We start from the raw sequence: 576,716 nt of genomic DNA on the forward strand, positions 1-576,716 counted from the left end.
ACTGCTTCCTTTTATACAAGTATGGCTAGGTCCCTGGAACACTACAGTAACATTGAACTTGGGCTCCATTTTTTAACACCATGAAAACATCAAAGATATAGACAGTATGGGGGGCGGGAAGGAAAAGAAGAAAGTGTGGGATTGCACTGACCATGAAAGGAACACGTGTTTATGGTGTGCTTCCTGTAATTCAAATGTATTTCTGCCCTGTGCTAGTTTTTGAATGTCTGCAAAAGCACCATTACTACGAACTTTGAGACTGCAAATACAGTTAATTGAGAATGTGAACTTGTAAATAGAGAATCCAAAGGTGACAAAGATCAATATTATTTAAATAATAAAAATATTATGGGGTAGGATGTGATTGGTGATTGAAAGAAGTTTTTTTGTTTTTTGTTTTTTTCTCTCGTATGTTCCAGCTTAACCGGATGAAGCTGAACTGTTGTTAAAGCTGTACTTAAAATCTTGACTTTTCTTGTCTCTGCAAGATGCTTCTGAATTATAGTTTATCATAATAGGCATTATAGCCCAGCGTCCCCCATAAGCCTGGCTTTGCTTTAATCACTGGTCTCCAGGGCTGCAACTAAACCGAGGTCATCGGCATTGTTTAGGGGAAATCCCTCATTCAAAGTACAAGGGAGACTTTTCCCCGGTAAAGCCAGAGGAAGAGATCACTATCTTATCATCAAGCAGTGTGGTTTTCTGAGATGGAGAGATCCCTCCTGGATCTTTCCTTCCGTTTATTCTGTCCCATAGTGTTATGCAAAAAGACGCTTGTCTTGAGGTTGCATCTGGGCTGTTCCAGGAGCAGGATTAGAGATGTGGATGTAGGAGCCTTCTGGATGAACAACCTGAGATTTCAACCTGTAAGGTTTGACATGGAGCCCAAATGGGAGGCTTATTGGGCTTGCCTTTCTCTTTGAGCTGTATGTAGTGACTCTTTTTGTTTGTTTTGTTTTATATTTTGAGACTAAGGCTGTCCCTGGAACTCTATATAGACGAAGCCGGCCTCGAACTCACAGAGATCTGCCTGCCTCTTCCTCCTAAACCCTGGGTTAAAAAAGCTTTTATTTTGTAGCTGAGTGTGCCACAGGTAGTCCATCACATCGGTTTTACTTACACCATTTAATATGCAAAATCCAGACTGACGATCCAATGCAACAAGCTAATAGGAAGCACGGAAGAGCAGAACTGTATCGGCAAGAGGTGAAGAATCACGGAGCGAGCCAAACACTCCTTAGCACAACACCCGAGAGAGCGACTTGCATTTTACCCAGGGCATAACTGCTTTCTTTTGCTTCCAGAGAGATCCGTACCTCATTTGAATCTCATTTCCACAATGTTAACACGGAGATGGCGGTAGTTCCTAACAGTGTGTTCCTTTAGGAAACCAGTGGAATCCTTCTATGCCTTGTCGAAGACAGATTTCCAGATGAAAACACCCTCGTAACATTCCAGAGTTCTCATATATTGTATGAAGTTATGCCTATAAGGGCAACGCTATAATTTCAGGCTTTGTTATTCTTCTCTACCTGGCTCCTTACCTTTGCCAAATGGCTTAAGCTACCAGAGGCCACGTCTCCACAGCTGCGGATCAGTTCCTAACTGCACTGGAAATTACAGACCCTCACGGGGTGAACAGACTCATCGCCTCCAGGCTTCACCTTTAGGAACTGGTTGTTTAATGCTTCATTACTCTGCTTCTGAATCCTACCTGTTGGTCAGTAGACACTTCCCATGCTTCCTCTCCAACACCACTTGCGGTTGCCACCTCGGGGGTGGGGGCGGGGATCTGGGGAGTCGAGATGCTTTGTGAACACAGTGATCTGTCCCCGACCAGAAAAACCCTCCAGGCACCAGAGAAGGGAAGAAGGTAGCAAAGTGCAACTAGCTTTTACAGCCTCCCTTGCTTTTCAGCAAAAAAAACGTTTCCTTCCTGTCACGGAGCTGAGAACATATGCGGCACTGTGCGACACCTGGCAGACGATTTCTGCAAAGCTTCAAGTCTGGAGAAGGGAAGGCTGACTCACGCTTTCTTCCACCGCATGTGTGAAACCTTTCGAGAAAATTTGGAGGCGGAAGAGCCACAGGATTTGGATGATGCTCTTCATGGCTATTAAATCAGTATTTTTAAAAAAAGAGAACCGACTGGTTTTCTGCTTCTATTTCTGACCTTTACAAACTTAAAAAAAAAAAAAAAAAAGAAGCAACCTGAAAGATGCTATGTGCCAAAAGAAGGTGCCATTTTTAGGTAGCTGTGGTTTTCAGGTCGTCTTAAGCATTGAATCCCGTGGCATCTTTGGTATTCAAGTTTTGTTGGTGACAAGGACAAAGGCTCTGGGGAAACCACGGGGCCATTGACATTGACTTTAATCATTGGGTTCTTTTCACTGCAGGGGTTGCTGTCTTTGAAAGGTTCGTACCACTCACATTTTTTATTAAAATGAAGATACTGTAAAGGTTGGGAAACTAAAACACAGAAATAATGAATTTCAGGAAAAAAATTTTTTTGACTACCACTGTCAAGCACGTGGCAAGTGTCACTCATAAGGCATTGTTTTCTAACACCATTCACAGAACACCGAGGAAGACCTATTGTGTTGTAGAGACTGAGTGATTAGCTCTGACTGCCCAAAATGGCAGGACACCCACACAGACATCTATGTTCAGTGTCTGGGCGTTTCTTTCAGTGAAAGAATTCCATATGTTGCATGCAAATTCAACAGGATCCAACCAGAGGCCCTTTCAGAGGTAGTGGACCCATCAAGTGTTTACCCAAACATCCTTCTTTAATTTAAACTTTGCTTTATTTGTGTGGATGTTTGGCCTGCACACATGCCCATGTCCATAGAAGCCAGAAGTGGACATCAGAGTCCTTACAACTGGAGTTACAGATGGTTGTGAACTGCCAGATGAGTTCTGGGAATCAAACCTGGGTCCTCCGGAAGTGCAGCCAGTGCTTTTAACCACTGAGCCATCTCTCCAGCCCCCTTAACATGGTTTCTTTGTCACACAGCTTAGGACACTCTAATGGATAATGTGTCTGTGATATGAAGCAGTTCTACAAGCCACACACGCTCATGCACTATGAGGAACAAGGCCTCCTGGACTTGGGACCATTTAGTTGAGCCTGAACCATAGTTGTAGCATATTTCTGTGACACTCCCAAGTGTCCCATCAGCTTCCATAATGCCAGACACTGCAGCAGAAGCCAGAAGTACTAAACACAGGATCAGTGGTAGTCAGATCCCCTCTGTTCCAGAGCTCTGTTCAAATGCTGTGCTTAATAACAGCCTGACCCTGAGGCAAGCACTTCAACCAGAGCGTTCTCCAATGTGCAGGATGGGGTTAACAAAACATTGCCCTTGGGCACAGCTGTGAGGATTAAAGATGTCACATGACTGTGTGGCACTAGGCACCCATGGATGAGATAGAGACCAGCTCTTACTTTGTGCATTGTGACTATCTACAATCCTGAAAATCAAGGCACACTTTTCTCTCTCTCCAAAACCCTAGCACACTGGTTCAAAGTGTATTTTTTCAAACATATTATCTAGTTGGGGTTTAAAAAGCAATCTCTGGGTATGTTCTGCTCTGCTTATCAAAGGTTGCCTCTAATGCCTTCCCAACGGTGTGTAAATTACACAGGCCACTCTTCCACCTCCAGTCTGACTCAAACCACATTCCATGTGGTAATGGGTCAATCTCTTTACTTTTTTCTCCCTCCTACCACATTCTACACCCCAAAAGATGCCAGTTTTCAGTTGCCTTTGAAAGTGAATTCTCATCTGTACTTTTTTTTAAAAAGTCCTTTTAAGTAGTTGTAAGTTCTTTGAGAGCCCTCCAACCCCAACCATCAGCAAGTAGTCACCAGAGAGAATTACTACTGCTTTCGCCAGAATCCTCCCACAGAGAACGAGGGCTTTGTAATGAGCAGCACAACCAGAAACGGTTGACTCTTTGATCTTTGATACATGGACAACTCTAAAGAGAAAGGCATTCCAGCCCAACCACACACAGAGAGGGAGGGACATAGGTTATTTATGGAAGCCCCCTGACTCTGAGTTTAGCCTGGCTCTTTAGAGACTCAAATACACACATCACTTTGACTAGCCAAATTGCTCCTGCCCCTTGCAGTTGTATCTAATAGGAAGGGAGTGGGAGGCGGGGTGGGAACGTCTGCTCTTTGGCTTCTCCCTGGGGTGAGAAAGGTAGCTTGGCAGAGTCAGTCACTAGAGTATTTATAAAGACAGCAGAAAATAGAGTCCACATGTGTACAGAGGGAAATCAGAGTAAATCACCAGGGTGAAGAAGCCTCTCAACTCCATTTCTGAGGTCTGGCAGCTTGAGGCGGAGTGAACAGAACTAGCCACTCTGGGCTTCAGTACATAGAGCCCCCTTATTCACATGTGGCCTTTTGCTGATCAAGTCCGACAGCCCTGAAGCTTCTCAGATGGCTCGAAACAGATGCTGGTTCTTTCAACTCAGACACTGTTTTGTAAGCCTGGCCGCCCAGGGAACTTCATGTCTCAAAGCTGATATTGACCTGAAGCTGTAGGTTCTTGCTTCTGGAGTCGCTGAAGGGCTGGTTAATAACTTCCTACCAGTGATGTCCAAAACTTCATCTCTAGGACCTGCCTTCCTTGGGGTGTGCCGGCTCTGTGTTGTGTCTGGCTCCCTCGGTCTGGGTTTCAACACGAAATTCCTACACGGGCTATATTGTTGGACCCGTGGCTCTGAGCTGGCGCTACTGTTTTGGGAGGTTTGGGAAACTTTACAGGGAGGGCATGTCAGAGGTAATAGGCTACTGTGGCCGAGTTGTTGGGGAGCCCCTATCCCTGGATCTTTCCTATTTTTCCCTGCTTCCTGTCCACTGGGAAGTGAACAGGTGTCTTCTGTCGTACACCCTGATGCCGTGTTGCTCTGCACAAGACAAAGCTGTGAGCCCAAATAAACCCCTCCTCCTTTAAGTTGTTCTCTCAGGGATTCAGGGCACCATGATGCACAAAGTAATTAAGATGAACCAAGAACCAAGTTAAATAGGATTGGTACCATGGTAAGATCTGCTCTCTTTGCAACCTTTCTCTGGGTCTGATGATACTGATCTGGTGGATTTATAGTGAAGGCTCAGGCTGAATGAATCTGGCTATAGTTGGAACTTCACTGGGTCATTCCTGGGCTAGAGATGCAAGACCATCCATACATCCATTGAACAAAGAAAGCACAATCGTTGAGGGTTTTCTTATTCTGTGGAGGTTATGATGGCTTCTAGCCTGAGTCTGAACAGGAAGATGGGCCTATCGAAGTCAGCTAACATAATACCCGTCCTGGAAAACAGCATGTCTGCTCGGGCCGCCATCTGCAAGACCAATAAATAACAGACAAAGCAATACCCAGCTCATCTCAGAAGGCCTATGTGTGGGGAAGCTTCATGGTTTGACTCAGACATCTGGTTCCCTGGGCTCAGGGAAGAATTACAGAAGCCGCATTCTACAGACATTGCTTTGCCTACTAATTCATTCACTCATCTCAAGAGTCAGTAAAAAGTTGGACTCACCTAAGAAGACAGTCGGGTGGAGGGGGGATTGACATATAAGTAGTATAATCCTTCGAGGGCAGCTTTCAGGGGTTCTGGGGTGCAGTCCCACCTTTGTCTCTGGGGTACGGTATAATCAGCTACAAACTTAGGGCTCCAGTATTTCCATCTGTAAAATACAAATAATAGTGTAAGTCTTCAAGCCTAGTGACTGCTAAGCGAGTAATTAGAGGTCAGACTGACTGAAAAAGGAAGGGCAAAGATTAAAGTGCTGGTATATGGAAGGGGACATATTGGAATCATACACACAGCTATTCAAACTCAGTGCTCTTAGCTGGGAGTTTTGCATCATTTGTTTTTTTAACAGAAACATGAGCTGGATAGCACGAGGCAAGGCAAACACATTAAACTAAACCAACCATGAAAATAACAGCAGGCTTCTATGGTTGAGGGCAAGAGGACATGAGAAAAGGCTGATTGGGAATCAGAAAGGAGGCAGAGAAGCTGAGTCCCCTGTGACTTACTGCTATGCACTGTCCTCAGAGAGCCCAGCACACAGAGACTGTATTCCATGAAACAGAGAGACCAACACACAGAGAAGCTGTATTCTATGACCCAGAGAGCCCAGCACATAGAGAGACTGTATTCCATGACCCAGAGAGCCCAGCACATAGAAAGACTGTATTCTATGACCCAGAGAGTTCAGCATACAGAGAGGCTGTATTCTATGAGTCAGAGAGGCCAGCGCACAGAGAACTGTATTCTACACCTAACAGTCATAGACTCCCAGGCTATGTGGGAAATGATGTGAGGTTGTAGACAAATTCAGAGGCTGGAGCAGCACAAAGGATCCCGCCTAAACAAAACTGTCCAGCCTCAAACATTTTAAAATTATGGTTGAGGACGACAAGCACATCTGTGTAGGGAGGATCGAGGGTCATTGGGAAGCCCCAGAAAACTGAAGCTGACATTACATTCTTCACCCACCATCAGTGACCTCCCTGTGACTAGAAGCTGGGGTGACTTAGCTCATGGCAGTGAACCTGGTGCACACAGAACAGGCCAGCTGCTGAGAGAAGAGCAGTGCTCTCTTCATGAGTATTTGTTGCTCTAAATCCCTCTTAGGATCCAGAAAAACTCATTTCAACTGGAAAGAAATGGTGGACGAGCGTATGAAAGATTCCACTGACCATGAATTAGAATATATTGGAAAACACCATTGGGTTTTGACTCAAGCTTCCTAAACATGGACTAGCTCATGGAATTCAGGTTAGCTATTGTACTGAGTTCAATTAATTACTAATTTAAACATTAAATTCATACTTAACTATTTCTTAAAAGTATGGCTTTAGAGTCAAAACAGTCCTCTATATACTACTATGTGTAATCTAGGACAGAATGGTCCAAGTGTCAGGAAGCCTGAGGCCTGTGTCTCTAAGACACTTAGTCCAGAGACTTAGTTTCGTTACCAATAAAATAAAGCCCAGGGTGAAGAACGAGCCCCTCAGCTTCGCCAGTGTGCACTCAAGCTTCTACCACTCTTTCCACAACCGCTTCATTTTGGGACTGCACACATGCTCTTTTCTGCCTGTTTGTTTCTTAATATCTAACCTTTCTTTTTAAGGTATTTTAATTCATTTTCTGAGAATTTTCTATGTATAGACAGTGTATTTTGATCAGATCCACTCTTTATTTTTTTTGTATATTCTTTCCAAATCTAATTCTCCCAGTTTTCCATTAGTGAGAGAAAATGCCCGAGCTGATCAACTTATGAAGAGGAAAGGTTTATATTGGCTTATGGTTTCAGTTTATGGCTTCTTGCTTTGGGCTTGTGGTGGCATTATGAAGAATAGTGGGAGAACACGGCAGAGGAAGCCTGTTAATGCAGCCAGGAAATGGGAGAGAGAGGGGGGAAGTAACTGAGGGTCCAAAATTACCTTCAAGGGACTATCCCCAAATACTTAACTTCCCAACACCTCCCAACAGTTCTACTGACAGGGGACCAACCTCCAGATCCAAACAGTAGACTCTTCAGAGTCAGCAAAACATATCCTTGGTGCATTATGGACCCAGGATATGAGCCCAGTTGATCATGTTTCCCATTCTGGCATCTTTCCATTTCCATGTTTGTGTAACTATCTCAATAAGTGATGGTTAATAAAATATTTCAAATTAGTATTAGAGCAATACTAATCTATTGCTTGGGTATCTTTACAGTAAACTTCTTGGGGGTCATATCTGGTGATTCCTAACTAACTGGGGATAGGTAGCTGAAGATTCTGTATCTAGGGCTAGAGAAATGACTCAACATACAGAGCACTTTCTATGTAATCATCAGGACCTGAGTTCAGATCTAGAGAATCTACATAAAGTAGGGCATGTCTGCAATCCCAACGCTCCCGTAATGAGATGGGAAACAGAGACAAGAGAATCTGGAAGCTTATGGGCCGGCTAATCTGTCATATGCAGCAGTGAACATGTGACTAACCCAAAAAAGATAAGAAGACAAGGATGGACAGCTAATGTTGACTCTTGACCTGCACATGTGCATTGTGGCACACAAGCACCACACTCAACACACACACACACAGAGAGGGGGGGGGCAGACAGAGACAGAGGCACAGAGACACAGAGAGATACAAAGACACACACATACACACAAAGAGAGACAGAGAGAGAGAGAGAGAGAGAGAGAGAGAGAGGCACAGAGGCACAGAGACACAGAGAAATACAAAGAGAGAGACAGAGATACAGAGAGAGACTTAAAACGAAAATACACACCAACAGTAAAATAGTAACTATGATTTGCCAGTTATTGCTTCCAGCCCCCATCCTTTTTTTTTTTTTTTTTTTTTTTTTTTTTTTTTTTTTTTTTATTAACTTGAGTATTTCTTATATACATTTGAGTGTTATTCCTTTCCGGTTTCCGGGCAAACATCCCCTCCCCCTCCCTTTCCTTATGGGTGTTTCCCTCCCAACCCCCCCCCCCTTGCCGCCCTCCCCCCAACAGTCTAGTTCACTGGGGTTCAGTCTTAGCAGGACCCAGGGCTTCCCCTTCCACTGGTGCTCTTACTAGGATATTCATTGCTACCTATGAGGTCAGAGTCCAGGGTCAGTCCATGTATAGTCTTTAGGTAGTGGCTTAGTCCCTGGAAGCTCTGGTTGCTTGGCATTGTTGTACATATGGGGTCTCGAGCCCCTTCAAGCTCTTCCAGTTCTTTCTCTGATTCCTTCAACGGGGTCCTATTCTCAATTCAGTGGTTTGCTGCTGGCATACACCTCTGTGTTTGCTGTATTCTGGCTGTGTCTCTCGGGAGAGATCTACATCCGGCTCCTGTCGGCCTGCACTTCTTTGCTTCATCCATCTTGGATGGCTATATATGCATGGTCCGGCCCCCATCCTTGCAGTCACCCTGCTGGTCAAGCAGTGTTAGGGTCATTGTGCAGCTGAGCCTGCTGAAGTCATGGGATAAAACATATCATTTTATCAATGTCATATTGTAAGAAGTAAAGCCTGGTCTCAAAACCAAATCTACATCCTCCTGGAGTAGTGTCTCAGCAGCTGCTGTGTGTTAGTGTTGGTAATAGTTAGATGTTGTATGCAAGTTTCTTGAGACAAATAGTTCTGAGCTATTCCTACCTTTCCTTCTCCTTAAGTTTTCTCCTCAGCCTCAGCCACCCCCACCTCCCATGACTCCATACAAGGCCCTAGCCTGCATTGATCCACAGGTCACAGAGCTACCTGCTTCCCCACTGGACTGGCTCACTTCCCTCGGTTGCAAAGATTGGTATACGTGTCTTTTTCTCCCTCTTGATGCTATGTTCGTCTTTACCCCACTTGCTTAATCCACTGTATGAGAGAAAGGGAAACAACACAAAATGTAAGAGATAAGACATCAGATGAGCTGTGCATGTACCCAGCAGTTGCTAAGTGTGTATACAGCAGGCACTGTGTGTGTCCCCAGCAGGCACTCTGTATATAGAGCAGGCACTGTGTGTGTATACAGTAGGCATTGTGAAACAGCACAGGGAAATGCATGGCCTAATTATTTGCTCATTACTGGGACTTATTGAGAAATAATTAATAATAATAACCCATTGCTTAAGTATCTTTATAATAAAATTCTGTAAGTTAATACTGGAGAATTCAGACTCACTAGGGCACAGAATTGAGAAGCATAATAATTTCCCAATAGTTTTATTCAATTTTACCCAAACAGGGGTAACTTTAGTTATGTTACTAAACATGGCCAAGCCGAAGCCCACAAAAGGTTGTGTTTGAATGAGTGAGTAAAAGCAGGTGACATCAGTATTCAGTTGTTTAAAGAAAGAACTCATGTAAAACACTTAGTTTAAACAACAACCAAACCAAACAAACATCAACACCAAAAAACCCCAAAGCAGCAACAACAACAGCAACAACAACAACAACAGCAACAACAGCAACAACAACAACAGCAGCAACAACAACAGCAACAACAACAACAACAGCCCCCCCTTTCCTTTTAATAAAATTACAAAGCCTGAAATAGTTTGAATATTGTCACTCAGTTTATGGGATTGAGAAAGAGAATGTTGGTACATAGTAACAAGTCAGCAGAACTCCAAATTATTATTATCAAACCAGACAACCTTGAAATAAAAGGACTATGCAACCACTGAGCATAAATGAACAATTTTTTAAATTGTAAATCACTGTATTAGCCAAATTACTGAAATATCCTGTGATTCAGAGCGACAAGCCAGGCATTAGTACGTTATCCCATGACAGCATAATCTTTATGAGAAAAGCAATTGTAAAATTCAGCTTTAAAAATGATATAATTGTGTGTTAATTATATGTTTAATGGGTTTCATAATATATCCATTCAAGCATATCGAATCCTTTGGCTCCCCCGTTACCCTCTTTCTCCCCTTTCCTTCCACCGATCCCCTACTCTTCTCAAACACTCTCATCTCTACTTTCTTGTAGTAGGCTTATCCAATGGTTTCTAGTTCATCCATTTTCTTGAAAACTACATAATCCATTTATCCCTACCATTGAATAGAACTATTACGAATATAGGCAATGTTCTCTTTATCATATGTGCAAATCGATAGACATCTAAACTCATCTATTTTATAACATGATCTTTCCTAAGGAATATAACCTTGTTCCTTTAACTACATAGGGACAAAGAGTAAAAACACATGTGTTTTCCCAAATACAAAATAGCGAATAATGTTCAGAGTAAAGTAAATGCTATTTAAGGTTTAGGTGTTGGCCATCATTCTAGTCTGGAGGATCAGGAGTTCAAGATCATCCTCAGCTACATAGTGAGTTTGAGGCCAGCCTTTTGCTCTTGAGACACGAACTTCTTCAGAAAAGCAAGCCAAGCAACCAAACGCCACCATCCACCCAAGTTACTGAAAGAGCATAAAAATGAGAGGAATTAAAAACAGTTGCTACTAAATAAATCACTTTAGGCTTTTGCTAGTCATTGCTGATTTGATGAAGGCAAAGATGGTGCTCAGAGCTAGCAGATAGTCCCCATCTCTAGACCGTCGTGTTGGTTCATGAGAGGGAGCTGGAGTAGCCTCGGAGAGGGGTGAACTGTCTTTGTTGGTTCAGTCGTGTGCCCCAGTGGCCAGAGATGGTGCAGTCTGCAAAGACATGTGACCTACAGCTGGTCTGAGCTGAGCTCCAGGGATAAGAGATATTAAAAATGAGTGGGGGAGGCAGGCTGTGAATGAATATGAGATTGACTGAAAGCGATTGGGAGGAACATCGAGGACCATAGTGGTAAGAGCACCGATCCCAAATCCGCTCAACTCTTTGTCTCACATCATGCAGAAATTGATGTTCACATCTTCGAAAGGACCGTGAAAGCCCTCTTCCTTTGTAGTTTTTGGCTTGCTTATCAGACTCTTCATCTTAAATGTCAGTGTCTAAAAAGGAAAAAATCTCTACACAGCTTTGAGGGCCTCAGAGCAGCAGGTTTTCTCCTGCTAGACTCACAGCCAATTCCTCCTTTCTAAAGAACAGTGGAATGTACTGACTAAGAACGTCTGAGACATCCAGGTCTGAATTTAGACATCATCTGTCTGAGCTAACTTTAGCTGTCAACTTGACATAGCACAGAGTCATCGAAGGGAGTCTCGGTTGGGAGATTTCCCAGATCAGATTGGCCTATGGCCATGTCTGTAAGAGATTGCTTTGATTGATGATTGATGTGGGAGATCCCAGCCCACTGTGGGCAGCAACATCCTTAGGTAGAGGGCTCTAGGCTATGTAAGAAAGCTAGCAGAGAAAAAGCCTGTGAGGAACCAGAAAGCAGGCAAGGAAGCAGCTGTCCTTCATGGCCCTTGCTCTGCTGTCCCTCAGTGATGGACTCTTCCCTGGAAGTATAGGCTGAACCAAGCCCTTTCCTTCCCTAAGTCGCTGTTGGTCAAGTGTTTTTATCAGAGCAATGGGATGAACTCAGAGCATCATCCCAGGATGGGTCCACTCGTGTTTCTTAGATCCAGGAGCTTTTCTCTAGACAAACCTGGCCTTCACCTTGTTCTTCAGGACCCTGGCATTGAGGTCACCCCTTTATCCCTGGCAGGTCTGAGCAAGCCAGCTGACCACTCACAGACTCAGTTTGCTCATCTGTAAAGTGGAACTAACTGATAATGATGGCCATAAACATGCACCTCTGCCATTCGGTTGTCTTGTTCCCTGAATACATAATGGCGACCCATGCAGTAAACAACTCATCATGCGGTAATGAGTCTAAAGGTCCCGTTCACGTCACTAATAGCATATGCCTACCAAAGCCTTGCTTTCCACTTACTGTTTCCACTAGAATGTGAGCTCTTCTGGTGAGAAAATGTGTTGTAGTCCTTTTTTCTTTTTTAATAAGAAAAGCAAAACTTATTATATAGTTAAATCATCCATGCAACAAAAATCCATTGGATGGCTTTTCTCTCGCAGACATTATTATGCTAAGCGTGCTAAACAAATAAAGGACTGGGCTGGAGAGGACGCCAGCAATTCAGAAGTATTGTAAGAAACGCCATTTGTTACACGGAGATGACTGCCAATGACTACGTTCTACCGACTCACCCATATTACTTGAAATTATAAATAAGGCAAAGTTTTAATTCAAATATTTAGACCTCAACAGTAAAATGACTAACATACTATAGCGTTCTGGTGTTTGAGAGTTAGGTGAGCCCCACAATACTATGCAGCATAGAGTCGATACCATACTGATGAGTTATTGTTGACAACCTGACACAGCCTAGAGTCACCTGGGAAGAAAGAACCTCAGATGGGGAATTGTCCACATGACATTGGCCTGTGACCGTCTCTGGGAGAGATTGTCTCCACTGAAAATTGATGAGAGCAGGCCTAGCCCACTGTGGGCAGCACCATCCCTAGGTATTTTGGGCTAAGCGTGAGCAAGCCAGCAAGTCAGCCTTCTTCTCTGGGTTCTGCTTTTGGCTTTCTTCAAAGATTGGTTGTGGCCAGGAAGTAAAGGTCAAATAAATCCCTTTCTCTTCAAGTTGCCTTGGGTTAGAGTCTCTTATCAGAGCAACAGAAAGCAAGCTACAACGGTCACCAACCTGCATGTTGCATTCCGAGACACTTGACATTAAATGTTTAGCATCACACTCTGATTTTAGTGCTAATTGTCAGCCAGAATCCAGAATCACCCAGGAAACAGACCTCTCATTACTCCTGTGGGGGATTCTGTTGATTACCTTAATTAAGGTGGGGAGACCTTAATGGTGGACAGCACCTTTCCTTGAACAACACCTTTCCTTGACTAGGATTCTGAATTGAATAAATGGAGAAAGAAAGCCGGGTAGAAAGATGCTTTTACTGCTTTTTTCCTTCTGACCCTCGAATAATGGAACCAGGTGCTTTAATCTACTGCCTCGACTTGCCGGGTGTAATGCAGTATATTCTGAATTGGGAGCAAAATAAACAAACCCCCTCTTCCTTAGGTTGCTTTCGTCAGATAATTTAATCATACCAACAGGAAAAAATGACTAAGGCATGTACTTTTCCTGACCTGAGCTTTCAAAGCGCAAGACACTAGAGTATTAGACGATATTAAGCACGCTTGCGGCAAGGCTGTGAACTCTGCAGTAATCTTAATGAGTCAACAGAGAGCACATGAATTTTCATTACTGTAATATTCTAATATTTCCCCCTCTGTAATGAATATGGGGGCGGAGCCACCATTCAAAATTACTTTCCATTCGTGGGAAACCCTCTCCATTGTAGAGACCCGCTCCAGCACCTCGCCGTTGAAGGAAGCTAAAAGCGGACAACTCTATTACCTATTCCCTCCCCCGTCCCACATGGCCGCTCAGCCTCTTTGGTGAGCAGTGTCCAGGTGACTAACTCGGCTGTATTCCAAGCACTGAGGTAATGGTGCAACGACAGTGGGGCTGCGTGGTGGCAGTAATTTGAGTGTATCTTGTAGTGGTGGGCAGCAGAGGAACATACTCTGCCCGTACTGTACCTGCTCCTTCATTTTCACAGCACATCTCGTTCTGTTGGTAGCCCAGGTCTACCCTCAGTTACGTGAGCCCACAGTCTCCTAGGCCAAACCACAGTCTGTTTCTCGAAATTAGGAACGCTGCCTGGGGACAAATACACAGCCTTCATTCTGTTCTCTGAGTCTTTCGGCAGAAATCAAGCTCAGACGACACATGTTAATCACCGGGAAGGATATGGCTGCCGGAAAGGATATGGCTGCCGGAAAGGATATGGCTGCCTCCCCATTCCCTTCTTCTGCATGCTCCTCTCAAGATGGTACAGCGTATCTTTCTCAATTGCTCAGCATTTGTGGAAAGGAAGAATGAATGGTTATTTTAGTGAAGGTGTTAGTCTCAGAAATAGGGAGCTAAAACTATCCCAGGGAAAGAAGTTCAGTTTGGAATCTGTAAAAAATAAGAGAGATATCTATATATGCTAGTGGAGGGTATCATTGCTTCCCTATCTGCTTGGAAACATTGCACTGCTTAAACAAAGAACCATACCAAGACACTAATTCTAGAACTTACATCTGGCTCCTAGTTACTTAAAAAGAAACATTAACCTCTTTTCCTTAGAATCATACTTCAATCTTTGCTCACAAAATAAAAATATTTTCAATACACGCAAAGCCTCTCTCTTTGCAGCTCTTGGTTTGTCCACATATAAAAGGTGAAAAGGTCACTGAGACCTTTTGAATTTGTCAGACCCTGTTACCTCATCCTCCTATGTTATTCATTCATTCATTCATTCATTCATTCATTCATTCACTCACTTACAGTTATTGGTAAATGGCTTTTATTGAGAAATTGTACAATTCAAGAAAATGCATGAATTACTTAAGAAAATTCCTAACGAATATGAAATGATTGCTGATATTCACTACTAATTACCTAAAGTCAATCAAGAAGTCCTAAAATAGTAAATATGTTAATATTCTCACTGGGTGATGGCAACTAACCCATTCTTAAGATTAATTTCATCTTTAGGTATTAAGTGAAATGTTCACTTGTTACACTACTTTCTCTGTTTTGTCTAATAGCTGTGCATGTATCGATGTAACAAAACCAGACATTTGGTTCTATTATTGTCTGAGCTATAACCAACTTTCTTATATAAGTAACTAATAAGTTAGTGATTAAAAATTAGAATTTCAGTGTGTAGATAGATTACTAATTGGAAAAACAAATAATTAACCGGCCTGCAGAATGTGGACTTTTTTAGTGTTTTAGTGTGATTTCACCAATAACATTTTTATTGGATATTTTATTTATTCCCATTTCAAATGTTATCCCCTTTCCTGGTTTTCCCTCCACAAACCCCCTATCTCATTCCCCCTTCTCTTGCGTCTATGAGAATGCTCCCCCACCTACCTATCCACTCCTATCTCACCACCTTAACTTTCCCCTACACTGGGACATCAAGCCTTCATAGGACCAAGGGCCTCCCCTCCCACTGATGCTAGATAAGGCCATCCTCTGCTACATATGCAGCTGGAGCCATGGGTCCCTCCATGTATACTTTTTGGTTGGTGGTTTAGTTCCTGGGAGCTCTGGGGGGGGTCTGATTGGTTGATATTGTTCTTCCTATGGGGTTGCAAAACCCTTCAGCTCCTACAGTCCTTGCCCTAACTTGCCCATTAGGGTCCCCACGCTCTGTGCAATGGTTGGCTGGGAGCATTCACATCTGTATTTGTCAGGCTCTGGCAGAGACTTTTCGGGGACAGCTATATCAAATTCCTGTCAGCAAGCACTTTTTGGCATCTGCAATAGTGTCTGGGTTTTGTGGCTGTATATGAGATGGATCCCCAAGGTGGGGAGGTCTCTGGATGGCCTTTCCTTCAGCCTTTTCTCTGCACTTTGTCCCTGCATTTTCTTTAGAAAGGAGCAATTCTGGGTTAAAAATTTGGAGATGAGTGAGTGGGTAGCCCCATCTTACAATCAGTACCTTGACTAACCTCTGATATGGTCTCTACAAATTCTCTCCCCCCTTTGTTGGAGTTGTTGAACATTTCTTTAGGTGCTTCTTGGCCATTTGATATTCCTCAGTTGAGAATTCTTTGTTTAGCTCTGTATCCCATTTTTTAATAGGGTTATTTGGTTCTCTGGAGTCTGACTTCTTGAGTTCTTTGTATATATTGGATATTAGCCCTCTATCAGATGTAGGATTGGTAAAGATTTTTTCCCAATCTGTTGGTTGATGTTTTGTCCTAATGACAGTGTCCTTTGCCTTACAGAAGCTTTGCACTTTTATGAGGTCCCATTTGTTAATTCACGATCTTAGAGCATGATCTATTGGTGTTCTGTTTAGGAAATACTTCCCAGTGTTCATGTGTTCGAGGATCTTCCCCACTTTTTCTTCTACTAGTTTGAGTGTATCTGGATTTTTGTGGAGGTCCTTGATCCTTGTACAGGGTGATAAGAATGGGTTGATTTGAATTCTTCCACATGCTGACCTCCAGTTGAACCAGCACCATTTGTTGAAAATGCTATCTTTCTTCCACTGGATGATTTTAGCTCCTTTGTCAAAGATCAAGTGATCATAGGTGTGTGGGCTTATATCTAGCCATTCTATTCCATTGATTAACTTGTCTGTCTCTGTACCAATACCATGCATTTTTAAAATGATGATTGCTCTGTAATATAGCTTGAGATTAGGGTTGGTGATTCCCTGAGAAGTTCTTTTACTGTCAAGAACAGGTTTTGCTATGTCCGATTTTTTTGTTGTTCCAAATGAATTTGAGAATTACTCTTCCTATCTCTGTGAAGAATTGAGTTGGAATTTTGATGGGGATTGCATTATATCTGTAGATTGCTTTTGGCAATATGGCCATTTTTACTCTATTAATTTTGCTAATCCATGAGCATGGGAAGTCTTTCCATCTTCTGAGATCTTCTTCAATTTCTTTCTTCAGAGACTTGAAGTTCTTGTCATACAGATCTTTCACTTGCTTTATTAGAGTCACAAAAAGATATTTTATATTATTCCTGACTGTTATGAAGGGTGTTATTTATCCTTTGAGTAGAGAGGGAGGCTACTGATTTGTTTTGAGTTGGTTTTATACTCAGCCACTTTGCTGAATTTGTTTATCAGCTGAAGGAGATCTCTGGTAGAATTTTTGGGGTTGCTTAAGGATATTATCATCTGCAAATAATGATATTTTGACTTCTTCCTTTCCAATTTGTATCCTTTTGACTTCTTTTTGTTGTCAAATTGCTCTGTTAAGGACTTCAAGCATTATATTGAATAGGTAGGGAGAGAGTGGGCAGCCTTGTCTGGCCCCTGATTTTGGTGGGATTACTTCAAATTTCTCTCCATTTAGTTTGATGCTGACTACTTGTTTGCTGTATGTTGCTTTTACTATGGTTAGGTATGGGCCTTGAATTCCTGATCTTTCCAAGACTTTTAACATGAATGGGTGTTGAATTTTGTCAAATGCTTTCTCAGCATCTAATGAAATGATCATGTGGTTTTTTTCCTTTGGGTTTGTTTACATAGTGGATTACATCGATGGATTTCAGTATATTGAACCATCCCTGCATCCCTGGGATGAAACCTTTTGATCAGGATGGATGATCGTTTTGATGTACTCTTGGATTCGGTTTGCAAGAATTTTATTAAGTATTTTTGCATTGATATTCATAAGGGAAATTGGTCTGAAGTTCTCTTTCTTTGTTGGGATTTTGTGTGGTTTAGGTATAAGAATAATTATGGGGGGGGGTTGGGGATTTAGCTCAGTGGTAGAGCGCTTGCCTAGCAAGCGCAAGGCCCTGGGTTCGGTCCCCAGTTCCGAAAAAAAAAAGAAGAAAAAAAAAAGAATAATTATGGCTTCATAGAATGAATTGGGTAGTGTTCCTTCTGTTTCTATTTTGTAGAATAGTTTGAAGAGTATTGGTATTAGGTCTTCTTTGAAGGTGTGGTAGAATTCTGCACTCAACCCATCCCCATCTGGCCCTGGTTTTTTTTTTTTTTTTTTTTTTGGTTGGGAGACTTTTAATGCCTGTTCCTATTTCTTTAGGGGTTATGGTACTGTTTAGATGGTTTACTGAACCTTATTTAACTTCGGTACCTGATATCTCTCTAGAAAATTGTCTATTTTATCTAGATTTCCCAGTTTTGTTGAGTATAGACTTTTTTTTTTTTTTTTTTGGTTCTTTTTTTTTCGGAGCTGGGGATCGAACCCAGGGCCTTGGGCTTCCTAGGCAAGCGCTCTACCTCTGAGCTAAATCCCCAACCCCGAGTATAGACTTTTGTAGTTAGTCTGGCTAGGATTTATCTATCTTGATTTTCTCAAATAACCAGTTCCTGGTCTTGTTTATTCTTTGTACAGTTCTCTTTGTTTTTACTTGGTTGATTTTAGCCTTGAGTTTGACTATTTCCTGCCATCTACTTCCCTTGGGTGTATTTGCTTCTTTTTGTTCTAGAGCTTTCAGATGTGCTGTTAGGCTATTAGTGTATGTTCTCCCCAGTTTCTTTTTGGAGGCACTCAGAGCTATGAGTTTCCCTCTTAGCACTGCTTTCATTGTGTCCCTACATTTGGGTATATTGTGCTTTACTTTTCATTAAATTCTAAAAAGGTCTTTAATTTCTTTCTTATTTCTTCCCTGAGCCAATTATCATTGAGTAAAGAGTTGTTCAGCTTCCATGCATACGTGGGCTTTCTATTGTTTTTGTTGTTATTGAAGATCAGCCCTAGTCCATGGTGATCTGATAGGACACATGGTATCATTTCAATCCTTTTGAATCTCTTGAGGCTTGTTTTGTGGTCCCAATTTATGTGGTCAATTTTGGAAAAGGTACTATGAGGTGCTGAGAAGAAGGTATATTGTTTTGTTTTAGGATGAAATGTTCTATAGATATCTGTTAAATCCATTTGGTTCATAACTTCTGTTAGTTTCACTATGTCTCTTTTTAGTTTCTCTTTCCATGGTCTGTCTATTCATAAGAGTGGGACGTTGAAGTCTCCCGCTATTATTGTGTGTTACAAAGTGTGCTTTGAGCTTTAGTAAAGTCTCTTTCACAAGTGTGGGTACTCTTGCATTTGGAGCATAGATGTTCAGAATCGAGAGTTCATCTTGGTAGACTTATTCTTTGAGGAGTATTTAGTGTGTATGTATCTGCATTTTTAGCCTTTTACTCCAAGGCAGTGTCATTCTTTGTCACTGGGTGTGTTTCCTGTATGCAGCAAATCCTGGGTTCTGTTCATGTATTCAGTCTTTTAAACTATGTCATTTTATTGGGGGAATTGAGTCCATTGACATTGAGAGATATTAAGGATCAATGATTGTTGTTTCCTATTATTTTTGTTGTTAGAGGTGGAATTATGTTTGTGTGTCTCTCTTCCTTTGGGTTTGTTGAAAGAAGATTACTTTCTTTTTCTAGGGTGTAGTTTCCCTCCTTGTGTTAGAATTTTCCATCTATTATTTTTTTGTAGGGCTAGATTTATGGAAAGATATTATACAATTTGGTTTTGTTTTGGAATATCTTGGTTTCTCCATCTATGGTAATTGAGAGTTTTGCTGGATATAGTAGTTTAGGCTGGCATTTGTGTTCACTTAGTGTCTGTAGGACATCTGCCCAGGATCTTCTGGCTTTTAGAGTCTCTGTTGAGAAGTCTGGTGTAATTCTGATAGGTCTGTCTTTACATGTTACTTGACCTTTTTCTCTCACCACTTTTAATATTCTTTCCTTGTTTTGTTCATTTAGTATTTTGATTATTGTTTGATAAGAAGAATTTTTTCTGGCCCAATCTATTTGGGGTTCTGTAGGCTTTTTGTATGCTTATGAGTATCTCTCTCTTTAGGTTATGGAACTTTTCTTCTATAATTTTGTTTAAGATATTTACTGACCCCTTAACTTGGGAGTCTTTGCTCTCTTCTATGCCTATTATCCTTAGGTTTGGTTTTCTCATTGTGTCCTAAATTTCCTGGATGTTTTGGGTTAGGAGCTTTTGACATTTTGCGTTTTCTTTGACTATTCTGTCAATGTTTTCTTTTTCTTTTTGAGCTGAGGACCGAACCCAGGGCCTTGTGCTTGCTAGGCAAGCGCTCTACCACTGAGCTAAATCCCCCTGTCAATGTTTTCTATGGTGTCTTCTGCCCCTGAGATACTCTCTTCTATCTCTTATATTTGGTTGGTGATGCTTGTATCTGTAACTCCTGATCTCTTTCCTAGGTTTTTTGTCTCCAGGGTTGTCTCCTTTTCTGATTTCTTTATTGTTTCTATCTCTGTTTTTAGATCTGGGATGGTTTTTTTCAATTCCTTCACTTGATTTTTTTTTTTTTTTTGTCTTTTCCTATATTTCTTTAAGTGACTTACGTGTTTCCTCTGTAAGGGCTTCTTTGTGTTTACCTTTGTTCTCCTGTATTTCTTTAAGGGAGTTTATTTATGTCATTGTTAAAGTCCTCTCTCATCATCATGAGATGTTATTTTAAACCAGAATCTTGCCTTTTCTGTGTGTTAGGGTACCAGGGATTGATGTAATGGGAGAACTGGGTTCTGATGATGCCAAGTAGCCTTGGTTTCTGTTAGGTTCTTGCCTCTTGCCATCTGGTTATCTCTGGTGTATCTGGTCTTGAGCCTCTGACTAGACCTTATCTCTCCTGTGAGCCTATGATCTAAGGTGAGTCAGCACTCCTGGGAGACCTTCTCTCTCTGGGCAGGATTTGTGTATTGAGAGCTGTGGCACAGGCTTATCTCAGGGGCACAGTAGGGAACCAGAAGGATTCAGTCCCAGGCTGCTCCACAGTTCCTGTGCCTTTTGGGCTTCTGGCTAATTCTTCTTGGGCTGGCTATTAGAGTGATATAGTGGTCTCACCTGTGACCCTGGATGTGTCAGTGCTCCCTGGGAGACTAGCTCTCCGTGGGCAGGATTTGAGTTCTGAGAGCTGTGGCACAGGGTAGAGATGGGAACCAGAAGGATTCTATTCCCAGCTACTCCCTAATCAGTGACTTATACTTTCAGATTCTTATACTTTCTTTGTTATTTTCTGTCATTTTTTCTTTTTCTATTCTTTATCTAATCTGGTTGTTTTATTAATTCATTTAATTTTTATGTATTTATTTATTTTTTACTTATTCACTTTAAATCCCATTTACTACTCCCTTCTAATCACCCCCCCCCAATCTTTCCCCTATTCCTCCTCCCCTTCTCCTCTGAATGGGTGGGGCCCCCCATGTGTATCCCTCAATGCTGGCCCATCAAGTCTTCCTGGCTAGGTACATCCTCTCCTACTGAGACTAGCCAAGGCATCACAGCTAGAAGAGCATTCAGGCAACTGCTTTTGGGATAGCCCTCACTCCAGTTGTTCAGGAACCACATGAAAACCAAGCTGCACCTCTGCTCCATACAAGCAGGAAGGCCTAGGTACAGCCAGTGTGTGTTCTTTGGTTGGTGGTTCAGTTTCTGAGGGCCCCAAGTTTCCAAAAAATATGGAATGCTTCATGAATTTGCGTGTCACTCTTGCACACTAATCTTTTCGGTATCGTTCCAGTTTTGGTATATGCTGCTGAGGTGAGCATGTAATTAAATTTAGAGCAGAGTGTCTTAGGAAGCCAAATGACATCCAACTATACAACATGGTCGAAGGACCAGAGAATGTGAAGAAATCCTTGAAGATGTATCCCAAGGCATAGCTTTTTCTTTCTGTGGGTCTCACATCTTGCCTACAGTGCAGACAATCACTCCAGGAACTGTAACATTGCCATTCTTCATTAGCTTTGCACTGGGCCTCAGAGGGAGGCAGAGGACAAAGGGGTTCTCAAAATAAATTCTTTGGGGAAAACATTCATCGCCACAGATGCCCGAAGTTTTAAAGATCAGATAATCTCCTGCAGTTCTTTTCTGCACTAACATTTTATTTCATTGAATTACATTTTGAGAAATAAGGATATGAATAGGGTCTGCCTATAAGGTTCATGAAAGCCAGATACATCACTAGGAGATGAAGATTCCAGGGGAAGACTTCGTTCCGAGGCTTCGCTGTGCTGAAATCCCACCTCTCTCCTTCCTCTCCCCTTTTCTTTTAAAATGTAAATGAGTTTACTCATGTTTGAAAGAGAAAAAGGGAAATGGAAGATACAATAGAAATTACTAAAATCCTCACCATAAAAATCATCACCAGGGGCGCTGACACTGACAGGTTCCAGAGTATGTGGAGAGAGGCTGGTTTTAGAAAAGAAAACAGCCCTGTTCCCTTCTCTTACAGTTTTGGGTAGCAATGAACACCTGCAGCCAAAACCCCCAAGTGAAGATCCACTCCAGATGCAAGCCCAGCACTGTTATCCCCTACCCCTCACTATTGTGAGTATAAAACAAGTTTGAAAGAGAAACTAGGCCCCCAAGCACAGTCTGTGGAGGAAGACACATAGCTGCTGATGGCCACAGCTTTAATTTCTTCTGTGCTTAGGTCACCACCAAAATGGTATCAAACAACCAAGGACTTGAAACTGCTTGGAATTCAGTATGTAGGATTCCACTGAAGGAAAGAGAGATGACAGAGGTGTTTCATTCAGTAAATGTCCCATTGCAGCCATCTAGCCTGTGCTTCTGTGATGATTTCTATAGGCTAGTCCAGGTAGTGGCACTATTAGAGGGTGTGGCCCTGTTGGAGTAGGTGTAGCCTTGTTGGAGTAGGTGTGTCACTGTGGATGTGAGCTTTAAGACCCCTATCCTAGCTGCCTGGAAGCCAGTCTTCCACTAGCAGCCTTCAAATGAAGATGTAGAACTCTCAGCTCCTCCTGCACTATGCCTGCCTGGATGCTGCCATGCTCCTACCTTGATGATAATGAATTGAACCTCTGAACCTGTAAGCCAGCCCCAATTCAATGTTGCCTTTTATAAGACTTGCTTTGGTCATGGTGTCTATTCACAGCACCACTAACTACAACAGCCTGTCTTTGTCACTACCCACTACCTATGACTTTTTCCTTGATAAAAATGAACTCCGACAAATTAATTACATGGGAGAGCAACTTGCACTTCACCCAAGATTTCAGTTGTTATTTTTTTTCATCAGATATGTGTTATCCAAAGTAGCTAGAAGAAATGATTTGTAAAGTTCTTTATTGAACATGGGTCCAAACCAACAAATAAAGCTATTGGAATAGAGTTAATGTTGTGCTTTCTACTGAGTGGTAATCATTTTTTTCCCTCTTTACAACGGTCTTTTGGGGACTTGCATTCTGGGAGAATATACACTTTCTGCAAAAATAGCCAGCCCAAGGCGCTTTTTCTTTGTTTTGTTTTCATAGTAGAACTTTATGATTTGATAGCTCTATCATGATAGAGCTCAGAAAGGACAAAATGTGGAAGCCACATCCACAGACCTGTAGACCTATGAGACCTGGGCTCACTACTCCAAAAGTCATGGTTACTGAGTCCTCCTGTTTTCCAGGTCTCAGGCAGCATGGGACGTCTGAGGAGTAACTGGAGTCCTCATGCACTGGCATCAGTTCTTGCTGTCTTCACATTTGAAAATGCTTAAGATTCAATGAGGACACTGTCTAATGGAAACTACCTTTTCCCATGTGAGCAACTTCAGTTTAGCAGAAATGCCATGTTGTAAGTTCAGCAGCAGCTCAACTTCCTTTACTTTCTGTGCACTCATGGGGAAAGCCTGACCACTAGACACAACTCCTATCAAAATTCACATTGACAGAGTTCTAGTCTTAAAAAAAATTATTTTGTTGACACAAAGACAAGTTTGTCATATCTGTGCATGTGCGTATGGGTGTTCTTGCAAACACATTGGCACATGCATGTACAAGGAGGCTGCCAGAGGTTGTCTGGTGTTAATTGCTCTGCACGTTATATATAGAGGCAAGGGTCTCTTAGGGAATCTATAGTTTGCCAATTCAGGCAGCTGTGCTGGACAGCTTGTTCTGAGGATCCTGTCTCTACCTTCCACAGGCTGGGACTACAGGTAGCCTGCCAAGACCATCTGATGTTTACTTCGGTACTGGGGAGTCAAACTAGTCCATCTCCCCAGCTCCTATAAGTTAGGTCAGCCTCACCTCAAATCGGTAATCCTCCTGCCTCTGCCTCTTCAGTGCACTCTATCAGCATGTGCCTCCACAACCAGCTTTCTCTTGGAGATTTTAAAGTTTTGCCGTAAGTTGAGATTTAAAATCATTTACTATCAATTCCTCTATTTTGTGATTATTTTAGAATGTAACTTTACAGTAAATGCAGTTTTTAAAGGACTTTGGTTTTATGATTAGCAGTTTCAAGCAAACCATCTGATATACCTCAATCATGATTCTAACACGTTGTTTGCTTTTGTGGCCACGCTGCTAGGCACTGTGACAGTTGTTAGTGTACATCACAATACTAATTAGCTGGCCAGGAGTGATGGTAGATGGCCTAATTCTGGCAGAGGAAGAAGTGGAGGTGAGGATCTTTGTGAATTCAAGACCATCCTGGTCTACATAGCAAGTTCCAGGCTGGTCAGGAGTACATAGTGAGACCCTGTCTCAATAAATAAACACAAGCAAACTAACTTCTGCTTTGCTGTTACATAGACTACAGACAACTTGCGTTTCTCCTTCAGGCACAGGGACACTGTTTTCTTGCTATGTGATAAATCCAGGCTGCCCCTTTCTTCCCTCAACTCTACGTTTCCACCATCGGTTTGAGGGACTTTAGCTGTCTCCTCATCCTGAAGAATACAAAGACACGTTATTTCCCCATCGCCTGTGAAGACTGCGTGTCAGCTTGGTTTAAAGCCAACAGCGGCTGGATGATGTCCTTGGGCTTTCCATAAATACACGGAAGATGGAGGTGGTCAGAGGGATAGGGCAGGCTCCTCTCTAAGCAGGATGCCTGCTGCTTTGCTGGGACTCAGCATCACATCTCAATTCTAATCTGCATTTGTGAGATGTTTTTCCATATCTTTCATTCCTGACATTAATCACAGCATCCCAGAGAGATGGTCCACTTTATGGTTTCTATTTTACTCAAGAGAAATAAGAAACAAGAGCTTTAATGACTTTTCCAAAGTCATTAACAAACCAGGGATCGGAATTCAAAGTCTGCAAATGCCTACCTAGATCTTTCCAAAAGGGGGTGGGGTCTGTTTTTCTGTTCAGCTAACTAGAATATATTAGAATAAGGACACATTAGATAAGGTGGCATTGCCTCGTTCATAACACAGTGTCGTCATTGTATTGCTGCTTCTGTCTAAACCATTAACACTCTTCTAAACTTCTCAGCAGTCTACCAGACAATCCTGAGTAACGCTTGGGTCCACCCTCATGTTGCATCTCTTTGTGAAATCACTTCAAGAAAATATTATTAAGGAAGTTATGAAAATTCTAGTACCAGGGGGACGTCTCTCTTCCTAATGGGCAGTCATTTACTGCTCTTGTGATATGCACATGACACGGCCTACTCAGCTGTGACCAAACTGACAAAGTAGAAAACTGACTCAGAGGTTTTCTCCCCAAATCCAGAGACCATGAGGACACTAGCTTACAAGAGCCGTGCCTGTTTGCAAAATGATCCCATGGTTTCACCTCCCATTTTTGAAACTGACTAGATCTTTGCTTGCTGGCCCTTCAGGGGTCTGGGCACTGACTGCCTGGTTCTTTTCTTTCTGAGCTCACAGAATCTCAAAGCTACCGCTGGACCCGTTTCCGAAGGCTTGATACACAGCAAGAATTGAACAAAAATCACTCTGTCCCTGTTGCCCCTGGGTGCCTGTTAAAAAATAATAATACAGATTAGAGGCAGAATTCTGAAACAAAAAGGAAATCAAGTATTTTTAAAAAAATTTTATAGCTTAGGCCAGGGATATGACATAGTTATAAACCATACATTCATGTTTGAGATCTTGAAGCCCATGAGAAATAGCCATTTTAGACAATAAATAAAAATAAATAAATAAAAGCAGGCAGACTCCTGGTGAAACTGAGTTTGGTTGAGGAGGAAAGCCATGTGACAATGAATGGAGAGTGTGGTGTTCTCCAGGTTTATTAACTTCCTCTACAGTTTAGAAGTATAAATGGTGTCTCTGGGCTTTAATGAGGCTCTCCTGCAAGACAGAAAGGCGGTGAGGTTTGAATTTTACTTTGGTCAAGACGGAAATGATTAGTGGACACAGCTTTATACTGCCCCCTGGTGGTGCCATGCTTAACTGTGCTCCCAAATTTCTCTTAACCTGCTCACCAAGGAGGGCTGTGAGCTTGGTGTACATTGTGGCTTATGAATGCAGAACAACAAAACTCATTTTCCTCTACATTCAGATGTTCTCCTTTGGGTGCCATTTGTCCAGGGCATGACTTGAGTACCAGGGGAGAGGCAAATTACTTATAAGAAGGATGTCAAGATTCCAGTGTGGTCCCCTCCGCAGGCTCACTGGCCATGGATTTGTCCTAAGAACTAATGTCAATTGTACCTGATGCTTTTGACCTTGGGTCATCAAACCCATTTCAGACTCACACACATTAGCACCTCAACCTTGATGCTAAACATGGGGGGACGTGTGAAAAGTCAAAAGTCATTGAGGTCATATTTAGCTTTAAAGTAATGAACTTACAGCTTAGAATTCAAGAAATGAATTAAAAAGTCCCAATCGGTCAGGAATGCAGCACACGCATTGCCAGGTTAGAGTAGCGGTAACTTACAGCTCACAAATCGTCTCTTCCCCTCACCCAGGAGCTGGAGCTTGCTGAGACTTGCTGTGCACGTCTCTGCATTGTGCAGGGAGAAGCAGGACAGTGTTGCATTCCAGGATCGTTTCTTAAATCTTCTAAAGCTTCAGAGACAAACTGGGAATGTGAAGACTCAGAAGACCCGCCCTCCTCAGCACACTGAAGAGGTGGGCGACAGATAGACAAACTGATCAGGAGAGTCTGAAATGACATTTCCAAAAGCAGTCCTCACTGGGATTTGTGGGCTGGGGAAATGCATAGATGAAGAGAGAAGAGGTCACCTTATTGGAATATTTAGGGCTTCTTACGTTTTGAACTTATACATACTGGAATAAAAGACCTAGGCGCATTGGAAAGAGACCGAGAGGAGGTCTCAAATGACACACAAGCAAAGAAGGGTGACATGAGACTGTCAGGAGATCATTATTCCATTGTCCTGCAATGCAGGCAGTGTTAGTCTGGCTTCTGTTGGTTCTCTTGCACTCCATTTATGTCCCTGCTAGAATTTTGAGCTCAGTAGGGGGGAGATTCCATCTGACTCTGCCACAAACCAAACTCCAGTAACGATAGCTACCTTCATAGTGTTGGAGCAACAGTGGCCTTGATCAGGTTTTTCCTTCATACCTTGACAGCGGAAGTTTCTCTACGTCCTTGTTGGAGGTATCCTTTCTTACATTGCATACCGACCTCCAATAATGATGGAACTTGTTGCCTTGGCCCTGCTTGACGCTAAGCATATCTTACATATAGAACGTTCTTTGATCCTAATGGGTGGTTAGCTTTTGATCAGTACACAGCCGAAGCCATGTCCTTCAGTGACTTTGTCTGATCACTCTCACCTCCTTATCCTATTTCTCTAAGGCTATATCTGTGCATTTTCAAGGTTATCACAGGGCACGTAGGACCAGTCACATGACACAGTGGTGCACTGAGTGGAGGGTCACGCCTCGACATTTCTATATCTTAGTGGCTCTGTGAGATCCATTTTCATATCCTCTGCCTTGAGAGCATTTCCTTTGTCAAGTGTGTTTCTAAGTCCATATTGGCCAAAGTAGTTTTCACAATGAGAGAAGAAAGTGAAGGCCTATAAATCCACATGAGGATCAAACCCAAGCACTCTAGCCATTTCTGTGCTGTCTTTGGAGCGGACTCCTTCATATTGCAGACTTAGAAAAGCAATCTAAGCTGAAGGTGGATTTCGGTAATAGCTTGGCTCCATGTCATTTTAATGGGTCAAGGGGCAATTTATCTTCTCTACTTTCTACCACGAAGAGTTCACTTAATCATAGGATCGTGTCTGAGTTACTGCCATAGCAAAATATTATACCAAGGCTACTTACTAAAGAAAGCATTTACTTCAGAGTTCATGGTTCCAGAGAGCTAAAGTCCGGGAACAGTACAGTGGTAAACATGGCAAGAGGCACTCGGGCTTTGTGCTGGAGCAGTAACTGAGAGCTCACATCTGATCCACAGACACAAGGGAGAGAAGAAACTTAGCTGGGAATAGTGTGGGCTTCTGAAACATCAGCGTTCATCCCACAGCTCTTCCAACAAGGCCTCCTCATCCCTCCCAAGCTCTTCCACTAAGGAGGGACCAAGCATTCAAGTATCTGAGCCTAGGGAGGCCATTCTTATTCAAACCACCACAGATGGTAATGAGTCAGATTGTTCTAGAAAATGAATAAGCATAAGGGCTCAACCTGGTATTCAAGTTCGCCTAAAATATATCCAACCAACTGTCCTCTGCCATGAATCCCCCTGCTCTCAACAGATTCTTTTCCTGTCCAGTGATGGACATGTAATGGTTGGTATTACCAATGTCAAGTGTGTATGTATGCTATCCCCTTCCCTAGAATGCAGTTCTCTTTCTCCTTTATAGACCTGTAATATTGATATATTTTCATGTTAATATGCACATGCATGCACACACACATATATATTCAGGTACATATGAATCTATCAATTTATTTATATTTAAAACCCATATACATGTGTAATAAAGAGAAAATATGAAGATACGTCTAGGTTCTGTATCAGACTTGCAGTTATATGACTCCCTTGTCCTCATCTTAGACTTGTGTCCCAATTCAATGCAAGATTTCTAGAAGTCTGGTTTTGAACTTTTCTATTTCTCCAACCACTTGGTTCAGAGTTACACAAATCTTTGATGCTTAGTCAACAAATGATGGGCTCCCTAAAAGACCAGAGCAGCCACACAAATGGGACTGAAGGGAGACAATCTTCCTAGTCCAAAAGTAAGCAGCATTTGTGCTAAGAGCAATGAGGGTGCCCCTGAGGAACAGGGTCTGGTCTTTACTTTGCTGTGGACACAGAGTCTGTGTTTTCAGAGCACAGCTTTTGAGTAGACATTAGGAAAATACTGAATTAGTGTGATGACCCAATCAACTCAGACTGCAGACTTGAGAATTTGAGTTCTATTCCTAATTTGAACGGAGAAAGAGAAGGCTGCCATTCCACACATTTGATTTCCCTGAGGCAAATTTGGTTTTGTTTATTCATCACCTTATGTCACCTACCAGCTAGCCCTTCATTTATAAAGTTACATTTATAAAGTGAGGTGTTTGGAATAGTAGCACTGTATTTGAATCACAAACTCACTCTATGTATTGAATACCTGGCTCCTAGCAGTGGCACTGTGAACCTAAGGATCTTGGAGCTTAGTACAAGGAAGTTAGATGCTCGTGAAAGGTCATGTTGAGGCTCCAGACCTTACCGCCCTCTGTTATGTCATTAGGTGAGCCATTTTTTTTTTGTCATGTGTCCCCACAGCAATGTTTTGTCTCAGCATAAAGAGGAAAACAGGGCAGACGTCGCTGTAGTTGAGAGTCAAAATAGACCTTTTCATCATGAGTTAATCTTTCTGGTATTTTCTACTATAACAGAAAGCTGGTCAACACAACCAGGTCACTCTCCAAGGTTCTTCTTCTGCCAGAGTTAGGGTTGCTATTTCTGTGAGGAGACATCACGACCAAGGGAAAGCATGCGAACCTGTGAGGTTCATTACCATTCAAGTCATCACATCTGCCTCTAGTAGCCTACGCCTTCAAGTGTACTCTTCCCTCTGTAGGCTGTTTCTCTGGTCACTGGCTTTCACTCTATGCACCAGTTTATCACCCAATGACACCCATTGCTAAGAGGAATGGAAGGTAGTTAATTTATTCGTTGATTAGGGCCTCTTGTCAAAACTCAGAATAGTAGTCTAAAAATGATCAAATTAGACTTTCTTAAGCTTTCATTTGATCATGGATCTACCACTTACCTACAGTCAACGAGCTTTTACTTGAGTTGTATTTTAAACAGATGGCCCTTCTTTGACAAAAAAAAATTAGGAGAAAAATTGAAGATCATGACTTCCTATGTTTTAGATAATATCTCTTGTTTTTGGTATTAACTATGACTAAAATTAGAACATGGTAAAGGTATCCCAAGAAGCTAAATGAGGAGAAGAATGTGGATTGTTCTGATCAAACATGACCAATGCCTCACTCATTTATAATTATTGATATTAACTATACAGTGGTAAAGGTGTTATGTTATTTAATGGGAAGAGGGAAAATGATGTTGGGGCCTCAATGGAAAGAAGTAGAAAGGTAACAATTTAAAGCCAGAATGACAGATAAAAAGGCGACAATATAATCTCCCAGCCAGTGCTTTTTCACACCACACGCTTATTTTGAAATGGCCTCTGAGCTTAGGAAACAATACATTTAATCAAATGATTCTCTTTCTTTTCCCTACAGCTTATAACCAGTGAATTTATTTCAGTGAAAATTCTTCTGGAGCATGCTCAGTTTCTGAACATTTTAGATGTCATTACAGCCAACACAATAAAGGGGAGACACAAGAGCAACTTGCTCTCACAGCTTTGTCCTCTGTCGTCTAGGCAGGTATGTGAGAATGGCTATTTTTAGTGCCTGCTTGCATTTCTACTGACTAGGCATTTGCCAGTCATTTTTGAGACCCTGCTATAATCTTGGCAGCCAGGTGTGAAAACACCTTTTCTTGACTAGGAAGCTCAGCTTCAAGAAGGCTAGGCCACTTAACTCTGTGTGTTCACCGAAATTACATTTTGCCAAGTCTTAATTCAGTTTTTCAGGTCTGAAGGACAAAGAGGATATAAATACTTAAGCAACTGACAATCACTGGAAGGGAGCTCTGAGAGCCGATCTCTCTTGCTATATTACGGTAGTCTAGGGTAGTGTTTTCCTGAGCAGCAATCTCTACCATGATGGGTCACAGGAAACTCTATGGTACCTTTACCTATAGAGGGAAATCAAGAAAAGTGCAGCATTGATACAGTCTCCCAGATCTCTCTCAAAGACCCCATGGGACAGGCGTTCTAACCCACATACAGAAAAGAGGAGTGTTAGACATCAAGAAGCACCAGAACAGAGTACCTTCCCCCATCCCAGTTTATAATTGGCTTCCATTCCCTCTTTGTCTATAGATACTGCCACATGACTGTCCATCTTCATGAGTGTAACCGCAAAATACATAGTTCTCTTTGAGCTTTAGATATGTGTCTGAAGAGTCCTTTGTCATGTAACACCCTGTATTTGTTTTGTGTTTCTCTTTTAAAACTGTCTTTTGTTACAGAAGCATCATCATGAATCTTGAGACAGAAACAAGGAAGGCATTTTACCTTTTCTCTCTTATAAATGTTTGAAAACTACACTTTCCAGTGGATTAATCTTAATTCTGTCTCAGCTAGGGATAGAGGCGAGTTAGAGAGACAGGCTGATCTGTAATCATCCCCAGTAAAGACTGTGATAATTAGCAAGTATTTACAGCAAGATAGGCCATTCTATAGTCAAGAAATGTTTGAAGGACTGCTGCTTTTATGATACACATTTCAGAAAGTTGGTCTCTGGAAATTCCCGCAACTAATGCATTTCAGTTCCACCAAGTGTTCCGGAATCCAGGTTATGGCTGCGTTGAGGGTACAGCCCTTGGACAAGCCACTAGTCCAATCAGATTAAAGTCTGCAAAAATGAATGGACTTCACTTTAAACTTGTATTTTTTTAATGATAAATTTGTATACTGCCACACAACATCCCATCTCTCTTGTTGATCTGTGGAGAAAGCTCTAAGTTTCAGAGAAATCTAGTTCTATTCTACCTGCCTGCACACAGGGGCACGTGTGTAGTGCACATTAGCACACATACATGCACAGGCACACATGTACATACACATACCCATTTTGTTTTATACGATAAATACAACTCCCACACCCATATTTTTGTTATAACTCTGTTAAAATGTTTTAATTATAATCACTGGTGGCGATTGTTTTAGGTTACTGTGCCTCAAGATATGGTACCTTGGCATATTTTAAGCTGAAGGAATCCGACAGCATAGGGGAAGAGAAAAGATCACTCATATTTTTCACTTCATTTCTTGGGTAGGTCACACAATTATCACCTGAAACATTAGCTCCCCAAGGCTGAAGGGAATGCCCTTCTCTCTGACGACTCAATGAGAGAAGAGTCTGAACAGACACTTGCTGCTTCTCCCAGTTAGGCATCATTGGGTCCTATCGCCTTTATTGGTCATATCTCTCTACCAATATTTCTTTGTCAAATATCAGAATTAGGTGAGTTTACCTATTTCTTTGGGTTTTTGTGTCCCTATAATGTCTCTGGGTCACATAACATTTACATGAAATAAATTTCTTTGCTTTTTTCTGGCTGTTGCCAGGAGCCCTAGCTACAAACCTAGGATATGTGAGGAAAAGAAACATCTCTTTCCCACAATGGTGAACATTGTTCATTTGTGCAAAGCTGAGGTCTAATCTATTTTATTCCTGTAGTCTAAGGCTTCTATTGCAATCACTAGATGTATGTTTCATACACCAAGGATTGTAGTATTTTTTTCCAGACAAGCTAATGAAATATATAAAAGTTCAGAAATTAAAAGAAAAATTAATGGGAATTTTCCTTTTAATCAGTCATATCAGTAATCACTATTTTATAATCAAGAGAAGTATAATACAATAAGATACTAAGTCATGTTCCTAAGAATCTCTGTGTAAGACAGTTCCATATGGTAGCAAGTCTGTAAGGTTTTATAACACATTCACAGATCATGGTTACAAGGAACACATGTTAATTTTTTAAGAGTCAATGTCATTTTCCCAGTGTAATTTTGATTTTATTTCCTTATGCTTTGAAATTTAACAAAAAACCATGCCTTCTTAAAAAAGCAAAGCCAGCTACATAATTGAAAAACCCATAAACAAATTACACACACCTCTCATGTATTTAAGGCCTGTCTTGACATTCTTAAATAAAATCTACATTGTGAACATACTTTATCATTTTGTTTCTTTTGGGGCACTTACCATGGTTTGTTTAATTTACATATGAATTTGTTATTTTGTTATTTCTTCTTTGACTCTCACCTACAAAGAGAGTTGATTTCATCTTACCTCAATTAAAATAGCTAAGACTATAAAAGGAAAGACATCAGGCCCTACAGATATAGCTACAAGGCAATTCCCACACCTAAGACTCAGAGATATTGAGGAAGAGAGGTGGAAAGACTGTAAGAACCAGAAGCACAAACATTGCATCTCCTAGCAATGTCAGAAGCTACATCCACTGTCTCACCAACACACAGCCTACACAGGGGCTGAGTGAGGACTATAATGTACATGGATGATGTTGATGGGGGAAGGCCAAAAGGCCTTAACCCTACACAGAGAGCTACAGGCAACTAAGGAATGCTAAGAGCAGAAGGAATGGTTTCCTCCTGAAAAGAACACACTAGTTAGTTATCCAGTACCAAAAGGTCAGCCCTGAAAACACATACAAATGACATTATACAAACTGAGCAGGCTGTATTTGGGAAAATGTGTGTGTGTGTGTGTGTGTGTGTGTGTGTGTGTGTGTGTGTGTGTAACAATTAATTTTTAAAAAGCGGCCACGAGTTTGAAAGAGAGCAAGGAAGGGTACGTGGGAAGGTTTGGAGAGAATGTAGGGAAAGGGGACACCTATTCCTTGCTGGTGGGAGTGCTAGCTGTAGAGCTGTTATAGAAATCAGCATGGAGGTTTCAGCAATACCATTCCCGGTCATATACCCAAAGGATTTCATATCCGACTACACAGATAGCTGTTGTGCTTATCTCGTTTATTACTGCTCTATTCCCAACAGCCAGGAAATAGAGGCAGCTTAGATGTCTAACAATGGACAGATGAACAGCGAAAACGTGATTCACATACACAATGGAATATTATTCAGATGTAGAAATAAAGCTCAAAGGTAAACAGAAGGTGTTAGAAATCACCAATGCCAGTAGGTAATCGACAACCAGAAAGACAAACACCATGTGCTCCCATGTGGATGCTCACTTGCTTTAAATCTGTGGATCAGTGTGATATAACCAAATGTTTGAATGCTCTATTTTCTTATTATAGCCACAGAAAATCCATATTAGAAGGGATCCACAAGATTATCGTGTCTCCCAACAGATTTATGAATCTTGCTTTGATACTAGAAAACCTTTACCTCTGAGAGACATTCAATAGATGGTCAAGAATACGCAAAGTAATGTGTTAATTATTGAATATCAGTTTTAGTTAAAGACTTCAGTAATAAGAATAAATTCAATAATCATATGAAAACATCACTATAGCGTACATGGCAAAATTTATGACTTGTATTAATACATTTGGGGGGAAAGAAAATATTTCTACTTTTTTAAGTTGGATTTTTAAATTTACATTTCAAATGTTATCCCCTTTCCCATTTTCCTGTCTATAAGCCCCCTATCTTATCCCCCTTTCTTCTAAGAGGGTGTTCTGCCACCGATCCACTTACCCATTCCCGCCTTTCTGCCCTAATATTTCCTTACACTGGGGGGTCCAGCCTTGGCAGGACCAAGGACTTCTCCTCCCATTGGTGCCCAACAAAGCCATCCTCTGCTACATATATAGCGGAACCCTGGGTCTGTCCATGTGTAGTCTTTGGGTAGTGGTTTAGTCCCTAGGATCTCTGTTTGGTTGGTATTGTTGTTATTATGGGATTGCAAGCCCCTTCAGCTCCTTCAGCCCTTTCTCTAACTCCTCCAATGGGGACTCTGTTCTCAGTTCAATGGTTGGCTGGGAGCATTCCCCTCTGTATTTGTGATGTTATGGCTGAGCCTCTCAGGAGACAGCCATATCAGGTTCCTGTCGGCATGTACTTCTTGGCTTCATCAATATTGTCTAGTTTGGGTGGCTGTGTGTATATACATGGGCTGGATCCCCAGGTGGGGCAGGCTCTGAATGGCCTTTCCTTAAGTCCCTGCTCCAAACTCAATATCACTTCCTATGAATATTTTTGTTCCCCCTTTTAAGAAGGACTGAAGCATCCACACTTTGGTTGTCCTTCTTCTTGAGCTTGGGACCATTTGCTTGGTAAATTATTTTCCAGCCTTTTATTCTGAGGCAGTGTCTGTCTTTGTCGCTGAGGTGTATTTCCTGTATGCAGCAAAATTCTGGGTCCTCTTTATGTATCCAGTCTGCTAGTCTATATCTCTTTATTGGGGAATTGAGTCCATTGATGTTAAGAGATAGTAAGGAACAGTGATTGCTGTTTCTTGTTATTTTTGTTGTTAGAGGTGGAATTATGTCTGTATGGCTCTCTTCTTTTGGGTTAGTTGAATTAGATCACTTTCTTGCTTTTTCCAGGGTGTAGTTTCCCTCCTTGTGTTGGAGTTTTCCATCTATTGTCCTTTGTAGGGCTGGATTTTTGGAAAGATACTGTGTTAATTTGGTTTTATCATGGAATATCTTAGTTTCTCTATCTATGTTAATTGAGAGTTTTGCTGGATATAATAGCCTGGCCTAGCATTTTTGTTCTCTTAGGGTCTGTATGACATCTGCCCAGGATCTTCTGGCTTTCATAGTCTCTGGTGAGAAGTCTGGTGTAATTCTGATAGCTCTGCCGTTATATGGTACTTTACCTTTTTCCTTCACCGCTTTTAATATTCTTTCCTTGTTCTGTTCATTTGGTGTTTTGATTATTATTTGATGAGAAGAATTGTTTTTTGGTCCAATCTATTTGTAGTTCTGTAGGCTTTTTGTATGCTTATGAATATCTCTTTCTTTAGGTTAGAGCAATTTTCTTCTATAATTTTGTTGAAAATATTTACTGGCCCTTTAAGTTGGGAGTCTTAGCTCACTTGTATACCTATTATCCTTAGGTTTGATCTCATTGTGTCCTGGATTTCCTGGATGTTTTAGGTTAGGAGCTTTTTTGCATTTTATATTTTCTTTGACAGTTGTATTAATGTTTTCTTTGGTATTTTCTGCCCCTGATATTCTTTCTTCTATCTCTTGTATTCTGTTGGTGATGCTTGTGTCTATGACTCCTGATCTCTTTCCTAGGTTTTCTGTCTCCAGGATTGTCTCCCTTTGTGATTTCTTTATCATTTCTATTTCCACTTTTAGATCCTGGATGGTTTTGTTCAATTCCTTCATCTGTTTGGTTGTGTTTTCCTGTAATTCTTTAAGGGATTTTTGTCTTTCTTCTTTAAGGTCTTCTACTTGTTTACCTGCGTTGTCCTGTATTTCTTTAAGGGAGTCATTTATGTTCTTCTTAAAGTCCTCTATCATCATCATGAGATGCGATTTTAAATCCAAATCTTGCATTTCAGGTTTGTTGGAATATCCAGTATTTGCTTTGTTGGGAGAACTGCGCTCGATAATGCCAAGTAGTCTTGGTTTCTGTTGCTTAGGTCTTGTGCTTGCCTTTCACCATCTGGTTATCTCTGGTGTTAGGTGGTCTTGCTGTATCTGACAGTGGCTTGATCCTCCTGTAAGCCTTTGTGTCAGCACTCCTGGAGATTGGCTTTCTCCTGGGGCAATCTGGGTACAGAGAGCTGCATCACAAGTTCAGCTCCAGGTGTAGACAGAAACTGGAAGGTTCCTGTCCCATATGGCTCCTGGGTTCCTGTGTCTCAAGGGCTCCATGTGGGTCCCTCAGAGCAGAAGTGGTGGTCTTACCTCTGTTCTCAGGTGTGTCAACTCTCCTTTTTACATTTTGTAATACAATTTATGAACTGAGATTTATATAAGGCCTGAGATTAGGAATATTTACAGGGTGGCCTCTGATGTTTTTATATAAGTATGCATACTACTTACTTTTTAAAGACTCTTTTACAATTTATAATTTTTCTTGAAAAATGTGCTTTCTTTTCCTTCCAAGGGACATGCACAGCTGTGGAAATAGGACATCTGGCAACTTCCACATGGCATTCTGCCTGTCTGATCATCCTTTCTGCAATTCACCAGGAGAACACAAACAACCTAAGTATCATACTGATACAAAGAGAATGAGAAAACAGACAAATTCTGAGTCCAAGCAGAAGCCCAGAGCTTCACCAAGCAGATTGCAAAGCAGGGGGATTCCCACACACTTACTGCTTTAGTCACTGAGAACTTTATTTTGGTTGTTATGCATCCAGCACTGACTAATACAGAAACTGGCACCCATAAAGAGAAATCTGTCATAGAAATTTAATGAGCACCACTGACCCTGAGATCGTGGAGGCAATAAGGAAGCGCTAGGGAAAGATGAGAAATGGTGATTTACTCACATGACAGACAAGCCACTTGGCAATACTGTCCTCTGTGGAATCTTGAGTTACAGAAAATATCAATAATAATTTGGGATTGACAAGAAGCCTCTGAGGCCAAACACTGATAGAATGAGTTGTTCCTTCTGTGGACTCTTAGAAAAATAAGAACTACAAATGTTAGTGTGCAAGTAGAAGAAAACAGAAGGTTAGCAACTTGTATGCTGGAGAAGTGAAACTTTTTATTACCCAGTGGAAAATATCACCATTAAGGGACTGCCTCACATGCCTCATCCAAGGCTATCAGTACAAGATAATCTCAAGACAGACACTAGAGTGAGACCTGAGTAGTCATTCTTCTGTGAGCGTCTGAATGTCCCTAGTGGGAAATTTTTTCTAGAGAAGTGCTTCAGCACAGAGTCTGGGTTTGGTTCCTGAGAGACCATTCAGCTCCAAGGACTTCTCAGTCTTCTGAGACCCATTGGTATAAGAATATTGGGTGGGACTTAGGCACACATAGAAAGCTTTCAAAACTTTTGAGGTAATTACATTGAGGAAAACACTGACAGCCATATCTAAAAGAACTTTAAGGGTTATTAACAGTCTACAAGAAGGCAGATAGCATGCTCTTCTTCCTGGAGGGAGATGCTCCCCAGAGCCCTCTTACCAGGCAACCAAGACAAAAGGATATTCTGGTGAGTTTGGAAAAGATCAATAAGAACAGAGGCTTCTACCACAGAACACAACTAGGCTCAACTGAAGAACATCCTCTCATCTATGAGCAGGCATCATTTGTGGCAGGGCACAGCAGACCTGGTGTGGGCAAGTGACTACTACAAGCTCCTTATCCTTGACCTCCCTAATAGCTCTGCCTTCTGAACTTCTACTCTTCAGTCATTTCAGGCCTGCAACATGGTTGATTGCATGGAGAACAGGAAGGCCACCTGTCCATTTTGTTGATAAGCTTCCATGTCAGGAGGAAGACTATAGGTGATTGCTTTTCTCGACCCCGTTCTTTATTGTCTCTGACACCAGACTGGGTTTGTTGTCCCTGCTCTAGCTTAGCAGTATGGCATGCAATGGAAGAGAACTTGGAACATGGAACATGAGGAAAAACATGTGTTGTTTTTCCTAGGGAAATGGCTTGCCCCCATTACAGGCAGGAAGTTAGACCCACAGCACTGAAGGTTCCAGTCTCCAGTGTTCCTTCCTGCAGCCATGAATGACTGTATTTTTGGGTTTGGTTCCTGTATCGTTTTATCTATCCTTGTGTCTTAAGGCTCAGCTGAACTCAGCAGACTGAATCTTCCTAGAGTAGATGTAGATGAGGGAGTGGGTGGTATGGCTGCATTCTCCACTGGAACTTTCATGACCAAACCCAAGAAGTGCCTAGCGGTCAACAACCCAGAGCCTGGTATAATTCTCCTCGAAGTTCTCTTCAGAGAAGATACTGTCCGCAAATGGGATTCTCCTAATGTGCATAGTGGAAGGGACACACTTTCAGTGGAAAACGGAAGAGGTTGGGCTAAATAACAAACCAGCTGTTCTGACTGTAGAACATGAATGTCAAAGTTCTTACAGGGTAAAATAGACAGTTTTTACCTTATTAAGTTATTACGTTCTCTGTGTACTTACAGTTGTAAAATCTTGTAGAATCAAAATTAACCATTGATTTAAAGATCATCGATAGCATTTTTAATTTGCAAAAAATACAGGGAGGATTTATAATCTGTCTGCACTTAACATGGCCAGAAGATGAAATTTTTCTGAGTTTAGAAGATTTCTTTTAAAAAATCACTATGGTTCAAGATGGATGAGCCTGTTACAGCTTCCAAGAAACTCTTTCAGGAGACATTCTCTAAAATGAAGATGATAATCCTAAAATATAATTTGAGATGGAAGTTTGAGTTTATCCAAATTCCTTGAAGTTTCAAAAGGTATTGAGACAAATCCCATGTAGATGGAGTTGATAAATAAATGTCTTTGATAGTTTAAAACATTTGTATCTGAACATGGGTTGTTTTTGTTGTTATTGTTTGTTATTTTTTAATTTTCCCTGGCTCTCTGGGCACATTTAAACTAGAGTTTCTCTTTGAATTTGGTTTAAATATGGGTTTACTTTTAAACCATAAGAAATTTTGAACAATTGACTCTTTAACTTCAGTTTTTGGATAGAAAAACTGGCTATTTTTGAGAGTGGGATTATTTGTATGGATTTCTCAGTTAAAACAGCAAATTACCACACCCATTGTTTCAAAAAATTGGTCTTTATCCAAGATAGCTGGAGGGAGACGGCATTGTGGAACACTAAGCACTAGGAGGTTTAAGATCAGCCTGGGAAGACGGGATTGAAGAGAGGGTGGAGAGAAGGCAGCAGAATATGGATTGGAAGAGAGAGCAACAGAAGAAAACGTCAACTAACATTTGAAAATGGAGGAAGGAAAGGAAGGCTGGTACCATTAATTGGAGCAGAGGTAAGACACCAATGCCTAGCAAGGGGTGAGCCAAATGGCTGTGTAGATGTAGCCATTTTCCCTGAGGAAATGATGGCGAAACTATTGGGAACAAGGTGTTGAGCCAATGGAGGAAGCTCAAAGAAAGAATAGCTACCTTTGGTGATGTCTTGCAAATGTCCAGTGCATAGCGTTTTCATAGGAAACTCAAAGTGTGCTCATTGGAGGATGCCGGGACTAGAGGTAACCAGTATGTAGAGGTATGTTCATAAAGAGCTGCACTCCACATAGAAACAAAACTCCGCAATATGAAATAGTGGGCTATATAGGCAATTTTCTTACTCTTGCTTCTTGATGCCTGGAGGCAGCTACATGCCTCTGTGATAACATTAGCACTTGTATTTGACTCTTAGTCATCTGACAGTGAAGCTTAATGGTTAGAAATAATGCTCCCCTCCCCCCCAAAAAACATTATCTTGTCCTTTTAAAAGTCTATATAAACTATAATAGATTTATATGTATCCCTCTTTTTATAAATTAGTTTACTTAATCTATGAGGCAAGAGCTTGCTAGGTAGCCCAGACGAGCCTCATATTCATGACTCTTCCATATTTGCTTCCCATTGTCAAATATAACTGACAGGCAAGCTCATTAGATGCTAGTGCCTGGAGGGAAGGACCCTAGTACATGTCAACCAGAAAGGTCACTATCACATAGGACAATGGGCCTCTGCAAAGATCAGAGAACATGGAATGATACTACAGCCATCAGCAGGGAAGAGGAAGACAATCTGTCCAGGAGGAAAAAGTGAATGCTAGAAAGAAGGATCAACAAATAAGAATAGTTTTGGAAAACAAAACCAGACAGATTTTTAAAAACCAATAATGAAACATGGTGATAAAGAATTGACTTTCTTAGAAAACACAGTAAAGAGGAGGGAACTACTTAAATAAACTTAAAAGGAAAACCCAGACAATCGATTCCAATCAGTAAAGGGATGTCTGAGGTTGGGAGCTGTTCTTGTTTTACCATTCTCAGACTGGATTTCATGTAGCCCAGGCTGGCACCAGCTTCATTATGTAGCCAAGGCTGGCCTCCATTTCCTGATCTTCCTGCTTCACTCTCCCAAGTGCTGGGGGCTACCATAGTGTGTGGATGTTGGAGGCTTTTGTGCAAACTGATCTAAAAACAACAGAATAAGCAGGTCTTGGAGGGAGAGGGTGGGAAACAGAGCCTTCTGACTTAGATTCTACATTAAGGTGTCCATTAGTGTGGGGAAAAACCCTGCTAATTAAGGTCAAAATATACCACATCTGGAGAGTTCCTCTGAGCTTGGCACAAAATGGAGTACTGCCTTTACCAGCAGGGCTTCCCCTCCTGGGGAGCCTGGTCCCTCATGCTCTACCAGAGGAAGGTCGAGTAGTCCTTGGCAGACCAACAAGTTCAAGTCCCTCTTTCCCTATAAGAACCCGCCCAGAAAGTTCCTGGGGTTTCTGGACCATCTCTACATACTGCATTCCCAGTACTTTAAACTCCAGCCAATGATTTTGTGATCACCCTGAAAACTCCTTCCCACTCCTCGAGGTTCATATGTAGCCCTCTGTATAAAGGTAAGCAAAAAAGCTAAGATTATTTAAGAGAACTGTTTCATTAAAATCCCCAGATGTCTTCTAATTCTCTCCCCTGTAAGGATCCTGCAGACCCTACCCTTTCAGGGCACTGCTTCATCCTTCCAGCCTAGTGTGCAGTGGCATCTAGATATCCTAACATTGGAAGCACACACGCATACCACACATTAGGACTGGGCAGGGAAAGCCTGGGGAGTGGCAGGGCAAAGATGACCTCCAAGGGTAGAGAAGAGAGAAGGAACACATTTTTTCATGGCTTATCTATATGTATTTTACAATAAAATCATTTCTAAGTATGCTAAAGCCAGACATAGTGGGTGTACCTATGATCCCAACACCTGGAAAAGAGAGGCAGGACTTATGTGAACTCCCTTATTTCTACAAGTCCTTCAATTATTTATATCGTGATTTAAAAGCAAATTCGGACACCTGCTGGCTGATTTTATGAGCGTTTGACTTAAGCCTGAGTCATTTGGGAAGAAAGCGGCTTAGAGAGACTACCTTCCTGGGAATGTCATTATTGTTGTCTTGATTAGTGATTGATGTGGGAGGGTCTGGTTTACTGTAGCTGGTCCTGGATTGTATAAAAAAGCAGACTGAACAGGCAATGGGGAGCAAGTCAGTAAGGAGTGCTCCTCCACAGGCTTCTGCTTCGGTTCCTGCCTCTAGGTTCCTGCCCTGTTTGAGTTCCTGCTTTCATTTTCCTAGATGATGCACACGAGCTCTAAGAAGACATAAACCTGGTCCTCTCCGTGTTGTTTTGTTCATGGTGCTTCATTATGGCAATAGAAACCCTAACAACAACAACAACAAAAGACCAAGTGACAATTGAGTCAGACATATGTAAACACCTGTCAGGAGGTCACCATGAAATACTCCGTGCACTGAGGAATTCCACTCTAATTCATGCCATTTCTCAGAATCCCTTCAGTGGCAGAAAGGACACACGTTTCCTTTGTTTCCTGTTTTGCTGAAACAATTATATCTCTGATTAGAAGAGTCAAAAATAATTAGCCAGGAGTCTGGGGGAGGCTTGCTGTGCTTGAGGGCGGTCAGGCTAAAGGTGTTAGGACAGTAGTTCTCAACCTGTGGGTCAGGACCCCTATAGAGGTCAAATGACCCTTTCGCAAGGGTTGTCTAAGACCATCAGAAAACATAAATATTTTCATTATGACTCATAATGGTAGCAACATTACAGTTATAAAGTACTAACAAAAGTAATTGTATGGTTGGGGGTCACGACAATATGAGGAATGATACTAAAGGGTGGCAGCATTAGGAGAGTTGAGAACCAATACTCTAGGAGGTGCAGTCTCAGCTGTTGCAGAGTAAAGGTGCAACCTGGAGAAGCTGTGAGATCTCAGGGTAGTCTCTGAATGTTAAGCTTGGTCCTTAGACTAAGGAAGTTTCCATTTTTTCAAATCACCGTGATGATGATCATTAAGCGTTTACAAGCAGAATGTGTTATAAATTCCCCTGTTAGTACTGGAACAAACAGTCAGGCTTAAGAAGAATGTTTCTGAATGATGGATAGTGGAGGAGAAACTCAGGGAAAGACTGTAACAGAGGAATCATGCTGGTAATTGTCAACAGCCCTGAGATTTTCTGAAGGCTACAAAATAGGAGATGTTATTCTTAAATAGTAGCGGGCGTACATCTAAATGACCCTAAGAGAGGCCACGGTGGTTGTAAGCATCCCCGAAGCTCTCTTTTCACATTAGAGGTCTGCTGAATGAGCAGTCTGAGCTATCCCTCCTGGTCTATTTGGCTTCTTCCAAATTACCTGGCATCTGCATTCATTTAAAAGGGAAACATCACTGGGAATGGCTATTAATAGAGAAAATAACATTACCTTTAAATTGTGGCCCCAGAGAGCGGGGCAATGAAATCTTTTACAGGTGTTCAATCATTTTTCATTTTAAACAGCACTGGTGAGGGCCTTAAAGCATAGAAGACGTTTCTCATCTGGTTTTAAAAGCTGGGGTTGATCCAGTGAGCACACATCCACTTTTCCTGCTTCCTTCATCTTTCCTTTTGTTCTTTCCTTTTTGTCCTTTCTTCTGTCTAACTTGAGGCCATTGTAGCATGGCAGGAAGAGCAGTCAGCGAAATCAGTGAAGATTTAGCCTCTCAACTAACTCTGACCCTTATTAGCTGTGTGACCTTGGGCAAGTCACCTCACCTCTCTGAACTGTCTCTTCATGTAGAACATGAAGGTGTTGTTTGCCTTCTCTTTGGCTCTGAGCAGGGAGATGAAAGTGCTTTAGAAACATCACTGTTAAATAAATTTATAAAATTCCAACAACTTGAAGAGCAGAGGGTGGCACTTGACTCAGTAATAGAGTTTGACAAACCTTGAAAGCATTTCCAATGTGTTCTTTTTACAACTAAATTGAGGTCCTCTCTGTATCTTGGCTCACAAAACATCCTTAGAGGGATAAGAAGGGGCTCCTCGTAGAAACAACATTTTCCCAAGGATACCCATTGTCCGATTTCCTTATAAAGCACAGATGAGAATGATCTTTAGAAGCAGAAAGGCTCACGAACTAAAAGTTGTAATTATCTTTGGCTTTTAGCAATCATTCTATTGGGAGGGGAAGTGGTGGGACTTTACCATCGATCTGGTGCAAATGACCTAGCACCCATATTCTTTAGTGAAAGTTAGGTGCTCAGCCAAGAAAGAAAAATACCCATCAAGAGTTTCCCTTGACTTCCTATGATGGCTAATTGTAACTGTCAGCCCAACTGACTTGAGAAATGCCTTGTAGGTTAGTAAAGTGCTCCCTCAGGGTGTTTCCAGAGACAGTTTGATGATAAAGGCTCTGACTTCATGAAGGAATCCCTTGGTGCAGTCAGTGTGATGATACAGTTGGGGGAGGTGAACGGTGGGGGTAGGGTCTAGCTGGAAGACGTAGGGAGTATATCTTTCTGTGCTTCCTCACTGTCTGACTACTCCCTGGCCACCATAAGGTGAACAATTCCCTTTTCTTTTCATCCTATTCCCAGCATCATGGTGTACTTACTGCCTTCATATTCCTGAGAAACATAAAACCATGTGACCACAGACTGAGCCCCTCTAGACTATGAGCTTAAATATACCTCTCCCTTTTGTAAGTTATTTTTTGATTGATTGATTCATTCTTTTCTTTTTCTTTTATCCATTTTCTCTTTAAAAATTGCCATGTTGTGTGTGTGTGTATGTGTGTGTGTGTGTGTGTGTGTGTAATGCACAAGTATGCATGTTTCCATGCGTAGTCTCATGAGTAAAGCACTCAAAGACTGATGTCTGGTGCCTTCCCTGATTGCTTTCAACTTTATATATCAAGGGAAGGTCTCTCACTTGAATCCAGAGTTCACTGATTTGTCTAGTCTAGCCAGTTAGCTGTTCCATGACTACCTCTGTCTCTATCTCCTGAGTGCAGGGACTGTAGGCAGGCTGCTCTTCCTGTGTAGCAATTATACAGGTGCTGGGGATCCACACTCTGTTGTTTCTGATGCTTGTGCAACAAGTGTTGAACGTACCAGCCATCTCCCCACTCCTCACAGTGTTTTTGCTTGTGCTACAAAGTGTAGTCTATGTAGTCAGTATGACAACACTGTCATTGGTATGACTTTGCTTTTCATTTGTTTTGTTCTGCTTTTCGGTGTTGCCAGTGAAACCTATGGCCTTATACTTGACAAGCTGGCCTAGATCCCTAGGCCTTCAGAAGAACCTAACAGCAAATATCTGCTCCTTTCTCCTGTTTCCTCACAGGAGCCATTGGCTACTCAGCATCCAGGATGTTTTGGAATCTGGAGATTTGGATTCCTTTCTATATCGGCTATTTTTTCTTGCAGTTATGATCACATAGATCACAAACAGGACACAAGGAACATAAGGAAGCATAAAGTTTTATTTTGGTTCACAGTTTGAAGGGAAGCAGTCATAAGAGGTAGAGAGGCATGGCTGGAGAAGCAGGAGACAGCTGACCACATGTGTCCATACTAAGGAGCTGAGAGGATGGATCCTGAGAGTCTGCTTGTTTTCCATTTTCTTCTCTTTATTATCAGTCTAGGACACTAGGACAGTACCACTTATATTCAGAGAGTGGTCTTTACCTAAAGTTACTTTAAAGTCACATGCAGAGGTATGCCTTCTGTGTGATTTCAAATCCAGCCAAGTTGCCAATGAAGACCAACTCTTATGTTCCTTCTGAATCCCCTCCATATCTTCATTCTTTAAAATATGTATTAACAGCTGCTTCTCTGAGATCTCTACCGCACCTAGGAAAGGGCTAGGTACACAGTTACATTACATCTGCACTAATTTTCTCTTGTATACAAAATATTATGAGAACTCGAGTCCCCAGGAAAACGCTTGGTTTGGGGAATTGTTGAGGCAGTCCCTACCATGGACTGGTAAGTTCTGAGAGTTGGAGCAGCTACTCCTGATAAGATTGGGGGAACATGGAAACAATGGGCCAATGTGTTAGATTAGGTCAATGTGTTAGGTCTCATGGGTGCCTCTTCTTTCTCTCTCAGTGTTGAGTCTAGGAGGTACTGTGAAATGAGAGGAGGTGAACATGATTTTAATACATTGCATATATGTATTAATTTCTCAAAAAATAAATGACAAAATAAAGCCATGCCTCCCCTGTAGTTCTGGTCTCTACATTCTATGCATGTAGCAGGGACTTGCAAGCAAATGTTTTTTCTTATATTTGGTGCTCCAGTAAAAGACTCTAATGCCTTGAGTCATGGACAGGCTTGTTACCTTCTGGGAAAAGTCATGAACATAAGAGATTTACTCTGACAGCCTCTTCCTCCATTTCAGGTCTCCTGGCTATGCTGTCCCCCGTGACTCTCTCTCCTCTTCCTTCAGCCTCTTATTACTATAAATGAAGCCCCTCTCCTGCTTTTAAAGGGAAGTTTTTTTTTTTATTTCAGCGTTTAATGTCATGTTGTTTTGTCTTTGTTACAATCCTCTCTCTACCCCTCCTAATGGCTCTTTTACCTTCAGGCCCTATCATGGTCTCTGTAGTTGGTATGCTCTCTCTCCTAACAACTCAGTTTGAAAGGCAATTGGCCTCAGCTTCTTCTCCATGAACCAAATGAATCTGTGTTTTTTGAATATAACCAAGGCATTTTGCCATGAGAGTGGGACACTTACCACGGACCCATGGTCACCTCCTACAGTATTTCATGTCACTGGGGTTTGCGGTGCTGTTCTAAAGTAGAGAGAAAGCAGAAAAATGACAACTCCTCACTCCAAGAACCCAGGTAGAGTACAAAGGTGTCTCCAAGATTATTCAACGACCTCTCACACACAGATAGTTTGGAAAAGGTGACCTTCACATAATAGCTGTGTTTCTCATGACTCTCACAGGGGAGTTTAAGCTGTAGTGGCCCAGGCTTTTTAATTAGAGTTGAGAAGTGATTAATTTTTTAATCTTTTATTTGCAGAGGAACTTCTGGTGTTTCTAATTTAGTTTCAGAGTAGAAAGTGAAAGTGAAAAGAAGTGGTGCAGGGACAGCAGTTGACATCTTCATTCCAGACACTTTCTTTTTATAAACCCCGTGCTGCTGCCAGCCCTCCTGCCTGCCTGCCAGCCAGCCAAGCATTTCCCCGAAACTAGATCTCACTTCCAGTCTGAACAGAGATTGGGGAGGCAGACACGGAGAGCTGAGGTGCCGTAAAATCAGCTGGCAGAGAAAGTCTGAGGGGCCAATTTCTCCTGACAAAAACAGTCTCTGCTTCTGTTCTCTATGATGTTTCTTAATGGAAAATGTACATTTTTGCCTGCAAGGAGTCCGGAACTGGTGTACCACTTCCTGACCATCAAAGTCAGTGAACATCTGCCTGGGGAATCCCTGATCCAAGGGGAGGTGTGCTGTCTGTTGCGTGATTTGAGGAATGAGAGTCAAATTCCCATGTTAACAGCCAAGGAGAAGGAAATAAAACAGTTACACCAGAAGTCACAGAAAATGAGCCAAAGGTTTTCCCTGCTTACAGTCTGACTATTATGGGATATACTTCCTCTAACTATTAAGTGGGAGAGAGGCCTAGAAAGCAAACTTATGTTTTATGGCTGGGATTGTACTACACAAGATATCTGACATAGTATTAGCAATGGCACTGACAATAAAAATGTGTATAGGTATAACTTTATTTTAGTAGTTAGCACATAATAGAAGGCAGGTTCCATTTTTATAAACATTCTGGATGTCATTTTACTTGATCCCCAGAAATGCTTTGTAGTAGAGCTCATTTTTTTTGAAGAAAAAGCTGAGAAGGGTTTGAAGCCTGGCATGGATAACCTTGAAGGCCTTAAATGCCACATGATGCTTCACATCTGTCACCCAGCATCTTCATTTCACAGGCAAGAAGACTGGGACTTGAAAAGTGTTGCCTTTGCTCTGAGGCTGCACCTTAGGATGTCAAACACTGGTGTCAACCCAGTCCTTCGTACACATGCTTTTGTGCCTTTGCTGATAACAAACCCTTCACTATGCCATGTCCTTAGTAAGGAATGCCTCAGATATAAGAGATGGTTATACACACAGAGTCAACACAATGCCTTTTCCTTTGGGTGAAGGAATTAACCCACAGTTTAATCTACCACGGTCACACCCATCCTTTCTTTTCAATGCTTTGGAACATTGTTCATGTACCTTGGAGGCTGATTGACATCTGATTCTAGGACTGGTCCAGATGGCTGAACAAATAACACAGGTGGGGATGCAGCTGTACCTCTTCCCAGAGGCAAAGCAAAAAGTTCCTTTTATTCTTCGAGTCATATTTCCTTCCTCGATCGGCAGCGGTCCTAAAAAATAGCTGCCTGAGACTAACGTGAAGCCTACAATGTGAGAGAGGCACGCAGGCTTGCACCGCCAGCCGTGGTTTCCCACCATTACCTCTGATTGCCTGTGGTGACAGATAACAGCCTTGCAGAAGTGAGCGGGCTGCTGGTTTGAAGTGCACGCAGCAAGCTAAGAAAGTGCTAACTGGTCTTTCTTGATCTGAGGAAAATAATTGTGATCTATCTGCAAAAGTACATATGTGTGCTCACCTAACACAGTATTTACAGAATTTCACCAGGACCCCTCTGGGAAGAAGGATCTGTAGCAGGGCTGTAAGATATCATTGGATGTTACATTTAAGTACACCTGGCTTTGGATGCCACAGTTGCCACTGGCAAACAGCATGGCATCCGGGACATAATTTATCTTTCTAGCTTTGGTTTCCTAATCTTGTAGGTAGGTGGTTTGATTTTAAGAATGGCGTCATCTATATACTGTAGAGCGAACACTCAGTAAATGGCAGCTATAGTTACAATGACAAGGATATGAATTCCTTAATAATTCATTCCCTTCCCTCATTCAAATTGAGCTTTTTCAACTCAAATAGAATCCCTATCCCAGGGTTACTGAGCTTTAATTGAAAAAAATGTGTAGGTATTTGTGGCATACAATGTTAAAAATAATACCATCATTATACCACCACATCTAAAACCCAATCCTTTAGTAATTTCTTAGTATATAATGTATCAACTATAAACATTATGTTCTGTAACCTATTTCCCCAAGCTTATTCTTTCTGTCTAGCTGAGACTGTAACATTTTCCTCTGACTATCCTGTACTCCGCTAACCTTGGCAACCTCTCTACTTTTTGTTAAGGAGCCCACGTAGTAAGATAATGTTATATTTGTGTTTCCGTGCCTGCCTTGTTTCATGTAATGTAATGTCCTCTACCTTCATCCATTTAATGAGAAATGATGAGATTTCTTTCTTTTAAAAATCACATTCCAATGTATACCAGAGAGAGAGAGAGAGAGAGAGAGAGAGAGAGAGAGAGAGAGAGGTGATATTTATACATTATATGATATGGAGGAAACTAATATATATGATCTATATCATATATATATAATGCTTTATCTATAGCATATATATGGATCTGGACTTACTGGATCATATCTTCTTTGACACAATACCAGAAGCACAAAAGAAAAAGTAGATAATTGGATTTCAAAAAAATTAGAACTTTTGTGCTGCAAATTAGTCCACTGAAAAAGTGAAAATGTAACTCCCAGAATGAGTAAATATTTGAAAATCATGTATTTGAGAGGGGAGATGTTCCTAGCATATGAAAATTTCTTACACTTCAATAGTAAAATGATAAATAATCCAATTATAAAGATGAGTCAAAGATCTAAAGGGATACTTCTCCAAAGATATAAAGGCAGCCAATAAGCACATGGAAAGAGGATCACTATGCATACAGAAATGCAAATTAAAATGACAATAAGGTAATGCTTCACAAGTAGGCTGAAATGAGGACTGATGATATCCGGTGTTGGTGAGGGATGGAGAAATTAACGTCTCTTGCACTGTGGTAGATCTGTGAAATGTTGTGACCACTTTGGAAAACACCTCAGAATTCCATGTGACCTAGAAATTCCATTCACAGGTGTGTACTTAGGAGAAATGGAGGGCAGATCCACGTAGGGGCACACTTATATTTACGACACTGTGATAGTCAAAATGTAGAAAGATGCAAATTTCCACAAACTAATATGTAAGTAAATAAGATTATGGCATACCCTCACCAATGGGATATTATTTGACAATATCAAGGAATAATCTTGATATCAACTACATTTTGGGTGGACTCAAAATATTATGTTAAGTGAAAGAAGGTGAGAGAGCTAGGACAGTCATAGCAAGCAACTGTTAGTGGGTTTAGTTTGAGAGACAGATATTAATTGTGGTGACAGTTGCCCAACTCTGCGGGGGTCTCTAAATACCGAAAGAATAGTTGAAATTAATGAACTGCATGTTAAATTAGGTGGTGTCTTAGTCAGGGTTCCTATTCCTGCACAAACATCATGACCAAGAAGCAAGTTGGGGAGGAAAGGATTTATTCAGCTTACACATTCACATTGCTGTTCATTACCAAAGAAAGTCAGGCCTGGAACTCATACAGGGAAGGAAACAGGAGCTGATGCAGAGGCCATAGATGGATGTTACTTACTGGCTTGATCCCCCGGCTTGCTCAGCTTGCTCTCTTATAGAACCCAGGACTACCAACCCAGGGACGGCACCACCCACAATGGACTGAGCCTCCCCATTTGATCACTAGTTGAGAAAATGCCTTACAGCTGGGTCTCATGGAGGCATTCCCACAACTGAGGCTCCTTTTCTGTGATAACTTCAGCTTGTGTCAAGTTGACACACAGAACCAGCCAGTACAGTTGCACCTCAATGAAGCTGTTCAAAACAAGAATGAAGATAATGTCCTGTGCTTTGTAACAATCGAATTACACAAACACAAAATTACATTCTACATGTGCCAAGATATGGAAAGGAAATGATCTCTTCCTTCCAACTGAGCAGACCAACTCCACTCACTGTTAACCAGCTCTTTGGTACCTTCTGTAATCACATATCTGTGTGTTTAACTGTTGCTCTCACTAGGCATTTGAACTACTTTGGGGCTGCGATTGATGCTGCGGTATTTTACACAGGCACATGCATATTCACATTCACGTTCACGTTCACACATAACCATGATTACGCTGTGGTGGTCCTTAGGACAATCATTGCAGGGAATTACTTTCAGTTAACCTGAATTTCAGCTTTTAGGCTAGGTTGGTGACCAGGAAGCTTCTAAGGTCTTTCTACCCGCAAGGGTTACAGGCACACATGGTCATTCCTGGGTTTTACATGGGTGCTAGGGATTCAAATTTAAGCCTTCATGTTTATGTAGGAAGCACTATTACCTACTGAGCCATCTCTCCAGACCCACTCATCTATCTATTCATCCATCCATCCATTCATCCATCCATCCATCCATTCACCTACAGATCCTAATAATCAACTTTTCTCCATCCCTCCTTCCCTCCGTCCCCGACTATTTTTCTGTCTTTTGAGACATATTGTTATTCTGTATCCCTGTCTGACCTACAACTCATTAACATAGACCAGTTGACCTCACATTTAGAAATCCTCTTGGATCTTCCTCCTGAATGCTGAAATTAAAGGTGAGTGTCAGCATGCCTTGCCCCTGTACAATCTTTTAAAATGGTTTCCCCATTAAGATTCAAATGAAGGAAAATCTCATACACTCTTTGATAACTTAAAGTGGGTGTGTGTTTGCACACATGTGCACTATGCTGTTGAAAAACTGAAGACCTTGTATCTGCTTGACAAGTGCTGTACTACTGGGCTCAAACTTCAGACCATATATTTAATAATTTATATATATAGACTTCATCCTTGGCTTCTGTTGCTGTTTGCAGCCGAGGGACAGAACCCAGGACTTTGCATATACTGAGTGAGTTGCTTCATACCCTTGGAGTTCATTTGGATTTGTTAAAATGAACAGCAACTGTCCCTACTTCCCTTGACTATTCGAAACTCCACTTGAAGTATATATTATGTTTCACAAATCCTATAAGTTCAGGTCAATTTCTGAACTTTTATTCTGATGATCTGTCATTTTGGTTTCATTGCTAAAATTTTTCCATTTGCTATTAGCTTCAGAATGTTTTAATAGTTAATAGTTTCCATTACTTTTCTTTTCCAGAAATATCCTGGTCAAGATCACATGTCGGCTTATTTTGTTAAAGTCTTAGAAGTATATCTTTTGGGGGGTAGTGATATTTACAAATCAGCATTGCAATAGTAATTTGTCTTAAGTAGAAGTGTTTTTCTTGTACCTGATTTATTTCAAACAGCTCTCAACAGAGTTGGGAAGGGTCCCTTCACATAGGTCTGTGTTTCTTTTGTTTACCATAAATATTCCTTGCCATGTAAGTGGTATCTTTTCATTTATCCACTTATGACTGCTCTGTAAAAATGATGATTATGTTCTAAATGTTATTTTTATAACCAGCAACTTTTCCAAAGTACCTTAGTGATGTAAACATGTTTCAGCTGATTCTCTTGTGTAACTGAATTTTATAGTCATTTACTCGCACATCTGGAAATACTTAAAATTATTCTCCATTATAATAGATATTGCACATAGAAACATAGCTATACATTTTCCCATAGGTTGTCCTGGCCATTATTTTTGTAATTATGTTAAAGTGAAAGTGGAATCAATGGGAGCATCTCTACAGGCATTTCTGCCTCCAATAAAAACCTCACCCTATTCAGCATCAAGCATAACCCTGGAATACCTCAAGCTGGCTACCATAGTGATGCTTCAGGAAACCCTCATCCGTTACTCTACAGAGAATTCCCTCTGCTTCCTCACATGGGACATAATTATCCTGTGAGAGATTATTTCCCCCCCTCTGACCTTTGCATTGGTTGGGGGACAGCATATTTCTGAAACTCTCATTGGCTTTTTCCACTGTCTGGAAGGTGGGTGTCATTCCCACGTGATGGGTTTCTGAAGCCGTAGAGCTCACATCTGTCATGCCATCCATTACAGTCCTCCTTAATTTTAGTAGCTACCAATAGCTCTTTTGTGAATATAATAAAAGGGCAGCTGAATTTTGTTTTCTAAGGTGACGTAATACTGAACCACCCTGTGCTGCATGCCAGAAATGATGAGAACATCTTTTTATCCCTTTGCTTCAAATGCTTGCCTTGTGGGGAATGAAAGTAGTGGACACACTACAAAGGAGGACAGCAAGGGTGTCTGCTGGAAGCTGAGGAGAGTTAGAGCCAACCAAGAGCTCCTCTCTAAAATGCAGAACCCATATGGACTCAAGGCACCTTCAATAGACATCAGACCCCCTAGCAGGTTTGATGGGAGGCTCGCGATGGACCCTTGCTTTCCCTGTGTGCCTCTCTCCAAGGGGCTACTCCAACTCTACAGACCCTTCCTGGGATTCACCTAAATTCCATCGTCAATATTACATAGCATGTACTCTTTAGATTTTATAGGGAAGGTGTCTGTAAGCTTTCCTGGCTGTCAGTCATCATTGACAACCTAATATGCAGATGCTAGTGGGAAACGGGCACAGGTTCAGTGAGAAGACACAAGTCAAATACCCAAGTAGCTTCTTCAGCCACTGATACCTCCTCTAGAGCTCCACTAACAACCTCCTGGCAAAACACGTCATGATAGCTGGCGGTTGGAATGAGAATGGTCCCTTTAGACTCACATATTTAAATACTTGGTCTCCAGTTAATGGGAATATTTGGGAAGAATGGGTGTGACTGTGCTAGATGATGTGTGTTACTGGGAGTCAGATTTGAGGTTTCCAAAGTCCACACTATTCCCAGTCAGTTCTCTCTTTTTGCCTCTTGCTTGTGGATCAGATGTAAGGTTCCAGCTACAGCTGCTGTGCCATACTGCCTGCCTGCTGCCATTCTCCCTACTGTGATGGTCATGGATTCAGTCACAGATAAGACATCAGTGTTAAGTACAGGGCACTGTTACCCTTCCTTGCTGAAAACAAATAAGCCTTTTTAAAAGACATGCTCCACTACGTTCATAGCAGTCTTATTTATAATAGTCAAAATCCAGATGTCCTTCAACAGAGGAATGGATACAGAAAATGTGTCCTTCAACAAAAAATGGATACAGTTACACAATGGAGTACTACTCAGCTATTAAAAACAATGACTCCATGAAATTCATAGGCAAATGGCTGGAACTAGAAAATATCATCCTGAGTGAGGTAACCCAATCACAAAAGAACACACATGGTACACACTCACTGATAATCGGATATTAGCCCAAAAGCTTGGATTACCCAAGATACAATCCACAGACCACATGAAGCTCGAGAAGGACAACCAAAGTGTGGATGCTTCAATCCTTCTTAAAAGGGGGAGCAAAAATATTCATAGGAGGAGATATGGAGACAAAGTTTGGAGCAGAAACTGAAGGAATGGCCACTCAAAGCCTGCCCTACCTGGGGATCCACCAAACCCAGACAATACTGCTGACGCCAAGAAATGCATGCTGACAGGAGCCTGATATAGCTGTTTCCTGACAGGCTCTACCAGAGCATGACAAATACAAAGTTGAATGCTAGCAGCCAACCATTGAACTGAGAATAGGGTGCCCATTGGAGGAGTTAGAGAAAGGATTGAAGGAGCTGAAGGGGCTTGCAACCCCACAAGAACAACAATACTAACCAACCAGAGCTCTCAGGGACTAAACCACCATCCGAAGAGTGCACATGGACAGACCCATGGCTCTAGCTACATATGTAGCAGAGGATGGCCTTGTTGGGCACCGGTGGGAGGAGAAGCCCTTGGTCCTGCCAAGGCTGGAACCCCCAGTGTAGGGGAATGTCAGGGTGGAGAGGAGGGAAGGAGTGGGTGGTTGGGGAGAACACTCTCATAGAAGAAAGGGGAGGGGGATGGGATAGGGGATTTATGGATGGGAAACTGGGAAAGAGGATAACATTTGAAATGTAAATAAAATATCCAATAAAAAATCAAAGACATAAAGTCATAATAGGTCAGCAAGCTCTTGAGAGACCCCATGGACACAGCAGGGTGCTTTCTCACAGGCATCCTTAGCGGCAATGGCTAGAAATCACATTTTATTTGACTCTAGGTCACTGTGAAGGCAGCACCCACCCTGTACTAGAGAGGTGTATGAGAGGGTTGTTTAGAAAGCCTCCTCCCTGCTGCTGTCTTTGATCTTGCCCTTCACAACAGGCATAATCACCTTGAGATAGTGGTGCAAGCTCCCCATACCACTGTTCTTGTGTATAGATGATTCCCAGTTACTCACAGTCTAGGACATAAGCCTAAGTGTGATCTTCAGCCCCTTCCACACCTAGTTGTAGATTGGTCAGATCCCAGGTGGAACCAAGCTTGGACCATAGAAAGACATCCAAAAAACAAAATTAAATATGAACAAGCATGCAACCCTGTATTCTGCTACCCCTAGCTGACCAAGGAGCTGAAGACCTAGCAGGGCTTTGGATGACAGGACCATAATTTAGTTACAAGATCTGAAATTGTCATGAACCCTCAGGATCTATAGGTTACACACACAACTAGGGACGTATGCAGGTGCTTTTCCTGGGTGGACCTGAACCTTGCTCAAGCTGCCAGGAATGGATTAACATCTCTTTGAGAAGATATTGGAAAATTACAAATGTATATGTAAATATAAAATACATATGAAATACAAATGGATACATATAATTTTATCACTGGTAATTCAGGCTGTAGTTGTTCCATGGTTTGTTCTAAACACACACACACACACTCACACTCTCACATATGTGTGTATATATATGTGTGTGTGTATACACATATGTGTATATATGTGTATATTGCTTATTGCTTATAGAATTGCAATTGTATTGATCCTGAACTTGTAAAGAGAGTTTTTTCTTTTTGTTACTTTTTAAGCAATGAAGAATAACAACTATATATATAGTGTTTGTGTTCCATTGCAAGTTATTTATCTAGAGATAATTAAGTATATAGGAGAGTGTGAGAAACTTATATGCAATACTACGCTGTTTCACGTAAAAAAAAATCAGTATGTATAGATTTTGGTATTCATGAAAGTCCTGGAACAACCCTCTGCATATAATGAGAGAAGGGTGTATAGAAATAGAGGAACAGAGCTCTTTTTATGTAAGTGACATAAATATAATTAATAGAGATTGTTATGGAAAGTTAGGATAAAAGAAGGGAACAGTAATGAGGCTGTATTGTGTTTGATTATATATCTATTTTAGTGACTAAAACCTTTCATGGCACACATTAAGCAAGCCTTAGATGCTTTTTGTATTCTCAGTTTAATATATGTGGTAAAGTGTTAGCTCTAGTCAGACAAGTGTCAAAAGTGAGACTCCAATCTTAGGGCCTCCCCTCTTCAGACCTCCCCATGAGAGTTGTGTGCAATAACCCCATTGATCAGACAGCCATGTTAATGTGTTCATTATAGGTTCAAAACAGATCGAAGATTCAAGTTTGTCCTAACCCCCAGTCTCTCAGAACATGGATTTGTGAAGACAGGATCTACAGGAAAATGATCCAGTGAAAGTGAGACCAGTAGGGTTAACTAATTTAACACAATTGTCACCTTTATAAAAGTGAAATTTGAATACAGAAACTGTTCTATATGGAGAGAGAACAACGTGTAGAGGCAGAGGGAGAAGATGGTGCTATATGGATTTGGGAAACTTGTGTGGTGCAAGTAAGAGATGATGTGCCATTGGAGGGGGGCCTAGCTGGAGGAGTCTAGGTCATCGAGACTGGGCACCTGAGGACCGTAGAGTCCATTCTTTCCCCTCCCTGCTCCCAGGTTTGTGATGTAAGTGGGTTTGCTGAGGTATACTCCTTCTGTGATATATTGCGCCATGAGCTCCAACACAGTGGAGGCAAACCATCTTGGACTTGAAACTCCCATGAACTATGAACTAAAAGTTAACAGAGCATATAAGTTAAGTATCTTCTTGATCATCTAGTGACAGACAACCGACTAATGCAATGGCCGACTACCTACATGCCAAAGACAGTGGCTTGGAACATGTCCTCACGTCCTTCAGAAGAAACTAACTTACAGATTCCAGCATTTGCCCTCCAGCTTCATGTTTATTCTGCTCAATACCCTTTCTTGGTGATTTTCTGTCATGACGTTAACCAACCCATACACTATCTTCTGTCACTTATCACTAAAGACCCATTTTCCTAGGCATAAGCAAATCTGTTTAATTTGCTTTGTCTCATAAGAAAGTCCTGAAGGCCATTCAAAGTTATTTTATAGGTGTGAAAATACATGAGAAACTACATTTCTATAGTTTTGATTTAGGCTAATGATATCACAGTGTACCCAGGGAGAGAAACATAGACACCAATGGATACAGTAACTGTTGAACAATCTGCCCCAAATTACAGTGGTTGTGCATTCTTTTGATTTAGAAATATTTGAAAGTCTATTTTGATCTGCTCCCAACAAATGGCCACGTTGGCTGAACGCTTCACCAGTCTGTGACTTGGTGCCATTTCAAATATTATTTTTGGATTGCAGGACCCTCAAAGGGGCAAATGAAATATCACAAATCCACAGATCTGCATTTGGATAACCCTACTACAGTAACGTAAACAGTTCAGGGCGGTGTGATTGCTGGGTCACAGCTAGAGGAAAATCACAGAGATAAATAACCTGGAAACGTATTAACATGATATTTTATGGAAATTGAACTTTTATGGGTCTCTATAGAAGCCCTTAGTGACCCATAAAATTTCTACCTTTGAAGTGTTTTATGGAATTCACAGAATGGCTTCCAATACAAACTCTAAAATTCTCACGGGACTTTGTACATATCTTTCCATTTATAATGCATAAAAATATGGCTCGAACATGTTCGGCACAGTGTAATTTCCTCCGCTATTGACTTTGATTTCTGAGGAATATCAAGATGCTGGCTGTAAGTAGAGTAAGTTTTAAATTTTTGCCTTTAGATATACTTGCTTAAAGCCAGCGTTGTCATCTCTTATTTTGCCATTATAAACTAAAGGTGTAAGAATGAAATGTACAGTTTCATAAAAGAAAAGATGCACTTTTAATCATGTTTATCTCTTTGGGGTTCTTTATTATATTATTTCGAACTTATATGGGGAACTAAGCCTTAATGAATCAGGATGAGTCAACCTGGGTTAGGTTCCTGGAACTTTCGTAAATATTTCTTTAAATTTCTTCAGTGAAGTATTAGTTCTTGTCACCTTATTATCTAGGGAATCATTCAGCAACAAGTGTGGTAAATTCAGAAGAGACAGAAATATTCTGTTCAGTTCAGTCTCTCTCTATACACAGGGCTTCACTTTGGGAATGAAAATAGTGGTCTACAACTTCATTAAAGAAAAAACATAATCTTCCACTTAATCAAAGCCAAGACAGGATATAAGAGAGAGGTGGGGTAAGAGACAAAAACAGAGACAACAACAGAGAAAGACAGGGAGAGAGGGAGAGGGAGAGGGAGAGGGAGAGAGAGAGAGAGAGAGAGAGAGAGAGAGAGAGAGTAAAGGGAGGGAGGAAGGAAGGGGAAGAGAGGGAGGGAGGGGGTGAGGAGAGAGGTCAGCTTGATTGCTTTAAGCTGTGCACAGAAGATGCTTGAAAAGATGCTGTAGGTTAGGACTCAAAGTGAATGCATATCAGGAAGATGTGCATGAATAGAGGTGTTAATGAGGTTCAGGGTAGGTCATCACCAGGTAGGGGACCTGACATTGGAGACAATACCAGGGGTAGAATGGTCCCTGTGACCTCATCTTCCTTCTCCCTGAATCCGGCTGAAAGAAAATTCTCTGACTTCCTAGTCTTAAAACCTTCGTTTCAGAACTGTCCTCCACCTACTCAGAGGAAAGAGACACACCCACCATGTCACAGATGCCATGAGGCACGTGAATCCACAAAGTCCCTCAGTTTATCCCCATTAGATCGCTGTGCCCATTATTTGTCCAATCACACTTCTATCCTTATTAAACTTAGCATAGAAACAGAAGTTTGAGTGTTTCTTGAGTCTTCATTTCTGAAGGTTCCTGTGTCATGTAAAACTTAAATTGCACAAAGACTGTATGTTGTTTTGTTCCTGTTAATCTGTCTCTTGCCATAAATGTCTTAGCTAATAGCCCAGGGGAGGGACATGTTCTTTCTTCACACTGTGCTGGTCTGGTATCCCTAACTGTATGGAAATATTTAGCATTCTGATGCTGTAGGTCTCCTATAGGAAATGGAAATTCGTAGTTTGCCTTTGTGTTGGTTTTAATAGGAATGACCGCATAGCCTCATGTTTGAATGCTTGGTCCATAGGGAGTGACTCTATCAGGAAGCATGGCTTTGAGAAGTTGTGGCCTTGTTGGAGGAAGTTTAGCATTGTGGGGGTGGGCTTTGAGGTCTCATATGCTCGAGCTACACCAGTGTGACACACAGTCTCCTTCTGCTGTGTTTGGATCAAGGTATAGAACTCTCAACTTCTTCTCCAGCACCATGTCTGCCTACATACTACTTTGAAACTGTAGCCAGCCAGAACTAAATGTTTTCCTATGGAAGAGATACCGTGGGAATGGTGTTTCTTTACAGCAGTAAAAACCCTGAGACAGCCTTTTCTCTTCCAGAGTAGAACTCTTCTTCTAGAGTGCTAGTCCATGGACAGGCCCAGGTCTGCGATAGATAGGCCAGGTCTGTGGCTAGGATAGGATAGGAGGTCTGTGGCCTCTGTCAGGTCTAGGGAGGCCAGATGGCTTGGACAGCTCACCTAGAGCACTCTCTTGGAGTTTGCTATATAGAACTTTACATGGTTTTTGTATACATAAAGTGTTATTTCGGGGTAGGGATTAAAGTGTAAGCATGAACATCATCATGTTTAAAACATATTGTATACATGTATCCTGACACTAAATTTTATACAATACTGTTAGTAGTACATCTATATTTTGCCTGTTTGACATTTCCTGGGGAGATGGGAACAAATGTCTATCCATTCCAGACCAAAGTCATTAATCACCAAATTTCTGAACCATGTCATAAACCAATGAGTTTTATTGATGTTATTTATAAGAATATGGATGATAGATGACTTAAAGAAGCTGCAATGACTCAAGGACAGCTGTGTCACCAAAATCCATTCTAGCATGAGTGACAGCTCACAGAAAATGGGGACCTAGAGTTCTCTGTACAGCTCAATGGGCTGGAGTGTGCCCTTCTAGGCATCTCTGAAACTTTATTTTTTAATCTTTATTGTTAATGATGGTTTTTAAATGCTTTAACCTCTCTTTTAGCCCACTACCCACCAGAGGTAGTGGAAAAGAAAGGATATGAGGGAAGTAGACCTGTTTAGAAAGGTTCTTTGGAGCAACTCCCATCTGTGTTATCTGAAAATAGGCAGTTCAGGTCACAGTTCAGGGGCAGCTCGATCTACTTGCAACATTTCATGGATACATCAGCAGTCCAGTTCGGCAGAGTTGGGATAGCAAACAGGAATAACTAGCAGTGCCACTACCTAGTAGAGACATCCAAGCCTTAGCCTTAGCACAAGTCAGTAGGAGGGACCAACAGAAACACCAGGAGAAGTTTTTCACTCTGCCTCTCTGAGCTAAGACACGAGACTAAAAAGTGTCTATAAGCAAGCCAAGCTCAGCCTCCACCACTGTCCACTGAGTCCTACTTAGATCTCTCTAAACATCATGTGTCTTTTATGGGCTTTTCTTACCACGTGTCTTGTCTCCTGTCTTACCTCAGCACATGCTTCTGTTTCAGCTCCGAGTCCATGTTAGCAGCAAGAAACTGCAGCACACCACCAGAAATTTTTCAGTGTGTTTCTCTCCATGGAGTCCTGACAATGAACCTCGACTATGCAATGCAAGAAAGGCCATTACGTGCGTGTTGTTAGCAAAGGATCCTTCATCATGTGTCCTTTCGCGTGCTTACTTTAGCAGAACATCCTTTCTCCTGTGTCTGCTTTAGCGAAATGTTCCTTCACAAGTCTACCTTAGCCTTTCATCTTCTTTGTGTGTTTTTCCCATCAAAACACCATCCAACACAACTGACTTTCCAAAGAACCCTTAAGTTTCCACTTCACATCTCAAGTATCAGAGCCTCTTCCCGGATGCTCAACTGGCCTCTGCTCCTTTCAAGCTTCTTGGCTACTTTAAGCCTCTGCTGGGTAGCTCATCTTCTCAGTATGTGTCCGCAGGCCTTACAGCTCATATGTGCTTAGGGAGGGAGGGACTTAGCTAATCTGGTCAGTTTTATTTCCTGAGTGGTTCACTTGCTGAACTCCACGTCAGGATGGACTGCTACATTGGCTATCTGAAGGCCTTCCCTTCAAAGTCTTGTTTGTGTCTTAACAAGACTGAAAGCTTTAATAGAAACTGCTATATGACTGTAACCTGTCATATGAGGTCAAGTATAGAAGTTTCTTTATGTTTTCAGGTTAGTGTTCAAAAACCCTGGCGTTTTGGAATACTTAAAATTTTCAGACTTTTAGATTTGAAGTGTCCATTCTGAAGTGTTTTGTGGAGAGAAGTTCTTGGAAAGGGGCAGTCTGTCAAGTCTTGAGAGAGGAAAGGCACCAGGAAATGGAAAGTACACAGCAAGTACTCCAGCTTCGCCATAGCACCACAACCAGTAAGTCCTGCATGCTGTCCGAGCAAGTCTGAATTTCTCACTCTTGCATCTGAGGCAATCAGTTAGTCTTTCTGTTTTACTCTCACACTTCCCCAAAACAAAAAACATTATTTCAAAATGTGTAAAGGCATAGCTGTTCTTTTAAAGTTCTGTTACACATATATTTCACCCTATTTCCTGGCCAGCGTACCTCCCATCTGTCTATGTCCCATCTTGGTCTCCTGGTTTGTGGTCAAGGGAGCTGTAGTAAACAATGTGGCACTTGTCTTCTTTCTGTTATTATTCTGTCTATATAAGAACAGCTATGCAGAGCAGCGGATGCCTGAGGCTACTCTAGATTCGAAGATCAGTAACAAGGAGATCTGGGGCACGATGGTTGGAGGCAGTCCTTTCAACATAATGTTCAATGATGGGATGAAGGGTGGGTTAAATACACTTTACGTCCCACACACTCCTGTGAGAAGCTTCTGTGTAAGCAAATGTACAGAGATTAGGGCTCTGAGACGTCAACTCCAGCATACTCCTGATTTTAATGAGTTATGTCTCTACTGTATCGTCTTCATTTAAATAACCTTTGGTTGGAAGAAAAGTCTCTTTTGTTTTAATTAATTAACTAATTAATTAGGGGGCAGGGTCTGGCTGGTAGCTCACTCTGTAAACTTGGGTGACCTTGAACTCACAGTCTCCTACTTCTGCCCCAGAGCTGGGACAAAGGGTATGTGCCATAATGTCTGACTTCCGTTATATATTTTTAAAGTTAATTAATGAATTAAATTATTTATAACCTAAATTCTGTACCTTCTCAGTTTACTCTTGCAGAATTCCTCCCCCAATTCCCACTCCCTTTCACCTCTGAGAGGGCAGCCCTTCCCCCATACACCCCCTCAGCCATTCTGTGCTTCAAGTCTCTATAGGGTTAGGCACATCCTTTCCCACTGAGGTCAGATATGGCAGCCCTCTGCTACACATGTGCTGGGGGTCTCGAATAAATGGATCTCGGAATTGGAAAATACCATTCTGAGTCAGGTAACCCAGAATCAAAAGGACATGAATGGTATGTACTCCTTGATAAGTGGATATTAGACAAAAGGTTCTATTATATTTTTAAAGGTTAAGAATACTGATTTAAAAGGAAAACAGATTTTTTTATGTTTTCTTTGGTACAATTTTACTTAGCGACTACTACATATAGAATAATTTCTTATTCCCAATTGACCAACATTTTGTCCCCAGACCCTTTATGTTTTAAAGAGGTCAATACAAATTCAAATCAGTAACAGATGACTACCTAGTCCATTTTTATCCATTAAAAAATATCTAAATTTTTCTTGGACTTTATTTATAAAGCAACATTACCTTCTGCAGTTTTCACATGCCTGTTTCTCTTTCTGGTTGAAATATTGTAACTACTGTGGTAGTGTGAGTGAAAATGTCTCCCATAGACCCAGATAATTGAACACTTGGTTCAATTCCCAGTTGGTGGCACTGCCTGGGGAGCTTACGAGGAGGGGCAGCCTTGCTAGAGGAAGTTTGCCTCTGTGTCCCTGGGGAGGGGTGAATTTTGAGAGATAATAGCCACATGCCACTTCTAGTTCATGTTCTGTTTCAGTTTGTAGTTGAGGATGTGAGTCCCTTAGTTTCCTACTCCTGACACCGTGCCTGAATGGAAGTCCAAATAGATTCATAGGGTTTTTGTTGTTTTTTTGTTTGTTTATTTTTTATGTTTCTGATTTTGCATTTTGTTTCCTAGAATACTCAGAGTAATTGAAAGAGGCTGCCTCAGTGAAATAAAAACATGAAAATTCTCTATCATACAAAAAAGCAAGCAAGCAGATAGAACACTCATACATGACTTCAATGAAGAGAGCAACCTCACCATTGGCCCTGGCTCTCGAGTCTGCTGTTTTCATTTCTTGCTATTAGTCTAGTTCGGGCACTCACCATCGCTTCTCTGCATTAGGCTCACTCATCCGTAATATCTGGCTAAACCCCTGAGTGGTTGTGACATTCTTCTTCAGGACCTGAGCACTGTTATCTGACCTATACACGTGTTCCAACTTTTGGTACATCCATCCAAGCCCAGGGGAGCTTCCCTCCCTACCACGTGCAGTCTGCTTTACAGCTTCTTGGTTTGAGATCCCTTAGACATCTCACAGCTCTCAGTCTAGCCATGGCCTTTGACCTAGTGCTTATGAATGGGCAGGGCTCCCTCCACTGTGTATTCCTTTTGTATACTTCAAGCCCAGGAAGATTTCCTTCGTTCCACTTCAGGAGCTAAGAACTCTCTTATCTCTGCACTTGCAGCACTCTTTCTGTCCTCTTTATGTCAGGTTAATTGCAAATATTTTCTTTCTTGGGCTCTGTATCAACAGGATTCAGCTACTGTAAATAGATAAGATCGGACACATTGTAGGTGAAATGGCTCTAGATATCAGCCACCATAGATAAAAATACTGCATGATTGCTAACATGTGCTGTGCAGTTTGTCCCAAAATATAATCTGTACTAAGCATGTCAGACTTGCTCTTTATTTTTTCCTTATAATACAGTGTATAGCTTTTACATGGTAAGAATTATTAAAAGTAAGACACCTGAGAAGAGAGGTAAGACTACAACATCTGCTCCAAGGGACCCTCCAGGAGCCTGCAGGACACAGGAATCCAGGAGCAGACTGGGACAGGATCCTTCCAGTTCCTGCCCCCACCTGGAGCTGAACTGTGACACAGCTCTTTGTACTAAGATTGCCCTGGGAGAAAGCCAGTCTCCAGGAGTACTGACACATAAACATAAAGGAGGGTCAAGCCAGTGTCAAAGACAGCAAGACCAGCTAACACCAGAAACAACCAGATGGTGAGAGGCAAGTACAGGAACCTAAGCAACAGAAACCAAGACTACTTGGCATCATCAGAGCTCAGTTCTCCTACAAAAGTAAATACTGGTTATCACAACACACCTGAAAAGCAAGATTTGATTTAAAATCACATCTCATAATGATGATAGAGGACTTTAAGAAGGTCATAAATAACTCCCTGAAAGAAATACAGAACAACACAGGTAAACAAGTAGAAGCCCTTTAAGAGGAAACACAAAAATCCCTTGAAGAATTACAGGAAAACACAACCAAATGGGTGAAGGAATTGAACAAAACCATCCAGAAAATCCAGGACACAGTGAGAACACCAAACCGAAGGATAACAGGTATAGAAGAGAGCAAAAATTCCCAACGTAAAGAGACAGTAAATATCTTCAACAAAATTATAGAAGAAAACTTCCCTAACTTAAAGAGATACCCATGAACATACAAGAACCCTACAGAACTCCAAATACAGGACCAGAAAAGAAATTTCTCCCATCACATAACAGTCAGAACATCAAATGCACAAAACAAAAAACGAATATTAAAAGCAGTAAGGGAGAAAGGTCAAGTAACATATAAAAGCAGACCTATCAGAATTACACCAGACTTCTCACCAGAGACTATGAAAGCCAGAAGATCCTGAGCAGATGTCATAAAGACCCTAAAAGAACACCAATGCCAGCCCAGGCTACTATAGCCAACAAAACTCTCAATTACAATAGATGGAGAAACCAAGATATTCTACGACAAAACCAAACTACAAATATCTTTTCATAAATCCAGCTCTACAAAGGGTAATAGATGGAAAACTCCAATACAAGGAGGGAAACTACACCCTAGAAAAAGTAAGAAAGTAATCTTCTTGCAACAAATCGAAAAGAAGAGAGAGACACAAACATAATTCCAACTCTGACAACAAAAATAACAGGAAACAACAATTACTATTCCCTAATATCTCTTAATATCAATGGACTCAATTCCCCAATAAAAAGACATAGACTAACAGATTGGATAAGTAAAGAGGACCTGCATTTTGCTGCATACAGAAAAAGACACATCAGTGATAAAAACAGACACTACTTCAGTGTAAAGGGCTGGAAAACAATTTTCTAAGCAAATGGTTCCAAGAATCAAGCTGAAGTAGCCATTCTAATAGCAAATAAAATCGACTTTCAACCAAAAGTTATCAAAAAGATAAGGAAGGACACTTCATAATCATCAAAGAAACATTCCACCAAGATGAACCCTCAATCCTGAATATTTATACTCCAAATGCAAGGGCACCTATGTTCATAAACGAAATCTTACTAAATCTCAAAGCACACAGTCCACCTCACACAATAATAGTGGGGGATTTTAATATTCCATTCTCAGGAATGGACACATCATGGAAACAGAAACTAAACAGAGACACAGAGAAACTTACAGAAGTTGTGAACCAAATGGATTTAACAGATATCTATAGAACATTTCATCCTAAAACAAAAGAATATACCTTCTTCTCAACACCTCATGGTACCTTCTCCAAAGCTGACCATATAACCAGTCACAAAACAGGCCTCAACAGATACAAGATGATTGAAATAATCCTATGCATCCTATCAGATCGCCATGGACTAAGGCTGGTCATCAATAACAACAAAAAATGACAGAAAGCCCACATACACACAGAAGTTGAACAACTATCTACTCAATGAAAACTTGGTCAAGGCAGAATTAAAGAAATAAATTAAAGACTTTTTAGAATTTAATGAAAATGAAGGCACAGCATCCCCAAACTTATGAGACACAATGAAAACAGTGCTAAGAAAAAAACTCATAGCTCTGAGGGCCTCCAAAAAGAAACTGGAGAGAACACAGACTAGCAGCTTGACATCACACCTAAAGTCTCTAGAACAAAAAGAAGCACATACATCCAAGAGGACAGAAGGAAATAATCAAACTCAGGGCTGAAATCAAGCAAGTAGAAAAAAAAAACTATGCAAAGAATCAACAAAATCAGGAGCTGGTTCTTTGAGAAAATCAACAGGAGAGATAAACCCTTAGCCAGACGAACCAGACCGGGGGGAGAGGAGAGGGAGAGGAGAGGAGAGGGGAGAGGGAGAGAGAGAGAGAGAGAGAGAGAGAGAGAGAGAGAGAGAGAGAGAGAGAGAGAGAAAGAGACAGAGAATCCAAATTGACAAAATCAGAAATGAAAAGGAGACATGACAACAGAATCTGAGAAAATTGAAAACATCATTAGATCCGACTACAGAAGCCTATATTCAACAACACTGGAAAGTCTTTATTGAAATGGACAATTTTCTAGACAGATACCAGGTACCACCATTGAATCAGGATCAGATAAATCATCTAAACAGACTCCTAACCCCTAAAGAAATAGAAAGTTATTAAAAGTCTCCCAACAACAACAACAACAGCAACAGCAAAGCCCAGGACCACATGGGTTTAGGGTAGAATTCTATCAGACCTTCATAGCATAGTACAGAGCAATAGTCATAAAAACTGCTTTTGGTACCGAGACAGCCAGGTAGATCAATGGAATAGAATTGAAGACCCAGAAATGAACCCACACACCTATGGTCACTTGATCTTTGACGAAGGAGCTAAAACCATCCAGTGGAAAAAAGATAGCATTTTCAACAAATGGTGCTGGTTCACCTGGAGGTCAGCATGTAGAAGAATGCAAATTGATACATTCTTATTGCCCTGTACAAAGCTTGGGTCCAAGTGGATCAAGGAACTCCTCATCAAACCAGATACACTCAAACTAATAGAAGAAAAATTGGGGAACGGTCAAACACATGGGCACTGGGGAAAATTTCCTGAACAAAACACCAATGGCTTATGGTCTAAGATCAAGAATTGACAAATGGGACCTCATAAAACTGCAAAGCTCTATAAGACAAAGGACACTGTCATTAGGACAAAACGGCAATCAACAGATTGGAAAAAGATCCTTACCAATCCTACATTTGATAGAGGGCCAATATCGAATATATACAGAGAACTCAAGAAGTTAGACTCCAGAGAACCAAATAACCCTATTAAAAATGGGGTACAGAGCTAAATAAAGAATTCTTAGCTGAGGATTATCAAATGCCTGAGAAGCGCCTAAAGAAATGTTCAACATCCTTAGTCATTGGGAAAATGCAAATCAAAACAACCCTGAGATTCCACCTCACACCAGTCAGAATGGCTAAGATAAAAAACTCAGGTGACAATAGATGCTGGCAAGGATATAAAGAAAGGGGAACACTCCTCCATTGTTGGTGGGATTGCAAACTGGTACAACCACTCTGGAAATCAGTCTCGAGGTTCTTCAGAAAATTGGATATTGTAGTACCTAAGGACCCATCAATACTATCCTGGGCATATACCCAAATGATGCTCCAAAATACAATAAAGACACATGCTCCACTATATTCATAGCAGACTTATTTATAATAGCCCAGACACAGGAAAGAACCCAGATACCCTTCAACAGAGGAATGGATACAGAAAATATGGTACTCTACACAGTGGAGTAATACTCAGCTATCAAAATCAATGACTTCATGAAATCCATAGGCAAATGGATGGAAATAGAAAATATCATCCTGAGTGAGGTAACCCAATCACAAAAAAACACGCATGGTATGTACTCATTGATAGCCTGGAAGGTTGGATTACCCAAGATACAATCTACAGACTACATCAAGCTCAAGACAAACGACTACCAAAGTGCAGATCCTTCAATCCTTCTTAGAAGGGAAAACAAAAATATTCATCAAGGAGATATGGAGACAAAGTTTGGAGCAGAGACTGAAGGAATGGCCATTCAGAGTCTTCCCCACCTGGGGATCCAGCCCATAGACATACAGCCACCAAACCCAGACCCTATTGCTGAAGCCATGAAGTGCATGCTGACAGGAGCCTGATACTTCTGTCTCCTGAGAGGCTCTGTCAGAGCATGACAAATACAGAGGAGAATGGTAGCAACCAACCATTGAACTGAGAATGGGATGCCCATTGGAGTAGTTAAAGGATTGAAGGAGCTGAAAGGGCTTGCCACCCCATAAGAACAACAATACCAACCAACCAGAGCTCCCAGTTACTAAACTTCCATCTAAAGTGTACACATGCACAGACCCATGGCTCCAGCTGCACATGTAGCAGAGGATGGCCTTGTTGGGCACTAGTGGGAGGAGAAGCCCTTAGTCCTGCCAAGGCTGGACACCCCCCCACCCCGCCATGTTGGGGAATGTCAGGGCGTGGGAGGCAGGAAGTGGTGATTGGTTGGGTGTGGAAACACTCTCATAGAAGGGGTATGGAGTAGGGGTTTTATGGATAGGAATCTGGGAAATTGGATGGCATTTGATATGTAAATTTAAAATATCAAATAAAAGAGAGTTAAAAAAAGCAATCAGTAGATGAACTAGAGTACAAAAGAGAATACATACTATGCCATTGTACATAAAGGACTTGCTGTTCCACAGATTTTGCTGTAAATTATATGTCCTGGAACCAATCCCTTGTTGTAACCCTTCCAGACCGTTTGAGTCCATTTTTGTGATGCTGTAACAAACTATCCAAGGCGTGGCACTTAATAATGAATATAGGTTCTATCAGCTGAGGTAGCCCTATCTGATTTTTATTTTACAATTCGACATCACGTCGTAGAAGGGCATGCAAGAGAAGTCCATGTGGACAACAGGAATCAAGAGACCGTGGAGGGGCCAGTATTGATCTTCTGTAGCAATCTCCTTACTCTCCAGGAGAGAGATCTCCCAGTCCACATATAACTCACTCTACGAGATCAGCAGTGGCTTCTTCATAAAGATGGTTATGACTTTGTCCCAGTCAGCCTCATGTCTGTCTTCAAGGCAACATTATGCATCTTTCGTTACTACCATCCTGGGGTTCAACCTTCCAGAGCATGGCTCTTTATTAGGGATGGGTACACTACATATACAAAACAGAGCAACAACTCTTCTAAGTTTTTTATTTATTCATTTAGTAAATATTTAGCATATTTCATGCACGAGACAGCATTAGACCCTGAGGAAATCACAACCTAGCACTTTCTCATGAAGATACATTGGTTTGTTTTGTGGGCTTGCGAATTATATATGTCATTTAGTACGTATATAATTTGGTGATGGCAGAGCCTTAGGTGAGAAAAGCACAATGTTGGGGAACTGGGGTGAACCTTAATGGTCAAGCACTTGCTTAGAGTGCAAAATCCCTGGGTTGATCCTGAGCACTGCAGAAAACCAAAATCCAACCAACCAGTCAACCAACCACCACCACCACCACCACCACCACCACCACCACCACCAACAACAACAACAACAAAATACACCGATTGTTCAAGGGGAGTATGATCTAGAAAAATAACAGAAAGGGCAGGATTCATTTAAGGAGTGGTAAGACTCCCCTCCCCACGATATTAACCCTCACTCCCCACAACCCTCCATTTACACATAGTTCTCTCCTCCCCATCTCTCCCCATCTCCCCCTCCCCTCAATACCTTCAGCCTCATACACACACATTCACCCCACTCTCCCATCTCCACATCACACACACACACACACACACACACACACACACACACACACACACACACATTTGGTATAAAAATCTACCAACAATGTAAAGAACACGAAGACATAAAATTTCACTTTCTCTCCTAAACCTAGGTTTTCCTTTTAAATTCAGCATTAGGAAGGAAGACTAGCAAAGACCAATTAGAGAGAGTTCATAAGTTGTAGCTCCCTATGGATTCACCCAACAAAAGGTTTTGGAGAGTTATAGGTCTTCTCTGAATCTGTGCTTTTGCCTAGGGGCTTGCAAAAATATTTCCACAGTAATTCACCACATCTCCTCTTGGGGATCAAGGAGGCTCATCAGTTTTCTCTTCGAATAGCAAGCTGTTCCCTCTCCCTGTGTTTCCTCCCAATTCACTGGACACTATATCTAAAAACTCCAGGACTCTCTCACATGTCCTCTGATTGCCTCTGTCCATTCAGCTGCTCCTGGGGAAGCAGGACTTCCCCTCACCTCTCAGAGTTCTGTGATAAAAAAAAAAAAAAAAAAGAAAGCTGAGAAACTATTCCTAATCACTTGGCCTAACAAAAGGAATAATGGCTAATCAGTGTAAGAGGATTACGGCTAGGGTGTCCATTTGCAAAGGTCCAAGTACATAAATAAAATCTGGAAGTAATTATGCTGTATACTAATTCACCATCTGATGGATGCTTACCTCAAATGCCACCTTTGACCCCTTTATCCCTTTGTGGTTTGTTTTTCACAGCTCTCCCCATGCAAAACAGAAGAATGGAAATTGGTCCCACTCTATATCTGATTTTCTTAAGATTAGAGAAATTGCAAATGTTGGCCCCACTAAAGGGCAGTATTTAATGCCACACAACGGGCAGGAGGGACATGGATATGAACTGGTCTTCCCTGCTTTGCACTGAAGATCTTGAATCAGTGGCCAGCTCTGAGGGTTTCCCTACCTTCCACATGCGTCTGTTTTATCTTACTGACTGTTGAGTTACCAAAGCAAGAGAACTCCAGATGGCTTCAAAGGCAAACTGCAGTTGCTTAAGTTCAGACTGTTGTCTCGTTCAGTGGGTGACACTATGAGAGTTGAAATCTCACCTTGTAAATGTACTTTCAGCTGGATTTTGGATAAATATATATTAATATCACAGGAGAGTCGGCATCATAGTAGGAGGAGATTTTAGACATAAGAAGATGGCTCTCCGCTTGCCTAGGGAAGCGCAAGGCCCTGGGTTGGGTCCCCAGCTCCGAAAAAAAGAACCAAAAAAAAAAAAAAAAAAAAAGAAGACGGCTCTCCTTCAGCAGTTGTTAGGAAAAGGTCAAATGTTCCTGGGAGTGACACTGGTTCGATGCTGAAGGATGCCCCAGCAATTCAAAAGGGAGCTATGAAGTGTTGCAATCAACTCTAACATAACTGGCTCATAGGCTAAGCTCACCATCAATAAGAAAATAATACCGCACAACATTGACTATGCACACATTTGGCACCTGAGAATACGCTCAGTGTTTTGTATTCAGTGTTTGATATGTACAATGCCCACACGGGGGAGAAAGTATTACTTCTGTTTTACACGCAAAGAAACTTACTTTGGCTCAGTGAAAGGTGAAGCCGTATGTGAGACCTGTGCTTCCCCTTATAGCTTTTCTGTAGCATCCTAGCAAGCCAAGAAAGTGATATCACCAAGACTCCAGGAGGAAGAGAGACAGATGATGTTTCTATCCAACAGAACATGAGGGTGAGGAGTGTTACCTCAAACCCTGACATTCAAAAGCTGATGTGTCTCCTTCACACAAACATTCCCCTTCAGGGTGGGAAGTCTGAAAGCCATATGCCGAGATACATGTGGGAAGGAGCCTGGTTCCTGAGTCTCTGGTTAGAAGAGACCTGTTATTGACCTGGATTAGTCTTCAGATAAAAGAGAACCTTACAGTGCATTGGTCATCAAGAATTGTTTTCTGCATCCCCAGCTATTGCAATCCCAACAAATGCTGTTGTATAACTTTGGGCTAATGCCAATAGCCAAAACCTTGAGCTTGCTTCCCTATCCCCCACAAAAAGTTAGGCATAATGGCACATGCCTGGAACCCCAGTGTGGAGGGTATGGAGATAGGAAGAGCCTAGGGGCTTGCTGGCCAACCAGGCTAGCAGATATGGTGTGTTTCAGGTTCAGTGAGAAAACCTGTCTTAAAGTGATCAGGAAAAATATCGAAGGTTGAATTCTGGCCTCTGCGTATGTGTGTGTGTGTATGTGTGTGTGTGTGTGTGTGTGTGTGTGTGTGTGTGTATACACAAAGGCTAGCACAAATGTACACACATATACACACAACATGTATACACATACACACACATACTAATTATGAAATAGACAGATTCATTATTTCTATTCCTATTTCACACATTAGAAAACTAAGACTCAAAGTGACTAAGGACTTCTACATAGCATGGCCAACGCTGACCCCCAAATTCTCCAAACCGGGGACACTTGTTATTTGATGAAAGACCATAGTCAAAAAGAGCTTCCTAAAGACTCTTGGGAACATCACCATCATATACAAACATCCTAAGGTCCCAGCTGATGGGAAGTATTTAGATTGTCTGATGGGTACAATCCTTTAGAGGGCATTTCTTGGCAATGAACATCATTAGTTTGCAGAACAGATTGGAAGTGGACTTTCCTTCTGTCTGAGCTGTGGAGGTTGTTCTGTCCCATTTAAATGAGATGTCTGCTGAGGACACAGAGGGAAAGGGCAGGCTGCAAACTCTAGAGCACAGGAAGAGGGTGGTTACACAACACACTAAATAGAGAGGAGGAAAAATGCCAACAACTTAGGCAAATTACAGTTTCTTTGTCCTGAAAAGACAGATAACGTCTATACAAGATGGCCAAGGTGGGCTGTAAGGTAGTGTAAGATATATGCTTCTCTATAGCCAGCCCTGTATACGTAGACACCCAATCCTGCACCACAGAGTATTTGCAGAGGACAGTGCCTGGTGTGCTGGGAGAGTCTAATACAGGTCACACATACAGCATGATGGAGGGGATGAGGTACTTCAGACAAGCAAATCTGAATTTGAATCTTGACTTGGTGTGTCCAGTAGACCATTTACTTTTCTGAGTTTCTGCTTTCTCTTTTCTTTTCTTTTTCTTTCTTTTTTGGTAGAGAGTGCTAGATTCCTTTGTGCTACCTTCCTCTTTTATTTGTGTACCCCCTCCACCTCCTCTTTTCTCGTCTTCCTTTTCCTATTTAGATAGATGCACTCCATTGCTCAGGTATCCACTTAGATGTGTCTGTATTTTCCAGGGCTGCCCGTCTCCCTTCTTGTGGCTGTGTGAGGATGGTAGCACTTTAAAGGCACTCCTTGAGTCTCTGCAACTTTCATATCGAACGAGTGACTTTCCATTTCTTTATTGATCCCCATACTGCATGGACTTCAGGATTATTAAAAAAAAAAAAAAAAAAAAAGAATGGCAGTATCTTTTGTCATGCACACCTGCCCTGGGGAATAGCACAAGAGTTGCAAAGTATTTACTTCATCATTGGTACAGTCATCTGCCCAGCCAGGATATATGTTCACTCTACATTATTAGACTGTTGTCCAGACCCTGATGATAAAAAGGAAACAAAATAATCAGATGCTTCATGCAGGCTCTATTTTAGTCACATAAGTAGGCTAGACAAGTAAAACCTGATTTTTTAGATGTGGGGAGGCCTTTTACAACAGTGGTTCTCAGCCACTTCGGCATGGCAGCAGGCAGCCAGAACAGAAGCTAAGAGATCACATCACAACTGTACAAAGGAAGTAGGGAGAGTGGGGCAGGGTGATAGACTCCCTAAGCCCTCTCCCATTGACATACTTCCCCCAGCCAGCTTCCATCTCCTAAAGATTCCATAACCTCCCCAAATAGTGCCACCAACTAGGGACCAAGTATTCAAATACATGGGCTTATGGTGGGCATTTTTCATTCAGAGACCACAATTCCTGTCTCACCTCCATCGTCATCTCATCTCTATCTTTGTCTATCTCCATCACTGTCACCAATGCCAAAGCCATCGTTATGTCTGCCTTTGGACCCGAGCCCAGCCCTATGTTGGGGCTATTTCATTAGCATATGCTCACCTCTAACTTGAAATTTCTTCTACCACACTCCCCAGTGAATGGATGGAAGGATGTTAAAGGTACTTCATTCCAATAAAGGGCAAGGGGTTTTGGTTAATTTGAGCATCTAATAAATGTGTACTTTCTCTTATGTTTTCCTGACTCACTATACCCTTTATATCTTTATAATTAGCAGATCAGATGAGATATTATGTCAACACCAATAATATATGAAGAAAATGTATCACACTCAGCTTTTACACTGCATATTTGGCTAATATTTTCTCATCATGCATTTAGCCAACTCTCAGATCACTTTAGCACAATGGTCACACACACACACACACACACACACACACAAAGAATATTCTGGTAACCTTGTGGATGAGAATCAGAACTTGCATTTGGAAATCTGCGGTCATACACAGTGGGAGGGGCTTGTTCCATCCGCTGGGTGATCTAAACTGAACTTTACTGGCAGAGATTGCTGTCCATGTGCAACTACTGCTGGCCAGGTGGGTCCATCCAGTCACAGAAGGGACATTCAAGGTTGTGGAATTACAGGTTCAGATTTTTTTTTTGCCACTTACTGTCCCGTGAAAACCACCACCTCTGTGTGTCTCTCATTCAGTTTATTAATCTGTGAGTGAGATGAGAGAATCGCCACCTGGTTACGAGGTAACACTATAGGCTTCAGAAGGAGGACAGAGAAAGTTACTAAGACACTAAGTATCAGCATTGTTGTGTAGATTCAGTCAGGATGCTACCTACCCCCACAGTGCAGGGGAAGATGGCTAAGCAAAGTCTTCAGTTCTAAAGGAACTACATTTTTTCCTTATCTTGATTTTTCTCAGTTACTTCATGTGCATAAAATTGACTACGTTTCTTTTCTTTTTTTGAAAAATAAAGATTACATTGCCAGTGTTGCATGATCATCTGCGTAAATGACTTCCACATGTTTGCTTTCAAAAACTACACAATCTTTTCCTCGATATTATAAGGATTAAATATTTTAAAAAGGTAAAGGGGACTAAAGAAATGTTGCTGACTCTTTTTTTATTTTTTTTCCGGCAAGTTAAATGTATCGTTGTGATTTCTGCTGGGCTTGTGAATTTGATGCATTTGTAATGTTACTGGGTACAAAGCAAGAAGCCATTGTCAAAACCACAATTCTCACCATGCCTGTGTCTCACAGTCTTGTGAATGTCTGCAGATTGAAAAACATAAATAACTCTGAGAAGTGACAAAAGTCTAGAAATGCAACTACACAGGAAGCAACTGAAAAATAATCAGACTTACAAGGTTTCCTCAGAATTCCTCAGAAAGCAGGCCTCTCCCTTGTTTATTTTGTTTATAGAGTCTCCTGTCTTCCCAGAATTCAAAATATATTTTCTGTTAGTGGCCCATGTAGCTTAATTTTCAAAAGACTCATCAAAAAGAATTCATGCAAATAATAAGTATATACAAAAAGTAAAGGGGCAGGAAGAAATGTTCTCCAGTGTCCTCTGTCTAACTCACATTATTTCTGTGTGTTCCTCCGATAGCTGTAGTATCAATGTGGACATCCAGTAGACTATATCTATAGATTCAAAAATACATCAAAAATATACATGCTTTATCAATGAGCTAGAGAGACCTACTGAGGTGAGACTAGGCCAGAATTAAAACTGTCTCCCCTGACAGACTGTGGCTTTAAAAAAAAGTCCCCTATTTCCTCACTTCCTTTAATCATGTAGTCAGCATGTGTAATAGTGAGTGCCTGATAACTATGGCCCTGGCTACTTGGAATACATCTGTGAACAGCAAAAGCAAAACCACAAAGCCCCATGTAATGCTACACACTTGGAATCACAGCAATCTGGAGGCTGAGGCAGGGGGACACTAAGTTCAAAGCTAATCTGGGCAACATAACAAACCTGTCTCAACGTAGGAAAAATAAAGAAAAGGAATTATGAAGATTTCTCAGACAATAACATGCTCACTTGTAAGTATGAGCGTGTGCCTCCAGGTCTATAGGACCCCTTTAGAAAATCAGGCAAACAGTGCACGCCTGTGATCTCAGCACGAGGAAAGTGGAGACAAGGGGATAAGCCAGTCAGTACATAAAACAGTGAACTTTAGGGCCTTTTGTAGGATCCTTAAAAATTAAGGGAGAGAAGTAATTAGTAAAGACACAGATGTTAACCTCTGACCTCCGGTGTCTACCTGCTTCAACAAACACACACATATACACAAGTGCACAGATAGTATGCAAACACACACATACACTCAAACACACATACTATACAAACACACACACACACACTCAAACACACATACTATACAAACACACACACACACCCTCAAACACACATACTATACAAATGCACACACACACACTTAAGCACACATACTATACAAACACACACACCCTCAAACACACATACTATACAAACACACACACACACACACAAACACACATACTATACAAACACACACACACACACTTAAGCACACATACTATACAAACACACACACCCTCAAACACACATACTATACAAACACTCACACACACACTCAAACACACATACTATACAAACACACACACTTAAGCACACATACTATACAAACACACACACACTCAAACACACATACTATACAAACACACACACACTCAAACACACATACTATACAAACACACACACACTCAAACACACATACTATACAAACACAAACACACATACACATACACAGTGTGAGGGAGAAAGCCAGTGAGTGAGAGAGCAACTAAACTAAAATTAAAAAAAAAAGTCAACTCCTTTGCCTCATGAAGTTTGCCTGCTGGTGGAAGAAAATGACTGTGAACAATACATATAGCTTTTCTGATACGTACAGATTCAATTTTCAAACTGCTTGAGAAATTGGACACAGTGTTCTACATATTTTTAAATCTAAAAAAAAAAAAAAAAACCAAACCAAACCAAACCAAACAAAAAAAATTAAAAAACCTATACTAAACCTAGTTTTGCTTCCAAGTCCATGAAATGTTTGAGAAGTGGGCATAGAGACAGATAGAACCTGTAGCCCACAAAATATTGAAAACTGTCAAATGCTGCCCCAATGAACCAGTCTTCTTGGCATTCTTTTACTTAACAATTTGCCACCATTGTTCCTTGTGTATTCAGGACAGAAAGTGACTGGTAGACATTAACCACAATTCCACGAGACCCGTGCTCTCTTTATTCCCCACGCTCTTAGCTGAGAGACAGAAGCATAATGGGATTCGGGATTTTGCTCATGGTTCCAAAGATGGTGAGAGCTGGGATTTGAACCAGAAACCCTGTCCTCACACACTAACAGACCACCTTCTCTCACTTGTATTGTTTTCACTGGTGCTCACAACAAATGCTGAGTCTCATGAACCTCTTAAGGTAAATAAATAGAATCAATAGAGTAGACAGTCTACACATGGTATGTTCTGAATGCAGGTTACATATCCAATCAGCTCACAGACACGTCAGAGTCTCTGCGTCCCTGCTGTATGCGGCAAAGGAGCAAATGGCCTTCAGAGTCTGGGCTAATGAACTAGGGAAAATCCTGTCCTCAAAAGGACGGCTTAGATGCGATAGGACTAGAATAATGTCTCAACCATTTGAAGCTGAGCATTTCTGTTTACCTAGATGGCTGTCATTTTCTCCTTCCTAATCATCCTATATATTCTTATTATCCTTATCGATCATCTCCTACATATCATCTCCCAGATGTCTGTAGGTATTAATCTCATATATTGTTTATATTCCTGCATTTCAGGATAAGCTTAATGGGAGCACAGGGACCATCCACTGGGCTATCACTCTGTCACAAGGCCGACAGTGCTGCCCGCTTAGCAGCACCCATAGTAAACCTTTAATGAACCAGCGTTAAAAGAGCCTGACGTTTCTTTACGATTTTAACTCTTCCATAGATTGTCCCTACGAACTTAACCATTCATTATACCTTACAGAAAACCAGGGCTGAAGAGATGGTTCACTAATAGCCTTTGCTGTCAAGTCAAGTCAAAGATGCATATAGTAAGAAAGAGAGAATCAACTTAGGCACATTGTTGTTTGATGGAGAGAGAGAGAGAGAGAGAGAGAGAGAGAGAGAGAGAGAGAAGAGAGAGAGAGAGAGAGAGAGAAAATAAAAAAGGAGAGAAGAATTAAACAGGAAGGGAGAAAACATTATGAAGTACAGAAATGTTCTTTTCTGCTGCTTTAATTAGGTGAAAAAGCTTTGACACAGAATGAAATCTACAGAATTGGCTGAAAGAAAAGCAGGCAGTGTTCGCCTGGGATGGCGTATAATGTGATGATTATGCCAATTACAAGACACAGAAATGAGGACTTGTCTAGTGAGATTAATACTCAAGGCTAGAAAATCGTAGTCTTAATCTTTGGCTCTACTGAAGCCCTTTTATTCAATCACATTTTCTTCTAAGCACACACAGGATTCATTAGAGGAGAATACCCTTAATCTGCATATTGTACACATCTGATCTTTAAATCCCATCAGGAATAAGTACAGGGGCCTCTCTGATGTTCCTCCCCTTTCAAACCAGAGTACTGTAAAGAACTTGTCACTCTCAGAAGGATGGAGTTTTGTGGGTTTGGGAAGATCTACTCAGGCCGCTTATGGTGATGATAATGTTGTCAGTGCGTGTTAGAATAATAAACACGGGCAAAAGATTAAAACCCCCCAGGCAATGCTCATTTTTTTTTTTTTTACAAAATGCTTTTTGAGATTTCTTTTTCCTAGTTGGTCCAGAAGGTGAAGCTGTCATTGCATTTGTTAAGACTTTCTTGTCCCGGGCAGGTGAATTTCAAGTCAACAACAGCTGAGTGTGGCGTTCGGATGAGCACACACGGAATTACGGCAGCGCAGTCTGAGTGCCCGGAAAATCCACAGCACAGACGGAGCATGTCTAAGCTAAGCTGCTTTTTCTACATGATGGATTTTAGTTCGATCGAGTTGTATTTTTGGCAAAATGCACATCAGAGCCATACAGCATACAAACATATTTTTTAGGCAGAAGGATAGGGAGTTGCTTAAAATAATTTAACCAGGTTTCAAGTACCAAGTGTGGCCAACGTGCATTCGAGGTTTGGGATTACTGCTGTCCAGGAAACTATAGTAGCTATTAGGCCTAGCCCTATAATAAAACAGTCCAGTGACTAAAATCCGGGCTTGCAGGTTATGGAAGATATGAAAATAGGTGCTCTATTTAAATATCTTAATTAAATAGTTAATATTTTTAGCATATTAAAATATTAAATATTTAAACATATTTAAATACTTAAAGTTGGAATTTATAGACCCACCTTCAGGGGTGAGTTGGAATAGACGTTCTACCTTTTCCTTGTGAATCAATTTCTCATCTTCCGTGTGCCGAATCTTTCTTCGAAATACTAATTATTACAATCATGTTTATGCTATATTTGATTTGTAAAATGTCTCCTGAATAAGAAAACTATTTATAAAATTCCTACGCTTCTCTGAGATTAAGTTTTCCTTGTGCAGATCCTGTGTGGAATGCCCTGGGTGTAGGCACTCCTGTGAGCATCCCCCAGCTGAAATGTAAAACAGCTACCAAGCCCGGACTACCTCCTCCCACAGGTAGTTACTGTTCTGGTTTCCATCATTAACATCATAATTGGCTGTTTGAATTTTATGCTAATGGAGTAATGCTGTACTCTGTGTGTGCCTGGCTTCCTTTTCTTAATGGTTTGCAATTCGTCCACGTGGCTATTGGTATTAATATTTCATAGTTACTCCTGTGTTTTCTGTTATAGGACCATATCACAATTTGTTTATCCGTTTTAATTTTCATTTCAGGAATGCAATGGATAAAGCTAGGTTGGACTTTCTTATGCAGGGGACTTCCGTGGACACGAATATACGTATACTCTCATGTACGGCACAGATCTCGTGACTGTGCCAGAGGTGTTGAATGGGAAACTCCCGAATTTTCTGATATGCATCTTCACCAGGAGCAATGCCATGGATCCATGATCCCAGTAGCGTTTGTCACCACTCATCGCTTTACGTTAGCCACCTTAGTTGGATTGGAGGACGATCGTGCTCCAGAGTGATGGCGCTTTATCCACGGTCAGTTCTGCTGAACATCTTTTAGGGGTATTTATCGGTCATTCGTGTACTTCTGAGGAAGCACCTATTCAATTCTCTCCTCAACTTTGTTTTTCAATACAGCGAGGTACACACTGTCCTATAGACTCATTATAGAAGGTTTTATGGGCATTGCTACTAGAGGAAGAGACTCAGAGGAATAAGTTCCAGAAACCAAGTTTCTCGTTGTTTACAGCAACGTGAAATTATAAGAGGCTGCCGCTCCTGCTTCTTTAGCTGATGATATAGTCTGGGACCATGCCTGAGCCATCCTAGGACAAAAGGTAGAAATCCAGGAAAGCAGAAAATAGCCTGAGGCCAGCAGTCAAAAAAGAATGTTCTGAAAACCAGGGCAGTTCAGTGCTAGAATTCACCTGAACCTTTTCGGGGTTTTGTTTTATGCTTGTAATTTTTAATAACTTGGACTTTTGTTTGTTGCGTTGTAGAGTTTAAAACATGTACTGGATGGTCTTTCATTTCCCAATGCCTTTACCTTTGGCTAAGTAGAAACTCTAATTTGGATGCGATCTGATTTGTGAAGTGTCTTCCTTTGCTTTTGCGCTTCTGATAGGTATCCTTCCTAAAAACAAATCTTTGCCAAGATTTTAAGGATGCCAGCCTGCACTTGCTGACAGATGCCTCCAAGTTAGTTTGATTTTTAGCTCTAATATCATCTTCTCATATGAAGTGGGAAGCGAGTTTAACTTTTCATTGCATCACAAGTTTCCCAGATTGTACGTGGTGAAACTTTATTACATAGCTTTACACTTTGGCAACAAATTTTTAATATATACCATACATAAATATAAAATATTGCCATACTTCTGAACTATTCTGTTCTATTGTCTCTTTTCCTCATTCTTCTCTTTAAAAACATTTTTTACTGTTTTAGTTAATTTTGTTTTATAAAAGTCTTTATGTTTAATAATGTGAGTCTTACAGGTTTATTCTTTTGTTTTTAGCTAATCCTTTTTATTTTTATTTACTCTTTTGGGACAGGTTATTTTGTGCAGACCTGGCTGTCCTGGAACTTGTTCCGTAGCCTAGGCTGGCCTTGAACTCAGAGATCCACCTGCCTCTATCTCCTACGTGTTGGGATTAAGGGCCTGGATCCACAGCACTCGGTCAATTTTCTTTTAAATATAAATTTTGAAACAAATTGTAAAGTCTTATTTTTTAAAAGGTCTATTTATTATAGTTTTGCTCAGAATTGCACTGGCTCCTCAGAAAACTTTGGGAGAAACAATATGCCTCAGTGTTAATCCATGATCTTTGTTTATTTATTTATTTAGATGTCCATATTCAGATACTCATCAATTATTGCTGCGATATTCTATAATTTACAGTGTGCACACATTTCATATTTTTAAATCAGTTTATTCTTATACTTCCTAGTCGAAAATGTTACCTTACAATGTGTGCTGCCACTGTGTAGCTATACGATTGGATTGCTTTTTACATGTTTTCTTACCATCCTGAGACTATTCTAGTAGCTACTTTATACATACAATTTACTAAACAATAGCTATCTGTAGATACATTTACATTTAAATTTTTACCTTTTATGTTTTCCTTGTGTTACCTTTGTAACACATACGAATTTGACTTCTTTTCTCTGATGTGGTAGTTGGCCGTGGTCACTACAGCAGTGTACACAGGAATGGAGAAAGCTAGCATCCACATCTGCTCTTGCTGTTTGTATCTTAATGTCTCCTCTTCCCTCAGATTCTCTTAGAACTTTGTTTGATATTTAGCAGGGCAGCAGTTATGTAGCTCTGTATGTGTGTGAGCATGTGTGTGAGCATGTGTGAGCATGTGTGTGCATGTGTGTGTGCATTTGTTTGTATATATGTGTGAGCGTGTGAGTGAATGTGTGTATGTGCATATGCATGAGTATTTGTATGTGTATGTGTGTGCATGCATGTGTGTGCATGTGTTTGAGTGTGTGTATGTGCATGAGTATGTACTTGACTCATTAGAATTTAGTTTCCTCACCCATTCAGAGCCTGCCTCACTTGTGGCCCATACATATACAGCCACCCAATTAGACAAGATGGATGAAGCAAAGAAGTGCAGACCGACAGGAACCGGATGTAGATCGCTCCTGAGAGACACAGCCAGAATACAGCAAATACAGAGGCGAATGCCAGCAGCAAACCACTGAACTGAGAATAGGACCCCCGTTGAAGGAATCAGAGAAAGAACTGGAAGAGCTTGAAGGGGCTCGAGACCCCATATGTACAAGAATGCCAAGCAACCAGAGCTTCCAGGGACGAAGCCACTACCTGAAGACTATACATGGACTGACCCTGGACTCTGACCTCATAGGTAGCAATGAATATCCTAGTAAGAGCACCAGTGGAAGGGGGAAGCCCTGGGTCCTGCTAAGACTGAACCCCAGTGAACTAGACTGTTGGGGGAGGGCGGCCATGGGGAAGGTGGGGAGGGAACACCCATAAGAAAGGGGGGAGGGGGAGGGGATGTTTGCCCGAAACCGGAAAGGAATAACACTCAAAATGTATATAAGAAATATTCAAGGCAGATCTTCCGGTCGCTGCCACTGCTGGAGAGCCCGTGGGCAGAACCCTCATGAGCTTAACTTGAGCCTCGGGGCCACAGGTAAGACTAACTTATCTGCTGCAAGTGACTTGCCTGGTGGAATCGGGACAACAGAGGCAGAATCCCTCTAGGACCAGGCACGTCCTGTGTTTACCGGAAGTCCCACACCGCTGATCCTGCCCGCAGCAGCTCTCTCTGCTCCCAGAACCCGTGGGAGAGATACCACTGCCTGGTCGGGTGGGCACCCTGAGGCTGCAGAGCGGAAGAGACCACCAACACTGCCCACCCCTGCCCACATCCCTGACCCAAGAGGAAACTGTACAAGGCCTCTGGGTTCCTGTGGGGAGGGCCCAGGAGCAGCAGGAGCCCTGCCTGAGACACCGCCGGATCCTGAAGGAAACAGACCGGAGGAAAATACCGGAGGCCATCTGGAACCCTGGTGCACGGAGGCTCCCGGAAGAGGCGGGCCAGATCTTCCCGGTCGCTGCCACTGCTGGAGAGCCTGTGGCAGAACCTCATGAGCGAACTCGAGCCTGGGCCACAGGTAAGACTAACTTATCTGCTGCAAGTGACTTGCCTGGTGAACTCAAGGCACAGGTCCACAGGAACAGCTGAAGACCTGTAAAAAGGAAAAACTACACGCCCGAAAGCAGAACACTCTGTCCCCATAACTGACTGAAAGAGAGGAAAACAGGTCTACAGCACTCCTGACACACAGGCCTATAGGACAGTTTAGCCACTGTCAGAAATAGCAGAACAAAGTAACACTAGAGATAATTTGATGGCGAGAGGCAAGCGCAGGAACCCAAGCAACAGAAACCAAGACTACATGGCACCATCGGAGCCCAATTCTCCCATCAAAACAAACATGGAATATCCAAACACACCAGAAAAGCAAGATCTAGATTCAAAATCATATTTGATCATGATGCTGGAGAACTTCAAGAAAGACATGATGAACTCCTTAGAGAACAAGTAGAAGCCTACAGAGAGGAATGTAAAAATGCATGAAAGAATTCCAGGAAAACATAAATAAACAAGTAGAAGCCCATACAGAGGAGACACAAAAATCCCTGAAAGAATTAAAGGAAAACACAATCAAACAGTGGAAGGAATTAAAAATGGAAATAGAAGCAATCAAGAAAGAACACATGGAAACAACCCTGGATATAGAAAACCAAAAGAAGAGACAAGGAGCTGTAGATACAAGCTTTACCAACAGAATACAAGAGATGGAAGAGAGAATCTCAGGAGCAGAAGATTCCATAGAAATCATTGACTCAACTGTCAAAGATAATGTAAAGCGGAAAAAGCTACTGGTCCAAAACATACAGGAAATCCAGGACTCAATGAGAAGATCAAACCTAAGGATAATAGGTATAGAAGAGAGTGAAGACTCCCAGCTCAAAGGACCAGTACATATCTTCAACAAAATCATAGAAGAAAACTTCCCTAACCTAAAAAAAGAGATACCCATAGGCATACAAGAAGCCTACAGAACTCCAAATAGATTCGACCAGAAAAGAAACACCTCCCGTCACATAATAGTCAAAACACCAAACGCACAAAATAAGAAAAGAATATTAAAAGCAGTAAGGGAAAAAGGTCAAGTAACATATAAAAGGCAGACCTATCAGAATCACACCAGACTTTTACCAGAAACTATGAAGGCCAGAAGATCCTGGACTGATGTCATACAGACCCTAAGAGAACACAAATGCCAGCCCAGGCTACTGTATCCTGCAAAACTCTCAATTAACATAGATGGAGAAACCAAGATATTCCATGACAAAACCAAATTTACACAATATCTTTCTACAAATCCAGCACTACAAAGGATAATAAATGGTAAAGCCCAACATAAGGAGGCAAGCTATACCCAAGAAGAGGCAAGAAACTAATCGTTTGGGCAACAAAACAAAGAGAAGAAAAGCACACAAACATAACACATCCACGTATGAATATAACAGGAAGCAATAATCACTATTCCTTAATATCTCTCAACATCAATGGCCTCAACTCCCCAATAAAAAGACATAGATTAACAAACTGGATACGCAACGAGGACCCTGCATTCTGCTGCCTACAGGAAACACACCTCAGAGACAAAGACAGACACTACCTCAGAGTGAAAGGCTGGAAAACAACTTTCCAGGCAAATGGTCGGAAGAAGCAAGCTGGAGTAGCCATTCTAATATCAAATAAAGTCAATTTTCAACTAAAAGTCATCAAAAAAGATAAGGAAGGACACTTTATATTTATCAAAGGAAAAAAAAAAAAAAAAAAAAAAAATCCACCAAGATGAACTCTCAATCCTAAATATCTATGCCCCCCAAATACAAGGGCACCTACATACGTAAAAGAAACCTTACTAAAGCTCAAAACACACATTGCACCTCACACAATAATAGTAGGAGACTTCAACACCCCACTCTCATCAATGGACAGATCATGGAAACAGAAATTAAACAGAGACGTAGACAGACTAAGAGAAGTCATGAGCCAAATGGACTTAACGGATATTTATAGAACGTTCTACCCTAATACAAAAGGATATACCTTCTTCTCAGCTCCTCATGGTACTTTCTCCAAAATTGACCATATAATTGGTCAAAAAACAGGCCTCAACAGGTACAGAAAGATAGAAATAATCCCATGCGTGCTATCGGACCACCACGGCCTAAAGCTGGTCTTCAATAACAATAAGGGAAGAATGCCCACATATACGTGGAAATTGAACAATGCTCTACTCAATGATAACCTGGTCAAGGAAGAAATAAAGAAAGAAATTAAAAACTTTTTAGAATTTAATGAAAATGAAGGTACAACATACCCAAACTTATGGGACACGATGAAAGCTGTGCTAAGAGGAAAACTCATAGCGCTAAGTGCCTGCAGAAAGAAACAGGAAAGAGCATATGTCAGCAGCTTGACAGCACACCTAAAAGCTCTAGAACAAAAAGAAGCAAATACACCCAGGAGGAGTAGAAGGCAGGAAATAATCAAACTCAGAGCCGAAATCAACCAAGTAGAAACAAAAAGGACCATAGAAAGAATCAACAGAACCAAAAGTTGGTTCTTTGAGAAAATCAACAAGATAGATAAACCCTTAGCCAGACTAACGAGAGGACACAGAGAGTGTGTCCAAATTAACAAAATCAGAAATGAAAAGGGAGACATAACTACAGATTCAGAGGAAATTCAAAATATCATCAGATCTTACTATAAAAGCCTATACTCAACAAAACTTGAAAATCTGCAGGAAATGGACAATTTCCTAGACAGATACCAGGTACCGAAGTTAAATCAGGAACAGATAAACCAGTTAAACAACCCCATAACTCCTAAGGAAATAGAAGCAGTCATTAAAGGACTCCCAACCAAAAAGAGCCCAGGTCCAGACGGGTTTAGTGCAGAATTCTATCAGACCTTCATAGAAGACCTCATACCAATATTATCCAAACTATTCCACAAAATTGAAACAGATGGAGCACTACCGAACTCCTTCTATGAAGCCACAATTACTCTTATACCTAAACCACACAAAAGACCCAACAAAGAAAGAGAACTTCAGACCAATTTCCCTTATGAACATCGAATGCTTAAAAATACTCAACAAAATTCTGGCAAACCGAATCCAAGAGCACATCAAAACAATCATCCACCATGATCAAGTAGGCTTCATCAGGCATGCAGGGATGGTTTAATATCTGGAAAACCATCAACGTGATCCATTATATAAACAAACTGAAAGAACAAAACCACATGATCATTTCATTAGATGCTGAGAAAGCATTTGACAAAATTCAAACACCCTTCATGATAAAAGTCCTGGAAAGAATAGGAATCCAAGGCCCATACCTAAACATAGTAAAAGCCATATACAGCAAACCAGTGGCTAACATTAAACTAAATGGAGAGAAACTTGAAGCAATCCCACTAAAATCAGGGACTAGACAAAGGCTGCCCACTCTCTCCTACTTATTCAATATAGTTCTTGAAGTTCTAGCCAGAGCAATCAGACAACAAAAAGGAGGTCAAGGGATACAGATCGGAAAAGAAGAAGTCAAAATATCACTATTTGCAGATGATATGATAGTATATTTAAGTGATCCCAAAAAGTTCCACCAGAGAACTACTAAAGCTGATAAACAACTTCAGCAAAGTGGCTGGGTATAAAATTAACTCAAATAAATCAGTAGCCTTCCTCTACACAAAGAGAAACAAGCCGAGAAAAGAAATTAGAAACGACACCCTTCATAATAGACCCAAATAATATAAAAGTACCTCGGTGTGACTTTAACCAAGCAAGTAAAAAGATTTGTACAACAAGAACTTCAAGACTCTGAAGAAAGAAATTGAAGAAGACCTCAGAAGATGGAAAGATCTCCCATGCTCATGGATTGGCAGGATTAATATAGTAAAAATGGCCATTCTGCCAAAAAGCGATCTACAGATTCAATGCAATCCCCATCAAAATACCAATCCAATTCTTCAAAGAGTTAGACAGAACAATTTGCAAATTCATCTGGAATAACAAAAACCCAGGATAGCTAAAACTATGCTCAACAATAAAAAGGACTTCTGGGAATCGCTATCCCTGAACTCAAGCAGTATTACAGAGCAATTGTAATAAAAACTGCATGGTATTGGTACAGAGACAGACAGATAGACCAATGGAATAGAATTGAAGACCCAGAAATGAACCCACACACCTATGGTCACTTGATTTTTGACAAAGGAGCCAAATCCATCCAATGGAAAAAAAGATAGCATTTTCAGCAAATGGTGCTGGTTCAACTGGAGGTCAACATGTAGAAGAATGCAGATCGATCCATGCTTATCACCCTGTACAAAGCTTAAGTCCAAGTGGATCAAGGACCTCCACATCAAACCAGACACACTCAAACTAATAGAAGAAAAACTAGGGAAGCATCTGGAACACATGGGCACTGGAAAAATTTCCTGAACAAAACACCAATGGCTTATGCTCTAAGATCAAGAATCGACAAATGGGATCTCATAAAACTACAAAGCTTCTGTAAAAGGCAAAGGACACTGTGGTCAGGACAAAGCGGCAACCAACAGATTGGGAAAAGATCTTTACCAATCCTACAACAGATAGAGGCCTTATATCCAAAATATACAAAGAACTCAAAAGTTAGACCGCAGAGGGAGACAAATAACCCTATTAAAAAATGGGGTTCAGAGCTAAACAAAGAATTCACAGCTGAGGAATGCCGAATGGCTGAGAAACACCTAAAAAGAAATGTTCAACATCTTTAATCATCAGGAAATGCAAATCAAAACAACCCTGAGATTTCACCTCACACCAGTGAGAATGGCTAAGATCAAAAACTCAGGTGACAGCAAATGCTGGCGAGGATCTGGAGAAAGAAGGAACACTCCTCCATTGTTGGTGGGGTTGCAGACTGGTACAACCATTCTGGAAATCAGTCTGGAGGTTTCTCAGAAAATTGGACATTGAACTGCCTGAGGATCCAGCTATACCTCTCTTGGGCATATACCCAAAAGATGCCCCAACATATAAAAAAGACACGTGCTCCACTATGTTCATCGCAGCCTTATTTATAATAGCCAGAAGCTGGAAAGAACCCAGATGCCCTTCAACAGAGGAATGGATACAGAAAATGTGGTACATCTACACAATGGAATATTACTCAGCTATCAAAACAACGACTTTATGAAATTCGTAGGCAAATGGTTGGAACTGGAAAATATCATTCTGAGTGAGCTAACCCAATCACAGAAAGACATACATGGTATGCACTCACTGATAAGTGGCTATTAGCCCAAATGCTTGAATTACCCTAGTGGCCTAGAACAAATGAAACTCAAGACGGATGATCAAAATGTGAAGGCTTCACTCCTTCTTTAAAAGGGGAACAAGAATACCCGTGGCAGGGAAGAGAGAGGCAAAGATTAAAACAGAGACTGAAGGAACACCCATTCAGAGCCTGCCCCACATGTGGCCCATACATATAGAGCCACCCAATTAGACAAGATGGATGAAGCAAAGAAGTGCAGACCGACAAGAGCCGGATGTAGATCGAACCTGAGAGACACAGCCAGAATACAGCAAATACAGAGGCGAATGCCAGCAGCAAACCACTGAACTGAGAACGGGACCCCCGTTGAAGGAATCAGAGAATGAACTGGAAGAGCTTGAAGGGGCTTGAGACTCCATATGTACAACAATGCCAAGCAACCAGAGCTTCCAGGGACTAAGCCACTACCTAAAAGACTATACATGGGCTGACCCTGGACTCTGACCTCATAGGTAGCAATGAATATCCTAGTAAGAGCACCAGTGGAAGGAAGCCCTGGGTCCTCTAAGACTGAACCCCAGTGAACTGGACTGTCGGGGAGGCGGCAATGGGGGAGGGTGGGGAGGGAACACCCCATAAGGAGGGGGGGAGGGAAGGGGATGTTTGCCAAATGTACATAAGAAATACTCAAGTTAATAAAAAAAAAAAAAAAAAAAAAAAAAAAAAAAAAAAAAATATTCAAGTTAATAAAAAAAAAAAAAGTACCTATGTTAACTTAAAAAAAAAAAAAGAATTTAGTTTCCTCTGACTTGTTTACTCGTAAGTTAATGTTCCCATAGAGTTAGGGAAGTGTCTGCCATTGTCATTTAATTTCTAAATGTATTCTAACTCTATCTCTAAATTGAAGGCATTCACGTCTAACTTTCTATTTAGTTCTCTTCTTCAGTGGAGAAGGTAGACCTCATTACAGATTGTGGTCCAGAAAGTAGGATTCAGAGGGTGCAGCACTCCTGAGAGAGGCTGCTGCTCAGATTTCCATTAGGAAAGGACTTTATATGGTTCTTGAAGTTTCTGGGGCAGCTTCCTGTGGGGCTGTTTTTTGAGGTGATTGGCAGGCCTAATTGAGGTAATTCTTAAGGAAAGTGACAAATGTATAATATATTTTAATGATTGGAGAAGACTGGAATGTTCTTTTTAGTTTGGTATCTCCTCTGACATCCCTTGTTTCTCAGTATCACATTTTCTTTATACCACTAAATATATATTTAGTAACTGCAAAAGCCCTTGCCTGTTAAATCTCAAATGTGTGACATTTAATTGATTACTTCTGTTTGCTACTTTTTATCTTAGTTTCTCTGTCACATGTTATTGCTTCTTTATAGGCCTTATATTTTGATTATACTTGACATTGTGAACAATATATTTATAATGTGACAGGCTCCTTTCTGACATATGTCTTTACCTGACATCAATAGTATTGAAATCTGTCACTGGTCTTGCCCTTCTAGGAGAAGGTCTTCTTACTGTGCTGGGGCAGACCCATGCCAAGTTTACGTTGTTCCTTCTTAGGATGCCTCTGTAGTCTTAGCTGTAGGGTGATGGAATGGTTTGTGTTTATACTTTGTCTAGATGCCTGCCATTCTACCAATAATTATGATTATGCTAATCCATTCTGCTTCAGCTCTTGTGCCTAGACTTGTAAACAAATACCTTCCCTTTTTGTCTTGAGTGTATATTACTGCAAAGAGCTTGGTGTCCTTAGCAAGCAGGGAAGTGCAAATTAAATTACTTTAAGCTTTCAACTTCCCTAGGTCAGAATGGCAAAGGTCAAAACCAACAACTGACAAACAATGCTAGAGGGGTTGCAGGTATCCCACTGTTGGTGGGATAGGGAAATCAGTGTGGAGAACTCCCCAAAAGCTAACAGCAGATCTACCATATGGCCACCTATACCACGCCTTGGCATATGCTGACATAGTTTGATAATCTACTCCACAGAGACTTGCTTAGCCATGTTCATTTGACACGCTATTCACAACAGCTAGAAAGTGGGGGAAAAAAACCAACCTAAATGTCCTCCGACTGGTGACTGAATAACAAAAATGTGGTACAAATACATAAGGAAATACTATTTATCTGTAAAGAAAAATGAGGTCATGAAGTTTGCAGGTAATGAATGGAACGTATTGAGGGAAGTAAGCCTGATTCGGAAAGACAAATGTCGCTGAGTCTCTCCTGTTTTTGGAGCCTAGTTCTGATTCTTTAGATGTAAGAAGATAGCCTGGGTCAATAAAGAAACCAAATTCAATAAAGAGGGCTCTGGCAGGAAGTATGCTAGAGGGGAGACTAGGTCGCTGATGCTTTGAAGGGGGAAAGAAGAAGAAATGGCTGTGGGTGGCTTTTCCTGGGGAAGGGTAGAAAAGAGAATACACATGGGGACACTGAAAGAACAAGATAAATAATACTAGTGGTATTTTAAAAAGCCATTGAGACACACTAATATATATACATATATATATGTATAGTTACAAGTATACACACATATACTTTAATGAAGTTGTGCTACTCGAGGTAAGAATATTTCCCTTAAGAACTATAGACCATCTCATATAAACCCCAGTGCCAGGTATGGAAATCCTCCCTTCAAGTTGTCAGAGAGGCACCCAAACAATACAGGCTGTTGCCATTGCCCCTTAGTTTTCTTCCAGAACCTAAAGGTAAGACACGAACCGATTGCTTAAGACACTGCATAAAGGTAAGACACTCTGAACACAGGAGTTAGAGAAATTGAGCTAAAACTGACCCAAAACCGTCTTTCTGAGGAATGGTTCTCATAGTATCTGATGGTGCTTTCCAAGCTGTCTAGGAGGAAAACAACCAGAAGTCTCACCTTGAAGTAAAGCATTGTGATATGCAGTGATGACAAGCCAGCAAAGTCTAGCCGAGCATACAGTAGCAGCATTTTTATCTTGAGTATAACCAACAACTGTCTGATAAGACTTAAGGTCCATTGAATAGGAGGGAATTCAAGCCTCGTACTATAAACCTAGTCAACGACCAGTGGCTGGTAAAGTCACAGACCCTTGAAGATAAGCTACTGTCCCCCCACTGAAGTATAATTTCTAACTCTATTCTAAAATCTCATTTTTATATCCTTAGATACATTTAGCTCCCATTCATCATAAAAAAAGCTTCTTTTATCAGAAGTTGGAAACTATTACAAAAATTCATAACTGGTCAAAACGCAGAGAACTGACTGTAGGATTCCCAAATCCCAGTTGATCCATCTACTGTAAAACTTACAGAAAACATCAAGGAAGAGGGGGTGGGAAGATTGTAGTAGCCAGAGGACCAGGAAGTCTACCCATAATCCCATAGTGTCGATGGTTAAGACAGGTGATTCCCGGAATAGGCTGGTTAACTAGATAAACCCGAGTGGCAAGATTTGGGTTCAAGTAAGAAGATTTCATGGATCTATTAGGTAGAGAGTGATCGAAGAAAATACCCAGAATTAACCTGGGTACCTGCACATACATATGCACCTATACAAATGAGAGCATGTGTACACTCATGCATGCATCACCCACACATACACAGACACGCACATGAAAACAGATGAGAAAGAAATATGGAAATGTTTGATCATGCTTTTACAGAGTCACTGATTTGAGTGCATTATTTTGATTGGTACAACCATAAAAATAAAGTTGGAATACTATGGGGGTCAGAAAGAATTTATAAAAGTATGCCTATACATATGTGATTTCTTTTTTGATTCATCGGTGCTCAGAAATGTGTTATAAAATGGCCAAGCAGTTGGATGACTTTTTACAATAATTTCTATAATTGGTTTATACCTTAATTAATGGCTACTATAAAGCACACATACACTGCATTATAGAATCCTTTTAAATTTACCAACACTTGTTTTTATTAATGAGATAGGGTGTCTTCTTATATAGTTCAGTGTGGCTTTAAGTTCACAATCCATCTGCCTCAGCATTCTTACATGATGAACTCTTTTGTAATCCCTCCACCTCGCATGTCCCATACCAACTGTTTTCATCTTTTTGAAAGCACACATGAACCTTGGGGTACTGAGTTTGAAGGGGACTCAGAGTTTACTTACCCGCATTGAGGTACCACTTTCTGATGCATGAGGTGATACAGTGTAAAATCTGGAGGGACAAACAAAAATCAGCCTAGAGGGACCAGCCCAGTATTTATCCCAGGGGTCTTTGAACAGCATTTTTAAAAGTCTGAGTAGACTCCATCCTCCCTCCCTACACAACATTTCCACCTCATGATTACGTCATACGGGATCCCCATTGGAACCTGTGATTATTAAACCAAAGGATCTGATGAAGGAGAACCCAGTGGTGTAAAGATATTGCTGAATGACGTGATACTTTATGTCATTAGTTTTCAAGGAGTGCCATAGCAAACTTCTAAGAACTGGGTTGCTTCAAATAATGAAAATGCATTCTTAATGGTTTTGAGGATAGAAGTCTGGAATCTAGCAGGGCCTTGCTGCACCCATGCCACCTTAGGGAAGAATCCTTCCCTGTATTTGATAAGTCTCTGTGGTTGCTGGCACTCCTTGGCTTACAGGTATGTTCCTGTATTTCAGCCTATGGTCATATAGTTCACTGTGTAGCTTGTGTTTCTGTCTAGAATTTCTCTTTATAAAGAGACAGTGAGTCATTGAACTTGGGGTTCACCACAATCCATTATCACTTTATTTTAATTTGCTTGCGTTCACAAAGATTCTATTTCTGAACAAGGCCACATTCACAGCCACTGTGTCTAAAGTTTGCACAACTTTGAGGAGAAGCAAAGTTAATCCTTAAGAACTTAGTGTGCCCAGCATCACCTGTGGTCTCCATGCTGCATTCAGTCTTATAGCTTCCAATTGAATTTAGCAAATGTGGAACCCTGGAGAAAGGAGGGGGGCTGAGGAAAAGAGAGTCTGAGTTTGTTTGATTCCTATTGCAAGATACCATGTGCCTTGGCAGAAGGTGACGTGACTACCGGATTTATTTTACCATCTTGTTCCTGATTCCAATAAACTTGATTGCATTCCCCTTGGACAATAGGACAGCTTCAGTTCTATCCTAAAATCTATGTTAGATTCTCCCTTTTAATCATTTCCTTTACAAACCACCTTATACCGTCTTAATGTCTGTGTGCCCTGTCTCCTGTTGGGAGCCTGACATTTGTTGACCACCAGTTGGGCTTCTATTCTTCTAAACAGTGATTTTTAAAACAATGCTTGCAGTACATCTTTCCAAGTACCAAAACTTGGAGGAAAAAAAAACATTTTAAGAAAAATTTCAGATATATTATTATGTATTTCTTAAATATATTGTGGTATAAATAACTTGATACACAATTGCCAATATAGAAAATTACTACAAATATTAATTTAAGATTTTCTTCTTCCCCCTTTGTTTTATCTGTTACTTAGATTCAGGTTCTGAAATTTGTTTTCCTTTGCTGCTACTATGTATTATTTCCAACTGTTTCTTCCCGGCACCCAGCTTGTTGCTAGGAAACTTTGCTCCAAGAGATCTCAGTTCATCTGGAGTGCAGGTTACATTGTAGCCTAAAGGGCAAATTCATGTTAGAGCACAGGATACTCTGAGGAAGTACAGGTAAAGGGACACAATGTCAGCTAGCAATGCTCAGAATGCCTATGTATTTTTTTTCCGTAGTCTGAGGTTGTACAGTTCTGACATGTGGATGTCAGTTTATATTGGCCCGAACTCCTTACGTATTTTACAATAAACTCATTGACTTCTAAACCTGCTTATTGATCTATTTTTCTTGCCTTTAGAACAGGCCAAAATTTTCATGTATGAAAAGAAGCCATGCTTTTTCTACAATTTCCTCTACTTCCTTAAGAACAGAGGCCTCCCTGAGCTAAAAATACTACCAAGAGGTGGGTGGGTGGGGTATGAAAGTACAGATTTTTCAGGTTATCAGTTTGCCCTAAAAATCAATATTTTCACCAGACTTTAACATTGGAAACGAGTATATTTGTTTACGCTGTCTTGTCACAGAGAACTTAAAACTCAAACTGGGACTATGCAATATTTTTGTTTAGCAGAAAACACATGGCATTCAGAGTTGGAATAACACTGGGCGAACATTAAAAACACGTGCAATTATTTTACAATGCAAATGGAAATGAAGGCCTGGAGAGAAGAGAGCTTTGCTCTAGGTGCAGATGTTAGCCTGTTAGCAGGGAACACATGCTGGGTCCCCAGAAGCCACACTGAATCTCTAGAAGCAGAACCCAAAACAGAACACTCTCCTCAGATGCTAATTCCTCCTCCCCACAACAAGGAGGCTGTTCTCTGAGTCTGTTCAACTGATATCTTTAATATCCTGAATTTTGTTCTATTTTTAGCATCAGCAGCATTACACGCTCACAGGGAAATGTGTGTAAACAGACTCCTCAGCGTTCAGCGGAGAATATGCCGATTCTGTTCCGCAGGGTGTGGAGTAGGTAACATAAGGGCTGTCAGAAGCAATGCCGACATGCTAATACAGTGCCTGTGCAGCTCCTACCTTATAAGCACCCACAGCTCCAGCTAATCAGCCAACTAATTGTTTACAACAGGTTCTAAGGGTATTTAATTTGCCTATCATTATAACAACCCACAAACAAGGGTAGTACTTACAAATGGCTCTAATTTTACCCTCACATTTATTCATTCTAAGCAAATTTCTTTTTGCCTCATCATTATCTCAAGTATTAATTTAGGCCCAAACATTTTGGAGAAACGCACATAGTTAGTCAAATACCACTTTTATATCTGTAAAGCGATATCTGTAGTTAATACCAACTCCAGAGGTCTCCTTTATCCATAGGGTCTATGTCCCAGCACACTAGTGGCTGTTTCAAACTGCAGCTAGAACTCAACCCTGATTGAACTATAATTTTCCCCTCATATGAACGTACCCCAGATAAAGCTTGATGTATCAGCCGTGCACAGAAATTGACAATTATAAAAATATACTGAAGTAAACAGAATATTATTCTCTTCTTCAATTCCTCCTGGTCCTTGTATGTTTAGTCTCTGTTCCCCAAAAGAATCCATACCCAAATCAAATTATTGTAGTGAACTATGAGCCTGAAGAATCCTTACCCAAATGAATAACTCATAGTTTATCGAACTATGAGCCACTGAAACAGAAGAGTGCACAAGCATGAATAAGAGTCTTCTACTTACTTGGTTAAAGAGAGGAAACATGTGTGTTAACCTTTATAGGATGACATACAGGGCTTAAGAGCTCTTTATTCCATGCTCATATGCTTGGAAGTTTTGTTGGGGGATGGGACCCAGAACATCATGGCAAGAAGGATGTGGAGAAAAGCTGTTCAGCCCATTGTGTCTAGGAAGCAGAGACAGGAAAATGAGAGGAAAGGGCTAACATCAAGAGATAGTCTTCCAAGGCACACCCCCGATCGACACTCTTCCTCCAACAAGGCTCCTCTTCCGAACAACGCATCAGTTAGAAACTCTTCAATGACGTGTCATTTCCTCATTGATAACGTCAGCAGCCTCCTGAGCCAATCACCTCTCAACAGTGCCATAAACCGAGAACTGTGCTTTCAACATATGATCTTTGGGGGAAGGGAGGGTAGAATCTACTTCATTTCTAAACCAAAAGAGTATCTCATAACATTAGAACTAGATTGGTAGAGGAAAAAAGCTCGAATATTATATCAACAGTATGAAGCAAAATGTTTAAAATACCACTATCTAAACAGCGTACAGAAAATTCTACATAATAAGACTCAAAAGCCTTTGAAAACGTCTTGCTCTGTGTAAAATTTTATTAGCTAATCAATATTTTCCATGAATAAATTTCTTCAAAGATGTGTGCTTAGCCTCTGGACTTAACCATATTGCTTATGTCTTTTCTAAGATTCTGGAAAGTTGTATTTAAAAAAAAAAACTTGGAGACTCTGGCTCAATTCATCTACTTTCCCTGGCACATCTGAGCCCTTCAACAGATACTTGGTGAATGAATGAGGACAGTTTTGAGGAAGTGAGAGCTCTGCTATTTTCATGCAGTACATTTTTGAGTGACACAGCCTCCAGGCTTGGCTTTCCACATAAGCTGTGACAAATAGCATCTGCTTCTTCCTCCAGATGCCTTCTCTGCCCTATATGTACCCCAGGAGATGGAAGCTGTGTCTAAGGATCCCTTTCCTATTAGCTTCTGGTGATCTTAAACCAAGACCAGGTTCTGGCAGGGATGGAGAGCACAAAGCCAAGGTGGTCCTTCTGCCACTACCTCCATGGTGACTTTGCCACTTTTGCTGGTGGCTACAGTTCTTGCTGACTGTCCTCCATTCACATATGGTCCAATGAACACTAAATGGTTTTCCCTCATTACTCAAGGTCAAGGGTTAGTAACAGCTCTGGCATCCACCAGCCTGGGACAACTGCGCCATCCCTTAGTGATCGCCATTTTACAACAATCTCCTTTAGTAGATGCTGCTCAAGTCCTCAGCTTAAATGATCCATGTGCTTGTGCCAGGACTCCGACTGATATATGAGAGCTCTAAGCAGCTGTACTTCTGCATTCATGCTGCACATCACATTTTATGTGAAAATAAAAAAAATGAAGACTTCACAAATGGTTGTGTCATGTCATTCACAAGACAAGAACGGAAGGAAACTCAAAAAACAAATTGTCTGCTGCAGTACCATAGATAACCATGACTTGTAACTAGACGGAGGATGTGTTATATGTCCTGTACTTTTACAAAAGACAGTGAGCTAAAGGTTCCAAAAATGGCTGGTTCACAGTAGAAGTCACCCCCCCCGTGAGGGAGGGCAGGCTTCATATCAAGGGCCATCTGTGGTAAGAAAGGAACAAAGGCCAGCATCTGGGAGTTAACTGAGAATCAGACAGGGTTAGTATACATTGAGCAGAAGGAAAAATGTTCTCAAATGTCTAACACCTTGCCAAGGAATCATGTAGCTGTAGCAAGAACATCTATTCTCCTGACTTTGGATTCTGCTAAGATTATAAATAACCCTATTCTCACACCACCCTTGCCCAGTAAGATCCGGAAATGCAATGATAACTTCTGAAAGTCTCTAATATTTTGGTAGAATGTACATCCATATTGATTGGCAGGAGCAAGCCGAAAAATTCAGAAAAATGCAAACAGGAGAGAGCATTTACTGCAAAGTTAAGAGCAGGGGTCCTCATCCAAAAGCAGCTGTTGCTACTGTGAGCAAGGCCACCCCACAAAGTCGTCCAAGGCCACCCCCACAAAGTCTTCTAGCTATTTTGAATTTGAACACTTAAAGAGTAACTTGTGAGAAGGCATAGGAGATGTTACAGACGCTCCTGTTACAGACCCTTAACATTGTTTTTTATTTTTTATTATTATATTTTATTATATTATTATTTTTATTTTATTTTATTTATTATTTTATTATTATATTTTATTATATTATTATTTTATTATTATATTTTTATTATTATTAGTTTTATTATTATTATTATTTAAAAATCCTGGGGTTGATTTCCAAATTCCTTATTCAGTGTATCCATTTTTCCCTATTCTTTTTGTACAAATCTTATGAAGAATTTTGACAATAAAGGAGTGTTTTAAAATACATTTTTATGCTTTTACATAGCAGTATCAATACTAATGACAAATATTCAAATTCCTGTTATGTTTTTCCAAAGGCATGCTTCATCTAGCCTCAGCATGTAACCTTACCTTGTTCCTCACTCCTTCAACCTTCCTGTCACCTGTGTACTTTGTTGTGATTTTAAGATAGTGTGTTGCCAGGTAGCCCAGGTGGGCTTTGAACTTCTGATCCTCTTGCCTCAGCCTCTTGGGTAAGCACTAAGATTACAGGTGTGTGCCACCATGCCTGGATCCACATGGGTCTTCTTTTTATATTTTCATTTGTGCCTCGGCAACTTGGTTCTTGTTGTCCTTTGTCTGTCCTTTGCATGTTTGGTATCTTCTTCTTGTCACTCAGAGTCAGCAGGAAATATCAACGATCCTCCAAGACCTCTCCAGTTATCATAATCACTGGACGATCTATTTGCCCATAATATTTAAATCTCTAATGTAGAAGTGAAGAAAACATTATGCAGCCACTTTTCAAGTACTCTAGTTCGTTATGAATCATGTGACTCCGTGAGCTTCGAGTACTTTAGCTTCTCTCTGTAAAAGGCACAGGGCACTAGCCATGTCCCAGGACACATGTTGAGCACTGTCTAAGTGTGTCTCGGTGATCCTTCATGCCTTAACTGCTTTACACATCCAAAGGCTCCAAGCCCCGTGAGGACAAAGAGCTTGTTATTTCCTGTTTAATACACAATCTTGGGTTCGAGTAATGTTTGCATAACAGGTGTTCGGCAACTACTTATTACGTGAATAGCTGCATGGACCCAAACAAACAAGTAACAAATGCAAGGCAATTGAAAAGGAGAAAGCATTACCATGGAGGGGAAAATCAAATTCACTGCTGTTCAGGGAAGCTACTTTCTTAAAACGCTGGTCTGTAAAGCAATGTTTTCTACTAGATTCTACCATTTGCTTCCAGCACTAGAAATAATTTTGTCTTCCCTGGTAGGCCTGGAACACGGCCTGCTCCACAGGAGGTCCAGATGTGGCTTGCTTGTAAAATCAAAAGCACAAGGTCTCCACTAGGGACAGAATTGCTTGATGACAAGACAAAAGCCAGCCAACTCAAAGAGGTAGACAGCTCAGCCGTTTTCTCCTTTTAAGCAACGCATTTTGGCAGAGAGCAGGGCCAAGAGCTCTCATTGGTGGGTTGACTGTGAGGACAGCGTGTGCCCTTGGATCGATGGCTCAGTGGGACCACTTCAGAATGATGGGAAAACTCAAGTTCCCAGTCTTTCCCATTGAATCCACCGCTTTACATATGGATTTCCTCCCAAGTCTTACGTTCAGTGTGACATTTGGTTTATCACACACCCTTCTCAGAATCAAGAGAAAGAATCTCATTGTCCCCAGAGGAGGCCTGAACAGCACATAGGATTATATGTAAATCTGCCGCAGAATGCTAATGCACAAGCCAGGTGACTACCTGGAAACACGGAACAAGAAAAATATTTGGGGAAAATTATTTTGGAGAAATCAGGGGACTTACAAAGCCCACGCTGAAGATCTCTGACCGAGAGTCCAGGCTGTGATCATTTTACCTTCGGTGTGACTTCACTTTCTGAACATTTACTTCTCACATGAAAGGCACCAGCACAATGTCATCTTCCTTTACAGTCTAATAACCTTTGATTTTCATTTTTTGTTTGAAATTACATCTCCAATTTACTGAAACTTTTACGTAAGATTCTCAGATCTGAGAGAAAAATGTATCGAAGGAAAGCTTTAACTATTTAGTACACCACACAGCCACACTTACACACGCACACGCGCGTGCGCGTGCGCGAGCACACACACACACACACACACACACACACACACACACACACACACCTTATTGCTGGATAGAGGAATGCCATGCAAGCAAAAGTGGTACTATTTTGAGAATGTAAAAATATTTACAGTAAAAATATCAATGCAATTCAAATACCTTAAGATAGGTTGTCGTCTCTTATAACCTCTGAAAACTCGCTGTGAGATAGAGGAACTGAGGGAAAGAGAGGAAGAATTGTCATTGGGAGACAGGTGATGCCTACTGATTGGGGGGCATTTTGAAATACAGGATTCTCTATGGCCCACATTATCTAAATGTGGAATGAGGATTAGCACAATCACAAGGATGAGAAATGAGCATCAGAGACTTTCTTGACTTAACTTCCGGTATTTACTTCCACTTACTGGAAGCCGCAGTGCTTAGATTCTACTACAAGGAATTAGAAATAGCTCCATGCTGGCTCGTTTTCCTCAGCCTGACCTAAACCTAGCACAGGATGGAAGATGAAGTTTGGCTGGGGAATTGTCTCCATTGGACTGGTGTGTGTCATGTCTGTGGGCCATTTTCTTGATTAATGATTGGTGTGGAAGGGCTTAGCACATCAGGGGGAAAGTACCACCCCTGGAGACCTCCTAAAGGCCCAGATGTTAAAGACTTAGTTACCAACCTATAATGCTATTAGGAGGCAGTGGGATTTTGGAAAAACAAAACCTAAAAGAATAAATGGTGACATTGGAGATGTCTTTGAAGAGGATCCAGATCTCTCTCTCTCTCTCTCTCTCCCTCCCTCCCTCCCTCCCCACTTCCCTCCTCCCATGCTTCTATGAGGTACAAAGGCCTCTTCTACCATGTGCTTTCACCATGATGCCCTGCACCAGCACATGCCCAAAGAATCAATCCCGAACAACTAGGAACTTAAACATTTGAATCAATGAGCCAAAATAACCCCTTCCTCTTTATAAATTGATTTATTTCAGGTAGTTTAGCACAGTAAAGAATACAGATACCTTATTCTTTTTACTCCTTCTACTCCCAAATCCTCTTGACACAAATTCATTCAAATTGAATAAGGGGCAGGCAGAAGATATAGGGCTGGGTTGATTTGCCCGTTCTCTTTTCTAAGAAATAACATGCCTGAGCTATTTTGACCCCCTTTTCTCCAGAAACATGCTTCCCTTGAGTACAGGTTCAACCACAGAGATGAAGTATGGCTATGCAGATTCTAAAATTCACTACAGGAAAGTATCTTGGTTGGCATGAGTACACTATTCTCTCCTTTATCCAGAGTTTGGCTGTTCCTTTAGCTCTTCCTTTGACTACTGTGCTTTAATTCTCAATTAATTAGGTACTTCAGAAAAGATGTATTATTCTATTACTCCCTCCCTAGTCTCAAATATCAAATTTAGAGAGAGTAACCTGTCCAAACACAACTGAAAGAGATGGGAATAAATTTATTTTTCATTCCGATATTATTTGAAGTTAGCACAGACCTTACAGATTAATAACTCAACTCACAAACCTGGCCCCACTTCAATTACAAACAATGTCTCCAAAGGCTTCTCACATTTATTTCTGATTTGATAACAACTTGCTGATTCCTAAAACTTCCCCCTAAGGTTTAGCAAGTGCAGCATCTCGCTGAAGCCAGGACAATGATCACATGTCGTTGATTTATATGATATAAACAACTATAAAGAGAACATGGATGGAGAATGCAGATTACTCAATAGGTAAAATGCTTGATACTCAAGTCTAAGGACCCCTGAATCTAAATACCCAGAACTGTGTAAAAGTCAGGTATGTTTCTATGTAGCTATGCACAGTGTATCTATGATCCCATGTAGGGAAATGGAGAGGTAGATGCTGTGGGGCTCACTGGCCAGCCAAACTAGCTCAGACTGTGAACTCTAGGTCAGTGAGAGACCCTATCTAAAAAACGAAAGGAAGGAAGAAAAGACTGAGGAAGACATTATGACATCAATTTTGACCTCCTTATACATCTGCATGGGCAAGCACACCTCCACACATGCACACATGCACACACATACAAATAAAGCAAAAAAAAAATGTGTGTCAACAGTCAGATGAAGGCATGATTGGAGTGCAGGAGGTGGTGCAAAGTTCCCTTCCTCTTAAGGTGCTCTGCCTCTCAATATTCCAGAGTGTTCACTACCTAATGTTTTTATGGAAGTCCTATACTCTGTACATGGTTGATGTAATCATTGACCATTGGTGACTGAAGTCAATTTCCAACTCCTTTTTTGTCTATAGCATTGGGCATTTGTCAAAGCTCCAATGGACTAGTCATCAGATTGACACATGGACAATCTCAACCTCCATCCTAAAGTTATCTAAGAAGCCACCATCTATCTATTATTGCATGTAAAAGTCAACCATGAGAATGGAGGAACTTGAAGGGTTTTTAAAGCTCCTGTACCAGGAAGCAGAAGCTAAGACTAAATATGTATTTCTTTAGTTAAAAAAAAAAGGTTTATTTGTGTGTGTTTGAATGTGAACGCACATGTGGGAGTGCTCACAAAGGACAGACGAGGATGTAAGACTCCTGCAGTTGAAGTTTCAAGCAGTTGAAGCCCACCCACCATGTGTTCTGGGAATAGAGCTTTTGTACGCTCAAAGAATAGAGCGCATCCTTGACCACTTAGCCATCTCTCCATTCCTCCAAATATGTATTTCTTATTATGTCACAGACATATAAACTGAGAACTAAGTAAATAGCAGTATGCTGCTAACTACAAATTAGACACAATGCTATGAGCCAAGCTTAGGGGTCTTGGGTTCTGAAGAAGCCATGGGCACTCAGATACTATCTGTCACCCCTGAATACTCTTTCAGAAATTAAAAAAAAAAGGATCACTGACTGCCCAGGTATAGCACATTTAGCTTATAATTCCAGGCATAGTGTTGGACAGATTGAACAGGTCAGTCTGGGGCTTTGCAGACTCTACCCTGACGTCTACGACAAAGTTTAAGTAATGTCCTTGCACTCATGAACCATCTGTAGAGAGAAGGGCAGCAGCTTCAAGATGCTGTGAGATGGAAGCAATATCTGTGTGTTGGAGTCTTAAACTAGAGCCATCAAGCAGATGGTTCCAGGGAAAAAGCAGGTGCCTTCACTGATAGAATCTCCCCACTGCATGAGAAAACTGGGCCCCCGGGCCCCATACTGTTCATTTGAAGCTCCCATATCAGAGAAGGGACCTTTTGTTTCAATGCCTGAGAAAAAGCATTTAATTCCTTTTGGGTATAACCATCCCAATACACACTCTTCACTAGAGACAGGTTTCCCATGATGCTTTGGCTTTAAGATGGAAGTAAGTTTGCTACAGCCTGAAACCTGTTTCAGAGTAAGAATTATGTACACTTGCTAGGTTTAGCTATTACCCCCTCGGAAATCTGTTCTTTTCTAGTGAGAGACAGGAAGGGAGTGGATCTGGAGGGGAATGAGGATGGGGAGGAACTGGGAGGAGTAGAGGGAGGGGAAAGTATAATCAGATATATTGTATGAGAAAAGAATCTATTTTCAATAAACTGGAAAAAATTTAATGAGTCATCTTAAAATAACAACAACAACAACAACAATAGCAGGAATGGAGTGTTCTCCATCATTTCACTATCATTAAGCTGAGCCATGGTCATAGTATGAGTACATATCCCAAATTTGACAATCGGAAACATAAAACTAAGGTTATATGTTAATGGTATTTGAGATTGGAATCTTGAGCAGGTAATTAGAGTTCTAGGAGTCTCGAGGGTGGGGCCCCATGCCAGCCTTAGTGGCTTTCCAAAAAGAGAATAAGAGGGCTCTTGATGCAGACTATTTTCTCTAGACTCACCCTTCACTGCAGCTTGTCTGTGGGAACCACTCCTCCAACCATACACCTCTCCCCGGTGGACTTGGCCCCTTAGTGCAGACCCAGCTTAGCTCTTTTGCATTGACCCTCTGGGCTTTCCCTCTGGCCCATCTCCATTTCTTTGTGTTTGCTCTGATTCACAGGACACTTTTCACCAGGGATCCCCAGTGGCCACAGTGTACCGGGAAGGAATTAGGCAAATTTCACTCTTCTTCCTCTCCCATTATGATCTCTAAGTACTTGGTCTTAGTCCTGTAGCAGCCCGTCTGCAGGATCTCCTCTTTCTACCCAACTTCTACTCCCTGTAGACTCTGCCTCTTGATGCTGACCCAATCCCTTAGATCTTTCCCACACTCCTTCAGTCTTTCCTCCTAGGCCATCTCCAGTCCTTCATGTTATTGGTGTGTAGAAGCACTTGCTACCTGAGACCCCACAGCAATTACATGTGCATAAAACCCAGAGTGGGCAAATCAAGAGCAGAACAATCACCTTATAAAAACAAGACCAGATATCTATATCAAGAAACACCCCAAATAGTATCACTCCAGATGCCCAGGTCGCAGTCCAAAGATAATCCTATTGCAATGGGACCCGAGAAATTCAATTTAGCCAGATCATAAGACAAGATCTTCAAAATAGCAATTATGAGTATGTTTAAGGACCTTAGCTAGGATATGAATAATGCCTTCAAGAACAAAGTGAGAATACAAAAAATAGGATGAACTAAAAATGATGAAAATAGTTCAAGGCACAGATATAGAAATCAAGTCACTATGGAATGCATGAACTGAAACTGAAAATAAAATTTTAGAATGTCAACCAATAATTTCAGAAGTAAGCCTCGCTAATAAATTTACAAGACATGGAAAAGAGACTCACGGATGTTGGATATAAGATAGAAGAAATGGATACCTGTCAAAGAAATGGTTAATCAAGCCTCTCACTCTCTCTCTCTCTCTCTCTCTCTCTCTCTCTCTCTCTCTCTCTCTCTCTGTGTGTGTGTGAGTGTGTGTGTGTGTGTGTGTGTGTGTGTGTGTGTGTGTATGCAGGCACAAGCAAAAGCTAAGAAATCAGAGGCAGTATGAAAAGACAAAATCTACATATAATGGGGATAGAGGAAAGACAGATAAAACAAAACAACAACAAAAAAGAATGAAAAGTCACAAAAAGTATTTTAGCAAAATAGTAGAAGAAAAATCTCCTAGTGTAAAAATGGAGGTGTCTATTAAGGTACAAGAAACATACAGAACACCAAAGAGACAGAACCATAAAAAAAATTCTACATGACACATGATTATCAAAACATAAAAGGTATAGAACAAAGAAAGAATATTGCTGTGAAGAAACATCATGACCAAAAAAACAATTTGAGGAGGAAAGCATTTGTTTGGCTTATACTTCCACATCACTGTTCTTCACTGAAGCAAGTCAGGACAGGAACTCAAACAGGACAGGAACCTGAAGGCAGGAGCTGATGCAGAGGCCACAGAGAAGTATTGCTTACTGGTTTGCTCCCCATGGCTTGCTCAGCCTGTTTTCATATAGCACTGGGGACTACCAGCCCAGGGGTAGCTCTACCCACAATAGGCTGGGCCTGTCACCCATCAAAAAGTAATTAAGAAAATGCCCTACGGTAGGACCTTATGGAGGCAGTTTCTCAATTAAGGTTCCATTTTTTTTTTCAGATAACTCTAGCCAGCAAACACACCAATAAGGGGTGACTTTAATCCCCCAGTTTTGCCAATAGACAGGTCATTCAGATAAAAACTGGAGAAATGTTGGCATTAAATCATGCCAGGAATCAAAAGGGTCTAGCAGACATCGACAGAACACTCTACCTAAACACTAAAAATACTTTCTTCTCAGCTGTTCCTGGAACTTCCTCCAAAATTGACCATAATACTTAATACGAAGCAAATAAATCTGTGCAAACATAAGAAAACTAAAATAACATCCTGTGTCCTATCTGGCCACCATGATTTAAAGCTGGATATCAGCAATAGCAGAAGGGATAGAGATTCATGGAAACGGAACAATTTCATCACTGGATGAAAAAAATGGGTTAAGATAGAAATCAAGAAGGAAATTAAAAATATTTAGAATGTATGGAAAATGAAAACATAACATATCCAAACCCATGGGAAGCAGTTCTAAGAATATATTTATAGCACTAAGTGCTGACATAATAAAACTACAGAGATCTCCTGTTGGTACCTTAGCAGCATACTGGCAAGCTCTACAACAAGAGGAAGAAATAATGTCCCAAAATAGTAGGTGGCACCACATGATCAAACTGAGGGCTGCAACCAATGGGATAGAAACAACAAAACAATATAAAGAATCAATGATACAAAGAGTTGGTTCATTGAGAAAATCAACAAGGTTGACAAACTCTCATCCAGATTAACTAAAAGATGGAGAGAAGATTCAAATTAATAAAAGTAGTGATGAAAGGGTGAATATTAGAGCAGGTACCACAGAATTATGAAAACATACTTTTAGAAAACCTGCACTGAATCAAATGGGAAAACCTAAAAGAAATGGATGCAAGTTACTAAAGTTAAATCATGATCAGACAAGCAATTTAAATGAACCCATAACCCCTAGTGAAATAGAAGCAGTAATTAAAAGTCTCCCAAGCAAAGAAAAAAGCCCAGGGCCAGACTGAGTCAGCACAGATTTCTATCAGACTTTCAAAGAATAATTAAATGAATACTCCTCAAATGATTTCACAAAATAGAAACCAAAGAAACATATCCTAATTCTTTGTATGAAGCCAGTAATACCTAAACCACACAAAGATACAAAAACAAAAAATTTCAGACCAATATTTATTATGAACATGAATATAAAAAGTTTCGACAAAATACTTGCAAAGTGATTCCAGCAGCATATCAAACAGATCATCCTCCATGATTAAGTTAACTTCAGAGATGTAAGTTATGTGAATCAATAAATATAACCCAGCACATATAAACCCAGCACAACAAATATAAACCAGTACAGACTAAAAGGCAAAACCACATATTCATCTCATTAGTTGCAGGAAAGGCCTCTGGCAAAATCCAACACAAAGTTCTGGAAAAATCAGGGATACAGGGGGCAAACCTTGTCTTTATAAAGGTAATTTACAGCAAGCCCATAGCCAACATTAACTTAAATGGAGAGAAATTCCAACATTTCCACAAAAACCAGGAGCATGACAAGGTTTTCCATTGTCTTCCTACCTATTTAATATATTACTTAAATTTTTAACTACAGTAATAAGACAACTGGAGGAGACAATGAGAAGAAAGAAGTCAAAATATTGTTATTTGAAGATATGATTTTATGCAAAAAATATTCTAAAAACTCCATCAGAAAACCCCGAAAGCTGGTAAGCCACTTGTGAAAAGTAGCAGGATGCAAAATTAATTCACAAATCAGAAGCTTTCCTATATGTAAATGACAAATGGACTGAGTAAGAAATCAGGGAGACAAACTTTCACAATAATTTCCAAAATATATACTGAGGTAATTCTAACCAAGCAAATAAAAGATGTTGAAAAAGGATATCAGTAGATGGAAATATGTTCAACATCAGTTATTATTGTAAAAATAGTCATCTTAGCAAAAGCAATCTACAGATTCAATGCAATCCCCATAAAATCAAACATAATACTTCATATATATTGAAAAAAATGAATTCCACATGGAAACACCCAATTAAAAAAAGAAAAAGGGTAGCTAATACAAACCTGAATACTGAAAGAACTACTGAGGGTATCACTACTTCAGACCTCAAACTGTACTGTAGAGCTACAGTAATAAAAACTGAATGGCATTGGCAGGAAACCAGACAGATCAATGGAATGAAGTTTAAAATCCAGACATAAATCTTCACACCTAAAGGAACACTTGACTTTTTGATAAAGAAGCCAGAAATGCACACTGGAGAGAAGACAGCATTTTCAATAACCAGTGCTCGTCAAATGGGATGTCTGCATTTGGGAGAATGAAAATAGTCGCATGTCTGTCACCCTGTACAAAACCCAACTGCAGTGTACCAAGAACCTCAAAACAAGACCAGATATCCTGATTCTGATAGGAAGAAAGTGAGCAGCTGCTTTGTAGTCATTGACACAGGGAAAGGCTTTCTCAGTAAGACACCAATAGCATAGACACAAAGATCAACCGTTAACAAACAAGATCTCACAAAGAGGAAACCCTTCCATGTGGACACCATCATTTGAGCAACATGGCAGCTTACAAAATGATAACAGTTTTTTAAACCAATTATACATCTGATAGAGGGTTAGTATCTAGAATATATAAAGAACCCAAAAGGAGTCTGGATATCAAAAAAATTTATAAATTAAAAAGGGAGTACAAAACTAAGGAAAGAATTCTGAAAAGTTGAGCCCAAATGTCTGAGAAACGTGTAAAGAAATGTTCAATGACTTTAATCATCAGGGATATGCAAATCTAAACTCCTTTGAGATTTTTAAGTTATACCAGTCAGAATGGCCAACTGATAGCACACACACTGGTGAGGATGCAGAAAAGGGGGAACATTCATTCATTGCTGTGGGAATGCAGCCATGATGGAAATCTGTGTGGCTGTGCTCCAGATGATGAATAACTCTAAGGGAAAATGTCTTCCATACAGAACAGAACTGATACACATGTGGACTCACAGAGACTGTGGCATGAGTCCATGACAGATGGGGTTTCAGAACTGAGAAGAAGGTGGACAAAGGGTTCTACCCCTAATCAATGAGCTGTATGCAATTGGAACCTACTGCCAAAGGGAAAAGTTTTCATCAATGGAGTCCTTACTGGACATACCAACCAGGCTTCATGGCAGGCTCTACTCCCAGGCGTTTTTGGCCAACAGAAGATGAACTCAATGATATTTTGTGGGCTTTTGCTTTCTTTTGTGTTGCTTTGTTATTGGCTGTTTTATTGGCTTGATGATATTTATTTTTTTCTGCCATTTTTGTGTTTGTTTCTTGACTTCTTCTGTTTTTGTTTCTTGTTTATATTTGTGTTAGAGATACAGAGACAGAGATAGACATACAGATGATAGATAGATAGATAGATAGATAGATAGATAGATAGATAGATAGATAGATAGATAGATAGATGATAGATCTGGGAGCAATTCATGCAGGCAAAAAAAGATCAAAATACATTGTCTGAATTTTTTAATAAAAAAGAAGATGAGAGACCTTGGCTAGCTTGCTCACTCTTTCTTGCCATGTAATGCCCAGTGTTAGAAGATACCTCAGAGAGAACATCTGCAAGAAGATATCATTTATCAGAACTGTGAGATGAATTATTCATTAAATATTGCTCAACAAAAAAGTAGACTACGCCATCTTGAATGAGGGAAGTCTGTGTCACCGACTGCTCCAAAGGAGGGAAGAAATGTGGCAGAGAGGATGGGAGTGACAAAGAGGCAGATAAAAAGTGGATTAACTGTAACATCCACAAGGACTTCAAAGTTGATATGTCTTTTTTTATGCGCAGATCTGTGGTGGTCTGATGACTTACGTTGACGACTGAACCTGGAAGACCTTTGGGGAAAACTAGTGGATTCTGCAGTCGCCCCACAAGGCTCTGTTGCCTTCAAAATGAAATTTTATTATTTCAGAAATTAATTTCATGATAACCAGCTCAAGCCAGTTGGAGGTCTTCCCAAAGGAGAGATAAAAACAAAATATCAAATGCTATTTATGCATGCACATTCTGAGGGCTGGTCCAAAGTGAAACTCGGAAGCACAGTACCTAGCTCCTCCCTACGGTGTGTGGGTAGGGATGAGCTGAGAGTCACTGTGCTCACATGGTACTAGAAAGAGCTGGGGTCCAAATCAAAAGCATTGTGCCTGCAGTTGTTCGGTCTGGAGTTTGCCGTGCATTCACATTCGTGTCTAGTCACAAGCCCCTATCAAGTCTCCCTCTTTTCACCCTTGAGGAGGACCGATTATTGAATTGATGTTTCCTAAAGCCTGTTATTTCCTAGATTATATTCCATAGAGTTTTGGTGGCCTCCTAGGCAGAGGCTCCCTTAAACATTTATTTAGTTTTGATTCTTATCCCGCCCCCCGTGTGTGTTTGTGTGTGTGAACCATGTGTGTGCACCAGGCGTGTGAAGGTATCACGGAGGCCAGAAAAGAGCTTTGAGTTGCCTGGATCTGGAGATGCAGATGGTTGTTGGCTGCCCAATATGGGGTGCCGGAGACTCACCCCAAGTCGTCCACAAGATGATTAAGTGCTCTTAATCCCTGAACCACCTTTCCAGCCCCAGAGAGACTCTTTACATTCAGATTCGTTGTCTTTAATTAATACCCACAGGACAGAATTTAAACCAAAGCCTTGTTAATTAACACTGACTGCTGTTTGCTCCCCTAGGTTAAGGAGGTCTGAGCGAATACTTCTTGAGTGAATGACTGAATTAAGTAATCTACACAATCTATTAAGGATTGAGTAGCATATGACTATTAGTGATTTTCTTGGGGGAATAGCTGGAGCCAATAGAAATAACTCTTTCAAAGACGATGACCTTAGCTTCAAATACACATAGCTAACATATGGTGTTGGCAGTTCCCTTCTTTGTCAGAGACTCCCAGATTCCTATTCAATGAGACAAACATTTATCCAGACGTATTCCAAACAATAACAATAAGTACTGATTATGGGGCAGAGGCAGGTCATTTCCCATTCTTTTAATGACGAAGACTGACAGTAGCATGTGCATCTATGACTTACGTCTGTCATCTGGACACTGACGTCATCTGTGTATCTATATCCTACCCCTCAGTGACCAGGTTCCATCATGCTTACATCAGACATAATCAGGCTTTGGGACACACCACTTTGATTTTGTGGTATGTAGAACAAATTACTGTGTCTTGTACTTTGAGGTGTAAGTGTTTCATTGGTTGTTGTAGATCACAATACATTTCCACCACTCAAGAGATAAAACATTTGTGTTCTAGCAAGGACTGGCTGCAGGATGAGTTGACTGAGTCTATTCTGAGCGGCATGGTTAGCTTGAGATAGACAAGAAGTCCTAAACACAGCGTGATTTGGTGTGGAAGCAACCATGGGAACGGTGACATTTCCTGTAGACCTCAGCCATGGCCTCACAGTGGTACAGGATTCATTCATAGGTCATCATGACTTAAAGCAGATTCCTGAAGGGATAATTCATGAGGCAACCCTGTGACATTAATTACACAAGACCTATTGAGCTAGATATTTTTCTATTTTTTTTCATGTGCATGAGACAAACTAATTTCTCATTTGCTACAGCTTCTTTCTCTCTCTAAAAGTTATGTGATGGAAAAAAAAAAGTGCTGCCTCTCACAAATACATAGCCTGTTTAAATATACTTAAGACACAAGTGACCAGCTCATTATTTGCATAGATGTAGCTTTGTGCATATATTACCAACCTGAAAGCAAAGAGCTAGAGAGATGAAACCATATCTCTGAAGTCAGGGAAAATCACAAGTCCCAAACTGAAGGGAGTGAAAACAGATCCTCCTCCTCTTCTCTTGCTGAAGAGCCAGGACTTGGGATGTGTGGTAGGGGCAAGAGATCTGAATGCCACTCACTAGCCATTGTTGTTTGACAGCTGGGGAGAGCTTGCATTTCTACCTTGGAGCCCTCTGGCTGTATTCCTTCCCCAGTCGCTGTGTAGAGAAGCTCTGGGCAGTGGTATAGCCACACTTACTCCAGTAGATTTTCCCTCACAAAGTTCTGTAACCCATGTTCTATACTGCCACCGCTTTCTCTGTAACTTTGCAAATATCCACCCACTAACGCGCCCCACTTACAACATGCACTGCCTATTTTCACCAAAGCATAGGCTGGCTGCTGCCGATCACAAAACAAAGCAAGCTGAAAATTCCATCATGAGAAATAAGGAATGGAGTTCTTTGCTTTGGTGCCCCGCTGCCCTGGCGGCTCACTGAGGAGAAGTAATAACAGTCACCACCTTTTTAGTGACTAACGCGGGTTTGGAAACTAGAATTCAGTCAGGATTCCATTCAGCTCATAACATTTATATCTATACGTGGTGCTGTCTTTACCTGAGTTTTCTTCCTCCAGTTTGTTTTTAGTTCGGGAATGATAGCCAGCAAGGATTCACTAACATGACAAAATAAATAGCTAAAAATAAAAACTTGGGGGCTGGAGAGATGGCTCAGTGGTTAAGAGCACTGACTGCTCTTCCAGAGGTCCTGAGTTCAAATCCCAGCAACCACAGGGTGGTTCCCAACCATCTGTAATGAGATCTGATGCCCTCTTCTGGTGTGTCTGAAGACAGCTATAGTATATTTATATATAATAAATAAACCTTAAAAAAATAAAAGTAAGGGCTGGAGAGATGGCTCAGTGGTTAAGAGCCCCGACTGCTCTTCCAGAGGTCCTGAGTTCAATTCCCAGCAACCACATGGTGACTCGCAGCCATCTGTAAAGAGATCTGATGCCCTCTTCAGGTGTATCTGAAGACAGCTACAGTGTACTTATATATAATAAATGAATAAAAAAAAGTAAATAAAAACTTTGGGTCCAACTGGCATGCAAATATTTTGCAAGAAGGGAAAAACAAAGAATGTCTGTAGACGAAGCCAGGTAAATATCTCTAAGTAAGGTTCTCCAGATATAGTTTAAGATACCCGAGTAAGAAATTGTAATCATTTTTCTAAAAAATCTTAATACAGCAAAAGAAAGACAAAAAAGGGAAGAGACAAATCGGACAACTCTCATTCGCCGATGATATGATATTGTACTTAAGAGTTACTTAAAGGCTATCATTAAAGTCTTGGAATTCATAAACACTTTTCGCAAAGTAGCAGGATTTAAAAGCAATACCCAAAACCCGGTAGCTTTTCTGTGTACCAACAAGTGTGCCAAGAAATAAATGAGGAAAACAATCTCGTTCAAATTAGCCTCAGAAATAGTTAGGATTTCCATTGCTGTGAGGAGACACTATGGCCAAGGCAATTTTTATAAAGGACAGCATTTAACTGGGCCTGGCTTAGAGGTCCTGAGGTTCCGTTCATCACCATCAAGGTGGGAAGGATGACAGTGTCCAAGCAGGCATGGTGATGGAGGACCTGAGAGTTCTGCATCTTGTTCCAAAGGCAAACAGAAAATTGATCCCACGTGGCAAGGAGGAAGGTCTCAAACTTACCTGGATAGTGACACACTTTCTCCAACAAGGTCACAGATCCTATTAGTGGCACTCCCTGGGCCAAACATAGTCAAATCACCACAGTATATATAAGGTATATTTACATTTGAAAATTATATGCATATATTCTACTCTAACGATGATGCACCAAATAAACAAGGAATAGACTTTCGTGCAGTGAAACAAATATTACTGTGAAAGAAAACACAGCCATGCGCTAGCTTACAATAGAGGGAGGGATGCTAAGGCGGGCAGAGAAGGGACTACCTGAGTGTGTCTTGAAAAGGTGAGAGAACTATTCCGAAGAAAGACAAAAGGGAAAACAACAATGAAGGATAGCCTCAGTTCCTGACTGTTGATTGGCTATCGAAAGCTACCCCACACTCCTGAAACCCTAGCTGGGTCTCTCCTACCACCATGCCTTCACCACCCTGATGGACTTCACCTTCTCACAGATCTTTTCAACTCCATTTAGATATTTGTCAAGGATTTTATCATAGGGTGAAAGATTATTTTTAAATTGGCTCGCAGATATACCAGGAGTCCTGCAACACTCCTGACCACTGGTTCTCAGGCCATGGGGACTTGTTTGGGAGGAAGGTGACAGAGATTGGACATGTGGGCTAAAGAGACCCGAGAATACGGTAACAAAGCATGGCAGGCTATTCTGGTGGGAGTGTAGGAGATCAAAACCCCAGGGAAAGAGCTGACAGTAAAGGCTGTGCTCAGGAAGTCTCAGGGGACAACAAGGGTTGGACTAGAAAGCATTCGTGTTATATTCTGTCCATGTCTTAACATTCTGAGTGTTGCTGAATTTAGGTTTTGGATTGATTTTATTGGAAGAGAAAATTTTAAGACAGCATAGCACGCAGTGTGTGGCAGGAATGGTTATTGCTCCAGGCTCACCACCAGCTTTATAATAAGAGAGAGCTGTTTTGTGAGTTTGGTGGTGTAAATGAGGAAAGTTCCCTATAATATCTTGTATTTGAACACTTGGTCCCCAGTTGGTGGCACTAATTGGGGAGGTTTAGGGCATGTGGCCTTGCTGGAGGAGGTATTACCAGAGGTAGGCTTTGAAAGCTTGAAGTCTTAACCTGCTGGAAAGTTTACTCTCTGCTTTGTGCTCATGGGTACGAATGTGAGCTCTCAGATTCTTCTCAGCTGCTTGCTGTCCTGCTTCCCCACCATGACAGACTCTTGCAAGCCAAAAAAACAAAAAACCAAAAAAACAAAACAAAAAAAAACCCAAAAAAACAAACAAACAAACAAAAAAAAACCAAAACGAAAAAACAAAACAAAAAACTCTTTCTACTCAAATTTGTCTTTGTCCCATTGGTGTATTACTGCAGCAACAGGGACGTTAAGAGGACAGAAGGGAGCAGGGACAATGTTAAGAATGCAAACAGGGAAGGCAGGATGGTAGGGTGAGAGCAGCTATAATCGCTAAAGACACTATCATAATAAAGGAAAATCTTGCATTAGGATGTTAAAAATGACAAACCAGGGGCAATGTTCCACCCACTGAAGGGTCTAGGTTCCTGGGAAGCTATTTGAAAACTATTCATTTGACAGGAGAGTACCCAAGAAAAGAATGGTTGAATAGAACATGTTTTTACAGGGATTTCTTGCTCAAAAAAACCAAACAACAAGAAAAATCCACTGTGTGGCATAGGGAATTGTTTTCCCAACTTTGGCCATACAGGAACTTGGTCCTCGGAGACCAGGATAGGTCTTAAGCTGGCAGCACAACTGGTAGTAGCATCTATGTAGTGTTTATTTTGTAATTATACATAAATCTATATTAATCATGGAGGCTTACATCAAAGTTCCAGAAAGCCACAGAGGCCAGGCAGTGTGCAGAGTGTCTGGAATGCCTGTCTGGTGTTCCTCAAAACTTTAGCTTGAGTAAAGTATGCGAATTTGATAGACACATTATTTGTCTATTATTTGAGACTGGACAAGTGAAAGTTTAATCCCAGGGAACATTCAATCTATCAGGCTAGCTTTTACCAACTCCTTCAGTACAACAGGTACAGGACTCTGATATTAGCCTAGATGGTAGCATTTGCAGAGTCTGAATATTTCACGTGGCAACTAGTATTGATAACCAGCTCACAGGAAGGTTCCGAAAACCCATCTATGTTGTGCACGTACTCTGGACCATTCTTTGGTTACAGTCCATGCTTTAAAAAAGATGTCTACCTTTTAAATCTGCCTTTTCTTGTCTTCCCTAAGCTAACCAATGATTTTTAACTCCTCTCTCTGACAGCGAAAGGTTATGACATGGTGAGTTGATGTTGAGCTTGCCCCTGGTGAATGCGAGAGGGCAAGCTCTCTATGTGAACCTTCCTGCATGGTCATGTCTGCAGCCTAGCCTTCCACAGCCTTATTCTTTTCCTTTAAGAACTTCATTATCATTTCATTAGATATCAAGACTGACTACAGAGCTCTAGTGTGGTAGAGGTTTCTGGGGGGCCTAGGAGAGGGAAGGAAAAAAAAGAAGCAGCAGGAATGCTGGGGGTGTGTGTGTGTGTGTGTGTGTGTGTGTGTGTGTGTGTGTGTGTGTGTGTGTGAGAGAGAGAGAGAGAGAGAGACAGACAGACAGACAGACAGACAGACAAAGAGACAGAGACAGAGAGAGAGAAAGAGAGACAGAGACAGAGAGTGACCTTGCCATGTAACCCTTTTCTTCAGCCTTCTACCACACCCCAGCCAATTTTATTACACAAACGTTTTAAAATATCTAATCAAATAAGATGTTGACAAATACTGACGACAAAGAAGTGAAATGCCTTTAATGACATGTCCCATCATACCCTTTGGGCCTTTGGGCAATAACCCACAACGCTGGAGAGCCTATACAATGAACCACATGCCAGAAGAAAGAGCCAAGGTGTTTGATTTCATGGTGCAGAAAGCCTGCAATGCTAGCAGTCTAAGCTATGTCCATTAACAGACAAGAACTGACCAATGGAGTGAAATTATGGACCTAAGACCAGGCTCCCTTACAGATACTACTATTACTCTATGTTAGAAGGAGTTTTAAAAGTCAGTGGTGAAAGAATGGATGTTTACCTTTAAAATTTTGATTTTATTTTTTTATGTACAGAGGTATTTTGCCTGCATGCATGTCTGTGCACTACATATGTACAAGGAACCACGGAGATCAGGGTGGGCATCGTGAACTGGAACTGGAGCTGCAAGTGGCTGTGCATCCCAGGGAGGGCGGTGAGAACCAAAGGGGAGGCTCCTGGCGCTGCAGCCGGTGCTCTTAACTACTGAGCTACCTCACTAGCCCGAGAGTGGACATTTTAAACGTGACTGTTGATTTGCAAAGCGGTCGAATTCTTTAACACATAGCACGGATGGAAGTGTGTCCTAGATAGTTTGACAACAAAACGAAAGAGGAATTTTTTCCTATTTTCTAAAACTGAAAATAGGTTATTTTCTCATCCTGACTGCAGTTTCCTCTCCCTTCACTCCTCCTATTTTCCGCACCACTTCACGTCTCTCCCAGATCTACTCCCGCTCTGTTTCCTCTTCAGAAAACAGCAAGCCTCCCAGAGATGACAGCCAAACAGGACAAAATAAGATACAATAAGGCAAGGTGGAAACCCCTCATATCGATGCTGGGCAATGAACTCAATGGAAGGAAAAGGATCCCAAGAGCAGGCAAAGGAGTCAGAGATGCACCCGCCCTCAGTTAGGAGTCCTAAAAAAACCCCAGGTTCACAGCCATGACATGTGTGGAGAGGATCCATGAAGGCCCTGTGCTTGCTGTGTGAGCTGTGAGTGCTGGGTGAGCCCATGTATCCTCTGCTTAGTTGATTCAGTGGGCCATGTTCTCCTGGTGTCCTCCATCCCCTCTGACTCTTACAGTTTTTCCTCCCTGTCTTCAACCAGGTTCCCCAATCACCAAGGGGAGACACTTGATGGAGACCTCCAATTTAGTCTCTCTGCATAATGTCCGGCTGTGGGTCAATGCACCCGCTCCCATATGCTATTGGAGGAAGACTTGAAGAGGAAAACTTTGAAACAAAATTAACAAATTCATTCAACCATTGTGGGATCGAAGATTCATTTTTTTTAAATAGAAAAGCACAAACCTACAAGAAAAATATTGATAGAATTTCTATATCCATATATTTTATATAAAAGTTACCATGAAGAAAATTAAATGTCAAGTAAGTTAGAAGCATATTTTTATATTGAAATCACGTTAAAAAGAATGTTTAGGAATCACTAAAGAAAAAATAGCAACAGCAACAATAACAAGAAACTTGAGTCAGAGGACTCGCCGTTTTCTGGAGGGTGTATATAACAACACTTGGAAAGTAATTTTGGCAGAGTCTAGTGAAAATGAACAGTGTGGACCTCTTGACCCAAGAGAAAAGGACATATGTATGAAAACAAGTCCCAAGTGAAAGTGTATTGTTTGACTTGGCTATGCCAAGGACAAATGCCTCAGTGACAAAGCCTTCCTGGGTGAGGTTCAGAAGGCTGGCAACGCCTTCCTACGGCACAAGTGTGAATATTGCTATTGAATGCAGAAAATATTCACCATAGCTTCTCCTCCAGGATGTTTATAGCATGAAGACTGCTTTCCTACAGAGACTGCTTCTACCAGAACCCAACTACACCTTCTTCATCTGTGAGTATATAATAACCCTGCCTCCTTGTTTATCTGTATGTAATCATATGACCTCCTTCTTCAGCTCTGTGAAATAACCCCATCTCCCTGTCCAACTGTATGTAAAACAAGCCGGGCTTCCAGGTGCTGCAGCTTCTTATCCAAAAGCCCACATCACCAAAACTAACTAACTAACTAGCTAACTACCTACCTAACCAACCAGCCTAACTAATTTCTATGTCCGTGTGTCTGTCTTTTTTTAATTCCCTTGTCACCCCAGTCAGGTAAATCTCTAGAGCCATGCAAAAATGTGGCTGACCTAGAAAAACTTGCACACATACACAAGGAGATGTGCACAAAGCTGGTCTTAAGAGCCCTCAGAATGTTAAGAAATAGAAACACCTTACCAAGAGTGCATCAACAGAGATCAGCAAAGTTCCGTGCAGAAACTGATGCACTGACCAGATCCAGGTAACAGCAGGACCAGGAGACTGGAGGGAGCCTTTCCTCCTAGAATGACCAAGGTGTGTGGACCATTTTCTCATAACTATTTCCGAGTCTCAGGGCAGAAACTAGAGTTCTTATTGGCCTGGACAGAGTTCTCATGTTGTGTCGATGGTTACTATGAATTTTATTCTCACCCATACACTGAAATACATGTGTGACTTACAAGAGATCGATTGCTGGTCTCCAGTTGCCAAAGCCTGGGGCCTCCAACTCAATCATATACGTTACTGAAGATTCAACAGGCAATTCAGGTGATGTAGATTCAATGTTCGTGATGACTGGAGCCCTCCTTCCCAGTATGATCAGACATTAGAGCTGGGGGAGATAATTGATCCACGTGAATGCGATCTGCGTCCTTAGGAGAATCTACACTGAGCAAGGATGCAACAAAAAGCCTTTCGTAAACTGAGAAGAGGTCCTTCACCAGAACCTGATCCTGGCACTGATCATGAACTTCATAAGAGCTGTGAAAAATAAATGTTGCTGTTTAAGCAAAAAGTATATATTTATATACATGCACACACAAATATATATATATATATGTATTTACATATGTACGCACACACACATATATGCAAACATACACAGAAAGAAGCATACACACACACACACACAGAGGCATCTTCCTAAGAGCTAATTTCAAAATAAACTTGTTATTTTAGATTTCCAGAAACACTGCAAAAATAGTACAGATTAGTTCTCACACACCATCATCCAACTTCCAGTAGCATCATCATGTACTGTGAACGAAGGTCCTGAAAAGAAGTGTCATCCTCCACTGAACATCCCTCAAGGCTGATTAACTACAAAACAGAGCTTCAGTGACTGTAGAAAGGTTGGAAGGTTGCAAAGTCCACAGCCAAGTTCTCTTAGGGGCGTTTCTAACCCCCTTAAGAGCTATTTATTACCCTCCTCTGTGTGTGAGCTAATATCTCTGTGAACACTGGGTAAATCCTTTGGAATGTATAAACAGACCCCTAACTCTGCCAACTAAAAGGCTAAGAATAGCATTAGATGGCATCTGCAGCTCACAGCAGAGATTCCCCACTTCGCTCTAACATACCTATCTGCTGCTCCTACCGATGTATTTGAAAAGTGCCTTGGTTGATGACTTTCTCTGTTGTGTTATTATAAAACTGTCATCAAACTTTGTCAGTTCTGCTAAGGACCGATCTGATCGTTAATGTTAACTGTTACCTTGACAAGAGAGAGAATCCCCCGGGAGATGGGCTTCTGGGCATGCCTGTAGAGGATTATTTTGGTTACGTTCATTGATGTGTGGAATTCCCATCTTAATGGCTGGTGGGGCTATTCCCTGGGCAGCAGAATGGAGAACGTATCAAGAAGAGAAAGCAGACCTAGCCGCAGCCTGCATTCTCCGGAATGCAAAGCAAGCAACCTCTGTAAGCACCCACTGCTTTGACTTCCCAACATGGCGTAAGCAAGCCCTTCTCCTCTTGCTTCTGTCAGAGCAGTTTTTTACAGCCACAGGAGAAGAAAACAAGAGAGCCTGCTTATTTCTAAGTCTTCTCACCTCTGCTTTTTGCCTTAGCTCCACCGCTTTCTAGAACGCAGACCCTTCCAATGTCTAAGTAGTTTTACAGCGAGGCTTGCCAGCCTCCATTCAAGCTGTTTCTTTTCCTTCTTTCTTACTCCTTCCTCTTCTCTCATTTCTTTTTGCTTATGAGATTCTTCTCCTTACTTAGGACTGGTTTATTTAAAATTTTTTCATTTTATTTTTAATTATCTCTATAAGTATGCGTCTGGTGGGGGAGTATGTGCTTAGTTAGTGCAAATGCTCTCATAATCTGAAAGAAGACACCGAGTTGCAGGCTGTTGTGAGCTACGGTAGACTTTGCATTCACGGCACTCAGGTCTTCTGGGGGAGATGGAGGTGCTCTGAGCTGTGAAGCCATCTCTCCAGCCCCATGGCTGTTTTTTGGGATTGGGGTTTGTTTGGTTTTTTATTTGACTTATTTCTCTGGACTTTCTTGCTGGGAGATGTCACTTTTTCAACTAGGAAGGGGAACAAAGGACAATACAGTCTACATCTATGAATTCCTCAAATGTCTCTGTAGAAACTATAACCTTAAGTCATGTATGTAAGAACACACTTGCTTGGATCATCTATAGAAACCATAACCTTAGGCCATGTATATAAGTACACACTTGCTTGGACCATCTATAGAAACCATAACCTTAGGCCATGTATATAAGTACACACTTGCTTGGACCATCTATAGAAACCATAACCTTAGGCCATGTATATAAGTACACACTTGCTTGGACCATTTATAGAAACCATAACCTTAGGCCATGTACATAAGCACATACTTGCTTGGACCATCGATAGAAACTATAACCTTAGGCCGTGTACATAAGTACACACTTGCCATGATCCATATAGGCAGCTTGAGCCAGCACACCTGGTATTTTAGCTTCATCGCCCAACTTCATTCCTTCCCCACGAGCTTACCTATCACCCACTACCTCTGTGGCGTTATTTCTGGTGTGAACAGAGTTGACGTGTACATTTGAGCAGTTCCTAAGTTGCAAATGTTATGAGTGACTCATTTAGCTGGCTGGTCACGAGGCAGTGATTTCCTGCTTTCTGTTATGTGAACGGAGACTTGGTGGCTGAGTAGGTGCTGATGCTGAGGTGCTTGGTTGAGGAAAACGCAGCTGTGTGCTTTAGTGACTGACCTCAGAGTTATCCTCAACAAACCCCATCTGCCTTAAAGACAGAGGGTCCATAACACGTAGACCAGTAGGTCCTCCTTTCATGGAGGGGTGACCTAGACCCCCTTGTTCTTCATCCTGATATCTTCTTTGGATAGACTTATCTTAGGCACTCTGGTTGAGCTGGGTCTCATCTCCTCCAACTTAGTATTACTGGGTTATTGGCCATGTCTCTACATCACTGGATTATCCCCAGGACCCAAGAGTGTTTGCTCCACAGAGTGTCCCAATAAACACTGATCAAGGTGATGGGAGGATGTTTGTGAACTACCTTACAGGTGGACAAACTGGTCCAAAGGAAAAAGAAGTTGAATCCATTTCTAGACCCAGAGATGCTGCCCTATGAGACTGTCTAATTTCCAATGAGAAAACATTTAACTGGGAGAGAGGCCGTGCTTTTATTAGCCTATTTAAAGAATCAGGCTGATTTTTTTTTCACTCAGTGTGCATGCCAACCCAGAGTGTAAGCACTATTTTAGCACCAGGAATTTCCCTGGCAGCCTGCCTGATATTTCAACAGCCAGAAATTTTCTAGTTGCTTTGGGGTACCTTCCCCCACCACTTATCCATTCCTTTCCAGCTCCTTTCCCCTAATTCAATCAATCCCATCACATTCTTTTCACTCTCATCAAGTTGATCCTCAAGGAACCACAAACCCCAGAGAATATTAATATGACAGGTGCTGGGAAAGTGTTGCCTAATATTAGGGAAAAGGTTGTCTTCCTTTGTTTGCTTTTTTTTTTAAAGAACAGAAATGTACTTGGTTACAAAAGCACAAACAATCCTTGACAGACTGTGGCAGACTTTCTTGCCAATATAAACTCATGTGTTTCACAGGATGTCTGTTCCCTGACGTTGATTCAGTATGACAACTTCTTTATTGCCAATCCAAAAGAATCCCTGAGAAATGCCAGTGCACTGCAGTCAGGGAGGGCTATCCCTCAGCCTTGGGGAATTCTTCACAGTACAAGGAAGGCCTGTGATAAGGCCCGCCATGGCTGGCTATCGTAAGTCACTGTGAACTCACAGACGGTCGATTAAAGTCAAGCGAAAGCTGTAGGGATGGAGGGTTAGGAGATGACCTTTGTCCTCAGAGTAAACGAATGAGCATAACCTTCTTGTTTCAGTCTTCTACTGCCAGTAATGCTGTGCCAGCCACACAGAAGAGAGAAGACTATTTTAAAGGAAACATCGATGGCATGCAGGTTGTGATTGTGACACTGTATTTACAAAGGACAGTAAAGTGAAACTAAAATGCTTGACATCCCAGTTGGCCTCACTGTCGGGCCTTGAATGGCTGCTCTCCGTCTTTGCTACTCTTGTGTCATTATCATCCTTCCCATTGGAGATATGGTAGGCCCATCTCTGTTTTCTACCTTTGCGGTACTGTAGAATAGGAATGTACCCCTTCAACACACATAAGGCTCTGGATGTGAGCCCTGAAACTATTAAAAATATTACCTTTGGCCCCCATTTGTTTTTTTTAATTTAAAATTTTATTTTATGTGTGTGAGTGTTTTGTCTGCATGTATGTCTGTGCACCACCTACATGCCTGAGGCCTGCAAAGGACAGAAGAGGGCATTGGATTCCCTGGAAGTATAATTATATACAGACATCTGTGAGTCAGTATGGGGATACTAGCAAGTAAACCGCAGTCCTCTACAAACACAGCATGTCCTCTTACCCATCTCTGCAGCCTCCAGATGTACATATTTTTTGGTATTTAAAGGCCTTCTTCAATGGATGGGATCCAGTGCTCTTTTAAATCTGAGTGAAGAAGGCAGACAGCATCTCTGGGAAAATTGGAATGCACAGCCAAAGCTGTGGGTCCTTCCAGGTGGATGTATTTTCCCCCTTCCATTCTGAATGCTCTCCTCAGAGTGGAGGAACCATGGGGCTTTAACGGTGGTGAAAGGAATGGACAGTGCTGCTGTTTGATGTGAAATTACCTCATTGATGGTTTGGACATCACAGCTGGTAGGGATGTTTGGGAAGGTTCTGAAATCTTTTGGAGGTAGCATTTCACTGAAGGAAAGGTGACTGGGGTAGGGATTGAGAAGATTGAAGCTTTATAACTTAGCCCTACTCCCTGTACTCTTCGATTCCTACGTGCGGAGGTGATGTGAGCAGCCAACCTCTTGCTTCTGCCGCCATGTTTTTCCCACATGCCTTCTATGCCATGACAGAGTGTAGTCCTCTAGAATTGTGAGCCAGAATTAGCCTGATCTCTTAACAATTGCTTTGTCCAATTATTTTAGCATCAGAGCAAGGGCATAGTAACTAACACAGACTATCAAGGAGCAGGAAGAAAGAGAGGAAGGATGAGGAGGGAGGTAACCTCATGGGGTGCGTGTCAGCTCCAAGGATACCATAACCGTCCTGGGCTGATGGTTTTATTTAGGCAGTTCCTGCATCTGATTTTTGTAATTTGAGGCGACTACTATGACCATGCCTCATTCTACCTATCTACAGCCAAGTGGGTTGCAGACAAGGAGGTCTGTATGCCACAGCTGCCAACAACACAGAAGACCAAACAGAGAAGAGTCAAACCAAGCACCCATGAGGTGTTATCAAGCGGACACTCCTATGGAGAGATGCCAACTCCATCAAATGCTTCGCAGAAACACTGGGTGATGTCCACCAGTCTGTGATTCCTGTAAAACAAATAGCTTTTCTTCTCAAACCTTTCATTTGTTGCCAGTTTAGGAGTCAGATAAAAAAGAGGAATGGGTAGGCAGAAAAGCAAATCTCTATACCCATGCTCACATGCTAATTGAGGCACACGTGAAAAGTATACATCCTTTGCTTCCATGCCTGTTCTGTGTGGCAGAAAGGCAGGCCATTTGCATTTTGGTGATTAAAACTGTAAGGCTATTGCTGGCAGAAGGCAGGACTCACTAGAGCTGCAGGGAGACAGAGGGTCTAGGTGGCATCTCACATTTCAAACTGATAAAAATTGAGTGGCTAGAGATGAACAAGGTCAGCTTCAGTTAAATGTCTAGAGAAATTAGTCAGGAGAGAAGGACAACAAAATTAAGGAGACTTGATAAAAGAGACAATCCCCCCCATTTCTAGGGTCTGGTTTATGTTTCCTGCTGGCAGAGAGTCAAGGTGTAAACACAGAGACCACCTCCCTCTCTGAGAATGAGCTCAAACTGGAGGCCTGAAAACTGCTAATCAATTATACCATAGGCCACAATTTATTTCTAAATCCTGATGTCATTGAGTTTAATCTTAGCAACCTTTCTTTCTCGCCTGTCAGTTTCCATAATATAAGACAGAAAGCACCTTATAATCTCACTTACAAAGGAACATTCTTTAGGATGAAAGAAATCAGTAAACAAGCTGATGCAGTTCACTTCGTTTTTAAACCCTGCTTCCCCTGAGCCTGGTTATAGCACTGTAACTCCAGAAACCACATCACACATTGTGGAGATACTTTAAACATTTCTTCAACTCCTGAACTCTGAAACTCAGAGTGTGTACTTTGCTTTTCTTAATAATTTGCAAGCTTGCCTCCGAATGACTCATCCCGAAACAGTCACTTACACATGAAGGAAGATCCTGTCTACGTCTGAAGGGAGACCTGAAGGACTCCTTGAGCAGCACAGCTAGCGGCTCATCGTGACAGAAATACCTGTGACATTGGAGACAGAGAGCTTCAATCTTGCCTTTTCTCTTAACAGACATGTGGCCTTGTGATGGTCACTTCTAACTTCAAGATTCTCATCTTTAAAATTGGTGTTCCCGGAATAATATATAGAAGTGCTTGATGGGACACCTGACATGTTGTACCAGGTCTCAGTAAGTTCTTGTTGACCCCAAATTTGGTTTGGACCAGGGATGAATGGTCAGCCATCTCCTTGTACTTCCAGGTTCCTTCCTGGTTTAAATATCGAGAAGATAAGCTTCAGTATGTCTTCGGCAGATCTCTGAAACTCACAGTTTGCAAATCTCCCAGGCCTTAGCTTTTTCTCCTAAGGACTGGACCAGTGAGTGAATCATTTCTTCATCAACTTCTTTGTGTTGCTCGGGTCTGCCAGAAGTCAGCATCAGGACACAGGTTGCAGGCCTGTAGACACTCAGAGAACAGATGTGGATGGACCAGGCTATTCCCTTGTCCTCCCAAATGGAAACACTGCAGGCTGCTTGGTCTGTGCTACCCCTTACCATAGCTCCAGTGTGATTCTGTTCTTGGAGCTATTTTCTTGCTTTTCAATGAACAGTGTTTTATTTTTAGGAGTGGCCTCCACTGGCTTAGGGAACATCATTTTCCTTTACCTGGTAAATGTGGCTTTGTAGCCGGCTTGCAGCTGGATCCTTTGCCCTGGTAGGCTCAGGGCAGTATGGGGGTTTCCCTGGAGGTTCTCTTCTTACCTTCCTGTATCAGTTACTTTGTGTTGCCATGACACTGAATGGAGGATGGTTCATTTTGGCTCATGGTTTCTGAAAGTTTCCATCCATCAAGACCAGGAAGGCATGGCCAAGGATCTTAGCTCACTGCAGGAGAATTGTGTCAGTGGTTCCTCACTCCACCAGAGGAATCATGGACTAGACAATAAACCTAATCTTCAGAGGCCTGCGCATGGCAACCCACTTCCTCCAGCTAGGACTCACCATCTGTGATGGCCAGTCTTGGCTGTCAAGTTGATGGGATCTGAGATTGACTAAGAGGCCACCTCTGAGTGGTTTGGGGAGCAGGTTTCTCTGCAGTACTAATTGGGGGGAGGGGGGAGAAGACTCACTCAGATTGATCAGCACCTTCCAGCAGGGACCCAGATATAAAAAGGTCTTAGGAGAAAACAGTACCTCCTTTTTTATTAAATATTTTATGTATTTACATTTCAAATGTTATCCTCTTTCACCCCTCTCTCCCCTCCCACTTCCCCTGCTTCTATGAAGATGCTCCCACTCCCACCCACTCACTCCCATCTTATCACCCTGGCATTCCCCTACAATGGAGAAATGAGCCTTCACAGGACCAACGACTTTTCCTCCCATTGATGCCGGGCAATGCCATCCTCTGCTACATATGTGGCTGGAGCCATGTGTTTCTCCATGTGTGTATTCATTGGTTGATGGTTTAGTTCCTTGGAACTCTGGGGGGTTTTGTTGGTTGATATTGTTGTTCTTCCTATGGGATTGCAAAACCCCTTTGGCTCCTTCAGTCCTTTCTCTAACTCTTCCATTGGGGTCCCCGTGCTCAATCCAATGGTTAGCTGCAAGCATCCCTATCAGTATCAGTAGGGCTCTGGCAGAGCCTCTCAGGAGACATCCATATCAGGCTCCTGTCAGCAAGCACTTCTCGCCATCAGCAATAGTGACTGGGTTTGGTGGCTCTTTTTATCTGCCCAATTTTACCTTTTGCAGGTACATTCATCTGCACTGTTGCTGTCACTGAAGCAGCTACCTTCCATTGGCAGTAGAACAGAGACTTTGATCTCCCAATATGATCTGAAAAGTAGAGACTCCAGGAATCCTCTTGGACAATGGTTCTTAACCTGTGGGTTGCAACCTGTCCCTCTGGGGTTTGAATGAACCTTTCAGAGGGGTCACCTAAGATCATCAGAAAACACAGATATTTACATCATGATTCATAACAGTAGCAAAATTATAGTTATGAAGCAGCAAGAAAATAATTTTATGGCTGTGAGTCGCCACCATATGAGGAACTATATTAAAGGGTTACAGCATTCAGGAGGTTGAGAACCACTGGCCTAGGACTTTGGTGTCAGAGTGGGAGTGCTGAACCATGGGGCCTCACAGACTGAGCAGCTATTGGGCTCTCAGCCTCTCCTATGTGCAAACAGCCACGATTGGACTGCACAGCTCATATCAGTAAAACAATCTAAAAATCCCCTTCATAGAAGGTCAGTCAATAAGTTCTTTACTATACATGCTTACATATAGTTGGTTAGTTATAGATGAGTAGAAAGGGAGAGGAAAATGGAGAGATTGGAGGGTTGTTTCTGTTTCTCTGCAAAACTACTGTAGTTCAATAACTACTTGTTAAAGACAGAAGGGAGAAGGGAGGAACAGAGGGCAGAGAAAAGAAAAGAGGAGAAAGAGGGGCACTCTTAAAGTAGTTTCGCTGTAGATGATGGAGCACTGGAGTGTCTCTCTTTATGTCTCTTAGATCTATGGCCGTGACTAAGTGAAACACTCTCTGATTTCTCTTTTCTCTTCTGTGTAGAGATGGCCAGGAAAGAATCCTCTGACCTGCCTCTCCTTGAAAGTAGGCAATAAGTTCCCCATGTGCCTTGTGCCCTAAAGATGAAGAATGAAGAACAGGTGTGCCAAGAGGGATGTGGACAAAAGGCCCTGCTGGCTCTCCTTTTGTCCTATTAGATCATCCCACATCCACAGCCCTTCCTCTCACCTGAGCTCAGCAATGTCCTACCCCATTACCCTCTGCCTTATTGCCTCAAGGCAGGATCTGTCACTGACTATGAGGTCTCAGAAATCCTCCTGTCTCTGCCCCTCATAAGTCTGAGGTTACACATGACCGACTTTGTATGTGGATGCTGGGATCCATGTGTGGGTCCTTATGCTTGCACAGCAAGCATTCCTACCCACCTCACCTTCTTGGTTGCTTTAAGATTTCATGTAAAATGTGGTGAGGTAGCATTGTCATATTTTTTCTCTTGCTACAGTTTTTATTGTGGTGGCATGGGATGGAGGCCAAGTCAAAGACTCCCATGAACTTTCTCTAACATCTATCATAATTTTCTATCCCTGATAGAGACTAATGAACTTTTCATAAATATATATTAAGGAAATATTAAAGGCATTGATTTATTTTTATTCTTTTTTTATTCATTTTTATTTTATATGTATTACTTTATTTTATAAGGTAATAAAACATCCAAATCCTAAAGGAAGAGTATGTTCTTGTTTCCATCCCCATTTCTGGCCTATGTGTGGGCTAAGGACAAGAATCATGTGACTGAATTGTCTGGGACCTCCATGGCCAGTACTACCAGGGAAGCAGGTAGGCTAACTGAAGACTCTCATCTTTTCCTCCTCTTTTCCAAATTCACTTTCCCAGTTTCCTCTCCAGTTTTGTAGCAGATCACTTGCGGAAGCATCCATTGCCAACCCCCATCTCCGGTAAACCGCACAGATCTCCTCCAACCTTCATCTACACTCATCCTGCTATCCCAGCCCCCAACAAAATCCAACACAACTTCATGGCTAAGTCCTGGACAGATTAGAGATACAAGGGGCATACTTCAACATACAATTTACAGGTAGAGATAGTTTACAGCAAGTATAGACCCAATGTCAAGCTGTATGGAAAGAAACTCAAAGCAATTCCACTAATATCAAGAACAGAACAAGGCTATGTACTCTTTCTATACCTATTCAATATATTACTTGAAGTCTTAACTAGACAAACATGTAGGCTTAGGTTTTTCAAAATCTACTTTTAATTAGGGTTCTTAAATGCTTTAACCTCCCTTCTAGCCCACTGCCTACCAGAAGTAGTGGAAAAGAAAGGTTATTAGGATATGGGGGGAAGTAGACCTTTTTGGAAATAGTTCTTTGGAGCAAATCCAGTCTTCATTGTCAGGATATCAACATTTCAGTTTACATGAATCAGCAGTGGCAGTTTGGTCCACTCCAAAACACCATTCATTTGTCAGCAAGGGCAGATTGATCCAGAAGAAGCTGCAAGGCTCTGCTGTATACTGTTTAGAATGAGTTCCTTGGGTTGATTTCAATCTCCAATTGCCAGGATACCATCAATACAGTTCAGTAGAGTCAGGATAGCAAACACAAATCATCCGTGGTCGAAGACCCTGCAGAAACAGCCAGGTCTCCAATGAATTGACATGAGTCAGCAGGTGTGATGAGGACCAGCAGCAATGCTAGGAGAAATTCTCTGCCACTCTCAAGGAAGTAAAGATCAGTGAAAATAGAGATGTAAGACCAATGACGCATTGTGAAGCTAGCTATGCAAGCCTACTGTCGCTGGCTGTTGAGTCCTATCTATACTCTCTCAAAACTTCATGTGTCTTCTCACACACGGGTCTTGCTTCAGCAATACACCACATGAGTCTGTGTTAGCAAAACTCCACATGAGTCTTTATTAGCTGACATAACTTACTCTTCACTACACAATCAGCCCAAGCCAGAAGCTGCCAGAAGGTGCCAGAAGCTGCCAGAAAACCATCAGAAGTTTTTTGTTTTTGTTTTTTTTGTTTTTGTTTTTGTTTTTTTGGTTTTTTTTGGTGTATTTCTTTCTATGAAGTCAGGGCAAACAATGACCAGTAAGGAATGGCAAGGTGTAGTAATACCATCTAGCATTGTCCACCATCTGTTGAGTTACATTGATATTCCTTCTTAACATCATGCATTCTTTCACATATTTGCTTTAGCAAAACACCCTTTCATCTGTGTCTGCTTCAGCAAAACACTCTTTCACATGTCTGTTTACTTCCTCAGTAAAACAACTGAAAGAGACTGAAAGGATACAAATTGAAAAGAACAAATCAAAATATAGTTATTTGTGTATGACATGTTAGTATATATAAGTGACCCTATAGCTGAAACACACTTTTAGCAAAATAACTGAATGCAAACTTAACTCACAAAAATTAGTAGCCCTCTTATAAACAAGTGAGAAAGAAGTCAAGAGACACGAGACTTTCATCATATCCTAAAATAATGCCAAACACCTTGAGGTAACTGTAACCAAGCAAATAAACTAAGGCTTGTATGATAAAAAGTTCAAGACAGAGAAGAAAGCAGAAGATATTACAAGATGGAAAGAATACCCATGATCATAGTTCAGTATGGTTAATATACTAAACATGGCCATTCTACCAAAAGCAATCTATAGATTCAACGCAATCTGCATCAAAATTTCAGTGCAATTCTTCACAGATCTTGAAAGAGCAAATTTTGGATGGAAACATAGAAATCCCAGGATAGCTAAAAACAATTCTGAATAATAAAATGTCCTTCAGGAGGTATTACTACCCCCACAACCTCAAATTACACTACAGAGCTACAGTAATAAGAACCATATGGTGTTGGCAGAAAAACCATATACATTGAACAACAGAATCTAATTGAAAACCCAGACATAAATTCACACCTATGAACACCTGATTTTTGCTGAAGAAGCCGGAAATACACACTGGAAAAGCGAGCATTTTCAACAAATGGTGCTGGTCAAACTGGATGGCTGCATGTAGAACAATGCAAATAAATAGATACTTAACATTCTTAACAAAACTCAAGTCCACAGAGATCAATGACCTTAACAAAACCAGACACACTAAATCTGATAGAATAGAAAGTAGGGAATAGCCTTGAACTCATTGGCATAGGAGAATATTTTCTGAACATAACAACATCATTAGCACACTCATTAAGATTAACAATTTATAAATGGAGCCTCATGAAACTGAAAACTTTCTGTAAGACATAGGACGTTGCTATTTGGATAAAGTGGCAGCCTATGGAATGAAAAATTTTTTTACCATCTCCACATCCAATAGAGGAGACTAATATCCAAAATATATGAAGAACTCAAGAAACTAGATATCAAGAAAACATAACCTAATTTTAAAAGGGGGGTACAGATCTAAACAGAAAATTATCAAAAGAGAAAATTCAATGGCTGCGAAACACTGAAAGAAATGTTCAACATCCTTAGATATCAGGGAAATGCAAATCAAAACTATTTTGGGATTTCATCTTAGATCAATGAAACAGAGACAGCTCATGTAGGCAAGAATGAGGAATAGGAGGGCTGCTCTTTCATTGCATCCTATCACTATGGGAGCAGAATGTATATAGTCACTATGGAAATTAGCCTGGTGGTTCCTAGGAAACATTGGAATCTAACTCAAGATCCAGCTGTACCGCTCTTGGGCAAATACCCAAAGGATGCTTCATTCTACCACAGGGATATTTACTCCACCATGTTCACTGCTGCTCTATTCATGATAGCCAGAAATTGGAACAAATTTCTCTCAACAGGAGAATGGATAAAGAGAATATAGTATATTAACACAATGAACCATTATTCTGCCATTTAAAAAAAAGACGACATGAAATTCACAGGTGAATGGATGAAACTAGAAAAAAAATCATCCCGAGTGAGGTAACCCAGAGCAGAAAGGTGGATATGATATGTGTTTGCTTACTTGTTCTTAGCTGTTAGATCCATGGTAAATGAGCTATAATCCAAACAAGCACAGAGGCTAGGTAGAAAGTAAGGGACTTGGGGGTAGTGGGTAGAAAAGGGAAATGAATTACTTATTATTTAATTATAATTATAGTTTTCTAATAATAATTAGAGAAGGGAAATAAATAATTAAGGATGGATGGGAGACTGGAACAGGATGATCAGGTGGGGAGAGGAAGAGGAGTATGGGAGGATGGAGGTCATGTGGGGAGAGACAGCTAATATTAAGGGTCTTTTAGGGGTAGCATAGAAACCTAATCCAGCAGAAGTTTAGTAAAATAAATACATATATGAAGGAGAGGAGACAGGGCCCTAACTGGATATATTTTTATCTCTCAAAGAAGCTTCTAGTACCAGGATTGCTTTGCGTGTAATTGGAGTCAAAGTGATCCCATGGGAACTTCCAAACGACCTGGGCTGGTTGCTCTCTGCAAGTCCCATTGCTAAAGACAACACCTACACAACTCATTAAAGATAGAGATGGTAAACTGGCACCTACAGATAAAACCTTTACCCCTATATTTTAGCATCTCTGGTACAGAAGGATGCTCTGCATGTTACCAAAAGAGGAGCCTAAACACCAACCCAGCCACAAACCCTTTGATCTCCAGGGTGACAATGCCCCACAATGCAATGTAGGCACAAAGCTTGTGGGAGGAACCAACCAATACATGGTCTGACTTAAAGCTGCTTAGGTGATCAAAAACCTGAGACTAAAAAGTGCAGGGACCTAGAGGACAACCAAATACTACTGTTCTACTCGAGGACTGTAGCAATCGAATGACTCCTAAGGACACTCGGCTATACTTATAGATCAGTGCCTTGCTCAGCCGTCATCCGGAAACTTCCTTCTGCAGCGGATCAGAAAAATACAGACACCTTCATCCAGACAATATGCACATAGACTATAATCTACATATGGGAGATCAGAGAACACTCAGCCCTAACCTGATGTCTCAGTCAAATCCCCCCCCGCCAGCACTCACTCAGGAAATCTGGTGGAAGCAGAGATGGAGACGGTGTAAGAGCCAGGGGAGGGAGGACACGAAGAAAACAAAGCCTTTTAAACGCAACTCAGAGAGACTGAGGCATGTACCTCAGATGTGAGGCCTAGGTCCTACACAGGTTTGCACAGATGAGGTCGTAGAGCTGAAAGATAAGGACACACGTCCCCGTCCCTAACCCAGAGCTGTCTGCAACTGAAACACTGGGCAGCCCCTAGCAGGCCATGGCTTCTTCAGCTTGGGCAATTTGAAGCTGGATTTGGTTGCAAACTAAAGATCAAACAGAATGCATCCAGGCAGGCAGAAAGCATCTAGTCCAGTGGAATATCATTCAATTGGGTTTAAATGTGAAAAAAAGAAAGAAAAATAAAACAAACAAGTGTCCATATTGCGTGCATATTTTTTGCATATTGTGCCATCTACACTGGTGATCCTTAAACTTGCCCTTCATTAGCTGCTGTTCCCATCTTCCTGCACAGATCTTAGGAACTGTATTTTATTTGAAAATAACAACGACGACAAAATAGCCCAGTAGTTCCTATAACATGTGGGACTGTGAGAATTATATCTGAGCCAGGCCTGGCAGCACTTGCCCATAACCCAAACCCTCAGGACAGGGGTTGATTTGAGGTAGTAATTTCAAGAAGGAAAAAATGGTAGAAAGCAAGAAAAGAATCAAATCTGTATTATTTGCTACAGGAATTCTTTGCCCATGAAGAACAAATTCAGCCATAAATTGCTGAAAATGATCTAATAATATGCCACAAAATGAGAATAAAAATGTACAGTGGAGATGGCCAGAAAAAAATCAGTTTATTGACTGGAATACAGACAGTAAGTGTGGACAGCGGCATAGATGGAATACGATGGATTCTTAGCCCATGACTGCAGCAGCACAGCTTGTTGGTGGCTTCCTCTGATTACAGTTTGACATCATACAGTCTCCTAGCATCTGCATGGCAAGGTTGGGATGTTTACAGTAAAATCAGGTTTCCTTTTTGCCTCAAATGCCACACAGATTTGCTGTATTATTATAAGTAAAAATGAACTTTGTTAAAAAATAAGGAATCATATGATTGTAAGAAGTAGAGGCATGTGGTACAATTTTTCTATGTTCACGTACTATTTTTATTTTTAAAATAATTAATTCACTTATTCGTGTGTGTGTGTGTGTGTGTGTGTGTGTGTGTGTGTGTGTGTGAACAACCTGTGGGAATTGGTTCTATCTTTTCATTATATGGGCTCCAGAGTTTGAACACCGGTCTTATTGGCCAGCACCTTTACCCACTCAAGCCATCTTGCTAGCCCAAAAGACAGATGTCCTTTCTAATTTGTGTGAGGGAGTTTTAGCCGACTTAGGCTCAAAGGCAGTGTTCTACCATGCCTTGAGTTCACTCTGGTCCTTAGCAAACTTTTGTGGCCACAAGACTTTTGCTTTCTGAAACAACTGAATCAGTTTGCCCTCGGCAGTTCTGTCACATTCACATTGCCTTCTCCGGCACCTTCTAACCTGTGGGTCACCTGTACATGATGACAACTGACCTTGTAAGTCTGAGTGGCCCATAAAGGGACAACTGGGTTTTCTGTCCTCTTGTCTTAATCTTTCTGCACTGCACCATCCCGCTCATGCTGGCCCCACTGAAATGAAAGCATAATGAGGCTGGGTGACGCTGAGCAGTTAGTACAGCTTTGCGCTGTGCAAGCCCTGTGTGCCATCTGATGCTGCATTTAAAGTGCTGCTCTGAACTGGCTATAGCACCCAGAGGGGCATCAACTCCCTCCTTCCTGCATATGCATAAGTTCATAACACATCAAGACTTATGTCAAACTGGGAGCTTCAGCTGGACCCTCAGGAGGTGAGGTATGTGGGGTGGTGTTTCCAGCAGTGGCGAACGCCTGGCAGTGAGCCAGCCTTTTTGTTGTCTCTGGGAGATTTCATGGCCATAGGTGAGGGGGTTATTAACACACACACACACACACACACACACACACACACACACACACACACACACACACACACACACACACACCAGACAGAGAGAAAGAGAGAGAGAGGGAGAAAGAATAGAGGGAAAAAAAGCCACCACAGCTACACATCATTTGGCTCAAAGCTATATTCATTTGCCTAAAGTTGTTTTTTTCACACTTGATTTTGCCTTCTGGATTCTTATGCGAAACACACTGGCTCCTTCATAGCTCAGTGTGTAGCTGATTAATAAGTCACTATCGGAGAAATGAGATTTTGTAGCGATTAAATTCTAAGGTGCAAATTAAATTTTAGGCTTGGATTTTCATTTCCAACATACCTGAACTTGGCAGCCTTTGAACAGGAGTGTGGTTCTGTGCTCTGGGGTTAGGTGTCGATTCTCTTCATGTCAGTATAGTTTGTGCTCTAAAGGGGGAGAGTGCATAGTCTTAGACTTAAAGCCTGTCAAGTTGAACATGGTGGTAAAGAACTTTAACCAGTTCATCATGACAGGTAACACAGCCCCAGCCCTGTTCCCTTCTTAGTGGATCATGGGATCTTGAGTGGGTTACTTAGCATTTTTTTGTCTAAACATTTCTAGTTATACAGTAATTATCATTGCTTTACGGAGTTGTGGCAAATATCAACAGAAGGAAAGAATCTATGGAAGGTTTTTCTAGCCAGTACAAACAAGCATTCAATCCATGTCAATACAAACAAAAGGAGGTGCTCCAAAGCCAGGAGAGCAAATATTTATGGGAATAAAATTACTGGTTGCCAAACTAGTTTTGAAAATTTAAACACCTCCTAGGTGCATTTTGTTTTTCAAAATTTATTTTTACTTAATTTTTACAGAAACTTAATGATGCTTCTTTCATTTTCCTTCCCATAGAGACTTTATATTACTGATTCCCTTTGCAGCTGAATGAACTAAATAGACAAGCTTAGAACTTATCAATACCTGGCAATTAGACACAGTATCACTGGAAGATAAATCAAATCTCAATCTAACTAAAGTCCAGAGTCTCCTCTCTATCCCAGACTATCCTTCACTCAACCCTTCCCATGAGGCAATTGTCATCAAAGTGAATGTCACAGCTCTCTCCCAGAGCCAAGGAACTGACACTTAGAAACAGACGAATACAAATGCTTCAGGACAAGTGCATACTGTCAATGAAAACTCTGTAAGGTACACTTTTCTCTCCCATGATGCTACTTCCATTTAGGATGGGCAGATTTGAGGTTACAACCAGAGCTCCCTGTGTGCCACATAGGCTTATAGGACCTGTAGGGCAAGAGGCTTTTTACAGAGTGTTACAAAATGTACTTTTAAAAGGAAAGTTCTCAGGGTTTGTTTTTTCACCTATTAGAATATTCAGTTATCTCTGTGTCAATATTCTATGTTCTGTGATGTGGGGAAGAATTCATTATCAGCTGAAAACTGTCATACTGTATCTATGGTTTGTGGTTAAAAAATACCAAGAGCACCCTCACAAATACTCCAAGTAGTACCGTGATGCAGTGCGTTCCCCTGGGGAAACCATCATACTTCAGGAAGACTCTTGCACAAGCCCATACACTGTGGCTAAGACGATGTGAATAAGGTTGTTCTAGCAGTAGCAACCAACCAGCTAGCCAAGCAGCAATGGAAAAAGTCCAGATAAAAACCTAAATGGACAGGTAAATTTTAGAATGACTATATAACGGAAGGATTTACAACAGCAAAATAAGTAACTAGCAATAGCTATGTGTATTAGCATGGTATAAACCATGATAAAATATTGGCTCAATCAAAATACAGTTGTACACAGCCCCCACTGAGGACAAAGATCTGACATAGGTTTTGATAGGCATTGATCAGAGGACAGGATGCTGCATAAAATAATGGAAAACAAACAAATCTCCCATGGTTCTAAATGTACAAAGTACAGAGAATAGTAACACAAAATAGAAGGGTGGATGACAGGGGCTAGAGAGATAGAGCAGGAGGTACTGTTTAATGGATATAAAAATCACTTTGTAAGAAGGAAAAGTAGGCTGATACAACAATGCATGTGTTTGATACTAAACATTAAGAAAGTCATTGAGATGGGAAATTATATCATATGTGCATCTTGCTATACTTGAACATATTTAAAATTAAAAATAATAGAAGGATCCACATATATTAGATATTATAATGGCTATTCCTGGTAGTCAATTGACTATATCTGGAATGAATTCCAATCCAGAATTGGAGGGCTTACCTGTGATCCTGATCTTGAGTCTGGAAGACATAAGTCTCTGACCGGGATCTTGGCATGGAGATCTTGAGGCCATACATAAGGACATTGGAAGAAGGAAGTTCACTTTTCACATGCTTGCATTTACTTGCCAGCACATCTGTTGGAATCTACTTCTACAGAAGACCAGCTGAAACAACTAGCCTTGTGGGACTGAGCAACTGCTAGATTCTTGGACTTCCCATTCACAGCTGACCATTGTTGGGGTAGTTGGACTACATACTGTAAGTCATCACAATAAATTCCCTCAATATAGAGCGACATTCCATAGTTCTGTGACTCTTAAGAACCCTGACTAATACAGGTATCTATGAATCTCAGGTAACTATGGATGTGCCATATAAATTGCTGAGAGTGACCAACATGGTAACATGACAGTGGAATAGGATGATGTCCAGCCAACAGGGCACACACAGGGATTTTCTTCTACCTCCTCACCACTAAACTGGGTACTATGTGTTGAGGTTCAATAGTTGTGCATATATAATCAACATCTTATAAAAATATAAATACTTTTGCCCAAACACAAAGTTCTGATGTGAACGGGAGAGTTGAGATCAGTATGACAGTTAGAGAAATAAAGGTCCAGGTTAGAAACCTGATAAACAACTTCAGCAAAGTGGCTGGATATAAAATTAACTCAAACAAATCAGTAGGCTTCCTCTACTCAAAGGATAAATAAGGTGAGAAAGAAATTAGGGAAACAACACCTTTCACAATAGTCACAAATAATATAAATATCTTGGATTGACTCTAACCAAGCAAGTGAAAGATCTGTATGACAAGAACTCCAAGTCTCTGAAGAAAGAAACTGAAGATATCAGGAGATGGAAAGATCTCATATGCTCATGGATTGGTAGGATTTAATATTGTAAAAATGGCCATCATGCCAAAAGCAATCTACAGATTCAATGCAATCCCTATCAAAGTTCCAACTCAATTCTTCATAGTTTTGGAAAGAGCAATTTTAAAATTCATTTCGAATAACAAAAAACCCAGGATAGTGAAAACTATTCTTAACAATAAACTCCTGGGCAATCACCAATCCTGACCTCAAGCTGTATTACAGAGCAATAGTGATAAAACTATATGATATTGGTACAGAGACAGGCAGATAGATCAATGAAATAGAATTGAAGACCCAGAAAGGAACCCACACACCTACAGTCACTTAATCTTTGACAAAGGAGTTAAAACCATTCGGTAGAAAAAAAGGTAGCGTTTTCAACAAATGGTGCTGGTTCAACTGGTGGTCAGCATGTAGAAGAAAGCAAATTGATCCATTCTTATTGCCCTGTACAAAGCTCAAGTCCAAGTGGATCAAGGATCTCCACATAAAAACAGATACACTCAAACTAATAGAAGAAAAAGTGGGGAAGAGCCTTGAACACATGGGCACTGGGGGAAATTTTCTGAACAAAACACCAAAGGCTCATGTGCTAAGATCAAGAATTGACAAATGGGACCTCATAAAATAGCAAGCTTCTGTAAGGCAAAGGACACTGTCATTAGGACAAAACAGCAACCAACAGATTGGGAGAAGAACTTTACCAATCCTATCTCTGATAGAGGGCTAATATCCAATATGTACAAAGAACTCAAGAAGGTAGACTCCAGAGAATCAAATTATCCTATTAAAAAATGAGGTACAAAGCTAAACAAAAAAATTCTCGAATGAGGAATATCAAATGGCTGAGTAGCACCTAAAGAAGTGTTCAACATCCTTAGTCATCAGGGAAATGCAAATCAAAACAATCCTGAGATTCAACCTCACACCAGTCAGAATGGCTAAAAATCTCAGGTGACAACAGATGCTGGTGAGGATGTGGAGAAAGAGGAACACTCCTCCATTGTTGGTGGGATTCCAAGTTGGTACAGCCACTTTGGAAACCATTCTGGATGTTGCTCAGAAAATTGGACATAGTACTAATTGAGGACCCAGCTATACCTCTCCTGGGCATATACCCAAAATATACTCCAACATATAACAAGGACACATGCTTCACTATGTTCATAGTAGCCTTATTCATAGTAGCTAGAAGCTGGAAAGAATCCAGATGTCCTTCAACAGAGAAATGGATGCAGAAAATGTGGTACATTTACACAATGGAGTACTACTCAGTTATTAAAAACAATGACTTAATGAAATTCATAGGCAAATGGATGGAACTAGAAAATATCACCCTGAGTGAAGTAACCCAATCATAAAAAAACACACATGTTCTGCACTCACTGATAAGTGTATATTAGCTCAAAAGCTCGGATTACCCAAAATACAATCCACAGACCACATGAAGCTCAAGAAGAAGGACAACCAAAGTGCAGGTGCTTCAGTCCTCCTTAGAAGGGGGAACAAAAATATTCATAGGAGGAAGTACAGAGACAAAGCTTGGAGCAGAGGCTTAAGGAAAGGCCATCCAGAGACTGCCATACCTGGGGATCCAGCCCATATACATACAGCCATCAAACCGAGAACATATTGCTGATGCCAAGAAATGTATGCTAACAGAAGTCTGATATAGCTGTCTCCTGAAAGGCTCTGCCATAGCATGACAAATACAGAGGCGAATGCTTGCAGCCAAACATTGAACTGAGAATGTGGTCCCCATTGGAGGAGTTAGAGAAATGATTGAAGGAGATAAAGGAGTTTGCAAACCCATGAGAGCAACCATACTAACCAACCAACCAGAGGTCCCAGGGATTAATCCAAAGAGTACACATGGACAGACCCATGGCTCCAGCTGCATATGTAGCAGAGGATGGCCTTGTTGGGCATCAATGGGAGGGGAAGCCCTTGGTCCTGTCAAGGCTCGACCCCCCAGTGTAGGGAAATGTCAGGGTTGGGACGTTGGAAGGGGTGGGTGGATGGGTGGGGGAACCCTTATAGGAGAAGGGGGATGGAGGATGGAATAGGGGTTTATGGAAGGGAAACTGGGAAATGTGGTAACATTTGAAATACAAATAAAAAATATCCAATTTTTAAAAAAGTCACAGTATTTGCGGTATAGCTTCCTATTTCCTTCATAAAACAAGAACTTGCATGCAGCCTATTGAGTAACTCATGAGTAAGTGCCACTATTTTCTAAGGCTTTCTTAGCACTGACTAGGTGCTGGTACAGGAGCACACAGCCGTAGTATCACAGACACCTGGGCAGTTTCTCTCTCCAGTCACTCGGAGTCTGACCCAAAACAGAAGTCTATTTGTAAAAGAAGAGCCAGGAGAAGCTTTTTGGAAGTATTTTAAGAGTATTTACTATTAAACAAAATTATAGCGTGTCAAACTATTTTGAAAAGATGGTTTTATGTTGAAAAAAAGAATAGTCTTTTGGTTACATGGAAGATAGTCCTTTGTTCTCATGTCGAACAACCTCTGACTTCTGTAACTCGTCATCCTGCCAATCTTCAGCACATATGTATAACACACACACACACACTCACATACACATACTCACACAGACACACACTCACACACACAGACACACACACACTCACACACTCTCTCTCTCTCTCTCTCTCTCTCTCTCTCTCTCTCTCTCACACACACACACACACACACACACAGTGATTCTGATACTAAGGCCCTGTTCCCTAATTGGTTCTTGATCTGTCAGTGAAGAAGCCATGGGCCAATTGCTAGGTAGAAGGAATATGTGGGACTTCTGGGTCCCTGGAGGCAAGAGACAGATGCAAAAAAAAGGAGGAGAGTTTGTCATGCTTCTGAGGAAGAAAAGGTTGCCAGGCACTGAGATCTCAAATGGAGTGACTGCACTGGCAGCTCCTACAGAGGGCGGTCAGGAGTGTTTAGCAGGGACTAGAAGTAACTGAGCAACTAAAGGTTAGGGTAGGTGGGGAAGTGTGGAGATACGAGTATTGCTAAAGGTGAGCTTTCCAGGAAGGAGATAAGTATCACCCAGCAGCTGTGTCAAAGGCAAGTTGAAATTGAACAATGTGTATGTCTGTGTCTTTTATCTGTGGATTCAAGGGAAGCTTGGACTATTCAAGGGTACCGTGGCCCATTCCCAGAGCTTAGGCAGGGTACCTAAAGTTACACAACACACACACACACACACACACACACACGATAAATGAATAATATGTAAAAATATCATTGTACATGTGATGTACATTTAAATGCAGTGAGGGCTGCAGAGTGCAGTGATACCAAGGGGCTTTTAGTACCCTCCATTTTACACAGTGCCCACTGCTCTGACTAGAGACAGCTATGACTCTCCTTCTTGAAAGGGCTGTGATCACCCCCAGGCCATGCCACAGCTCAAATCCGAGGCAGTGTATAACTTTCCAACCTCAGCCCTAGTCACACAAGGGCTCCATCTTACATGACTCCCCCCTTCCCCGCTTTATAACAGAGAGTAGCAAGAAAGCCAGGGGATAGCTCAGAATGCCTCACCAGAGAGGTGAGGCAAACTAACCAACAGAAAAGCTCAAACCAACTGGTGGCAGTGAGGTGACTTATTGCAAGGGGGAGGGGCACATGTAATGACGCACATGTGGAGGACTGAGGACCACACACGTGAGTCTAATCTGTCCTTCTGCCATGTGAGTTCTCAGGGATCAAACCTGGGTCATAAGTCTTTACTCACTGATCCACCTTGATGGTCCAAGAGAGATAACTATGACAATATTCAAGTAGGACCTCAGTGTTAGATAAAAAAATGAATTTTATTTTGACTTATAATACAGAATGATTACTAAAGACATTGATGGGCACCTGAAGATGACACACTGTATTTGGTGAGCTGACAAAGTAACTTGGAAACTGGTTTCAATGACTAGAGAGCAGCATCAGATCACCACTTACTTCTACCAAAAAAATAACCCAAAGCACACTCTGACGAATGGATTTAACTGTGTGGATATCTGAAAAGCATTTGGCCTTTCAGAAGGTCACCATTTACTCTAATTTGATTATTAATCAAATGTAGTGATATCTCTTTATAGCATTTAGTTACAGCTGTGTCCAAATGGAGCGAAGCCAGCCACCAGCTTAAATCTGAGTTCCTAAGCAGGCACTAAGACTTTCTAACAAACAGAATTTGAGTGGTGAATGACTCTCCACTCACCCTTAATTATATCACTACTGTAAAAGGTCTGTCTACATATGGTCCAGCTTTTAAAATTAAATAAAAGGATACTCTGAGAAAAATGAAGAATTTCAAAGTAGAACTAATAAGAAGTCAAACACTTCTGTGGTCAGTTACCCGTGGATTTCAAATCTGTTTTTTTGTAACTTTTTCCCCATTAACTTACTTATTTATTCATCTTGCATATTGACCCTTGTCCCCTCCTCCAATCCTCCTCACATGGGGTCCACCCTATGCTCCCATCTCCTCCTCTGAGAGTGTGAAGTTCCTCCCTCAGTATCCCCACACCCTGGCACATCAAGTTTCTGAAGTCATAGTCACATCCTCTCCCACTGAGGCCAGACAAGACAGAGCTGTTAGGACAACAGGATCCATAGACAGGCAACAGTTTTAGGGACAGCTTCTGCTCCAGTTGTTGAGGGACCTACACGAAGCTGGAGCTGCAATCTGCTACTTATGTGCATGGGGGGTTGATTCTGTTGGTCTTCCTGTAGAGTTCCTATCCCCTCAAAGACCCTTGATTCTTCCTCAAGTTCTTCCACAAGACTTCCTAAGCTTCATCCAATGGTTGGCTGTGGACTTCTGTATCTGTTTCAGTCAGCTGCTGTGGGAGCCTCTGAGAGGACAGTTATGCTAAGCTCCAGTCTGCAAGCACAACAGAGTACCGTTAATTGTGTCAGGGATTGGTCCTTGCCCATGAGATGGGTCTCAGTTTGGGCTGGTTATTGGTTGGTCATTCCCTCAGTCTCTGTTTCTTCTTTATCCCTGCACTTCTTGTAGATGAGACGAAATTGGGGTCAAAGGCTTTGTGTATGGGTTAGTGTCTTTATCCCTCCACTGGGGGGTACTGACAGGCTACAGAAAGTGGGACATATTCCCCAACTGCATCTTTTTCCCACAGACATTAAGAAGCGGTGACCTCACCAAGAATGGACTAACCCTATAAAGGGCAGAGCACGAGCTTCCCCACAGCCTGAAGCTAAGGTGCTCTGACAAAGCGATGACTTCATTGAATGAGGTGAGGCTAGAGGGAAAAAAAAGGGCAGAAATGTACAGGAAGAACTCATTACAGCAGGTGGAGTGAGTGCTAATAATAAGGACGAGAAATTGGGGGTGGGCAAACTCATACAGAAACACATTTTACTAATTGAAACAAAATCTAAAGATGTATCTAATGCTAATTGGATTCTGCGGGTAGTGATTTTGAATTATCTAAAACCATAAAAAGCCATTTGGAAAATAGATTAAAAAAATGATCTTTTAAATGGATCAGGAAAACATGGAGACATTTGCAGTTGGCTATTCTTTTACTTCTTAAAGAGATGTGAATGCCATGCTGTGTTTTCTGCCCTGTAAATCAGCCGGGAGGAAGAGGGTTATCTTTCCATTTGTTACCAGCTCACGATATTTTAATGATGCACTGTCTATTGTAAGTTCTTTTGTCAGTTCTATCAAGATTCTAAACCAAAACATCATTTCTTTTATCCATAAGAGAGAAGAATGAGTCTCTCCAACGTGTGACTCTTCAATAAGATTTACAAGTAAGCTATCCTATGAAAAAACATTTTCCACAACAAACAAGGCATTCTGTGAAGAAAAATGTCTATGAGATCTCTCTTCTCTGGAAGAAGCAACAGCTGATGCATGTCATCAATGACTCTTAATTCAATTCCAGTGTCTTCGTCACTGGAGAGGCCAAAGTTAGTCAGCAGAATCCTAGTTCCAAAGCAAGAAGACACTGAGCATGTTATGAAAGGCAGCTCACTTGGTTATCTGAGATATACCACTAACCCCAACAAGGTTCCTGGCACAGTCTCTGGGGACTAGCCACAGATTCTTGTAATAATTTCATTCCCATAAGTTAGGAGAAACAGACTAAAGGAAAGTCTCATAAGAGCATTCCTTGCTTAAACATTACCTGTGCCCTCACACAGAACATTTTCTTATATTACCTGAGAAGTAATGCTTAGAAGGTGATGTTCTAATTAAAGCCTTTAATTACGATTTTTCCTTAGATTTGGATTAATAGTGTGTTGAGGTGAACAACATAATCTTTCAAAACATCCAACAACAAAGGGAAATATAGATATATAGATAGAGCTTAGAAGCCTTGAAGCCATTGAGAATAGACATTTCCTTTATGGCTGGCTTTGTATTCTACCTCCTGTTTCCCAGCAAATACTGAAAAGGGAAACATTTCAACTATCGTTTTCTAGAATTTAAACTACCACATGAGAAGGACTATACTGAGGCCCATCAAGGAACTTGATTTCTTCTTGGTCAAGACTGGAATCTGACTTCTGCTCCTGCCCCTGGGTAGAGAAATGACATTCTGATCTACTCCAAAGAGAAGAACATTACATATGACTGTTTCATTAAGAGTTAATGCAGCCGTGCTGTTATTTGCCTAACCAAGAGATTACCCTTCAGGAAAATCAACTCATCCAGACACAAACCAAGGAGATAAGAGGAATAATTATTTTCTTAATGAGACAATGTACTTATCCTTCCTAGAAGCCCCTCCTTCAACCTACACACATACAAAGCTTTCAGTGAGTACAACACTTTTCATTTTTTTCTCCAGATAGTGGTGAATAATCTATAAGCATGCTTTCCTTATGGTCTTTCCCAGAGGCCTCTTTTTCCTCCATGAAGCTGCTGTTTAAGATGCTGGCTTGCTTGGAGATCCCTCTCTCCCTCTCCTCTCCCCTCTCCTCCTCTCCCCTCTCTCCCCTCTCTCCCTCTCCCTCTCCCTCCCTCTCTCTCTCCTCTCTCCCTCTCCCTCTCTCCCTCCTCTCCCTCTCTCCCTCTCTCCCTCCCCCTCTCTCCCTCTCTCTCCTCTCTCCCTCTCTCTCTCTCTCTCTCTCTCTCTCTCCTCTCTCTCTCTCTCTCTCTCTCTCTCTCTCCCTCTCCCTCTCTCTCTCTTCCTTCCCTCCTTCCCTCCCCATCTTCATTCTCCTGAAAATTGCTATGATTTGCAGCTTCCAACCTTGTTGTTCTTATCTCAAAATCTAATAAAATGGACATAGAGTATCTTTCTGAGTCTGTTTTAAAAATCTTTTATCAATGAGACTGAGAACTCAGAAAAGAGAGTCCATTTGTTTCCCTGATTGAAGTGACATGTAACACAATTATATTTGTTATTTTTTGTCAGTGTAGGAATAAATTCATGAATATACATGTATGTGAGAAGAATTGTATAAAATATCAACTATAAATCTGAGAGGAAAAACTGACATATACTTAGGTAAAAATTTATAAATACTTCATATAAATGACTTTCAGAGTTTTATGAACTAAAAAACATTGGTGCTTGCTCTTATAAACATTACAAATTATTTATCTTGACAAAACATAGAAACACACATTTTAAGTGGATTCTTTCTGTAGTTTTCATATTTAAAATGAAACAAAAACTCAGACGGTGTTTTTTTCTAATTAACAAGCAGAAAATTCAATGGTCCAGAGAATAGCAAAAATTAAAGTAATGAGAAAATAAATACTTGAGAATTGAGAAATAAAAATGTTAAAGGAATATATGAAAAGTATTAGAGACCTTAACTAGACCCTTTAACATAGAGACGGGACAGAAATAGTTGAGAAAATAATCTCTAGATAATGGATAGAAGGAAGTGCTGGGGCTGGAGTGATGGCTCAGCAGTTAAAAGCACTAGGTGCTCTTTGAGAGGACCTGGATTCACTGCCCAACACCCACATGGTACCTTTAATGAGACAGGTTGACTCTAGGACAGGCATCAAATTGACAGTTCATGAGATTAGGCCTAACAACCCAAGCTTCAAGCAGCTAATCAGAAACTGCCCTACCACCTGCGTGAAGCAAGGACAATGGGTCAGCAGTTTTCAGAGAGCCCCCACACTCCAGTAATGGAATGTCCTTAGTGATAGAGTAAATAAAGCTCACCTACCATGGGATTCCTCTGCAATAGTTTCTAGCCTCCATGTCCCAGTAATGGTTCCTGGAATGCCTAGAGATAGAGTAGGATAAAACCCATCTACTGCAGAATTCCAGCATGCTTTAAATGGAGTCTGTGAGCTCGCTTGGTTGTCTCTCTGTCTTGGTAATGGGAGGCCCCAGCATGCTGGACTTCTGCAGAATAAAACACTCTTTGCAGTTACATACTGTTGGAGTCCCAGATGTCATTCTTTGGTGAATCATGGACCCTTACAGCTCCTAACCATAATTCTAGTCCTAGGGTATCTGATGTTCTTCCCTTAGCCTCTGTGGGTATTGCATTCATGTGGTGCACAGGCAAATATGCAGGGGAAACAAAAAAAGTAAAATTTGAAGACAAACTTAAAAAAAAAAGGAAAGGTATTGAAGTACTTAGAGAATAGAAACTCAGGAGCTGAAATCCATAGTTACCTGGGGATTCTATCCGGAGATAAATTTCATGACTCTAGCAAAGGGCACTATAGTCCAAGCTAAGCCTAGAAGATCTTCATCCTACTGAGCCAAGAGCTACTAGCACATGGTTCCCACAAGATTTTTGCTCAGAGTCCTACTGTGTATGTGTACAACAATATACAGATGACCCAGGATAAGAGCATGGTGATTTCAGTCTCAGGATTGTACTGGTTACTGATTGAGGTCGATCATAGTTACATTTCAATTTTTATATTCCCCAACATAATATTTTTAATAATTATTTAAGAATTTGTGCAATGTATTCTATCACACTCTTTTCCTGTTCTTCCAGGTCTACCTTGTACCCTCTCCCCTCTCTCCCCCAAAAAGCCCAAATAAACAAACAAAAGAACCTTCCAGTTCAGTTTGTATTGCCCATATATTCACTGGAGAATGACCAAATTCCCAGTGGCCAGCTTTTTAAAGAAAACTGAGTTTTCCCCCTCTCAACAACCCCCACCCCCACCCCAGAAGCCATCAACTGTGGAGAGCTACACTTCAATACCTTTATCACAGTTTTTAAGGACTTTCTTCAATACTTCCTGTCTAGAGTGTTTCTTTTGGGGCAGGGGGTAAATTCTTAATGCTTGTCCCAAGGTTCAATATCAGACAGCTGTGAACCTTGAAAAATACCTTGGAGTTGGCAGGGGGTGCTCGCTGTAGTAATAATCAATTTGGAGTTTCTACTCTATCATGGATCATTTAGTCCCCAAATAAAAGACACAAAACCTTTATATTTACAATAGGCCTTAAAAGCACTAGAGCTGGGCAGATATCAACCCTCTATGCTGTTTTTTCTATGTTCCTATCAATAACCCTGAGATATGCTGTGTTCCGCCTGGGCCACTCCTACTCCAGCTGGCCAGCTCTCATAGCCAAGTGCTCACAATCCCCTTATCCCACAGAGTCTTTCTCTCTTTCTTTTCTTTCTTTTCTTCTCTTCTCTTCTCCTCTCTTCTCTTCTCTCTCTCCCTCCTCCCCCTCCTCCCTCCCTCCCCTCCCTTCCTCCCTCCCTTCCTTCCCTCCCCTCCCTCTTCTCCTCTCATCTCCCCTCCTCAGGGTCTCCGCCTCAGACCTAGAGCCCAGGAAACAAAGCCCTACCTACCTCTCTTCTGTTGGTATCTTTATTTAACCAACGGTTTTAAATTAAAGAACAAGGTCACATAGAAGCAGTTGGTGTATGTGAGAATATCCTCTTCTCTGAGGATCTCCTTGTTGGGGGTAACCAGATCTTGGGGGATAGTATTTATTTAGCATTACAATACATAGCAGCACTGAAAACCTCAATGGGGGAGGTGGGCTCCCTGCATCTAGCTTAGATAACCCAACAGACAGAGTTGTCAATGTTTAGAAAGTTCCCCAAATAGTCCAAAACCTGGTTGTATTCTGTTTTGTTTGTTTGGTTTTTGTTGTTGTTGGTTTTTTTCTGCTAAAAAATAAGAGTTAGTGAATTGATTTCCATATATAGAAAATACTCCTCTTATGAAGAAAATTCCCCAAATTGTACCCCCCAAAATGTATGAGACTCATATCAGTTACTTGTCTCTTGCTGGGATAAAGCAACTTGCAGAAGACAGAATTGATGTTGGCTTATGACTCTAGAGGGAGAGTCCACAATGGTAAGAGAGGTATTTAGCAGGCAGTATAAGCATGGAGCTCAACCACAAACATAAAACAGCAAGAGTGAACTAGAAATGGGAGGAGACTATAAACCTTCAAAGCCTCCTATAGTGTCATACTTCCTCCAGGGAAGCTATACCTCCTAAAGTTTCCATGACCTCCTCAAGCGAGGCCACCAACTCAGACTAAGTATTTAAATACCAGACACCATGGGGGAACATTTCACATGCACATCACCACAAGTCATGATGACATGAAATCACAAAGAAAATTGTCATATAAGAAATCTATAACAGACTGGAGAGATGGATCAGTGGTTAAGAGCACTGACTGTTCTTCCAGAGGTCCTGAGTTCAAATCCCAGCAACCACATGGTGGCTCACAACCCTCTGTAAAGGGCTCTGATGCCCTCTTCTGATGTGCCTGAAGACAGCATATATATATATATATATATATATATATATATATATATATAATCGTTTATAAGAGATCTACAAAATACACTGGTCAATAACTCGGTATTGCTTTTTTTCCCCCCAGACTTTCCAAAAGTTAATTAAGCCATAGACAGTATTTCTCAGTTAGTTTTACCTTCCATTTCATTCACTGGGCAGTTGAATTAAATGCCCCAAAGTTAGAGTTTTATTGAAAAAACAAAGCAACAACAACTGAGAAAACACAGAGTTAAAAAGCTAAATACAAATGAGTGGCATTTATAGACTGATTATTGCCAATAAAAGCATTTCAGAATTGGGTTTGTATTCCAAGATGGGCTCTGCTTTTCCCTCTGTGCTTGTGGATCTTGACTCCCCAGGTCACACAGGGGACACTTAGTCTGTCTACACATATTCTGCCTCAACTTTATGGCTGCCTGCAGCCTATGTTTCTTCCTCTTTCCCTTTCTCTTATATTTTTACAACCCTTTGCTGTAAAAACATCACTAATGGAACATTTTCCAAAAAGTGTGATTTAGAGTTTAGGAACAAACTTCCTTTAACATGTCTATTACATATTTTCCTGTATTTACATTTTGTCTTAAACATAAGATACTTATACTAGCATTCCTTCTAGGCTCTGCCCCACAGTAATGCCTGGATTACTATAAAAGGGGCTGTTCGCCCCCTCCTCAATCTCTTACTCTCTCTGTCCCTTCTCCTCTGACCCCTTTCTTCCTTTCTCCCCTTCTCCCTCCTCCCTTCTCTCCACGTGTTCCTGGATTGCTGCCTTCCCATCCCCCCCTCCCCTCCCTCCCTCTCCTCCCCCTCCCCCCCCCCTGCCCTCCCCCTCACCTCTCCCTCTCTCTGTCTCTGTCTCTCCCTATATCCACTTCCCCATGTTCTAAATAAACTCTGTTCCATACGATATCCATCTTCTGGCTGGTACCTCACAGGGAAGGGATGCCTCAGCATAGACCTGCAGAGGCACCCCTCCTACCGCACCGTACGGTGCCTCTGTGAAACATACTGATGGGTCCTTTTTAAAACTGAAACATAACCTACACAGTTCTTTAAGTCTGTTAGAAATACTTCGACATGCTTATTGCACACAACCACACAGTCAAACTATAGGATACTGTTATGTTTCTATTTTTTTTCTAAAGTGACAAAAAAAAATGAAGTTCTGAGGGTCAGTGGGCATCCTCAGGGTAAAAAGAAATCACAGAGCAGAACCTTCGAATTTAGGAATCCGGACTCTTAGTCTATTCCCCTGCCTAATGTAGTTGACTCTCCACATTTACATGTTCTCTATCAGTGAATTAAATCAACAGTTGATCAAAAATAGTTTAAAGCCACCTTGAGTCTGTACCGAACACACTGAGACCTTTCTTGACACTATTTCCTTCACGATACAGTGCATTTGCATACCATGGACATTAGCACCAGGTAGTGTAGAGCTCTCAGGATGGTCAGAGAAGTGTGTAGGGATCTGCACAATCTGTATGGAAGTACTGTGGCATGTTATATAACAGACTTGAACGTGACGCTACGGCTAAAAGCATTTAAATTGTTTTTAATTATGGGTATGTGTTTGAATGTGTGTCTCGGTGTGGAGATGCTCATATGAGTATAGGTGGCCTCAGAAGCCAGGGGAGGGTGTTGGATTCCTTGGAGCTGGATTGACAGGTAGCTGTGAACCGCCCAAGATGAGAGTTAGAAACCGAACTGGGGTCCTCTGAAAGATCAACAAGTGTTCTCAACCATTGAGCCTCTTGCCCATATCCCAGAAGCAATTTAATTTTAGGTCCTCAAATATCTTATGCTGTGGCTAGACTCACAGGACAAGGAACGGTCTTAGCATTCTGTCTAACCCCACAGTTATCAGGCAACAGCCAGGTATGCCTGACACTATAAAAGGGGCTGCTTGCCCACTCCTCACTTTCTTGTTCTCTTGCTGTCTTCCCCCTTTCTCCCTTCTCTCCTGTTTCCCCTCCCCTCTCCCCCCCCTCCCCCCCCCTCCCCCCCCGCCCTCCCTTTCCCCCCGGCTTCCTCCCTTCCCCGCACCCCTCCCTCCCCCTCCCCCTCCCTCTCCCTTCCCCTCTCCCTTCCCCCCTCCTCTCCCTCCCTCTCCTCTCCCCTCTACCCCTCTCCCCCCATCTCTGTGCCCCTACTACCCTCTTAACTCACCTCCCCATGTCCTGAATAAACTCTCCTCTATACTCTAGTGACTGGTGCCTCAGGGGAAGGGATGACTCAGCATGGGCTGGCCGAGGCATCTGCTTCCCCCATACCTCACCACACCTCCATAGAACATATCCCCCCTCTCTTTCTCTTTTTATAGACACATCACATGGAAAAATACACCCTCTACAGCTAAAACAGTTGAAGAATTTGATTTCAAAGGTCACTGTGACTAAAATATTACCTATATATCCTTCGGAGAGTTTACAACTTTTAAATAGGTTTTCAGTTTCTAGTATTTTAATACCTACTAATATTGTATCAGGTCACATTTTTAGGGAGAAGAAATACCAAATAATCTTTTTGTTGCTGGGTTTGAGTGTGTGTTGGGGGGGAGAGGAAGAGGAGGAGAAGGAGAAGGGGAAGGGGAAGGAGGAGGGTGGGGGAGGAGGATAGAGTTAGGGGGAGAAGGGGAGAAGGGGAGAGGAGAGGGAGAGGGGGAGAAAGCTGAAAACTAATAGGAGAGTATTTTGGGGGAACCTCCCCGCGAATGAGCAACATCATTTGATCTATGCTACTCATATCAAACTGGCATGATCAGCCACATGGTTTTCTATATTTACCAAAAAGAATAAAAATGCTTTCAATATAAAGATCATTACCACCCTGTAGTCTAAAAGGGTGTTAATCACCAAGTCCTCTGTCTTCCCAGAATGAATTTGTGTGAAATGACCCTGGAAATGAACTTGGCTCCGTTCAGCTGGGCTTCATTTTAGGCCGTTTCCTGGCTTTCCCAGGTTAAAAATAACACCTGCGAGAACTCACGCAACTCCTCTCTCTGCTGCACCCTAGTGAGAATGTTAGGGAAGAATAGCTTTTTCCAAAGCCCAGCAGGTCCCTCAGTCAGAAGTCCTCCAGTGAAAGGACTCCAGCCTCTGGCTGCCTCAGCCACATCTGTAGCCCCACAACACTTAAAACATTAAAACAGAGTTTTTGTCTTTCAAGAAAAGCTTTTTCCTTTCTCCTTTTGAAAAGCTGTTCAGGTCGGGGTTATGTGCCCATGGGTGACAATCCTTCTGAATGCATATGGGAAAACAGACTTTCAAAGGCATGCAGATTTAGGGGAAAAAATGGGTTTCCACGAGGAAAAATGGGTTTCCTGATCCAGCTGTGAAGCTATCTATTTTGTCTTCTGCAAACAGTTTGGGGTGCCTAGCGGCCAGAGTACAAGGGAGGTTGGTCGGAACAGTGTCATTGTTTTTTATCTTTATTAACTTGAGTATTTCTTATTTACATTTCGATTATTATTCCCTTTCCTGGTTTCTGGGCCAACATCCCCCTAACCTCTCCTCCTCCCCTTCTCTATGGGTGTTCCCCTCCCCATCCTCTCCCCAACAATCACATTCACTGGGAGTTCAGTCTTGGCAAGACTAAGGACTTCCCCTTCCACTGGTGCTCTTACTAGGCTATTCATTGCTACCTATGAGGTTGGAGCCCAGTCAGTCCATGTATAGTCTTTTGTGTAGTGGCTTAGTCCCTGGAAGCTCTGGGTTGGTTGGCATTGTTGTTCATATGGGGTCTCAAGCCCTTCAAGCTCTTCCAGTTCTTTTCTCTGATTCCTTCAACGGTGTCCTGTTCTCAGTTCAGTGGTTTGCTGCTGGCATTCGCCTTGTATTTGCTGTATTCTGGCTGTGTCTCTCAGGAGAGATCTACATCCGTTCCTGTTGGCCTGCACTTTTTTGTTTCATCCATCTTATCTAATTGGGTGGCTGTATATGTATGGGGCCACATGGGCAGGCTCTGAATGGGTGTTCCTTCTGCCTCTATTTTAAACTTTGCCTCCCTATTCCCTGCCAAGGGTATTCTTGTTCCCCTTTTAAAGAAGGAGTGAAGCATTCGCATTTTGGTCATCCTTCTTGAGTTTCATGTGTTCTATGCATCTAGGGTAATTCAAGCATTTGGGCTAATAGCCACTTATCAATGAGTGCATACCATGTGTGTTTTTCTGTGATTGGGTTACCTCACTCAGGTTGATATTTTCCAGGTCCATCCATTTGCCTATGAATTTCATAAAGTCATTGTTTTTGATAGCTGAGTAATATTCCATTGTGTAGATGTACAACATTTTCTGTATCCATTCCTCTGTTGAAGGGCATCTGGGTTCTTTCCAGCTTCTGGCTATTATAAAGAAGGCTGCTATGAACATAGTGGAGCACGTGTCTTTGTTATATGTTGGGGCATCTTTTGGGTATATGCCCAAGAGAGGTATAGCTGGGTCCTCAGGTAGTTCAATGTCCAATTTTCTGAGGAACCTCCAGACTGATTTCCAGAATGGTTGTACCAGTCTGCATTCCCACCAACAATGGAGGAGTGTTCCTCTTTCTCCACATCCTCGCCAGCATTTGCTGTCATCTGAGTCTTTGATCTTAGCCATTCTCACTGGTGTGAGGCGAAATCTATTGCTGAAGAATAGGCTGATCTTAAACAGGGGGCAGTGCTGCGAAGAACTTAACCAGAACACCAGGCCAGAGGCACACTGGAAACAGACCTAGGTACAGTTCCAGGAACCTGCAACGTGTCACTTCTGTGAAGTAGTGACTGGACACTTTTGGTCCCACAAATAATCTAGTAATCCCGACTCGTTTGCTCTTCTGTCGATGTTCTGAAAAAGGTCTGGGTTTAGAACTGATTGTGCTTATGTCAGCACACAGCTTCCAACGGGGAAGTGGCAGAGTTGAGAAGAAAAGCAAGCGTGATGAGTCTTATGTCCACCTTTTGCCTCCATCATTCCATCATTAATGATTTAATTCTCCTCAATGACTGGTTCAATGCCTCATATCCCTGGTCCAACCGTAAGTGGTTCTGTCTAGTTCAGATCCATGAGTATTTATCCAGAACTTCCTAAGGGCAACATGCTGAAGCCATAAGGACTAACTGCAGCTCTTGGGTTTACAGAAGTCAACTCTGTGAAAGGGCTGTAGAGAAGGGCATTTGTCCCCATGTGTTCCCTGTATTGCAGCCTTCTGAGGCCTTCCCTGTAGGGGCTCTCCCACCCACCAACCCGTGCTCCATCACTGGCCCCAGGTACACTTAGCTGTCTAAGGGGAAGACATTGGCCAAAGGAAGTTCTAGGCACCAACAGGAGTAAATTCTAGAGGGAGCATATCGCTACTGGGAGTAAGACTTCGAGTTTCACAGGCCAGGAATCAAGGAACAAGGGAACACTGAACATTTAACTCAGACAGAATTCCCTGTGGTGTTCTTTCCCCCATCTGTCTGCTCTTACCACACTGTTCTCTGATTCCTATAGTTAATGATACTATCTGTGTAGCTTTAAAGTGTTCTTACCACAGGTACACAGAGAGACCGAGAAAACAGGACACTCAGGACCACAACAGTCATCTCGATATGCAGAGCAAAATGTCACCTTGTATCTCTTAAAATTTTTATTGAAAAAGTTAAAGTGCACCGTGGTCTATAAAACTCAGAGAGGGGACCTTTAATTTCTTTGATGAGAGAAATTCACAATGCAGCCATTCAAGCTATGGCTGGGAGCAAACTGGTCTGGACAGGAGAGGACAGCAACTGTCCTGCCCAGGTAAGGGTCCAGGCTAGGAGTTGAGAATATGTGCTGGTGATTATAACTAATTGCAAAGAGAGAGCAGGGATTGTTCTAGAAACAGCACTGGCTACGGATACTCCATGCACTAAGAACTACCTGAAACCACAGAGAAGGGTGAGACCAGGCGGATAACTCCACTAATTCCACAGCAATGCCTGTGACAGGATAATTAGTGAGATAATCGGAGAAGCAGAAGATTCTGTGTTAGAGTGCTGAGTTTTGTTTTTCTTTGGACATTGGTGAAAGACGGGTCGCCCCACCTTCAAAAACAATTGTGCTCTTGAGTTTATTGAACGGACAGTGGATTGTAGGCTAAATTGGTTGAAAATACAAGGAGAACATGAACTGAGCCTATGCCTTGCTGGCTTGCTGTGTTGAGAAAGGCAAGCCACAGTCAAAAAACTAATAATAAATTTCTCGTAAGCCTTGTGGGCATGTCTCAACAGTCAAAATATCTGGACAACTCCAAAACACACTGAGGCTTCAGAGTAATGAGCAATGAGTAAAAGGAAATGTCAACCATATCACATGTCACCAGGGAGACACACATTAGACAAGGAGACAGCATCATGTGCCTACAATAGTACACAAAGTGCAGGGCACAGTCAGCCATATCGATAGTGTCTGTGAGGACAGAGAAATAAGGGCTGTTGTGCTTGTGTGTGGAAGGTGAAAACAGCAGCCATTTTGGGAGTCTGGCTGCTTGTTACAAAGTCAGCATACTTTCTTCATATGATCTAGGTGCAATACTCCTTGGTGTTCAGAAAAGAGTTGAAAAGCCTCAGCCATATAAAAACCTGCATGACAAGTTGGTCCTAGCCCTAATTATAATTGCTATTTTAGATGCAACTTAGATGACCATCGGCAGGTAAGTAGATAAGCTATGGTATATTCAGACAAAAGCATATTAGTCTGTACAAAAAAGAAATGTGGTATCTAGTTATGAAAAGACATGAAGGATTCACGCTACCAAGTGACAAGATCCAGTAGTAAAACAATAGATAATGTCAACTACATGCAGCCTGAAAAATACAAAAGAATAGAAATTTGTGGTTGCCAGCAGCTATTAGGAAGGAGGATAGGAATATAGCTGAGGTATAAGACTTTCATGACATTGAAATTACTCTGGACAAAATGACAATGGTGGATAGATGTGGCTGCATGCTTGTGAAATTCACAGCAAGGGTAGTACTGAGAGCAAAGCCTGTGATGGGCTGTGACCCCAAGCTACAAGCATGTGCTAACACAGGTCATTGATTTAAGGTTCCACTTTTATCAGGGATAAAATAAATTGGGAAGGATAAGCACATGTGGGGGTTGTAAGAATTTCAATCTAGGAAAAATGGGCTTTAGTCAACTACAAAAGTCAATGGACATTTTTTCATTTGTACAATGTTTAGGTGCAAAAACTTTTCAAATTTCAATGTGTCCATCAAAAATAACTCCCTTGTAGCCTACCTTTCATCCAATACAATGCAAACTTTGTAAGCTACTATTCTGAGCATTTATCTAGACTCATGCTCTTCCCTTAAGTCACATGATCTCAGTTCAAGAGTTTTGGGGACATAGACTGGACCTAGAGCTCAGCTCTTATGCCTCTAGGTAATGTCTATTCAGAGTGTTCCCAGCTACCCCCCAAGGACTATAGTTGAGGACAGAATGACACAGTACCAGCCAAAGTACATTCTGGGAGATCGGACATCAAAGGTATTTGTCACAGGGCAAAGATTCTGTAATATACTTACATACACCTGATATCTGGGTCAAGCTACCAGATGGCTTCTTAATTGTAGCAAGAGACTTTTAAACACACATGTACAAACTTTGTGCTGACAAACATTGTGTTTTATCTACAGTGAATTCTTCAACAAGAGGATTACACTTATATCTACTGAACGTTGACACACTATTGGTAGCATGATGTGTTTATTTACACAAGCATCATCAGACATGTGTGTAAAGCACTGTTATTAGCACTGTCTGCTATGTCTCTGGCAGTGGTGACTTTTTGACTCCGTTAGACTCCCATAAAGTGTTGTCATCCATGAGGCCCATCATATATGGAAACACTGGTGCATGGTGTATGCTAGAGTCATTTAGTTGGCCCCTGTAACAATCATACTTCAGGAAATACATCTGACATGACTTTGGTTCTTTTATTTGTGATTTTAAAGACTGAAATGTGAACTAAAGCAACCAGTCCTGTAATGCAGAAATGCATCAGAAGGGAAAGGGGACAGGGCTTATCCCTCTAGAGAAATCCATTCTAAAAATATCAGCTTCCAGCAGAATTATCAGTCACTCTGTCTCCTCACTTCTGCCAAAGGTTTCACGGAGTGTTTTCCAATTAATTGGCAAATTATGGCATTGGTCACAGTGTTTTATCCTTTAACTCATTTACATATGGAGTTGAAGATATTTTCCCATCCCTATGATACTTCACAAAGAGCAGGCTTTATAAAATGCTTAAATCTAAAGTAAAACAGCAGAATTCAGCTCTGACACTTAGCAGGAGCCTTGACCTGGGATGAGTCCCAGGAGTGGAGTTGAGCGCTGCCTTGAGTGGTGAATATGGCATTTTAGATTTTGGTTTTCTTTTTTTTCAAATTATTATGACAGTTGACAACCAATCAACAGATGAGCATATGTCAATAAAAGTTGTATAAACCAGGATGCCAACGGGACATTCACCTGCAGTAGGAGGTGTGTGTAAGCATGTGAAAATGACCTTGCCTTTCGAGATGACTTAGAGAAGTAGGGGAAGAGGCAGAGAATAAAGTTGTGATACCACTGACGAGCAACACACAGTTTTGCTACATAACATCTCTAGTCTACATGGACCATACATCAGCACCAAAGTATTTAATTAGAAAAGAGCAAAAATGAGAAATGCACAGAAACATTGAAGCTTTATCTCTAGAGATAGGCGAAATGGCACCAGGGATTTAATTTTGTTCTCTGCAGCACCAGGGAGCCACTGTAATATATATTCATGTTTTACTTTTCCTGCATATGATTTTCACATTTGCAGGAGTGCATTATATGGAACATTGAGGACTTTTGGTAGCTCTGCTTTGCCATAGTTTACCGTGTTCCGGTCACAGGGCTGCCACTAAGCCTGACAGAAGCAGAGGGTTAAGTGCAGTCTGTTTGGCACTAGCTTCATAATTACACCCCTGGCCAAAAGGACACTCCTTTGGGCTTCAGACTAATCTCATCTGAAAGTAAAATAATTTGTCTCCTCTTGGCCACAGGGCTTTAGGAAGGGAAATGAGGGCTTTTAACTTAATCTGAAACGTGCTGGTCACAGAGACAGGGAGACAGAAGCTGCAAGAACACAGAGGCTGCAAACATCCCAAGTCAGAACCAGATACAAACACAAACATTTTGCCTGAGGAATTCAGTCCATTTAAAAACCAGAGGCTTTTCAACTTGCTTTCTGTTGCCTTGAAATTTATCGTAGAACTTAACCTTGACGGCACTGCTAAAGGGAGCGTTTCTCAGACAAACAGCGTTCAGTAGAGTTTGTCTGAGCAAAACAAAACAAAACAACCCTTGTGAATCTGACAGCTTCTGGAACTAGAGCAGTGTCTGAGAACTTCAGTCAATAATGGCACCAGGCAGAATTCATGGAAAACTAGAAGCCAGGCACAGAGAACAAATTAATTGACTACAGCTCAATAAATCAGTCAGGCAGTTGACTCTGGCTTAGTTAACTGACTACAAGGCCTTCTAAAACCAGCCATGCTGTTACTATGATGACACTCCACATGGCTTTGGTTTTGTCAGGCCCGCCTGCTGCATGGATGCAGAAGGTTGCATGGTTTCCTACAGCTTTGCTTAACTACACCAAAAATTATAATAAGACCGAAGGAAGATGAGAGCAGAGGGGGAAACAAACAACACCTCCTCCCGCACCCAAATAAAAACTCAACTTGTTAGAAAGAGAGGTCTAATGTCAGGGCCTCCCGGGTGGCAACTCCCCATTTGCCCACAGAAGGTCTGAGGTGAACTAGGTAGACTTTTTCGCAAAGTCAAGTCCTTTGTAGCTTTGGCATATGTCTTGGGGAATGCAATTTGATCAATTAGATTTTGAAAACTTCCTTAAAGGCAATGAACCCCTTCCCAGCAATTTAGGAAAGTTAAAATGATTTACTAGATAGACAGAGACATTTATTATGTTGTCTGTCACCATTCTCCCCAAGCCACTGGGATGGCAAAGAAGAGCGATGGTTTAATTCTGCCTTTGGAAATGTATTCTTTTAGAAGAGAAGGATTACTGAGATGTAGTCTAGCGATCACTAATTGTTTGTAGATTATACACTATTCTATTCATTTCATAATTGTAAGTGAAAGAATGCATACTAATGTTCAAAGCTATGGCTCTTTTTTTTTGCATAACTTAACTAATTTTAATGGGTGAAAATTTAATTCAATAGATTGGAAGTGCAGTCAGCCTTTGGTAATGAGTATGCTTCCTTTGCATCAAAATAGACAGTTGTTTCCTGCCACAACAAAGACTGGAACTGCACCTTCAGCACTGTGAGCCTCTGCAGACCTCCCCTGCAATGCTGCCACCTCTCCGTATGCCCGGTCCACTCTCTTGCTCCCCCTGGCTAGCATGTGTGGTAAGGCTCATTGCTAAAATGAAATGGTTGCCATTGCTTTTAACTCCAGGTCTACCGTCCACTTTCCTTCATTTATTCACTTGGCAGAAAAGCCTTGAACTCACCCTTGCTCATGCCTACCGTTCAGGTCTTTAGCAATAGGAACGCAGCTGAATGTAGCCTGGGGCACATCCACATGGATGCTGGTCTCACAGCAAAGCTCTGACTTCTGACTCTTAGCTGGACATTTAATTACTCATGCTCATTCTCTGTATTAGTCAGTTCCAAGTCACTATTGTGTACGATGATGTCATTATGCAGCAAGGCGGGTCCAGGATAAGGTGTAGCCTATCATTGGATGAGAAGGAAGGGTAGGCGGGGAAAAGTCTAGGATGGAAGGAGGAGGACGAGGAGAGAGAAAAATCAAGATGGAGACAACGGAGCGGGATGGCCCAGATCCAGGTGGACTAGGTCAATTTTATCTTGTCTAGGTGGGGGGTTTAAATCTTTATTAATTGGCAGTGAATGTATTGTGTGGACATATTGCAGATTGAGTATTTAACATATAAATCTATTTGCTAAATTACACGTTTCTAGAACTTTGATTTTACCCTCCAAGGGGACAGTGTGTGGAAGCAGCTGGCAGAGAAAGGGCTGGAGCGCACGGATCCACACTGAGTGAGAACGTGAAGGATCCGGTTCCACCGCTTTTTAAATCTACACCTCAATACTGTTTCAAAGAACTGACATAAAGGGAGTTATTTACTTCATGGTTGTAGAGATTTGAGTCCAAGGTCTGGTGACTTTCATGACTTTTGGCCTCTGTTGAGCATACTAGAGTGTAGTGATGGGGTATGGGCCAGACCAAACTGGTCTGTCCCAAACTAGGAAGAAGAAAGAAATAGAGAAATGAGGGTCCCACAATCCCCCTGTAGGGAACATGTCTCAAATCATTTAAGAACCTCTCACTAGGTCCTATCCCTTAAAGACTGCATTAGGCCCCAATAGTATAACTTAGGGACTATCTCTGTTACCTATGGGCTTTTGGAAGTCATTAACATCTATACCATAGCCATGGGTTACATAATTTGCTGAGTATCTACTTCTTCCTTCCTCCTTCTTGCTTCCTATCTTCTCTTTCCACACTCTACACTTCCCAGAGAAAATGGAAGCAGTCCCAAACCAGTGCCTTCTAGCGCCTCTGTGCTGTCATCCGCCTGCCTGCAACTGGCCCATGCCAAGCCTTCTCTCCTCCATGCTCCCACTTAAAGTGACACTTCATTGCACGCATGGTCCCTTTACGTGCTCAGTAGAATCATTAACTAATCTTCTGCCCTCGGTCATTTATGTCCCTCCTGTACTGGATTTTAATCCTGAAAATTAAAGGCTCTGATCTTAACCACAGCTCCTGCTAGGCCACTGTGTTCTCTTTGCTTTTGTGAGAAACACACCAAAAGAGTTGGCTCAACAAGACTTCTACTAAGCTCTCTTCCCAGTCTCTTTAATCTACTTCATTGTAGGATCAGGTGAAAAAGCCCCATGTCTGCTCTGCCACAGGTCAGGACATGGGAGAAGGCAGGACACGAGAAGTTTGACCGTGCTTATCCCACTCCGCAGCCGGGCAGCTGGCTCGGGGATCCCAGGGCCTGCAAGGAGGCCAGGACTGTCTGTTTCTCAGGCTCTTGGGCATCCAGGTGCCGCTAGATGCTGTGAAAGAGCTGAGAACAGAGTGGGGGCCCACAGGGCTGATCTAGCCTGGGGTCAAGGGGGAAAAAGGGGGAGGTGAGGAGTAGTCCTTGGTGGATGGCAGTAGGCTTGAACTTGGTGGTGGGCGCCACTGGGGGTGCAGGGAGGCCTTCTGTAGAAAATTAGACGATGGATCTGTAGGTGAAGCCCTTCTCTGTGGCTCCCAATAAAAAGAGGCACTCCATGCTTTCAAGACGTTGTTTATTGTCATGGTGGAAAGTGTATGTGTAAAACCATACCCCACTTCTCAGAGTGAGCCTGAGATTAAATACCTTTTGCAGGGAGGAATGTCTGGGAAGGGAAATTTTCATTGGCTAGGACTCTAGGTCTTTAGGTATCTCATTATAATGGAGACCTGTGGTCATGTCCTCTACCTGTGAAGGGGTTTTAGATGTTGCCCTTACGTGACTGATGGTCACAAATTGGAGGGCTGCCAGCTAGTGGATCTGGTTCCCTGAGAGTTACGTGAAACGCCTACCATCCCTTCAGTGTCACCAAGGTTTCAAACCTCCTCAACTGGGAATCAGGGTGTCTTTCGCTGCCCCACACCATCTCATAAAAGCACTCAATACTGCTATTGTAAAGCCAGAATGGACATCACTTGGCTAAGTAATAGGTTCTCAGTTCTTATTCATTGGCTCTGTTTGTAACATTTGATATAGTTAATCACTCTGTCATTATTTTATAGGCTGTACCTGGATTTCAGGACGTTTTTCTCACTATTTCTTCCTGTCTTACTGTAGATTTTTTCTCGTCTGGTTATCACTCATCTCCATACCCTTTAGCATGCCCTGGACTCTAGCTCATGACTTCTGCTTTCTCTAGCCACATTCATTCTCTATGGCAGAAGCACTTAATCTGTGTTGTACACATGAACCATGTTCCAAGATTCCTAAAAATATCAATGGGTGAGATCTATTACATTCCAATTAAAGAATTCTTAAAGAAGAAAGTGGGCATTGGAGAACTGGTTCATACTGTGGCCTCATCTAGCCTCAGCTGTGAATGCTGCCCAAGAGCCAAAGCCTTCTCTCTATGTCTTCATTAAAGACCATGCCTCTGAATTCCAGACTTGAATATCAAACTGCTGATTGATCTCTGAGTTTGGATATTTAGTAAATATTTCCATAGCTTTAAGACAGAATTCCTAATTCTACACTCTGTAGTCTTGGTTTTGTTTGTTTGATGTATTCTTTGTTTAAGCATGTGACGACTCCATTCTTCAGATGTGTGTACCAAAGACTGCAGAATCATTTTGACCACTTTTCCACTAATACCCCACATTCAACATGGAAAACATTCTCGCGGCTTCTGCCTTCAAAGTAGTCCCAGAATCTCTTGTTGCTCATTACATCTGCTAGATCCAGTCCCCCATCAGGTTTTCTGAGACAGATGGCTCTTCTAGCCCTTAGTTCTGTACATTCCCTGCCTAATACTATATTCCCAGTTTCTCTGAATATCCCGTTCAAACAACGCCTTTTTATTGTGTGACTTGTCTATGCTCTTGGATTTATTTGACTCCAATATATTTATCATGATTGGACATACTTCTCTGATTTTTGTTTGGAAATACAAGGGCCCATGCTAGGTAAACACTCTCTCAATGCTACAACAAACCAGAACCATCTACATGTTTGTTGGTTCCTCCAAGTTTAGTGAGAACCTGTCACATGACCTGATTGTGTGCTCACTGTTTACTGACCAAATGATCCAGTCTTATAGATGCTGGCCTATAATCTCTCTGGCAATAAAATTATACAATGGGTCAAGAAAAGAAGTCTGATCATTTCAAGCCAGAAGAAAGAACTTACTGAACCTTGAGTTAGAATACCTCTGTTTGATGGTATCCGCTGCTTTGACAGTGCAGTCTAAATGACATTATGGTACATAGGTGTTCTTCCGTACATAAAGTAGGGTGGAGAACAGACCACTGGACGCATGTCCCTTTCCCTTGCCTCAATGCATCTTAATGTCATGTGCTAAGTGGGTCTTTTAGCTTCAATTAGAGCCTTCCCAGTGTGATGTAAAAGCAGAGGGCACTGGCACCTTTGCTGTGAAAATGTGCATCTGTGTTACCTGGTAAATTCTCCGCACTAGCTATTGGAGCAGCTGAACTGTGTGCCCCAGGCAATCTGGCTCCCATGGTGCCTCTGCAGGAATCTGACAAGAATCAGTGGAAAACCAATGTCTTGATGTGGCTGCAAGTCAGGATTTTCGCTGTGCCCATAAACGCTCCACCGTGAGCCTCCACATCACAAGATGAATCTTTTATGAACCCGAGTTTATTCCATATATAACAAAACAGATGCCAGCTAACTAAGAGGAAAGGTTTGAAAAGCCTCTTTGATATCCGAGTGTCAATTTATATCTTTTGCTATATCTATGAAAGTGAACATTCATTCCAAGGCTATCAGAGAGAATTAACTTGATTTTAAAAGACACAATTGTGCAGATCTGACACAGCAAAAGAAATAGGGCAAGTGAAACCTGTAAATATTATCATAAAAAACTTAGAGCAAAATATAATAACTTCTCAAGATACCGAGGCAGATACACTGGAAACACAAATGTGCTGATTACCGACTTGTTTCACTCACCCCATAGTCAGTATTTCTTGCTCGGGAAACAGTTGTGCTCATGGATAGAAGATGTCAAACACAGGGTTGAAGGGAGAAAACCTAGAGGAATTAGAAATTATAGTCAAATATATAGTAATCAGAACACAGAGAGTAAGTCGTCTTCCTGCAGATAGAAAAGCCTGCAGGAGACTGAGGTCAACAATCAGATGGACCATGGCCACCTGGGTGGAGTTTTAGGTACTTTAATCCTTCTGGGAGAAGGGTAGTGGGTACTGCGTCTTGTCAGCAAACATACTGTCAAGGGTTTAGAAAGTCCAGCTTCACTTACAGTGGGAAATGATCCTGTTTGTTAGCTGAAGAAAAGCAGCCAGTGACATTATGCTGAAAAAGGCAGAACCCACTGCTAAGCAAACCCTTGAGACCATTGTGCCACACTTCCTTGCTCCATTTCTAAAATGATGAATTTTTATAGTTAAGAGAAACCGATGGGATCAGATCTTTTACTAGCAGTGTGGTGCTTGTCTCGACTGAAGACCCGGATACCAGTTCCTCAGTACCAGTTCCCATCCCCCCTGAACCTAACCTATCACCTACCTTCTATGAACCTATCTTCATGACTGCTGTCAGATAGAGTTGTAGATTTTCATGGCACTCTCAGCCCCAAGCGTTCGTTTCTCTATGCTACAATTTTTTTTTCCTTTTCTTTGGAATAGAGGAAAAGCCTTTTTTTTTGTTTTTGTTTTCCTCCATCTTTATTAACTTGGGCATTTCTTATTTACATTTCAATTGTTATTTCCTTTCCCGGTTCTGGGCCAACCTCTCCCTAACCCCTCCTCCTCCCCTTCTACATGGGTGTTGCCCTCCCCATTCTCCCCCATTACCCCCTCCCCCAACAATCACGTTCACTGGGGGTTCAGTCTTGGCAGGAGAAAGGGCTTCCCTTCCACTGGTGCTCTTACTAGGCTATTCATTGCTACCTATGAGGTCAGAGTCCAGGGTCAGTCCATGTATAGTCTTTGGGTAGTGGCTTAGTCCCTGGAAGCTCTGGTTGCTTGGCATTGTTGTTCATATGGGGTCTCGAGGCCCTTCAAGCTCTTCCAGTCCTTTCTCTGATTCCTTCAACAGGGGTCCTGATCTCAGTTCAGTGGTTTGCTGCTGACATTCGCCTATGTATTTGCTGTATTCTGGCTGTGTCTCTCAGGAGAGATCTACATCCGGTTCCTGTCAGCCTGCACTTCTAGAAAAACTTTTATAATCAAACCGAACACACTATTGTGTAGATTCTAATTCCACACTATGGGATGCTTTCTGAAGACGCAGATGGAAGAAGAGGAAAAAGAAGATGTGTGTGGATAGACTGTAGGCAAAAGTTCTAACAGGTATATGTGTAGTTCATGTTTAGGGGAGAGTTCCACTCAACAATACTGACCCCAGACTTCATAACTGTGCTTTATGACATTGGAGGTACAGTTTCAAGGGTGGAAATGTAAAACAAACTGAAACAGTGGTCCAAGTGGGATGCAAACACCCTTTCTCTTGAGTAATACAGAACTCAGCCGGTCAAGCTTGAGAAGACTGCATTCTGTACTTAAGAAGACTACATCTGTACTTTGCTTATAATAACGTGTGTGTGTGTGTGTGTGTGTGTGTGTGTGTGTGTGTGTGCTGTCCCTATTCCTTCTGTTATATTATTTGTAGTACTGATCAGTAGAGGCACTGTAAGTAAAATCTGAAGCATCCGTGAAGAGAACTATTGCTTCCTTTCTGTCTTCCCAACGGAATTCACTATAGACCCTTTCAGACTTCTATACTTAACCCAAAGATTTACTAGGCTGTAGTTGAGGTCCAGAGCCTGGTGTTTTTAAACAAAACATTTCAAGTGCTTACACAGATAAGTACAGCATTCTTCCAGACTAAGGATGCATGAGCACAGATTCTGAAGTATGGATGAGGATGGATTTAGACACAGAAATAATAGCATTATTGGAGGCTAAAGGTATATAGAAAGTTTGAGGAGACCCTCTCCCAAAATGTGAGGAAATTGAAGTCTAGGAATAATGAGTGGAGAAGCCACGGTTTTAGAGCCAAGCAGATGGCAGGGCCAGAATTGTGGTCACTTGAACGCTTGTCTCCAGCCTCAGAGAGAGAAATTGAAATACAAATAAAAGAAAATGATACCTTTGCTTTGAAAATATAAAATATGTAATAGACAAGGGAGGAATCATTCAAAGGTGGGTTATCAGACAAACCCATGATGGCTTGAGACAGAATAGTAGAAGGCAGAGAGATTTAAAGTGTCAAAGTCAACCAGGATGGGTAAAGGTCAGGGTGGACACACAGCAGGGCGTGGCTCATGGCAAACAGCCAGGCAAACTGAGCCATAGAAACATAGAATGTTCCCTTAAGAACATTCATAACAACCTATAAATACACAGAGTGGAATCGTAACGTCAGCCTCCATGTTCTCTCCGTGGTCTCCCCTGCCATCTCCCATTCCACGCTCTTCCTCTTCTGTCAAACTTTTCTCCCTCCCATCCTTCCTTCTCGTCCAATGACAGGCCTCGTTCTACCTTGTACCTGCCTTCACCTGTATGACTCTTGTTTCTCCTCAAGTTTGGAGATCTACGTTTCTGGTCAAGTTTCCTCCTGCCACTGCTTCCATACTTTATGACCACAGATACAATAACTCTTCCAGGTAGGGGGAATGCGTGCTTTGTTGGTTTCCTCTAAGGGGCAGATGCAACTTATGATAAAAATAGCATTTGCTCACCTCATCATCCCAGAAAGCTGAATAAAGCGGATACATGGCTGTGTGGGGAAGAGCAAAGCTACTGGTGTTTGTGGACATGACCTGAAACACTGTTTTGTATGCCTGGTCCGTAGCACAGAGTCTGATGCACTGGTGGTGTGCAGCACCTGCTATTTTCTGCAGCAAATGCAAACGACATATGGTTATGCACTACCACTTAGTTCTTGGTGCTGCTAGCAGAGGTTACTGAGTGCTGAGGTTTCATAAGACTCCCTGAACCCCAAAACAGCCTGAGGCCATGGTTACAGACTTGAAATAAAAGCAGTCCTGTAGAGCGAGTAGTGATTGACAGGTCAATTCCTACATTCAGAGAGTCATCCATGCATTAACTCTAGAGAGTGGTGGTAAGATGTTTGTGTTACTCTTAGGCAAAGACTGAGGATAACAGACTGTCCTGTCGAAAGGAGGGAAGCCAACCTGTACTGCTGGAGGTTGAGTGACCAAAGAGCAAAGTGGCCATTCTGTCACAGGCTTGAGTAAGAAGCAAGCACTAGGACAAGACTGCCAGCGGGGCTGGAGGGGACATTTAGATTCACAAAGCTATCTTAGGTTAGCAATTTTCCTATTGCAAAGCCCACCTGGAAGATGGACAAAAGATAGGCTCCCCTGCAAAGTCTGGTTCTGATTGACTACAAACTGAAGGGCCATGGAGGAGAGATGGGGGGAAAGTCTGAGGACTATTGGTCATTAGCTGAGGGCCAAAGAAGCTAGATGTGGGTAGTTACTTATTTGGAATGTATATTCTAAACCATAGTGCAAGCGAATGTACTGTAGATGTTCAAGTCCTGGCACTTCATGAAATGATAATGACAGTAAGTGGAAAGATGAAAACCCCATGGTCATTTCCATTTAAGTCCTCCACTCTACAGAAAATATGATGTGACATTATGTATGTGGTTTGATGGCCAGAAGGATCTAGGTTCAAATTCCAGGACTTTCACTACCTTTGTTAGTCACATACTCCACTTCATTGGTTTTCTCCATTCTATCACTAGGATAAAGAGATTGGCTTCTAAGGTCAGTTAGAACAACTGCCACAAGTCAAGTTATCCAAAGGCATAGATGGCACAGCACAGGAGAGTGGTCAAGAGCCTTTATGTTGAGCCAAAGCTGTTTCTCTCTCTCTGTCTCTCTCTGTCTCTCTCTCTGTCTCTCTCTCTGTCTCTCTCTCTGTCTCTCTCTGTCTCTCTCTCTCTCTCTCTCTCTCTCTCTCTCTCTCTCTGTGTGTGTGTGTGTGTGTGTGTGTGTGTGTGTGTGTGTGTGTGTGTGTGTGAGACCTAGTTGTCCCCTGGTACTGAGTTATTTCTCTGAGCTCAAGCATGCACATTTATAAAGTACAGACGCTAATCGTACCAAAATCTTATCATAGGAACTACATGAATCAGTGCATATGAAGTGCAGCCCTTGGGTAGTCCACAGGAATCAGTAAACAAGACCTGCTGCTGTTTCCTGCCTCTGCTTGTTGTTTGCCAACGTGGTGTTTCTTGCAGGAGGTGTGTTTAGCGGTATCACTAGTAGGCCATCCTTTAAGGTATAATTCAATATTTGTACTTTTATTGGCCATATTTTAAGGCTAAGACGGTTTAGGATATGAAAAGATGGAATTTGGAACGCAATCCCCAAGCCCCAGGACATTACGGTCTCCATGGCAAACCAGAGCAGCAAACGAGGAGAGCAGAAGCAGCCTGGAGATGCCTCTGCCTCCAGCATCTCTTTCGCACTTGGATGTAGTCATTAGCTGTCTCCTTGGTCACCTCTCCTCTGCATGTGAGAGGGAGTGGAGAAGGGAGCGGGCCACAGGGAGTGGGAAAAATCATCCCAGGAACAATTCCTTAAACTTGAGACGAGGTATCAACAAAACGTCAGCAAAATGCGCTTGGCTAGTAAATCAAAGAGCCAGAAATTTACTGGTAACAGCACCTCTGAAAATATTCTCCGGGCATTTAAATAATGAAATCGGCCATTTGAGATTCTCGGTGTCAGCTGCACATCTTGTTTATAGAGTATTAACTGTGACCCTCGTGTTTATCTTTCTCTATATGCTAATTATAATTTGATGTCGCAACCGTAATTCGCATTCTTTCCTCCTTCCTCTGCAAAAGTCAGCATGAGAAGGTGAACTTGTGTGAGCGGCCTCTCAGGATGCAGCCTCCCTGCATTGCAGCCGCGGCTCATTTGCAAGCAGCAGACTTTATTTCTAGTAGCAATAAGTGATTTACCTTCCGGCTGAGGGAAACATGCCAGCGTGTGCAGTGTTGCAGTTTAGAACTCCAATCTCGTGTGATTCTTCCCTTTTATGTTGGCCAATCAATGTGAAGCTCAGAGAGTAGAAATAAACTGTCGGAGGGGCAAGTGCCATCAGGCCACCCACTTCGAACCGTATCAGTTGACTGGAGTCTGGAGCCCATTTTACAGGACACCATCCTTCCCTCCATGAGGGCCTGATGCTATTCAAGTGATTAGCAATTCAGTAGTGCTGAATGTGATTCAATTTTCAACCAAGACATATGCCATCTTCCCACACGGAAGAGTCATCTACTCCTCATTTAGACACTGGACCACTTTTACCAGGTAGGTGGCTGTACTGCATTTTCAAAATATCCAAGACTCATTCTAAAAATCAACATTTCATGCTCACACATTTGACTGCAAATGTATGTACCCAGGACTGAAAATATATCTATAAAAATAAAGTTTAAAAAAAATACCTGGGCTACCATTGCTTAGATAAATTTGTGTTTTTATGAAATTATTTATTACAGCAGAGAATCTTTAATTCCAATGACAACAGCACCTGCAGCAGTGTTTAATATCCATTTACTTTTATTCAGGCAGAAAATTGACATTAGAACAAGCCTATTTTATTAAAAGACACTCTAGTTTTTTCATGGGGAATATACTTTTTCAAATATTATTTAAAAATACATAGAAAAGTATGAAAAAAAAGTAGAAAGTATGTCCTCAACTTTGGTTATCAAATGATCCGGTTTTTTTCTTTTCTTTTCTGGTTAGCAATTACATCCAATAGAGAACTTTCGGGAGGATCCTGGCAGTACAGGAGGCATGGGAGCCTGGAGACTGTCAGGAAGGACAGACAGCTTTTATGAGGTAGCTCATAAAAGAACTGAGAAATATTCTTCCCGAATGGATTGACAGCTATTTGTTTTCTTAATAGTTAGGCTGCAGATGTTAGAAAATGCCAAGCTTTACATGAAACAAAGATCTAGCCACTGAATTTCGAGCCAAGCTGACTGCCAGGAAAGTGCTGGTTTGGTAACAGTTGGAGAAAAACATCTCTGTACAAAGGACTATATAGATGAGCCAGAGATTTAGGCAAAGCCATTTTTCTTACTCTTTGTACAGCCTCAAGCCTAGTGCCAACACGAATGGAGAGTCACCAGGCTCTCGGGGCAGGGCAAGCTTTGTAGAGGTTCTCTTCAGCCTACTTGTCAGCTGATCTTCCAATCCTTCATGCCAAAGCTGTCTTCATCAACAACTAGAGAAAGGACAACAGTAGCACACAGGCAATGGTCAGAAGGAATGATGTGGGAATGTGTCCTGGAACTGTACTAAGGACAAGAATTTTGTAGCATGTTAGTGGCATGAGACTTTTGGATATGTGGATTCAAAGTCCTGAGTATACCTGGGTCAAGAATACCAGATGAGTAGGCAGAAAAGGGAGAGAGGTATCAGGGAACTCCAAGTCACCTTCATTGCAAATCTAGGGGAAGTGTAAGGTAAGGTCAAGTCAGAGCCACAGGTTCAGAGAAAAGACACCCTCAAGGGTAAGTGGTACTTTTAACCTACTGGGCTTGCATGAGAACAGAGATTCCTCATTCTCTCAAATAACAAGATTCGAAGAGCAGGCTTTAGTCCAGTCAGGTAGCTGTCGATCAGTGCCTGAGATGTAAGTGGCACTATTGAACCTCTGGGCCTATGATTGCTGTTTCACAAGCATCGCAGCTGAATAGAACTTTGTTTTTCCATTTGCACCATTTCTGGTACCATGAGAGCAAATTCTCAAGGAAGAGGCTTTCAGGTCAGTGCAAGCTAGATTCTTCTGAGTCCTATTTCCATTCATCGCTTGAAGGACATAGTTGTTTCCAGAGGTCTAGTAGTGGCATTCCTGTATTGGGTATAACGAACAACTAATTAAACTGTCCACTTAATAGGACAGAAATTATATCTGATATTGTTGCAGTAAAAACTTAATCTCAATTGGGGGGGATTTTGACCCCACCTTTGATCATTCAGTTCCCAGATAAAAGACATAAAACTTTTATACTTATGATAAGCCTTTAAAAAAAGCTAAAGCTGGGCAGATATCTACCCTCTATGCTGTTATGTCTATTTCCCTGCCAATAACCCCAATACATGACTTGCTATATTCCATCTAGGCCAATCTTAATTTCTATTGACCAGCCCTCATGCCCATGTTTTCATGGCTCGCCTACTCCATGGCATCTTCTCCTCTCTTCATGTTCTCTTCCTCTCCCTCCATGGTCTCTCCTTATACTCCAAGACCAATGACCTGAACTTCTTTTCTGCCAAGCAATAGGCTGTTGGCATCTTTATTCAACTTTTAGGACCAATGCTAGATAGCATTACTTGATTGTTGCTGTGGATTCTCTCATCCCTGTGGGTAACTGGGTCTTGAGAGACAGTATTTAGCAATACAGCAAAAGAGCAAACCTCAACATGGTACTATAAATCTAGCAAAATATCCATATTTAGGAAGTGAAAGAACCTAGAAGAGAACCGTCTATAGCTACTTTCTGAAAGCAGTTTAAGTTCTAACTGTATTCTAAACACTTATCCCTAGATAAATGCCTGTGGAGATAGTACAGCTCTCACCCCAGTCAGATAATCTCTTCGCAGCAGATGGAGACCATTGCAGAAAGCCACAAATTGCTCAAAATGCAAAGAACAATACATGTATATCATAATCCCTACAACTGTGGCCAGGAGAACACCATGAAATGGGGTGGAAAGATTAGAAAAGCCAGAAGACCAGGACATCTGCTGGGAGATTGTGGCTTCTGTACATGATGGGGTAGCTACCCCTATGAGGTCTCAATAATATGGCTGCCAAGATAAGATGTGAGCACTAAAGTCTGTGGTTGATTTGCCAGTGTAGATGGAGGAAACTTACAGGGCCCCAGCTTTACTGGAAGAGTTACAAATAACTGATGGCTGCTGAGAAAGGAAGAATCAGTTTTCTCCAGGGATGATCTTCTTTGACTGGTCATTCAATACCAAGTGGTCAGCCCTAAACCATACAAAGAAGCCACAATGAGTGGACTCAGCAGATTGTGTTTGTATGTATGCATACATGTAGCAATCATAATTGAAGAGAAGGGAAAGTGAGGTTAGATCTGGGAGTATTTACAGGGAGGAATTGGGTAGGGAGGTAATTATGATCAAAATATATTTTGTGAAAATCTCTAAGATTTAATAAAAACTTACATTAAATGGAAAAAAGTACGATACACAATGTCTTTACCTACAAAGGAAATAAACTTTCTATAATATCAAAGTTATGAATAAATTTTCACCTACTTTTAAGTTGTTGCTTTTTAATCAATATGATGAAATCCCTCATACCCAACAGGCTTGATAAACTTGAAACAACTAGGCAGCTTACAATATTTGTTTAGCAAATAAGAATTTTCTACTTAAATTAGAAGATCTAATATCCAGAAAGCACAGTCATGTGTCTCCCCTAAATAACACACACATTTAACAGGGAAACTTATTGCTAGGTGTTACCATCTGTAAAGTTTAACAACACTTCTTTAATCAGACCAGCCAGCCCAGGAACAGACAAGCAGATCAACAGAGAATTCAGGAAACCATCTAAGTATCTATGGTGACCTCGAAGGTGACGAAGGAGTTCAATTTATAGGAAGACGGATGGTTTAGTCTTTTCCAAATTAAAATTTGATAAAGTTTAATAAACTTTTCTGCCACCACTCAGGAAAAAAATGGCCCTCATTTTCCACATCAAATACAAAAATAAATCCTAAATGAATTAAAGATTTAAATGCTTAAGAAATTAAAAACAGATGAAACAAGAGTCCTTAAGCAAAACAGGAGTCTCTGAAGCTATGTGGGAGAAAGCATTTTTACTAGGAAAGAAAGTTTATGAAGACATGTAGAACCTTAAACAATTTTAAAACAAGGAAGAAAGATAAGTGACAGAATGAAAAAGTATCAACCACAGGAGACACTGAGAGTTAAGTGCTCCAATGTATAAAGCAGTGAGCAAAAGCCAAAGACATCAGTCTTAGATTGGGTAGGAAATATAATTTTATGCTCAACATAAAATTCATAAAAAAGCAGTCCTACGGGCTAAATAGATTAGGAGATGCTCAAATTCAAAAATATTTAGGGAAATGCAAAACAAAATATAACCAGATGGCCCACCTCAGCCATTGGACCAGTAGTAATTTAAAAGAGGTTAGGGGGCCAGGTAGTGGTGGAGCACGCCTGTAATTCCAGCACTCAATAGACAGAGGCAGGTGGATCTCTAAGTTCCAGGTATCCTGATCCACAGAGCAAGTTACAGGATAGCCAGGGCTGCACAGAGAAACCGTCTCAAGAACAAAAAGAAAACAAAAGAAAGGAAGAGAAGAGAAGAGAAGAGAGGAGAGGAGAGGAGAGGGGAGGAGAGGGGAAGGGAAGGAAGGGGAGAGGGGAGGGGAGGAGAGGAGAGGAGAGGAGAGGAGAGGAGAGGGAGGGAGGGGAGAAGAGAGGAGAGCTCTAACATGGAGGTAGAAGTGAGTTTCTTCTCACACACGGCTGGTAGATAGCAAGGAGGATGCTCAGATTACGTCATGGTTCAATGATACAGAGTTAATAGTTGAAGTTGTGAGCTCTGATTCCCACAAAGACATTCTGGTTTAGTATCTGAATACTCATGATTAACTGATGGAGTTACAGGATGTAGAATCCTGTAAAAATGGAAACATTAGACAGCTTTTAAGAGTGAGTTGTGGTAGCCAAATGTAATGGTTGTACACATTTAATCCCAGTTGTATTTGTAGTTTTTGATAAGTATAAACACAAATAGTGACTTTTATTGTTTATTTTTTTTTCCATCTTGACATAAGGTCTTTCTGTATAGCCAAGCTCAGGGTTCTACTGACTCAGCATCCAGAGTGCTGGGATTATAGACATGTGCTGTCATGGCCAGCGGTTTTAAAAAAATCCTCGGAGTTTCAACTGCCTTATTTATAAAGTTGAATGACTGTAATATCTACTTCAGGTCCTTTAAGATCATGTGGGAAGCTCTTAAACGGGTTTAGAACAAATGGCTGGATTTATTGTTGGTGTTTTGGGGGCTATAGAGAACAGAAGCAAGAGAGACTCCCAAAGGACCATTAAGGGACTCTAAGAAAAATGTGCAAAAAGGCACCAAATGGCTTGTTGAGGAATTTAGCACCGAGAGTGTGAGTGGAGAACAATCCCATGTGAGCTGCTATGCTTATATTTAGAGGGGAGGAGGGAAGAATGGAGGAAAGGCTCAGAAGGAAATGACTTGAAGTTTTTCATCATCAGGGATGACTCTGAAATTGTAAGCTATGGTGTCTTAGTTCCTTTGTGACACAATAACAGAGTCCACAGCTGTGGGAAACAGAGAGAGAGAGAGAGAGTAAAACTTTATCTCTTATGGTCTGAAGCTCTGACATCAACTATGCATGTCATGGCTCTGGTACCCATGGGAGTCTTTCTGCTGATCCCCACATGGCTGAAGGCATGAAGAGTAAGAGAGAATAAAGGCTATGCTATCCCACAGCCAAGAAGAGCTACTGAGGGCTAAGGGAGACCTCTCTGAAGGGGTGGTACTCCAGTGAAGTAGAGAATCGGGCCCCACCTCTTAGCATTGTCATACTGGTCACTGCATAATCATGGTGAGGACACATTCAGCCAAAGCACAGAGTGAACAGTTGATGGAGGAGTGAAATCTGAGTCTCAGTGGGTATCACAGTCCCTAGAATTTAGGTCCTAACAAAGTTGCTGGAACCACTTTCCCTGTGCACAAACAAGGAAACTGAAGAATAGTCATGAGTCAAGGTGACTATTGAACAACTATTGGAACAAGGTTGCAGCCAGATTAAATGAGTTGATGTTGAGGGCAGTATCAAGGGCATTAAGGGTTGCTGAAAGCCTCAGAAGATAAACACTAAAAACAAAAACAAAAACAAAAAAAACCAAAAGACAATGAAATTCATAACCATGGGGATGCCATCCTTGTTAAGTTGACTTCAATGGATGTACAAGACATAAAACTATGATCCAAATAAATTCTTCCTCCATCAAGTTGACTTTTCTCATCTGTGTTGTCACAACCATTAAAAGGAAACAGAGAACAATACTACCACCAAAAACTGATAATGGGAGGGGTGGTGTAGTGTTCAGGGTTTTCTAGAAGAGCAGTTCTCAACTTCTGGGTCGTGACCCCTATGGGGGTGTCACATGTCAGATATCCTACATACCAGATATTTACATTACAATTTGTAACAGTAGCAAAATTTCATTTATGAAGTAGCAACAGAAATAATATGACTGGCGGTCACCTCAACATGAAGAAGTATATTAAATGATCTCAGCATTAGGATCTAGATTAACATAATGATAGAATGAATCTATATACATAAAGAGAGGATTTACTAGAGGGGCTTACAGCCTGTGGACAAACAGTTGTTGTCTACCAATGGCAAGTCCAATAATCCAGTGGTTGTTCAGTCCACACGGCTGGCTATCTCAGCTGGTCTTCAGTGTATGACAGAATCCTGAAGAAGCAAGCTCTAAGGTTAGTGAAGGAATGGGCTTGTCAGGAGATTGTGGACAAGCAAAGAGCAAAATGTCTTTCTTCTTTGTTCTTTTCGTAGGCTGTTATGAGAAGGTATGGACCAAGTAGAGGCAGGTTTTCTGATCTTAAGTGATATGGATTTAAGATGATTCTTCTTATCTCAAATGGTCCATTTAACTAAAAAGTTCCTCATAGGCATGCTCAGTGATTTGGGTTTTAGTTAATTCCAGATGTAGTAAAGTTGATAACCAAGAATAAGCATCACTGGTGAAAACATGGGAAGATAGGCCGAGGATTAATAAGAACAAATATGTAGAATGAGCAAGTACAAAGAGCTAACACATAAAGCCAAAGAGCAATAAAGCTGCCCTATGCAAGGGATTCGTGTTTGAGTGGTGTCTTAGGGTTTTACTGTTGTAAACATACACCATGACCAAAGCAACTCTTATACAAGACAACATTTCATTGGGGTTGGCTTGCACTTTCAGGGGTTCAGTTCGTTATCATCAAGGCAGAAAGCTTCGCAGAGTGCAGGCAGACATGTTGCTGGAGGAGCTAAGAGCCCTAAACCTTGATCTGAAAGCATCCAGGAAAGACTCTCCTCTTCAGGCTGCCAAGAGAGGACTCCTGAGCCTGAGTACAGGACCTCAAAGCCCACCCCACAGTGATGTCCTTCCTCCAGCAAGGCCATACCTATTCTGACAAGGATATATCTCCTAATAGTGCCACTTCCCATGGGCTGAGCATATCCAAGCAACCACAATTAAATTTTATCTTCTCTTGCCACAAAAAATATGGGTCTATTTGAGGTGCTCACAGTGAAAAATTGATTTGCAAGCTCATTCTTGGTGCTAGAAAGAACATACCTGGACATGTTTTAGGAGGAAGGCACCTACTTCCCCAATGACTGCCACAGGGGAAGTCCTACCCAATCCTTAAGATATTAGAGTTCGCATATGTTTTTTGTCTTCTGTTTCAAATTTCCAATTTTCTCTGATACTGCTTCTCTGGCTGTAGCTTGGGAAAGCTGGGGACTTTGCTTGGAATGAACCGTAAAACTAAATATAATAGTCATAATTGAAGATACTGACAATATATAACCTTAATAATGTCTCTACAGTTGTGTTTTCCATATGCTATAGCATGCCTAGTTCTAGTGGTTAAGGCATGAACATGAACATCCTTGGAATCCTGTTCTATCTCACTGTTTATGGCTTAGAAAACAGCACCAGGAACCCAGAGTCTGTATTTTAGTATTTAACCCAAATAGAAATTTTCCCAAGTCTAACTTCCTATAGGTGTCATGGCTGTGTTATTAAACAAGATGCACCATACCATGATGCCTCATGACCTAGATTTCTTGTGCGACACAGAGTCAGGTCACCCTTTCCATGAAGAGAAAATATAAAAGAACATTTTAAAAAATGTAGTGTTTCTTGAGTTTTATTTTACCCAGACAATCGAAAGCAAACTGTAACAATACTTAATTTCCTCCTTGAGTGTTTCTACAAAATATTCTTTACTGTATATTTAAGAAAAACATGTAGTTTCAAAAAGTAGATGCTTATGTTATCTGCAAATAAAGGAAATATGAAGCATAACTGTCCTTGACTCCAAAATTCTGTCTGACCCATTTATTCCTGTTTGCTCTTACTTATAACTACTCTGGTAATGTGTTAAACTGTCATTACAGGACATGATTTTTGTGGATGACAAGTGAGTCCTGCCACTTTGAAGGGAGTTGTAGTATGGAAATCACAATAAAGAAGGTGGAGGATGGGACCAGAGAGAGATAGAGCAGCTTCTAAATAGGCAATGGGTAAGGATTCTGATTCATCACCTAGGAAACCTGAGGTATAATTTTTTTAAAGATTTTATCATTAAGGCCATTTAGAACTTAGTACTAAGATTAAAAACAATGTCTTTACTTCAGAGACATCCAGGATGAAAGACACAGTGAACAGAGCAGCCAGCAAGGCAGGCCTGGCTAGGTTCCCACCATGCACAGGAGGCTGAGGGAGAAGTCAGCTCATGGAAAAGTCTGCTGGGCCACATCTATTCTGTTAACCCCATCACACACATGTGACAGTGTGCATTGTGGCTGCAGATGCCACTCCTTCAGCAAGCACAAGAGACTCTTTGTGCTACATGTCTACACATCTTTGAAGGTCTATGTGCTTCCTAGCTCACAAGGGAAGAGCTCCCAAGTTTGACCCTTTATAGCTGCTTTTCTACCAACTGCTAAGGTTAAAAAAAAATACAGTGAAATTATTTTAGACACTTCAACCTAAACACAATGGTACTTTCACAAGTCAAATCAACTCTCCTCTCTAATGGTCATAAATTTACATGCTCAGAAATCCTGCAGAAAGTACTTAATCTTTCCTTGTGTAGACACGGACATGGTCTTTCAGGTTAAAGCATCTCGACATGATGGGTTACAAACTGTAATGAGGTTCAGATCTGAACTTGAACAATCATTTACATGTAGGAAAATCCCACATTACCAATCTACCATGTCCCTGCTGACCTCTGGTCCCTGGTCCTTTAGCACATGGTTGATGGAAGGCTATACATATATACATATATATTCCTCCAGATTATGTTCATTTCTGGGTTAGAGAAATAGCCAATCCAGAATGACAATTCCCATGCCGAGTTGTTCTTAGCTGCCTCTAAGTTCTAGAGAGTCAGTGTCTACTGTTGGAAGATAGAGTTTGCAGCAGCTGTCTGTCAAGGCCAATGCCAAAGATAAAGCAGTTCAGTGCTTGAACTGAACTTTAGAATTGGGAAGAGCACAATGTTCCTGTAGCCCAGACATTCCTACTCACAGCTTCACGTTGCTGTTGTAACAGAGGAACCGAGAACCTGGAGGTGCAGCAAACCTCTCTGCTTTAACCTCTTCACTTCCTGTCTCGTTGTTCAAGATATGAAGCAGAGCGGTGCCAGTATTAAGTCACAGCTGGGATAGAAGCCAGAGGGCAGCTGAAGGAAAGGGAAACTGGCCTTGGAGTGAAACCTGGAGTAGCAACTCCTGTTCCATATACTCCTGGATCCGATCATAAGGTCCTGCCCACGAGTACCAGCTCCTACTTGAGATCCCTGATTTCATTTAACAAGACAGAAACGATTGAGGTAGGCTATCCTTTGCGGGGTGATGGTGGAGGTGGGGGTCCAATCATTTCTGAGCTTTCTCTGTAAATACATGCACGCATACATAAATCTAAGTGGTCTTCTCTCAGATGTGTTATAACTGACTATTTGTGAGGATACAGGGGGAAAGCCATTACTCCTTCCTCAAGGAAGAGAGAGAAATCCTGCTAAATGTTACTAGAAACAGCATAGTTGACAATCACCTGTGCACCAGAAACATAAATTACAAGCTCTTGGGAGTCTGTCCTGAACTTCTTACTTATGTGCTTATATTAAAAATGGTCCTGGGGATTGAACCCAGAACACTGCACATGCTAGGTAAGGACCCTCCTACCAGCTGGCAACCTGAGCTCTAATTTTTGTATCTTTAATGTAGACTTAACATTCTCCAGGGAATGCAGGTGCTAATGCAGGCAGAGAGACTTCTACTCTGAGGCACACAGGCAAGAACAAATCCATAAACGCTTTTAATTACAGCTAAACATCATTATTATTAATGATAGAACCCTGCTTCTAGCAAGTGCTCTGTTAATTGACCATTTGATTCCCACTGCTGTCTATCTCTGGCTCCCTCCTCTGTCTCATCTTCTTCCACTAATAAACAAAGTGACCCGATGAACTCTATTAGACTGTGTGATCAGAAGTGGGGACAAAGGAGACTTTGCTATCCTGAGAAATAAAAGTAACTGACCTCTGAGATCCATTCTAAGGTGAAGCACAAGACTATCCGAGCTCATAATTTATTAATTGAAACTAGTGTCCACTCTCAGGGAAGCTGGCCATGTGGCCGGAGTGGGATTATGCCCATGAAGGGCATATAATCTCCTCTTCCTTCAGGAAGATTGTAGTTGAGGAGTGGGGAAAATTACCCTCCCTCTACTTATATTTCTGCTTCTAGCTTTCCTCCATGGTGGCTTTGTTGGCTGTCATTTTTTTGAAATTCATATTAAAATGATTGCATTAGGAAGAAATAAAAGAATTGTAGCCATGATTACTCTTTCCAACACTATTCTGGGAGACTCAGAGAAATGGAACTCCTAGCATTTCAAACAAAATTACCTGAGCCTCTAATGGCCAGCCCACTCTTGTGCTAGGGTTAATTTTGTCTAGAGGATGTTAAGCATGGAGTGAACTATTCTGTTTCCTCCAAAGACTGCTGAATGATCCAGCATGCTTGAACAATGAGGCACCTGTGGGTTGTTCTTTTTAATTAAAAACTCCTTAATGGGATGAACTTTCAGGGACTTATTTGTTGAGAATGCTAGAATTCAGTCCACCTCATTTTCTGAAGTCCAATTTGAAAATTATGTTTAAAAATAGCCTCCTGGTTTGAGAACACAATAAAACATTTACAGCAATCTGTGAAGGATGGAGTTATATGTTGTTATGATTCAAGAGGAAGCAAGATTGCAGTCTATCTGTCCTGCAGATGATGGCTGTAACCAGCTGGGGTAGAGAGAGTAATTTTGTGAAGGCAGAGGAAGGTCAAATAAGGACTGTTGTACCAGAAGACTTTTGGCCATCAGAGCTGAAAGAGAGTTTGGAGGGGAAGACTCGGCTATCTAGGAGATGAGAAAGGAAGCAGCCATAGTGCTGGAAGGACAAGAAAATGCAGTAAGAGCAACTGTTAAGCAGTTACTGAAGTGTGAAGCTCAGCTGTGGGTTTTGTTTTTTTTTTTTGAGGGAGCAGATAGCCTGATAACATGTCCAAGGGCTAGACAAGGGCTACAAAAGAAGAATTCAGAGCACACGCCTTGCTTGGCCTTCAAACAGATACAGGGCCATTGCCCCCTGGAGCTAGTGAACAGAGATCATTTCACTGGCAATAGCTGCTGTCCACTGAAGCTTCCTCCACACCAGAATTTGCTTTTGTGTCCAGATGAAGAAACAATTTAAGAGAGGGAAGGTTAATTTTGGCTCATGGTTCTAGAAGTTTCAGTCAGTTAAGGTTGTGGAATGGCACAGTGGGGTCTCTTGACAGGGAGTGTGCAGTAATGGATGCTCATATGGTATAGAACAGTGAAATGCATGCTGGAACCAGATGTAGGCATAACACCACATTGAAAGTCCAGACCCTAGTGATGTGCTTCCTCCAGCCATGCCAAGCCTCAAAACATGAGCTGGCAGCATTGTTTCTGATTTAAACCATATCATGAGAACATGTAAACCAAGGTAAGAGTTGGCTCATAGGAAATAACACATCTGTGCCATTTCCAACAGCAGTCACTATTGTGACAGCCAAGATGGACTTATTTAAGTTTCTATTGCTGTGAGAGAACAGCATGACTAAAAGCAACTTGAGGAGGAAAGGGTTTATTTTATTCTATAGTTTGTGGTCCATCATCCATGGCCAGAAACTCAAAGCTGGTGCAGAGGCCACAGAGGAACACTACTCACTTGCTTGTTCTTTATGGCTTGCTCAGCCTGCTTTCTTGTACCATCCAAGACACCAGCCCAGGGGTGACACCACTCACAATAGACTGCACCTTTTCATTTCAATCACCAACCAAGAAAATGCACCAATGGTTTGCCCACAGGCCAGTCTAGTGAAGGCATTTTCTCAATTGAGTTTCCCTCTTCCAACATGATGCTAATGTGTCAAACTGACATAAAACTAGCCAATACAAAGTTGTGAGTGTGTGTGTGTGTGTGTGTGTGTGTGTGTGTGTGTGTGTGTAAGCATAGGTGGCTGTGAATCCCAGAATTGGGCATCAGATCTCTTGGAACTGGAGCACAGGTGGCTGAGAGCCCCCTTACCTAAGTTCTGGGAACCTAACTTAGGTCAGTTACAAGAGCAGTAAGTCCTCTTAATTACTGCGCTATCTTTCCAGGCCTCCTTTCAACACATTATTTTTACTACATTTTATTATCAAGCATGAGGTTAAGGCACTTGACTTCCATGGTATATATGCAGAAGTTGGTTCTCTCCTTCTAGCATGTGGGTCTTGGCTATTGAACTCCGTTCACCAGGCTTAATAGCAGGTGCCTTTTCCACCAAGCCCCAATAGGCCCCATTGAACACATTTTAAAAAGAATTTCTTATATTCTACAATGCCATTGGAGTCTAAGGATTTAGGAAATAAAAACAATTCCTGTATTAGTAGAACTAATAATTTGGTGATAGACGGGGACATTAAGTTAATAAATAAGAGATATTTGTAATTTCAAATTATGACAGATTTATCAGATGAGCTAAATTATGCTGTGGCTACAATTCAATATCTCATTGTTTTGTAACAGAGATATAGAGGTAGAATCATGTGACTCTCCAGGGAGGACATATGTTGATTTCCTAACAGTAACTCAATATATACATATTGGAAGGTAAAAATAACAATGAAAAAAACAATGAAATAAAGGTGTTTGTCTATTGGGGTGAAGGAGAGAGTGACTTACCAAAATGCATGAAAGATGATATACTCACTCCAATATGAAATTTATTATTTAGGAAAGATGGGATGTTATGTATATTATAGAAGAATCTAGATCAGCTTTAGAAACATTGTATTTCTTAGGTTCAGTTATGAAGTGTCCAAGATGCACATCCAAGTACATGTGGGTGGCCCAGGCTAAACTCCACAGGCCTTGAAATAAACCAAAAGGCATGATAGTTGGAAGAAGACTTGCTGGAGTAGATGGGTGCTTGTGAAAGTGATGAGGGAAGAGAGGGTACGTGGGGAATGAAACCAGAATGTATAATATTTACCTATGACTTTAGGGAGGGACAGAAGCTGTGTCTTGAGTCTTCTGAAGGAAAGTAATAGACAAGTATTTAAAGACAGTAGCTGGGATGGGGAAAATGGTTCAGAGACTGAGAATGCTTGCTGTGCAAACATGCAGACCTCCTAGTTGATTCCCCAAAGCCTACATTACAAGCTGGGAATGATCCCATGGCTACCTGTGATTCCAAGCTGTAGGAATGGAGCCTCCTGATAACTGGGGTTTGCTGGATGCTAGCCTAGTGCCAGGCACAGTGAGACACCATGTCTGGAGAGAAGGAGGCAGAGAGTGTCAGAGCAGGGTGAATGATGTCCTCCTATGGGCTCCACATGTGTCCAACCTACCACCACCCTTTTTCTTGAACTAATGAGATTGGCCCAAGATGAGCATTTGACTTAAGCTCAGCCAGTTAGGATTGCCCCTGTAAATCTACAGAGCAGGCTGGATATCCTGTAGAATAGAAATGACCTTGAGAACTATTAGCTCTTGTCATTATTCCTGCCAAGTAGAATGGAGGGAAATTATGGTCTATGGTAAGAGGGAGTAAAGCAGTTATACAGAGTAAAAAGGGGGAAATTTCTAAGCTATGAATTATCTAGAAACACATCCTTGTCTTCTATGAGACACCTTGATTAAAAAATTTAAACATTGAGTTTTAATTAACTCAAAATACTTCATTGCTTCTTGAAATTAAGAATCATGATACTAACTGGTATGTAATAAATAGCAGCTAGTCTTTTCTGAGGAAGTGCATATGCAGAGAGGTGAGTGAAGTAACACAGAGATTTACAGATAGTTACTCCTAGACCTGGAATCTGAATTCAGATGATCTGACTCCAGAGCATATGTCTTTGGACACTATTCTACAATGTTATGGTTTGAATCTAAAAGATCCACTATCTGAGAGCTCCTGTTTTGAATGCAAGCCCTAGTTTATGGCATGAATCTGAAGACCAGTGAAACTTCAGGAAGTGAAGCCCGCAAAATACATCACTGGAAGAGACTCTCTGAAGCTTATATCCAATTGTGCATCAACTGCTCTGTTCACAATGTACCTCCATGAGAATACCAAGTTGCTGACCAAAACTCCAGTGGACACAACCTGAACTGCTCTTTTGACTCCAGTGGAATAAAATCCTCTAAATCAAAGAGTTCTCAACCTGTGGATCTTCACAAATATTCTGCTTATCAGATATTTACATTATTGTTCTTAACAGTAGCAAAATTACAACTATAAAGTAGCAACAAAAATAGTTTTATAGTTAGGGGTCACCACAACACTAGAACCATTAGAACCATTACAAAGCCACATAAGTGGCTCTGGTGGCTCTGTCAGGCACTCTATCACAGCTATGCAACAATAACTAAAAGAGAAGCTTGCCTATTCAAATGGAATCTGGCAAAAATGCAGCTGGGTGACAGGAAGAATCAGGTTGTCAGTTCTATTAACTCTTTCTAGCTCAGAGACCCCACATTTTATAGTCTCTTAATGATGACTGATGTCTGTCTCCATGAATTTCTTTAAAGACTAGAGGTGGTCTCCAACAATCAGAAAGTAGGGAATATAAACTCTTACAAATAAATCTTCGTGATTATACAATGTACTGGAAAAGCTTCAATTCATTAAAAAATTTAACAGTCCTGCCTTTTATGTGAAAAAACACCCCAATTCTTCTTTACATAGTTTCTTCACTTGACCAACCCTAGCACTTTAGAAACTCTACTCCATTACATAGAAAAATATTGACATTGCAGTTTGGAATAAAATTTTCCCCTAGACTCATGTACTGAAGCCATGGTTGTCAACCATGGTGGATTCCCAATGTAAGAACCCTGTCAGTGGACTAATGCACTGATGAATTCCTAGCATCGAATGGTTGTCCAGAAACTGTAATCCGAAGCTTTTCCAGTACATTGGTGTAGAAGGGTTCAACCCATTGTGGATGGTACCATTCTTGTGCTGGTCATTCTGGTAGGTTATACTAAAAAAGCAGATTGATCAAGTCACATGGAGCAAGTCAGTAAGCAGCATTCCTCTGTGGTCTCTACTTCAGTTCCTACCTCCAGTTCCTACCTTGGCTTCCATCAATAATGGACTTACAGTAAGATGATATAAACCCTTCCTCTCCAAGGTGATGGTTGTTTATCACAGAAACACAAAGCAAACTAGGACTGTGACCAAAGGTGTGATCTATGACAAAAAGTAGGAACAGTGTAGTGTAGGCACCAAAGAAGATGCTTACAGTGAAGGAGAGATGCTTTCTGTGACAGCATGATCAGATGAAAGAGAACTGTACCACCTCCAATTCAGCTGCAAAAGAGGGATCCCCATCTGAGAATGTCACACAAAAAGCCACAGCAATGACTGTTCATTACTGTGAGCCAGGGTGGGCAAGAGGATAAAGGAAACATTTATGAAGAAATTAAAGTTATAGAGGAAGAAAATTTCAGTCTAAAAGATACTGCACGTTCATACCTTTCCACTGCTAACACCAAGGTAATCAAACAGAAATAAGGAAAACCCTACCCAGGCTTTTAAAGAAGTAAATATCATTTTGGGTCAGTAAGAGGGAAAAAACATCAATGCCTATGCCCACAGTTCGGCTGGGTGCTAATGCAGCTGCTGGCAGGTGGTGGAATGGTCATCTCCTGAGAGAAAATGCACTCTAAATGATGGGAGATGTTCCCCATTCACAAAGAAGCTTATGAAAAATCACTCCATTTTCATGATGGTGACCAAGGACCTACAATTTCCTATTTTCATAACCTTCCCAGTGCTAATATCGACTCTGGTTTATCATTCTCCCCTCGAATTGCTTTCTTTGTGCATCTTCCTAAATGCCATCCCTTCCCAGTTCTTCTTCACTCACCTCCGCTCCACCTTTGCTGATTCCTTTTTATATTTCTCATCACTGAGAAAAGTCGGAGCAGGACAGGACAGAAACCTAGAGGCAGGAGGTGATGCAGAAGCCATGGAAGTGTGCTGCTTCCTGGCTTGTTCTCATTGTTTGCCTAGCCCACTTTCTAATAGCATCAGGACCACTAACCCATGAGTGTTACCTCCCCCAATGACTTGGGCTCACCTACACCAACCATTAAATAAGAAAATGCCTCACAGGGTTGCCCACAATACAATGCAATGGGGGAATTTTCTCAACTGAGGTTCTTCTCTCTTCTCAAAAATAACTCTAGATTGTATCAAGTAGTCATAAAGTAGCCAGGAAACCAGGTGTCTTAGTGTTCTATTGCTGTGAAGAGACACCATGCCCAAGGCAACTCTTACAAAAGAAAACATTTAATTGGGGTTGGCTTACAGTTTTAGAGGTTTAGTCCATTTTCACCATGGCAGGAAGCATAGTGGCATACAAGCAGACATAGTGCTGGAGGAGGAGCTGAGGGTTGTATCTACATCTTAATCTATAAGCTGTAAAAGGAGACTACGTACCACACTGGTGTAGCTTGAGCATATGAGATGTCAAAGTCTGCCCAGACAATGACACACTTCCTCCAACAATGCCATGCCTACTCCAACAAGGTCACACCTCCTAATAATGCATTCAAACACATGACTCTATGGGGGCCATTTATATTCAGACAACCATAAATGACATATCTCCCCACATCCTCCACCTAAATTATTATTAAAGAAAGAAGTCAAAATACATAACCATAAACTAGAAAACCAAAGGAAAACAAGCAAAACCCAGTCAAATAGTATGGCAGGTGTGTTTGAGGTCTGGTTTTGTCCAGTCATAGGGGTCCTGGTATTGAGGGTAGTAGAATGCTCTGGGCATGACTTTCTGTGATATGAGTAGATTCATAAACCTTCAGTATAAAATTATGTCCTCTTTCCTAATGATTGATGAGCCATTCTGGGCTCTGAAATATAGCCCTTGTGTTTTAACTATCGGCTGTGGTTCTGTAGATGAACTGGATAATTTTACTGTGATACAATTCAGGCATCAAGGTAGACTTTTGAAACACTTCAGGCATTTGGTAAAGATTCATTGTGCTTTCTAAAACACTCAATTTCTATTCATCCCATCCTGAATTCTGAAGTTCAAACTATGCTTAAGAAAAAAACTTTTTAATATTCATAGTATTATACAATTCTACTGGCATATGCCATATACAAAATCACAGTGCTTTCCAGGATGTATAGATTTGCTACCTAAGAATATGGTCACTTCATTCCCTTCCCTTCCTTCCCTTCCTTCCTTCCTTCCTTCCCTTCCCTTCCCTTCCCTTCCTTCCTTCCCTTCCCTTCCCTTCCCTTCCCTTCCCTTCCTTCCTTCCTTCCTTCCTTCCTTCCTTCCTTCCTTCCTTCCTTCCTTCCTTCCTTCCTTCCTTTCTTCCTTCCTACTTTTCCTTCCTACTTTCCTTCTTACTTTCTTTCCTTCCTTCTTCCTGACTGGCTGGCTGCCTACTTGTCTGTCTGTCTTTCTTTGAGCCAGAGTCTTTGTATAGATCAAGCTGATTCTGAACTCAAAGTACTCCTGCCCCAGCCTCTCAGGTGCACAGGTGAGATCATAAGTGTGCACTATAATACCCCGCTTTTTCTTTAATCTAGTGGTTTGGACCAAAAGAATTTTAATTCTCCCTTTATTCTGGTGACAGCATACTTTCATTCATCGCAGCAATATCTACTGACAGTTTTTAATAACACCACTTTCTGCTGCCAGAAATGCCATTTCTGCTACAAGAATTTTAAAAACAAATTTTAATATTTTACCTACAATTGAATTCGTGTAAGGCTCGGCATGCCCAAAGCTTTTTTATATATACCCACAGGCAATGAGTTCCCTGGAGCCTGGTTTCAGAGCAGCTGTCCAAACCCACTCCCCACTTCTCTCTGTTCCTGGCAGTTCTTTCGGAAGTCCATGCTCACTTCTCATCATGAGTACTAACAGTAATCAGGAATATATTCCAAATTGGGACAATATTATGCTCTACCTAATATGGCCTCACTACTTTTTCCAGCCCCAGGGTATTTTTGTAGTGCTATAACAAAAATAAAATACAAAAGGGGGGTTGTTTATAGACAACAGAAACTTGGCAGCTAGGAAGTTGGCTCGGTAGTTAAGAGCAAGGACTGCTCTTCTGGAGGACTCAGGCTCAGTTCCCAGTGCCCAAATGATAACTTATAATCATCTGTAACTCTGTTATCTAGGGGATCCATCATCTCCTTCTGACCTCTGCAGGCACCAGGCACAAATGTGGTACACATACACACAGTCACAATAACACTTATGCATATAAAGTAAAAATAAATACATCTTTAAAACAAAACAGAAACTAATTCTTACAGTTCTGGGTCCTGGAGAAGTCCAAGATCAAGCCAGTCACCTGATGGTCTTGCTTCATGGACAGTAAGGGCCTGGTTGCTCTGCCCTGTCCTAGTGAATGGGATAGTGTGCTTCTTGAGTATTCTCACCTTATCATTGGCAGACCCAAGCCTTTGCACGTTTTAGGCAAGTCTTCTGCCATTGGTCTGCACCCCCAGCCCCTCATACTCTTCTAGAGTCAATAATTTCAGTCCATTCTCATGACCTGATCCTCTAAGGCCCCATCTCCTGATTCTATCATCCGAAGGTTAGGATTTTAGCACAGCCTCCAGGAGACACAGACACCAAGACTACAACACTTAAAATTTGCAAGGTGCAAACTTTGTCATTAAAATATTATTTCAAAAATTAAGCTTTTGCACTCCAAGAAATGTTTTTGAGAATGATGGTTTTCTGTTTTTTAAGTTAGTGGCCATAAATCATGTTTGCACCTTTGGTGTCTCATTTGTAAAACTGCTTGCTACATTGAAGCATGTGTTCAAGTTGACATCCATGACAACATAAAAAGAGAAGTTGTTATGCTGACTTCAAAGCAATGAAATGGATGCAACAATGTGTCCTATCATCTAAATTATATGTCAGTAAATTAATACAGAAGATGGCTAAGAATGTCTCCTCTTTTCTCACTATCCTCAGAAAAGAAGATCTTAACATGTTTACCTTTATTGTTGGTTAAGCTGAGTCACATAGAGAGAGAAACAACTCGTCACAGAACACCCTTTACAAAAGAACCATTCCCAGCTTTTTTTTTTTTTTGCATTTTGATGATTGACAAACTGCTATTTACACCTTGGTGTGCAATAAAATATTCTAGACTATCACAATAAATGTAGTTCCAGGGACTTTTTAAAATTCACTTAGAAATGAGCCAAGCAGATAATTATACTGGACAAGGGAGATGGTGGGGTGACATTTTCTGTAGGGATTCAGGCTTGTTCCAGCCCTCTGGGTGGTAAGATTAGTGGATCCTGCAAACCATTTTTTTTCCAGAAAAGACAACCACCTACCTGCTGTGTTCTCACAGGGCAAAGTTGGGTACGTAAAACAACAGTTAAGTCAATGGAATGCACATCCTGAGCCAGGGTTAAATGATCTTATTCAATCCTCATAGCAGCCTTGTAAAACAGGCATGAAAGTTGCACATATTTTACTGTATACTGAAGAAACTAATTATAATACATAAGATTGATAAGATAAACACATTCGAGTATATTATTAAAGCAAAATATATGTGTGAGTGTGTGTGTGTGTATATGTGTGTGTGTGTGTGTGTGTGTGTGTGTGTGTGTGTGTGTGTGTTTACCTGGGGGAAGCAAGCAATTAAGGGAGCAAGAGAGAGACAGAGATAGAGAGAAAACACACACACACAGACAGACAGACAGATAGACAGACAGACAGAGAATGTGTGTGAGAATATGTGTTTGTGTATATGTTGTTTTTGGTTTCTGCCCCAGGTCTTCACATAGGTCTGGAAACTCCTACAATTTCTGGATGAATGAGTCTCTTTAAGGGGTCTGGTAGTTGTTGGTCTCTGGATTTCTTCAAAGAAGTGGTTCCTTTAAAAGAAAGACCCAGGCAAAGAGCAGAGCTTTGAGCTTGTCAGCCATTCTCCCCAACTTTCAGGAAGGTTAATAGCTCTATATATTCTCAACCTGCCTATCCCCATCCTTTTCCTCTCCACAAACTCCACACTACAGTGTCCTATGAACACTGAAGATGCTTCTAGCCTTGATGTGAAGTATATGGCCAGTGAAGTCAATAGCCAGCAATGTGGCCATCATGTCTATGATATGAAGCATGTAATCCCCTCTCAGAGATCAGGGCTCAGAGATCACCTGGATTGGTGAACTGCTGAAGGTGCCTGGACACATCCCTCCCCCATACCTTGATCCCCTTACCTCTTAATCTGATTGTTCATAGATAATCTTCACAGTGCCTTTAAATAAACCTCCGAAGGCAAGCAACGTGCTCCCCATAATTCTGTGTACTAGCCTGCAAATCACAAAGACACCGCGAGTATCATAGCTTGTGGGAAAACACATTTTTAGCTCTATAGACTCTTAACCTGTCTATACTCCATCCTCTTCCTGTCCGCCAACGACACACTGCATTCCATGCACAGTGTCCTATGGACATTGAAGATGCTTCTAGTCTTGATGGGAAATAAATTGTCTGAACTGCACTCACTTCATACTTTGACCGTGCAGGGGATGGGGGGCAGGAAGTGGATCACAATGCGTGACTACAGAGAGCAGGTGCTAGAGGCTGAGACAGGTGATTCAAGCAGAGAAAGAGCTCAAGAAGAAAAGTCTTGGCTCCCTTATCAAGGTGGCAGGTGAGTACCTAGGTTCCTGTTTCTAAATCTCAAAGAGCTCTGGATTCAGCTATATTTTTCTGACAATGGATCATTTTGATTATTTCAACTTTAAGCAGCTAGGGAGTTGGAATGTGCTTCAACTTTCTCTAGAGAGAGTGGGTTGTCAGTGAGGACTCTTTGCGGTTCAGCACAGGGTTTGCTCAGTAAAATATTCTGCCCCAAACAAATCTGAGTTCAGAGCAAAAAAAACCTCCTATAAATCGAAAACTTACCATTCAAAGTTACAAAACATGAGTGGGGATGGGAGATTGGGATTATTGAATCAGTCTGTTGTTAAATCAATTACTGCATCTGATTAGCTTTTCAGCAACATTTGGAATAAAGAAACTGTTGTTGGCAAAATAGTAAAAATCTGGCAGCCCCAAGAATTAAACATTAGCAGCCATTCAGAAACAGAGGCAACTTAGTCCAAAAGAGAATTCTTTGATCTAATTACTTCCGCCAGTAAACACTACCATTCTTCTTCCTACTCATTTATTTAGCTCGACAGCATAAGCTCAATTAATTTCCTTTTACGAAGAGGTCAATGTAAATCTGAACCTTCCCTATGAATACACAGAAATGCCCAACAACTCTGCAATATTTAGTTAACCCTTTAGTATATGAAAGTACCATGGGTACAAAATGATTAAAATGTCACTATTTAGCATATAGAGGACATTTACTGAGCAGTAATTAAGTATGAAATGACTAAAGCATATCAAATGTCATTAACATTTGATGTGTGTGTGTCTGTGTGTGTGTCTGTGTGTGTGTGTGTGTGTGTGTGTGTGTGTGTGTGTGTGTGAATGCAGTTTAGTTAAAAGTTTAGACTGGACCAGATTTAGGTGCCAAGTGAACAAATTTAAGATAGCCAGGTTTTTATAGCAGGCCATGCATCAAGCTGTAAAAGCACAAGTAAGTATTTTGAATAAAAAGGAAAAAATATCCAATAATGTGGGATTTCACATCACCAGTTGCACAGGTCTTTCCTCTTGTGTATTGGGTACCATTCATCACAGTAGTTTCTACATTGCTCTATGGAATCACACCTGCAAGTGGAACTAATAGAGCTAAGAGGCCTCTGTCCCTCCAAGTTTCGGGGGGCACTGAATGACTGTGGATAGACTGTGCATCAAACTCTGATAATAACCTAAGTGCCAGGGGGAAGTTAGACGATAAAAGAATCAATCCAGTGGGTCATGCTTCATGTTCTCCTAACTCAGTCGAATTCTTGTACACCTTTCCAATTTTGTTCTGCTGAGTGCACAGTCAGCTTGGAGCCACCAATCATGTATTTTGAAAAGCCTGCCATGAGCAGAATAAGCTGATGGTGAACCCTAGATCCAATGTCTGCCAACTTGAATATCGTTTTACTTTCTCCTGCCTCTATTTGAACTCCGAATGTTCAGTAGAAGAAAGAGAGATATCTTTTCTTCCTGCTCATTCTTGGCATTTTATTTATTTAAGAAGCTGTTCTACTTCTACAACTCCTCCACGGGCTCCAACAGAAGCTGTGAGATATAGATATAAAGCAAGAAGACACACTAAGGCATTCATTCCCCTCCCTAAGTGGCCTGCTACGGGTATGATGAACTCCATTCCTAATGCTACGCAAACCCAAGTTCAAATCCCAGCTCTATCATTTACCAGCCTTATGACCTATGAAAAGAAGCAGTGATGCTGTTTATCTGAGGGGGTCGGTGAGAAAGCAACCGAGTCATGATGAGAAGTAGCGAAAAGGCTGGAACATGCAAGACCAGGTGCCTTCCAAGCAATAAATAGCTGTTCTCACTGAGTTCTTACTTTGGCATGCAGTATATACTTTGTCTTAGACAAAAAGCAAGAGTCCCTGCTTTCCTTCCTCATCAAAGGCATAGTTGAGCTTATAGTATAATTAAACCAGTCATCAATGTAACATCAGCAGCTGTGATGTCCTGGAGTGTCTTAGTCTTTTACAACCCCATCTGCCCAAATCCAGCTGACTCCTTCTGAAGCTACCAGAGTCAAGACAGGATGTACCCACTGCACCTGCCAAGACTGTATCAAGGGATGTTCACGCAAGGACACAGCTGGATCTCAGTGCCTTTCTCATGGAGGCACTGGGACATTGGGTGTGAAACAAGAAGGCATTATATTCTTAGGAGATGTGTAGAATCAGTACTAGAGAAAAAATAAAGTTCAGAGCCCCCCCTCTCTCTGCAAGATCTTAGAAGATTATAGAAAAATCAATGAAAGTTAATGAGTTTAAAATTACCAAAGGCCTTTCACAATCTGGCTTCAATCTTTGTGCCTGGACAGGAAGTTTTCTTTTTGTCTAATATGATCTCTTGTTCATCCACTGTGAGCAAAGGGTGTTGCTCATTATCTCAGGGGCTTTCTGCGCACAGAACATTTCATGGTTCCCCAGGAAACATCAAGAGTTCCAGCATGATGCCCACTGTGCTTTCCACACAGCTCCATCCTGCCTGTGTGGTTTCTGTCTGCCAGTATTTGTGATTCAGTTTCATATCACAGGAATCATCTAGTTTGTTTGTAAGCAGAGAAGATCGTAGACATCACCCTGGCAGACCAAGGGAGGACCGGAGTTTGATAGGATGCTTTCCACAACACCATGCTTCTGATGGAAGGGGAACGCCAGTGTCAGCAACATTGAGCACATGGGCAGACACAGCCATGCTTTCTGTTCCAATCCCACTACTCAGCTGATACTGGTTTCATAATTTTAAGAGAAAAGACCTATATTGTATGCAAAAACATCGATCACATTGATATCATTGCAGGGATATTAATCCTGATAGAAACTCTTACCCACGATATAACACAATATAACATGAAGGATGGTGTATAAAATAATAACTAGGTCATTGGATTTGGAGTCACAGAACTATAATCCTACCCACCAAGGAAGTCGAGGCACCAGTATAAAAGTTCAAAGCCTGCCTGAGCTGGAGAGCAAGTTCAAGGTCAGCTTGAACAGTGTAAAGAAAATATTTCTCACACTTTTAAAAAAAGCTAGAGAATGTAGTTCAGTAGTAGAGTGTCTGCCTAGCTTGCTTCAAACCCTAGAAACAATTCCTAATGCAACACACACACACACACACACACACACACACACACACACACACACACACACGTGCACACAGCACCACCACTGTTACCACCACCACCACCACAAAACAAACTATAATAACCAGGAACATGATTGCTTGTGCAGCATTCGGCAAATCCAACAAGGTTCTTTAGAACACTGCAGACTGGATAAAGAACAGCTACCAAAAAAAAATCATGATTCTTATATTCCCAGAATAGAATACATCCTGATTACAAGTTCCCTTCCCTCTACTTGCCACAGTGTCTCCCCACCTCCCCTCCCATCTGGACCCCATTCCCTTTCTGTCTCTCTTTAGAAAACAAACAGGTTTCTAGGGGATAATAACAAAATAAAATATCAAAAGATAAGATTAAAAACTAACACATTGGTATTCCAAAAAATAAACAGGGAAAGAGCCCAGGAAAAGGCACATAAACCAGCTATCGATGCAGAGACCATCAGGCTCCTGCACAAATACTGGAACTGTAGCCATCACCCAAGTCTGGTTGTCAGCACCATGGACAAAAGCCATGGGGAAGCGCTGTAAACCATCCAACAACCATTGCTCTTCGCTCTCTGATACCAATCAAGGCTAGTGTGTGTGTGTGTGTGTGTGTGTGTGCGCGCGTTACAATTTTATTTAAAAAACTAACACAAAAGAGATTTTTACTGCTTCCAAAAACAATGACTGATGTTAAATTCTTCCTGGTAATAACTCTGAACTCGAAGCAGTTACTATCGAAATGACAATGCTAATAAGGTAACAGGGCTATTGTTTCTAGGCATGCCATACAATCTAAAGTTTCTCAACTTTTAAGAAAGCATTTTATGTTATTGCTTTAGAAAATGATTGCATGAAATACTCAAACTTGTCTTAGTAGAGTTTATTACACCTGAAGGTGTACTAGGGGAAAAAAAAATCCAACTCTAATTAGAATGGCACGAGAGATTGTTAAGTTCAGACAGGTTCTTGCAGCACAGAGTCATAGTTGAGGCTAAGGTTAGATGAGGGGCTGAGGTTACACTCTGATATTTCAGAAACCCACATGGAAAGGCAAGGATAACTCATCAATTTGCAGCTCATGTCTGGTAGAGATTTCTCATTAATGTCAGTCTGTGTCACCCTTCCATCATCTTCCGGTTGCTAATGGACGGCACAACAGTTTTGTCTATAAAGATACTAGCTATTAAGAAAAATGAACATCTTTTGAGGTTATGTGTCTCCTCAGAACAAACTCAAGGCCTGACTGTGAAGGTGACATTTTCACCTCTCTGCCATGTCATTAGACCATGGCGCCACAGGCTATTTTCATCTGTTGTAAATTGGTTAGTAACCTAATTCACTATGTCCTAACTGCATTGTGGTCGAGAATAACACAGACGCTGTTTATAAATTATCTGTAGGGCATGGAAATTAATTTTACTGAAACCAAAATTGAAAGTATCTTATAATGAAATAAACACTCCTGCTGGTATCGTAACTGCGGGCAAGTGTGGCTGAGTAACCCCAAACCTAGATAGATACACAGTTATTCAAAGTCAGAGGTGATCTTTTGTGGGTCAGGTGGTCTTGTTTATCAAGACGGCTGTACCTGTGGGCCATCAGCACAGATAAATTAACATGCAAGTAGAGATGGGATTTCTCAGAATTTAAAGAGAGCCCAAATGATAAGGAAACACTGACATTTTAACGCAGGGAAAGAGAACACAAAATAATAGGAAACATACTAGAGTTAACATCTAGGAGATAAGAGGTTTTCATTTTCCTTCCTCTAAAAGCCAAGTGTCACGTTTAAAATTATGTGTTACGTGATGATATATTAAGAGTGGAGAAAGAAAAATTACTTTAAGTTGTAAACACAGGTATTTCCAGTTCTACAGTCAGAGTTTATAAACTGCGAATGTCAGAGACAGATAGGAACACGGGATGGATTCAGGCATTAGAAACTTGATTTGGAGACCCAAGCCAGTCCCTAATGAGTTTCACGCGGTTTGCAGGATTCTAAGTCTAACCCATGTGGTCTCAGGTGCTCCTGACTACAACCTAGATGTGCAAAAAGCAGGCAGTTAATCTGCCTTCTAAACAGAGCCCTATAAACAGGAGATTTGTCACGTTGTCCAAATCAAGATACTGATAATAACCATGTCGGTGCAATTAGAACATGCGAGGACCTATATTAGACAAATTAAAAATACATCACTGTAAAAGATGATATAGACGTAGATGCCCAGGGCCTTTCGATAAATCCTCACTTATGGAACTTTTTCTTTATTCATATGCCTGCTTCGTCTTTTGTATACTATTAATAATATATATAATTATATATATTATATAGATATATAAATAAATATAAACTGTATTTTACATATTACATATACTTATGTATAATTATATATTTATATTATGTCTTTCTAGCCTATAGATATTCTCTGTTCCTGTTTGTCTGCCTTCTTTCTCTCTAATTCCTCTCCTAGCTATTGTATAGCTTCCATTTTCTCCAGTCCTTCCAAGCTAGCTATTCCTGGAAATTACACATTTGGGTGTTTGTTTGTTTGTTTGCTTGAGGTGGTTACTTTGTTGAACTCATTGTGTTTCAACTTCAAAAGAGGTTAATCAAAGGCTTTATATTTTATTTTTCCACAAGAAGGTGCTTTCATTGTCAGAAGGACATACCCTACATGGCTGTGTCTTAATCCATGAGACATGTGAGTATTTTAGATCACACAGTAAAAGCACTAAGATGTGGAGGTTGTGGGTTTTAAGAGTTTTCCTCAGTTAACTCTGTTGGCACACTCTACTTTCATAATCCCTTAAAAATTTCTCTAGCTAAAAGCAGAAGAGAAAGTCAAAGAGATTATAAGGGTGAAAAGGATTTAAACATTTGTTGGCTCTGAGCTGGAAAGGATTATGGGACAGGGAGGCTTTGGACAAGAACATGAGAGCCTCAAGGAGTTGAGAGCGGCTCTGACCCAAGTGTGGCAAGACCTAGGAGATCGGTTCAGCAACCTCAAGGAGCTGAACCTGAAGAAGAGCCTCAGAGTTCTTGGGGGAGAACCTCCAGGAGTCCCTAAGAAGGAGCCCAGCTCTGTCAGCACCTAGAGTTTAGTTTCCTGAGTTTTTCAGCAGAGGATCTACATGAGAACACGTGTACTCAAACTTCTGACCCACAGACTGAGAGAAGAGAATGGCTGTCTAATAACTCAGTCTGTGGCAACATGTCACAACGATGTACTTGTTATTTCTTGAATTGTTGTGACAGAATGCCAGACCTAAATAATCTTTAGGTGGAAATATATATTTCGGTTCCCTTGATCAGAGGCTGTGGCCCATGGTCATGCAGGTCCATGAGCCTGGGCAGAATATCTCTGCAGCAGAAGCACCTCGCACAGGTTCTTCACTGTACTGGAGACAAATCGGGGAGGAAGATGAGGGGAAGTCAGAAAACTCCAAAATTCCTGTTTACAGTGATCCAATTCCTTTGCCTAGGCTACCCATCCTCCGGCCTCCAGAACCACCTGAGATAGTGTCAGCAGCCAGGACCTTGGAGTTCATACACCAGTTTGTGTGGGACATTTCAAATGCAAACCCCAACAAGCAACCGTAGAAAAATATAATTATGGATTCTGTTTGCTCTTGCTTAAACTGGGTGTGTGTGTGTGTGTGTCTATGAGTTATAGGATCTCAGTTTATATGAGTTTAGATTCCTTAGATCTAAATGGAGACATTTTGTAACTAAATGTCTACACAGGCATACAGGCTGATTTTTAAACTGTGTTTTCAGATGAAAGAATAGGTTTAGTAATCCACTGGGACTCCGCCTCAGGCATGGCCCTCCACTCCTCTCAAGACTTCGTTCATCTTCAGTCTTTGAAAACTAAACTAGGCTCTTAGTCTGGTTTTTAATATTATCCTAGTAACTTTGGCTCCTGAGTGTTAGTCAAAAGTACAAGACTCAAAACCTTGATCCCCAGCCCAGTGAGGGTGGCAAGAATTTTAAGAGGGGAGGTATGATGGGGGGTGTGTATATTATTGGGGGATGTATTTGTGAATGGGTTGTGGTATTCCTATCTTTTCCTCCCTTCTGGTCACAAGGTGCATGGATTTGTTCTGCCATGCATTACTGCCATGGTAATTTGCTTAACAACAGGTCTAATGCAGTGGGGCCAACCAATCAGATTGAAACTTCCATCGTTGTAACACAAAGGAGTTTCTTCTTCATTAGTTGATTGTCTCAGATATTTATTATAGTAACAGAAAGCTCCCCAATATACCCTCTGTCCTCACTGACTTGAGAATTGGGTTAGGACTGGCATGGGTTAGAAGTGCAGCGTCTGTCTGGAAGAGGTCATCAGCTTGAGCCTTGTGAGAAAATTCTTGCATTTTTCAGTAGTCAAAGTCTATGCTGTTGTCTGCCTCACCATCAACATGGGAAAACGCTAATGGAACTCTGTAAGTGGGAGATGAAGCTGTTAGGGGAATGGTTAAGAAATAGCAAGTCCGTTCTGCCTGTCGACCAATTTAATCCCTCAAATGGATCTGAAGGAGCACCATACTTTGTAACACACAATAACACCATCATTGCAATTGAAAGTCCCAGATAACCCTTGGCATACAGCAGTGTTTGAGGTGGCATAGTACCTGAACTCGAATCATGCTACAGAGCCATAGTGACCAAAATGGTAATGCACTGTCATAAAACAAACACAAACCAGTGAAATAAAAGAGGGGACCCAGGAACAAATGCACACAGCTGCAGTCACTGTGTTTCAACCAAAAAAAATATACATATTGGGGAAAATATATCCTTTTCAACAAATGGTGCTAGGAAAATTAGGATGTCTGTGTTTCGTGTCATCACCAAAAAACAACCCACACTAACGCCAACTCCCCTCCCCCATTGGGAGCTGCAAGCCATCTTTTCAGGTTCCTGTGGTTAGCCTGCCCCTGAACCGCTCAGCATTCCCAGGCTTCAGTCCCCTGCAGCTAGTCTGCCAAGACTGGCTCTAAACCCTGAGCCCCCATATAATGAAATCTCCAGAGACTTGTAATTTATCAGCCAGATTTATAACAGTAAAACCCACAAAATGCCCACATAAAGAACTCAAAACTCAATTGGTACAGATACAAGTTGCACGCCCAGATTGAACAGATGTGCCCCATATTATTTAATTGTCTGTCTACGAAATCCTCAATACTTATGGTTCCCAGGACCACGTGCTCTGGTTCATCTTCTTCTCCTATGGGTTCCAACTTGTCTCCTCTGTCTCTCTGTCTCTCTGTCTCTCTCTGTCCCCTCTCTAAAACTCTCAGCCCGGCTTCTTTTTCACTGCCCAATCACAAGCTCTATTCCTTATCTTTCACCTTCAACAGACAACAATCTAGAAGTCTGCATGCAACATGTTGAACATGTGTATGTCTCTCACTCTGCACAAAAGTCCATTCAAACTCGGCCAAAAGCCTTCACATAAAACCTGAAATACTGAAGCTGCTAGGGAAATGCTTCAAACACTGACAAAAGCAAATACTTCCTGAAATGGACACCAGAACCTTGGGAAAGTTAACAGCAAGAACTGATGGATGGGAATACATTAACTTAAAAAGCTTCGGCACACAAAGGAACAATCAGCACAGGAAAGAACCAGCACATGGGATGAGAGATTAAACCAAAAATATGTAAAGGACGAGGAATCTGAATACTTGAATCCAAAATTGTCTAATCAATAAATGGTCTACTCACCTGAACAGACAGTCCTCAAAAGAAGAAACACTTGAGAACATGTTTAACATTCTTAGCCATTGGTGAAGTGGAAATTAGCCTGCTCTGAGATTCCATCTCTCTCAGATCAGAAATGCTATCACTGAGAAAACCAACTACAAGCCAGGCAGTGGTTGGTGCACACCTTTGATCCCAGCACTGGGAGGCAGAGGCAGGCAAATCTCTGAGTTCCAGACCAGCCTGATGTACAGATTGAGTTCCAGGACAACTATGGCTACACAGAGAAACCCTGTCAGAAACAAAACATAACAAAACAAAACAAACAAAAACACGAAGGGTGGAGGACAAATGAAAAAATGGCAAACGTGCTACAGGTGAGGCTGCAGGTGAGCATGCAGGTGAGAAGAGAACCTCTTTCGACAGGTAATAGGAATCTAAATTGGTGCAGCCACTGTGCAAATCAATTTGGAAATCACTGGAATAAAAAAAGAACTATGTAATACCCAGAGAATTCTTCCACAGAGATACACACACATGCACATTTAATGCTGTTCACCATAGCTTGGGCATGCAACTGGACAACATGTCCATCAACAGAACAAACAGATACATACATGCACACAATGGAATTTTGTAGAACCACGAAGAAAACCGATATTCTGTCATTTGCAGGAAAATGGATAGAACTGGAAGTCACTATGTTGAGTGAAACAGATTGGACTCAGGAAGACAATGTAATGTTTTCTATTGTATTCAAAACATGAATGCCAATCTGTCTTTGTGTATGTAGGTAAGTGCCACCATGAGTAAGGAAGAAGAAGCCCTAAGTGAGGAAGGTTAATAGAATACCTGTGCTATGCAAGCAGAGTGGGGACCATGACAGGGTGGAAAGTCAATCAAGAGAGTGGCAGGGAGACATGAAAAGGGAGAGGGAAGGAGGGCCAGCAAGAACAAGTTATGTACGAGACACAGTTAAACACTTCCTCTGTGTGCCTATCTTATGAAAGTATATTAAGAGACAACCTTCACTTTGAAAGTGAACTTAGAGATCCATAAAAATGAAAATAAGTTAAAAACTGAGTATTCTTTATTTGTCAAAAAGTTTACATTTGTGAATTCCTATATCCAGCAATTGTACCATCCTAGTTTTTATGTACTTTCAAGATAATCTATTCAAATACAAATTCATGCCCTTTCCCACTGCAACTGCAGTAAGGACAGAGGTAAACTAAGGAAAACTGAGCTCTCCTTGTCCTAGACAGGACTTCTGAGGTCTGAAATTCTCAGAAACTTTGGGCAAGCTTTTCAAAAATTTTAGTTTTCAGAGTAAGAAATAGAAATGTCTAGAAACCTGGAAACCCATGAAAGCTTTGGAGTCTGGTAGACAAGGAGTGGGCACTTCTTTCCTGCCGAGAAATAGCAGTGGCTACAAATAAAATTACCTGAGAGTCAAGTGGTAAGTTCATCAAGCGACACGCCCTGTCCCCGACCCCTATTTATTGTCTAGGATCTTTGACGGATGCTCTGAAATTCTGGAGCCTCAGCAGAAGCAGGAGTCTCCGGGGATATGAAGATTGATACCCACACCGATGACAGAGGGACAAGGTCATGCTGCTGTGGAACAGGTACAAAGGTTTAAACAACACCCAACTCAGAAGTGATAACAGTGGCTTAGCAAGTTGACGTTCCTTTCTCAGATTTTATGAAGAGTTGAACATCACGAACCTCTGGGGCTACCTTTAGGATAAGGGGGCACCCAGCAGTGACTTCTAAGCATATCATAGGTTATACCTTACCAATAGGAGCCAAAGCTGGTAAAAGGACATAAGGCTTTATGATGGTTTTATATTTGATCACTGCAAAGCAAATCCATGCTAATTGTTTGTGTTCCTGTGGGTGAATTGATGAAGGGGAGCAGGTGAAAGGAACATAAGATATTAGATCTATAACAGAGGCCCAGTGGGGAGGGCGTGGCCTCCTCCCACTTCTCAAGAAGTGCTGTGGAATTTCTTTTGTGCATGTGCATGACAAGCCTCCATAGACAGCGCATAGTTGTCAGCCCCACACAGGATGGCAGAGCATGTGGGACATGGCCCAGAAAGTATACGCCATACTTCTTTTTCTGAAAGCAACACAGCCTTGTAGTGAACTTAATTTACAGTTGGAAAAATAGACTTCTATATTTGCAGTTTTCTATAGATTCTTCCATCCAAACACATGGCTGGTTGCTTTTTTTTTTTTTTTTTTTTTTTTTTTGAACGGTGACAATGTCTGAACTGGTTCTGATAAATCACCCTGGATCTGCAAGTCTGCGCTGTCTAAGTTGAAACTGGAGCTGATACTTAAAATACATCGCCTTTCCCCACTTCTTATACTTCTGATCATTTCAGTGACGATCCACTTGGGTAAACAAAGCCCTTGCTATACGTCAGCTGCTCATTTATTCTCCTGCCACTCAATATCACACGTGTGCGTGCCTATGTGCACGAAGTCATCGGCAGGAAAATTAAACTCATGAAGATAATTTATTAGTGGGAAGTCACAGCTGACTTAACTTTGAAGAGCCAGGCAATTCTAAGTTCCTCCTGCAACTTTATCTCACCCACACCACACAAATACACAATGAAGCATGAAGCCCGAATACGCAAACGGCACTATCTCTTGCACAAGGAGGCATATTCTTGGGATGATAGTTCTGCTGTGCTGTGCTCGATATCTTTCAAAATTACTTCCCCCAGAGCTATATTCTCACCCATCTCTTTTCTACATAAGCTTCTCTTACACCTAACAAACACTGGGCTTAAGGGGACTATTTGGTATCAAGAAGTAAGTTGTGATGGAAACCAAGTGGCAGGCAAACTCTGGGGTTCCACTGCCTTACAACCCTACTGTTACAGTTTGGATAGGATGAGTCACCCCAAAGAGCCAGATGGTGGTGCTATTGAGAGGTGACCAGCTTGTAAGATGCTACTCTCATCCACAGATTAACTCCTGGGTGAATTCATATTGACCGGCTACTGGCGAGTGTGTCTATTTGAAGGAAGTGTGTCACATATGGGTGTATCTTAGAGGGTATGACTCAGCCCTAAACCCTTTGCTCACTGTCGTCCAGCTACCATGACAAGACTGTCTCTGCTTTTGGAATCCTTTCCTCCACATCCTTTTCTCTGCCTCCCTACAGACACACAGTCATGCCCGCAATGGATTGAAACCGATGAAGTTTGAGCCAAAGTAACCTTTCCCTTTTCTATTTATCACGGCAGTCCACAAAACAATACACCCACCTTCACCCAACTTCTGTCACCTGCCCCTTGCTGTGTTGTTATACGGAACCCAGTCCAGTCTTTGTATTCCTTCACCCCCATTAAGATACCCTCCCAGACTCTGTGGCAACCAAAATTTATCCTCTCCTTAAAATTCTAGATCTTCTGATTTAATTGTCCCATCAACTCTTCCAACACAGAGGAATTCAGTGGACAATAGCGCATTTGCTCCCCTGATATGTAGTGTTAAAAGAGAGACAGAGCACAGTTAATGCTAGAGACTGTGCACGGCTATTACCATAGCAAACCAATTAGCCTAAGATGGGGAATAAAATGAGGGTAGAACTGTATTTCATGGCATTAAATAAAATCCATTGAAATGTAAAAAGAATCCTTACTGTAAGCCACAGAGCTAGCAGACTTCTGTAAAATTTAACCTGTAGAGCTTCATGAGAGAAAAACTCAAAAGAGAACAAAAGACATGGTGGCCCTAAGTAAGAGGTCACTCATTATTGAAATCTCTATAATTCCACGTTTGAACAATTTTTTGACACAGTTGAAATGCGGATTCCTTTAAAAATGAGCTTAGTTGCCCTCCTTTCAGCAGCACGTCCACATCCGTCCACATCCGTCCACATCTGTCCACATCCGTCCACATCCTATGCAGTGCAGCGCTGGCCAGTTGCCTATAAACACCAAGCACTTGGGAAGTCCCTGGCTTAGAACCATTGGTTCTAGGCTCCCTCCCAATCCCAAGAGCACCCAGACTACCAGAGGCTCATGTCCTTTTCATAAAATGGGGGTAGCTTTGTATCTAACCATGTGAACGCTATAAATCCTCTCTAGCCTACTTATAATAAATATCAAACACAGTGTAGACGTGGTGACAACAGTAGCTGCTGAGGAAGTGAGGACAAGAAGGAGGCTGCACGTGTTCCGTGCAGATGCAGTTTTAAGAGCAGCATTTTTGATCTGCACTCGGTTGACTCTTCAGATCTGGTACCTACGGATATGGAGGGCCAGCTATATTTGCGTATATCAGGAGGACCCAGAACCAGTTTCCAGAGGAAGCAGCCTGCAGCGCTTACAAAATTATGGAGACCATTTAGCCCAGACTTCATATTTTTACAGAGGAAGAGACACAGATTGGAATGCTAATTGGAGAACAGCACACCAACTTAATGAGTCAGGTGGTAGAGAATTCAGGCTTCCAAACTTCTTGTCCAGGACTCTTTTCAAGTTCCCTACACAGCATAAAAGGAGAAAGTTATTGCAAAATCACAATCGATGATGCAAAGCACTTCAAGCACCACATTCGCTGCATCGGAAAGGCACTTAGGAAAGCACTCTGGGTAACGAGATCTGTAGGTTGAATTTCCTACATAGGTTGTACTTTGAAATATATAACTTAATGTTGTATTTGATTTAACTGAGTGTATCTGGATAGCCAAAAGTAAGAGTGGCTTTAAGGGGCTGGAGAGATGGCTCAGTGGTTAAGAGTACTGACTGCTCTTCTGCAGGTCCTGAGTTCAATTCTTGGCAACTACATGGTGGCTCACAACCAACTGTAATGGGATCTGATGCCCCCTTCTGGTGTGTCTGAAGACAGCTACAGTGTACTCAGATACATAAAATAAATGAATAATTCTTTTTTAAAGGTGGCTTTTAAAAGAAAGACATTTGGTTTCCCGTGACCAAATAGAACTCTGCACAGTGAGGGCCAGAGACGGCACAGAGCATCCTGCTGTCAGCAGCTCTTGTCCCTTTGCACTTTGCCCCACACCTTTCCCATAGTCCATCTGGGTTCACGTTGATCATCTAGCTCTATCTAATCCCTCTCAATCCAGCTAGCAAAAAGAAGAGACAGAGAAAGCCTGTGGTCTCTCCCCTTTTAGAACTCTTAGAGGTCCAAGACAACAGTTTTGACGACATCACTTTCACCCTAATCTATTCATGTGTCTCCATCATGCGGCAAGGGACATGGCCAGTGCTGTCTTCCATCATGGTGGACACACATCTGGCCAGTAAGCTTCTGTTGCTGGGATAGAAAAGAGTGAACATGAGATGCAAGCAGCAATCTTTCTCACAGGCCATCTGCCCAATTTCTCATCCATTGCTTTTATTTTTAGTAAATTTAAAGGTTGCTTTAATAATTATGCAAATAACTTTTTAAGGAAGTAGAATGACTTGTATGAATAAAGTATATTTATAAACCTATGAGGCAGTGTAACCACAAAGATTCAAAGGATTTTTGCAGGAAGTGATATTGCGTTATGTCCTCATTTTAAGCTTGCGTCTGTTAAGGATATCCACAGCAGCAAGGCCATCCCAGGGTGTCAAAAACTTTCTCACAAGTCAAGAAAGGAGTTGCTGGGCCACAACACTTGCCAAGAGAAGTTATAGGATGAACAGTTTCCTTGAGTCTGGAAAAGGTTTTCCAGCCACCCTTCCTGCTTCCATATCCCAAATGCCAAGCCATTGCCAAGGCAACCAAAGCCATACTCCCTAGCTGAATCTGGTGCCCGTGTTACATGCAAACAAGCTTTAGAAAGCAAGAAGATTCTCCGAGGCAATCAGATGTCCAGAGCTGGCTTCTACCAAAGGAAGCCTGCCTCTTAGTCCTACAGAGTCCACGGTGATTGATAGTTCTTGGTTGGGTAACAGGACATCTTGGGATCTGGAGTTACTAAATATGTACATCTTAAATGTCCAATTTCTGTAGTTAGTAGACAACTTATTCTGTCTGCTTAGAGCTTACTTGAAATTATAGCTATTTTTAATAGTGTAACCAATGCCAATATGATACCTTTTTTTTTTTTCAACAACCTGTCCCTCTGTCAGTCTCTTCCACCTTTCATGTCCTGCCTGTCACTTACAAAGGATTGGTAGACGCCTTTCATTCTTCTGCACAATTAAGTAAGTGACTGTGATCCTTTAGCCTTCTGAAGACTATCCCCAAGTTTATTCAAGACACCTAAGTGCTTTGGATATCTTACCTCATTTGAAAAGGTAAGTGCTCTGGAAGAGACAGTCCTTCAATACAGCCCGATCTAAACACCCCGTGATTCTGTGATAGAACCACTGATCGGCAATGTCACATACTTCAGCAAAGGCTTTAAACTTCTCCTGGAAGTGTTTCAATACGAGCTACAACCATTGGAAAATAATTTGACAATTCTTCTGGATGGATTCCTTTGGAGACGAAATCGTTTGTATACATCATGCTGCCTTATCACACTTTCGCAGCCGCTTGACGGGAAGTAATTCACTGTGCCATTTGATCGAGCTGCTGGGATGAAAAGTGGGGTAAGCCAACCAGGTAAGGACCAATTAAAACCCATTTTCAACTCATTTCAAATGAGCGGTATGCAACAGCCTCGGTGCAGAGTGTGACTTTTGGAAGAATGAACTAGTACTTTTTAAAGTCTGCTTTTCAACGATGCGGATGGAATCTAAAGACAGAGGTTTCTGCCGTATGCATTCCAGTCTTCGTTTTTATTTTGAGTTCATGGAAGTAGAAATAACAGTGGATTCTGTCACCTGAGAGGGGGAAATCATCCAGATTTTTCAGTTCCCTCTCTTCTGTTTCTTTTTCTGAATCTTCTTCTACCCTATTTTGTTGTATAAAGAACAGTCCCTGGGGCCCAATCTCACTGCTGTGCCTAGGTCTCCCTAGTAAGTAATGAATTACAACTGCAGTCTCCAAACACCTAGCCACTTGTCCTTCAAACTGAACCTGAAAGTGGGCTACTTCCTGGAGCTCTTTAACCTAAATTAGGCTCCTCAGTCACTGTATCTCTTCCCAGTAAGACTGGATAAAGGATTATGTCTTGGGGCTGCATTACAAATGTCATTTAAAACTTCACAGTGTCTGAGAGTGTATCTGAGTTGGCACTAGGTTATCTGGCATGTGCAAGGCCCTGGGTTTGATGCCAATCACCCCCACCACACCACACACACACACACACACACACACACACACACACACACACACACACACACACACACACACCTTTGCCTATTAGATCTTTACAGCTCAAGCAAATGTGAGTGGAGGTGGTAAAGAAATAACTTTCCTACAACTTTGCTTCAGGAATGCAATTTTACTGCAAATATGGTCATCCACAGTATAAAAGGGAGCTCCTGAAAGTCTACATTAACTTTTATTAAATTCAATGTAAATTAACCTCCGGGGTAGGCAATACATTTTTTTATAAGCAGTTACCCAAGTGAAAGGGACTAGTTGGCAAATTTAGAGCATGCTCAGGGACTGAGGGCCTAAACTGAACCCTGCTTATGCAGCAAAACATTTCCCAAACTGCAAGATGATCAATTCCAAAAAAGAATTTATAATTGAAACTTAGTTCAGATTTTACATATTTGCCCTTGGACAATAGCATTTAAAATGAAACCAAGGGCCAGCTTTGCAGGTAAAAAGTATTTTCAGGGAGCCTGACAACTGAGTTTGATTTATAGGACCAAGATAGAAGGAGAGAACTAACCCCTGAATACTGCCCTCTGGCCTATACCCATGTGCTTTGGCATTTGCCTGCCTACACAGTTCTGTTCACTTATCTGTCTGTCTGTCGGCCTGTCAGTCTGTCTCTATCTCCACTACGTTCCATACACAAAACAATAATAAGCAAAATAAATAATAATTAGCTATAACACACTCCACATTGTTATATAAGAAATATACATGTATAAGTTTGCAATTTATCTGCCTCATGAAGATAATTTATAGTCTTTTATTATACAAAGGTTAATTGGGGAAATCTATAATTCCTAAGTTGAGTAACAAAACTATATTTTAAAATAAGGCAACTTTGATGAGATGCCTTAGTTAAATTTTTTACATATGGAAGTGAGGAATTCAAAACACAAGGCTTCTCAAATAGTCTGTCCCACTTCAATATCTTATGAAGTGAAAAAGGACATCAGTTGTGTCCGAGACGTAGCCCCTTCACTGACTGTGCTGATGTGACCCACATAATGATAATAATGCCCTGGGGCCCTTCTCAACCCCTCAGCTTGTCTACTCACTATGTTGGTGAGGTTGGGGAAATGGGTTATCTTCTCATTTATATGTCTTTAAGATGTCCTGCATCTGGGAAGTTTACCATGAAATCTAGACCAAAAGTTTCCCCTTTTATAGTCAGCGAAGCTGAAGGCCAGAGTAAGACTGAACTTTTCACACGTCTTTTCTTTTCTGTTTCTTTTTCATGAATTCAGACTCAAAACGAATGTTTAAGTGACTCTCTGCTCATGATTAGAAAGCAATGTCCTGTAAGAATGGAGATATGGTGGGCTCCAAATACTGGTGTGTTTCACAGTAAAAAGCACACTGAAGAAACCTAACTGCATAATAGCCTAGGAAAACATTAAATGAAGGGGGCTCCTCTGAAATGGAGAGGAATTCATGGACTATAGAACACGAAGAATTGGGAGATTTCTTCCATGCACATTTTCTGGGACTTTTTCTACCATCCGTTCACTCAATATCGTAATAATCATCTCATTGCTTCTTCCTAGTATGTACCTTGTTGGGGCTCAGAGCTGAGGTGTTATAGATTGTGTACCATCCCCCACTTGCTCAGTGCTTGAACACTTGGTCCTCAGCTTGGTGGCTCTGTTTTAGAAGGTTGTAGAACCTTTGGATAGGAGGCATGGCTTTCAGAGGTACATCCCTTGGGGATAGACTTTTGAGGCTCATACCTTACCCTCACTTCCGACTTGAACTCCTTGGCCCCTGACCCACAGGACGTGAGACGTCATCACCACAGGCTCCTACTGTCAGAAACTCTGCCAAGTCGTCCCATCGAGATGCACTGGAACTGTGAGGTAGCATAACATCTTTCCTCAAGTTAATATTTGGTTACAGCAATGAGCAGAGTACCTGATGTAAGCAGTATTGGAAAACAACTCATTTTTAGAGATCCTAGCCTGTGCTTGGTTCTGTGAAGTGTCTGTGAACACTTAGGACAGACTGGTGATCAGTCTGAGAAGAGAAAAAGCAGCTAGGTTCCAACACAGCATTGAGAACTGTGCTTGACACACCTCCCCAATACAGAAATAAACTCAGCTCCTCCCCACAAGAAAGTCACCCCAGAATAGAGAACAGGACAATACATTTTTTTTTCTGCTGCAACTGCTCTTGTCTCTCCTAAAATAAAACACCGTTAGCTCTGAAGTCATGTTGGTGAGACATTTAGCTTTTAAAGCTTCATTTGAAAGTTACCTGGGAATGAACCGGCCATTGTTTTATGACCTTTAAAAGTGAAGTATGAAGTCAGTGAGAAATGATGGAAATGTGACAGCTGTGGCAAGGTTATAGCTTCCGGGAAGCCTGCAGCATCCTGAATCAGCAGCTGCAGACTCAGCTGTGCATGCAGAGGGAACTGCCGAGGACAAGGAGATGGAGGTGATCACATCAGGTCTCTGCCACCAGGAAGGATTCGGCCCCTGAACCTTGAGTTAGAATACATTTTTTTCTCCCTTAGGTTGCTTTTAAGTATCTTGCAGAGCAACTCAAAAAGTCACTGAGACAAGAAGAGTGAGAGTTGACACAACTTTCTGGAAAACAATTTGTGTAAGTTCTAGAAAAAGAAGCTGAGGGTATTTGAAACCCTTATTTGACTCTTAATTAGAATCGATTAAAAAAAAAAAGAAGTCGGCGTGCTGATATGATTACTTGCTAGCCCTTAATGGTGATATCACAATATTGAAAACAGCTAATAAATATGCAAGAATATGAAAAGGGACAAGTACATTATGGTATCCACCTTACATAAAGGATTGTATGGTCAGTTTGAATGTGGGAGGATACTACAAAATTTTCAAGTGAGAAAAGTAGTATCCAATCATCCTACACGCAAGCATCTTACTGTTTTATTTTTTGCTTTTATATTTATTTATTTTTATTTTGTAATGTGTTTGAGTATTTTACCTGCATGTACATCTGCACACGAGGTGCATACAGTGGCTGTGGAGGCCCTAAAAGGGTGCCAGACCCCCTTGAACTATGGTTACATGTTGGTCACTTGACATGGGCACTAAGAGCCAAACTCAGGTCCTAGGCAGGAGCAGAGTCCACTCTTAATCACTGAGTCATGTCTCTAACATCTACCATCCATGATGGCTTTATTTAAAGGTGGGTAATTATAGAAAGAAAGAGAAAGGGACAGGACAAGTATATGTCTGTCTGTCTGTCTGTATGTTATGTATGTATGTATGTATGTATGTATGCATGTATATATGATTCTGTGTATATATGTATGTCTGTTTCTATGTATGTATTTATGTATGTATCATCTATCTATCTAATCTGTCTATTTGTCTATCTATCATCTATCTATCTATCTATCTATCATCTATCTATCTATCTATCTATCTATCTATCTATCTATCTATCTATCTTCATCTATTCATTTATCTACCTAAGATAGGGAATATAACAAAACAAACACAAAAAATATAAAATAAAATCTTAATAGTAATAAAAAGTTTTTTAAGCTTAGAAAGTGTCATGTGGTGGCATCTGCCCACAATTATAGGACTTAGAAACCTGAAGCAAATGGGCCGCAAGGTCAGGGTTAGCTCTGGCAACATAGTGAAACACTACCTCAAAAGGAGGTGAACTGGAAAGAAAGAGAGGGCAGACTGGAAAGGAGAGGAGAGGAGAGGGGAAGAGAGGGAGGGGAAGAGGGGGAAGGGAAAGGGAGGAGAGAGGAGGGGAGAGTAAAGGGAATGTAAAGAAGAAAAAGTGGGGGGTTGGGGATTTGGCTCAGTGGTAGAGCGCTTGCCTAGGAAGCGCAAGGTCCTGGGTTCGATTCCCCAGCCCCCCAAAAAAAGAAAAAAGAAGAAGAACAAGTGGAAGAAAGGAAGGAGAAAAAGAAGGCAAGAAAGGCAAGGAACACTCTCAAGGAGCACGATCCTACATTTGGCAATTAAGTCTTTTTTTAAAATAATCATTATCAACAAAACCCCCCATGTTTCAATTTTGTGCTTCACAGGCCACTGTCAGGAAGGAGGAAGGAAGGAAGCTGAGTGGGAGAGCGTCAGTGCAAATCCTGTGAGACAGATGTACGATTAGGTACAGAATCAATACACGCTAACAACACAGACACTACCATGCCATTTTAAATAGGCAAAGGACTGATAGTTGTTCAGACAAGACACACAAATGGTCAAATACACAGAAAAAGTTGCTCGCCATAAAAGGACACCAGGGAGACACAAACCCAAACCCCAGTGTGACTCCACACTGCTCACGCAAGCTGCTATACCCAGGAAGTCAAAAAATAACCAGCGTTGAATGGGACTCTGAGAACCCGGAACCTTCTTATGCTGCAATGTAAAATAGTACAGCCACTTTAGGAAACAGTTTGGACACCCTTCACAATGCTAAACATAAAGTTCCCATACGACCCACTAATTCCATGCTATGTATATCCTCAAGGAAACCGAAAACATATGTCCGCACAACTTACACATGAATATTCGCGTGTACTGTTTCATCCAGGGATGAATGGGTATTATAAACTGTATCCATATAACACATTGATATACCAGCTACAGAATGCATAATGACATGGTGAATCTGCACCACAGAACACTTTTGACTATGAGCAGAAACGAAGTATTGCGTGCAACACGGTGGATGGGCCTTGAATACACTGTGCTAAGAGAAAGAAGCCAGTTGCGAATACCCACATTCTACGTGACTCTATCTGAATGAACCAGAGCTAACACGTGTGCAAAACCAATTACTTAATTACTTAATTACAATACTAGGGTAGAAATGGTCCTGAGACTTCTTTAGGGAGTAATGAAAATATCCTAGGATTTACTGTGGCAGTCAGAATGTATTTTAAACATGAGTGAATTGCACACTTTAGGTGAATTGTGTGGAATGTGAATCTCTTCTCAGTAAAGTTGATGTATTAAAAACCCAGGGAACAAACATGAATTTTCATGAGTTCATTTATTAACTTTGCGTAAGCTCTTGTTGTGGCCTGTGCTGTCTGTATAATATCTGTATAATAACTTTTGGTGCGTTGCAATTGATTTCACTACTGATAAAATTTGGATTATCCCAAGTTTGGAGATGAGATGCCTGGTTTTATATATATATATATATATATATATATATATATATATATATACATATATGTATATATATACATACACACACACACACACAATGATACATGTACACATACATTTCTGAATTGGTATGCCCCTAGGTATGCACCTATGCAGTGTTTCTACCTTTCTCCCTTAGTCTCCAGTCTGTTCATATCTTTTAAACAGTCAGTTCTGCGGGGCACATCTCCCTGTAGCTTTCATTTTATGCCTGTGAGGCGTAGTGCTGAGCTTTCCTTTGAACACATCGGTATCATCCTGATCTTTCAGGAAGTAGCTATGGAAGCATTGTGACTAGGTGCTACTGGGTTGACTTTCTCTCCATTAGAAGTACTTTGTAAACTTTATATTCTGCACTATATTAGTTAGTCCTCCCGTTGCCATGGCAACAAGGGCTTTTAAGTTGCTGAGAATTTATTCTGGCTTATAGTTTGAGGGTACAGACTGCTATGGTGGAAAAGTTGTGGCTGTGGGACAATGGGGTTGATGATGACCCTGTATGTGGAGTCAGAAACACAGAGAGAGGAGAGCTGGTGATCAGTTCATTTTCTGCTTTGAGTCAGCCCAGCACTTTAGCCCATGGAACGGTGCCATTCATGTTTAGGGTGGTTTTCTCACTTCCATGAACTAAACTTAGAAAGTCGCCCACTAATATACCCGGAAGTCTACTTCCTAAATTGATGTTAAACATTTCAAGTCCATAGCTTATCAATTTGACAGCCAAACATAGCATTTTTAATATACAACTTCCCTTGGGGTTGGGGATTTAGCTCAGTGATAGAGCACTTGCCTAGCAAGCGCAAGGCCCTGGGTTTGGTTCTCACCTACGGAAAAAAGAAAAAAATATATATATACAACTTTCCACCACTTGTCCTTGTAGGTTCCTGGATATCTCATAATACAAAAGACATTCAGAAGTTCCCGTAGTCACTAACAGTTTCAACACGATTTAAAAGTCCAAAGTCCAAGTTCTCTGAAATCAAGACAATCTTTTAGCCTCCAACTCTTACAAAGTTAAAAAAACAAGTTACACATAAAATAGCACAGAATATTAATTCCCATTCCAAACGGGAGAAATGTGGGCAGAGAACTAAAGATGAGACCAAAGCAATGCCAGATGCTCAGCAGGGAAAACACGAAACCTTTCCATTCTCTGTCTGGGGTTTGAGCTTCAGGGTGGAATCTTGGTCTCCAAAGGACTTGGGGAGAGGTCCCTTCCGGTTCTGCTGCCGTGTCACATCTAACTCCTCACTTGACTCAAATCTGCTCTGCGCCTAAAGCTTTGCTTGAAGGACATCATCGCGCAGCCCCGAAAGTTCCAGTATCTCGCTGTTTCTACCGCACTTTACGTACCACTTTCCCAGCTCCACGCAATGATCTCGAAGACTCTCACTGCAGAGAATGCAATTCGTCACACTCTGTCAGGTTAAGGTTTTAGAGACTTTGGTGCAAGCCACCATGATCCACTAATGCTTACAGATCCCATGCCTTAAAATCACCGCCACTCGGATGATGCCTCCGCATTCTGCTGTCAGCTTGAGCCAACTGTGGTCAAGCCTGGACCACAGTTGCAGCAGCTTGATTTTAATCTAAAGAGCTCCAGTCTCTAAGTGCTGACCCTGGGGAAACACATCACTCTATGGTTGTTTTGATTAAAGAATCCCTTAAAAGCTGTTCTCAGGTTAGGTTCTCCCCCTTTCAGATATCCTTGAAACCTCACAAGTTGGAGTGGCTAGGGGATGGGGCCTTTTTGGAGCAATTGTCTTTCCTCCCAGGGCAGCACAGTTTTCTTTCTAATGGTGTTGTTAGTGATGTCTTTAACAATTAGAGCTGCTCTCTCAGTACTCTTCTTGTGTGAAACTTTAACCTTGCCCACACTCCCTTTCTTGCCAAACCACACATTTTGTTTCTTTTGACTTCCTTTTATTACTTGATTGAAATAGATTTTTTTTCATACAATGTATTCTGATTATGGTTTCCCTTCTGCCTGCTCTTCCAAGGATCTCCCCACCCCCTTACATCAGAATCCGCACCCTTTCTGCCTGTACTTAGAAAACAGACAGGCATCCAGAGAATAATGACAAAATAACATAAGATAAATAAAAAACAAACAAACTGAAATATGATAAAACAACTAAACATAAGCCAAAGGGTGAAGTGGGGTGGGGAGAAAAGAAAAGAAAAGAAAAAAGCACAAGAAACACATATAGATGCAGAGACTCACAAGTTCACACTCAGGAATTCCAGAAAAACCTAAAACAATATACATACAATATACATACATACATACGTACACACACACACACACACACACACACACACACACACACAGTCTTAGGGTTTCACTGCTGTGAAGAGAAACTATGACCGAGGCAAATCTTATAGAGGACATTTAATTGGGGCTGGCTTACAGTTTGAGAGGTTCAGTCCATTATCATCATGGTTGAAAGCATGGCATCATACATGCAGGCATGATGCTGGAGGTACCCAGGAGTGTCTCTTCTTCACTGGGCAGAGCTTGAGCTTAGGAGCCGCAAAGCCCACCCCCACAGTGACACACTTCTTCTAACAAGGCTACACTTCCTCCAGTAAGGCAATACCTCCTAATAGTGCCAGTTTACATGGGCCAAGCATATTCAAACCAATGCATGTGTGTGTGTGTGTGTGTGTGTGTGTGTGTGTGTGTGCAAATATCTTGTAATTAGAAAAGGCAAAACCAAACAGCTATCCCCAAATGCCATATGAGACAAAGAACCTCCAAAGATTGAGTTTGTTTTGTGTTGGCCATCCTGCTGGGCGTGCAGCCTAGCCTTAAGAAAATCTTCTCCCCAGTGAGACTCCCATGGAGAAAACTCATTTTTTTACATGTTGCTATCAACTGTTAGTATTGTTTGGGTTAGAGATAGAGACAGCTGTCCACTTCTCCTTTCAACTCTAGGACCCTGTCTGGTGCAGACTTGTACAGGCCCCGTGGCAGAGAGACGACCACAGTCTCTGAGTGAGTTCATGTGTGCCAACCATGTTGTGTCTGGAAGGCTTTGATGCCTTGGTGTCCTCCATCACCTCTGCCTCTTACCGTCTTTCTGTCTCCTCTTCCACAGACTTCTCCAAGCCCTTAGGATGGAGACATCTCTTTTAGGGCTGAATGTTCTGAAGTTTCTCACTCTTTGCACCTTGTCTTGCTTTGGGGGTCTCTGTATTTGTTCTCATCTGCTGGAGCAGGAAGCTTCCCTGACGATGGCTGCTGAGCAAGGCACTGATCTCTGAGTACAGGGCAATGTCCTTAGGAGTCAGTTCGTTGCTATGTTCCTTTAGCAGAACAGCAGCGTTTGGTTTTTCCCAAGGTTGGCCTATCTAGTCTTAGGTTCTTAGCCACTTGGACATTGGTATCTATTCCATCTCATAGAATGGGTTTTAACTCAGATCAGATATTGGTTGCTCACTACCACAGACGTTGTGCCAAGTTAGCAGGTTACTTTTGTAGATCAAAGGCTTTGTAGCTGAGCTGGTGTTTACCTCTCTCCTTTACTAGTGTACAGAGCACGTTCCAGTACCATTGATAGCTCATAGGGGTGAAGTCTGTGGGGAGGCACCAGCTCATTTGTCTGTGTTCTATGAGTTATGTACGTATTGTCTTCAGCAATACAGTCTTACTTTTTATGGAGGACTATGAAAAGCCTTAGCAATAGCCCAGACTGGTAAGGGTACCCATGGGACCCTTTGACTAAATGCTCAATTAGAGGTAGCCCATTCCTGGCATTGAAAACTTCATTTGGTGATGAGGGATGTATAGTTGGGATCTGTCTACCCCATTATTTGATTATTTCATTTGGATTGTCTTTGTGTGTGTGTGTGTGTGTGTGTGTGTGTGTGTGTGTGTGTGTGTGTGTGTGTATAGTACTAGCTTTCTATACTACCCTTCAAATGGTTCTTAATTTTAGCTGTCCCCTCTTGTATTCCCTCCCTTGCTCTCCTCTATCTTCTCTTTCCTGTTTTATCCTCCCATTTTAGTTACCACCACCACCTCTGTCATCCATTACTATTCTATTTGCCATTTCTAGGGAAATCCATCCCTCTGCACTAGTCCCTTCCTCTCTATTTGACCTCTGTGGTTACATGGGCTGTAGCTTGCTCATTAAATACTTAACAACTAACATTTACATAGAAGCAAATGCATCCCATTTTTGTCTTTCTGTGTCTGAGTTACCTTACTCAGGATGATTTTTTTCTCTAGTTTCATCCATTTTCTGGTGAAATTTTATGATTTACTTATTTACAGGTTAATAATATTCTGTTTATAGATGTACCATGTTTTCCTCATTCATTTATCCTTTGACTGGCATCTAGGTTGCTTCCAGTTTCTGGCTATTATGAATAGAGCAGCAATGAACATGGTTGAACGATGTCCTTTGGGTATATGCTCAAGAGCTGTACAGCTGCATCATGAGGTATACCAATTCCTATCTTTCTGGTGAACTGTCAGTTACCAAATAGAGGCAAGAAGTTACCTGAAGCAATCTGACTGCTCTCTTGACATTTCCTCTTCCAGGCAAACTAGACCATTGCGTCTTTCCTGGGCAGAATAAAGCCAGATTCTTTGCCAACTGTAACTCAAATGGCCTGTAGCCCCATATCCAATGGAGTCTGTGTTCCCTTTGAAATCTAATGAGATAGGCTTCTGCTCTTTACATTTCTTTTTAGGCATTTTGATCTAAACTTCCATCAGTATGGTGCATTAAGTTTGTTTGCAGCATCTAAGGTCTTTCTAGCCTGCAGCTGCAAAGTCTTTCACGTTTTTCCTGCAAGTCACTTGCAAGATACAAGGAAGCACATGATCAAGCTTATCAAGGCAGCACCTCAGCTCCTTGTATATATTTCTTGTATTAATTACTTTTCGCATTACTGACAAAATGCCTGAAAAAACAAGTAGCTTCAGGAAGGAAGGGATGAAAGTGGAAACTTCTAGTTTCTTTGGAAAGTTAGTTATGTCAAACGATGTTTTGCTGGGGCACACAGGTGAAAGGATGTCTTGCTAAAGCAGACTCATGAAAGAATGTTTTCCTGAAGAAGACACAGGTGAGAGGATGTTTGCTGGAACATTGCTTTGGTTTGCTCTTCCTTGGTAGTCTTTACTTGTATTGGCTCATCTTACATAGCGCTGTTGAGCTCTACTAGTGCTAATGCTGACATTAAGAAAAACTCTCCAAAGAACCATTTATCATGAGATTTCTGCGACAGCTTGACTCTTTGGCTTTCTCAGGCCGGTTGGTGAGCCTCGTGGTTCCTTCAGGATTGGGCTACAGCTGCTGATTCATATTTGGTGTTTGCTATGGGACGGATGTGCTGACAAAGAAGATTGAACTTGCTCCAAAGGACCATTATTAACAGGTCCACTACACCCACATCTTAAAAACTTTTCTCTTCTAATACCTCTGGTGGGTGGTGGGTAAGGGGAGAAGTTGAACAATTATAAAATAGGCTGCAAAAAAATGTATAGCTCATGGTTCTGAGGTATAGTGCATCATGGCTGGGAGTCATGGCAACGGGAGAGTGTGGTCACTGGTCCGGTTATATTCATCACCGGGAAGCAGAGCAAGATGACAGTGGGGGCCCTTTGTCCTTTCTCCCTTGCATTTATTCTGGGATTGCAGGATTTAGGGTGTTTGTCCTTCCTGAATTACCTCAATCTGGAAACTCTCTTTCATACATGCCCAGAGAGTTGTCCTCTCAGTGATTCTACACCTAGTCAAACTGGCAATATTAACTTTTGCACACATTCAAGGAATATACACGTGTGGGTGCTTCATGGTTATTATTGGCTTTTACACTCCTCGATGGTGAATGTGAGAGGGCTCTCAGTTTTAATTATGTGCAATCAATCTTCTCTAAAAGCTTTAACTATTTTTAAAAATTTCAGACATGCGACTGTATTTACATACTTTCCTCCCTCTCTCTTCCCCCTGTCTCTTCCTGTGCTCCCTAAATCTCAAATCCATGACCTCTTCTGTAAACACACGCGCTATCACACACACACACACACACACACACACACACACACACACACACACACACAGAGAGAGAGAGAGAGAGAGAGAGAGAGAGAGAGAGAGAGAGAACTACTGAGTCCACTTAGTGTGTTGATATGTGTATGTCCTGTGACTGACTACTGGGGATAGGATAACCTATTAGGGGCTTATCCCTGGAGGAAACATGACAGGTTTTCATTGCACTTAGCATTTTGTTTAAGAATTCTCTACATATACCATGAAGAAGAGCTCTTCAACTGTTTTCAAGCATCTTTAAACAGGAAACGATGAGGCAAACTGAGTCCTAGTATGTAAAGACCAAGGCAAATAAATTGTGACTTCAAGACCAGCCTGGACTACAGAGCAAGACTCTGTCTTTAGAAGAAACACAGACACACAGACACACAGACACACACACACAGACACACAGACACACACACACACACACACACACACACACACACACACATATATATATATATATATATATATATATATATATATATATTATATGTTTGGGTCTGTGGTTGGCTCAGAATTAATTTGGAACGTAGTATGGGTAGACATGATGTTTATTTTCCCATAAAGGAAAACATACTTTTCCTGTACTTGGTTGCAGTGGCACCTTTGTTCAAGCCCAGCCAATGGCTGTGTAGAATCCGTTTCTGGGCTTTCCACTCTGTCCCCTTTGGTCTATGCTTTCTGCACCGCGTCCCACATGGGAACCCTAGTAAAAAGTCTTTGCATCTTACATTCAGATGCATGGCTTGGCTGTTCTTCATCGCACTATCTTGAATGTCTCTGCCCATTTCCGATGCGTATCAGGGTTAGAGTGAGTGAGCTAATCTCTGTAACAGCACATGGCGGGCAACGATTTCCATTGACTCCATAGAACTCACATGAACAGAGTCATTCTTAAATAAAACTGAGCCCTCAAAACCACAAATTTGTTATATTTTTTAATTTAGCTCCTTATTTAATTTTCCTAAGTAATAGCACTTCTTTGTAAATCTCTAGTATAAATCCTTACTAAATTCTTAGGACTTGATTTTTGGTGCTAATTTAAATTAAAGAATTTAATTTTTCTTAATTTAAATTTTTAAAAAAAATTCTTTTTTTTTCAGCTGAAACATTTCAATTTCAGCTATAAAATTTAAATATATGTTTCAGAATATAACTATAATTAGCTTTTGTGTATCAAACTCCAATTTGGCGAGCCTTTCCTCTTAAATTCTTTCTAATTTATAGATCCAGGGAAAGGCCCTGCCTTTCTAATCATATGCTTGAATTGTTTACCGTTCCTCTCATTATTTATCTGTCTGGGCCTATTGCTGCTATGACATTTATGTTTTGAATTAACTTTTATGATATTTTGGCTTCCCTCTCCCATTTGGTCTATTAATTTACTCCTATTTTTTTTAACTTTCTCTGTTATGTTTTCTAGATTGTATTTATTTTCTCGCAATGCATACCCTGACAAATTTCACAGGAAGTCTGGATTTTAGTTAAGAGTAGACTTCATCGGCTTTTCCCAACTCTCCTAGCAACAGAACTAAATTTTCTCTCCTCTCCTTGCCCATGTCCCATATTATTATTGGTTGGTGACATTTCTCTTTTAGACTTTATTTAGTTATTTATTTATTTATTTATTTATTTATTTATTTATTTATTTTTCTATTAACTTGAGTATTTCTTATTTACATTTCGAGTGTTATTCCCTTTCCCGGTTTCCGGGCAAACATCCCCCTAATCCCTCCCCCTCCCCTTCCTTATGGGTGTTCCCCTCCCCGCCCTCCCCCCATTGCCGCCCTCCCCGCAACAATCACGTTCACTGGGGGTTCAGTCTTAGCAGGACCCAGGGCTTCCCCTTCCAATGGTGCTCTTACTAGGATATTCATTGCTACCTATGAGGTTAGAGTCCAGGGTCAGTCCATGTATAGTCTTTGGGTAGTGGCTTAGTCCCTGGAAGCTCTGGTTGCTTGGCATTGTTGTACATATGGGGTCTCGAGGCCCTTCAAGCTCTTCCAGTTCTTTTCTCTGATTCCTCTTCAACGGGGTCCCTTCTCAGTTCAGTGGTTTTTGCTGGCATTCGCCTCTGTATTTGCTGTATTCTGGCTGTGTCTCCAGGAGCGATCTACATCCGACTCCTGTCGGCCTGCACTTCTTTGCTTCATCCATCTTTAGACTTTATTTTTTGAGACAGGGTCTTGCTATGCATCTCCTGACGCCGTGATCCTCCCTCCGCCTTCCAAGTGCTGGAATTTCAGATGCAGGTCACTGTGTCTTGCTAGACACTTTCGAGTGGTTCTTTTGCTTGCCTGCCTTTGCACCAAATTCCCCACTCCCCATTCTTGTCTGCGTTGCCTTCCATCTTTCTCATGGCCGTCTTTCATCTGCCGAGTCAATGTAGTAAATGTCCCCCTTTATGGAAGTCACAAATCATCTCCATCCTTTATCCCACTCAGGCATAATGCTCTAAAATGACAATTTTCCATCTGCACTTGGGAGATATTATTTCATCTCTCTCTGTCACATTCTGGTGCAGATTTAACGTGCATTGTTTTCCTAACTGCCCTTCTTTGCTATTTTCACTTACTTTCCCCTCTGTAAGCATATAAACTTTTCTTTATGCTGATGCGGTCCCACATTTTCACAGCTATAAGCTTTGAGTAGGTTCTGCTTACATCAGGACCCACTGTGCTGCCTGACTGGGTCTGCGGTTTTCGTTTTACCAGTATCCCTTTGAATATCACTTCTTTCTCGTTCTTCGTTTTCTTACCTAGAACTTGCATTAAGTCTACACTCATTTCCCTTGATTGGCTCCCATCTTTCCTAGCTTCTCATAGATTTTTCATCTCTAGCTTTCTATAATGAATTTACCATCGGTTCTTCAGATTCATATTTTAACCGATTTGCCTTTGACGGCTACTCCTGAACCCATTCTCCTCGCTAGTTAAATGATCTCAGTTCTGATTTTAGACGGCCGGTTGCTGACGTTCAAATGCTCTTGCTTTCGTCTAGTTTTGCACTCGTCTGACTTTCTTCTTGGTTTAGCTCAGGGAACACCTTTGGAAAACCCATATTGGTGTTTCTGATTTTTCTAGCCCTGTAACCTACACAGGTGCCAGCTGGTTTTGAGTTCTCTCTTGCCTGGTTTTGTCCTTGTTCATCTGGTTTGTGTATCTCAAGCTCGAGTTCATTTCCAGTGGAGGTTACTTTCCAAGTTCTCTTAGAAAGAAATTCAACGTGATCGTTAAGAACGCCTCTGCAAGAGACTTATTTCAACCTCAATGGTAATTTTTCAATATTGGTGTAAGGAAATCCAGACTTCACATCTGCTTTTGCAAGAGCCTAATTTCATTTTGGTGAGATTGTTCCCAGGAGTACTAGAGGTAGGGAGAGCTTCATTCTCAGGTCTATGAGCCTTAGTTCCTTCTTAATGGACTGGCCAGTACTTCTTAAGTCTTGATTTAGCGCAATTTGATCTAAGAGTGGAGCTTGATCTTCCTCCCATGGGCTTTAAACTCCATTGCCTGCAGTTACGGTTACACCTGTACTGATTCTTTCGTGGCTTATTCGAGCATCATTTCCTGCTCTCTCTCCTGGCTTTGAGTTTCCCCTTCATATTTAAGAGCTGAGGGTTTCAATTTCTTGCTTTTGAACTTGGAATTTTCATTTTCACACATTTCTATGTAATATTTCTATACATTGAGATGAAAGTTTGAGATGTTTCACACACGTTTAATTATATTCAACTTAGTTTTTCTTTTCTTTGCACATCCTTCCTTCTTTCCTTCCTTTGTTCATCTCTCTTTTTCTTCCTCTCTCCCTTCATCCCTGCTTTCTTTCCTCCATCCTCCCTTTCCTTCCTTTCTTGACAAGGTCCCAAGTAGTCCAGGCTAGCCTCAAACTTACTATATAGCCAAGGCTGACTCAGAACTTCTGCTCCCCCTGTTCCACCTTCTCAGGGTTGGGGTCACCAAGATTAGAAACAGGTGTCACTACTTCTGGCTTAATGCAGTGCTGGGAGATCAGCTGCAGGGTTTTTCTCCTGCAGTCAAGCACTCTACCAAATGAGCTACATTTCAAGCTCCTCATCCTATTCGAAGTACAAATTTAGTCACATTGTTTTCGACAAGGCCCCATTCACGTGAAGGATAAAGTCAATCTCCTTATCAGGCTACTTTATTCACTTCATAATGAGGTAAAATTCTGGCTCCCCAAAGTCTCTAAGAGCCACGTCACAGATTCCAGATATTATATTAGAATCAGAGTGGTGTGGGCCTTCTATCTCAAAACTTCTATACCCATCTGCTTCTTTATTTTTATTTTTAAAATACTTCATTGAGAGATGAGTAGCTTCTTGGTCACGTTTCTATTTCTAATAATTCTATTCTGTGACCTTCATCTAGGCTGGGATCCCTTCTAAATCTGTGAGTTATAAATTTTAAAAATGCAAAATGAGATTTTAAAGCACAGGTCACTTCATAATCCAGGTCACACATTCATTAAATTAAACAAAAGCTAAGTAGGAGAATGAAATTGCTTATTCATCTAAGAAGCCAGAGTGGTACTGCATACACAGGAGACACTGGACCGCCTATAAGCCACTGAGCTTCCTCTCAGTCCCACTGTCCGGTGTAGAGCAGTTCTTAACCTTCATTCAGTCTCTGCCCAGCTCTGCTCTAAGGCTACATTTGCTCAGCCCTCTTTTGGAAGAGTAGCCCACCGGGGAACTAGCTGTTATATTTAATGTGCTTCATTAGAGCAGGGAAATATAGTTTGCTCTGCCTAAACAAATCCTCGCTGCTAATGGGCCGAGAGCCTGGGAATGTAGAGTTAGAACTGCTGTAATATCAGAGAACTGAAGGGAAGAAAGAACAGCCCCAGAAGCAAAGGAATTGCACTCGGAAACTTCATTTATATATACATTCCCAGCAAATCAATAACTCAGAGATGTACAGTGAAGGGCAAAAAAATGAGTTGATTGCAATCTTCAAAGAGTCGGCAAGAAGGAAAAGTAGCAGTGCAAATTAAACTCATTCAAAGGAGCAAAGACACTTGGCTCGGACTTGAGAAGATTGAACAGGGCTGGCAAAAATTCATTATTCCAGAAGAGATGAGAGAGAAAAGTAATAGACCCTGAAATTTGGACATAAAAACTCTACCCAAATATTTGTCTTCAGACCTTCTCCCCCCAACCTGGGTCTTGAGACTGCAAAACTCTATCCTAAGGTAGGCTTATGCATGTACATACAGAAGGCCTCCAGCCTTTAATCACCAAAACCAACAAAAAAATTGCTGTCTAAATAACGCAAAAATATCATTCATGATTTATCATCCATTATTCAACTTGAACACACTTCTTTTAATATGCATTTGCTCTATCTCTGTAAATACTGGAACAGAGCAACATAATCAACTCTGTAAGACCAAAACCCCTCTAAAAACAAGCCTTTTCTATCTACTTGTACATGGAGACACACACACACACACACACACACACACACACACACACCTCATCCAATTCTCAGAATTCTCAGACATCTGGGTTCCATATTTAACAAATTCACAAAACATAGAGCTAATCAATTAGATGATCAAAGATACTTAAAAACATTTGCCTATACTGCCCTTTTGCAGGAACTTAAGCCTTGAGTTCCAATTGAGATTTCATTCACAGTATGATGGTTGGACCATCTCTCAAAAGGACTGCTACACTATCAGAATGTACTTTGCCACGCAAGCTGGTCATCTTATTAATATAATCCATAAAACATACAAGTTATGCATACATATGTGTAGTCTATATATATATGTATTATACATGTATGACTTATCTCGATAAAAATAAGGTAACAGTGAAAATGTGCAACAAATATAGTATATATTACATATAGAGGAATCTGTTGGTTGTGTGTATGTGTGTATGTGTGTGTGTGTGTGCGCGTATGTGATAGGTAGACAGAAAGACAGGCTGACAAACAGAAGAATGAATGATACTGCAAAGGGCTTCAGCCCTCTAAGGAATAATTTGCATAAAAATCCAGCCTGATAAAGGCATGAAGCAGACACATATTTATATTATCCACGTGTATATGATCACCTTTTAAAAATCGGAAGTTTACCAAGTGAAAAGTCCTTTGTCTTTTCATACATTTCAAAAAGCTGGCTGCTAGGTGCTATGTGAACAGAATGTAGAACACCTAAGTAAGAGGTTTCTCTTACCTCACTCACACAGACTAGAAATGTTCAGAAGGACATGTCATCCAACTTCCCATCATACCCCTCCATAAAAGGCAAGCAAAGTGACAGGGCTGAGAAGGATTTACTCAGTGCCCTCCAGGATTTTGCAGTGAATCTGCAGCATATCATTATAAACTTCCCTGTAGAATCCCAGCGGTGGGTGTGAGCCTCACTCCTGCAGTTTCACTTTGCCTGTCTTAATATGGGGAAAGGACCAGCCACAGAGAGGAAAAGAGGCATTAGTTCTCAGAGCACATCTAAAATCCACATCTATGTCTATGCTATGTTTAGTCTTCCTGTCTATTCTGAGTCCCTATTTTCACATAGACAAGATGTCTTCATTTAATCTATATTTTCTATATTTAATCACTACCTTTACTAATCTCTATATAATTATTTTTATTTGATGTAATCATACCCATTCCTTTAGATCTATGTCATTCTCTTGGCCACTGCCTCTCTTTGTGTGCACATTCTTATACACATGTACTGCATAAACATCGAAGCAGGTTTATAGTTTTATAAGCATAATTTAAGTTATTTCCCTTATGTAAAACAATGAGAAAGAACAAATCTAGGAAGTAAGAGGCAATTTCACAGGCTTTCTCCATGAAAAAAAAGGACAGCCTTCCACGGACTGGAAATCGGTAAAGAGAATGTTGGAAACAAAGACAAATGTCACAGTCAAGTTCCTTGACAGGCAGACTCTAAGGTCAAAAGATGTCTGTGAGATACTCTGTTTCTGGAGCGGGTCCCTTGTGTGATAATCTTTATGTCAGTCCCCTGTGAGGGCAAAGCAGCAGCAATAGGCGGATGTGGGTTGATTCTCAACTTATGAGAAGATGCTGAAGGTGGAACCAGAGGCTTTTTTTTTTTTTTTAGAGATGTTCCAGACTAACAAGGGGGCTGCATGCTTGAGCCACTTGTGGTTTCTGGGCTACCTCTGTGAGTAGGCTGAACAAGAAAGGAATCCACCTTCATAGAGGGCAGTGCCTGGAGTAGGAGATAAAAAACAGCTTAAAGCATTGGATGTTCCAACAGTTGAGGAAAAAAGACCTCAAGCTCAAAAAGGAATCTTGGTGATGCTATCACTACCTAGATGTCTTGAGTTTATCTCATTTTTTTTATGAGAAGTATACACAGGTACCTCCAGTGATCGATCTACCCTTCTGATAAGTATCTCTCGTAGTCTCAGCGAGCCTTCCTCTGGCATTCTGTCCTCTTAGGTCAATGCATTAACTATAGTCCATCTTTTCTACATAGAAAGCACTCTCTATTACTTTGTAGAGAAATTTGGAATAAAATATATATGAAGAAAAGAGATTACTTTGACTATAAACTAGGAGTGTTAATATCACTGACCTCATGGGGTTGGCATAATGACTTGTATATTCAATACTTGTGTATTATGTTTGCAAAAGGGCATCAAACAGTGTCTGTCATGCAGTTAGCTCTTACTAGTTTTACTATTTTTGGGGAAAGGCTGTGAATTCAATTCTTCTTTATGTTTACTTTTATTTATCCAGAATCAGCTTCAAACCCCAGATATAAGAGCTTGACTTGTGTTCTAACGCTGTAGATTCCCATGCTGGGTTTCCAACCTGCATCTTTTCACATGATAGCCAACAACCTCGAAATGTCCTTTGATTGAATTTCATGCCATTAGGAATTTCAATTTCTTTTCTGAACTTGATTTCATTGTGAGAATATTTCTAAATTCTTTTGACATTATTTGTATTTGCTTCTATTTTGTTGTGTCTTGAGACAATGTTTCATTTTATACTGTGGGCTGATGTTGAAATTGTAAACTAGGATTGCAGTTGGGCATCACCTTGCCTACTTGGAATAAAGGATTTAAATAGACAGCATTGCTTTTGAGAGGAGCAGAAAGGTGCCAAAGGTTAGTATCCTCCAAAGCCATGGCAGGTGGCAAGTATCTCCCAACATTTAGCTACTTATACGTGTCCATCAGATTCAATATGGCAATCTAATTCAGTCAGATATCCAGATTTTGAATTGTAAAATCTATGTCACCATAACTGGATGACAACTAGCTGAGTATATTATTTTGACATTACAATCCCAACCCTCAGGAGGATGAAGTGGAGGATTAGGAGTTCTAGGTCACTCTAAGTTGCATATTGAGACCTTCTCTCAAACAAAAATCATAAATAACATTATGGCTGAACACTCATGTTTTGTGTTGAACTAGACCAGTACTTCTGACTATGTAGGCTAAAACCCCTTGGGGCCCTCAGCATTCTTTCATTTGTTTTAGAGCAGGCAGAGAACCACTTTTTGCAGGCATCCTTGAGTACTCCATGGGGGGAGGGGAGACAGAGAGAGTCAGAGAGAGACAGGGAGAATGAGAAAATGAAAGAATGAGAGTAACCTCACATTGAGTGACCATTCTCAAGTTTCCTGAGATGGCACTAACCTCTGAATGCTACCCAGGCTTTTAGAGCTGTCTGTCACTACCTGTATGCTTCTGGGCTATATCCAGCCTTCTGCCACCAGCTGAGGCCTATGGCTCTCTTCAGAATCTTACAAAATCCTCAGGAGAGAGCTATTTCTAAGAATGCTTTGAATGACAGTTGATTCTTCAATCTTCCCAGCTGCAACTCCTCATTTCTTCGGAAGAACATCAGGGAATATTCAAACACTGTAAAATTAGCATGTGCATATAGTCTTGCGCCTGGCTGCCTATTTTTCTTGAGACACAGTTTAGTGATTTTTGTCAGGTTACTACACAGCTTTAACCCAAGCAGGTCTTTATATATCTGATTAACTGAGTGGCTTTATTTATTTCAGGAGCCTCCAGCTCTACATCTGTAAGTGGTGTTAAGAAGAGGACCTACTTCTGCAGCCTTTGTGCAGATTGAGTGCCATTGACCTTCATCACAGTTGAGACAAAAGTCCAATCACATGAGGCCCATTACTGCCCTAGAGCAGAGGAAAGCTGATCCCATGTCTGTTACTGTCTAGTGTCCTCTTATGGATTCCCATTGGAGAAATCTTTTCAGGTAAAGACTAGGGGAAGGGTTTGATATGTGCTCATGATTTAATATCTCACAGACACCAGGTACCTCAGGAAGAAGGCCATAGGCACTGAGAACATCATGTGAGGTCCAGCTTCCATGTTTCAAGGTCTTTAACCTGTTCTTGTTTGACAGTGTTGTCAGCCATGTTTTCTCCTTGCTCCTGGGTCTTTGTTGTTTATTTAATCTTGCTAAACTTAATGATCTTTTATGGAACACTTTGAATCCAATGAAGAATAAATCCATTACAAACACAAACAGATAAACAAATGCATAGGGAATGGATTAGTGTCTTGTTACCTATTTGCTGTTTGATCTGTTTTATGAATGTTCTCCCTCCTGATTAAATAAAGTTTGGATATTCTATTGTTGAGGAAATGTGAGAATGGGATAGAGATTTAGTGGGTGGATGTAAATATGTAATGAAGCAAGCAAGACATTTTGAAGAGTGCTGATCTCAACACACACAGAATTTCAGTCAGAAAAAAAATATGACAGAAAAAGAAAGAAATCACTTTAGAACTTACCCTGTTTATATTCTATAAAGTCATTTCCTGGAGGGCTAATACATGCATACAACGTTCCTATATTTTGAATCTGAGTTTCCAAAAAGGGTAAAGGGCCTCGAACTTCTCCCTTAAGCAAAATGGCATCTGTGAAGGGTCCTTCCACTGAGCATTCCCAGTTTACGTGTTCTCCCACTGGCCTTTTGAGTATATGAGTCTTTGTAAGTCATAAGAATTCTGAAGAAATTCCCTCTGAAATCAAAACCACAGAGCTTGGGCCTGATTTTTAAAGAATCTGCTAAAAGTAGCCAGGCTTCTTTCTTTCCTCATAACCCTGCTGTGGCAGAGAGAATTCAACATGTCTATGCTGCTATAGCCAGCAGCATACTCAGATCAGAAGAACTGAAAGAGTCAGCCTGGGTAGTGATAAAATGCCTGGCAATTACAATAGGAGTGGCTCCCATCTGTGTTGTACTTCACAGTTTGTGATGTGTTTTCATAAATACTATCTTACATGATCCTAATAAAAATTCTGATTTCAATGTCTACACTCTACTGATTGTTTACAAGGTTGCTGGAGACGAAATTATTTCCTCACAAAATTTCATAGGTTGAAACCTTAACCCCCAGGACCCCAGAATTTGGCCTTATTTAGAAATTCATCTTTAGATGTAATTTAAATGAGGTCATTAGGGTGGATCCTGATCCAACACAACTGTCTTCCTTACAGAAGTTAGAGATAGACAGGTAGGAGAGATGATGGGACCCTCTGACGCCATCTTGACTGTATGCAGAACTGCCAGAACTCTGAGACAGTATACTATTACTATGTACTCCACAACATGGTATGTTATTATACCAGCCCTAGAAAACAGTACAAAAGGCCCTCCTTCCCTCTGGTACCTCCTCTTATCCCTCATTCCAGTGGTACCACCTAGGTTGGGAGGCTGTTGGCAAAGTTCACTATTGAGATCTAAAGCAATAGGAGGAAAGTTGTCCATGATCTTCCTTGCACATTTCTGAGTCCAAGGGAAGTCAGTGTTTTCCTTTATTTTCAAGAGAAGCCTAAGGAACACTAGGGAATCTTTCACCCACTTTGCTATTAAGGTTTTTTTCTAGTTAATTCCTAGAAGAAAAATGCTAAATTCAAGTGGGAGTTTATGTCTTTAGATCTAATAATTTGGGAGCCTATATCTTCTTTGTTTCATTTCTTACACACACACACACACACACACAGAGAGAGAGAGAGAGAGAGAGAGAGAGAGAGAGAGAGAGAGAGAGAGAATGCACATACAGCGTTTGACACACACATGGAGATCGTAGCTCATAGTACAACTACTGGGAATCAACTCCAAACATGTGCTTTCCTGGGATTGAATTCAGGCCACCAGTTTTGCCCATTAATTTGTTCAATTATCATTTTTTCTTTCGCTGTATTTAAAGCTATCCTGAATGAAGGCAGCTATGCTCACCAACTGGGAAAGATGACTGGAATTGGGGGGCATTTTGGGGGTGATGTGGAAACCTAATACAATCAAAATTCCCTGGAATCAATGAGTTGCTCACTAGTAATGAGGGATATTGAACCTGAATCGACCTTTGTGTAACCAGGCAAGGTGGTGGGCATGGGATTTCAACCCAGCCACAAACTCATTGACTTACAACCTGTTTTGCCTGAAATATGTGCTGGGATGATGGTAGCTCAGAACTTGTGGGAGTGGCTAACCAATCATTCATCCACCTAAGGTCCACACCATGTGAGGGAACACATGCCTGACACTGCCTGGATGGTCAGGAACCAGAGTCTGAAAATCCCAGAGACATAGGGCAGAACCAAACATGACTAGCAAAACAAACAAACAAACACCAAAAGAATAATTCCTAATGGCTGTATTATAGACTGGAATCTAGGCCAATTGTTATCAGATTGGCTTCACCCTGCATTCAACAGGAACAGATGCAAAGAGTTCAAGTTAAACATAAGGCAGAGCAGAGCTTGGGGAAGCCCAGAGAAGAAGGGGAGGCAGGGTTATAAGATCTGTAGAGGCTGAGGACAACCCAAGAATGCAGTCCACAGAATCAAATAAGGAGGGGTCTTAGTGGCTCACAGAGACTGAAACAGCAATCAGAGAGCCTGAATGGGTGTGAACTAGGTCCTCTGGAAACCTTGTGCAACTCCTAACAGTGGTGGGAGTGGGGTGTTTCTGTCTCACTTGCCTGTGCTTGGGACCCTTTTCTTCCCACTGGATTGCCTTGTCCAGCCTTGATATGAGGTATGTACCTAGTTTTATTGTAACTTGTTGTTGGTTGATCCCCCTAGGATGCCTGCTCTTTTCTGAAGGGAAACAGAGGAGGAATGGCTCTGAGGGAGAGGGGAAGAGGGAGGGCCTTCGAGGAGTGGAGGGAGAGGAAACCAAAGTCAGAATGTAATATGTGAGAGAAAGGAATACATAAATTAAAAAAAATAGCAAAAGGATCATGAGTGCCAATTGTTAATAGACCCTTCTACAATAAAATCTTGTGGGTGATGGGTAGAGGTGGTACTGTATGAACATATAGCATTGTCACTGCGGTGGTCCCTTCTGCCTCTATGAGAACGTTTTCTAATCTGCATCTCCACAGGATTAACTAGAAGTTCTGAACCACAGGTCCCACCACTTGGGAGGTCTGTGCTCTTCCTTGGTTTGGGCAGATTCTATGACCAACTGGCAAACAGAGTGTGGAATGCTGGTTCTCAGGCCTTAGGAGCCCAGCACCTTCTTCTGCTTCACAATTTGTTTCCTCTCTTTGGTGAATTATCTTTCACATCACATCCAGAGACCACTATTCTAAGGAAACGGATGAACAAGGAATAAAGGAATCAATCCATGGGCATCCTGCTTAACCTGTGGCCACAGAACTGGAGTCACACGCTCTCAGAATGATGCAGGTAGCAGGAACCCTAAGAATCCTTTAACAGGCCACCTCTGAGTCTGAACCTCCTTCAGTGATCCATGAGGTCCCAGGGCTAAAGGATGTTCAAGTTGTTATGTGACCTACATGGGTCTCCTGACTGGGTAAAGCAAAGCCTAAGTTTACACATATTAGCTATGTGTCTTTGAACAAGCTGTTTAATCTCTTAAAATTCACTGTTCTATTCTCTGAAATAGAAATATCTTTAGGTGGTTTAGTTAGACAGTAGACAATAAATATAGTTTCCAGGGTCAGGAGACATAATGGTTTTCAATAAAGACAACTATAACCTTACTCAGAGGTATAGGGCCCGATCCCTCTATAACTGAAAGCAGTGGCCTCACATCTTGGTGAGCACAAAGCCAAACTAAGCAGGGCCAATGAATAAAAGAGGAGAGAAAGCTGTGCTATCTGCAGCAGGCATGAGCTATTTCCTCTCCTGGGCTTTTATTAGAGGAGCCTACGCATATCTTTAGATCAAAGTCCTTCAGCAGTTCCTTTCTGAGACTGCATGGTTAAGGCCATAATTTAAGAAAGAAAGTTGTCAAATGCATTTGGTAAGGTTAAAGGCTGAATAGGGGTGCCTCTGGACATGCTCAGTGTGCGTTGTGATGCTTTAACTGAAGGAAAGACATGATACATTGAAGCTTGTTAATGATTGGAGCTTGCCCAGTGTCCTCCGGATACCACAGGGGACCTGCATTCTTAAACTCACAGTAGCTGTGGTTGGCAGAGCAAGACTTGCACACGTCAAGCCAGTCAGCGTTCAGGCATTGAAGAGACAAGAATCCATGAGCCTCCATCCCTAACCGAGAAGCTATGGACACTTCTGCAAGAGAGAGAGAGTCGGTTTTTTTGAAGGTGAGTCCCCTGGTACATTGAACACATTTCAGTATATGGTTCCATATCCGGGAGTATATAGGCAGCCCAAATTGGCCTTGATGGGTTATTACAACACAATTAGTAAATTAAGTTGGAGGTGAGGTATGGAACTGGGGGTGGATATTGGAGGAGTTAGGGAAAGAGTGGAAGGTAAATATCATCAAGATACATTGCATGGAATTCTCATAGGATTAATAAAAAATTTTAAAGTGAAAAAAAATTGAACAAGCCAAAAATAAAACAAATATGAGTTTTCTTTGGAGATGCCGACTAGCTGAGTGGCTAATATCTCGTGCCTAAAAATACTGTTGTGTCCGCTCATACCCCTTAAGCAGGGTAGGTGGTGTAGCCAGTCATCTTCCCCTAACATACAGAATGAATTTTGTTCATTCAGGAAACCTAAAATTTTGTTCTAGAAGTTGACAGAATAAAACCCAAAGCCTGCATTCCGTTTTGAATGACTCACAGCTGTTAACTAATAGCAAGTCCTCCTGAAAATTGATTACTGCAATTTTGTCAGCTAAGTGGAGGCACAAACAGCCTTTTCTGCTTTCATAAGCAAAAGCCTGAAGAACGTTCTCCTTTAGGGGAAACTTCAGTAGGCCCAGTCCCCTGTACTTGGAAGTCGGGAGAAAGCTGAACTAGCTGTACCTGCTTCTCTCCTAACCAACCTAGCTTATGAACCCGGTCATTGTGTGAATGATTATTAGACACAAGTAAATACATTTTATAAGCATAAACATATTTTCCCAAACACTGAATTCCTCCTTAGCAGCAACAATGTGGCCGACAGAAACAATCAGTGCAGGACAGTGGATAATGGACGCCTCAGGAAGGAATCTAGCAACAGTTGGGAGGCTTGGTGTCTCACATTTTGGTGCTGTTCTTGCTAAGTGAATGAATTAAAAGTAACTTGGAAAGTGAGCTTTCAGAAAACCTAAAAAGTCTGATCTTTCCATGTGCAAGGATATCGCTTAACTTGAAGGAGATTTGGAAGGCCACTCGCTTCCTCTCAGCTGGCTGCTGCATACTTTGAGAAGCAACGATTTCATAGTAACAGTCAAAATGCCTTTATTGAATGACTATTTTTTTTTTTTTTTGATTGTTTGTTTGTTTTTTTTTTATTAACTTGAGTATTTCTTATGTACATTTGGCAAACATCCCCTTCCCGCCCCCCCCCTTCCTTATGGGTGTTCCTCTCCCCACCTCCCCCATTGCCGCCTCCCCCCAACAGTCTAGTTCACTGGGGTTCAGTCTTAGCAGGACCCAGGGCTTCTCCTTCCACTGGTCCTCTTACTAGGATATTCATTGCTACCTATGAGGTCAGAGTCCAGGGTCAGTCCATGTATAGTCTTTAGGTAGTGGCTTAGTCCCTGGAAGCTCTGGTTGCTTGGCATTGTTGTACATATGGAGTCTCAAGCCCCTTCAAGCTCTTCCAGTTCATTCTCTGATTCCTTCAACGGGGGTCCCGTTCTCAGTTCAGTGGTTTGCTGCTGGCATTCGCCTCTGTATTTGCTGTATTCTGGCTGTGTCTCTCAGGTTCGATCTACATCCGGCTCCTGTCGGTCTGCACTTCTTTGCTTCATCCATCTTGTCTAATTGGGTGGCTCTATATGTATGGGCATGGCTCTGAATGGGTGTTCCTTCAGTCTCTGTTTTAATCTTTGCCTCTCTCTTCCCTGCCAAGGGTATTCTTGTTCCCCTTTTAAAGAAGGAGTGAAGCCTTCACATTTTGATCATCTGTCTTGAGTTTCATTTGTTCTAGGCCACTAGGGTAATTCAAGCATTTGGGCTAATAGCCACTTATCAGTGAGTGCATACCATGTATGTCTTTCTGTGATTGGGTTAGCTCACTCAGAATGATATTTTCCAGTTCCAACCATTTGCCTATTTAATTTCATAAAGTCGTTGTTTTTGATAGCTGAGTAATATTCCATTGTGTAGATGTACCACATTTTCTGTATCCATTCCTCTGTTGAAGGGCATCTGGGTTCTTTCCAGCTTCTGGCTATTATAAATAAGGCCAAGTGCGATGAACATAGTGGAGCACGTGTCTTTTTTTATATGTTGGGGCATCTTTTGGGTATATGCCCAAGAGAGGTATAGCTGGATCCTCAGGCAGTTCAATGTCCAATTTTCTGAGAAACCTCAGACTGATTTCCAGAATGGTTGTACCAGTCTGCAACCCCACCAACAATGGAGGAGTGTTCCTCTTTCTCCGTGATCCTCGCCAGCATTTGCTGTCACCTGAGTTTTTGATCTTAGCCATTCTCACTGGTGTGAGGTGAAATCTCAGGGTTGTTTTGATTTGCATTTCCTGATGACTAAAAGATGTTGAACATTTCTTTAGGTGTTTTTCTCAGCCATTCGGCATTCCTCAGCTGTGAATTCTTTGTTTAGCTCTGAACCCCATTTTTTAATAGGGTTATTTGTCTCCAAGGGTCTAACTTTTTGAGTTCTTTGTATATTTTTGGATATAAGGCCTCTATCTGTTGTAGGATTGGTAAAAGATCTTTTCCCAATCTGTTGGTTGCCGTTTTGTCCTGACCACAGTGTCCTTTGCCTTACAGAAGCTTTGTAGTTTTATGAGATCCCATTTGTCGATTCTTGATCTTAGAGCATAAGCCATTGGTGTTTTGTTCAGGAAATTTTTTCCAGTGCCCATGTGTTCCAGATGCTTCCCTAGTTTTTCTTCTATTAGTTTGAGTGTGTCTGGTTTGATGTGGAGGTCCTTGATCCACTTGGACTTAAGCTTTGTACAGGGTGATAAGCATGGATCGATCTGCATTCTTCTACATGTTGACCTCCAGTTGAACCAGCACCATTTGCTGAAAATGCTATCTTTTTTCCATTGGATCGATTTGGCTCCTTTGTCAAAAATCAAGTGACCATAGGGTGTGGGTTCATTTCTGGGTCTTCAATTCATTCCATTGGTCTATCTGTCTGTCTCTGTACCAATACCATGCAGTTTTTTATCACAATTGCTCTGTAATACTGTTGAGTTCAGGGGATGCTTATTCCCTAAGTCCTTTTTTATTGTTGAGCATAGTTTTTAGCTATCCTGGGTTTTTGTTATTCAGATGAATTTGCAAATTGTTCTGTCTAACTCTTTGAAGAATTGGATTGGTATTTTGATGGGGATTGCATTGAATCTGTAGATCGCTTTTTGGCAGAATGGCCATTTTACTATATTAATCCTGCCAATCCATGAGCATGGGAATCTTTCCATCTTCTGAGGTCTTCTTCAATTTCTTTCTTCAGAGTCTTAAAGTTCTTGTTGTACAAATCTTTTTTGCTTGGTTAAAGTCACACCGAGGTACTTTATATTATTTGGGTCTATTATGAAGGGTGTCGTTTCCCTAATTTCTTTCTCGGCTTGTTTCTCTTTTTTGTAGAGGAAGGCTACTGATTTATTTGAGTTAATTTTATACCCAGCCACTTTGCTGAAGTTGTTTATCAGCTTTAGTAGTTCTCTGGTGGAACTTTTGGGATCACTTAAATATACTATCATATCATCTGCAATAGTGATATTTTGACTTCTTCTTTTCCGATCTGTATCCCTTGACCTCCTTTTGTTGTCTGATTGCTCTGGCTAGAACTTCCAAGAACTATATTGAATAAGTAGGAGAGAGTGGGCAGCCTTGTCTAGTCCCCTGATTTTAGTGGGATTGCTTCAAGTTTCTCTCCATTTATTTTAATGTTAGCCACTGGTTTGCTGTATATGGCTTTTACTATGTTTAGGTATGGGCCTTGGATTCCTATTCTTTCCAGGACTTTTATCATGAAGGGGTGTTGAATTTTGTCAAATGCTTTCTCAGCATCTAATGGAATGATCATGTGGTTTTGTTCTTTCAGTTTGTTTATATAATGGATCACGTTGATGGTTTTCCATTATATTAAACCATCCCTGCATGCCTGGGATAAACCTACTTGATCATGGTGGATGATTGTTTTGATGTGCTCTTGGATTCGGTTTGCCAGAATTTTTGTTGAGTATTTTTTGGTCGATGTTCATAAGGGAAATTGGTCTGAAGTTCTCTTTCTTTGTTGGGTCTTTTTGTGGTTTTAGGTATAAAGTAATTGTGGCTTCATAGAAGGAGTTGGTAGTGCTCCATCTGTTTCAATTTTGTGGAATAGTTTGGATAATATTGGTATGAGGTCTTCTATGAAGGTCTGATAAAATTCTGCACTAAACCCGTCTGGACCTGGGCTCTTTTTGGTTGGGAGACCTTTAATGACTGCTTCTATTTCCTTAGGAGTTATGGGGTTGTTTAACTGGTTTATCTGTTCCTGATTTAACTTCGGTACCTGGTATCTGTCTAGGAAATTGTCCATTTCCTGCAGATTTTCAAGTTTTGTTGAGTATAGGCTTTTATAGTAAGATCTGATGATATTTTGAATTTCCTCTGAATCTGTAGTTATGTCTCCCTTTTCATTTCTGATTTTGTTAATTTGGACACCCTCTCTGTGTCCCTCTCGTTAATCTGGCTAAAAAGGGTTTATCTATCTTGTTGATTTTCTCAAAGAACCAACTTTTGGTTCTGTTGATTCTTTCTATGGTCCTTTTTGTTTCTACTTGGTTGATTTCAGCTCTGAGTTTGATTATTTCCTGCCTTCTCCTCCTCCTGGGTGTATTTGCTTCTTTTTGTTCTAGAGCTTTTAGGTGTGCTGTCAAGCTGCTGACATATGCTCTTTCCTGTTTCTTTCTGCAGGCACTCAGCGCTATGAGTTTTCCTCTTAGCACAGCTTTCATCGTGTCCCATAAGTTTGGGTATGTTGTACCTTCATTTTCATTAAATTCTAAAAAGTTTTTAATTTCTTTCTTTATTTCTTCCTTGACCAGGTTATCATTGAGTAGAGCATTGTTCAATTTCCACGTATATGTGGGCATTCTTCCCTTATTGTTATTGAAGACCAGCTTTAGGCCGCGGTGGTCCGATAGCACGCATGGGATTATTTCTATCTTTCTGTACCTGTTGAGGCCCGTTTTTTGACCAATTATATGGTCAATTTTGGAGAAAGTACCTTGAGGAGCTGAGAAGAAGGTATATCCTTTTGCATTGGGTAGAACGTTCTATAAATATCCGTCAAGTCCATTTGGCTCATGACTTCTCTTAGTCTGTCTACGTCTCTGCTTAATTTCTGTTTCCATGATCTGTCCATTGATGAGAGTGGGGTGTTGAAGTCTCCTACTATTATTGTGTGAGGTGCAATGTGTGTTTTGAGCTTTAGTAAGGTTTCTTTTACGTATGTAGGTGCCCTTGTATTTGGGGCATAGATATTTAGGATTGAGAGTTCATCTTGGTGGATTTTTCCTTTGATAAATATAAAGTGTCCTTCCTTATCTTTTTTGATGACTTTTAGTTGAAAATTGACTTTATTTGATATTAGAATGGCTACTCCAGCTTGCTTCTTCCGACCATTTGCCTGGAAAGTTGTTTTCCAGCCTTTCACTCTGAGGTAGTGTCTGTCTTTGTCTCTGAGGTGTGTTTCCTGTAGGCAGCAGAATGCAGGGTCCTCGTTGCGTATCCAGTTTGTTAATCTATGTCTTTTTATTGGGGAGTTGAGGCCATTGATGTTGAGAGATATTAAGGAATAGTGATTATTGCTTCCTGTTATATTCATACGTGGATGTGTTATGTTTGTGTGCTTTTCTTCTCTTTGTTTTGTTGCCAAAACGATTAGTTTCTTGCCTCTTCTTGGGTATAGCTTGCCTCCTTATGTTGGGCTTTACCATTTATTATCCTTTGTAGTGCTGGATTTGTAGAAAGATATTGTGTAAATTTGGTTTTGTCATGGAATATCTTGGTTTTTCCATCTATGTTAATTGAGAGTTTTGCAGGATACAGTAGCCTAGGCTGGCATTTGTGTTCTCTTAGGGTCTGTATGACATCAGTCCAGGATCTTCTGGCCTTCATAGTTTCTGGCGAAAAGTCTGGTGTGATTCTGATAGGTCTGCCTTTATATGTTACTTGACCTTTTTCCCTTACTGCTTTTAATATTCTTTCCTTATTTTGTGCGTTTGGTGTTTTGACTATTATGTGACGGGAGGTGTTTCTTTTCTGGTCCAATCTATTTGGAGTTCTGTAGGCTTCTTGTATGCCTATGGGTATCTCTTTTTTTAGGTTAGGGAAGTTTTCTTCTATGATTTTGTTGAAGATATGTACTGGTCCTTTGAGCTGGGAGTCTTCACTCTCTTCTATACCTATTATCCTTAGGTTTGATCTTCTCATTGAGTCCTGGATTTCCTGTATGTTTTGGACCAGTAGCTTTTTCCGCTTTACATTATCTTTGACAGTTGAGTCAATGATTTCTATGGAATCTTCTGCTCCTGAGATTCTCTCTTCCATCTCTTGTATTCTGTTGGTAAAGCTTGTATCTACAGCTCCTTGTCTCTTCTTTTGGTTTTCTATATCCAGGGTTGTTTCCATGTGTTCTTTCTTGATTGCTTCTATTTCCATTTTTAATTCCTTCCACTGTTTGATTGTGTTTTCCTTTAATTCTTTCAGGGATTTTTGTGTCTCCTCTGTATGGTCTTCTACTTGTTTATTTATGTTTTCCTGGAATTCTTTCATGCATTTTTGCGATTCCTCTCTGTAGGCTTCTACTTGTTCTCTAAGGGAGTTCATCATGTCTTTCTTGAAGTTCTCCAGCATCATGATCAAATATGATTTTGAATCTAGATCTTGCTTTTCTGGTGTGTTTGGATATTCCATGTTTGTTTTGATGGGAGAATTGGGCTCCGATGGTGCCATGTAGTCTTGGTTTCTGTTGCTTGGGTTCCTGCGCTTGCCTCTCGCCATCAAATTATCTCTAGTGTTACTTTGTTCTGCTATTTCTGACAGTGGCTAAACTGTCCTATAGGCCTGTGTGTCAGGAGTGCTGTAGACCTGTTTTCCTCTCTTTCAGTCAGTTATGGGGACAGAGTGTTCTGCTTTCGGGCATGTAGTTTTTCCTTTCTACAGGTCTTCAGCTGTTCCTGTGGACCTGTGCCTTGAGTTCACCAGGCAAGTCACTTGCAGCAGATAAGTTAGTCTTACCTGTGGCCCCGAGGCTCGAGTTCGCTCGCGGGGTTCTGCCCACGGGCTCTCCGCGGATGGTAAGCGACCGGGAAGATCTGCGCGCCTCTTCCGGGAGCCTCCGTGCACCAGGGTTCCAGATGGCCTCGGTGTTTTCCTCTGGAATCAGCAATGTGTGTAGAGAGCAGTCTCTTCTGGTTTCTGCAGGCGTGTCTGCCTCTCTGAAGGTTTAGCTCTCCCTCCCACGGGATTTGGGGTGCAGAGAACTGTTTATCCGGTCTGTTTCCTTCAGGATCCAGCGGTGTCTCAGGCAGGGCTCCTGCTGCTCCTGGGCCCCCCCCCAGGAACCCAGAGGCCTTGTGGCAGTTTCCTCTTGGGTCAGGGATGTGGGCAGGGGTGGGCAGTGTTGGTGGTCTCTTCCGCTCTGCAGCCTCAGGAGTGCCCACCCGACCAGGCAGTAAGGTATCTCTCCCACGGGTTCTGGGAGCAGAGAGCTGCCTGGGCCGGGATCCGGGTGTGGGACTTCCCAAACACAGGTCGTGCCTGGTCCTAGAGGGATTCTGCCTCTGTTGTCCCGATTCCACCAGGCAAGTCACTTGCAGCAGATAAGTTAGTCTTACCTGTGGCCCCGAGGCTCGAGTTCGGGCCGCTGGGTTCTGCCCACGGCTCTCTCCGCGGTGGCAGCGACCGGGAAGATCTGCGCCCGCCTCTTCCGGGAGCCTCCGGCACCAGGGTTCCAGATGGCCTCGGTGTTTTCCTCTGAATCAGCAATGTGTAGAGAGCAGTCTCTTCTGGTTTAGGCGTGTCTGCCTCTCTGAAGGTTTAGCTCTCCCTCCCACGGATTTGGGTGCAGAGAACTGTTTATCCGGTCTGTTTCCTTCAGGATCCGGCGGTGTCTCAGGCAGGGCTCCTGCTGCTCCTGGGCCCTCCTATTGAATGACTATTAACATTAATTTCGCCTCATTTGATCCATGAGCTGGAAGGTCAAAACAAAATCATCTGCTTTGCTTTTAAAGTACTTCCGCTAAGAAAACCCTAAATTACCTCTGTTAGATCTGCGCCGGCAGCTCCAAGTATGGCTCCTGCTTTTCTGTTCCTGACCTGGGATGGAGGTCAGGGAGGGGACACTGCAGGGGCAGCCACAGCAGCACCCAGGTCCGAACAACATCTGCTTCTGCATAGCCATTTTATCTACAAAGCAGTGCATGGATAGTAACTGTGAGCATTCCAGGCAGCAGAATGACGGCCAAGGCATTTGGGGGTGAGAACATGCTCGGTCGCCTGTGTTTAACAGTGCGAAGTCTTTACCACGTAGCTGGTGGTAGAACAGGAAAACACGGGACTAAAATACACGATCAATAGCTAGAAGAGACCTCTGCACACATCTGTATCCCGCCTTCCATGTGAGCGTCAGGAATATGATTGCCTTCCCTAGTTAGCCTTCCTTCCACACAGAGGGGAGGGTCATGTTTCCTGTAAAAAGTCACTAAACCTAGAAACAAACTAAGTTCCTATGGAAAACAGAATGACCCGTTTTCTCAGACACGGAACAAATCAGTCTTGGGGAAAGGATTCTATAGAACAAAAGTACAGTTACAAGATGGCAGAAGGGTAGAAGTGTTACCCCATTCATCCTTATTTGGAGGCAAAAGGAAAAAATGGGGTAATATTTTAATAATAATGGTCTAGGTCTGTTTATGGTTCAAAGAATATATCCCTCATATTGCAAATGGACTCCCTGTAAATATTTTGGTTTTTTCCTCTCCCTCCTCCCTCCCTCCCCTCCCTCTCCTCTCCTCTCCCTCTCCCTCTCCCTCTCCCTCTCCCTCTCCTCTCCCTCCCTCCCTCTCCCTCTCCCTCTCCCTCTCCCTCCCCCCTCCCTCTCCCCTCCCTCTCTGATTCAGGGTCTCTTTGTAACTTGGGTTGGTCTTGAACTAACAATCCTCTTGCCTCAGTCTCTTGAATACTGGGATTAGAGTCCTTCAGCACTGTGCCCAGGCACAGCAGTTTTCTCTAGGAGTCTAAGGTACAGCTTACCCCCCAAAGCGTGATGGATATGCAGCCAACGCAGCATTCTGGAATGGCTACAGCAGACAGTGGAAAGGTTTGTCCTTTTCCTGACCCTATTAGACCAGTTCAGTGTTTGGTCCTTTAGTGTCCTGGTTTGCAAAGATAAAACATATCACGAAAAGATCACCAAAAAGACAGTTTCCATTTCATTCACTTCTGGGCCATTCATCACTTTTAGAGATGAAGGTCATGAAGCCTTTCATACTTATCAATATTTTTCCCAGATAGAATGTGGTTTCGAAGTGGCTCAAATTGTAAATCATAAGAAAGTCTTGCAGCAGGCTTCCTCGATACAAGATTGGGAACATAAATTTTCCTGCATTAGGCCAGTGTCTTTATACGAGGAGCCAAGAGTTTTTCTTGGGTGGAATCACAACATAGCATTGCTGAAGCTGCCCACTATGATTGTAACTTCAATACAATGCTCACCTTTGACACTGTCATTGACATCTTGATACAGACATCAATCGGCGTGAAAAACTCAACTACCGAAGATGCATTTCCCAGTATTTTGAATCTTAGAAGACAATTCCTGGAGCACACCCCATGACACAGCTCACTTCCTTTTACTCAAACATGGTACTCACTCTGTAAAACAATGCTCCCAACCTGGAGGCTTGGTTGGACATTCAATGGTGGTGATGAATTTAACATTTTAAGGTCGTGATAACAGTAGTTAGAGTTAATTAACATTGAAGCCCCATCCCTTTTCTATCCTCTATATAACTCAGGATTGTAATTTTTATTTGTTGCAAAAATAACAATGGAATGTTTTATTGCAAGTGGGGAGTGATGCAATTTGAAGACAGGTTATATATTATAAATCGTCCAGGGTGAGGGATATGTACATGGGGATTATTATATTCTTCTCTTAGTTCACGTAAGTTTGAACTTTCTTTTATTTTCTACTTACTCCCTTATTTATTTTAAATTTATATTTTAAATTTTATAAATTTATTAAATAATATATTACTTATTTCTAGATCTTTATATTTTATATAATATGTTATATAATTTAATATATTATTTATTATGCCATCTTTATGTTATATATATACAATATACATGTTATATATACAATATACATATTAAACATGTATACACATAAAATATATAATATATTACACAATGTAATATATTATATGTACATATATTACATATGCATATGTATATATTGTATACTTAATATTATAATATATATTATACTGTATTGTGTATATATTATACCTAGTACATAATCATATTTTACATATAATATATAAGTTATTATTATATAATATATTTCTATATGTTAATATTACATATTAAAATTTTTATTCTATATTCCAATTATTTTAGATTTCCTTTTTATTGTTTTCATCCATGGGCAGCATCACACCATCCCTCCCTCCTCCAACTTCTCCCCTGGCTCAGTTTCCCTCCCACATCAGTATCTTCTTTTAAACAGATGAGTTTCCCATGCTGTAATAATCAGCAGCCTCTGCGAGTAGCCCCCACCCATGCTCATGAGAGCAACACTAATTAAATGCAGTGAGCCATAAGAAAAGACATGGGTGTAGGAGGGGCCACGTTGGGAAGAAAAGATTTGTTGGGAGGGGGAGGAGAAAAGAGAGAATAGTGGGAAGATAATCATCAGAGTTCATTTAATATATGCATGAAATTGTGAAAGAATAAATAAATATCAAATAAAAATGATCACAAGCCACTAATAGGAATGATTTAACTCAGCCTGTTTGTAACAAGAATATAGAAACTGTAAAATACCCCACTCTTTTATGTATGTATCTAACAATCAGAGAAAAAGAGATAAGGAGAAATTCTCCTTTGTCCTCAAAGTTCTGTTAAGAATTACAGAGATATAAAGACGGATTTGCCTTGCTTCTATAATTGAGAGTGCAGTGACCCTCTCACACAGCAGAACAACTTATAAAAATGGTCCCTTGTGACCCGCAGCTCAGTTTTTAAGGTCACTGAGTTCTAAGATCATCTGAAGCCTCAAGTAAAACCTGAAGAAGAGAAATAATCAGTCAGCTCTATCTGAAACGTGTCAGTGGGAATTTCAATCACGAGAGGGTAAACTGTGGGTGTTTTATCTTATGTCCTCATGGGTTCCTCCATGGTCCTGTGAGCCCCACTCGGCAGAGCTTGCTGACATGTGTGGCCTGCACCAACCAGCCATGTAAATGAGCAGTCAGGAAATGATTCTCAAAATGCGCCCACCTCATTAACACACCCTCAGTAACACAGAGCAAAATCACCCTCAGCAACACAGAGCAAAATCCCATCGCAGGGTGAATTGTCTGTCACAATCCATCACATGACCTCTCTCTCATTAATTAACCGGTAGCTCTACACCAGGGAGGAAGGGGGCAAAGGAGACTGTCACAGTGGACACTGGCCAAAGGACACAAGGGGCCCTGCAGAGTACCATAGTACCGGGGTGTGGAAGTGAATGGAGATCGGGAACTCTGGGTGGCAGTGCTAGCTCTCATCACAAGTGGCTGTATGAGCTTGGGGAGGGCATGGCCCCCATCAGGAACTTGTCAGCCAACTAAATAAACCCAGGCTCGTGAGTGCTGGGAATGGGGGCTTCTCCAGCTCAGAAATCCTGTGCTTCTCCTATTGGGCTCTCTAAAGCGTCAAGAAAAAGAATCTTAATCATTCTGAATTAAAAAATATACATTTGAAAGAATTACTGGGGACAAAATGGTAGATATCTAACAATCACACATAAAGACACATAAGCATTTGCCCTGAATGGTACTATTCAAAATGGACTAAAATAGATTAATATCTGATAATTATGTTTCACCTATCAGTTTAGAGAAGAAACATCAGACAAGGAAGGCCATTAGATATCACATAATATGCAGATGAATTTGGCACCCAGTAGTGTGTCAGACTTCTGCTAATCTTGTCTCATAAATTCTTATGATACAGCTGGGGTATCTTGCTATCTTTCGTCTTTGGACCTCTTTGACCCTCCTTCAGTTTTACGCCCCTGGACCATAATGGCCTCTCTCAGAGGATCATCCCTTCACTCTTGAGTGCAGGGTAAGAACTCGTCCAGCCACTGTATTCACTTGCATGGACCATCACTGCAAGGCCCTGCTTGGTTCTCCAGCTTGTCAGAATAATTCGTGCTATTACGTCTCTAATGCCCAGCCTACTTCCAGAGATAGCAGACAACCCATGTTTATTTAAAGAACCACAAAACTAATCTTTTAGGAAGATAACTCATATTTATTTAAAGATTCACGCCACTAACATTTTAGGATCTCATATCCCCTTATTCTTTGGTCCAAAAAGGCCTTTTCACTTACGAAACTCCACATATAAAACCTCTGACTTACCATTACTCAAATTAAAACTTTGTTGTTTTATACTGTATAATAGTGCTATTTATCCAGTAAACAATTCTGATTTTTACATTTTGATATTTTTCCTTACTAATATGTAATATGGTACCACGTTATGGTGCTTAACTGAATATTTAAAGTAGCCTAGGGAAAGTATGGTGTCTGATACATTAGAGATAGTGAATGCTTTTATTTATTTAAAGATTATGTGTGTGTGTGTGTGTGTGTGTGTGTATGTGTTTGTCTGTGTGTTTGTGTGTGTATGTGGTGTGGTGTGGTGTGCGTGCGTGCGAGAGAGAGACAGAGAGAGACAGAGACAGAGACAGAGAGACAATAGAAACTATACTACATCCACTGCCCTACATGAATGCTCAGAACTAACTCAGAGCCTCTGGAAGAACAGAAAATGCTCTTAGCCCTGAGACATCTCTCCAGCTCCTTGAATGCATTGTGGATGGATATTTTCATCATCATATAACCCTAACTCTAGTATAGGTCAAGAGACACCTTCCTTTAAAGCATCCCAGAGATCAGGGAGACTGGCAAGCACTCAGAATTATAAACTAATACATGAAGGGGAAGAAATGCTTCTTCTATACTATGCTAAAAGGACATCTTGTTTGAATTTGTGCAGAATTGCTTATGGTACAAAACTGATTTGAGTATCTAATTGGAAAAATTAATGCTACCTAAAGGGAAAAAAAATCATGGTCTTAAACTTTCACATTTTAAAAAGGCCTATAAAACAGAAAACATGGCTGCCCTTCCCCACGCTCACCCCACTCTTCTCTGTAGAGGATCTGTGAGGAGCACGGGAAGAGAGCTGTCATGGCTGGCAAAGGTTAGGCTTTGATGATTGGAAAAATACTCCTTCACAGGAAATGAATGCTGGAAGAGTCTTTTCTCTTTTCGGTCTTTCCTTCATCCTTCCTTTCCTCCTTCCCCCTCTCTTTCTTCCTCCCTCTTTCCCTCTCTGCCTTTCTCCCTCCCTCTCTCCTTTACTCCCTCTCTCCCCTCTCTCCGTCTCTCGCTTTCTTTCTTTCTTTCTTTCTTTCTTTCTTTCTTTCTTTCTTTCTTTCTCCCTTTCTTGTGTTTCAAGACAGGGCTTCTTCAAGGCTGTCCTGGAACTCTATAAACTAAACTGACCTCAAACTTACAGAGATCCACCTACCTCTGCCTTTGGAATGCTGGGATTAAAGGCTTGTGCCAGTATCACCTGGCAAGCTTCTCTTTTCAAACACAGCACCATTTTGTGTTCTGTTGGGTTTTACGAGCCTGTTCACCACGGCACTTCCTTCAGCGTTTGGTTTACCTCCGTTAATAGTTTTCCAGTCTTTTACTAGGATGCTGTGAGGTCTCTGCCCAGGTTGCTCTCTCTTTATGAGTACAGACCTCCATCCCGTTTCCAAGTTTGCTGTATGGATGGAGTTAGAGTTATGATAGATAGATGTCTCACCATTTTCCTAATGTTGACTTGGGTACTTCTGAGTAAGTTTTAATGCTTGGAAAGGCAGAAATGGTTAGTTGATGGTATTCATGACAGAGTGACAGCTAAGACAAATAAGGCAAGAGTGGAATAGCATATTCTAAAGTCTTAGAATTTATAGTGCCAGAGTCATGACAGTCTTGGCAGCGAGCTATAACTGAGTTGTCCAGCTAATCAATTTTGGGTTCCATCCTTTGATTGCCATCTCTTATTTTATCTGGAATGTTTCCTTTCCAGCCTCCCTTGATTTTAATCCTGTCTTGTCTTGTGTCCACATTATACAAATTTTTCATGTTCTCAGGCCTGGGCCAAGTATGGTTGATACCACTCTAAACTCTCACAACCACTGGGAACTGACTTTTTCCCAGAACCCCGTGGGAACTTGGCTTGTGTTTCTGTTTGCTCAATTATTTGCACATTTAATGCACTTTTGAGAGACCCCCAGACTCTACAAATTCTCGCTACTTTTTTTGCATTTTTATAGAACTATGTTATAATCTCTTTTACCTGGAAGAAAGTCTTGTCAAAACAATCTTTGTGTTTGATTTTTATACTCCACAAAAATATTTTTGTTGTAATTATTGTTAGTTATCTGCCTGATTCCACTTTCCCCTTTTTATCCTTTATTGTTAGAATTTCAGTTTGGAGTAAGCATCGTCTCCCTGTGCAGATCTCTAACATATGAAACATATAAATAAATTTGAAATAGCAATATCATAACAATGAGATGCAGCAATATCATAATAGTGGGACTTCATTTCTCTACTTTTAACAATGGAAACCTATCCAGACAGGACGTTGAGAAGGAAACATTGGACTTAATAGACACTTAGCCAAATGAGTTTACAGACATTTCCAGAACCTTCCATCCATAACAACAGATATGCATGCCTTCTGAGAACCACCGGCAGCATTCATTGTAGTATATTACACAAATGAAGTACAAACAAATCTAAGAAAACTTAGTCATAGCATTTCCTTTTACAACCACAATGGTATTAAACTAAAAATCAATAATAGGAGTAAGATTCAGTAGTCAAATAATCAATGAGTCAAAAATAATGAGAGAAATTAGAAGCTATACTCATATACACAAAATGGAGATATATATGGTGATTCAAATAGAGGATGTAGACCAAGTAGTTTTAAGGGGCAAGTTTATAGTAACAAAAGTCTCACAAGAAAGTAAAACTTCAAACCAATATTGTACCTCAAAAATCTATCAAGAAAAACACAAATTTAATTCAAATTAAAAGAAATTAAATAACAATGATCAGAATAGAAATGAACCAAATAGAGTTCAGAAAAAAATATAGAAAAAGATCTCAGAAAAGATCACCAGAACTAAGAATTGTTCTTTTTTTAAAACAAATGCTTTGCTAGACTTAAATTTTTTTATTTTTTTCATTTTTATTGGTTATTTATTTATATTTCAAATGTTATTCCCCCCTCCAGTTTCCCCTCCACAAACCCCCTTCCACTCCCCCTGCCTCCATGAGGGAGCTCCCCTACCCACTCATCTACTTCTGCCTCAGCATCCTAGCATTCCCCTACGCTTGGTCATCCAGCTCCACAGGACCACGGGGCCCTATAAGGTCATCCTCTGCTACGTATTTATCTGGAGCCATGGGTCCCCCAATGTGTACTCTTTAGTTGATGGTTTAGCCCCTGGGAGCTTTGGGGGGTCTGGTTGGTTGATACTGTTGTTCTTTCTATGGGGGTTGCAAACCCTTTTAGCTTCTACAATCCTTGCCCTAACTTCTCCATTGGGGTCCCCATGCTCAGTCCTATGGTTGGCTGCAAGCATACACTTCTGTATTTGTCAGGCTCTGGCAGAGCCACTCAGGGGACAGCTACACCAGGCTCTGGTCAATAAGCACTTCTTGGCATCAGCTATAGTGTCTGGGTTTGGTGTCTGTAGATGAGAGGGATCCCCAGGTGGGGCAGTCTCTAGATAGCCTTTCCTTCAGTCTCTGCATTTCCTTTTCACAGGAAGAATTCTGGGTTAATATTTTTGAGGTAGGTGGGTGGCCCCATCCCTCAACCAGGGGCTGTGCCTATCCTCTGGATATGGTCTCTACAGGTTCTCTCTCCCCTTTGTTGGGTATTTTACATTGGCACAGGGGAACTTTTCCTGAATAGAACACCAATGACTTATTCTCTAAGATCAAGAATTGACAAATGGAACCTCATAAAATTGAAAAGCTTCTGTAATGCAAAGGACTCTTTCAAAGGACAAAATGGCAATCCACAGATTGGGAAAAGATCTTTACCAACCCTACATCTGATAGAGGACTAACATCCAAAATATACAAAGAACTCAAGAAGTTAGACTCCAGAGAATCAAATGACCCTATTAAAAATAGGGTACAGAATCAAACAAAGAATTCTTAACTGAGGAATAACAAATCGCTGAGAAACATCTAAAGAAGTGTTCAAAATCTTTAGTAGTCATGGAAATGCAAATCAAAACAACCCTGAGATTCCACCTCACACCAGTCAGAACGGCTAAGATCAAAAACTCAGGTGACTGCAGATGCTGGCGAGGATGTGGAGAAAGAGGAACACTCCCCCATTGTTGGTGGGATAGCAAACTGATATAGCAACCCTGGAAATCACTCTCGTGGTTCCTCAGAAAATTGGACATAGTACTACCTGAGGACTTAGCTATAGCACTCCTGGGCATATACCCAAAAGATGCTCCAACATGTAACAAGGACACATGCTCCACTATGTTCATAGCAGCATTATTTATAATAGCCGACACTGGAAACAACCCAGGTGTCCCCCAAAAGAGGAATGGATACAGAAAATGTGGTATATCTACACAATGGAATATTACTCAGCTATCAAAAAAATGACTTCATGAAATATGCATGTAAATAGATGGAAATATCCTGAGTGAGGTAACCCAGTCACAAAAGAACACATACAGTATGCACTCACTGATAAGTTAATATTATCCAAAAAGAAGCTCAGAATACCCACAATACATTCATAGAACATAGGAAACCCAAGAAGAAAGAAGACCACACCAAAGTGTGGATGCTACAGTCCTACTCAGAAGGGAGAAGAAAATAATCTCTAGGAAGCAGAGGGAGAGAGGGATTTAGGGGAGAGAAGGAAGGGGAAGAGAAAAGGGGGACCAGTTCAGATATGGGAGGAGATAGGGGAGAGGGTCAGGAATTTGAAAGTAGGTGTGTAGCAGTGGGGGAGGGGGAACTGGTAGTAGCCACTAGAAATTCCCAGATTCCAGGGACCCAAGAGGTCCCCAGGACCCAACAGGGAGGACATTAGCTGATTTAAAATTTAAAAAATAAAACAAATAAATCAGGAAACAGGTGATTTGCAGCAGAGGTTACAAAAATGCAAAAGACCAAGTTAGTAACTGTAGGACAGGATTCATACAGGCAGAAATAAAAAGCCAGAATGGATTTATAAGTAAGGGTTGATGATGATGATGATGATGATGATGATGATGATGATGATGATGATGATGATGATTTCCAATAAGGAGAAAATTAGGACCAGATAGCTTCATGACTGAATTCTACAGTTTAAAGAATTAATACCAATCCTCCTTAAACATTTTCAAAAAAGAACTATAGAGATAGTTCAAAAGACATTTTATGAGTCTAGGATCCTTTGATAACCAAGCTAGTCAAAGACAACCTCAAAAAGGAAAGTCCATGTCTCAGATAGTAGATACAAGTGACCAATCAAAGGAAACAAATGGCTTAGAAAACTTGGTAATGTCCAAATGTTGCTAGGATTCAGAGCTGTGTACAGATTCACTGTGGTCCTTCTTACAATTTCCATATCACCTTCACCGAGCTCGAAATAGAAATCCTAAAATTCAAGTGGAACCACGAACACAAATAGCCACAGAAATGCAGACAGAAAAAACGTTTTACTGATTGTAATCAAACTGAAAAGCTACAGCAATTAACACAGCAATGTGTCATTTTGATGAAGATTCTGAGTGGGGATCATCTTTTCCAAAAGTGGTCCTGGGAAACTAGACATCCATGTGTATGGTTAAACTTGTCTCACGTCGTACTCAACATTCAATAGGCAGTGTGTCACATACCTAATTCCAATGCCGGAAAACACAGAAATCCCTAAGAAAAAATAAAGAGAAAAAGCTTCATGACGTTGGCCTTGGCGGTGACTTATCTTTATGTATGTCTCTCTGTGTGTGCATGGGTACATGCTGATGTCCAAAGAAGACAGAAGATGGTCTGAGTTGTAGCTGATTGGGAAGCACCCAGTTGTGGCGGCTGGGGATTGAACTGGGGTTCTTTAAAGGGGCAATAGGCACAGTTAATCACTGATCCATCTCTCCGGCCTCTGACCAGGATTTTTTTTTTAAATGACAACAAAATAAAAATTCAACAAGGGGACTATGTGAAACTGAAAATATTTTGTACAGGAGACCAAATGTAAAGGTATCTTACAGACTTGGGAAAACCCATAGTTCTATAAGGGAGCAGAGAGACATGGCTGTGAGAAAGAACTTATGCTGAAAAGGGGGAGTTCATAAGGGTGGACAGGAGAGAGAGAAAGGGGTGAGAGTCACCAGAATATATTATATGTGTGCATGACATTATCAAAAACTATTTTAATAAAACATTTAAAGGCCAATACAACCCAAATGCAAAATATTAAATAGCAGGATTTAAAAATGGGTGAAGGACCTGAACAGATGTTGACAAAGGAAGATATGAAATTGTTAAAAGTTAAATACAGATAGGCTTGGTATCTTTAATTACCAGGGGAAAACAAATCAGAAACATACGAAGCATTATCGTACGTCTGTTAGGGTGACTAATGTTGAAAAGGCAAGAGAAAGCCAGAGCTTGGAACAATGTGAAGAATGAGACTTTCATTCAGTGCTGGTGGAAATCTCTCTAGCTACACCCATTGTGAAAGACAGCATAGGATTTCCTAGGAAAATAAGAAAGAAGAACTCACAAATCCCTCCTCTGGGTATATAACCAAAGAAGATGAAATGACCTCATCTTAAAGATACTGAAGCCCATGCTCAAAGTGGTATTAATCAAAATGTCCAAGATGTGGAAACAACTCCAGTGTATGTGTGTGGATGAACACTGAGAAAATTGGGGTGGTGTGCACATATAGTATTGTTCTTCTGTAGAAAGTCTATCGTGTGTCATGATACAGATGAACATGGTGTACAAAATGCTAAGTAGAACAAGCCAGATATGGGAAGATGAATGCTACAAGATCTTACTTGTAACCAGAATATGAAACAAAAGAAAAGATGACTATTAAACTGGGGTTAGCACAGGTGCAGAAAGTGAGAGCCAGGGTAGAAGAGGATACGTGGATTAACACATTCAGAGCTCAAATTATGAAGGATGAACAAGTGCAGATACACAGAACATGTGAAGAATACTATTTTGTATAAATAAGGAGTCAGACATTTTGGGGTACCTTTTATGTGTATGTGGGCCTGTGTGAGTGTGTGTGTTCCATGAGGCCGAGGAGGCCAGAAGGCATCAGATCCCCTAGATCTGGAGTTATGGGCCATGTAAACTGCCACATGGGTTCTGGGAACCAAACTCAAGTTTTCTGCAAGAACAGCAAGTTCTCTTAATTCTCTTAACCTCTGAACCGTCTATCTAACCCCAAGAGTAGAATTTTACATGCACACAACCACATCCACATCTACATCCACATCTACACAGAAATAACTTGGAAATGAAGGATATTAATTTACTTCAGTATACATTAATATACCAAAAAACCCCATTGCATATGCTAAATGCATACATAAAATTGAAACAAACCCAGAAAGAATCAGGTTAGTTATATTAAAATAAAACAACAGGGGTTGGGGATTTAGCTCAGTGGTAGAGCGCTTGCCTAGGAAGCACAAGGCCCTGGGTTCGGTCCCCAGCTCCGAAAAAAAGAACCAAAAAAAATAAATAAATAAAACAACAATAACAACAACAACAACAAACCCCAGGATTTCAACTGTGCTTTCTCTATGATGGATTTTTAAATTTACTCTATTTATTTTTTTGTAGTATGTACTTGAAATGAACATCTAGTACCCACAGTAATGTGCGTCAGTAACTATCCGCAGTGGAGGGGAAGCTAGTCAAAAGTTCCAGGAAGCATGCACAGGGCGTACTAAGATTCTACACAGCACAGGTTTTCAAAGAATAAGCACAACGTGACCAGGCTGACAATTACTCAATAGCAAAGGTTCACTTTAGAGCCTGAAGTCAATTTAACTTCTAGTTCAGCATCCATCATTCACCTGGCCTTGACCTGAGTCATCCCTACTGAGGGATGCCTTTGTGCTCATGCTCAGAACCACGAGCTTCTCTCAAGGCCACTGCTAACTGCTCCAACCCCGCTGCTGTGAAGAACAACATCTCCCCCAGGTCCCCAGTATCTGAGGTGATGATGCACAGTTGTAATCATCGCTCCTGGGAAGTGGATCAGGACTTCGAGACTGGCCTAAGCTATATGGAATGCTGTTTAAATAAACACATAATGTACAAGCAGGCATGGGTGTGGATTACAGGAATTTTCATGATGGCAAGGTCCAAGCTCATCCACTAGGGAACAGATCATGGATAAATACATTGCTGTGTGGAGATCTTCAGCAGTTTCCAAGCATGGTTGTGAGATCAGGTATCGTAAGGGACCACATATGCAGACGAATGCCACCGCAACCATATATCGATGCACATGTAAGCATCATATGTATGCAGCATTATGTAGACTCAGTGGATTTAAAAACAGTCATGGAGATGAGAGGGAAAAGAGGCCGGAGAGATGGTTCAGTGTTGGGAGCACTGGCTACACTCCAGAGGATACGCACCTGAAGAATTACTGGGTTCAACTCCCAGTATACATATTGTGCAGACCACTGTCATATGGAACTCCAGTTCCAGGGTACCTGATGCCCTCTTCTGGCCTCTTCAGACACAAGCTACACACACGGTATACAGACATATACACAGGCAAAACCCCCATCCAAACAAAATAAATAATTGTGTTTTAAAACTTGGAGGAGAGAGTGGGAAGGGAGGAAGAATTAGAGGGGAAAGGATGGAGTTTTGACTAAAACACATTATATGTATGTATGAAATTCACAAGCAATAAAAAAGTACTTTTTAACCCATGACCTGCAGTGACCGTCACAGAAAACTGTCCTTTTATCTCCAACAAACATTCCAAGGAGCCAGCCTGCTTTAAACCAAATCTTCAAAAAGGCATATAACTGTACCAAGGGCAGCCCAGGCTTCAGGACCTCTGCCTCAGTCAAACCCAAATAGCCAGGCTTAGTTATTTCACAGAGTTATTTGACTTTTGCCTGTGCTTCCAGCTTTAAGACCAGAGAAGAGACAGGTGGGATTTCCTGGTTTATTCACTTCCTGCTTCCTCATCCATGCTCCCCAGGAAATATGCTTAAGCTCTTGCCCCTATCATGTATCTGTATTCACCATATCTCCCTCCTATCGTGTATCTGTATCTACCCACCATGATGTCTTATGCGTTATCTCACAACACCATCATGATATTTTTTAATTAGATGTATTTCTTTACACCATCATGATATTTTTTAATTAGATATATTTCTTTACTTACATTTTAAATGTTATTCCCTTTCCCAGTTTCCTGTCCATAAGCCCCCCATCCCCTCCCTCTCCCCCATATATGTGATCCCCCCATCCACCCCCCTTACCAACCCCCCCAACATTCCCCTGCACTGGGGGTCCAACCTTGGCAGGACTAAGGGCTTCCCCTTCCACTGGTGCCCCAACAAGGCTATTCTCTGCTACATATGCAGTTGGAACCCTGGGTCAGTCCATGTATAGTCTTTGGGTAGTGGTTTAGTCCCTGGAAGCTCTGGTTGGTTGGCATTGTTGTGGTTATGGGGTTGCAAGCTCCTTCAGCTCTTTCAATCCTTCCTCTAATTCCCCCAAAGGGGGTCCTGTTTTTAGTTCAGTATTTTGCTGCTAGCATTGACCTCTGTATTGGACATGCTCTGGATGTGTCTCTCAGGAGAGATCTATATCCAGTCCCTTTCAGCATGCACTTTTTAGCTTCATTAATAGTATCTAGTTTGGGTGACTGTATATACATTACAATATTTTTGAAGCCAATCTAACCAAAATGTAAAGTTTAATGAAATTGGATCATGCCCTCCATTTTTCTTACACTTTTCTTGGTTGTTTTTCCTTGTGATAAATACATGAGCACTGGTATTTATGATTCTTCATGTGACATGTTGGGACCTTGCCACTCCTGTTCTCAAATGATCATTTCTTTTATATATCTTTAAAAAAGCTTGGTTACTCTTTTCTACATATAGGAATAATAGGCTCATTGGATAGACTTGGAAAATGAAGAAGAGCTATAAAGATATAAAGACTCATTCACTCATTCAGTACACTCATTTCACTGCATTTTCTAGTAATTTTATCAATAAAGTGTATTTAAAAGTTACATCACTTTACTATGAATATTTTCTTGAAATATATTTCTACGTGATATCTATAGCCTACTATGGCTCTTACAGCAAATACATTTCTTATCTTGAAAAAATAGCTTACTATTAGGGGAGCATTGTGTCATGAGACTTGTCCTTGGGCTGACTGTCAGGAACACAGACTCAGAGGTCTGATTTGGAAGACTGTTCAATGTCACCACCAGTCTCATGAGAATTAGAGCAGGGATCCAACATACTTACCAGGCTTAGTGTTTAATTCTTTTCTGAACATGACCTGCCCCATGATTTAATGTCATTTAGAAGAAAGAAATCTTTGGAGCTCTTTATATGGCTCAGTGAAAGTCATTTTGATTCAGTGTTGCTTTCATAACATTATCTGACATGCCTGTGGGATAATTATGCTTTATGGTTATAGAAGTTAACACAGCTTCAACCTGAAATGGTTTAAATCAAGAATGCATACAATAGAGAGTGAAGACACTGGCCAGAAGGGAGGATCTGTGTTGAAAATGCCTGGCTGTACAAATGAGCTACATCAAAGAACGAACATGCAAATCCATCCCTTATTTAATGTGATTCTTTCAGATGGTGAATCTAATCACCTGGAAGCCTTATCTGATGTGAGACCACAGAATGATCTCAGATAGAGAATTAGGGGTAAATTGCTTCAAATCTTGAATTAAGAAAACCATTTATCCCATTTAGTTAAAGGCATGATTAGTGTTAGTCATTGTCCTGGTTAGTTTTTTATTGTAATTTTGATCAATATGGATAGAGAAAACTTCAACTGAAGAACTGCTTGGACTTGATTGGCCTGTGGTCCTTTCTGTAGTACATAATTGATGCAGAAGAGCCTAGTCCCCTGTGGGTGGTACTCTCCATAGGCCAGTGAGTTAAAGCTGTATAAGAAAGCTAAACAGTAGTAAAGCAGTGAGCTAGCCAGTCTGTAGCATTTTCCATAAGTTTTACTTCAGTTCCTACCTTGTCTTCCCCTCAATGATGAACAGTAACCTGTAAGTGTAAGCCAAATAAGCCCTTTCCTATTAAAGTTGCTTTTGGTCATGGTATTAACACAGCAAAAGAAAGTAAACTAGGACATTAATTCACATTGTGTGAAATGTTGACCAACATTCACATGCTACACCACATGTACAGTTTAGGGAGTTGGGGTATCTGTGAAGGTTAGGGTATATATAGTTCTGACTTCTTTTCCAGTATCTGTTGCATACTTGTACCTGGATGTCTTACTACCCTCTCCATTGCAGGGCACCATAAGGACACCAGCTTTCTCCAAAGCTTCTCTTTACTTCCCAGTCACCATCAATAGCATCATCAATGGGCTGTGCTCCTCTCAAGTCCTCCAAGGAATTCCTATTTCTCTAAGTCCTCATTTCCAAAGCTGTTAATCTACATCTTAACTCACTGTTACTGGTTGACCGTTCAGTACTCCCCAAAGGGCATTTGTATTGAAGATGTGGTCTTGTATCTATTGAGGTTCTAATGGTACTGATTTCGTCAATGGGTTAATCCATTGTATGAGCTATTAGAAGGGCCTGGTTGGAGGACGTACATTACCAAAGGAAATTCCTTCCCTTCCTCTCCATCCCCTTCCCTCCTTTCCCTCTCCTCTCCTCTTTCCTCCTTCCATTCTCCTACCTGCTTTGAAGTGAGCTTTGACTTTCTCTGGTTCACCAGGTTCACCAGGTTTTGCCTACTACAGGTCTATAAGCAATGCATACAGCCAACCACAGATTGGAACCTCTTGAAACATGAGCTTGAATAAAAATCTCTTCTCATGTAAACTGTTTCTCTCAGGCATTTGTCATAGTGATAAAACACTGAATCTGCCAAAAACAAAAGAAAACAAAACAGAAAACCAAAAACCAACAACAAAGCACTGCTTCAATACTCCCTCGAGTCCAGGATCTCTGTTTTCTACACCCTTTTACACAGTCCTTTCTCTGCTGTTTCTACAACCTTCAGACTGTTTCTGCCTCTCCAGATGCCAGTCAAGTTTCCACCCAACTCGTTGTCCGGAACTGTCTTTTATAAATGCCAACCTAAGCATGTGTGTCCTATTAAAAATGGCTGTTAGGTTAGGAAGACGGCTTGGTGGATAAAGTGCATGCCAGACAATTCGAAGGGCAGGAGTTCTGATTCCAAGAACCCAGGCAACCCAGCAGGAGTGGTAACTTGGTCACCATTCCAGTGTTCAAAAGGCAGACACATGGGATCCCTAAAGCAAGCTTCCAGCAGACTACCCATATGCAAAAACCATTAGTTCACTTGAGAGAATCTTGGGGCTGGAAAGATAGCTCAGAGATCCTCATAATTTGATGCATCCCAGAACATGAAATTCATCCCCATCGAAACTGATAAGCCCTAATCTTTTCAATTATGGATCCTTGGCAAGAATGGAATGTTTTCTTATAGTCAGCTAGAAACTTAAGCAGATATCAGCCATCAAATATGCTTATGTTTTCTAAAGGAACAAATAGCATTTCTTAGAGACTTAGACATTAGGGGCCAGTTAAGGAATTTAGACTTCTCAGTAAACCATGTGGAGTCATAGACTCTGGACCCAGTCAGTTCCTATTTCCTTTCTGCCTGCCTACTTCCCACCTGTGACAGTAGCGCTGTTTGAAGATTGCAGACACCACTCAGTGATATCAGAGTACATTCCCAGTCTTCTGCAAGCAGAACCTGTTCTCACTTTAGGCTTGAGAATACTGCCCCTTCCCACTATTATAGAGCTATCAGTGGTGGAGGTCAACAACGACATTGGTCACAGCTTGAGAGTCCCCTGAACAAGTAGATGTAGGAAACCTGGTGCACAGAGTCATGGACTCAAGTTGGTAGATTCTTTAGGCCTACTGTTCTTTTGCTAGACTGACATTTACCCCAACAAGGGCAGGATCCGAGACAGGAGAGCTGATACCCAGGGCTAAGGACAGTGGCATTCTCCAGAGCAGTCCACCCAGCAGGCATATGGTTTCTGAAGAATATTAGGCCTTTCACCTTGTCTTGGAACAAATTGCATTTGAATTCTTTCATAGAGAAAGCTAGATACATCTTGCTAGAATCTCCTTTTGTAGCTTTTATAGTGTCTTCTCTAAGGAACTTGAATTGTTTTCCCTCCTCTCCTCCTCCTCCTCCTCCTCCTCCTCCTCCTCCTCCTCCTCCTCCTCCTCCTCCTCCTCCTCCTTTCTTCTTCCTTCTCTTCAGCTTCCTGCTCCTGAGTCTCCTCCTCCCCCACCTTCCAGGTCTACAATGGTGCCTAGAACACAGTGATTTTGGTGTTGCTTTGGTGAGGGACAAAGTTAATAAATGACTCATATCCCTATAACTACCCAGCTTCTGTTTTTCTGTTATTAACTTTCACTGTCATTTTTAATTCCTAAACTTAATTGAAGATTCAGGAAGATAGACAGGCAGACAGATACATAGGCAGACAGATAGATACATAGACAGACAGATAGAAGAGCAAATACATCCATACATTGTTAGTAAAAGAAAATAGGAACCAGAAATGCCATGAATTAAAAGCTTGAATTAATAGTATAAGGAGATCATAAGGATCGTGAAGTAATGGGACAGCTGATTATATGCCAGGCACATGTTCCTAGAGAGTAGAACTCTCATAGCATATATTTCTATTTAGTTCATTGTATTCATTATAGAATGGAGCAGCGTAAACATTCTCTTTTTAATTTTTTAAAGAATTAATCATCTTAATAGTTTGCCAAGTACATTTCTCAATGGACCACACAGCATGGCATGATGGAACTTGGAGGTGAGTGGCCTTCAACCCAGAGCACTGCATTCCTAAATGTATAAAATGGGCACCAAAAGTGCCTTCCTACACAACTCCCAGATCATTGCAGTTCACGATTCAGAATAATGCAATCTAAAGTATAATAAAAGGGTCAGCACCGGCGAGCAAATGCTTACACCAATGGTTTGGGACTCCTAACCAACTGGTCTCATTTCCCGCCTGTTCTTCATTCACAGCATCCTCTACTTCTGATGCTTCTTAGCGGCTCTCCTGTTGCTGATGCTGATTTCTGATGCGTTTTCACTTGAACGCACTCTCTCTGTGACTGCTCAGTGGCACTGCTTAGAATGTAGACAGAGTTTAAATGAGAATGGCCACTGAGACCAAGCTGATAGCACATCCCTCTGAAAATCACCATCAGACATGTGTATGTCTGAAAAGAATGTTGTGATTCATGTTATACAGACCAAGAGCAAAGCAAAGGAATCAAGATGTGAATATTTTGACGTTCTCTTTCCTAGTCTTCTTATGAAGTATACAATTTGGATTACTTTTAAATCTAGCATATTTTATCGTCAATTTTTACATATCAACTGAGATCTACTAATATTTGCCAACATTTGAATCACACCTTTTAAAATACATGATTATGAAGCGAAATTCATAAAACATGAGGGGATGTATATTTTCATATTCTTTTTTAAATCCCCCACGTTGAGCTCCACTGGTAAGCTTACATTTAGAGGTTTAAAAAGGAAATACATTTTTTTGTGAAGGATCAGAGAGAATGTACCAAAAGGGAGAAGACAAATGCAGAAAAGAAGGTCTAATGATGAGCACAGCCCTATTTCTTCCCTGCGAGCACAGTGTCTCAGCTTTCTTGCATGTGACTAAATCCTGGCCATGTTATTACCGTAAGCCACTGCCAAATTGGACCTGTAAATGTATTCAATACTTTATTCCTTTTTCCCATTTGTAGCATTGGTGGAAAATTTGTTTCAAAACTGCCAAAGCCATGGGGTGAAAGAAACCAGTGCTGGGATGATTAGCTACTCTTAGTTGGTACCACCTGCTAATACAGGATACAGATTGTGTAAGAAATAAACTCGGGTAGTGTTCTGCCCTTGGGCTTTTCAGTTGTACCTGCTGTGTAGTAGCCAGACGGCTTATCTAATATAAACTTCTCAACATAGCACCAAAAGTACCACTATGCTTCATGCACAAATTAATTGCTTGTTATCAAAGTAAGAGGTTCTGGAGGATTGTGCATAAAAATTCGATCTTATGCTAATATTAAATTTCACTTGCTTTCCCCAAATTAAAACATCTAGCTCAGGGAAGTGGAGGACTGGTTCAGGAACACTGTGTATCAGAAGTAACAACAAAGTTTTAGTATTCATTGCAGAAACTCTATAAATTGGGTAATTTGTATCAAGAGATAGCCTTCTTCAATTTGAATTACCTTACAGGTAAAACTGTGGAACCCATCTCTAAGAAGATCTAGCAATGGCACAGGGCCCACATCATAACTGTGGTGACAGTGATGCTTAAACTCTTCGAAATTGTATCTCTTGACCCATGTTGAACACTTGAGGAGTTCTATGAAGGTATAGAGGAAAGAAGCATTGATAGAAGGAAAAAGGGGGCTCTGAGCTAATAATATACTCATTTATGATGTCATATTGAAGGGGTATCTCAAACTGTACAAAAATATCTTTTATGTGTAGTACCAGTATAGGCAGCCATAACTGGTGTTCTTTGTCCCATGCCATCCCTAATTCCATCAGTTCTCCCACTACACTGAGTTCTCAAACACAGGGGGAGAGGGACACACTCTAGCAAGCTCCTGGAGATCATAGTCAGTAGATATTCAGAAGCTTCTGCTATATCGTACTTACCCTAGGGAACAAGGAAATGCCCAAGGTCCTAGAGAGGCTCAGTAATGCAAATAAAAAGAAGGCTATCATGTTTTTCTCAGAAGATCCTTGACTTTGTAGGCTGCTGTTACAATATACTTACTTTCTTCCGAGGACTTTCTCATCTTTAATGACCAGTGTAGCGACATTTCAATATTCTTGTTAAGGCAGAGGTAGTCAGCTCTTGTCTCTCCCTTTTGTCATTACCCTGAGCTCACTGAACTTCATCTACCAGTAAACTGGGGATAAAAATGAGCCTAGATAGGAAAGATCCCTTAAGTCAAAAACCACACACCAGCTGAGGGCAAGACTAAAGGACAGCAGAAATCATGACTCAGGGTTCAGCAACTTTACAGAAGGGATCTACAGAGTGTGGCAGCCTCTGGCATAGAAACATGAAAAATAGCAAGAAGGAGGGTGTTTGGAGCCTAGTAGGACAGGTGGCTTCATCTCCTTCATCAACACTATCAAAAGCAAAAACTACACATTGACTGATCACTCCTTAATTGACTACTTATTTTAATCTTTAATATAAATGCTTATTATTAATTATGAGTTATAAATCAGCCTAGTTCCCGAAGCATGAACTGATGGCACTTGTCAAAGCCAAATGCATTCTGGGATTGTGAATGGAGCATCTCAGATTCTTGGGCTATTAAGGCAAAACCTTTGAGAAAGTTGGGATGGAAAAATGTCCCAACATTCCCACTCCTACAGGGAAATACATTTTTTATTTTGCATCTGCTTGTTCTCTGTCACTCGAAGTCCTCACTAGACATGAAATTCTGTGACAAGGGTGACGGTGGTACATGCACTGTTTGGCAACTACCCTTCTCCCGCAAGCCCCTTGCAGTCCACTCCAGGACCGCTTGTGAAAAAGCCAAAGAAAGAATCTTGATTTAAGCATCCATCATTTTTTCATTCTCTATGTCTTTTGATAATTATAGCAATATTCAATTTCTACAGTCTTAAAACTTTACTTTTCTCACTGTAGAGGTCACCAGAATACATTTGTTCCTGTGTTATAGAAATAAATGTTGGGTATTTCTTAGTGTGTAGAAATAAGGAGTAGATCAAGGAACCTCAGCAATGCCTGGTACCATGTTAGGAATACGATAATGGTCAAATAAGCCATGATTCCTGGCCCTATGTGGGTATGTCTAATAAGAGAGACAAGGGTTAGATAAATGCTACTGAGATAAATATATATCGCTCAACAGTGGTAAATACTATGGAGAGAACTTACTTTTGGGTTAAGGGTTCTTGGAATGCTCTGCAGGAACGTGACACATTGAGTCCAGGTGGCAGGTGAAGAGTTAGAAGCATGAAGCCAGGGAGATGGAAAGGCTCCGAGGCAAGTAAGATGCTGGTGTGTTTGAGGCTCACCTGGAGCTCTGGTTTCTCCTGGCTTTCTGAGTGTTTCCATTCTTCCCCTTGTCCATTCCCACTAACCCATGCACCTTAGCTGCTTCCGTCTATGCACACAGGCCTTTCCTTTTCTCCGGCTCTCAGTTTCCCACTGATGCTGGACCAGGTACCCATGGTCTCTGCTTGCAAAGATAATGAGCAATTCTGAAATGTAGCACTTGATGTAATGTGTTTGCTACATTTTGTGCAGCTTGCTCATCCATGTATATCCCATCTCCAACCACTTCATTTCTCAGTCATGAAACTTTGCCCCCAGGTCTTCCCTCATTCAACGTTTGTAAGGTCTTGTGATTCCTGATTCTCTCTCTCTCTCTCTCTCTCTCTCTCTCTCTCTCTCTCTCTCTCTCTGTGTGTGTGTGTGTGTGTGTGTGTGTGTGTGTGTGTGTAGCATAGGTTTTCCTGCTTACATTTATTTTTGGTTATTTAGAGCCTCACAGTCATTATGTGTAGTGTTGAGGGTGACAGTGTCGAAAGGGTCGTGCTATTGACACTGCCCTCTGTTTCTACCTCTGACTACAGAAGAGCTAATATTCCTTCCCCTCTGTTTCCCACCCCTTTTTCTTTCTTCCCCAAGGGAAAAGTTATAAATCTTCAGTGATCACCTCCTGAAACATTTATTATGCTCACCTTTAAGTATACATGGGACACTAATTTGGGGAGAAAGAATGGAATTCTACCCGCCGTGCTTTCACATCCTAATTGTTTTATTTGATAGAAACTTGTTCTTCCAGGTCTCACTCCTGTAGGGTAAGTACGTCTGTCCTAGTTAGATTACTACTACTGTGATAGAACGCCATGACTGAAAGCAACCTGGGAAGAAAAGAGTTTATTTCTTTCACTGCTTTTAATGAAAAGCAGTGAGGGCAAGAAGTCAAGCAGGGCGGGCAGGAAATGACATAGAGGCTACAGAGGGGTGCTGCTTACTGCTTTGCTCCTCAGGACTTGCTCAGGCTGCTTTCTTACAGAACCCACAACGGGCTGGGCCCTTTCCCATCAATCACTAAGAAAATGCGCTACAGGAGGTATTTTCTCATCGGAGGCCCCTCCTCTCTGATGGCTACACCTTGTGTTGTGTTGACACATGCATCTGAGCAGAGTCCAGCCCCAGAGGCAAGCAGAGTTCAGTCATTTGGGTGTCTGGGGCCAGAGACTTTAGCACTTGATCAGCCATGTCTAATGGAAACAGGGACAGAACAGTCTACTTCCACTCCCAGGCTTAAAGTCTGAGCTCCAGGCTTCTTCAGAGGTAATGACTACTTACTCAGTGACTCCTGAAGGAGGTCTAAGATCTCAATGGACTCCCTCGCCTTTTAACTGTATTTTCAACTACATACATGAAACTATGGAGGGAAAAGCAGAAAAGGAAACTAAAATACTTCCTCTGACCCAGTGTCTCACCAAGATAGCTCTCTCTCTCTCTCTCTCTCTCTCTCTCTCTCTCTCTCTCTCTCTCTCTCTCTCACACACACACACACACACACACACAAACTGATCATTTGGATTCTATCCTCTTCCTTCCCTGATTTCCCTGATCCATAGCCTGTTAAGCCTGTTACCTTGACTTTCAAATACTTTCCTAAATTAGAATGTTTTCTCCTCCTTTCTTTCTTGGGGATCTAGAATTGCTTACCTGAAACACTGTTTCATTTATCCAAACCAGACTGTCTCCAACTATCTCTCTGCACTGGTGTCTACATGGTGCGTGAGTGGATCATTTTCTAGCTCAAAATCCTTCTTCAGTCACACCAAAGCTTTCAATGCAAATGCCATTTGAGTCCTTCTGCCTTATTCCCTCTCAGCAGTAGCTGTAATTCGCAGACAACATTAGTGGTGGTTTAGATGAGAAATGATCCTCATAGGCTCCTATATTTAAACGCCTGGTCCACAGTTGGTGCTGTTCAGGGAACTTTAGGAGGTGCAGCCCTGTCTTCCAGTGTGCTCTACCTGCTCCAGGTATGCTGTGAAAGATGTGTGCTCTAAGCTTCCTGCTCCTGATAATGGTGTGATGGCTTCATACCACCGTGATCAACTCTTAACCTTCAACTCCAACTTCCTTAAGCTTCTATGGTGATGGTGCTTTGTCATCGCAACAGGAAAATAACTGAGATGGCATCATGCATAGATTCACACCTGGTCCAACTGCCTTCATAGTCATCTTTGTCCTTATATATTATGGACATTGTGATGACCCCTCCTAATCCCATCTGCTCATCCCAATTAGTGGCTGATTTTCTGTGTCCGTGTGCCACCCTGGATGTTCCTGGATATCCCAGCTAACCTATAAGTGCCACGAAGGTGGGACTCAGTCTACTCCTGCCTGTCTTCTAGAATAAGGTATACACCACCCATGAGTATTGCTGAATGAATGACATTCAGGGGACAACAAAGGTTTGGTCAAATGACTTCTACTTGTTAAATTAATTTCCAGCTTATTTGGTATTTTTGTTTTGTTTTGATTTTAAAGTCCAGTGTGCCTAGGATGAGATTATATGATGTGAAATTTGATCAGACTGTTGACTGCTTGCTTATCCATCAAGAATAATGGCAGAAATAAAAGGAATTCTTTGTGGCCAAGGAAAGAGTAGTAGGGCACTTAAGCATAAAGGAAGCATAAAGCCCCCGATTTGATTCTCAACACTGCAAAGACATTTTAAAAACAACTTTCTTTCCTAACATCAGAGAAGCAAATCCAATATTGGAAGTATTCATTCTATTGCAGCACAAGTGACAGCTAAGACATGAAGTCACATGGATTTAGAAGTCATAAATATCTTCTGGGTTTACCCCCACCACCAGTCACCTGAGAATATGCCTATTTTTCTTTTTTAAGACTGTGAGCCACCATGTGGGTGCTGGGAACTGAACCTAGGTCTTCTGTAAGAGCAGCCTGTACTCTTAACCACTGAGCCATCTCTCCAGCCCTTAGGTTCTTTAGGACGTGGTTTTTAGTTTGTCATTGGACTTAAACTTCCTAGAGGAGAACACAGAAATGGCTTTAAATGAGAGACTTCGCTCAGTCTCGTCTTATTATTCTCATTCTCTGTTGTCAGCCACCTGTGAGGGCTATTCGTGGCTATCAGTTTGACTACATCTGGAATTAACTAAAATCCAGACAGCTGGGTGCACCTGTGAGGGAAGTTCTTTTAATGATTTAATTAAGAAATAGAAAGACCTAGTTTTTTCTTTTCTTTTATTGGATATTTTCTTTATTTACATTTCAAGTGTTATTCCCTTTCCCAGTTTCCCCTCCAGAAACCCGCTATTCCACCCCCCACCCCCTGCTTCTATGACACTGCTCCCCCACCCCCACTCACTTCCTCCTGCTTCCCAACCCTGGCATTCCCCTACACTGGGGCATTGACCAAGGTCCTCTCCTCCTACTGAGCCCCAGATACAGCACCATTCCTCGGGTTCATCAGTCAGTGACTTGGTGGAAGGCTGATAGCACTGTGCCTATTTCTTACCTCTTCGTCCTTACTGGAGTAGATATTTATTCTGGTTATGGATTTGCCTGTCTCTCACATAATGCTTCTTCAAAAACAACCATCAGTGGACTTACAGAATGCCATACCTGCTGTCATGCTATTCTACACAGTATTGCACTGAACAAGAAGATCACTTTAAAGCCAAAGAAGTGAGACAGTGGGTACACAATTATGGAATCCACTGATCTTGCCGTGTTGCTCACTATCTTGAAGCAGCTGGTCCAATAAAAGGTAGAATGGCCTTTTAAAAATACAGTTATAGTGCCAATTAGGTGGTAGCAGCCTCAAGGGCTGGGACAGGGTTCTACAAAAGGAGGTATATGCTTTGAATTAGTATTCAATATATGGTATAGTTTCTTTCTAGCTGAGATTGATGGGTCCAGGAAACAAGGGGTATATAATGAAATGATTCCACTCACTATGACCCCTAGGGACTTACTAGGAACATTTTTGCTAACTGTCCCTGTGACTGTAAATTCTTCTGGCTTAGAAGTTTGGGTTCCAAAGTGGGAAGCACTCTTAGCAAGGAGATACAATAAATAGTCCATTGAACTCGAGGCTCAGACTTCCCCTTCGCTACTTTGGGTTTCTGATAACCTTAAGCCAAAAGGCTAAGACTGGAATAACAATGCTAAGAGGACTGATTGATCCAGATTCCCAAGGGGGAAATTGGATTGCTTCTCCTACAAGAAAGATTAGGTCTGTAGTACAGGAGAACCTTTAGAACATCTCTTGGTCTTAGAGTGTTCTGTGATTAAAGTCAATAGGAAACTATAACAGCTTAATCCATGCAGAATGACCAATAGCCTAATTCAGGCAGGATGACAAAGAGCAAAAACCCATTAGGAATGAAGGTGTGGGTCACTCCTCCAGGAAAAGAGCCAAGAGCTGCTGAGGTGCTTGCAAAGGGCGAAGGAAATACCGAATAGGTATTAGAGGAAGGTAGTTATAAATACCGGATAAGATCGCGTGATTAGTGGCAGATATGAGGATTATAACTGACATGTTTCTGTCATGTTTTATTAAAAATGTGTTTGTTCAGATATTTGTGGTTTTTCCTCAATTTCTTTATCATGTAATGTAACATTAATTAGGAGACTTTATCAGTGGTAATCATATTTAAGTTTGAGATACTAAATTAAAGTCACTGTATTTTTTTATGTCAACTTGACATGAGCTAAAGTCATCTGGGAGGTGGGAAACTCAATTAAGAATTACATCGACCACCTAAAAGTCACACTGTAAGAAATAACACCTCCTCATTGCTTCCACCATCTGCCTGGCAACCACAAAGCAGCAACCATGCTTGAGTGTCCCGTCATCCCTGTTGGCCAGCCTGGTGTCAGATCAGCAATGCCTGCTGGGAGCTCTATTGCGTAGAATACCCGTCGGCCAGCCTGATGGCCAGAAGTCAAGTGACAAGACAAGTGGGAGAGGATCTAACTCCTTCAACACTTTCTTCAGTGAGACAGGCGCTGGCAAGCATGTACCACAGGCAATGTTCATAGATCTGGAACCTACGGTTATTGATGAAGTTTGTATTGGTATCTGCTGTCAGCTTTTCCACCCTGAGCTGGAAGGAAGGCATGAAGATGCTGCCAATAACTGTGCCCATGGTAACTCCTCTTTGACCACTACATGGTCATAGACCTTGTCTTAAACAGAATTTGAAAACTGGATGACTGGTACACATATCTTCAGTTTCTTGGTTTTCCTCAGCTTTGGCAGGGGAACTGGTTCTAGGTTCACATCCCTACTAATGGAGGGGCTCTCTGTTGATTATGGAAAGAAGTCCAAGCTGGAATTCTCCATTTACCTAGCCCCCCAGGTTTCCACTACTGTGGTTGAGCCCTACAATTCCATCCTCAGCACCCACACCACCCTTGAGCACTCTGATTTTGCCTTCATGGTAGACAAGGAGGCCATCTAGGACATCTGTCACAGAAACCTCGACATTGAATAGCCAATCTACACTAACCTAAACAGGTTGATAGGTCAAATTGTGCCTTCCTTCACTGCTTCCCTCAGATTTGATGGGGCCCTGATTGTTGATCTGACAGAATTCCAGACTAATCTTGTACACTACCCTCAAATGCACTTCCCTGTGCCACATATACCCTTGTCATCTCTACTGAGAAAGCCTGCCATGAGCAGCACTCTGTAGCAGAGATCACCAGTACCTGCTTTGAGCCAGCCAACTATATGGTGAACTGTGACCTTCGACATGGTAAATACATGGATTGCTGCCTGTTATACCATAGTGATATGGTTCCCAAAGATGCCAATGTTGTCATTGCCACCATCAAGACCAAGCATACCATTCAGTTTGTGGACTGGTACTCCACTGGTTTCAGGGTTGGCATTACTAGCCTCCCGCTGTGATACCTAGTGGCAACCTGTCGAAGAACCAGAGAGCTGTGTGCATGCTGAGCAACACCATAGCCATTGCTGAGGTCTGGACTCATCTAGATCACAAGCTTGATGTGATGTATGCCAAGCGTGCCTTTGTGCACTGGTATGTGGATGAGGGCATGGAGGAGGGGGAGTTCTTTAAGGCCTGTAAGGACATAGCTTCCCTAGAGAAGAATTATGAGGAGGTTGGTGTGGATTCTGTTGAAAGTAAGGGTGAGGAAGGAGAGGAATACTAAATTAAATGTTACAGATGTACTGCTTTCACAGTAAAGTTTATTCTGTTCCAACATAGAAAGCTATAGTCTGAACAGTAAATTTGTATTTGGCAATGTCTACTTTCATACAGTTACTGACTTATGCCTTAAATATGAATGATTTTTCAAAGACCCCAGCCATCCATTTTACTGATGGATTTTAAACAAAATATTTCCTGTCTTAAAAATGAAGGAAGGGAGGGATGGAGGGAGGGAGGGGGAGAGGAGAAGAGAGGAGAGACAGAGAGACAGACACAGAGAGAGACAGAGAGACAGAGACAGAGAGACAGATACACACAGAGAGAGAGACAGAGACAGAGACAGAGAGAGAGACAGAGAGAGAGAGACAGAGAGAATGCTTTTAAAAGATCAGATTGTAGACAAGCCTATAGGGCATTTTCTTAACTAGTGATTAATGGGGAAGGGCTTAGCCCATTGTGGGTGGTGCCATTCCTTGGCTGGTGGTCCTGGTTTCTATAAGCTAGCAGGCTGAGCAAGCCATGAGAAGCAAGCCAATAAGCAGCACTCCTCCATGGCTTCTACATCAACTCCTGCTCCAGGCTCCTGCTCTATTTGAGTTTCTGTCCTTACTTCCTTCAGTGATGAACAGTGAATGTGAAAATGAAAGCCAAAAACAAACAAACAAATGAACAAAGAAACAAACCAAACCAAAAAAAAAACAAAACAAAACAAAACAAAACAAAAAAAACCAAAACCCAAGACAAAAAACAAAACAAAACTATCACCCCTTTCCTCCCCAAGTTGCTTTCAGTCATGGTGTCTCATTATAGCAATCATTACCCTAACTAAGTTAGTCTCTCAAGGGACATTGCCACCTATTCTAGAATTCATAATGTGCCTGAGGTTGTATAAGGTATACTTATATAATGTTAGGTGTGATTACTACGTAGACAAATATAATGTGTTTGCCATTGTGCTTGTGATGGTTATATCATGTTAGGTGTAATTATAATGTGGTTATTGTTTTCACTTGGAAATTAAGCATAACATAAGAAGATATAATTGTGTGTCGAGATGACAAGAAGTGGGGTGAGTTGTAATGGCTGTTCTTAGCTGTCAACTTCACTACTTCTGGAATTAACTAAAACCCAAGTGGCTGGATGCCCCTGTGAGAGATTATTTTCTTAATAATCGTTTGCAATGGGAAGACCCCCTTTTAATGTGGATCATTTGAGGTGGGGAGATTTTAATCTTTTAACCACAGCCACCTTTCTGTTGGCAGCCTATATAAAGTAGATGGAAGAAGGAAGCTTGCTTTCTGTCAGCTCGTTCATACTCTTGCTGGCAAGTCTACCCTCTCAAGGCATTACAACCCAGTTCTTTGTGGTTCTGGTGTATACTGAAGATCAGCAGAGACATCCAGTCTTGTGACCTGAACAACTACCAGATTCTTGGACCGTTCATTAGTAGACAGACATTGCTGGACTGGCTGGACCACAGCCTATAAAGCCATTCTAATAAATCCCTGTGTGTGTGCAAACACCTGCACATGTGTTCACATGTGTGCACGTATATGTGTATATCCATCTTATACGTTCTTCTCTAGAAAACTCTGATTCATACACCACATTTAATTCTCTATTACTTGAATAATTTTTTAAAAAATTAAAATTATTGAGTAATACTGACAAGATTTTGGAAGTGTGACAAGGACAAATATTAGATAACAGTGGTAAGTGCTTTGAATTTTGTATTTAACAGCCACTTTGGCACAGAGAAAAGAAGGAACAAAAAATATGGGAAAACATTCTAGTCCAGAGACCACAGTATTTAACTTATCTGATATTGCGATACAGTCACAGGAAAGTATTATTAATGACTTTTCAGTTAATCTTCAAAATCACTATTTAATATTCAATGGCTAAAGTTGAGATTAGATTATCCTTATAAATGAACTCTTCCTTTTTACTAATTGGTGAACTGTCTCAACAGAAGTATATGCTGAAGTGTATTGTTCCTACTATGAACATTTTACATTCTTTCTTTCCCTCTCCCTATGTTGTTACCTATTTGGCTATTAGTATTATGAAATATTATTTCCCATACTTCTGGCAAAAGAATAAAAAGAAACTTTGGGAAACAATATAGAAGTGTCCTTGTGGCTCTTGTAACACAGTTCCTGCCCACTTCCCACAGGGAGTCTCCTTCTGCTTTATTCATTCCTGGGCTTTTCCAATTCAGGTTGCTTTAATGCTAGGAAGTCACAAAGTCTTTATTAGTTTCACTTTCTATTTAAATGATATGAGAACCTTATGGACTCCTGAACCAAGTGGCATTGAGATAGAGGGAATGCTCTGCTTTCATTCTGTTACTGGGACAAACACCACAGCTGGAAACCACTCAGAGGAGGAATGGGTTTAATTCAGCTTTTAGATGACAGTCCATCATTGAGGAAAGTTGGGACAGGAACTCAATCAGTAATTTGAAGGCAGGCCTAGTATCTATTTCACACAGTATTTACCCCTTACCAAAGAACTCACTCATAGCCAGGGGAGAAATCAGGGAGAACTCAGCTTGATGCTGCACATAGTCTATGCTTAGCTTTCTTGAGAAGTCCAGAACTACCTCCTCCGAGGAGTGATGCCACTCACAGTGGGTGGGATGTTCTCCCATCAATTAAAAATTAAGACAGTTTCCCTAGAGACTGGACTACAGACCAATCCAATTCTTCCATTGAGAGTCTCCTTTCCCACAAAAATAGGCTGAGTCAAATTGATAGGTAAAGCTAACTAGGACAGAGGGTTAATTTTATTGTCACATGCCTGTACTGTAGCAGTCACCATAACAAGCCTTCTTGACCTAATGTCCTTGGTACCCAGCTGAAAGAGAGCTTGACTCACAAAGAAACAAATAGCTCAGAAAGTGGCACAGCATGGTAGAGTAAAACCATTTCTATCTTAAACCAAGAAGCAAAAGAGTAAGACAATGGGTCCCATATTCTCCATCAAAGGCATACTTCCATAATTTAAGTACTTCCCAATAGGTAGCAGGTTCTGAAGAGCACCACCTTCCAAGGATAACACCACAGGATGAAACCTTAACATGTGGGCCTCTGATAGCTACTCCAGATTCAAACTATAGCAACCAGTTCTTGCCAAAGCTTCAGTGTCACAGCCTTGTGGTTTGATCTGCAGATGTCTGTCTATTGGACACACAAGAGAGTCTGGGCAGTGAGTTGAAATGTCTTTAAACTGAAAAGAGAGAAGAGTGTTCAGAGTAAATCAAACTAGGATAAATAAATCATCCTCTACAAAGCCCTTCCACAGAATATGGGGCAAATAAAAGAAATAAACTATCCGAGGAAAATGCTGTGAAATCAGGGAAACGATTTCTGCTTCCTTTTCCCAAGTGCCATTGAAAAGTCTTATTCTCTTCACACATTAAAGTACGGCGTGAATGGAGAAGCATACTGCAGATTTTAAATCACATACAAATGCCACTTCGTGAGGGCTTTCCCAACTAGCCAGAAACAGATGTAGGGCATTTTTGCTCAAAATCATCTGAAACACGGGAAACAGCAGAGCTGTGAACAAGTTCCACGACTTAAATATCACTGTCACGTGTTGAAGTATGGTATTATTTTTTAAAAAAGTAATCTTCGTACTAAAGAATGAATATAGTTCCCCAAGACAAATGGAAACCTGAAAAACTCACAGTGAGCACCGTGCACCATGGGGACAGACGAGAGCCTCTCAGGAAAAAGGCAACGCAGCTGACTTCACAGCACATCGTCAGGACAATCACATCAGGTTAATACCCGAGATCTTACCCCAGAGTGGCTGGGCAAGAAAAGGATTAAAAAAGCATCAAAATTGAAAGCAGAGTAACATGCTCTGTGTCCAAATTTAATATGGTAGGTAGCTTCGCACTCATTAGGATACAAGAAATTCATAAATTCATAAGATACAAGCGAAGCACAAAATATTAGTGGTATTACTACATAGTAAAAATGAACAACCTGAAAAGAGAGCCAAGACACAAATCCCATTTATAGCAATACCAACAAGAACAAAGTAGAAATTAAACTAACTAAAGAGAGATTAAACTTATACCATGAACACTATAAACTACTTCTGAAAGAAATTGAAGCTACATATAGAGATTAAAACATATCCAGCTTCATGGACTTAATACCAACACTGTAGATTTAATGTAATCTTTATCAAAAAACCATTGACATTTTTCAGAAACTTACTCTATAAAATGTATGTGAAACCTTAAAAGAACCCAGCTTGGCAACACGATTTTTGAAAAGAACAAAGCTAGAGAGAGGGCTCCTACTTCCTGGTTCCCCAAATTCTTAACAAGGGACAGTAATCAAAATAGTATGATGGTAGCAGAAAGACTGATCTGTGCACCAGTGAATTAGAGGAGAATTCAGGGATAAGCACTTGCCAGGAGGTCAGAAAGGGTGCCAGGGTCATTGAGCGGCAAGTTCTTCCAAGTGAGGGTTCTAGGAAAGCTGGGAAAAGGTAATTTTTCTTTCTGTGAAAATGAAGAACACTGAAAATACTACCTAACACTACATACAAAAATTAACTCGATGTAAATAAAAGACCGAACCATAAAAACTGAAACTATAAATTTCTTAGAAGAAAACATAAGGCAATGGATTTAGCAATGACTTCTCATACACATACCACCAAAGGAAAGGACTGAGACATTGGAGATATATATATATATATATATATATATATATATATATACCAAAACCAGAGAAAAGGTCAACCCACAGAATGGAAGGAAATACTTGCAAACCATATTTATCTTTAAGGAATTAGCATCTAAGAAAGATAAGAGAGAACTCTTTACACCATCATCAAAAACACTGTAACCAGATTCAAAAGTGGACAAAGTATTTAAAGAGATAGTTTCCTATACAAAGGGTAACAGGATGTAAAGATACTTGACCTGACTAATCACCGTGGAAATGCCAATCAAAGCTACCATGAGATATCGCCTCACATTCAGGGGGATGGCTACTGAGATATTTTAATTTGCAAGTATTGTCGAAGACCTGAAGAAGTTGAAATCCCTATGCTGTGTCTGTGAACTGCAAATACTAGCACCAGACCAACAACTTAAGAGATTTCCCATATCTGGAGATGGACTTTGGTTAGATGGTCTATGGCTCTATCAGTGGTGTCACTTCAGTTAAAATGTGTGTGTGTGTGTGTGTGTGTGTGTGCGCGTGTGTATATGTGTGTGCATGTGTGTATTTCTGTGTGTGTACATGTGTCTGTGCATATGTGCATGTGTGTGTGTGTTGTACAATACAACTAATTGCTGCATATAATTTTAGGGACATATAAAATAATATAATTCCTTATGATTCCTTTCAAATCTTTAGGATTATTTGTTCTTTTTTCCTCCCTCTCCTTCTGTATTGACCTCCCTTCCCCCATTTCAGTTAAAGCCCTGCTTGCCTCTTTCCCCCAACCCCTGCATAACATCTGTATCCTGCTAATTTCTTCTCTAGTACTTCCTCCTTCCTTATCCCACCATGCTCCCTTTTTACTTTCTGGGCTTTTTAGGTTACGCTAGGGTCAAGTCACACATTTGAAGATTTAGAGCTAGCAACCATGCATGAGAGAGAAAACACTCAAATGTTTGTCTTTCTGGGTCTGGGTTACCCCTCTCAATATATATGGGGAATTCAAGAAACTTACAAAACTGAATAGGCTATTTATGTTGCCCTTGGTTGTTTCTCAGTATTTAAAAGTAAGTCCCTCTTTCTGACGACACCATATACTTTATACATAGGATTCAAAAAAGGAATTGAGCTGAATATAACCTGAAAGTGTTCTTCCAAAGGACTGATGCCTAGAGCATTGGAAGCTGCTATGCGAGTTGCCAGGGAAGCAATGAAATCAATAGTTCTACTCAGCTGGGATACCTATCAACCATAAGACCAGCTGGTGAGAATCACCAGAAGCTGCAATGGTGGCATGCATATCTTGGTAGCAACCAGCAGTTATCTAGCTGGACTTACCCATGCAGCAGGAAGGAAATTATGTCTGGTACTAGAAACCTTGAAAAGTACCCAACTAGTGAGGCCATGGACCTTAGGAGAGAATCTCGTACTGCCATTTTACTAGACCGGCATCATTCCTAATATCGTTCTAAATAATATGTATTCTTATACCCAAAGGTAAGAGTATCTCTCACACTTTATCCAAGAAGATTATCTTTGCAGCAGAGGGAGAGCATTGCAGAAAGCTACCACTGGTCAAAATGCAGAGAAAACCTGATCATGTGCTACCTTGCTCTGTAGGCTAAATCTATAAAACAACCACAGCATATATGGCCCAGGAAACTTGGCAGAAGATGGGGGTGAATGATTATAAGAGCCAGAGGACTAAGGTATTTGCTATGAAGTGTGTCTCCTAGAATGACAAGGAAGCCATATCCATGATACCTCAACAGTATGGTTGCCTAAACAAGACCTGAACAGCTACTGACAGTATCAATAGATACACTAACATAGAAGGGAGATTCTATATGGGGCTCCACCCCTAGACAAAGAAATGTAGGCAACTAAGGACGAGAGAGAGAGAGAGAGAGAGAGAGAGAGAGAGAGAGAGAGAGAGAGAGAGAGAAACAGAGAGGCAGAGAGGCAGAGACAGAGACACAGAGAGGGAATTAGTCATCCGCAGGGGTCAGCCCCTTAATTGGTTATCCAGTATCAGAAAATCAGTCCTGAAATCACATGCATACAAGCAAATGTGACCCATATGTTTTATTTATGTATTTATAGACATAGAAATTAAATATATGGTGTATGTGTAACAATAATAACTGAGAAGAGGCCATGAATTTGAGAAGGGGTGGGGAAAAGGGGAGGGCTTAGAGGGGAAAGTAGTTTTACTTTAATTAAAACATTAAAAGTAGACTTCCAAGGAAATATTTCTATGTTTACATTACAGTGGCGTATTCACAATAATTAAAATGCAGAAGCATCCCTCATCCATCAATAGATGAACTAATGTGCAGAGTAGAGCATATGCATTCACTAAAATGATATTCCTTTTTAAAATGGGAAAATATCCTGACATAGCTACAGCACAGATGAATCCAGAAGATGTTCAAAGTGACACAATACAGTCACAAAATGACAAACCCTGAATGATTACAATTACACCAGGTGTTCAGAGTCAGCAGAAACACAGAGCTCATGAGAGTTGGTAAGCAGCAGTTACAATATTTGAGATATATCTTAGTCACTCCCTTCCTCTAACTAGCCTCCGCCTCTCAGTTTCTGCCACTAATGCCAACAAATGATGAAGTCATTAACCTACTTACTGATCCACCAGTGAAGTCAGAGCTTTTGTGATCCACTTCCCCAAAATTCTGCCTCTGAACTTGAAGCATTAGGTACCAAACCTTTAATAAATGACTCATTTTGGAGGGTCCTTCATTTCTAAATCTTAATGTTTACCAATTGAAAAATGTGCAAAAAGTGAATATTAATAATTGCAAGCAACTATCAACCCTTCAACAAACAAACCCACGAAGTACCATGTAGTGTGTACCAAACACTTTTTCAGTGTTCTTAATACTATTTCTGAAAACATTAGCTTACGTTAATTACAGTATGTCCCTCTGTAAATGTTATATACTTCTTTATAAAAGGCCTTGGAATCACAACATGACCCAAGGTAATATAAACAGACATTAGAAAGCAAAATGAAATGTCAGTTGGTTGATGTACTGGCTTGCAACCATGAACATGAGTCAGAAGGTTACTCTGGTCTTCCTGGAATGAATCTTCCTTGTAATTCTGAGCTCTGGCTTGGTCCAGTATGCTCCCAGGGTTACACAGCACAGGCAGAGTCCTGGTTTCAGACATTGAGTTTTCTGTTTCTTCTTGCTACTCCCACAATAGCCTATTGAATCTCCTTTAAGTATCATTAGTTTCTGTTTTTCTTCCCTTTTTAGTCCTCATATTGGGACTCACATAATTATAAATATTTTGTCTTCACTCAAGGCAACTAGGGAGAAGGATAGTCTGCATTCATCTCTACAGTGGACTTTTAGTACCTCTTCTGGATAGGAACTGGATTTTATGCTTTTGGGCCCTTCAATGATTACTGTGGATATTATGAATTGAGAGATTTGGACAACCTCTGGAGAAATGGTTCTGTGGTTAACTTGAGCACTGCTCATTCCCAGAATCCATATTAAGTAGCTCACAGGCTACTGCTCCAGCTCCAGGAGAGCTGATGCACTCGTCTGACCTCTGTGAACATTTGCACTCAGGTGAGCCTGCCTTCCCAAACATTCACCCATAAACATAGAACTTACACTCTCAAAAAGAGATGGACAAAATTATTATTACCATTTGGTGACTGAATTAGGACTAAACGATGCCCTTTAACTCCCTGCTTATGGTAAAAGAGGACATGCCATGTTGTGTGTATATGTGTGTGTATGAGTTGTGCATGTGCGTGTGCATGTGCTTGTGTGGAGTTACCTTCTTCCTCTACATATAGATTTGAGTTCTTAGACTATCTCTGGGGTGTTGGTTTTTCTTCCCAAACTTCAAAAGTCTCTTCTCTTGTCTTTTACAATTTTTGTAGCACTTTATATGTCAGGAAGGAATTTGGGTTGTGTCTGAAGGCAGCTGGGTGTACAAAAGCCTGGATGGAGAACACAGCTGTGATCTGTGTAACATGATGTCAGCCTGGATGGCACCACATTCTGTCATTTGTCTGAGCTGTTTTATAGAGATGATAAAATTCAGTTTGTATTTAATTATTGTTTTGATAATTTGGTGGTTTTAAATCATGTTCCAATGATAAAATTTCCTTTCTTTTGATTTCATCCAGTTTCTGAGGGCAGTGACGAAATACAACTGATTAAGGCCCATATGTGGAAAAACTTAGCAGTGCCCATAACAAAAATGGTCTTCAGCACAGTGTACAATGAATATCTCAGAAGATGCCTGGGGATGAAATATTAATACTAAAGTAAGAAAAGAACACTTATAAATGCTACAAGCTGAGTGCTATACACCATGACAAGGTAAATTAGATAGATAGATAGATAGATAGATAGATAGATAGATAGATAGATAGATAGATAGATAGATAGATGATAGAAGATAGATAGATAGATAGATGATAGATAGATAGTAGATAGATAGATAGATAGATAGATAGATAGATAGATAGATAGATAGATAGATAGATAACTACTATAGAAATAGTAGAACGATAGGCTATCTGGAATCCCAAGGATGTCAAGTGTATAGAAAGGGAAGGATGGACATAGGCAGGAGAATTTTGCAGGCAACAACCTTGACACTGAATACGCCTTGGATTGAGTCCCACCCTGCTAAAGGCTGTAGAATCAGAGTATCAAACAAGATTTCTTTTTCTTTTTATCTTTTTCTTGCCAACCACAGAAAGGAAGACCAGGTTGTTTATCTGCCAGACTCTAAGGAGTTATGCCAGAGAGATTTCCAGACGGAACCTGCTAAGCTTTGGGTTCCAGTGAAACTTCAGCATGAAGAGATTGTGGAGGATACCATACCAGGAAGGTCATAGTGAGCAGCCATTAGATTTCCTTTTAGAATGTCGAATAGTCACTGTAAGAGGCCTTCCTTTGGAGTCCTGGTGAGCATCATTTCCCTTCTTCTTCTCAGTGGTACACACAGCTCTATACATCCTCGGCCTAAACTGTGCTATATATCCATGTCTTTAACTAGCCTTTGGTGCCTCTTAAAGGCCAGGTAGTATAGTAGACCATGATGATTCTACGTTGGAAAACTGACAGCTCCTCCCTATGGGCTTATAGGCAGGTAGAGAAGATAATGAGACAGGGCCATCATTAATGATGCAGAAGAGTCAGTATGGAGGAGTTAGTACAAGGACAGGGTGGAGGGAACATTAGAAAGTAGTGGAGAACTCAGAGGCAAGTTATTTGGGGGCAGAGTCCTGCAGACAAGTAGGAATTTGTCAGAAGGAGTAGGAAGGGATCAGAGTTATGAGGCCCCAAGCATGCAGTGAAAAGTGAGGATCTGAACAAGCTGAGGTTGTGCTTTCCTCTATGTTCTGAAGGTAGACATGTTTGGACTCTTGCTGCGAATGCTCTCAATTATTCTTGCTGATCAACTGTTCAGTTAGTTTGGATCTTGGACACAGGGCATTCTCAACCTTTTAAAATGATGGATTTGCTGTCTTTGAATGGACTCTTCTTGTGTTCTTCAGTGTTCATCTAGAAGTTCAAAGTCTGGATAATTCTTGCTCAATACAGTGAGAGTCCTGTTCCAAGATATTCTAACATATATTACAGGAATTTCGTCCACCAAGCACACACAGGCTGCAAAGCCCCAACCCATTGCCTTGTTTGATTCCTACAGCTGTTGCCCTTACCAATGAAGAAGTAGATAGAAAGACAGATGCTCAACTTTAGATTGCATTCTCAACCAAATGTTTGGATGAAGATGGCCAAACAGATACAGCATGTCATAGGAGAAAGATCTCCGTTTACTTCCATTATCAGCTAGCTTAGTAGCTGGGAGATTTTGGAGGTATAAAGCACATCCCGAAGCATATCTAAACTCACCCCCATTCCACATTCCTTCGTAGTACTGGGGATTGAAAATAGAGCCTTGTACTTACCCTCCACTGATCTATTTGTCCAGATTTTTTTTTAACGTTTTATTTTTGATATGATCAGGCTGGACTTGAACTTATGATCCTCCTGTCTCTTGAGTAGCTTAAAGTATAGGCCTGGAAGACCAGGCCCAGTAGGATACTGTCTTTCTGCATAGCTACTAAGTTATGACAAAGGTCATTTTATTATAACCAGGGTCACTGATACTTCCTCTATTTGAGTTTGACACCTTGATTAACATCATTCTTTTCCAAATCTGAAACCCTTTCCCGAAGAGAAATAAGCACAGAAATCTTTTTATACATAGATTTGGTCTTCCACTGGGGAAAAAAGACCATTAAGCTGGAGCATAAGAGCCCATCAGAGTCCCTAGAGATGGCATTGTGGGATCAAGAGCTGATGGGCATTGCAAGGTCTTGTGCCTTGTGGAGCAATAAGAGCTAAGCATGGGCAACTGAGAGCTGAGGAAGCTGAGATGGAAGTGTTTGTAACTATGTGGATGTGGAAGGTTGTAGCCTTTTCTTCTTTAACTGTCTTTAATATATGAATAATTATTGTTCTGTGAGCGGAACACCACCCTAACATTATTTTTAGGTTTCAGCTCTTTTGTTGATATTCTAATTCCTTTCATATAAATACAACTTGAAACTAAAACAACAAACCCCAGAGAGACAATGTAGGGTGCACTGTAGCTCATCTCAAAAGGCTGAGATCGCAAATCCAGTAATTACTGCTTTGGTGATCTTCAGGTGGGGACTCAGCTTCCCTATGCCTTAGCTTCCCTCTAGGTAAATCACAGATGAGAATTCTCTATTGGTCTCCTGTAGAACTTAAGTGAGATTGCCCATATAATGCACATAGCTCAGCACAGGGCTGACGCATGGATGGCAATTGGTTTAGAGTCATTTAATTGAGCTTGGGATAATATTTCTTAAAAGTCACTCTAAAGTCACTGAATAAAACACCATATTTAAGAGTTAATAAAAATGTTTCTCCTTTATGTTTACATTCATTAGTAGCATGTCATAACCAATGTTTTTATACAACAGAAAATGTTATTGCAAAATAAACATATTCAAACGCAACACCCAAGGGAAATTGAGAAAGCCCAATATAACATGATACCAGAAAATTATAACATGCTTCTCAACTCTCAGCTAATAGAAATAAAAAGAAATGACATGTGTGGTTATTTTAATTGGAGGCTATGCCAAGGTGTTTAAAAATAGTCAATGTTTCAGATATAATTCTTCGGTATCCAATTATTATACACTTCAGAGTACAAGATTTTCCATATGATTGGAAGTAAAAAATCTTATCCTACATTGGGCACTAAGAAATACCTTATTTAGTGACTTCTACTCCAGAAAAAGAGTTGTTAAGATTCTAAAGCATGTATTAGCATTGTTCTTAATTGACCACTAGAATGTTAATGGTAAAACCCTACTACTGAGGATACCATATATATTGGTCACAGGATATGGGGAAATAAATTTGCTACTGACCAGGAAGCTTCCTCTCTCCTGGCTAACTTTCATAGTACTGGAAGGGGCTATACAGGGTACAGAGTATACCCATCATGGGAGAATCCACAGGCTCTCGGAGATAAACCTATTACTATTATGTCCTGCTAAATGGACATAGAATAAAAGTGCCTTATAAATTCCTGTTTCTACACCTATAAATTAGTGTAGCTCTAAACTCTCGTCAAAGGAATTCCTTTGTATAATGGATCGTGGTTAATGCAAAATTCATAGATGGTTGAAACAGTGGAGTGTTCAGCCACAAGTGAGATATAACCACTCAAAAACCACTGTAGAAGAAGGGTCAGGAAGATTGTAGGTTAGGGAGGACTAGAGCAAAACAATTTCTTCTGTATATGACAAGACTGACATACGCCTGACCTCACAGCAGCTGTGGCTGCCTGCACAAGACCTGCACAAGATCAAGCCAGTCAGCATTCCAGCATCAAGTAGGAAAGCATTTATGAGCTCCCACTGATAACTGAGGAGCTTCAGGGTTTTTAGGGAAGGAGTCAGTTTTCTTTAGAAGTGTGGTTCCAGTTGATGGTGGCACACTAAGGAATATAAGGGCGACATGAATTGGATTCAGTAGATTATATATTATGTATGACACAAAGTTGTAGTGTAGAGAGGTGTTACAAGAAGATGTTCTGGTGAATATGATAAATATACATTGCTTCAAATTTTGAAGAGTTAATAAAGATAGTTTCTAAAAGAAGCAAAAGGAAAGGAGACTACTGGGAAGGAGGAAAGGACAAGTCGGGGTGAGGGGTCGGGAGGGAAACAAGAGAATAAATGAGAGTGAATATGATCAAAGAACACTATACACATTGTGCTGTACATGAATTTTAATAATGAAACCCAAAGTATAAGTAAAATAAATATGAAGTCTTAGGAAGCAAAATATAGACAAATATAATAATATTAAAGTTAAGTAGTTCACTCATCCCGTATAACATATTTCCAACTTACTAATAATACTCTAAGATTCCAGAAATCGATGAACATCTTGATAGTGAAATTCTTTCTACTTTTTAATGCAAATTACTTTGGACTTGACATGAACCACAGGATAATTGAGCCAGTGTGAAAATGTACACACAATCGGCTGTTTCAAGGGCTCAGCAATGACCATATACTGCCTATATCTAGTATTTAGCCTGAAAAAAGTTGGCTTTATGGAGTGAGGCAAAGATTCCATTATCAATAGCAACCCAAGGATCTGGGAGGATGGCTCAGTTGACAACATATTTTGTACACAGGTATTAGGACATGAGGGTGATCAGCATCCACATGAAAAAGTCAGCTACGCTGGCTCATACTTGGAAGTCTAGGGCTGAAGGGATGAAGACAAGTAGAGCCCTGGGACTCACTAGCTAGCTGAATCAGCAAGCCCCAAAGCAAGGTGGATAGCTCTTGAGGAACAGCACTGGAGGTTGACCCAGGATCTCCACATTCACAAGCTTGATAAGAATAACTTTCCCCAAAATATTTTTAACCAATGCATAGTAAAAGATGTCTGATTGTGTCCCCTCATCTCAACAGTTTCACAATTCAAACCTGAACAGTCTCTTTTCCAGGTTATATTACTCATAATTACTCAGAGATATATTTAAGTCAAATAACCTGACAAGAGACCTCTAGGGATGTCTCAATATAGTTATAGATGCCAGCAGGATAAATTTATATCTTCACATATCTTCACAGGTTTCTGTAATAAGATCTGCTGAACCCCAAGAAATTATTTTGACTTTCAAGACTGCTTGCTACCATCACAGTTTAAGCCCTTCACTCATAATAAAACAGGATAAAATTCAAGTATTTTCCATTCCAAATGGAAGCTCAAGGGGCCATGGCTGTAACAGCTTCTTTAAGCAAAAGAGCAAGAGCTACTGAATGGGCTTCATGCCTCGTGATTGGGGAAGTCAAACCTTAGGGGATGAATTTTCAGCATACCTTTCCAAATTCTTCAGCATGTAAAATCCCCACTGTTCTGTCACCTCGTGTGACTGAATAAACTTCCAAAACCATGCATGTGTTCTAGTGCATAGGATCACATACACAGTATTATGGAGAAGACTTCATGGCCAGCACGGCTTGAGGAGAAAGCATCAGATGCATGTCTGCTGATGAACTTTGCATTTCTTCAGGCTGAGGAAACATTCGACCCCACCAATGATAACACAGAAACAAATGAGCAGCCATGTTCTAGATGCTGGTAACAGAGAAGTCACATTCGTTAGTCAGTCACAGCCTCAGTCAAGCCCTTAGTTAGCTATTCACTGACCCATTGGGTGTAATTTGAGTCAGGTACAGTCTGCAAAGTAGCTGGGTAGAGAAAGGCATAGTAAGAGTAACAGAGGAGGTAAGGTTGAGACAAGTGCCAAAAGATTCTGTATTCTAAACCAATGAGTTTAGAACTGATGAGCACAATAAGCAAGAGAATTCCTTGATCATATTTTCATTTTAGAAGAGTAACATCTGGATTCTAGAATTGGATGGACCATGGGAGTAGATGCCTGGAAAGCAGCTCAATAAAGAATTCTGAAACTCCTGGAAATGAATGTTGAGAGCCAGGGTGCATCAGAAGAGTAGGAGTGGAAAGAAGTCAAAGTGAGGCAGAAGGCTTAAAAAGTAGATAGAACAAAAGAGAGAAAAAAGGAGAGAGAAAGACAGACAAGACAAGACAAGACAAGACAAGACAAGACAAGACAAGACAAGACAAGACAAGAGGAAAAGCAGTTCTAGGGAAGAACTCTAGGAAGAGATTGGGAAGTGACAGGTTAAGTTCATAACAGGTAGACCGCATGGTCAAGGTGAGCCTTGGGAGAAACTACACACAATAGGGAAGTATCTGTCCATCCTTCACAAAACTGACCAGATTGACTCTCAACTCGAATAATATCTCTTTGCAAAGGATTAGCAAAGCCATGGGAATGCAAAGAAAGCACAGGTGAGAAAGAAGAATATCAAGGTAAAAACAAAGAATCAAATATCAAAGAACTCTAATGGTTCAGAAATGGGCCCCAGTACAAAAGAACGAAGAGATGGAAATAGAGAAAGCCACAAGAGTAAGTCTGGAGAAATTCGAAGACAAACAATTTGAAATCGGCAAATACTGACAATTTATAAACTGACATAAAGACTAAAAGAACAAAGAAAGGAGTTCACAGAGGGTTGGACCTTGGGGCCATCATCACTTGGTTGGGTTGAATTAAAATGTGTCTAGGAGATGAGTATCTGAAAAGAAGCTGGAAAGAACATTGCTAAAGACACAAATTCTCCACATCTGCAAATGCCTCCTAACAAAAGCAGCAATGTTAGATATGAGGACATGCCAACAAGAGTCATGAATGTTCAGACAGGTGGCTACCTGGAGGAAGGGATAGTATATCTCACTTTCAGTGAGAGGTTCAGGAACCCCAAAACTTGGATGCTGGACAGATTGCTTTTCTGGACATGGAAATTACTCAGGATTTGGAACAGAGGGGTGACAAAAATCAGAGATCCCAGCTCTAATGGCATGAAGAACGGAGAAGTCAGACAGCTACTGATTGCTGTAGACCTCAGAGGGGCACCAAGAAGAGGTGGAAACATTATCTGCAACATGAACAGCATGAATAAAGGGCCCAAACACAACTCTAGATGCTGAGGTCATAGGAAAACCAGCTAATTCTTCATTCATTTCTTCAAGAGCTGCTCCTTGATTACCGGCATGCTCATGCTGGGGAATGCAGTAGCTCCTGGAAAAATCCTTGGAAAATATTCACAAAATGTTTTTACTATAAAATGTGGCAAAATTGGGAGGCATAAAGTTTTCAGAGGTAAACAGAACTTTTTAGAGAAGAAAGCAGCAAAATAATGTATAGGAGTTTACTAGAGAGTGGTCCTCAACAGCTACATGCTGAGATTTTGGAGCAGTCCCTGGTGACAGGCTTTCCTGGGGAATCCAGATATACAATAGACAAAACAATTACTCCAAAGATGATGGTTCTCATTGCAAAACCAGAATAACAGTGCTATAATGGGGCTATAGCCCACTGAAAGAGGGCTTGCCTTGCATGCACCAGACTGAGTACAATCCTCTACAGCCCTACTAACTAAAAAAGGAAAGAATAAACAGACAAACAAAAATGATCCAGGGTCTAGTTATATTTTCATGTAAGGAATCTGAGTGAAGACAACATGAGGCATGGAAGTAGACTGACCACCTGTTGGTTAGAACCCTGGATACTGAAAAAGAGGGAACCCAGTTTCTACAAAAGAGCTGGCCAATTCTGTATTGAGCTTTTGAAGAAATCCACTTAGTGTTCCCTATACCTTTGTAATCTGCTCACCTCCTTTGAATATACATACACCATAATTTACCCAACTACATGTTAGTGAAGCTCTGAGATCCATCCTCAGTTCCCTCACAGTGAGGCGTATGCTTTCCTAGCTCCCACCAACACGGTCAGGATGATGAGTCCCAATCCTGGTATATCTGGCCCTACCAAAGATGTTCCTTTGTAGCTGAATTGTCAGGATGTTCCCTTGTGCTCTTCTATATCAACTGAACTTGCTCTAGTGACCCCCATTTTTTAACACTGGCCTGAAATCCCCTGTCACTTCAGATCTGATCAGGAAATAAAAACTGCCTCGCCATCTTTCTCCAAATTCTACAATAAAGCACCCATATGTCTTTTATCTTCATTAGTGTCATTGGCCTTGCACTCCCCAGGACTGTCATCTGAAGACTTGTTTCAAGCTACTTTCCTCTCTGAGGTGCAGATGTGTTTTCTTCCCAGCTCTTCTGATAACATTATGACCTGGGGAGATGAGAACTACACACGCTCCCGAGTGTTTTTCAAATGAGATACTCTTAGGAGTCAAGATGGGCTCTGTACCGTCTTCACTTCCTTTCTGGTGGTTTCAAAGGTTTGGTAGTCTTCCAACTTGCTTTATCTTGTCCTATAATTTTTCACATTTCCTGTTCCAGTGTGCAGATTCTCCCTTGGCACGCATTGTTTTACTTCTCTACCGCCATCTTCACAGGTCCTGGCCTATAGCAGCTGGAACAGTTCCCAACATCTCTATGTTATGGCTGCACCAGGTAGAGAAAGTACATATGGGGCAGGAAGGACGGCACACTGGGTAAAAGCTCTTGCCTGGGAAAGTGTGAAGACAAGAGTTTGGCTTTCCAGCGTATTCATAAATGCCCAATGGGCATGGAGACTGTCCTAATTGGCTTAATCTTCTGCTGTCAACTGACGGAACCAGCAGTCATCTGAAAGAGTCTCAATTAAAGAATTGCTCAGATTATATTGACCTGTTGCCTGGACTGATGGTTTAATTTGAGAAAACCCAGTCCACTGTGGGCAGCACAATTCCTAGGCAGGTGGGCCTGGACTGTGTAAAATAGCTAGCTGAGCATATGCCAATGAATGAGCCAAAGGAGCAGAGCGAGCCACAAAGCAGCTTCCTCTGTGGTTACCGCCTTGAATCTCCTCAATGAGTGTTGTAACATAGAAGTATAAACCAAACCCTTTCTTCCCCTAAGATGCTCTTGGTTAGTGTTTATCACAGCAACAGAGATAAAACTAGCTTAGTGGACTGCCTATAACTCATATTATAATCTCAGCACTTAGAAGGAAACATCCTCAGTGCAAGCTAGCTAGCCATGTTAGCCAAATTGGCAAGCTCTGGGTTCAAGGTCCTCTATCAATGTGCATGTATATGCACATATACTCACATTCTCGTGTGCCCACATACAAATGTGCCTACAAATGCATTCTGATGAAAAACTAAGTGAAAATTAAACATAATAAATAGAAGGGCGCACATGTGAGCCAACACTTTCTGGATTGAGAGTTGATGGAAGACAAAGACGATGGTAAATGACCCCGTGTTGTCCTTAGTCAGTATCATGTTCATACGCAACAGTGGGACATCTAAAGCACAATAGAGAATTAAGCGTGGGCTGGCTTTCCATGCCCATGCTTGCAGACACAGTTGGAAGCAGATCTTCCTATCATTAGCCTTGCCATTCACGCCCACTGCCTGACAAACTTCTACCCATGTTCACCTCCCTGTGGCTGGCCATCCAATTCAGGAGGCTGCAACTACTACTTATTTTTTACCGCTGTGGGCTCCATGAGTGCTCCCACACTGGTAGATCTTGTTTCCTAGGGACCCAAATTACCTGTGGGCCAGGTACAGCTATATATAACTCCTCAAGCTTTGCTGTCAGGAAAATATACCATCTCCCTCTCTCTGAAAGTGCCTTAAAGGTACATGGAACAAGAAGCCGCTGAAACTCCTCAGACTGTTCATTAGTGATTCTCACAAGGTTGGGAGCGCCTCAACAGGCCATGGAAAACCACCATTCAATGAAGCTCGCTGCTACTGTCTCCATGGCAATCAGCAATCTGAAGGCTTTATGACCATTTTCTGAGTATGTCTAATTTATACCTGAGATGGTACAGGGACTCGAGTTAGACATGCTGAGCAGTTCAATATGGGATTATCTTACCCCAAACCTCTTGGCTAGGATAGAAATAACTAGAGTGGCAGATAATACGTACTCAAGCAGTTGGTTTTGTAGACTTATTCGTTTGCATAATGTTTTTTAAGCACCCATTACCCACCCAGGACCTTATGCCCTCACCAGTAAGAGTAGACATTAGCCATATTAAAATATGGAAAAATAATTCAAAATCCTATGTTTTCCCTAGCTCAGTATTTGGGGGACTGTGATGGTTAATTTTGTGTGTCAAATTGGCTCTATGATGGTACACAGATATTTGATCAGGTATTATTCTAGAAATTTCTCTGAGTTTTTAATTTTTAAAATTAAATGTACTTATTTATTTATCTACACAGTTATTGTGTAAGAGTATGTGTGGGTAAGAGTATGTGGCTTTATGTGTGGAGAATTGAGAATGACTTGGTGAAGTGAGTTCTCTTTCTTCTGTGAGGGTTTCATAGATTAAACTCAAGTTGTCAAGCTTGGTGGCAAATGTTTTATCTGCCAAGGACGTCTTCTGAATGATAGTAACATTTAAATTAGTGACATTTAATGAAGCAGGCAGATTTCCACAATATGAATAAGCCTCACATGGTCAGTGGTAGCCCTTACTACATAGAACCTCCAACAAGCATTTTCATAGCAAATGGATTCTTCCTATTTATGAAAAATAATAAATAGAAGGGCACACATGTGAGCCAGCACTTTCTGGATTGTAAGTTAATGGAAGACAGAGAACATGGTAAATGACCCTGTGTTGTCCTTAGTCAGTATCATGTTCATACGCAATAGTGGGACATCTAAAGTACTATAGAGAATTAAGCGTGGGCTGGCCACTCCAATGGCCCATCACATAGAGTGTTGGTCCCACTTCTATAATCCTGTAAGACAGTTCCTTAAAATAAATTTCTCTTTTGTGGTTCTGTTTATTTGAAGAATTTTGAATAATACATAGTATATTGTTAATAGCGGTATTAATGAAAAGTTACACAGTGCCAGTTTAGACATCCATAATTACTTTCATCATAGCACCCATCACATACATCTTAGTGGTGTCATGGGAAAGACTGTTTACATATCCCTTTCTCTGACACCATGTGGCTGTGACCCCCATCTCAGTTAACAGTGCTCAAGGAAAGCTTGCTCTTGAAAACGCCACCTGTGCCTCCAAACACTAGCTCCGTCATGACTTCTCTGGCCAAAGAATGTCATCAAAGAATCCCCCAGTTCAGCTCATCCTAAAGTCACTTACGTACCAACCTCTAGTCTTAGATATTCCTTTGGAGCCATGTCAGCACTAAAAGCAAAATGAAAGGGCCACCATAGAAGTAGCAAACATCCGACAGTCTGTGTGGTGACTGGAACCACAGTCACACAGAGGCCTGTCTACCCTTAAATCCCTAAATGCCAAGGTTGGCATCTTCCACTGTAAGCTTGCCAGGCGCATCTACACAGCCTTCTTCTTCACTCAAGTTTTCTCTCTTTTTCCAGGAGAGGGTTTGCTTCTGCTTTTCTACAGAAAATGATCCACCCCCAGCTTTATCTCAAACACTACATTTCTTACCCCTGAAGTCTTTCCTGATGTAGGTCAAGAAAAGGAATAACTTCTTTATGTATGTTCCCATGGACATTCCTATTTCTTCTGAAAATAAAATGAATATACAAGAACAAAGTCACACCAACCAAATATTCAAATACCAGCCCAGGGAAAATAGTTCTTAGAACACTAGTCTAAATATGAGAGATGGTAATTTGACTACTGATATTTATCTAGATGTCAGGACTGACATTTATAAATATAATTTATCAACAGAGGTTTACAAAACTGAATAGCTTAGAGAGATACCCCGAAATGTAGCAATTCTAAAATATACTAACAAATATATTTCTCCATGTGTCCTTGAGTTGAATGCTGGTCATGACTCTTAGCATAGTAGGTGTGTTTTCCATGAGCGCAACATTTGGATTCTATTCTCCATTTCATTTTTTTCCTTTGTTTTTAACAGCAAATGTAACTCGATGGCTGCTGAAACCCTCAGTTCACAACAGTCCAGTGTTGAGTGTCACAAGGAAATACCCTCTTCTCTCTGGGGATTTCATACACAACACATGTCAGACTCAAATGCCATGGAAATTTTACTTCTTTGGGTTGGTTTTCTCACATCACGCATGCTCGGCTTAGAGGTGAACTGCAGAAGAAGCATGAAAAGTGAGATAATTGTGGAGATGGGCATTGGGTGGTATTTTGAACCAGATGGTAGTAAGAGCCATGGTAAACATGATTTTCTCAATGTTTATGTGTCATCTGGGACACATCAGTAAACAGTTTCAACCTTGTACTCAGGTCAACTTTCAGGTTTCCTGTGCTGATCATAATGAACTGTAGCATGAAGGTAATGCCAAGGGACAGTCTCTGGAAACTTCCAGCAATCTGTGCTTCACTCCCCATGTCCTCCTCACAATTTTGGGACCGCCAATGTGGGCTTTTATGAAAGGTCATCTTGTGTATCTCCTTTAACACGGCTACAGAATGGATTGGGGCAGCTGCTGCTCATTCTGTACCTTCAGTGGCTGGCATATTGTAGGAACAAATGACGAAGACTGACTCCTCTCCAGAACCTTTTATATCTTTTACAATCCGTGACCCTGGAGGTCATATACTGACAATAGTCTCTGCAGTTCCCTGTGGTTCCTGGGTGCCTCATGGTGTTTACGTAGCTGAAGCTCTGAAATTCCTGTTGTATGTGGTCACAGGCTTCTATACTCCTCGTGTGATTGGCCGTGACCCAGCCTCACTCTGTTCCACTCACACCAGCCTTCTGGGAGTTACCACAAACTCATTCCCAAGTATTTACCCTGATACTTCTGCCTCCTCTACTCTTTCGCGAGGCCACCTGAAACTCATGTACTGTCTTCTGTCTTGTGTCATTTAAAAATGTCTGCCTTAGAGTGACCTTTCCTGCCTATAACACAGCTCTAGACTCTTTTCCTGCTGTCTCTATTTTGTATTCTTCTTGATTATTTCAGCATTCACTTGAATTTTCACTCAACCTTGAAGTGTATGTTACAGGGTTAAAGGGTTTATCCTATTTCCATAAGTACATGTAATAGTGCACTTTGATCATATTTACTCTCTTATTGATTTTTCTTGGTCCCCTCCCACTCTCATTCTTCTCAGATGTCCCTCTTTTAATATCCTTTTCTTCATGCCATAGATCTCACAAATGAGAGAAAACTATGTCTTTCTTTATTCTGTTAAGATTGACTTATTCAATTAAGCATGATTGCCTCCATTATATCTGTTTTCCTAAAATGACATAATTTTATTTTTCTTTATGAGTGAAAAAACCCTCAACTTTGTATATCACCACATTTTCTTTATCCATACAACTGCTGTTGGACACCTCAGCTAATTCCATACCTCATAGATGGTGCAGCAGTGGACTTAGGTGGGCAGGCATCTCTGTGGTAAGCTGACTTTCAGTCTCTAATATACACACCCAGAGTGGTGTGGACAGGCCCTCTCTTCTTACTTTTCTGAGGAACCTCCAGACTGGTTTTCATAGCGAATAAACTAATCTACATTCCCTACCAGAAGAGGTGAAGGGTTCTTATCTATCTCCTTGGTATTCTTCTATGTTAAATTTGGAGAGAAGAAATAATAGACTCACATTTCTCTTGCTCACTGGGATTCCTATTCCAGTCTTGGCAGGCTGCCCAAGTCACCTAGAGCTGGTTTTAGATGGGTAGGCTGTGTGCTACAGAAAAGCATCCAGAAAGTGCCTGCTGCTGCTGTCTATGAGACATTGAAGAAAGGGAAAGACTATGAAATACACATTTGAATGTGTTTCTACTCGTGCATCTCCCTTGCTCCCATCTAAAGGATCAGCTGCCAAAGAAGTAGTTAGAACGGTTCCAACCAAAAACAGCCAATTTCAAAAAGTCTAAGTATAAAGAAAAAACAAAATGAATGAAGGAATGAAGGGAAAAGAGAAAAAGAGAGGAGCAAGAAGAAGGAAGATGGAGTTGGAGGGAAGGGACGGAAATGGGGAAGAGGGGGAGGAGGAAAAAAAGGAGGTAGGGGAGGGAAGAGAAGAAGGCATGAAGTACCCTTATGACTTCAGGTCTGGCTGGATCCAGTATCCTTAAAGAATGCTGTTAAGGCACAAGTTGTCTTGCTCAGACCTTACTCTGCTGATTTAGAAAGGCTGAGTTCTCTCCTCCTGCAATGTTTCCTGTGGGTGGCAATGGAATGACTACTGCCACTTCTAGGATTATATTAATTAGTTGTTCCAATAAAGAAAAGATTTTCTTTTCCAAGCAGCCTTGTATTAATCACAGGAATAACTCAGCAGACTTGGCGTGTCCCTTATGACCAGGACTGAGCCAATGCACAGGTAGCCAAATGGAAGAAAGCAGGGAAATCTATAATTAATTGAGCAAACCAGAACCTGATGGATTTCCATTATCCCAAAGCACAAAACGTGGTGATTTGCATCTAACCTGCACATAATCCTTAGGGCTAGAAGAAAACTTTGAGATAGAAACAGTGATGGGATGGGACTCACCCATTTACTCTGTGTCTCCATTCTACATTGCTTAAACCTTTACTATTCAAAGATCAAAACATCCTGTATGTGCTAATATACACATATCCACACATGCAAGCTCTAACTTGAACCTCACAGCACACTGGGGAAAATCAAGCTCAAATAAAACTAAGATGTGGATTGCACTGGTGAAAGTGTTAGCACAGGTCCTCCTTTCCCTTCTCCTCACTTGGTGTCATCTAGAGTCATGGTTTTGAAGGTAGTTTATGCTGTGGTGCCTCTCAATTCACCCTCCATTTTGATGGGAGCTGCTTATCCTATTGTTTAAGCATTAGCTTTTCTTACATGATCTAGATGTCTAAGATAGACTAAGACATACAAATAGAACCTTTCGTTGTCTCCAAATCTAATCCTCCCTCCTATCCCCCCGAGAAGAAGGTAGGCACCCCATTTCAGCTCTCAGGTAATGAACCTTGAACTTACCCGTACCCCCATACCCCTTGCTCTCTCATCGACATTCACCGCTTCAGTGAATTTGTAAGTTCTAGATGATCCCTTTGCTCTTCAGGGGTACCACTATCCAGTGTCACCAGTAGCCCTTGTATGGATCACTGTGGCAGTCTCCTGATGCATTTTCTGACCCTACTCTGCCACTTACACTCAGCAGCCAGGGTGATCTTAGAAACAAAGGCATGATAGCTTGTCCTTCTACTCAGGTCTCTCCACTGTTCTCACAGCAAGCAGAGGAATCCAAAGACAGGAACGTTGCTAGTCCTGGCCTCCCGTGCCTTTCTGGGTTTCTTCTGATATTTAGACCCTTGATGATTCTGCTCAAGCCATCCTTAACCCCAACAATACCCATTGTGTTCCTGGTAAAGGTTTTTGGATCATCAGCTTCTTCTATCTGGGAAAGTCCTGCACGCATATTTTCCTTCTTGATTTTAAAGCATAATCCATATGACATGCTTTCCTTTCCTCCAATTTCATCCTTCTCTCAGGGATATTACTTGGTCTTGTTCACATATGTTCCATACATAGACATCCTGTTTCCCAATGCAATGTAACACCAATTAGAGTAGGGATGATTTTGCCCACTTTAGTTGTTGTTGTACCTCTACCGTCAAAAACAGCTTCCAGCACCTAACAGGTACTCCAATCAATAGCATGTGTTGAACTAATTAATCATGTATTTATACATTCCTTCTGCATACACACACACAAAAGCAAAACAAAGGGAAAATATAATGGTTAAGAAAACAAACCCTAATTGCTTCTTTGCAACTTTTCTCTCAGACTTAATGAAATAGAGAAGAAATGATGATTGCCATTTTTGAGCCCAATATGATGAGTTATTATATTAAACAGGGAGTGGTTGAAATACAGGGTGACATAAGTCAATTAAACTTGTAGTGATTGGAATAAAGTCAGCAAGTATGCAGAAAATCCATTTATAATAGTAGGCAATGAACTTGAGGTGTGTTTCTAAGACAAAGGTCAGAAGCCCAATGTAAAATATGCACAAGGCCATGAAATATTTGGATGGCAACTCCAAAAAAGAAAATATACCAATAAAACTACAAATGCATGGATGATAGGCAATAATCAGAAGTATAATGGAATGAAATATTCCAGACCTGATAAAATAAATGAGGTCATAAATTAATAGGTTAACTTCTCCCACGAAATTTAATGAACAGAAATAAATGTTGAATAGAGGGTCATAAAATTTTAAATATAAAGAGTTTTTTAATGAGTACTAAAATTATCCACTAGAATAGTGATCACCCAAAGGACAAGAGAGGGCTGAGGATGTACTTCATTGGTGGAGTACATACTGAGTATGCATGGTACCTGGATTCCAATCTTCGACAAGCCACTCACCAAAACTGCAGTGAGAGATAACAGTGGAGAAGGTAAAAAGAAAAGGAAACTGTGGGTCAGAGTTTATAGGAATATAGGCTGGTATGGTAACTACAGAAAACGGCAAACCAATCCCTCTACATCTTCTGGACACATACACTCTAATGACATCAACACCTCACAAATATGCCATCATGCCCATGTTTAGTATAGTATATTGTCTTAGTTGGGATTCTATTGCTGTGAAGAGACAACATGACTACAACAACTCTTATGAAGGAAAACACTTAACTGGGGCTGGCTTACAGTTGAGGGGTTTAGTCCATTATCAGCATGGCAGAAGCGTAGTGGCATGTAGGCACACAGGGTGCTGGAGAGGTAGTTGAGAATTCTACATCTGGATCCACAGGCAGCAGAAAGAGACAGTGAGACACTAGGCCAGGCTTACACTTTTGAAACCTCAAAGTCCATCCCCCAGAAACACACTTTCTCCAACAAGCCCATCTCAAACAAGTTCACACCTCCTAATAGTGTCATTCCCTGTTGTCCTATGGGAGCCATTTTCATTCAAACCACCATAAGTATTATTCATGATTATCAAGATATAGATACACCTATACATTTGTCAATGGATAAATGGATGAAGAAATATTACTCAGACATTAGATTAAATAAGACAGATATAGAAGAAAATACAGTATGGGATCACTTAACATGTAGGATTTTAATTGTAAATTATTTTAAATTGTTTTAAATTTAATTGTTTTAAATGTCAAATAATAGAGATATAAAATCAAACAATGATTATCTAGGTTGGAGAATGGGGAGGAAATGGGGAATAAGGGCAAAAGGATTTTAAGTAGCAAATATGTAGAAGGAAAAATTGAAGATCAATGCATAAGATTGCAGGTAATAATGGCTCATGGTTTTGAGAACTTTTGCTAAATGAAAAGTAAATGGATTGAAAAAGAAAAATACAGTAAGAATGCAAAAAGCAAGATGTTCCCACTGATATAGTAATGGCATGAGTGTGGCTGTAACCAATAGATGGCTTGATTTGATTTGAGGCCTTTTCTTCAGCAAGAAATTCATGCCTGGTACTGTAAACATGCTCAAAATGTGTGACTGTGGAAGTAATTAGGCCTGGGGGAGCTGCTGTCAACACTGTTTTCCATGTTGGCAAGCTGCCCTGTATATATTTATGTTTTTATCCATGTGTGATATCAAAACCTTTGTCACAGAAGCTTCATTGTTTGGTTTTCTATCTCTATATATTTAACATTCAAAACAATTAAGTTTAAAACTATTAAAATCCTACATGTAAGTGCTCCCATATTATATAAGTGGGTAATGATTAATGCAGAGATTCCGGAGTGTCCAGAGTGTTGAGAGTAAGTGACTGACTGCGCATTCTCCAACACAGGTGGAACACCTATGTCAGTCACTTCACAGGGCTCTGCAGACACCGAGGAAGCGTGGGTAGAACCACTTAAGAGCTGGAGGACAGGGAGGATGCTGTGAAAAGCTGGCCTCTGGACAAGACATGACTGTTGCCTACATCAGTGCAAAGTTGTGTCTAACTTCACAAGGGCTGCACAAGAACAAGCCAGTTAAAAATTCCAGTGTGGACATGGAGTTCTTAAGATCATACCTCTTCTGGAGGTAGATATTCTATTGATGGCTGCTCAGAGAGGGTCATTTATCTCTTGAAGGGGTGGCCATTGTTATGTTGTCCATGCCATGGTGGATGACCCTATACTGATTGATATATGAGAAATGGTTTGTTTTTGTTTGTTTGTTTGTTTGGAGGGGCATGATGTTAGGAGAGAAATGTGTGGGAGAAGGTCTTGGAGGGTATGGCCAATATATATACATGTATGAAATTTTCAAAGAATATATCTATTTTTCTATATATTCAATTTAAAACTATATATATGTATATATACATTTAAATTCTACTCTAACATAATCAGAGAAGCCTCTTAAGAGTGAATAGTAAATAAATGTAGAAGCACATATCTGCCAAGGTACTGAGAATAAGTGATGTTGAGAGCTCAACCCCAAACAAGACATGCCTACTCCATAAGGCTCAGAGAACTAAGCTCAACTGTTAGTCCTTGGTGTATCCTGGGGAAGGGGCAACCACTGTCTTCAGTTGTATCCACCAGAGGAGTCCACTACATTCCAATGAGCTATTCATAATCCTTGGTTACATAGATGGTCCTGTTCAATTTATAGTGTCACCTGACAAAACAAAGTCATGAGGCCGAGAATGATTTAAAGGGGAAGGTTGGCAGGGGTGTGCAGGAGATGGTGGGTGAAAGAAATGAGAAAAATATACATGTATGACCTTGTCAGAGGATAAATTTAAATGATAAAAATATTTGTAGATATTTTAAAATCCCTAGTCTTGCTACTGGAAGAAAATTGATGATTTTGAAATGGTGAATGTGTTAATTCTTTCCAGTACATCACTTATCTTATCGTATGTGTATTTTGACATTGTTTTATATACTTAAGCATACACAGATACATGTGAAAATTTAAAAGTTTAAATGAATAGGTAAAATTAAGCAAACTGGTAGAAAAACAGCTTTTATCTCCTAATGCCTTTTCTTCATCAATAGTAAATGACCAATGATAAGGAAGTCCATAGTGAACATGAGGAAGCAATTCATTATTCAAAGACTTTGTAAGTATTTCTGAGCCATTCATGTGCCAGGACAGCATATGCCAAATGGCCATACCTGCAAAGTAATAGTATTATAAAATATAACTAGAAGATTTGAAAGGCTAATAAATAGGTACCCAGTAGGGTATGTATGTGTGTGTCTGTAATTTTACCAACCAAGAAATTGATAGAGCCTTGAATTCGAAATAGAGAGAAACTTCACCAGAAAACGACTGTTAGGAGATGTTGAGACTGAACAGCTACTTAGAAATACAAAATAATGCATTACTCATTGTGAGAAAAATAATATTCTTACAAATGGAAATAATTTTAATTTTTACAATTATAGTAACTAGAAAAGAATGAAAATGCGCTTGTATTGAAAGAGAGGGCATTTGTTTCAAAGCAATTGTAAAATTTTAGATTAAACTATCAGAAGAATGATAAACCCTTGGGAGCAGGGAGGGAGGGGCAACAGAAGCAGGAGGAACAAAAGACTAAATTCCTTTTAAATGCTAATGTAGCACTGGTAGAATTTTAAACACTATCTGCCTTCAATGCATAAAACCTAGTAATTAACATATCAAGTTATATGCAAGACAAGGGTGGAAAAATTATAAAATTCTCTGGGTCCACATTAAAGATTTAAACAAAGAGAAAAATGTCATGCTCACAGGTCAGAATGCTCAATTTTATGAAGATTCCAGATCTTCTTACAGTGACCTTTGAATTCGAGAGAATTTCATGAAAATCTGAGAAGTGCTTCTTACCCACCATGGCAGGCGGAACCTACAGTGTATACAGAGGATAAAGCCTGAGACACTGATGAGAAAGCTAAGATACACACACGCGTTGGCTGTCCACATATATAATAAACTTGACAGTCTAGGGTCATCGGGAAGATAAATCTTCAATTGAAAATGTCCTCCCATCATACTGGCCTTTAGTTACACTTATGAAATGTTTTCTTGATTAATGGTTGATGTGTGAGTACCCAGTCCACAGTGGTCATTGTCCCTTGTTGGCAGGTGGATAAGAAAGGTAGCCGAGCAAGCCATAGAGGGCCATTCCTCCATGGTTTCTACTTCAGTTCCTACCTTCTGGATCCTGCCCTGAGTGCCTGTCTTACTTCCCTCAGTGATGTACAGTGGCATGGAAAAGTGTGCCTTCCCTCCTCCCTAACTTAATTTTGATTGTGCAGTTTATCTTAGTAACAGAAAAAAGAAAAAAATATTATACTGCCCAAGGCCTATTTATGGTCAGCAGTGCCCTTGTCTTCCGCCTTGGTATCTTGTCCCACTGCGATATCTCCATCAGCTCTGACAGGACCCCTGCTTGAGGCTGCTTAATAGTTAACTTTTTTTTTTTTTTGTTCTTTTTTTCGGAGCTGGGGACCGAACCCAGGGCCTTGCGCTTCCTAGGCAAGCGCTCTAACCACTGAGCTAAACCCCAACCCCAATAGTTAACTTTTTATTAATAAAACAACTAACTCTATGTTACTATACAAGTGTGACAGTAAATGCCAAAAGCAGAAACACTGTCAGGTATTATCCAGTTCTGTGCTGTTTTGTATTTGCACCATACTGTGTGTATTTACACACATTACAAACACAAGTAACACACTATACTGTGATATTATTACAGTTACGGTGTCACTTCAATGAGAGAAACTTTTCAGTAGCCTTATGAGCTCAGTAAAAAGATCAGTGGTAAGGGAAAAAAAGCCAGGTATGTGATAACCCCAGTATACAGAAGCTAAGGTGAATGCTACAGATATGAGGTCAGATGTAGATACACAGTGAACTCAAGCTTGGTCTGGACTCTAGAGCAAGGCAAATGGAAAAGAAGAAGAGGAGATGAAGGGGGAGGGGGAGGGGAAGGGAAGGGAGAGGAGTAACAGGCTGAGACTCAAAGAAAGGAAAGACACAGGTGGCCCAGTGGTTATCAGAGATTGGGTTTGGTGGAAGGAATGAACTGACAGAGCTCAGAATTTCAGCACAGTGAAAAAAACTCTGGAGGAGTACCCATGATGGGTACCTGTCACCATACATTTCTGAGTCAACAGGCCATACAACACAGAGTGAAAGCTAGCAAGAGATATTGTGTCAGTGTGGCAGGTCCACCACTCTGAAAGCTGAGAGGCTAGGGATTTGTCATTACAATGGGGCACCTGGGAAATAAATCACTGTGCCTGCCTCTCCAGTTTGCTATGAGCCTACAGCCGCTAAAAACATAGCATACAGTTTTATAGAAGAAAATGCTTTAAAAAGAAATGGATACATCATATAACATCAGATTCTTCTATAAGCTGACTTGGTCATGGTGTCTTGTCACAGCAATAGAAAAGCAACTTACGGAAGATCTGTGGTAAGATCTTATTGCCAAAGCAAACCAGCAAACAAAAACTGAAATACAGTATCTGGGTGAGGGGCAGTGCACACCTGCAATCTCATTGCTTAGGAAGTAGAAGCAGGATGATCAGGAGCTCAAGGCCAACCTTGGCTACACGGTGAGTTTAGACTAGGCCTAAGCTACACATGATTTCCTCTGTCTGTCTGTCTGTCTGTCTGTCTGTCTCTGTCTATGCCTCTATCCCTGTCTCTTCTCTGTCTGTCTGTCTGTCTCTCCCTCTGTTTATATGTGTGTTTGTGTTTGTATGTGTGTGCATATGTAGGTGTGAGTGTGTTAGGCACATCTTTTACAAATAAATTAGTCTCACTAGTCCCCAAACTCCTACATAAAACTGACTCAGGTTGGTAATGAAGAAAAGCAAACATCAAGGAAAAAAATTAAAGGTAAATTTAAATCTATTTTGTAGTGGGGGAGATTGATAGGGAGATCGACCACACAAAGAGAGAAATGTTACCCCGCCATATCCTTCCCATGCCTAGGGGCTCATCGCTTCACTGGAAAAACAAAGAACACGAAGATCCAAGGCATCATTTTCAAGTTAAGAAATGAACAGGGCAGTGCATCTGGGAGGACTTGGGGCAAGAACGTGGATGTAATAAAAAACATTATATGAAATCTTCACAAAAGGTTGAGTCAATCTGAAGCAGGCGTTTGAGGAAGGGCAACTTTTGAAACAGGAAGATAGACAAGTGGGAGCTGGTGAAGGTGTGGGAGCTGGTGAAGGTGTGGGAGCTGGTGAAAGTGTGGGTGGGAGCTGGTGAAGGTGTGGGTGGGAGCTGGTGAGATGTGGGAGCTGGTGAAGGGGTGGGTGGGAGCTGGTGAAGGTGTGGGAGCTGGTGAAGGGGTGTGGGAGCTGGTGAAGGTGTGGATGGAAGCTGGTGAAGGGGTGTGGGAGCTGGTGAAGGGGTGGGAGCTGGTGAAGAGGTGGGTAGAGCTGGTAATCGGACCCAGTAGCACACAGCTGCTTATAATTTGGGTTTAGAGCTAGAGACTTATTTTTGAGGAAACCAATAGCATTTGATTTGTAACAGATGTAGCCAAATATTTCTAACAGTGAAATGCTAACTCAAAAATTCAGTGAGTGAAGAAGTCAAATATGCAGGAAAAATAAGATCCACTGCTGTGAGCCTAATCACTGGTGGGCATTAATGATTTTTATATCAATAGGTTTAAGTGTGGCTTGGAAGGGTGGAAACAAATTAGCTCAATTACCATATTATACTTAATTATGCCTTCACATAAGTCCGATACATGATCATAACCATTTCACATGAATCAACATTTGCCTGCATAATCTTCTTTAAATATACATAAATGTATGATTCAAGACGTAGTCAACGTAGCCCTTCAGTAATGTCAAATGGCCCAAGCCTTACTGCTTACTGTATTGAAGCTGGTACCCCATCTCCAGGTTCCCACCTCAAGTCTTCTCTTAGAACAATTCTGAATCCAGCACACTGGTTTATTAAGTAATGCAGCCTCCAGGACGGCTGCATGGAATAGGGTGGGCAGCAGTGCCAGGGGCTAAGAGTGTCAAAGGAAACACTTAAACAGATGAGTGGTTCAGGGAGGACAGGAGGGAGAAGAACCCTGGAGAGGAGCAGGCAGCAAGGCCAGCGTAAAGACTGTTATGAAGTCTCAGGTACGGGAGGGCGCCAGGAGGCTCCAAGCAGTGGGAAGAACTGGACGAAGAGGATGTAATTCTCATAGAAGCAAAGTAGTGAACTAGATATACAAATCCTCCTAGCTGTGGGGACAGGAAGCGGGTTTTTAAGTAAACATGGCATGTCTTCCTGATACATCAGTCAACTCAGTGACAAGCAATTATGCTATATCTCATATTAAAGTAATTATAGACATACCACAGAGGAGAATGCAAAATGTGCATTAATTTTGACGTGGAAAATCAATGGCTCGAAGAGAGTTTGATGATGTCTTTTAGAACTATTTGGGTCCAGGCTCTCAAGTTAAGAGATTAGATCTCCATTCTCTTCCATATTTAGGTATATTCGGGGTAAAATTAGAGACATCCTGAAGAGTTATCCAGACTGAAACAAAAATATGCTTATCATATCTCCCGTTGTCGAGAAATCTAATATATTGTTAAAATTCAATTTGGACACTAACAAAAAGATAGGACAAAGGGGGCTGGACAGTTGGCCCAGCAGTAAGACAGAAGATGCTGTGACAGACAGAGGATTTGAGTTTAGTTCCCAGAACCTGGCACCAATGGTTCTCGACTACCTGTAACTCCAGTTACTGAGTCTCTGATACCCTCTTCTGGCCTCTGAAGACAACTGTCCTCATGTGTACCCCCTCACTGAGAAACATACATGTAATATAGTTAAAAATAACATCCTTGAGAGGGACAAAGGACAGACAAAGGCATTATCTGAAAGTAAAGTTAAGAAATGTAGAAAATTGATTGCTCGTTGAATACAAGTAAAACATTCCAAAGGGAAAAGTCATAAAGTAATGGAAGCAGAGGGGCAAGCGGAAATAGCACAGCAGAGTTTAACATCTAAATAGTAGGAGGTTTCCCGTTTAAAAACATACATAGAAAATTCCAGTTCCTACATAAGGTACGGCAACTGGCAAAGCTGAAGCTTGCCAATCTACCCGTTTTGCATTTGCATTTGAATATTTTTTTAAAAGTTAGCAAACTGCAAAACTAGCATATCTAAGAATAAGCACTTCTTAGCAAGGATCTCTTAAAAAAATCAATGTGAAAAATTCAAATTCTGCTGGTTCATAATAGAATTGAAACACATAGGCGTATTATACATTATTTTGCATAACTTTAAATATAACTAGAAGTGACTCATCCTAGACTTGCAGGAAACTTGAGAATGAACCAATAAATGTGCAAAACAAACGAGAGCATCGCGGAGTGGAACCGCCAGCTGCACGCACTAAGACTCGAGATGCTCTTTTTCTTAGGACACACCAGTGCACCACTACTATTAGGCTGATTTTAATATTTTATAAAAATCTCTAATAAGGGAGTGTTTTCCATGTTCCCAGGACCCAACTGCTTACCAGCAGATAATTAAATAATCAGAGAAGCAATGAAAACAAATGCTGGCAAGAAACTCAGTAATCAGAGCTGGAAAGAGCCATTTACAGTGATGGCGAGAGTAGAGAAAGTGTAGGAAGCCAGAGACATCATCAAGGAGCACAATGGCACTGGGCCATTGCAGGGAGGAACAGCGCCAGTGCCTTGGGGCATGGCTTTCTTGGGGATAAGCATAGGTTAGCAGGGTTAGCAGGGTAGACCAGTTGACCCCGAGTAATAACTTAAGGTCAGCAGTGTGATAATCAGAGACTATGTTAAGAACAGCTGTGTGGACCAGCCACGCTCTCATCCACCCGGGGAGAGGTGGTTCTCAGCCCAGGCCCCGTGGTAGGATCACTTAGAGCAGAGCAGTAACTACTGGACATGACCAGCAGTATGGGAGCCAGGATTCTTAGCACCGGGCCTGGGGCTTCAAGATGACTCAGCAAGTTCAGGAGTCAGCCTCTTTCTCGGACACCTATATCAGGGTGCACCTTGAACCAATTTCTAGCTAACAAGATGGAAGGGACCATCTCTCTGGAAGATCTCCAGGCTGGTTCCTGGTGACTATTTGGGGTTCTATTGTTCTCAATCCATACTATGTCTGATCTCACCTAGGAAATGAGAATGTCAGATGATGTTTTCTCAACCTTTGGTAAGAACAACATGAAGGATATAGACAGAAGTTGAGTTGATGGACCAACCCTGTCACTGTCAGGCATGTGTTTAAGTCAATGGCTCTCAGCCTTCCCAACACTGTGACCCTTTAATACCATTCTTCATGTTATGGTGAGCTCCAACCATAAAACTGTAATTTTGCTAAAGTTATGAACTGTAAATGTTAATATATGTGTTTTCCTATGGCCTTTAGGTGACCACTGAGAAGGGTCACTTGATCCCAAAAGGGGTCACAACCCATATGGGCAGAATTTATCTTATAAGCAAATTAGTAAAGTCTCCTAGATGTAAGACTCAAAGTTTTACAAGCAAAGATATCCAATAAAATAAATTACCTAATTGACAAAAAAGAAAGAATCAAGGCCTGAGCCTGCTCTCCTGAACTGAAATATTTGGAATACGTTATCTCTTTGTTGAAGCTAATTTGAATTTATTATTGGGGGAGGGGTTACATGCCACAACATGTGGAACCTGAGGACAACTTATAGGGGTCAGTTTTCTTTTCTCATTGTGTGGGTTCCAGGGATCGAAATCAGGTCGTCAGACTTGGTAATGAACATCTCTACCCACTGACCTATCCTGCCAGCCCCTCATTTGAATTTCTATTCTGTATCATTCAAGGCACCTTGTTACAAAAACTAAGCTCAAATCCTGGCTTCAGCCCAACATGACTAAGACAAACGTACTTACAGTCTTTGACTCTCAGGTTTCTTGTTGGTAAGTTTTCTTGGTTATTTTTCTGTTTTTTTTTTGTTTTTGTCTTTTGATTGTGGGAATTTAATTGACTAACAAAGACAATGCACACGGCCTCACATGTGGCCGATTTCTCCAACAGGTGTCACACCTTAAAGTTGGGGGCATGAACAGACTGCATTAAGTCACTAGATGAATTTGGAAATATAATTTAATCCAAAATTAATTTAAGAATAAAAGTAAGACTCTATGACACCAGGTAGGGTCTCCTCCTTTCTTCTCCCAGAGGGCTCCTGCCTCTGAGCCCCACAAACCGCCAAACAAATGCTGCCCTCAGCCTTCTCCACAGAACTCTCTTCCCATTGAATAGTGGTGACTGTTCCCTGTGACTTGTGGCTGCCCAAGGTGGTGAGAGAAAATGATAAGAGCTCTGCTCCAGACAGAACATCTCTACCATCCCCTGTAAGGCTCAAGAAACATTTTAGAAGAGGGGACATTAAAATGTAAAAGCCAGAAGAAAAGCAAAGGGGCTGTAAGACACCATCTCTGGGAATCCATGGCACTCATGAACTCAGGTGCAGGTACTTGCAATGGGGCTGACCATGAATGGTCCTGTCAACAGTCAGGCATGGATGGCGGCTTCCAGGGCCCCACCACTGACTGCCGAGACTATTTGTCCCTGGTAGATTTCCAGGGGAGGTCATTCCCTTTGGTGTGTACACACCAGTGGCCTGACCAGGCTCCAGTGCATAGCTCCAATGCTGTGGTGGTTTGAATAGGACTGCCTGCTCCCGTAGAGTCTTATGTTTGAATGATTGGCCATAGGGAGTGGGATTATTAAAAGGTGTGGCCTTGTCGGAGGAGGTGTGGCCTTATTGGAGAAGGTGTGGCCTTATTGGAGGAGGTGTGGCCTTATTGGAGGAGGTGTGGCCTTATTGGAGGAGGTGTGGCCTTATTGGAGGAAGTGTGTCACTGTGGGGTTTTGAGGTCTTCACTGCTCAAGCTATGCCCAGTTTGAAACACATCCAGTCTCCACCTTGGTGCCTGAAGATCAAGATGTGGAACTCTGAGCTAATCTCCAGCACCACGTTTGCCTACACATTGCCATGCTTCCCACCGTGATGATAATGGACTAAACCTCTGAAACTGTAAGACAGCATAAATTAAATGTTTTGTTTTGTAAGAGTTGTCTTGGTCATGGTATCTCTTTATAGCAAAAACAAAAACAACAACAACAACAACAAAACGCTAAGACAGATGCAATGGTCATGTGGGTAGATTTGAATAAACTAAATGGGTCATAAAACAAACCTGCAAGTCATGAATATGAGAAAGAGACTTTTACAGAGAAGGGGTTCATGGATATGGATGGCAGGGAGACAACTAGGGCAAAGAAAGTGTCAAAGAGACAGAGAGACAGAGAGAGACAGAGAGAGGCAGAGAGTAATCTGAATGCATTGTATACATGGAATAAACTAAATTAATAAATACATAATATCAATTCCATGGAAAGCTATAGATTTAATAATTCCACACACATTAATTCTTTTACCTTTAATTCTGGCAAACATGCCATGCTAAATGCTCTTAACTGTTCAGTTCAGTAGCATTAGATACACTCATATTATGTTGTCAACACCATCACCTCCTGTTACATCACTCATCCATAAAAGTCTTTCCATTCAGCCAAACCAAACTGTACCCATTGCCATGGGGAACAGTGTCCCCTCTCCCAGGTCTGGGGCTTATTCTACCTTCTGCTTCTATGATTCTAACTACCTCACAGAAGCACGATCCTGCAGCCTGATATTTTGTGTCTGGCTTATTTCACTTAGCATGGTGTTTTCAGCATTTACCCATGTTGTAGCACATGTCTGAATTTCCTTCTTTATAAAGTCTTAATAGTATCCATTTTATTTACATGGCAAATTCTCTTTGTCCATTCACTCACCATTGTTAGTTCATTGGAATGGCGAAATAGTTTTAGAAGCAAAACTCACTAGTATTATTGCACTATTGACTGGTGCCATTCAACAGATGATAAAGAAAATGGTCCACATTCACAATTATTTATGGCATTCTCAGCCTTGAAAAAGAATGAAATCATTTCATTCGCAGGAAAACAGGTGGAGCTGGAGCCCACTGTGTTAAATAAAATAAGCCAGATTGTGACCACAATACCACACAATTTCATTCATGCGTGGCCTCTAGAGGAAAGATACATGAATAGACAGACTACAGGAGAAGAGGGCAGGGGTGAAAGCTAAAGAGAGGCTATCAAGGAGGTGGTCAGGATCAAAGCACCTTGTAGAGGTGTAAGTGTCAACAAAAGCCTGCATTACTCATACAAAGTCTCTAAGTATGTAAAAATTCCGTGGGAATTCTTTAATGGATAAGGGGGAAATGTAAACTTCTTAGAAACTCCTGTTTGCTAATTTATCATATTAATTTCTTTCTTTGCTCATGTTCATTTGTTCCACTGTCTCCGAAGGAAAAAAAAAAAAAAAAAAAAAATGATTCCTAAGTGAGGGGAAATTTCCAGAATGTATTTATGTTGAAGAGTCACATACACAGAGAACATATTGAATTTCTTTTATTGGTTTGGATTAATTTATGTGTCCAATATGACAGTCACCAAAAAATATAAACCAAGATTTTGCAATTTATTCATTCACATCTTTGTAAGCATTGAAAAGAAATAAACACACACAACACACACATTGGGGCGTGCGCACATGCGCGCGCGCGCACACACACACACACACACACACACACACACACAATGTAACATACAAAATAGCATATTAAAAAGTGATAGCAGACATTAATGTGGTATAAACTGAGGAAGTTATGGCTGTTAATAGTGGCCTTGACTTCAATAAGATACGGTACTTTGATTATTGTTTTGCTCAGGTGCTGCTCAAAGCTCGGGGTCCATTAAAGCAGCTCTGAGATGCTGAATTACAGCGACACTGGGAGCAGAAAGACCTGCCTCTCTCCTCTTCAGCCTGACGCTTGCGTTTGCTGGGCAGATGCAGTCAGGCTAGGGTGCCAGTGGTAAGTGGAAATTCCCAGAGTCACTTTGGAAATCACACCTGACTTTTCAAGGACGCCAGCTCAGGGGAACTGGCTAATTTCCCAGATGTTTTAAAAGTCCTCCGATATCATATTCTAAAAATTATCTTAGTGGGCATTAAAAAATAGGACCCAAAGACTACAAAAGCTTCTACAGACTCAGGAGGGCAGACACTTTTATTACTGTTGCTAATGCAAAAGTATTCTTAGGGTCTTTGATGAGTTAAAAAGCTGTCTGTGGCATGCCCATCTTTTTATTTTAAGTTTATCTAAGACAAACCTAAAAGTCACAGAATTTTTTTTTTTATCCCTTAGGGAACATGACCCACTTCTTCCACATGGGTGACCTAGGAATGTTACAGAAGAATTCAAAGTTAAAAGTCGTTAATGCGCTCAAACTGGATTGTCGTCTACAAGACTTGGGAGGATTTTCCCGACTCAGTGCAGACCCTTCTTTGACTCCTCGGTGTGCTACAGGGCTTTTTATCTTCATGATGCTTGACACACAGGAGCTGGTATCACTCATGAGTTGGACACTTGCTTGGTTTGCTCAGGATCCCGAGTTCCATCCCCTGGAGTCTCCAAATGTCCACAGAACAAAAGCAGAGAGAAGTAATGTGAACTCCTGCTACCTCACTTTTCTCTCTTATGAAGGCCTGTGACACAGCCCTTTGGTTCTCGTGAGCATCCGGTTCATTCTGTCGTCTCCCTTATTTGTTACACTGACCTATTCAACTTGGTCTCAAAAACCCGACTTAAAGCTAGCATTGTTTGTCTTATTATAAGAAAAAGGGATTTCTTTATACTCCAGCATTCTGGTGTTGACCCATTGTTCATTTAGGATGAACATGCTTCATTGTTGCAGGATCATACACTACCATAAAAGCGCAGTTAGCCAGCATTTAGTATTTTGATAATTTTACTATATCAAGTAGTCATTTTTATAAGTTAAATGTTATTTCGAAGCTTAAATTGAAAATGGCGTGACCCTTTTCTACCTCAGCCACTCTCCCTCACCCTTCTGTCCTGAAGGGAAATGGATTTGGATATTTGAGTTCATGAATTGGGCATTTATGTGTTTTATGTATTGAGATGAAATTCACAGACTATAAATAAGGCCACTCAGAAGTGATTAACACATGATTCTTCCCACCTCTCAATACTGCACAACTCCAGTCTACCTAGTTGTAAATTATTCCCATCATGGCGGGATGAACCTCTCCCTATTAAGCCTCTTCTTTTCATTTGCATTTCCCACCACTGCAACTCTGTTTCCTGTGTATGAATTTATCAGTTCCGAATGGCTCCCATAAGCTTCTTTCAATGCCTCAGCCATTATTAAGTTTTGAGGATCATCAGGATACAGTATGCATCATTCCTTTTCACAGGTGAATAATATTTCACTACTTGAATGTATCACATTTCTCTATCCATTTACCCTCTGGTGGACAGTTAGGTGTTTCTATCCTTTGGTCATTGTTACTAGTCCTGCTGTGATTCGTGTGTATACGTTCCTGTGTGGATACCTACTTTCAGTTATTCTTGAGGATTTAGCTAGGTGTGGATCATGATGAGTCTATATTTAACTCAGCAAACACAAATACCTGTTCTGTATTTATGTGTACATTTTTAGGACTAAATTATAATTTTCTCGAATGGATGCTTGGTTTGTTTCTCTGAAAGGATGCCCCTGCCTTTCACTTTGCCCTTTGCTGGCCTTCAGCTATTCCTTTGCTTTCTCTCCCAATCATGTGGCCTCTCATATGCTTCTGGGTAGAATCCAGCGCTATTTTTTAGTTGCTCACCTGCATGAATATCAAGAAACCTCGTCAGTGTTGTCTGCTTGAACAAAGAGAACCCCAATCCTTTGCCTTGTGTTCACTAACAAACTCTTGGTGATTTTTTTTGTCTTTGCATTCTGTCTCTACATTTTTTCCCCATACCTGATTGATTATAATGTCTTTCAATGCATATCCCCCTCATCTCCCTCTCTCCTGATGAAGGATCTATCACTAACTAAAAATGATCACAATTTTAAAACTGTCTCAAGTTTGGGATGTATAACCAAGGAATCAAAAAATAATTACTTGAGCATGGGAAGGGCAAATGTGTGGTAAACCCCAAATCAAAAACTATTTCCTCTGAACAAAACTTGCTTAGAAACAAATAGTTCCTGGGAATGTTTCTGCTACCTTGGAGGCCATGGTTAAACGTTTTTGGAATGAAAACAAAGGAAAAAAAACTTTCCTTATAAATGCTGAGATGAAGGACTACTGTAAAGGCCCCTGTTTTGACTGCCTTGTTTACATCCTCCGTTGAGGACCTACCATATTTACTCTGCACCTGCCGAATACAAACTAAGCATGTGGCCATAAATGCCAAGAGAATACAGGCCAACAGAAAGGAAAGTCTGATCATAGGACTTTGACATTAAAACATAATTCAAAAATAAGATGCTCGGGTGAAATTGGTCTGAAGGAATACATACACCCCAGGGGCCTCTTCAGTAAATCGTCTATGATGGTTGCCAGGATGTGCTGGGTCCCCTTAGCCAGATCAGCTGCACTTTGCTTTAACAAATGTTTGTTTTCAGATTTTAGACAAGTCTGAGTCATGACCCTGATGGCATGTGGTCGTCATGACGGTGCTCGATTTCCTTACCAGCTGTTAGTTAAGCTCAAGTTCAACTCCTGTCCAAATCACCAAGGCAGGGGGCTGCTAGCAGCTTTACACATTTATTGACATTACTTTTTTGTGTATGCACACACATGTACACAATAGGGTACATGTGTGTACATGTGTGTGAAGGCCCAGGAAATATTCATCTTGCTTTTTGATACAAGTTCTCTCAATGCACCTGGGCTCACCTGGTTAGGCTATATTGGTCAGCCAACGAGACTAATCTCTCTCTACCTCCCATCCCAGGGATTACAGAGGCCAGGGTTTCCTCATGGGTACTGGGGATTGGACTCAGGTCTTCATGATTATACAACACACATTTGCCCAATCACCTATTACTCCACAGCCCTATTACCATAAATTTTATATATTAATTCATTTCAGGACTGCCCACCCCCATTTCTGCTCCCGATGTATTTAACTTTACCCTCTTAATTTAAATTCTATTTGGACTGGATTTTAAGGATTCCAGCCTTGGTTGTTTTGCTTACACAAATTTGGGGTGCTCTAAGAGACCTATCTTATTGGATTCCAGAGCTTCAACATTCTGGTATCATACCTCTCAGAGATCCAGAGTATAAAATTTCTACCCCAGAGCATGGATATCCTGGATAAGTCAGAGGGTTGAATGAGGAGGTATTGCCTGAACCACACTAAATGCTCAGTAAACATTAATGTTATTGGCTAGTGGATTTCCAGATGTTCACTGCCACGCTTAATAAAGCACGACATGTTTTCCTAAAGCATAAGATGTTTACTTGACATGCTCAAGTTAAAAAAAAAATACCAAAGCAAAACCAACTCCTTCTATCTCAAAGTCTACTAGCACGAGGACTGTCAAGTCTTTTTTTTTCTTAATACTGGGAGAATTTTGATCTCACAGAAGATTAGAAGCAAAGCAGTAAAGATAACAAGTGTAGCCAACACCTTGCTGAAGACTGGCTGTGAAGAGAAGGTCACGCCAGCACAGGAAGGCGATGTCACTGCGGTGTTGGCTTGCTTGTTTATTTAATATGCATTTCTGTGGATTCTTAAAAGATTAGTGAGACATAAATCTATGCTGTTGACAGTACATGAGGTGCTAACAAAAGCAATTTCATCTCACCAGGAGGTCAAAACATAATGACAACGGGGCCTCAAATGGACAGTGACAAAGAAAAAAATAATCTCTTATGTAGTGAATTAAATTCTACTCAATAAATCCATCATTCCAATTCTTTTCCTTTAAAGATGCCATTAAATAAGTGAAGCTGATAAGTGTATTTTTTGTTGGTATATGCACAGAAATATCTTTTAATGCAAATCACAGACTCAGACCCGCCTTCCTTTTGATGTTCACAAGACCAAAGAGCCCTCCATGAGTTCAGCTCTGAATGTGGTTGGCAGGAAGGAAGTCCCCAGATGGGGAAACCAACTGTAAATATAGTACTTAGAAAGTCCAACAAATTAATTTTATCCCAGGAAACAGAGCACTGTCTCATCCAACAAATACAGGTACAGTAAACACATAAAATGAACTTATAAAATGAACATTTAATTTGATTAAAAAATTGCATTCCCTAATTATGAAGATACCTAGGAGAAAAAGAGAGCTGCATTGATGAGCTTATCTGCTTTAAACGGCTGTAAAGCGGATGCATGAGAAACCAACGCAAAGAAAATCCGTGGTCTGTGAACTAAGTCTTAGAAAACTGGGCTTCTTCTTTAATGGATTTAGGTGGAGGCACTGTTCATTTGTTTTACAGAGAGAAACTTTCCAAATGCCCTGAGCATGGCTTCATTTCATTTCGTGTGTGCCAAGTTTATCGTGTTCATATATTTTATGACATGTTCTCGTCTAATCGAAGTGTGGATTATAAATTTCTTGGGTACAACATCAGTCAGAAGGCTCCCATGGAAATTTGTTTCAGAAAGAAAAGAATAGCAGTATCCTTCCACGCTGATACGGTTTGTACTATCTGTGCCTCCATGACTGCTTCCTTATCATCAGTGAGACAAAACTTTAGCCATCATCCTGCAATGGGAATGAAGCAGAAGCCTTGGAACTGAAGCCATCTTGTGAGGATCATGTTTTTTTGTAGCATTCATTTGACAGAGAAAGATGTTTTCTAATGAAATTATGTAAAAATTAAGGTGTTATCAACTTTGGTTTCCTCTCAGGGACAAGGTTAACTTTAAAGTTTAGACAACGTCACCACTTTCTTCAGACTCAATACGACCTCATTTTAAAGAACACGTTTGTAAGTGGAAAAAATGAATATATTTTACCCTGAAATGATCGAGTTTCTCGTGTTAGTCATTGGCTTGATTCTCCTATTAAATTTCTCCAGTACATATCTACAACCACATGGTGAACCATAAAATAAGTGTAAAATCTTACAGCCACATCAGAGAGACACTAAAGTGACACAACATTTACTGCTCACTCACGTAAAGCTCAACAATAGGGAGATGGCGCGCTAAGGCAACTTTGGTTTATAGCATACGTTCCAATGGACTCTCAAACTCCTCATAAAGTATTTAAGACAACAGTACAAACTCTCTCCTAGCATCTGTTTTCACTACCTCCCTGACTTAACTGACTCAGTAAACACTGAATCAGACACCAAAGACGTAAAATGGCAAAGACCCAGTCTCTTCACTCCACCATCATGAGAAAAGAGATACAATGTAAGAGTAATGTCTCTGCAGGACAATGTAACAGAGTAATGTCGCTGCAGGAGGCTGTGCCCTTTGCTGTGGAGGCAGAGGACAGACTACCCTAGGGCTAGGACTCTGCAAGCCTCCTTAGGGTTGTTTAAAGCCATCATAAAGGGAAAGCTGTAATGGACCTCTTTGTTGCCTTTCATCCAGAAATCAAGAGAGGAAGAAAAGGGAAAGGGAAAGGTAGGGAAATTCTTCCAGTAAAGAGTCATTTGGGTGAAATGTTAGAAAGTCTAGAGAAATCACACACAGCATGTGCAAGGAAGAGCTCCCCCTCTCCCTCTCCACTTCCCTCTCCCCCTCTCCCTCTCCTCCTCCCTCTCCTCTGTGTATGTGTGTGTCTGTCTGTCTGTCTGTCTGTCTGTATGTATGTATGATTGTATGTCTGTATGTGTTTACGTGTGGGTATCTATGTGTTTGTGTCTGTGTGTGTGTGTGTGTGTGTGTGTGTATCTGTGTGTGTGTATGTGTCTATGTGTGGGTATCTATGTGTTTGTATCTGTGTCAGTGTGTTTATATAAAAAAGATTCTATTGAATTCACAGTGGAGCCCCACCTGCAGGACAGTGTAGAAGCCTCCTGACGAACCTTACCTGAGTTCTCAAGCTTCCTATCTTGCCTTGTCCTACAGTCCTCGCTCCCAATGAGTTCCCTCCAAGAACAATTACTTAGTAAGTGTTCTTGTGTTTAAACTTAAATAAGTAGCAGCTTGGAACTGAACCCATCAGCTCTTGGTTTTGGCAAATGGTCTACAAAACAGAGAAAAACAAAACATAAAAACAGCTCTGTGCTGATTCTGAACGGTGAAGTAAATGTGAGTATATGGGTAACTCCATAATAAGATAGTCTTCCTTTGGGGGGCATATACAATATATTAGTGCAAATTAAAGATCTGAGGGAACTTTCATACTGATTTCCATAATGGCTGGATTAATTTACATTCCCACCAACAGTGGCCTCACCAGCAGTTACTCAGGCTTTAGACCTACTGACCTCCTGGCTTTACCTTTGGATGTCCCCACCTTTGTTCTCTGAGGCCACATATCAAAGCACATGGGTGCAAGCCACATTTTCCACCCAACCAGCACTCTCCCTTTGCTGACTTGACTGTAGCAGAGGCAATTGTAGAGTCTTAGAGGCAGTGACAATTTGGTCTAAATGGGGAATAATACAATCTTCTGAAAATACTAGGTGGAGAATAATGGAAAATTTGCCACGCTGAGTTTATTCTCATTCTATTTAATTAAGCGGTATTAACAGCTGTAAACCATCAGGGGATGGCGGCATGTACACCTCATATTTTAAAAAGTAGAAGCGGTGGCTTCTCACAGTGGACACAGAAGTTCAAAGGCCCTACAAAAATAAGACCCAGCAGGTCCTGATGTTTGTGATGAATATTAATTTGGCCTAAATGATTTGTTAAAAGAATCGCAAAAATGTGCCCTGAAATAGGTTCAAAATTGACAGCTACTACGTTAAAGGTGAGCTGCAAGCCAATTACTTTAAGCCTATCCACTAATATTCAGTTTCATATCCACCTGCTGTCTCTTCTGAACTGAGTTTATTGTGCTGCTCTGCGTGGACTTAAACAGTTCCCTAAGAAGTGCATAAACCAGGCAAGCGAGAGTGGGCAAGGCACTGTGAAGTCCCCCTAGGCCCAGGGAACTCAGGGCCAGGGATAGCACAGAGGGGTAATTATGCTCCTCTTCCCACCTTCCTCTCTCAAACTATGAGAAGCCAATGTCTCCCCAGGCTTCACTTCTTCTCCTGGCCTGGTACTGTTTGTAATTGGACTTCGCTACTCTGTGGGTTCTTCTTCTTTTTCCTATTTGACCCCCTAGTTTCACCCCCTATCACTAGATAGGAAAGAAAAAAGGATAAAAGGAAGGGAAGTAAGAGGAGGAGGAGGAGAAGGAGGAAGAGGAGGGGGAGGAGGAGGGGGAGAAAGAGAGAGAGGGGTTTAAGAAACCAAAATTCCAGAATTCTCACTACAACTGAGTGTGGTGTCAGCCACTCTTTGCCCTTCACCTCCTAGAAACTCTCTCTCCCTCAATGGTAAGTTTCCCCACATGAGTCTACCGGGAGGTCCTCTCATGAGACACGGAAGTGAAGAGACGTTCTCCGAAGGCAGCTATGTCAACAGATAACCAAATCAAAGCTTGAAATCTAGATTTGGCACCCTGCTGAGACTCGCCTGGTGAGTGGCTATCCTGTGATACCTGCACTTCATATTTCCTCATACGAAGGTGAGGTCGTAACCCTTTTCTCACTGGGATAGGCCACCGAGCTTGCTCTCCTCACTTTGTCCTAAGAAGGATAGTGATTGTTGCCCTCTGTTAAGGCATGGCATAAGCTGGGCCATGTTTCCCAGAAGGCAGCTGCTTCTCCTTTGCCCTTCTGAGCTCAGATTGCTAAGAACTTTCCGGTGTTTCTTGTTGCCTACACTGAGCACATCTGCTTGGGTCCTCAGACTTCTTGTGTTCATTTTCTCTTTGAAGCTATAACAAATTGCTATTCTGGATATCTCTAAACAACACGAGTGTGTAGCCAGTATTCTTCTTTTATTTTTGTGTTGCTGTGGCAAAAATACCTGAGCAACTTACGGGATGGAGGACGTATTTGGAGTCCTAGTTTTTAGAAGGTTCAATCTATGATCACTAGGGATTATCACATATATAAGGAAAACAACACAGGACCAGAGATGTGGAAAAGGAGGTTATTCACCTCATTGCACAGGAAGAGGGGAGGGGGGAGGAGGAGGAGGAGGACGAGGACGAGGAGGACGAGGAGGAGGAGGAGGAGGAGGAGGAGGAGGAGGAGGAGGAGGAGGAGGAGGAGGAGGAGGAGGAGAAAGAAGAGGCACAGAAACAGATAGAGACAGAGAGACAGAGGCCAGGGAAAAGATAATTCCAAGAACCTAACTGAAGTGACCTCACTCCCCCAGGAAGGCCAATCTCCTAACATTTCCAGAGCCCCTGAACATAGCACTGCCAGCTCCAAGCCCTGGAGCTTGTGGAGAGCATCTCCCATTCAAACCATTCTGATGGTTAGGAGTCCCCCTTGGCTGAAAGTCAAGCTTTCAGTAGGGTTGTACTCCTTTTTAAAGACTCGAAAAAAGAATCTTCCTCCTTACCCTTTCTGTCTTCTGCTGTACTTCACATCCTCTGGCTCATGGCTTTGGGTCATCTTGAACTTGATCTCCATGTTCTGTCATGATTTGCTTGCTTCTCTCACCTGTGGGCTCTTGGATTTATAGTGAGCCCAATTGGGTACTCAAGGCTAACCTTCACCTCATAATCCTTAATCTCATGTACAAAGGCCTTTCTCTCCTGCAAGATAAATTTCCATCCTTGGGGAGTTAAGCTATGAACATCTGCAGGAAACATCCCTCTGGCTATTGTGCTTGCCCTCCTGGAATGAGCTTGCCAGTCTCCTTTATATTCAAGCAAGTGGTCAGGGTTAGACCCAAACGCCTGCTCCCACCCCCTCTCTGTAGTCACACTGAGCTGTGAGGCTCAGATTTAGGCAAAGAGCAGAAGTAGATTCCTGCTTTGGATGAAGAATAAGGCGCACATTCTAACGTAGATTCGACAAAGCTCCGCACTGGGGATTATTCCAAACACAAAATCACTGTGCTTTCTCTCTTGCCAGCAATTCTACTCAGTTGGTTTGCTTTATTGATCAGACAGAAGAAAAAGGAAAAGGCAAAGGTGACCTCGTCCTGAGATCCTTGTTCTCACTACATTAGATATGCAGCAAACCACTTAGAGACTTTGTGATAAAAATATATTGTGAGTTTTCTCTTCTGAATTCAGATCTCGATTAGACATTTTTTTTCCAAGTCAAGGCTCATCTGTACAAATCTACATTTGAGCTAAAGTTCAACACAACTTGAACTAAAATATAATGAATTTTCCAAAAATGCTTTCACCAATTGACACTAAAATACAGTAAAATCTCGGCTCCCAGTTTGTCCGAACTCTTTATCAACACAGGGCCGGCCAGAAGCTCTGTGAATGCTGATTAATGAGTCTCCATATTCGTTCATTCAGTTAACAAGGGTGTTCTGCATTGTTCAAACCACCACATGTCTGCAGCCAATACAATCCTCATTAGCCATAAAGAGCTGTCTTCATGACATTCATAACTGAATATTTAAATCAATATGAGATGCAGAAATGTCTTGCATGGCAACAAAGCAACTGTGTTAAAGAACAAAATACTTGCCAGTGCAGAAGCTTCATCATCTGTTCCACTGAGGACAGCATTATTTGACTGGAGCATGCCAGAGGATTAATGGAAATTTTTAAATAATGTGAAGCTAAGCTTGATATTTCATTGGCCTGAATTGTGAAGCAGCACAGGGATTCCATGGCCCAGAAATGGTACAGCTTGCAGATGGTAACAGAAGGCCCCATCCCACTCCTGCTATGTTCCTTTCTTAAGCCTTCCCCCACCTCAGTCACTCATCCTCTCATTCTGCATCTATCATGGTCCTAGCAGTGGAGGTGGAAAAGGAGCAACACATTGAAAGTCGGTAAAATCTGCACAGATAGCTCCTGGCTAAGGACAACAGGACGGCGTCAAGTGTTTGCTTGGTAAAGCAGGGCTGCCTTTGTCGCCTTGAGTAAACTATTTCACCTCTCTATGATTCTTATCTCTAAGTATTAAGCAGGGATAATGATGTCAGGTAAGACATGATATAGACAATGCAGGCAGAGTGAAAAGTACGATAAATGCCATTTACGTGTAAATAATGATAATATAGCTTCACCAACGAAGGAGTATTTGAGCCGGCATTTCAAAGATAGGCGAGCGTTTGCCTGTTTGTAAAGGCAATGTACTTCTATTTGGTGTTGGGGGCTGAGGTGGGGAACTGGTTTCCAAATCCAAAGCCCCATGCATGGTAAGCATATGGTGGACCACTGAGCTATACGTCAGCAGGAGCTGTCTTACTCTCTGTGGATTTCCTCCACTAATACTATGGTTAGAGACCTAGGAGTATAGTCAACGTGTTACACCACCACAGCTATGGAGGTAACATCTGTCAAAACATCTGACATGAAGACACAGATACTCCAACCAAAAGCTTGGCACTATTCATGTGCTCAGGAAAGGGCCACCACATTTTCCCAACGTCCCAGTTATCTAGAAAAAATACCTTACCCTTCCCTTTTCTCTAGTGTAGACAGAGACCAGTTCCTCTTGGCATTCTCATCGGTGCCATCTTGTTGACGTCTTGTTGCAGCTCCAGAGCAAACCTCTGCTCTTCATTGTCGATGCCTGCCCCACCTCCTGCAGGTTTGTGCACAGACTCCTCCCTTTTTCTGCCCCTTTATTCTATCCCTGCTGGGCAGCAAGAGCTGTCCTCCTTACATAGACATCAATCCACATCTCTCCATCCGTAAAAACAAACTCTTCACATTTGCCCAGGGACCATTCCTTACCAACCCACGAGAGGCACATGCTTGCTCTCACACCTCGTTCCTATCTTCTCCTCACGATGCTCTCCAGCTACAGTGACCAGCTGTAGCAGGAGCTGCCTTTGCAGCTGAGCATGTGCCTTCCCCAGCCTATGTGGCATAACCTGCCTGAAACCTGGCCCTCACTCTTCCCATATAGAAGAGCTCAGCCTATGGAAGAGAGATAATCAAGGGGAAAAGACAGGGGTTGTGTTCTGCCTTTGCACCACACGCTGCATGACCAGGATATCATCTACCATTTCTGAATCATGATGGGTTGCCTGTAAAATTATAGGCATGAAGCAGATTCCTTCTTATCATGTCCTTCCTTTCCTAATGCCAACTCTGCATTTCTTCCTGGATTCTTTCAACGATCAGCCTAAAGACATTTTTACATGATTTTATTTCCTTACAGCTTCCTCCTGACTTCATTTTGAGTCTCATTAACATAAAAAACAATAAAATACAAAAAAGATACATAGTGGGTGTGATATTTCCTTCTTTAAAGAAAACTTGACACAAAAATGTGATTGGTAAATTCATACAAAGAAATCCGGAAGTGGAAAAGCAGTGGTGTGAAAAGAACCACATAGACCTTTAGTGAGGCATCCAGCCCAGCCTTTGGCCCCTCCTGTCATTTGCCTTATTCCTGCCCTCTGTGCTCCACTCCCAGGATTATCCCCTCTTTCCACAGCCTGACCTTTGAGTATGCCATTCCCACCACCAAAACACACACCAGATCTCCACATGGTAGGCACCTACAGAACCAAGAGACTCCTCCTTACACTGCAGATTACAGTTGTAATAATACAAGCAAATTTGCAATTATCCTATTGTAATTGTCTATCTTTTTTTCTGTTATGAACAGGAGTTTCCTTAATTTAAACATTTCAGTGATAAATGTATTTCTTCGTACACAGTAGATGATCAATAAAACACCCTGAAAAAAATACATGTATAAAATGAACCAAGTAGAACACACCCTTACCATAGCCTACCCAAGTCATGGGCCAGTGTCTATGTGGTCAGGAGTCCTGTGTCTTCTCTAGAAAGTCTTTGGGGCCAGCCCATGCTCTCCAATCCCCCTTGTAACTGTGCTAGTCCCTAAAGTGAATGGGAAAGCAGTGTTTAGCATAAACAGTAGGATGAGAGAAGTCACCATCTTCCCAATACCTCAGTGTTGCAGAACTCTGTCCCCTGGGCATGACATGGCTGTGGCTATGAAATCAGAGCAACTGTGATCACCCCTGAGATTGTCACAGGAGAATGTGTATTAACACTTTCATAGATGAAGGGAGTATCATCAGATTTTCCACCTCTTGCTCTATCTGCTCCTCAAGCCCGCCCCCAGCAGCAAGCAACCCTGCCCCAGCTACACGCTCACCTAGGTGGCTGCAAAAGTACTAAGGAGGTAGAAGTTTAGCTGAAGGGGTGACTCTGAGGAGAGTTGCTTTAAGGAGAGCATCCCCCCGCAGGGGTGTGGTTTGTAGGGACACAGCTGGATCTGAGGCACTCATGCTCCTGTAAATCCTCATACATGCTCCTGTGGGTAGCCCCACTTAAAGGCCTCGCTTCACCAAGCTGCACTTATTCCTTTAGCCTGGCCTTCTCACCCTATATGAAGTGAAGACATCTCTTCACAGAAAATAAACTTGAAGATCAATAACCTTTGTGAATTTTGGCACAAAACCCTCAACAAATATTAGTGGATTAAGGCCAGCAATACACATTAAAGGACTGTGAACCTATACCAAGTGTAATTTATTTTGAGAATGAAACTTTAATTTAATTTCAGAAAACCAACACATGTAATAAACTAATTAATAAGATAAAGAATAAGACCCGTACCATCATCTCAATAAACGCAGAAGAGCATTTCACAAACACTATTAGTGTTTTAGAATAAAACCACTGAACAAACCAGGAAGAGAAAAGGTCCACCCTCAACTTGACCAAAGGCATCACAGCTGATAAAGCGCCATGGTAAGGATCAGGGGCTTTGTCCCTAGAGCCAAGAACAAGACAGGATGTCCACTCTTGACATCTTTATTGGTTCCAGCACAGTTCGAGTTGGAGCAAAGAGGCAAAAGTAAGAAAGGAAGGGAGGAAGGAAGGAAGGAAGGAGAGAAGGAAGGAAGGAAGGAAGGGAGGGAGGGAGGGAGGAAGGAAGGAGGCAGAGAGGTAGGGAAGAAAGAAGGAGGGAGAAGGAGGAAGTAAGGAAGGGAAAGAGAAGGAAGAAAGAACAGAGGAAGTGGTATTCCAGGTTGGAAAGAAGTAAAACTATCTCAAGGTGTAATTGATATACACAGGGAAAAACCATTAAAATCTACAAAAAAGTTATTAAAGCTAATAAAATTGTTTAACAAGTTTGCAAGGTACAAGACCAATACACATAAAACAAGTATATATCTGTAGTATGCTAGCATTGGACAACTCGAAAGTAAAATTGAAAACTAATTTAATTTAATGGAAACTATGAAATACTTAAAGTAAGTTAAAATTAATGCAAGACTTATATTCTCAATACTATTTAACAGTGTGGGGAAAATTAAAGAGCATCTAACAGAACGGAGGCTAATCTCATGTGCATGCCAGGAGAACTCTCACTGTTCAAACCGCACGACTGCCCATTAAACGAAAGAGCACACAAAGTTGGCAGGTTGGTGGGTGGGGGGTGGACCTGGGAGTTAAGCAGAGAAGGTGCAGGTGAACATGATAAAAATACATTCTAAGAAACTCTCAAAGAGCTAATAAAAATGGGAGAAAAGGAAAAATGTAAACAGGATCGTTATCATACGTGAGGTCCCGAGACACAGTTTTCTGAAAGCGGACGAAGCTGGCATTCATCTCTACATGCAGTTGCTGGCCTTTTCTGCTGTATTTCTGTAAGGTTTTAAATACTGTTTCCTGTCTTCTTGTCCAAAGATATGGGTATACTCCTCTACCCCCTTCACTACCCTTCAATAAGGTTTTAGTATGATCTCTCCCGCCCCACACCGAAAAACGACAGGACTCTCAAAATCAATCTTCAAATTCAACACACGAAAACCTCTGCTATTTTCTCCAGGGATTCACAAATGGGTCCTAAAATGTGTACTCAAGACAGATTACAGACCTAAATGAAGCAAGAGCTAAAATTACAAAAGTCGAAGAAGAAAACATGGGACTAAAACTTAACCATATTGGATTTCTTGCACATGCAACGAAAGTAAAAATAGATAAACTGTACTTCATCAAAAATGTCAAAATCTCAGAGTTTCAAACTAAACTATCAGCAAAGGCAGGCCACAGGAAAGGGATAAACTATGTACATCCAATGAGGCACTTGTACGGAGAGTGAAGAACACAACTCAGAAATAAAATGGCTGCCCAACTGAGAACTGAACAACAAATGGCTCTCCAAAGACTTACACAAGCATGCAGTAGACATAAAAAGACGTTTCTCGCCATTGGCCATTTGTAAAATAGAAATTAAAACCACATGTTCCCACTTCATACCCTTGGGAATAGCTATGATTTTTCAAAGAAAAACAGAAACAACTATTGTGGAGAACATGAACCCTGAACAGTTGGTTCAGAAACCAATCTGGCAGGGCCTCACAACACGGAACACAGATTCCATATCGCCCAAACTCTACTCAGTGTCTACACAGAGAAGTGAAAGTGTCCAGGCCCACAAAGACTTGCATATGAATCTGCATTGCAACATTATTGATTGTAGGTCCAACTGGAAAAAAACAGTACATTAACTGACCAAAGGGTAAATAGGTTCTGTTACATACATACAAAAGGCACTGCTTGGTAATAAAAGTACAGCCATGCATGCTGTGCTATACATGATCCTTGGCCACATATTTATGAGGCTGAAATCATGAGCAATGCCCTGAATAGGTTCGTTTACATGTGCAGAAATGGGATTGCCAGGGGCTAGAAAGCTACAAGATAAAGACATGACAATCGGCCGCTACTGGGTGACTGGCAGCTAATGGTTGTAGGAGTTTCATTTAGGGGAGATGAAATGGGATTGTTATGGACACATCTTAATAGCAAAACTCCGTTCTTCACATGGATGGATGTTACACTGCGAATCACATCCCCAGTGAGCCCTTAAAAAGAGAAGGGAAGGAAAAGGGTCACTATGTTCACATTCTTCTTCACTACCTTGCTGCCCTCCGTGACCTCATAGTTTCCACAACAGCCCCAGATGGGTCCTGTGGTGAAAAAAATCAGAGTCATCTTATTTACTCTAGATATTCTTCCTGAGACATGTGCGCTCTCTCTCTCTCTCTCTCTCTCTCTCTCTCTCTCTCTCACACACACACACACACACACACACACACACACACACATGCACACAAAGCAGTGTCTGTATAAGTTTGTGTGTCTCTCTGTCTCTCTCTGAATGCTCACACATTCAGATTTTCACCTTTATCCCATAGGTCAGCAGATCCAGACTGAATGGCCAAATATAAGACTCAACCTAGGCCTTTTTGTACATTTTCATATTGTTCCCTATCAGAGAATAGTAGTTACTTTTATAAAGACCAAATTATAGAAAATTAAAAGTGGTGTGACAGAAGCCAATGTGGACTACGAAGTCTAAAGTGCTCACTTCCTCTCCTCCCGTCTTGTGCAGAACAAGTTGCTGAACTGGTGATCCATCCCTGGAAAAAACTCAAGTGAAAGAGACAAGCCAGGGGGAAGCCCCACCCTCCCTTTTAACTGTTAACAACAAATCAGTTTGTACAATGTCACAGGAATTACATTGTTTAAGAGTTTTGCAAGCCAACTGAGGTCATGTTGGAAATGGCTACAGGAGAAATCTCTACACAGAAACCCACAGCACTGCAAAACGGTGGAGGGGTGGAGGGTCCCCAGCCTCCTTGACAGAAAACTTAAGGTCCTCCCGGTGTCTCTCTAATAGTTCTGTGAATTTGAGTGCTGGCTGTCAGACTCTACAGCCTGCATATATGGATACTTGCAATATGCCCTGAGCACGGCCAGAACCAGCTGCTGAGAATGTCTGCTCCCCAACTGCCAGGGCACGGAAGGAAAACTTCAGGTTCACCACTAGGGGGCGGGCTGTTCACACTTTGCACGAATCCATTCAGGAACCAAAAGACCAAGCAATGAGGCTACCATGGTGGCAGGAAATGGAAGAAAAGGAAAGGAAAAAGAGGAGTCTCTTCTGCAAATGGGCATTAGATGCTGGCGAGTCAAGGCTGGGACCAGAACTCTCAGCAACTTTCCAGCAAGCCCATCACTTTGGTCTGTTCCATACAGAAAGACATGAGGTGGAAGGCTAAGGGGACATTTTATTCCCTCTGCAAATCACAGGGTACACTGATGGACTTAGGTATAAGTAGGAGGTCTTGACTCTTTTGGTTTTCTTTCTTTCTCCTCTCTCTCTCTTGTGTCTCCTTCTTCTCTTCCTCTTACCCCGTCTCCCTCTCCCTTTCTTGTTAACAACTCACTTTGTTCTTTCTTCATTATCAAGGCTGGTCACAAACGCCAGCTCTTTCTACCTCAGCATCTAAGTGGTGAGATTTCAGGCATTCTCCACCCTGTCATCTTTTCAAGAATTCTAATTCTCAGTTATGTCTAAATTTTTTATTTTGGATACATCTCATATTTATTTGAGGTTTGTTGATATTATCTATTTGCTCATTTTTTAACCTGACAGGTTAAGACTGCTCAGGGGTGCCAGTGAATAGAATGCATATCTCTCTCTCTCTCTCTCTCTCTCTCTCTCTCTCTCTCTCTCTCTCTCTCTCTCTCTGTGTGTGTGTGTGTGTGTGTGTGTGTGTGTGTGTGTGTGTGTGTGTGTGTTGCACCCACATGGACAATATATATATTCCTGTTCATTCTCCTGATCTCTTGAATTAACCAACAAGAAAACAATTGAGAGACAAGTTGAGAAAAGGCCAGCCTAAGGCAGGGAGATGACCTGGTGGCTTCCTGCATGAAGGCCAGATCTTCAGAACCCATGCAAAGGTGAGATGGGTGTGGTGAACAACCTGTAATTTCAGCCTGGGAAAAATGAAGCAGCGGATCACCAGAGCCAACAGACTAGTGAAGGTAAACATATTGGAGAACTTGATTAAGAGACCCTGCCTCACCGAATGAAGAGTAAAATGATTAAGTAAAACTTGGGACAGCAGTCTCAGGTTTAACATGAATTACACACACATATGCATAAAACCTCCCACATATACAAGCATGCACACACATACACACATGCACACATGTGGACAAGCACACACACAAATGGAAAAAGAAAAATGCCAACCTAGACATTCATGGAATAACATGAAGTAATAATAAGGATGTTATGAAGTAGATATTAAGACTTCTTTTCCCCTATGATAAAGGAAGCTATACTATTATAATTTTAATGCTCAGCAATGAATTGAATGGGCTTTTCTTAGGGAACCTGGGAACCTAAATTACACGTTAAAGTGTTTCTAAGAGAAAAAAATACAAACAACTCATTATATGGAATGTTTAAAACAAAATGTGCTTGCAAAGTGTGCAGAAAAAGTGGAATGGGTCAGGTGTAAAGAAAGGTAAGATACACCTGCTTTAGTTCCCACAAAAATCTATCTGAGAGTTGTCTCTGTCTGTGTCTCTGTGTCTGTCTCTTTCTTGTGTCTCTCTCCTGTCCTCTCCCCTCTCTGCCCTATTTTCTCTCTGGTTGCATCCTTTTTGCAGTCATACAGCAATGAATTTCTAGTGGATATAGTTCAAGGTGGTTGCTTCTAATTTTGTGGTAATTTTTTCTGGCTCCAGAAAAAGGGACTCTAAACTAATGGAAATTGGACAAGGTCACAGCACATACTAAGAACAGAACTGGTAACCTACACTCAAAACTCTCTTTCTATTTCTAGAATGAAAAATGGGCACAAGAGAGTGTTTCTCTTCAATAAGGGAATCCATAGTAAACCCACAGAGTTCAATCTGTTGTACCCATTTCTGAAGTGGGACTGCCTGGGGCTAGAAGAAATAAGTTGGTCTGGTAATTTATATGAAAATATACATGATACCAAATTTAAGTAAAATACCACTTGTAATACTCTGGTAGAACCGTGAACATATCCTCTCACCTGTATTCTGGGGTTAACACGTTTTTCTTTAATCTAGCCTTTAAAAAGATTTATATGGGTCATTTATTTCATTTCTGTTTTTAAATAATGTTTATTGGTTCATTAGTGTTGTCTTATAACTCTCAGTTAAAATTTGCCAGTACATGAAGGTAACCATGTTTTAACAAACAAAATCCAGCTCGAGAGCAATGGAGAGGAGAATTATGGAAAACAACCCTTGTAGCCACTCAGTTGATTTAAAATCTCTCTTTCCCTCCTTCCCTGCCCCTCTCTCTGTGTCTCTCCTTCTTCTTTTCTCCTCCTCTGCTTCCTGCTCCTCCAGTTCCTCCTCCCCTTTCTTCTTCTTCTTCTTCGTCTTCTTCTTCTTCGTCTTCTTCTTCTTCTTCTTCTTCTTCTTCTTCTTCTTCGTCTTCGTCTTCATCTTCATCTTTGTCTTCTTCGTCTTCTTCTCTCTTCCCATCGTGCATAATTCTTATTCTAGACAACAATTAGAACTAATCCCACAAGAGTCGCCCTGTGATTCAGTTTGTTAGTTTGTCTATGACATACACCAACAGCCTTGGGAAACCAGGGCCCCACCTTCCATTTCCATTTAGAACTAAGAGGTCATCCTTCCTTGGGCCCTCATTATTTGACTTCTTTGGTTCTGTTGATCAAAGTGTGGTTATCCTGTACTTTAAAGCTAATATCCCCTTATCAGTGAGTACATACCATGCATGTACTTTTGGGTCTCGGTTACCTCACTCAGGATGATCTTTTCTAGTTTCCTCCATTTGCCTGTGAAATTGTGTAATTCATGATGTCGTTGTTTTGTTTTTTTTTTTTTAAAAGATTTATTTATTTATTTTATGTACAGCATTCTGTCTGCATGTGTGACTGCAGGCCAGAAGAGGGCACCAGATCTCATTACAGGTGGTTGTGAGCCACCATGTGGTTGCTGGGAATTGAACTCATGACCTCTGGAAGAGCAGTCAGTGCTCTTAGCCACTGAGCCATCTCTCCAGCCCGATGTCATTGTTTTTAATGACAGAATCATAAACTTTTTTATCCATTCTTCAGTTGAGGAACATCTAGGTTGTTTCTAAATGGGGAGGGGACTGTGAGGGACATCATATGAAAGGAGAACTTCAGAGAGAGAAGGGAAATTGGCAGTGGGATGGGGGATCTCTAGAAGTACCCAAGACCTGGTATGGGGGGAGGCTTCAGAGGGTCTATGGGGGAGGAGACTCTAGATGAGACTCCTAGCAGTGAGAGATATAGATTCTGAAATGGACACTTCCTGTAGCCAGGCAGGACTCCCAGTGGAGAGATAAGGACACCAACCCACCCACAAAACCTTCTACCCAAAATGTGTTCTGACTACAAGATGTGCAGGGACAAAGATAGAAAAGAGACTGAAGGAATGACCAACCAATGATTGCCCCAAATTGAGACCCATCCCATGGGCAAGAACCAAACCCTGACACTATTAATGATACTCTGTTATGCTTGCAGACAGGAACCAGCATAACTGTCCTGAGAGGCTCTACCCAGCAGGCAATGGAAAGAGATGCAGAGACTCACACCCGAACATTAGATGGAGCTCAGGAGTCTTACGGGAGAGCTGGGAGAAGGATTGAGGGACCTGAAAAGGACAGAGACTCCACAGGAAGACCAACAGAGTCAATTATCCTGGACTCTTGAGGGGCTTCCAGAGATTGGATCACCAACCAAAGGATGAGCATGGCTGACATATGTAGCAGTGAGCAGCTTGGTCTTTATGAGGGTCCTCCGACCTCTGGATCAGGGGCTGTCCCTGAGCCTGTTGCCTGCTTTCCTGTGAATCCCCTGCCCCTAACTGGGCTGCCATTTTGACCTCAGTGCTATAGGAGTTACCTAGTCCCCGGTGACTTGATATGCAGAGGGGTGGTGGTACTAGTGTGTTTGGGTAACACCCAGAGGGAAAATTCTCCTCAAAAGAGAAGGGGAAGGTGAAATGGGGGAGGACTTGCATAAAGGGGTGCTGGGAGAAAAAGGGGTGCTATTGGGATATAAAGTGAATAATAAATAAATAAATAAATAAATAAGAACTAGGATGTAATTCTGGGGAGAGGAAAACCCTTGCCCTTCCCAGTGAGTGTGTGCATGGATATCATGTCAGAAGGCGACTTTAAACTAGGGCCCAAATGTCTCCTCTGCAGACTGCATTAAACACTCATCAGCCATCATTTCATTTACCCTTAACGAAACCTCTTGATAGAGACACCATCACATTCCCACTGATTACACAAATATCGTCTGCACGTCTTTCACGTACGCCATGTCTAGGAATTAGAGATAAAGAACAGAACAGACCCAATTTTAAATCTTCGCTTTCATGGAGTTTATGCTTTATCAGAAGAGAGAAACAAGCATTATAAGTGAATAAAATCTATAATATTGCTGGTTACAATAACTGAGAGACATTCATGTGGGGGAGAGAGATAAAAAGTTAGAAGGTGTCATTTTTAAGTAGAGAAGTCAAGAAAGAGCTCATTGAGAAGCTGAACTGGAGAAAAGATGGGAAGAAGTGAGTTCCAAAGGTAGCTGTGAAAGAGCATTCCAGACAAAAAACCATCAAGTTCAAAATTGCTCAGACAGGAGCTAGTGTGATTACTACATGAGCAGGAAGAGTGTAATACTGTTAGAGGCATGGAGCTGGGCTGGAGAGGTGGCTCAGCAGTTAAGAGCACTGACTGCTCTTCCCGAGGTCCTGTGTTCAATTCCCAGCCACCACATGGTGGCTCACAACCATCTGTAATGGGATCCGATGCCCTCTTCTGGTGTGTCTACAGTGTGCTCAAATAATAAAAGTAAATAAATCAATAAAAAATGAAGTATGGAGCTGAAGGGGGAATTAGGGTTGAGGGAACCCTGTTCTAAGGTGTAGAACCTGGAGATTTTTTTTCTTTTGCTGCAAGACTGAAATGAAAGATAAGGCGTCACCTGAGCCCCGCCGCACTGGTGGCATTGTTCTGGCTATGTGCCATCTAACCGTGGAGTAGAGCACAGCTGGAGCAGAGGGAGCTGTGTGGGTATCACTGCAGTAAGACTGATGGAAGGTTGGACCAGCCTATCAGCAAGGGAAGTGAGGACAGCCGGTCAGGTCTGTAACAAATCCTGAAGGTCCTGCTGCAGGACGTGTTAATAGAGTGCAAGCCCCAAAGAAAGGAGGAACCAAGGAGGAGTCCAGTATGTTCTGGTGCAAGAAACCAGAGCAAAAGGAGATGCTGTTTACTGAGAGGACCCGTGGGAGAAGTACCTCTGAGGAGGAGAGAGCATCTTACCCTCCTTGTCTATGCAGAAGATGATGGCGGCATAGGAAAGAGCAGAGCTTCAGATTTGGAATTCGCATGAGTGTGTGGCTCTTGTGATTAGATTCCATTTCTAGCTAAGTGATGCCTCCTTGACATTACTCTTTTATCTGTCTGCTCATTCATTCATTCATTCATTCATTCATTCTCTCAAATGCTCTGAGTGCCTATTGTGGCCAAACATCTTGTGCATTAAGTCTTGAGTAAGCAGTGATCAAAAAGATGCTTGGTTCTTTCCTTGTAACTTATGGTCTCGAATAGTGGTTCTCAAAATTCCTACTGCTGAGAGCCTTTAATACAGTTCTTCATGCTGTGGTGAACCCCAATCATAAAATTATTTCCATTTCTACTCCACAACTGTCATCCTGTTACTACTATGAATGGTAATGTGAATATCTGCATTTTCTGATGGTCTTAGATGACCCTTGTGAAAGAGTCATTCAACCCCCAAAGGGGTCAAGAGTCACAGGTAGAGAAGCACTGGTCTAGAGGAAAAACAATAAGCAACTGTTTATGCAAACATCTGTGTGTGTGTGTGTGTGTGTGTGTGTGTGTGAGTGTCTATTGATAACAATCTACCAACGCAGTGATTTACATAAAGAAACAAAGGTTCTGCACAACTTAAGAAACTTTCCCATGATTGCATGGCTGGGGAAAGACAGGCTCACAACATGAACAAGGTTGCCTCTTCCAGAGACCACTGCCTGCACTGTGTGAGAAACTGAATGTTTCTGTTCTTCTGTGGGGTTCTACAGCTGCTCACAGGAGGACTGACAGGAAGCCTTTTCTAGACTGGAGTTTCTATCATGTTTGGACCAGATGATTCAGAAAGCCCCTCTGACTTGGCGACTTGGATTCTTTAGTATAGAAAAGATCTGGGGAGGCCCAACCCAAGCTTCCTTTACTGGACAATTCTTCAGTCAGGCCTGTGTGTGGGCCAGGGAGCCATAGAACTCTCACCAAGTTCTCTGCTACTGTAAAGAGCTTGAGAATGCAGTGGCAGCTTTGGGGGTGAGGGGCTGCCCGGTGGAAGCCCTCTTACAAGTGAGAGTAAGGGGACCTTCATCTGGACAGAAGGATGAAGAAATTCAAAAATAGCAAATCCATTAGATGTCCCCAGCACTTAGGTATCCCTAGGACCTGATCTTCTCCCATATCTCCAGGGGTAACAAAGGGGACTCATGTACAGGAGGAGTGTGAACCTGGGATTGGTGGATCTTCTGTCATGTGAGACTCTGAGCTTTGTAATCCACAGTCCCACATTGGTAGGAGCCCACCCTTTCTGTTCCCAACTAAATTTCCCCAGAGCACGAATTTTGTCAAAACTGTTAGACTTGCTCAAGTGGTCATCCTCTTTAGCAGCAGAACTCCCAAAGCGATGCACCTTGGGTGCTCACAGAAGAGAGTGAAGTTTGGGGTTTGTTTAAGAACCTCACATTTCAGCCACCATTATTTTTTGACATTTACTTCTAAAATGTAACTTTTGCATAAACTCAAACTCCCACAAATTATCCACAACCACAATGTTCTCTCTAGAACTCTGATAATGGCTAGCAATGTCTGTAAAAATCCTCAATAATAGAAAATACAGTGTTTTTCTATTCACTAATTACAATTTTGTTTCTGTGTTGGAACACTAAGTTGATAATATTAGGTACAAAATATTAGGTCCAAAAGTAAAATGATTTTCACCGACATGTTCTAATTTTCAATGTCTGATTTAAATATATATTTAAATTATATATGTATACATATATAATTTAGTAAGCAGAGGACCTGAGTTCAGTTCCTAGCATCTACTTCAGGGACCTCACAATCATCTATAGTCCCAGCCCCGGGAAATCTGGTGCCCTCTTCTGGTCTCTGAGGACACATGCATTCATGTGAACATACTTACATATAGACACACACCTATGCAGATAATTAAAAGTAAGTCTTTTAAAAGTGAAAGGAAATATGGATTTAGCTATCTGATAGAAAATAGTAAATGTGGGCTGAATCAATTACACTGAGGGAGTTTCACAGATGCATGTTTACTTCTTAGGCAAAATTCTCATGGGCATAGATCTTTTAATCAAGTTTAAGTTAAATGTGTTTAAAACAAATCAGTACAAATGTGCATATTACGTAGCTACATATTGTTACATATATGAAGGAATTAGTTGGATTTCTTATTCTTTTCTCAATCTATTCCATTGCTCTAAACACATCCAAAACATATTAGCCACATAACCTATAAACCTGACCCTAAGACCTCCACGTGGTGACAGAGACCCTGCTCTAAGAATGTTGTTTATAATAGAAACATCCTCAGCAATGTGTTCAGCTCACAGACCAGTGAGCCGGGTGCTGGTAGTTTCCACTACAGGAAAATGAAAAACAAAACTTACTTGTTAACATCTACTTATGTGTCTTGCACTGTGGTGATGATTCAGTGGGTCAGAGTACATGCTTTGCAAACATGGGGAACTGAGTTCAGATCCCCTCAACCCATGGAAAAGCCCAGGCATAGCTGTGTGTGCCTGTAACCCAGCATTAGGGGCAGAGATAATTAAACCCTGAGAGCTTGCTGACTGCCTCAAGCCAATAAATAACCGCAAAAAATAATAAAGGAAGACATCAGCATCGCTCTGCTGCTTTGGCCTCTCCATACATGCTAACAAGTACATGGACCTGCACACTCACATACATGTATGTCCCTCTGTGGTGGTTTGATTATGCCTAGCCCAAGGAGTGGCACTATTTGGAGGTGTGGCCTTGTTGGAGTAGTGAGTTTAAAACCCTCATCCTAGCTGTCTAGAAGACAGTTTTCTCTTGGGGCCTTCACATGAAGATGTAGAACTCTCAGCTCCTCCGGCACCATGCCTTCCTGAACACTGCCATGTTCCTGCCTTGTTGATACTGGACTGAACCTCTGAACCTGTAAGCCAGCCCCAATTAAATGTTGTCCTTATAAGAGTTGCCTTGGTCATGGTATCTGTTCACAGAAGTAAAAGTCTAACTGAGACAGAAGTTGGTACCAGGGACTGGGGTATATGAATTTTGGGACTTTGGATTTAGAAAGCAGTGGAATGCTTTAAGTGAGGCTCGGTGAGCTATACTAGTGGGAATATGGAAGACTTTGTTGCTGAGAGTGATTGAAACTGTGCAGACCTGGTTTCAGTAGAGAAGAATTTCAGTACATGGCCTAGAGACTGTTTTTTGTGGTATTCTGGTGAAGAATGTGGCTGCTTTTCGCCCTTGTCTGAAGAATCTTCCGGAGACTAAGATAAAGAGATTTATATTAATTGCGTTGACAAAGGGAGTCTCCAAAGAGCCCAGCAGAGACTTTGTTCGCTGATTAAGTCTCATGAAGATCGTTTTGAACACATGTAGCAAGCTTAGAAAGGAAAAATAGAAAATATTTGTTTAGAATATTAAAGGGGACCAGGAAGTGATCCTGTGTTCAAGGATATTAAATTGAATTCAGGGAGTGGTGCCCTTAGGCAAGATCCCACCCAGAGAAGTTTAGGTCTAGGCATGGTGCCGCACACCTTCAGTCCCAGAAGACAGAGGCAAGCAGATCTCTGAGTTCAAAGTCAGTCTGGAAGAAAGCAAGTTTCACTAGAGAAAAGCTTAAATCCAAGCATGGCTCTTACCTGCCTTTAATCCCAGCATTCAGAGGGCATAGCCATGCAGATCTCTGAGTTCGAGGTCAATGGGCAGTGCAAGTTCCAGGACAGCCAAGCTAGGCGACGTGAGGGAGTTGGGAAACAGAAAGCGGGGGACGATATAATAGAATAAGGGGGCCATGTTCCAGCCCCAGCAAGCAACAGAACTTTGGCAGCTTCAGCCATGTGACTCTGGTTTCATAGTCAAGAGAAGAAGGGCTCTAGTAGGACAACTGATGCTGGTCAGCCGGAGCTAAGAAATTAGCAGTGATTAAGAAGAGACCAGCACCATTAAGGTGAAATCTTCTGGGAAGTATTTTCTGAGAGCACAAAGAAGCTGTGTTCCAACGATAGCCAAGGTTGTACCTCACGCTGTAGCTGTACTTAGTAATGTGTCACCCAAGTGGTACTGGTTTTGAAGGCATGAAGGGGTCATGGAGAGCAGCTGAACCTGAGCACTGGGAGAGGCCAGGGAAGGCCATTGGTGAAGGTGCAGCCTCAACTGCAGTTGTCAGCCCAGGACTGAAGGGGTCATGCAAAGAAGTTGAGGTTTGGCACCATGAAGAGAGCCTGTGATAGCCTATTGGTGAAGTCTAGTTGCAGTTGAAGACCCCAGTGTATTGGAGATGCCAGTCCCATGGGATGATCACCAAGAACAGCAGCGCCAGTGGAAGGGATCAACCTGAGCTTAGAGAGCTATAGAGGGCAGAGCTAGAGAAGTGACACCAGCCCTTTGGAGGAGCCCAGAAGATCATGTGTGGATCCCAGACATTGCAAGAAGAAGCCATAATGTTGAAGGTGCCTCAGAGACCCCATGATGTTTGAGATGCCAGAGCCATGGAATATTTGCTGAGGAAAGCTGCTAACAGGGAGGAATCAGTTCACAAGAAAGAAGTGTGTTGCAGTCAACAAAGATGAAAAAGGAGTGGAAATCTAAAGACTGTTTTGACATCAGCCATGGAGACGCAGAGTTTGGAGTCTGCCCAGCTGGTTTCCTGGCTTGTTTTGGGGATTACAGTTAAGCGATGGAATGAATCTCAGAAGAGACTTTGAACTTTGAGCTTTTAACATTATTGAGACTGCTATAGACTCTGGGGACTTTGGAAGTTGGACTAAATGTATTTTGCATTATGCTGTGTTTAGGTATGGCCCCCATAGACTCATATGTTTGAACAAGCCTATGGGGGCCAGGGAGAGGAATGTGGTGGTTTGACTATGCCTAGCCCAGGGAGTGGCACCGTTTTGGAGGTGTGGCCCTGTGGGAATAGATTTGCCAGTGTGAGTTTGGGCTTTATCCTAGCTAGCTCCTCCTAGCTGCCCAGAAGTCATTGTTCTCCCGGCAGCCTTCAGATGAAGATGCAGATCTCTCAACTCCTCCTTCACCATGCCTGCCTGAACACTGCTTTGCTCTGCCTTATTGATACTTGACTGACCCTCTGAACCTATAAGCCAGCCCCAATTAAATGTTGCCTTGGTCATGGTGTCTGTTCACAGCAGTAAAAACCTATCTAAGATACCCTCCTTGCCTGCATGTACTAGATATCTTTAAATATGTAGGGCTATAAATGCCCCCTCCCGTCCTCTCCAGTTGATTTTCCCCTTCTGCCTCATCCCCTGCCACTGCCTACTTGTGTCTCCAGCAAGTATCTTTCCTTTAGGATACTTTTAACTACGGAAAGTCCATCCACTAAGATACTCATCTGCAATACTTACTGATGACCAAATAGGTACTTGGCATGATATTTTCCAGTATCAAAGATAATTGATAGTACCGCAGCTGTCACGGAGGACACAGTCCAGCTACACTGGACCACACTGCCATTGAGCAGGGTTGTCAGTCAAGAGAGCTAAAACGTAGCCACCCTTGCTATGAAACATCTATTTCTTTCCAAGCTTTCCCCTTATCAGCTGTAAGCTGGACGGTGCATCAGCTGTTTCTGTTGCCCGTGCAATGCTGAGGAAAAGACTGGCTCCACAATGTGTCTGGGGCGAATGAACCAGTAGATGAGACTGGGTGACTTACTACTGAATTAAAAAAAAAAAATCTCACTAGGATCAGCTTTTCCCTCTTTTCCCCCTGAAAAAGTCATCCTCAATATCAAATCTAAGTGGGATTTTGTTTTCCCACTTCGCCACATTCTCAGAGAAAATGTCCTCTTGAAATCATGTGGTCATATTTAAGGTAACATCCCCGAGAAGAGACCAGCAAACTCCCTCCCATCTCTGTGCACGCCCTCTGCAGGCCTCTGACCAGGTGGGGCTCAGCTTTCCTAAACTTTTTTTTTTTTTTAGCATTTATAAGTTTGGTCTATTAAAGAATTAAAACATCTTTGAAAGAATCCAATCAGAGAAACGGATGCCAAAGGGAGTTTATCCCGCCAGACAGCAAGTGAGCAAAAATGCCTAAGGTCTTTGTGGAGTGGACCAGGTGTCATCCAGACAGATCTTCAGCCTCTGGGAACAGGAGGGCTGAGAAGAACCAGCAGCCTTGCAGGAGAGCAGAGGATCGGGAGCAAAGCTCAGGGCCCTGCCGGCTCCGGTCTGTCGGTGTCAGTTCCTGGATCACCCTCAGAAGCTGCCCTCTTTCAGAATCTAGCAACTGAGACCCCAGAAACACTCATCATCAACTGTGGCGACTGAAGCATCACACCCTGCTCCTCCTTCCATTTATGTTGCCTCGGTGCACCTCAGGTGGCCCAAACCACACAGTGTCCTGACTCCCCTCCCTCCAGCATGTTGTCTTGGGACCAGCCTTCACCTTCTCTCTCTCTCTCTCTCTCTCTCTCTCTCTCTCTCTCTCTCTCTCTCTCTCTCTCTCTCTCTCTCTCTCTCTCTCTCTCTCTCTCCCTCTCTCTTCCCCCACCCCTGTCCATCTCAGATTGCACGCCCTTCAGTGCAGCTAGAATGGAAATCCAAGCGAACTCTAGTGTGGGGCTTTCTGACCTCCGCTTATCTATAACCCTTGGCTCCGCGCTCCAGGGTTGCATACCAAGGTCACCAGCATAGGTGTGACTCCATCCTCCCTCCCTCTCCTGAAACCCTTTCCCTTCGGAGATCGCCAGGGTCAGACTCTTTTCTGCTCCTTCAGCCCACCCACATGGGGGTCTCCTCCCTTTGCACCCCAACATACAAACGTCATCCTTTCTGGTACTTGAACCCTCTGGAAAGGACTGCTTTCCCGCTCAGGGACTCCCTGCTAAGTCTCCCTTTGGGTTTCTGGGAGCCAGAGGGAGGAGACGAGCCACCCACTCGCTCAAGGGGAGCGGCAGGGGAACCGACGCAAACTTCTGCTGCACTTACTTTGGGCCGAGGCTGCCGCCCCCGTGCCTCTCTGCTAGCTCTCCCACCGGCAGCTGCTTCTGGGCGACCCGAAGGAAGCCACCACCGTGCTCGCATTCCCCAGGCCAGCTACGACTGCGAAATGCGCAAGAAGAGAAAATGGGTCTTTTGGTGGCAAGCTTGCCCAGGGTCCCGGTCCAGTGCGGAGATCTGATTGCAAGCTTGAGCCTCAGCTACCTTCAGCGGCCCTGGGATGCTGCGCTGGGCGCTGGGCGCTGCGCCCCGCGAGCCCCGCTCCTCGACTGGGCTGTTTCTGTCCGACTTGCAGTTTTAGTGCATGCCAGGACTGCAGCACCCTCTCTGTCCTCCTGGGGAGACGACTTTCAATTCACCTGGAGGTTGGCGAGTCTCCCCGCGGGCGCGCATCGTGACAACGGATGTAGGAGAGAGGGAGGAGCGCGGGAGCGGTGGCTGCCCGAGTGCGCCTCCAGCATCCTCAGCAAGGAGCGCACAGCCCTCTCCAGCCGCTCTCCTCCGGACTGCAGTCCTGACGTCACCTGCCCTCCCTCCCGCCCCACGGAGGAGCGGCGACAGCGGAGGGTGGGGTGCCGTGAGCGAGGAAGCCGGAGTGTGAGTGCGCGTTTGTGCACGCGATCGTATGCCCCGCAGGGCTGGGGATTGGTAGGAACCGCAGCTGGATCCGAAATCCAAGCTCCCGCAAAGCGGTACTGAGGGGATACTGTGAACAGCTGGGGGCGCTCGCTTCCCAGTTGGGGCTGAGTTTGGAGGAGAGGAAGGGAAACAGATTAAGGAGTCAGTGAGGGTGGTGGGAAGGTCCGAGTTGCAAAGAATGCATCTGAAGTTGGAGGGTGCACAAGGTTCTTTTTAAAAAGCTGCGCTGGAGGTAAGAGGGTAACCATGATGGGACAGTGCACGCTTGCTCTCCACTAACAGTCTGGGTAGAGTTGGGAGCTCCTGGGCTCCAGCCGCTAGTTCCCTACAGAAACTACAGGCTTTGGGGCTGTTAGTTGTTAAAGAGTGATAGCTGCAGCTGTTGGTCCTCACTTAACTTCCTTCTCTTGGTGAGCCTGGGGGAAATAGGGTCAGAAACTGGGAGAAGGAGTCCTGAGTGAAAGCGGTCAAGGGCGAGGAGTGTGAGGTCCATCCTCACACTCAAAGGTCAAAGACTGCCCCCCTAGCGTGAGAATTTTGAGCAAGATTCCCTTGCTGTTGTCAGGAGTGAAACTAGCTTGTCTTTGCAGCCCTGCGAGACTTTATGCTCTAAGAGTAGTTCTGTAGCCATTCAATTTTCCTCCTTGCCCGAAATGGCCTTTGTGCTGGGGTGGAGAGAGGTTATTCCTGGAGCACTTGTCCCCTTAGTATAACCTTTGCTTGCCCGCACTCTGCACTCCTCCCAGCTGTCATAGCCAACCAGGAGCTGGCTGCAGGCTGAGGGAGGGCTCCCCTGTGGGAGCGAAGTGTGCAGTGCGCTCCAGCCCCGGCCAGATCTGCTGCCAGGGTCTTGGCGTCCAGCTCAGGAGCGCTCTGCAGTGACTGCTCCCGCAGCCAGCAATTTTGCCCTGGTGAGTGGCAGTGAATTTTAACTGCAAGCATCTTCCTTCCTGTATCCAGACACCATTTAATCGCCGATGTGCTCATACACATTAAAATCCTTTCAACGGAGTCTAGGAGGAAGATTAATTGAAAGAGATTAAATTATTCTCAGTTTCAAAAAAAATATTTTTTTAAATATCCAACTTTCTCAAGTTTCGGGAGTGGGTTCGATTCAGCAGCTCCAACCCCAATTCACCAAAGGACGTTTACTAAACAGAAGCAAGGGTAGGAACCATGGCTACTGTGTTAGGTTTAATAAATTCTAAAACTCACACATTTAACCATTGGAGATCTAGGTAATCAGGTAAGGTGAGGAGTATCCTCAATAACCACAGGTTGGCGGCTGCAAACAGACAGCATAATTAAAGCGTAAAGATGCAACACCCTCCTAATGAACGCAGCCAACAACGCAGAGGGACATAGGGCCATCAGCCTCCAGGTTCTTCTGGAACTGACCTATTTTTGAAGGTGTAATTTTGAAAGCATGGTGACACCATGAAAGCCTTACATAACCAGATCCTAGTTATGTGAGTTTCCAAAGCATAATTTCTCAGTAGGAGTCACTGTTCTCTGGAAATGCTAATTCGGATTAATAGTGTGGGAATAAGCAAGCCATTGACAAAGTAGTGATTTGAAAACAAAATTGAGAAGTGACAGCTGTGAACCTTCCAAGCTGGGCCATAATGTTGTTTGCATGTATTTAATGCAGGAAGTTAGTGATGCCCTGTCAGCTACTGTGACAGTCTGGCTGACATGTCCTCAGCAAATTTTGGCCACCTGACATGACAGACACAAGCAGTTCCTTCTCTTATTTTGCATTGCCTTTTGTGCACACCTTGAGGTCAGTCATGTGCATATGCTGATATGATTGGTTGTTTGCATGTCTGCCTTCCTTCCAAGCCTATAAGCCCTTCCCCAGCGGGCACTGGTTTGCTGTCCTTAGGATCCAGCATCAGAGCTAGTGAAGCTTCCCTGGGTTGTTTTTAAAGAGTATAAAATGACCACATTGAAGGATCTAGCTTTCAAACAGGAAGATGAGTGGAGCAAAACCAAAAGCCAGGAAAGAGCCCAAGCACAGATCATCAGTCAGCCCCCCCCAGCCCCACCCCAGACACAGCAAGAGGACTGGCGAGAACTAGAGAGGCTCCCAATAAATAGTGCTGGGGGAACTGGATGCACAATCAAAAGAAGGAAGTCTAACCCTCAATACCACATAAAGTTGCCTGAGAGTGGACAGAAGACTTAAGATGAGTCCTGAAGTCCCAAGAAAGGGACAGGGCATAGGGCTCCTTGACATTGGCCGTGATATAATATTGAAAGTTTGAGTTTCAGGGAATGACCTCAAACTTCTACACAACCAAAGAAGTATCAATGGAATGGAAGGACAGCATGGACTGGGGGGAATGTTTCTGAACCATGCATATTGAATATGAGTTACCATCCAAGCTATGAAGGGCCTTTATAACTCAGTAGCAGGTAAGCAAATGACCCAATTTAAGAAATGGGCGAAGGATCTAAACACACATTTCCCCAGGGAAAACATGATTTTTAAAAGGTCAGAATGCTTTCCTCTCTTCCAGAGGACCTGAGAAGGTTCCTAGCACCCACATCAGGCTGCTCACAGACACATGTAAGTCTAGCTGCCAGGGATCCAGCACCATCTTCTGTTACCCATAGGTACCTGCCCACATGGGACATACTTATGCATCACCACCAGTGCCCCCCCAACATAAATACAACTTAACAATAAGTCTAAAAAAACAAGTCCAGACAGTATGGGTCAAAATGCTCAACATCATTAATTATCAAATGAAATGCAAATTAATATTACTATAAAATATCACCTTATATTTGAATGATAGCATGAAAATGATAGAATATAATTCAGCCCTAAAAAGGAAGTCCTGTTATTTTCCACACCATGGCTGGACTATCTAAAGTACATTACAAACATTTTTCATTATGTAGAGTGCAGCACATTCATTCAGTAGGGTATAGCTATTGCTGAAGAAATGTCAGCTCATCTTACTCTGAACTTCTCTGTGATCAGGAGCCACAGTACAAATCTATCAGGTCAGAGTCCAGTGTCCTGTGACTGTGCTCCCAGCACAGACTATGTTATTTAATCAGGTAATTCAAGTACCAAATACACTAGAGAAACCAGATAGAGACTAAACTCTCTACCCCAGTACCAACACATTGTCATGCAACTATACTTACAAAGACACAAGAACCCTTAGGGAGTCAGAGCCAGGGGATCCTGGGTAGGAAATAGAGCTTTAACACACTGTCTTTCCATACCATGCACCACAGACATTAATATTCCTATACCAAATATATGCTGGCAAAATTACGGTGAATCTTGGTTCTATCTTTCTAGAAGCTATCTCCTGGGAAAAATAAGCTCCCTTGGTCTTTGATGCAGCTTTTCGCCTTTCACCAATAACAAGACAGGACAGTGAAAGACTGAAAGACGAAGGTAAAGCCAGTCCTGGTGACGTACGCCTAGAACCCCAGCACTCAGGAGGTAGAGGTGGGAGGGCCAAAGGGTCAAGGTCAATTTGACCTATGTAACAAAAAGCTTTTTCAAAAATAAACTCAACAAAAAGTCTCCCAAGCCAAATACCATTTTTAAAGGAAGAAAAACCAGAATAAATATTTTTTACATAGTACTTAGCTTCTTGAAATTCTCCTGAAACCCAGCTAACATATAGTTTGTAATATTGTTAGCATATTGTTAAGGTATGTGTGTATAGAATATTTGTATATGTGTGTTTATATTTGTCTATGAAATAGATAAAATAAGCCATGAAGATTATAATCAAAATGATTTTTAATAAATCTATCGAATTGAAGAGGTTATATGACTTCATGAGAAAAATCTGTTTAAAATGTTTTTTTCAAAACAGTGTATCAGATACAAAGCATCAACCTTCTTGTGAACTTCTCTGAGGACCAAGCTCTTCATATATTCATGGTATATGAATAACCTTATATTTGAGGTACATGTGTAGTGGCCTCTAGTCCTGATAGAGTTAACCTCTGAGACAAAGTTCTAAGTGAGTATTTCTCTTTTAGGAAGTCAAAGTCCTAGTTGAGGTATGACAATTTCAAAGGTAAAGTAACTCAAGCTAAAACAAACAAACAAACAAAAAAAGACATAATAACACCATAAGTTTGTAGTGATTTAGTGACTTTTTTATTTTTTGTTTTTACTAAAATGGTAATCACGGAGCCAAAATGATGGTTCAGTGAGTAAGGCTCCTTGCTTTGCAAATCAAATCCTCACTATCCACATAAATGCCAGGCATGGGTCAGGCATAGTGGTCATGCCTTTAATCCCAGCACTTGAGAGTCAGAAGCAGGCAGATCTCTGTGAGTTTGAGGTCAGCCTGGTCTACATGGTGAGCTCCGGGACAGACAATGATACATAGAAAGACTCTACAAACAAAACAAAACAGAACAGACAAAGTAGGCATGGACGTACACACTCAGACCCCAGAGCTGTGGGGAGGAGACTGGCAGCTCCCAGGAACTCAGTGTCAAGCAGCCTAAAAGAATCAGTGAGCTTTCAGTTCCATGAGGGACCCTGTCTCAACAGCAAAGTGGAGAGGGATAGAGAAAGATAGCTATGTCCTCCTCTGTCCTCCGTGTATACATGCACCTAGACACATGCATTGTGCATATGAGCATACAAAGAGACAGGGGCAGAGAGAGCAAGAGTAACCAGGAGACAATTAGATAACCAAGTACTTTATGTGTAATCACAGCCTGGCAATGGGTTTGTGATTAAAGCTATATTTAGTTGAAGGCTATATTTAGTCGTATCGTCGGTACATTAAAGCTCACTGCACTTTATGGTAATAAAACTTCCACACAGGTACTCAGGGTGAGCCTGCCTTCGGGCTGCTTTATATATGACCTGTATAGTGGCTTACGCCAATGGACCACACTCCAAATGTGCACCTGCCAAGCAACTTCTTTGCCACATCGTGAAACCTGAAGAGCAGTAGTAAAGAGACAACCCAGTGTTTTCTGCTGGAGTCTGGCTGGATTTCCTTAACTAACCGGCAGGGGGATTTTATAACGTGGGCTCCTATGTATAGATGTGCTGTTGTCCATGAAGAAAATACTACACGTGGCAAAGCTTTTGTTTGTCCCACCGATTGCATGAGGGCAGTTGGCCTAAGGAGAATGAACTCAGAACATGGAGTACGTTCCACACTTTACTGCCACTGAAGAATAGACTAGAACCCTTCCCCCACTCCCCTTTGTGATTGGAGACTTTCTACCTGAGCAAGGTAGGGAGAAAGAAATTCACAGGAAGGAGGCAGAATTTCCTAGAAAGTTTCAGAAAGTAGTTTAATATGGGTTTCCTTACCCTCTTGCTTTGTATAAAGCAACTTCAATGTAGATCTGAAAGAGCACTTGCTTGAGGCCAAGAATGGGAACACACACTCGCAATCCCAGCACTTGGGTGGTAGGTTCTGGGACATGTCAACTTCAAAGCAGCTTGGTCTACATAGTAAGTTCCAGGCCAGCCTGAGCTATATATAAAAAACAAAACAAACAAGCAAACATGTCACCACCATTGCCATTACCAAAGGAAGTGAGAGGAAGAGAGAGAGAGAGAGAGAGAGAGAGAGAGAGAGAGAGAGAGAGAGGGAGGGAGAGACAGAGAGAGACTCACCCTCTTTTGTTACACCATTGCCTTCCAAACACTTATTTCTTGTGCTCCCTTTGCCAAGCACTCTCCTTCCACTCCTGTACAGAGTAGGTGGGTCATTTTTTTTTTTCCAGTTACACTACCTAATTCATATGATTAGAACTTGGGCCTCTCCAGGCACAGAGACTTGTCTGCCTGCGTTTTATAAAATATATGTACACTTACTGAACCCTATAAATAATAATAACAGTAATCACCCTCTATACAAAATTAGAATGTTAGCATATTCAACCAGTTTAGCATGCTGATTGGCTTTAGTGCTTCGTAATTATCTCATGAAACCTATGGTATAATGGGCACTCCATTATACAGCCTTCCAGAAATATGCCACTATAGATCCTGGCAGAGAGACGCACCTGCAGCCTCCCTCCACCCGCCTCTGTAATACAGAAGTGGCAGGATGGTACTTAAGTTGTATTCACATTACAAACTATTCTAAGCAATCTTCTTTTCAGCCCTTTCCACACCGAATAGCGGCCCACATTAAGGATCTTTAAAAGTCTGTGAGTCCAAGAGGTGCAACTTGAGAAGGAAGGTGGAAATGCATAATCCTCACCACCTCCACCACTGCCAACATCCAGGACAATTTGCAGATTATACAGTGTTGCTCAGTCGTCCAGGAGATGTAGGGTGAAAGACACCAATTCAAAGCTGTACCCAGGGGAAGCCACCGGTGGCTAGAGTTACCAGACGACTGAGCTTTTCTTGTCTGGTTCTACATCAAAAATTTAGAGCTTGGTTTTTTTTTTAAGACTGTCTTTTACTATGTCATCACCAGTCTCAACCCCCCAAGTTTGCCTGCCTCCGTGTTCCAAGTGCTGGGATGACAGGTATGTACCATCACAGCCGTCCTAGCTGGGAAAACTGTAGCCTATCTCTCAGTGATCTGTCTTCCCAACTCAGAGCAAAGAACAAAGACATCCCTGAAATCAGTGAATGGATGCATTTTACTTTGCACTGAGCAAGGCTGCCGGTCTCTCCCTGCCATGAGTGTGCCAGGTTGGGTAATTAAGTTTGCGCTACGGCTTAGATCATTGAGAAGACAGGTGATGTGGGTAAAACGCTCATGGCGTTTCAAACCGTGTCACAGGAAAAGAGCAATGCTGTGTGAAATAGAAACCCTCACGCCTTCTGAGAAGAGGAAACTCCTTGCCTCCCTTGCTTTTTGCCTCGGGGTTTTCTTCAATGCAGTCAGGGCACTTTAATGTGCCAGAGTGCGAGCCCTGGCCAGAGATTTCTGCAGTCAAAAATTCCAGTGTCTCAATCGTCGTGTTCAGTCTTCTGGATTAATTGGATAGAGCACCATGTAATACAATTCCTTTGACACTGCTGCAGAAGTACCTGAGGGAGTTCCCCCAGAAGAATTGCTGCCCACAGACGAAGCCGGGCCACGGGCTCAGAGTCTGTACTCAGCGATCTCCAGCCTGGCTCTCCAGCCTCTCTCCAGCAGAGCCAGCCCCATCCATTTTCACAGTGCACCACGCAGCTCACCTTGGCAGATGTTATCATCTGAAACATTACCCAATCCACCAAAATAATCACCGTGTCTGTCTTCACCTGCGCTTGCTCTAAAGAAAAAGAGCTATCTTGAACTCACCCTCAGATTTGTGTGTAAGAGGCATGACAAATGGGAAATGTGAGTACAAGTGCCTTCCAGGAAGTTTCCATTAAAAGGACTGAAAGATGCTGGTCTTGGCAGATCATGCCTGTAATTCCAGCAATTGGTTGGGAGAAGGGGGAGGCTAAGGCAGGAACACAATGAGACTGAGGCCAGCTTGAATTACATAGGAGACCCTGTCTCATCCCCAACAAATAGGACTAGTGAAATGGGTGAGAATGGCTTGCTGCACAAGTCTGAGGACCTGAATATCCTCACCACATGCATAAAAATGCAGGTGTGGCTGTATACACCCATAGCCTCAGACCTGTGGGAGTTGTGACGAGGGGCTCACAGGGACCAGTTGACTGTCAGCCTAGCTCCAGGCTCAGTGAGAGACCCTGTCTCACAGGATTAAGGCGAAGAATGACAGGAGCAGAAACCTGAATTCTTCTCTGGCTTCTGCACATAAATGTGTGTTTGTCTGCCTGTTTGTGGACAACACACACACACACACACACACACACACACTCCATACACACTCACTCATTTGTATAACAGGAAAATTTTCAGTAAGTATAAAATTATTTTAAGTGTGTGGTTAGCATAAATGTTCCCCAGCCACTACTTCTGAGGTTCTAAAGAAACTATTAGAAGTCATATTCTGGTCATTTCTGATCAGGGAAATAACAGAACTATGAAAGAAATGGTGTAAGGGATCTAGGTAAGGGAAAATAGATTCTGCGTTCAATGTAGACATATTGCCTTCTCAGAATCTGCTGGTGTGGTGGTCACTAGTCAAGGATCAGTAAAAGAAACAGGATTTTCTATTTTAAGAATCTGGTGATTAAATGTCTAGAATTAGATGCTCCTGAATCACTGGGAAAGCTGGAGAGAAATGTTTTTTTATCTCAGCCCCCAGCAAACAGGACAGAACTCACTGATGCTGATGCTGATGCTGATGCTGATGCTGATGCTGATGCTGATGCTGATGCTGATGCTGATGCTGATGCTGATGCTGATGCTGATGCTGCAGCTTCAAGTTCAAAATCACTTACCACTGTGGCTGAGCAATTACTACTCCTTCTCCAGGTCATGGGGCAGAAAGAGGGCAGGGACGGGGGGATCCAGAGCAAGTGTGAGTTCCCTGGCTTTCCCAGCAATAGAAATAGCCAAGGATGGCTGGAAGATGGCTGCTGTTGTACTTCTGCCATGCAAAGTGTGTACATGTGTGCTTGAATGTGTGTGTGTGAGAAAGAGTACGTGCATATGTGTGTGAGTGTGTGTGCATGTGCACTTGAATAGCTTGAATGTGTGTGTGTGTGTGTATGTATGAGAGGGGGGGATGTGTGTGTCTGTGTGTGTGTACGTGTGTGTTCATTCCTTGGTTCCTGAATCTTAGGTGGAAGGCTCTTGGGAGACAATCTTAGCTCTTCCAAGGTCTCAAGTACAGATTGAATGAGACAATGAAGAGGGCCAATCACAAGAGGCCAAGAAAAATATATTTACTCCATTCCTCCAAGTGTCGGAGTTACTGATACTGGGCAGTATCAGGAAAGGGGTGATTTTGAGCCTAGTAATTATCTGTTGTGGTGATGACCATTACCTTTTCATCCTGCTTGTCTGAGTTTTCAAGAACAACTTGAATGCACTAAGGTTCCAATACATGTCGCCCAAAACCCAGGTTGAAATTTAATCTCTACGTAGTAGTGTTAAGCCTGAAATCTTTAGTTCAGGAGGGCTCTGCTGCAACCAATTGGATTGTGTGCTTGTAGAAGGCTTGGAGGAACCTACGTGGTTCCCCTTCACCCTGCGGACACAGGAAGAAAGCAACAAGGTACCATCTTTGAGGGAGAGAAAAGCCCTCAGCAGTCACTGGAGCTGCCAATGTGTTGACCTTGGATTTCCTCTCTCCAGAACCGGGATAAATCAAGTTTTACTCTTTATACGTTCCATTCAAGGTGTCTTGTTTTGCCAGCAGGAACAGACAAAGACAAACGTTCTGGAGATAGAAGGGTGAGGTCCTTTAGTAGAGTGTGGTGCAGAATCATAAAAGCACCAAACACAGCTGGATATGGTGCCTCATGTATTTAAGCCTGGCACTCTAAAGGCAGAAGCAGGAGGATCTCCAAGTTCATAGCCAGCCTGGTTTGCAAGAGAAGTTCTAGGTCAACCAGGGTTACACAGTGGGACCCCGCCTAAAAATATTGTGTGTGTGTGTGTGTGTGTGTGTGTGTGCGTGTGTTTTTGTGTGTGTGTCTTTGTGTGTGTGTGTGTGTGTGTGTGTGAGAGAGAGAGAGAGAGAGAGAGAGGGAGAGGGGAGGAGGAGGGGGGAGGAGGAGGAAGAAGGAAGGAAGGAAGGAAGGAATAGAGGAAGAAAGAGAAAGAATGAATCATTTCTAAATCTCTGCTCTGTGGTCTCTTGGAGAAATCAGCTGCATATTTTTAGACTATATCCACATAAAGCTACATAAAAGAAACATTTAAAAAAATAAAAAAAACCTCCAGGCATCTATGAAGAAATGTGCTGTTCCCTCAAAACTTCCGTACGTATTTTCTCCACAAGACCACCACAAAAGCCTTCAATTATAGCAGCCATGTTAACAATGCTACTGAAGTCTGGATTTTCTTCACTCTGAAATTGTGAGAAACACATGTTGAGAAGGAAAAGAAAACTTCCCAGGAAAAGCCCCAAACACAAGCACTAACTTCTTATGGGACTTCTAAGGAAGGATCCTGTGTGTCTGTGCTAGCCTTAGGTGGTCCCTGCTAACCTTTCTCTACAGCTCCCACAGAACCCGTGCAGGCAGGGCAAGGGGAAACAGGTAGTGTCTCTATAATGTTAAATGGGGGCATTTTTTTGTGTCTCTTAGGTTGTCTGCCGGGTTGTTTCAGCCGGTTTGTTTCATTTTAATTTTTGTACTTTGTCTTCCCAATTGAGACCTGCATGCACTTTTTTTTTGACTGAATCGGAAGGACATGGCAGTAGATATACAACATGGATGGGAACACAGGACTTTGCTTCTCCTGAGGACTAACGAAAGGCCTGCTCTTCTTAGTATCCAGGAGATTCTTCCAGCTCGCAACCTGAGTCTTATTGTTTTATATCAAAGGTTTTTAACATTTGGTTTCTACGGATGCATGTCATAAATTTCTTGCTGCCCAGAATTGTGAATGCCAGTTTCATTTTTAGTAAGTTCTATGTTTTCTTTCTTTCTTTTTATTTAAAGAAAAATATGTAAATCTATTACTCACTCGGCTTTGAATCTGTTCCTTGCCTAGGCAAGCAGTCTACAAGGAGCAAGTTCTCAACCTCTTGTTTTGTTTTTGTTGTTTTGCTGCGATAGGGTCTTGATAAGTAACCCTGGCTGGCCTCAGACTTGTTGGTCTATTCCTGCCCCCTGTCACCCTAGAGCTGTGATAAAAGGCATGCACCACCATGTCCAGCCTCTGGACTTCTTTTCCAGCAGAGTACATGCAGGTAAATGAGAATCATATTCTCTGTGTTTGGTATTTACATTACTAATAGGTGTGTTGATTAGTCGGGGGGGGGGCTGTTTTCTTTTGTTAGCTTGACACAACCAGAATCACCTGGAAAACAGGAACCTCAATTGAAAAAATGCATCCATCAGATTGTTTTTGTGGGACTTGCTTGATTAATGATTGATGTAAGAAAGTCCAGCCCACTGTAGGTAGCACTATGCCTAGGCGAGTGGGCCTGAACTGTCTGAGAAGAGTAGCTGTGCCAGCCAGGGGAAGAGAGCCAGTAAGCCGTGTTCACATGTGGGTTCTGCTTCAAGCTCCCACCTTGAGTTTTTGCCTTGGCTTTCCCCTTAGTGAAAAACCATAACCAGTAAGCCAAATAAACCCTTTCCTTCCCGAAGCGGCTGACTATCATGGTCTTTATCACCGCCACAGAGGAACGAACTAGGACACTGGTAAAGACTTTACGCTTTTAAGAAAAGCTGTGATGATAAGATGTTTCTACAAATGGAGTGGGTGCTGCAGCAGGAACAGGTGAAGGCAAGTGGAGGTGCTGGAAGCTCTGCAAAGTCAAGCAGCCAATGGCACTGATACGGGCAAGCAGTGTGGCGGCACCAATAGCCACAACTTCTCCTCTATGTGGTTTAGATGCGTTAGTGGAATGTAAGCTGGGGACCTTGTTTTTCCAATTGAAACCATGTTGAATATATAAATCAAACTGGACAGAAAGGATATCTTAAGAAATTTGCATCTTCTGACCCATGAACACAATGTGTCTCTGGTTTTACTTAGACCTCTTAAAATTACTTCTACGATGGTTTCAGTTTTTAATGTATAGATGTAGATATACAACTTGGATCTTACCCCAGGTATTTCATAATTTTTTTGCATTGTAAATGGTGTGAATTTTAATATCAACTTCTGAACATCTAGCTCATGTGAAGACAGTCTAAAAGATGGTGGTTAAAAGATGCTAATATATCAAAACACGTTGACTTCTAGATTTTGGCGTTGTATCTTGTCACACCTATAAATTTAATTATTAGTTTCAGTGAGTTTTTAATATGCCCCTCCGATATTGCCTCATGACAAACCGGGTCATCTGTGAACAAAATCAGTTCTTTACGCTTTCTGATCTCGACGCCCTTCCTTTCTCTTCCATGTCTGGTTGTACAGACAAGAACTTGTCTACTTTGATGAACACAGTTGTTAAGAATAGACAACTCTGCCTTACTTCCTTTCTTAGAGAAAAACATTCAATTTGTCAATAGGTGTGATGCCTTACAGAGACATTGCAGATAGATCACCTAGCAGGTGGAAAAGAAAATCAGTCATGAATTTGGAGTTTTTTGAATAATTTTTAATCTTGTCTATATTTCCTGATACACTCTTTTGAGTGTCATTTGGGTTACTAATGAGATGTACCAGGCTAATAAATCTTTAAGTATTAAATAAAAACCGCATTTATGAGATGAGCATCAGGTGGTCACACAAACTGTCTGCCTTTAAAAAGAAAAATCTTTCAAGTAAGCTGTCATGAACCCTATGTCAAAAGCATAGACAAACGTGTGAATCTTCCCCCCATGTCAGACTTATTAAATAAAAATAAATTCACAAGGGATGCCAGTTTCTCTAGCAAAAGCTTCCCAATTTGTCCTAGTTTACTTGGTAGCTGACTGACGAAGACAATTTTGTTTTGTTTTAATTCCAGCCTTAAGTGCTAAGATTAACTCTCACATCACATTCTACATTCCACAGTAAATCTATCTAATGCCTGTATTTGTGTGTATGTAGGTTACAGAATAGCTACAAAGTGTTAGAGATACCACAGCTGAGCTCAAGGAGTTTCAGAGGACACTGATAGAAGCAGACAGGGAAAGCAAAAAAGGGAAAATGGCAAGAAAAGAAAAAGAAAAAGAAAGCCTCTGTGGGAATGAGAGAGAGAATTCTCACGTTGTAGAATCAGGCTGCTTCGGAGCTGAGCCTCAGGGCTGAACAGAGCTACAGACGTAAGGTACAGAACTGGGAAGGCCGTGGAGGCAAAGGACAAAGCTAAATTAAGACAAATAAATGGCCAGACAGCATGTCCAGAGAGCTAAGCAGACAGATGGACGGCCATCTGAGCAGGGCTACATCAAGAGTAGAGACAGAGTCCAACCGTCCCTGCGACAGTCAGGTCCTCTGCCTACAGGTCTCTGACTACCCATAGCACACCGGATGCCCAGATGACAGCAGGTGAGTAGAGGAGTCCTTCCAGTCCTGCGATTCAGGTGAGCGTGTCACAGCCGTTCTGCAATCTCATATATCTGATAGGTTGCTGGACCTGGTTTTGCTGATCTGATTTTAGTATGTCCAAGTTCTTCTATTGTCCCAATGTGCCCAGACAAACTTATAGGGTGGCACCTTTTCTACTTTTAGCAATAAAGTTATTTATCAGCCAGTGTCTTGTGGGTGGTGCTAAACAGATGACACTGTTTATGTGCCCACTAAGATGCTGAGTCATTCTCCATCCTCAAACTGGAGTCAAAAGCTGCTTGTAAAATGGAGGCTCTTGGGGGGCAACGCAAAGCCTGAAAAACGACCCTCTTATGCAATCCAGTGACTTTGGGCAGGTTGCAGCTTGATCTCAGCAGATGGCTGACTAAGTGTCGTCTTCGTGTGAGCAGGGAAAGAAAAGTCGAGATAAGAAAAATTAGGCTTTATTCCGAGGAGGAGAAAAGGAACTTAGGAGGATCAAAAGGGTAAGGACAAGGTTCCTGAAAAGTACACAGGAAAAGACAGGAGACATACAGCAGAGGAGTAAACCAAGCCAAACCAGCCCTGCCACTGTCACTGTGTGTGTGTGTGTGTGTGTGTGTGTGTGTGTGTGTGTGTGTGTGTGTGTGTCTGTGTGTGTGTGTGTGTGTGTGTGTGTGTGTGTGTGTGTGTGTGTGTGTGTGTGTGTGTGTGTGTGTGTGTGTGTGTGTGTGTGGTGTCCCCACTTACAAGGTTCTCCACATTGAAAAGACTGGCAGTTCTAGCTTTAAGACAAGCTCCAACTTCAGTGTGAAGTTTGGTGAGACAGAGACTGGTTCCCTCCAGTGTACAGGTCAACCCAGAGAGAAATCTCATTTTGTCATTCTCCATGACTCAGGGCCAGGCACTGTAAGAAAAAACCCTGTCATTTAATCCTGGGTACATAACAGGGAAAAACCTCAAGCCTATTAATCTGCCACAGCATCATGGTGAGGGGACTTTCTTGGGTCATAGTTGTGGAGAGAAGATGGGTCAGATGCTTATGATACATGCAAACGGTAGGAAATGATAGTAAGAGAAAGCCCTGGTCTTGGTGGCTGGGAGCAGATGGCATCCACTGAAGTGACCATGGAGTCCTGGCAGATCAGATCCAAGTCTGAGTTTATGGGTGAGCCAATCTCTAGAATGAATGCTATGAAAATGCAAAGTCTACAGGCAATCACAATTTCCTCCTTCCAGCAGGATGACTAGTGCTTACGATGTCTTACAAGTGTGAAGACAGGTCTTCTGTCCATGAAGACCTCGGTGTTGTGATTGCTTCTCAAACTCTCAACACACCCCGAGACACCCTGTTCCAGCTAGAACATTCGCTGCCCCAGGTTGGGAGCATGATCTGGAAATAGCCTAAGGGTAAAAGGGCCTGCTCAGCCCACGGACCGCAAAGCTAAGTGTGGCCAGCAGAGGACACTGGTCCCCAAAGAAGAAAAACTAAAGCAAGGAAGACTGACAGACATCAGGCATTCATACAATTCAGGCTCAAATACCAGCCAAGACATAGGAAAGACAAGAGACCACAAGTTCATCTGCCTCCTCCACAGGCATCAGCTTCAGCTTGCCTTGTGACTGGCACACCTGCTGCTGGTTGCCTTAATTTTGCTAGGCATCCAGCAATGTATCATATTTAAAGATGGTTTTATTTTTCCCTTCAAAATAGTCACTTGATTTTACTTACACTTTTCTTCTTATTGGTCACTGTTTTTCTTACCCCCTTCTTTGTCTCCTATGTTTCCACCTTTAATTTATGCTATACTTTAAATAATGTTTTTACTTTGTTGTGCAGGTTTTTCTTTTCACATTATGCTTTTAAATTCCCTTTTTATAGTTTTCTGATTTTGTGAGTAAACACTTAAATGGATGAAAAGTAATTTTACCTTTTATTTTTTCTAATTTGTTGCTGTTTTCTTTCTTCTCTTCTGTAGAATTTTTTTCACTCATCATCTATGTTTTTCATTTATTTATGTCATTTTCCTTTTATTTATTTCCTTGTATTTCACTTGCTTCTCTTCTACTTTCTCCTTTTCCTGTCTACTGCTATCATCTCAATGTACTATTCATTTGCTGTAAATGTAAATAACATTAATCTTGAATTAATTACTTTTTAATGACTATGATAAAACACCATGACCAAGGCAACGTACAGAAGGGTTTATTTGGACTTATGGTTCCATAGGAATGAGAGTCTGTTGGGGCGGGAAACATGGCAGTAGGTAGCAGGCATAGTAGATGTTAGAGATACGTATCTTCAGACTGTAGACACATAGCCAAGAGAGCTGCCTGGGAATGGCATGAATCTAAACTCTCAAAGCCTGTCTCAAGTGACATAATTAATTCCTCTAGCAAGGCCACACCTCCTAAGCTTTCCCAAACACCACCACCAATGGGACCAACTATTCAAATGCCCAAGACTGGGGGGGACGACCTTCTAATTAAAATCATCTAAACTTCAATATATTCTGTATTAGTTTCTCAGTTTTTTATTTTATAGTCATTAGTGATATGCTAGTGGTCATTAATCAATTTTAAGCCTATTTTTATGTCTTGTTAAGTGTGATGATATGATTATTACAGTTTGATTTTCTTTCTGAGGGGTGCTGTGGATTAAGCCTTCAAGAATGGAGTGCTCAATAAGATCCCCAAATAGAAATGATAAGATTCCCAATTGAAATAAGAAATACAAGGAACATGGAAAAAGAGAGAGAGCACAACTCTTTCATGAGATGATTCCTCGATTGCCAAAATCAAACACACTGAAACAGATCAAAATGCCAGAATAAGATTTCAAAGTTTTGCTGGTACAAATTACCAATGTTCTTAAAGATGGTAAAAACATAGCTTTGGAGGAGGAAGTTAGCAGCATGGAGGAAAACAACAATAAAATGGACAGCACCATCACCAAATGGACAGAATGGTCACAAACATGGAAGAAAAGAACAACAATGTGATTAACATTTTGACAAAAATTAAAGAGAAATGAAAGTTAAATGAATTAAATAAATAAAGTATGAAATGGAAATTTCTGGTTTCATTGGAAACTTGGTTGTGTCATATGATGTTTTGTTGAAGCAGACAAAGGAGGGAGGATGTTGCTCTGAAGCAGACACATGAGAGGACACATGATGCTTAGAAGGAATATAAACACGACCCCGCAGACAGTGGGGGAGGCTCTGGTATTGGTTTGCCTTGCACTGAATCACTGATCTTTGCTTGTCATGACTTCATAGACAGTAACTCACCAAAGAACGTGCGATATTCTGGCACCATCGAGTCTCTTTCCCTGACTCAGGTTGATTGGTGGAACCTCATGGTTTTTTGGGAATTGAACTGCTGTTGCTGATTAGTGAGTGGTGACTGCTGAGTGGACTGGACTGCCACTGCTGATTCATGTCGGTATTTTGCTAGAGAACTGAACTGCTGACAATGAAGATTGGAATCACCCCTAAGAACTCTTATTTCTAAACAGGTCCACAACCCTTGTTTTCTATTAGCCTTCTTTTCCACTACCTCTGGTGGGTGGTGGGCTAGAAGGGAGGTTGAAGTGTTTAAGAACCCTTATTAAAGTGGGTTTTGAAAAATATAAGCCTATAACAGAAGAAAGCACCACCAATGGATTTGATCAAATAGGAAAAAGTACGGAGAATGGAGCATAAGCTCAAAAAATATATACTACAATAAGAAGATACTAAAAGGAAACAGTGAGCATATCCAAACCCTCCAAGACAGCTGAACATCCATCATAAAGAGATCAAACCCCAGAGTCTATAGGAAAGAAGAGGGAACTGATATAAAGAAAAAAGTAAAAAAATAAAGAATATAGTCAACAAAATTATAGAAGAAAATGCCCTAAATCTATGGAAAAGAATAGATACTCACACATCAGAGCCTTTAGAAACCGAATATACTCACCCAGTGAAAAACCCCTCCATGACATATTATAAATCAGGATGTAAAGTGAAGCTAAAAATAATATGAATGTAGCAAGGAAAGACCACTTATAAATGCAAACATATCAGAATAATAGCATATTTCTCATCAGTAACACCAAATGCCAGGAAAGCTTGCAACATAAATATTTATTTTATTACCCTATGTATAATAAATATTATTTACTTTTATTATCTCGAAAATTAATTTATGCCTCTGGAGCTGCAGTTTCAGGTATTTGTGTGCTACCCAGGTGCTGGGAACCAAATCTGGCCCTTCTGCAAGAGCAGCGTGTGTTATTAACCACTGCTTCATCTCTCTAATCCATGGAATGATGTATTTGAACCTGAAAGTTAGTGACTGCAAGCATAGTTTTCTATATACAGCAAAACTATCTTTTGCAATGGACATAGAAATAAGGGCATTTCAAGGTAAACACAAGTCAATGGAGTTCAAGAACATCAAGCTAGAACTGTATAAGATAGTACCCATATCCTAAGAAGGGAAACAATGCATACAGATAAAAATTTTAAATTCTCAACCATGAGAACACAGGAAATAATGAATTTCTGGAAGTAAATGGACTAACAAAGGATTTAGTAAGTAGTCCATAATATTCAGCTCTGTAAACCAGAATTTAAAAAAAAGGACAGTAATAATGGGGAGAAAGGGAAAGAACAAACAATACAATCATCTAACAACTGTCAAATTTTCATAAACCAGTAAAGATCTTTCAACAATAACCTTAAGCAAAGATGACTTCAATTCACCAATAAAGAGGCACAGACTGACTGACTGCATAAAATAACTAGGCAAAGTTATCAGTTGAATCCATGGAACACAGCAAACTAGCAAAGACTCGCAGAATGAGAATTCAAAGGTGGGAAAGAATCTATGACACCAGTAGAAGCTGAAAATGGCCAACATGTCTTTATCAATGTAAGGTGTGGTTCAGAATTCATGGTTTACTCTCATGATCATGTGGTTTTGAGAAACCAAAGCTTGTCATGATTGCTACTCAGCCTGACAATGAAACACTGTAGAGTGTGTCAGCAACTCAGAGAAAGGTCACAGTTCACCCTGGATTTCCTTTCAACATGTATCATTTTCTTTAATTTTTTAAGTATGTGTGTGTGAGCACATTAGTTCAGGTGCCCTCAAATGCAAAAGGAGTGTCATGTCCTCTAGATCTAGGGAGGTGGCTTTGAGCTGTCCAGTTTGGGTGCTGGGAGGTGAACTCAGGTTCTCTGCAAGAACAGGAACCACTTGAAGGCTGAGCCATCTCTCTAACCCACATGTATCACTCTCACACTGTTGTCAAGTGGAAACATTTGAGCAGAGTGGAAGGATGATCATTTGTATATTGTTGGATCTGATTTGCTAAAGTTTAGGTAAGTATTTTTTGTGTACATCTATAAGGACTGTTGCTCAATTATTTCCTTGCACATGGTATTTATTTATTTATTTATTTATTTATTTATTTATTTATTTATTTATTTATATTTTAGTATGAGGTAATGCCCACATCACTTTCTGGAAGAGTTTCTGTACAATTGGTATTACTTCATTATTCCGTGTTTGGTAAGAGCTATTAGTGAAATTACGTGGACCTGGAGTGTTCTTAGGGACAGATGTTGACTACGTATTTGATTACTGCAGTAGACATACCATCTATTTGTTCCTGAGCAAGTGCTAGCATTTCTTAACTTTCAAGGCATTTTATTCTCTCCAAGTTGCCTATCATAGTGGCATATGGTTGTTGATAACATGCCCCTGTTATCTGTTTAGTATCCATAGAACTTGTGTCTACATTGCCTGCTGTATGCCTGATATTGATCCTTTGTGTCTTCCTTCTTTTGTTCCCAGTAGATATTGATAGAATTTTATCAATTTTATTAATCTTTTCAAAGAAACAAACTTTAAGCGCTCTCTCTCTCTCTCTCTCTCACACACACACACACACACACACACACACACACACACACACTAGCTGTTTGTTTCCCATGCTATTACTTGTTCTCTGTTTACTCAAATTTTAATTGGCTCTGATTTTATTAGTTACTGAAGGTAGGATCCTGAGGTCAATAATTTAAGACCAGCTTTATCATTTAATATTAATGCAGACATTCAATGTTATAAATGTTTTTCCAGTGACTACTTTAATAGCAACCCACATTTTTTATATTTCATTTTTATTTAGCAAAAATATTTTATAATTTCTCTTTGATCTTTAAGCTGATACATAGCTAACTTTTAAAATTAAAATCTTAACTATTGAATAATTTAGTCAAACATTTTAATATATACTAATTATAAATTAGAGTTTTGTAAAATTATTTTGAGGTTATAATTGCATCATTCCCTCCTTTTCCTCTCCTCCCTTAGACGTCTCTCATGGAAACAGCTCCTTTGTTATCTTTTAAATTCATGGCCTCTTTCTCTTTAACTGTGAATGTATATTCCTAAGTATATACAAACAGTTCAGTCTTTATAGTGTTAATAATTTGCTTATGTTTGGGGGGGTGCTGAGAAGACTGTCTCTCCTTTCAACACTCTTCAGTTGCTGGTAGTTCTTGTGAGTCTCCACTTCCATGTTAGCATGTGTATCGGTGCCTTCCTTGTTCAGGTCATGCTTCAACAGTCAGGTAGGGGAGACTGCATATGTATAGATAGCTTCCCTGACGTTTCTAGGAGATGGAATCTCACAGCAAGCTTCCTGTTTCTTTTGCTCTTGCTCTATTTCTACTCCCACTTCCACAATGGTTGTATTGTAGACGTCAGTAAGAACTGGTCCCCACCACTCTTCATTTTGGGCAGTTGTTGTTTTCTGTAATGGGCTCCATCTGTTTCAATGAGAAATTTCCTTGTGAGGAGTGAGGATTCTACCTTCCCTTTGGGTATAAAAACAAATATTTACAATGTAGTTGGGGATGATTTTGGTTTAATAAAGTAGTGGTTGTCAGTTTTCCTCTAAGATCTAGCCCTGGGCTGTTGGCTAGATTTTGAGTACCAGAAGTTATTTCCCTCTTTTAAAAAACAAACGAAAAAAAAAAAAACCCAAACCAAGAAACTTTTTATCAATTCTCTGTGAATTTCCTATCATGTAACACAATCCCACTCATCTCCCCATCCCTTCCTTTCTGTCCTCTACCCTTGGAATCATCCCTTCAAAAAAGAAAAAAAAAATCTCCTTCTGGAAGCTGTACTGTGTCACTGTGTGTCCCACAATATACCCCTTTGTCCATACTTCTTTGCCTGCAAATGTTAATTTTTGTGAGTCATTAGTCAGATTCGAGGCATCTGGCTTCTGTTACACTATCAATACTGGATCCTCATTGTGACTCCTCTCATATATTCTGTTGTTGCCCTGTGTCATGGAGATCCTGTAGCTTTTGATTTGCAGGACCTGACTTTTCACACACTCCAGCAGCTCACAGATGTGGTAGAGGTTGGGATAGGCCAACTCAAAGCCCTGGATCTGAGCCTGGGTGGTAGCTGAGTTGGTGAGCCCCCCAGCTCTCCTGTATCCACATCACCAGGATGAGCTCTCCAGCACTGCCTGGGCTAGCTCACCCAATGCTGCAGTCAGCAAGGGGTGAGTCAGCTCACCCAGGCATTCACTGTCAGGGCCAGCTTTACTATGCTGTCCGGTGAGGGGCAGGGCCAGCTCTCCTGCCTGTCCAGGTGGCAAGAGGTGCATTTCCCTCTTGTTGAGTGGCCCTTAAGTCGAGTTAGAGAGTAATTGGTTACCACTAGGGTATGCATGCCACTATTGTACCCGTAAAGGCTATCGATTAGTGTTCTGACTCATAGGCACCAGAGCTGGGTAGAACGGTTGGTTAGTTCCTTCCTTTGGAAGCTGTATCATACTTTCTGGGACCATGAAAGCTACTTCTCAAGGAGAAGTGTTTCAGGTTAGGTTCATCTCAGGTCCTTCCAGTCTTGTGTCCAAAGTGCGTGGCATCGTCATCAATTGGGACTTACCTTTCCCCCTCTAAAGTATTTGAAAACCAGATTATATAGTTTCCACATGTTCTGTAGTCTGCCAGAGACATTTCTGTGATGTATTTCTAATCTAATTCCTCCATAGTCAGACAACTTACTGGGACTTTTCTATGATCTAAAAATGATCTCCTTGACAAATTCTCCATGTACTTTTGAAAGGAATATGAATCCTGCTGCTGCTGAATACTGTGCAGGCAAAATTTTTTCCAACCTACTTTTAATTCAACCTTTCCTCTAGCCTGCTACCCAGCAGAGTAGTGGAAGGAAAAAATTATTAGGATATGGAGGAAATAGACCTGTTCAGCAATAGTTCTTTGGGGGCAAGCTTCATCTTTTTTATCAGCAGTTCAGCCCTGTGGCAAACACCAAATATGGCTCAGCAGCTGTAGACCACTCCTCCAGACAGGCAGACACCAGGCAGTTGTAGCTCAATCAGGAAGAAGACTCACCAACCAGCGCAAGGGTAGGCTCTTGCTATATATGGTGAGACACGTGTCATCAGCAAAGAATAGCGAAGTGGAGCAAACCAATGCTTAGTGCCCATCTCCCACTGTCTGTCACATTTATACACCTTTATCACAGGTCCTTTCACATGGTTGCTACATCAAAACATCCTTTCACCTGTGACTGTTTCATGAAAACATTCTTTCATGTGTCTGCTTTAGCAAGACATTCTTTTCTTTTTTTTCTTTTTTTCGGAGCTGGGGACCGAACCCAGTAGCAAGACATTCTTTTTCACCTGTGTGCCCCAGCAAAACATCACTTGACATAGCTAACTTTCCAAAGGAAGCAGAAGTTTTCATTTCAGTACTGCATTCTGTAAACATCAATTAAGCTGAGTCAGTTGGTAGTGTTTCTTTAGACATGCTACGCCATTATTGATACTGTGTGCATTCATTCTAGAAATTAGATTTAACTCTAGACATTTGTAGACTTGTCTAGTACACCTTGAAATCTAACTAGATTTTGCCTTATGTATCTTGAAACTTTTAAAAAATATTATTTATGTCTAAGTATATGTGTGTGTGTGTATGTCTGTGTCTGTGTCTATGTACATGTGTCTGTGTGCATGAGGATACATACAGAGACCAGATAAGGGTGTCTGATCCCCTGGAGCTGGAGTAACAGGTAGTGATAAGCCCTATGGATGCTGAGAACCAAACTTGGTTTCTCTGTGAGAGCAGCAAATGCTCTTAACTGCTGATCTGTCTCCACAGGCCCGTTATAATTGAGTTGTCAGTAACAACTGAGGACTTTTAATAGTTTCTTAAAGAATTGAGTCTTTTGTAGGCTTAGCTTTTTTAAAACCTACTTTAATAAGTGTTCTCGAATGTTTCCATCCCTCAGCTAGCCCACCTTCCAAAGGTAGGGGAGCAAAGATGGCTAATGGGACAATGGGGATGTGGATCTGTTTAGAAGTAGTTCTTTGGGGTGATTCCAATCTCTATTGTCAGGAGTCCAGCTCAAAGAGTGCTACCAAACACAATGGATGCAGTGGTGGCACGATACAGTAGAAACAGCCAGGCCTCCACCGAATTGTCATGAGTCAGTGGGAGTGGTCAGAAACAGCCAGGATGCCAGGAGTCTCTGCCATGCCTCTCTCAATGAAGTGAAGGTCAGAGAAGATACCAGACCAATGAAGCATTGCACAGCAAGTGGTGCAAGTGTACCATCACTGTCTGTTGGTTCCTACTTATTCTCTCTCCAAACATCAGGTGTCCTCTCACTGGACTGCTCCACCAAATCATCAACGAGTCTGAATCACATGACAAAACCAGAAATTTCCATGTTAGTCTTTATTGGTAAAAGATATTTTCCAATATAAAATATTTAGTCTTTAGTTTATCTGATGTTTGTATATATGCTACCATTTTCATCAGAATAGTATTTTCTTACTCACAGTTTAACGTGTGTGTGTGTGTGTGTGTGTGTGTGTGTGTGTGTGTGTGTGTGTGTGTGTGACAGTCACTATTTCTAGTGCTTTCTATTTATTTATGCTTATCAGGATTTCCACCTGGTAATTTTATTCCATCTGAAGGGGGTCTTTAACATTTCTGAGAGTATGTCTATGATAGTGAGGAAACCTTTCAGCTTTTATATGCATGAAAAGTATTTATTTTATATTTATATTCAAGAGTTGTTTTCACTGCATATACAGTTCTTATCTGATAACTTCTCCTTCAGTTCTTTAGAGATGCTGTCCCACCATCTCCTGGCCTTCACTGTTCCTATATGGTATAGGCTTGGTCTTTTTCCCTCCCGTCTTAATGTCCCTTTAAAAAACTACCTCCTTTAAGAGATTTTTTTCCTAATACAGATAATTTAACTTGGATGTGATGTGCTTGTGTATTGTTTTTGTGTCTTTTGTGCCTTGAGTTCATTTTCAAATATTCTCTGTCTCATCCATTCCATTTTTCTCTGTAGATCTGTTTCACATATGTTAAATGAAGTTATTCTACACATAAGCAATTCTCTTTTTATTTTATATCTTGTTTTGGAGCCTTTCTCCTTTTTTATTTTTTCATGATTTCTACTGCTATGCCATCAAGTTTACTATTTCTTCTACACTGTCTAATGTACTGATCATTGTATCTGGTGAACATTTTTATATGATATTTTAGTTTTGTCTTCATGAATACAGAGGCTTTATTTATTCAGTGATCCTTACACAATAGTCTCTCTCACTTTTTGAACATCTGGGATATTGTTATAACAACTCTTCACGTCTTCCTTTGCTAATTCAGCATCTGTTACAGTTCTGGGTCCATTGTGATTCTATTTCTAGCTTTATTATGAGTAAAAATTTTCCACTTCTCTGTATACTTTGTGCTTTTTCATTAGATGTTAGATGTTAAGGACTTTGACACATTGGACACAAGACATTTTCCTGTACTGACATGCTTCTTGAGCTTTGTTCTCAGATGTAGTAGATTATTATAAAACCAATTGATGTGTTGGGTCTGCTTCTCCTTATATGTCAGACATGTTTCAAACAGTGCCTCAGGTAAGGATAATAGTCTTCACTCCTTATGCAACAATATTTAGCCTCTCTGACCAGAACTCCCAAAGTTTATTTCTATTTTGGCTGCTGAAAGTGAGTACTAACCGCGCTAAGATGATCGAGCAGGTTGTTTGTTAGTTCGCTTGCTTTCTGGTTTTGCTCATCTCTGTTTTCTTGAATGCATATGCAGTCCAGTATTCTGCAGAACACTAAAAGTACTGCCAAGAGATCTCTAGCATTCAGTTTGTGCTGCACTCTCCTTTCTGCTGCTCTATTCTTCACAATCCAGACTGTCAGTTACCTCTCTCAATTCAGAAAGGCCACTAAGTTGGCATTTTTCATTCCCTAATGTAACCTTGAGATATTCTATAAGCAATAAACAGGGTCACTCACAGATCTCATCGGACATCTTCCTTACTGGCTGATATGACATGCCTTGAAAAACTGTTTGGTATACTGGTCCCTGCCATGACAATAGTGTTCCTTGTGCTGTACTTACCAAAGAACTCTGAAGTCAGTCTGTGTGATAATGCATGCTCACTTAATAACTTGTATCAAACTGTCTTGACTATCCCGGGGATTCCCTAGGCAGTGGTCTCTCCCTACCCTCTGCCATCAGCTATGTGCACTTACAGAGGATCCCAACTCCCATGTACCCACACAAATGTTACCAATATCCCAGAATTCTTATAGACATAAGCAAACTGGTTCTAAAATGTACATGGAGAAGCATAGTAAGAAACCAAAGAATGTATGAAAGGTAACGCAGGAGGTAACAGGATGGCTCACTGTTAAAGTGCTCACTGCTATACTGTTTGTTGTGCACACATAAAGACCTACTTCAGATCCCCAGCACCAATGTAAAAGCCAGGCACAGCAACATGCTCCTGTAACCCTAGTGTTCCGAGGGTAACAACGGAAAGATCCTGGAAGCTCACTGGCCAGTCGCCTAGCCATAACGGCAAGTTTTAGTTTTACTGAGAGAAGCCATCTCCGAACAGAAGATGGTGATACAATTGAGGAAGCTATCTTAACTTTAGCCTTTGTCCTCTACTTGTGTTACATAACTTGAGCATGTACTTGAGCATGCCTGCAAGTCACATACACATGTGCACACATGCAAACCACACACACACACACACACACACACACACACACAGCATGAACATACACAACATACACCATGAACCTACACACATAACACAGGCACGCACTAAAAAGTAGAGCAAAGCTTGAGAAAAACATGGTAACAGTTCTTCTTGTAATGAAGTCAGAACTGCTACGGGAACTAGTTGCAACTGGACCCCAGCACATCATTAATGAAGACGTAAAATGTCATGGCAGCTTTTCATATAAAGCTTAGGACTGTGGACATTTACCAAGTGATCTAATAAAGCCTCTTCTAACAGTGTATCGAAATTCTCATACAAAGTCTATCTGGAAATGTTTAGAGCAACCTTATCCATAATCATTAAAGACTAGAATTAGTCATCTTGTCCCTCAACAGAGGAATGTGCAGTCTGTGATGCTCTAATGTAACAGAAGGCTACTTAGCAACAGAAGAAGGAAAGGGATTGAACTGCTGATGTATGCAACAGGATAGATGAACCTAATCTGTGCCATGCCAAGGGAAATAACCATATAACAGTACAGGACAACCTTCATGCCAGTAAATTGCTTTTGGTCAGAGTCTTTTGTCACAACAACAGAGAGGGAATTAGAATAGGGCATGGGAGGAACAACAGAGCTGTTCTGTTCCTTGACTGTGAATTTGGCTTGTGACTCTTTGCATTTGCTAGAATTCACAAAGTTACATGCCAAGGAGCATGCCCTACCATATGTAAATCAAAAGCTAAAATTTGAAACCTATATACTAAATATTGAAACACCTACCCCTTTCCATGACTCAGCCCCATGAATGTAGGCAACTAGTCATATTCCCCAAGGGTAGAGACTGGAGAAATACTCTTTTGAGATATAAAAAGACCCAGTTGGGGATGAGGAGAGGATTTACATACACTGACATTTGAGAAAAGTGTTCTAGAACAGCTGGGCTTTGACTACCAAACTAGCTGATGCCCCTGTTGTCCTGTGCTACAAGCACATACACATTCCAAATCCCTTCTTAGTTTCAACTGACAATCCAAGAAGCCACACACACAGTTAAGGAAAATCCCCACTCTTGAAACATGGAGAACAATACAAACATCGAAAGAAAGAAATCAATAAAAAATAAGAGAAACTGTAGAAAGTTGAAGAAAATTTAAAGACATTTGTCTGATACCCTCAATGGGCTGAGAGAATATATTAGTTCCATTTTTTAAAATGCAATAAGAAAGAAACAGGAGGCAATTAAGAATGTCTGAAAATTAAGTATAGCAAAGACAAAATACAACATATCAGAAGGTTTGGAAGATAAAGTGAGGCTTATTTTCTAGAAAGTAGAAGTGAATCCAAAAAGAAAGAAAATCCTGCAAATTTACATAGTTATTTCAAAACCCTGCATCCAAAGAATGAGTACAACAGAAATAGAAAATGAAAACAACTGGAGTGGTGTAGACCCTAGAACTACAAAACAATTTTAGAATTGAAATTATGTGCCTAGGGAAAAGGTAAATGAGAAACATCAACCAAAATATGACAATCATGGGCATCTAAAGTATCAGGGACTGGGCCATCAAGAAAGCTGAGTGTAGCAAGGAAATTGCCACACAAACCCAAAGACCTGAGTTCAATTTCTGAAACCCACAGTGGAAGAAAAAGAAATGGTTCTATTTTGGCAAGTTGTCCTCTCACCTTCACATACACAAGCACATACACAATAATAAAATTATTGTGTAAAAACAATTATCAGGAATTAAGTAAAGCCATAAGCTCTCAAAGAGAAAAGGTGGTCTGTATTTAAATAATGAGGATGACATAATATGAACATTAGAAATCATGAGGTGAGCCAAGTATCAGCTTGAGAACTATGAGGAAGAGTTGGCTCCATACCCCGATGATCATCAAAGCACACAGGGATGTAAGCATGGGTTTTGGCATTCAGGGTCTCAGAGCGGTTGCCTGCTAGGTTTTACTCACTAAATCTCAGGGAGCTACTGCATGACATCATACAGGGCAAAACAAATTGGAACCAACTGGTTACCTGCTGTTTTGCAAGTAGGAAATGACACAGTTTAGGAGGCGTTCGATTCCTTGTGAAGAGTTGGAAGAGAGTTTATGGCGTGAGCATTTTTAAATGCAGCAAGTAAAACTGAAACAAATGCCAACTACAAAGGAAAAGATCCTGTTTAAGGAAAAGACTCAGTAATGAGTAGTCAAAACCCTAACATTGGTTAATGAGTTTATCAAATATTATAAGCACGCGGAAGACTAATGATCTTATTGTGACCCATAGTGCATTTGGAGAACAGATGACGGTGAACATTGGGGAGCAGGGTGATTCTAGGCCGATTCCACTGCTCACTTTTCATATCAAAAATTCAACAATGTCTCAAACTGGAAAAACAATCAGTACTGAAGACGATGGAGATACTCATCCCAGGAGATAGATAAAGGAAGGGAAGAAGTTGCTTCGTAAGAGACTCAAGAGAGGGGTGAGGGCACAGAGTTACTTCTTAGATGTCATAATTTAAAAAAAAATCTATACATGCTTTGATCTTATAAAAATATAATTAAAATATAATTAAAATGGGCATTGTAAGAACGCAAGTTTGAGTAGAAGATAGGGAACAATACAAACAAAACCAAACCCAAAAGTTCCTGGGGAAGCAAATTTGTTCTGTCTGCATATGTCTGCAATCCAGAGTGACTTCTAACATTATTCTCCCGAAAAGAGGACATGGAAGGCATGCTTATATTTTACTGTTTCCCTGTTATTTTTTGTGTGTTTTGTTACAATAGTCACAGCACTTGAATGTCTGTAAGTTTGTTTCCATAAACAGCTGAGTCTCAGCCTGTATCAGGAGGTTGGTCGTGACATTATGAAATTGCTGAGTAAATGTCACCAAAGACAGGGAAATCTGGAATCCAATTTCAGCAAAGTCAACTTTAGATTGTCCAATAAAGAGTACAGTCTTTTTTCAAAAAGGTTCCAGATTGGTATCCCATGGTCACAGCCCTATGCAAATAAATGTAAACCTGGGGTTTGGCATTCAGAGTCTCATGCAAAAGTTCATGAATCTCCAATATTAAAATGCTTCCATGAATATTTAGTGGGAGGTGAATTTCACAGGTTCTAAAGCTGAAGAATTTCAAGATTCCTTCAGGCAAAATCTTTCTGGTGTGTTGCTTCATCCTGGTACATTGCTATTATATTTGTGTCTACTAAATGCACAAGACCACGGGCACGTTTACAATAGTTTGAAGAAAGGGGCCATCAGCTCCTACTTGCAAAGGCTGCATAGGTAGATTAAGCAAACACACAACCAAAAAAACATATTATTGGGCCAGCAAATGGCTCGGCAGATAAGGTCACCTGTTACCAATACCAAGGATGGAAGGACCCACATGGTGGAAAGTGAAAACTAACTCTACAAGCTCCTCTGGCCTCCACATGTGCACCATGAAAACATACATGCAAACACACACACACACACACACATACACACACACACACACATGAATTAATTAATGAATCCAAAAAGTACTTAAAATTATTATTAGCCTATATTTGGGGGTATTCATCATAAATTCATACCTAAAATACATATATATACATATAATGTTTTGAATTGATATTTGTCTTTCTATTGTTCTCACCTACACTGACTCAAGATAAAATTTAAAACTGCATTTCCTGTCCTTGGCTAGTGACTTGCTGTCCTCTACCACGGAGTAAATAAAATCTGAAAATATTAATCAGTGGCTCTGTTGGCCTGTAGAACAATATGAAGGCATACGAGGGCATGACCCAACTTCTTATTGCATAGCTCACATGCTAATGCCTCCCAGACTTTCAATTATCGACTCCTTCTCAGAGCTTTATTAATTCTGTTTCCCTACATTACTTACAAATGTCAAAATGCCTCCCAAATTAAAAGAAGAATAACTGTCACCAATTCTGCTTATTTTTATATGAATTCTTCCCTATTTCACCATGTATATGTTTTGTACTGACATAGCTATCATCCTGACTCTCACACTAATCATCCTTCATCTCCGTTTAAAATTTCATTTTTAGTCACGTGCATGTGTCTAGGTGTGAATGTGTGCACGTGAGTGTTGACATCTGTGAAAGCGAGAGTCTTCAGATGCCCCTGGATCCGCAGGTACAGGACGTTGTGAGCTGCCTGACTTCAGTGCTCAGAACTGAGCTCAGGGTCTTAGCAAGAACAATAGAAGTCTATAGTGGTTTGAATGAGAATGGTCCCATAGGTTCATATACTTGAATGCTTGGTCCTAGTTGGACTGTTGAGGAAGGATTAGAAGGTGTGACCTTACTGGAGTATATGTGACTAGAGGTAGGCTTTGGGGTTCCTCCAGTCCCCATCCTTTCTGCCCTCTGCCTTCAGGTTAGGAGGTACCTCTCAGCTACGGCTTCAGCACCAACCTTGTCTACCTGCTGCTACACTCCCCACCATGTTGATCATAAACTGACCCTCTAAAGCTATAAGCACCCCCCACACACACACACACACACCTTGTTCCTGCTCTGGTCACTCTCGCAAACTGTTTGGCTGCATCTTGTTGCCATGGCGATTGTTACTCCCTCAGGAGGCAGCTACTAAACTGTTGCTTCTGCTTCGGTGCTGACAGCTCCTTGTCTGTCAGTTCTGCCTCTTCTGAATCTGTCAGAGCAGCTACTTCAGCAGCTTGGCCTGCTGGTCACTCCACCATTACCGCCCCTGCCATTCTGCTGCCTACATTGCAAAAGGAAACAGGTAGATAGATACATAGATAAACAGATGATAGATAGATAGATAGATCGATAGATGATAGATAGATAGATGATAGATAGATAGATAGATAGATGATAGATAGATAGATAGATAGATAGATAGATGATAGATAGATAGATAGATAGATAGATAGATAGATGATAGATAGATAGATAGATAGATAGATAGATGATAGATAGATGATAGATAGATAGATAGATAGATAGATAGATAGATAGATAGATGATAGATAGATAGATAGATGATAGATGATAGATAGATAGATAGATAGATAGATAGATGATAGATAGATAGATAGATAGATAGATAGATAGATAGATAGATAGATAGATAGATAGATAGATAGATAGATGATAGATAGATAGATAGATGATAGGGATAAAAATAGATAGATAGATAGATAGATAGACTAGATGATAGATAGATAGATAGATAGATAGGTAGATAGATAGATAGATAGATAGATAGATAGATAGATAGATAGACAGACAGACAGACAGATAGATGACAGACAGAAAGACAGGTATGTCCAGCTCAGAGAAGTCTTTAATTGAAGTCTCTAGTTGGAGGGAGGCAGCATAGGATCATGTCACTTAGCCAGCTCAGTGCATGAGCTGCACCGACTGCTTAGGTAGCCAGAAAATGGTTCCTTGCACAAAATTCAGCAACCCTTTATTTGGTGTTTACACCAGTCCTGGCACTCTTCCTTTTGTACCTGTCATAATAGTCTCGCTACTACACCACCAGCAAACGTGTCTGTCTCATCTTGCCTAGGTGGAAATAGGTGCGGGGAAAATCAAGTGCAATCTTCTTAAAACAGTTGTTACTGGGGCTACACACTCAGAAGCTGGAACAAGCAATTCTAATCATTATGTAGCTTCCCCAGGGTGTTCACGTAGTGTTGAAATAGTGGGTATTGGTGAAAGGGTGATTCTGCTGGCTGTTTGACTGATGGTGCTTAATTAATATTTATTTTGTTTTTTTATTATATGCTGTATTAGAGTAATATGTGTCTATATGTGTATATACAGTGTACGTGTATGTATCGTGTGTATGTGTGTAATATGTGAAAGAGTATGCATGCATATGTGTAGAAGGCAAAGGATATCTCTGTGGAACAGTTTCTTTCCTTCGACCTTCATGTGGATTACAGAGCTCATGCTTGGATTGACAGACTCATGCAATCCAAGCGTCTTTACCTGCTCAGCCATCTTCACTGAAACTTGGTGTTCATTTTGCTTAAGACAGGCAGTGGATCAAGAGAAAGTCTAAAAGCTTCCATTTAAGGAGTCAAAATAGAGGAGTGGGTCTTGTGGAGAAGGAGATCAGGAGGTACTGGGAGGGATGAAGGGAGGGAAAACTGCAATGGGGGTGTATTGAAACAGTCAATCGATCTATCTATTGATAAACAAAGTAAATATATAAATAAATATATGAATGAAAAAAGAACATCAGAACTGGTTCTTCCAAGACAACGCATTCCTATTAATATTGATTTTAGGAGTATCAGACAGCACTTTTACCAACATTCAATTCTTGTCCAGCATGCCAGGGAGAGATGAGTCCCCCGTAGCTCTCTTCTAGAAGAGAGGTGTGCCCTACAGTGGAGGTAGCCATTAAAAGCAAGAAGTCCCTTGATTAGAACTTAGAGGTGTGGGCCATGTTCACCCACAGGACTCATGCTTGTCTTGGCTTCTGCAAATACACCTGATGAAACTTGCCTCAGAATGATGAGAGGAAATCAAAAGGAATCAGAGCATGTAAAGTCTAGTACCTGAAAAGGACTTTATAAATGTCATCCTCTGATGACATTTTTCTGTGTTTGGCTGTTATGTTGTCAGTCTGACCTAATTTCAAAGGAAGACAAATGTATACTATAAAGAGATATGTGGTATGGCTTTACCATCTGGCCTGGACCATTCCATCAACATCAGGGTCCCTTGCATTCAATATGCAAATTCCAGACTGATACGCATAGTGGCAGAATTCAGGCAGATCTGAGGATTTTCTAGGTCAATCAGAAAGATGGAAACTATTGGCAAACAGAGCAGATCTGAGGCCCAGTCATGGGTAGACACCTGTGACAACATCTGTGGATAGAGAGATGGCATTTGGCATCAGAGCTGACTGGTCTTCTGTCAACTTGATATAAGCTAGAGCTAGCTGACAGGAGGGATCCTCAATTGAGAAAATGCTTCCATAAGATCCAGCTGTAAGGCCTTTTCTTAATTAGTGATTGATGGAGGGGGGCCCGGTCTATTCTAAGTGGTGCCATCACTGGACTGGTGGTCCTGGCTTCTATAAGAAATCAGACTGAGCAAGCCATAGGACGCACCTCTCCATGACCTGTGCATCAGGTCCTACCTCCAGGTTCCTGACTTGAGCTCCTGTTCTGACTTCCTTTGATGACGAACAGCAATATGCAAATGTAAGCGGAAACAAATCCTTTCCTCTCCAACTTGCTTCTTGGTCATGATGTTTGTGCAGGAATAGAAACCCTGACTAAGACAGCATCTGATCAGGGTCAAATGGTAAGAAGGGAGTACAGCTCTAAGGTCAGCTCTGGAGAAGTTTATGCCAACTCAAGGTTTGAAGTAATGGTTGCTCCAGAGAGGAGCTTTGTGATTTTCTGTCAATACTTCCACTGGGGATTTTATAATTCTTTAAAAAAAAATATGGTCCTAGAGAAAAAATTGGGATCTAGTGTCTCATGAAGGACTCTGAATCCACTCTACCTGAAACCTTTGTTTGTGGATCACATGGAGATCTCGTTCCTCTGAGGAGAAAAGAGAACACAGTAAAGGGGTAAAGAATGCACAAAGTCTGTTATTAGTTGCCTCCGAACCCCCTGGAGAGGCTCCTTAGCTTTCTCTTTTCCTTTAAGGCCAAACCCTCTGGGACTCATAGATAGTGCTACTACCAAGCCTCTGACAGGTCACCAAGGACTTAGAAACCTTAGAAAAAGACAGGCAAGAGAATGTCACCCAACAGTGTCACTTATGAGTGTTTTGAGGGTGGAAGAGGATTATAATTCTGTTATCTCTTCATTAAATATTTTCTGAATTAGGAGACTGTCACTACATTCTCCAACTACACATTAAATAGGATGCGATCCCTTCTGGTAGCAAGCCACAGCAAGGACTATTCTTTCTAATCGGAAAATTCAAAGCACTAGAATAAGGTATGATTACAATATGCAATGACATTGAAAGGGGCTGAGAGTTGGAACTCCCTCACACACCCAGTCTCCCTTTCTACCACGTGCACCATGGAAAAATCTGAGTTTCTCATGACTTTTTGGAAACTTCTATTCAACTAAGTCAGGTGGGCAACAAGAACTAAACTTGAAAAATAGGAAGATTTAGCATAGCCCAGGTGACCCAAGGAGATGGACCTTTGAAATAGAAAGCCATGAATATGGGTCCAGTTGGGATAAACCAAACTAGACTGCCTGTTGACTTAACATAATTGGAGCAAGAAGTAGAGTCCCATGGGAAACTATAGTCAGCTGCTGCTGGGTGTGGACATTTGGCCAAGAGTATGAACCATTTGGTAATAGAGAGCAATTAGTGGGGGCTATGGTTTTAAGTGTTGCTGACATGGACATGTAGATTTTCAATTTAGAGATATAAATGATGAAGACTTAAGTCTGTCTTCCATAATCTTCTAACTCTACTCAAGAGCACTGATCTCTTCAAGACCAAAGCTATAGAAAGACGTTCAGAACCCACTGAACTTTCCTGATATGCCCCTGCCAAGGTAGCTGTCTCAGGCACCTGAGGGGTTCATGGTAGAATTCTGGGGGCCCCACTGAGGTCGCCTAGGACTCTGTATTATATCCTTGCAGGGGATTGGGAAAGTATGTATGCGTATGTTATGTCTGTTCATGTAGGTGTGGATGCACCCTCCATGTACATGCACATACAGGTTAGAGCATGGCGTCACACGTATTCCTCTATCACTCTAAGTTTTATTCTCTTGAGACAGGGTCTTAATAAATCTGAAGCTCCCTGTGTAGGCTAAGCCAACTGGGTAGCAATCTCTCTCTTTTTTTAAATTGGATATTTTTTTTTTACATTTCAAATTTCTCCCCTTTCCCAGTTTCCCATCCATAAACCCCTATCCCATCCCCCCTCCTGTAACCTGGTTTTCTATGGGTGCTCCTCCCTCAGTGTTAAGGACACAGCCATGTGTGACCATGCCCAGCTTTGATATGGGCACTGGGGATTAGAATTCTTCCTGGCTGCATGGCAACCTACTGAGCCATCTCTCTAGCTCTGGACTTTAAAGATGCCATCCCTGCTTTGCGGCCTTTCTTCTCCAACCTCTAGACTACAGTTTCTCCTTCACACTGGCCTCAAAGCTCATGTAGACCGAATGTTGTCATGAAGAATTCGTTAGTGTTTCTGCAGAAAATAGATTAAAATGACATTTACATTGGGGGTATTTGTATAAATTCTGAGACTTTCATAATGTCTTCATGATCAGAAGCCAGGGCTATAACTCATAACTACCGTTCTTCATATCTACCAGTTCAGAAAACACTGTCAAGAAGCAACTGTAACATAGAGAGATCTTGGCCATATCTAGTAGGTGACACCCAGTACATCTCTAGCAGAAAGAGGTAACCTGATCTCCTGACCTATAATTCTTCACCTCATGGAAATTTCAGTGAATATCAAGATTATTCTTGATTAGTTGTTTGATTTTGTTTTACAGCTAGCTGACCTGAATTGTGAGATTCTCCTTTTACCCAAGCCAAGTGTCATGAAGTAGACAGAAGACCCTGGAATGTCTGTAGAAATACCAGAAAGAATGAGTGAAGATGTGGCAACTTGAAATGCTGATACTGTTCTTTCTCCTTTAAGGCAGCACATTTCTGAAAGCCTAGTTGGACAATGTTCGTGTAGCTTTCTAATGTGCAGGGTCATACTGAACTCACAGGTACAGGACTGGCTGTAGCCAAGCCCGCTGAGATGTCTCTCTCACTCAGAGAATGAAGGACTCTGCTTGAGTCATAGTGCTGGAAATAGTGGCACCTTATCCTCCATGGGTTTCTCCTCTTAAGCAAGATAATGTGTTTCTAAGCAGTTGAGTGAAAAAATGAAGCGTAAGACCAAAAAAAACCTGAAAATAGAGAAAACAAGTCTAAATTATCCAGGAAGAGTTATATCTTTCATTTCTGGGATTTGGATAGCTCCACAGGAATTTCACTGGCCCTTTCTCTGCCCTAGACCAGAATATATTTAATATATCAAAGAGGCACAGTTACTGAAATACCCACCTGACAAATTATCCACGCTTACAAGTACCATAGTCATATATCTTAGATTTTTCTGAGCCAATCCCATTTTAAATTTATTCCATCCTCCTCAATGAAGGCAGCACAGTTGGTGATTAATCAAGCACAATTCTGTATTATTCAATTTAGATATTAGAAAACATCCATGGCTGGACCACATGCTCTGATTTAAGGTTTATAAAATATGTTACTCTGAGTCCTCATCAAATGTTGCAATGACACCCTGCCACGTTGATAATGCATGAGAATCTCAGCTAATTTAGCTCAGATTCACAGAAGCATTGGAATGTAAAAGCACTTGTAAGACAGGATGATTTATCCTCCTCTCTCGGGTAGACACTCACACAGGATCCTACCAGCCTAATGAGAATTTATCCTGCAGATGATCCAAAAAGTGCAAACCTCTTTGAATAGCCATTTTCTGAATAAGAAAATCTTTTCAGATCCAATCATTCCACACAGGGGTGTGCTTAATTCCATCTAACTGATAAGAGGGTTGAAAAATCCAAAATCAGTTCTCTACTTAAGCCATTCCTAAGTCATCAAAATGACTATATATCATATAAGTGAACCTGTTGGCATATAGAAAACCTTGCTTCTGTCCGTACTGTGTATTTTCTATTTCTTAGTTTTTCCGCCCAAAAGGTGTTTTCACTGCTGTATAACCTAGAGGTTTCTGAAGCCCTCCAAACATAGTGAGGAAGCTCTGTGATGTCATTGATTTAGTCATTGGATACCCACTCCATATTCTTCCATTACTCTGGAAGACTCTGCTATCACCATGGTCCACTTACGGGACAACATGAATCTCCCACCAGTGTTTTTCAGGGTAAGAAGACAGAGCTGTTAGTATTTTGGCCTTCTGTTAAAAAAATATTCCTGAGACCTACACAGATGACTCAGTAGATAAGAGCACTTGCTGCACAAACATGAGGATCTGAGTTCAAATCCCAGACCCACAGTTAGAAGCTGGGCTTGGCTACACATGTACCTATAACTCAGTGCTCTGGAAGATGGGACAGGAGAGTCTCTAGAGTTTCCTGGCCACCAGCCTAACTCGAGCTTCAATGAGGGATCCTATCTTAAGGGAATAACGCAGAGAGTAATAGAGAAGGACAGCTGGCTGATAGCCTCCTTTTTTGAATATATATATATATATATATATATATATATATATATATATATATATATATATATATATGCACACACACATATATATATCCTCAAGTGTAAATATACCATATACATATACCACACAAAAATACCAAAACCCCCAACACACACACAACTGGCCTTTTTAATGTTCATGCCTTCTAACTGTCCCACCTCCTTCTTCTCCATTCCATTCCCTCTGAGGTCCTGACATCCTTCTAGCTCCCTCCTTCTTCTCCATTCCATTCCCTCTGAGGTCCTGACATCCATCTAGCTCCCTCCTCCTTCTCCATTCCATTCCCTCTGAGGTCCTGACATCCTTCTAGCTCCCTCCTTCTTCTCCATTCCATTCCCTCTGAGGTCCTGACATCCTTCTAGCTCCCTCCTCCTTCTCCATTCCATTCCCTCTGAGGTCCCTCCATTCACCAATAACTTCCGTCTCTTGGGCCAGCTCCTTTCTCAAATCTTGCCATAGTGCTCGTCATTAATATAGATGGCTCTTATAATACCTTATTTCTCGTGACCGTGTGTTTTGTTTGGTCTCTTTCTTCCTCTGGACCTTGAGGTCTCTATTGTGCCTCTGGAGTCTTCAACTCCAGCTTATATTCCGGAATATAATTTACTCCCGTGAGTCTTCATCCGCGGATCACTGATTACCTGAGCATCTCCCATTCCAGTTCCCTCTTCGTTTGCACCAGGATCTTGCAGTGATTCCTTGGGACAGTGCACCCCTGAACCTGCTAGGATCCATCTTTTCTGATTTCATACTCAGGAAAAGAAACTTCTAGAGCTGAAGTTCAGCATCATCTCAGAGTTTTAGACTCCAACCCTGCTGTAACTCACTCTTGACGCTGGAAACTTCTTTCACCTCTTCATACTCAGTCCCCAGACTGTCATTTCAAATAAATGTTTATCCCATTCTGCGTCTTCCAAGCACCCCAGATATCTTTCACCCTCTCGATTTGGTAGGTACACTGCCAATGGCTACTTGGAGAAAATTAAGTCTGCCTGATGTGACTCTTCTAAAACACCCCTTCCCTTTTTAAATGAATAATTCTTCCAATACATTCTGGCTTCTTTTCTTTTAGTCCCAGACATGAGCTCCAGCTGTGTTTGTGACCTTTTCCGCGTCCCCACAGGACCGTGAGTCATCCACCATCCTAATATTCTTTGTTGGTGACCAGACACTCTCACTCAGTGCCATGACTGATTGCAACCTTGCCTCTGCTCTGTTGTCCACTGAGCTGCAGTCTAATAAGAAAGTCCAGGGATCACATACGCTCACCACATTGGTAGTTGACAAGGTCATGTAGTAATGTCAAAAGTTTGGACCTTCCTGTGAGCTTTGTGCATCAATAAAGGGTCCAGCCTTGCATGGAATTTTAACTTCGGTTTGTAACAGTGAAGATGCAGTTAGAGCCGCTCTTCAGGCTCCTGCAGCCGAAGTGTAAGCTGAATTGGATGCGCTGCATCAAAGCGTTCCTGCCTACAAGGGAGGTGCTCTTGGACAACACTGCTCACTTCATGGAGTATCTTCTCTCTCTCAAAGTCCAAAGTTTCTCATGTCTTGGGCACCCAGCACAACGCATTGTGATCGCTGAGTCTATGTCTCAGCCTCCTATGCATATTAATATGTGGAAATGCATTTTCAGAACCACATTTTGGGTAATGCTACAAACAACACAAAAGTCACTAACATCAATGTCTACCTTTATATGGTAATCGGTGTACCGGTCAGTTATGTAGTCATTTCCTATCCAGGTGCAATGGAAGAACATGGACAGACACAGAGTGGGGGACATGGAGCAATATATCTTCAAGGAAAAGTTTTACTTCCAATATTCTAATCTTTTCAAACCTCAGCATAATACAGAGAACCACCATTATAAATGGAACAGTTATCTTTCTTTCAAGGTTGCTATAGGTTCCAATTTGTGTGTGTGTGAATGTTTATATATGTGAATTTGCACATCATGTTTGGAATGCATATGTATGTATGTGCACACATGTGTGGAGGTCAGGTTCTGGAGACTAAGCTTGGATCCTAATGGTTGCAAGGCAATCACCTTACTCACTGAGCCATCTCCAAGGACCTTTATCCAGAGAAACTGTAGTAAACATTCTAATTGTCTTTGGTGTAGCATTTTATCAGGTCCAGAACAACAGATTATCATGTAGTACAGAGAATATCATGTGGATGCTTGGCCACACATTATTATAGAATATGTTACAGAAAAATCATACACACAGCAAGAAAACATTTGAAAGGTGAATACTCAATTCTACTTAAGTTTCAGTCTAGTTTAGACCTTTGATGCTTGACCTATTTTGTTCAAAGTGAATCCTTAGGAGACATGAAATGCCACCACATAAGTATAAATGTTTACAAAGCATATTCCAAACTCATGGATCAAGTTTATGGACATTGTTGATCATTTGGCATTCACATCATTAATGTCAGGACTAGAGGGAGAGCGATGAGAGACTAGCTGTGCCATTCACTGGCTGTGAGCCTGCGTGCCTTGCTTAGCTCAGGAACCTCTAGCTCTCTAGAGTCTCATCAGAGCATCAGAACACATTCTCTCTAATCTCTTTTCTCTCTAAAAGCAATATCACTAGTGTGGGTTTGGAAGTGGATAGAAGGAATTTTCTGACATGGTCAATATTCACTCTTTGATGTTATAGTAAAGTATTTCCAGCCAGAAGTTTCCCATCTCTACAAATTGTTTACACTTTAATTTTTTTAATGCATAGAGTAGTAGAGTCTCTGTTACCTAGAATTCAGGGAATAATTATATAGGTCTAGGTCATCTAGAAAAGTAATATATGGGTCTGGAAGGGCAGTCTGCAGGAAAGAATCCCCAGGCTCCTTTGACCTCGTTAAAAAATAGCGGCATGATTTAGGGTTTTACTGCTGTGAATAGGCACCATGACCAAGGCAACTCTTATGAAAGACAACATTTAATTGGAGCTGGCTTACAGGTTCAGAGGTTCAGTCCATTATCATCAAGGTGGGAACATAGTAGCATCCAGGCAGGCATGGTGCAGGAGCTAAGGGTTCTACATCTTCATCTGAAGGCTGCTAGTGGAGGACTTACTTCCACGTAGCTAGGGTGAGGGTCTTAAGCCCATGCCCACAGTGACTCACCTAATCTTACAAGGCCACACCTCTAATAGCGCAAGCATATACAAACCATCACGTGGCATCACCTACTGTCTTAAGTGAGAGGCGTATCCTTTAGCCCAGAGTGCGGTTTGCAGTTCACCTGACTTACACTGTTGTATATAGTTGTTTGTGTTCATGCATGTTTCTTACATAGTATCCTTTAAGGCAATTAGAAATATGTAAACATTTGTAACTGTAATTTTAGAAGTGAATTCAATGCCCAGGCACAAAAGCTTGGACATACTCCTAAGCTGCATCTAGGTTGTTTAAGACTAGCAGGTTCCATGTGAAATACTGTTTGGTTTACAATTTTTCAGTATTAGGTTGATCAATAAGTGTAGAAAAGGACACAGTTCAAGGTGGAGGAAAAAACATTTTTCTCTTGTAATATGAAACTTTTAATTATTTTAAATGTGTGACTTGGTGAGCTTGGAACCAGTCCACCTCCAAGTGAAATAAGAATAAATGAAAATTGATGATGTGATGGTTCAGTGGCTATAAAAAAATACAGTTATTACAAATTGAATAAGTCTTTCTAACCTAAGCCGTGCAGCTTCTGAGGTTGGGGTGTGTGTGTGTGTGTGTGTGTGTGTGTGTGTGTGTGTGTGTGTGTGTGTAAATGTGGGTGAGTGTATGCATATCAGTTTGTATGAGTGTCAGCGAGTGTATGTGTATGTGACAGTGTGTAAGAGTGTATGTGTAAGAGTGTGTGTGAGTGTGGGTGAATATATATATACATATACATATATATATGTGTGTGTGTATGTGTGAGTATGTATGAGTATGTGACTATTGAGTTGTGTGAGTGTGTGTAAGAGTGTATGTGAGTATGAGTGTTAATACATAGGTTTGAGTGTGCATAAAAGTATGTACATAAGAGTGTGTAACACTGTGAGAGTTTGTATGGTATACGTTACATTAAAATACCATTGTGGGGGTTGAAAAGACGACTCAGTGGTTAAACGCACTTGCTGCTCTTACAAAGGACCTGGCTTCAGATACCAGCTTCCATATGGCAACTCACAACCGTGTGAAACTCTAGTTCCAAAGGGTCTGTCTGTCACTCTCTTCTTGCCTCCTCGGGGACCAGACATATACTTGGTGCACATACATACATGTGCAAACACACAGAAAATAGAAAAAAATAAATATTTAAAAAGATATCATCATTTGTATTATTATTATTGCTTTGAAGAAGAAAATAAAGGGCATTTTATTGTGTTATAGGTGGCTGTATTTTTTTAAAAACGTTTTATCCTATCCCCCATTTTTTATTGGGTTGTTTGGTTTCTTGGTTGTTAGCTTCTTGAGTTCTTTGTACATTTTAGATATTAGCCCTCTATCAGATGTGGGGTTAGTGAAGGTTTTTTCTAATCTGTACATTGTTGATTTGTCCTATGGACTATGTCCTTTTCCTTACAGAACCTTTTCAGTTTTATGAGGTCCAATTTATCAATTCTTGATCTTTGAGCCTGAGCCACTGGAGTTTTGTCTAGGAAATACCCACCCGCCCCCATGCCAATGAGCTTGAGGCTCTTTCCCACTTTCTCTTCTATTAGATTGGTGAATCTGGTTTTATGTTGAGGTCCTTAATCCACTTGAACTTGAGCTTTGTGCAAGGTGACAAATATGGATGGATCCATTTTCATTTTTCTACATATAGACAGCCAGTTAGACCAGCAGCATTTATTGGAGATGCTTTCTTTTTTCCATTGTAGATTTTTGGCTTCTTTGTCAAAGCTAAAGTGTCCATAAGTGTGTGGGTTTATTTCTGGGTCTTCGATTCTATTTCACTGATCAACCTGTCTGTCTCTGTGCCATGCAGTTTTTATCACTATTGCTCTGTAGTATAATTTGAGGTCAGGGATGGTGATTCCCCGGGAAGTTCTTTTATTGTTAAACTTCGTTTTTGCTATCCTGGGATTTTTGTTTTTCCATATGAAATTGAGAACTGCTCTTTCCAAATCTCTGAAGAATTGAGTTCAAATCTTGATGGGGATTGCATTGAATCTGTAGATTGCTTTCAGCAGGATGGTCATTTCTACTATGTTAATCCTTCCAATCCACAAGCATGGGAGATTTCTCCATTTTCTGAGGTCCTCTTTGATTTCTTTGAATGCACAACAGAGGAATCTCAAAAGAGGAAGCACTTAAAGAAATGTTCAAAGTCCTTAGTCATTAGGGAAGTGAACATCAAAAGGGTCCTGAGATTCCACTTTATATCAATCAGAATGGCTAAGATAAAAAACTCAGGTGACTGTGTTGGTGAAAATGTGGAGAAAGAGGAACACTCCTCCATTGCTGGGGAGATTGCAAACTGGTGCAATCTCTCTAGAAATCAATCTGGAGGTTCCTCTGAAAATTGGAAATAGATCTATCTGAAGACTCAGCTATACCACTCTTAGGCATATACTTAAAAGATGCCCCACCATGCCACAGAGACGCATGCTCCACTATGTTCATAACAACCTTATTTATGATAGCCAGAAGCTGGAAACAACTCAGATGTCCCACAATGGAAGATTGGATAGAGAAAATGTGTTTCATTTACACAATGGAATACATTCAGCTATTAAGAATGAGGACATCCTGAGTTTTGCAGGCAAGTGGATGGAACTAGAAAATATCATCCTGAGTGAGGTAATGCAGACCCAAAAGGACATGAATGGTATGTACTCCCTAATAAGTGGATATTAGTCAAAAAAAGTACAGAATATACAGGATACAATCCACAGAATTCAAGAAGGTTAACAAGCAGAAGGGCCAAAATGAGGATGCTTCAATCCCACTTGGGAGGGAAAAGAAAATAATCCTAGGAGGCAGAGGGAGGAAAGGACCTGGGTGGGAAAAGGGAGGGGAGGGGGAAAGTGGAATATGATCAGGCATTGGGGATAGGGGGAAACAGGAGTGAAGTTCCACGGACCAGAAGAATGAATGGAAAAAGGCAACCTTGGGAGTTAGGAGGTAGGGGAACCCTCTAGAAAGTACCAGAGATGTGGGAGGTGAGAGACTCTCAGTACTCAAAGTGAAGGATATTAGATGAAATGCCCTACAGTGGGGAGAGGCAACTTGTAGAGTTCACCTCCAGTATAAAGAGAGGGCATCAAGTGGAGGGATGGGGTTGCCATCCCACAGTAAAAAACTCTGACCCAGAATTGTCCCTGTCTAAAAGAACTGCAGGTACAAAAATAGAGAAAAGACTGAGAGAAAGGAAAGTTCGGTGACAAGCCCAAATTGGGATCCATCTTAAGGGGAGGCTCCAAGGCCTGACATTATTACTGATGCTATGGTGTGCTTACAGACAGGAGCTTAGCATGGCTGCACTCCAAGAGGCCTAACAAGCAGCTGACCATGACAGATGCAGATACTTACACCCAACCAATGCACTGAAGTCAGAGACCCCTGTGGTTGACTGAGGGAAAGGCTGGGAGAAGTTGAGAAAGAGGGTGGCCCCAGGAAAACCAACAGTCTCAACTAACTTGGACCCCTGGGACCTTTCAGATACTGAGCCACCAACCAGGCATCATACACTAGATGGTATGAGGTGCCTGACACATGTACAACAGAGGACTGCCTGATCTGAGCTCAGTGAGAGAAGACACACCTAACCCATGAAAGACTGGAGATGCCAGGGAGTGGGGAGGCCTGGCAGAGTTGGGATCGGCGGGGCATCCTCTTAGAGACGGGGGAGGAGGAATGGGATGAGGAACTGTCGGAGGGAGGACCAGGAGGGGGGATAACAACTAGAATGTAAAAATAGATTAAAGATGATGATGATGATTGATAATGATGATCATACCCCCAAAACCCACATTTTATTCAGCATGTTTATTCAAGGACTACAAATACTCAAACTACACCCATGAACACATCCATTCCCTCTGATAAATAAATAAGTTAGAATCATTTTTTAAAATTACCCAGCACTAATATGTGAAAGCAAGTCTATTTTTCAACTCAATTGGAAACACAATTTTCCGATGCTTATTTTAAGGGGCCTCTCTGTTTTCCTTGCCACTTGTCCATGAAGATAAAGCATGCTGGATATAAAGGTATTAGAACTATCCCACAGTTCCAAAGAAGAGGATGATTTGATGGGGTTCACTAAACAAATGCGTTGTTATAGAAAAAGGCATAACTGTTTCTTTAAATTATTTCCCAGCAAAAGCAATTCAGAGGAGAGTTGGTTTACTTTGGTTCACTATACAAGGATTTAGGCCATCATGGTGGTGAAGTTAAGACAGTAGGAGTTTGAAATAGTTGTCCACATTGTGTGCACCCGAAGGAGGGAGGGAAGGAGTGGGGAGGAGAGAGGAGATAGCGAAAGAAACACTAGGCAGTCATGAACTCCTTTAATTCTAGCATTGACAGACAGAGGCAGGCGCATCTGTGAGAGTTTGAAACCATCCTGGCCTATATAGAAAATTCTGAATCAGTCAGAGCTGCAGAATAAGACCCCGTTCTTCCACTCATAACCCCACAAAGGGAAGCAGAGAAAGGCAAATGATGGTGTTTGTCTCAGTTTTTTTCCCCTTTCACCTGAATCTCCATTCAGGGGTGATTTGATTTAATTGGGAATCTCTGTGTCCAAACACTGAAGGTCCTTGTCCCCAGCTGGTTTTTTTTTTATCAATCAATAAAGATACCAACAGCCAATGGTTGGGCAAAGGGAGATGGGGATGGGACCCTTAGATTTGTACAGGCTAGGACAATGTAGAGAGAGGAAAGAGAGGAGACTTGCCATCTTTTGGAGGGAGACAGATCAGGTTTAGAACTGCAGAAGGAAAATCATCTGAAATGTCGATGAGAAAGAATGCAGCCTCTAAGATGCTTTTGGGCAGCAAAGACTAGGAGGGATCCAGAAAAACCCAGGCAACAAAGATGGATCATAGATTTAGAGGGTATTGGGTCAGGAGTACCAGAAAGAAATCTATGGTAGCCAGAAGGAGGATTAGAACTGCCCAACCTCAAGCTAACCAAAGCATTTCAAAAATAAACTAGAGAGAGAGAGAGAGAGAGAGAGAGAGAGAGAGAGAGAGAGAGAGAGTGTGTTTCATTTGTAGATCCAAAGAGTTCCTGGGCGGGGGGAGCCAGAAGCGTGCGACCCACCAGGAACACAAAGCAATGTAACTAAACTCACAGCTACAGACATTCCCAAAGGCTGCCCTTAATCTAGGTAATCCCTCCCAGGTGTATCCAGAGGTTTATCTCCTAGGTGAGTGTGGACCCCATCAAGTTAGCAACTGACACTAACCATGACAACTGTACATCCATTCTCCTAAAAATGCTAACAAAATCACTATCCATGACCAGCCTGAAAAAATATCACGGCAGGGTGCATGTGGCATGAAAGCTTGGATTTCCGCAGTAACAGAAGTCTGACCATTTCTCAGTCATTTCTCACCAATTCCTCAGTCCAGGAAGGTGTTCTCTAATAGGTAGTTCGACTCCTTCAACCTCCAGTTTTCTTCCTCCTCCTGAGAAATACTAGGGAGTTAAAGCTCTGATCCTCACGCTCTCTTGCTGCTAGGTCTCTGAACATAAATTTGGTCCTATCGGTAAGCTGTGTCTACGTGAGCTTTCTCTGAAGGTAGAAGGGAGGCACACGTCACCCTCTACAATAGTGCAGGAAAATGAGAAGGTCTGACTGAAAACGGAGTTTGCAGTGGCCAACCTTTGCCATACACCACCCAGTCACCTGGCTGACAGGGATGAGCTGTGGTTGAGGCTGTAACTCTGCTGTAGCAGTCACTTTCTCCTGAGACCACCTCAACCGTTGAAATAGAAGCCAACACTTCAACTGCACATCCCGGATTCCACGTCTCCAACACTTATTCCTTTATTAAGTCCCTAACACTGGGAGCAGGTGTATTACCTACTCTTTGCCTACTCTTGAGACCCCTTCTCCTCTTATTGAGTTGAGTATGAGGGTTTTCACCTTGACTCGTACTGTGTTTTGCTCTGACTCTCATTTCTTGGGTTTCTTCGAGGCCTGCTCTTTTCTGAAGAAGAAACAGAGGGGAGATGGATCTTGGGTAGAGGGTTTGTCGGGGAGCTAGGATGAATGGAGGGAGGAAAAACTGTGTTTGGGATATGCTGTATGAGAGAAGGATCTATTTTCAATAAAAAAAAAGAGAGAAAGGAAAAACACATACTACTGCTCACGCACTGAAATAACCATCAACTGATGTATAATCCAAAGAAACACTTGCCTGAGTACAAGAAAAGGCACAGAGAATGCTGTCTGTGATATCTACAATAGTAGTGACTTCCATGTCTAAAAATAATAAATCATTGAATAACTTACGATATGTTTATACTATAGTATACATCCTTTTAAAAGAAGGAAGTCAATTTATATTGCCATTAAAGCAGCACAACACATATTGGTCAGTCCTTAAAAAGGAAGTTACAGAGTAATTTATGTCGAAGTCATAGCCGTAATAGCCTCTTCAGAAGACATTATGATGATAGCTGATGATAGAAGATTTCAGTTTCATGTCCAATGATCAAACATTTACAATCAGAATAATATCCCTTATTACTGGGTGACATCGAATACAGTGCATTTTAAAATAATGATTTATTCTGACTGTAAAAAAATAGAGCAATTATAGACACTGAGAAATGAAATATAAAGGTAGAACACTTCAAAAATACTGGAGTTACTTAGATCAATATCTAAGGGTTTCATTATAATCCCAGTTGTAAACTCCCATATGAAGTATCCAATGGTAAAAGACTGGCAGAAGAACACAGCACACACGGACTTTTATCTCTTCAGAGGAGGAAGAGATGACATAGAGAACAGAGCTTTTTTTTTTTCCTTGAAAATTAAACAGAAATTTAAGTTTAAATTGTTGGTTAATGTAAAAAAAATCATCAGTAAGAGTAGAAGTTGGTCATGTAAACGTTCAAATCACTAGAGAAAAGTATCAAAGAAACTTGATCCATACAACAAATCCAAGGAGGAAAAAAAATGGGGGGAGGGCGGGTTATAAACTAGAAAGAGATTTTTCTAGGAAGGGTAAAATATCAGAATTGAGTCGGAAGCCCAACAAATTTGATATAACAAAAATTACAGCAAGAAATAAACTAAAACACTAATAATAACAGTAAGGGGAAACAAAAAATGATATATACTTACATAGTTTGAAACAAGACCACTGTCTAGTCATGGAGGTTTGAAAAGTCATTTATTACCTGGTTAATGATTTTACAAAAGGGAAACTTCAAATGTTTCCCAGTTAAATTAAAGTTATTATTGCTTCATTTATGTGTATTAATAAGTTAGAGTTCAAAACAAAAGTACACTTGAATAATAAAGGCTAAAGGCAGTAGTAAACTCCCATCTAAAATATCATTATGCTAAAGTCAATGTGACATCAATCTGAATTTTATTTCCAGTAATTCAGGGCAGAGGCAAATTTTAAAATCCACTCATATAATGAACTATTCAACAGGGTTCAGTAAAAAATTCAAATGTGTTGATGATTGCCACAACTTTAATTGATAAAATTCAACATCTAATCTTTAGGGACCAGAAAATACGTGAATAAATTAAGGAATGGGAGGGTATGATCTTGCTGTAGAAAGAGAATCTCCAAAAAAATGAAAACTAATATAGTAAATAAAAGACACCAATGTGGCTTTCCTGAAATTCCCTCAAAGAGTAAGACAAAAGATCAGCTTTCATGTTACATCATCTTGAAATTACCAAAAATGTGACAAAAAAAAATACAAAGGAAACAAAAAATGCAGAGAATTAAAACATCAGAGGTCAGCGGACGGCCAGAAACACGAAATGAGCATATATCCTCTCCTGCCTCTACAGGCACCTGTACACACATGATACAGATTCATACACACACACACACACACACACACACACACACACACACACACACTCACACACACACTCACATACTCACACATACACTTATAGACAAACACAGACACACTCATACAGATTCACACACACTCACACAGACACACACAGAGACACACACACACCATTACACACACACTCACACTCACACTTAAACACAGAGACACACTCATACTCACACTCACACACACTCATACTTAAACACAGAGACACACTCATACACACACTCACATATACACTTATATACACACTCTCACACAGACACATTCACATTCACACTCACTCACACACACTTTTACACACACAGACACACATCCATACACACCATTACATACAAACTCACACACACTTAGATATACAGTCTCATACACATACTCACATACATACTTACACACACACACACACACACACACACTTAATGTGTGTGTGTGTGTGTGTGTTAAAGTAGTTTGAAGACTAGTATGCCATTTGCACTTAGCCTATAAATAATGAAGTAGTTAATTAGTGATTATTTGGTTAAAATATTAATTAGCACCCTGAATTAGGACTTACACAAAAATTAAAATATAAAACCATGAAGTAATATTGATGAAAATTAACATTATGGATTCAGAAATGCCTTATTGGCTATAAAAAAAGAAAAAATAATAGTGTATTTCCAAATTAAATTTCTATAAAATAAAAGATCCTTTTTCATGTGCAAAATGAGGCATTTGGAAGAAGTCTTCAGGCTCTCGAACCAGTGTTCTCCATAAGTTCTATGCATGCTTATACTTGAATCCCATTCATGGCTAGGTTCAGTCTTTCATATAACACCAGCACGGATTTTATTTTGTGAGCCTTTTATACAGTTGTTCAAGCTGGGTCCATTGTGGGTTGCATTGTGACCCCCACCCAAATATACCTGTTGAAGTTCTAACCCTGGGAGCTGTGGAATGAGTGAACCGGAGATATCAAGCCCATGGGAATCCCCAGTGAACAGGAGCTCACTCTGAATTGGTGGGCTGGGAGCAAAATGGCAGACGTCCCTTTAAGAGAGAAGGATCTGAACTCACAGTCCCTCCAGAAGGAGGGGCCACATGAGGATGGGCAGAGACTGGAGTGATGAGGCTACAAGAAAGATGCCAAGGTGCAAGGTGTCAAGGAAGGCTTTTCCTCACAGCCTGAAGGGTAACACAGCACCAGTGGCAGTTTGCATTCTTTTGACTTTTGAGCTATGAGAGAATGAATTTCTGTTGTTTCAAAGCACATGGCTTTTGCTACTTTATTATAGCAACCGTAGGAAACAAATACAGTCACTTAAATACTGTGATTTCATTGTTACATGTATTAGCAAGTACTACATGTTGCATAATGGGGACTAAGAACTAGCACACTTCTAACATTCTGAGAAATGAAACTCAACCATTTTCTATATTCAAGAACACTCTCTATGACATTCAGATCTGATAGACATAATCCCCCTTCTTCCTAATTACAAGATAAATTCATGATCATTCTTGTGTTTTCCCATTGCATGTGTGGGGGTGCACATGCGTCCGTGTATACATGGAGGCCAGAGGGTGATGTTGGGTGTCTCCCTCAATCGCTCTCCACCTTTCCTTTTGAGACAGGGTCTCTTACTGAACCTAGAACTCACTGATTTGACTAGAGTATCTGGCTGCGAGCTTTAGAGATCTGCCTTCTTTAGTACCCAGTGAGTGCCCCACAAGCACACTCAGGTGCCACCTCCCTTCTTCCTCCTTGCCAAGTTTTTGCCTCATCCTTCAGAAAATGTCTCTCTTAGCACCTGCAAACTTCACTTAATTCACCAGTGTCAACTCTAGCCTAAGGCTGGACTCTGTTTTCTTCAAACCCAGCAGCCGCTGGAACCCTCTAGAACTGAGGACCTGCATAATTCTTTTTACTTTACCAGATGGCTCTAAGGCCTGATTTATTTATCATGCTCACAGATACCACAAGTGCTTTATAGAAAGATCTACTAGATCTAGTCTGTAAACCAAGAAAGAAAAGGGATTCCGCTGTGTTTAGGGACTCACATTCACATGATTCTCAAAGTCTGAGTTATTGGATCTGTCTAGACTTAGAGATAAGTCTCTACCTCTGTGCTATTATCTTAAACATGTTCCTATTTTATTGTTCTCTATTATTCACTAATCCCCTTTTCAATAAGCTCCGAAAGATGCATCATATTTTACATCCAGTTTTTCACAACATAAAGACTACTAAATACTCACAATAGACTCTCAGACAAATGATTTCCTGTTAATTAAATGTCACCCTTCCTGAACAAACTCTTATGATTAAATTTTATTTATTGTTAGTGTTGCAAAGTAGCTACTAAAAAATGTGTTTTAGATGAGAATTCAAATCTATTATACTGTCTTAATCCCAGACAAGAGAATGAGGAGAATGCCACACACACTGTACAAAGTAACTTGCAGGAGCTGAGGGGACAGACTGCAATGTTCAGGGAAGTTCACACAGTGAACTTTTCAAACAAAATCTGAAATGGGTTTATGATCTGATTGAAGCTACCCCTTAGTTCTGTCTTTTGGAGGAAAACCAGAAGACCTATCTAGCTGTCCTAGACATATGTTCCTCGTGGTAGCAATTAACTAGAGCTCGGAAGGGGTGGCTCCTCTTAGGACAAGTTCTTCGCTCTTTATGGTCCCCACTGTTGATACCCACTAAGTGATCCGGTACACTTCATTCATTCCTTTCCACAGTCCTCACCAGTCCCTGCTGTAAACCAGTACACTTAATTTACTCGCACATAGGCCCTACCCTGTAGCTACCAGAGAATGAAACCGGATGGCAGACTATGTCATTATCTGATGTCTTCGTGAAGAGTCTGCCTATTATTGCTTAGGTTATTAAAATGTTTCTGTAATCTCAAGGAAGAAAGCAGTAGAGAGAAAGATGTTGAGACGCAGTGAGTCACTACAGAGAGATGCCTCTTCTCAAAAAGAAACCGTTTGGATGGTCCACAGGATCATGCCTGTGAGAGGAAGAGAAGAAAACCAGAACTCTCCAGCCTCATTCCAACTGCAGGGTTAAGCCATTTGCCTCATGTACCAGAGCCTAGCTGCATGGCACTGCTCAGCTTTAGACGTGAGTGATTCTAACTTCCTTAGCATGATGGATTATCCTACTGACAAGTCCAAAAATCGTCAATGTAATAAATGCCACATTAATAGCAGCTAATTGTAGACACAAGGACTACAATTCTTTTACCTGAAGAGATCCTTACAAGTGAAGAAAGTGAAGCACCAGGAGAACCACCAGGAGGTGAGCGTCTCAGTTGTGGACCTGGGTTGGCAGCTAGACTTATAAGATTCACTTGTTCATTAATTGAACTACTTTTCCTTAGCTTAAGAATATGATGCATATATAAGAGGCACAGCGTGTTCATTCTGTTGTACGAGCGAGCATTTACAAGACATACAGCTTCTTCAGCCCCGTCACCCTCGTGGGGCTCTTGCAGACTGAGCAATCAAGAAGTTTGAGTTACTTTACCACCCCACAGAGATACAGCGTCCATACTTTACCAATCCCTTACAGTACTCTAATTGGGAAGGCTGACAAACATCTCTAATACAGGTGGTGATTTTCCTGCAGCAAACAAGCACACTCTAGCTTCAGTGTTTATCTGCACTCTACTGTTTTCTGCAGGCTTACATCAACCCACACCTGGTGTTAACTTTATCCACAAATATCTTGTCAATGTGTCAAGCCCTGCCGTGAGCTTTAATCTTGATTGTCAACTTGATTAGACTGAGAATTACCTCAGAGATGAGCACAGCACTCCTGTAGAGATGCTGGGCGTTTCCAGAGAGTTTAAATCACAGAGGCTCTGACCCAATGAGTGGACTAATCCTTTGGTGGACTCATAACATGATATATTATTGAGGCATCAAAGATAGAAAGTGGGATCAGAGGGGGAAGTAAGTCATGAGGTGGGGGGGTGTTCTTAGAGGCCATCTTGACATGGTTGTTTTATGTGCCCCTTTGCACTGAACTTCCTAGTCAGCCTAATGTTAACTACTGTGCGCTTATTCTCTCCTCACAGTGGTAGGCTAATTCCTCTGAAGTCATAACTCAAAATAAAACCTTCCTCTCTTAAGATGATCTTGTAGGAATTTTGAATAGTGTAAAATTAACTATTACACACAGTTCTCATCCCTTTCACTTTCTGAGAGAACAGAACTGAGCCATGGGTGAAGCTGGATAGATACATGAGCATTTAACCTAAAAAGTTGTCATCTGGACGAAGATAAGGAGGGAAAAGGGAAACATTAGAAAAGAGTCAACCAAAGCTGGGCATGGTGGTATCCTTCTTTAATACCAGCACTTGGAAGGCAGAGATAGACAGGTCTGTGTTAGTTCAAGGCCAGACGAGGCTATACAATGAACCCTTAACTCATGGGAGAAAGAAATGTACAAATAAACACATGATCTAAGATGGCAGAGGTAGATAAAATGGTGTATATTTAAAAAGTATTTATGTGAAGCTGTACTCTACACTTTGTCACATTAGTGTAACAAAACTTCACTGGGATTACACATAAAAACTGGCATAGTGGGTCTGTCTGTAATACCAGCAGTCAGGAGGCCAACTCAGGAGGATCAAAAATTTGACATGGTTGTTTTCTGTGATCAGTCTGAGAAAAAGGAAACCTTTCCCCAGAAAAAAAAGGAAAGAAAAAAGAAGGATGGAAGGAAGAAAGGAAGGAAGGAAGGAAGGAAGGAAGGAAGGAAGGAAGAAAGAAGGAAAAAGGAGAAAAACACATTAAAACCTACCTACAAATAGTCTAAAAGGAAGAGTTATACATGAGGTTAATAATGGGAGGTAGAAGAGTTATACATGAGGTTAATAATGGGGGTAGAAGGATGGAGGAATCTGGAAGGGAAAGAGTAGGGGGAAGGGAAGGGGGGCAAGATCAGGCCTGACCAATACAGATGTGGATGCATGCAGTCAACCATCAGACTAAGTGTAGGGACCACAGTGGAGGAGTTAGGGGAAGAACTGAAGGAGCTAAAGTGGTTATCGACCCCACAGGAAGAACAACAATATCAACCAACCAGACTCCCCAAAGCTCCCAAGGGACTAAACCACAAAGAGTACACATACAGTGACCCTTGGCTCCAGCTACATATGTAGCAGAGGATTACCTCATCTGGCATCAGTGGGAGGTGATTCCCTTGGTTCTGTGGAGTCTTGATGCCCCAGTGTAGGGAAATGGCAGGGCGCTGAGCTATGCCCTCATAGAAGCAGGGTGGACCAGGAGGGGAGAGAAGGTATAACTTGGAAGGAGGATAACTTTTGAAAGGTAAGTAAATAAAATAACCAATAAAAAAAGAACTCCTGCATCCTTCTTCTCAAGGTAGGCATCCAGCAGAAAGAGAGAGGAGAGAGCGTGATGATGAACTTGAAGTTCCCCAATGAGGAGTCTGCAGATGTCATCAGAACCAATGTGTTCTTTTTACAACTTCTCTGCAAGTTTGAAATTGTCCTTCATCTTCAATAAAAGGGGCCTGGTCAACGATGACAATAACCACCATCACACCAGTACTTGGAATCAAACAGCCATAGGATTAAGGAGCATTACTTTGAAGAAGAAACACTTAAATTCAGCATATCATGGCTGCCAAGTAAGGGGAAAAATTAGTGGAACCATAAGTGCAAATTAACAAACCCACCAGTGCAGTGGCAGCTTCCAAGGCTCTTTCAATCTTACAGAGATCTGGCACATGAACGAAGGATAAAAATGTCAAAGCACACATTTAACAAGGTTAGCTTCATAGACAGGATACTACCTGCATAATGAACATTAATCTTAAGCACAGACACATATTAATGGGTAAACACTGATCACACAGGCCCATAAACAAATATACAGTAGACATTTGGGAATAAATATCACATGGACCATGCTTTCCAATCCAAATCCAATAAACTCAAAATTAATAACGAAATGATAGCTAGGAAAACTGGAAATTAGGAAAGTCACAATTCAGTGTGATATAGGGCTCCTGTAAATAATTGTAATAACATTTTCTGAATACTTAAATTTAAATAATCATGAACTAATTTAACGGTAATCATTTACATAGGCCCAGGAGCAAACACAGACTAGCACAACAGAAACTAGAATACCTGAGAAATGAGAACCTCAACTGAGAAATTTCCTCTTTCAGATTGGCTGTGGGTATGTCTGAGTGGCATTTTCTTTGTTGCTAGTTGATTTAGGCCCAGCCCACTGTGGGTGGTGTCATTCCTAGACAAGTAGGCATGGACTGTACTAGAAAGGTAGGTGAGCAAACTAGAGGAAGCAAGCCAGTGAGTGAACTTTTTTCCTGACCTCTGCTTCAGTTTCGGCCTCCAGGTTCTTATCTGGAGTTTCTGCATTGGCTGCTTTTGATGATTAACTGTAACCTGTGATAATAAACCCTTTACCCCCTAAGTTGCTTTTGGTCAGTTTTATTAAAGCAATGAAAAGCACACTAGGATGCTACCCACCAGCCCTTACTGCTACACCACCTCAAGGTTAAGGCCTAATCTTTTAAGCTAATATTTTTTCAAATTTTAGAGACATTTATCTATAGTAGATTGATCTTCAATATGCATCTTTGGGGACTTTTAAAGATATGCATATTTCATACCTAACAGAATTCAAGAGCATGAACATGTATTTTTCTATTCTGTCGTTGGGAGCGGAGTTTTATATTTTGTTTTTACTGTTATTATTGAGCCCATAATGTTGATTTCTGCATGGATCTTTTGATAACTGTTACCACTCATTTCTGTTGGACATATACTTTGGAGTGGAATTGCTGGATCTTGAAGTAGGCCTACTTTTGACTTTAGGATACATTGCTGCCTTTTCTTCATGTTACACTCCCACCAGCCTCGGGAAAGGCCCAGTTGGCTCATGCAGTTACCAAAGCGGGTCTTGTCGATCTTGTTAATTTTAGGCATCCTGGTGGGTGTGTGCTGGTTCTCATGACTAATGGCAAACTGCATGCTTTTATGGTGAAGTGCCATTCATATGTGCTCTTTTATGAAGTGCCTGTGAGACATTTTGTCCATTTCCTTTCTGAAGCATAGCTTTATTGAGATATAACTCACGCACTATAAATGTCACCCTGTTAAAGTGTAAATATGTTGGGTTTTGTGTGTGAGACAATGCAGCAATGCTATTCCCTCATTTCAGAACATCACGTTGATTTCCAAGAGAAACCATGTCCCCTAAACACTCATACTTATACCCCTGTGCTCACCTGAGGCCTGGACACTGCCAACCCACTTTCCATCTATGGATATTTCAAACTGAACCATGCAAAGCATAGGTTTTAGCAACTAGTGCTTTCACTACTCATAATGCTTTCTAGGTTCATCCATATTGCAGCACATATCAGAATTTCAACCCATTTATTATTGGGTAATATTCTATCCTGTAACTTTAATTCTTAAATGCTTTAACCTCCCCTTTAGCCCACGTAGCAGGAAAGAAAGGATACAGGTTTAGAAAGGTTCTTTGGAACAACTCCTGTCTGGAAATTGGCAGTTTACAGATTAGCAATAACAGCTCGATCTACTCACAAACACTTTATGGATACACTGGCAGTTCAGTTCAGTAGAGTTGGGATAGTAAACATGAATCAGCAGCAGTGGAAACACCTAGCAGAGACAGCCAGGCCTTAGTTTCAGCTTCAGTCAGCAGAAGGGATCAAAAGGAACAGCAGGAGTATCCTTGGCTGTGCCTCTCTCAGGGAAGCTGCTGTGCCTCTCTCAATGAAGCAAAGATTGATGAAGATGTGAGACCCAAAAGCGTTGTACAGCTAGCTCTGTAAGTATCCAAGCCCCACCTCTGTCACTGTTCCTCTAGTCCTATTTATACCCTCCAAACATCTCATGTCCTTCATGGCTCTTGCCTCAGCATGTGTATCTGTCTCACTGACAGCACCCTGCCAATCAGCCTGAGTTCAAGAAAAGTGGCAAGAAACTGGAGCACACCACTAGAAGATTTTTGCTGTGTTTCTTTTTATGGAGTCCCAACAAATGCAGCTTAACTATGCAACATAAGGTAGACCAACCCACGTGTGCTGTTAGCAAAGAATCCGTCATTACATGTCCTTTCACATTCTTGCCCTAACAACCATTATGTAGACATATCACATTCCTTATTCATTATTGTGATCATTTATGTAATTTCTGCTTTTATGTATTTTCTACATTTGAATATAAGCTTCTTATGAACCTGTCTACCATCCCTTTTGGTTATTTTGTACCTAGGAGGAAATTTTTGGATTATCTGACAACTCTGGCTTTAGGGATTGCACTGAAGATTACAGTTAATACCTTAAAAAATCTAGTTCTTCCCAAAAAGGTTGGACCAAAAAAGAAATTTTTGTCACATAATAATCAAAACCCCAAATACACAAAACAGAAAAAAAGAATATTAAAATCAGTGAGGGGAAAAGGTCAAGTAACATACACAGGCAGACCTGTCAGAATAACAACAAACTTCTCAACACAGATTCTAAAAGCCAGAAGATCCTGGGCAGATGTTATGCAGACACTAAGAGAACAAAAATGTCAGCTACTATACCCAGCAACAATTTCAATTATCATAGATGGAAAAACCAAGATATTCCATGACAAAGCCATATCTTTCCACAAATCCAGCCCTAGAAAGGATCATAGATGGAAAACTCCAACACAAGGAGGGAAACACCATAGAAAAAGCAAGACAGGAATCTTCTTTCAACAAAACCAAAAGAGGATAGCCACATAAACATAATTCCACCTTGAACAACAAAAATAACAGGAAACAATCACTATTCCTTAATATCTCTTAATATCAATAGACTCAATTCCCCAATAAAAAGACATAGACTAACAGACTGGATATGTAAACAGGAACCAGCATTTCGCTGCATGCAGGAAACACACCTCAGTGACAAAGACAGACACAACCTCAGAGTAAAGGCTGGGAAAATTTTTTCCAAGTAAATGGTGCCAAGGAAAAAGCTGGAGTAGCCATTCTTATATTGAAGAAAATTGATGTTCAACCAAAAATTATCAAAAAGGATAATGAATGACACTTTACACTCATCAAAGAGAAAATCTACCAAGATGAACTCTCAATTCTGAACATCTGTGCTCCAAATGCAAGGGCACCCATAATCATAAAAGAAACTTTACTAAATCTTAAAACACACATTGCACCCCACACAATAATACTGGGAGACTTCAATACCCCACTCTCATCAATGAACAGATCATGGAAATAGAAACTAAACAGAGGCATAGAGAAACTAACAGAAGTTATGAACCAAATGGATTTAACAGATATCTATAGAACATTTCATCCTAAAACAAAAGAATATACCTTCTTCTCAGCACCTCATGGTACCTTCTCCAAAACTGACCATATAATCGGTCACACACAGGCCTCAACAGATATAAGAAGATTGAAATAATCCCATGCGTCCTATCAGGTCACCACAGACTAAGGCCGGTCTTCAATAACAACAAAAACAACAGAAAGCCCACATACACATGGAAGCTGAACAACTATCTACTCAATGATAACTTGGTCAGAGAAGAAATTAAAGACTTTTATAATTTAATGAAAATTAAGGCACAACATACCAAAACTTATGGGACACAATGAAGGCAGTGCTAAGAGGAAAACTCATAGCTCTGAGTGCCTCCAAAAAGTAACTAAAGATAGCAAACACTAGCAGCTTAATGGCAAATCTGCAAGCTCTATAACAAAAAGAAGCAAATACACCAAAGAGGAGTAGATAGCAGGAAATAATCAAAGTCAGGGCTGAAGTCAAACAAGTAGAAACAAAGAGAACTATACAAAATTTAACAAAACCAGGAGCTGGATATTTGAGAAAATCAACAAAATACATAAGCCCTTAGCCAGACTAACCAGAGGGCACAGAGACAGTATCTAGATTAATAAAATCAGAAATGAAAATTGAGACATAACAACAGAAACTGAGGAAATTGAAAAAAAATCATCAGATCCTACTATAAAAGCCTTTGCTCAACAAAACTGGAAAACCAGATGAAATGGGCAATTTTCTAGACAGATACCAGGTACAAAACATAAATTAGAATCAGATAAACCATCTAAACAGTCTGATAACCCCTAAAGAAATAGATGCTGTCACTAAAAAACTCCCAACCTCCCTCCAAGAAAGGCCAGAACCAGATGGTTTTAGTGTAGAATTCTATCAGACTTTCAAATAAGACCTAATACCAATACTCTTCAAAGTATTCTGCAAAATAGAAACAGAAGGAACAATACCCGATTCTTTGTATGAAGCCACAATTACACTTATACCTAAACCACATGAAGACCCAACAGAGAAAGAGAACTTCAGACCATTTTCCCCTTACAAATGTTGATGCAAAAATACTCAATAAAATTCTCACAAGCTGAATCCAAGAACACATCCAAATGATCATTCTTCACGATCAAGTAGGGTTTATTCCGGAGATGCAGGAATGGTTCAACATCTTTAGTCATAAGGGAAATGCAAATCAAAACAACCCTGAGATTTCACCTCACACTAGTGAGAATGGCTAAGATCAAAAACTCAGGTGACAGCAAATGCTGGTGAGGATGTGGAGAAAGAGGAACACTCCTCCATTGTTGGTAGGATTGCAGACTGGTACAACCATTCTGGAAATCAGTCTGGAGGTTCCCCAGAAAATTGGACATTGAACTACCTGAGAACCCAGCTATACCTCTCTTGGGCATATACCCATAAGATGCTCCAATATACAACAAAGACATGTGCTCCACTATGTTCATAGCAGCCTTATTTATAATAGCCAGAAACTGGAAAGAACCCATATGCCCTTCAACAGAGGAATGGATACAGAAAATGTGGTACATCTACACAATGGAGTACTACTCAGCTATTTAAAAAATGACTTCATTATGTTTGCATGGAAACAGATGGAACTTGAAAATATCCTGAGTGAGATAAGCCAGTCACAAAAGAACACATGTATTATGTACTCACTGATAAGTGAATATTAGGCTAAAAGCTGGGAATACCCATGATACAACTCACAGACTACATGAAGCTCAAGAAGAAGGAAGACCAAAGTGTGGATACTTCAGTCCTTCTTAGAAGGAAGAACAAAATACTCACAGGAGGTAGAGGGTGGAATGGAGCTTGGGATAAAGAGAGGAGAGGTAGGGGGGAAGGGGGACCAAGATCAGGTATGGGAGGAGAAGGGGATGATATAAGAGGATTAGGAATTTGAACAGAGGTGTGTAGCAATGGGGATAGGGAACTGGGGTAGCCACCAGAAAGTCCCAAATGCTAGGAAAGTAAGAGGCCCCCAGAATCCAACAGGGATGAGATTAGCTGAAATGCCCAACGAAGGGGAGGAAGAACCTGTAGAGACCATATCCAGAGGTTAGGCAAGGCCCCCAGTTGGAGGATGGGGCCACCCACTTATCTCTACATTGTTAACCCAGAATTGCTCCTGTCGAAAGGAAATATGGAGACAGATACTGAGGGACAGGCCATCAGAGTCTTCCCCACCTCTGGTTCCATCCCATATACAGACACCAAACCCAGACACTGGTGCATATGCCAAGGAGTGTTTGCTGACAGGATCCTGATATAGCTGTCTCCTGAGAGGCTCTGCCAGAGCACGACAAATACAGATGCAGATGCTGGCAAACAACCATTGGACTGAGCATGTGGACCCCAATGGAGGAGTTAGGGAAAGGACTGAAGGAGCTGAAGGGGTTTGCATGGCTCCAGCCGCATGTGTAGCAGAGGATGGCCTTATCCGGCATCAATGGGAGGAGAGGCCCTTAGTCCTGTGAAGGCTCGATGCCCCAGTGTAGGGGAATGCCAGGGCAATGAGGTGGGAGTTGGTGGAGGAGCACCCACAAAAAAGCAGGTGGAGGTGGGTGGCATAGAGGTTTGCAGATGGGAAACCAGAAATGGGGATAACATTTGAAATGTAAATAAATACAATATCCCATTAAGAAATAAAATTTTAAAAAATCTAGTTCTTATTGATATAACTTATTTGAAAAGAAGAGGAATATCCACCCAACACAGTTCCGCTACCCCTCCCTTCTCTTGTGTGACTGTCATCACAAATAGCATTTCCAGATGTTGTAAACCCACCAAGCATTTCACAATCATTGGTTTATGTGGCCATTGTTTAAACCATAGACAAGTCGAAAACATGCACACACAGGACACTGCCCATCTTAACACATACCATCCTGTGTAAATACCGTTATTGGTGTTTAAATGCCTTTATTGGTGTTCCGCATTTCCATATGGTGTGTCTGTTGTGTCCTCACTTTAGCCTAAGAAATTCTCTAGGATGGGTACAGCAGTGATAGGCTCCCTCAGATTTTTATCTATCTGAAATGTCTGGGTTTTAACTTAATTTTTGGAGTAGTAGACAGTGCCACCAGACACGAAACCTGGTAAGGCTGAGGGGATTCAGGAACCCAGCAATTCCCATAATTGAGAATGGTAGGAATTTAAATCTACTCCAAACTAGGTTTCTATCCTGGAACACGTGACCATGACACCCCATGGAGAGGACTGTGACAATCAGACATGTAGCAACAACAGGTCCTATCCACAAGGAATAAGGTGCATGTGTTATTTCACCAAACATCATCTGAGAGTCCCTGTCTTATGAGCTGTAACGCTCTAGGTAAGAGTTTTCTCTCAGGAAGCTTTCGTAGTTGAACCTCGACCTGGCCCAAACAGACAGGTGCGCGAGCCTGACCGCAGCCACCTTCTGCTCGGTAGCCCCGCCCATGGCCCTTAAAGTCCTGCCACCAAGTTCAGGGTAGTGGAAGAAACCTAACAGCCTCCCTTGCTCTGGCTTGTCCTTGTAGAGCTCTGCCCACTCCCTGCAGGCAGCTGCCATGCAGACTGGTAGGTAACTTTGCCTGTCTTAAAACTTCATGTTGACAAGTATTTTTTAATATTTGAGTAGGCCATCCCAGTACTATCTAAAAGCCATAGTCTGAGGTATGAAATGCACTGTTGATGTTAGTGGGACCCCATTGTACAAACTGGATCATGCTTTCTCTTCATGCTTTCATGTTTTCCCCTGAATTTTACTTACTAAATGTTATGTCTGGATCTCTGAGTTTTTGTTTTGCATGCATTGATGTCTGGTCTGCACGGATCTGTGTAAGGATGCCAGTCTCCTAGAACTAGAGCTATAGATCGTGTGAGCTGCTATGTGGACGCTAGGGGTTGAATCCGGGTCCTTGGGAAGGGCAGCCCGTGCTCGTCACGGCTGAATCATCTCTCCATCGCCAACTTGGAATTTTTTTATCCACTATTTCTTTAGATGTTCTGCATTCCTGCTCTTTCTCTGTCCTTCTTGGGCATCACCCATGTGTTGGTGCGAAACCATCAAGTTTCAATAGAAAGAAATCTCAGTACCTATTTATTTGGGTCCATACTGTTCTCTTCTGCTCCTCAGACTGGATAATTTCAATTGATCTGTCTTATTGTCAATATTCAATTGATTTTGCTTCACTAATTTTCTCTTCATTTCATAGCTCAGATCTTTCTACTAAATCAACCCACTAAATTATTTTTTTACTTTATATTCCTGCATTATCTTTCCTTTAATTCTTTTTTTTTTTTAACTTTTATAAAGAACTAGGTATCTAACGCAGGGCCCCATCCATGTTTGGCAAACGTGATCTACTTAGCCACACTCAAAGCCTTGGACCTTAGTTCTGTGAAAACAGACAGTGTCTATGTGGCCCAGGCTGGTCTTTCACTTGCTATGTAGCTCAGGTTATCCTCAACCTTGTCATTCTCCTGTTTCCCAAGTGCTATGATTGCAGACCTGGGCCAGAAGACCTCAAATTCTTTAGACATGATTTCATTTAATTCTTTAAGCATATTTAATAGATGACTTTAAGTGTTTGCACGTCATGTCTAACCTTTAGGCTGTCTTAGCTTTTATCCTGTGATAAAATGCCATGACCAGAAGCAACTTGGAGAGGAAAGGGTTTATTTCATCCTATACTTCCAGTTAACAGTCTACTGCTGATGGGAGTCAGGGCAGGAATTCAAGCTGGGGAAGAACCTGGAGGTAAGAACGAAAGCTGAATCCGTGGAGGAATGCTGCTTACTAATTTGCTCCCCATGGCTTGTTCAGCCTTGCTTTCTTATCACACCTAGAATCACCACCAGCCCAGGGATGGTACTGCCCACAGTAAAATGGCCCCTCCCACATCAATCAAGAAAATGCCTGTAGGCCAATTCTACAGCGGCATTTTCTTGTTGGAGATTCCATATTCCCAGATAACCCTAGCTTGTGTCAAGTTGCATGCTGACCATTATTCTGGTTTGCTCTTGTCCTCATGTATATAAACCATATACTTTCTTGTTTCTGCTTTCGTTTATAGTTTTTGATGGAAACGCAGTGCTTAAAACAATATCAGGGAGCCGTTTAGAACAGTGAACCGCCCCCATCCCAAGCAGCCTGTCGCTCTGCTGGTGTTGTTGGTAACTGTTTACTGAGCAGCTTTTGTGGCCTGGCTCTGTAAGCCTTGCATTTGTTGTAATACAGTCACTGAAGTCTGCGCTGAGTTTCCTAATGGCGCAACGGATACTGTCTTAAGCTGTGAGCCAACAACCTCCCACCCTCCACCAAAGGGCCCTGGACACATCACCACACCACCTCTCTAGTGCTTCAGCAGGGCATCACTGTGCCTTAACCGTCACTTCCTACTCTCACAGACTCTGACTGCAAATCAGACTCTGTGGTGTGAGGTCTTTTTAGGTCTTCACTGAGCATGTGCACAACCACGCTATACATACATTGGTTTCTATGTCCTCTCGAGGATGCGAGGACTTTCCAAACTGCCTGTGAACTTCCTTGATGTCTTTTCATCAGCCTCCTATGTGCTCCAACCCTGTCCCCACTCCAGTGGCAGTGTTAAACAATCTCAAGTGATTGCTGTTAACTAACACCCTCGAGACAAGCTGAACACGCGGAAGAGACTCTGAGGTAGGTTAAATAGAGACAGCCCCTGCGAACGGAGCTTTGCCAGGAGCCTGTCAGACAGGTCGAATCATCTTGACGCCCCAGGGACAGAGGTTTAGAAACTGCTCCAACTTGGTCCTGCCCACCTCGGGTAGACACCAGGCTGCTGGCCCTCGGTTACCATGGTTACAAGGCCTTTAGTTTTCAAGGCTACTGTGGAGCTGGGGTGAAGGGGTGGAGCGAGTTAAAATGTCACAGAGCTCCATGTTTTGTTTTCCAAAATGCAGCTGCTTTTCTTCAAGAGACGTGTCTTGGATCTGAAGAAACCTTTGGTGAATTTCCAGAGTTTTGAGAAAGCTTAATTTTAGCAACACTTACGTTGTTCTTATGAGGAGTAGGTTTCGTGGGTCCTTTTTTCATTCCAGATATCGTTCTGATTTTTTTTTTTTTTTTTAATTTTCTGCTATAGTGACTTATGCGTTTCCTATTTACCTTTTCGATACATGAAGATCTAGGTCTGCAGTCACACATGTGCTTGCTGAATGTCCCCTTCATGGCATCTGCTATTCCTCTCTGAGATTTCCTGTACCTCAGTGATCAGTTAAATAATATGACCTCGCCCCGCCAGGCGGTCAGCAATATTTATTGACTAACACAGAGAAGGGGAGCTGGTGGTTCACGGCCATTTGGAACTATTACGTTCAACTAAACTGCTCCATTCTGCATGATTTGTACTTTTTACCACTAGATAATGAGATTGTATCCTTTTTATAAAAAGTGAAATGAAATAAACATACTCTTAGAAAATATCAAATTTCCTTTTTTTTTCCCTCTTCTACTTATCTCGAGATCTACTTGATCTCGAGTCCCCTGAAAAGAGAGTTTCGGTGAGGGACTGACTGTCTAGACTAGGTTGGCCTAGGGCATACCTGTTGGAGACTGTCTTGATTATGTTCACTGATATAGAAAGATCCAGCCTAAAGGCAGGTGGCCCCAATCCCTGCACTTACAGTCTGGACTATGTCAGAGCGGAGAAAGCAGGAAGAGGCCGAGCACGCATGTGCTAATCAATCGCTCTGTGCTCTTGACTGTAGATGTGGTGAGATCAGCTTTTCATGCTTCAGTGGCTGGAACTTCTCGGCTATGGTGGGACGTTCTTGGACATGCTAGCCAAATAAACCCTTTCTCTCTTCAGTTGCTTTTGCAAGAGTATTTTAATCATAGCAGTGGGGTGGAAACTAAGAGAACGGCAGAAGCACCTCTGAGCCTAAGTTCCGAGATTTATGTGTTCCGGAAAGTTCCAATCATACAAGGAGAATACACAGATCCAAAGACAGACAGCATTGATAGGTGGCTGTGTTTCCTCCATCAATGACAGAAAATGGAGATTAGTATTCTTTCTAATGTTGATAGTCGAATGATTAAAAATCTATTTTAAAGCTTTAGTCTAGATATCTATTTTAAAGGTTTAGTCTAGATTTCCTCGTCACTTGTGCAACTGAGAATATTTTCATCTGTCCATCTGCCCGTAAGTTGCTTGTTCGTATCCTTCAGTTATTTTGAATTTTGTCTTATTGACTTGTGTGTTTTACTGTATATGCTCTGGATATTCACTTTTGCCTGTAGAATATATTGCAAGCATTTTCTCGATATTATTGCTGCACCTTAACTTACCTTATACTGCATTTTATATGTTTAAAAAGTTTACTTCAGTAGACTCTTGTACTCATAGCCTACCTCAGTATTTTTAAATGCGTCTGTGCTTTCTTCTGATAATTTATCACTTTCTTATGATTGTGTTTTCCTGATTTTTATGGTGGCAAGTTAACTTTCCGGAATGCTGTTACTCTGTCTCAAACCTGCCTCTGGTGAATGTGTGAGCAAACTCCGTAGTCACTGCAGGCTCTTTTTTATGTTTTTCAAAACCGTAAGTAAATTTCCAGAAAACGTTTGCTTAATTGTGGTTCCCTCGCCTTAGCTTAGAAAAGCTCAGATCACGTGTGCAGGGGCCACGACTGCAGGACTCCTTGAGTCCCACTGGCTGTGTGGTCATCTCTGCCAATGTCAGATTCTTCTATTAATATTGTATTACAGACTCAAGGTGTGTTCCCCTTGTTCTCTTCTTTCTCACAAAGTTAGGATAGCAGAACACACACACACACACACACACACACACACACACACACACACACACGTGCACATGCACGCATGCATCTTAACATCTAGAGGATTGATTCTAACACCAAATTCTGTAGATGGTCAAGCCTATTAGATAATATTATCTATTCACATTCTCACATCTACTCTAAGTCATCTTTAGATTATGAAAATACCCACTACTGTGTAAATATTAATTATATCATTATTTTGTTATTATTTATTATTTATTTATTATTATTTATTACTATGTATTATTGCTTAGGAAACATTGACTAGAAAATAAGTTATTTATCCTGACTGAAATAACTAAAATAATGTCTAAAATAATATTTTCAAACTACAGTTAGCTTAACCTGTCTATAATGTGCACCCACAGTTACAGTGTATACACACACAGACACACACATACACACACACACATACACACAGACACACACACACACACACACGCCTTGATTTATGTCGCACCCACAGTTACAAATGACTGCGCACACACACACATGCACACACACATACACACACACACACACACACCCTGACTTACATAGTGTAATCTTTATTTATTCATAATTCATCATTTCCTATTAGTTATTAAAGCGCAGTTGCTAACTTCAAATGATGTGCCTTTATCTGTTTTTTCTCTTAACTGGTCACTGTGCTTACTGTCTATTCTGTATGGCCATGGTCCCTATGACAGTTACTAATTCTCTTGCAGGTTCTAATAGTTTCCCTGATTGCTTATATAATGTTTTCTTGATTTATTTCTATACTTGGAGCCTTATAAAACATTGTCTGGTGACAGTGACATGTTGTCCTTGCCTCTTGAAAATTTACTTGGAAATGGTTTTATCGTCTCGCACTTAGATTGATTGTGAAGGCCCATTCCTAGTCTATAAGGGATGTTTTAATAATTATGGTGGAAGGTTCTGTTTAGTCTATCTTCTCATTTGTTAATGCAGTAAATTCCATTAATAGGAAGCAAAATGCCAAATCACCTTTCAGCTCATGAGATGAAGCCGATTTGCTCATCATGTATTTTTAATATATTGCTAGAATTGATTTATTAATATTTTATTTATGTACTTGCATCTCTACTTTCAAACAGGATTATAATTTTTCTTTGCTGCCATGCCTATTTTAGGGGTTTTGTTAGATACATAAAGAAAATGAAGGGGTTCTTCTTGGCTTACATTTTCTCCAGAGGTAGTAATCAACTCCTACTAAAGGTTTTTCAGACCTTATCAGCTGGGCTGAAAAATGTTTACATTTATCTGCTTTCCCTCTCCATCACTGTTAATGATCTGAACAAATTCCTTAACTTTAAGCCGATTGTTCTTAGGTTATCATTTATCTCGTGTGCATGTCTAAATTTAAGTCCTTTCAAATAGATATAAATAAACTAACAAAACACATTTTTTTAAACCCTAAATTGATGAGCATGGAGGGGGTGTTAAAATGCCATTGCTTCTCTGTCCTTTATAATGGAAAAAAGTCACAGTCACGATGGATGCTTACAGTAACTGTTTCTTGGCTTCCTGATACTAGAACAAATATCTGAGAGAATCAGCTCACAGATGGGTCAAAGAAGGATGGGCCAGCTTATGGAGGGAAAGGTCAGTTCATAGACAGATGGGTCAGATGATGGAGGTATGGATCAGCTCCTGGAGAGATGGGTCAGCTCACAGATGGGTCACTTCAAAGAAGGATGGGCCAGCTTATGGAGGGAAAGGTTAGTTCGTAGATGGATGGGTCAGATGATGGAGGTATGGGTCAACTGGTGGGGAGGTGGGTCAGTTCACGAGGGATGTGCCAACTGATGGAAGGTTCAGTCCTTGCTCGCTCAGCCTATGGGGAGACAGCACACCATGGTAGGAATGCATGAGGTGGCCAAGCTGCTCACCTATGGCACTTGAGAGGTGAGCACAGAGAAGAAGGAAGAAAACAGGCTCCCACAAGCCCCTTTTTCCCACACCCCAGTGATCTAATACCTCACATGAGGCTCCCAGCTCTTAAAGGCTCTATCAGTACGCAATGGCATCTGAAACCAAAGAACAACCGTTAACCCATGGGCTTTGGGACCACTCACCGAAATCATAGAGATCTAGGAGTTCAGCCAGGTGCTGTCCTGAGGACCTTTCACTACAAAAACTGCATTCTGGGATGTCTTGCTCAGTACTAAGTTATCTTCAAGTTATCATCATAAACTTCATACAATTCAAATTATATATCTCATATATAATGATCATCGGGGCCCTTGAATTTTAGATTGGAAATGTAATTGACACTAAGTGTAGATACTGTTTCTAGAAACACAGTGGGTGTTCCTTTATAGGTGCAGACCTTCCAGGGAAGTCACAGGCCCCATGGATGTAAAGTGTGTCCTGTAACTAATACCACACTGGTCCTTGAGCTACTGCATGATAACCAGAAGAAACCTAAGCTTCAGGTAACAGAAGGATGTGGAGCTAGCAATTCTGATGTAAAATGGCCCTCTTGGCTATGCTTTGGGGCCACATGAAGAATATGTAAAGCCATTTACATTGAGCATAGCCAAGTAAACTGATTTGAGTCCCTGTGTTAATATGTGTGTTTTTAATTAATATTTTTTTTATTTATTCACGTTACGTCCTGCTTATTGCTCCCTCTCAGTCACGACCTCTCACAATTCTTCCCCCAACTCCTCTTCTCTTCTCCTCTGAGCAGGTGGGGCTTCCTGGATAACCCCCTGACCCTGGCACTTCAAGTCTCTGCAAGACTAGGTGCTTCCTCTCCCGCTGGGGCCAGACAAGGCAGCCCATCTAGATAAACATGTCCCACACATAGGCAACAGCTTTTGGGACAGACCCCATTCCAGTTGTTCGGGACCTACATGAAGACCAAGCTACACATCTGCCTAATGTGTGTGATTAAGGGACTTAAGCCTTTCATCAAGAGAACCAAACAGAAAGTTTCACCCTTGTATTCAGTGTCACAGGCCCCACACAAATAAGAGGACAGGACGGTCCATCAAAAGAAAAATAGTCCCATTCCCTTTGAGTAGATATTCAGATAATATCTCTTTTAAGAGAGTTTATGTGGGGCACAACTAATTGTGATGGGATTAAAATTCAGTGTTTACTGGCAGACACTAACGTTTCCCTAGCACGGGCTCTGAGAAAAGACATTAGAAGCAGGCTTGCTAACGTGCTTAAACAGCTTTAGGAAGCATCGGGTTGCTTTCTGCTGAATCGCCATCCTCACAGTCCTGCTGCAGACTAATCAATATTTTAACTACGTGGGACTCTTACCTCCTCCTGGAGCATCCCATCACGCAAAACCTAAAACTCTGACTATCTTGATATTCACCCCCAAAATTTCACTACTTCATCTCATTCCCCTACTCCCAGTAAAGACCTTGTCTCTTATAACTATTACAACAAATACGCAAGTGACAGCTTGTTCTGGGGAGACTTTATTCAGAAGCAAACCGTTGATTTCTCTGACTATCATTCTCTTTGCAGCCTCTGAAAACGTAGTGTGCTTAGGGGCAATCCCCACTTAATTTTGATAAGTGATCTGCAAGGTGAGCTCAGAGATTCTGAGGATCCAAATTAGGACACAGTCTACACATAAGTCACGTCCGGAAACTACTACAGGAACATATTAAAGTGGGTTTATTGCCTAGCTGTTTTTAGCATTTATCTTAATTATTTAAAAATGTATTTTTGCGCGCTAAGCAGTGCTTCCTGTAAACACCCCTTCTGCTTTTGCCGATGATAACAAAACTTCAAAATTATCTGCTCTGCAACTCTCTGCTGGCTCTCCCTATGCACCACTGACGTCCAGATCCTTCTCTCCGTCAACTGCATCCTGCCATTTGAAAAGAACTTTCTTCTGCTTTGCTGTGGACCCAACCTGGATTTTCATGCACGCTAAGCAAACACCCTACCACCATGTTACCCTCCTACACCCCCTTGATCCTGCCCTTTAAAAGGAAGAGCTATCAAATGGATAAGTATATGATAAAAGTTTTATCAAGCTATTTAGTTATTTGCCTCTTACTTCTTATCAGACAAATGCCAGTTCAGCAATTGAATGACAATTGTGACTTCTGTGACATGTTAATAAAGCTCAGAACCTCCAGATTTTCTGTTGGTGTAGGTTACTGAAGCAGAGCTATATCCTTTCCTCTGAGCTGTCTTCACTGCCTTGAAGACACTACACTGAAGAAAAGGGAGCCATGGAGCCTTGGTGTAAATCCCCATATTATTAACTACTGCACTTTGATCTCCATGAAAGTCACAACTCTTGTGAATCTTAGGTTCTCACCCCCAAGACATTTCTAATGTCTGATTCTGTAATTTTTTTTAAATAACAGTAGCTCTTACAAGTCCACGATACCATAAATGGTAGCTCCTTTTAGAGGCTGTGTCTGAATCAACTACTGATTACGTGTTATAGTTTGCTCCTGAATGTCTCAAACAAGTTGTACGCCTCTGATGATGTGGTTTGGAAACAATCTGTGGGGTTTTTTTTAAGACATAAAGACTGGCCGATGAAATATACTATTATGGGTAAGCCTTCAAAGATGATACCCTGACTTCAGGTCCAACCTTGCTCTCTGCTTCCTGGCCTGCTGCATTGTGAACAATTTCCCCCACATCTTCCTCTGTCATGAGCTGAGTTGCTCTTCTCTGTCTTCCCTACCACAATAGGCTGGAACATTCTGAAATGGTGAGCTAATGTAAATTCTGCTTCTGGGAGCCTGCTGGTAGAGAGCTTCCTTCTTATTGCTCCACATGGATGTAGAGAGGCCAAAACACAATTCATCTTTGAAAGCATACCAAGGAATGCCATGCTGGACACTGTAAATGTATTTCAAACAAGATACCTGGAGACCCAGTAATGAAGGAGATGGGAACAATTCTTTTTCACTTCCAGTTGAGTCAATTCTAAAACTAAAATCTCCCAAAACAGCAGAGGAGGGCAAAGTGCCATCACAAAGGCTCTTGGGAAGTATTCAACAAGAGGATTCATTCAGATGTGACAATTTATCCCCCAATTTTACACTGCCTTCCTTTGGAAAGAGGGAGATGAATGCATGTTGTTTTGCTTGTAACTGCAGAAGAGGAAACAGGGACTCTTCGGTGTTTAGTGCATAAATCATCTCCCTATAGCTGAGGGGATAGAGACAGCTTGAAATAGAGAACAATGCAAGAAAGAGAGAGAACAAGATTTTCAACTGGAGCTTACCAATGCCCCAAAGATGAATGGCTGTGAGGAAAAGGCCACTCAACCATCCTGCAAATCCCCTGACTGTGGCTCGTACGCCTTCCATCCTGAGCCCTCTGCCCTGAACAGCAACCCTGGCTATGAAAGAGTCAAGCATTCAACACCCCAGAGCTTTCTTGGCCTGTCGTCTGTTCTTCTGGGGGAGGGGCTACAGAAGCACCACTTAAAACACTGGTTGGTGGCTCTTCCATAGAGTCTTTGAGTGTGACACCTACATAGGGAGCCAACACCAGCCAAAGTAAAACCAGCCAAGAGTGGCCCAGAGAGAAACTAGAACACAGAGAGAACGTGGTATTAGATTCAGCTGCAGAGATCTCATCATCGTTACAACAGCAACAGCAAAGCAAGTGTGTTTCAGCTGAGTCAACCTAGGTAATGATGTAGGCTGTTGGATTAATTGTTTTTCTGTGAGCCTAGAATGCTAAGAAAAATACAAAAGAAGGCTCTATTTTGCTCAATCTTGGAGGTCCAATCTTGAGTTGCTGCTTCTCACAACATGAGCAGATGTTTTGCAACAAAGGAGCACAGGGAAGAGGGCACATGCCATTCTATGGTGAACCCAAATTCAGAAAACGATCAGGAAAAGATACAACCTCAGTGGACACTACCTCAGTGGCTTACTTCCTCCGGCTAAGTCCTGGATCCTTCCTGTCACCACTTCTCAACAACACTGCTGTAATATGAACTCATCTAGGGATTAGTCCAGTCATTAGACCAGCAGCCTTGTGATCTAGCTATCTTCACAAATGTGCCCGGCACTGTATTTCACTCATCTAGGGGCTTCTCAGTCAGTCAGGTTGACAGGCAAGATTAGCTATCACAGTGGGGTTTTGCAAGATGATCCTATGTAGTGTCAGGGAAAAAATAAGAGCATTCCTAGTGGTGCTGATTTTCCTAAACCATTGCTTCTCTGTTATTGCTTGTAGGCACTTAAAAATAGATGTATAGAATGTTCATAACTTTTCATTTTTGAACAGAAGCAGCCAGAGCTAACAGTGGGAATATGTACCAAGGATCAGAAACTGCTTCTGCAAGGACAGTCAACAGTGGCGGTGTTTCCCAAAATTTCCCTTGATCCATTCGAGGCCCAAAGCCTGGAAATTCTGAGACTGAGACGAGCCTTCCTACAAACGAGGTACACCAGCTGTGTCTCCAGAAACAGCTTCGGCAACAGATCTATAGGGCAGGAGGCTGAGGAAAGGAGAAAATCAAAGACAGCCTCCAGAGGAAACTCCAGTGGCCACAGAGAGAATGAGTTTAGCTATCTACCATGGAGGAAGGAAGGAATTTAGAGCAGAAGCAGTCAGCCGTTGACCTGCATTAAAACCACATCTACTCGGTTTCCCACGTGTGTGGCTGTACACCTCTGATGTGGTTCACTCCAGAATTTTAAAATAAGCTTCCCACTTGCTACACAATTGAGCTCCATGAGGATCAGTTGTCATTAAACATTAAAAAGAAACATAAAAACCTTCAAGAAGAGATGTCTAAAAGTCACCAAACTTTCACAGATTTTCTTACAATTTCCCACTTCTTCTCTAGTGGCTACAAAATTTGTCCAACATAGAAAAGGCTGTCACAAAGAAATACCAAGAAGTCTACCATGAAACCCAAATAGAAAAAATTACCAAATGAAGATATTGAAAGAATTTTAATGCTGTTCTTTGAGATCACTAAGCAAACATGAAACAACTGTGAATATTAAAAAAGTAAAGTGTATTCTCTATCTATTGTGCTCAAAATGCCATAATACTGCAGATGGCGATTTTATGCACTTGTTAGGATAGATTGAGAGGCAGTGAGGTGTTTCTTTCCATATCAAAGTCTTTATTCCTACTGTAATAAGCTATAGATGTTACTGTTGTAAGCTATGAGTTTGTGTGTGCCTGCATGTGTATGTGTTATGTGCACATGTGTGGATGCTAGTGTGCCCAAACCCAGAGGCCAGAGCAGCACTCCAAGTGTCTTCCTCTATTGTTTTCCACCATATTGTCTTGAGTCCAGGTCTCTTGCTGACTCAGAAGCTGGTCATCTTGGCTTGACTAGCTGCCTAGTGAACTCTTGGGATCCACCTATCTCAGGCACGTGATGCTGGAGTTGCAGGTGCACAAAGCCATGTTATGCCTTCTGTTGTTCTTTTCCTTCCCTTTCTTTTCTTTTTCTCAAGGCAGGGTCTCTCTGTGTAACAGCCCTGGCTGTTTTGGAACTCACTCTGTAGACCAGGCTGGCCTTGAACTCGTAGAGATCTGCCTATCTCTACCTCCCAAGTGTTAGGATTAAAGGCAAATGCCACATCCAGCTTGCTTTTATTTTTTATTAATTTATTCTCTTATAATTACATCCTGACTACAGTTTCCCTTCATTCATTTCCCCCCAAGCCCTCCATTCCCCATTTCCTCCCTCCCCATCTACTCCTCCATTTCCCTTCAGAAAAGGGCAAGCCTCACAGGGATATTCACCTAACTTAAGATTAGGCACCTCTTCTCATATTAAGGTTGGATGAGGCAAGCCGGTCGAAAGAAAAGGGACTCCAAAACAGGCAAAACATCAGAAATAGCTCCCCACTCCCTCTGTTAGGAATCCCACAAAAACAAACAAACAAACAAACAAACAAAAAAACAAGCTAAACCACTATAAGATATATGCAGAGGACCTAGATTAGACCCACGCAGGCTCCCTGACTGTGAGCCCTCTGAGACCAGGTTTGTTGACTCTGTGGATTTTCTTGTGGCCTTTAAAAGACAAAAACAACTTGGATGCTAGTGATTGGGACTCAGATCCTCACACTTGAAGGGGAAGTACTCACACATACTGAGCCACCCCACTGCCTGCTTTATTCTCCTTACTACAAGATTCATGATACCTTTGCTCTAACAGATCCATCCTATCACCAAAAGTTTGGCAGGCAGCTGTCAAATACCTCTTGGTTCAGCTCATTGTGGAGCTGCGTTCCGCAGGGTTATGTGCTTTGAACACATTCCTCAGCCTTTGTGATGAGCACAAAGCAAAATCAACCATGGTCTCTGGGCTGAAGGAGCTTGCACTCTAGCAAGGGAGACAAAGCAAGCACAGAAATAATTATAACGCAAGCCCAACTCTGCTATAGGCTCCAAAAGAGGCATAAATAAAATTTGGAAGCATGTCAGGAAAGGTGTGCTCACTTCTCCTGGGAGCAGCTGGAGACTTACCAAGAAAAATACACTTGGACCAGGCACGTGTGTTCTATCTAGGTAGAGAGACTGGAGGATGTGACCAAAGACGATTCAGAGAGAAGAGGGAGGAGGGCAAGATGAGTACCAATAAGAATTGTACCATCCGGGCTGGAGAGATGGCTCAGTGGTTAAGAGCACTGACTGCTCTTCCAGAGGTCCTGAGTTCAAATCCCAGCAACCACATGGTGGCTCACAACCATCTATAAAGAGATCTGATACCCTCTTCTGGTGTGTCTGAAGACAGCGACAGTGTACTTATATATAATAAATAAATAAATCTTAAAAAAAAAAAGAATTGTACCATCCAAGGTAGCAATGGGAAAACTGGAATCCTGGTAGGGGAAAGAGAGTGACAGCGAGAGTTCAAACACCAAGCCAGTGTCAAGCATCTGAGGTCTTTCTTTTGTGTGACACCCCTAAGCTTCTCGATGTGTTTATCTATTTACCTCTTTCAGGTAAGATGCTCCATGAGGGAAGGGCTTTTCTTTTCCTTTTTGGAGAAAGCCCGTCACAACCCATGAACATCTTAAGGATGAATGAATTCCAAGCTGTCGAGGTTTTCTACACAGTAGTCAACTGGCATACTCAACATCTAATGACCACGTGATAACCAAAACTAGATGGTGAAGCAGCAAACCTTTGCTCTAACGGTGGACAGTTCATCTGAATCATGCTGGAATCTAGCTCTGCCATCCGCATAGTCAGAGTGAGACTGAGATTTTTACTTGACATCACTCAGGAACGAACATCGCCCTCACTTGCCAACGGACCATGGTGTTGCTTCCCCTTACAGGGCTGCACGAGGGTGGAATAAACGAAGTGGGCTAGACCTTGAGCACACTGCCCAGAACATAGCAAGCATTTCCCTTGGGCAAGTTCGTTTATTATTTAACATTAAATAGCACTTGTCAATAACATCTGGAAGGCCGTTCCAGATGTCAGCATGACATTGGCTTTACATTCAAAGCAGAGGTAGGATGGCAATTCTCTGTTTTATTTTGGGATCTGAAATCAGACCAACGTGGTTCTTGTTCTAGTGGGTGTTTTTTTTTTTAAATTGACAGTACAAACATGAAAATGTAAAAGCCATTCAAATATACAGAGAAATGTATGATTATAAGTAAATATGCTTGGAACCAATATTGAAGTTATAAATGGAATATTGAGAGAGTCCCCACTGTGTCTCTTCTAATGTAAGTTCTCTTCCTCCCCACAGGAGCCACTGCCCAGATTTTCCCTGTGGCCCTGTTCTAACTTGCTTAGTTTCTAGTTGAGGTTCTGTCACATGTGGAGTACAGTTTCTCTTGTTGTTTTTTTTTTCAGTTTAATTGTAATTAAAAATTTGTTATAATGTGTTCTCTTGTGCCTCACTTCATTTAACACAAATCTTTTTCTCAGGCTCTTGGGAAATGCACTTTTATATGTTGTAAGAATTTCACCATGCTAGTCTGCCCAATGTATCCATCCACTTGATGCTACAGCGATTTTGCTGTTGGTAGTTAGACAGCGACTCACCTGATTCACTTCCAATTTAAGACTATTGTCAAAATTGCATTCATATAAATTCTACATGTGTGCCAACACACAAATGCTTTACTTTGTTAGAAGTGTACCTAGGGCTGGAGTTATGTGCGTGGAGCTATGCGGAAGCTCCAACCTTACTGGATAAAATTCGTTGCCTTCTAAAACAAATGCACCAATTTCTACTCCCACCAACAGCGAGTGTGAGGTCTCATACTTCACAGCGCAGCCAATGCTTGCTATCAAGTTTGTTTTGACCAGTCCATATTGGGATCCTGGTAGGATATGAGCTTTTGATTTTTAAAGACAGTGAACATCTTCATATATTATTATTGGTTGTTAGGACTTCCATTTTGCGAAATATATATGTTAGGTTGACTTTTTAAAATTGATTGTGAGTAGAAGTTTTCTGCTAACGTTGTAAATATCTTAGTTTGTATCTTGTATCTTCATTCCTTATAGTCTTTTCATAAGCTGACTTAAGTTGAATTTTAAGCATTTTTTGCCTGTGTGTATGCTATATGTATGTGTTCATATGTATATGCACACACATGTGGAAGCCTGAGGCTAACATGGGATATCTTTCCCAATTAAGTCTCCATATTATCCTCACTGACCCTGGATCTCACTGATTCAATGAGGCTGGCTGCTGGGTGCAAACTAGCGTTCATATTTGTATGCAAACCCTTTGCCTACTAAGCCATTCCCTAGCCCTGACATTTTTATATACCATTTTTAAAAATTCTGCCCAAAGCCATATTTATAATAATATAAAGTGTTCTTCTTCTTTTTGTTTGTTAGTCTGTAACTACTCTGAAATTTATTTTGCTTATGAAAAGAGAAAGAATTTGCTTTTGTGTTTGTCCATGTAGCTAGCTGCTTGTTTCAGAATCATTTAATAAATATATTGTAATTTCCATGCTCTATAACATCTCCTCTGCCATAAATTGGGTCAATATATACATGAGTCTGTTCAGGGAGTTAATATTTCTCTTCCTGGGTCCAGTCCTCATTGCAATGTCACAGTTAATACAATTTTTCAGAACTACTTTACAAAATAAACCACCTTCCCTTCTTCTTTTGAATGATTGAGTGCTCTTGGGGAATTGTAATTATACATTTGAGTGTCAACTGGCCAATATAATAATTAGCCAAGTATGATTGACTTGCATAGACTATTGACATGTTTAAATCTCCAGTGTGACAACTCTTTGAATATATGCACGTACAATATCACTCCATTCGCATGCCTTAATTTCTCTCAATAAAATTTAAGTTTTCCTTATATAGTATTTAGACATTTTTGCCAGATTTTTCACTGATGTAAAAAGTGCTCGCATTTAGGCCAACACGTCAGTTACAAGGCAGTCCACTGGTGAATCCCCTGCACTTTTTAGACATCATATTGACCCTTGAAACATACTGTGCTTCTTAATCCTATAACAACCTATCTTACCATTGCCAGTACTGCGCCCGTTTTACACAGGAACATATCAATGCTTAAAGGGGCTAACACTTCAGTGAGAATCTCACAGTTTATAAGACAAGGAGCTGCATCAGGATTTCAACAGGGGCCTTTCTAAATCTCATACCACAGCAGTCTACGTCAGAGGGAAGTATGCCATGAAGGAAACGAATGACCAACTCAACACACAGAGATAAGACAGGACCTGTTAGCCACTGCCACATAGACAAGTTGTACATATGGAAGGGCGGGACTAGGCACTCAGGAAACTGAAGCGAGATGCTTAATGAAGCTGGGATCATAAAGTAGTAGGTGTTGCACACAAACATCTCTCAAGTTTCTACTTTTCTTAATGCAAATAAACATCAGTAGCATAGCCTGGAAGGCCTTAGTGGGCAATGGCAGCCATATTAGACATACAGTCCACACAGGCAGGCTTTCACTTGCTATTTTAAACTGAGTTTGATTATAAAATGATTCAGTCCTCTTCCAATCTAGCCTTCCACTCAGATTCTCAGGGTGCCATGCTCCCCTGACACTTGTGACTGTTTGCCCATCCACTTTAGAGGCTACTTTTATTCATTGACTTTGAATACTCAGGTGGAATCAGAAATGACTTATAAGCAGAACTTACTAACAAAAGTGCTTTGAGAGAGTTCCTAGCCATTATTCTTCATTTAAAAACCCGTAGCTGAGAATCCAACTGACCAAGAACCCCAAGTAGCTCAATGATAGGACAGATGATCCAAGGCTCTTAATGCCTGATGCTAGACTTCAGAGGGATGCTGTGTAATGATGGGCACCTTCCTCCCTCCCAAATAGTGCTGAGGATGCATACAGCATTGTAGTTGGTTTTGAAGAAAGGTATCCATGCAAGGTGAGCAGCTGTTAAATACAGCTTTGGAATAATTGGCCGCCTTCCATTGTTCAGTTCATAATAGCTGCAATAGCTCATACTGCGAAAATAGATCCAATTATGTAGAAAATATTAAAGAGGTAGCAGGCACTTCCTCAGCTACCTTACCTTGCCTAGAGAGTAAGTAAGGATTTTTTTCCTTTTAGTTTATTTACCCATAAATTAAAGGCTTAATAAGATACAAAAATTTAAATATGGAAGAAATACCTCTTACACAAGTCCCCACACTCTAGAAAGAAAGCCAAGTATAACGGAAAGATATAAAAAGTCAGGTGCTTCACTGTTCAACAGAAGACCTATGACTTAATATGCAGCATCGTACAAGTTTCTGTTACAGAAAAAAACTAACAAACATTACATGCATATATGTACAGTGATGACAAAAGGAAGTGTAAACACAAACTAGCAAACAGACACATATATTTTATATATTGTCCTTCACTAGAAATGCTTACCAACTGACACCAAGGAATGAGAAAGGCTACAGTACGTTTGGGATTCTTTTTAATTGGTTATTTTATTTATTTACATTTCAAATCTACTTCAATTCCCAGTTAAACCCCCGTCCCATCTTCCTTCCTCCTCCCTTCTATGAGGGTGCTCCCCCACTCACCCACTCCCTCCTGTCTCAGTACCCTAGCATTCCCCTACATTGGGTCATTAACTCTCCACAGGACTGAGGAGCTCCCCTCCCATTTCTATTTATGCAGATAAGGTAATCCTCTGCTACATATGCAGCTGAAGCCATAGGTCTCTCCATGTGTACTCTTTGATTGGTGGTTTAGGCCCTGGGAGCTTTGGGATGTCTGGTTGCTTGGTGTTGTTCTTCCTATGGGGTTGCAAACCCCTTCAGCTCCCTCAGTCCTTTCTCTAACTCCTCCATTGGAGGCCCAGTATTTAGTCCAATGGTTGGCTGCAAGCATACACCTCTGTATTTGTCAGGCTCTGGCAGAGCCTCTCAGGAGACATCTATATCAAGCTCCTGTCAGCAAGCACTTCTTGGCATCCACAATAGTATCTAGGTTTGGTGTCTGCAGACGGGATGGATCCCCAGGTGGGGCAGTCTCTGGATGGCCTTTCCTTCAGTCTCTGCTCCAGTCTTTGTCCCTATATTTTCTTTTGACAGAAGCAGTTCTGGATTAATATTTTTGAGATGGGTGGGCAGCCCCATCCCTCAACTGGGGGCCATGCCTATCCACTGGATATGGTCTCTACAGGTTCTCTCTCCCCTTTGTTGGGTATTTAGGCTAATGTCATCCCTGTTGGGTCCTGGGAACCTCTTAGGTCCCTGGCATCTGGGACTTTCTAGTGGCTTCCCCCAGTTCTCCATCCCCCACTGCTACACACCTCTGTTCAGTTTCCTGAGCCCAGTGAGTTTGGATTTTAAGATGTCCCGTGAACTTCTTTGTTGTTTGAAAGTGACGCAGCACCTCTTCCCCACGTTGTACAATCTCCATATCTCATTTGTTATATCCTTATTGGAGAAATGCGCGTGATCCCTTCAGTTACTTATTTTATGTCTCTTCAGCCATGTTAAGCCCATCTTATGGCATTTTTATTCTTTTACAAGTTTATGTACATACACAAACATATACACACATATATACATATACACATATACACACATATATGCACACATGTATATATTCTGTTTTTAAAAATTTATTGCTGATACTTTCTTACAGAAATTGTGTTTTCTGGGACTTTTATGCCTCAGACTTGTCCATACACACACACAAAACTCTCTGTCTCTCTCTCTCTCTCTCTCTCTCTCTCTCTCTCTCTCTCTCACACACACACACACACACACACACACACACACACACACACACACACACACACACACACACACACAGAGAGAGAGAGAGAGAGAGAGAGAGAGAGAGAGAGAGAGAGACTGAGTTAAACCCTAGGGAATAAATGTAGAGGTTAAACAAGGTGATGAGAAATGTACCCTCTTTCTGCATCACACTGGGACCAGCCTTCCTCCTTCACTTCCCCATTCTGAGCACTGGCGGGGAAAACATCTCCAACTCTTACACTTCCAAAGGCTCCAACAGACTCAAGTTGGAGTTCGAGCAGGGAGTGCTAATCATGGGGCTGGGGGGAGTTAAGAAAGTGGGTAAGTGTGTCAGGAAGAGGTGTGGAGGAAGAGGTACGGGGTTCGGGCTCAGGGTTCTCTTTAAAATCCTGACTTAGAATTGTCAGTGCTGAAGTTTGTCTGTGAGTGTTCTGTTTTGATATTGTTCACAAGCGTCAATCTCTAATTCTCCCTTTTTTTCTGTTGCTTCACCCAACTTAGTGTTCCTCTCTTACTAAACCTGAATAAGACCAAACAGCACAGCACCTCTACGGTTTCTGATCACTGGCACTGATGCGAGTGGTAAGTTCGTTCCATTATTTCTATTTGTCTTCTCTCTCCCCAACCTGTGCACATACCAGAACATAAACAGGAAGATATAGGCTATACACGTACATTAACAGAGTTTTGTGTGCTAAAAGGCAAAAGAGGGGAGGGGGTTCTTTCTTTCTCATACCTCATGGTGTCTAACACAAAAACTTCCTGGGTCTTTACTAAAGGAGCCAATAACCATCCCCATGCGTTGAGGGTGAGTTAAGCTAATGTGCGTTGAACGGTCACATCTCTTTCTCCTAAGGGGCCTTTTGAGATTTGAGCAAATGAAAGCAGCTACTTTCGCAAAGGCTACTGTTATGGAGCAGATTTAATTTGAAAATTAACACACAAGTATATATTCTGCATATCCCATTAATGGAGGTCGTCAAACCGTGGGTCCATTGAATTAATTACACTTGACATCTAACAAACATGCACAGATGGCAGTTTGTGGTTAATGGTTATCTCCGATCAGACTCTTTTACCATCAAAAATCGACTGGTTATGAACTAACCTTCTCTGTTTGGGACTTGCTTTTGCAGAGAAATATTTGCTTATCTGTCATGTAAACACGAACAACATCTGTAAAAGAGTAATTTTTACAGTTAAGAACATAACAAAAGCAGACTGATTTTTTTCCATAAGAAGGTATTATTTTAGGGACAAAGCTCATAGCGTGGGAAATCATCACATAAATGATATTGTTGGGTCGGTTTTTTCATGCTGTTACTCTATTTTATGAAATAGCAGACAAAGAATGAAGAGTACATTTTCAGAGGGAAGTTCCTGTGGGACATAAGAACTCTGGTGCCTCTCACTTCTGAGAACATCATTTTTTTTTTCTCATTGGGAAATGGACAATCGGCACACAACTTCGAGAAGAGATTGCAACAACAGGAATCAGGATGGGGGGCAAACGGAAATGAAATGAAGACATCAATACCGTGCTGACTTGAGTTGAGATTCCAGCCTATAAGGATAGGTAATTCAAACTCTGCACACCTATCTGTAAGAGGAACAGGAGGTATGTATCATGGGGCTTTGTGAAGATTAAATAAAACAAAATATCTGTCTTAGTACAGCTTCTGCTTAACAGTATGAGTTCCTTCCTCCACTGTCACAAATATGGACTGCATGATGATTTTAATTGTTTGGGGGAAGAAACATGTTTAAAAAGCTGGGCATAATGGAGCATGCCTTTAATCCCAGCACTTGGGAGGCAAAAGCAGGTGGGTCTCTCTGAGTTTCAGGCCAGCCCGGTACACATGGTGAGTTCTAGAACATCAGGGCCACATAGTGAGACCCTGTCTCAAAACAGTGTTTATGAACTATTTGTCAGGTATTCTTCTAAACATTTTGTTAATATTAACTCATTTGATTCTCATAAGCACCTGAAAATTTGGTTGGTTTTTTTTTGTTTTTGTTTTTGTTTTGTTTTGTTTTGTTTTGTTTTGTTTTGTCTGTACAGGTGAAGAACTGAAGCACAGAGAGTTAATCACTCATCCAGTGGGCAGAGCAAGAGAGCACTTAACCAGGTTCAAACTCCAGCATGTCGTTTGTATTTAAGCTCAGCACTTGATGGCTTTCATTAAAGACAAAGAAAAAACTTGACAGCATTTCTTTGCCCTCAGAACAGGGTGAAAAGTAATATAGTAAATATTAAAATTACGTTCACATACTAAAGTATTATTTAAGACAAAGTTAAATGTTTCTAAAGAGTTGGTGGCATAAAGAAAGATTATACGTGAGGATGAAGAGGGGCATTATGGTCCTGGAAGCAGGGCGTGGTGCAAGATAGGAAGAGAGAATCCTACTGAGGAAAGTGTCCAGTCTTAGGGAAGTAGAATGCCAAGGCAAAGTTGAGATGTCAATGACCAAATTCTTCATGAGCAAAGCCTGGTTTCCAACATTCCAGGCAAGTTAAAGTTGTTACAGCCATGTCGGTCCCCACGTTGTGGAAAGTGACACTATTGCCTCAGATACTTCATCCAAGTGGGACACTCTGCACTGACACAACTATGCCCCCATATGTTCCATCGTTAGATTGCCACTGAAGAGTTTTATAGTGGACACCGAGCTACGTATTCTCCTCACTGGCTATGTGGTGCTGTGCTGTCAGAGGGCAATCGGGTCTCAGGACCTTTAGGACGGCCTCAGCCAATGGCCTTCACTCAACATTCCGTATATCCCAGGACTGACCGCCCTGACAGCCAGTCACTACAACAGTCTAAAGAGAGCATGCTGTTAAAGGACCATCCTTGTGACACTTTTTTTTACTCTTATAAAAGAAAACATTTAATTGGTGCTGGCTTACAGTTTCAGAGGTTCAGTCCATTATCATCACCATGGCAGCCTGCAGGCAGATATGGTGCTTGAAAGGCTGAGAGTTCTACATCTTGATTCAAAGGCAGCCAGAAGGAGACTGTATTCCATATATACACACTTTTTCTAACAAGACTGCACCTACTCGAATAAGGCCACACTTCCTAATAGTGCCACTTCCCATGGGCCAAGCATATTCAAACCACAACATTGCACTCCTTGGCCCCATAGGCTTGTTCAACAGCATGAGTCTATGGGGCCATACATAGCTACAGCATAATGAAAAATACATTTAGTTCAACTCCAGAAGTCCCCATAGTCTACGACAGTCTCAACAGTGTTTAGAAGTCCAAAGTCCAATGTCACTTCTGAGACTCATGGAATCTCTTAATTTATGTAATGATAACTTATATAGTAACTTCTGTAATCTCCTATCAAATCAAAATAAAAAGGCAGATCACACACTTTCAACATCACAGGATATACATTACTCTGCCAAAACATTATAGTGAGGAGATACTAAACCAAAACAAGACCAAAAATTATCTGAGCAAACTCCAGACTCTGCATCTCCATGGCTGATATCCAACTCCTTTCAGCTTTGTTGACTCCAACACATTTCCTTCTTTCCACTTGGTTCCACTCCCTCTGAGCAGCTTTCCTCAGTAAGTATCCCATGGCTCTAGCTTCTCATACATCTTGGGGTCTTGAAGGCAACTTCAGCTTTACAACTACCCCCACATTGTCCAGTATCCACACAAGATCTTCTGAGCTCCTCCAAAGGGCTTGGGTTACGTCTGCAGCTCTGCCCTCTATAGCACTCATAGCTCTGGCTGACTCCAACTCCACCTCTCCTGCTGTTCTTGGTGGTCATCCTAGGATACTGGTATCTCTAATACACTGGGGTCTTCTGGTGCAACTAGATTGCCCTTCCTTTATTTTAAAAATTGGCATTTGTTTAAATATTTTATTTTATTTGTAAGATTCAATTTTATCTATTTTTTTACCTTTTTAACTGGGTATTTTATTTATTTACATTTCAAATGTTATCCCTTTTCCCAGTTTCCCCTCTGGAAACTCCCTATCCCATTCCCCCAGCCCCTGCTTCTATGAGGGTACTCACCCACCCACCTACATACTCCCACCTCCTCACACTGGCATTCCCCTACATGGGGACATTGAGCCTTCATAGGACCAAGGTCCTCTCCTTCCATGATGGCCCAATGAGACCATCTTCTGCTACACATGTGGCTAGAGCCATGGGTCGCTCCATGTGTACTCTTTGGTTAGATCTGGGAGATCTGAGGTGTCTGGTTGGTTGATCTTGTTGTTCTTCCGATGGGGTTGCAAACCCCTTCAGCTCTCTCAGTCTGTTCTCTAACTCCACCATCAGGGTCCAGTGCTCAGTCCGATGGTTGGCTGCAAGCATCCACCTCTGTATTTGCCAGGCTCTGCCAGAGCCTCTCAGGAGACATCTATATCAGGTTCCTGTCAGCAAACACTTCTTGGGATCCACAATAGTGTCTATGTTTGGTGTCTGTTTATGGGATGGCCTGTCCTTCAGTCTCTGCTCCACATTTTGTCCCTGTGTTTCCTTTAGACAGGAGCGATTCTGGGTTAAAAATTAGGAGATGAATGGTGGCTCCTTCCCCCAACTGAGAGCCTTGCCTAAATTCTGAATATGATCTCTACAGGTTCTTCCTCCCCTTTGTTGGGCATTTCAGCTAATCTCATCCCTGCTGGGTCCTGAGAGCCTCTTACTTTCCTGGCATCTGGGACGTGCTGGTAGCTGCCCCTAGTTCCCCATCTCCATTGCTACTTACCTCTGTTCAATTTCCTGACCCTCTGTATATCATCCCCATCTCTTCCCATACCTGATCCTGCCTCCTTTATTCCCCTCACTGTCCCCTCTTCCTCCCAAGTTCCTCCCACCCTTTACCTCCTGTGAGTATTTTGTTCCCCATACTAAGAAGGACTGAAGCATCCATTCTCTTTGGTCTTCCTTCTTGAGCTTCATATGGTCTGTGAATTGTTTTTTGGGTATTCCGAGCTTTTGGGCTAATATTTGCTTATCAGTGAGTGCATGCCATGTGTGTTTTTTGGTGAGTGGGTTACCTTACTCAGGATCAGATTTTCTAGGTCCATCCATTTGCCTAAGAATTTTATGAAGTCATTGTTTTTAATAGCTGAGTAGTACTCCATTGTGTAAGTGTACCACATTTTCTGTATCCACTCCTCTGTTGAGGGACAGCTGGATTGTTTGCAGCATCTGGCTATTATAAACAAGGCTGCTATGAACATAGTGGAGCACGTGTCCTTGCTTTATGTTGGAGAATCTTTTGGGTATATGCCCAGGAGTGGTATAGCTGGGTCCTCAGGTAGTACTATGTCCATAGTATTTTCTGAAGAACCTCCAGACTGATTTCCCAAGTGGTTGTACAAGCTTGCAATCCCACCCACATAGAGGAGTGTTCCTCTTTCTCCACATCCTCACCAGCATTTGTTGTCACCTGAGTTTTTGATCTTAACCATTCTGATTGGTGTGAGGTGGAATCTCAGGGTCGTTTTGATGATTAAGGATATTGAACATTTCTTTTGGTACTTCTTGACCATTTTAGATTCCTCAGTTAAGAATTCTTTGTTTAGCTCTATACCCCATTTTAATAGGGTTATTTGGTTCCCTGGAGTCTAACTTACTGAGTTCTTTGTGTATTTTGGATATTAAGCCTCTATCAGATGTAGGATTGGTAAAGACCTTTTCCTAATCTGTTGGTTGCTGTTTTCTCCTAATGACAGTGTTCTTTGTCTTACAGAAGCTCTGCAGTTTTATGAGGTCCCACTTGTTGATTCTTGATCTTAGAGCATAAGCCATGGTGTTTTGTTCAGGAAATTGTCCCCTGTACCCATGTGATCAAGACTCTTCCCCACCTTTTCTTCTATTAGTTTGAGTGTGTCTGGTTTGATGTGGAGCTCCTTGATCCACTTGGACTTAAGCTTTGTACAGGGTGATAAGCATGGATCGATCTGCATTCTTCTACATGCTGACCTCCAGTTGAACCAGCACCATTTGTTGAAAATGCTATCTTTTTTCCATTGGATGGTTTTAGCTCCTTTGTCAAAGATCAAGTGACCATCGGTGTGTGGGTTCATTTCTGGGTCTTCAAGTCTATTCCACTGATCTACCTGCCTGTCTCTGTACCAATACCACACAGTTTTTATCACTATTGCTTGAGGTCAGGGATGGTGATTCCCCTAGAAGTTCTTTTATTATTGAAGATAGTTTTCATGCTCCTCTTACTCCCTCCTACCCTCTCTTTCCCCTCTTGCTCTTGGTTCTTCTCTGTTCTTGCTCCCATCCCCCGCTCCACGTGCCCATGACCACGTGCCTTTCCACTCTTCTACTCTTCTCTCATTAAACCTTCCACGTGGAAAAAAAATAGTTTTCGCTATCCTGGGTGTTTTGTTATTCCAAATGAATTTGCAAATTGCTCTTTCTAACTCTATGAAGAATTGAGTTGGAATTTTGATGGTGATTGCATTGAGTCTGCAGATTGCTTTTGGAAAATGGCCATTTTTACTGTATTAATTCTGCCAATCCATGAGCATGGGAGGTCTTCCCATCTTCTGAGATCTTCTTCAATTTCTTTCTCCAGAGTCTTGAAGTTCTTGTCATGCAGATCTTTCACTTGCTTGGTTAGAGTGACATCGAGGTATTTTGTTATTTGGTACTTTTGTGAAGTGTGTCATTTCCCTAATTTCTTTCTCAGCCTGTTTATCCTTTGAGTAGAGGAAGGCTACTGATTTGTTTAAATTAATTTTATACCTAGCTACTTTGCTGAAGTTGTTTATCAGGTTTAGTAATTCTCTGGTGGAACTTTTGGGGTCACTTAAGTATACTATCATATCATCTGCAAATAGTGATATTTTGACTTCTTCCTTTCCAATTCGTATCCTTTTGACCTCCTTTCATTGTCTGATTGCTCTGGCTAGGACTTTGAGTACTATATTGAATAAGTAGGGAGAGAGTGGGCAGCCTTTAATGTTTATTTTTAATGATGGTTTTTAAGCACTTTAACCTCTCTTCTAGCCCACCACCCACCAGAGGCAGTGGAAAAGAAAGGATTCAAGGGAAGTGGACCTGTTCAGAAATGGTTCTTTGGAGCAATCCCATCTGTGTTGTCATGAAATTAGCAGTTCAGTTCACAGGTCAGCAGTTGCAGCTTGATTCACTCACAAACACTTAATGAATATTATCAGCAGTCTAATAGCAAACACGGGGTCGGGGTAGCAAACACGAATCAGCAGCAGTGGCATGACCTAATAGAGACAGTTGGGCTTCAGCCAAATTGGCACAAGTCAGCAAGAGGGATTCAGATCAGGAGGGATGCCAAGAGAAGTTCTCAGTAAAGCAAAGTTCAGCAAAGATGAAAGACCAACAAGATTGTATAGCCTGCTCTACAAGTGATCAAGAAAGCCCTTCTCACAGTCCATTGGGTCTTATTTGTACACCCTCCAAACATCACATGTCCTCCACAGGTCTCGCTTTATCATGTGTCTGTCTCAGCGCCTGAGCCTGTCTCAGCTGACATCACTCTGCCACTCAGTCCCAGTCTGCAGAAGTGCATGAAGCTGCATCACACCACCAGACGTTTCTATCCATGGAGTCTCAACAAATGGAGCCTGACTATTCAATGTAAGGCGTACCAATATATATATATATGTGTGTCATTAGGGACAAATCTTTTATCACGTATCCTTTCACATGCTTGCTTTAGCAGAACATCCTTTCACCTATGCCTGCTTCATTGAAACAATCCTTCTCGCATCTGCCTTAGCCTCTCACCTGCATCCACCTCAGGACTCCACTCTTCACATGTTTGCTCCAGCAAAACACTGTTTCCACTTCACATTCCACCATCGGAGCGTCCCCTGGATCAACTCGTGAAACTTCATCTTGGCCAATGTCTACACCTGTCCAATAGTGACCTTTTCCCCTTCCATGGTTGCTGATCTGAAGAACTCCAGTAAGTGTTTCCCAGACACACTTTCATCTCAGAGTCCCTGCACCAGGGTATTGATTATTTTCATGACACCGCAACCTGTTGGAGCAACTAAAGGAAGAAATGATTTAGTTTAGAGCGAGGTGTCTATAGTTACTTGGCTGCATGTGCTTATGCAGGACATCATAGTGGTGTGAGCATGTGACAAAAGAGGTGCTTCACTCTTCAAAGATGGGAACAGGAAGAAATAGGAGTATGGAAAAGATCCAGGTGAAATATTGCCCCAGGGACATGCCCTCGGTGGCACACTTACCCTCGTAGGCTTATCTACTACATTTTGCAACTTTAAGAATGCCACTCCATTATGAATCCACCAAGGGATCCATTCACTCATTCACTAGGCAAAAGCGCTCACTGCCTAATTATCTCTAAAAACAACTTTACAGACACACCCACAGGTGTGTGTGTGTCATTTATACTGACATCAAGCTAACGATCAAAATTCAAACTTAAGCAACAGATACAAGAAAGCCAAATGGTAGCAAATATATCTCCTACCCTGCCATGTAGTGCATCTACACTGGTTTGTTCACGATTCTACATTCCAATAACCTTGACATTCTACTCACTCCCTGTTGCACAGGCTAGGTGAGCTTGGGCTGACTAATGAACCTGACTATGTAGAAATGACTTCAAGCAGGCTCAGATGTGAATACTTGATAAAAGTGTTAATGGGCATCTCATAAGACTTGTCACTGGCTGACAAGACAGAATAATCTTGATTATCTCTGGGTCAAGATCTACCTGAAAACTAAAATATTTCGCTGTAACAAAAATAATACCAGGACCTATAAGAAGGGGTTTGTGAAGGAATACATTTTTCTAGTTAATTTGACATTTTTCAGGCTTGGTTTGTTCTATTTAAATGGAAACAACTACATAGACTGCCAGTGTATCAAAAGGAGACTGACCAAATGCCAGCTCACACACTTGTGTGTGTTCAATGATGAAATGGAGAACTGATATGTTTCCCATTAATTTATTTGTTTACTTTACACCCCATTCACTGCCCCTTCCTCCCAGTCACCCTTCACAAGATCCCTCCCCCCATCTCCCCCACTTCTCTGAGAGAGTAGAGCCCCGCCCCCCAAGTATCCTCCATCCTGGACATCAAGTCTTTGCAGGGCTAGGGGCACCCTCTCCTACTGAAGCCAGGCAAGGCAGCCCAGTTAGGGAACAGATTCCATAGACAGGCAACATTTTTAAGGACAGCCCCCATTCCAGTTGTTGAGGAACCCACATAAAGACTGAGATGCACATCTGCTGCATATGTTTGGGGGACCTAGGTCCAGCCATGTGTGCTCTTTAGTTGGTGGCTTAGTGTCTGGAAGCCTCAAGGGTCCAGGTTAGTTGACTCTGTTGGTCTTCTTGTAGAGTCCCTTTCCCTTCTGGGTTCCTCAATCTTTCCCCAACTCTTTCATAAGACTTCCCTCACTCTGTGAGTCTATGCATCTGTTTCAGTCAACTGCTGGATAGAGCCTCTCAGAGGCCAGTCAGGCTAGGCTTCTGTCTGCAAGCATAACTGAGTATCATTAATAGTGTCAGAAACGGTTGCTTGCCCATGGGCTGGGTTTCCAGTTGGGCCAGTTACTGATTGGCTATTCCCTTAGTCTCTGCTCCAACTTTATCCATGAATTTCTTTTAGGCAGGAAAAATTGGGGGATCAAAAGTTTTGTGGATGGGTTGGTGTCCTTATCCCTCCCCTGGGGGTTCTGCCTGGTTACTTCAGGTACCATATCCCTGCTGCTAGGACTCCCAGCTAAAGTCACTCCCACAGACTCTCGGGATCCTCCCTCCAACCCAGATCTCTGGTACATCTTAGAGATGCTCCCCATCCCCCTTCTATCTCCTCCAACCCTACCCCACCACCACCACAAGTGCCAATTTCCATTCATTCTTCTGGCCCTCCCTCTTCACTCTCCCTACAACAGATCCTAAACACTTCCCCATTCTCCTCCCCATCCCCTCTCCCTCCCAGTTCTCTCCCTCCATTTGTCTCCTATGACTGTTTTATTCCTCCTTCTAAGTGAGATTCAAGCATCCTCACTTGGGCTTTCCTTCCTTTTAGCTTCTTTGGGTCTATGGAGTATAGTGTGGGTATCCTATACTTTATGGCTAATATCCACTTACAAGTGAAGAGTGCTGATATTTTAAGAAGTGATCAAAAGCAACTATTTTTAGACCCCAAATTTAATGAGGACTTTTCTTTCTATTATCTATTGTTCCCTGACAAGCAAATTTGTTCTCTAGTACATTAAGCAGAATGGGATCTCAAGAGGCCCCACGACAACCTTGTTCCTGTGCTAGCTCTACATGGAGTCTGTGTGGTATTCGAGGTTGGAGAATGTTCCTCAGAGGCAGCACAACACAAGCCTGGTCACACAACTGAACACTGGGCAAAGTTCTGGAAGAAAGCTTCTGAGAAGCCAAGACAGGAATGTCAGCGGATGAAATTCTGATAAGCTTGGAAACTCCAAGGACATAGGAAGGTATACAGTCTGTGCACAAGTAAAACCTCCCTACCTTCTGCCTCGTCACCCTTTCCAGGTAGAAGCTTGTTATAGAGCCAAAGTCCTAGTAAAAATGGACATTACACCTCTTCCAGTAGGTTTGGGCAGTGTTAAAGGACCATAGTCTAATTGTGAGGTCCAAAGAATAATGCTGCAAAGTATGGGAAAGCTATAAGGACATGAAATGCAATTGTCATTTTTTTTTTAAAGTAAGATGTGCTGGGGAGATGGCTCAATCAGCTAGGTACTTCCCTGCAAACATGAAGACCCAAGTTCTATTTTCAGAACCCACTCCAAAAGCTCTGTATGGTACTCACCTGTGATCCCAGCACTGGGACGGTAGAGACAGATCCCTTGGGTATTCTGGCCGGGTAGCCTAGCATAATCAATGATCTCTAACCCAGGGGTGAGACCCTGTCTCAAAATTCAAGGTGGATGGCACCTAAGGATTGACACCCAAGGTTGACCTCTGCTTTCCACATACATGTACAGACATGTACCTGCACACACACGTGAAAACACACAAGAACATAACAGGCTGCACCGTCGGCAGATTCATTTCTTATTCAGCCGTCCCAAAGAAATCAAGGCAAATAAATAGGCTGGGCAATCAGAGTTTTCCCATTTAAGAAGAAAGTGTACCTATTTTGTTTTTAAAAAAAAGGTAAAATAGAAAGTCAGAAATGTATGCTTCTAATCCCAGCACTAAAGAGGTCAAGAAGCTGAAACAGAAGGATTATAAGGTTAGCTCCAGACTAGACTATAGGGTCTTATAAGATAAGACTACTTATTGAGACTTAGTCTACACACACACACACACACACACACACACACACACACACACACACACACACACACTCAGTTATTGTGTTTGATAAGAGAAAAGATGGTTAAACCAAGGACCCCAGTCTCTAACTTCTGAGAGTGCAAGGGTTGGGCGAGCAGCTGACCCAAGTCATAGTATTCTCCCATTTATCCCTGCTGGATTACCTGAGGAGATTCCCAGTGGGTCCCTGAAATGGCAGCACTACTAAATTCTATAATTGAGCGCCTTTTCCACGAGTGCTTAACCGTGTGCTGTGGCTGGAACTTTGGACAGTCTGAGTCTTTACCCTCTTACACCATTTCACAGTTAGACGATTCATCCTTGTTTAGACCTTAGCAACCTCACCACGTGGTGTTTTCCTTGAGTCGAGAATTCTCATCCTTTCAACTAAAGGAAGCGCTTTATTAGTTGTTTTGCATATCTGAATCTGCCCAGGTCACTGCTACTGCACTCTGCGGCTATTATTAAATAGGACGAGTGTGATAAGAACATAAACCCTGAGGTGTTAAAACAGTCCAATAGCCAAGGCAGTGCTAAGTGGCTGACGGGTCAGTACTACAGCATGGACATCCTGCACATCCTGAGTGATGGAGAACAGAAAGGGTAGGGCCACAATACTCCTCACAGGTTCACGTATTTTACAATACGTGAATTGTTTATTTCTAGGTAGCTGGAATTTGAAACAGGAACCACAGAAAAGGGGGACTTGCATACATGCTGGGCAGCGGGAAGGTGAACACTTGTAAATCAGCACTCATCTGTGTTTGCTGAAACTATGAATGTTCATGTTGTAAGTTCTGACCTGCAGACAAACCCACTACGAGGTTGGAATTCTCAGTCTCTCTGATAGAAGACTCCACATAAAAAGTGGCTAAACTTGGTTGGGGATTTGGCTCACCGGTAGAGCGCTTGCCTAGCAAGTGCAAGGCCCTGGGTTCGGTCCCCAGCTCCGAAAAAAAGAAAAAAAAAGTGGCTAAACTTGCCACCATTTCAGCCACCCACAGGGACTTAAAGAGTGGTCTGTAGGATGTTAGAAGACATTTAAACAAGTCAACAAGTCCCTGATCAAGTACTGAGGAGCAGAGAGCTGCAGGAAAACTGACTTCTTACTACAGAGGTTTCAGATTCTGTAAAGCACCAATGGTATCCCAATCTTGCAAGAAAAGGAGGCTCCACTGTGTCCTGGGGTCACCAGCATCTCTTTCACAGTGGATAATTTGGAGGGTTGGTCCCAAGTACTGCATTTTGGGAAATTTTATGATCATTTTTGGAAATCTAATGTTTTTAAACGCTATAATCAATTCCTAAAATGTTAGTGCTCTATCCGTACTTTAAAACTCTTTGTACATTTCTGAACATGTTCTCTAATTTGACAGTATTGTGGCAAACATTTTCAAAATTCAAATGACTGTTGAGCAACTCCAGGTTAGAAGAGTACAATTCTGTATGCCGAAAGCTAACTCACTCTGTGGGGGTTTCTGGAAATTTCAGGAGACGGATTTAAATTGATGTCAGACTATATCAGCATACTTCTCGGGCTTTGAGCCAAACCCTTCAGTGTGTGGCTTAGTTAACTGTCTCTATCACTCCTTCACTGTGGTGAGAACAAAGCCCACATCTCCACTCCATGAGGCAGCCTATGACACCAAGGCCCTGACGATGCCTGTCAACCTCCAGTAGCCCACTCGGATGCTCTTCTGAGGACAGAACTAAGCAGCTTAGACTGAAGAGGACTAGAAAGGACTACAAACAGGGGTAAGATGCTACTGCCATGTCGAAAGCATGAGCAGGGAGCAGTGTCAAGGGTGCACATTAATCAACTCATGAGGCAGCAGACGCTCCCCGAGTTCCCCACACAAGCCAGAGCTAGAGCTTTACAGCAGGTAGCAGCTGGGGTCCAGAACTTGTGTAGTGAATGTTCTTGTCACAGTCTTTAAATTGAGCGTAAACAGTACCAAAGGGTAGATGACTTGCCAGAAAAAAGTTAAAGATAATGTATCTAAGTTCCTAGCATTCTTGTTGGCACATAGTGGGTTCTCTACAACCATTTTTTCATTGTGTTGGAACATTAAAAACTTTGGTAACTAGCACGCTATCAAAATGCTAGTAATTTAGTGGGACTTGGTGGTGCACACCTTTAATCCCAGCACTTGGGAGACAGAGGCAGGTAGATCTTTGAGTTTGAGGCCAGACACTACACAAAGAATTCTTTTCTCAAAAAAAAGGGGGGAGGGGCTAGTAATTTACAAAAAAAAAAAAATTGTCAGGTCTCCAGATTTCTTCAGGTTGTGGGTTGTTACTAAAGAGCAAATTCTAGGAACGAGTTGTCAAAATCCAACATTCTTCAAAGAAGAGGAGTAAACGGGAGGGAAACTACAGACAGAGTTTCTAACTCAATAAGCTGCAAGATTGTTTCTTTTTCTGAAGAGGACTCAAAGGTTTGTGCTGTCCCCATAAAGGCAGAAAATGGCTACTAAATCTTCCTAGGAGACTGAGAGTATGGTGCAGGGATCCAACGAATAGGAAGATAAAGTGGAGTGTGAGCGTGCTCGCCCCTGAAATGCAAATTATAAAATGCAAATTGTCCATAAAGAAATCAACATGAAAATCTCAGCCTCAGGCACTGGCAAAGGATCTTGGCTTTATAGATTCAAAGTATAATGACATCGAAAGAAATTCTCAGGGGGCTGAGTGAGCCTCTTGGCCTTATTTCCTCTGAACCCCTGCATCAGTCCCACTTCCACAATGAGACACATACTCTGTCCCCATGCTTAGTAAGTAAAGAGAAGGTTCTACTCTGTTTCTGCTACGTGGAGCCCCAGATGTATTTTGACCCTTAAGGTAGCTAGGGTTTAGTTAGAGGGAGGGTGGGGGAGGGAGAGAGAGAGAGACTGTTTGCATCTAACTACATCCCCACTCGTATCCTTAGGCTCCTCTTCCCTACAAAAGCAGAACGGTTGCTGTTTTCAGATGAGAATCATTTTCTTTCCATGAAGCATGAATATAGATCCTTGGCTGTTCATGTGTGTCACCATCTATTTGGACAATAGTTCTGTGTCTGTATAATATTCTGCTCCCCACCCCCTTGGGGATAGGAAATGTCTTCAAACCAGAAGCTTTGACCTTCATTTCACAGAGAACTATAAGGAATGTCATTTTCTTTGGTAGCTGTTAGGCAATAGATATCTTGTTCCGCACTGACCTATGGCTCCAGCCTATCCCGCCATGCCTTTAAACCACGTACCCTGGAAGATACCGCCACGGACCCTTTGCTTTCCAAAACCAGTGGCGGATAATGCTACAATGTTGCCGTCATATTCCTTCTAGAAATCATACACTGGTTTCTGACCATGGAAAAAGACTCCATCTTAACCCTGAAATCGTTTGGATGAGAAAGGACCTCTGCAAAGGGAGTGTCCCTGCAGGCAAAGCCCCTGAGGCATAGCTACTTGGGCTCAGCTAGAAGACAGCACAGTAACGGAAGAATTTAACTGAAGTTGACACATTTTCATTAGACTGGCTAAAACAAAAAGCACATATGGATCTTTCTGAATCATTGAACATACACCGTGTGATAAATTATATTCTCACTTTCAGAAGCTTTGTCTCTGAATGCAGGAGCAGGCACTAGCCATGCCCAACCCTGGGATGCTAGCTTTCACCCACAGAAGGGGACTCAGTGGGCCAGCGAGGAAGATCAGGGAAGGTGACTACAGGTTGGTGACAGGCTAGTCTTCAACCTGGCATAGGTGCGAAGACCCCAGAACACTCGAAGCCCTTCTCACAAGAAGACATCCAGTGTTGAAAGCATTCGGAGATATGACTTGGCAAAAGAAATTTATGTTTATTTTATTCCATTCTCTGAGCTATTATCCTGTTGATTTTGGGTTGGGGGTTTCATTTGGACAAAGGAGAGGAGTGGGGTGAGAGAGGGCTTACCTTCCCAAACACAGATCCCCACTTTAAATCATCCAAATCTTAGGGACAGCCTTGTGAGCCTGGCTCTCCATTCTCTAGGACCGAACCACTCAGAATGGTGGAAACTCCTGCTGCTGCTACCCCTCTGCTCAATTCTGTGCAGCGCCATGGGGGCCTTTGCCCTGGGGAGCTGAGCTGCCAGGCTCTTGTCTGTCACTCGCTATACTGAGGACACATTATTGATCAAGCCAAATCCTTCTCACGCCTCAGTGGTGGAGGTGGGGGTGAGGCGAGCACCTGACAGTTTTCAGCTTCCCTAGGGAAGGAAGTTCAGACACTCAGCCACTTATCTCCCTAGACTCCATCTACTTCCTTCCAAAGTGCAATGAAGAAAGCAACCTCAAAACTCCTGATTTTTCTCCTACCCAGACATGCTTCTCATTTCTCACGGCTCCTAACTTCTGTTCTTCTCAAAGACATACTTTAAAAGGAGCCCTGCAGAAAAAGACAACAGAAGCAAATCTAAAAGTCATCTCCAGAACTGTGACACAGAGAATTTTTATGGCTTATAATGACAGAAGAGATGCCTGGAGTAACACGCACATACAGCATGTAGAGAGGGAATGACTGTAGCAAAAAACAAAAGTAAAAGCAGCTCCTTAGTCTGTTTTTAAGGATGCGGTATTGCAAAACCCCGGAAGTGGAATTCCTGACGGTCTTGCTTCCAGACAGGACATAAACTGCAGATCCCTGACGTTCGTTTCAGTGAGGCTCAGGCATGAGTTGTTACCTCCACACACAGCTGAACCCCCACACCGATGCACTCGGAAAACAGCGCAAATTCCAGAAGCCTTTGCCTAACTTTTTCAGCTGCACAGTGAATGCTCACTTGGAGGCTGGGAGTAGAGCTAAGCAGGGAGGTGCCCAAGCCCTCAGGGCTACTCCTTCATATTAGGGAAAACAAAATAGAGAAAAAAAGAGCCTACTGGAATTATTTGCTACTTAAGTTGGTGGACCTTTGGGGTTTAGGGCTTGTTTGCTTGTTTCCAGAAAGACAAAAATCACATAATAAACACACAAAGCATCACTGCTTTGGAAGTGATAGAAGCCCCATAGTTACCACCCTGTCGTGGTGGCCAGTGGAGGAAGAAGAGACATGCGCATCACAGTTCGATGTGCATATGCTGCTCCGGCACGTGAAGGACTCACATCCACTCTCTTACGGGTGTTGATTTATTGTAGCAGAGCAATTGGCTCCTGCAGAAACCCTCTCCCTACCTGGGAGGTGAGAAGTGTCAGCATCACCTCTGCTTCAAGACAACACCCAGAAGGCCTCGGCCGATTGCTCAGAAGCTGATCTCCACAGTGGCCTAATAGAACCTTCAGATTTGAAAATGCGTACAAACAGGGGTGGGAGAGACAAGAGCACGCAATGGTCTCGTAGAAGACCAGAGTTCAGACCCCAGCATCCATGTTGTGGGCAGCACACAACGACCTAGAACTCAAGATCCGAGGGGTCTGACTCTCTCTTCTGGACATTGTAGGCACTGGACTCTTATAAACATAATTAGAAATAAAAATACGTTCTTTAAAATAATATATGTGTGCATGTGTGTTTGTTTGAGATCAATTAGTCCTAATTAATTTATAAATACAGTCAGAAAATTATAATCAACCAATGACTACACATTGCTACATGGCGAGCGTCCACTCTGGGTCTGGGTCTGGAGTTATTCTCTCTCTCTCTCTCTCTCTCTCTCTCTCTCTCTCTCTCTCTCTCTCTCTCTCTCTAATGATCTTGTCCAAGAGAATCTTGTTCGCATGGCACCGCCTCCTTCCCTTCTCCTGTTTCTACGTATTCATTTTCTGTTTTCAGTCATAGGGAGAGCTGGTTTCTTGGCTTTCTGGTGCTGTATCATATAAGGAACCCAGCCTCACTGTAAGCACTTGCCTCGAGTTTAGACAACAGAGGGCAAGTATTTACTTTGAGAAACCTTGCTGCCACTGGTAGGCTGGTGAGCAGATGCCTGCAATGAGGAAACTGCAAAGGTGGAAGCTTTCCTTTGAGCTTCTCAAGGGAAAAGTGACAGAGATGTGGAAGCCTAGGACTGGGAAGTCTGTGACTGTGGCCGGCACCCAGAAAGCACACATGGAATGATGTCTGCTATCATTATCACTCTACGGTGTCCTCTCACAGAGGTAGAGAAAGGTTAGTAAAAGTCTATAGACAGTGTTGGGAAATAAATATTGTCCAGTTGGATTTCTATGTAAAGAATTATCTATTACTTTCAATGATGTTTCTGAATAGTTTTCTGTCTCCAAACAAAACAACTTCTGGGCAAAGGAACCATTTTTAATAATTAATATATAATTATATATAAGTACATATATACATGAAAACATAAGCTATTTGTCTCACAAAAGAATGAGATTTTCAAAATGAAAATATAGCCAAGTAGTAAAAGATTTATTAGCAACAAGGTTATAGGTGTGTTGCTAGGTCACTGACCCGTCATTGAACTTCATCTAGATAGCCTAGTTAGGTAATTGGGACCTTACAGAGAAAGGCACCAGAATCAAGCAAGTGGATACTGCTGATTACAGCTGTACAATGTGGCGGCAGAGAGTAATTTGAAACGTGCTCTGGGCTTTACTATGAAGATCTGTATCTAAGACATCGACAAGTCTGCTTAGTAAACAAGATAAGAGAAGAAAATGGCAGTCCAAAAAAAAAACCCCAATTGATTGTTTAAGAATACTAGAGGAAATAAAGAGTAAAGAATGCTCAAATAAAAGGTTGGATGTGTGTATACCTAGGGATAGGGAGTGGCGTTGGGACCAGGAATGCACTTGTGGCATGCATGAGCCAAGAAGGTTCAAGTCTGTTAGTCATGGAAAAGAAATCTTTTGTCAGTAGATGCAATAAAAGGAGCTCACTTGAGGAAGATGGATGGCAAGCTTTATACGGGGGTGTTAACTAATACAACTCGGGCATGCTGCCCAGCGTCACAACTTCAGGATACCCGGCACGATCAGTCACCGTGCACCTGAGATCGGACACACCACCTGTGAACTGAGCTTGTCTGAAGTAGTTCAAGTCCATCCAATGACTTTTGTGGACAAAAGTACAGCTACTGAAAGGTGGTGGACTGGGTAACAAGCCAGTCAACACCATCTTGGCAGAGCCTCGGACATGACAGTACATGGAGTAATGGTCTACTTTCTCTAATGCACTACAGGCATGAATGGCAACTAGCAGGGGTAGAGAAAAAGAATGTATGTCTTCAATACATACACAAGCGTGTTCCTTTAAGACACAGCTTATTACTTTATGCAGCAGCTTATGACTTTAAGCATGTAAACTTTATGAAGTTGATTTAAAACACACACACACACACACAACCTTCAAAAAACATTTTGAGATACTTTGGGAGAGCTGAATATTCTCTCGGCTTAAGTAAACTGAGAACATTATTGTCAGCTGTACTGTTTGTGATATTAGTTAGTGGTTATCCTTCTTTAGAAGAAAGGAAAATGGGGAGGCTCTTTCTCTTGAGACGCCCACACTCACACTTGGGTGTGTGCTGCCTTTCTCTGAAGAATCTTTCTAGCTCCATTCACACCTGTGCTTAAATCTATACTAAGACAATTTCTTCAAAACCTTTATCTTTGCTTTGTAAAAACTATGAAATGAAAAATAGTGGGAAACAGTCATGTGATGTCCAGAAGACTGCATTTTACAATATTCCTCCCCATCTTCTGCTCCTTACATTCTTCCTGATGCCTCTCTTATGATGATCTTCCGAACCTTAGTGGTTGGAGAATTTAACAAAGACATATTGTTTAGAACTGAACACCCAGATTCCTTTTGTTATCATTTTGTTTTGTTTTGTTTTGTTTTTCAAGACAGGGTCTCTCTTCAGCTATTCTGGAACTCACTATGTAGACCAGGCTGGCACTGAACTCAGAGATAAACCTGCCTTTGCCTCCCAAGCGCTGGGATTAAAAGCAGATCGATACCACACCTGACCTGGCACTCAGATTCTTATACTCAGCATTGGGTCAGTTTCTATACTGCTGGCCACTGCAAAAGGAACATTCTTAGACCAAGATTGAGAGAAAGTCTGTGGATATAAACATAAATATTTAGAAGAAAATGTAACAGCATGACCACTTAGCAAAATAACAATAATAGGCTCTACCCAAGATCCTAGGACCTCCCCAGCTATGGGCTCTCTACCAAGATTACAGTATTAGGCATTGGATTCCCTCCTGTGGGTCAAGGCTTAAATGAAGCCATAAGGTAGCCAGTTACCCCATCAACAGTCATACCACCAGTGCACACCTCTTAGCTGCAGTTGCACATTCTGCATTATTGATGTCTTCTCTCCCCTATCAGTCTACAGAGCACCTCCTGTCAGTTTCTTTATGTAACACAACTAAAATGTGTGGTATTGGGGCTGGGGATTTAGCTCAGTCAGTTTCTTTAGGGAAGCATAAGGCCCTGGGTTAGGTCCCAAGCTCAAAAAAAAAAAAAAAAAAGAAAAAAAAAATGTGTGGTATCTTCAGCAGTAGGAACTTACCACATAGTTATGCTTGGAAACCAAGGACAAAGACAATAGTCTGTCTTGTTTGTGGAGAGACCTCCAGGGCCTTCCCCACCAATTACCACCATCTTGGATCCTAGGAAGGTATCCCTAACCTTGTATGTGATTTTCACTTAATAAACATATCTTCTGGTACATGCTGGGTAATTCTCTTCTAACTATTTTTAAGTTGTGCTTTGAAATCAGCTTAATCATGAAGTCTGACTAAATATGGTTAGCTGCACAAGACCTATATAAGGTCAAAACAGCCAAAATCCTGCCTAGATGGTCCTCCTCAACTCCACCCACTACCAAGGAACTATGAACAGTGTTTGCTGGTTTTGTTTGTTTGTGAATGCAGCTACTCATAGCTTCCCATGTCCCAGTCATTGACCCCACAACCATGCACACACCAGCTATACTAACTGGACTTAGTGGGTTAAGAAAGGAAAAAAAAGATGACACTATGAAAAATATCCTTGGGGAGATGGGGACTTGAACTAGATCTCATCATATTTTATGGTACACATTGACAAAATTCTCAAAAGCAAAAAAATGTAAAACAGTGGGAGAAGGATCTTATAAGGTACTAAATATGAAACAATAAGTGTTTTTATAATATTGTAGGAAAAGGTCAGGTAAATGGAAAGTGATGATCAAATTATTAATACTTGAAGAGATCAATTTAATACCTTTTATTATATTGTGCTATTCATACTTATCTGTTTTAAAGATTCCACTTATAAAACCATAAAAATTTTACTGCCATATTACCTAAATTGATCGTAAAGCTTTGAAATATTTGATAAAATATATAATAAAAAGTATTAAAAACAAAAATGTAACTAAAATGTAGAGAATTGGTCTCTGTGTGATTCAACAGCCTAACTTTGAACATAGGGAGACATCACTTTGAGTAGCTCCTAGGGCCTAGCCGATCCATTTCCAGATCTTCAGCATGTCTAAGGAAGAATGCTTATAACCAGTCCCTCTTGAAATGTCAAAGTGAACCTTTCTAATCGCTCCATGATAAATGTACTTATTGTGTCCCAGTGACTTTATGACGAGATGAAGAGGCTCTGGAAAAATGAACTGGTTTTGTCACTAGTGCTCTATGATGAATTGGGAGCATTTCATCACGAGCCGTATGAAAAGGTGTGTCTGCAGAAAGGAGCTATTTCCAATACTCTTTATCTCCATTACTGTCCCTGAATAGCAGTGAAGACCACACTTGGCTGTTGTATTCAGCGCAATGTGTTCGATACTGAAAAAGTATATGAATCACTAAAAAAAGTTAGCCCTGCAAAAATACAAAAACACTCGCACCATCTACGAGCGTATCTGAAAAGGAAAAAGGATGGAGATTTAGAAGTGACCGCAGTGGTGGCGTGGAATTGACCATGTCTAAGATGTTTGGTTTATTATTCCATCTCCTGTTATTGAAACGAAATACCAGATGCTAGGTACCTTGGAAATAAGATGGATTTCTTTAACTCACAGTTTGAGAATTGGATGTCTAAAAACAAGATGCAGGTTCTAGCAAGGACTTCCCTTGGCTCCGTCTAGTCATAGCAGAAGGTTTCACGCAAAGAGTACGTGAGCTGGAGAGATAATGCACTGAGACAAGAAGTAGAGAGAAGTGAGACACTAGGGTAGCTCTTTTATCACAGTTGGTTACTGATAACCCACAAAAGGCTACATTTATTCCTAGAACTATACCCCTAATGAGTGACCCAGGGTCCTCTCTCTAGATCCAGGCTCTTATATTAATATTACCACATGTGCATTAAGCTTTTAACATATGAATCCTTAACAAACTCATACTTTATCCAAACCACAGCACTGGGGACACATTTTCAGTCAAAAGCACCAAGACACAATGACGTGATACGAAGAGAAAATATTCCTATTTGATGTAGAGAAATAGTGACTGCTGAGACAAGGATAAAATGATCTGCTGACCTTTCCAAACAAAAGCAATGGGGGGAAAATCACATGAGCCTTAAGTGTCTCCAAGGCTTTTTGTTTTTTTTTTTTTTTTTTTTTTTTTAAAGTTTTATTTATTTATTATATATAAGTACACTGTAGCTGTCTTCAGATACACCAGAAGGGGGCATCAGATCTCTTTACAGATGGTTGTGAGCCACCATGTGGTTGCTGGGAATTGAACTCATGACCTCTGGAAGAGCAGTCGGGTGCTCTTAACCGCTGAGCCATCTCTCCAGCCCTCCAAGGCTTTTTGAAACATAAATTTTGTGGAAGGTGTTGGAGGTAACCTAAGTAAACATTTCCAAAGGTATTTATGTCCTTCGAGATCCTGTGCTCTAACTCAATCTAATGAAGTAAGACTTAGCATAGGCTCTGTGTTTAGGAAGGTATAGTGGCCCAGATTTCTAGAGAATTCTGCCGATATTAGACCTTGTATTAACTGGACATCCATAGTTGATAAAAAAGAGATGCCATCACCCATAGCCTAAGCCACACCAGGTACAACAGAAACTGCCATAGGGTGACTTAGAGCATCTACTGTAATATTTTATATCTACAAGGGACACAATTATTTTTAGGGAGAAAGAATTAATTTCTAGTTTTTCACCAAAAGCTTGTATATTCTTGGAAGCATATCTAAGGCTTATTACTAGTTCTCATGACTTGTCAGATACCTCAAATTTTGCCTTCTGTCAACCAAAACAACTCCATAATAGCAGTGTGTTGTGGAAACTGCTGAGTAACATTCTCTCAAACTTGAAGTATTCCATTCCATGAAGTAAACAACTCACATGTTTTAGGAAGTTCCCAAAACTTACAGGATTCATAACATCTCTCCCACCACGAAGATATATAAGCAATACTGATTGTTGGGAAGAATAGACTTTTTTTTCAATGTCCGGGCTGCCTGGAGGAGGCTCTCCAACTTGTTCGACTACCTGTGAGTCATACAGGGAGCTGCAGCATGCAGTTTTCATGAGTCATTACCCATACTGAGAGTACTTTCTGGTGATGAAACTGAACCTCCTTGCCTGTACTTCCAATCAAGTAAATAACCTAATAAACTCACTAGTTCACCAAAATGGACCTTGGTGAAATCATTTCTTTGGTCTATCATCAGGACACTGTCTGTGCTAACTAGATCTTCATTCCTGTCTCCCAAGGAAAAGTCTGACCACAGTCAGATTCTGAAAAATCTCTTAAATATTTATTAGGTTCAAGGCATCTTATGTTTGGGGAGGTTTGGATATGAAACGGGATGAAATATATGTCCTCTTACCTGAGAAATTCAGACACTTTCTAAACAGCAAAAGTATCGTATCTTGTCAAAATTTTAACAGATCTGGCCTTTCATTTACACTTACCCTACAATGGTATATTTCAGAGCTGTATCTTCATTATACTGGTGAGAACATTCATTGGTGACATCTGTCACTTGGAACTTTTCCCTTAATAAAATTTATTGTGAATGCATAAAACAATGCTATTGCTTCCGGACATCTGGCATATGCAATCAATGCTTTTGCAAAGAACTGGGGGCAGCGGAGAGGGGGGAGGGGGAACACAGTCTTCCCAGGCCACATACAAGTTTTGTGCTAGAGTAAGATAATTTCCCCTTTGTCTAAACAGAGCTAGCTACATACAGCCCACAGGTCACCAATGTTTCGTGGGAAATTACAGCCCTGAAAAGTAGCTGAATATTTATTCTGACATAAATTCCACAGAGTGACCAACAACCTCATTTGAAAGAAATTTCTCAGTCTGTTCCATTAGGAATAATTGTGCTGGAACAGTGGCCCTTGCTTTAAAGAGGGCACATCCATTTACTGTGGCAAAGAAGTCCCTGAGATTGATCTGACCTATTTGTTTTGTGGGTTTGGATGCTGCTGAGTAAGCCAATGGTATTTCAAGTCCGTGCTGTTTTGGACAGAGTCAGAGCTACATGGGGTGCAGATTTTCCCGAGCAAACCAATCGGGACTGCAAAAACAAGATTAGTATCAACTATGTGGAATGGTAACTTGTCTCGACTGCACTGACTTAATGAATATCTGTCATTAGATTGTTCAAACATCTTTCACAATTGAATACCTGACTTTAAAAGAAATGGCTGAACTATCTCCTGTATTACACTAGCATCCATTGGTAGCAATCTGTGGTGTTTATCTGTAGTTTAAATGCAAAAAGAAAAGAAAAATCACTCCAATGTTTCATGCAAGGCTGCTTCTAGAACAAAATTAATAATGACTACAATTTTCAGAGCTGTGCTCTCATACAGTATACGCTAAATCTGACTAATTTAATTCCCTTGCACTGAAGGCTTGAATTATTGCAGGAGAAATACTCAAATTGCCACGACTGTGGAAGGATCATCCGGCCCTCTGTTTCCCACTCTCTTTCAAAGGATGCCCATGAAGATTATTCTTGGCTCAGTGATGCATTTGCCTTCCTCCATAAATCTAACGCTGTTTTCCTGGATTCATCCTTTTTCATTTTTGGTAAATTCTAATTGGCTCCCACTGAGGCTTGGCAACCACCAATCTGATCATATGCCTGTTTAATTGACCCTGGGGATATTTAACAAAGTGTTCACCATTTCACTGTGCACTGGAGGGTAGCTGAATCTATTTCTTTTTCCTGTCGTAGCTGTTGGGCTATTATGACAATGCTCACATGACTGATTTTGTAGCATAATTGTTTTGTGTGCAGCAAAGCAATAATGCTTCATCAACTCCATATCTTTGCTACTGAAAATAAGGCATGATCTAAGATAGACTCACACTCATACATGGAAATGAACACTGGCCAGTTTGTCCATCTATGGAGCAAGTTGTGACTCAATTGCCTACAGCACTGGACACTTGCAGAAATGCAGGGTAATAAAATTGTTGCGTGATAATTCCTCCCATTCTTCCAAATGCAGCCTTTAATCAGCTTTAAAAAAAAAAACTCTAATAAACCTTTTTCTTCAGAAGCTTAATGGGCGAATTTTTAATAATTCAAGATCTTAGGAAAGTTTTCAAGATATTTAAATACAACCTTTGTTTCTTTAAAGACAAATTCATTAAAGGTTTTTAAAAAAATGACTCCTTCATGCTGTTCATATGACTGCAAAGACTCAACTTCCCGACAATAATTTGTAAAAAGATGAAAATACATAGTTTCAAGAAATGTTTAAAAGATTTCCTTGTTTAGAGATACTGTCTCCTTCTTGTCCTTCCGGGTTAACACTGAGCACTGAGGCTTCCTCACATTACAGTGCGAACCTGTGGGTCCTCGGGCTGACTTGGGCAACTGCAAAAACAGGCAGAACAGATGGGTGAGCGGCATGGCTACGGCCTCTGCTTAAACCAGAGGACACCAGGGGCAGATGGGACCAAGACAACACAGCACACTGTGACTATGCCATTGTGAATGAGCCCAAAGGCCAAATAGCAGAAGGTGCCAATGGCCTAATCTGCTTTATAACTCCACAAGAGTTTATAACTCCACGAGAGCATGTGGAATTATAAAATGACGTCCTGCAGAAAGCTCAGAAGGACGCTTTGCAAGCATCTCAGAACCATTGTTTGTTTCTCCTTTTTTCTCCTTCTTTTGCCAGACTTTTTTCAATTCTCCACCACATCTTACCCTTCTTCTGTCTATAGTGTCCAAACCACTTGAAGTATCTCTGACTGGCTGATGGACTTCTGGAATACCACAACTTTGGCACCAGCTGTTCCAACATTTGGCAACATCAGGGCTAATGGAACATCCTGCGGGGTGTCTCCAGTAACTCTACCCCCACCAATGCTTCCATCAATAGAAATATCAACTTACTGAGTACCTACCATGTATCAAAGGCTTTAGCTGATAAGGTCTCGCAAAGAGCAGGGGTAGCTACCCTAGTGCAACGTATTGTTCCCTAGTGGTAGCTATTTGCAGAAACTCAAGCCCTCTCCTGAATGGACATGCTATTCCAGAGCCACGCCTCTAACTTAGGTGACTCCAATAGGAAGTCTTTGCAGAGGAAGGCATCCCAGAATGCTGTTCTAGCACTTATGCTGTGAAGGCTGAGGGAGACTAGAAGTTTTTACTAGTAGTCTCACTCAGTAATTATAACTCAAGCTATTTGCTCTCTACAAAACTCTAGGACCTTTTGTTCACTGGTCTTCCAGCAGAGAGAGAGTTTGCTGATCTACCTGCCTCAACTCACCCCAAGTTACCCCTGGGAAATGGAGCGGAGGTGCAGTCTACACATCCTCTTCTATTGGCTTCCGGCTGCAAAGGTGATGACAGACCCAATTTTTTGTCTCATTGCCCTACCTGATACCTGGAAACATTTTATGGGCCTTTCTGAGACTCTGCAATTTAGGATGAAAATTAAGATTGTTCAAGGGGCTGGGGAGATTCCTCAGTAGTTAAGAAGGCACTGCTTTTGCAGAGAACTTCAGTTCAATTCCCGGAACCCATGTTTGTCAGCTTACAACTCCAGCTCTAGAGGGATCTAATACTCCATCCTTTACAGGCATTTGTCTTCACACACCCATACACAAAGACGCGCATACTTATAAATAACTCATTAAAGGTTGTTCAAAAGCACATGTTATGGGTCCAGTGATCCAGCCCAGAGATGCAATATTTGACTGGCATATGTAATGCTCTGGGTTCAATCTCTGATTCATGCAAATGACTCCTTCTCAATGGTTAATAACCCAATTGCTTTTATTCCAAGGGCCAGTAGGTGGCGATGGTATGAAATAATGTAATAGGTTGGGGGTGGAGTCTACCTCAGAGTGCTTGGCTCACGTTTCCCATCTCTGTCGCTACGAATAAAAGACAAAGAAACACACCATGCTGCCATGGGTTTGCACGGATTTTCTTCAAAGATCTGTAGATGAGAACAAAACTTCATTAAAGGTACCTAGGATCTATTTTGGTTTACTTTGGTGTTTTGTAGACCCAGCCTCTGTGCCTTTAGAAACCATCTTCTGCATCCTATCAGTAGTCCAAGAGTTGGGCAAACTCAAGTTTAAGAGCGCAGTGCCCGAGACTGCTAGCTTTCTGACACCAACCGTAAAGATATATCCAACTTCAAAATCTAAGGCAGCAACACCCACAAATCTGACCTCCTTCCAATCTGAGTTTGGAGGTGGGGGCAGTCCCAGTATCTCTCTTAAGCAATTTTCTCTACAGGCTACAAATTCAAGGATTCTAATAACCACTCTCAAGTCAGAAACTGTGCTAAAACACCTTGGGCAAATGTCAGAGCATTGTTTGTTTCTACTATAGAAAAGTGTACAAATTAGAACCAGAGAACCACCATAGGGTGGGGGATGGGAGGTCCTTCATCATTCTCAGCATCCAAATGTGACAATATCTGGAAGACTTCTAGCTAGGAAGCTTGTCCTAGCTTTGGTACCCAAGGTTTTAATTAGAATTTTCTTACATTAAGAGTGATTGACTGAAGCAGAGCTTATATAGCTGAACCCACTATCCAGAAACTTTGTTCTTCTTGGAATCCAGGCTGATACCCTGTGGTCTAAAGCCTCAACTTAAGAATCACATTGTTAACCTTTCTGAAGTGACCTCCTTCTATTCTGAGTCACCTCATCAGCTCAGATGGGAGATGAGTCTAAAGTTCATGGTAAATTGCAAAGCTAATCACCTGGAAACGTCCTGCCCACCTCTACCCTACCCAAGAGCAATACAAGCAACAGATCTACTTGAGGGTAAAATTGAAGGTTATAGTATTTGGGTCTGCAGTGTCCCACAAAGTGTCATCTGTGAAAGATTTGGTTTCTGGTGACTGACAAGAAGTGGAGTCTGTAAGAGGTAGAACATAGTGGAAAGAAGCCACAGGGGTGAGGAGGGGGCGTGGGCTGTGCAGGGGTGGGGCCTTATGCCTTTCCTCTTATGTTTTTCTTACTACCAGCCACTCCCTATGATAGCACAATTTGTCACCACAGGCCCAGATACAAGACCAACTAGACTTGTAATGAAACCTTCAAAATCATAAGCTCAAATAAACCATTCCTCTGCTATCTTATCCCAGTGCAAAAACATTAGCAGGGTTTCCAGCCAGGAGTGTAAGAGTTCCCTTTCCTCTGACCATGTTCATAATTGGTTCAGAACTGGGCACAACCACTGATGACACCCCCCACCCCAGTCTCCTTCACGAGAGTTGCCAAATAAACTGTTTAGTGGAAAATTGTGTGTGTGTGTGTGTGTGTGTGTGTGTGTGTGTGTGTGTGTGATATGTGTTGCTTGTGTATGTATTTTGTGTGTGTGTGTGTATGCACATGCTCTCAAATGTACACACATGCACGCATATGCATGCAGACATGCTACCTCTAAATTTTTAGTTCAAAAGCTCATATGTCCTTTCTTTGAGTCTTATCTACGTCAAATCCTCTGCAGTCTAAGGGGTCTCTTGTAACACTTGAATGATCCTTGCTGATGTACAAAAGGAGATGCAGGGTATATATCAACAGCCTTCAGCTTCTTCTCAAGTCTCCGATGGTATTATTCATTCCCACTTACCGCTTTCCTGGGATTCTTATACAGCGTGTCCTATTTCACAAAACAGTCATGACAATAGAAAAATTGATCATTTGATGCTGCTAATTTGGGAACCAGTCTTGGGACCAAGATTTATAATCCCAGCTACTTCCGAGGCTAAGGGAGGAGGATTGCAAATTCAAGAACAGCCTGAGTTACAGATTGAGTTTAAGGCTAAACTGGGAAACATCATGAAACCCTATCTCAAATCTTAAATTGAACTTGTTGGCTTGTTTTGTTGTTTCTTTTAGGTTTTTTGTCTTTGTTTTTATTTTTAACTTAATTTTTGGGGGATAGGAACTTACAACAGTAGGGGGTAGGCATAGAATGATTGGGAAATGAGTGGGATCAGGGGTCCATGATGCAAAAATTCCTTCAAATCACAAAAAATTAAAAAGAAAAGACATCTGAGGATAATTTTCATTCCCTCTCCCCAAAAAAATACCCGAAAGAGGAATCTGGATGGGGCTCAACACGGATGAACACATAGGCTTGGAGTCTACTTTATTTGGGGTTCTTAAATGCTTCAGCCTCCCGCCTAGTCCACTGACTTGGAGTCTACTTTATTTGGGGTTCTTAAATGCTTCAGCCTCCCGCCTAGTCCACTGACCGCTGGTAGGGGAGAAGGGTTAAAAGGAAAAGGTGTTTGTGGACATGCTTAGAAGTAGTTCCTTGGGATGATTCCATTTTTTGTTGTCAGGATACCAGCAGTCCAGTTCAATAGCAAACACTCACATGAATCACTAGTGGTGACTCAATCCAACAGAAACTGCAAGGCTCCTATGAATCAGCACAAGTCAGTGCGAGTAGCCAGAATCACCGAGAATATCACAAGAAGTTCTTTGATATGTTTCTCTCTATGGAGTGAAGGCGAGCTGAGAACAGCAAAGGCTAGCAAAGACCAGTGAAGAGTGAAGCAAGGCACAGCATAGTAATGCAAGAGCATCCTCTCACTGTGTGTGTGTGTGTGTGTGTGTGTGTGTGTGTGTGTGTGTGTGTGTGTATGTCGGGGTTCTATTTATATCCTTTCTAAATGTCATGTGTCCTCTCAAGTGTCTGTTTCAGCAAAACATCACATGCCCTCTTACAAGGCAACTGCCAGAAAACCATCACATGACACACCTGAGTTATTAAAGAAACCAGAACTTTCCACTCCATGAGTGCTTGCCTAGCATGCTCATGGGCCTAAGTTCAATTCCCTTTACTTGCAAAAGAAATATATAAAAGACTATTTTAAGACCTGAGAGGATACTAGTAAGCAAATTTTAATGCTCAGTCACCCAGATACTCCCTATAAACTAATTGAAGCTATCCCACCATTACAGTTTGTGGTTTAAAACCATTTAGAATGTGGAGTTCTAAATGTTAGGGAACATTTATGCTAAGGGTTGCCCTTATCATAAGCAAGTGTGATAAATAATGATATAAGAACATATAAAATTTGACTGATAAAGTACAACATTGATGGATCATTGAAATTTTAGATAAATTATCCATATTTTACATCATCAATACCAGAGCTCACTCTAGCTCACATGCATTCTGACAGTAGTTGAGTTTTTTATTATTATTAAAATTTTATGCAATATATCTTTGTTACGGTTTGGTGGGATTTTTTTTTTTTTGCTTTTGTTTTATTCTCCTGGTAATAGTTTTTTTAATAAGAAAGGAGTATATGGTACTACAGATAGATGAAGTTAAGCACAATCCACAGCCCAGCCTAGCAGTAACCTAGCCTACACCGTATTTATTAATTGTTATCTGTATCAGATAAGAACTAAGAGTGAAAGTCGTTAGGAGCCACTTCAAGACAGAAATGGATCTGTGAAGACCTACAGCCTTGATATTAAATCCTCACTTCAGAAATGCCAAACAGCAGAGACTGTCGTCTGTCTTCTTTATTTCTAGTGTGTCTTTGCAAAGCCCATGTTAGAGATGTATGTAGGAGCAGTCTGTGAAACAAGGAGAAATTGTTATAAACTCATATTGTCTATAATCAAATGATCTCAGACATTTCATTAGCCCTGAGCCAAACATTATTATTGTCATTTAGCCATCTTCGAGGTTATTCTGCAACAGAGCATTTCTATCTCATGTTCCCCCTTAAATTAAAAAGGAGAAAAACCCAGCACATCACTATAGTCATTTAACACTTGATGGTTTTCACAGAAGCAGCAGAGAGCATGCTGGAGAGATCCCTGATGTTGCATGGACATGATCCTAAGGCTCTAACTGAGCTTCAGTACTGACTTACTGAAGACCAGTAAATTTTAAGAGAAAGGTCTTGGAAGTGTTAAATGCCCTTGCTTCCCCCCACCCCAAAAAAGTAAGACTTTTTGAAGTGTTTTAGTCCAGTTTTGAAATATTTTCTTTTCAAAGTGCCATTATGCAGTAGATTGTCTAGCTTAGAGCTATATTTCATTGGCCCGCTCAGATTCTCTGGTCTGCTTGCCCACTTCCTGCTGCTGCAGCTGGACAATTGTTCCAGGCATGCTGGTTTTCTGCTGTCTCCTTCCATTTGTCTGAAGCATTCACTATGGAGGCTAGATGATGGGAATCAGAAATGTAGAGTTAAATTGCCACCCAGTCAAGGGCTCCCGAGATTTGGCCCTGGAAAAAGAGTCAGTGGAGTAGTTAATAGCATAGCAGATGAATCCTAAAATCCAGAGCCTATGGAGAGATGTCTCTGAGGTTTGGGTGGCAGAAGAAATTAGTCTGCCACATGGTAGCTGGCACACATTGTCGATCAAGGATTCTTTAACTGGAAGCAATGTCTACCTCAACTGCTCACAGTGTCAGCCAGCCTTTGACTTCTGTGGGACCACCCTAATTTTACAGATCAAAGGCAACAGGAACACACACATGTTAGATCCATCCTTGTAGCCTCTAGACTGTTCATGACCTTGTCTTTCAGATCGCCCTCCTTGTGGCCTTGAATCACCTTCATCAGATCTTTCAGAGACCCTTACCCAGCTTTCACATTGCATAATTAGTTCCTTAAGCCAGATTAGATCGCTGTAACTGATAGGCCTAGGGCCATCCATGTTGGTGGAAGATGAACAGTGGAAAGGAAGAAAGCAATGAACCCCTCTACGTTCCTTCTTTCTGTAGACTGCTCCAAGATTTGATGCCTCAGTGCAGCCCATACAAAGCGTCTTTCTGCCTTTCCCAAGGCAGTGGCAAGGTGATTTGATTACAAAGCCCCTTCTTTCCTTTCTGTTTCATTATTGTCACACGAGTCTCTAAGTCTTCCCTCAGAATGTTATCCAAAGAAACTGTCCTTCAAAATTAGAACACGGGGGTTGGGGGGGTGGTGGTCTAGAAATCAGATCAGCACACAAAAATGTGGAAGAGAATGACCCATTTATCTGAGCCACCTCCTTCTTCCTCTTAATCTTCTCTTTGTCTAGCCAGAATTTAATTCAGGCCTGTTTTCAAACTCTTCATACTTTTCACAAGCAAATTCATCTGATCTGATGACTTCAAGAGCTATCCATAGAATAATAGTTCCAAAATTTTATCTCTAGCCCCAGTGTTTCTCCTCACATAATCAAATAAGTTAAAAACCAATACATCTTGTACTGGGTTCATCACCTTCTCTCCATGCCCAGCCCCAGTACTCCCTTTATATGCTTTGACACAGCAAAACATAGTCTCTCTCTCTCTCTCTCTCTCTCTCTCTCTCTCTCTCTCTCTCTCTCTCTCTCTCTCCTCTGTGTGTGTGTGTATGTGTGTGTGTGTGTGTGTTAAATGTATATATTCACACATGAGTGCACATGTGTTTACAAGTTGGCACATGAATGTGGGTATGCTTGTGTGGAAGCCAAAGTCTGATGGTGAACATCTTCCTCAGTCAATCTCTACTGTTGAGGCAAGGGTCTCCCACATGAACTCAAGAACTTGCCAGTTGGGTTAGTCTTGTTATCCAATTTGCTCTAGAGATGTTCTGTCCCCTGAGTTCTGAGGTTGTAGGCGGGTAGTCATGACTGGCTTTTCCATATGTGCTCAGATCCATGTCTTTTCCACCTTGTACTAACATCTAAGCATCAAATCCTGTCTATTCTTTCTCATAAACACATCTCAAAATATCATTTTTCTTCATCTTCTTGGCTGTTATCTACTATCCACTCTTGTTGGAAATGTCATGGTTCTTTGCTTTTTTTTTAAATCATTTTATAACTGTCTCAAATCCCCTCTCCAGGTTTCAGCCAGCATAAACTTGGTGAACTGCAAAGCTATTCATAAAGGCTGGGCTGAAGCTCAGTAGTAGAGCCCATGCTTAATATGTGTAAGTCCCTGGGACCCATCCCCAGTATCACAAAAGCAATAAGCAAAACTAAACTAAAAACAAATGAGAAATTATTATTATTATTATTATTATTATTATTATTATTATAGTTTTTATTAGTTTAAAATCATCAAAATCTCCCCCATTGCTTGTAGGGAGGAGTCCCATTGGTCAAGTAGGAACAATAAGAGCCTCCATGATCTGGCCCTTACTAAGCTCACCTGCCATCTTGCCTGCATCTCCTATCACAGTTCTCATGAAAGCCTCCAGTGCCTTGACAGCAGGGCCTGCTCCTCCTCTAGGAGCCTTCCCATGGGCAGTTTCCACTACCAAGGATACCTTTTTCATCTCTACCCTGCCTGGCCCCCATTTCATATCTTAATTTTGCATCTCTTTTACCCAGAAGATTTCGTGGGTTGGCAAGACCAGGGAAGATGTGGCCAGTGTTGCTGGCTCTTTTCCCTCTGGAACACCTCTCACCCTGCAGTTGCTTGTTGTTTAATTTTGATTTCACCCCTCAGACTGTTTACAACATTGTTCACTGTCTTCCTGCTGCCTGCTCCATGCAGGGTTCAGGACCTATCAAACAGAAGACACTCATACAATCTTAATGAATGATGACCATCATTTTAAGAGACAGACTGGCTCCCAGACCGGGGAAATTTTACCATGAGATGATTAAATGTATTGGCGTGTCTAAATAAAGAATGGATCAGTCATTAAAGAAGCTGGCCAGTTTGAAAATTCAGAGCAGAATGAGTCACTGAAGTAAAGCTGAATGCTTATGTAAGCACATCCAAATAACATGGTCAGTCATTAGTGAGAATGCCCCTTTATGAAACCAACACATCCAACTCTTCCAGCCAGACACCATTAATTCTCATTTTTAACCCCATATTCATGGAGCAACTATATGATTCTCATTGCACTCATCATGAGAGCGTCTGTCCAGGGAGAAAGATGCACAGATCCCAGCTTCTATGACCATGATGATTACAGTCCTCATTACAGTCCACTAATGGGTTGCTTTGATGGAAGAAATGGAAGACACTGGCTGAACGGCCAGAATGAGGCACCATCCACACATGGTTTAGACACTTCAACTACTTTTTAAATATTTTTGAGAATATAAGAACTTATTTATTCAATTCGCATGAGTCTTTTGCCTGCATGTACATATCAGCATCACATGTGTGCAGTTACCATGGAGACCAAAGGAGAGTATCAGATCTCTTGGAACTGGAAGTATAGGTGTTTGTGAGCCACCATATGGGTGCTGGGAACTGAACTCAGGTGCTCTTAACCTCTGAACCATTTGGCCAACCACTCTTTAAAAAATATTTTTAGTTGATGAACAGTAATTGTGTTATGCTTCTAGGCTTTGTAATGATGTTCTAATCTCTGTGTACATTATATAAAAATCCAACCAATCTAATGAATATATCCATTTCCCCATCAATTTATCTTCTTGTGAATATGGTGAAACAATTTTAAATCTGTTATCAATTGTGAAATGCAGATTATTGTGATGATTTGCTCAGCCCAGGGAGTGGCAGGATTAGAAGGTGTGACCTTGTTGGAGTAGGTGTGTCACTGTGGGCGTGGGCTTAAGACCCTCACCCTAGCTACCTGAAAATCAGTATTCTGCTAGCAGCCTTCAGATGTAGAACTCTCAGCTCGTCCTGCACCATGCCTGCCTGGATGCCATCATCTTCCTGCCTTGATGATAATGGACTGAACCTCTGAACATGTAACCCAGTCCTAATTAAATGTTGTCCTTTATAAGACTTGACTTGGTCATGGTGTCTGTTCACAGCAGTAAAACCCTAAGACAATTATTCTGAAGTACAGTAGATTACCAAACTGAATTCCTGCAGTGTAAATGAGACACTCTACCCTTAGACAATGATTTTCTTTACCTTAACCCTGTCTCCCCCGACTCCTAGCCTCTGATAACCATCAGTTCTCTCTCCATGGGACTGACATTTTTTAAATTTACAAATATGTGAGTTTATATAGCATTTATCTTTCAGTATTTGACTTGTCTCACTTAGCATCATCTCCTCTAACTCTATCTGTGTTGTTTCAAGTTTCTTGCCTTTTAAGTCTGTAAAATATTACCTTTAAGTACACACATCACATTGTTTTCTTTTCTTTTTATTCCCTCTCTCCTTCCTCCTCCCTTTCCTTCCCTTCATTCTCTCTCTCTCTCTCTCTCTCTCTCTCTCTCTCTCTCTCTCTCTCTCTCTCTTTCTTCCTATCTCTGTCTCCTTTCTTACTTCCTTTTATTTACTGTTTTTTTGTTCTGTTTTGTTGTTGTTGGAGGGTGGGGTAGAGTCTTAACCTAGGCCACCCTTCAGCTTGCAGTAGCTCTGCTTAGGTTTCCTGAGTTCTGCGATTTTCGATATGCATCCTCCTTCAGGCTTATGCTACCTTTCCATTATCAGTTCTTACTTTACTTCCAAGATTCATTCGCTAATGTTGACCCTTAAACCCACAGCAGAAACTGAAAGGCATTCTGACCAATGGGAGAACCATGCTTCATAACTAACCCTTAATTCATTCACGTGCCCCCATGGGCTCCTGGCTACTTCATTGTACACTCAGGGCATTTTTGTAGCATGTTGAGTCCACTTTCAGTAAGAGTTATAATAACTTACCAACTGTGAGTAATTTCTAAGCCACACTGACCAAAACCTCATGGGAATGTCATATTTTTTAAGAAACCAATTCAAGATCACTAGGAAGGTAAACTCTTGGTTTATCTGTTGCTATGCAGAAGGCTTTGGTTACAAATAAAATCTCAGCAAACAGAAATTGATTTCTAAATAAAATAATGACCTTCCTTTACTAGTGGAATTAAAAAGAAGCAGAACACTGCAAGGGCCCTTGATCCCCATCCTCACAATGTTTCATAATACCTACTTTGATAAGTAAAATACAGTTTAATACATTTCCATGTATTTAAGAACGTGCTCATAATTTCATAGCATTTTTATAAAATAAACAAGTGACTACCATCTAAGAAATAAATGTTCAATGAAAAATAAGAATGGTCCAACTCACGCAGGCGTCTTGTAGAAGTGTGTATGATGCCTCTCGCAGACACTTCTGAGCATGTAGAAGTGTGTATTATGCCTCTCGCAAACACTTCCGCAGCATGTAGAAATGGCAGTAAGTAATGCTCTGACTTGTACTGGAAGGTACTGTTCCTAATTTAGAGCTTTGTCCTTTAAAACCAAAAAGGACATGAGATAATTAGAAGCGGTCTTGGAACAGGGCTACTGATGAGTTTGCTAAGAGTGGGTGTTAGTCTCTGGCCTTGTTTCTGTCTTTCATCAGACAAGGGGCACACTTTAAATTTATGCAAAGTATAAGCATGTTCAGCTTATACTGACACCTGCTGTTTCTCCAGTGACCTAATCACACCCCGAGGAAGGCAGAGGAGAGGGAGGTGAAGGAGAAGAAGGGAAATGTGCTCAGCGGTCAAGAGCACTCGGTGCCCTTGCCGAGGACCTGGGCTTTGTTTCCAGCACCAAAAAAACTGACTCACAACGCCTGTGACTCCATTTCCACGGAACTCAATGCTCTTTTCCTGAACTCAGGCACCAGGTACATACATGCAGGCACAACATTCATACACACGAAATACATCTTTAATTAAGAAAAAAAGATAAAATGTCTAAGCATTAAAAAAATTGATGACATTTGTCAATTTCTTGACATTTATTTAGTAACTAAAAACAGTAGCTCAGCTTTTGGAAAGGACACGGTGGGATGGAGACGTTTTACTTGTTAATAAAAACAAAATTAAGATGATTATGCTACAAGAATCTGAGAGAGAAAGCACAGCAATTCACCCTTTATGTCACTTGGTTTGGTTTGGGTTGCTTTTGAGATAATCTCACTATGCAGCTCTGTCTTAGAACTCACTCTGCACACTAGGCTGGCCTCAAACTCACAGAGACCCACCTGATGCTGCCTCCTGTGCTGAGATCAAAGGCCTGTACCACCATACCTAGCCATTCATTCAGAGTTTAATCAAATAGGAGACGATAGTCACTTGACCCCAACACAAAGTTGCAACTCCTTTTAATTTTCCTCTGCTGTTTCTTTATTGGCCATTTTATTTTACTTACATTTCAAATGTTATCCCCCTTCCTGGTTTCTCTCCACAACCCACCCCCCCCATCATTTCATCTCACTCCCCTTTGCCTCTATGAGGGTGTGTCCCCAGCCATCCCCTCCCCCATTCCCACCTCACTGCTCTAGCATGCCTTTACACTGTGGCATCCAGCTGCCACAGCACCAAGGGCCTCCCCTCCCATTGATGCCAGATAAAGCCCTCCTCTGCTACACATGCAGCTGCAGCCATGGGTCCCTCCATGTGTACTCTTTGGTTGATGGCTTAGTCCCTGGGAACTTTGAGTGGTCAAGTTAACTGACATTGTTGTTCTTCCTATGGGGTAACAATTCCCTTCAGCTCCTTCAGTCCCTTTCCTAACTCTTCCGATGGTTGGCTGTGTGCTTCTGCATCTGTATTGGTCAGATGCTGGCAGGGCCTCTCGGGGACATCAGCAATAGTGTTGGGGTTTGGTGTCTCCGGGTGGGATGGATCCCTAGGTGCGGCAGTCTCTGGATGGCCTTTCCATCAGTCTGTTCCATTTGTCTCTGCATTTCCTTTAGATAGGAACAATTCTGGTTTTAAATTTTTGAGTCAGGTGGGTGGCCCTATCCTTCAACTGGGGGCCTCACCTAACCTCTGGATATGGTCTCTATAGGTTCTCTCTCCCTTTTGTTCTATTCCCCCCACCTCCTTCCCAAAACCCTTTTCCACTATGGTGATTGAATGAGAATGGTCTCTGTGGGCTTATACATTTGTTTTTTTGTTTGTTTGTTTGCTTGTTTTTTGTCTTCAGTTAGTGGAACTTGTCTGTGAAAGATTAGGCATAGCTTTTTTGGAGTGGATGTGGCCTTGTTGGAGAAATCAATCACTGGGGATGGGCTTTGAGGTTTAAAAAGCCTATGTCGTGCCCAGTCTCAGTCAGGCTCCTGTAATTTATGGATAAGATGTGAGCTCTCACCTACTGCTCCAGTGCCATGCTTCCCACCATGGTGATCATGGACTAACCCTCAGAAACTGGGAGCAGGTCCCCAGTTAAATACTTCCATTTGCAAATTGCCTTGGTCATACTATTCTATCACAGCAATAGAAAAGTAACTGAGACTACGTTCCTGAGTTTTCCGTTTGTTTTGTGGCTCACTGAGTTGAACCAGGATCATCTGCCTAACCATGATTTAGAATTGTCCACTGGAGCATAGTGAGCTCACCAGTAGACGTGCAACTGATGATATTTACTCCCCTTCTCCTGAATCTACACGTAGCCACTTGTGGGGAATTCAACAAGGAAAGTGGAGATCCAGGAGTCCCTCCTCTACCCTTGAATAGTTATTGATAGGCCAATGTATGCATCCACAGCTACTCAAGTTATGATCACACCATCTATGTCATGCCCAGAAGATGGCCTTTCACAGCCCTTTCCTCTATCTTCTGGTTCTTACCATCTTTCCAACCTCTCTCCTTCAATGTCCTTCAAAACTTAGTGAAACGTTATAAATGTCTTTGAACATTTGAGCATTTGAACGTCTCATTCTCAGCACTTTGAGCTGCCATAAATTTTCTACATTCACTGCAAAGGGATGTTTTCTTCTTTGATTAAGAATAGCATTTGTCTGTGAGTATAAACACACACACACACACACACACACACACACACACACACACACACGGACAATTTGACTCTGTCAGTTTGTCTAATTACAATCCTAAGTTTACTCCTAGGGTTGACGACTTCCTCATCCATGTGTTTTACAGTACCAGCCATGGATTCCCTCCTGTGGATTGAACCTCAAATCCAATCAGAAGGTAGTTGGTTATATTTCTCAACAGTCATGCCGCTATTGCACAGGTAGACCCATCTTGCTTGGTAATTTGGTATTGTAGTTCATAGATCTAAATATCAGGATGATATTATTGATGCTTTTTGTACTCCGGTAGTTTGCATAGCATTTCCCAGTACCATGAAAGCTAACCAGCAAAACAGGAAACTTCCATTTCAGTTCAAATTTGATTTTGCTATGTCTTAAAATAAAACCCTTAGATGTCTTCAGTACCAGGATCGTATTGTCTAGTTCTAGCGCACAATCAAGAAGAGTGGCAAGAGCTCATGTTGTTGGGGGTGGGGAGGCTCTGGGTCCTCCTTGATCAATAACTCCTATGGACCAATCGCACATCTGGCACTGGACTTTTGTTTAGTAAGCCACAGCTTCTGGGAGCAACATTTTCTAGCAATATAGAGTAGCTCTTAATTCTTGCTGTTTAAGTTTTTAATCTGGTTATAAGATACCTTTTAGGATTCTGTATGATTTTTTCACATACTCTTCATTATTATTATTAGCCCTCCTAATCCAGCTCCCCTCCCCCCTTCCTACTTTCATCTCCCTCGGGGCTCCCCATTCTACTTTGATTTTACCTGTGCTTCACTCTCCTTCTTCAGGGTTCCCTCCAAATGGCCCCTTTCTAGTCCTTCCTGTCTTTGTTTACTTTGTGCTGCTAAAGTCAAATGTCTTAGATGGTTATATTATAATTATTATTTATTATAATTAAACTTATTCCTCACAGTTCTAGAGACTACAAGGTCCCAGATCTAGGTACCAGGAAATGTTCAACGTTCAGTGAAGACCTGGTTTCTGCTTCCCAGATGATACCTCAGATGTGTATCTTCACATGGTCAAAGGGTCGATGGCCAGAGCCTGGATATCTCCAGTCCCCTGGTGAAGCTTGGAATGCAGTCATTAGAGCTCCATCCCTTTTCACACAGTCACCTGTGCTGCAGTTACTGTTTTCCATTGCTGCATCAAGACACCGTGACCAAAGGCAATGTATGAAAGTGGCCTGTTTACTTTGGCTTACAGATGCAGAGGGACAAGAGTCCATCATAGTGGGAAGACATAACAGCAAGCTGCAGGAATGGCAGCAGGAAGCTGCAAGATCACATCTCCACCACAAGCACAATGCAGAGAGGATGAACTGGAAGTGGCACAAGACTTGAAACTGTCAAAGCCTATCTCCAATGACATACTTCCCCCAGCAAGGCTACACATCCCATAATTCTCCACACAGCACCAATAACTGAAAATCAACTGTCCAAATGCCTGAGCCTATGAGGAACATTTCTCACTCACTCAAACTGCCATGATATCTTAAACTTGTTTGGTTTTGTTTGGAACTGTCTGAGGATAAGGATACATGGTCTTGTTGGAGGTTATGGGTCACTGAGGGTGGGTCTTGAGGTTTCAAAAGTCCATACCATTACCAGTTAATGCTCTCTGCTGTATGGCTTGTGGATCAAGATGTAAGCTCTCCACTACTTCTCCAGCACCATACCTGCCTGCCTGCTGCCATGTTCCCTGCCATGATGGCTAAGGACTCTATTACCCTCTGGAACTATGATCCCCAAATTAAATGCTTTCTTTTAAAAAGTCGCCTTGAGCACAGAGTCTCTTCTCAGTAGTGAGGAATTAAGATAATGACTGTGGATGTATTGTGACCAGATGCCCTTGCCTTCTGCTGCCAAGCCTTTCCCACCATAACATGTTAGGCTCCCTTGAACTGCAAGACCAAAGAAGACCTTCTCCCCTTAAGTTGATTTTTGTTGGACACAGCAACAAGAGGAATAACAAATACAGAAAGTTAGAGATTCGGTATGTGAATTTCAGAGAGGACTCAGGTATTCAAACTATGGCGCCAGCTGACCCGACTCTCATCCTCACTCTTTGGACAAGCCATGGTGCCACTACACATTTATGTAGGCTGCTAGGTGTCTGTCAAGCACATCTTCAATTACCTATCAACTCAGCCTGCTTGAACATAGAACTAGTGGTTCCCATGAAAGACTTGAGGTTGTTAAAGGTGGAAGGAATCAAATGATATAACTTCCATAGGCATAGGAAATCAGCAAAGACGTGAAGGGTGCCCCTTGTTACACAGAAGCTTAGCGAGTGTGTGACACTAGCATTCCAAACTCCCAGATTCAATGCTTCCCCCAGCACAAGCTCCTCTGCCCCTCATGTGTAGCATGGAAATGATACTAGATATTGCCATTCCTTGACAACTTTTGCTGACCATCAGATTATGATTACGAAGCCAAATGGCCTTGACCAGCTAATTTTCAACCCTTCCAAAAAGGTTGAACTTGTGTTCTTTAAGTTCATTTCCACTTCTAAATTAATGGGAAATGATGGCTTTCCTCCAATCTGAGAAAAAGCATCTATTTCCTCCTTCTTTTATTTCCCTCTTAATGAAATTTAAACTGTATTTATAAATTGGAAGAGGCCTCTGGTTTGCTTAGTGACATCATTCCCACCACGGCTGCACATCAATAACATCCACTCCTTGGGTGGACACTGCTATGAGCTGAGGAAGACTCATTTTTACCTGTACCTCTGAACTTAATAAGATACAACATTCCCCTGGGAAGTCTTCCCAGATATCCATCCAGAAGGGCAGGACCTGGGCAGAGATGGAGACGTGGGGTAAACTTGAATGCCAAGGAACAGTTGGATGTCACTTTTTCCCAGAGATGTTTCAGAACTTGCTACGTAGGCTTGTCTTCATCTGAGCTGAACTCTCAGTTGCTGATGTCCTGGGTGCTGGTAAGAGAAGCCCCTGTGCTCCATCCTTCTGCCGAGGCATAGTGGGCTGAGTTTATCCTACTGAGGAGACCAGGATGAGTCATATAGCTCCTTCATCATATGGCTCATTTATCATATGGCTCCAGACAGAAAATGTCAGAAAGAAATGTCAAGAAGTTTCCAATACAAGCTAAATTATTGATAACTATAGAAACAATTTAAAGCACATTAATTAAACTAGTTAATTAAAAACACATAGTTGAGGCAATCCTACTGCTCACCAGAGGCTACTATTTTGCATGATATCATTTTTACCCATCACTAAACATGCTTTGTAAGTCCCAAATGAAATTGTAGAGATGGATAACCTATCATTTAAAAAATATTTTATATATTGATTGAAATTTTACACATTTATACAATTTATTTTGATCACATCCATCCACCATCACCTCCCTCCAACTCTCATTAATGTGTCCCACATCTCTCCCTCCCAACTTTATGTTTTCTTTTGTTATTAATAATCCCCTGAGTCTAATTGGTACTGCCCATTTAGAGAGGGTGTGAGGTCATCATCTGAGGTTAAGCATCACGAGTGGCCATAGTAACCCAGAGAGAATGCATCTCTCTCCAGGATAGTTCCTCTGCCAAGGTTTCTCACTCATCCTGGAATTCTGGCTGTCTTGACTCTGTGCACGTTTGTTCAGTAACCCTGGGTGCTGTGAGCTGATGTGCAAAGCAGCCATATTGTGTCTGGAAGTCAGTGTTTCACAGCTCTCCTCTGTCAGCTCTTATACCTTTTCCCGCCAACTCTTCCTCAATGTTCCCTGAGCCTCAGAACAGAGGAACATACATACATAATTCACCCATAGCTGAGCACTCACAGTTGCTTATACTTGACATTTTGACCAGATATTTACCCTCTGTATTAACCATTATTTGCCACACACACACACAAAGCTTCTCTGACAAAGGTTGAGAGAAGCATAAATCTATACAACTGGCCATTTTAACCTTTTCCTCACTGTGCAATAGCAAATTGTGTCTGATTTTGACCCACTGATTTATTTATTTATATATATATATATATATATATATATATATATATATATATATATATCAGTGTCCTGTTTCCTAACAAGAAATTTCTAGAAGTAGAATGATTAAATCAACTGGAGGAACATAAGTAAGGCATTAGCATGTCAAATGTTTACTCTGAATGGTTTTACCTGTTTTACTCCCCAACAGAGATGAGGATTCCAGCTTCTAATAACAATTATCACAGTTTTAATAGCAGGACATTTGGTATGAGACACATACTATGTTCAACATTTTAGTATCATTTTTCCAGTTAATCTTCTTTGAGACCCTGGGAGGTAGTTACTTATATGATCTGCATTTTCAACTGAGAAAAAAATAATCATGCAGAAATTAAATCGTATGCCAACCTCCCTTGACAGAAAGAAAACAACAAATGAGAAATGAGACCGTTTGGCCAACCAAGTCCCCAGCAGAGGTAGACCAGTAGGCCTTTGAGGGATATAACCTGACCATGCTTCCTGTGTAGTTCTGATTGCTGACCTAACCATGTCTGAGGGCTTCCACCTCACACAATTACCAATAATAGCAAGCAGAAAAGGAATTAGGCATGAGGAAAACTGTTTCTGTACCTTAATAGCTGTGTGTTCTGATGGTCAGTGTTCCTTTGTCGTTAATGTACCTACCATATAAGAAGCTAAGTTATCAGGGCATCTTCCCACATGACCATGCACATGACCAAGAGTCTTCATCCTCAACAGACTTGACCTCTTTATATCACTTATACTAGACAACCCCCTCCCCACCTTTTGTGGACTTTTCTAGAAGATCATAGGAAAAATATCCAAAAAGAGAAATCTTTAGGAGTGGATTTTCACACCCTATGAATATTCCACACACCTCATAAATGTTCATTAAATCTTCTTTAAAATCTACATCATAAAACTCCCCGGCTGACCCCTTCTTGGGGACGACTACTGCAGCCTTCCTTTGTATTATATACTTTACTTGGTTTTGTTAAATAAACTTCTGCTCAAACAATGTCTCTGAACTGAATTCTGTCCTTCAAAAGGATGAGAACCAAGAGTTCTCCAAAAACCAGGATAGAAGAACTGCTTAGCCACCACCATTCCCTGTCATGTGGACTGAACATCATGAAATCATGAGCCAGAAACAAAACAAAACAAAACAAAGCAACCCTTTTCTCCCTCAAGTTGTGTCTGTCCAGTGTTTTGTCATAATGATCAGAAAAAGTAACAAATACTGTAGCCAGTTTGTAGAAACAAACAAACAAAGGAAACCAACAAGGAAGAAATGAAGGAAGGAAGGAAGGAAGGAAGGAAGGAAGGAAGGAAGGAAGGTAGGGAGGGAGGGAGGGAGGGAGGGAGGGAGGGAGGGGGGGAGAGAGAGAGAGAAGGAGAAGGAGGAGGAGGAGGAGGAGGAGGAGGAAGAGGAAGAGGAGGAGGAGAAGAGGAGGGGATTGTAAGGGACAGGAGAAATGGACAACAAACATTTTCTCAGATTAACCTTGACAGAATCACTAAAGGAAAAACTAAGCAAGGTTTTCCCTCCCAGTTTGTGAGTGGTGACAGAACACACAGCAGGAGAACAGCTTGTTTTTATGCTGTGGGGGTCAGTCATTTACCTTGCTTCAGGGTGTGGGGTGGATAATTCCACAGTGTGAAGGCTTAATTTAGGATGAGAGAGGCCACATACCCTCACAGACAGACAGAACAGGGCTCCAAGCAGCTGGTTCTCAGAGCTGCACGCGGTGGTGCGGCTGCAAGATTTATCCCGCTTAGTGGAGATCACATCGGCAGAGACTCTGCTGAGCAGAAGCCTGCAGAGTAACTAAGAGCCGATTTCCTCACTCGGTTTTGAAGTTCAAAATTTAGAACTAGGATATATGGAAAAATCATCAGCTTCCCCCCCAGCAGCCACTCTGCTTTTTGTTTGTTTTGGCTAAGTGACAGAGAAAGAGAACATTTCCTGCTTCAGCCACTGAGACTCAAATGTTTGACACACACACCACCCCACCCCCCACCCCCAGCCCCCCACCCCGCCAACACTAGGGAGGATGCACGTTGCAAGCCGTGCTGATCCTTAAACAATTAACACCTCTGTGTTGTTGACTTCCAGCCCCACTCTGCTATCAGCAGTCACAGTCTGCAGAGACTGGAAAGGAGCCAAACTGTTGAGACTGCAATTTTAGGCTTTGATGAGCCCCCTGGTGGCAGCTTCACCTGATTATAAGGTGCTACTCACCAGAGCCAGGTGGCAGATAAGACACTAATGTGGGGTCCTTCGTGGGTCTCTAATGTCACGGTGAGCTTTAGTTTAGATTACTCTATAGCCACTATTAAATCATAGAAAATTTTTGTGTGGCTGCTTTAATCAAATTCCAAAGGGAATGTCATTGATAGCCACATTATGAGTAAAGGAATGTGTAGTTCAATTCTTTTAAAGGTTTTACAACTAAAAGAAAGAGATGACCAGTTAGGGTGCTCTTGAGGAAGATGGAGAAAATAGTTTATAGGAGAATGCACCAAAGAACTTAGCTGACAGAATGCCCAGAGTGGGCCCTGCAGGGAAGGAAACATGACTTCCCAACAAGTCATCTTAACTGAGTACCTGGTGCTTCTACCTGGAGCTCTGAGGCTGACCAGAGACCCAAGGGTGGACCAGTGAATGCACTGTTCAGCCCTGCACTTGACCTGAATAAATCCACATAACCACTCCACTTCCCCTAAGGGGTAAAGGCAGCCTTCCCAGGCAGTCACTGGATGCTGTAGCCCAGAATTACAATGATTTCTTGAGGACCATGAACAGAGGCAGATGAGGATAACCAGGCTCTTTTTCCAGAAACCAGACATGGTGTGTAATTAGGATTCAAAAAAGAGATGACTCTACTAGAGTGATTCAAAGGCCAACCCACTTAAGTCTCTCTGAAGAAACGGCTACTGTTCCCACATTAATATCCATTTTATCCTACGAATAATTTGTCAGGAAACATGATTTTTTAAAAGCATAATCAATTCAAGTTATAAGTTACTTATACGAGCCACAGCTACTTTTTATTTTAAAACAAATCATTTTTCTCATCAGAAGACAGAATTGCTATAGGTTTTGATAAATTGTTCGATAATTGCCTGGAAATTATAAATATATCTGAATTTAATTATGGAAATCTTTATCCAAAATTATATCAACTATGAATACTGTGACTAAATTCTAATTACCACGAGAAGATAATTACATGCAAAACAAATAGAGCTAATCAAAATCATTAGCAGACCTTGTTAATCAATCACTTAAATCCCATTTTGCCATCCAGAAAGTGTAAGAGTATATGGAGCTAGGGAGAAGGCCATTAATTAAAAGGATACCTCTGAGAATCCCAGGGAGTGATAAAGGGGTGACAATTTCCGTGGCAGAATATTTGCCAAAGAGAAATTAGCGATGAACTCTGTTGCTGGCATGCTAATCTACAAAACGCCATAAACAAAGCAGTCATTCCCTGATGTTTCTCTAAGATGCTCCTAGCAAAGTTGACCTATTTATAGCTCCATTTGCCACCACACCAACCAAGTGGCTGAGACAGAGAAATAGGATCTAAAATGCATTTGCACCATTTCCTTTCCTTGGAGGAAATGGACTTGAGTATTACAAGTCAGCTCTTCAAATAGTTCCTTATTGACCCCTTCCCAGTAAACTTGACACACACACACAGAGAGAAAGAAGAGAGAGAGAGAGAGAGAGAGAGAGAGAGAGAGAGAGAAAGAGAGAGAGAGACAGAGAGAGAGAGAGAGAGAGAGAGAGAGAGAGAGAGAGAGAGAGAGAGAGAGAGAGAGAAACTATAGCTCCAGGTGCACACACTTGCTTTCCCGCACTGAAACTTAACCCTATTTAGGCTGTTTTGACAAGTGAGATATTGTGAGGAAAGTAGACAATTACAAGTGCCCATTCCAAGAGTAATGAATGAACACTGAACCACACAGTAGTTGGGTCATGGTAAATGGGAGAGATAGGAACAAGCAGAAGAAAGCTGGGAGAAAATTTAGCTGCAGGACTGAAATTTTGTCCTGGAGAAAAGAGCCTAGGGGCAACCTTCCCATAATTAATCTCTGGGAAAGACACTAGAAGTGGAAACCCAGGAAGTTCACCAAGGAAGGCCAAGGATTCTCATTTACTAGATATGAAAATGATTTTTTAAATATGGCTTACAATCGCACCACTCGGGAGGCTGGGTCAGGATTGTGATCTAAAGTCTGTCCCAAAGGGAAACAAGCAACCCAAGACCTCTGACTATACTGTGGCGAGATCAAGTTAAGATGTAGAAGACACCAAGGAGACGGAGAGTTATACATCTCACCAGAACTGGGTGGGGACGGGCTGGTCTTCTGCACTGTCACAACTGTAACTCTTCCCTGACCTGCTAGAGCAAGAAGCACTTCCTGCAGGCATCAACAGAAGCCAAATAGCCAATCCCACTCCACCTGGCAGTCCAATCCAGCAAGCTCTCCCTCTCTGCCAGTCCAGTGTCAAAACTGCCAGCCAAAATGAAAGAACTATTCATTCGACAAGGCACTGAGCCTCCTGACACTATCAGAACATCCAGATTTCAGGCAGAAATACTGCCTAGGTTCCCAAAGATCAGGCAGATCTCAAACTGAAGTCCAAATACAATCAATAGAAACCAACACATGAGACAGATGTTGGAGTTACTGGCCCATATTTAAAAAGATGCACCACCACACCTGCCAACTGGCACATATTTGAAACAGCCAAAATAAAAGTGTCTCAAAGGGCTGATTAAACAACTTAAATACATTGAAAATACAGAAAGCTTGAGAAAGAAAAACAAAGATCTAGTAAAGTAAAAAAAAAAAAAAAAAAACACTAGAAAACACAAACAATGAAATGAAAAGTCTAGATATGAAGAATACAAGTGAAATGAAAAGTCCAAGCCAGGACTGGCTCATCAACAAGGGAAGGGACACATAATCAGAAAATGGGGAGACAACTGTAGACTCTGGCCAGTCTATAGAACATGGCCAATAAATGAAACCCTGGAAACCAGGAGAACTAGAAGGATTCTGACATCAGCATTCCAGAGGAAGAGAGGGACATGGGGCTCAAAGAGTGAGTGCAGGAAGAATTTGGTAGGAGATAGGAAATTCAGATCTGAGAAGCTACTGAGTAGACCAGAAAATAGCATAATGATCTGAAAAGTTCTGAAAAATTAATCTGTAAAACCATCCCAGAAAAAAAAGATGGTGGAAAAATGATTCAGAGGATAGCAGACTCTAACATCAGGTACCACAGAAGCTTGAAGGAAGTGCTAACATTTTTTTCCAATTGCTTAAAGAGACAGATTGGTGATTTATAGCCCTTAGATCCTCAGAAACACAGGAAATCACAACCTGAGATCAGACAGACAGACAGACACAGAAACACGGACACGGACATGGACACAGACACAGACACGGACACAGACACAGACGCAGAGGGAATTTCTTACCAAACTGATAAGAGCAAGAACACGAAGTCCTGGTAGTTCAAATAGTAATTGTTCCTCAATTTGCATTACCTGGGTTTGTTTGTTTATTTGTTTGTTTGTTTCTGAAAGATCCTAAGGCCCAGAGCTCATCAGAGAAGAGGGGGCAGAAAGATTGTGAGACCCAAGGGAATGGATGTATAACCAAACAGTATTTGCTGGCCATGAATGAAAGAATAGTGCACAAACTCAGTGCAGCAGACATTGCATGCACAAGACCTGCACAAGATGAACCCAGCCAAAACCCCAAGATGGATGGTGGAGGGCTTGTGGATGGTGGAGGGCTCATGAAGTCTCACCAGAAGCTGAGGGGCTATTGGCAATGAGGCTACTGCGGGAAGAGCCCGTTTGCTTCAGGGATGTGGAGCCCTGAGAGTCTATTCATGTGTGGGTGAATGGCCCCACATCTGTGTGCAATACAGGCATCGGTAAATGGACTCAGTGGATCTTGGAATAGATGGATGAAAGGAGGGATGGATGGGTGAGAGGGAAGAAAGGAGGGAAGGAGTGGAAAAGAAAGGGAAGGAGGTAGAAAGACAGAGGGAGGAAGAGGGCAAAGTGATTGGAGGTAGCAGAGTGATTGAGGAGGTGAGTCTGATCCAAACACATTAAATGTGTGTATAAATTAACTATTTAAATGACTCCACTAGGGTTTCCAACATGACTCACTCTTCACAAGATCATACACCTGGAGCCTACAGTAAGATAGGCAGTTTGATAAATTAATACCAGTTAAAGCATTGATCCCACACTCTGGCTTCTTCTGTGAGTCTCCCAGACATCTCAGTGCATCAAAAAGACCAGCGAAAGCTCCAGCAGAGGAGGGGGAAGAGCAGGACCAAGTGGTGTTTGAGAACTGGGAGGTAGGACACCTCCGCTGCTCTGAAACCACACCTCCGAGCTGGCTGCCCACAAAGCAATGGCTCAGAATTTGACTCCAGTGGGGACGACCTTACCTCTCAGAGGAAATTTCTGGGTAAAGTCCAATTTGCTGGAAGATACTTTGAATTTAATGTTGTTATCATACAAATATTATTAAATCAGCTTGAGCTAAGAACCAGAACATTTTTATTTGTCATTATCTCCAGCCATTTGTAAATGTGACTCATCCATCTCTTTCACTGGAGTCAGATTAGGTTACTAATATTCCACCCCCTGAATGCTAGTCCACCTGGACGGGAACTCGGACTCTGCAGAATTTCTCCATTACAGTGATTTCTTTATTGGCTAATGTCACTATCACCGTCTACATAAGCAGCAGGATTAATATAAAATAATTACTTAGATTTGAGGAGTTTGTGGACATAACACACAGGGCAGGAACAACTGTCGAAAGCATAGGTGTGGGTCTATTACTTTATTTAATACTGGGGATGGGGCATAGGCCTTACAGCTCTCTTTCAAAACTGAAGGGAAAATAATTCAGACCTGGAGAGATTATGCGGCTGGATGAAGGCCAAACGTGCTAAGTAATAGAACCAAGATTTATGTTCAGATCTTCCTGTCACCAGAACCTGCACACTTTCCTTTCTATCATGCTCCTCGTGCCTGAAGAACGGAATGCAAACAGGAGTCAGAGGCTTTGGTTTTAAAACCTGGAAAGTGTTTCCCAAATAATAATACCCACAAGACAGAAATATGAAATCAAGAGATGTCTTTGAGACAGGCACCAAGAACCCTCAGATGACAGTGTGGAGTTCTGTCTGAAAGCAGAGGGAGGATGAGAGCTGTGTGCTTCTGAAAGCCATTTCTACTTCTGCCTGCACTTATGAGGCCCCTGAAAATCATCAGTGTAGGAGGAGACACTTCTCCCTGTTCCCAGAGCCTCACATCAGTCAAACCCAAGGATTATGATGAGTATCAAAAGCAATATACCCATAGTTCTTGGGTGAGGACACTAAATTCTTTATCATTTTTCTATACAAAGTCGAACACATGGGACATTTGTCAGCAACACACTGGCGGGAGAAGAACAACCAGCTAAACATTTTTCTTGAACAACTTCCTGCTTCACCCAATCCAAAGAAGGAAGAGAAAGAAGAAAACAGATGAGCCCAGGAATAATTTGGTTTTGTCCATGGCCACAATTTTCTGCATGCACCATCCATCCGTTCCTCATCTTGTGTCTATCTCATTAACTGGGCATCAAAGAAAAAAATATAACTTCAGACAGTGTTTCACTGTGTGTTTAGTTACATGGTATCCATAACTACTTAATCTGTGCCATTTTCATCATTAAGAAAAGACAATAAGGCTTAATAACAAAAAACCATATGCCCAGACCAACAATTTGTATCTTTTCTCACCAAGTCTGAGCAGATGGTCGCAGGCCTACTAAGATGATTCAGACCGACTGCATGATTCTGAGTCATTTCCTAAGATGAGCAGAAGAGGTTACCGCTAGTCAGCTTTAGATCCAGATAGTCTCCTGGGTCCTGGGAGGTCCCAGGGATTGAGTTCTAGGGATCTGTTATGCATAGGATCAAAACTGAGGACCACTAGCCCTTTCCAAGGTTAAGACTATTCATTGCTTGACATCTGGAACGGAGGAGTGATATTGATAACATTGTCTCATATATCCTGCTTTTCTGCTGCCCAATAGACATGTGTTTCTTGAAAACCCAAGACAGCCATGCTCTGCCTAGACAGATTACAGGATACAGGATACAGGATACAGGATACAGGATACAGGATACAGGATACAGGATACAGGATACAGGATACAGGATACAGGATACAGGATATAGGATACAGGATAAACACAAGGGAAAGATGGTCCTCACCTTGGTGGAGAACATAGCAGGGGTTCTACACTTCTGCTTACAACACCCTTGACATGTGAGAACTCTAGTTGACTACCCATGCGGCTTGACTGTAAAGTAGCATGCCTCTGTGCTGGAATAAAGTGGGACGTGATCACAGGTCACCTGTGTGATGCCTTTTGGGCATCAAGGGAAAATGTCACCAAGTGGGAGGCTCAGCAGACAAGGAGAGGTCTCCGTTTCGAACCTGAGAGGCGTGTGTGAGAAGAGAAACCCACCGTGCTTCTGTTGAGGGCTCCTGAGATATTTAAGGAGTGTGTCAAACAGAGAAATTAGGGATCCTAGAAGAGTTTGTCTGAGCAGAGGAGAGAAATATCACTGGGCACTGCTGTCATCGCTTTGATCAGAACCACTGAGGTTGCCTAGGAAACCCAGGTTACAGCCTGCTGTGTTGAAGCCTGAGATAACAGGAAGATTCAGCTCCAAGCAGACCTTGGAGACAGGGGAGGATGTAGACGGTGATGAAGTCCAATGTTATTTATCCCAGTACCCTTTCAACGTGAAGCAATACAATTAAACAGCCACTCCTAGTTTTTCTCTCCTCAAGTAAAAGAAATGTACCTCCCTAGAGGCTCGGCTCTCTTCAAATCTAAAAATGTTACGTACTTTCTTCTTTAAAAGACACTACGGGTCTTCTACTTCCCTGCTGCCACTCCGAAAGGTCAACAAAATTAATAGCAAACATTGGGTATGCACACTTCAGCCCTCCTCACTAACAACTCTGGCACCACTACCTTGTGTCTAACTATACCAATCTTGTTTCTTTCATTTCTCTTCCCCTCTCCGCTTAGACTCTTTTCTCTATCCTCACTCACTCTTTTTTCAATGCTAGGATCAGTGGCCAGACAAAATGCCAGGATCAGGTTTGACAAAAGCTGAACTACATCTTCTTTTATGAAACTCTACTCCACCCTCTGCAGTTTTCAGTGAACATCCATTTCTATAGGTCAACAATGGTATGTTGTAGTTCCTACAACTGGTGGCCTTGGCTGTCCGATTGACAATATCTGGCATCACCTAAAACCCAAGTAGTTGGGCGTGCCTGTGAAGGATTTTATTGGATCATTTAAGGTGAGGTGACCCACCCTAAATCCCTTTGGTGGCAGCCCACGTGGACATGGAAGAGGGAAACTTTGGCTTTTTGCCTACCTGCTCTCATTATTGCAGGCAAGTTCATCTACTCTGCTGCTGAGACTTTTCTCCCCTGGCATTAGAACAATTTCTTTGGGATTCCAACATAGACCAAAGACCAGAAGTTGTCTAGGAATCCTCTGGTAGTCCAGCACCAGGTTGGACTGCTAAGACATCCAGTCTTGTGGACTAATCAAAGACAAGGTCCTTGGCCTTTCTGCATGGAGACAGCCAATGCTAGGCAACTTGGATGGCAGTCTATAAACCACTCTAATAAATCCTATATATACACACTTTTCAATCTAGAGAACACTGATAATAAAATTTCTAATGGAATACTCCCCTTCTACTGAATAGAATTTATAGTTATGGATTCAATAAGACTACAAGACCAACGCATAATACTTAAAAGGTGTATGTCTAACGTCAATGAAGCACCCACAAAACCAGAACACTGTACTGAAACAAGAATGGCCAGCTTCAAAACTAAAATGGAACATAAAAGAGCTGAGCCGAGGAAACATTAGGCAAGAGAAACTGGGGAGGAGACAGACTCCAACTCGGTCATCTACAAAGGTTGTGTTCAGTCTCCGGAACAGATGGACAAGGAGAGACTTCAACCCTCTTACAAGGCACAACTATTCAGTGAAGACAGACCCTTTAAATACATCAGGTATTTTCTAACTGCTTCAAACAACTGCAAAAACAAAAGTCTGGCAAAGGCAATTTAAGGGAGGAAGAATGTATTTTCACCAGTTCGAGGGTGGGGAGCGGGGTATTTTTTTTTTCACTCTGTTTGAGCGCTCACAGGGGGAAAGGCCATGCAGAAGGAGCGTGAGGTAGCTTGTTGCACTGCATCCTCTGTCGGGAAGCAGGGAGTGATAAATGCTGGTATTTGGCTCCGTTTATTCTTTTGATTTTGTCCTAACCTCCAGCCCACAGATTCCAGTCTGGGAACTTGAGATATTTACCATTTTCTGCCCCTTTGTGCATAGTCACCCACGTGTTAAGAACACAATCTACCCTCTGCACAAAGATATTTTCAAGTAAATTTCAAGGTATTCTCAACTGTGAACATAGACACAAACACTGAGCCATCCACTTACTTAAGAGATAAGAAGAAAGACAGCCCACCTCATGAATGCCCTCTGACTATTTAAAACAGAAAGTCCTAATGTAGCAGAGACCTTCAATAGAGGACAAAAAAAGAATATTTTGGAAAAGATGTGGTTCTACCTAAAATTCAAATTGCAATTGAACATAGTATTATTTTTTGTTTGATTTCTGAAATTATCATATAGTGATACTTTTCCCTTCTCTCTTTTTCCTCCAAACTCTTTCATATACCCTTCCCTACTCTCCTCCAAATCTGTGGCCTCTTTTTCCACTAATTGTTATTGCACATGCACGTGTGTGTACATGTGTGTGTGCATGTGTATGTGTGTTCCTAAATATAACATGTCCAGTCCATATAGTGCTACTTGTATGCATGTTTTCAGTGCTGACCACTTGGCACTGGACAACCAATTGGTGTGGTCCTCCCTGGGAGTGATCACTTCTCTGCTCCTCCCTGGGGAGGACCACTTCTCTCAATCCCAGCTTCCCTCGGCTGTCTATAGTTCTCTGTGTAAGGTTGAGGATTTGCAGGCTTTTCCCCATCCACCTTGGCATGCTCATTGTTGGGGTTCTTGTTCAGCTCACATCCGGGAAGTCATGTTGGAGAGCCTTTATGAGTGTAGCTTCTGACGTTACCAGGAGATAGTTTCTGCCCCTTCTTCCGAAATGTTCTCTTAGGTGTGGATGTATCCACTGGGACTGGGTGGAACAACGCAGTAGTTTGATTGGTTGTGGTTAATATGTAGTAGTCTCTCTTGCAAAAAGAATTCTCCAAGATGAAGGGTAAAGACTACGCTTTAAAAATATTTATAGATTGTTGTTAGGGGCTAATGAATTCGTGTTTGTGGGCTCTCCTCCAATAGCAGTGATTTCACTGAGTAGTTATCCAGTTTCCTACCAGGTGTGGTTCACACTTGGGGAGTGTGTCTTCACTCTGACTAGTGAGTTGTTGGTTGCCCTACTGCATCCTTAGGGTTACTGTGTTCTGTTGAGAGCTGATGTGATTCACAGACATTGTAGCTAGGTAGACTGGCTGTTTGCTGGTCTCTTATAGAAGATTGCATAATACTTTCTAGTACCCTGAATGCTAATCTTCAGAGAGAAGGCATTCAGGTAAGTGCAAGCTCAGGGGCCTCTGGGTCCTGTGTATGAAGACCAGACTTACTTTCCACCTCTTGGGTGCAACCCAGGACAATAGCAATAACTTGATTGTCAATGTCATTGGATTAATAAATACTCAGGGTAATGATGAAGACCTTCATGTGTATCTGCGAGAGCATTTCCAGGGAAGCTTATTTGATAAAGGAAAAGGCAACCCAGAATGTGGATAGCACCATCCCATATGATGGAGTTCTGGGTTGAATTAAAATGATAGAAGGAGAAAGCCCATTAAATGACATCATGTTTCTTCCTTTGCTACTTAGTCCATTAATATGTGAGCAAGGAACCTTAAGATCCTTCTGCCATAGCTGCAAGCCATCCTTGATACCATGCCTTCTACACCATGGCAAGCTGCAGCTTTAAATTGTGAGCCACAATAAAACTGCCCTTCCGTAGGTTGTTTCCTGTCAGTATTTAATCACAATGATAGAAAAGTAATACAAACATGAAAGCTAATGAAATTATGACCATGAAGTACCTAATACATGGTTGGAGTGGAATACCTATTAGTAACCTGTTCATTCTGTTACAAATAGTATTTTGTTTTACTGCATTTATTTTTCTATTGTATATCTGTATTATTATAAGATAGTAGGAGATGGATGTTCTTTATAATATTCCTTATATTGTGACTTTTTAATGCATCAGTCTGAATTAACCTTTCAAGAGTGGTACAGGGCACATGGTTCTTCAATGTAACTCTGTCTGTGCTTCACACAGTTGTTCATGGGTAATTTGATAAGCCCCGTGGAGATAGATAAGCTTGGAGTCTTTTCTTCTTATTTCCTGTACCATTTCTCCACTACTTAGAAGCTCCAGTTATATCAATGGGATGTTCTCTCCTATTCCTTTTATATCCTGGAATGGGATAAAAATAGGGAGAAGAAATAATATTACTGTGTCAGTTACAAATGAGCATGACAAGTTGCCATCCAGATTATATTTGTGCCCCTGGTATATTACTCAAAATTAACCAACACAAGACATGAAATACACATGAAAGCAGAAGATGGACTAGTCAGGAAGAAAAAAGGAATGTACAAGAATGGAGAGGGAATATGAGAGAGTAAAGGAATATGAGAGAGTAGTGGAGGAGAATATTGTATGCATTGTATTATGTAAGTTTTGAAATTGTCAAAAGTTAAAATATTTTTAAAGTCAAAGCCATAAGCAGTTATAAAGTATAAAACAATACAAGTCTAATAAATACAGACATCAAAATATAAAGTGTACTGCACTGACACTGTCTCCTAAAAGAAACTAAAGCAGAATTAGCCATCACAGCATGGCACTAAAAATCGGCCGTGATGATTTTGAACCAGTCATTTTCTTTTCTGAATTAAAAAAAAAAAAAAGAAACAAACAAAACACATTTCAGGGATCAGAAAGTGATTATATAAGGAAACAACACCTCTGGGTGAGCATTTGCTCAGAAGAATGTGCTCAAGGGCACAAGAGCTGTGTCTCAGGGCTCATGCTCAGGACTCTCAAGCTCTTCCTGGAAAGCTCTGGGAACTTACCTAGTCCTTACGACCCCTGTCTCAGGGTTTCTGTTGCTGTAATAAAACACCATGATCCAGAGCAACTTGTTCAAGAAAGGGTGGGGTTTTTCCAGCTTGCAGTTCCATATTATAACCATTTCTGAGGGAAGTTGGGATAGGAAATAAAAGACAACAGGACCCTGGAGACAAGAGTTGATGCAGAGACTGTAGAGGAGTGCTGCTTACAGGCTGTTCCTCCTGACTTTTCCAGTTTGCTTTCTTATAGCACTGGGAACCAGAAGCCTAGGGGTAGCATTGCCCAAAGTGAACTGTGCTCTCCTACATGATCAAGAAAATCAAGAAATCAATCTGGAAAATGCTCCACAGGCTTGACCATAGGCCAATCTGGTGAAAACATCTTCCCAATTGAGGTTTCCTCTTCCAAGATAAGTCTAGATGGTGTCAAGTTGAATAAAACTAGCTAGTGACAATCCATACAAAAATTTGTTTCAATATTGCCCTCATAAAGATAAAGGAGTGCCAGAAAGCAAGAAAATTCGAGGCTTAACATGAGAATGCCTCTGCTATGAGATGGGGCCCTTTCCTCTGCTCTGTCACACCCCAGGACATCAGTGGCACTTGTGCTATGCATATGTTAATAGCAGGGTCTGGCAATGGCCATACAGTCATTTCATTGTCACTGCTGGTCAGGATGGAAGGTAAATATGAGCAGGGAGTGATGGAAGGAGTGGGGTTCATGCTTTCCAAAGGGCCACTGCTAAGGGAAAGAGAGCAGCTAGTGGCAACCATGTGTTCCAAAGCCAGCCAAGTGGGAAATGTATCATTTGTTTTAAAGATAGCATCATTCATCTCATCTACTATGGAGAAGTCTCTTTTGGAAAACACGATAGCAGTGGGTACTATGCTTCTAAGGTCAGAGAAAGGCAAACGAACCAAGATTCACAAATGTCCTACTCAACAACATCACTCATCATGATAACAGCGCAGTGTGCATCACTATGTAGATACTTAAAATTCAGGAAAATGGAAAAATTGAAAACTCATTAAGTCTCTAAAATGGTATGAAGGAGGAAAAGAAAGACCTTAAGATCCTAACACTGAGCACCCCAAACACCACAAAGGGAGATAATTCCACAATAAAGTAAGAAGTCATCCAAAAACTATATCCACAGAATCCACAGTTAGTATTCTATCTCTAATCTTAGTCATGAGTAGGAAGCTGGAGCTTCTGAAAGTATGATAAATCCTGCAGTGCAAAAGCTAAAAATCTGAACAAATGGGGATGAGGGAACAACATGGAAGAATAATGCAAGAATACTTTAAAACCCAACAATGCAACCAGTGTCCTCAGAAAAGATAATGTGCTTTCATGAAACAAGAACAGAATCCTCCTCAAAAGGTAGAGAGAGGGAACAAAAATCTCCTTGAACGTTAAAAACATGATGACTGAAGTGAAAAACAATGTAACTGTTCAAAATCCCCAAGACCTAGAGCAAATCTAACAACTGAAACAATATGGAAATAAGAGCATAAATCCAGGAAGTTCAACATCACAGTTATACAGAGCACCAGAGTAGCCATCTGCTGCATGGCTTTCCCTGAGAAAATGTTTCTATTCATCATAAACAGATGACAAACCAAAACCAAAATGGTCCCACCCACGTTCAGCTTGATGAAGCAGATATTTCAATAGTGGTTATTGCAGGAACATAAGTGAAAAACTGGTTACAAGAGTATGACCAACTTATGGGCAGCCAAACCAAGGAACAGTTGCCACAGCAGTTCTTAACAGCTTAAGTAAATTGATAAAAGAAAGGGACTTTAGGGACTTGAAGAGCCCCTCTAGGAAACCTAACCATGTGACAGTCTCACACCAGGAGCCACAGCTCCTTTGATACCAAGATTGTGACAGCCATGTACATCATGCCTCAAGGACATTTTCACACTATCATATCTATTGAACCACAATTGCCATGAGGACTGGAGAGATGGCTCAATGGGTAAATGGCTTCCTTCATAAGCATGAGAAACTGTAGTAGATCCCCAGCAATCCTGCAAACACCAGGCTCATTGGCTTGCACCGATAACCTCAGTGCTACAGCATGGGGTAGGGAATGAGACAGGCAGATCCTGAGGGGTTGCTAGCCAGCCAATGTAGGCAATACAATAAGCCTTAAGGTTGGTGGGAAACCGTGTTTCAAAAGGTGGAGTGGAGAGAAAAACATACACACGCATGTACTCACTCACACGCATGTACTCACTCACACACATGTACTCACACGCATATACAAAAAATTCGATAAATAAATACAATTGCAATAGAACCACATTGGAAAGAGGAGAAAGGAAATGCAGTGGAAGCCACATGGAAAACTAATTGGAATCCTCCATGTTAAGAGTCCAATACTTATTGTCTAGGATGAGTAGACCAAGAGAGCAGCTGCAGAGCTTTAGAATACGGAGACATTCCAAAAGGAATCTGAGTGTTGAAAGCTGTTGCCTTGGGGGTTAGAGGAAGAGACAAGAAAAGACAAATCAGGAGACTGCTAAATATTGTACATTTTTTTACTAATATTTTCCTTTTGTAAACTACATACATGACAGTCTTTAAAATATAAATGTACTTTAGGAGCTTGGGATGTAGCTCCATGTAGGAGCATGTGCCCCCATGTACACAGCTCTATTACATCTACAGCTTTTCAAACACACAGACACACGTATATAAACAGACACAAATATAAAACAAAAGATGCTAGACTTCCAAATACAAACAGATAAGGCCTTGGGTGATTAATTTCAGCATTTCTTAGAAGATGTGATATTTAAATTGCTGGCTAGGGAGAGGTATTATAAGGACTATGGCTGTAATAGTTGAGCCTTTTTTCCTTAAACATTAACTTAACTTTTATACATTATACTGATAATGTATATTATATGTAATATATAATAATATATAATGTATAACTTTTAAATATTATAATTAATTAAACATTAATTTTAACTTCTATAATCAATTGTCTTCCTAGTCAGTTACCAATGTCTAAGCTCCAGAATTTCATGTAGCAAGACTAAAACTCATCTTCATTATTTCTTTGAATCACTCTGGTACAACCAGCAACAACCCTCTCCCAAGGAATAAGAAGATATTACAATGGCTATGAGATGGCTCATTGGGTAAGCACTCTTCCTATGTAATCATAAAGACCTGAGTTAAGACCTCCAATAGGAGAGCTAAGGTTATCCTACAATCCTCTGGATTCAAATGCTGCCCAGAGAGAGCTGGTCTCCCAGGAGTGCTCTCACTCCTAAGATCACAGACTGACAGGCCCACAGGAGGAACAAGCCCCAATCAGAGACAGCAAGACCTACTAACACCAAAGATAACCAGATGGCAAGAGGCAAGATGTTTCTTTAATAACGTCAACAAGATATATAAACCCTTTGCCAGACTAACAAGAGGACACAGAGACAGTATCCAAATTAACAAAATCAGAAATGAAAAGGAAGACATAACAACAGAAACTGTGCCGGGGGCCAGACTTGGCATTAGTCTTCTTTCTCGTTAGTTCTTCTTGAGGCAGCAGAAGGTAAGACTTTGTCTTATGAGATACAGGAGTAAAACTTTGTCTTACAAGATATTTGGGGTTGCTGTATAATAATAAGTTTACTTATCTACGTCTCAGTTACTATGTTATTGTAGCTGATTTACTTATCTATGTCTAAGTCACTATGCTCTGCTACTGTACAACTGACCCGCCTTCTGTGTTCCTCCAAACTGCAGAAACTGCAGTCTCTGGCATTTAGCACCTCATTCTAAAACAGCAGGAAGTAAAGTAGAGGATTAATTGCTAGAGCCTTTTCTCTTTTGTCCCTATGCTTGCTTGTAAGACTAGGGGGAAGTTTGGAGCAATAAACTTCTATTGAACCAAGAGAAGTGAATAGCACTTGTAGAAGGAAAAACTTTTACATAGGCAAATATGCAAAACTTACATAAGTTCATATACAGATTCGTGAATGTGTACTTATACATTTCCACTGATTAGTAGGGTCCACCTTACATGCATTCTCACAATTACATTCTTACACATACACATGCATACATTCTCACAATTACATACACACATCCATACTTACATATGCATATGGAGCAAAAGACCAAGCACTGGTGCAGAAAGAACTCACTCATTCTGGATGAAAGATAAGCTCCAATCTTTATTGCATAGAGAAAGAAAGAGCTTCTACCCTTTTAATGCTAAATGAATTAAACCCAAATTTGTAAGAAAAAAGGCTTGTTCCTTTTAATAAGACTAAGCCTGCTTTGCTATTAAGAAATGACCTGTTCTGTCCCATGGTAAGGAGAAGCCTGCCTGCTCCTTCTGCTCTCTGCAGCTTCTTCTTTTCTCATCTTTCCCTCTGCATTCTGCACATTGCTCTCTTATGTTACCTATAGTCTCTAAGTTATTCCACTCTGCATTTCTTCTCAGCCCAGATCTCCTTAGCTCAATTCAGCTCAGTTCTCCTTCAGCTCAGTCCTGTCCAGCTCTGTCCCGACTCTTCTCTCTGTCCTCAGCACTTAAACATCTTTCAGAATACATGATCACGTGTTACAAAGTTCATCACAAGTTCATACAAAAAATCAAATCACAAATTGAAATAGAAGTTTACAACAGATAGTGTTTGCATGCATATCCACTAGGAGTAATTATCTGGCTAACCATCCATCACCTGTCACAGCTCCACAGGTTCACCAAAGGTTTAGAACCATAACTAAGTTATTAGTGAAGTTTTGTATAGATAAACACAGTCAATATTTTATTCTCTGTCTTAGCACCTATAATAAATCATTAGATCCTTTTTATGACCTTTAGTTAATTGTTTTACAACCTCTTGGAGTGTGCTCTAAGCAGAAGAAAGTCTGGTTACTATATAAGAGCAATTAACTGGTGTCACTTGGGAGACCGGCAGAGTTCTCACTACAGTTTTGACTATCAGAAAAAGACATAATAGCAGTCCCACTATAAAAGAGCTTGATAATCACTGATATAATTTTAGGAATTCTTATAGGATCATCATTAAGACTTAAGAAGTCATCTACTTGTCTATATAGCATCACTATGAGACAGTACATCTTCACAGATCTGCAGAGATCTGCTCCAAAGGGCTGCATTATTACTTAATGATCATTATGTGTGTTTAATAATAACAGGAAAAAGCCTTTTAATAGCAGGAATATTTCCTAAAATGAATCCCTTACAGCAATGCTCAATAAGGGCAAACCGGTCACATATTATATAATAATCCAAGGCTGGCTATCTCAGGATGATCACCTGCTAGTTATTAGCTTGTCCAGTTATTGCTTCTGACAAAACTGAGAAAATTCAAAAAATTATCAGATGCTACTACAAAAGCCTATACTTAACAAAACTGGAAAATCTGAAGGAAATGAACAATTTTCTAGACAGAAAGGTACCAACTTCAATCAGGATCAGATAGCCATCTAAACAGTCACATAACCCCTAAAGAAATATAAGCAGCCATTAAAAGTCTACCAACCAAAAAAAGTCCAGGACCACATGAATTTAGTGCAGAATTATATCAGACCTTCAAAAAAGACCTAATACCAATACTCTTCAAACTACTCCACAAAATACAAACAGAAGGAACACTACCCAATTCATTCTTTGAAGCCAAATTAAGCTTATACATAAATGACACAAAGATCCTACAAAGAAAGAGAACTTCAGACCAATTTTGCTCATGAATATCTCTGCAAAAATATGCAATAAAATTCTTGCAAACAGAATCTAAGAAGACATCAAAATGATCATTCATCATGATCAAGTAGGCGTCATCCTAGGAATGTAGGGATGGTTCATTATACGAAAACCCATCAAAGTAATTTACTATGTAAACAAACTCAAAGAGAAAAACCAGATGATCATCTCATTAGATGCCGAGAAAGCATTTGACAAAATTCAACACCCCTTCATGATAAAACTCTTAGAAAAATCAGGAATTCAAGACCCATACCTAAACATAGTAAAAGCAATAAACAGCAAACCAGTAGTCAACATCAAACTAAATGGAGGGAAACTTGAAGCAATCCCACTAAAATCAGGGATTAGACAAGGCTGCTCACTCTCTCCTTACCTATTCATATAGTACTTGAAGTCCTAGCCAGAGAAGTTAGGCAACAAATAGAGGTCAAAAGGATACAAAAAAAAGAAGAAGTCACTATTGGCAGATGATATGATAGTATAATTAAATGACCCTAAAAATTTCACCAGAGAACTCCTAAACCTGATAACAACTTCAGCAAAGTGACTGGATATAAAATTAACTCAAAACAAATCAGTAGCCTTCCTCTACTCAAAGGATAAATAGGCTGAGAGAGAAATTAGAGAAATGACACCCTTTATAATAGTCACAAATAATATAAAATACTTTAGTGTGGCTGTAACCAAGCAAGTAAAAGATCTGTATGACAAGAACATCAAGTATCTGAAGAAAAAAATCCAAGAGGATCTCAGAAAATGGAAAGATCTCCTATGCTCATGGATTGGCAGGATTAATATAGTAAAAATGGCCATCTTGCCAAAAGCAATCTACAGATTCAATGCAATTCCCATTAAAATTCCAAATCAATTCTTGATAGAGTTAGAAAGAACAATTTACAAATTCATTTGGAATAACAAAAAACCCAGGATAACAAAAATTATTCTCAACAATAAAAGAACTTCTAGGGGGATCATCATGCCTGACTTCAAGCTGCATTACAGAACAATTGTGATAAAAAAAAAAAAAAAACAAAACTGTCTGGTATTGGTACAGACACAAGCAGGTAGATAAATGGAATAGAACTGAAGACCCAGAAATTAACCCACACCTATGGTCACTTGATTTTTGACAAGGGAGTTAAAACCACCCAATGGAAAGAAGACAGCATTTTCAACAAATGGTACTGGTTCAGCTAGAGGTGAGCATGTAGAAGAATGCAAATTGACCTATTCTTATCATCCTGTACAAAATTTAAGTCGAAGTAGATCAAAGACCTCCATATAAAACCAGATACACTGCAACTAATAGAAGGGAAAGTGGGGAAGAGTCTTGAACACATGGGCATAGGGGAAATTTTCCTGAACAGAACACCAATGGCTTATGCTCTAAGACTAAGAATTTACAAATGGGACCTCATAAAATTAAAAAGCTTCTGTAAGGCAAAGGACACTGTCATTAGGACAAAATGGCAACGAACAGATTGAGAAAAGATCTTTACTAATCTTACATCTGATAAAGGCCTAATATCCAATATATACAAGGAATTCAAGAAGTTAGACTCCAGAGACCCAAATAATCCTATTAAAAAAAATGGGGTACCAAGATAAACAGAATTCTCAACAGAGGGACACTGAATGGCTGAGAAGCACCTAAAGAAATGTTCAACATCTTTAGTCTTCAGCAAAATATAAATCAAAGCAACCCTGAGATTCCACCTCACACCAGTCAGAATGGCTAAGATCAAAAACTCAGGTGACAACAGATGCTGGCAAGGATGTGGAGAAAGAGGAACACTCCTCCATTGTTGTTGGGATTGCAGACTGGTACAACCACTCTGGAAATCAGTCTGGAGGTTCCTCAGAAAATTGGACATAATACTATCTGAGGACCCAGCTATACTACTCCTGGGCATATGCCCAAAAGATGCTCCAACATACAACAAGGACACATGTCCCACTATGTTCATAGCAGCCTTATTTATAATAGCCAGAAACTGGAAAGAACCCAGATGTCCTTCAACAGAGGAATGGATACAGAAAATGTGGTACTTCTACACAATGGAGTATTACTCAGCTATCAGAAACAATGACTTTATGAAATTCATAGGCAAATGGATGGATCCTGAGTTAAGTAACCCAGTAACAAAAGAACACACATGGTATGCACTCACTGATAAGTGTGTATTAGCCCAAAAGCTTGGAATACCCAAGAAACAATTCACAGACTATATGAAGCTCAAGAAGGAGGAGACCAAAATGTGGATGCTTCAGTCCTTCTTACAAGGGGGAATAAAATACTCAGGGGAGGAAATACAGGGACAAAGAGCAGAACAAAAACTGAAGGAAAGGCCATCCAGAGACTGCCCCACCTGGGGAACCATCCCATATGCATCCACCAAACCCAGTCACTATTGCCGATGCCAAGAAGTGCTTGCTGACAGGAGCCTGATATGGATGTCTCCTGAGAGGCTCTGCCAGAGACCTACTGATACAGATGAGAATGCTTACAGCTAACCATTGGACTGAGCATGGGGACCCCAATGGAGGAGTTAGAGAAAGGACTGAAGGAGCTGAAGGGGTTTGCAACCCCATAGAAAGAACAACAATATCAACCCACCAGACCTCCCAGAGCTCCCGGATACTAAACCACCAGCCAAAGAGTACCCGTGGAGGGACCCATGGCTCGAGCCACATATGTAGCAAAGGATGGCATTGTCTGTCATCTATAGGAGGAGAAACCCTTGGTCCTCTGAAAGCTTGTTTCCCCAGTGTAGGGTAATGCCAAGGTGTTGAGGTGGGAGTGGGTGGGTGGGAGTGGCAGCATCTTATAGAAGCATGGGGGTGAGAATGGGAGGGGGAAAGGGATAACATTTGAAATGTAGATACATAAGATATCCAATATAAAAAAAACTCTTCCAACATCCGTGTGTGATCACACACATTTCTGTAACTCCAGCACTAGGGCTTGGGAAGGCTGACAGGATGATCACTGTCAACTTGACTGTGGGTCAGCTCTTCTCAAGGTCATGACCTCTTTGGGGGTCATATACCAGATATGTTGCTTATTGGATATTTACATTAAAACTCATGACAGTAACAACATTGCAATTATGAAAGTAGCAACAAAGTAATTTTATTAGAGTCACCACAACACGAGAAACTATATTAAAGGGTCACAAGCATTAGTAAGGTTGAGAACCACTGCTCTGTATTTAGTCAGATATCCCGACCCAAAGGAATGAGGCAGAGTGTGATAGATTAAAACACAGTTGTCCTTGCTTTGTCATCCACAACTACACAACCCACACACACAATATGTATACACGTATGATACATAGAACCATCACTGTTATGAATAATTTAAGAGAGCTGCGAGAGCATCACGCGTCACCATTTTCAAGATGTTTCCTCGGGATTTTACTTCGTCCTTCGACGATAAGAAATTTGAGGCCCGGCAGAAGCCCAGAGAGCTTAAGTGACTTCCCTCAGGCCGTCAGCCAGAAGAGCAGAGCCACGAGGAGAGAGAGCCACTGTGACTCTCGTCACGCTGAGCAGCAGGCTTGTTTTCAAATTCCGTGTCATCTCCATTTGCTTAATAGCTCGGATTGTTGGCAGCCGAACAAACAGATGGCGGAGAGAGGAAGCGGGTGTATGGGAATGAGCTTCTGTAAATTCCAGCCACAGAACCAGCCTGGGAACGAGATGCCCTCTGTCCAGATCCGCCCCAGAAGTGGTCAGGCAAACAGTCAAAATTAGAAGTCCTGGGACCTTTCCGCTTTCAAAGGTCTCTTTCACAATAGGAAATACCTGTGGAAACAGAGCTTATTAACAATTACCAATTAGTGCCATAAGGGAGTCTACTTGATTGCCAGCTAAAATAAACCCTAACTACTGGAAGGTGTTTAAGGAAGGAGAAAAATGGCGATGATTTATCCTAATTTCAATTTTTTTTCCATTGCCCTGGAAATCCTGTTCAAAATTTTTTTTGATGTTTTTCCTGTATGTATGTATGTAAGTGAACCATGTGACTGCAGTGCCTCCAGACGCCACAAGAGGGCATCAGATGCCCTGGAATTGAAATCACAGACCGCTGCATTGACTGTGTGGTGGCTACAAATCCATCCCAGGCTCTCTGGGAGAGCAGTCAGTATCCTTAGCCCCTGAGCTATCTCTCCAGCACCTTGGCTAGAATGTTTTGAGAGATCTCTTTCGCAAGAACATCCTGAGTGTCCAGCTCTCATTTTTGTCTACTGGTGGATCTATACTGGCTGGAACAATGACTTCCACCAAAACGTGAAATTCCTACCGAGTCCAGGTCGCTGAGAACTGTATCAGACACGTATCTGTATCACGATATCCTGTCACGTCTGACGCCTTTAAGAGCAGCTGGGCATCATGCTCACTGGAATTCTCTCCCCATTTTGAATCAAAGTTGCAAGCCAGGCAAGTTCAGCCTTTACCAAACAGAAAGTGAAGGAGCGTTCTCGGGGCTCCTCCGTGTGTGGGAGTGTGACATAAGGCTCTGAGAAGAGCAAGTTCAAACATGAGCTGCCCTTTGAGGTAAGCAACAGTGGTCCATTGCCACCACGGCCTCGTGACTCGTTATTAGTATTCTCCGTTTCCACTTTTAATGGATATTATACATACATTTATATTCACGGCCTGTTCAGAGCCACTTGTGCTAGCTCTAGAGATAAAGAATATTGAACTCTCTGCAGATTTAAATATAGAATAAAGGATAATTGTAAGATACCCCAATCAGGCTTTCTGCTATTCTCCACATATTTTAAAGGCATACCACACAAAGGTTACATAACGGCCTTCATGGAAAACCCTGCATTCAGGGCTGTTTCCCAAGCCTGTTTGCAGCTGACTGTTTGCTAAATCAAGCACTAAAAACGAGATTTACACTGGTCGTTTGAAGCTGAAAGCCAGCTGCAGCTGCCATTAAAGCAATTCAATTTCTTTTTTATAAAGCACAAGTAAGGCTCAATTTACTAAAGTTTTATTTCCTTTTTATGCATCCCATATGCTAGGGGGAAAAATTAAGTTTATGAGATTAAAAATGAGTTTTATGCTAACTGTTTACAAAGTTTCAACTGGTTTGCTCTTGCAGGTCCTTCAACTTCTGGCTTTCTTTCTCCCCTTTGCCAATTCAAGGAAGGAAAAGTGTGGTGTTTTCAAAAGGAAGTTACCAGCCCCCTGGCTTCCTTGTTTATATGATTATGTTCATATGATTTTTCCAGTAGTTGAGGCAGCAGATAAATAAGTCCCTCCATGATATCAAAATCCTCAGAGAAGGACTTGAGAACTTTTCCTGGTAGTTCTTTGTGCTCTCCATCCCCCAAGTTTAGTTGAGTATAACATATCACTAATCACAAATGATACTACGTTTTTAAAGCAAAAATTGGGCCTGGAGAGATGACTCCACGTTTAAGAGTGTGTACTGCTCTTCCAGACGACTCAAGTTCAGTTCTCAGCACCCATGTCAGATTGCAGCTCTCTGATGCCCTCTTCTGGCCCCCATGTGCAACTGCACTCACATGCACATACACACATATACACATACACATAATTTTTAAAATAAGAAATAAAGTGAAATGGTATCTCTTTGCTCCATTCACAAGCACCAAGGATTATTTTCCACCTGGTAATTTGAAAGCTTTCATGACATCTACTTTTAATGTAGTTAACATGCAAACTCTTCCCCTCTCTGTAACCCTTTTTTAGGACACTTTTCCAATTCTTCCAGTTCCAACTAAACTATTAGACAAGTCGTCATTTTGAAGTGGATTGTTTTTAAGGCAGGCTACAATGTACATGAAGATGAGAAGAACACAAGGCCAGAGGAATCACCCAAAGGACTGATAGTGGTTTGTGTCCACACCCCAATGCTGCAGACAATTGGACGGCCCTCTCCCATTTGCATGTCCTTGCCTCTGAATTCTTCCTGAATGGGCCACTTGAGCCTGTGTAGGCATGGGCTGCCACAGATGTCAGAAACATTTTTAAAGAAAAGAAGTTATGAATTGAAGCAAAGGAAGCAACAGAGTTCAAGTATATCATTTCGACCATGAGGAAGTAAAAAAACAACATGCAAAAATACAGAGTATGGCCCTGTTGCAAGACTCCAGGCCACACAGACTATTGGCTCCTCCACAGTGTAGCTATAGGACATCTGATTATGGAGTTTCTTCATTACAGAGAAAGGTAAAGAACTCTTTTAAGGGAAAGTAAATTAATCTATGCAAGTTACTTAGAATGGTCACAGGCTGCCTAAGCATTTTCTATCATCATCAGCAGCAGCAGCAGCAGCAGCAGCAGCATCACCACCACCACCATCATTGTCACCATCATCATCATAATCAGCAACTTCCATGGGGAAAATGTTAGCTCACTTTGACTCTATTAGTAGCATTCAAAATACCTGAGTGGAAATTCCTAGAAGTCCTGGGGCTTTAAATAAATGCTGGCTTGGGAAACGCTCTGAGACGTAAGCATTGGGATAAGACAGTGGCCAGAGGGAAGATGAGAGGTTTGGAAGGAGAAAGAAGAGTGAATCAAATGAGCTGAAACTCAAGATGAAGGAATATCGTGATGCAATGCAAAGGAGTTTGAGCTCCACAGACATGTGAGCTGGGTTAGAGAAATGATGGAGATGGAAAGAAAAACCCGGTCTTTTTAAAAACTAGGAGGAGCTGGGCTGGAGAGATGGCTCAGTGGTTAAGAGCACTGACTGCTCTCTTCCAGAGGTCCTGAGTTCAATTCCCACCAACCACATCCACAAGGTGGCTCACAACCATCTGTAATGAGATCTGGTGCCCTCTTCTGGTGGGTCTGAAGACAGTGTACTCACATTCATAAAATAAAAGGGGGGGACTAAAATGGAGGATGGAGGTGGGCAGAGAGAAATGGGGGAGGGCAGAGGGTGAATGGGGGCCAAAACAAGTCAGTCAGGATGCTTCAGGAAGCCTGAGACTCTTTAGACTAATTAAAAAATAAAATGAAAATAAAACTGTAAAGTAAAAATAAAAGAGAATAAGAAGCAAACAAAAATAAACAACAACAAAAAATGAGGATCTGTTGGAGGAAAAAAGGTAAACAGAAAAGAGAGACAGCGGGGATTCAAAATCAAATTCTTGTCAGTAACAAATCAAAATTTCAAGTGTCTGCCAAGCTTTTCCTACCTTAATTGTATTCTTGTATTATAAAACTAAGTGACTCATCAAGATTTTATTATTATAGCCCAGCGAATTCGAGCCAGTTTATGAACAAGATTCTAGAAAGAATAGGTAACTGTTCTTTTTATTTCCAGACACCACATGGTTAAGGTCGGACTCTAGAAGAGGCTTGGCTGAGCTCACCTAACCTCGCCACTCAGCCACTACAGCTCTTGGACTAATTATCTTTCAACAACTAAAATTCTGCACCTCTGTCCATGGGGCCAGAATGGGAATTAAAAGAGGCCACACACGTGACATCCTTCCAGAAGTGTGTGGTCATTGTCAAGATTCCATTCCGTAAACCTTAAAGAACACAGTTCTACCTTGTACAATTAAATCTTCATTCTCTCTTCTCAGAGAACCCTACAGTTACAGTCCAATCCGAAAACATCTCAGCCCGCAATGGAACATGCTCAGCTTCAACACCGCCCTCATCAGCTCCTCCACCCAACTGCACTTCTCCAATGGGGACAGGCAATGTTCATATTTACTACGGGGGAGATGTGTGGGGTGAGGAATTGAGGTAGGAAAGAGGGGAAAGCAAGAAAGTCCTGTCCTGTCAGAAAGGCAGCAGCGAAGCAAAAGGAGCTGTGCCTGCTAGGAAAGCCCAGGACTTCTGAAGCACACACCTCCTACACCTCCCACCCCACTCCCACCTCCGCACGCAAGCACGTGCTGCACGTGCCTTGGAAGTCGGTCTTAGCTAAAGACCTCTGATCGGCCCCACTGATATTTATCCAGAGGACACAGTGGACAGGAAGAGGTGTTATGTTAGCCTACTTTCCCTCACTATAATAAAATACCTGAGATAATGAAACTACAGAGAGAGAAAAGATTGGTTTGGGTCGCTGTATCGAAGGGCTCTACTTATTATCGTTTGTCCTTACTACTTTGGGTTTGTGGGGAGGGGAGCACGTTATTGACCTTGTGGGGAACCAGAGCAAAATCATTCACCTCATGACTGGGAAGCAGAAAGGAAAGGGAAGGTGTCCTCTGTGGCACCCTTGTGGTAGTGTATGGATGAGTTACCAGAACCCATCTCTTCAAGGTCCCACTACCTCCCAATAGGATGAACCTAGAGAACAAGCCTTTAACACGCAGGCCTTTGACAGACATTCAAAATCCAAACTACAGCAAGTACCAAATTCTATCTGGGACCAGGAAAGATTGGAATGGTGTGGTCAGACTGAAAACACCAGTCAGCCAGTTCAGTGTGGTTTATTTGACTATAGTTACACTACGGAAGAACTTGAGAGCCTCATTTATCAAGCTATAATAGGGCTTTTCCTGGACTTCAACTGTCCTCAGAAAAATGGTTCTAAGTTGATTAGCAACCTCTTAAACCCATGTTGCTGTTGCTTCTGTATACTCTCCCTCCAGCTGGATTTTAATTTCCCAGAGGGCAGGTATGGTATGACTATTCCTGGAAAGGCATGAACAGATATCTATTTACCGAAGACTGGCACCAACAAGAGACAAGTGATTGCACCCAAGTCTAGTTTAGTGGACTTGGGAGGTTCTGGGGAGTTGCTTACGTGAGAGAGGGTGACTCAGAGGCAGCTGCACCCCAGAGCTGCCTCCAGTGCAGGCAGCTGAGCTGGCCAGAGCCTCCTCTCCCCAACAGTTATTCCTGGTGATATAATGGTGGGGTGGGGAGTCGTGCTTGCAAATCTTTACCACTTCAGAGTTCCCCGAGTCTTGCACATCTGATTTTCTTCCTGAATCTTACAACCCTTCCATCTTTCCTCCCAGAAGGAAACTTAGAGGAAATAGCTACACAAAAGCAGGGCTCATTTTTTATCCAACTAAAGGAAAACATCTTCCACTGCATCTAACACAGTGTGGAAAGAGATAGAAGGGCTGAAGGGTGTGGCATCCTCGGCCCTTAATCCCAGTACTCAGGAGGCAGAGGCTGGTAGGGCTCTGTGAGTTCGATGCTACCCTGGTCTACATAGTGAGTTCCAGGAAGTCAGGACTATACAGCAAAACCCTGTGTCAGAGGGGAGAGGGGAGGACCGAGGCCATGGCAGTACAAGAGGGGGACTCAGTCAGAAGGGGTTTAGTTTCATATACTACGTGACCTCCCACGAGCTCTTCCCCCACTCTCCTTTCAAATAAAGCACTGTGACATTAACATCTTTTAATCGATGTTTTGTTTTTAGCAACATCTGACTTGGTGACAAATACATGATGCTTAAAACTTCTGACAAGGGCAGAATGACTGGTGTGGCTTTTGCCCCTTCCTCTCCACCTCATTGGAGGTTAAAACCCAGGGTTCGCCAATGGGTGGTTCAGTTAGGGAGCTAGGGAGCCCCAGAAGATAGGAGCAGAGTAGCCCTCAAGGCTACAAAAAGTCAAAGGCTGTTTTGTTAGCTGACTGCTGTGTGTTGATGGATGAAGAGACTCAACAGACAAAGCCCAGGAAACACCTGCGAGCAGCTGTGGTCCGGGGAAATGCAAACATCCCAACAGCACCACTGTCCACCAGGTCCACGAAAACCCCACTTTCTTTTTCTCCTAGAGAGGCCTTTCCCACCTCTTTTGACTATGTAAGACTTCCAAGGCCATTCATTCAGACAAATGCCAACATTAGTTATGGCTACTTGATGGCTAACAACTGAGGGAAGTCTCCACCCAGGTTTGACTCCGTAAGAATTAAGCGGTTGCTTCCCCCACTCCTGTGGGAGCTGCTGCCTGATTGCTGCCACATTCGTTTCTCTCACCAAGCCATGCGCGTTGTGCCGGAACGGTCTGAGAATGGCAAGAGGCCCCATCTATGCAGCGCCTTTTTCTCCACGATAAAGATAACGCTGCTCCCCTCTACATTCTCATTTGTTTTGGAATTGATACTGCCCCGGCTGGAAACTCCAAGCAGAGTGATCACAGACAGCTTCCTGTGGCTTCATTCATCCTTCAACTTAGCACTTGAGTCAAAGGCTGCCTTTGACTCTTTACTGACTATCCCGGTGCCCAGAAGGAGCTTAGAAACAGCTTCTGGGTTAAGGTTTGAGGCTGAGCTGAGAAGTGACAATGTCAACAGAAGAAACCTGCCCACTAAAGTAAGGGAGAGGACAGTGGTCTTGTCTAGAGTGGGGAAAGGCAGGGAGAAAATGGCTAAAGGGTCTGTTTGGTGGGGGATGGGAGGGATGACAAAAAAGAAGAGTGTATCTAAAGATCTCACAGGTCCTTTCTAAGGGAGAAGTCATGAAAAATGTTTTAATAATATAATTTTGAAAGATGCATTTATTTTTATTTAGTTATTTTTAAATATATATATATATATATATATATATATATATATTTTAAAAGTTAACCTTACAAAAGAGAAAGACACTAATGAAAGGTGACTAACTCCAGGCTGGAGAAGAACTGAGTGGCTGTTCCAATAAGCCCCATTAAGAAATAATGAGGATCACGACAAAGAGTGTAGCAGTGGGATAAGAGAGAGAAAGCCAAGTTTAAGAAATAATAGAGACAGTGTAGACAGATCGGAGTAACTAGGAAGACAGAAAATGGAATGAAGCCACCAATGATTCACAGGCTTCAAGCCTAGCATAATAAAGTCACTCTGACAAAGGGACTGTGAAGAATTCAAGAAGGGGTTAGCCGTTAGGCACAACAGACTCAGGATGTCCCAAGGATATCCAATACACAATTGAGAACACACCTTGAGAGAGAGGGAGAGAGGAGAGAGAGAGAGAGAGAGAGAGAGAGAGAGAGAGAGAGAGAGAGAGAGAGAGAGAGTTAGATACTAGATATATAAGTTTAGGAACCCATGAGCACATCAGCTGAAACCTTGGAGGATACAAGCTTTCTCGAGTAGCCTAGGAAAAACATGAAAGAGGATGGGAAATCAAAACCAGGATTCAACCTAGCTCTGTCTGCTGTCTAACACCACAAGAACAAGAAGAGTCCAGCTCATTTTTATTTCGAGCTGATCTAATAAGCTATGAATGTGGTGGGATAAGAATGATCAGATCACCTTGTTATCAAATATGGCTGCGTAGGGTTAAAGCTTTTCTCCAGTTTTTCTCTAATGGGGCACCAATTGGGCTAGCCAGCCGGATACTGATGCGCTTAGCACTCAACCCCACCGCCATCTTTAGCGTCCTGGTTCTTCCCACTTATGGAATTTAGACATCACAATTCATCAGACACTAGATATTCACGTGAATGCTAATGCGAAAAGGACACTTAAAATACCTGTGCCGACCAAAATGAGCATTTTCGAGTTAATGGGCCATGAGGATAGTTACTCTTCTCTCAGGATCTTAGGAACATTCTACGACGATCCCTTACCTTGCTTTGACCAAAGTGGAGTCTCCAAGTCATTATCTTTCTGATGCTCTGAACTTTGGAACTCAATCCCTTCCCTTGCTTTCCAGAGCGTTCTTAGCAAGTAGCTTGGCCAAGCTCAAAGGGCATCTACCGCGTGTTAATCAGGACTCCTTAGGTGGCACGTGATAGAGTTCAATGCAAACCATCTGATTTTAGCGCAAACCACCTGTAAGAATGAGCCTTCACTTAGAGCCCCATTCGGTCCCAGACTACCTTTCTCGGTTCTTGGCTTCCAGCTCTCAGCCTGTGGAGCGGTTACCTCAGCAACGCAGGAAGCAGGAAACGCAGACTACAATTCACAGGGAACTGCCTTCTACGGTGCTCACCTCTCAGGCTTAAACTCAGCTTTCTTTTCTCCCAAGCTCAAAAATGCTTTAAAAGTTATCAGATAGGTTCAGCCTGGGAAGAAACATGGCTTCCCACGCTCACTGAGAACCTCCAAGGACAAAATAACACACATGCACTCCATGTCCGCAGTAGAGTTTTCCCTCGGACACTGAGGTCCCCACAGGTCTGCAGGCTCGATATGAGGGGAACTTGTGTTTTAGAGCTTCCTGCATTGTCTTTTCTGCTCCGGTGAAACTCCAGCACAACCAAACCACTGAACACCGATGGTTTCATTTTGAAGGTTAGATTGCCCCTTCACCCCGCCTTGTTGACAAGCGGTTGTGGCAAGGTTTTGCATCTCTTAGGCTTTCACCGCCTGTATCTTCTGCAGAACACAGCTGCTTCAGGAACACACTCAATGCTCCTTGACTTCCGAAGGCCCACCAAACCCACAGATGAGCCAGGGAAAGGTCAGAGTTCAGGCAGACAGCGGCATTAAAGGGAACAGCGATTTTCACTGCTGGTTTACAAGACTACAAGAAAGAGAGAGGTTGGGGGGTTCACAGAGCACAAATTTATCGTATTTTTGTGCTAATTCTGACTTTCAGAAAACCTATTTAGAGACATATGGCAATTTCAGAAAGCAGGAAACTACAGAACCTGACATTCTTGGAGCTCTTTAAAAACTAACAAGACAAGAGATGCGTGTGGGTCCTGACAACCAAGGTTAGAGGCGCTTCCTGATTTGGCCCTGCTGGATGTTATTGTACCAGACTGGAGCTAAAATGAAACTTAGTTTGATCTCAGGCCCCTCTTAATGGAATCTACAATCAGCTGCAGCGTAATCTAGTTAGAGAGCATTTCTGACGGACCCTTGAACAGATTGGTTGTTACTTTTTGTTTTTTAAATAAGACTTAAGACTCAGTAAGACAGATTTGGAAAATAAAACCATACCCAAGACCACATGTCAAAGGCCGCACTCAAAACTATGTCATAGTATGTGTCAATCACTTCCGTTCACTAAAAGTTGTATAGCTGGATCTGGTGAGGTGGTTTATGGATAAAGACATCTGCCACCAAACCTGAGAACCCAAGTTGGATCCCCAGTAGGAGAGGAACAACTCCCACCAATTGTCATCTGATCGATATGTGTTCACTGTGTGGCACCCACCCCCAAACACCACCACCAACGAAATAAATAAAGTGCCTTGAAAAATAGTTTAGGGGATGGGGATTTAGCTCAGAGGTAGAGCGCTTGCCTAGCAAGTGCAAGGCCCTGGGTTCCTGTCCCCAGCTCCGAAAAAAAGAAAAGAAAAAAAAAAAAAGAAAAGAAAAAATAGTTTATAGGTATCCCTTCATTGTTCATATTGAAAGAGTCCCTTTCGACTGTAATTTTTTTTCATTTTTATTTTCTTGGTTATGTGGAACAAACTAAACAAAGAACTATGTTTTGCAATATTTTTCAGTGCTAAACTTCATACTAGTGAGTAAGTATTCAGTCATAAACTGAACATATAAGTAGTTATGCTTTCTTTAAATTGGAGACTATTAGGCTCGTTATTTTTCAGCAAGAGAAACCATATTTCATGTATATTTACCACTAGGTGGCTCAAATAGCTAACACACCAGTTCCATATATTAGCAAGGAGGAAAAAAAAAAACTTAATGTTGAAAGATTTATCTTTTTCCATCGTCATATATTTTATACTTTAATTTTCTGCAAACTTTTATATTATTTATAGATTATGGCTATAATACTACACACGGTGACAATTACTTTAATGTAGGTCATCATCATGTGTGCCATTTTTATGAAGGAGAGGAGATTAATGGAGAAAATGAATGAGTTATGTTATAATTTGTCATAAAAATGCAATAATAAAATAAATTAAAATTTTACCGGATGGCTGCAAACAGTATTCAATGGAGTCTGAAGACTCGGAGCCTCCGGCTGTTTCTCATCCTAATGTATCCATGCGTTTCTAGAGATTGCCTGCTTTATTTTCTGGCCGTTGCGATTATTTATGTCTCTTAGAGACAAGCTTTCCAGCTTGTAGTGCAGGAACCTTGAGAATTTCCGCATTCCTCCTTAGAGAAGCTTCCTGGGAGGCGGGACTCTGAGCATGCAGGGCACAGCAGACCACGTGGGGGCGCCACTCGACACTCATTAAACAAAAGCAGGAACGGAGGGTTTGCTTCCCAACTTGAACAAGTAGCCCATTGTTCACTTTGCTCAAGATAGGGTCAAGAGTGGAGAGAAGCGAAGGAATGTACTAAGCCTTTAGATTCTGTCCAAACCAAGAACACACAAAGGGCATAAGATGAGGTCTCAGACGTTTCCAAATCATGAAGAGCCAATAACCTCTCCCTCCCCCCAACCCAAACACCGATGTTATGAAGTCGCCATTGGCAACGGAAACCCTGCCTTTCTAGTTTAAAGTTTAGGGCCGTGAAATCTTCGAGAAAACCCCTCTCAGAGTGATAATTTTATCCTCTATTGTCTGTCCTTGTCATTACCAACAATCCAATTTCCCATCCTCACAGTGACGCTATTGGCTACAACCTTAGCAAGGAGTAAGAGGCTAGGGGGAGGGGCTTCAGGGGTGATTTTTCCCAACCATTATAATAGACATTTAAGGCACATAGGTAGAGTTTCCCTCTTTTTTATCTTTCTCTGAACTCTCTTAAAATATTTTCATTGTCGATAACTATTTGTCATTGGGAAGTCCATTTAGGAATCCGAGTTTGGCTTAAGAGAAAAGTATTGATTCTCCCTGAGAGAGCCATGATTGGTTTGAGCTGCAGTAACCACGGTGCTGATATTTTTGTATTTGTACTCGGGCCCCTGACATTTAGGTTGCATTTGACTACAGAGCTGTAAATACAACTCAAGCCTGCTATCACTTGGCCATTAAATGTTGGGCCCTAATTAGCTCACTGCAAGCCTAGCAGACACACCTGCCCAATGCTCTGGCCAATTATCTTTTGGGAAAGCAGTATGATCTGCTCCTCCCAAACTCTGGCAGAGAACGTTTTCTTTCCTAAACCACCAGAAAACTTGAAAACTCTCTAAATGATTAAACGAAAAATAGCTCATCCCTCACTCTGCAGCTGGGGGTGGTTTCAGGGCAGGATATACCCAACTGCTTGTTAACGTCATACCTTACAGATGTACTTTGGTGTCTACCCGTCTACCTCCCCTTAATGGCATTGGCGGCAATGGCTCTGCTCATATTTTGGTGGCACAGAGATGCCTGGTTTCTACTTTCACTCACATCAAAGGACAGAAATAGAAGCTGGCTTCTCCATTTTGTTTTTCTCAGGTGCGGGAAGGATCCTTCCAAAATTTACTCAGCAAGCACACACTTTAGGTTCACTGCCCTCTCTTTGAACAGTAATGCTGGCCAGGAGATGAGCACCTCCATGCCTGCACCATCTAAGTAAGCAGAAATGGGATCCACACCCTCCCATCCACAGCAGGCCTACAAACACGAGTCGGATGGTGGAGAGAGCTGTGTAAAAATTACGACTGGTCCTACCAAGAAATACCATCATCTGGGTTGCAGGGACCACCACTCTGTATACCTCTGACTATGGATGGAGAATCGGCTGAGGAAGGATCCGGGCCCTGCCAGTTATGAGCTACGGGATCGTGAGCAAGGTACGTGGTCTCTTATCGAGCAGCAATCAATCAACAAATTGTTTGATTACTCCCATCATAGGGTTTTTCCGAAACTCTGGGACATAAGTCAAGAATTTATTATACTCTTCTCAGGCCTGAGCCATGTGGAAATGCCTGCGGGAAAGCAGGAGTGAGCAAGACAATGTCCTACTTGGAAAGCCCACGGAGCTCGGAAGAGCTCACCGAAAACTCAGTGGTAAGAAACAGATATGGTGAGTGTGGTGGTTTGAAAGCAAATGGCCGGGGTTGGGGATTTAGCTCAGTGGTAGAGCGCTTGCCTAGGAAGCGCAAGGCCCTGGGTTCAGTCCCCAGCTCCGAAAAAAAGAACCAAAAAAGAAAGAGAGAAAGAGAGAAAGAGAGAAAGAGAGAAAGAGAGAAAGAGAGAAAGAGAGAAAGAGAGAAAGAGAGAAAGAGAGAAAGAGAGAAAGAGAAGAAAGAAAGAAAATGGCCCCTCTAGGCCCAGAGGGCGTGGTTCTATTAGGAGGTCTGGTCTCGATGGAGTAGGTATGGCCTTGTAGGAAGTGGGTCTCAGTCACTTCCGGTCTGTCCGGATGTAGAACCCTCAGCTGCCTCTCCAGCACCATGTAAGCCTCTACACTGCCATGCTTCCTGCCATGATGATGATGGGATATTCAGAGGATAACCTGACTGTCAGCCCCAATCGAATGTTTACCTTTATACGGGTTGCTGTGTTCATGTTGTCTCTTTACAGCGATAGAAACCCCAAGTAAGACAGCGAGTTTCATAAAAAGTGCTTCACAGGTCCTGCGCAACATGGGAGTCAGTCACATTTCATCCTGTGGGAAGAGACCACAAGGCCACTCAGAGGGTGACTTGCTGCAAAGGCGGCTTTAGTGAGAGGCAGACGATGAGAGGAGAGCAGAAGGCGAGAATGACGAAATTCACTGTGAACATGATGGAACTGTCAGAGAATTTTATAAAGAGAGATGTACTTTCTAAAATAATAATGCACCTAATTAAATACTCTTTAATAATGAACACATTGTGTAAACCCATCCCCATCCAAATGAAGCTGCTCTAATTCTTCCAGATAATTACTCATTGATGATAAATGACAAAAGTAAGTAACAGTGTGGACAACACAAATAAACCTACCTAAGAAACTAAGAAAAAATAATCACCAACCACATCCGAGTGGAATATCTGATGTGATCAAATCACCAGCTCAAAATGAGCGGGAAGTCGGAGGAGACAGGAGCTGAGGCAGACTACCTCAGACATCGCTGCAATCTTGCTTGCCCGTTTTGTGATCACAGGGAGGCCTCCGTGTAGTGCTGCTTACAGCCTGATCCCTCATGGCTTGCTCGGCCTGTTTTCCTGAAGCACTCAGGACCACCAGCCCAGGGATAGCGCCACCCACATTGCTCTGGGCGGCTCTACAGCAGTCACTACTTAAGGAAAGTCCTTCTGGCTCGCCTCCAGCCGGATGTTATGGAGGTGTTTTCTCAGTTGATGTTCCCCCCCCTTCCCACGACTCTACCCTGTGCCAGATTGGCCTGAACCTAGCCAGCACACTGGTGAAAGTGCATAACAAGAGCTCTCCTCCTCAGCGGCCACAGAATGCAAAACGGTTCAAACCCTTTGAAAGGGAGTTTCTTATAAAACCAAACCAGAATGTGGGGGTTCATGCCTATAATCCCAGCACTCAGGAAGCAGAGGCAGAGGCAGAGGCAGCTGGATATCTGTGAGTTTCAGGCCAGCCTGGTCTACAGATACAAAGCAAGTTCCAGGACAGACAGCCAGGGCTGTTACACAAATAAACCCTGTCTTGAAATAAACAAAAATAACGACAACAAAAGACCAACACACACACACACACACACACACACACACACACACACACACAACTAAGCCATTTTTCCAGCAGGCAAGCATCTTCCTTGTCACTTACTCAAAGGAGTAGAACAATCTGTCTATGAAAAAACTGTACACAGATTTTTATAGCAGTTTTATGCATAATCATTAAAACTTGTAAGTAGTGGGATGTCATTCTGTGGGTAAGGTGATGGACTATGGTATAGCCAAGGAATGGAATAATACTATTCAGCACTAAAAAGGAAGAAAAATGACCTCTCAAACCCTTTGCTAAGTGTAAGAAGTAAAAGCATCTTCCTAAGGGTTTATTTCCAATCCGAGAGGCTAGACTCTTCTGTAAATGAAAGGTGGAAAGGGAAAACCATGGAGATGGTGTGCACATCAGTGCTCACTGGAGATCGGTGAGGGGAAATGAACAGACTGAGCACAGGGAGTTTTTAGGGAAGTAAAATTAAGAAAGCACGGTTCGGTAACGAGGGGCATATGTCATTAAGCACTTGTTCAATTTCATACAACGTGAAGAGGAAATTCCAGGGGCTAGGATTGCTCAGGGGTTAAGGCTGACAACTGTGCAAACCATGAGAACTAGAGTTTGAATCCCAGAGTCTGAAGCCCAGAGCAAGCCAGGCATCCTGCAAACATCTGTACTTGTAGCTCAGGGAAATCCAATGCCATCTTCTGGTCTTCGTGTGTGTGTGGAAATGTGTGCATGTACACAAATGTGTGCATATATCCCCCCTCCCCACACACACATTTAGAAAGCACACACTAGTTTGCTAGGGTCTAACCAATGTGACGCTATGGTGTAGGGTACTGAAAATTAAGAGGATTGTGAGATAAATGGGTTATCTCAGTCTCTGCTACTCAATTGTTCTGTGAACTTAAAACCACTATTCAGAAAGAATCCACATACATGTGTGTGTACATGAGTACATATATGTGTGTGTATGTATATAGTTATTGGAGTGGTGTGTGTGTGTGTGTGTGTGTGTGTGTGTGTGTGTACGCGCGCGTGCATCTAAGCTTAAATTAATAGAGAGAAACAAATGCCAGAATACGCTAAATATTTTTGCAATCTTGCCTGTTAGCTTTGAGATCAGTGAGGTCCCTGGGAACCCGGTGTTCTAAAGCTCCTATTAGGTCACAAAACAAATGTCATTGTGGAAACATCAGAAGTTTCCAATTCCCAGACCACACCCAGGATTCAGCTCTTTCCTGGAGAAAAGATTCCCTTATTTCCGTCAAAGGTTGTTTCCTTGAAGCGAAAGTAGAGTTAAAATTTTGTTCTAGGCAAATTAGGCACCGGCCCAACCTCAAAGCGCTTCCGTAGCTTCGACGCTAGAGGGAGCCACGGCACCTCCCGGCACACCGTGCTCACCCCGCCCTCTTGGCTGGCTTAACTTTCCAAATCTGAGTCCCCAGTAATTTCACACACCTTTATTGTCGCTTAGAGTTTTTCCCATTGTTAAAGCCACGTAATCGCAGCAAGACAAATTCCCTTCTGAAAACCCAAAGACCGAATTACAGTAGACTAGAAGGTACAAATTATCTTTGCTCCAAAGAATCAGGGAAAAAGAACCATCATCGAGTCTTTATAGCTACTGATATTAACCTCACATCCTTTCAGAAATGTATTCATGGAGTCCAGGACGCGCTAACCCAAATCACACCATATTGGCATGTTGAATATTGTAAGCTGAAGGGGTGTGAGAGATGGCGTTTGCAGAAGGCTCCCTGGCCTTCCTTATCCTTCTAGGGCGCGAGGGAGAAGCTACATTCCCTCCCTGTACATCAAAAATGTATTTCCCAGGGTAGGAGAGCGGCGCCATTCACGAGCACCTGCAACCCTTAACACTGCTGTGACTGTGGATCTGACGTTTATGCTGAGCTTTTGAGTCTGAAGGTCAGAGCCTGACCATCTCCTGCCCCTGTCCCCGGTGTCAGATTAATAACTAAATAAGTATTTGGCAAATTGTTTTCCATTTTTCTAGAACATTTGTAAAATAACCTAGATTAGATATGAATAAGAAAAACAACCATGAAGAAGATTAAAACCTGTAATGTAGAGGCGGGGACAGAGGAAGATTACAACCAAAACATTATCTCAAAATACAGGAGTGGCGGGGCAGGGCAGGGCGGGAGCTGGAAGAACAATCTGTGCTGGAATCCACTGTCAGCCCTAAAAGGGAAAGGCCCTAAAATGGAATGTTCATCAGACCCTCTCAGCTTCACCGAGGGGAACAAAAGCCCAAGAAGAAAAGAAAACATGTCTTCATCCTTTTAGTCACTAAGAAAAGAAAATGCAAATCAAGGAAGACCATAGATGATTTCAGCCCCAGAGTAAATCTCAGCTGCCCACGTGGCAATGGCCGCTCACATCTAGAATAACCTTGTAGATCTCTAGCACCATCAGCGAGGGGTGAGAAACTAAGGAAGCCATACCTCTTACACTGTCCCAGCACGCCGTGGTCAGGTAGGAGACATATGGATGTCTAGAGCCAGAGAAAGGACAACTTTTGAGTGGACCTATTTTCTCAGAATTCTCCCTTTAGGGGTTTTGGGCCCAGACATCCTATAATATCTTAGTGAGTAGGTTCCCAAACCATTGCAGAGAGAGGAGACGGCGGTGTTAGACTTTCTGTCAGTTGACCAAAACAGCATGAGTAACTGATTTTACCTCATGATTTAAAAGTTCTCCACCCATGTTCCCCAGCTCCATTAACTCTGGCATCAGAAGCAGCAGGTGCATGTGACAGAGGCTACTTCATGGTGGAAGGAAGCAGAGGGAGAAGAAAAGGAGAACTAACCTGTCTAAGGAAACGCCTCCAGTTAGGCCCTGGCTCCCAAAGTTTCTACCATCTCCTACATAGTCTCCAGAGCTAAGAAATGGAATGTTCTGCCTTGAGCCTGTAGTGGACACTTCCCACCCAAATCATGACTGGACTAGTTAACTTCAGCTCTCTCACCTTCACACAGCCCAGAGCAACTGAGAGAGTCTCAGTTGGGGGAGTACCCACATAGGATTGGTCACTTCTTTGAGACAACATCTTGACTGATGATTGATTTGGGAGGGCCCATCCCTTTATGGATGACAACATTGCCAAGTAGGCCAGTCTGGGGCTAGCAGAGCTGTTGGCAGCATGGACCAGCAGCTAAGATCACCGCTTGCTCTTTCGGAGGACCTAGGTTTAATTCCCAGTACCCACGAGTCGGCTCACAGCTGTCTGTGACAAGAAGTCTGAGGAATGCAATGCCCTCTACTGGCCTCTGTGTGCACTACACGCACACGGTACATAGTTTTCTATGTGGGCAAAATACTAAACACAAAATAAAACGAAAGCTAAAAGGAAGTATAAATAAAAGACTAGGTGCAGCCAAATTAGCAACTGTATTTATCATTAAGGTGACAATACAAGCCCCCTTTCTTAAAACGAGAAGAAAGTCGGAACTTTGAGCCAAACAGCAAGGGAGTAGGCAACCCTTCATTTTTGCTCCAGGTTCCTGCCTCAAGTTTGTGCCCTGACTGCCCTCAGTGATGGAGTCTGACCCGAAGGGTAAGACGAAATAAACTCTGTCCTCCACAAATTGCTTTTGGTCATGGTGTCCATGACAGCAACAGAAAGCAAAGTGGAGCAGTGACAAATGGCTCCCAGCAGATGCCAGTCTGCTGCCACACTGCCTGGCCATGTGGCTTTTCCTATATGCCACTTCAAGGGTCTGCACCGAACACCTACAAGTGCCCAAAGCAAGCAGCATCTGCAAGCTGTGAGGTGGTGTTGTTTGGTAAACGCATTGACAAATTAGCAGTCCCGGTCTGCATCCATGTGAGTACCACTTCTTGCCCCAACACTGACTGGGTATTTACTGGATGAGTCCTAGGTAAGTACTGGCTTTGAAGATGGGCACAAAAGTCAATGAGTAGCAGCCCTTTTTCTTTGGGATTATAGGTAAGGTGATGGAGGAGGAAACAGTAAGTGAAACAGTCTAAGAAGAATGACTTCCGGGTCAGGGGAGAATGAGTTGCAAGGAAATCCTGTCGGATGCATAGAGGCCTCCATTCAATTAGAGTTACAGCACCAAAGATACCCCAGCGTCTCATATCCAAAACTAACAGTCACAATTTTCTCTCTCCAATGCTCAAAGCTCTAACAACATTAACTCCGCACGTCCCTAGCTGGTACTTAATACACTTGTGGAACCCGGCCTCGCCTATCCCTCCCTTGTCTGCTACCCCTTTTAACACAGCACGGCCATTAGCTTATCCTGTTAGCCATAAAAATATGCCCTCACAAATTAGCAACCTTATATATTACAGCCTGAAATAGATTTCTTTGTATGCTTATGAGAACCTTTGTTCTCCGGTTAACAGAAGAGCTTTAAAGGTGCTTGCATGTTTTTTTTCCAAGCTTGGCCATGTTGAGAGAGAGAGAGAAAGAGAGAGAGACAGAGAGACAGAGAGACAGAGAGACAGAGAGACAGAGACAGAGAGAGAGACAGAGACAGAGAGAGAGACACAGAGAGAGAGAGAGAGAGAGAGAGACAGAGAGAGAGAGAGAAAGAACGTGCATGCCCTCAATTGTATTTGCACATATGCTTATATGGCGACAGGAGAACACCATTGTCATCCTCAGAATATCAGTCACCTCATTTGAGACAGTCTCCCCTCGGCTGGTCAGTAGCCCCACTGATCTCTCCTTCTGAGAGTCTGGATTACAAGCAGCAACCTGCCCAGTGCTTTTACATGCCTTCTGGGATGGAGCGCAGATCTTCATGCACACATGCCAAGACATAACATATTCCATAAACATGATGGTTTTAGAATATATGAGGAACTTGAGGTAACTTCTCTCTTGGTGGGCAAGGAAACCAAGACCCATGGCCATAGAGCTGTGTTTAGGAGACAGTGTTATCCATGATTAGTGTAGCCACCAATGGGACATTCCCTGAGGGCTCTTGACGCAACCCCTTCCTGCACACTCCTGCCACAATTCTTGGTAAGTTTGATACCTTGACTGGGGACATCTTCAGCTTTAGAGTCTGCCAGTCATGGTCTTTTTGCCACAACGAGTCTCATCTTTTACCTCCTCTCAGTCAGCTACCATCATGGTCATACCTAGTCTAGTCATTTCCAACAGGGATAGCTCATTTAAGTCCCCAAATTAGAGAACTTTCTCTTACCACCAGTTCCCCTCCACGTGCAACCTCACTGTCTTCAGGGTCAGCCCAGATCCCATATCACATCTGTTCTCCGTTTTCTCAAACTCCTCAAATCCTGTTCTTTCTTCAAGTGTCTGCTGACTGCTTTTGTATTTCAAAAAAGAGAAATCCTCACCAATAAATGTATTAATGTTTGCACCTGTAGGCATATATCCCCTCTTCTGTTTTATAAAAATTGTGGTGGTTTGAATAGGTATGGCCCTGTAGACTCCTGTGTTTGAATGCTTGGCTCACAGGGCGGGGCAGTATTAAGAGGCGTGGTCTTGTTAGAGTAGGCGGGCCCTTACTGGAGGAAGTGCGTCACTGTGGAGGTGGGGCTTTGAGGTCTCACGTGAGCTTAAGTCTGGCCAGTGTGACGTGGTCCCCTTGTGCTGTCTGCAGATCAAGATGTAGAACTACCAGTTCCTTCTCCAGCACCACGTCTGCCTGTCCTCTGCCACGATCCCCACCACGCTGATAATGGACTGAGCCTCTGAAACTGTAAGCCAACCCCAATTAAATGTCGTCCTTTATAAGAATTGCCTTTGTCATGGTGTCTCTTCACAGCAGTAATGCCTGTATACTAGGCTCCACCCTCATACGCAGGCAGCAATTTCGGTTCTGCGATTATTCCCGCCGTCTCCGACAATGTCACCCTTCCCATCTCTGTTGGATCATTTCCACCAGCGTTCCCTCAGGTCCCCAACCTAAAATGTCTCTCTTGACCTTACGTCTCCCTCCAGCGCTACTCTCTGCTTTCATTAAAATACCAATCAATTTTCAGTTCCCTTCTCATGTCTTGGATGATTTTACCATTCGTTCTACATTAGTTATTTTTAGCATTGATGTGACAAAATACTTGGCGAGAAGCAAAAAACAAAAAAACAAAAAACAAAAAACACTTGAACAAATTTATTTTGGCTTACTGTTCAAGGGGACTCGGCTCATCATTAGGGCAAAGCATAATGACTGTTAGCTGTTAGTCACATTGTATCTTCGGGGACCAGATGGGAAGTGGGAGTGTGTATTAAGCTGCAAGTGATCTGTTTCTCTCCATAGGTCTCCACTTCCTAAGAGATGTACAGCCTTCCAGAACAGCACAACCAGGCACTAGGAATACTGAAGTGCATTAGCCTTGGAGTACCATTCCCGTGCAGACTGCAGTGCCTTCTTTCTGGAAACATCCCCTGACTGGTGCACTCTTCCCTCATCCCCTCCGTTTTCAGCTTTGGCCTCCTTGATGGATTCTGTTCTTTGCAAGTTTGCAATGTGGTGTCTCAGGATTCAGTTCTTAGACTTCCTCCCTACCTCCCTCTCCTTTGATGACCCCTCCTTTTCCTTTGATGACCCCAGCCTATTGGCTTTGAGGAAGACAAGAGTAAGTCCCTTCAAAATAGACTTCTTTAGGATTAGGATTGAAGACCATTAAGGAGAAGCAGACACAAGAGAGCTCTCTGCACCTCCTCTTTCCTAAAAGCAAGTAGGTTTGCAAAGAAGACTTGGCTACATACTGAGTTCAAACTACTACCAGGCCGCATGTCTCTCTCTCTCTCTCTCTCTCTCTCTCTCTCTCTCTCTCCTCACCAGCAGTGTGAGTGTGCATTTGTATGTGTGTATATACATGGAGATCAAAGGACAACCACCAGTCTTATTCTGCAGACACAGTCTACATTGTCTTGTGAGACATATCTGTCACTGGGGCTTGTGGCTTGTCAAATTAGACTGGTAGATTGGCTCAACAGTGAGCCCAGGAGATCCATTTGTCTCTACTTCCCTAACACTGCCAAAATACCTGGCTTTCTCAGTGGGTGCAACTCAGGTCCTCATGCTGATGTAGCCAGCACTTTGAAGGACTACTGAGCCATCTCCCTAGTCCCAGACTCAAATCATTCTCCATTCATTCCCTTTTCTTGATCCCTCTCATGTCCAATTGCAGTTTTAATGACTTCCCGTGCTGGGTATTGAACTCAGCAGTTCATCCATGCCTCTTCCTCCCCAAAACTGAGATTATAGGCATGCACCATGCCTACCTTGTTGACTGCTGTAAGATTATTTATAGAATTCTACTGTCCCTGTGACCTGTGACTCTACTTCATGATGTGTTATCTGCTAACTGCTGTTTCCACTTTGCCTCCCCACATCCTTGCTTGCTGTAGAAGAAACAGACTATGCCATCTAAAATGATTGCACTATGTCCCACCTATGCTTAGACACTCAACGTGGACTTGAACATTTCGACCCTGACCTGCACCCTCCAATTCTTCATCAGACTCTGTTCTATTCCTTGGGTTCTATTCTTTTCTATGCACTTTCCTATTTCAGGGTCTTTACTCTGTATTTTTTTTCTGTTGCTTGAACACCCCCTCCTCCAGACAGCTGTACACACAGCCCTGAGTGTTCATCCCCTTCTGAAAAAAAAATCCATTCCCACACTAGTAATTTACACAGCCATTAACTCTCAGCTATTGTGGTCCAGAAATGGGAAAGTCAGCCTAGAAGGCTCCTGCTTTTGAGCCCTGTATATGGTTGGAGTGAAATAGAGACCCAACCTGGAGTCATCTGCAGTCTGCTTCATTCAGATGTCCGTCATCTCCCCAGACACTAACTGGGGTTCGTTTACTATTGGGTGGTAGCAAGGTTGTAAGATTTCCTACATGGTGGCTGCTGCCTGCACAGCAAATGTTGCATTCTGAGAAGCAGTAAGGGGGAGCTCCAAGTCCTGTGAAATAAGCCATGTGTCATTTCTATTCCAATCAGTTGACCTCAGCAGACATAGAACCTCGTTCTCTAAAACCAAGAGATTGAAAACAGAAAGCAAACCCATTTGATGGAGGAAGTATGGGGAAAATGTCCAGCCATGTGCAATAGTGTCCTGAATGGTCTGACTGATCCTTCTAGCACTCCACACCCAGTCTCCTTTTCACAAAGCTCACCTGTCCTTGGAAGGCAACAACTATTAAATACATGACAGTGTATGATTTAGGAGCCAGGGCAGTGAAAAACTTGCATTCTGTTGAGCCACCTTTTCTGTGGTAGGTAAGTTGCCGTGTCATAAGGCCATTCCAGCCTCTCTCTCTCAGGCAGTCCCCACAGAGAGGCAAGCCTTATGGCTTCCTGCCAATATCCAGCACCAATTTGCCAACCTTGTAAATAAGCCCAATTCGCACATAATAAAGGTTCGAGCTTTTTGGTGCCAATGTTGCTCTAAGTCAGACCTGCACAGCCAGGGTGACCTACAGCTACTTCCTTACCCTTGGAGTCCATGTGACATAATAAATGTGTGTTGTTACAAGTTTAAGAGACGTTGTCTTACGTAGCAATAATTTGCTAGCAGGGCATGCTATCTAAACTACCCACTCACTGTCACATTGATCATCATGTGATAGAATCTGTCTGTCCACTCTCTCTCCCTAGAAAGTAAACTTCAGGATCTAAGATGTATCATTTTCTCAATTTCGATAGCTGTGGCAGGTTTCTCCAAGCCCCAAGTTAGTCTTTACTGAATATGTTACACCACCTATTCTCTGTACCATCAACATGTGTTCATCATCTGCAGCCACTTACTGATAATACTGATTATTATATTACTCCAGTGATTTAATATTCACTTTTCAACAAATATAAACTAAGTATCTACTCAGCACAAGTGCGATGACGTCTCGAACTTCTTGAACATTTACCATGCTATGATGTCTAAGACACAATCATTCATTTCTTCTCTCACTTCAGCCACCAGACAGCTGTCTTCCGGACTCCAGGTACTACCTGGGGTGAGTCTGCAGGAGAGAGATTCAAGGGAAATGAGCAGTAGGCAACTGGCAATGTGGACGGAGGTCTTGGCTACAAGGCTGGGGCGTAGATGATAATTAAAACCATCTGGATACACTCCCCAGGAGAGAACAGAGTTAGGGAAGAGAAAACATCTGATAGACAGTCACTGGAACGCTACCATATTCCACAATGTCAAGGATGAGCAAGGACAAAAGAGACCAAAAGGGAAAGAAAGTCAGGACTCTGTGGGGTCCTGGAAACAGAGAAGAATTACACATAGCCATCCATGCCCACTGCTGCGGAAACTTGAGGTTAATGCAGACAGGGTGAGTAGGAGAGAGACAGCCCATGGGAATCCGGCCTTCGTGAACCGGTTGGGTGGTAGAGACTAAGAGCACATTTGGAAGGAGAAAAGGACATTTGTTTCCTGGTAGTTTTAATAGAGTGAGAGAAATAATTATGATGTGTAAAAGGAGGCAGAGAGCTAAGGGGAACAAGGTCCTTCCTTGGTTAAGAAGGAGAATCATTATCTTCATTGATGTAGCCTTTGGTGACTTTCTCCAGTGAATACCTCCACACCCATACCCAGTCATGACCAACCTGGTCCATTAAAAATAAAACAAAGACATGAAGGAGAAGAGACTTGCTGGGAGGTGAGTTTTAGGGGTGAGAAGGTGGTAAGAGAGTGGGAGGAGGGCCGGTGTAATTAGAATGCATTACATGCATGTATAAAATTATCAATGAATGCATTACAATAAAAGTTTGCAGGTAAGACAACAGAAAAAGAACAAGGATAACAGGCACCAGGGATACTGGTGAGGGGAAAATAGACAAAGTTTTCTGTGGGCCTCTGTCTCCTCAGTAATAGTAAGCAAGAGGAGACGGTGGGTGAGAAAGCAGGAGGCATGGGAGAAGCTTCCACTGAGCTGGGAAGCAAGAACAGCGAATAACCGGGATGAAGGGCTAAGTTCTAAGACTTAACGGAGGTCCGTGGACTTGACAAACATGGCTGGAGCTGCAGTGGAGGAAGAGTTGGACCTTTTACTAAGTGAGTTTGGCTGGGGAGGAGGAGGACATTGCAGTTGATGTATGTGTACGGATCATAAAGGGCAGAGGAGAGGCAGTCTCTGGGGCTTCCGTGCTGTCAAAGAATTGCTGGAGGTAAAACCCAAGACAAATGAGCTAGACCGGTAGAGGACGATGGCCAGAGACCAGTATGAGCCTAGGAAAGGAAAGGAATGGTTTATACCTGAAGGCAGATGAGGATACCTGGGTGCCCTGAGTCCTGCACGGATGCACGAAGTAGGAAAAGCATGGTAGATACTGAGGTACTCAGCCCAAATCCCCCACCCTGTTCCTGTAGGAGCATTCTGTAAATTGAGAGTACTGACCGCTCTGAACTGACTCCCTCTCCAGTGACTGTCGGCACCTGGGGGAGCCATCTTGCTTAATACTTAATGGCATAACCTCTCCTCGGCCCCAAGAGGGGCTCGGCACTTCAACTGCCTGTCTCCTCGGCCAGCCCCCCTGGCAGCCATTTTGAAGGGTCATCGGAACTTCAGCACTCCTCCTAGCACTGTGGGATCAGTGGAGGCTCCTACTGGAAGAGCACTTGCTCTTCTCTCCAATGCTAGTGATGTTGAAAGCACCTGCCAGGGAGCTACGAATGCTTGAGTCTCCCCCGGGGACCCCTGTGTGTGAAATCAAAGATACAACAACAGGTGAGTCCAATCCAGAGACTTTCAAAGCAGCTAGTGAGCCAGAGGCTGTGTGTGGTGGGACAGGGAAGGTGAAGAGGTAGTATTTCTCTAGGGTCCTTTTCCCAGCCTCAAAATTCCCAAACTGGACTCACAGTTAGGGCTCATATGGTCCAACAAACTCTGGTGAGAGAGGAGGAAAATCGGTCATTCTGTCAGGTTGTAAACACTTAAAAGAACCGCATAGGCACAGTAATGTGACACGTTTCCTTTTTAGTTTGTGTGCTTTTCCATATCATTCTTATCAGGCGCAACTATCCCAGAAATCCCACAGGGAGCAAACTCTTCTTTCCCTGTCACTGTCCCTGAGGACGGCTTGCCCGGTGAATCATGGATAAAAGGGTATGCGCTACTTAAAAGGGATCTCATTTTTTAATTATTTATTTGTATGTGCATGGGTGTTTTGCCTACATGTATAAATGTGCATCGTGTGCAGTACCGGAGGATGTCAGAAGAGGGCGTCAGATCCCCTGGAGCTGATGTTACAGCAGGTGGACACTGGGACTCACACCTTGGTCCTGTGGAAGAGCAGCCAGGATTCTTAGCCACAGAGCCATCTCTCCAACTCCAAATGAGAATGTTGGAAGCTGTCAGCCATGGTTCCACTTTCTGTTACATCTCTTTCCTAAACCATCAACATTCCAAAGACCGGCTTATGAGAACTGACTTTCAAAGACCATGTCACGAATGAGCAAGGACCCTTAGGAGAAAGCCACTGAGGGTTTTGATTTACTTGGTACTGCAGAATAATTGGCCTCAGAGCACTGAGTCAGCCACCCAAGCACTCGAGATAGCCACTGAAGTACAGAGAGACTCAAACCAATGGGCAAAGGAACGACCGTGGCTGTATGCCAAGAAAAGTTAATTTTTTAAAAAGGCATCAGATAATTGGAAAAACCCTGTAAATAAGATATTTTAGAAATGGCAATTTGCTAAAAATTCTGGTGGCAATTGCCAAAGGTCACATCTTCGCTAATTCTGCTTTTCTGCTTCTGTGAAGTTCGTTTTAAAATTGACCAAGGGTGAACTCTGTTGCATTTGTTTGCAGATCCTACTTATTTAGGAAAGCTTAAGTAGGTGAAAGGGCACATATGGTGACATGGTTATTATTTCTTAGAAGGAGAAAAGACATAGAACGCTCGAGAGCAATTTAGATGATGAGAGAATCAGAGAGGGCAAACATCAAAGGCAGAATCGGAAAGGGGCCAAGAGAAGAGGAAAAGTAAGAAACTGAACACGTGTCAAGAGCAATTGACTCCTGGCAGCTCTTCCCAGCACCAAGACCAGAGAACAAGCTTGTCCTCTACTGCCACCTTCAGGCCCTCCAGAGTCCTGACTCACTTTGCACAGCTTGCAGTCAGGAGTTTAAATTACCCAGATTGCAACCCCTCTGGGAGCGATTTCTACTTTTGATTTTAGCTACATTTTTCTGGACTCCACAGAAGTTTGAGAATAGAGGGACTTGTGTAAATGATCACGACAGATGAAAGATGAGATCAAAGACTGAGAATGATTTACGGAGACTTGAACGCTGGCGCGAGGAACCTGCAAGGGCGGGACTTCCCAGGACAGAGGCGAGCGGAGCTGAGGGCGGGGCTTCTAAGGACTGAGGTGTTTGTCGACGGATCAGTGTTCCTTCAGCGGCCGGCTGCGTTTGCACAGCAAGCTGCTGGACAACTCCACGAAGTGTGGGGGTAGACTGGCATGCTCTGCTGCTTATGAGTGGGATCTGGAGGTATGGAATGCAACTAAAATTACAGAATGGCAAAATCTCTGGGTAGATCTAGATCACAGAGATGTAAACTCGGCGCGGATTAAACAGATCCACTCTCTGCACTGGACCTAACTATTGAACAGTGTGCGTTCACGGAGAGGAACTTGAGCCAGAAATGTCGTTTTCATTATTGCAAGTATAGCGCTTTAGCAAACTAGCTCCCAAGAATACACTCAATAGATTCATGCTAAATTGAATTTACTTTGATGACACGAGGCAGAATTTTCAAAGTACAAGTAATTGACACTTGACTGAATGAAGATCAAGAACCCACCATCTCAGGAGACAGTTGGAGAGCCTCCTGTTGGCTATGCTTCCAACCTAAAGACATCCTTTGGAGCTGGAGAGATGGCTCAGCGGTTAAGAGCACTGACTGCTCTTCCAGAGGCCCTGAGTTCAATTCCCAGCAACCACATGGTAGCTCACAATCCAGTGTGTCTGACAGTATATTCACATACATAAAACAAATAAATAAGACATCATTCTTCAGTACACTGTTTGAATTCTTCTGCTTACCAAGACTCCAAAGAAATGGTCAAAGATTGGTATTAATCACTAGGGTGGTAGGTACCTTTAGTTACACACTGACTTTAAGTCTTCCCAAGAAGATGTGTCCAAGAAGATGTGCTTGTTGCCTGGTACTGAATAGGAAAATCCAACAGCATCCTTTAATGGCCTCTACTACTGGCAGGATGTCCCTGGTCCAGCAGTAGGTGACAGAGCAGCCACACTCGGGTGTCAATTGTGATATGTAGCATCTAAGTTATTCAGACAATGAAATGCCTTTGCCTGTGAAAATAACAGGGTATTAGATAACTACAGTGCCTTTACCAAGCTAAGTCACGTATAATACAACCAAGTCACTGAGATAAGAGGAGAGAAAGAGAGGAGAGAGAGATCAATGCCATGATGCACATCAAGACATAGTCATACTTTCCCTGTTCCTAAGCAAGGGAAACCTAAGTTTTCCTCTCAAGATTAAAAAGACTTCATTTGCTAAACACATACATGAATCCTTTACTAATTTGATTAAAGTCGCCTTTTCCAGAACTCCTTACTGACCCTCTTCTTCGTGCTCTCTAGGTTGGGTGTATACCCCTCATGGCCACCTCTCTATGGCCACACTGTCATTATTTTGCAATGAATAGCAATGGCTCCCTTTGCCTCCTCCAGCAAGTGACTTCCTCCAGAGAAGGACTGGCTTCCTTTCTTCTTCCTGTTCTTTCCTCTTCCCTTCCTTTTCCGGGACTTTAACCCAAGGTGTTGTGAATTCTAGGACTCCATCACTGAGCCACATTCCCAAGACTAAGGTTCTCAAGACAGAGTCTGCTGTGGTCCAACCCGACGGTCAACTCTTGATACTGATCCTCCTGTTTCAGCTTCCTGGATTATAAGCCTATGCCGCCCTGCCTGGCAGGAACCAATGAATAAATCAGATTTTTTTTTTACATTTATTTTGTGTGTGCACATCCACACATACTGGTGTCACAGTGTGTGTCTGGAAGTCAGAGAGCAACTCGTGGAAGTTGGTTCTTTCCTCTCAACATGTGGGTCCCAGAGATCAAACTCTCAAATCCGGGTCATCGGGCTTGGCAAAATTGCCTTTACTCACTGAGCCATTGTGATGGGCCCAGGAACAACATCTTAATTGCCTATCTCTTTAACCCAATCACTTAGTAGACTCTAAGTGTTTTTAAATGATTTATTCATTCATTGGTGGATTCTAGAGTTATGGAAATTAGAGATTCAGTTCTAGGAAACATGGTAATGTCTCAACTCTGCTGATCAATTGAACCATGGGAAAAGCATGGTGTTTTTATCGCAATGGCTGTGGGCCCTGTAGACACCCTGGGCCCTGTGAGAAATGTCAGGGATTCTACAGAATGCAGTGATGGATATCTGCCCTTCTGTCTTTGTCTTGGTCTGTGTTTTTATCGCCATAACAGCATAGCCTAATGAGGTGGTTAATCTGGATTTTCTGAGCAAGTCTGTGAGGGAGTTTCTAGATTGGATTTGTTAAGGAAGACCCACCCTAAATGTGGGTGGCACCAACCCATGGGCTGAGGTCCTGGGGTGAATAGAAAAGAGAATGGGAGCTAACACCAGCTTTCCTCATGCTCTGCTGTGTTATTGAAGACATAGTGTGGACCATTGCCTCAAGTTTAGGCCGCCACATCTTCCCTGACAATAGTGGATTACATCACCCCAAACTATGAACCAAAATAAGTGCATCTTTCCCACTTGCTTCCTGCTACACAGTTGGTCACAGGAACAAGACAAGTAACTAAGACACCTACTCTCTGGCTAGCTTTTTGTTAACTTGACACAAGCTGGAGTCATTTAGAAAAGAGTCTCAATAGAGAAAATGCCTCGATAACACTGACCTATAGGCAAGTCTGTTGGACATTCTCTTGATTAATGACTAAGGTGGGAAAGTCTGGCTCACTGGGGACAGCACCCCATTCCCTGCCTGGGGCAGACAGTTCTGGAAAGTATAAGAAGGAAGGCTGAGCAAGCCATGAGGAGCAAGCCAATAAGCATCGTTCTTCCACGACTCCTGCTCCAGGTCCTGCTTCCAGGTTCCTGCCTTGACTTCCCTCAGTCATAGAGATGACTTAAGGGTGATGAGGAAATAAGCCTTTCCTGTCTACAAGTTGCTTTTGGTCATAGTGCTTTATCGCAGCGATAGAAACCCTAAGGCATCTATACTAGGTAATTTATAAAGAAGAGATTTTTCTCTTACAGTTTTAGAATACGGGGCCAGTGATTTGCAGGAGCCTTTCCACTGCACCGCAGGATGGCACCACACACAGGATGGCACCTGGGCTTCGTTATTAGTCAAGCCTTTCATCATCATGACCTGAATAGACAGTGTAAAAGAGGAAGTGTAGCCATATATTGTTCACAGCCTACTTTAATAAGGGCTCAACCTCCCCTCTAGCCTAACACCCACCAGAGATAGTAGAAAAGAAAGCTTATTAGGATATGGGGGAAGTGAGTCTGTTTAGAAATAGTTCTTTGGGACAATTCCAACCTCTGTTGCCTCAGTCCAGTCCACTGGCAAACACCAAACATGAATCAGCAGCTGCAGCCCAGCCCAATAGGCAGACACCACACGGGAATCATCGCCTGCAGTTTGATCCACAAGAAACTGTGAGGCTCGCCAATTGGCCCAAGTCTGAGAAAAGCAGCAAGAAGCTGCAGGAAGTGCATGAGCAGCTCCTCGGTGAGTTTCTCTCTCTAATGTCACAAGGGAAGCTCAGCAATGCAATGTAAGGTGAACTAATATATGCACGCCATCAGCAAAGAACATGGAGAAAGAAAACCAAGACAAACTAACGCTCTAGCTCCCACTGTCTGCGGGATCATATTTGTATTTTCTAAATACTGCACTAAATAAATGCTTTCATGCGTCTGCTTCAGCCAAACACCCTTTCACCTGTGCCTGCTTCCCATGTATGTTTTAGCAAAACACCCTTTCACCTGTGTGTTCAGGCAAAACATCATTTAACATAACTGAATTGTCAAAGAAACCAGACGTTTCCACTTCAAGGAAGAGTCTGTTTTGGATCACTGTATCCGAACCTCCAGTTCACCTGTTGGTTAGGCTATGGTACAACGGGGAAGGTTGTATGGCAGCCAAGCAGTAGAGAAAGAAAATGCTTGTGTTCCCTTCTTTTGCCTTCTCTCTCTTCTTATTTCCTAAGACTAGGATTCCCCAAGTTCTCTCTCTCTCTCTCTTCTCTCTCTCTCTCTCTCTCTCTCTCTCTCTCTCTCTCTCTCTCTCTCACACACACACACACACACACACACACACACACACACATACACACACACACACAGTCGTTATCCCGCATGTTAAGTTCTTTGGAAGCACACTCACAGCATAGTCACTAATCTCCCAGGTGTTTATCAGTCTAATCAAGTTGACTATCAAGACTGACATCACAAACAGAGAAAAGTGTAAGGGGCTGGAGTCACTTTGTAGCTACCTGTTCTTGTGACAGCTGGCTCATACGTGTGAGAACGTCGTTTGTTAATCTACTCTTACACCCAAGTGTCTCTCAGATTTGAATTGTGTTACTGTAACAGAATACCTGGAAGTAGGTAATTTTGGCCTATAGCTATGGAAACAGAAAAGGCATCAACTTCTACTCCATTTCTGGGGAATGCATCCCATAGCCTTAACTCAGCGCAGACAACAAAAGAGTGAGTGGGTGTGTGCAGAAGGCAGACTTCCCTTAGAACACCCACTCCCCTCTCTGATTAACCACCGGAGTGGGAGGTGTCACTCAAGAAAGGCATTATTCCACTCAAGAGAACTCAGTCCATGACCTAGATACCTCTTAGGAAGCCCCACCTCAACAAAGCCACAGGTAGGAACCAAGCTTCTGTGCTCTCAGGGAGACGGATGATACAGAAGTAACAGCCCCAACTCCTCACCTATGCAAACAATCACATCAAAGTCTACATTTCACCATGTGTGGTGGAGAAGACGTTCATGAATAATAGTCTTCACTCTCCCAGAGCACGGATTTCCTCAAGGGTCCCAAGACACCTTACAAAAGGTGGGGCCACAGAAGAGCATTGTAGGAGCTGCTTGTTCTAAGGTTAAGGTGACCTTGAAACAGGTTCCTTGTGACGTATGGTGCCTCAAGAATAATTATTGCTGTATCTTCTTTATATCTAGAGTGTCTGTCTGGTGTCATTTCTGCTTCTGCAATAAAGTATCTAGACAAATGTAACTCGGTGCGGAAGGGCTTATTTTGAATCACAGCTCAGAGTCCATCACAGCAGGGAAACTATAGTGTCAGGAACTTTAGGGAGCTGGTCACCTTGTTTCCATAAGCAGGAACGGAAGGTAATAATGAACGCACACTAGTGTTCAGCTTACTTTCTCCTAAGAACCAATTAATAATGGGAAAACGGGGCCAAGAAGATGCTCCCTGAGCAAAGGCACTCGGCAGAGGCTATTCTTTTGCTTTCACACATATATGCTCACATGTGCACCTACACATGTGACACACACACACACACACACACACACACACACACACACACAAGAGCACACTAAGCCCCAAGGTGATGGTGCACACTTGTAATCTCAGCACTTCTGGGAATTTTCTTTGCATATCTTCTCTCCACAGTTGCTGGGCAGCGAGCTCTAAACTTTAAGAAATAATGTGGCTGGGTGCCTAGAAAGTGCCACCATGATCCTGTCTACCAAGTGACCCTGCTCGAAATGTTATGCAAAGTTATTATGGGGGAATTCTCCACGGCAAAAGAGTGCTGGACAGCCCTGCCTTAGACAGTCTCTTCCTGTTCAGACTTACCCTCCTGATGCTGGAATTACACTCTTCCCAGCTCTAGGAAACTTGCTGATGAACCAGCTGAATTTTAGAAGACTCCAGAAAGCAAGTTAGAGTAACGACCGCCTCAAGCCCAGAGTAAGGAAAGGGGTCAGACTACAGGAACTGGAACTCCAGGGAGTGTTAACTGTCATGGCAACCTCAGGGTCTCGGAGCCAATCCATTTGAAAGTGTTTTGGAACAGAATTGCCTTTCCGAGATAGAGGGGCCTTAAAGCTGTGGGCTCTGTGGACTATTTCCTGATGCTGCAGATCACAAGGCTCAAATACGACATCGGAACCTGAAATGGTTATACAGGACGACTTGTCGTCCACCCTTTACAAAGCATAGGACGGAATCCCTGGAGGCTCAGGAACCTGCCAATCAAAATGAGATCCCCAAACAATGATGGCAGCGCCCGCCAATGCTGAACACACGGCATCTCTGCCGGGCACCTGATTTGGGTCCCGTGTGACGCTCCAGACCTGGTGCAGTGAGGCCAATGGAATGTTCCCATCACACGCTGCCAAGCTGGAGTGGCCAAATGACAGGCACCCAAACTGAAAACAGTGACCATGGCAACACTGCTAAATATATATCTGAAGGAGGCATTGTGACGCCTTGATTAGAGAGATTGGTTTTAAACGGTATCTGTCCCTATATTTAAAGAGGTAAATGAGGCACTTTTGCTATATGTGGATGAGGAGAGAGAGAGAGAGAGAGAGAGAGAGAGAGAGAGAGAGAGAGAGAACTCTTCCTCTTTAGTGCAGCTAGGGTCTTGACTGGCAGAAGGTGGCACCCTTCTGAGGCTGTGCAAGTCTGAACTTGTACATTCCAGCCTGCCAAGGAAGGTGTAGCTTCTGGAAGGAAATCTGTAGATTGTTCCTCCCTTACCTGGCCTCACCCCAGGAGCAAATGTCTGGGTCGACCACCTGCCTCTTGTCAGCTTTCTCTTCCCTGCACCAAGCAGCCTGACTGGGAGACGCTGAACCCCCAGCAGTCGGCTGCCACTCTTGGCTGATGTCATTGAAAACGACTCATTCTGTTTTCCCTTTTAGGTGATAATATTGCTTTACCTTTGGGCTTAGTCTGTGTCAGGCATTGTTCTAATGACTTTACAATTACACGTAAATAATATTATTCAGAGAAAGAAACAGAGACACAGAAAAATTATGTAAGGTATAAAACATATGAAGGGAGAGGTTATAGTTATGAATATTTGGGTTATGGTGTTATATGTAATGGGCTATAGCACTATATATGCTACTTAAATATCAGTACAAGGTACTATATATAATTTGTATAATATATATATATATACATACACACACACAAATGTATTATTGAGAATTTTCTGACATTGGGGAGCACTTTCAGATAATTTTCAAGGAGAAGGGGATACTATCACTGAGCTATAAATTACCCACAAGTGAAACTCTTTCATGGTTAGCAACTAAACTTCACTCTCGAATAGCAGGTACTCTGGGAGGAGTTCGAATGTCTGTTTGGCCCCTGCCCTTCCAGTTGGTGAAGGATATCGATTGGTGTTGCAATGGTGGTGCATTCAAACATTTAACCTCAATACTCAGGAGGCAGAGACAGGCAGACATGAGGCCAGCCTGGTCTACAGGACAAGTGCCAGAGCAACCGGGGATATGGAGAGAAACACTACTTCAAGAAAACAAAGCAACAACAACAACAAGACACGCACCTTCAAGTGCATGCTCCATACTCATCCCCAGGGAGAAGTCTGAACAGGTTTCAAGCTTTGGCTAACTATCTGTAAGTTGTCTCCCAAATCTGTGTAAGTTCACAGAGGTCACTCAATGACAACAATGTCCTTTTCTACTGGGCATGGGCAGGCATCTTCCTAATACTCAGTCGCTCTTCTGCATCCGTGTATCCTGCTGTATCCAATAACTAAATATCAAAATAAGTAGAAAAATAATTCCTCTGTGCTGAACATGCATGGATTGAATTTTGTTTTTAGTCTCTGATCGCTTTAACACCGTAAAGTTGCACAGCATTTATGCCACACGGGGCACCCTGTAAATAACCCTGAGATGACTAAGTCTGTGGAATGCACATAGGTTCCGTGTGCATGTGGCGTGACTCTATAAGGGACTGATGTAGTCGTGGATCGTGGTGTCTGTTAGGAGCACAGAACCAATCTCCCACAGCTCTAGAAAGAGTACTATGTTAATTGATCCTAACCTAAGAAGAATGGAGGATATGCTAGCGTATGTTTAATATGCTTTTCACTCTTTTCGTGCGACTGTTTCCCTGTTAAGTATTTAGGGCTTCCGTAATAATTTAACTTAAAATAATTTTATTTGCGCCACAGAAAAAAAGTAACTATAGTCACTTATAAGGTATCTTCACGGTAACCCCCCAAAAAATCAAAAGATAAAATAGTGAGTTCGTAGCAGAAAAAAAAACTTCACACTCTCCTTTCTATGAATGGGTTGACCCACATGAATCAATGTCTTACGTTTCATTTATTTTGGATAACCTGCTAAACAGTTCCAACCCGTAATATAATAGAGTTGATTCTTAGGATATTAAATGTGCTTAGAATGAACTTTATCTCAACCGATCTTTAAAGCCTGGGTCAAAAAAAAAAGGAAAGTCGTTCAACAACATCCCACATGTCACGTGTCACATGCACATAAGCAAAAGAGTAGTCACCAACCCAGCTGGAGACACAGCAGCAAAACCTGTTCTTATGTAAGAGACGATGCGCACGTTGCCCAGTTACATAACGAAGCACATTTGGCAGGGAGTCTAACAAGACTGGATTGCCCTGATTGTGTGTAAGCATCCCAGCTAGTAGAGCAGGGAAAACAAGCACGAGGGTCACTCGTTCCCAGATTAAAAAATTAAGGAGCAAACTGTAACGGGCATTCCTGAAATCAACAACCACAGATTACATGAGCTCCTGTTTCAGGGAAGACCTTAATCCTCAATTTTCCTCTTCTTGACTTTTTCCTTTGAATGCCAATCTCATTAAATGTGAGGCCTGGGGATGTGACTCAATGGTAGAACTCTTATTTAGTGAGCACACGGTCCTGGGTTCAATCCCAGCACCATGGGGAAAATAAAAGTGAGTCTTCACGCATTGCCTTGATTCCTTGTCCCTCGCAGCCTCTGAGTTTGCACTGGTAACTTGTCTTTCTTCCCATCAGCACATCAAGTTATCACTTCCTGAATCTTTCCCCTATCGTGTTTGTTTGTTTGTTTGTTTGTTTGTTTTTCAGCATACAACACAGCCGTCTGCCTTCTCTTCTCAAACTCACCCATATCCCTACAGCAGAGTCTACAAGCAAACTGCGTAGATTCTAAGTTGGGGGTCTCGGGCAACTGCAAGTTGTTACTGCCACACTTGTAGCAGATTAATTAGCCTCCTGCGTCTCAGAATCTATAAATGTGAGGTTCTTATTATCTACAGCCTGGAGCCTGTTGGAGATTAATAAAAGACATCAATAAGAATCTCCAGTCACTAGACTTCAATCAGTTGTTCATTTCCACCATCTCTACACCTCATACATGCTTCCAAGTGAGTAGAGGTCTATAATTTGCGCTTGCTTTGATCACACCTCCACCTGGGCATTCTGCTCACATTTTCTAGGGCTAAACCCTTCCTCTCGTACCTTTCCTTCCCACAGCTGACTCGGGGAACATGACATGAGCCCTTTTCCATTGTCCAGCTTCCAAAAAGCATGAAACTAAATGAGAATATGAGACCTAGGGATTTGCAATAGGAACATGCATGAAAGATCTTAGTCTATCAGCACAGCAACTTTCCAGCATTTAGGCTCTGTGAAAAATGTCTCCCTCTAGACATTGAGACCAATGAACACCCCAGCCTAGAGCTAGTGCATGACCCAAGAGCCTGTTTTAAAAGGTAAGTGGAGTGGTGGGCTTTTATCCACACATAGTGAATCATAAATGAGGGGGTGGGATGCTGTCTAGATAATTCAGGAGCCCCCTGACATTAGAGTCGCATGGGTATAAACAACTAGTATCTGGGACTTTAAGAGAACACAGATATTTAAATAGTTGTGTAAATGAGTGTTTTTTAACTTCATTCAATCATTCAAAAAAAATTCACAACATGGGTGATGGAGAGGTGACCCCATCTCCACCCCTTGCAGCCAATAACAGGCAGGAGAGCTGTCCCTGAGGTCATCAAAGCCAGAGAACTGTCCCTGAGCCTCACCTGATGCAGCACTTGGGAGAGTAGGCCTGCACCTCATCTGCACAGCACAATAGAGCTGGCCCTGGATGTGGGGGCTGCAGATGAGCCAGCCCTGAGGCTCTGAGTGTAGGAGGCCTCTCCCTGTCTTTCGATTCCTGCCCAGAAAAATTGTATTTTGTGTTTCTAAATATAAGATATTTAGAAATTATTGGAAAGAACAATCTTTCATGGTTGTGAAACAGATGCTTTTAATGAAACAGATTTCGACAGGAATCTGAAACGTTGTGGGAGGTAGAACACAGGTGTACCCACCACCCTCCATAACAGAATGGGAGGCAACACCAGAGAGCTTCAAAGCGATGCATGAGAGCAGGTAAGCACGGCCTTCTGTAGCTTACAAAGCGTTGTTACCAAGATAAAAGCCAATGCTTCAAGAAATCTTGCCTTCTAAAAATCATCCGGGTCAACCATTATGATGCACTGAACTTTAAAGTTTGAGTGAATATGCTTGATGCTAAAGAAACGCCAATCATCTGCCATCTTCGCCCAGCTACCAACTTTCAGTTACTCAATAAACACTGTTGGCTGCCCTGGCTCCTACTCTACCTCAAAGAAGATGATGAGCATCGAAGAAACACCATATGAAGCTTCTACTGTGGCAAGCTAGCCATTAGGTAAGAAAGTGCAGTTGCCAACAGAATGCTGTCCAACCAGTGGACAAGCAGGACCTGGAAGAAGTCGACTGCCGACCTTCGCAAGGACAAGGTAGGCAAGTCCCTCATATTTCCTGCTTCACAGAAAAGTCTGTCATATATTGAAGCAGACAGCCAAAAGTGTTGCTCCATTAATGCAAAGAAACCTTGCACGGCTGTCCAGTATCCAGCATCCTCTGCCATGTCTAGTTTTGGAAGCGGCTTGCTCTGCACTTCCTATTTACTCAGGTTTTATTTATCCTCCTCAGGTCTCTGATGGGGTTGAAGACTAGATAGTTACAGTCTTACAATTAAGCTTAAGTAATTTAGGATTCAAAATAAATGTTTTAAAGTCTAAAAGGTATTTATAGGTTGATAAATGCACATCATGATAAAAAAAAATGACTTAAGTACAGAACTTCGATCTCACAATACGTAGTAGAGTACTTCCCCCAACATTGCCAAATACAAATGGCCAGGATATTATGAATGTAAATTTTGCCTGATAGTTTTCATAATTGTTCTTGTTGTTTGTAGTTTATTAACATAAGAGAAAGGGCCTTTTGTGGACTAAAAGGGGGAATGTTGGGGGATGGTTTTGTGCACTGTGCATTCAGATACCTATTACTGTGCCCAGAGATGTGGTGGCAGTCTGGATATTGGCATTATCAAGTCTCTCTTGTCTCAATGTTGTGTAAAAATTGTTTTTCATCACCTCTGATTGCTTAATAAAGAGTTGATCAGTCAATAAAGAACAAGGCAGGACTTCTGGTCCCAATGAGAGGGTCTCTGGCAGGACCAGAGAGAGAGGCAATTGGCCTTCAGGACTTGCCATGAGCAGGTAGCCATGAGAGTCGTGAGAGTAATGGGTGGAGCAGGGTGGTCAGATCAAGACTAAGATGGCAGATAATGTCATGTGGCTAGAAAGTGGCTGGGAGGTAGGCTAGGTCAGCAAAGTCATGCTAGAACAGCTCAGAACTCTGCCCAGCCATAATGCAAGAAACTCATTAACAAAGTTATTGGGGCTCCATGTTACTATATCAGAGCAAGGATAGGAGTAGAAAAGCCTGCACTCTTACATTGAAGGGAGTGACTGGGGGAGAGGAGTATGATAAAAATTATATTCTACTATACTATATTATATTATAGTATAGTATATTTATGTATGTATGCATATGTCCAAAATTCTCAAACAATAAACAAAAATATATTTTTTAAAAAGGAAACTAAAGAAATGCCTGTATTTTCCCTAGAAGTATAAGAGATGGACATAAAACATTCAACCGTTTAGCTCCCAATTAAACAAACACATACCAGTATTTTTTCTGCGCTCCTCAGGGAGGTTGACTCAAGTTGAACCAAAACCAAGCAAAACCAAAACAAAAAATATATATGCATGCACACACACACACACACACACACACACACACACACACACACTGATTGCACCATGACCCTCAGACAACCAAACGGTTTATCAGGTTTCATGGTAACTGTTAGACCTTTCCTATAATTGTATGTCAGCCAGACAAGACAGCTCTTGACAGACATAAAATTATCTAAGAGACAAGTCCCTAAAATAAACAGAAGTGCGTTGTGTCTGGGGCCAGGAAAGATGAACAAAATGAGAAGCAGTGACGCTGCAGAACCTAGTCACATGGAAGCATCCTGGTGTCTACAAACCACTGCTATTTATTGATTATGATTTGCTTCATATCACAGCTATCAGAAACCAAGAGCCAAAAGATGACTTTCGGTTTCCATAAAACATGAGTTTTATGGAAATCAGGCAAATTAAAAACGTCATCAAAACAAAAAGTTTTAATTGTGTGAAGACCAGACTGAATGATCTTGGCTGGCCTTTGAGAGCAAAAGGGCAGGTATGTGCACCAAGAAAATACAGATCCTTGGTTGCTTAAATCTTGCCTGTGGGACTGGTGTGGAGGGCCAGCTCTACAGGACAATGAGTGCTATGCTTCACATTCCTCACAACATTCCTGTGTTCTCTCCTTTGTAGTGTTCTCATTGGCTGGCTCTCCTCACACAACAGCAGGAGGTGTTGTTCCTAAGCAACCTCTCCCCTTATGCAGCAGGAAGTCACCAATGTTCCCACTGTCCTCTGCTTACACACTGAGGAGATGCTGGCTTCCTAGCCAACTTCTGAGCCCTCACCACAAGTCATCAGGATGGAAGGACCTGCCGCTGTTCATTCTACTTCTATTTCGGTATTCCAGTTTTGAGGTTTAAGCAAAATAAAAAAGGAACAACATAGACTACCCTGTGTCTGCCCCACCCTCTCTCACAGTCTAAATTCTTCACCAGAATGGCACCTTTGTTACCTTGTGATATAGCCTGGTCTGGTGGGGCATATCTATAATTCTAACTACTCAGGAGGCCAAGACACAAGAATCTTGAGTTCAAGGCCAACTTGGGCTTCAAAGTAGGGTGGCGCTCAACTTGAACAAATATCAAGAGCATGTCTAGAAGGAGAAAAACAGGCTGGGTGGGGAGCAATGGAGGGAAAAGAGAAATAAAAGGGAGAAAAGAGAGAGAGAGAGAAGGAGAGAGAGAGAGAGAGAGAGAGAGACATAAACACCTCGAGTCCACAGTTCCAATCCCCACCATGCCATGTGTCATAGAGGATATAGTCGATACCCTAATGTATCAATTTTTAATTGGAAAATCTGCTAATCATATTTAATTTTAGAAAATTGCTTTTCTTCCCCCCCCCCCCCGGAGCTGGGGACCGAACCCAGGGCCTTGCGCTTCCTAGGCAAGCGCTCTACCGCTGAGCTAAATCCCCAACCCCAGAAAATTGCTTTTCATGGGTCTCTAAATTACCATAAGACCAATTGTAAGGGTCTTACTATGTATCCCTTGCTGGCCTGAAACTCACTATATAAGCCAAACTGACCGCAAACTCACAGAGATCTATCTGCCTCTGACTCCTGAGTGCTGGGATTAAAGGTATGCACTACCACCATAAAGCTATAATATTTAATTTTTTAAAGACTACCCGGGTTACTACAAAAATATATTTCTTAGTATGTTACCAAATGGAAAAGTATTTTTAAACAATATGAAATGAAAACATCTTTGATGTCTCTCTAGCCCATTATTCTTTGTAAGAAAGAGAATGACATATTTGGGTTACACAGCCTGAACTAAAGCTCAGTTGCTAGCAAGTGGCTTCTAATAAAAAACTGACCACAGGCTGAAGAGAATGAAAGAAATGAAGTCACAGACATCCCGAGGCGGCAGGACAGACTGCCACCTCTGCACACCTCGGTCCACATCCCTGGTCCAAGGGGGAAACTGCACAGTGCCTCTGGACACAGAGATATAGGAACAGACAGCTGCCAGTTCCCACAGTTCTGGTCTGTGCCCAGAACGGAACTGATCCCGCCAAACAGCTCCCTGCACCCAAATTCCATCGGGGAGAGAGCTGGACCCTCAGAAGTATGGGCACTCCTGAGAAGTCAGAGGAGAATACACTCTGCCCACAGTCCAGACCCAAGAGGGAGTCGCATAGTGCCAACTGTGCCCGCTGGGTGCAAGGACCTACATGAGCAATCAGGGGCAGGACCCTTTGATTCCTGCCCATGCCTAGAACTGGGAGACAGTCTCCAGGAGTGCCACCACAGATGAGAGCAGAGCCCCTGTTCTCAGGAAAGGCTGAAGGAAAACAGTTCTACAGGAGCTGACACAGAGGCCTACAGCAGGGTTAAGTCACTATCAGAAACAGCAAGCCAAGCAAACACCAGAGACAACCCAATGGCGAGAGGCAAGCACAGGAACCGAAGCAACAGAAACCAAGACGACTTGGCATCATCAGAATCCAGTTCTCCCACCAAAGGAAATACTGGATATCCAAACAAACCAGAAAAGCAAGATTTAGATTTAAAATCACACTTTTGATAATGATGGAGGACTTTAAGAAAGACATAAAGAACTCCCTTAGAGAAATGCAGGAAAACACAAGTAAACAAGTAGAAGCCCTTATAGAGGAAACATAAAAATCATTGAAAGAATTACAGGAAAACACAACCAAACAGGTGAAGGAATTGAAAATGGAAATAGAAACAATTAAGAAAGCACAAAGGGAGAAAACCCTGGATATAGAAAACCAAAGGAAGAGACAAGGAACCATAGACACAAGCATCACCAACAGAATACAAGAGATAGAAGAGAGAATCTCAGGGGCAGAAGATACCATAGAAAACATCAACACAACTGTCAAAGATAATGTAAAATGCAAAAAGCTCCTAGCCCAAAACATACAGGAAATCCAGGACACAATGAGAAGATCAAACCTAAGGATAATAGCTTTAGCAGAAAGTGAAGACTTCCAACTTAAGGGGCCAGTAAATATCTTCAACAAAATTATAGAAGAAAACTACTCTAACCTAAAGAAAGAAATGCCCATAAACATACAAGAAGCCTACAGAACTCCAAATAGATTGGATCAGAAAAGAAATTACTCTTGTCACATAATAGTTAAAATACCAAATGCACAAAACAAAGAAAGAATATTAAAAGCAGTAAGGTTAAAAGGTCAAGTGACATATAAAGGCAGAACTATAAGAATTACACCAGACTTCTTACCAGAGACTATGAAAGACAGAAGATCCTGGACAGATGTCATACAGAACCTAAGAGAACACAAATGCCAGCCCAAGTTACTGTATCCAGCAAAACTTTCAATTAACATAGATGGAGAAACCAAGATATTCCATGACAAAACCAAATTTATGCAATATCTTTCTACAAATCCAGCCCTACAAAGGATAATAGATGGAAAATTCTAACACAAGGAGAGAAACTACACTGTACAAAAAGCAAGAATATAATTTCCTTGCAATGAAACCAAAAGAGAGACAAACAAACATAATTCCACCTCTAACAACGAAAATAACAGGAAGCGACAATAACTATTCCTTAATATCTCTCAACATCAACGGACTCAATTCCCCAATAAAAAGACATAGACTAACAGACTAGATACGTAAAGAGGACCCAGCATTTTGCTGCATGCAGGAAACACACATCAGAGACAAAAACAGACACTACCTCAGAGTAAATGGCTTGAAAACAACTTTCCAAGCACATGGCCTGTAAAAACAAGCTGGAGTTGCCATTCTAATATCAAATAAAATTGACTTTCAACCAAGAGACATTAAAAAAAATAAGGAAGGACACTTCAAATTCATCAAAGGAAAAAATACACGAAGATGAACTCTCAGTCCTAAATATCTATGCTCCAAATGCAAGGGCACCTGCATTCATAAAAGAAACCTTACTAAAGCACACATTACACCTCACACAATAATAGTAGGAGATTTCAACACCCCACTCTCATCAATGGACAGATCATGGAAACAGAAATTAAGCAGAGATGTAGAGAAACTAACAGAAGTTATGAACCAAATGGATTTAACAGCTATTTATAAAATATTTCATCCTAAAACAAAAGGATATACCTTCTTCTCAGCACCTCATGAAACTTTCTCCAAAATTGACCATATAATTGGTCACAAAACAGGCCTCAACAGATACAGGAAGATAGAAATAATCCCATGCATCCTATCAGATCACCATGCACTAAGACTGGTCTTCAATAACAACAGTAATGACAGAAAGCCCACATATACATGGAAGTTGAACAATGCTCTACTCAATGACAACTTGGTCAAGAAAGAAATAAAGAAAGAAATTAAAGACTTCTTAGAATTTAATGAAAATGAAGATACAACATTCCCAAACTTATGGGACACAATGAAAGTGCTGCTAAAAGGAAAACTCATAGCTCTGAGTGCCTGCAAAAAGAAACAGGAGAGAGCATATGTCAGCAGCTTGACAGCACACCTTAAAAGCTCTAGAACAAAAAGAAATAAATAAACCCAAGAGGAGTAGAAGGCAGGAAATAATCAAACTCAGAGCTGAAATCAACCAAGTAGAAATGAAAAGGACTATACAAAGAATCAACAAAAGCAGGAGCTGGTTCTTTGAGAAAATCAACAAGATAGATAAACCCTTAGCCAGACTAACCAGAGGTCACAGAGAGTGTATCCAAATTAAGAAAATCAGAAATGAAAAGGGAGACATAACAACAGAATCTGAAGAAATTAAAAAAAAAATCAGATCTTACTACAAAAGCCTATATTCAACAAACCTGGAAAATCTGGAGGAAATGGACAATTTACTTGACAGATACTAGGTACCAAAGATAAATCAGGAACAAATAAATCATCTAGACAACCCCATAACTCCTAAAGAAATAGAAGCAGTTGGGGCTAGAGAGATGGCTCAGTGGATAAGAGCACTGGCTGCTCTTCCAGAGGTCCTGAGTTCAACTCCCAGCAACCACATGGTAGCTCACAACCATCTGTAATGGGATTTGATGCCCTCTTCTGGTATGTCTGAAGACAGCTACAGTGTACTTATACACAATAAATAAATAAGTCTTTAAAAAAAAAAAAGAAATAGAAGGAGTTATTAAAAGTCTCCCAACCAAAAAGAGCACAGGTCCAGATGGGTTCAGTGCAGAATTCTATCAGACCTTCATAGAAGACCTCATACCAATACTGTCCAAACTATTCCACAAAATTGAAACAGATGGAGCACTACCAAATTCCTTCTATGACGTCACAATTACTCTTATACCAAAACCACACAAAGACCCAACAAAGAAAGAGAACTGTAGACCAATTTCCCTTATGAATGTTGACACAAAAATATTCAATAAAATTCTTGCAAACCGAATCCAAGAACACATCAAAATGATCATCCATCATGATCAAGTAGGCTTCATCCAGAGATGCAGGGATGGTTTAATATATGAAAATCCATCAATGTAATCCACTACATAAACAAACTCAAAGATAAGAACCACATGATCATTTCATTAGATGCTGAGAAAGCATTTGACAAAATTCAACACCCCTTCATGATAAAAGCCCTGAAAGATCAGGAATTCAAGGCCCATATCTAAACATAGTAAAAGCAATATACAGCAAACCAGTAGCTAACATCAAACTAAATAGAGAGAAACTTGAAGTAATCCCACTAAAATCAGGGACTAGACAAGGCTGCCCACTCTCTTCTTACTTATTCAATATAGTACTCGAAGTCCTAGCCAGAGCAATCAGACAGCAAAAGGAGGTTAAAGGGATACAAATTGGAAGGGAAGAAATCAAAATATCACTATTTGCAGATGATGTGATAGTGTACTTAAGTGACCCCAAAAGTTCCACCAGAGAACTGCTTAACCTGATAAACAACTTTAGCAAAGTGTCAGGGTATAAAATTAACTCAAACAAATCAGTAGCTTTCCTCTACTCAAAGGATAAACAAGCTGAGAAAGAAATTAAGGAAATGACACCCTTCACAATAGTCCCAAATAACATAAAATATCTTGGTGTGACTTTAACCAAGCAAGTGAAAGATCTGTATGACAAGAACTTCAAATCTCTGAAGAAAGAAATTGAGGAAGATCTCAGAAGATGGAAAGATCTTCCATGCTCATGGATTGGCAGGATTAATATAGTAAAAATGACCATTTTGCCAAAAGCAATCTACAGATTCAATGCAATCCCCAACAAAATTCCTACTCAGTTCTTTATAGAGATAGAAAGAGCAATTTGCAAATTCACTTGGAATAATAAAAAACCCAGGATAGCATAAACTACTCTCAACAATAAAAGAACTTTGGGGGTGGGGAATCACTATCCCTGACTTCAAGCAGTACTACAGAGCAATAGTCATAAAAACTGTATGGTATTGGTACAGAGACAGGGAGATAGATCAGTGGGACAGAATTGAAGACCCAGAAATGAACCCACACACCTATAGACACTTGATATTTGACAAAGGAGCTAAAACCATCCAATGGAAGAAAGATAGCATTTTCAACAAATGGTGCTGATCCAACTGGAGGTCAGCATGTAGGAGAATGCAGATCGATCCATTCTTATCACCATGTACAAAGCTTAAGTCCAAGTGGATCAAGGACCTCCACATCAAACCAGATACACTCAAACTAACAGAAAAAAAGGGGGGAAGAGTCTCAAACACATGGGAACTAGGGAAAATTTCCTGAATAAAACACCAATGGTTTAGGCTCTAAGATCAAGAATCGACAAATGGGACCTCATAAAACTGCAAAGCTTCTGTAAGGCAAAGGACACTGTGGTTAGGACAAAATGGCAACCAAATCTTTACCAATCCTACATCTGATAGAGGGCTAATATCCAAAATATACAAAGAACTCAAGAAGTTAGACTCCAGAGAGCCAAATCACCCTATTAAAAAATGGGGTACAGAGCTAAACAAAACATTCTCAGCTGAGGATTATCGAATGGCCAAAAAGCACCTAAAGAAATGTTCAACATCTTTAGTCATCAGGGAAATGTAAATTAAAACAACCCTGTGATTCCACCTCACACCAGTCAGAATGGCTAAGATCAAAAACTCAGGGTGACAACAGATGCTGGCGAGGATGTGGAGAAAGAGGAACACTCCTCCATTGATGATGGAATTGCAAACTGGTACAACCACTCTGGAAATCAGTCTGGAGGTTCCTCAGAAAATTGGACATTCCACTACCTGAGGACCCAGTTATACCTTTCTTGGGCATATACCCAAAAGATGCCCCAATATATAACAAAGACACATGCTCCACTATGTTCATAGCAGCCTTATTTATAATAGCCAGAAGCTGGAAAGAACCCAGATGCCCTTCAACAGAGGAATGGATACAGAAGATGTGGTACATCTACACAATGGAGTACTACTCAGCTATCAAAAACAGTAACTTCATGAAATTCATAGGCAAATGGATGGAACTAGAAAATATCATCCTGAGTGAGGTTACACAATCACAGAAAAACACACTTGGTATGTACTCATTGGTAAGTAGATATTAACCAAAAAGCTCAAATTACCCAAGATGCAATCCACAGACCACAGGAAGCTCAAGAAGAAGGATGACCAAAATGCAGATGCTCCCACTCCTTCTTAAAAGGGGGGAAAATATCCATAGGAGGGGATATGGAAGCAAAGTTTAGAGCAGTGACTCAAGGAATGGACATTCAGAGCTTGACATACATGTGGTCCATATATATATATATATATATATATATATATATATATATATACACAGCCACCAAAACTAAATAATATTGATGAAGCTTGAAAACGCATGCTGAGGGACCGGATATAGATCTCTACTGAGAGATACTTCCAGAGCATGTCCAATGCAGAGGTCAATGCTAGCAGCAAACCACTGAACTGAGAATAGGACCCCCTTGGGGGGGAGTTAGAGGATGTATTGAAAGAGTTGAAGGAGCTGCAACTCCATAAAACAACAATGCCAACCAACCAAGAGCTTCCAGGGACTAAACCACTCACGGAAAGACTATACATGGACTGACCCAGGGCTCCAACTGCATATGTAGCAGAGAATAGCCTTGTTGGGGCACCAGTGGAAGGAAACCCTTGGTCTGGCCAAGGTTGGGCCCCAGTGCAGGGGAATATGGGGAGGGCAATAAGGGGGATATATAGGGGAAATACCCATATGGGGGAGGGGAAGGAATGGGGGCTTATGGACAGGAAACTGTGAAGGGGAATAACCTTTGAAATGTAAGTAAAGAAATATATAATAAAAAATTAAAAAAAAACTGAGCAAACAGAGTCTAAAAAAAAAAAAAAGAAATGAAGTCACATCACCAGAAAAGATTCAATAGGTGGAGACATGGCTCAGTGGTTAAGGAGACTGGCTACTCTTCCAGGGGACCCAGGTTCAATTCCTAGCATCCACGTGGCAACTCACAACTGCCTGTAAGTACAGTTCTGGGGGATCTGACACCTTCTGGCTCATTCAGTCCTTAGGTACCCATGTGATTCACAGACATTCATGCGGGCAGAACACTCCTACACACAACCTTTCAAAGTCACAAATCAAAGGAAGATGGTGCCTTCTTGCTAAGCAAGCATGGGGACCTGAGTTCACTGCTGTCACCCACATAAGAGTCAGGACTTAGCGCTGCATATGTGTAATCCCACTGAAGGACAGACAGCACCAAGCTGGGCCCCATTGGCTGCTCCAGTCAAATCAGTGAGCTCCAGTTCCAGGGAGAGCTCCTGTCTTGGAGATTAAGGTGGAGAGTAAGTAACCAAGGAAGACACCTGACACTGACCTCTGCCCTCATTATGAATGGGTACACTTGTGTATGCAGACGTGCACGCACCTATGCGTGCACACACACACACACACACACACGGCATAAATCAGACTTTGCACTCTGAGGTCATGACCTCTCCAGAACACATCGGTGAGTACACACAGTGCCAAGCAGACACTGGACAGACGCCACACTACAGCTTCTACATCACCTTTTCACATACACAAGTGACAGTGACTGGTCACATCATTGCAAATTTCAGGACCTTGCTAGACTTGCCCTTTCACTGACTCTCCCCTCCCCTCAGTGTAAGGCCATTCCTCTCTTCCTGGCTTTCCTGGCTTTTTTGCTAGTCTGCAGTCTTCCCCTTCACCTAGGAAGCTCAACTCACCACATACACAGATCCCGCCCTTTCTTTAGTTGCCACTGGGCTTCACTTCATGAGCTGGAGCTGGACGTATTAATATTTGCCCTTCCAGAGATTTGCATTAAAATAAGCATACTCGTGAGCTCCAGTGGTTGCCTAACACAACAGTCATCCCTAACATTCATAAAGGGTGGATGTGAGTATTGGCTTCTGAACGTCTAGACTCATCTCTACATGACTTCATACGGACCCCACGATTCACAAAGGGGGCATTATAAATGTGCTTCATCCCTATCTTACAGTACGAGCTTCTTGGGGTCTAGCTCTGCTTGATAAATGCTGGCTAGGTTTTTGCTTTTTTTGTTTTGTTTTTGTCAACTTAACACAAGCTGAGGTCATCTGGAAAGGGGGAACCTCCGTTGAGAAAGCACCTCCATCAGATTGGCCTGTAGGGAAGTCTGTGGGGCATTGTTTCGGTTTAAGGATTGATGTGGGAGGGCCCAGCCCATGTGGACAATGCTGAGCAGGTGATGCTGTGAGCAGAAAAGCTAGGGGGAGGCGGTCTCTGCCTCAGGTTCCTGCCTTGAGTTTCTTCTTGTGCTCTCTTCCTCAGGTTGTTTTTAGTCATGGTATTGATCACCTCGGCAGAAAGCACATTGAGACAATCAATCTTAATGCTCTCTTGCAACACTGCAACATTAAGAACAGAAGTAAGTGAGCAAACGCCAGGGACGGGCAACCACTAAGGTTTTTGCACTATTATTCTGGAACCAAATGCAAATAATCCAGTATATGTAACTGTAGGGATGGTTTCCACCAAGCCCTCAGAGCAGCTATGTGCCCTTAGGTAAAAGTGAGGTCATGGTGAATTAATATCTGAATATTAATAGAAAATTAATAGAGGTGTGTGCAAATGTAAAAGTCACAAAAGATTAGCTAGAATGTTGTCATTAAACGGCATGCTTAAGTGCTAATTTCCTCAAATGTTACAAGACTGTAATTCAAAACAATGTCTGCTGTTACCTAGTATTTCAGAATCTACTGTTTGTGGTCAGACTGTGCCTATAAAGTATAAATTCTTAGCAGTGTTCTAAAACTGGGTTTCCCTTGCATGGGCAGTGTGGTCTTTAGTATTCTGAGCACTGTAGAGTACTGTCTTAGTTAGGGTTCTACTGCTGTGAACAGACACCATGACCCAGGCAAGTCTTATAAAGACATTTCATTGGGGCTGGCTTACAGGTTCAGAGGTTCAGTCCTTTATCATCAAGACTGGGACATGACAGCATCCAGGCAGGCATGGTGCAGGAGGAGTTGAGAGTTCTATATCTTCATCTGAAGGCTGCTAGCAGAATACTCATTTCCAGGCAGCTAGGGGGAGGGTCTTAAGCCCACGCTCACAGTGACACACCTACTCCAACAAGGCCACACCTCCTAATAGTGCCACTTCCTGGGCTGAACATATACAAACCGTCACAAATATCTCAATCCAAGAAAAGAAAAAGTGGCTCTAGCTCCATTACCCGGGAATAAGCCCTCTTCCATTTTAAAATCAACCCTTTCCATGTATTTCTTTTGCATCATAAAATACTCTAAGAACTTTTTGTATTTGGCAAACCAAAAGCCTTAGCCAGCACAGTACCCTATATTTGCAAAGCCAGTATCTGTTTTCAGCCAGAGGCATTCCAGTGTGCCTGACTACAAAGCCCCCAGAATCAATAGTTTCACCAACATAAAAACAAGAGGAAACAGAGCAAGCCCCTCTCGTCTGTGGCACAGCTCTTTACTTGATACTTGCTTATGTTCTTGGATGCTGTGGAAAATGAATTTGATAATGGCATATGAGGCTTATATCAGGGTTAATCTTAATATGATTTGGGAGCAAGCCTTGACTTTTGGAATACTCCCAAAGACAATTTTAGTAACTCACAGACAATTTTGGAAAAGCTAATAAGATGCATATAGGAAAGCAGTTATGAAGCCATCTCTAGAGATATCTGTGGTATTCTGCAGTCCAGTCCAATTCAGTTTATTTCAGTCCAGTCCAGTCCAATCCAGTCCAGGATTTTTGCAAAATCACGGGGTCCAACCTAATTTATCACTCTTCCAATCAAGGTTTAATGCCCAGAAAATGGTAGGCATTCAAAACACATGAGAAAAAAGGAAAGCCAATTTAAACTGGGCTTCTGACCTGAACAGGTACACCTCAAGTAAAGAGATAACAAGTGACTCACAAACACACAGGAAATGCCCAATGTTGTCAGCCGTCAGGGAAATGTCAGTCAAAACTACAAGGTTTGACTTTAACTTTTCAAAATCTAATTTTAATGTTGATTCTTAAATGCTCTAACCTCCCTTCTAGCCCACCACCCACAGAGGTAGTGGGAAAGAAAGGATACAGAGGAAGTGGACCTGTTTAGAAAGGTTTGGTTCACAGGTCAGCAGGAGCACCTCAATCCTCTCGAAAACACTTCACAAATATACCAGCACTCCAGCTCAGTAGTGTGAGAATAACGGAGGCTCTGGCACAGCCTAGCAGCAGCAGCCAGGCCTCAGCAGAATCAGCAGGAATCAGCAGGAATCAGCAGGAATCAGTAGGAATCAGCAGGAGGGACCAGAGCTGACAAGAACAGGAGCAGGTCCCCACTGTGCCTCTTGGAGAAGTGAAGATCAGTGAAGATTCGAGACCAACAAGTGTTGCACAGCTAGCTCTACCAACAAGCAAACCAAACCCTCTTACGTTTATTGAGTCCTGTTCATACTCCCTCCAAACATCCCGTGTCCTCCACCAGTCTTACCTCAGCACATGAATCTGATTTAGCAAAACTCCATGTGAGTCTGCCTCAGCTGACATCATTCTGCCAATCGGCCTGAGTCCAAGGAAGCAGCCAGAAACTGCAGCACACCTCCAGAAACTTTGGTGCCTTTCTCTCTATGGAGTCCTAACAAATGGAGTTCAATTGCACAATGTACCAATACATGCGCATTGTTAGCAAAGAATCCTTCATCATGTGTTCTTCCACCTGCTTGCTTCAGCAGAACACCCTTTCTCCTGTCTGTGTCTGCTTCAGTGGAAAGTTCCTTCACGTGTCTGCTGTAGCGAAACATCCTTTCACTTGTGTCTGATTCAGGAAAACACTCCTTCACAACTTTGCCCCATCGAAACACCATCTGACACAACTCATTTTCCAAAGAACTCAGAAGTTCCCACTTCAAGAATGGCTTCAATTAAATTAATAAATAATAATAATAATAATAATAATAATAATAATAATAATAAATACCCCTGGGGAGGGTGGGGAAAAGGAGAACTGTAAACTCCAGGGAGAAATAGAAAACAACGCAGCCACCATGGGCAGTAACATGGAGGTTCCTCACAAAACTCAAGATAGGAAAGTGATAAGATCCTACCATGCCACTCCTGGGTATGGAGTCAAAGGAAAGAAAGTCAGAGGTCAAAGAGCCACTGGCAGGCCTGTATGTGTTACGGTGTTAACCAAAGTGGATGAGATGTGGAACCAATGCCCATGGAAGAGTAGATACATACTACAACAATAACAACAAAGAAATGTGTTCGTAATGGAAATTTAATAATAAAGAGTGAAATCCTCTTGAGGTTTTATCTCCCCTTTGTTATGTATTTCGACTAAAGTCATCTCCACTGGGTCCTGGGAGCCTCTCACTTCCCTGGCATCTGGGACTTTCTAGTGTCTACCCTCACTCCCCCATGCCCCACTGCTACATATTTCTATGCGATTCCTGACCCTCCGTACCTCTCTCCTGTCCCTTCCAATACCTGATCCTGCCTTTCCCCCTTCTTCCCTCCTCCTCCCCTCTCTTTCTCAGGTCCCTCCCTTCCTCTACCTCCTGTGATTATTTTGTTCCTCCTTCTATGTAGGACTGAAGCATCCACATTTTGGTCTTCCTTCTTCTTAAGCTCCATGTGGTTTGTGGGTTGTATCACAGATATTCACTTTAGCAGAAATGCAAAACAAAGGGAAGAGAGGACCTGCAGAGGCCACCTCCAGTAGGTAGGCATGGCCCCCAGTTCAGGGATGGAGCCACCCACCCATCTCAAAATTGTTAACCCAGAAATGTTCCTGTCCAAAGGGAAGACAGGGACAAAAAATGAAACACAGATTGAAGAAAAGGCCATCCAGAGAGACCGCCCCACCTAGGAATTTATCCCATCCGCAGACACCATCTTGCTGATGCCAAGAAGTGCTTGCTGACAGGAGCTTGGTATGGCTGTTCCCTGAGAGGCTCTACCAGCACCTGAACAATACAGATGCAGATACAGCCAACCATCAGGCCGAGCCCAGGGACCCTAAAGGAAGAGCTAGGGGAAGGACTGCAGGAGCTGACAGGGATTGCGACCCCATAGGAAGAACAATATCAACTAACCAGGCCACCCAGAGCTCCCAGAGACTAAACCCCCAACCAAAGAGTATACATGGAGGCATTCATAGCTCTAGTCATATATGTAGCAGAGACTGCCCTTATCTGACATCAATGGGAGGGGAGGCCCTTGGTCCTGTGGAGGCTTGATGCCCCAGCATAGTGGGATGCTAGAGCAGTGGGGTGGGAGTGGGTGAGTGGGTGGAGGAGGACCTTCATAGAGGCAAAGAGGAGGGTGGGAAGGAGAGATGGGATGGGGGAATTTGTGGAGAGGTAACAGGGAAAAGGGATATCATTTGAAATGGAAATGAATAAAATTATTAATAAAATAATATCTGTAAATAAAAATAATAAAAAATATGCATTTAAAAAAAGAGTGAAATCCTACCGTCTGCAGCAAGATGGACGGAGTGTGACATCAAGTGAAATGTGAATAGCTGGAAAGACAATCATTCTGTTCTCTCACAAGTTGACTGGAACACAGAGCAGAAATCACAGGAGGCTGGGGTGGGGGTAGCTAAGGAGAGGGTGGGTGTGATTACTACATGCTCTATGTGAGTGTTGAAACATCACAGTGAACACTGTTGATACGTACAATGACACAGAGAAATGAAAATTCAATGTTTTTTTAAACATTTTTATTGGTTCTTTGTAAATTTTATATCACACACCCCAGTCCCACTCATCTTCCCCTCCCCTCATACCTTCCTTCTACCCTTGCAACTTCCTCCCTAACAGAGAAAGAACCATCTCATTGTGAAAGCTGCAGTGTGTCACAGTGTGTCCCACAGTATACCCTTTTCTCCACTTGCAAATGTTCACTGCGATGACTCATTGGTCTGGTAGGAGACCTCTGGCTTCTGCTACTCTATCAATGCAAACCTCACTGGGACTCCCCTTGAATAGTCTGTTGTTGGCCTGTGTCATGGAGATCCTGTACTTTCGGATTCATAGGACTGGCCCCTTAGTGTTCTCTAGCCATCAATGGAGTATATATTGGGATACGCTGATTTAAAGCCTGGATCTGGGCCTGAGAGCGATCTGAGCTGGTCTGCCTTCTGCCTAGACCATCTCATGCCCTTGGGACTGGCTCACCAGCAAACCCCTACTGCCCCCGCCAGTTCTACCCTGCTGCTCAGGCAAGATGCAGGACCTACTCTCCTGAGTGTTGCAGCTACTGAGGAACATGGCCAGTTCTCCCACTCTTGTAACCCTGGGGCCATCTCCCATGCCTGCCATAGGTAGCAAGGGATGAGGGAAGGGAGGAGGGCATCACTCCCTCCTCTGAGCCACTGCACAGCAGACAAGAGGCAGGGTCAGCTCTCCTGAACTACAGGCTCAGAGCCAGCTCATCTGCAACCCCGTGTCCAGGGGCAGCTCTACTGTGCTACCCAGGTGAGAGGCAGGGCCAGCTCTCCTACCTGGGCCAGCAAGGGGCAAGAGTTGGGGAAGGCATCACTCCCTTGACCATGCTGCCTGCCGCCTAACAGGCAAGTTGCAGCACCAGCTCCCACATTCACCCTTGAGGCCAGCTCACCCACATCCCTGCCACCGGGGTCAGCTCTACTGTGGTGTGCAGATGGGGTGCAGGGTCTGCTCTCCAGAGTACCGCAGTTGAAATTTTGTCTAGCTCTGCTCTCCCACCCACCGCTGGTGGTGAGGGCAAAAGGGAGGAAAGGGAATCTCTCCCTCACCAATGCCACTGGAGAGCTGAGAAGAGGCAGAGCTGGCTCCTGTGCTCACGCCCTCAGGTTGGCTCACCCAAACCTCCCACATCCGGGGGCAGCTCTACTGTTCTGCCCAGGTGGGGGACAGGGCCACATCTCCTGCTCTGATGACCTCAGGACCAGCATTCCTGCATGTTGTGGGTAGCAAGGAGTGAGGGGGTGGTATCTCTCACATACCCATGCTGACCCATAGCAGACAAGTGACAGAGCTAGCTCTCTCATTCCCATGCCCTCGGGCTAGTTCACCCAGGCCCCACCACCACCATCGCTGCCACCCCTGCCGCCACCACGGTCAGCTCTACAGTGTTGTCCCAGCAAGGTGGAGGATCCACACCCGATCTGCAGCTGGAGAGGACCAGAGACAGCTTTCCTGTATTCATGACCTCAGGGAGCTGAGAGGGGGATTCCCACCTGCCGCAGACAGCGAGGGGTAGGGGGAGAGGAGGGTATCTCTCCTTCATCCATGTCACCACCCAGGAAACAAATTGCAGGGCCAGCTTCCCCATGCTCCTATCCTCAGGGCCAGATCACCTACATCTCCTGAAATGTGTGGGGTCAGATCTTCCAAGGACTGCAGCTAGCTGGAGTGGGATCTGCTCCTCCTGCTCTCTTTGCTCCAAGGTCAGCTCTCCCAAGATGCCCAGCCAAGGGGTGGGACCAGTTCTGCACAGCCCTCAGACATCAGCCCAGATCAGGGATGTCCACCTGGCCATGGATGGTAACAGACCCCTGCTGCTCCAGGACCATGGGTCCAGAGATGACCCTGGTGGCAGCACAGGTCAGGACCCCACCATGGTCCCAGGTGGCATCACCGGCTACTCACATCAGGCTGTTACTCAGGACCATTGAGTCTCCAATTCTGCCTCTCTTCGTTGTGCCCACATCCTTCTGTTTTTGTTTCCCTTCCATCTCTCCACCACTTACTTGCTCTTCTTAGTGGTTCTCAGGGTATCTGGATGTCTCGGTCATCTCAGGAGTGGTCTCAAGGGTGCATGCCCTCTCGTGCATTAAGGCACCAGGCAGAGGTGATCTTGGGAATAGTCTCCCTGAAATCCCACCTGCATGGTGCTGGATTGGTGGCATCTCAGGCTTGCCCTGTCTAGGACCCCTGACCCCTGAGTGGTGGCATCTCAGGCTTGCTTTTGTCAGGGAGTATTGGGCTGCTAGTCATTCAGATGCTCACAGGTCAGAACACTGAGCACAGGCACAGCCTCTCTCCTCTGTGCCTCCTGCTGACGTACACAGGACACATCTGCAAAGACTGTAGGGGCAGAGAAAATTAGATATACACGTGTTAAACATATTAAACACATAAAGACATTCCTCCACAAGCCACTTCTTAACTTTAGAATAAACCCTGCTGTCTTGACACTTGCCCACTTTTACCATATAAATCCATGACCTGAAATTTACGGTAAAATTACAATTTTATTTTTCCCCTTGCTCTCGGGTGGGAAATGACGTTAACTGTGCTCATCTGATGTTGTACTTATTCACTAATATTTGCTGATCTGTGTGCACACCCGTGTGTGCCACAGTTTGTGGGTAACTGAGGACAGCCATCAGGATTCCATTTCTTTCTAGCACTACAGGGATCCCAGGGAAGGAGCCTTGGCTGACTTACTCGCTGAGCATCTCAAGGGTGGTAATCGCTACCAAACAGTTCACCACAGGGCTTTCCAAGCCCTTACGAAGAAGACAGACATCGCGACAACAATCACAAACAAGTACGAGATCTGCAAAAATGCTATTAGAATTTTCTCTCCCATCCAAATGCCACATTGCCAGCGAGGGCATTTCTTAGAGAAAAATCTGCACAGTGAACATGTCTGCAGTGGAGAGCGAGCGACAACTGGATGACTCCTCTGTATTTTCTGACTCAGGTAACGTGGTGAGGGACAGAGTCTCTCAAGATCCGAGGGTCCCGCCTATGATATGGGGACCCTCCCCACTGCTGAGTAAAAGTCTGTCATAGTTTAGAGATTTTTTTTATAAAGAGCTCTCCTTTTTAAATAAAAATCAATGAGAGAGGCCTAGATAATGTTCCGCATGACTTGGTGTGGAAAACAAGGGCCGGTAGCAAAGTCCTTTCGCCGATGCTTAGCGTGCGGAAGCCGAACTCGCTGCTAACCACGGAGAATCAATTCAACTCGGCTAAGGTCATAGAGCAATGACCTCCCTGTCAGCTTACTTGGCAAACATATGAACACAGCCATGCCTCAACAGTGTGACACGGCTTTGTCTTCCCGTTTGGATGGCTCTAGCCGGCTTTAGTGTAAGCGGAAGGGGGATAAAGCGAAACAGACGGGACTTCCTGGAGACCATAGCGCGGCACCACCTACAGATGTGTTTTGAGGACCTAATGCTGGGGGTTTAACTGTGAGCCTTTGGCATGAGGTAAAGGAAAAGGATGGAAAAGCAGAAGGGTGGGAGAGGAAAAGAGGAACAGGAACCCGGGAGCGGGAAGAGGAGCCATTTAAGCCATTTAAGCAGTGTGGTGACCTCTCCCAGGGAGCTGCGCTGCCTACGGAGTGAGAACCTAAGGGACTAAACCAAAACCCGTCATCTGCCCCCACCCCAAAGACCCAGTAGTTCCCAAATAATTTAATCCAAGTAACGTTAATCACCTGCTCCTTTGTGTAAGTGTTGCTGTTAGAACACCTCCTTAAAACACACACACACACACACACACACACACACACACACACACACACACAGGCTGCCATTTAAATTCAACTTGGCAACCGAGGTTCCTACTGTTTCCTAAACAGTACCATTCAGGGAAAGGAATTCTTCCATAGTTTAAAATTATTAGAAATCTTCTTGTCACAAATATAAAATACTCATCACTGTGATCAAGGAAGGTATTCAGTGTCAGCCATGGGCCTCTACACACATAAGCATACATTCACAACACACATACATGTAAACGCAAAAATAATTCACCACGTATTTACTGTATTTGAGAAGCAATGTCTTCAAAAATTACCATTGAACAGACATGAACAAATTGGAAAATACCAGTCAAGATACACATTTTTCTAGTAAAAAAAAAAAAGTATGATTTATGAGAAAGAACTCAAAATATACTTTTATTTTAAAATAGTATACTATTTTATTAAAATATGCTAGACCAAAATAAAAGTCTAGTCTTTAACAGTGGAGCCGTCAATCAGAGAGCTTACTTGACCTTTTTTCCCTAAAATGTTTTGGAGAGGAAAAACGGTTGGCTATTGTGCCCACCCTGTTTCCAATACTCTAACAAATTCCCGAGATAATCAACTTCTCGGGAGGAAAGGTTTATTTTGAGTCACGGTTTCAACAGTTTTGTTTCATGGCGGCTTGGCCCTGTTGCTTTTGGCCTGTTCTGGTATAGGGCATCAAGGCAGTAACACGTGTCAGTGGAGAACTGTTTCCTCGTGGTCCCCACAAAGCACAGGAGAGAGTCACAGCAAGGTACCAGCTCTCGGTATTCCCTTCAGGAGTCTCCAGCGGCCTAACTTCCTTCCATTTGGCCCATTTCCTTCCATTAGGCCCACCTCCTAAAGGCTGTACCACCTGCCTAAGAGTAGCAACCCCTTAGGTAAGGGGATCTCCCCTCCGCATCAGTCATCCGTCAAGGAAATACCTCGTCACAGACACGCCCACAGGCCAATCAGATGGAGGCAGTCCCTCAGTGGAGGCTCTCTCTTGCCACGTGACTCCAGTTTGTATCAAGTTGATGAAGACGGCCCAGTACAACTGTTCCCTTGCAACTTAACACACAAGCCCGATACTAGTAAAACACAACCTCTCCTTCCCTGTTTGTGCCCAAGAGCTTATGTTAACTTTGACATCACAACATGAAACATGGTCCAACTTTTAAAAGTCACACAGTCTCTTAAAATGTCAGCACTTTAAAAAAGTTTAATATCTCTTTAAAATATCCAAAATCTCTTTAACCGTGGGCTTCAGTAAAATTCAAAATAAATAACACGTTTTCTTATTCCAGTAGGGAAGAACCAGGGCACAGTTACAAGTTCAAAGCGAAATCCCAAATCCAATAGTCAGGGATAAAAGAGGAAATATTTATTTTCCATTGTGGTTTCAGAGGTTTTTGTCCATGGTTGCTTGGCCTAGCAGCTCCAGGTCTACGGCCAAACATCACCTCAGGGGCTGGCACAGAAACAATGAGGCTCTGATCTTAGCAAGAAGAGAGGGGCTAGGGTTAAACATCCCCCCTCAGGGCATTTTCCGAGTGACCCTCCTTCCTTCCACCAGGCCTCACCTCAAGTCCCACTCCATCCCGATATTACCATCACTTAGGGATCGAGCCTGCAGTGTTTCCCTTAGGGAAAGTTCGCTGGTAGAGACTAGGAGGAATGTAATTTCCCCACACCTAGGTGGGCTTGAGATCTTGGAAAGATTTGAGAACAGTCACAAAGGATGGTCTCCTGCTTCTTGTTCTCATGTTAATAGCTTTATATTTTCCCTCTGAGTGTTTGCCTTCCTGTTTGTCTGTACCCTATGTGTATGTCTGGTACCCAGAGAGGTAAGAAGAGGGCACTGAGACCTGGAGTGACCTGTGCTGTGAGCCACCACGTGTGAGCGGGAAACCGAACCCAGGTCCTTTGAAAGAACAGTAAGTTCCTTTAACCACTGAGCATCTCTCCAGCCCCATAGTGGGAGGTGGGGGAGGGAGGGGTCTACATTTTTATTTGCTTATTTTGGGTGTGTGTATATCTGGGTGAATGCATATCTACTGTGGTGGGCATACGTATAGAGGTCAGAGGACAACTTGGAATTTATTTTTCTCCTTGTACCATGTGGGTCCCAGGGAATCAAACTCAGATCCTCAAGCAAGTACTTTTACCTTCTGAGCTAACTCAGCCACAGCCAGCCGCTAACATTACCTTGCGTCTCCTGGGGGGTGGGGAGGTGGGAGAATGGAAGAAATAGTCCCTTGAAATTCTCTCAGGTGAGTCAAGAAAAGAAGGCAGTGTAGGGTAGTCTGAAGCTGAGAGGGATACATTGATCACAGGAGTGTGAGGGACCCAGGGAAGGCCAGAGGCACAGGGGAAAGAGTTTGGAGCAGAGGGAGATGTGAAAAGTCAAGGTGACGGAGATGGTAAGGAACACTGAGGACTACTGACCACTAAGGCAGAGGCCTCTGTGGTCAGAGTGTGAAGCCTCCTGGACGCCCCCCCCCCCCGCTGTGGAGAGAGGAAGTCTAAAAAAATAAATAAAGAGATGGATAAATAAATAATACGTAAGGCGGGGCTGTGATTCCCGGTGTGGACAGGTTCCTGTTCTGGCGGCTGAGGTCCAGGTCCTCAAGCTGGGATGTAGAGTTGGCAGGAACCCTGGGCCTTTCTCCAGCTTTGGGTCTGCCTTCATTTTTCCCTCCTGTGTTTCTTCAGTGACCAATCTTTTTTTTTTTTTTTTTTTTTTTCTGGAGTAACACATTCTTTCCCGATGTGGCTTATACCAACCAAGATTCAAATAATAAAAAAATCTGTCCTCGATAGGCTGTTTTAAGAGTTTTGCTTCCCCTGTAAATTGAAGATAAGGTGATATTGCTCTGGGCAGCTGTTAGAAAATGAAGACGTCGACATGAAGCCTAATGCTGCGCAAACCTGGATAACAGCGTTTCCAGGAGACAGTGCACAGGTCGGGCCTGAAATCTACCGAGTAAAAAGTCTTCACAGAACAAGACTGGGAATCTGAATTTTACTAGATTCAACAGCTTCCCTTTCCTCCCTTTCTGCCAGTCGAACAAAGAACAAAAGTTGGGGTATATTTACAAGACATCAGCAAATCTTGGCCAGGGGCCTCGTTTTGAAAAATAGGCTAAAGGGGTTGAGGATTTAGCTCAGTGGTAGAGCGCTTGCCTAGCAAGCGCAAGGCCCTGGGTTCGGTCCCCAGCTCAAAAAAAAAAAAAAAAAAAAAAAAAAAAAAAAAAAAAAAGAAAAATAGGCTAAGACCTCCAATTCCGGTCACCCGAGTTCAGGCTCCCACACAGAATCGCCGCTACTGCTCCCGAACCTAAGAGTGGGGCACCCACGTGACTCAGAAGCGCCCCAGAGTCCAGAGTAGCATCTCCGGTGGTGGTTTCTAAACTCAGAATGCTGGGGCACTCCTTAAACTCCGATTAAGCCAATCAAAGCCCACTCTTCATGAGGGGCCTGGGAATCTAAATTTAACAAGTGCTCCCAGGTGACTTTTATCACTAGGCAAATTAGGTACCATGGCTTGAAGTCAGTAATAGACCATGTTTATTGGGCACACACCTGTCCTGAGTACTGTTAAAGCACTTTCATGTGGATGTGGTTATTTTCTCCTAACAACCCTCATCTTCAGTTCACAGGGGAGCCACGCCTCTCTAGCCAATTAAGGATGGATTTTACTGTTTAGGTCTCAGGGTAACCTCATTTCCATATCTCTAGTCTCTCGATTTAGATTTTAAGTTCTCTCCACCTTGAGGTTAAGCACTTGTTTGTGACTGACTTTTACTAAGGGTTCCACAGACTTCAATGCCTGAAACAGAGGACCGGCGCCCTCAGGCACCCGCGCCCTCGGTAACTCATAAGGAATCAATCAGTAGCTCCTCCTGCTCTTTGTCCTTGCACTTGGCATGAAAGATGCTACCTTGATTTTGGAGATTTGAGACAGAAGTTGGCTGCAGAAGGTGTTATTGAGAGCAAAGATCTTTTGAATTACACCGAGAATCAGAGTCCTGCAGAAACTGAACCAGGAAAAGGAAAACAGAACGATCGTCTGTTTGTGCTGGCTCTGCAAGCCAGGGTGCTGGCAAGGCCGGAGAATTTCAGCTGCTAAGAAAAAGGTAATGGATATTTCCAGTTTCCTGTCACGCCCTCCTCCCACATTCTTATCCTCTCGCTCATCGGTCTGCGGAGATTCAGAGTTTCCAGTTTACTAAAAGCCCACACTCATTCATCCCGTTCCGATTCCTCTTACACTTGCCCGGACTTCACAATTTGTACATCCTAATACTTTCCACATCTGTGTTTATTCAATAACACAAAGCAGACACTTCCGAGCTGTGTCCCATTCATCTCTACCCCAGGGACACTCAGAACAAATGGTGTTTGAGTCCTCTGTCTTCTGCCAGCAGTCTCCTCACTCCTTCCACTCAGGGAAGTCTTGCTTTGCTCTGGAATTCAGAATCCCACTCTAGAAACTTAACATACTCATTAAGTACATCCTGTCAGTTGTTCTTCGACTTGATCCTAACAGGCTCAGGCTTGTAATACTTTTCTTTCCTGACAGATAAAACTAGAAGAATGATATTTTAAAAGTTCAACTTTTTTTCTAAGCTTGTGTCTGTGAGACAGCTCAGCAGGTAAATGTGATGTTGTGGGAATTTTGGGAAGTCCAACAGTTACTACATGTTATTGGGGACTTTGGGGTCCTCCTTGGAGGGTATCAGTCCCATTTGTAAAAGGAATTTAAAGACATTTTGTTAGACTTTAAAAGATAAACTCTGAGGAGGGGAGCTCTAAGTTTCAGCAGCTTCCTGGAGAAAGATGAAGAATTTCTTAGAAAAGGAGGTTTGATCTAAGGCACAGAAGTCAGACCATTCCTGGCGGTTACCTGGTGGGGAGGGGAGCTGGAGAAGAGGAGGAGAGCCCAGAGTGCTAGGAAAGGGGTGCTCAGAAGAAAGGTTACAGTGTTCTGTGTGATTCAGAAAAGTGGGCAGAGCTACACGCTCAGGGCTTCAGTTCCGTGACTGCTCCTGAGTCCAGAAATTCCAGGGAAGAAGTGCGTGATCTAATTAAAGGAATAAATATTCCTTTTATCTCTTTAGCATGGGCTGAGGTGAACCCTCTTTCCTGAGGGGTGGTCTCTTGGTCAGGTAATTGGTCCTTTAGGATGAACTCCATGTTTTGAGTAGGTGTTAGGTCTCCATCGAGGCCAGAGAACCTGCTCTCCCTAATGGACCTCCACACAGCCCCAATCCAGGCTGTGGTAATGGTGCTTTCTACCAAGCTTAACCCCTGGAATTCACATGGTGATAGAAAACCAACTCTCTCTCTCTCTCTCTCTCTCTCTCTCTCTCTCTCTCTCTCTCTCTCTCACACACACACACACAGAGTAAACAGTTTTTTAAAAGCAATTTGTTTGTTGGTAGGTATGACTTCTAAGTCTACGTTCTTCCTTGTAATACTCAGTGTTCCAGCATTTTCTTCATTCATTGACTCAAGTACATGTGATTTCCACAGGGACATGGAAAACAGACATGTGGAGCTTCTTCACCCTTGAGGCACAGCGATCACGGGGTAGAAATGTTACTAGAACAGTTGTTGATTTCTCTACCAAGTCAGCCTCACCAAACCACCTATAAATGCAACCAATGAGAGGCACACCAACCAAATGGACTGCCCTACCTCCACCATGCACCAACATCCCATGTTATCACTTGATACAGAACTATTGCCTAGACAGCCACATGCTTGACTCGCTCACGCCCTGGGTGACCTCGGGCACAGTGTACCTCCACTGGGCAGATGACGCCCATTCAAGGACGAGGGAAGCCGTAATGCTTCTGTGCAGGGAAGACTTTCCCTCCGTTATCTGTTGAAAGTTGCCTACTCGGCAGCTAGAGAGATTAAGTCAGAACACCGTTGCTTAATTGTTGGTGGGCCCATATGTTCTGTGTCTGTCTCGAGTATCCAATAGTGATCTTCCATTTGGTGACTTAACTGTGGCGCCATGGAGTAGCATTAAGCTGTAGATTCTTCCCAGGACTACGGGACATACACAGAGAGAGGGGTGCATCGGTGCGTGTCCTCTAATTTGATAACTGTTCCAGGACCGCCTTTTGCATGAGAACAGAATGTGCTCGCTAGATGAAGCGCGGGCTCGCAAACAAAGTCAACCCACCTCTACCCTCTTTACCATTACCTCAGCCTCTACCCCATTTCACACCCTTTTTCTTAACGCTCACCTTTTCTCTCTCTCTCTCTCTTTTTTTTTTTCCCGCAGCATCTTCTCTATGCAGCACAGCATTCTTTCTTTTCGCTTTTCGATTAGGTGTGGAACCCAGGGTACGAAATATGCTGGTCAAGTGCTATTGGACCACATCTCTAGCCCGCAGGTAATTTTAACAGTAAGTCAGACCCTCTACTTCTTTACTCTCTTCTTTAAAATATTTAAACTGCTTTCTAATTTTACTTATAACAGTTCCAGATGTCATACAAAGTCTGCTTGGGTCCCCGACAACATCTCTAACCCCATCCATCTAATTTCTCGTTGCATAAATGTTTTTGGAAGGAATCACTAACACTTTTCTGGGACTGGAGAGATGGCTCAGTGGTTAAGAACACAGACTAATTTTAAAGAGGATGTGAGGTCAGTTCCCGGCACTTACGCAGGGCAACTTCAGACGGTGTCTAACTACAGACCCAGGTGAGTCCAATGCCCCCTGCTGGTCGCTATGAGCGCTGCACTTACATGCAGAACCCCTCCCATTCAGGCACACCCTATACACCTCAACTAAAATAAAATGAAATAAACATTTTCCTTCAATTTTATAACTTATGGAAACTTGGCAAAACTATTGAGCTAAAATATATAACATGGATTCCAGGTAGTTCCATTGGTAAACACATCTATTATCAGCCATCTGCTTTGTCAATCAAGGGGCAAAAATCAAGCAGAATTCTCTGTACCAACCAAACAGTGTTGTACTAAGGATGAGCTGTGGCTGTTTTAGTGATGGTGATTTGATTGGCAACTGATTGCTCTATCAAGCAAGGATTCTGTAAATTTCATACATAAGGAATTTCTCAAAAATTTTCATCAATTATTATTTTTTTTTACTAAGTTTACTATAGCTTAGATTTACTAACAACACCCAACCATCTAACAGCAATTCTAGGAAGAGTCGACAGTGCCATGATCTAGAAATAGCTGACAAACAGTAAGCTGTTAGGGGGCTTTGGGTCAGTGATGGACAGGTTTTGTAGCATGCTGGCTTCGTCCCAAGAATCTCATACTGTCACACTTGGATAAATGATCCTGAGGCAAACAGTAGACCACAGATAAAACCCACAATTCTACCTGAGCAGAGCCAATGAAAGGCAGCCCAGATTGTTAGTTAAACATATAGTTAGAAAAGTAAACAAGTCCAGGTAAAGATATATAATTACTTTGAAAAAGACTGTTTTTCAAGATCACGATTCCCTTAACGACCCCCTTCTTAACCAACACTTATTTATAGCCTCTAGACCCTTAAGTGTTCTTGGTGCAGGAAAGTCATGCTTCAAGGTTCAGTCTGGGCTCTAACCGGATTGGGCCATGGTCATGTTTCATGACCCAGTACAAGGGATGGGCCACAATACCCTTTCATTTTCATTGTGATTTTGAAGCTAACCCATTTTATCCTGAATTGACTCTCAATAGCAAAAAAAAAAAAAAAAATAGTCATTTTTCTAGACATTTTTAATTTAGCCTGAAAGAAAACCCAGGGGTTTAAAATGCTTAACCATTTTAATGTAATTAGAAAATGTCATTTAATGCCTTATCTTCAAAATACAATCTCTTGAAATAAACCCGAATGAATCAAGTGTGCGGAATCAGCAAACACAGGCAGACTAAGAGGGCAGATTGACATTAATGGATTTTGATACACCCATTGAGACTCTCATGGGCGTCACAGGCTCTAATCAGCCCAGGAAATACAGAAGAGCCAATGATACAAAGAGTAGGTCAAAAGGAAATTCAGTGATCAAAATGATTGCAGTTCATTGGCACACTTAGAAACGGCCTGTTTTCTACTTGAAAATCTTCTGACTTGGGGCCCAGACGGATGGCTCAGTGGTTAAGAGTGCATCTTGCTTTGTAGAGGATCGGAGTTTAACGACCAGCCCCCAAATCAAGTGGCTCACAACCATTGGCTACTCCAGCTAAGCCAACACCCTCTTATGGCCTCTAAAACACCTGACACCTGATCTCACCCCCCCTCTCTCTGTCTCTGTCTCTGTCTCTCTGTCTCTCTGTCTCTCTGTCTCTCTCTGTCTCTCTCTCTCTCTCTCTCTCTCACACACACACACACACACACACACACACACACACACACACATAAATACATCTTTTCAAAAAGTCGCCTAACATGAAAACAAGCATAATATCTACAATTCAATGCTAACCACCTCCTTTTAAAGGGAGAGAAAGGATTGCAAAGAGGAATGCATCCCACAGTTCACAAGAAACTTGAGTACAAATTAAAAGCTTTGTTTGCTAGCTCGGGCTGTTGCAGGTGGGTCTGGGCCTCACGGGCCCAAGCCTGAACGCGCCCCCGCCCCAAACAGTTCCTGAAAAGGGAAGAAATTTTTATGCTGCAATGGTTTTACCAACATCTACTCTATGTGATATCTAATGTTATTTATGCAAATGTTAATAGGGTAAGAAATTCAGAAGATTGAATTAGGTACCCAAAAATGATTAACAGGTTTTTTTTTTCTCCCTTTCATCTAATTTAGTGAATTAAAGAAACCAGGAGTAAACATTGGGTCCCCAATTATGTTCTGGTTCCAATTGTTTTTAACCCAACCACTATTTTAACATTAATTATTCATTTTCATTAGCATCAGTTCATGTTTCAAACAAAGCTTACACTTTAAACTGTCCTTAGCCCAAACTGCAGAAAAGAACTTTTTAATAAGAGGTACAGTCGTCCCTTAATTTCCATGGGAGATTGGTGTCAGGACTCCAGGGACTGACAAAATTCACTAATGGGACAGGGACGATGACTCAGTAGGTAAAGTGCTTGCTGTTCCAGCAGGAAGAACTGATTTCAAATCCCAGAACTTATCAAAGCAAGGTGTAACATTGACCTTCACACACACACACACACACACACACACACACACACACACATATGCTTACCCCCATGAGCCTGTACAAAGATATATATACATATATATATATGCATTTCTAGATTATTTACAACAACTAATGTAATATAAATTTTATGTAACCAGTTACTAGCCTGACTCATTTAGAGAATTATGACAAGAAAATGGATCTTCACAGTCTGATACTGTTTTACCCTTTGCGATTTATTTTTTGTGGATGAATATTTTGCATGTATATATTTATGTTCAGCAATGCATGCATGGTACCAACAGAGTGCAGATGGGGGAGTCAGGTCCCCCGGAACTGGGAGTTGGGATGTTTGTAAGCTACTAGGTGGGTGCTAAGAACTCATGTCTAAGCCCTCCGAGAGAGCAATGAGTACTCTTTACCAGTGAGCTAACTTCCCAACCCTCACAGATTTTTTGGTTTGCTTGGCTGGTTTTAGCATTTTTGATTGGTAGTTAGTTGAATAGATAGATGTGAAAACTGCCAACATGGAGGGAGAACTGTATTTCAAACCAAAAGAAAACAACCCCAGCCCGAAAGGAGGAAATATGTACTTCTGCAAGTTGTGTCCATGAGGAGAATGTGTAAATGTGTCTCACTTGACAAACACCCACTTCCGTGTAGCAATCCGTTTTAGCTTGCTTCTAGATTCTGGGTAGATGAGTCCAGAGTGCCGTAGTGACGATTTTGGAATTTTGGTCTCTTTAAAAAAGACAGAGATATTATAAGAATGTTTCCGTTTTAATCCGAGGTGTGGAATACGAGGCTGCTTCGGACTGTCCACAGCAGCTGATTTTGCAAAACGCAGGTATTTTCTGCAATTGAGTGACACTTGGAATTCTGGGGACTTTCCAGAAGGTATATAAATGCTAGGGCCCCCAAGAGGTGGGTGGGGTGTTGGTTGCTGCTGGTCTAGGTTTGTTAAGTAATTGTGGACAAAGAAGAAACAAGAAGAAATTAGCTATCAGGACAGAGAAGCTCAAACTTGCCCCAAGGAACTTGAAGCCCCTAATCAGCGGGAATTAATCTAAAAATAATTATCACCCTCTTTCCCTTCTCTTTTTGCTCTCCTATCTAGAGTTAGGGGTGTGAAGGGAGGGAAAAGAAAAAAAGGACCCACAAAGTAGCTAAAGACCTGCTCCAGGGAGCTAGGAAAAAAATCGTCTATCCAGAACTTGCTAGTTACCAAGGGGTGGGTGGGTGATATGCTGCAATCTCTCCACAGAGGAAGCTATGACTGACTTCAGTGGAATCAGATGAGGCTATGTATGGCCAAGATCGACACCAAGCAAGGACCGAAGTCCAATCCTCAGACATATGTAACCTGCCCAAGTATATACTGCACACAGCTGGGCTCTAGAAAGGGTCCCCTGCCAAGAAGCAAAACTCTCCCAGGACTTCCTCTGCCTGCATCCTCTCAGTCCCTTGGTGCATTTGCTTTATCACTCTGAGAACCAGCTACGTTTTCTGCTCCTCTGGGACTTTGTGGAATGGATTACACATATGATCTCTTAAATTTAGATGCTAGCACCCCTGACTCCCAATGTGCCATTTATTGCAAATGAGTCACGCTGATCTTGCATGGGGTGAATGTGTACCCAGGTGCACGGAGCCAGCTGCATCAGGATTACGGCTTCCCCTTGATGGATCCCGGTGGGCAAAAGCAGTGAGAGAATGACAGGAAGCAGAAAAAGAGTGACAGAATTGAGAGACCATTTAGACCAGGGGTCCTCAGCCTTCCTATCGCAGCCATCCTTTGATGCAGTTCCTCGTGTTGTGGTGACCCCCAACCACCAAATTATTTTTGTTGCTATACCATAACTGTAATTTTGCTACTTTTTTCCCTAGAAATACATTTTATCCAATTAGCCACACTAGCCGGGACCCAGCAGCAGTTGCCAAAAGGCAATTTTTCTACACCCGAAAGGAGTCCTGACTTGAGTTTTCCTGCTTCCAAAATGCTTATCAAATCCTGTGTCTCGCAACAAATGGAACATCCGTTGTCAGTGAAACTGAGACACGTTCCTCTGGGGAATGGCTGTGAAACTCCAGTCTGTGTACGAAGGTCAGCCTTTCCTCCTCTTTACAAATTTATTCCTCCTGAAGTATCGTTCCGGAAAACTGGGAATGAAGGTCTAAAAGGTTAAGGGAGGAGAGCGGATTGGGGTGCGCACACCATGAACACAAAATTTAAATTGTACAGACTCCAGCAGTTTAGAATAGACTACTCCGAGACACCACAGGCTGGGGGAAGGAACTCAACATTCCGCAGGAGCCAGGGCTGTGTGCTGTGTGGAGATCTGAGCCTAAAACGTCACTACTTGGAGTTGTAATCCCCCAGCCCACGCCAAAGCCTGATTTCTGCACCATGCCTCTACGAGAAGGGCCTCTCATCCCACCACTCGGCCCACCACCGGGGCCTCCAGATCCCCGAAGGCGGTTATCCCTGCAGTCACCTGAGTCGTCGCCTTGTCCACATTCAGGCGGGCTGCACCTCGGAACAGGATACGCCTATTATTAAGAACCTTCGGAACAGGTTCAGAATCATCAAACAACCGAAACTGGGTAACTTCCCACCACTGTTGATGAACAGCTCTACCATATTCCCATAGTTTTGGGGGGAAAAAAAATCCTTCGGTTCCGACTTGTCAACCTCATGTGGCAGGTTCCCAGTGAAGAGCTGGTGACTGTCAAGGTGCCTCACCATCCTTCAAGGTTCCACATCTCCTGGTTCACCAGCCTCACGGATTGGTCAGGGTCCTCGCTGAGGAGGGATATTGATCTGCGGCTCTTGAACTCTCTGATCTCTCTGAGGCCTTTGTGGTGGGATCTGAGAGTCAGGCATTCTGGCGTGGCTGTGATGCTGGCACTTTGATCACATGAGGTGGTGTCACGTCACTGGAACAGCCCCACTGGGAGGAAACTTCTTAGTAGTCACAGGTGCCCAAGAAAATGTCCTCATGTCCTCCTATGTTGGGGCCACGTCTTCCGGGGCCGCCTCTTCCGGAGCCAGGGAAGCGCTCTTCTGCACATCCTCAGGAGCGGCTTCTTCCAATGCAGGCTCGGGCTTGATCTCTTGAACGGCAGGTTCTGGCTCCGCGTCTGGTACCAGTTACAGTTCTGGTTCCACAACCGGTTCCTCTAAACGATCCTCCAAGTCATTGCTGACAGTCTGATCATAGAAAGTTCCAGAATCATCAGGCACCACCTCTGGAGTTTGCTGTCTTTCTTCAGGTTCCTCTGCTTCTTCCTTGGATTCCTCTTGAGGCTCTGTGACAAAGCCACGGAAGATCTCATCTTGGTATCTGATGATATTGTTGTAAACATAGAATTTGTTGGCAACAGAGCCCTTAGGAAAAGGGCAAAGATCTGCATGAACCTCCTCAGAGCTTGGCTGTTGTTGGACAGTAGCCCCATCACTTGGACCACCACCCCATCATTCAGAATTGCGTGAGCATCCACATGGCGGATGTTGGAGTGGCACTTGGTGAGGTTTTGTGATATCACTTTCCTGGGATTTCCTTCTACAGGAAGATTGCATCTGCTGGCTTCCCATTGGAATCCAAGCCCCCGTGGGCATAGAAGAGTTCTTTCCATAAAATCTGTGCAGCATGTCCGTGGCCTGGACCAGCAGGGTGTAGTACTGTCGCACAAATTCCCGCCCAACTGGCAGGGGACTAGGCTTCTCCATAACCATCGCATTGGTCCGGCGTTTGGGCAGGAGGACAGTACTACTGCGTGGGAGGAGGTGGTGGTGTCCCTCACGCGCGATCAATTTTGCTACTGTTGTGAATCGTAAATATTTTTTGGAATTGGACGTTTACCAAAGAGGTCATGACACACACTGATTGAGAATCGCTCTTTTAGACCAATTTAAATGACAAGAAACCAATGTCCAGGAGATGCTGGTTGATGCCTAGTAGAAAGAACATAGTTGCCCAGCGCTGAGTCCCAATCTCTTCAGCTCTCAGCACAAAAGCCACACCCAACCATGCATAATGTTACACAGTGGATGCGCAGGTCCCTGGGAACTCTTGGCCCCCAGCTGGAGGCACTCTTTTCGAAGTGGGGTCTAGAGGAAGGAAGTGGCTTAGCTGACTGTTTGGCCTTATAGGTTACAGCTTGGCCCTGGTTCCCTCCCCAGCTGTTAGCCTCACCGTCCCCCATCCCCCATTGCACCACCCCTCCACCCCCCCACCCCCCTCCCCACGCGCATCTTCTCTCTAAAGCTGCCCGGCAAAATAAACTCTTCCTTCTTTAAGTTGTTTCTTTCAAGAACTCTGTCAGAACTTTGAGAAAAGAAAGTAATACACTTGAGTGACAAAAGGGAGATACTTGTGTTTATCATTATTTTTAATTCTACTACTGAAAAAAAAAAGCTCAAAGTCATATTTTAAGCCAAGTGTCATTCCCTTATTCTAAAGTCGAATTCTATAGGTCATCTTTATCATTCCTAATTCACATCCCTGTTCCTGTTAAGCCCTTTCTGTAACGGAGCCTCGTTCTAAAGGGAAAAGCTTCCTGGGGGTCAGTTTCCCAACCACCAGCTCTCAGATAATTAGTGAGTTGCCATCCCTAGATAAAAACATAACTTTGCAGGAATGAGCAAGCTATTCTAGTTCTTCCTCTCCATCTCCACTCGGGCTTTAAATACCTCCATGTCTGAGCCTCCTTTGTGATCTGCACAGAAGCAGCCTGAATCTCACTGTGCTTAAGTACAGACAGATCAAGACTGGCCTCCTACCACACACAATGTCTCAGTCATGTCATTTAAAGTAGTTCACACTGTTACAAGAATTCAAGCCTTTATTACTGTGCCCTAGCATTAAGAACAGCACCGAACTAAAATTCGGGATGCAGGGCTCTCAAGGACCTGTAATGCTATTTTTATCTTGTAGTTGTTACATCGGAAAGTTGTGCATGTTCACATTTGTGTGTGCATGTGTGTGTGTGTGTGTGTGTGTGTGTATGTGTAACAACTCCACACAGCTTAAAATGAAAACCAGCAATTCCCGCTGCAGCCCTCCCATTCCCCAGACATAAGCCTGCCCCTGTACCCTTTACTCTGGTATTTGATTACACACTAACTAATGTGCATACCTTTTGTTACATTATAGTTCTGTGAGTCGATGTTTAATGCTATTATCAATATAAATGCAGTTTGATGATGACATGTAAATGTCATTTTATAGAAATATTAAAATATTTGATTTCTACTTTGAAACATTACGAGTCGTTTAAGTATCGTTGGCGTGTGTCCACGTGTAGATGGATGGACGTCTGTGGGTGCCATGGGTGCATGTGGAAGTCAGAGAACAACTTGTAGGCGTTGGGTCCTGGGATTGAACTCAGGTCTTCAGGCTTGATGGACTGCAAGTACTTTTGCCTCCTGAGCCATCTTACCACACACACACACACACACACACACACACACACACACACACACACACCTGATCATGTATCACTTCCCCATATATCCTTGGGGAATTTCATCCTCACATGAACTCATAGCATGGACATATGCAGCCTGGAAGGTTATATATAGTTCTATTCCTTCAAATAGTGACTACTACCTAGCTGCAGTTAATAATCTGACCGCTGTCGTAAAGATCTTTAAATCAATGTCCCACAGGCTGGATGTCATTCTTCCAAGGCAGAACTGAGAACATAGTATTCTAGGGCTGGGGACAGGGTGAAAACTGTTACCTAAGTTCTTCCAATGACCCATACCTCTGCAAAACATCCGAAGTACACATGAGAGAAGGGGGTTATTTGCTGAATGTCTCTGTGGTGATGGGAGGCAGCTGACTACGTACGAGGCTTTGTCACAGCTGTTGGGGACACAGGATCCCGGTGCCAGGTTGAGGGAGCAAGGATATTTGTACCAGTGCATCCCCGAAAGGGTCTCTGGAGAGGGACCCTGGCAATGTGCTGTTAACACTCAAGTCCTTTCTCACCACAACAGCACTCTCAAGTCACTGACTGTGTTGTCTGCATCTGCTTTAACTAGAATCTGCTGTTTCCGATTAAGAATACTGAATGGGAAAAAAAAGAAAAGAAAAAGAACAGTCTAAAATAAAAATAAAAAGTCTGCTCCTAGGTATGATGGAGAAAGTTTATTGTAGATAAAAGGGAGAGCACAGCCAGAGGCAGAGTCACCTGGGAAAGCCCAGAGTGGACATGACCCTGGACCATGTGAGGGGAGGGAAGAGGGCACAGGAGAGAGTTTAGAGGGGAACCAGGTGCAGCAACCAAGATGGCAAAAGGTTTTGGGTGTGAGGGCAGATAACTAAAATGGCTGGATTATATAGGGAAGATCCTCTGTGAGAAGAACAGCCCAGGGACTGAGTTGGAAAGTTGGTGGGGGTAGAGGGCAGGGTATGTCAGCCATGCTCTGTAATAGGTAGGGACTGAGGGGAGAACCTGGCAGCCCAGCCAGATCCACTCTGCTATGTTAAACAGGCACCCGGCCATTCGTTCCAGGCTTTGAGACTTAGAGCTTTCTCACTGAGATCACTGAACACATAATTAACAGTTAGAACCATTGTTTTTCCTCAGCATTTGCAAGACAGTATTCTGCCACCTTTCCATTGTTTCGATCTTGTGTTAGTCAGCTCCCTGTTACTGAGGCAAAGCACCTGAGATAATCAGGGGACAAAGAGGAAAGCTTTACTTCGGGTGACAGTCTTGGACATTTCGGTTTGCAGGCAACTGGCCTTGCTGCTTTTGAACTTGTTTGGGGTATGGGAATGAGAGAGAATAAGGAAATGAACAGGACCCACAATTCCAAGGGCACCTCTCACACATAAGATGAGAAAAACGCCCACTAAGTCCTATCTCTTAAGGTTTCCACCATCTCTCAGTAGTATGCAGCCAGCGATCTTCAACATTCAGACAATAGCGAGTATGATGTCATGCCTTGTCTTAAGACTGCGAGTGTGAGTTATTTCCCTCTCTGTAGGCTTTGTTAACCTTCCTTTCGAAATTCCTAATAAAGGGGCTGGAGAAATGGCACCGTAAGTAAAGTGATCGTTTACACGGTCCTGGCGCATTCATGGGAAGGTTGGGTATGGTCACTCCTAGAAGTTTTGCACCGGGGAAGAGGAAGTGTAAAGACAGGAGGATGACGTTGGTCTAGCCGGCCAGCATAACTAAACAAGCTGAAGACTCAGTGACAGACTCGGTTTGAAGAAAGCAGGGTGGAGAGTGACCAGACAACACCTCTGCATTCCCTGTTAGCCTCCACAGGCATGCGCACTTGTGTTCACATGCAGCGAAAAAGGCTCTAATTCCCACAATGCTCCGCTTCAGGGGTCCATTCCCATCTGAGTCTACAGATCCAACTTCTACGGCTGTCCAGGATGGCCCTGTGAGTGCCGAGGGACTTTGCAGTCTGGAAACTCATAGAAGAGTTCTAGGAAATCTTTTTTCCTAATCTTCCCTGTCAAGCAGTGTCGAGTTCTATTTCAGGAGCACGACAGTCAGATATTAGACTTCCTAGATTAATCTTTTTGCTTTCCTTTTTCATCTCATTTTCTATGCCCTGCTTCCCTGTTCTACTTTGAGCGATTTCTTCCATTTTATCATCCAAATTTCTACTGAATATTTGACTTCAGCTGTGCTATTTTTAACTTCAAGAATGGGGTTTTAAAAATAGCATTCTACTCCCCAGGGTCCAAGACCTCCCTGCAGATGTCATGTGTGGGTTGATTTGTGTCTTATCTCCTCTTTGGGGTTTTGTTCTTGGTCACTATGTTCTTTTCCGTTGCCTTTCTTTTCCCTCTGCTTGCCCTGTCCTTTTTGGTGATTTTGCAGTTTTGTTTCCGAAACACTGTGAGTGCCCTATGACACAGTGCTGGTCCTCGGAGCAGGATGCAGATCCTGGGTGTTGTGGTGGAGTGTCTCAACATGTAGCTTTTACTGGGGATCCCTACTGCCTCTTCTTTTAACCCAGACCAATGACGAGAGCCTGCCTCAGGTCAGTGTGTAAGCCTGACAGTCAGCATACTCAAAGCCAAGTCGAGGCAAAGCTGCGGCCTCACCTTTTAACATCCAAATTCCCTGCTAGATGCCTGATTGCAATATGGCAGCCTTTCTTGATTCTCTATCCAGAACCCATGATGTCAGAGCTCTTGGGTTTCTCCAGAGTGGGAAAGCCTTTGTCAACTAGATATTAGCATCCACAGAAAGGACTCAGGGGCCCAACACCGGCTCCAAATGCATAGCCTTAACTCCATTTGTGCTGCCACCGTCAGAGGCCACCAAGGGCCTCCAGTTCTCTCTTCTGTTCAGGATTCTGCCAAATGAAGCTGAGCCCAGATGCCAACTCCCCAACTGGACAAAGTCTTCTGCCATTCAACCAGATCAGTTTACTATGCACTTACTGATTTCCACAACCCATTGCCCTCTTCTGCACAATCTTTGTTCTCACAGGATTACCTCTTTCATCATTTTAATGGAAAATACTCTGGGGGAAAAGAGGTGGAAACTTGCTGAAAATGGCAGTTTCTGAGACCTTTTTAATATCTCAGGGGCACAGCCTGCATCTGCTTTATCTGTAGCAGAATTGTGACCAACAGAACGGATGAAGCAAGACCTCATCACTGAGCTGTATCCTAGCTCTATACACAATTTGAAGTTAAAAGACCAAGCCCGTGGCAAGTATCTTTAATCTCAGCACTTCAGAGACAATAGCAAGCACTTGTGAGTTAGATGACAGTTTGTTCTACATAGTAAGTTCCAGGCCAGCCAGAGGGACATAGTAAGACTCTGCCCCAAAATTAATTGGTAAGTTAATTTTAAAAATCAAGCTAAATATTGACTAAAAAAATCATTTCAAAATGAAAACTAGTCAATATCATTGTTCTCAAAGGGACGTATAACTTTTAAGTTCTGAGATAATTAGCAATGATATATACAATCAATGTAATCTTAAGGAAGATGGCTCATAGGTAAAGATGCTTGTTACCTAAGTCTGGCAACCAGAGTGCTAGCCCCAGGAGCTACATAAAGGTAGAAATATAGCCAGTTGTACAAAAGTGTCCTCTGACTTGTCCATGTGTGCTAGGCGTGTGCACTCATACACGCACATCACACATATTAAAAGGTTTCGAGATGAGGAGATGGCCCAGTGGTTATGTACTTGTTGCAGATCAGAGAGCCCCTCCCCACCCCGACCTCACGTCATCGCCCACCAGAGATTCCAGCCTCAAAGACAGAGACGGACAGTCCCCCAAAGTAAACTGACTACTGAGCTTAGCTGTACTGGTGAGCTCTGGAAACCCTGAGAAACCCTATCCTACTGAATGAGGAGGAAAAAAAAAAAAACCTGAAGCCAATCCCTTAGGCCTCTGCCACATGCTTGCTCCACCATGTACATGTGCACACGTACACAAGACATGTGTATACATGCATGTAAACATGTATACATACATGAAAATGGAGAAAGGCCAAACAAGTTTCAATTGAAAAGTGCCGTACATCAGTATGCTTTGAGCAGAGAGCACTTGGGAAAGAAGATGCTCTGCGTGTATCTCTGAACTCATGTGTCTCCTCTGGAAGAGGCTCAGCCTCAGGAATCCCATCCCTAAAGAACTTTATCAACCACAGAGGACAACTCGGATCCTAGGAAAGGACCCTGGAGGTTGGCGCCATGCCCAGTGATGTGGTCACTTAGCGTTCTCGGACAGCCTTGATTCACCATTCACCATGCATGCCCTCCTCCTCCTCCCTTCCCTAGGCTGAGTGTCTACCACTCCTACGGGAGCCCTAAGTCTTTTCTCCTTTCCCTACATGTACGATTGCTTTTTCTATTAATTTATGTCAATTTTTGCATAGCTCAAATCAATCTAGAATGACACAGCAGATAATTTTTTACTACGTAAGAGTTACATATTAGTTCACTGTTGTAGTTCTCCAGTATTATAGAAGTAGATATAAAATCCACTGAATTCTAATTCTATACCCTGTGCACACGGTGTTACCTACAATTCAATACTACCTTGGCTTCTGAAATAGATTCAGTGATTGGTTCCGTCACACCAAAAGAGGTCAACCAATTTACTTAAGGTCTTCAGCCACAGTCCAAACCCCCCACTCACCAACAGAGCTCCAAAGAAGCTCTAATAAGCAAACTTGTGAGCAAAATGGGATTATAGACTCTTAATTATTAATTAGATAACTACTGACGTACAGTCCAAGAGCTTACACCACACTGCACACAATGCTTATCTTAGGCAAGCTGTATTCACTGATTCTTTGCTTCCTACATTCAAAGAGTATTTTGTCTGTTTCTGAAGTTACTCGTCACATCAGTGTGGTTGGCCTTGATGCCTTCTGACCTGTCATCAGAGTCAGTTTTCAGTCATTGTAATAAAACAGCTGAGAAGGTCAACTTAAAAGGGATTATTTGTTTTGGCTCAGTTTCTGAGGCTTCTGCCAAGTTTACTCCATTGTTTGGGGCCTTAAGGAGAGGCAGTACAGTATATGTGTGTGGTGGTTTGAATATGCTTGGCCCATGGAAAGTGGCACTATTGGGAGGTATGGTGTGGGAGAAAGTATGTTACTGTGGGGGGTCACCCTTGAGGTCTCCCGTGCTCAGGCTCCACCCAGGGCAGATGACAGTCCCCTTCTGCTGCCTTCAGATCATGGATAAAGATGTAGAACTCTTGGTTCTTCCAACACTATGTCTGTCCACACCATGATGATAATGGACTGAACCTTTGAAACTGTTAAGCCAGCCCCAGTTTAAGTCCTTTATAAGAATAGTCTTGGTCATGATGTCTGTTCACAGCAATAAAACTCAAACTAAGACACTGTGGGAGAGTGTAAGGGAGCAGAAGAGCTTGCATCAGGCAGCTGCGAAGTAAAGTAGGAAGGGGGCAGGGTTCCAATGTCCCCTTCAAGAGTATGCTCCGAAGACCTAATGTCCCTATACTAGACCCCACTACCCAAGCACTTCCCAATACTCCATAAGCTAGTGACCAACACCTTTAGCATGTGAGCCTTGGGAAACATTTAAGATCCAAACAAAATAAGTAGATAAAACAAAACACAAACAAACTCCTGACAGAGATGAGGCAGATGATCTCCAGGTACCCTCATTTACTGAGGAGTTATTGGCAATGCTCCAGTGGTTGGCTTCACACCCATGCACATATGGGCGGCACTAATCAGAATTAATGGGTTATAAAATTAAAAAGACAAGAAGTTGGAAGTTGGGAGGGGGAACACTGGGAAGAAAATAGGGATTGGAGAAAAGAAATGGGGGTAGGGTATATACGAACATGTTTCATTGTAACTTTAATTTTTTTCAAAACCTATTTTTTAATGATGGTTCTTAAATGCTTTACCCTCTCTTTTAACCCACCACCCACCAGAAATAGTGAGAAAGAAAAGATACTGGGGAGGAGGGTGTTTAGAAAGGTTCTTTGGAGGAACTCCCCATCTGTGTTGTCTGGAATTTGGTAGTTCAATTCACAGGTCAGCGGCGGAAGCTCAATCCACTAGCAAACCCTTCACAGAAATATCAGCAGTCCAATTCGGTAGAGTGGGGATAGCAGCCGCAGTGGCACAGCCTAGCAGAGACAGACAGGCCTCAGCCTTGGCACTAGTCAGCAGGAGGGACCAACAGGAATGTCAGCAAAAGTTCCCAGCTGTGCCTCTCTCTCTGGGAAGCAACGATCAGTGAAGACATGAGACCAACAGGCATTTAGCTACGTAAGCAAGCTAAGCTCAGCCTCTGTCACTGCCTACCGAGTCTTTTTATGTTCCCTCCAAATATCATGCATCCTCCATGGGTCTTGCATCAGCAGGTATGTCTCCCTGACCTCACTCTGCCAATCAGCCTGCATCCAAGAAAATGGCAAGAAACTGCAGCACACCACCAGAAGCTGCCTCTCTCTCTGTGGAGTCCCAATGAATGCAGCTCAGTTATGCAATGTAAGGCAGACCACATACATGGGTGTTGTTAGCAAGGAATCCTTCATCACATGTCCTTTCATGTGCTCGCTTTAACAGAACGTCCTTTCACCTGGGTCTGCTTCAGCTAAACCTTCCTTCTCAAGTCCGCCTCAGCCTTCACCTGTGTCCACTTCAGGGAAACACTCCTTCATGTGTTGCCCAGGCAAAACCCCATCCAACGCAACTGACTCCCCAAAGAACCCTTAAGTTTCCACTTCAATTGAATAGATATTTGAAATTCTCAAGAATATGTTTTTAAAGCAAGGCGCGCTAAATGGTTTTATCTAGGCCGCCACCCTTCTCTGTGATGCTGAAGAGCTGTTAGACTCAGGACAGTTATCACTTTCTCCGTATCGACTACTTTTGACTGATTTCTGCTAAGAATATCTGACCCAGTCTCCATGGGGAGGCCCCCTCCTCCTCCCTAGAACTTGGCTGGCGGGGTGTGTTATTATTCCCTGGGTGTCTGCTAACCCATTCATGATTCTTTAGTGAATTTCATTTTGGAGGATGATCCTCATGGTTACATCCTAAGTATGACCCGTTTATACAGCCTCTCGCCCACTCCACGGTGCAAGCCTCCTCTGTTTTCCTTTCTGGGGAAGTGGACTTCAGCAAGGTCTAATCTTATTTTACATATTCAATGTTGGTAAGTTAGCAAAATTAGTTTGTTCACAGATGTTAGCAAATATAAACAAAGACTGATTTTAAGCAAATCAGACCACTTACAACTACTCTAAAGGGAAAAAAAAAAAAACCACACAGAAAGTTGGCAAATAGAATCAGAGAAAAAAAAATAACACCAAGAATATGCTAATCGAAGACAGCAAAGAGCCCAGAGAGGAAGAAAAACAAGGTTTCTATATTGTTCTAAAGAAAGGCAGGGCTTACATTGGACAGTTTTTTTCCCCCTAGATATTTCTGATATACCACCAAAGAACAATTAAGAATAGAAGGAAACAGAAAACTAATTTAAAAATGCGGAATGCCTTGCATGGGTACATTTGATATGTGGCAATTACATTGTTGAGGAGCTCATAATATCCTAAATCGAGCCACCATAAGTCTACTCTCATATAAAATGACATAGTTCTATTTACTTCAAAAATACCTCAGTACTATGTATCTTTCTCCATAAAGGTATGTAAACTCTAAGTCCTTTCTGAAGTACAGATGTGGAAAGACTGCTACCCTCTACTGTAATTCGTTTGCCTTTTTGTACAGTGTTCTGACCCACCACACTTCCAGGCACAATGTCGTACTCTATGGTGGCTCCCCAGTGAGGAAGGGGACAGAGGTCACCGGTGCCATCCTGACTCATGAAGTTTTCTCTCCCTCGGCAGCTAGACAGAGATGTGACAGTGGTTGACACAGCCTACATCACGCCCCTGGTGACATGTCTGGGGAGCAGTATGCCATGCCAGTATCTCTTCGAGCTGCCTTATAAATCAATGAAGTCAGCTCTCAGAAAAGTGCTGTCCCTAGGAGAACGCCAGCTTCTGCCAGGTAAAATGGACAGATTAAAAAAAACAAAAAACAAAAAAAAAAAAACCTGAGAATTAGTTTCTCTTTTAGAAAGTTCGACCTGTCGCTGAAATCCCTTTGGCTTGGAAGTTCAGGTGAACTACTGCAAGGCTTCTACTTCAAGTTTACTGTGTTTTATTGAGGTAATGAACATGACTTACAGTAAAAATGTCACTAAAAGATCACTCCCCCTTTAGATCTAGTGAGCTCTTGCAACAGGCTGGCTACTGTAGTGAAGTGACTGCAGCATGAGGGCATTCTGGGTATTGGTCCCTCAGCTGTGGCATTTCCTCCCGCTTCCAACCCTCTGACATCACCAGACTTGCTCACATTTCACTGCAGGCAACAACAGTGTGAATGCTTCCTGTTCGTCTTTAGAACCGAAAGCCTCCTTGGAGTTTATTTTACAGACTGGCTGCACGTGTGTTACCCGACACACTGGCGGAAACTACCTTCGCAACTAGCCACTCTGCAGCTGCCCTTAAATGAGCAAAGAAAGGCAGCTGTCTTCTCTCCTTCAAACTCTTAAGATTAGGAATTCAAAATCAGAATATCCATTTGGACTTAAATCAGTGCTTCAAGTACACATGAGGAGCTGTCTCTGTATACATACATTGCCAACCTACGGGCATCCTGAGTTCAAAATTACAGTTAAGAAATTCTGGCTCAAAGAGTAAAAAGCTTCATCAAGAGCTCTGTGTGTGTGTGTGTGTGTGTGTGTGTGTGTGTGTGTGTGTGTGTGTGTCTGTGTCTGTGTCTCTGTGTATGTGTCTATGTGTGCTGTGTCTGTCTGTGTCTGTGTCTGTGTCTGTGTCTGTGTCTGTGTGTGTCTGTGTCTGTGTGTGTGTCTGTGTGTGTGTGTGTGTGTGTCTGACTGTGTATGTGTGTCTATGTGTGCTGTGTGTGTCTGTGTCTGTGTCTGACTGTATCTGTGTCTGACTGTGTCTCTGTGTGTGTGTGTCTGTGTGCTCTGTGTGTCTGTGTCTGACTGTGTGTGTGTGTGTGTATGTGTCTGTGACTGACTGTATCTATCTGACTGTATCTATGTGTGTGTGTGTGCATGTCCACATAGAAGAGTGTATTTTCTACTTCAATTGCATTAAAATATTAAATGCACATACCGCCTTGGCACCAAGTCATCCCTTCTTCAAATCACCCTTGTTTGTATTTTAATTGTCAGTATGTGAACGTGGATGCCTAAGGAACTACTCAACATCTCACTATGAGAAGAAAGTAGTTTCCGCTCACGGGCTTGAGGGCTAGGGACATGGAGAACTAGCTGGTTTCCAGGACAGATGTAATCACACTCACTCCAAAGCTATTAACAACGACAATCGCAGGAAGCTGTCAGGTCTGTACCTGGTGTTTGTGCACAGTATGATGTGGAAGTCGGCTGAAGTTTGCACTGCTTCCAAGTGTAGGGGACTCGTGAACTAAACACAGCAATGTCTAAGCAGCAAGGAGGCAATGGCAGATGTGTTTGTGAACACTTACCTCTGCAAGGAAGGAAGCAAAACATAGGCAGTTTGTGACAAATTGAGCTAATTTTGTGGATTAGTACAGCCAGCATTTGACATTTAACTTAGGTACTGCATGCACAAATTCAGAGATCTCTTCAATGGCCAAACCCACAATACCGTCAACAGTTACCAAAGGTCAGGTAAAGGGAGTGGGGGGCAAAACCATCGACTCCAGTGGACCAAATCTAAAGCTTAAGCATGCGACTTGCAGGACAGCCCCCTGTCCCACATTAGGAAAAGTAAAACCCAGTTATCCATTAAGAGTTCATTCTAATGAAGTCTCTAACTGATACAGGACATCACAATGGGGACTTAGGACCAGAGAGTGACAATTGTGAGAAACCAGAAAGTTTGGCAGAGACAAGTAAGAGGGAAGTTGGTAGAAGGCCTCAGGAAGCAGAGACACTGTGTAGCATAGACACTTTTCAGCCACCCACTGAGTTTCACAGCAAAAGGCCCAGTCCAGCATCGCCTCATCCCCCCTGGGGGATTCGAAACGCAGGAAGATTAAACCAATTTAAGTTATTTTCTAAAGGCACACAAATTCTTAAGGGAGTCCATCTAAAGCAATTACTTTGTTTGCCTTACATTTTTTATACACAAACTGGCCATTTATTTAGAAATTTCAATTGTGAGAAGCAAAACTTGGATTACGGTTTCCAAAGAGTGATCTGATAACAGTGAATTCCCTCTCTGATCTTTTCCTTGGAGAACAATTGCCAGTGACCCAATTTACAGCAGAGGAAATACACTGACAGTTTTGATCTGATTCATGCTAACTTACCCTGGCCCCATTGATCAACTGGCACAAGCACGCTGTCAGTGCTACTGAATACGCCATCCTGAAAGAATGTTTGAAATGTGTTCAGTGTTTCAGGCCAGCGACAGAGGGGAAAGGGTGGGCTAGAAACTGCTATATTCTGGACTTGGTTTGGTATCCTCATCCAAAGCAAGCCAGACTGAGACTCTTAGACCAGAGGGCACAAATTGACCCAAGTTCTGTATGGTTCTATTGGTTCAATTTCTTAAGATGCTTGAAAGGTGACACAAAGATAAATTCAATTATTGCTAAGTATGTTGATTACAGAATCCTAGTATTTTAGAGCTAGAATAGAAGCTCAGTGTTGGGTGTGTGCTTAGCATACAAAACACCCTGGCTAGAACCCCAAATATAGTCTTTTTTTGTAATTGACCATTTTAAGTGCCCAGATAATTTTATCAATGATTATCCCCAGAATTTATGTCTTTTCTCCATATCATATCCAGACACTAGATGTTTTTCAAAGCCCCTATTTCCATCCAACTCATCCTCACTCAGATGCTAAGCACCTCCTCTGTAGAACCTGGGAGTCCACAGTGGACATAAATAGCTTACACCCACTGTACTTATACACATGGAAATACACACATGGGATACATACATTCTGGCTTTTCAGTGACTGACATCGTCTAGATTACTCCTCCATGTGACAACTGTTAAATCAATGCATGCCACACACCCACTCCTGAACTTATCAGGTATGTTTGTCTTCGCCAGCATTCTGTCGCCATAACTGAGCACAACAGGCAGGACTTATCTCACCGTCCTGAAGTCTGGAGAGGCCAGCACGGTGACTGTTTGCAAAGAGGCCCCTTCGTGCCATATCAAACCATGGCTGACAGCATTAACTGAGGAGCAAGATGGCAGACAGCTGCTTTTATACCAACGCCAGTCCCTCAGGGTCCCAGTAATTCACTGACACAGTTCGCTCTCAAAGAGCCGGCCTCTCAGAGCTGCACGCACGGCTGGGGATTGCGTTTGTGTTCCCAACACTGTCTGGAGGAGGTTCCCAACCATAGCAGCGCCATAGAAAATCGTTCATAGGAACACTTTCCTTCTCAGATGCCTTGCCAGCTCTCCCTTCATATTGTGTGAATTAAGAGAAAAAAAATATACATTCACTGAAGCAGTAACATTATCTCATTGTTTTTAATTTGTGGACAAAAATCACAAAGAAAAACTTTCATCATAGGGCTGGTTACATGTCCCAGAGCAAACCAATCTTGATGGTCATGGATCCTCAGGCATTTCATCCTATAAAATGCAGTTTCAGAGGAAAGCTTTGTATAGATATAAATGTAATGAAAGCTCCCCAAGCACATATTACCTGCAGTGACTTAACACCCATTACATTAAATACATTAAAACAGGGGTTGGGGTTTTAGCTCAGTGGTAGAGGCCTTGCCTAGGAAGGGCAAGGCCCTGGTTTCGGTTCCCAACAAAAAAAAAAAAAAAAAAAAAAAAAACCAAATACATTAAAACAGGTGAGTTTTAGCTCTAAGGAAACATCTGAGCAGAAAATGAACAAAAGATTCAGATACTACGCTTGTGCCAAAATGTTAAATTTCCCCGTTGTCTTGGATTTTAGGCAGTGATCAAATGCATATTAATTATTATTTTATCATAGGGCTTTTGGTTACTTTTGTTCTTCTGAGGTAGGGTCTTGCTATAGATCCCAGACTGACCCAGAACTTCCTATTTAGCTCAGGCCGGCCTTCAGCTGTTTGAGCTTCCCAAGAGGGATTTACAGATGTTTATTATCACAGCTTTTAGTCTTTATGCCACTTCAGTAAAATATTCAAGTTAACAGTATGATTTCTCACTAACTTACCTGAAACAACTATTGAGTTTATTTTAGATCTTATCCTTACCATGTTTTAGAGGGAAATAAAGAGGGAAACTTGGTATATAGTTCACAGCATCAGCCGTCTCCTTCATAGGAGATTCTGTGTCTCGGCTGCTCTGCAAAGAGTAGCTGAAGGAATAAATGCTTAATAATCTGCTAAAATTATAAAGACTTATAAACCATATTACCGCCTACCTTTCCAGATGTGCATGTCCTGTGCTTAGTGATCAAGTTTGCCACTCCTGACACATAAAACTGTCACCGCAGTGGTAGAGAATATGAAACAGAAAGAAGTGAATACTGTATTTTCTTCTTCAAAGACAGTTAAGGCAAGCAGAAAGCCACATAGAACAAATGGGTACTTAAGCAAACTATTCAGACCAGGCAACTAAAAACCGTCTCATACGCCCTCACAAAAAAATGCCGTGTGCATTTGAGAAAGGTTCCTGGCACCGCACATGAAGAGCATCACTCTGCCCACGAAGATGTAGATATACGCATCTGAATTAGCATTGCATCGGCCAAAGCTGACGACTGCCCTCACGTATAAATACTGCACTCTACCTCACTACCATGCCGTCTGATCTTAGAAACTGTGTCAAAATCCTCACACTTTCCCGTAGACACCTATGGCCAGGGGTCCTGATTTGAAAACACAGGTAACCTATTCAGGTCAGTAAAAGGCTTAAGGATTCTTTGAGGAGTATCATCCACGCTGCTTTCTGGGGTAGGTTTTCAACATGTCTGAAGTTGATTAAGTGAATAGAGCAGTGGCTAGCCACATAACTCAGACACCATTTGTTCCTGACCACATTATGTAACCAGTGGAGACAGAGAACAAAATTTTACCTAAACCTCTAGAGATCCACAATTAACATTTAGATTTTTGATATTTTGTCTTTCCTTGATAACCACCATAATCCTTCCAAGCATGTAGTTAACAGACTCCAGTGTCTGCAACTGTGGTATGTTAGCAATCTACCGAAAAGTAATTAATCCAAATTAGTTACTGTTATTCTGCAAGACACCTCACAGCCAGCATTGTATACACAGATAGGCGTGGTCTTCTAATCTATTTGTGTTGCTAGAACAAAACACTTGAAACTGGGTTAAGTATAAAAGAAATTTATTTCCCTTTTAGAGGCTGTGAAGTCCAAGAAACTGCCACCTTTCTTATCTGGTAAAGGTCGGTTACTCAGATAGCAGTCTCCAGGCATCCATGAACTAGAGAGGTCCAAAAAAATGCCTAAAGCTAAATCTTCCAGACTTTCTCCTGAGGCTTACGTCATTTAAGAGGCCAGAGCCCTCGGACTTACTCTTTCCAAATGCCCCACCTAGTGGGAATTGTGATTTCTGAAAGGGGCACATTTTTATCATAAAATGCATTTTAGAATTAAATCTGGTTAACACATTTCAAAGTAGATTCTCATTGCCATGACAACCAGATTAGGTAAATTCTGGACACCACCCTGGCAATTCTTTAATACAGAAAAGTCTATGCCAAAAGAACGGGTCACAAAGTATGACATTTAATTAGACTTTGGCTGGTGAATTACACTTCCTTGTTCATTAGCCAAAGGGAACAGATATAATTTGATAGGAATTATAATTAGAAATAATGAGAATTTCTTGAATCACTCCACCTTTAAATTATATTTCATTTAGACTTACCCTTTGATAAGACTAGACTTTCCCATTCATGTAAGGATTTGGAAAACCTTTCAGGATTCTGAGACATTTTTACACTTGAAAAAAAAAATGTGTACATTTAAAAAAAGTTCTTAGAAACTTAGCTACTTAAAAACCACTCCACCCAGAAAGATGTAAAAGTATACATTTTATTCATTCATTCCATCAGCTGAGAACTGCTATATTGTACAAATACATTATTGTACAAAAAAATCACAAAATGTTACAAAATAAAAAAGTACAAACTGCATTACTTAATAAATACACTAAAAGTAGTTAAAGTGGCAACATATAGGAGTTTTTTGGTTGGAAACACTGTTTGACCCAGCAAACCATACAACTGTTTACATTTTTACATAATACAAAGTCAATTCTATTTTGCCTTTTGGAAGAACTTTAAAATGACAGAATATTAAGACAATAGCCTCCTGCTAAAAATAGTGGTTGAAACCAAGAAGCTGTATAATGCAGGAGGCTGAACTTCTCACAAAATTTCATAAACGCCTTTCCAAAGTTGATGAATAAAAAGAACACAGTCAAGACCACCAGAAAATCTACTCTATAAACAGCAGAGGACAGAATCATCATTCTGCCATCCGCGGATAGCAGACTTCTATTCAAGTAAGGCCTGGTACTGTCTTTTAAAAAAAAAAAAAAAAAATCGTCCCAAAGCTATCCTTTCTTTAACTGTCTTCAAAGCGGACCTTTTCTTAAAAAATAACTCTCCCAAACAAATCGGTCTGTTTCATCAAAATGGAATGGGCTAATCATCTGGTAACATAATGTGTCAATATCCAGTTGAAATAATTAAGAATTGTGAAACATTTCAACAACAAACTAACTACTAAATCACAAACTCAAATAAACTTCATAGAAAGCACTTCTCTGGATTATGCTTAAAAGCCGTTTCTCGCAATTGGAACACGTCATAGATGAAAGTACACCCATTTTTAAAAATGTGCAAAAATACAATTTTATAGAAAATAGACTACCAGGAATGAACAAATTCATACCGTGAGACATAAGCTTGCAAATTAAGTAGCGCTCACTTTATACAGCAAATTATAAATAGCAGTAGGCTCACCCAAAGCTATCAGGAAACATCATTCAGGTGCCCAGCAACCTGCGGCTCTCAGAGGACATTCAAAAACTGATTAAGGCATTACCCCTAAAGCCAGTCTACTAGGAAATTGAAAAGTGCCATTACCCTAGTTAGAGTTCGTGTGGTTCTCCCAACACAACTGATGCACGCCATTTCCCCCAGCTTGTCAGATCCTCGGACTTTTCAAGAGCATGCATTCTGTTCAATATACATTTTGGACAGGGATATGGCCATGGACTTGGCAAGTTCTTCGTCGCGTTTTCTCTGCATTTGGGTTTGCTTGCACCAATTGTCATACTCTGGGTTAGGGTAGGAGTGGTCAAACACTGCATCATAGTGTCCATTGCTGAGCCAACTAAGCCAAATACTAGGCCTTAGAGAATCCTCTGGACCCAGATAGTGAACCATGGTAGACACGGTGGGGCTCTCCAGCCTCCCTCCAGTAGTTAAGTGTATATTCACATTCAGCATCTGCCCCATGGCCAGCAATTCGGGGTATCCGGCCCACGCCCCATCCTGGGCAGCAGCGATAATAAACTCCCCCACGTCGCCCTCAATGAGGGGGCTGAAGTGGTCGAGATGGTCCGCGATGTAGTGCACGGTCTGCTCCCTCAGCTCCCGGTGCAGGCTCTGGTCCCCGTACACAGTCTTGCTGACAGCTCGGTAAAGGCAGTTACCGTCAGGGATGATGTGGAATCGGTACTTGTTCCTCTGTCTCAGGTACTTGTCCTGCCTCTCCACCTCGGCCAGGTACAGGGCTAGCTTCTCATCCCTGGGATCCGCCCGGGGCGCGCCTACAGCTTCGCCTTCACCGTTCTGGGTCGGATCGCCGCTGCTCCGTGCGGGTGCGGGTGCGGGTACGGGGTGAACCTCAATTTCGGGATCCGGCCGTCGGTGCGCGTCGGTCCCGGAGGCGTCGCTGCGACCGCTCGCCCGGTCCCAACCTCGGGGACTGCGCTCCGTCCGGCGCTCCTCACTCCACGGGCCCGCCCCGGGCTCCGGGCCGACGGGGGCCGGTGCAGGGGCTCGGTGCTGGGCGGCCGCCAGGGCCTGGCGATGCTCGCTCAGTCGGAAGTTCCTCTCGGGCGCGTCGCGGGCGGCGTTCGGGGCCGCGGGCTCGTCGGGCCGGAGCAGCTCTTCCAGCAGCCAGGCGGACGAACCGCGACGCGGAGGCGCGGGGGCCGAGGGTGGCGGCAACAGGAGGCGCTCGGCGCCCAGGGCCCGCACGGCGATGTGCGCCGTAGACGTGAAGTGCGGCGGCAGCGGCGGCTTGCAGCACGCGCCGGGTGGGGCGGCGGCGCTGGCTGACCCGGACCGCTCGAAGCAGGCAGAGAAGGCGGGCATGGCGGCGGCGGTGGCGGCTTCGCGTGGTTCGGTAGCCGCGGCGGGTGGGCGCTCTCCGGTATCCGGCTCCGGAGCGGCGGCGGCGGGGCCGGCTGACTGCAAGGAGACCTTGAAGGCGGCGGCGGTGGCAGGCGGGGCGGCGGCCGTGGGTCCCGGCGTGCCCGCAGGGTAGTGGGTGCACACGCTGCTGTAGAGCTGCATGGCCGTGGCCGCCCGCGGCCCCTTATAGCTGCGAGCCCGGCTTGGAGACACACCCTCGGGCGCAGTGCCCCGGAGCCCGAGAATAGCGCTGAGCTCAGCGCCGCGGGCCGCCGCGTCAGGAGCCGCGAATAGCGCCCGGGCCGCGACCCAATTCGTACTGCGCCACAGCGCGCGGGCGGTCCGAGGGCACCGGAGGGCGCGCGCTCGGCCCGGGACAGGGGCGCAGGACGCTGCGGCAGCTGTGCCCCGCGCCGGCCGCTGGGGACGGTTGGAGAAGCTGCCCGCTCAGCCGAGCGCCGCCCGCCCGCAAGCAGGAGTGCAGCGCGCGGATGAGAGGAGGCGGGGCCGCGCTTGTTTACCTCAGGCCGCGCGGCCGCGTCACGTGGTCCCCCAGGAATGCGCGCCCCATTCAAGCGGGGCCGCCCCGCCCCTCGGCGGCGGCCTCATGGGCGTGGCCGGAGAGGGCGAGGCGGGGGCTGGGCTACAGACATGCGCATTGAGTGCGCTGTCAACCTGACTACGGTTGCTGGCTGCGGGGTACCTGGGAAGCAGGTCTGTGGGCTGTGCCGCCGTCCTGCTGTGTGACGCAGCGGCGGGACCGGCTTAGCCGGGGCAAACGACTAGGTTGGAATAACGCGTTTCTAAAACAAAGTGCGTACTAGGGACGGAGCTCTGCCTTGAATCTTGCAGGGCCAGTGGCATTCAGCAACTTCTTGAATCGGTTCTTCAGATGAAGGAGTTTGGGTCTGGTCTTCACGATCTTGCTGCCGGCTAAGCAAAAATGCATGGGCGAAAGGAAGGCTCTCAGGCAGCCTTCCTCGGAACACCAAATGACATGCAGCTTAAAGCCTTTTGAAAATAGATCGCGAGTGCTAAACTTTGAGGCAAGAGGAGGCACACCACCTATATTCTGGAACAACTCAACGAAATCAGACAACAGACTGACCTGTGCTTCCTTTGCAAAGGAAAGCCAGAGTGTTACCAAACTGGTACCTACTTGCAGTAACAGTAGCGTTTACATTATTCTGAGATTCAATCCAATATTAAATTTAATTTCCAGATATATAGATTGAATTGGAGGTTACTTCTTGGTATGGAAAAACAGCCTGCATGTTGTACTACATGCATTACACCATTCCACTGGAATGTAATTTCTACTTGTTACTAGGGTCTCTCTCATTGGGGATTCTTAGACTCCTTAATCAAAACATTTTGAACGGCTCAAAAGGAACCTTGGGGACAATTTTACTAATGTTTGAGAGGGTAGGTAATCTGCTAATCTTGGCAGTTGGCCAGAGAAGGGAGGAGAAATTTTAAAAAAGCCATGCCCTTTTAAGTTAGGACTGGAAAAGGCAGGTCAGCAAGTCCAGCAATGGGGTTTGGCCAACTGTTGCACTGGTAAGGGATGGTGTAAACCACCAGTCTAGAATAGGTGTATTCTAAACAAGACATTTGTGCTTTCCTCTTGTTTAGCCCATTGGAAAAAAAGTGAACACACACACACACACACACACACACACACACACAGGAATTTCCCCCCAGAGAAGGTATTTATCTTCTGGAGCTGACCTTTCAGGAGAGATTTGGAGCTGAGACAAAAATGGACTGGGGACCACATTTGCCAATGTTTAGTTAGGCATAGCTCCTGCTTTGTATTTAAACCTCACCCTCAGGAAACACAACTCCAAGACAGAATTTGTGGATTAATAAGATCTCTTTTTTAAAAATTTGCTTTTCATCATTAATTTGGCACTTTTAGTTGCCTTATTGAGGAGGGATGGCCGAACTTGAGTTGGAACACAGCATGTAAGCCAGTAATTCCGGTAATAGTAGCTTCAGAGAAAAGTAAAAATGCAGTGTTCCTAGATTCATGCCTGGTATCTTCAAGAAAACAACGCAAAAGAGAAAATTACCCTTTTCTGAATGAGAGCTCAGAAGAGAAGGAAGACCAGAGCAGAGTTCTTTACAAAAGAATGCCAGCGGCCACAACGTCTTCTGGGAAGGGAAAGTATATTATCTTATTAAAGGAATTGCTATTCCTCCCCCTTCTCCATTGCATAGCTTAATCTGTAGTGCCTCCATCCTGGGCTGGACACAGAATGCTCAGATTCTATTCTTTTGACCAGGAGAAAGTAGATTTGTCCCATCTTTTACATGGTAATGTAAGTTGGAAAGAGGCACTTCCTTTTGTAGGTGATGGGGAGGAGAGTTCTAAAGTTCTGGACTCCTAACACTTGAGTAAAATGGTCATCTTGCTCTGCCTTCCTTCCATGACTAGCCACACCGTGGAACTGGTGACATTTACTGAATGAAGGATTAGCTGGAAAATGAATTCTCAAACTTTCTCAGACGGCAATGAAGTCAGAATTGCTATCTGGGTGTCTTGGCTTTACCCAGGGCTTACTCACTGGATCCTAGGGACTGTCAAATGTTCAAATGTTCCAGCCTGCTAGGTGGGTTCATTGAGGAGAAAGTAAATGACTATCACCATAGGGAAGACTAGATCCTGCCCCTGACTTATTGGGGATCCGTTGTTCTGCCTCTAAGCATGTTACTCTAAACTCAGACCTCAGCCTTTCAGGAACTGAATTGTGAAGCAAGAGAATAATACTGACAATAAGATAATCTTAAAATAAAATTAATGGCATAAACATATGGCTAGCAGGGCTGGCTAGCACAACAAGAGCCTGGAGGGAGATAAGGAAAATATTGAAATCCAGATCTTCAAGTAATCCACTGTAACAGGTTGAGATAAACACAAGACGACAAAACAAAGTGTGCTAAGTGCACAGAGGCAGGTGATATATCCACTGGACCAGGTCACAAACAGACAAAAGACCGGGAGATATATAAGCTTTGACATAGGCCATTGCTTTCTCTTTTAGCTTACATGAGCATAGTAGATTATGCAAAACTTTATATTCACTGTGGGGATCAATATTATACATATAGTATTAGGCAGGCCTCCATAGGGACAGAAGGACTAATGACTCCATTCTGGAAATGTGTCTGTCTAGAATATCATGGTGGTGTGCAAAAAGGTGGCAGAAGTTCCAAAAATCAAAATTTCAGATGAGTGCTTATTGTATAACATACTAGAAAACAAGAAATATTAGTAATTATCAACCAAACGGTAGCAAGCAGAAACCCGGTTGTGTCCACATACAAATTGGATGAGGTATTGGGAAGCATTGATCAAGTCCCAACTATGCTGCCAGCCACAAAGGACTCAGTCTTTCATGTTTTCCAGGCAGCAGAAAGGTAGCCACCAAAAGTATGTACATGTACTATAACTTCTAAAACTTCTAAATTGCCAAAACTCACCACGAGCTACAGTCATGCAAGGTTTTCATTGTAAAAGTGACTTCTATTTGCCTGATGTAATTGTGGTCTCAGAGGTTTAGTGTCTCTATCTGCTAACCTGGGCCTAGTCCTGGAAACTTCTAGCTTCTCCACAATCTTATCTGGCCTAGAATGTTTTCAGCCTCTGAGACTTACTACCAAATAAACTCACCCCTAGTTCTTTCTGAACTCTGGCTGGCTGGTTCAACTCAGCTGTTCTGGTTCAACTCTTCTCTAAGCTGACTGTTTCAATTTAGCTTCTTTCATGGGCTTCAACTGAATTGCTCTGCTTGGCCTCCTACTAACCTTGGCAATACGTTCTAATTTTTTAGCTCTTTCTCAGTCTCTGGTTCACTCTGTCTTTACCTGTGTCTAACTTGTTCTCTATCTGCAATCTGTCTCTCCACAACTGTCCTGGTAAGACTGCCTCCTCCCTCTCTCTACACTGCTCCCTCAGATAGCTTCCTTTCTCTCTTTCTTCTTTTGAGAGTTGGGCTGTCTTATTCTGTCAAATCTTTCTCTGATTCATCCCTTTCTCTGCCGCTCAATTAGAGATCACTTTCAAACATGGATGCTTTCTTCTCCAAACTAACTTTACCTTCGTCGTTTGGGATTAAAGATGTGTGCTAAAGGTGTGTCTGTATTCCAGCTAGAGTGCTAAGGGTGGAATCACATCGCAATTAGAAACAGCTTTTTTTCAGTAAATAACACAATTGCCTGGGTTTCACAATGTGATCAAATATCCCACAACAATACTTCACGCTACTACTTCCTTGAAGACCAACGAATCAATGGAATAGAATTCGCAGTGAAAATAGCTTTTAAAGTTCACACATTTAAGGTCAGTTGAATTCTGTTGTAAACATTTAGAGTTTCTGTGAATGTGTATGCCACATGTACATAAGTGCTCATGAAGATCAGAAGAGGATCAGACCCACCAAATCTTGGCACTGGGAACCAAACTGGAGTCCTAACCTTTTAGCTATCACTTCAGCCCCTCAACTGACTTTTAACAATATGTCAAGACAATTCAGTAGAGAAAGAACTGGATATCTACATGCAACAAAATAAGTTAGACTTCCTATCTCACAGCATACACAAAACTAAAATCTCAAAGATGAGAGCTAAGACTATAAAAACTCTTAAATGTTTCGCATGCTTCCTTATGGCTATGAGTTAAGTAATAGTTTCTTAGGTATAACACTAAAGGCATTAAGTACAAGAGAAAAGTGTAGATATATTGGGCGTCATGGATATTTGAAGCACTGCGGTTCAGGGGAGGTCATAAAGAAAGTGAAAGGACAGCTAAAGAGTAGAGACTGCACTTATAAGTCATCTATCTATCTGATGAGGGAATTGTAATGACTTTTACCTGACAGATGGCATCACAATGGCAGGTGTGCATGCTCAAGGAAGACGTCCCATGGGAACAGAAGAAGGTAGATTAAAATGGAGGGTGGCAGTAAAGACTTCTCAAACGGCCCCACCCCTCTGGATCTCATCACCCTGAGATCCATTCTCCCAGCACATGAATCCTGGGGGGACATCCTCAAACCACAGCCATTACTCAGTTGCCCATAAAATCCAGACATTCTGCTCCCAGAGAAATGAAAACATATGTATCCATATTAGAACTTGTCTCTCCATGTTCACGGCAACATTATTCATAGTAACCATAAAATAGAAACAACGGAACCGTCCATCAAGCGAAGAGCAAGTAAACAAGTGTGACGCGTGCATAATGGGATCCTAAATCAGTCATGACTGGAGCGAGGTACTGACTGACATGCTCCGTGAACCAGACTCGGAAACACGCCCCGTTCGTTACTTTTCATGTTTCTTAATCAGGAAAGAAGAGTTGGTTTTGCTTTGGACTTGAAAGCCTACAGTCAGGTCCGTCATGGTAGAGAAGGCAGGGAAATACAAAGAGGCTGAAAACATTGCATCTGCAAGGCGGGGTCAGGAAGGATTAATGTCTGATGCTCATATCTCTTGCTCCATTTTTATTCCTTATTCAAAGACCCCAGCTCATGAGATAGTCCCAGCCATACTCAGGGTAGGCCAAGAGAGAAAGATAGGACAACTTTATAGGGACAGGACAAGGCAAAGGAGTCCCCTGCCCCACAAATCCAGTTAAAGTCTCTCACCAGCAAAGCAGCAAGAATTCCAGCCTTAACAAGTGCTTATGGCCTTTTCCCCTCTTAAGCTGTAACCTGAAGTTTTCCAGAAACCTCAATTACAGGTGAAAGCTATGTACTAAGCCCCAACCCCCATCCACGGAACCACAGTGGCTTCTGATTTTAATCACACCATCTTTCCATCCAAGGTATCCCCAGAGCCACCTCACTTGTCAAAAGAGAGAAAAGAAGAAGGACGTTTCTTAGCTGATCTTTGAGGTGTAACTTGATAACATTCGAAATGGTTGATTATATATGGCTACCACTGAAACAATCCATACTCTCCCTTCATAAGGCACTGGTTCCCAAACCTGGGTATGTCTTACTTTCTGCTCCTTCCCTTTGAGAACTCTGCACCCATGCTCTTGGGTATGTCTGACCTGAGCACCTGTCTGTCTCTCAAAACCCTGTCTCAACAGTTTATTCAGGTCAGAGTCCAGCCCTGCCTCATAGACTGTCTGATCCTGAAACTCTGGTCTACATCAAACGTATGAGTCCTGGTTTGCCCTGAGTCACAGTCCCAACAAACTAGCAGAACACCGTGGCGGCAGTGACAGTGTATCTCTGTCCCCTTACCCCTTACGTCTTCAGTTAAACCTGTCTGGAAATGTCTTCAGACACATAGCTGAAGGTGGGTCTGCCTGTGACTTTGAATGTAGTCAAGCTGGCAGTGCCCATCGTGTGAAATAAATCACATGCAAACTGCTACTTATTGAACTTATATAAAATCACTCACAGGAAAATCCATAAATCATCACCTTAGCTCTGGAATCAAAGAAATGGGGGAGAGAGGGAGGGAGGAAGGAAGGAAGGAAGGAAGGAAGGAAGGAAGGAAGGAAGGAAGGAAGGAAGGAAGGAAATAGTAGTGGTCAAGGGCTAGGTAAGACAGTAATGCAGGCTAATTACTAATGTGTTTCTTTGGGGGTGATGGAAATGCTTTAACACTAGATTATGGTGCTGGCTCACTCTGTTAGAGGCCAGAGAGAGGGCTCAGTGGTCAAAAGCACTTGTTGCTCTAACTGAATACTTGGGTTCAGTTCCCAATACTCACCTGGCGATTCAAAACCATCTTTAATTCCAGTTCCCATGGGATCTAATGTAGTAACAATCCTAGCCCAGGGCTTCTTCCCTGCCTAGGACCATTTATGTTCCTGAATGAAAGACACATAGAGAATTTATGTTTTAACATGCCTTAGGCAGCACAGTAGCTGGTCAGCTGCCTACCCTCCATGCTGTTAGAATCTACTTTTGATAACCACAAGTTATCACTGTTTACTGTGTCCCATCTGCGGTTAAGCCAATTGGGCAGCCCTCTGGGACACATTCTCTTGGTCCTTAGCACATGGTAGCTTTCCTTCTCCCTCCTGCACATCCTCCTTCTTCTTCTTTTTTTTTTTTTTTTTTTTTTTCGGACCTGGGGACCCGAACCCAGGGCCTTGCGCTGCCTAGGCAAGCGCTCTACCGCTGAGCTAAATCCTCAACCTCCATTCTTCTTCATTACCGACAGCGTCTCTCTCTCTCCCTCCTTGCGGTCCTCTCTGACCCAAGCCTTGAAACCTCAACCCCCCCCTCGTGTCTCCTGCCTGGCTATTGGCTGTCAGCATCTTTATAAACCAATCACAATCAACTTGGGGCAGAATCCCCGGTTGCTACCTGCAGACTCCAGGTCTTGGGCTCCACTCTTAACATTACAATAGACAGTTAAAGACAAAATCTTAGCATCTACTGCTCTCTTTCGACCTTCATAGGCAGGCAAAACACTCATACACATTCAGTAAATCTAAAACTAATTTAAACGTGCATTTAAAAACCCATCGCGTTACACATTTTAAAGGGGTAAATTTTATGGTGTGTGAAGTATGTGTTATGAGCCAGGTACTGTGCCCGGTGCTTTGAGAGGAAGAGATAAGCTCATGTTGTCTATAAATAGCTCAGCGTCACAGCAGGCAGACATTACTGTATAAATCGTACACAGACTTTTATGAACTTCTCCGGTATCTTCGTGGTACTCTGTGTGTCTGCTTAAATGCAATGGATAAAACAATAAAGCAGTAGAAGATAGTGACATGTGCCTGTGATTCCAGCATCTGGAAGGCAGAGCGGTAGGAGGGCTACTATGAGTTCGAGGCCAACCTGGGCTATGACGCAAGACCCTTACTCAAGCCCACCTCCACCTTCACAAAATAATACTATATGGAGTTGAAGCTCCCAGAAACCAGATTATGTCGGTTCAGGTGGGATGAATATTCAAGGAACAGCAATATTGAAATAGCACCTGAATTTATAATTTTGCTTTTCCTTATGCATATTTTTTAGTATTCTTTTGATATTCTACGTCAAAACCCAAACCCTTCACTTCAGGAAACATCTGAAAGTTGTTCACAAAACACCTTTAACTAGATACAGAATGAATCGATCTAACATGGTATAAGTTCCGGGGACTAAGACTTGTGCCCCCCCCTTACTATCATAAAAGTTTCTTTATGAAAAATATTAAAGCTGAAAATATCCATGGCCCTCTTTGTATCATAGTCGATGGGTCCTCTGGGGAGACCAGGATTTCTGGCGATGAGGCACTGTTTGTACAGAAGCTGCCAATGTGCTGTACTGACTCCCGCCATGACCACCAGAGCAGTGTTTCAATGCTCCTATCTCTGCACATTCATCTGCCATGTGACCATGAAAGGACCCAATTCTGTCACTACAGCTTGGACAAGACAGCTGGCGTGTGATATTAATGGTGACACCTGGCCCAAACTTTCCTTCAACTCAGCAGAGTGAGCCTAGCTCATGTCTTCTCTTCAGCGGCTCGGAGCTGCCTTGAACAGAGTTCATGGTCTCCTTAGGGTCCACAGAGGTCGCCACTGAAAACGAAAAGTACTAAGCAGTCAGGATGAAGTGTTGAATGTTGTCAAATCAAAACGGAACGTAAGCCACCAAGGCAAGCCCCCTGGTAAGCAAATTGTGGTGAGTGTATGCTCATCCTTAGAACGCATTCTGTTGAACTTACAGTCTAATCCAATAAATAAGAGACCTCCTATTATTCAGACATCTCAATCATTTTTCTCTACTTCATCTACCATGGCTGACCTGTCACTGGCACTGACATTTCCAGAAGAAAGTGAATGATACTCAACTATTTTAACCTTTGGATTCCTTTGAAACTGAATTTTTTCAATTACTCAAATAATTTTAATCCTGTGCTAAAGATAAAAATCCTACTATTTAAATATCCCATGACTTTAGGAAACTTAAGTCAACTAACTCTAACAAGTCAAATAATTGATAAGTTTTTGTTTCATTCTGAATTTCTTCTTTTTCCTTTAGATAGGCTCTTGCCCCATAGCCCACGCTTGACTTGAACTCCTGATCCTCCACCCGAGTGGCCAGAGTGGCAGAATGGCCACAATTGGGACATTACAATATCTGTGCATAGAATGTTGCGATTGTAGCAGGGTAACTGTCATATACACTACCTAAAGCATCTGTCGTTATTTCCCACCATTGGGAGAATCCAAAACCCTACTGAAATACACAACTTTGAAGTGTTCAGTGTTGAAAAAATACACATGAACCGCAGACAGCCATACCATGTTGACTTTTTCAGTACTGTGACCAAAGGTGACAAAGCAATGCAAAGGAGGAAAATTTGGTTTGAATTCACCATTTCAGAGGCTTTGGTCTGTCCTGGTACAGATGTGGCTGTGGTGCAAAAGAGCAGCTGGCATCATGGCGTCTAGGAAGCTGGGGAAGATAACGTATTAAGGGCCTTTAACAAATTCCATCAAAGAACTCCCAAACAGTGGGATGGTGCCCCTCACATACAAAGCAGTGTCCTCCCCCTAGTTAATCCACTGGAGAAGCAGTGCACCCAGACACACCCAGAGGTGAGTTTTACTAATCATCTAGAAGATGCTCAATCCAATCGAGCTGTCAATCAGTTTAGCATCACACACCGTTACCATGGTGCTACGATTTACTCCTTCTAATCTATCTGTAGTTAGTTTGGGGTTTTACAAGAGACAAAAATAGAGACTAGCGAAAAATATACAGAAAGGATTGACACTGCGTGCTTGGGCTTGGGAAAATGGCCGGCGTCTGTTGGAGTTGCTATCGACTGATTAGCGAGTTTGAAATCCTGCTCATAGGTGGCATTTGTCATCTGGCGAGTTCCACTGGGAACGGAGAGAAGTCAGGACTGTTAGTCACGGGGAGGTTTAAATGACATGGCTTGCATTTTTGTCCCCATGCCCAGCTTTGAGTCACTCCAGCCTGAAGAGGAGCCCCAACACTCAAGTTCCCTGCATTCTGCTGCTTTGTATTAGAAAAGGAAGCTTTCTTGATCAGTGTCCTCCGGCCTGCCTGCCTCTGACTAATTCACCAACATGGCGATCAGGTCTCTTGCAATAAGTAGGCCTGAGAGTGTTAGAAGGAAAAACACCACAGCGTTGGTTAGAAAGAGCTTAACAGAAAATACAGAAAACATGTGAGTGAGAAAGAGCGTGTGCAGGCTTGCACGCACACGTGACTGCACAGGCATGCACACACACACACACACACACACACACACAGAAACATGATCAATGGTTGCCAAGGGTGATTTTTAGCACAATTCAGCTGTCTGTACGATGACATTAACAAAAATCCTTCGTTCTTTACAATCCTTACCTGGTCTTAAAATATTCATAAGTAAGTGACCTTGAGAATATTTTTTCACTCCACATTCCTTCGGTAGGGGTAGAAAGACAGACTGAGAAACACACTCCTAATGGCTCAGAGGCCAGTGCTGCAAATGCCTACCTCTTATAACTGCTGTTCTCCTAAGCCTCAGTGGAAGTGGAGGGAGAGGACTGGCATTCAGTTATCTCAAACTTGCTCTTAATTCTTTAAAATAGCAATGCAAATGCGGAGGGTAGAGTGTAGCTCCGTGGTTGAGTTCATGCTGGGAATGCACGAGGTCTCTGGCTTGTAGACTTGCTCCCTAGAAAAGGACTTTCCCTTACAGAACTCTGTCCCTAGCACCCACCTCCTCCATCTCCACAGTCACTAGTAGGAGTCTGACCTGCATGTAAATATCATATACCCTTAGTGCTGTAGAATATTTCTGGTTTTCATAATAGGTTTACACTACACGTTTTCTCTACAATGGGCTTTTACTCGCTGTGCTGGATACGTTTCATATCATAAGACGCAACTCTTATCCTTTTAGCAACTGCAAAAACTGTCCAAAGTAATGGTGTGGTGATATGCTCTCTCTGTGCAGGCAACTTGACATCTTGTTCTTTTAAAATTCTTCAAAAGTTTCATACATGCATGCAGGGTATTTTAGTTATATCCATCCCCTAATCTCCCTCAACCTGTAAAGAATGCATCTTGATGACATTTAAATGTCTGACTTCTACACTGGTCACACTTGGGGCAGAGAGTATCTTGGTACACAAATCTGAACTTTATGTAAGGACTCCCATGGTTGTTTATAAACATTTCAGAAAATCGGATCAATGTTCTGTATACCAGTCAATCTTGCCTTTTAGAAATAAGTCCTTATGACATACACACGATTATATTTTTAACTTATTTCCTGGTTTCAGTTTTTTGGAGGCATAAGATGAATAGTTTATAATGAATAGGCCCCAGAAGGCCCTTCCTTTATCGTCTGTAAACTCACAGGTCAAGTGTTTATAAGTAGTTGATTAGTTAATCTCTTGGATTGAATAAAAGCAAAACACAAGACTCACACTTCCCTTTTAACTTAAATGACATACCTTGATTTCTCTGGATATGGAATAAGAATGTGACTTTTTGGTCCTCATCCACAGCCCTGAGTCCCCTTCTATTCTGAGCCCCATGGGTGGTGGCTGCATCTCTCATTATAATGCTTGGTTCTGAGCCAAACATTTTAAAGTTTTTGAAAGTTGACAAGCTCTTCAGAGTCTTTCTGTGATGCGAGCCCTTCCAACTGCTCTGGGTTTTGATTCCTGGGATGACTGAGGTGGAACATTTACACAAGCTCAAGGTGGGACACTCCACAAAGAGCCACACTCGGACTCTGGGAAAGGCCTTGGCAGGTTTTGTCTGATTAAAACTCTTGGCTAAAAGCTTTACTGAGCACCTGGGCTGCCACTGGTCAGTTGTGGTGGAAGATGGAGGTTTCCCCAAAAGGCCTTGGACTATGGGTGCCTGAAGGACCCCTGTTCTTACTGAAGTGTAAGAGCTATTAAGAGGCATGGCCTGGTAGGAAGTAGGTAGGTTATGGAGTTCCTGTGAAGGACCTCTAAGGGCTTTTGCCAGTTTTACACCCACTGCCTCAGGTAAAACATTAGGCAGAGTACTACTAGCTTCCCACCTCCGGTCAAGGCTAGGCCAAGTTCCATTCTCCATTCACAGTTCTCAGGAGGGGCAGGGACATTCTTGAAAATCCGAAGAATGTACTGATATAGTCACCTGACCCTCTGGTCCCAGAAAGAGTACGAATCTAGCCAATGAGTGCAAAGGTCAATATGCTTAGCCAATAAGTTTAAACTGTAACCTTGCTGATGCAAACCGTACCCCTGAAAAGTATGAAAACTGCTTGTTACAGCCATTCGAGGTCGACTTCCAGTCACTTGCCATGAGGGGCTGATTGACGGTTGACCCAGACGCACCTGAAAATAAACCTCTTGCGTTTGCATCGAACTCTGTTCTCCTGTCTCACTTGGGGGGGTCTCCCTGTAGTTAAGACTCACTTCAAGCCTTACATGCTAACTCCTACTCTCCCCTCTCTGCATCTCATCACATAACTACCCAACACTATCCTTTAAATAAACTGGGAACCTTACTGGAGTGTTGCCCTGAGTTTTGTTAAACACTAGCAAATTAATCAAACTCCAGCGGGGCTCCTGGGTGAAGGGACTCTGGCCAACTTGACCATGGTAAACGCTTCTGTGGAAGACCTTGCCCTTCTCCCCCCATGCCCTCTGCTATGCTAAAAACAAAACAAAACCCCTTAGATTACATTCCTAAAGCTGGCCACCAAAATCTATTCCCTTATTTGGCCACTTCCTCCTCTTGAGGCTAACTACCAAGGTCTAGCTATCAAAGTACAGAAGTCCAGCAATCAAAAGCCCCCTCTGGCTCACCTAATTAACCTCCTCAACCAAAATGCACCACTTCATCCTAGCCCAGTCTAAAGCAGGCCTTCCTCTCCTCCTCTTAGAAGTTACACCTGCAAGGTCATTGGCTGATGTTTTTCTGCCTGAGTCACAAAGCAGCCACTTTAACTTTTCTTCCCTGATTAATAAAGGATCTCTCTGTGAAAGCAGATGTTTGGGTGTGGTTTGTGCCTAATCCTGTCTGAAAGGGAACCATCACTGTGTGTATGTGTGTGTGGGGGGGGTAGGGATGTCCTCTAACAATAGGAGCTGAGGCTGGGCGACATAATCTGTCGAAATATCACCACCTGCCAAGGGACGGAGTGTTCAAGCAGATGGGCCTGTGGCAGTCATTTTATCTGCAAACCATTAAGAACCAAGGTTGAGAAACCCTGCCACCCATGAGGGGTGTACATATTATACACACCTTCTTGGCAATGAGGAGAACATACTATATATGACTCATTTACTTGTAATTTACGTTTCTAAGCATTTTATATTAAACTATGCTTCTATACTATCCTCACTAGCATTTCAATAAATCAACTATTCTTGAACCTCTTTTGAAAACTAACATTCTTGCATAAAGGCACTGTGTTAATGTCAGAGTATCTATAGCAGCTCAGTCTGCCTTGCCTTACTGCCTTAGAAATGACATTGGACCCTCTAAAACACACACACACACACACACACACACACACACACACACACACACACACACACACCTGGGTGCACACAAAATCAATTGAGTCATTTAATATAGTAACACAACTGTCTGGATCCAAGATCAGCTCTACTTTCTGTTTGGCTACTTGTAAATGTTGATTACATCTGATTAGAATTTCTCTGCTGGTGAAATGAGCCAATTCAAATCAGATTAGATTATATTAAATGCAGGTTTACTGGCCCCAAGGACTGAGGCCAGGGAAGTCTGGGAAGAGAGAGAAAGGAGAGAAACACCAAGGAGGGAACGAGGGAGGGGAGAGAGAGGGAGAGGGAGAGGGAGGGAGGGAGAGGGGAGGGAGGGAGAGGGAGAGAGAGGAGAGGAGAGAGAGAGAGAGAGAGAGAGAGAGGAAGAGAGAGGAGAGGAGAAGAGAGGGAAGAGAGGAGAAGAGAGGAGAAGAGAGAAGAGTGAAAGGAGAGTGAGCAGGGAGACCAAAATGTCCAGATTGTACAGGGAGAAGGGCAGCCCAGCCCCAGGCTGTAAAATTCAGGACCAGGGTATGCCAGATTGGGACCGAGAGACGCTGAGAGAATCTGGATCTCAGGTCTGCTTTTACATGCAAACTATGCACCTCAGTTCCTTGCCCAGAGGTCTAAAACCAAATGATATC

The 576,716-nt window shown here is 42.0% G+C and overlaps 1 protein-coding gene, 1 long non-coding RNA gene and 4 pseudogenes across 2 annotated transcripts; 1 reads left to right on the forward strand and 5 right to left on the reverse strand.

Annotated features, from left to right (window-relative positions):
* Positions 1 to 424: 424 nt before the first annotated feature.
* Positions 425 to 331,463, reverse strand: LOC116883939. Its single transcript, XR_004385803.1, has 4 exons — positions 331,205 to 331,463; positions 162,568 to 162,648; positions 5,558 to 5,705; positions 425 to 1,410 (listed from the first exon to the last, which is right to left on the reverse strand). It is a non-coding gene; the product is annotated as an uncharacterized LOC116883939 (long non-coding RNA).
* Positions 21,474 to 21,567, reverse strand: LOC116884130 (annotated as a pseudogene).
* LOC116883934 lies at positions 263,950 to 265,295 on the forward strand (annotated as a pseudogene).
* Positions 331,464 to 530,012: 198,549 nt separating the features above from the next.
* Positions 530,013 to 530,135, reverse strand: LOC116884081 (annotated as a pseudogene).
* A 12,805-nt stretch (positions 530,136 to 542,940) lies between these two features.
* On the reverse strand, positions 542,941 to 544,423 carry LOC116883916 (annotated as a pseudogene).
* A 15,792-nt stretch (positions 544,424 to 560,215) lies between these two features.
* Otud1 (OTU deubiquitinase 1) lies at positions 560,216 to 563,793 on the reverse strand. Its single transcript, XM_032885011.1, has one exon. It carries the CDS (start codon positions 562,731 to 562,733, stop codon positions 561,372 to 561,374), a length of 1,362 nt encoding a protein of 453 aa, XP_032740902.1. The 5' UTR covers positions 562,734 to 563,793; the 3' UTR covers positions 560,216 to 561,371.
* Between the last annotated feature and the right edge of the window lie 12,923 nt (positions 563,794 to 576,716).

Source organism: Rattus rattus, chromosome 14 (assembly GCF_011064425.1).
Source record: "Rattus rattus isolate New Zealand chromosome 14, Rrattus_CSIRO_v1, whole genome shotgun sequence".
Classification (NCBI taxonomy): Eukaryota; Metazoa; Chordata; class Mammalia; order Rodentia; family Muridae; genus Rattus; species Rattus rattus.

Bases quoted from the DNA above. Each gene is read 5' to 3' on its own strand.
- Otud1 (XM_032885011.1), bottom strand. From the start codon at position 562,733: ATGCAGCTCTACAGCAGCGTGTGCACCCACTACCCTGCGGGCACGCCG.